This window comes from Ambystoma mexicanum, chromosome 11 (genome assembly GCF_040938575.1).
Source record: "Ambystoma mexicanum isolate Mex_15411 chromosome 11, UKY_AmexF1_1, whole genome shotgun sequence".
NCBI classification, from domain to species: Eukaryota; Metazoa; Chordata; class Amphibia; order Caudata; family Ambystomatidae; genus Ambystoma; species Ambystoma mexicanum.
Window position 1 is genome coordinate 1,452,278,641 of NC_090934.1, and position 576,716 is coordinate 1,452,855,356.

The 576,716-nt window shown below is 47.3% G+C and overlaps 1 protein-coding gene across 2 annotated transcripts; it reads left to right on the forward strand.

Moving 5' to 3' along the window:
- Positions 1–233,868: 233,868 nt before the first annotated feature.
- On the forward strand, positions 233,869–477,452 carry LOC138504546 (gonadotropin-releasing hormone II receptor-like). 2 transcript variants are annotated; one of them, XM_069625107.1, is made up of 4 exons: positions 233,869–234,380; positions 412,812–413,327; positions 444,199–444,400; positions 476,340–477,452. In XM_069625107.1, the coding sequence occupies exons 1-4, from the start codon at positions 234,252–234,254 to the stop codon at positions 476,735–476,737; spliced, it is 1,245 nt and encodes a 414-aa protein (XP_069481208.1). In that variant the 5' UTR covers positions 233,869–234,251; the 3' UTR covers positions 476,738–477,452. The 2 variants fall into 2 exon arrangements, with proteins under 2 accessions (XP_069481208.1, XP_069481209.1); XM_069625108.1 differs by lacking the exon at positions 233,869–234,380 and adding an exon at positions 305,014–305,611.
- The last annotated feature ends 99,264 nt before the right edge of the window (positions 477,453–576,716 follow it).

The following is a 576,716-nucleotide window of genomic DNA, read 5'->3' on the forward strand; positions in this document are numbered from 1 at the left end:
TACATATGTGAGAGAGGGTGTATTAGTGGATCGCATTGGACCTGGACTTGCAAAGGTTAATGAAGGAATGTACATGGTGCACACAGAGTATGCAATACACCGCCTTGAAAATGGGTCTTGCTCCTGAATGGCCTTGCTAGACACTGGTGCTGCATAAGAAGCTCTTGGGCAAGTTAAACGCTTCATTTTAGCACGGATAGAAATATGTACAAGAGGTTATCACAAAAGCTGTAATTGAATTCTTGGGGGATGTTTTTCATTATGAAGGAATACTGAAAGAGCCTGTAACTGACAATGGTATGCAGCTAGCGTCATGGGAGATGGACCATTTCCTGAAGGAGCAAGACATAAGACATTGCAATACAATATTGCATTATCCTCAATAGAATGGCCTTATGGACAGATCCAAAAGGACAATTCAGATTAGACTGCCAGCAAAAACATCAAGTTTGGATTGCCTGAAGGGTGTCAGAAGATGGATTGGGCTTATTTTAACTCCCTCATTCCATGACGGGGCGTCAGCATTTATGGTGCATAAAGCTTATGTATACCTAAGTTAGTCAGTTCAAGAATGGATCGGCGTGGCTGGACCCATTCAGGCAGCTAGTGCTTCACCAAAAACATGCAGCGGGCCAAAGGACTTTGTCGTGTGGCGCTTGTTTTCTCAGTTTGTTAGGGGAAACCCTCGACCCGGAAGCTATAGTAATTCTTGTAGTATATCAAGGGACAGGTGTTTGGTGATGTGTAGGAATGGGGCATGGTGTTAATGTAACGCAATGCTGTGTTGTAGATTGTGATTAGGTCTGAGAAATAGGTCCGAGAATGGATAGTTGGGGAGAGCGGTTAGAGATGTGTTGGTAGGCAGATGTTCCAGTGGTCGGTCATTGCCTAATCAACTGGACGATTACTTACCTGACGTCGCCTTTGGAGTTTGTACACACGGCAGTGCGTTTAAGGTTACTCGTTAAGAGTATGACATTATGTAGAGCTTTACGCGTCAGATCATTGAGGTGAAAGTGATCAATACATATTTGTACAACCAAAAAAATCAAGTGTCTCATTGAAACTAAAACATGATCCTCCTCTGTGAACATTAAGGTAGACGCAGCTTCTGCGGTGCCTTGGTTTCGAGCTGAAATCCCTCAGTATAAGCCTACGGAGGGCTCTTGAACTTGGATACGATTCACATTCACTGTATAAATGTTCCCATTCCTTGTACTCGATCCAACATTGAAACTGTTTAACAAGTTCTAATCTGGGCGCATGAGGTGTGTGTGTGAACTGGTTACTTGGGTCACACGTCATGCTGAAAGGCAGGTTTGAAAGACACATTTGGGCATTGAGTGTCATAACATTGGCCCCAAGCCTGCCCACAAAAAGACTTTCTCTCTCATCGCCAGGGAATGACATCACTGATGGCCAGGACAGCGGGTCGATGACTCAGAAAGGGACGCGACGTTGAAGACGGTCTCTGACTGTTGCTGTTGTTCGCTGTCCAGCGAGGCAAAGACGCGCCCTTTCATAAGGAGAATTTATTCCAGACAGCTCCAGCACACCGAGTCCATCCCAATGTGACCCAAAAATAGCGGAAATAAAAAAATGAAAAATATGACCAGGTTTCATAATATGCAAACACTTGCATCATTTCTTCAGAGCTCTGAAGGGGCAAGAGTCCATATGAGTGGGGATCAGGGGGAGTGATGCCGTCATGATAGCAGACGCTAGCTATTGCAAATAGATGTACAGCCATCACCATTATGATGACCTCAGACATGTATATACACAGGTACATAAAACCAGATTGATTTATGGAGCTAGATTACAGAAAAATTGCCCCGCTGCGAGTGCACAGTTATACAGTATTAACATTCGGGTAAAGTTTGCCCTAGTGCAAAAAACATTGGGTCCAAATTAGAAAACCTTTGCACCGCGACAAGTGCAATTTTGCACAGTAGTAGCACCAGGGCAAAAATTGCTGTATTGCAAAAAAAACTATACTTTGCTTGCATTTCTGCACGAGGGCAAAGTCTTCCCTGGTGCTAATACCACTGCGTGTTAGCAATAGGTCAAACTTTGCCCTAGTGAAAACATGTGATACAGTCTTACCAAAGACAAGGTTTCCGGGGCTTCAGGTTTACAGAAGGCAGTCTGCATATGTTATGGTTAAAGCAACTGGGCAGTTTTTCCATGCTGACTCAGACTTTCCAAGCAAAGCTGAATAGCGCCGGCTTTTGGGAACCTTCCCAGACAGGACTATAAACTTAGAGCAGATTGAAGGCAGTGTTTGCTCCTTAAATAAGGTCCATATTTATTTAGGAAGTTGTTATACAATGAATAAATAGATGTTTGTTTGGGAGCAAGTGCAAAAGGATGTTTGGGTTAATTTGTGGACGCACCCGAGACCAAGCTTGTCAATACACCTGACGAAGAAAGCCAATTTCTCACTCGCAATCCTTGTTTGTGAAGCGGCAACGAGGAGAAGCAGGTGTCTGTTGTGGAGACAAGGTGCCGCTTTCTGAAAGTGTTTCCAATCCTCATTCCTCCTCCATGTCTTTGCTGAAACAGAGCTAGCTTCCCACAACAGCAACAATATTCATTGAGTCAAACTCTGCATTTGAATATCCAACATCAAACATTACAACGTTGACAGTTTCATTCATTCATTCATTTCGTCATTTGTGTAGCACCTATCACCAAGGGTGTGGTCCCAACACGCTGTCGGTTGAACACCCTTGGAGGGACCGAAGTCCGAAGTGCCGGAAGGTTAGGAGGTGCTAGCATGCGTGTGTGCCTAATGGCCATTAAAGGTGATGAGGGCTTGGCTGACTCCCTGCTAGCTATGCATATCTAACTTGCCTGTGTATGGGTGGGGAGGGGACACGAGGGAAATAAGATGGAGGGGTGTCTAAGAGGACAGTCAGTTGTGTATGTTTGCTACAGTTCAAAATTAAGTCGTGAAAGGTAGCTACATTCCTATGACAGATGTGTTGTGCAAAGTGTCATTTGACTTGTACTCGAAAGCAGATGCGTGCAGGGGTGTGGCTGTGCTTTCGGATAAATCCAAAAGCGCAGAGTGCGAGAGGAAAAAAGCATTGGTTATAATCAAATGAAAGCCTAGAATTGGTACATGCTGCAAAATTCTAAAACATCTGGGTTGATAAATTATGGTGGATATCTTCTGTATGCTTCCAGCTATCATTAAGGGGCTACATTCAAGACCCCACTTAACGGTAAAGGCAGCATTCTGCTGACACCTGCATTCCCTGCAGTGGAAAACATTCTACCATTGCCTAGAATCCATAACATGGTGCCCCTCATGGACGCGACTAAGTGCAGCACCCTTGTCAACTACACAACCCTTCCAAGTGCTGTACAATGGCTATCACAAGAGATCCTCTGGTGCAAAATCTACAGTCTCCGCAATATAATGGCTACCCTCACAAAATCCTCAGAGCAACACCCAGGTCACCCTCCTAAATTATACAGCACAAAGGCCCAGTGCACAACCCTTCCAAGTGCTGTACAATGGCTATCACAAGAGACCCTCTGGTGCAAAGGCTACAGTCTCTGCAATATAATGGATACCCTCACAAAATCCTCAACACCCAGGTCACACTCCTGAAGTATACAGCACAAAGGTCAACTGCACAAGCCTTCCAAGTGCTGTACAATGGCTATCACAAGAGGTCCTCTGGTGCAAAGGCTACCGTTTGAGAAATGTGCACGCACTACTGCCGAGGTCATATACCTTACATTTCCCAGCATGCTTGGCTGCACAGACTCTGCACGATGTAGTGAATAAAGGTACGTGGCAGCGCCCCAGAGCAGTGCTGTTCACCATGGTTAGGAAAGTTAGCTTGGAAAAGCTGCCCAATCTTTTTGTGAACAGAGACCAAATACAGTTTGCAAAGCCACTGGATGTTTGCAAAACAAACAGGCAGCATTTCTAGTACTAGTGCTTTTACACTTTTCTAGAAAGGCTGGGCACTGGAGTGGCACACCAAAACAAACACATAGAGGCAGCCGGGCCGGCGGGGTCGGGGGGGGGCAGCGTATTTATAAGGGTGGCCTTGGCCAACCCTTGGCCCCCACTTGGTGACGCCTCTGGCTGGTACCTGGGAATTCACAAGGATGTCTATTTGCAGGTGTTATGACATGTAAGTCGCGTGTTGTCATGACTTTATTAATGCAGTGGTTTTAAAATAGCTTGAATTTATATACTTTATTTTGAGAGTAGAGCGCGCAGCAACAATACTCTTTGGATCACAACTCGAGAAGGAGCAATGCCAGCGAGTCACATGTTATGACTCTTAGGAACAAAAGCACTGCACAGCGCCCCCCCCCCCACTGATCTGCAAGCCTGGGCAAAGCGACTCTCGACTACTGGTTGTGCACTTACCTGACTTAGCGGCCGATTGCCAGTCCTCTGTAACTCCCCTACCAGTGCTATCTTGGCTGGGCCAGGATCTCCTGCTCTAAAGCATTCAGGGTGAGCAAAAGATAGGCTGTTGACCCTCTTTTATGGTTACGGGGGGCCTGGCTCATGAGGGTATAGCAGAGGTATGGGAAGGAGTATGAGTCCAAGCTACCTCACCCTCAGGGCGCTCTGGTAAAAGTTGACACACACCAACAGGAAGGTTAGTGTAGCATAATTAGAATACACTAATATAAGCACACATGTAGTTAAAACAAAATGTATTCTAAAACAGAAAGTAAAATATAGTGACAGCAAGCATAATACCAACAAAGTAGTGTATGCATAAGTATTTACAGTTCATATTTTTGTCACAGTATTTATTACAAAACATAGATTATGAGCCATGGATTAATAACATAGCCCATCTCGAAAAGAGAACTGTCGACACTATGTTTTGAGTTTCTAGTTCAGAAAAGGGTGTCTAGTCTGGGATGCAATCATTTAATGTTGTGGGTCACCCAAGAGTTCCGAACTCTCATTAGGACTTGTGAAAGTTGATTGATATCTGGGTGTGGGAAACGACGGCGAGTGTTTCACCGGTCCACCATTTGTCAGCGGGTTGTGAGTAGAGGGTGCCTTTGGGCAGAACACAGTCCGATGGTGCCGGGTAGGTCACGTCGTGAAAAGATTCAATATAATTTTCTGAATTCAGTCTGTAATCATGTATACACAAAGGTCATGGATCCAAGTGGGCTTCTGCAAAGGGCGCAGTGTAATTCAAAAAGCCTCCTAAGTAGAGTATCTAGTACATAATTTGGTTCATAGACATAATTTAGAATACAAAATATTCGAAAGTCAAAAAGTGGAAAAAAAAACGTCGAAAAAAAAAATGTCGAATTTTTTTTTAATGACGTTTTTTTTTCGAAATGGGGGGGTTCCCCCCAACCCCCCTTTTTTTATTTTTACCTATTTTTTTCACAGAAACTAGAGCCCAAAAAAAAATATCGAAAAAAAAAACAATTCGACATTTTTTTTTTCGACATTTTTGATTCGACTTTTTTGACTTTCGAAATTATGTTTTCGAAATTATGACTGGACACCCATAAAAAGCATGCGTGTCTTTCAGTAGTCATGCAGGCAGTGGCATTTCGATCTTGTCACAGAAGAAAAACCTTGTAGTGGTGATTTTCATGCATGCGCAATCATCCAAGATGGTTGTCTGAGAAAGCGGTTTCGCCGCTGGAAGAATCAAAAGAGATGTCTGCACCTGAGAACGTATGATTGTACATGTGACAATCCTCGCAAATCGTATCCCAGACGGACATCTCTTTGATTCTTCCAGCTGTGAAAAGGACTAAGGGAAACAAAGTCTCCCAGTACTGACTGTCTTAAGGGCATGTCAGTTTCCCCATAAGAAATGAGCGAAAGCCCAGGGAAGTGCAGCTGAGGGCTGTGCTTCCCTGGCAAAGTCAACCTAAGGTGTTTAAACAGCAGCAAAAAGTTGGAGGGAAAATTACATACAAATATGAAATCTTTCCTAACACTCGCCCCTCCCAGACCTAAGGACAGGGGGAACTTAATCCACCCCTGGATGAGTCTCAGGTTCAGGTCGGTCAAACATTCTGGACAACCCATCAGCATTGCTATGTTGGACACCTGGCCTATGCTCAATAGTGAAGTTAAAGCCTTGCAGACTTATGGACCACCTGAGCAACTTTGGATTCTCTCCCTTCATGTTCATGAGCCACTCTAAGTGCTTATGGTCAGTTTGCACAGTGAAGTGAGTCCAGTAGAGGTAGGGTCTCAGTTTTCGTAGGGCCCACACAACAGAGAAACACTCTTTCTCTACGGTGGACCATCTGAGCTCTCTGTCCTCAAGCTGGCGACTAATGAAGCCAATAGGTTGTTCCTTACCCTTCTCATCTACTTGTGACAGTACAGCTCCTATCCCAGTCTCAGAGGCATCATCTGTCTGCACAATAAAAGGTCTTTGGTAATCAGGGGCCCTGAGAAAAGGGGCCTGGCACAAGAAGTCTTTTAAGCCATTGAATGCCTTCTCAGACCCTTTAGACCAAGTTACCTTGTTGGGTTTCTTTGGAGTAGTGAGAGCAGTCAGAGGGGTAGCTATGGCGCCATAGTCCACCATGAAGTTTCTGTAATACCCAGTGAGTCCTAATAAGGCTCTCACTTGGGTCTGTGTAGTGGGGGTAGGCCAGTCTTGTACTGTTTGTACTTTACTGGGTAGAGGCTGTATCCTCCCTCCACCTTCTTCATGTCCAAGGTAGACTACTGATCCTTGTCCACTTACTGGCCTTTCTGCTCAAGTGGGCCTTCTGAAGAGCCTGTAACAAAATCCTAAGGTGTTTCACGTGGTGTTCCCAGGTGGCACTGAAAACTGCTATATCATCCAGATATGCAAGACAGAATTCATCCAACCCATTCAATACATGATTCACAAGCCTCTGGAAAGTGTCAGGTGCCTTCTTCAACCCAAAAGGCATTACCCTGAACTGGTAAAGAATCTCTGGTGTTGAGAAAGCTGTCTTCTCCTTGGTATGTTCTGCAAGGGCTATTTGCCAATAGCCTGCAGTGAGGTCAAATGTGCTGAGGTATTTGGAGGCACCCAAAGTATCCACCAGCTCATCTGTTCTAGCTAAGGGGTGTGCATCTGTCTTGGTAACAGCCTTCAGAGCCCTGTAATCCACACAGAACCTCAACTCAGAAGTACCTGCTTTTGGAACCAATACCACTGGGCTGGACCAAGGACTACTAGGGGGTTCAATCACCCCAAGATCCAATATTTTGTTGACCTCCGTCTTAATGTAAGACCTTACTTTGTCTGACATTCTGTATCCCCTAATTTTGGTAGGTACACTGTATCCTGTGCCAATGTCATGTTTGCACCAAGGTGTCAAACCAGGGGACTGTGAGAACAAGGGGGAAAATTGCCTAAGCAAACCTTTCACCTCAGCATGTTGATCAGAAGTTAGGTGAGGGGCCACTTGGACACCCTCAATGGAGCTGTCTGAAGGACTGCTTTGGAAGAGGTCAGGAGGAGGTTCTGACTCCTCTTCCTCAACATCTGAAGCCAACAGCAGTGCTGTGATTTCAACTCTTGGTATGAAAGCCTTCAGCCTATTTACATGGAACACTTTTGGAGCCTGACCAGCCCTTCCTAGGGCCACTAAGTAGTTGACCTCACCCAGTGACTCCACCACAATGTAGGGGCCTGACCATTTGTCCTGTAAGGCTCTAGGCCTTATAGGATTCATGATCAGGACTTTCTGACCAGGTGACAAATTGATGAGGGGGCTTTCTGGTCATACCAGTGTTTCACCAGTGCTTGCCCTGCTTTTAGTTTCTCACTTGCCAGACCCATCAGGAGTACCATCACTTTTCTGAGCCCTAGCACATAGTCCACTACATTGGTAGTAATGGGGGAGTGGGCATCTCCCATCCCTTCTTGACTATTGCTAAGGGTCCCCTTACAGGGTGACCAAACAGAAGCTCGAAGGGGCTGAAGTCAACACCCTCCTGAGGTACCTCTCTGTAGGCTAACAGTAAGCATGGCAGTAGAAGGTACCATTTCCTTCTTTGGGGTTCTTCTAGAGCCCGAATCATGCTTTTTAAGGTCCTGTTAAACCTTTCAACTAGACCATTGGTTTGTGGGTGGTATGTGGATGAAAACTTATCGGTGAGACCACATTCCTTCCACATGGCCTGCATATACGTAGGCATAAAGTTGCTGCCCCTATCAGACACAAGTTCTTTAGGGAAGCCAACTCCAGTAACTATGCCTAGTAAAACTTTTGCAACTGACTTGGCAGTCACAGTTTTCAATGGGATGGCTTCAGGATATCTGGTTGCATGATCAACCAGCACCAGGATAAACCTATTGGCTGAGGATGTTTGAGGGTCAAGGGGACCAACAATGTTGATCCCTACCCTCTCAAATGGTACTCCTACAACTGGGAGTGGTACCAATGGAGCTTGGATTGTTGTGCCACTCCTTCCAGATAGCTGGCAGGTGGCACAACTCCTGCAGTGACTTTCTACTTGCACCCCCATCTTGGGCCAGTAGAAGTGCATGGACAACCTTTGCTTGGTTCTCTTGATTCCAAGGTGACAAGCAAGGGGCACTTCATGTGCCAGCTGTAGGAGGAAGGGTCTTACAGCAAAGGGAACCACCAACCTCATATGGTCTCCTTCTGTAGACTATGTAGGCTCACTATACAGGAGCCCACCTTCCCAATAAATCCTATGTATCCCAGGAGGTTCACCCTCACGCTGGGCACAGGCCTGTCTCCTTAGGCCTTCCAGAGATGGGCACTCACGTTGGCCCTTACTGAATTCTTCCCTGTCAGGACCACCTTCTACTAATAAGTCTCTTAGTTCAGGATGGTCATTGGGGCCAAATACTTCAGGTAACACCACTTCCTCGTCAGGTCCTGGTGTTTGACCAACTACCTCATTTTCTTTCACACTTCTGTCTTTTCTGACTCCTTTAGCCTTGTGTTTCCCCTTTGACTTCAGCAAAGCAATGGTCTTGGCCAGGGCTGACCTTGTTTGAGACCTTGTACAGGGTCTTTCAGCTGTATCTCCACAAGCCCTAAAGCCCTGAGAACATTTCCCAGCAAGACTTTTCCTGGGACATCTCTCTGAATGCTCACTGGAATCCTGACTACTGCACCATTTAAAGTATGATTTACAGGTATTACTGGGAACTGGAGAGGTGGGCCATGAGTTAACTTAGTGGGCATCAGAGGAGCTCTGGCAACTTCCTCTGGGGCTATCAAGGTAGAGTCCACTACAGTTTGACTACACACACTATGCCTAAGAGCAGGAGTATCTACTCCATTGATCAGCACACTGTCTTCAAAGTAGTGCTTGGTATTATCCGGAATCCTACCATAGGCCTCTGAGACTTTAGGCTCCCAGGAATCCAGGGAAACTAAAACTACCTCAGCCTCTATCCCACTGGGGAAGGAATCTGAGGAGAAGGATGCTCCTGTAATCTCTTCTTCCTCATAGGAGGAGAAGGCCAGCTTAGCAGAGTGGACCCCCAATGTTTTGATCTTACATCTGGGATCCCCTTCACATGATCACTTGCTCCACAAGCCACACAAGATCCACTGGGTCTGTGGACATAGGGAGGCTTACTGTAACCCGAGTTCTGTTTTGGAGGATAACCTCCACTTCCCTGTGAGTTCTCTTTCTTGTTGTGGCCCTTATAGGAGGAGGTTTTATCAGGTCCCCCACCCTACTTATCTTTGGGCTTTTCCCCTCCTCCTGCTTACCAGGATGGGTCTTGTCCTTATGGGACAATCTATGTGACACCCACAAATCTGCTGCTGTGGTCAGCTTCTTAGGATCTAACTCCTTTGAATCTGGCAAATGCTGCTTAAGCTCAGGGGGACAAGATGCAAACATGTGTTCAAGCATGACTAAACATATCATACCCTCAAAGGTGGAGACCTTGTAACCTTCAACCCAGATGTGATGGGGTCTTATTTGCAAAGGGTTAAAATACCCATAAATGTCAAGGGATGTGTACATATTGTCCAGGAAGGAGCTTATTAGGTCCTTTTCTTTAATCAGTATGGGTTTCTCTGTTCGTTACTAGGAGACTGCTGAGGAAGAAAAAGAACAAGATGTCTGTTATCAGTGGGTATATTGAAACAACGGTGTTTACCGAAATGATTTGCTACGTTGCGGAAGTTATGTAAAGTTAAAAGTGTTAAAATGTTACGCCGACCTACAGGGTTCTTTCTGTTCATTGTATGAGGCCTGAAGCTACCAGAAGAAGAGGAGGTGAATCGGAGCGTGGGCCAGTTTAAATTCCGCATTACTCCGTGCAAGGAAAGCAGGAGAGAGGCGGAGCTACACAGTTGATCCTGACATCCTCAGTCAGCTGTAGAAGAAACTGGGAACTGTCAGTGTTCGCGTCTGTTTCTTTTAATACTCCGTCGCCGGTGAAGAAGCGTGTCAGGAGCTGCTGACAGGAGGAGGGGCCACGCAGAGCAGACTAGAAGCAGCTATCGTAAGAAGTCAATGCTATAGCGAGTTCGGATGTGTGACGGAAAAGGTACGGCTGTATGCAAGATTAAGAAGAATACAAGGGGCGGGGGACCCGGCACGGCTCCATTGATATTAGATGTTAACAGGAGAATCCATATGCTGGGAGACATTCTTCCATACGCTGAAGGCAAAACGTTGGGACTGAGAGAGTAACGTTTCAACCTCATCAGCATACTGAAGTGAAGCTTTTATTGTTAATGAGACTGTTATTATTAAAAGAGCACAAAGTTAAAACATTTAAAAGAAACAGAAGAAAGAACAGTATGTCAACAAGGAGATAAGAAGAGAGATAGATGTGAACTAGAAAAGAAAGATTAATCTACGTTCAAATAAAAGCAAAACCAGAGGAGATATCTGATTATTGTTCACGCTGAGAGTCGTCTATTTGGCCAGTATATATAAAAAAAACTTTGTGTCAGTTTTGGACAATACAAGAAGACCTGTGTCTTACAATGATGACGTGAACTGTCTAAACAGCCAATTGAGAAGACCTCTATACTCTACAGTATCCTTTGCTGTGTTTATTTATTTATACACATTTTTTTTTCTCTCTCTGAAATATTAAAGTAAGACTTGTTGGAAAGTTGAATTGGTGTCTGCATGTCTCTAAATCCCACATCAATCCGTAACACCAGCCAGTCAAGTTTTTCAAGGATTCAGATACATAAGACACCCAAGTACTTCCTTCTTTCTTTTTGTACTCTCTGAATCTGTTCAAGTATTGGGCAGGAGTCTTTCCAAACTTTAAGATGAGAGTTTGCTTCAACATTGCAAAATCTGCTCTCTCAGCCTTTGCCATGTCCATAATGGCACTGCAGCCAGAATGGGGCAGTCTGCTAAATAACCAGGCAATCTTATCAGCATTGGCAACCTGTTGAACTTCACATGCAAACTCAAAAGCATTCAGCCAGTCCATAATGTCATTCTTTTCATCATATACACTGAGCAGATCTTTAGGAAACCTTGGATGAGAAGAGGACCCAGACCCATGTCCAGGACCTTCCAACTGGTGATCCCTGTCCTTCTGTTTTTCTGCCTGCTCTATCTTCAGCTTGGCCACGTTAAATTCATGCTCTTTCATGCTCTTTCTGCCTAAATAGCAGCCCTTGCTTCTTGAATTCAAGCATGGCCTCACCTTCAGCACTGGCAGAGGAAACATTAGACATCACATCATCTATGTCCTCATGGGCACCATGAAGGTGGGCAGTGACAGAACTGTCCGTTCTGCCAGTGAGTACAGCCCCACCTCCTTCTGCACTGTCATCAGAAGCTATGGCAGTGAGTTGTGACTCTTGACATTCCATGATTTTTCCTTGAGCAGGCAAACCCCTCTCAGCACACAGCTTTCTCAATGTTTCAGATCTAGAAGCATTTAAGGTTAACAAGGTACTTGTTTCCATCCTGTTGGACAGGTCTATGGCCATTTTTAGTTATGCTACTCACTTCACTATGTGTCCTGGGTAGGAATAACTTGAAATGCCTTCACTACTGTGCAACACTGGATACCTTCAGTCTTATCCCACTGCTGTACACCATTTGTTTAAGATGGATTTCTGGACGACTTTGACCTGGTGGGCAGAGGTTCAGAAGGCCAGCCTTGTTTCTTGGAACAGGGTAACCTCTGGACAAGCCAGACCAATCAAGGTAGCTATGGTCTGCAGTCAAGACTAAATCTCAAGAGGGGTGAGGGTGACTGAAGGACCTCAATGAGCACACAGAGCAAGAAAACTTACAAATTACTCCCAGAAAGGTGTATATATCAAAAATATAAACACATTTATTACAAGGCCTTCGTAACTCAACACACAGTAAAAGAATCACAGCAATACTATCAAACCAACACAACACTACCAATACAAAATATATACAAGACCAATGGGGTCTAAAGGGTTAATGGCACGAAATGAGTTCACAACATAGAGGGAGGAAAACAGGCAGTGCAAGTAGTCTTTAGTAGTCTTTAGTGCCCTTCTGCATCAAACACACACCTAAGAGGCAGTCCGATCCCTACGAAGAGTGGAGCCTTATGCTCAAAAGTACATGCAATGCAAGCGCAAACGGTTATTCCAATGGTCTCTTCAGGGGTCTCCAGCAGCTCAGGAAGGTGGGTGAGGAGTTGAAGAACAGATTCCCACTATTCAGGGAGGACCTCCACTTGAAGGCAGAGGCAATTCCAAGGTTCGGGTATAGTTTGCTAGTTCGCACTAGTAGTGGAAAGAGGAAGGGCCGCCCGGGCCACTTGTGCATAAAAATGGTTGGATGCGCTAGGGGCCACCGGTTAGGGTTGCGATTACTCACCGACCCCAGGTGCAGTCCGGATCAAACTTCACCAGTCAAGTTCCTTTTGGTTGCAGGTTCAAATGCGACAAAAGAGACGTCTCTGCGGCTTTCAGCTCCAAAGTTACAGTGATGATTCCCAAATGGGACATTGGTGATTTCTCCGCTTCTGACGGATGGATCAGGCCAGTTTCACTGCAACAGCCTTCAGGGTGCAAGAGGGTCACAAATGCAGAGCACCTGCAAAGATCGTTGCCGCGGCTGGGGAACACGGTAACCGCATTCGGCTCCGGTCCTGGCGCACTCGTCTCACTTCAGACCTGGGAATGCCAAGTGTATGAAATTCGGTGTGACAGTGCTGTGGATACAGAGCTAGCAGTATGCCAAGTTTCGAGGGCCTCCTCAAAACGGCGGCAGAGACAGAGCAAAGGTCCTGTGTAAGCTGGTTAGCCCACTGGTTGGCCCAGGGACACTTCCAAGAAGGCATACTTGCAGGTTTTGATGAAGGTGCCGAGAATAGTTGGTCCCACTATTCCAATGGGTCGAGGCGTCTTCACAGACCTTCTAGGACAATCAGATGCAGAGGGGTCCCATGGGAAAACAGTGGGCTCTGGGTGCCAAAGCTTCCAGCAGTTCACCAGCGGTTCCTCAACTCGGCTTCTTAGCTTCAGATACTTGGATCTTATTCTTCGTTCAGTGAGAACTCCAGAGATCGACATAGTATGGGTGTTTTCGGCCTCCTCTTATCCTAAGTTCCCTTCACGCCAAAACGGAGAGGACCCAATGGGATATCTGCTCACAAACACACACTCCATACGTGGAACAATCACGGACCACGGTGGTGCCAGGCATTCACAGCACTCCAGACTCTCTTTCACCCAGGATGTGTATTGGATTCAGACTGTCCAGCCCACATCCTGGAGGCACACACACAAGGCACGTAAAAGCTTGGCATTTTGCAGGAAAATGCATGACCAGATAAGGACTCACCTTGGTCTGCTCGACCTGGGGAAGGTGAAACGGCAAGATGGCCAAAGAACAGGACAAAAAACCTCATTGCATGGCCATTTTGGAGCCAGGCCACCTATTTGTGCAAAACACGGTTAATGCAGTTAACTTGGCAGGAAAGGGTTAAAAATAATGCAAACTGATAGCTGCCACCAGCCCTGTCCATGACACATCTACACATCTACTCCAATGGGCAAAACGGGGTCTCTTCAGGGGTCTCTAGTAGCTCAGGAAGGTGGGTGAGGTGATGAAGAATTGATTCCCACTATTCAGGGAGGACCTCCACTTGAAGGCAGAGGAAATTCCAATGTTCGGGATATAGTTTGCTAGTTTGCACTAGCAGTGGAAAGGAGAGGGGCCGCACGGGCCACTTGAGCGTAAAAATGGGTTGATGCGCTAGGGGCCACCGGTTAGGGTAGCGATTACTCACCGACCCCAGGCGAAGTCCAGACCAAACTTCACCAGTCAAGTTCCTTTCGGTTGCAGGTTCAAATGCGACAAAAGAGACGACTCTGCGGCTTTCAGTTCCAAAGTTACAGTGATGATTCCCAAATGGGACATTGGTGATTTCTCCGCTCCTGATGGATGGATCAGGACAGCTTCATTGCGGCAGGCTTCAGGGGCAAAAGAGTCACAAATGCAGCGCACCTGCAAAGATTGTTGCCTTGGCTGGGCAACACGGTAACCGCGTTCGGCTTTGGTCCTGGCGCACTCGTCTCACTTCAGACCTGGGAATGCCAATTGTACGAAATTCGGTGTGAGGGTGCCATGGATACAGAGCTAGCAGTATACCAAGTTTCGAGGACCTCCTCAAAACGGCAGCAGAGACAGAGCCCAGTGACACTTCCGAGAAGGCATACTTGCAGGTTTTGATGAAGGTGCCGAGAATAGTTGGTACCGCTATTCCAATGGGTCGAAGCGTCTTCGCAGACCTTCTAGGACAATCAGATGCAGAGGGGTCCCATGGGACAACAGCGGACTCAGGGTGCCAAACCTTCCAGTGGTTCACCAGGGGTTCCTCGACTCAGCTTCCTAGCTTCGGATACTTGGATCCTATCCTTCGTTCAGTGAGAACGCCAGAGATCAACATGGCATGGGTGTTTTCGGCCTCCTCTTATCCTAAGTTCCCTTCGTGCCAAAACGGCGAGGACCAAATGGGAGATCTGCTAACAAACACACACTCCATACGTGGAACAATCACGGACCACGGTGGTCCCAGGCATTCACAGCACTCCAGACTCTCTGGCACCCAGGATGTGTATTGGATTGGATTCAGACTGTCCAGCCGACATCCTGGAGGCACACACACAAGGCAACCAAAAGCTTGGCGTTTTGTGGGAAAATGCATGACCAAATAAGGACTGACCCGGTCTGCTCGACCTGGGGAAGGTGAAGGGGCAAGATGGTCAAAGGACAGGACAAAGAACCTCATGGCATGGCAATTTTGGAGCCAGGCCACCTATTTGTGCCAAACACGGTTAATGCAGTTAACTTGGCAGGAAAGGGTTAAAAATAATGTGAAACAATAGCTGCCACCAGCCCTGTCCATTACACATCTACACATCTACTAAAAAATCCTTCGGTGTGTTTAGGGTCTGTAGAAATGACTATGAGACCCAAGTGTGCTGTATGGTAATATACATTGCACACTTGCTACATATTGCAGAAAAGTTGCAACATTGGAAAAGGACTAAGGGAAACAAAGTCTCCCAGTGCTGACTGTCTTAAGGGCATGTCAGTTTCCCCATAAAAAGTGAGCGAAAGCCCAGAGGAGTGCAGCTGAGGGCGGTGCTTCCCTGGCAAAGTCAACCTAAGGTGTTGAAACAGCAGCAAAAAGTTGGGGGTTACACACAGGAGGTAAAATTACATTCCTAACACTGGTCACTGGCAGTTACCTTTGCCGATCACTAATCACATCCCCTTTTAAATGGTCTGATGGTGAGACTTGTGCAGCCCTGGCTCTTTTTCTTTGCGGTGAGAGAGGCAGGATGAGGGAGGCCCTGCTGGCATTTGTCCCTTGTCAGCCTGTTCAGGCCACTTCAGGAACACAGCTAGTTTCATCCAATTCATGGGGGATTTCCCTTTTTCTATGCTATTCTCCTTAGGACACCTGAGGACAGAATCCCATGTTTTAAACAACTATTACAACTTGTTGGTGCAAATCTTGATACTTTTGCAGCATTGGGGTTAAGGATTTAATATATGTGAAATAAAATCTCACCTCCGTTCTGCAAATCAAAAGTCGCCACACATCTGTGTAGGTGAATGATTTCTGGAGTGTAACGTAGCATTAAGGACTCACCTTGAGACACTGAGTTGGGCCTCCTGGTAATACAGAAGTCCAGAAGTAGCTGGATCTCTGCCAAAGCAAGATGTCTTCAAGACGACTCGGCTCTGCTCAACTCACTTCGAATGGCTATTGGACCTGTGGTGCTCCATTTGGCAGTCTATACGTCTTGGAACTGTTTACCTGTCTCTTGAGCTGTCCAGACGCTGTCTTGACCCATTTCAACAGGCCGCATCCAACCAACCCGATCTCCTGCTTGACTTTGTGGAAGCAACGGGCTCGAGTGCACACTCGACCTCTTGGAAACCATCAACTCTCCCGTCTCGAATATCGACTTGACCCAGCAGAAGCATCATTTCGCCACCGATTCAACCACCAAACTGAACTGTTCTATGCTATCAACTCGACCGTTTGGACCACCGACTCATGCATCGAACTTACATCGACGCAGACACATCATTGGGATCACACAACTCGATGATCTTGACAATGGCTCGATTTCAGAAAAACACCACGAAGCCCAGCTCGACACGATGAGCCCCAAGACAAGAGAAAAAATATATTTCAAGAGGTCCTTCCCCACAGGTACACTTTAAAGAACCATAGTGACTTGTAAGCCCCCTTTCTCTGCTTTCTAAGGGATATACTTGAACACTTAAATTGCTCCTAAAATCTTTTGCCATAACACCCCTGCTTATAAACCCAGAGTGCCGTTTCTCATCAAAGTCTACTTGCTTTCTTTCTATCACTGGGGAGGGTCTTTAGTGGTTTTGATTAGTTGATTGCATTGTTTTATTAAAGTTCCTATATTTGTACCGATCCTTGACTGGACATTCTTTTATTTTGGACCCATTTCCCTAAAACTGTTTGGGTTGTTCCTGTTATCAGCCCACACCCACTAAAGAATACAGCTTGCCCTTAGCCCATTTTACCAAAACGGTCAAAGTAGGTATCCATGTCGGCCTGCGCCTGTTTCACCTTTATGATTGGGATAACTGCTGGCTCAGTAGCGGTGCAGAGCTGACTAGGTGGTTTAGCTGCTTACCCTGTACTCCTGCAGAGCAGTATTCATTTAATCACAGGCCCCACACAAGTACATTTGCCCCAGCCCTGCAAAGTTTCCGAAGGTAGCTCCGCCTTTGCAATTTTTGGGTTTGCTCCCGTACCACCTGATATTGAGGTCTAGTTGCGCACCCTGCACTGCATATAAAATATTGCAACACACTTCGCAGCTCAGTTTTCCAAGTCCCCAGAGTGTGAAAAAAGATGTGACAGGCAGGCATAGAGTGCTACGCCTGTCTAAACACCTTTTTAGTTTAGGCTTTTAGTTGACAGAGACACCTATAAGCCAAAATATTGCATTAGAGTACAGGTCAGGAGAAATGGCATATGAGGAGGAACACAAAGCTAGAAGGTCTTTCGTCTTGTCACTATGTTGTTCCTTTCGTATTTATGTGGGCGCTCCGATACCTGTGGGTTTTCGGTGCTATAGAAGTAAATAAATAAATATAATAAATAAGGTGATGTTTGGTTATTTGCCCACCCATTGACTGCCCATGGCCATGCCAGTCCCTATGGCCATTCCCACCCATTTTCTGCCCCTACCCAACCAAAAGACCTTCTTGTGGGAACTCTTTCAGTTCGCTTTAATCAAGCCGTACCATCAAACGTTCTGCTTGAATGGCCTGCCAGTGTTTTTTCAAAGCAGTCTTCTAAGATTTAATGACTTAATCAGAGTTGTAAACAAATACCGGTTTAATAAAAATATCTAAAGCAGGTGTGCCTTTACCCACTCGATTTATAAGCACTATGCCTGTCTTTCACTAAAGTCCTGTTAAAAACAAGCATTGGCAAAGCCAACAGTTGTGGCTTGTGTATAAGTATTAGGAATTTGCCAGGCACTGCTATTAGATGCCCACCATTTTGCACCTGCTACCATCAATGGCCAGTTAAGACCACTACGACAGTGCCTGGCAAGTGTCTTTTCCTATGCCTACTCAAAAGCCCAAGCTGCTGGCATTGCCAATGCTTGTTTTTAATGCTCTGGCGCTTTTTCATGGTTTTTCAAGGTGGAAGGAGAGCACGTGATGAGTGTTCCATTTGCACCTCTCCTTTTCCACGTGCCTCCAAAAACCACTTGGTTTTACACCAGCTTGGTATTTTTGCACCCACAAAAAGCAGAGCCTTTAAAGATCCATTGTAAACGCTGCCTGTCATGAATAAACAGCAGGCAGCATGTTTTCACTTTGCACTACGGAGTGCAAACACAATTGCCTACAGGTGATTAGTCCGGACGTTACACCTTTGTTTTGCACTTTATAGTGCGAATTGTACGGGGAGGGAGGTAGGGGGGGGGGCTTGTTTACACACAGGCGCAAATGTAAGTAGTCCACTCTGTTCAATTGTGAAATGACCTCCTGTGCGTTTGCACGTGTGCCAATTACAAACGGGCAAACAGAAAAGCTTGACACGTGGGTGAAGGAGGGTATGGCCGTGCAAAACTTCTTAACAGCAGGTCAGACAAGGCTCACAGGTGTCTCTGTCTAGGTGAGTCTGGACACGTGCGCAGTGAGCCGTTCGCCGTCTGCGCGTGCGCAGCTGTTTAGTGATTCAGGCCTCGCGCGATCCCATGTGCGCAGGCGCACTCGTGGCAATGCGGAAGATGGCGCGGGCTCCCCTCCATCTTCAGCGCCTCGTGGCTGGTGTTTGCCTCTGCGCTGCATGGTGCCGAGTCCCCTGAGCCATGCAGTCTGTCTTCCTTCTTGCTCCCATGACTGAAGTGTGAAAGTCTGGGGGCGATTACACTGCAGCAGAGGAACTACTCCAACCCCTGTTTTCCTGGTGATAATAAGTCTGCTTCTTAACAGCTCACTGTCGGCACAGATCGTTGGCGCTTGACCAAGAAAACAAGGGAGCTGCCAGCAATGGGAGCCAGAACTCCAAGAAGCAGTGAGGCTGAGGCTATCAAACGTCCTGGCTGTCCCGAATCAACTTCCGGGGGGAACAATGGTCCAGGGCGAGCGCACTCTCCCTGTGCGGATGGTCGCATTCCTCACACTGGCTGGGCACCGCTCTAAGCCACACTGCGGTGAGGTGTCTTCAGTACTTTAAATGGGCCGTCCTCTCCTGCTCTCAGGGTCTCTACTGTGGCAAGATAACTCGGTTCCATGTGTTAAAATTGCTGCAAAAATGGCCGTTTACACAAAAAATCGTGGCAAAAAGGCAGTGCTGCTGCAATCCATGTAAAGGACGTGGGGGACAACCCCCAGACCCATTATACCATTTGAGGGGACCGGGGGACACCCCCGCAACCCCCGCACCCTTTATATGGTAAAATGGGGTACACCTTTACCGGGTCAAACCACTGCATGTTTGCCGCCATTTTTTGTAGACGCGACATTTTTGTCTGAGACACATGTAGCCTGAGACACGTTTTATTACTGAATACCGATAACTCAGATCAAGAAGCAAACCAAACTGTGAAAACACTTTCAACCAGAGGAATTGGAGTAATGAGGCTCAGCCACTGTATCCGGCAACAACCCCCACTGACAGATCGAAACTGCCAGCAAGATCGAGAACGGGCAGCTCTGGGGCCGGCACGTCTTCGTTATTGCAATATCGAGTCCGGGCACTTCCTGAAACTGCAGGAGAGGACCGGTCCTCAAGTATACGGCACAAGCAAAATGAAAGCACTTTGTTAACTGGTGCGGGACTACTCCTGCAGACTTTGTAGTGGGAATCTCGTCCCGACACCTTTCTGCCCCACGTACGGTCTTCTTAACATCGTTAGCTAACACATTACAGGGCATTCAGGATGGCCTGGCTAAGTCCATCAGACATAAGGCTCCCTGCTCAGACCTCCCACAATGTCCCTTTGTCCTTCTCACCTCTGTCTTTTTTTTGGTCTCTTGGCAGATAATCTGTCAAAAAACTGTAAATGATATGCTATGATAGATTGTTTATAATGCTCTTAATACCCAGAGGTTTCTAAGCGCGGACCCGGGGAGTGAACCTGTGTTGCTCTGTGTCGTCTTGCTTCCAAAGTGAGCACATTGCCGCTGAGCTATCCTCCCGAGCACAGCTACAAAGTAAACATAGTCTAGGCCAGTGCTTTAAGTGGGATTAGAAATTGAGAGGGTGCGCCATGCCCTCTAACGAGAGCCTCCCTCGCCTGAAGGGGGGGTTGCTAAAAGAAGTGGAGCTGTGGCGCACCGGCATTATTACCTTCATGCACCCAGCCCCCCCTTTTTCAACAAAAGAAGGGGCTGGGTGCACCAAAGGTGTGACACCAGTGTGCCCCAACTCACCCCCTGTAGGCAGCCCTTTCATTCAAGCAGCTACGTGGTAGGTAACCCTTTAGCCACAGGCTCCTTGAATGAAAGGTCTGCTTGCTGCTGATGTCTCTTTACCCAGAAACAGGAGGAAGGCTGGACTGCCCTGCTACCCTTTTTTTCTGAGTGACTAGTCCTCGCCCAGCATGAAGCCCGGGGGCTTTGTGCCGGGTGATGACTGTTACTCGGGAAAAATAGAGCTGGCAGTCTAGCCCTCCTCCTGTTTCTGAGTACAGAGACATCAGGGAGCCCACACTGCACGGTTACACATGCTGGCTGCAGCTGTCAGTATGCCTTTTCTTTTTTCTAATCCAAAGTGCTGACACCTGCACGCAGCTTGTGTAACCATGCAGCCGCTACACAGGCTGCCTGAGGTGTCCGCGTGGCTAGTCAGGGGTGGGGTGCGGAACGACCCCGGCTTGGGAGCCCTTTCTGGAGACTGCTGGGACTTGGTCCTGGCTAGCCCTGGCCCATTTAAAGCCCTGGTCTAAACAGCCCAATTTAACAGCTCCTCCACATGTAGCCTGAGACACGTTCTTTGGGAATGTGATCATTGTTTTCAGGGCTCAAGTTGAGGGATCACGTGGGTAGACAGTTATTTTGAGAAAGCTGACGCCTCCCCCTTTTGTTTTTAAGGAATTAAAACAAATACCCATTTTTTGTCTCCACATTTGAAGTGTGCAGCTACGCGCCGGGACTCGCGTGAGGTTGGAAGGTGACACTGTTACCCGCAAGACCAGAAGAAGTCTGTATGAAGGTTCCATGAAATGTCCCCTATGTTCACTTTCTGTGACGTCTCTCCGCAATCATGCGTCACCGTCCCCCACTTTTTTATGTAGGACTCGAACCCTCATTTTTGTTATTGGGCGCATTATAAACAACCGACACATTAACTAGGTTTGTAGTTTGTTTTCCCTACTGCAGTGAATCCAGCTTCATTTCGATCAGTTGATTTCTGGGGCGTGGGGGTGGGGGGTATGCAATAAAAATGTGTGTCCTTCCCTAGTGTTCTTTCTGTACTCCCCTGGTAGTGAATGATTTGCTGATTTTCAATGACCTCAAATCAATGCACTTTTCTGTGGATTTTGAAATGGCATGCATTCCACGCACTTTTCCGTGACTTCTCTCTGGACGGTGGGTGATGCACCGTGCCCCGCTATAATCATTGTTGGTTGACCCTGGGTAGGACCCCTTTGCATGTGCTAATGGGTTTCTCTAGAAGCACGCTGATTTGCAGCCTGGCGTTCTATTTGTGAGCTAATCAATGCTTTATATTGGAAGCTAGAGGGCGACTATTGTGAACCGCAAACTGCATGTAACCCCATGTACTCACATTTCGAACAGTGTATGTATAAAGCAATTGACATAGTGCCTAAAGTTGAGTACAACTGTGTTTTGTGGCTCTTTTCTATGTTGTTTGTAACTGTCCCATTGTTCACTCCGCATAGTACACAAATACTCATGTACTGCGTTGGGGCCTTTCACTCTTTTCAGTCGAAATGTGTCCTGAGCCTCAATGGGGCTCAGCATCTGCCCCCGTTGGACTTCAGCTTTCTAATGGCACGGCAATACACGCCTTTTAATCTGGACCTTAAATGTGAGCACATTACAAGCTGCATTTTCTGGAGCCCTCCTGGGGGTCCCCTCCTTCACCCAACCATCATGTTGTAAGCGGCCCCTGTAAGCCGAGAGACATCTTCCGCCGGCCCTGACAATGTTTTATTATAGAATTCTAATCAGGACAGAGAATACCACAGGTTACCGGTTGCCTAGGGGCGCTCTGCAGTGCTGGCAAACAGACGCTCTGCTAAGAAAGTTCTTCTGGCAAACTATCTGAGTTCCTAAGTGGAATTGCCGGGCTACATTACATCACGTGTGTTGGGAGTATTGCCATGTTGTGTGGACATCTTGCCTCATCCCCCCTGCAGCGCACTATTCCACTCAACAGCAGCCCTGTGATTTCCAATGTTTCTGGCAGGCCACATCTCTGGGTGCCGTGCAAACAGCGTATAATGCAATGACGGGGGGGGGGGGGGGGCGGGGGGGTGCCAGACAAATAGAAGGAGCCGCACAGAAGGTCACAAAAACAAGAGGCACACAGAGAAAAGTGAGTGAATGGGGAACTACACAAGTAGAGAGGGAAACGGAGTGAGGTTTATAGAAGTAAGGTGGGTGGGCCTGGCAGGGCCAGAGAGCCATTTTTGGACCATGCCGTGGTTGGAGAGGGGGGAGGGTACAACATGGAGGTAGGGGTGAGGCTACTGAAACTTCAAGCTGGACTGGTGAGTAGCTGCACTTTCCTTTCCCTTTCAAACACTGGGTGTCTTACACAGCAGCACTACTTGGCAGTGAGAAACCAGTCCAGTTAGGTCACAGGAAGAGTGGGACAGAGGCACCAACACTGTAGCCAGTTGCTGGCGGAGCGTCTTCCTTGCAGTGTGACCCTCACATGGGGCCAGGATGCCACCCTGCCAGCCAATGGCAGATGAGATCCTCTCAGTGCCCACCAGTGCCAGAGTGGCCAGTAATGCCAGCTGCTCAACCGCCTCCCCTATCAGCGCCCATTCAGACTCTATCCTCCACTGCAGCTTCTCCCACTGCCCACCTATCCTCCACTGCAGCTTCTCCCACTGCCCACCAGTGCCAGACCAGAGCTCGCTATACTGGCCAGTAATTCCAGCTGCTCAACCGCCTCCCCTATCAGCGCCCATTCAGACTCTATCCTCCACTGCAGCTTCTCCCACTGCCCACCAGTGCCAGACCAGAGCTCGCTATACTGGCCAGTAATGCCAGCTGCTCAACCGCCTCCCCTGTCAGCGCCCATTCAGACTCTATCCTCCACTGCAGCTTCTCCCACTGCCCACCAGTGCCAGACCAGAGCCCGCTATACCGGCCAGTAATGCCAGCTGCTCAACCGCCTCCCCTATCAGCGCCCATTCAGACTCTATCCTCCACTGCAGCTTCTCCCACTGCCCACCTATCCTCCACTGCAGCTTCTCCCACTGCCCACCAGTGCCAGACCAGAGCTCGCTATACTGGCCAGTAATGCCAGCTGCTCAACCGCCTCCCCTATCAGCGCCCATTCAGACTCTATCCTCCACTGCAGCTTCTCCCACTGCCCACCAGTGCCAGACCAGAGCCCGCTATACCGGCCAGTAATGCCAGCTGCTCAACCGCCTCCCCTGTCAGCGCCCATTCAGACTCTATCCTCCACTGCAGCTTCTCCCACTGCCCACCAGTGCCAGACCAGAGCCCGCTATACCGGCCAGTAATGCCAGCTGCTCAACCGCCTCCCCTATCAGCGCCCATTCAGACTCTATCCTCCACTGCAGCTTCTCCCACTGCCCACCAGTGCCAGACCAGAGCCCGCTATACCGGCCAGTAATGCCAGCTGCTCAACCGCCTTCCCTATCTGTGCCCATTCAGACTCCAGTGCTAGCTTCTTACACTGCCCACCAGAGCCAGCTCCCCCAACTGCAAGCAAGTCCCAAGAAGGGCAGATTTGCACGCTGCTCACGAGGGAGAAGGTACCATCATGCACTTCACTGACAGCTCCTTACTTTGCACAGAATATGCACCAATTCCAGAGTCTCGCACTGCGTTCTCACACTGTCAACCAAAGTAAGATTCTTGCTCAGTGAAGACTGCTCACACTGTTCACCAAAAGGCAGGTTCTAACTCAGCCCACTAGTACCTCTCCATTGGTCTTCCAATGCCAGCTTCTCACAATGATTTATTTATACATTTGTACGGCGCCCTCAACCCGTGGGCGTCTAGGCACTTGTTACAGTTTACGCAGATAAAACAACTGTTAGTAGGCAGTTATGGTGCTTATGGAATAGGTGGGTTGTCAGTCTTTTTCGGAACAGCGTGTAGGAAGGCTCGGATCTCAAGGCAGGGAGTTCCAAGGTGTGGCAGCAGAGACAGGGAAGCTGGAACAACCGGCTTTGGCACGCTTAAACATGGGATTGCTTAGGCGGTTGGCATAGGCAGTATGTGTGGACCTGGAGGTGGCTGGTTTGGAGAGGCGCTGGGCTACGTGGCATGTGGCAGTGTTGTTGAGGCAACGGTGGGTAATGGTGAGAATTCTGAACTTGATGCGTTCTCTGACTGGGAGCCAGTGCACTCCTCTTCTTGCTGTAGCTTATATGGTCATGTTTATTTACAGCGAGGGACAGGGCAGCTCTCAGGGCATTATTCTGGATAGTTTGCAACTTGTTTAGATCTCGCTGTGAGGTGCCTGCGTGGAGGGCGTTGCAATAATCCAACTTGGAGCCGATGATGGCTCTGGCAATGTTGAGGCAAGTGTCTGGGTTGTATACCAATTGACCTTTTCTCAATTGACCTCAGAAGGATTGATCTCGGGAGAATTGACCTAATTTAAAAGGTCAATTAGAACATATATGTGGGGGGAAACCCTCGGATACCCCCAACCAATCCAAAACACCCCGCAAGCCCCACCCAATCCCCTTATACTATCTATAATCCAAAACCAACCCAATACATATATAAAATAATATAAAGGTCAATTGTGCAGAAGGTCAATTAGGACCACTATAATTAGGTCAATTAGGAAAAAAGGTCAATTGTAAAAGGTCAATTTGGGTAATTCCATTGTCTGTGGATAAGAAGGGTCGACTTACATGGATTAACTTGGATGCGTAAGCGGCAGAAGAGGCAATGGTGTTCACATGGCGTGACAAGGTGCGTGTGGCATCTAGATGTAAGACGAGCGTCTTGACAGCTGGAGAGATGTGGATGGGGGGGTTGTCATCTTGAAAAGCTGATAGACTGCACTGAGTTTGGCGAGGTGTGCAGGGTCGCCACAAGGAGGAGTTCTGCTTTCTCATTGTTTAGGCATGGGCGGTGGGTAGCCATCCAGGCTTGGATGGTTTCATAGATGGTGTTAATTTTGTGGGAGTCCAGATGGATGAGGATCTTTGTCTTATCGGCGTAGTATGTATACTTGATGTTGTGAAGAGTGGTTTGGTATGGACATTGTAGAGGGTAGAGGAGATGCAGGAACCTTGAAGTACTCCACAGGTGATAGCTGTCGGGGTCGAGGACTGATTGTCGGCGAAGACTCTTGAGTTGCGGTCAGCCAAGAAAGATGCAACCCACTTGGTGGCATCTGGAGAAAAAGTGGCAGTGGTGGACAGATGGTGGCAGAGGATGGAGTGGTCCACCAAGTCGAATGCTGCCGACAAGTCAGAAGCATTAGGAGGGAGAGGTTTCCTGCAACTCTGGCATCGTCAAGTTGGTTCTTGAGGTCGAGGAGTGCTGACTCTGCTCCACGGCCAGTGCAGAAGCCTGATTGAGGTGGGCTAAGGACATGATGAGGCTCAAGGTGTTGTTGAATCTGGATTTAGGCTGCCCGGTGCATGATTTTTTAGTAGGAAGTGAACTGTGGTAATGGGCCGGTAGTTGGTGGGCTTGGATGGGTCGAACCAAGGCTTCTTGAAGAGGGGTGTGATCTAGGATTCTTCACCTACTCATTTCCTACAATACCTACTCATTTCATCTCCTCACGCTACTTACCAGTGAAACTTCTCCATCTGTTGCCGTACCACTTCATCCACTAGAGTGGCCGCTAATTCCAGCTTCTGGGACTTACAGCCAGTGAAGCCTTGTGCCACTGCCCACCAGTATACATTACACCTTCTCTGGGCATTATGGGGGAATTTGGACTACATGCCCATCCAGTCACTGATTTCCCTCTTGCGTCTCTCTTGTCTGAAAGAGGGTGCAAGCCGGGCTACATGGAAACATAGTTAATTCCAGGCATGCCGCTGATTAAAAATAAATTTAAATCTTGGCTTTTGGGAACCTTGCAGTGGGGAAGGACCCATATTGACCAGGCAGTAGTGAAGATATCCTCCTATGGGAAGCCCCCCCCCCACTTTACTTGTACATAACTCAATGGTGGTTGAATTGCAGAAGGAGGCTGACCCACTGGCTTTACTGTTGGACATATCGGATCTGCGTGAAATTACTGAGTTCAAAAGTCCGACCACCAAAAGTCCGTTTTTGTTTCTTTTTTTTCCTCAATTTTTTGGCATATATATATGTGGGGGGAGACCCCCCACAGCCCCTCCACCTTACACCTATACATTTTTATTAACTTTACCCCGCCACATATACATAAGCGAATAAATGGGGGGGTCGGACTTTTGGTGGTCAGACTTTTCTAATTAGGTAATTTCTTCCTAACCCGGACATATCTACATGGCGGCTGTCACCATTAAGTCTCCATATACTGCAGTCAGGGCCGGCCTTAAGGGCAGCAGCGCCCTGGGCGAATTGTCGCCCCCCTCTCACCCCCATGTTTAACAGGGGCCGTGGCCAGGAGGGGCCACTTTTTTTTTTAACCTCCTCGCTCCGGTGAGGAGGTTAAATAGGGCGCGTTAGCACCCCATTGGCATTGAATGAGCCCGGTGCCGCGGGTTCATTCAATAACAAGAAGGCGCCTGCCACTACGCCAGCTCGGGGGAGCCCTTGAAAGACTCCCCAGAGCTGGTGTGGTGGGGGGCTAATGGCGCCTTTTCTTGTGAAAAGTGCTCGCGGCGGAGGGGCGCATTTAAATGCACCCAACGCCGCGGGCACATTTTACAGTAAAAGGCCGCCTGCTGCGCCTTCTCCCACAACGCCAGCTTGGGGGAGCCCTTGAAAGACTCCCCTGGGCTGGTGTGGCAGGGGCAAAAGGCACCCTGGGGGGGCATGGTGCCCTGGGCGGTCGCCCGGCTCGCCCCCCCCCTAGGGCCGGCTCTGACTGCAGTATTGTGTATAGTCAAAATTGAGGGGGAGTTGGTGCCCCTCCTCCATTTAGAAAAGGGCCACAGTCTCCCCCACCCAACCCACCCAACCCTCTTTTCAATTATAAGACACTCCTTCATCAATGGCGGAATTGGATACGATTTTCCCTGCTCGGGATCCAGCAAACTAAAGTTCACCCCTGATTTTGAATCTGTGAACATCTCTCGTCCCAGCGGTCAGTGAACGCTGCACCTGCCGTGGACGGGTTTAACCCGGTAAGTGCTGTGGGCAAGTATGCCCGATCCGAACTTCCATAAGGATTGATAGTTGGCTCCGCCCACTTCTGCACTTAACCGAAACCTGGACTGAACTCAGGTTGTTTGGACCAGGGTTGACACATTTACCCACAAGAGCACATGAACAACTGCTCAGATGCCTGGGCCTTGAGGCCTGCGTGCGAATGGCGCGGTACAAAAAACAATATAGATAGATAGATAGAAATTAGGGTGACCGGACTTCCCGGGTTTGCTCTGCCCCGAGAGGTTTTATGAATTTAGAAACCCTGTCCCGGTTTGGTTTTGAGGAAAGGGAGAGTGAATCTGGCAACCTCTTTTCACTTCAGGAATTTTGCCATCTCAGGGTGAGCTTGAGCTGCCAACCTTCCAAGTGGCAGCCACATGCATTACTGGACTGCTTGCAGCACAGACTGGCTGATGAGTGAGTAAATAGTATCAGTCAGGGCCGCACTTTACTACCGTGCCTAACTCCACAGGAACAAATGCAGAAATGTGGGAGCAGTGCTTGAAATACTGGGGTGGGGGGTAGGTATGCGGTTAAAAATGGGTTGTAGCAGTGGCTCCCCCAGACATTTTTCATAGGGGTGGCCTGATGAGGTCACTGGAAGTCTTGGGGTGGCACACCAAAACAAACACGTGAGGGCGGGGCAGCGTTTCATAAGGGTGGCCTTGGCGCTCCTTGGCCGCCCCTTGCTGGTGCCTCTGGGTCGTAGTTCCGGACCCACACAAAACCACACAACCATCTCTCTCCCAGCAATCCGCACGCACTTTACCACACCGCATCACCAACACATAAACTTCACCCACAGCACTTGAGGCCTTCGCCCGATCCGATACTAGCACCAAAGCCCAGCACTCGGTGTATACCGAGCAGAAGCTGCCAAGAGCACACCACCTCTCCCACTCTCCTTCTCCCCTCCTCCCGACTAACCCTACCCACCCTTCCTGTTTACAGATCCGCCAGAGCGCCTGGGGACCAATTCCGTTGGAGACGTGCACTATACAAGTACCGCTAACATAACATTGAGAAGGCAATGAGGTGTGAGTGGGGTAGTCCTTCTTTTAGGTTGTTGGCCGCCCCGGTTTTTAGTTTGGAAATCTGGTTAGCCTGTGTGAAAAGCTAATTAGGATTTTACTAAATGCAGCTTTTTAGGTTTAAAAGGTGCGCACCTTTTTCACTTTGCCAGCAACGCTATATGGCACGAACCTCTCTTGTTTTTATTCCAGGTGCTCGTGATCAGTCTTCTGAGAGGCAAATGGTTATGGGGACGGGACGGGGCGAGAACAAGCCCTTCATCCCCTGCTGGTGGGGTTTTTCCACACATTATTTCAATTTCCAGTCCTGCCCCGGGATCCACCCAACTCTCTAGTCTAGCAGCAGTGCTAGTGTTGACTTGGCAGCTGCCCCCCCCCCCCTCATAATGGACTGGCCCTTGTCGAGCCGTGTCAAAGGGAGGAGAGGCGACAGCAGCTGCGATATGTCAGCGATAAGCAGACCCGCTACGTGGATGTGAAGCCAGGAAACGTGCCCATGGCCCCGAGTGCTCGGCTGCCTTCCTGGCACAGGCTCTGTCTGCGACCTGTCGGCTCAGACAAGCCAGACAGGTCCGGATGCCGGCGGGTGCCCTTCGGAACATGGCTGACCAGGCCCCCCACTCCCGCACCAAACCAAACAAAGGCTGACAGAAACGCTTTGATACGACATAGCAGCCAATGGAAGTGGCAGCCGCGAAGCGCGGGCACTAACAGAGTTCAGTATCCCGGGCAGCGTCCAACTGCATGGCACCATTTTCTAGCAGCAGAGGAAAGGCAGCAGGGATTTGCAGGGGCCTGGGCGGCAAAATATCTGTGGGGGCCCCGTAAATGATGTCACAAAATGAGTCTTTAATATAAAAACGGACGATTAGTGTCTGAATTTTAACAGCGAATATAACTTGTCGAAGCAATCGCAGCAAAAACTACTTACTGGGAATGTAGTAAAGCAGTCAGAGTTAGCAATTCCACAGGTCTTCAAATGTTATGATAAGGCTCAGCTCAAGTCCCCCCAAAAAGTGGGATGGGCTCATTAACATACGCACAGGGACTGAACGTATCTAAAAGTGAAATACGCACATTTAATTCAACCGGCCTTCCCTAACAGAAGAACATTAACGATACAAATGAGCCTTGCCTTTCAAAAAATGAATCACAAATAACCAAAAATTAACCAGATAGAGGAGATGTTCCTATAACGCTGCTGGCAGATAATAAAAGGTGCGCCCCTTTTAAACCCAAAAATGTATATCGAAATATTCCATTAAAAGAAAAATACCAATACAACACGTGTGCTTTGAAAACTCGTTCATGTGGTCTTGTGGGTAAGTTTGTGCCCAGAAAACTTGAGGACCTGGGTTGAAATCCTGGCGGATTAACACTAGAGCAAACACGTTTCTTTTACATTTCGGCCACAAAAACACCCAAGGGGGATGGCATCCACGCTGTGAAAAAAGTGGGAGTACGCTATCAACCCACACGTACCCTGAAAATCAGCAAAGGACCAGGGAGAACAACTTCTTCAACCTCTTCATTGATGGACCTGGTAAATCATCACAGCCAGTTTGCCCTCTGTTCTTGCCCCTCCTCAGCCCAATGTTTGGCTTTCAACAATACTCTTTTTTGACAAAGAGGACTTGAAAAGTACGCACATCATCAAAGTACTCCAGAAGCATAGGAATCCTTATAGAAATGTTAAAAAGAAAGAGTACAATTGCAGTGTTATTTCCCCCCATCTTGAAGACTACAAATACCAGAATGCAATTCAGCAAAGGGATAAATATGGCTTGCAGGTTTTCTTTCAAGACTAAAAGACTCATACAAGATAATGTGAAAAGATAACCGGGGCGTTTTACAAGGTTTGACAACAGCATGCTTCATATGTTGCGAGTGAAATGTGACATTCTACAAAAAAATTCACCTATTTGGCGCACCAAAAATTGTAAACATGAAAACTAACATGTGATAGTTTACAACATTTTGTTAACATATTTTAATTGTCTTCAAAGAAGAAAGATTTGGGCAGCAAACATTTTTTTGTATGTGCTTTCAAAATAAAATAACCCCCTTTGAATGCCTTGTCCAAAACAATGGTTCTTCAATCGCCCATTACTTATTTTTTTTGTATTCATTAGAATTTTTAAAGCGCGCACACAGCCATCGAGGTGCTGTTACAGGAATAGTTTTTTTGTTTCGTAATTATTTTTTGTTTGTCTTAGTTGCATATTTATAATGCGCTTAAATAGCCAGAGGTTTCTAAGCATGGACCCAGGGATCAAACCTGTGTTGCTTTGTGTCGTCTTGCTTCCAAGGCGTACAAGTTGCAGCTAGCTGGGCTATCCTCCCGGGATAACTTATAAAAAAGATAAGTGACTGAAGAGGGACTTTTTTGTTGACACCTTGAGGGGCAGTACCTCGCGACCAGTTATAAGTTGATGTTTTTAAGTTTTAGATATTCAGTTGTGAGGAATGTATATTTAGATCAATCGTCGCATCGGAGTAAGCTACTACGGAGACACAGAGACTCTCCACTCGTTTGTTCAAAATAGTATTGTTTGGATGAGCTTAAAGTTGTCGTTGCGCCGCAAAATCAAGAAATGAAAACATCTTGAGAGAGTGTTTTTCGATTCCTTTTAATTGAAGGTTTTAAGTATTGTAGCCTTTGTGGATGACATGTGTTTCGGCAAGTTTACATTGCCTATTTCAAATCCAGGCCTTGCTCACTTTGGTGAATGTCAGCATAATGCAAGTGAAGGAGGTACGTCATGGGTTCAATCCCACCTCATACGGATATGTCCTCTTGGGACTGAACCCATGACTTACGTCCTTCACTTGCATTATGCTGACATTCATGAAAGTGAGCAGCCTCGGGCTGGCCCTGAACGCCAGGGACGCCTTCTACATTCACACACTTTGCTTGTTTCAGCGAGTGCATGACAAAGGCACCAGGGGTCTTATTACACAAACTTTACACCAATGCACATGCAATCTTTCCTGGGATTAGCACTTTTAGCACCCTCTGCCCACTAAATAATTGCTTATAACTCCTATTCTGTAGCAGATCTAATGTCAAAAATCGTTGCTCAAACCAGATTTAACAGAGAACTAATGAAACAGATCATTTTTTGTAAAAGATCCTGAAAAGGGGGGCTAACCCGGGTGAGATCAAACAATACAGCAGTCTAAAAAAAAAAACGTTTTCAATGTATTTTTGTGCCAGAACAAAGTGTGCGCTTGGGCTACTATAAGTAGATGTGATGCAGTCAATGCGTTGCCATGGCAATGCGGTTTCGCAATGCACACACGACCCACGTGCACACACACGTGACCAGACACGTGGTGTCGCCGCAGAGCATCACCATGTCAATAAAAGGTATGGGGCTATTGACTCATGTACAAGAAAGCCCGGTGCTGATCCAGAGTGCATTGTATTGGCCCTCACGATTTTGTGCGTTCTAAGTTGCGACCACCAGACAAACAGCACATGAACACATCAACGCATTGTGTAGAGAAACACTTGTGTACAGGCGCGTTATAAATGACTTATCATATCATTTTATGCCACACTACGCCATCTTGCCTCAACATGTACCCTCGTAGACAAGACAGACGAAGCAAGAGCCCCACTAATTCAGGGCTGTTACTCAACTAACATTGTTGGCACATTTTACGTGAATGAGGCCTCATCTTACAACACATCCTAGAATTAGGCTGCTCGCATGAGCTCCCAGAGTGAATGGAAGCAGCTTTTCAGTCAGTAGCCATTCAGGGGGTACAAGTTACCACCAGGCGATATCCTGGAAAACCACTAGAATGCAACCCCGACTTTGTACCAAAACACAAGAGAACTGTCCCAACCATTGTCAGCTGCCCGATCATGTAAATACGACAGAGGGTCACTGCCCCATCAGGGCTGCTGCCCAGCAAGAGTGGTTGAATGCCCCAAATGCGGCTGGTATCACCACTTCACCAAAGTGTGCCAGGGCAGCATTTTCATGACGCCTTCGAGAATCAACAGGCAACTGCCCCGGCCAGAGTGCAGCAAGTGGCCTAGACATCTGACCCTGATGACTTGGAGGACAAGCATGATGTATTCTTCATCTCCACCTTGGGCTACAAACCTAGGAAGAGACCCCAGCGGTGCTGCAAAAAATGAATTGATGGATGCCTACACTAGTCGACAGTGCGGCGTAAGTAAATGTGAAGAACACGTCACAATTTGCTCGCAGACATTCAAGACGCGCACAAGTGTTCCAAACTGGATCTGCGAACAGGCTACCACCAAATCCTGCTACATGAAGACTTCTCTTCTCAAATCAGACTGCATCGGTACAAACGTCTGAATTTTGGCGTACCATCAGCTGCAGAGGTTTTCCAAAATAACATATACACTGTGGCACAGCAGGGATCCTGGGGGTCGTCAGCCTCAGCGATGACAACCTGATCTTTGCCAAGGCACACGCTAAACACACCTTTGGCTTCGGACAGTCCTGCAAGGAATTCATGAGCATGGCCACTTGGACAGGCTAGACATTTTCGGCTTCGTATTTCATAAAGCATGTATATCAGCGGGCCCACAAAATTGAGGGACATTTAGTCAGCGCCAGCCCCACAAAATCAATCTGAAATAAGAAGCTTTTTGGGCATGATCAACTACTGCAGGAGATTTGCCCCCATCTTGCAAAACTGTTGGGACCCTTGTGCTGCCTCATCAGTCGCAGAGCTCTGGGAATGCGGTAGAGTGCTACAAGAAACTTTTGAAGCCACCATGAATGCCCTGACTGAAGACACGACAGTGTCTTACTTTGACCCCGGGCCCACAGAGTTGATCGTTGATGTTAGCCTGCATGGTCTCAGCGCTGTTCTGATACAGCAAACGTCAGAGGGTGAAATCTGTACTTATATTTCTGAATGTGTAACACACTAATCCGTAAGGAACCGTACAGAGAACCTGCGTCTGGGCGCAGATGTCAAATGAGTAACCCAAGAAAAGAACCTTAAGATTAATCAGCAAAAGAGAAAGGTTTTGAGGTTTTTCCAAAATGTAAATAGAGATTCGGCCTTGTAAAGCTCCAAGGGGAGTTTGTTCCACAATGTGAGGCAATTACTGCAAAGCGTCTGTCACCCCTGACCAACAACGTGTGGGAGGAATTAACAAGAGGTTGCCGCTTGCCGAACCTAGGCATCTTGAAGGCTGATACCATTTCAACAAAGAACTAAGGAAAGGCGGGGCTAAGCCAAGTTTGCATTTACAGACCCAGCACAGGATTTTGAAGTGTAAACTGTGCTGGACCAGCAACCAGTGCTATGCTTGATGACAGGGTGTGATAGAGGTAGCTTCCGGAAGATGGGAGATGAGGCGCACTTCCGCGTATTACATTTTTTGAAGCCTAGGTAATTGCTAGTTCGGTAGACCAGCATATAAGGCATTACCGTAATCAATGCAAGAATTAATGAAGGCGCCGGTGACAAGGTGTCAATGATCCTTTTGAAATAAAGGGCAGAGCTCGTTACAATAGCCAAAGATGAAAGAATGCTACGCTAGAAACGTCTTTGATCTGAGATGAGAATGATAGATCCCGGTCCCCGGCTTAATGAGAACGCTCAAAAAGACACAGAAAAGGAACTATTCAGGTTCCTCATAGAATACAGCTTAACCCCCTATGCAGCCACAGGGGTTGCACCTCCTACCATCCTGCTAGGGGAAGCCCCAAGAACAACGATACCCACACACCCTGAGCAGAAACCAATGGCATTTTACAGGGAGCTGTAGACCACAAGGCACGAGAGACAGAACAAAGAAGAAAGCAGGAGACAGGCAGTGCAAGCGTCCACCTTCGGCATACGGGACACCGTGCTGGTTCAAAATCCGAAGCCAGAGAATGCATTTTCACTGTCGTTCCTCCCCCTGCCCAAGGTTTTCACAGCCAAAGAAGGAAGCATGGTGACCGCCAAAAGACGGTCTTCGTCAATTACCTGTAATTACTCAAACTTTCAACCACTCCCAAGTGGTCCCTTAGTCACCCCACCAGAGGAAGTACCAAGATCCAGCATGATTAGTAGCCCACTTCAAGAGTAGAGTGTCATGTCGGTGGAGGACAGGGCATCCGACAATATAGAGCAAGACCGGGAAGATCGGACAGAGACAATGCTACCGTTGGATGCTCAAGAATCCAGAAGGCACCCATTAAAGAGAATCACTCGAACTCCAGGAAGACTCAAGACATTGTTTGGACTTAACAAGCACCAATAGTGGTGTATGATATTTTGTTGAAGGAGGAGAGGGATGTGATGGCATCAGGCGATGCCATGGCGACGTGGTCACCCGTAGCACGCTTGGTCCCTGTGCACATGCTCACGCACTCATAAGTGGATAGGAATATGAAAATATAATAACTTCGTAAGCCATAATGTTATATCAAATATGAGATGTGTAACGTGAAGTAAAATATAACATCGTAGCCTACAACTTCGTAGATGGGCAACGGAGAGGGACGAGACAGAGAGCGTGTACAGGGACAAGTGCCCCTCCCCCTCAATCTGAATGTATAAAATATAGGCCCCACCCCCCTCAAACCAAATGTAGATACCTTATCGGGTTGATAAATGACTCTAACACTGCGAACATTCGAAATATAGTGCCTTTCAGAAAAGCGTTTTAAAGGCGATCTATTTTGTGGGGTCAGAATGTCGTGTACAGTAGAGAATATGTTAAGTAGTACATGTTTATTATAAGTTACTAAAAATCTAGATTAGAAACTGAGCAGTTATCAAGTTTTGAGTAAAAATAGGTAGGTCAGGCATTTTGTAATGTAGTCCACCATTTTTGTTAAGACAAGTCAGGCAACTCTAAGATGGATGCTTGAGCATAAACAAAATGGTGAATTTCTGCTAATCATGGTCAGTGGATAACATGTTTCATAGAAGTTAGTGAAGAGGCCACTGGTGTAGAATGAGTTTTCTGAAACCTGTTCAGACTGGATCTGAGTGGCGGGTAGGCCAACTAATCACAGGCAGGAAAAGGGGTTGTACTTTGAACATGCATTACCTCACCTTTCTAGATTGTATACAAGGGGCTGAGAGCCCAGGGAGGGAGGAAGTTCCAGATTCTTCTTCAGTATGCTGCATGCCGCGTCCTGCTATGTTGTAAAGAATAAACAGATGTCCTTGAGAATCCAGTCTGAGTGTTTGATGTGCTTCAGCCTCCCTTTCCTCATGCCGGGGTGCCAAGACCTCGAGAAGGCGTTGAGACCTTTAATACAAGTGGGTCATTGCCTAAACCTGATGGGAACCATTGATGCGTAAGCCCAGGATTTGTCGCATCGAACAACAGTGGAAAGGCAAGGTTCACTTGATGCTCCTCTAGGACAGAGGGTCCAATCCAGGACTTGCGTTTCATCGGTGGAGGCTACCTTGTAGCTCTGGAGTGGCCAGGAAAAACCTGACCAGAAGAGGGGGGCCCTTGTTGTGGAATTAAAAATGGTGCTAAGACAAATGTGTAATGTATGTGGCTGAACTGCCAGTAAGTAAGACAACATGGGCAAGCAAACTAACATTCCACGCTCCATCCATCGGTCTGATTGCTCCTAGCAGTACTTGATTGATACTTGATTGATACAACAGGGAGAACCGAACTTGGAGAGAATGTTTGGGACATGCCCAGGAAACCTATTTCTGACCCAGTCACCCACACGGCATGAGTGGCATGCGTGCAGTAATATGTCTTGTCTAAGATGTCTAGAATGTACTTGTCTAAGATTTTGTGGGATTGACATGTCATTGTAATGGGTCCTGATGAGCCTTCTCAGGAGCCCGAAGAGAGCGGTTCCCATACTAGAGTGTGAGGCAGTCGAGTGTGTGATAAGCATACATCACACCACCTCTAAGGGATCTATATCACCCTGAATGGCAGCTTGTATGGTGGTCAGGACCCTGTAGAAGCTCTCAACATACCCATCCCTCAGGAGTGATAGAGGGTAGTGTTTGGTGTGCCACATCACATGCTTTAAGGAAGTGACCTGAAGCCAGATGAACACTGCTATCACATGTCATGCTCTCGGAGAGACCTTCCCTTCTGTAGAGCTCCTCCAGAATGTCCATTATGGCGTCAGTGGTGACTATTTGACCTAATGACAATTTGACCTACTCCCATTTGATCGCATCTTTTTGATCTAATTCGGTAGGTAAATGGTACACTTTAACAAAAAAATAATTGTGGGTTGGGGTAATGGAATAGGTTGAGGTGGGTGGTTTTCGGGGGGGAGGGGTCTACCCCCTGCATTAGGGGAGGTTGCAGGGGGTCTCCCTCCACAGTAGGTAAAAAGAAATTAGGTTAACAAAATTAGCTCAAATGGGTGGTAGGTCAAGTTTTTTAGGTCAAACAACCCATATCCGACAAACCACTTACACAAACTCCACTTTAGCACATTTTGAGAAATGGTTAATGATGACAATGGCAAATCTGCTGGAGCGAGGGAGATGGCTGTAAGGGCGTACTAGATGTATGGTTAGGGGGCACCATGGCCCCTGTGAAATATGGTGGGGTAAGGAGAGACGGCCTGGTGACCAGTGTCTTGTAAGAGCCAGCACAGATGGGGCCCTGTCTTACTTAGCGCTCAGTGTCTGGGTCAATGTCGGATCACCAGTAGTTCCTGTTTGTGGCTTCCCTGGGCAAAGTAATACCCAATTGACCATAGTGGGAGGCTTGCCACAACAGGGGCATGATCTCTGCTAGGGGGGCTATCTTGTCATCTCGGAAAAGGAGATTGTTCTGGAAGGAGACTTCATGCTGAACCCTTTGATAGTGGAGGAAAGGGTATTCTAAAGCCTTGAGGAGCGGCCGCGCACCTTTACCTTAATTAATGACATCTTGCAAAAGGTTGTCGCTGCTGTCAGCCAATAGCAGTCCGGTTTCGTGACACAAGACTGGATAAGAGGGCTCATTTCATTAATGGTTGTGACGACATCGGTCCAGGGGTCTGCAGTCAAAGGTTGTCCGCGTCTTGCAGCAGTGCGCGCGACAGTCAATCTGCAGCCAATTTGCACCTTTCTGGTTTCTCTCGCATGTCATAATTGCACTCCTGTAGAAGAGCAGAGAACCTGGTCCTCCATGGAGGAGCACCCCAAAGGTACTGACTGAAATTCTGGGTGGCTCAGATACAAGCCTAAGCCCCTCCCATGATCACAGCATAGTTGGCCTCTTATGCCCCATACCCTTGTTGCTGGTGTCAATGGTGTGAATGTTGCCCTCTTATATCGAAAAAAGGACGCAATGAAGGTGATATGACTATGAGGTGCTTACCATGTTCAAATGCCAGTTCTTATTCTGAGGGCCAAGTGAAACAGACATGCTTCTTTATAAATTGGTGTGGAGGCTCAACCTTTGGGTGCTTATGTTGCATGGAATTCATAAACACCCACGTATGAAATGAGCTCCTTCTTGGTGGTGGGATTGAGGGCATCATTGATGGCTTTCAACAGGTTGAGGTTCGGTGGGCCACTTCCGAAGACAAGATGTGTCCAGAATAGACCACATCCAGGATAAACAAGCACGCTTTGCTGGCTTTGAGGGTAAGCCTGTGACCCTCAATGATGCTGAGAATGTGGCAAACAACTGTAATCTGCCTTTCTGGGGTCCTGAGTTTAGCCGAGAGAGTTGCTTTGCAATAGCATGACTCCATTGCTGCCTTTAATTTCAATAGCTGATCCATGAAGCATTGAAAAACAGCTGCTTCAGAGGGAAAGCCGGAGGGCATTCTCCAAAACTGATAAGTTCCAAAGGGAGTAATTAAGGCGGTCAGTTCTCTAGCATCTTTCAACAGATACACCCAGCTGTAGAGTGTTGGTCCAGTGTGGAGAAAATACTGAGGCCACTAATTCTGCTAATCATTTTGGATATGTTGAGAAGAGGATGTGTATCTAGTTTATTGTTATGTTATGCTATGATATGATATTTTATTTATATCGCACCTATACACAAGTGTTTCAAGTCCTGTTGAGAGTCAGGCTACGGATGTCTACGCACATTCTGTTACCAACCTTGGACCCTTTTGCAGGCTAACAAAATTGGAGCAAGCCATTCGGTAGCCTCTTTTCTCTCCATATTACCAGCTTGTGTCATGTTGGTGGTCAGCTTTTCCAATTTTTCCTGTCAGGGAAAAGGAACTTTGCACACTTGATCTTTGATGGGTTGTACTTCATGCTTAAGTGCAAACCGATGCCGGTAGTGGTTGATTCTCCCGATGAAGGTGGTGAATGGCATTCAAGCTGGTGAAGTATTGTATGGATTTGTGTGAGCCCAGGTAGAAAACATTACTGCTCAGTTGGGTTATCCTCAAAAAGGTTGTGTGGAGTGCTATGGCCTACCACAAGTGTCTGTTGGGTTTGCCAGGGAGCAGAGGGAGGTGAAAGGCTGCCTGGTGCTTCCAGCTGAAAAAAGGTGGCCCTCTTGTGGCCACATAGACGCTGCCCACAGTGGACCACTGTTTGCAAGAGATGATTGCTGGCCAGTAGCCAAGTTTCTGTATTTGGTGCCAAGAATATGTTATGGTAGTGAAGGTGATTGTAATTGTAATTGGTTATTTATAACGCGTTCAATACCCAGAGGATTCTAAGCGTTTACCCAGGGATCGAACCTGTGTTGAAAGAGTGGGTTAAAATCACTGCTTCGCTGTGTAGGGTAAGTGTGTGATCCTAGGCAAATAATGTAATCTCACCCTGACTTCAACTGCAAAAATTAGAGTGCTTATAAGTGATTATGTTTACACCCTTACAATAGGACAGTTTTAATAGGTGTACGGGCAAATTGGTGTACCCTGGTGCTCCTGTGCTGGTGGCTCCAATACTGCCCCATAGAATTGCGATGTTGCTGCACTGGCCTTCCCCTGTCTGTTATCACTTGATTTGACAGGCAGACAGTCTCTCCAGCCAGTCAGTGCACCAGAGATTCTAGTATACCGGACTAACTGTGGTAGAACCAACATTACATTTTCTCCCCTGTTGCCCCCAGCCACTGCAGTTGCTTGGGCCCTCCAGAGTACTGCCCCAGACTCTGAAATGTCCTGTTATGCTGTGATATTGAGTCTTTCATTTCACACTTTCTAGGACCTTCTGAAAGAAGTAGGTGTTTCCGACTTAAAGGAGAGAGTTAACTGATTGTAACATTGAAGCTGCACTAGAATTTTCATTACAATGAGTAATGAAGTTAGATGCCCCTACACAAGTAAGTTTACCACTCCTCCGCTGTCTCTGAACTTAGCGCCTCTCCCAACATTTGAAGGGTTAACCCATGCCTAAATTTTAGCCTAGGTGCACCCCTGGATGTGCGCACTTGCATTGTGTTTGGCAGAAAGGTGAGGGAAGCCTTTCCTTGAAACTGGCAGTGTTAAAGTTTACTGTGGTTGTTCAGAAAAATGTACTTGAACAAACGCAGTAAAACTTTGCATATCGTGCTTTAAAATACACTATTTGATAGTTGTCCCCACATCAGACAATGGACTGGGGTAGAACAGTGGGGGCGGAGCCTCCACATTTGCCCCGCCTCTTTCCTGAAGTGGCCCCTCCCATCACCACTGAGCCCCCCCCAAAATGTGGGTTTTGTTGCATACCTGCCCCTTGGCATGTCTCTTTGGGTTCGGCAGCCTCTGGACAAAGCGACGGGGGTGGACATGATTGGGGGCACCGATTGCTGCTGCACACTGCCCATAGCCAGGCATATATTGCCAAGGCGGGACCCTGCATGGTCATGTCGACGGGTACCTAAGTCGAGGAAACCCACCACATGGATGCTGCAGCAGGCAAGAGCTCACAGAAAGCCAGTAGGAGCTGAGGGATCGCCACAAGGGCCAGAAATGCGGCAGGCCAAGCGGATGGACAGGTGCTACGGATGGAGAGGTGCTGGAAGGAAGTCGATGGAGGTGGGTCGGACGGCTCAAATCGAAGAATGGGTTGTTGGCTGGCGTGGATATGGTGTGGCCAGGTGTCCTGCGTCACGCTGCGGCTAGGAGTGAATAGTCCAGTAGTGGCTGGCCCATAGGAGCTGAGGGGTTGGCCTAGGCGCCAGCGAGGCGGCCGGCAAAGTGAATGGGCTGGTGCTGGTAGCAGGGTCGGACTGCGCCATGAAACTTTCTCGGGCACCAATGTAAAAGTGGCGCATAGTTGCATATGACTATTCATTCCTTTCGTGACAATGTTTGAATAGTAACCAAGGGGGAGTTTTTGATAAAAATGGATGCAAATTGTGCATTTTAAAGAATATTTATTCAGCAACACTGGTCAAAACTACTAGCTTCAGAGTGAATGAACTCATCAAACTGGCCCACATTGGACCAATAAGTTGCCCTCTTAGACCAAAACAACTGGCCCACACAAGCAATTGGTGGTTTTGGTTCACCCATGGGTGCATTGCCCTATTGGCCAGTCCGAGCCTGGCTGGAATGGAGTTGAAGGAGGTCCCAAGAGCAAGGTAGGTTGGACGGCCCAAAGAGAAGTGCGGGTTGTGCGTGCGTGGATGTGGTGTGGCCAGGTGTCCTGCGGCAAGCTGCGGCAAGGAGCGGATAGTCCAGTAGTGGTTGTCCCATAGGAGCAGGCGGGGCGGTGCCCCACCGAAAATGCCACCCCACCATGTCCACGAGTAAAGAGAATACCTTGTCAATCATGGACATGGTGACTGCACTGAAAATGTGCAGTGGGGAGCGCTGTAATGAGCCTCCCCGCTGCACATGCGCGGTGCAGTTTGGGCTCCGGCAACAAACTAATGGCAAGTATGGCTCTAAAGGATGCCTGGGGGGCGTTCAGAAACAAACACCCCTGTGCATACTTTGCTGTTGTCTCCGCCCCCTGTCCTTTCTCTCTTACAGGTTGGGGTGGGGGCCAGACATTGTAGACCCCACCCCAATCTGTGATAGAGATAAGTCAGAGCGGGCAGCTGAGGGACTGGCCCAATCTCAGTCCCACCCTCTGAGCCTTGACTCTCCTCCCAGGGGAGTATCCAGCATTGCAAGAATGGGGGTGGGAGTGCCACAAAAGAAGTCCTGCTACATTTCCCCCTAAATGCAGTCTGTGCGATTCTATACGTTCTCATTTACACCCCCCCACCCTAATCAACTTTTTGGTAACATTAGTGGCAGCTTTTAACACATATACATAAGAAAAAATTAAAACTGCAGGACCGTTACAGATGCAGGAAACTCGTCTATTAGATCCCTGTCCAGGCTCTAGGGGAGAATACATGCAAACCTCCTAATTTGCATATGGATTGCACCAAGAGAAATGACTTCACAGAAAAGGACATCACAAAGAGCAGCATCAGTCTTTGATACTTGGAGGCCCCATGGAAGTGACTTTAGAATAAGTTGCCATAAGTAAAACAAGTGGCAAATAACTTTGTGGTGCAAAATACTCAAATTGCACTATTATTATATATGGAGCAACTCTATAGTCATTAGGCTTTTTTTTCTTTTATAACAGCATGATATATATATATATATAAATCTATTTTTTTATTGCAACGTTAATTTAAGAAAAACTTTTTTTCTACATTACTTGATAACATTCCGTCTATAAATCGATATATTAGATACAGGATATAGAAACAAAGTACGAAATCCAATGCAGTTGAATTGTTAAAAGCTACAGAGTTAAACAGAACACACTGGCCCAATTTAGATAATGTTTCTTTCAAAATTGCGTCCATAAAATGAGTTATTGCACAGCTTACTTGAGAGTTATTCCCTGTGATCAAGAAAAACCCCCACTCGTCCATGTTTCCATTTAGTGGCGCGTATTTCTGTAAGTGTATGGAACGTTGGGATATTAAACTTTCCCACTCCACCACCAGGTGTTTTATTGATTTTAGAGCACTGTTATAGTATCTACATTGATTATTTAAAGGTTCTTTATCATGCTTTAGAAACAGCATTTCGTTGGTTTTGTAAAGATTAAAACGTGATCTCAGGAACTGGTCTCTGTGGTACCGAGATGTAAATTTAGACAAATATTTCGGTGTCACATCGATTCAGTGCGATGCAAGTCCAATGTCTAACGGAGTGACAAGTTTCTCACGTTTCTCACTGTTGATTATCCAGTTCCATCTCTTTTTTTTTTTTAACTTTTTTTGTGCACATTACCACAACAACCATGTTACATGATTCACAACATGACACCCAAACAAAGCATTAGCAACAACCCATGTACATTCACAAAAGTGCATCAAGTCCAATAAGGCTGCTCAGAGTTCCGATTGCACAAGTGCCTGGTCTGGTGATGGGGGAGAAGACAGGAGCTCCAAGTCCGCCCTGCCATTCAAATAGCTACAAAATTCTGACCACACGTTTTTGGGGCGAGCCTTCGCAGGCAGTGTGTTGATATAGTCCTCCTCACACACCTGTGTCAAGGTAAGAGCCTTTAACCACATTTCTAGCGAGGGGGGGATCGCCGCTTCCAGCACTGCAAAATGCATCTCTTAGCCACTAAAGCCCCCACATTCAAGAATTTAGCAACACGCCTTGCCCCCGCCCCCTCCCACAGCCCAAACAACACAGCCAGGGGGTCAGGGTCAATCCGGAACCCCACCGCTGATATCATGCAAATTTCCCAACCACATGAGGAGTATAATACAGGCGATTAAGTAGCTTATATTGCACACATCTAAATCTAGAGTTGAGGGAGACCTTAACGTGTATGTATACACATTTTCGCCCACATATCGTCTGTGATGTCCAACCCCAAATCCTGGCTCCAAGCGTCCCGTACCTTGTGGGACACTTCTGCAACTTGTGATATCAGCATTTTATACAAGGCTGACACTATGCCCCTACCCCCGAGGAATTCGCAATGTAGCAGATCTCAGTGGACTCCGGGGGTTCGTCCGGGTACGAGGGCCACATGTCTTGCACTGCCGCTCTGAGCCTAAAGTATTGCAGTAACTCCAGTGATGACTTGGAGTGTCCTGGCCTCCATGTCTGCGGGGTGATAAATATCCCCTCAGGGAACAGGTCGGAGAGCACACAATATCCCAGGTCAAGCCAGTGTCGCATGAGGAGTTTATCCTGTGTGGGGGCGAGGCCCGGGAACGACCATAAGGGCAACCATTTATAGTACGGACGGGATTCGGAGTGGGGTTGCAGAATCTGTTTCCATGCCATGATTGTGGTGGCCACTGGATCAGCCGGGACGTCAGAGTGATCCGAGTGGAAAAGGATCAGGGACATGACATTCACCTCCTCGGTCGCCAGGATCTCGAGTTTAACATGCGGAGGAGGATCTTGGTGCTTATACCAGTGCGTTGCATGTTGGGCTTGTGCAGCAATCCAGTATTGGGTTAGATCTGGTGCATTGAAGCCCCCTAATGTCATATGCTGCCACTTCCTGTGTACGGCACCTGAATGCCACAGGAATCGTGCGCACACCGCATGCAAATCCGTGAAATAATGCTTCCCAGGCCAGAGTGGGACATTAGCAAATATGTATAGAAGCTTCGGAACTATAATCATTTTAATTAGCGACAGTCTCCCTGATAGGGACAGGGGGAGGTCACACCACCTCTTCATTCTGGCTTCTGCATATTGTGCGGCAGCAACATAATTGTCGGCCAATAAGGAGGGTCTCGACAGGGATACCTGGATCCCGAGATACTTGAAGCCCTCGGGGGCCCACCTGAGCGGGAATTCGCATGTCGGTTGGGGAGTTGCAGATGTGAGGGGGAAGATGTCTGACTTGGTGTAATTTATGGTGAAGCCCGAGAATGTGCCTATTTTGATTATCTCACGGATGATTGGGTCAAGATGGACCGAGGGGTCCCTGATGTACAGAAGCACATCGTCCGCATACAGTGATATAATTTCGGGTGTGTCGCGCAGGCGGATCCCCTTGCGAGTATGCTTGTCTCTCACACTATCTGCCATGGGCTCGATAGCCATCGCAAACAGTAGAGGGGAAAATGGGCACCCCTGGCATGTCCCTCTATGAAGGGTGAAGGGGGCTGACAGATGAGAATTAACCAGGACTCTAGCCACAGGATTGGTATAAAGCAATTTGATGTAGGAGAGCATGAGCGGGCCGATCCCCATCTTCTCAAGCACCGCCCATAGGTATTTCCATGAAACCATATCAAACGCCTTTTGGGCATCTAGTGTCACAGCAACTGCGTTAGCCTTAGGGTCAATTCTAGAGATTACATTGAACAGTCGCCGGATATTTAAGGCAGTGGAGCGGGCAGGGAGAAAGCCACTCTGATCCGGGTGAATCAAATATGTCATGATGGGGAGGAACCTGTTCGCAATGATCTTGGCGAATATTTTGGTGTCAGTATTCATGAGGGAAAGAGGTCTATAGGAGCCGCACTCCTCAGGAGGCTTGCCCGGCTTAGGAAGCACTGTGATGGTGCCCTCACGTAGGGATTGGGGGAGAGTGGCAAGGCGTAACGACTCGATCCACACCTCATGTAGGCACGGGGCAAGTAACGCAACATGCTCCTTGTAAAATTCGGCGGTTAGGCCATCCGGGCCGGGAGCCTTTCCCTTGGGAAGGGCCGAGATGACTACAGTAATCTCGTCGAGGGTGACGGGGATGTCCAATTGCTCTTTAGTGGCGTGAGATATATAGGACATGGGGATACGGTCAAGGAGAAGATCCAGGTCCTGCGGGCTATGGTCGCGCTGCAGGGCATAGAGGGCAGCGTAGAAGTCTGCAAAGGTCTCAAGAATGGGTTGGTCCGACCAATGCCGCACTCCATTCTCGGCAATGATACTATCAATCCGGGTTCTGCCCCCTTCGATCCGGGCCAGCCTAGCTAGGGTTCGACCAGGTCTTTCTCCCTCGCCATATTTCCGAGCCGCAATGGGTCGGGCATAGTATCGTATCTCCCTAAGGGCGTGGGTCTCGAAGGTTTCCAGTTCCGTTCGTATCTGTGCCAACTTGGGTGGGGAGGGGGCAAAGGCATATTCGCGCTCCAGTTCCCTGAGTTTGGTCTCGGAGCGCCGCAAAGAGTTCCTAATGTCTTTCAGGACCCCAGCTTCCCTAGAGATGCACATCCCTCTGATGAACACCTTGAATGCCTCCCACCGGACTCCATCGGTTGTGTTGTGACATTTGTTGTTATCAAAGAAAGAGGCGATATCTGCAAGGATTTCGGCCTTAAAAACTATGTTGTGCAATGCCTCCGATTTGAACCGCCAGTTAGAGTGGTGAGGGAGGGCAGGCTGTAGAGTTATATCCAATGTCACAGTGGAGTGGTCAGAAAGCGTGCATGGGAGTATCTGCATGTTGAGAGTTTTCCCTATGAGCCTAGCTGATAGGAGGAAGAGATCAATCCTGGAATGACTATCATGTGCAGAGGAATAGAATGTATACTCCCTAACCAGTGGGTTAAGCGCTCTCCAGGCATCGACTAGGCCAGCAGGACCCATGTGGGCATGGAGCCGACGAGCAGCTCTGGATATCATCCTCGGAGCGGCGCCAGATCTATCCAGCTCAGAGTGTAATATGAGATTCATGCCCCCCCCCCCCAGATAACCGGGACCCCGACATATCTCTGGAGCAGGGCGTTGATGTCATCAGAAAAATCTGGAGCATCTATGCTCGGGGCATATGTGTTAACCAGAAAGCACTCCGTGTTAGCGAGCAGGCAATGGAGGATCACATACCTACCCTCACGATCTATGTGACTAGTGCGTAGGGAGAATTCCACTGACTTGTGAATTAAAGTGAGGACACCCCCTCGCCAGAGAGGAAGAGAGGTGCGTTAGAGCGTGAGTTTCTTGCAAGAGGAGTGTTTTGACCCCATGCCTCTGGGCGTACGCCGTTATGCTGCGGGCTTTCGTAAAAGTTGCTGAGGCCCCGGATATTCCATGACATTAGCCTAATAGCCATGTTTCAGTGTTATGGGGCATCCCAGCACCGTGTGGCGTTGTTTGTTGACCATGTGTGGGTTATAAATGCAGTGGCGCCCCATTCGGCCCTCCAAGCCACTACCTCCTTGCCATTTTTAATATAACATCCCCCAATTATACCCCCCACCCTCACTGCCCCTCCAACTCAGCAGTGCATAAAGACCCACCCGTAGACCTGATGCAAGCGTGCCAAACCAAACAGGGCACCGCCCGCCTGCACGTCCAACTGGGGCGCAACCAGTGACCATAACATGCCCAACTCGGTATTGCAATTGCAGCGGGGGTCGCTGCTGCCGTGGACCTGACTGAAATGAGAGATTGGTGCAGTGCACCGTGAATCGTTCAGCGGTATCAAATAGTAATTCAATTACTAGGCAGTATTACAACAAGTTACAACTAGCAAAGGAAACACAGAGTGCAAAATATGCAAATTCAACAAGGGGGATGCAGACAACTAGCATGTTAGCGGTACACAAGGAGGCCCACCCGCTAGTGTCAGAACGGATTCCCTCAAACGTCATCAGCCGACTCACCCACCGGGCCAGGAAGCGGAATGTGGGATTCAATGAATTTCACAGCTTCCTCCGGCATCGTAAAATAATACAACTTGTTGTTGTGGGTGAACTTCAGCCGTGCCGGGAACAACATGGCATATTCAATTTTCCTCTCTATAAGCAGCTTGTTCACGCCATTGAACTGCCTGCGCTCCATCTGTACATTGAGGGAGAAGTCCGGAAAAATTTGGATAGTTAGATTCAAGCTGCAGCTCCCCTTTCTCCCGAGCCAGGAGTAATATGTGATCTCTATCCCTAAAGCTTAGAACCTTAGCTATGATTGGCCTGGGGAAGTCGCCCGGCTTGGGACGGGGGGTCAGCGCCCGATGAGCGCGTTCGATCGTGAAGTACAGGGAAAGTTGAGGATTGCCCAAGAGATCTCTTAGGAGATTTTCAACAGCCAGTTCCATGAGGGCGGATTCCGGGACCCCCACAATGCGGATATTGTTCCTGCGGGATCTGGACTCTAAGTCTAAGGGTTATATCCCTGACTCTTATTTCCTAGGTGACCGTTGTTTGCCACTCTGTTTTTTATTAGGGGTTGCTTTGAGGTCACAGTTTTGATATATGGTGCACTTGTCTTCGACGACTGGCACTCTGAATCCAGGTGGGTGACGGCTTTCCTTTTTTCTACGTTGTTTGGGAATCTTAGCGTATAGCTGGCATTTAGTCGATCAAGCATCAATAAAAAGTCTGCTTTTAATCTTTCCGTTAAGCGGGCTTCACGCGCCACATCATCATTGGAAGAAATTGGGATTTCAGGTCTTTGCCGTAATGCTGAAGTTGGAATGTGTTCAGGTGCATTTTCACTTTCGGGGGTAAATCCATAGGTCACTATACTTGGAGTACACTTTCCCGCTTTATTCGCAAAAGTCTCAATTGTTTCGTGCACCGTAATACTTTCAGTTTCAAACCTCTTTTTTTGCCTGATTTCTATTCTGATCGGACTTTCTGATATTTCTACGACGTCACCTTCGTTTTTCTGTTGAGCACTTGTCGCTACAGCAAACGTTGCATGGTCTTGCTTTTGTGCCGTTTGAATTGGCGGTATTTGACATTGTGGTGGAAATAGAAATATTGCAGGGCTACATGTAGTAACGGTGTCAGCTTTCTCAGCTTGCAGACATCGTGGTCGTCGAACCTTGTTATTCGCGTCAGGCTGTAACACTAATTCAGCCGGCAGCCGCATTGCCAGTAAGTCTGAGTCCGTAATATCGAACTGAGAATCACACATTTCCCTGTGTGCAATGCAAACTGGAGATGCTTACGCTTGTATGAGGGGCGACTGCAGACTACAGAATGTTCAAGTTCACTTTGCCTTTTGCCTTGTGCCTTCATTCAGTCATGCCAAGGCTAAGATCGCTAATGACGGTGCATGTCTTTTCGGAGTCATGACATTAATATGCAGACCTCATTTATTATGCTTACCTCCAACGGTGGTTCTGATGCCATGTCATTTTTCAGCATTCGCCGATGTTGTAGTGATTTGTGGCGCCTGAGCAACACTAAAATTTGTAAATGCACCACCATGTTGTTATTTTTTTTATTTCACCTTTGCTGGATCACTTTGTTGCTTCTTATGCGATCTGAAGCAGACTGAACTCTGCGTCCGAACTGCGCGCTGCGCTCTGCGCTCCCAGACACCTTTAGTAGGCGTTCGTTAGAATTAAAGGGGCAGTGTTCTTTTTATACACAAAACGTAGCTGCAGCTCCTCTCAGATAGGAATCAGCCAACAAACTCAAGCAGACGGAACACTGAGTCCGAACTCCACGCCTGATATATTAACATAAGCTATGAAGTGAATTACTTGCAGAGCTGCAGATAAGACACACTGCGATTAAATAATTCGCCCAGGATCACACACACTGGTCAAATGGTGAAACCAGGATGTGGACAAATTAAGCAACTAAACACATCTTCCTAGATTTTGTTGAAATATATATTTTTTAAGGTTTTGCTTTGCATTTCATGTGCTTAAATAATACTTTATGTGCCTTGGAAGCAAACCAAATTACATAGTAAACTAGCCTTTCATAATAAACTAACTTTTTTACACTATGTACATAGTCATAGAAATATGTTGAGCAATTAGAAGATGGCTTTAGTGTTATTCTCACAACCCTGCAATCAAAGCCACAATAGCATCATGAAGATTAATGTGAGCCTAACAAAACCCCCTTGGGTTTAAAAGCCATAGTCATTATTTCATTATTATGCCCCCTTCTCACTTCTGATCAACCACATTCACATTTCTTAAGGGACAAAAGTCCCTGCTAATAGTCCCCATTCCCTCCCATCAATGTCTAATGGCTCCCATTGTAATGCTCTGTTCCAGGACAACGAGGGTGATGAGCGGGAACACTGTGCTCTGCGCCCTCATTGTCCTGCCAGCGGGACACCTTTCCATGCTGAGCAAACGGGAGAGGTGTCCCACTGCCCACTGTTCTGGCCTGGCTCTACAAGAGCCACTGTGGGGGCAAGTGTGGTACGCCACTGCCCCCTCTGTCAGCTCTCCAGACAGGGACGTCATTTGGGTGTCGCCAGGGGTCGCAGCCCCTGTGGTCTCTCTTGCTGCCCCTAAAAAAAGAAAGAAAAAAACGTTTTTTATTTTTTTAATGGAAACTCCTGGGCTGTGGCTAGTTCCATGTGGCTCTTTGTTTCTAGAGTGTCTGGCTTTCTTGTTCAGGGCTCTTAAAATAAACAGGGGGTTCCACAAGTGTAACACTTTAAGCAGTGACCCTAAATAAGAAAGAATAGGAATAACAAATAATATGTCTGTTTGGAATTCTATACAATGCTAGACTCATTAAAGGTTTATTTCAGGCACATTTCAGGGGCTGCTCATTTCACTGTAGACATAAGATAGCCATAGCTGGTAAGATAGCTCAGTGGGGTGAGCGCTCACTGCTGCAATGTGTGTGTGTGTGTGATCTGCATGTTGCAGGTTCAAAGCCTGGTAAGGCCAGCTCATCCTTCTGAGGTCAATAAATGAGTACCAGCTCCAGGTGGGTGATATTATGTGTATATTTTTTCTATATAAAGCGCTCAAGCGTAAGTGCTATATAATAACACATCATTATCATTTGGCCTTGGACGTCTGCTTGCATTCACGGTAATTGGGTAATATGGGACCATACACACTGATCTTAACGATACATATGGTGATCCATTTTTGTGTGTACTGCTTATCGCGTTACAATGATATCGAAACCTTATTTTTTCGTAGTGTACTTAGGATCAATGCTATGTGATGCTACGGGGTGAAAGGTCGTGTTCCATCGCTTACCCTGATGTCACTTCGGGGTGTGGTCAAATGACTGAGGTCACTTCCTGTGGTGTCATTAGAGGACAAGGGTCGTGTAATGTTACTTCCACTACCCCAGGGATTTTGGTGAAATGACGTCCCTGTCTCCAGACAATGAAAGCACTTGAGTTACGGAACCCAGACCCACCCACGTGCAGGAACTTTGGAAAGGAAAAACAAAAGCGAACAAGCCTATTTGAGTTCGTTTCCCTTCCCCCAAATATAGAGGATTGGCCACACGAACAGTGCAGGAAGACAGGCAGGGGGAGGGGCGGGTGAATCCGCCCTGGTGCACCGGAAGGTAAGCCACTTCTTTCTCAGGCCTTTGTTAGTCACAGGTCAGACTAATGAAGAAAGGCCTTGCATTTCATTACTGAAAAGGCGGGTGAGGAGCACTGAGCGGGGCTGACACTTTCTGTAGGCACTATTAATTATCCCTAAGGACGGCAACGATAGTAATACATATATACAATGGGTGTAAGCATCACCCTGGCCTCAGTGTGGCTTCTATCGCACCTTGGTCTGAAAGCGTGCTCTATTGGAAACATTCCTTAGAATTCCAGCAGGCACCGATTCATTGGAATTAGGTGTATTTTAAGTACTGGCCGGTTACAGCCAGATCTCTCCTTCGGACCCTCACCCACCCTGACACTTACCCACGCAAGCACTCATCCTCAGTCCCACAGGCCACACCTGCCCCAACACGCACTCATCCTCAGTCCCACAGGCCGCACCTGCCCCAACACACACACACACACACGCACTCATCCTCAGTCCCACAGGCCACACCTGCCCCAACACACACACACACACTCAGCCTCAGTCCCACAGGCCACACCTGCCCCAACACACACACGCACTCATCCTCAGTCCCACAGGCCGCACCTGCCCCAACACACACACACACACACACGCACTCATCCTCAGTCCCACAGGCCGCACCTGCCCCAACACACACACACGCACTCATCCTCAGTCCCACAGGCCGCACCTGCCCCAACACACACACACACACACGCACTCATCCTCAGTCCCACAGGCCACACCTGCCCCAACACACACACACACACTCAGCCTCAGTCCCACAGGCCACACCTGCCCCAACACACACACGCACTCATCCTCAGTCCCACAGGCCGCACCTGCCCCAACACACACACACACACACGCACTCATCCTCAGTCCCACAGGCCGCACCTGCCCCAACACACACACACGCACTCATCCTCAGTCCCACAGGCCGCACCTGCCCCAACACACACACACACACACGCACTCATCCTCAGTCCCACAGGCCACACCTGCCCCAACACACACACACACACTCAGCCTCAGTCCCACAGGCCACACCTGCCCCAACACACACACGCACTCAGCCTCGGTACCTTTTACGCTGACACTCACATACACACTTTAGTCTCAGCACCCACGTGCCTTGCACTCACACATGCACTTCCACATCTACTCAGCCTCAATCCCCGACCTGCCCTAACACTCAGAAATACACTCACTTACATATTCACTCAGCCTCAGGCATGTCCACAGCCACCCTGACACTCACAAATGCACTTACACACCCAACCAGCCTCAATTCTCCACCTGTCCTGACACTAACACATGTATTCCCTCACACACTCAGCCTCAGTCCTCTACCCACCCTGACACTCGCACATGCACTCATTCACACACGCACTCAGCCTCAGTACCCCTACGCTGAAACTCACATACACACTTGCCTTGCACTCACACATGCACTTCCACACGTACGCACCCTCAATCCTCGATGTGCTATACCATTCACAAATGCACTCACTCACATATTCACTCAGCCTCAGGAATGAACCCCATCCACCCTGACACCCACACATGCACCCACACACCCAATCAGCCTCTGTCCTCCACCCACCCTGACGCTCACAAATGCACGCAGCCTCAGTCATCCACCTGCCCTGACACTCACACCCGCACTTAGCCTCAATCCCCCACCCACACGGACACTCACACATGCACTCACTCACACATGTGCTCAGCCTCAATACTCCACCCATTCAGATACTAACACATGCACTTAACCTCAGTCCCCCACCTGCCTTGGCACTCACACATGCACTCACTCACACATGCAATAAGCCTCAGGTATGTCCACACCCACCCTGATACACATGCACTCACCCACACACCCACTCAGACTCAGTCCTCCACCTGTTCTGACACTAACACATGAACACACATATACACTTAGCCCCAGTCCCCCACCTGCCCTTGCACTCACACACACACTTGGGGTCAGTCCTGCCCTGACACTCACACATGCACTCATCCTCAGTCCCCCATATTTCATGGCACTCAAACATGCACTCACACACGCTTGTGTGTTTGTGATGTGCTGAGCTACTTATTTTGGGTGGGAATTTGTGGGAATTCAAGAATCGTGTGCTTTTGATAAAGCAAGCATGTTATGTTATGTTATGGTATGTTATGTTAAAGGATATTTATACTGCGCACTATCATCATCGGAGTGGTCCCCTGGCACTCTGGCGGATCTTAAAGGAAAAAGGGTAGGATGGGTTAGTAGGATTGAGCAGGAAGAGTGCAAGAGAGCTGCGATGTGCTGTTGGCAGCTTCAGTTACGTTAACACTGTTCGCCGAGTTTAGGTGTGCTTTTCGGTTGGTAGCCGTCATGTGCTGTTGTGCGAGGCTATGTGTGGTCTGTTTCTTTTGTTGCTGTGTAGTGAAGTGCATAGCGGTATGGATGTGTTTAGTCAGAGTTTGAGAGGTGTGTGCAGAGGGGGTTGATTTTTCAGTAAGGTTGGTTAGTGGCATCACTATCTAGATGAGACGCATGATTATCTTCACAATTCTGTCCAGATGTGACGCATGCTAATCTCTACAATTCTGTCTCGATGTGACGCATGATAATCTCTACAATTCTGTCCAGATGTGACACATGCTAATCTCTACAATTCTGTCCAGATGTGACGCATGCTAATCTCTACAATTCTGTCCAGATGTGACGCATGCTAATCTCTACAATTCTGTCTCGATGTGATGCATGCTAATCTCTACAATTCTGTCTCAATGTGATGCATGCTAATCTCTACAATTCTGTCTCGATGTGATGCCTGCTAATCTCCAGAATTCTGTCTAGATGTTATGCATGCTGATCTCCACAGTTCAGTCTAGATGTGACGCAAGTCTAATCCTCACAGTTCTATCTAGATGTGACATAAGGATAAACTTCACAGTTCTATCTGGATATGACACATGGCTAATCTCTACAAATCTGTCTAGATGTGATGCCTGCTAATCTCCACAATTCTGTCTAGATGTGATGCAAGCTGATCTCCACAATTCTGTCTAGATGCGATGCATGCTAATCGCCACAGTTCTGTCTAGATGTGATGCATGCTATTCTCCACAATTCTGTCTAGATGTGATGTATATTAATCTCCACAGTTCTGTCTAGATGTCACACATGTTAATCTCCACCGTTCTGTCTAGATGTCACACATGCTAATCTCCACAATTCCGTCTAGATATGATGCATGCAAAATGCAAAATGTGGCTATCTGGCACAATCAGGTTAAATGCGAAATGTGGCTATCTGGCACTGTCAGGCTAAATGTGAAATGTGGCTATCTGGCATAATGAGGTTATCTGGCACAATCAGGCTGTCTGGCACAGGCAGGCTAAATGCAAAATGTGGCTATATGGCACAATCAGGCTACCTGGCACAATCAGGCTCAATGCAAAATGTGGCTATCTGGCACAATATGGCTATCTGTCACCATCAGGCTATCTGGCACAAACAGGCTAGATGCAAAATGTGGCTATATGGCACAATCAGGCTATCTGGCACAATCAGGCAGAATGCAAAATTAATAAAATGGGATTGGGTTGGTCAGTTTAGTGGGGTGCAGTAATGGCTGCACTGCCTGCCCGCACCTGCACTTAGTCAGTGGCTGCTGGGTGACAGCTGCAGGTTCCACAGACTAACATGGGCCAACACAGTCTGGGGCTGCTACTTCAGGGGCTTCTGTCCTTTGCCTTGGGGTCCTTCGCCGCAGGGGCTGCATGGACAAGGGCTGCTCTAAATGGCTTTCTGTTCACCAATCAGGGGAGGTGGGAGTGATGGGAGGCAGGAGCAGTGAGGAGAATCAGGAAGATAGGTGGGAATCAGGGTTACAGGTGCAGAAATGCACTTACAATAAAAAAATGAAACTTACACAAATCAGGCCAATGGGGCATACGGCAAGGCATTCGGAAAACTCGCTGCCACAGCCACGGTGTTAAATGACATTCAGTGATCTTGTCAGGGGCGTTAGACCTTCGTAGGTGCTATTGTTGGCCGCCAGGCCCAATCCCAGAGTGGTCGGTGGGGAGGGAGGTGGGTGGGTGAACTATAGGGATGGAGAAGCAGGTTGGGAGTGGGGTGGGAATTGGGGTTACAGGCCAGAAATGCACTTACAATAAAAATATGAAACTTACACAAATCAGGCCACTGGGGTAAATGGCAAGGCAGTTGGAAAAGCCACACGCACGGCCACTCTGTTAAATGGCTTCTGTGGTCTTGCAGAGGGTGTAAGACCCTTGCAGGTGCTATTGCTGGCCACCAGGCCCAATCACGGAGTGGTGGTTGGGACGGGAGGCAGGTGGGCTGCAGGGATGGGGAAGCAGATTGTGCGCGGGTTGGGAATGGGGGTTACACATGCAGAAATACACATACAATAAAAAATGAAACATACACAGATCAGGACAATGAGTCATCTGGCAAGGCAGTTGGAAAAGCCACATGCACAGCCACGCTGGGTACGTTTTATTAAGTGGCTAGAATGGCATTTTGGTGCAGCCAGTCTAGCTATTTCTTTGTCAACGCATCTTGTTACTGTGCACCTATGATAAAGCAAGCATGCTGTTTTATTATGTTGACAGAATGGCATTTTGGTGCAGCCAGTTTGGACATGTTTTCATATTGTGGCATAACATTTTAATGGCAAAGCCAACAGGAGTATGTTCTTATGTCGGGATACTGCCATATATTGGCAGAACCTGACATGGACATGATTGCTTATAGTATCATTATATCTGAGTGGCAATGGGATAATAACAAATATATTCCATAAAATAATGGATGTGAATAACTCACTACATTACCAAAGTCATCACCCTAAACATCTGAAGAACAATCTACCTTACAGCCAGTTCTTACGGTTGTAAAGGATTGTGCCAACGGAAGAAACATTGAGATTAGAGAACTTGAAGATGGCAGAAAAATATGACAAAAGGGGTTACCTGAGGGATGTCATACAAAAGGCTCAGGATAAGGCAAGTACCCTCAACGGGAAGGACCTTCTAATTCCTAAAACTAAGCATAAAGAAATATAATTTCTATATGCCCTAAAGTACTCTAGTCAGAGCGATCATATCAAAAGACTCATAAAGAAGAACAGGAGACTAAAGGCAGCATTCCCTATACCTCCTAGCATTGCCTATCAGAGAGGATGGAATCTCGGAACCAATTGAAAAAGCAAGAAAAACCGAAAACAGACAGACAACAAACACTTAAGAAAATGAAGACAGGCACATTCCCTTGCCTGAATTGTAACAATTGTAACAACCTAATGAGAGGGAGCTAGATAAGACATCCATGGAATGGGAACAAAATAAGATTGAAGGACTTCGCAACCTGTGACTCAAGATCAATCATATATGGACTCAGTTGTCCCTGTGGAGTAGTTTACATTGGACAGACAATAAGAAAAGCTAAGGAACGATGGAACGAGCATAAGAGCAATATATGAACAAACATCAGGTCAACAGTGGCGCAACATTTTGCAGAGAATAGACACACAATTGCCCAATTGAAAGTAACAAAATTAGAAGTTGTAAACAAAAACAGAGAGGTGAAATCCATGGGAAAGAAATGGAACAGAGAGAATTGTTCTGGATTGAAAAACTGGGGTGTCTAGCCCCGGAAGGAATGAATGAGGAATTTAACGTAGTAGCCTTCCTCTACATGCCATCAAATCCAAAGGGTGTCTGATAAATGTATGGAGACACAGGAGATAAGTGACTGAATGTACTCACACATGTACGCATGACTCATTTGATATTGCGATGCCCAGGTACCACCAAACCATAATTTTAGCGCAAAGAATGGATCACGCTTGTTAAATCTGTGATAAATGTTTTATGTGCCTTAAGATGAACCAATGGTAATAACACAATGTATCAGTGAATCATTAGAAGTCATGATGCCTGAGCAACAGGAAACTAAGGTTCCAACGCAAAGAATGGGCCACTTTGGTTAAACCTGCTAAAAATATTTTATATGATCTAAGATGTACCAAAAAATGTGTAAGGCACCTGATGTTAATAATAGAGAGTTTTTTTATTTTAGTTTATTTTGTATTACTTGATTTAATCACCGTGGCAATTTTTACAAGGTGAAGAATAGAAAAGATCGAAGGTCAAGTAGTTCTAGATGAACAAGAATGTAGCAGCGAGGTTGAGAAAGATTAAGTTGAGAGTTTTGCTATCATGACTCAAATGGCAAAGCATCCACCATGATGCCTAAGCCATAGCAAATTATGGACTCAGCACAGGAAAGACCGTACCATGACTAATGAATGTGTTAAGAATACATGTTTTGTGAAAAATTATCTATATGAACAAACATGTAAGACAATATGTTATAACGACAGATAGAAAGTGAGCATGTACTAATTGATAAGCATATGGATGGAATAATAGGGACTCTACAATTTCCATAACCACCACGTACATAAGATTGGGTAACTATCATAGCAATATTGGACAATTTGAGATCCCAATTTAGTCCGCCAGAAGAGACATCTAAAGTAATAATTCAGTTAACCCCTCTTGTTTTTTGGAAATGCATATAAAAACTGGGCAGATAATGACACTGGGGATAAAACATGATTAAAACAGTGCAACAAGTCTACGAGTGAGGATAGCACTGAAACAGGTAAACAAATGATGACACATCACAATGATGCCATCACGTTACTGCGTAAAGACGTGTACAGCTAAATAGCGGCCATTTTCATAATACCGCAACTAGAGAAGGCTGGAAGAGACACAGACCTGGGGTTATAAGCACTGGTGAGTAAGGCTCTTATAGGATGAATAGGTGTACACGGGGGAGACTAAGGGACTGAGTAGGAACTCATTAAGGGGATTACAAACTTGATGCTTATTCTATCTATAGGAGTTTGACACAAGGCTTTGAATCCTTAAAGGCAACACAATGGCTTTCGATGTATGTGACGACCACAGGAGATAAGGAAACATCGAATTACTGTACTAGTGGCAATCCACTGAGAGCAAGACACAGGTATGAGTACAAGCTTCCATTACATGTATGATCAATGTAAAAATGATCTTATCAACCTATGATACATTCAATGAGGGCAGTTTTAACTAAGTGAGGTTATTTTTAATTCTAAGGAGATAGCTGATGCACAAGTGAGTGGGCGCCTGCTGTTCTTCTAGTTTATCATACAACCTAGTGTCAGGGTTGTTCTTCTCCCCTGCACCGTACTACATCTCTTAAAATTGAAAGAATACAAGTAGAGCGATAGGTGTCCTTCTAGACAAACAGACATCAGGCATTCTAATCAATATGGCCATTCCAATCCACCACCTGCATCTCCCAGACCAAAACATATCCTTCTGGGATCTCTTTGGGCTAGCTTTATCAATCAGTAACATACAATGCTAGCCTGGTAGTGTTATTTCGAACTGGTCTGCTGAGAGATAATGGCTTAATTGCAGTTGTAAATGGCGACTGGTGTAAAAGACATGTCTTAACAAAGTGTGGCTTACGCCGCTTGATTTGGATGTCTTCCTTGCACTGATACCCTGTTCAAAACAAGCACTGACAAAGCCAACTGTTTTGGCTTGTGGATAAGTACTTGATAGGCATTTGCCAGCTATTGCCATCGTATGCTCGGGTAATCATTTCTTTTTGCAGCTGGTCCATTCTTATGGCACGGTAGTACCATTATACCAGTGCCTAGCAAATGCCTAACCCTTACCAAAAGCCCAAACTACGAGCTGTGAGCTGCCCTCACAAAGGGCTCGAAATCATGAATGGTTCCCATTCCTCTTTTGTTCCCTCTTTTTAAACTATCTTTTCCATATGACCTCGAACTTTGGAACTCATGTTGACGTGTCCAGACAATGGCCGTGTCACCACTTCTTACCTCTTCATTTGTTAGGTATAGGTAAACTCACACTCACACTCCCTCTCCCTTCACCATAAGTCACACACACACTCATACCCCCCACACCATTACCTCACTATATGTCAGGTAGGACGTTGGGGCTATGGGTGGGCTGCAGCCAGGCATCGTTACCTTGCTTTCTCCGACAGGAGAAAACCAGAAGCGATGACTAACACATGCAGACTGACCAATCCTAGTAGACCAAGACGTTGCTTGCTTCCTCTGGTAGCAGCTGGCGGTGCTAGCTTTCCCATATATGCAGCAAAACAGTGGAACTCGCTCCCCCCAACCGCCGCCTTGAGAGCGGAACAATCGTACTGGGTCTTTAGGAGGTCTCTGAACACTTGGCTGTTCGCATAACTGCACATGGCACTATGCTTATACTATGCCCTGAACTCTTAATCTTCTCACTTTGTGTGTGTGTGAGTGACTGGTACTTTAACAGCGCATTGATGCCTCTGGGTTTAGCGTGCTTTATAAATGAATGAATAAATAAAGAAATAAAAGGCATCGCATATCACAAGGATGGCAAAGCCCTGTCTGATCTCCCAGGGGCATACCCTCCTGGACCACAACCTCATGGGAATAAAAGCCTACCCCATAAGAATTCTTGTTAAGTCTGATGACGCAAGCTCCGGAGGTAACTATTCCGCATTTGGGCATTTTGGGCCCAGCGTCCCGCTGTTGCGCTCTGATTAGTCTGACGTACTTGCAGATTGTGAGATTTCCATCACATACCCCCCATGGCCCGAGCACAGAAGAGTCATGACTAATCAGGATGTACAGCGCGCTCTGATTAACCCTCGTAGTCCTTAGCCCGGTTGGAGTATCTGATATTGTAATGCAGGGAAGAAGCTGGACACTATACTTGATTGACACATAGAAGCACAGTCAGGAACCCATCTGCAACCCAAAGAAATTATGTCCATTCCAGATTTTAATGCATCGGTGTGACTGTTCTTGCAAAGCCTTCTGGGAGTTCAGCTGTATTCCAGTTGTGTGTGGGCGCCTACATACCACCATGCAATATTCCGAATGTACTTACAGGATCGTTATGGGAATCGCTCCTATTTTTATAAATGTGGAATGGTTTGGACATCTTCTTGGTCTTTCTCTGAAATGCGATCAAATACATATAAAATGGGAACAGGAATGCTTAAAAGTACCGAAATGGTGGGCCTGAATATCTGCTTAGAGCTCCCCTAGACCTGCACAAACTCAGATGTTTGGCCCTGTTAGTCCCACACAATGCACGCCCAAAGAGGGTCTGATGTCACAGATTCCTATGGAAGCAGCCATCCTGGGAAGGAGGTTCTGGAAAGAGAAGAAGGGCTAGGATAAAGGAACACTGCACAATGCACGCCCAAATAGGGGTTGACGTCAAAGATTCCTATGGAAGCAGCCATCTTGGGGAGGAGGGTCTGGAAAGAGAAGAAGGACTAGAATAAAGGAACACTGAGGAACCTGGAGACAGAGGTTTCCCAGTGCACACACACGCGGTTCTATGTGAAAATGCCCTGAGGAAAATGTAGTGATGTGAAAAAGTAGTCAGCAAAACGTTGTTTTCAAAAATGTATTCATTCAATACAAGCAATGCAAAGTGTGACAATGCTGCCTGTAATATGGTCATCAAAAAAGCTGTTTTGAAATAGGAAAAAAGGGTTCCATGTGATAAAATCAGGGCAAACATGGCCGTGAACGCAAAATATTGTGGCAAAAATGCAGTGGTTTTGATGCTGCAATCCATTTAAAGGATGCAGTGGGACACCCCCGCCACCCCCAGACCATTCTACCATTTAAGGGGAGTGGGGGGGAAACCCCGCAACCCCCTCTCCCCTTTAATAGTGTAATGGGGTACACCTTTCATGGGTCAAACCACAGATTTTTTTTTACAGGCAAAATTTTTGGCGCAACTTTATCACTGCATACCGACAAAAGTGCAGGGATGTAACCCCAACAATGACCCAAACCTCTAAGAAAACCTCCACATTCACCCTAACTCCATTAGTAAACCTCCCTTTAGCTCTCAACGTTTTGTGTCTCCAATGTGCGTGAAAACACCCGCTTCTTTTGTTGGGGTGGGTGAGAGCCAATTGAAGTGAATGGGCGTACAGGGGGCTGGCTGGGTGGGTGAGTCAGCTAATTGCATAGTGGGCGATACCCACCAAAAGCGTCGGAGTTAAGAGCTATGCCTTCCCCTAACTCTAATTACAACTTTTATTCTACCCTGAACCCTTACTTAATACGAACTCTTCAGAACAAATGCACTTTATTTGCATGTGTCGCAAAACAAAGCACCAAATAAATAGAACTTGAACGGTGAAGTTAACTCCAGCCCCTTTAAAAGCTCGCCAGTAATTCCATAGACCCTGCCCTAACCCAACCCTTACTCTAATCCTTCCTCACCATCAACAGAGCTAAGCGGCGTCAGAATTCGCCCACCCTCGGGCAAGGTTTAGGCACTGTAAGACCACTATGATGGTGAAGGGCACAGTGTAAATATTGGATAACATAATATCCTTCTAACCTTCCCCTAAGTGCAACTCTAACACTTACCCAAGGCTTATCCTAAGACTTATCCTAAGCCAACATCGCCAGCCCTCTCCAACCTCCCTAGTGCAACTCTAACACTTACCCTAATGCTTAGTCTATCCTAACCACAAGGCTTATCCTAAGACCTATCCTAAGCCAACATCGCCAGCCCTCCGCAACTCCAACTCTAACACTTACCCTAATGCTTAGTCTATACTAACCATTAGGCTTATGCTAACGCCTATCCTAAGCCAACATCGCCAGCCCTCTCCAACCTCCCTAGTGCAACTCCAACACTTACCCTAATGCTTAGCGTATCCTAACCACTAGGCTTATCCTAATACCTATCCTAAACCAACATCGCCAGCCCACTTCCACCTCCCTAGTGCAACTCCAACACTTACCCTAATGCTTAGTCTAGCCTAACCACTAGGCTTATCCAAACTCCTATTCTAAGCCAACATCGCCAGCCCACTCCCACCTCCCTAGTGCAACTCTAACACTTACCCTAATGCTTAGTCTAGCCTAACCACTAGGCTTATCCTAATACACATCCCAAGCCAACATCGCCAGCCCTCTCCAACCTCCCTAGTGCAACTCCAACACTTACCATAATGCTTAGTCGATCCTAACCACTAGGCTTATACTAACCCTTATCCCAAGCCCACATTTCCAGCACTCTCCAACCTCCCTAGTGCAACTCCAACACTTACCCTAATACTTAGTCTATTCTAACCACTAGACTTATCCTAACTCCTATCCTAAACCCACTTCGCCAGCCCTCTCCAATCTCGCTAGTGCAACTCTAACACTTACTCTAATGCTTAGTCTATCCTAACCACTAGGCTTATCCTAACCCCTATCCTAAACCCACATCGCCAGCCCTCTCCAACCTCCCTAGTGCAACTCTAACACTTACCCTAACCACTAGGCTTATCCTAATACATATCCTAAGCCAACATGCCAGCCCTCTCCAACCTCCCTAGTGCAACTCTACCACTTACCCTAACCACTAGGCCTATCCTAACTCCTATCCTAAACCCACATCGCCAGCCCACTCCAACCTCCCTAGTGCAACTCTAACACTTACCCTAATGCTTAGTCGATCCTAACCACTAGGCTTATCCTAACGCCTATCCTAAGCCAACATCGCCAGCCCTCTCCAAGCTCCCTAGTGCAACTCCAACACTTACACTAATACTTAGTCTATTCTAACCACTAGGCTTATCCTAACTCCTATCCTAAGCCCACATTTCCAGCCCCCTCCAACCACCCTAGTGTAACTCCAACACTTACCCTAATGCTTAGTCTATCCTAACCACTAGGCACTAGGCTTATCCTAACCCCTATCCTAAGCCTACATCGCCAGCCCTCTCCAAGCTCCCTAGTGCAACTCCAACACTTACCCTAATGCTTAGTTTAGCCTAACCACTAGGCTTATCCTAACCCCTATCCTAAGACCACATCGCCAGCCCTCTCCAACCTCCCTAGTGCAACTCCAACACTTACCCTAATGCTTAGCCTATCCTAACCACTAGGCCTATCCTAACACCTATCCTAAGACCACATTGCCAGCCCTCTCCAACCTCCCTAGTGCAACTCCAACACTTACCCTAATGCTTAGCCTATCCTAACCACTAGGCTTATTCTAACTCCTATCCTAAGCCCACATCGCCAGCCCACTCCAAACTCCCTAGTGCAACTCTAACACTTACTCTAATGCTTAGTCGATCCTAACCACTAGGCTTATCCTAACTCCTATCCTAAGCCCACATTGCCAGCCCTCTCTATCCTCCCTAGTGCAACTCTAACACTTACCCTAATGCTTAGTCTATCCTAACCACTAGGCTTACCCTAATACATATCCTAAGCCCACATCGCCAGCCCACTCTAACCTCCCTAGTGCAACTATAACACTTACCCTAACCACTAGGCTTATCCTAATACATATCCTAAGCCAACATCGCCAGCCCTCTCCCACCTCCCTAGTGCAACTCTAACACTTACCCTAATGCTTCGTCTATCCTAAGCACTAGGCTTATACTAACCCTTATCCTAAACCCACATTGCCAGCACTCTCCAACCTCCCTAGTGCAACTCAAACACTTACCCTAATGCTTAGTCTATCCTAAGCACTAGGCTTATCCTAACCCCTATCCTAAGCCCACATTGCCAGCCCTCTCCAACCTCCCTAGTGCAACTCTAACACTTACTCTAATGCTTAGTCTATCCTAACTACTAGGCTTATCCTAATACATATCTTAAGCCCACATTGCCAGCCCTCTCCAACCTCCCTAGTGCAACTCTAACACTTACCCTAATGCTTAGTCGATCCTAACCACTAGGCTTATCCTAACTCCGTTCCTAAGCCAACATCCCCAGCCCTCTCAAACCTCACTAGTGCAACTCCACCACTTACCCTAATGCTTAGTCTATCCTAACCACTAGGCTTATCCTAACTCCTATCCTAAGACCACATTGCCAGCCCTCTCCAACCTCCCTAGTGCAACTCCAACACTTACCCTAATGCTTAGCCTATCCTAACCACTAGGCTTATTCTAATTCCTATCCTAAGCCAACATTACCAGCCCTCTCTAGCCTCCCTAGTGCAACTCCAACACTTACCCTAATGCTTAGCCTATCCTAACCACTAGGCTTATCCTAATACATATCCTAAGCCAACATCCCCAGCCCTCTCAAACCTCACTAGTGCAACTCCACCACTTACCCTAATGCTTAGTCTATCCTAACCACTAGGCTTATCCTAACCCCTATCCTAAGACCACATTGCCAGCCCTCTCCAGACTCCCTAGTGCAACTCCAACACTTACCCTAATGCTTAGCCTATCCTAACCACTAGGCTTATTCTAATTCCTATCCTAAGCCAACATTTTCAGCCCTCTCCAACCTCCCTAGTGTAACTCCAACACTTACCCTAATGCTTAGTCTATCCTAACCACTAGGCACTAGGCTTATCCTAACCCCTGTCCTAAGCCCACATCGCCAGCCTCTCCAACCTCCCTAGTGCAACTCCAACACTTACCCTAATGCTTAGTTTAGCCTAACCACTAGGCTTATCCTAACCCCTATCCTAAGACCACATCGCCAGCAATCTCTCCAACCTCCCTAGTGCAACTCCAACACTTACCCTAATGCTTAGCCTATCCTAACCACTAGGCCTATCCTAACACCTATCCTAAGACCACATTGCCAGCCCTCTCCAACCTCCCTAGTGCAACTCCAACACTTACCCTAATGCTTAGCCTATCCTAACCACTAGGCTTATTCTAACTCCTATCCTAAGCCCACATCGCCAGCCCACTCCAAACTCCCTAGTGCAACTCTAACACTTACTCTAATGCTTAGTCGATCCTAACCACTAGGCTTATCCTAACTCCTATCCTGAGCCCACATTGCCAGCCCTCTCTAGCCTCCCTAGTGCAACTCTAACACTTACCCTAATGCTTAGTCTATCCTAACCACTAGGCTTATCCTAATACATATCCTAAGCCCACATCGCCAGCCCACTCCAACCTCCCTAGTGCAACTATAACACTTACCCTAACCACTAGGCTTATCCTAATACATATCCTAAGCCAACATCACCAGCCCACTCCAACCTCCCTAGTGCAACTCTAACACTTACCCTAATGCTTAGTCGATCCTAACCACTAGGCTTATCCTAACTCCGTTCCTAAGCCAACATCCCCAGCCCTCTCAAACCTCCCTAGTGTAACTCCAACACTTACCCCAATGCTTAGTCTATCCTAACCACTAGGCACTAGGCTTATCCTAACCCATATCCTAAGCCCACATCGCCAGCCCTCCAAAACCTCACTAGTGAAACTACAATACTTACCCTAATGCTTAGTCTATCCTAACCACTAGGCTTATCCTAACCCCTATCCTAAGCCCACATTGCAAGCCCTCTCCAACCTCCCTAGTGCAACTCCAACACTTACCCTAATGCTTAGACTATCCTAACCACTAGGCTTATCCTAATACATATCCTAAGCCCACATTGCCAGCCCTCTCCAACCTCCCTAGTGCAACTCTAACACATACCCTAATGCTTAGTCTATCCTAACCACTAGGCTTATCCTAACCCCTATCCTAAACCCACATCGCCAGCACTCTCCAACCTCCCTAGTGCAACTCCAACACTTACCCTAATGCTTAGCCTATCCTAACCACTAGGCTTATTCTAATTCCTATCCTAAGCCAACATTACCACCCCTCTCTAGCCTCCCTAGTGCAACTCCAACACTTACCCTAATGCTTAGCCTATCCTAACCACTAGGCTTATCCTAATACATATCCTAAGCCCACATCGCCAGCCCCCTCCAACCTCCCTAGTGCAACTCCAACGCTTACCCTAATACTTAGTCTATTCTAACCACTAGGCTTATCCTAACTCCTATCCTAAGCCCACATTTCCAGCCCTCTCCAACCTCCCTAGTGTAACTCCAACACTTACCCTAATGCTTAGTCTATCCTAACCACTAGGCACTAGGCTTATCCTAACCCATATCCTAAGCCCACATCGCCAGCCCTCTCCAAGCTCCCTAGTGCAACTCCAACACTTACCCTAATGCTTAGTTTAGCCTAACCACTAGGCTTATCCTAACCCCTATCCTAAGACCACATCGCCAGCCCTCTCCAACCTCCCTAGTGCAACTCCAACACTTACCCTAATGCTTAGCCTATCCTAACCACTAGGCCTATCCTAACACCTATCCTAAGACCACATTGCCAGCCCTCTCCAACCTCCCTAGTGCAACTCCAACACTTACCCTAATGCTTAGCCTATCCTAACCACTAGGCTTATTCTAACTCCTATCCTAAGCCAACATCGCCAGCCCTCTCCAACCTCCCTAGTGCAACTCTAACGCTTACCCTAACCACTAGGCTTATCCTAATACATATCCTAAGCCAACATCACCAGCCCACTCCAACCTCCCTAGTGCAACGCAAACACTTACCCTAATGCTTAGTCTATCCTAAGCACTAGGCTTATCCTAACCCCTATCCTAAGCCCACATTGCCAGCCCTTTCCAACCTCCCTAGTGCAACTCTAACACTTACTCTAATGCTTAGTCTATCCTAACTACTAGGCTTATCCTAATACATATCTTAAGCCCACATTGCCAGCCCTCTCCAACCTCCCTAGTGCAACTCTAACACTTACCCTAATGCTTAGTCGATCCTAACCACTAGGCTTATCCTAACTCCGTTCCTAAGCCAACATCCCCAGCCCTCTCAAACCTCACTAGTGCAACTCCACCACTTACCCTAATGCTTAGTCTATCCTAACCACTAGGCTTATCCTAACCCCTATCCTAAGACCACATTGCCAGCCCTCTCCAACCTCCCTAGTGCAACTCCAACACTTACCCTAATGCTTAGCCTATCCTAACCACTAGGCTTATTCTAATTCCTATCCTAAGCCAACATTACCAGCCCTCTCTAGCCTCCCTAGTGCAACTCCAACACTTACCCTAATGCTTAGCCTATGCTAACCACTAGGCTTATCCTAATACATATCCTAAGCCCACATCGCCAGCCCACTCCAAACTCCCTAGTGCAACTCTAACACTTACTCTAATGCTTAGTCGATCCTAACCACTAGGCTTATCCTAACCCCTATCTTAAGCCCACATTGCCAGCCCTCTCTATCCTCCCTAGTGCAACTCTAACACTTACCCTAATGCTTAGTCTATCCTAACCACTAGGCTTACCCTAATACATATCCTAAGCCCACATCGCCAGCCCACTCTAAACTCCCTAGTGCAACTATAACACTTACCCTAACCACTAGGCTAATCCTAATACATAGCCTAAGCCAACATCGCCAGCCCTCTCCCACCTCCCTAGTGCAACTCTAACACTTACCCTAATGCTTCGTCTATCCTAAGCACTAGGCTTATACTAACCCTTATCCTAAACCCACATTGCCAGCACTCTCCAACCTCCCTAGTGCAACTCAAACACTTACCCTAATGCTTAGTCTATCCTAAGCACTAGGCTTATCCTAACCCCTATCCTAAGCCCACATTGCCAGCCCTCTCCAACCTCCCTAGTGCAACTCTAACACTTACTCTAATGCTTAGTCTATCCTAACTACTAGGCTTATCCTAATACATATCTTAAGCCCACATTGCCAGCCCTCTCCAACCTCCCTAGTGCAACTCTAACACTTACCCTAATGCTTAGTCGATCCTAACCACTAGGCTTATCCTAACTCCGTTCCTAAGCCAACATCCCCAGCCCTCTCAAACCTCACTAGTGCAACTCCACCACTTACCCTAATGCTTAGTCTATCCTAACCACTAGGCTTATCCTAACCCCTATCCTAAGACCACATTGCCAGCCCTCTCCAACCTCCCTAGTGCAACTCCAACACTTACCCTAATGCTTAGCCTATCCTAACCACTAGGCTTATTCTAATTCCTATCCTAAGCCAACATTACCAGCCCTCTCTAGCCTCCCTAGTGCAACTCCAACACTTACCCTAATGCTTAGCCTATCCTAACCACTAGGCTTATCCTAATACATATCCTAAGCCAACATCCCCAGCCCTCTCAAACCTCACTAGTGCAACTCCACCACTTACCCTAATGCTTAGTCTATCCTAACCACTAGGCTTATCCTAACCCCTATCCTAAGACCACATTGCCAGCCCTCTCCAACCTCCCTAGTGCAACTCCAACACTTACCCTAATGCTTAGCCTATCCTAACCACTAGGCTTATTCTAATTCCTATCCTAAGCCAACATTTCCAGCCCTCTCCAACCTCCCTAGTGTAACTCCAACACTTACCCTAATGCTTAGTCTATCCTAACCACTAGGCACTAGGCTTATCCTAACCCCTGTACTAAGCCCACATCGCCAGCCTCTCCAACCTCCCTAGTGCAACTCCAACACTTACCCTAATGCTTAGTTTAGCCTAACCACTAGGCTTATCCTAACCCCTATCCTAAGACCACATCGCCAGCAATCTCTCCAACCTCCCTAGTGCAACTCCAACACTTACCCTAATGCTTAGCCTATCCTAACCACTAGGCCTATCCTAACACCTATCCTAAGACCACATTGCCAGCCCTCTCCAACCTCCCTAGTGCAACTCCAACACTTACCCTAATGCTTAGCCTATCCTAACCACTAGGCTTATTCTAACTCCGATCCTAAGCCCACATCGCCAGCCCACTCCAAACTCCCTAGTGCAACTCTAACACTTACTCTAATGCTTAGTCGATCCTAACCACTAGGCTTATCCTAACTCCTATCCTGAGCCCACATTGCCAGCCCTCTCTAGCCTCCCTAGTGCAACTCTAACACTTACCCTAATGCTTAGTCTATCCTAACCACTAGGCTTATCCTAATACATATCCTAAGCCCACATCGCCAGCCCACTCCAACCTCCCTAGTGCAACTATAACACTTACCCTAACCACTAGGCTTATCCTAATACATATCCTAAGCCAACATCACCAGCCCACTCCAACCTCCCTAGTGCAACTCTAACACTTACCCTAATGCTTAGTTTATCCTAAGCACTAGGCTTATACTAACCCTTATCCTAAACCCACATTGCCAGCACTCTCCAACCTCCCTAGTGCAACTCAAACACTTACCCTAATGCTTAGTCTTTCCTAAGCACTAGGCTTATCCTAACCCCTATCCTAAGCCCACATTGCCAGCCCTCTCCAACCTCCCTAGTGCAACTCTAACACTTACCCTAATGCTTAGTATAGCCTAACCACTAGGCTTATTCTAACTCCTATCCTAAGCCAACATCGCCAGCCCTCCAAAACCTCACTAGTGCAACTCCAACACTTACCCTAATGCTTAGTCTATCCTAACCACTAGGCTTATCCTAACCCCTATCCTAAGCCCACATTGCAAGCCCTCTCCAACCTCCCTAGTGCAACTCCAACACTTACCCTAATGCTTAGACTATCCTAACCACTAGGCTTATCCTAATACATATCCTAAGCCCACATTGCCAGCCCTCTCCAACCTCCCTAGTGCAACTCTAACACATACCCTAATGCTTAGTCTATCCTAACCACTAGGCTTATCCTAACCCCTATCCTAAACCCACATCGCCAGCACTCTCCAACCTCCCTAGTGCAACTCTAACACTTACCCTAATGCTTAGTCTATCCTAACCACTAGGCTTATCCTAACCCCTATCCAAGACCACATTGCCAGCCCTCTCCAACCTCCCTAGTGCAACTCCAACACTTACCCTAATGCTTAGCCTATCCTAACCACTAGGCTTATTCTAATTCCTATCCTAAGCCAACATTACCACCCCTCTCTAGCCTCCCTAGTGCAACTCCAACACTTACCCTAATGCTTAGCCTATCCTAACCACTAGGCTTATCCTAATACATATCCTAAGCCCACATCGCCAGCTCCCTCCAACCTCCCTAGTGCAACTCCAACACTTACCCTAATACTTAGTCTATTCTAACCACTAGGCTTATCCTAACTCCTATCCTAAGCCCACATTTCCAGCCCTCTCCAACCTCCCTAGTGTAACTCCAACACTTACCCTAATCCTTATTCTATCCTAACCACTAGGCACTAGGCTTATCCTAACCCATATCCTAAGCCCACATCGCCAGCCCTCTCCAAGCTCCCTAGTGCAACTCCAACACTTACCCTAATGCTTAGTTTAGCCTAACCACTAGGCTTATCCTAACCCCTATCCTAAGACCACATCGCCAGCCCTCTCCAACCTCCCTAGTGCAACTCCAACACTTACCCTAATGCTTAGCCTATCCTAACCACTAGGCCTATCCTAACACCTATCCTAAGACCACATTGCCAGCCCTCTCAAACCTCCCTAGTGCAACTCCAACACTTACCCTAATGCTTAGCCTATCCTAACCACTAGGCTTATTCTAACTCCTATCCTAAGCCAACATCGCCAGCCCTCTCCAACCTCCCTAGTGCAACTCTAACACTTACCCTAACCACTAGGCTTATCCTAATACATATCCTAAGCCAACATCACCAGCCCACTCCAACCTCCCTAGTGCAACTCTAACACTTACCCTAATGCTTAGTCTATCCTAAGCACTAGGCTTATACTAACCCTTATCCTAAGCCCACATTGTCAGCACTCTCCAACCTCCCTAGTGTAACGCAAACACTTACCCTAATGCTTAGTCTATCCTAAGCACTAGGCTTATCCTAACCCCTATCCTAAGCCCACATTGCCAGCCCTTTCCAACCTCCCTAGTGCAACTCTAACACTTACTCTAATGCTTAGTCTATCCTAACTACTAGGCTTATCCTAATACATATCTTAAGCCCACATTGCCAGCCCTCTCCAACCTCCCTAGTGCAACTCTAACACTTACCCTAATGCTTAGTCGATCCTAACCACTAGGCTTATCCTAACTCCGTTCCTAAGCCAACATCCCCAGCCCTCTCAAACCTCACTAGTGCAACTCCACCACTTACCCTAATGCTTAGTCTATCCTAACCACTAGGCTTATCCTAACCCCTGTCCTAAGCCCACATCGCCAGCCCTCTCCAACCTCCCTAGTGCAACTCCAACACTTACCCTAATGCTTAGTTTAGCCTAACCACTAGGCTTATCCTAACCCCTATCCTAAGACCACATCGCCAGCAATCTCTCCAACCTCCCTAGTGCAACTCCAACACTTACCCTAATGCTTAGCCTATCCTAACCACTAGGCCTATCCTAACACCTATCCTAAGACCACATTGCCAGCCCTCTCCAACCTCCCTAGTGCAACTCCAACACTTACCCTAATGCTTAGCCTATCCTAACCACTAGGCTTATTCTAACTCCTATCCTAAGCCCACATCGCCAGCCCACTCCAAACTTCCTAGTGCAACTCTAACACTTACTCTAATGCTTAGTCGATCCTAACCACTAGGCTTATCCTAACTCCTATCCTGAGCCCACATTGCCAGCCCTCTCTAGCCTCCCTAGTGCAACTCTAACACTTACCCTAATGCTTAGTCTATCCTAACCACTAGGCTTATCCTAATACATATCCTAAGCCCACATCGCCAGCCCACTCCAACCTCCCTAGTGCAACTATAACACTTACCCTAACCACTAGGCTTATCCTAATACATATCCTAAGCCAACATCACCAGCCCACTCCAACCTCCCTAGTGCAACTCTAACACTTACCCTAATGCTTAGTTTATCCTAAGCACTAGGCTTATACTAACCCTTATCCTAAGCCCACATTGCCAGCACTCTCCAACCTCCCTAGTGCAACTCAAACACTTACCCTAATGCTTAGTCTTTCCTAAGCACTAGGCTTATCCTAACCCCTATCCTAAGCCCACATTGCCAGCCCTCTCCAACCTCCCTAGTGCAACTCTAACACTTACCCTAATGCTTAGTATAGCCTAACCACTAGGCTTATTCTAACTCCTATCCTAAGCCAACATCGCCAGCCCTCCAAAACCTCACTAGTGCAACTCCAACACTTACCCTAATGCTTAGTCTATCCTAACCACTAGGCTTATCCTAACCCCTATCCTAAGCCCACATTGCAAGCCCTCTCCAACCTCCCTAGTGCAACTCCAACACTTACCCTAATGCTTAGACTATCCTAACCACTAGGCTTATCCTAATACATATCCTAAGCCCACATTGCCAGCCCTCTCCAACCTCCCTAGTGCAACTCTAACACATACCCTAATGCTTAGTCTATCCTAACCACTAGGCTTATCCTAACCCCTATCCTAAACCCACATCGCCAGCACTCTCCAACCTCCCTAGTGCAACTCTAACACTTACCCTAATGCTTAGTCTATCCTAACCACTAGGCTTATCATAACCCCTATCCAAGACCACATTGCCAGCCCTCTCCAACCTCCCTAGTGCAACTCCAACACTTACCCTAATGCTTAGCCTATCCTAACCACTAGGCTTATTCTAATTCCTATCCTAAGCCAACATTACCACCCCTCTCTAGCCTCCCTAGTGCAACTCCAACACTTACCCTAATGCTTAGCCTATCCTAACCACTAGGCTTATCCTAATACATATCCTAAGCCCACATCGCCAGCCCCCTCCAACCTCCCTAGTGCAACTCCAACACTTACCCTAATACTTAGTCTATTCTAACCACTAGGCTTATCCTAACTCCTATCCTAAGCCCACATTTCCAGCCCTCTCCAACCTCCCTAGTGTAACTCCAACACTTACCCTAATCCTTATTCTATCCTAACCACTAGGCACTAGGCTTATCCTAACCCATATCCTAAGCCCACATCGCCAGCCCTCTCCAAGCTCCCTAGTGCAACTCCAACACTTACCCTAATGCTTAGTTTAGCCTAACCACTAGGCTTATCCTAACCCCTATCCTAAGACCACATCGCCAGCCCTCTCCAACCTCCCTAGTGCAACTCCAACACTTACCCTAATGCTTAGCCTATCCTAACCACTAGGCTTATTCTAACTCCTATCCTAAGCCAACATCGCCAGCCCTCTCCAACCTCCCTAGTGCAACTCTAACACTTACCCTAACCACTAGGCTTATCCTAATACATATCCTAAGCCAACATCACCAGCCCACTCCAACCTCCCTAGTGCAACTCTAACACTTACCCTAATGCTTAGTCTATCCTAAGCACTAGGCTTATACTAACCCTTATCCTAAGCCCACATTGTCAGCACTCTCCAACCTCCCTAGTGTAACGCAAACACTTACCCTAATGCTTAGTCTATCCTAAGCACTAGGCTTATCCTAACCCCTATCCTAAGCCCACATTGCCAGCCCTTTCCAACCTCCCTAGTGCAACTCTAACACTTACTCTAATGCTTAGTCTATCCTAACTACTAGGCTTATCCTAATACATATCTTAAGCCCACATTGCCAGCCCTCTCCAACCTCCCTAGTGCAACTCTAACACTTACCCTAATGCTTAGTCGATCCTAACCACTAGGCTTATCCTAACTCCGTTCCTAAGCCAACATCCCCAGCCCTCTCAAACCTCACTAGTGCAACTCCACCACTTACCCTAATGCTTAGTCTATCCTAACCACTAGGCTTATCCTAACCCCTGTCCTAAGCCCACATCGCCAGCCCTCTCCAACCTCCCTAGTGCAACTCCAACACTTACCCTAATGCTTAGTTTAGCCTAACCACTAGGCTTATCCTAACCCCTATCCTAAGACCACATCGCCAGCAATCTCTCCAACCTCCCTAGTGCAACTCCAACACTTACCCTAATGCTTAGCCTATCCTAACCACTAGGCCTATCCTAACACCTATCCTAAGACCACATTGCCAGCCCTCTCCAACCTCCCGAGTGCAACTCCAACACTTACCCTAATGCTTAGCCTATCCTAACCACTAGGCTTATTCTAACTCCTATCCTAAGCCCACATCGCCAGCCCACTCCAAACTCCCTAGTGCAACTCTAACACTTACTCTAATGCTTAGTCGATCCTAACCACTAGGCTTATCCTAACTCCTATCCTGAGCCCACATTGCCAGCCCTCTCTAGCCTCCCTAGTGCAACTCTAACACTTACCCTAATGCTTAGTCTATCCTAACCACTAGGCTTATCCTAATACATATCCTAAGCCCACATCGCCAGCCCACTCCAACCTCCCTAGTGCAACTATAACACTTACCCTAACCACTAGGCTTATCCTAATACATATCCTAAGCCAACATCACCAGCCCACTCCAACCTCCCTAGTTCAACTCTAACACTTACCCTAATGCTTAGTTTATCCTAAGCACTAGGCTTATACTAACCCTTATCCTAAGCCCACATTGCCAGCACTCTCCAACCTCCCTAGTGCAACTCAAACACTTACCCTAATGCTTAGTCTATCCTAAGCACTACGCTTATCCTAACCCCTATCCTAAGCCCACATTGCCAGCCCTCTCCAACCTCCCTAGTGCAACTCTAACACTTACCCTAATGCTTAGTATAGCCTAACCACTAGGCTTATTCTAACTCCTATCCTAAGCCAACATCGCCAGCCCTCCAAAACCTCACTAGTGCAACTCCAACACTTACCCTAATGCTTAGACTATCCTAACCACTAGGCTTATCCTAATACATATCCAAAGCCCACATCGCCAGCCGACTCCAACCTCCCCAGTGCAACTCCAACACTTACCCTAATGCTTAGACTATCCTAACCACTAGGCTTATCCTAATACATATCCTAAGCCCACATTGCCAGCCCTCTCCAACCTCCCTAGTGCAACTCTAACACTTACCCTAATGCTTAGTCTATCCTAACCACTAGGCTTATCCTAACCCCTTTCCTAAACCCACATCGCCAGTACTCTCCAACCTCCCTAGTGCAACTCTAACACTTACCCTAATGCTTAGTCTATCCTAACCACTAGGCTTATCCTAACCCCTATCAAAGACCACATTGCCAGCCCTCTCCAATCTCCCTAGTGCAACTCCAACACTTACCCTAATGCTTAGCCTATCCTAACCACTAGGCTTATTCTAATTCCTATCCTAAGCCAACATTACCACCCCTCTCTAGCCTCCCTAGTGCAACTCCAACACTTACCCTAATGCTTAGCCTATCCTAACCACTAGGCTTATCCTAATACATATCCTAAGCCCACATCGCCAGCCCCCTCCAACCTCCCTAGTGCAACTCCAACACTTACCCTAATACTTCGTCTATTCTAACCACTAGGCTTATCCTAACTCCTATCCTAAGCCCACATTTCCAGCCCTCTCCAACCTCCCTAGTGTAACTCCAACACTTACCCTAATGCTTAGTCTATCCTAACCACTAGGCACTAGGCTTATCCTAACCCATATCCTAAGGCCACATCGCCAGCCCTCTCCAAGCTCCCTAGTGCAACTCCAACACTTACCCTAATGCTTAGTTTAGCCTAACCACTAGGCTTATCCTAACCCCTATCCTAAGACCACATCGCCAGCCCTCTCCAACCTCCCTAGTGCAACTCCAACACTTACCCTAATGCTTAGCCTATCCTAACCACTAGGCCTACCCTAACACCTATCCTAAGACCACATTGCCAGCCCTCTTCAACCTCCCTAGTGCAACTCCAACACTTACCCTAATGCTTAGCCTATCCTAACCACTAGGCTTATTCTAACTCCTATCCTAAGCCCACATCGCCAGCCCACTCCAAACTCCCTAGTGCAACTATAACACTTACCCTAACCACTAGGCTTATCCTAATACATATCCTAAGCCAACATCGCCAGCCCTCTCCAACCTCCCTAGTGCAACTCTAACACTTACCCTAACCACTAGGCTTATCCTAATACATATCCTAAGCCAACATCACCAGCCCACTCCAACCTCCCTAGTGCAACTCTAACACTTACCCTAATGCTTAGTCTATCCTAAGCACTAGGCTTATACTAACCCTTATCCTAAGCCCACATTGCCAGCACTCTCCAACCTCCCTAGTGCAACTCAAACACTTACCATAATGCTTAGTCTATCCTAAGCACTAGGCTTATCCTAACCCCTATCCTAAGCCCACATTGCCAGCCCTTTCCAAACTCCCTAGTGCAACTCTAACACTTACTCTAATGCTTAGTCTATCCTAACTACTAGGCTTATCCTAATACATATCTTAAGCCCACATTGCCAGCCCTCTCCAACCTCCCTAGTGCAACTCTAACACTTACCCTAATGCTTAGTCGATCCTAACCACTAGGCTTATCCTAACTCCGTTCCTAAGCCAACATCCCCAGCCCTCTCAAACCTCACTAGTGCAACTCCACCACTTACCCTAATGCTTAGTCTATCCTAACCACTAGGCTTATCCTAACCCCTATCCTAAGACCACATTGCCAGCCCTCTCCAACCTCCCTAGTGCAACTTCAACACTTACCCTAATGCTTAGCCTATCATAACCACTATGTTTATTCTAATTCCTATCCTAAGCCAACATTACCAGCCCTCTCTAGCCTCCCTAGTGCAACTCCAACACTTAACCTAATGCTTAGCCTATCCTAACCACTAGGCTTATCCTAATACATATCCTAAGCCCACATTGCCAGCCCCCTCCAACCTCCCTAGTGCAACTCCAACACTTACCCTAATACTTAGTCTATTCTAACCACTAGGCTTATCCTAACTCCTATCCTAAGCCCACATTTCCAGCCCTCTCCAACCTCCCTAGTGTAACTCCAACACTTACCCTAATGCTTAGTCTATCCTAACCACTAGGCACTAGGCTTATCCTAACCCCTGTCCTAAGCCCACATCGCCAGCCCTCTCCAACCTCCCTAGTGCAACTCCAACACTTACCCTAATGCTTAGTTTAGCCTAACCACTAGGCTTATCCTAACCCCTATCCTAAGACCACATCGCCAGCAATCTCTCCAACCTCCCTAGTGCAACTCCAACACTTACCCTAAAGCTTAGCCTATCCTAACCACTAGGCCTATCCTAACACCTATCCTAAGACCACATTGCCAGCCCTCTCCAACCTCCCTAGTGCAACTCCAACACTTACCCTAATGCTTAGCCTATCCTAACCACTAGGCTTATTCTAACTCCTATCCTAAGCCCACATCGCCAGCCCACTCCAAACTCCCTAGTGCAACTCTAACACTTACTCTAATGCTTAGTCGATCCTAACCACTAGGCTTATCCTAACTCCTATCCTGAGCCCACATTGCCAGCCCTCTCTAGCCTCCCTAGTGCAACTCTAACACTTACCGTAATGCTTAGTCTATCCTAACCACTAGGCTTATCCTAATACATATCCTAAGCCCACATCACCAGCCCACTCCAAACTCCCTAGTGCAACTCTAACACTTACTCTAATGCTTAGTCGATCCTAACCACTAGGCTTATCCTAACCCCTATCCTAAGCCCACATTGCCAGCCCTCTCCAACCTCCCTAGTGCAACTCTAACACTTACCCTAATGCTTAGTATAGCCTAACCATTAGGCTTATTCTAACTCCTATCCTAAGCCAACATTGCCTGCCCTCTAAAACCTCACTAGTGCAACTACAACACTTACCCTAATGCTTAGTCTATCCTAACCACTAGGCTTATCCTAATACATATCCAAAGCCAACATCGCCAGCCGACTCCAACCTCCACAGTGCAACTCCAACACTTACCCTAATGCTTAGACTATCCTAAACAATAGGCTTATCCTAATACATATCCTAAGCCCACATTGCCAGCCCTCTCCAACCTCTCTAGTGCAACTCTAACACTTACCCTAATGCTTAGTCTATCCTAACAACTAGGCTTATCCTAATACATATCCTAAGCCCATATTGCCAGCCCTCTCCAACCTCCCTAGTGCAACTCTAACACTTACCCTAATGCTTAGTCGATCCTAACCACTAGGCTTATCCTAACTCCGTTCCTAAGCCAACATCGCCAGCCCTCTCAAACCTCACTATTGCAACTCCACCACTTACCCTAATGCTTAGACTATCCTAACCACTAGGCTTATTCTAACACCTATCCTAAGCCAACATTGCCAGCCCTCTCCAACCTCCCTAGTGCAACTCTAACACTTACCCTAATGCTTAGCCTATCCTAACCACTAGGCTTATCCTAACGCCTATCCTAAGCCAACATCGCCAGCCCTCTCTAGCCTCCCTAGTGCAACTCCAACACTTACCCTAATGCTTAGTCGATCCTAACCACTAGGCTTATCCTAACCCCTATCCTAAGCCAACATCGCCAGACCACTCCAACATCCCTCGTGCAACTCTAACACTTACCCTAATTCTTAGTCGATCCTAACCACTAGGCTTATCCTAACGCCTATCCTAAGCCAACATCGCCAGCCCTCTCCAAGCTCCCTAGTGCAAGTCCAACACTTACCCTAATGCTTAGTCTATCCTAACCACTAGGCTTATCCTAACCCCTATCCTAAGCCCACATCGCCAGAACTCTCCAACCTCCCTAGTGCAACTCTAACACTTACCCTAATGCTTAGTCTATCCTAACCACTAGGCTTATTCTAACTCCTATCCTAAGCCCACATCGCCAGCCCACTCCAACCTCCCTAGTGCAAGTCCAACACTTACCCTAATGCTTAGTATATCGTAACCACTAGGCTTATCCTAACCCCTATCCTATGCCCACAATGCCAGCACTCTCCAACCTCCCTAGTGCAACTCTAACACTTACCCTAATGCTTAGTCTATCCTAACCACTAGGCTTATCCTAACTCCTATCCTAAGCCCACATCGCCAGCCCACCCCAACCTCCCTAGTGCAACTCTAACACTTACCCTAATGCTTAGTCGATCCTAACCACTAGGCTTATCCTAACACCTATCCTAAACCAACATCGCCAGCACTCTCCAACCTCCCTAGTGCAACTCCAACACTTACCCTAATGCTTAGACTATCCTAACCACTAGGCTTATTCTAACTCCTATCCTAAGCCAACATTGCCAGCCCACTCCAACCTCCCTAGTGCAACTCTAACACTTACTCTAATGCTTAGTCGATCCTAACCACTAGGCTTATCCTAACGCCTATCCTAAGCCAACATCGCCAGCCCTCTCCAAGCTCCCTAGTGCAACTTCAACACTTACCTTAATGCTTAGCCTATCCTAACCACTAGGCTTATTCTAACTCCTATCCTAAGCCCACATCGCCAGCACTCTCAAACCTCCCTAGTGCAACTCTAACACTTACTCTAACCACTAGGCTTATCCTAATACATATCCTAAGCCAACATCGCCAGCCCTCTCCAACCTCCCTAGTGCAACTCTAACACTTACTCTAATCACTAGGCTTATCCTAATACATATCCTAAACCAACATCGCCAGCCCTCTCCAACCTCCCTAGTGCAACTCTAACACTTACCCTAATGCTTAGTCTATCCTAAGCACTAGGCTTATACTAACCCTTATCCTAAGCCCACATTGCCAGCACTCTCCAACCTCCCTAGTGCAACTCAAACACTTACCCTAATGCTTAGTCTATCCTAAGCACTAGGCTTATCCTAACCCCTATCCTAAGCCCACATTGCCAGCCCTCTCTAGCCTACCTAGTGCAACTCAAACACTTACCTTAATGCTTAGTCTATCCTAAGCACTAGGCTTATCCTAATCCCTATCCTAAGCCCACATTGCCAGCCCACTCCAAGCTCCCTAGTGCAACTCTAACACTTACCCTAATGCTTAGTCTATCCTAACCACTAGGCTTTACCTAATACATATCCTAAGCCCACATTGCCAGCCCTCTCTAGCCTCCCTAGTGCAACTCTAACACTTACCCTAATGCTTAGTCTATCCTAATCAATAGGCTTATCCTAACTCCTATCCTAAGCCAACATCACCAGCCCACTCCAACCTCCCTAGTGCAACTCTAACACTTACCCTAATGCTTAGACTATCCTAACCACTAGGCTTATTCTAACACCTATCCTAAGCCAACATCCGCAGCCCTCTCCAACCTCCCTAGTCCAACTCCAACACTTACCCTAATGCTTAGCCTATCCTAACCACTAGGCTTATTCTAACTCCTATCCAAAGCCAACATTGCCAGCCCTCTCTAGCCTTCCTAGTGTAACTCCAACACTTACCCTAATGGTTAGTCGATCCTAACCACTAGGCTTATCCTAACTCCTTTCCTAAGCCAACATCGCCAGCCCTCTCCAACCACCCTAGTGCAACTCCACCACTTACCCTAATGCTTAGTCTATCCTAACCACTAGGCTTATCCTAACTCCTATCCTAAGCCCACATCGCCAGCCCACTCCAACCTCCCTAGTGCAAGTCCAACACTTACCCTAATGCTTAGTATATCGTAACCACTAGGCTTATCCTAACCCCTATCCTATGCCCACAATGCCAGCACTCTCCAACCTCCCTAGTGCAACTCTAACACTTACCCTAATGCTTAGTCTATCCTAACCACTAGGCTTATCCTAACTCCTATCCTAAGCCAACATCGCCAGCCCACTCCAACCTCCCTAGTGCAACTCCAACACTTACCCTAATGGTTAGTCGATCCTAACCACTAGGCTTATCCTAACTCCTTTCCTAAGCCAACATCGCCAGCCCTCTCCAACCACCCTAGTGCAACTCCACCACTTACCCTAATGCTTAGTCTATCCTAACCACTAGGCTTATCCTAACTCCTATCCTAAGCCCACATCGCCAGCCCACCCCAACCTCCCTAGTGCAACTCTAACACTTACCCTAATGCTTAGTCGATCCTAACCACTAGGCTTATTCTAACTCCTATCCTAAGCCAACATTGCCAGCCCACTCCAACCTCCCTAGTGCAACTCTAACACTTACTCTAATGCTTAGTCGATCCTAACCACTAGGCTTATCCTAACGACTATCCTAAGCCAACATCGCCAGCCCTCTCCAAGCTCCCTAGTGCAACTTCAACACTTACCCTAATGCTTAGTCTATCCTAAGCACTAGGCTTATACTAACCCTTATCCTAAGCCCACATTGCCAGCACTCTCCAACCTCCCTAGTGCAACTCAAACACTTACCCTAATGCTTAGTCTATCCTAAGCACTAGGCTTATCCTAACCCCTATCCTAAGCCCACATTGCCAGCCCTCTCTAGCCTACCTAGTGCAACTCAAACACTTACCTTAATGCTTAGTCTATCCTAAGCACTAGGCCTATCCTAATCCCTATCCTAAGCCCACATTGCCAGCCCACTCCAAGCTCCCTAGTGCAACTCTAACACTTACCCTAATGCTTAGTCTATCCTAACCACTAGGCTTATCCTAATACATATCCTAAGCCCACATTGCCAGCCCTCTCTAGCCTCCCTAGTGCAACTCTAACACTTACCATAATGCTTAGTCTATCCTAATCACTAGGCTTATCCTAACTCCTATCCTAAGCCAACATCGCCAGCCCACTCCAACCTCCCTAGTGCAACTCTAACACTTACCCTAATGCTTAGACTATCCTAACCACTAGGCTTATTCTAACACCTATCCTAAGCCAACATCCGCAGCCCTCTCCAACCTCCCTAGTCCAACTCCAACACTTACCCTAATGCTTAGCCTATCCTAACCACTAGGCTTATTCTAACTCCTATCCAAGCTAACATTGCCAGCCCACTCCAACCTCCCTAGTGTAACTCCAACACTTACCCTAATGCTTAGTCTATCCTAACCACTAGGCTTATCCTAATACATATCCTAAGCCAACATCGCCAGCCCTCTCCAACCTCCCTAGTGCAACTCTAACACTTACCCTAATGCTTAGTCTAGCCTAACCACTAGGCTTATCCTAACTCCTATCCTAAGCCAACATCGCCAGCCCACTCCAACCTCCCTAGTGCAACTCCAACACTTACCCTAATGGTTAGTCGATCCTAACCACTAGGCTTATCCTAACTCCTTTCCTAAGCCAACATCGCCAGTCCTCTCCAACCTCCCTAGTGCAACTCCACCACTTACCCTAATGCTTAGACTATCCTAACCACTAGGCTTATTCTAACACCTATCCTAAGCCAACATCGCCAGCCCTCTCCAACCTCCCTAGGCAACTCCAACACTTACCCTAATGCTTAGCCTAACCTAACCACTAGGCTTATTCTAACTCCTATCCTAAGCCAACATTGCCAGCCCTCTCTAGCCTCCCTAGTGTAACTCCAACACTTACCCTAATGCTTAGTCTATCCTAACCACTAGGCTTATCCTAATACATATCCTAAGCCCACATCATCAGCACTCTCCAACCTCCCTAGTGCAACTCCAACACTTACCCTAATGCTTAGTCGATCCTAACCACTAGGCTTATCCTAACGCCTATCCTAAGCCAACATCGCCAGCCCTCTCCAACCTCCCTAGTGTAACTCCAACATTTACCCTAATGATTAGTCTAGCCTAACCACTAGGCTTATCCTAATACATATCCTAACCCCACATCGCCAGCACTCTCCAACCTCCCTAGTGCAATTCCAACACTTACCCTAATGCTTAGTCTATCCTAAGCACTAGTCTTATACTAACCCTTATCCTAAACCCACATTGCCAGCACTCTCCAACCTCCCTAGTGCAACTCAAACACTTACCCTAATGCTTAGTTTATCCTAAGCACTAGGCTTATCCTAACCCCTATCCTAAGCCCACATTGCCAGCCCTCTCTAGCCTCCCTAGTGCAACACAAACACTTACCTTAATGCTTAGTCTATCCTAAGCACTAGGCTTATCCTAACCCCTATCCTAAGCCCACATTGCCAGCCCTCTCTAGCCTCCCTAGTGCAACTCTAACACTTACCCTAATGCTTAGTCTATCCTAACCACTAGGCTTATCCTAATACATATCCTAAGCCCACATCGCCAGCCCTCTCCAAGCTCCCTAGTGCAACTCTAACACTTACCCTAATGCTTAGTCTATCCTAACCACTAGGCTTATCCTAATACATATCCTAAGCCCACATTGCCAGCCCTCTCTAGCCTCCCTAGTGCAACTCTAACACTTACCCTAATGCTTAGTCTATCCTAATCACTAGGCTTATCCTAACGCCTATCCTAAGCCAACATCGCCAGCCCTCTCCAAGCTCCCTAGTGCAACTTCAACACTTACCCTAATGCTTAGTCTATCCTAAGCACTAGGCTTATACTAACCCTTATCCTAAGCCCACATTGCCAGCACTCTCCAACCTCCCTAGTGCAACTCAAACACTTACCCTAATGCTTAGTCTATCCTAAGCACTAGGCTTATACTAACCCTTATCCTAAGCCCACATTGCCAGCACTCTCCAACCTCCCTAGTGCAACTCCAACACTTACACTAATGCTTAGACTATCCTAACCACTAGGCTTATTCTAACTCCTATCCTAAGCCAACATTGCCAGCCAACTCCAACCTCCCTAGTGCAACTCTAACACTTACTCTAATGCTTAGTCGATCCTAACCACTAGGCTTATCCTAACGCCTATCCTAAGCCAACATCGCCAGCCCTCTCCAAGCTCCCTAGTGCAACTTCAACACTTACCCTAATGCTTAGTCTATCCTAAGCACTAGGCTTATACTAACCCTTATCCTAAGCCCACATTGCCAGCACTCTCCAACCTCCCTAGTGCAACTCAAACACTTACCCTAATGCTTAGTCTATCCTAAGCACTAGGCTTATCCTAACCCCTGTCCTAAGCCCACATTGCCAGCCCTCTCTAGCCTACCTAGTGCAACTCAAACACTTACCTTAATGCTTAGTCTATCCTAAGCACTAGGCTTATCCTAATCCCTATCCTAAGCCCACATTGCCAGCCCACTCCAAGCTCCCTAGTGCAACTCTAACACTTACCCTAATGCTTAGTCTATCCTAACCACTAGGCTTATCCTAATACATATCCTAAGCCCACATTGCCAGCCCTCTCTAGCCTCCATAGTGCAACTCTAACACTTACCCTAATGCTTAGTCTATCCTAATCACTAGGCTTATCCTAACTCCTATCCTAAGCCAACATCGCCAGCCCACTCCAACCTCCCTAGTGCAACTCTAACACTTACCCTAATGCTTAGACTATCCTAACCACTAGGCTTATTCTAACACCTATCCTAAGCCAACATCCGCAGCCCTCTCCAACCTCCCTAGTCCAACTCCAACACTTACCCTAATGCTTAGCCTATCCTAACCACTAGGCTTATTCTAACTCCTATCCAAGCTAACATTGCCAGCCCACTCCAACCTCCCTAGTGTAACTCCAACACTTACCCTAATGCTTAGTCTATCCTAACCACTAGGCTTATCCTAATACATATCCTAAGCCAACATCGCCAGCCCTCTCCAACCTCCCTAGTGCAACTCTAACACTTACCCTAATGCTTAGTCTAGCCTAACCACTAGGCTTATCCTAACTCCTATCCTAAGCCAACATCGCCAGCCCACTCCAACCTCCCTAGTGCAACTCCAACACTTACCCTAATGGTTAGTCGATCCTAACCACTAGGCTTATCCTAACTCCTTTCCTAAGCCAACATCGCCAGTCCTCTCCAACCTCCCTAGTGCAACTCCACCACTTACCCTAATGCTTAGACTATCCTAACCACTAGGCTTATTCTAACACCTATCCTAAGCCAACATCGCCAGCCCTCTCCAACCTCCCTAGTGCAACTCCAACACTTACCCTAATGCTTAGCCTAACCTAACCACTAGGCTTATTCTAACTCCTATCCTAAGCCAACATTGCCAGCCCTCTCTAGCCTCCCTAGTGTAACTCCAACACTTACCCTAATGCTTAGTCTATCCTAACCACTAGGCTTATCCTAATACATATCCTAAGCCCACAGCATCAGCACTCTCCAACCTCCCTAGTGCAACTCCAACACTTACCCTAATGCTTAGTCGATCCTAACCACTAGGCTTATCCTAACGCCTATCCTAAGCCAACATCGCCAGCCCTCTCCAACCTCCCTAGTGTAACTCCAACATTTACCCTAATGATTAGTCTAGCCTAACCACTAGGCTTATCCTAATACATATCCTAAGCCCACATCGCCAGCACTCTCCAACCTCCCTAGTGCAATTCCAACACTTACCCTAATGCTTAGTCTATCCTAAGCACTAGTCTTATACTAACCCTTATCCCAAACCCACATTGCCAGCACTCTCCAACCTCCCTAGTGCAACTCAAACACTTACCCTAATGCTTATTTTATCCTAAGCACTAGGCTTATCCTAACCCCTATCCTAAGCCCACATTGCCAGCCCTCTCTAGCCTCCCTAGTGCAACTCAAACACTTACCTTAATGCTTAGTCTATCCTAAGCACTAGGCTTATCCTAACCCCTATCCTAAGCCCACATTGCCAGCCCTCTCTAGCCTCCCTAGTGCAACTTTAACACTTACCCTAATGCTTAGTCTATCCTAACCACTAGGCTTATCCTAATACATATCCTAAGCCCACATCACCAGCCCTCTCCAAGCTCCCTAGTGCAACTCTAACACTTACCCTAATGCTTAGTCTATCCTAACCACTAGGCTTATCCTAATACATATCCTAAGCCCACATTGCCAGCCCTCTCTAGCCTCCCTAGTGCAACTCTAACACTTACCCTAATGCTTAGTCTATCCTAATCACTAGGCTTATCCTAACGCCTATCCTAAGCCAACATCGCCAGCCCTCTCCAAGCTCCCTAGTGCAACTTCAACACTTACCCTAATGCTTAGTCTATCCTAAGCACTAGGCTTATACTAACCCTTATCCTAAGCCCACATTGCCAGCACTCTCCAACCTCCCTAGTGCAACTCAAACACTTACCCTAATGCTTAGTCTATCCTAAGCACTAGGCTTATACTAACCCTTATCCTAAGCCAACATTGCCAGCACTCTCCAACCTCCCTGGTGCAACTCCAACACTTACCCTAATGCTTAGACTATCCTAACCACTAGGCTTATTCTAACTCCTATCCTAAGCCAACATTGCCAGCCCACTCCAACCTCCCTAGTGCAACTCTAACACTTACTCTAATGCTTAGTCGATCCTAACCACTAGGCTTATCCTAACGCCTATCCTAAGCCAACATCGCCAGCCCTCTCCAAGCTCCCTAGTGCAACTTCAACACTTACCCTAATGCTTAGTCTATCCTAAGCACTAGGCTTATACTAACCCTTATCCTAAGCCCACATTGCCAGCACTCTCCAACCTCCCTAGTGCAACTCAAACACTTACCCTAATGCTTAGTCTATCCTAAGCACTAGGCTTATCCTAACCCCTATCCTAAGCCCACATTGCCAGCCCTCTCTAGCCTACCTAGTGCAACTCAAACACTTACCTTAATGCTTAGTCTATCCTAAGCACTAGGCTTATCCTAATCCCTATCCTAAGCCCACATTGCCAGCCCACTCCAAGCTCCCTAGTGCAACTCTAACACTTACCCTAATGCTTAGTCTATCCTAACCACTAGGCTTATCCTAATACATATCCTAAGCCCACATTGCCAGCCCTCTCTAGCCTCCCTAGTGCAACTCTAACACTTACCCTAATGCTTAGTCTATCCTAATCACTAGGCTTATCCTAACTCCTATCCTAAGCCAACATCGCCAGCCCACTCCAACCTCCCTAGTGCAACTCTAACACTTACCCTAATGCTTAGACTATCCTAACCACTAGGCTTATTCTAACACCTATCCTAAGCCAACATCCGCAGCCCTCTCCAACCTCCCTAGTCCAACTCCAACACTTACCCTAATGCTTAGCCTATCCTAACCACTAGGCTTATTCTAACTCCTATCCAAGCTAACATTGCCAGCCCACTCCAACCTCCCTAGTGTAACTCCAACACTTACCCTAATGCTTAGTCTATCCTAACCACTAGGCTTATCCTAATACATATCCTAAGCCAACATCGCCAGCCCTCTCCAACCTCCCTAGTGCAACTCTAACACTTACCCTAATGCTTAGTCTAGCCTAACCACTAGGCTTATCCTAACTCCTATCCTAAGCCAACATCGCCAGCCCACTCCAACCTCCCTAGTGCAACTCCAACACTTACCCTAATGGTTAGTCGATCCTAACCACTAGGCTTATCCTAACTCCTTTCCTAAGCCAACATCGCCAGTCCTCTCCAACCTCCCTAGTGCAACTCCACCACTTACCCTAATGCTTAGACTATCCTAACCACTAGGCTTATTCTAACACCTATCCTAAGCCAACATCGCCAGCCCTCTCCAACCTCCCTAGTGCAACTCCAACACTTACCCTAATGCTTAGCCTAACCTAACCACTAGGCTTATTCTAACTCCTATCCTAAGCCAACATTGCCAGCCCTCTCTAGCCTCCCTAGTGTAACTCCAACACTTACCCTAATGCTTAGTCTATCCTAACCACTAGGCTTATCCTAATACATATCCTAAGCCCACATCATCAGCACTCTCCAACCTCCCTAGTGCAACTCCAACACTTACCCTAATGCTTAGTCGATCCTAACCACTAGGCTTATCCTAACGCCTATCCTAAGCCAACATCGCCAGCCCTCTCCAACCTCCCTAGTGTAACTCCAACATTTACCCTAATGATTAGTCTAGCCTAACCACTAGGCTTATCCTAATACATATCCTAAGCCCACATCGCCAGCACTCTCCAACCTCCCTAGTGCAATTCCAACACTTACCCTAATGCTTAGTCTATCCTAAGCACTAGGCTTATACTAACCCTTATCCTAAACCCACATTGCCAGCACTCTCCAACCTCCCTAGTGCAACTCAAACACTTACCCTAATGCTTAGTTTATCCTAAGCACTAGGCTTATCCTAACCCCTATCCTAAGCCCACATTGCCAGCCCTCTCTAGCCTCCCTAGTGCAACTCAAACACTTACCTTAATGCTTAGTCTATCCTAAGCACTAGGCTTATCCTAACCCCTATCCTAAGCCCACATTGCCAGCCCTCTCTAGCCTCCCTAGTGCAACTCTAACACTTACCCTAATGCTTAGTCTATCCTAACCACTAGGCTTATCCTAATACATATCCTAAGCCCACATCGCCAGCCCTCTCCAAGCTCCCTAGTGCAACTCTCACACTTACCCTAATGCTTAGTCTATCCTAACCACTAGGCTTATCCTAATACATATCCTAAGCACACATTGCCAGCCCTCTTTAGCCTCCCTAGTGCAACTCTAACATTTACCCTAATGCTTAGTCTATCCTAATCACTAGGCTTATCCTAACTCCTATCCTAAGCCAACATCACCAGCCCACTCCAACCTCCCTAGTGCAACTCTAAAACTTACCCTAATGCTTAGACTATCCTAACCACTAGGCTAATTCTAACACCTATCCTAAGCCAACATCGCCAGCCCTCTCCAACCTCTCTAGTCCAACTCCAACACTTACCCTAATGCTTAGCCTATCCTAACCACTAGGCTTATTATAACTCCTATCCTAAGCCAACATTGCCAGCCCTCTCTAGCCTCCCTAGTGTAACTCCAACACTTACCCTAATGCTTAGTCTATCCTAACCACTAAGCTTATCCTAATACATATCCTAAGCCAACATCACCAGCCCTCTCCAACCTCCCTAGTGCAACTCTAACACTTACCCTAATGCTTAGTCGATCCTAACCACTAGGCTTATTCTAACTCCTATCCAAAGCCAACATTGCCAGCCCTCTCTAGCCTTCCTAGTGTAACTCCAACACTTACCCTAATGCTTAGTCTATCCTAACGACTAGGCTTATCCTAATACATATCCTAAGCCCACATCGCCAGCCCACTCCAACCTCCCTAGTGCAACTATAACACTTACCCTAATGCTTAGTCTATCCTAAGCACTAGGCTTATCCTAACCCCTATCCTAAGCCCACATTGCCAGCCCTCTCTAGCCTCCCTAGTGCAACTCAAACACTTACCTTAATGCTTAGTCTATCCTAAGCACTAGGCTTATCCTAACCCCTATCCTAAGCCCACATTGCCAGCCCTCTCTAGCCTCCCTAGTGCAACTCTAACACTTACCCTAATGCTTAGTCTATCCTAACCACTAGGCTTATCCTAATACATATCCTAAGCCCACATCGCCAGCCCTCTCCAAGCTCCCTAGTGCAACTCTCACACTTACCCTAATGCTTAGTCTATCCTAACCACTAGGCTTATCCTAATACATATCCTAAGCACACATTGCCAGCCCTCTTTAGCCTCCCTAGTGCAACTCTAACATTTACCCTAATGCTTAGTCTATCCTAATCACTAGGCTTATCCTAACTCCTATCCTAAGCCAACATCACCAGCCCACTCCAACCTCCCTAGTGCAACTCTAAAACTTACCCTAATGCTTAGACTATCCTAACCACTAGGCTAATTCTAACACCTATCCTAAGCCAACATCGCCAGCCCTCTCCAACCTCTCTAGTCCAACTCCAACACTTACCCTAATGCTTAGCCTATCCTAACCACTAGGCTTATTATAACTCCTATCCTAAGCCAACATTGCCAGCCCTCTCTAGCCTCCCTAGTGTAACTCCAACACTTACCCTAATGCTTAGTCTATCCTAACCACTAAGCTTATCCTAATACATATCCTAAGCCAACATCACCAGCCCTCTCCAACCTCCCTAGTGCAACTCTAACACTTACCCTAATGCTTAGTCGATCCTAACCACTAGGCTTATTCTAACTCCTATCCAAAGCCAACATTGCCAGCCCTCTCTAGCCTTCCTAGTGTAACTCCAACACTTACCCTAATGCTTAGTCTATCCTAACGACTAGGCTTATCCTAATACATATCCTAAGCCCACATCGCCAGCCCACTCCAACCTCCCTAGTGCAACTATAACACTTACCCTAACCACTAGGCTTATCCTAATACATATCCTAAGCCCACATCGCCAGCCGACTCCAACCTCCACAGTGCAACTCTAACACTTACCCTAATGCTTAGTCTAGCCTAACCACTAGGCTTATCCTAACTCCTATCCTAAGCCAACATCGCCAGCCCTCTCCAACCTCCCTAGTGCAACTCTAACACTTACCCTAATGCTTAGTCTAGCCTAACCACTAGGCTTATCCTAACTCCTATCCTAAGCCAACATCGCCAGCCCACTCCAACCTCCCTAGTGCAACTCCAACACTTACCCTAATGGTTAGTCGATCCCAACCACTAGGCTTATCCTAACTCCTTTCCTAAGCCAACATCGCCAGCCCTCTCCAACCACCCTAGTGCAACTCCACCACTTACCCTAATGCTTAGACTATCCTAACCACTAGGCTTATTCTAACACCTATCCTAAGACAACATCGCCAGCCCTCTCCAACCTCCCTAGTGCAACTCCAACACTTACCCTAATGCTTAGCCTAACCTAACCACTAGGCTTATTCTAACTCCTATCCTAAGCCAACATTGCCAGCCCTCTCTAGCCTCCCTAGTGTAACTCCAACAGTTACCCTAATGCTTAGTCTATCCTAACCACTAGGCTTATCCTAATACATATCCTAAGCCCACATCACCAGCACTCTCCAACCTCCCTAGTGCAACTCCAACACTTACCCTAATGCTTAGTCGATCCTAACCACTAGGCTTATCCTAACGCCTATCCTAAGCCAACATCGCCAGCCCTCTCCAACCTCCCTAGTGCAACTCCAACACTTAAACTAATGCTTAGCCTATCCTAACCACTAGGCTTATTCGAACTCCTATCCTAAGCCAACATTGCCAGCCCTCGCTAGCCTCCCTAGTGCAACTCCAACACTTACCCTAATGCTTAGTCTATCCTAAGCACTAGGCTTATACTAACCCTTATCCTAAGCCAACATCGCCAGCCCTCTCCAACCTCCCTAGTGCAACTCTAACACTTACCCTAATGCTTAGTCTATCCTAAGCACTAGGCTTATCCTAATACATATCCTAAGCCCACATCGCCAGCACTCTCCAACCTCACTAGTGCAATTCCAACACTTACCCTAAAGCTTAGTCTATCCTAACCACTAGGCTTATCCTAATACATATCCTAAGCCAACATCGCCAGCCCTCTCCAACCTCCCTAGTGCAACTCCAACACTTACCCTAATGCTTAGTCGATCCTAACCACTAGGCTTATCCTAACTCCTTTCCTAAGCCAACATCGCCAGTCCTCTCCAACCTCCCTAGTGCAACTCCACCACTTACCGTAATGCTTAGACTATCCTAACCACTAGGCTTATTCTAAAACCTATCCTAAGCCAACATCGCCAGCCCTCTCCAACCTCCCTAGTGCAACTCCAACACTTACCCTAATGCTTAGCCTAACCTAACCACTAGGTTTATTCTAACTCCTATCCTAAGCCAACATTGCCAGCCCTCTCTAGCCTCCCTAGTGTAACTCCAACACTTACCCTAATGCTTAGTCTATCCTAACCACTAGGCTTATCCTAATACATATCCTAAGCCCACATCATCAGCACTCTCCAACCTCCCTAGTGCAACTCCAACACTTACCCTAATGCTTAGTCGATCCTAACCACTAGGCTTATCCTAACGCCTATCCTAAGCCAACATCGCCAGCCCTCTCCAACCTCCCTAGTGTAACTCCAACATTTACCCTAATGCTTAGTCTAACCTAACCACTAGGCTTATCCTAATACATATCCTAAACCCACATCGCCAGCACTCTCCAACCTCCCTAGTGCAACTCTAACACTTAGCCTAATGCTTAGTCTATCCTAAGCACTAGGCTTATACTAACCCTTATCCTAAGCCCACATTGCCAGCACTCTCCAACCTCTCTAGTGCAACTCAAACACTTACCCTAATGCTTAGTCTATCCTAAGCACTAGGCTTATCCTAACCCCTATCCTAAGCCCACATTGCCAACCCTCTCTAGCCTCCCTAGTGCAACTCAAACACTTACCTTAATGCTTAGTCTATCCTAAGCACTAGGCTTATCCTAACCCCTATCCTAAGCCAACATTGCCAGCCCACTCCAACTTCCCTAGTGCAACACTAATACTTACCCTAATGCTTAGACTATCCTAACCACTAGGCTAATTCTAACACCTATCCTAAGCCAACATCGCCAGCCCTCTCCAACCTCCCTAGTCCAACTCCAACACTTACCCTAATGCTTAGCCTATCCTAACCACTAGGTTTATCCTAATACATATCCTAAGCCAACATCACCAGCCCTCTCCAACCTCCCTAGTGCAACTCTAACACTTACCCTAATGCTTAGTCGATCCTAACCACTAGGCTTATTCTATCACCTATCCTAAGCCAGCATCGCCAGCCCTCTCCAACCTCCCTAGTGCAACTCCAACACTTACCCTAATGCTTAGTCTATCCTAACCACTAGGCTTATCCTAACCCCTATCCTATGCCCACAATGCCAGCACTCTCCAACCTCCCTAGTGCAACTCTAACACTTACCCTAATGTTTAGTCTATCCTAACCACTAGGCTTATCCTAACTCCTATGCTAAGCCCACATCGCCAGCCCACTCCAACCTCCCTAGTGCAACTCTAACACTTACCCTAATGCTTAGTCGATCCTAACCACTAGGCTTATCCTAACTCCGTTCCTAAACCAACATCGCCAGCACTCTCCAACCTCCCTAGTGCAACTCCAACACTTACCCTAATGCTTAGACTATCCTAACCACTAGGCTTATTCTAACTCCTATCCTAAGCCAACATCGCCAGCCCACTCCAACCTCCCTAGTGCAACTCTAACACTTAACCTAATGCTTAGCCTATCCTAACCACTAGGCTTATTCTAACTCCTATCCTAAGCCCACATCGCCAGCACTCTCAAACCTCCCTAGTGCAACTCTAACACTTACTCTAACCACTAGGCTTATCCTAATACATATCCTAAGCCAACATCGCCAGCCCTCTCCAACCTCCCTAGTGCAACTCTAACACTTACCCTAATGCTTAGTCTATCCTAATCACTAGGCTTATACTAACCCTTATCCTAAGCCGGCATTGCTAGCACTCTCCAACCTCCCTAGTGCAACTCAAACACTTACCCTAATGCTTAGTCTATCCTAAGCACTAGGCTTATCCTAACCCCTATCCTAAGCCCACATTGCCAGCCCTCTCTAGCCTACCTAGTGCAACTCAAACACTTACCTTAATGCTTAGTCTATCCTAAGCACTAGGCTTATCCTAATCCCTATCCTAAACCCACATTGCCAGCCCTCTCTAGCCACCCCAGTGCAACTCTAACACTTACCCTAATGCTTAGTCTATCCTAACCAGTAGGCTTATCCTAATACATATCCTAAGCCCACATCGCCAGCCCTCTCCAAGCTCCCTAGTGCCACTCTAACACTTACCCTAATGCTTAGTCTATCCTAACCACTAGGCTTATCCTAATACATATCCTGAGCCCACATCGCCAGCCCACTCCAAACTCCCTAGTGCAACTCTAACACTTACTCTAATGCTTAGTCGATCCTAACCACTAGGCTTATCCTAACTCCTATCCTGAGCCCACATTGCCAGCCCTCTCTAGCCTCCCTAGTGTAACTCCAACACTTACCCTAATGCTTAGTCTATCCTAACCACTAGGCTTATCCTAATAAATATCCTAAGCCAACATCACCAGCCATCTCCAAGCTCCCTAGTGCAACTCTAACACTTACCCTAATGCTTAGTCGATCCTAACCACTAGGCTTATTCTAACACCTATCCTAAGCCAGCATCGCCAGCCCTCTCCAACCTCCCTAGTGCAACTCCAACACTTACCCTAATGCTTAGTCTATCCTAACCACTAGGCTTATCCTAACCCCTATCCTATGCCCACAATGCCAGCACTCTCCAACCTCCCTAGTGCAACTCTAACACTTACCCTAATGCTTAGTCTATCCTAACCACTAGGCTTATCCTAACTCCTATCCAAAGCCCACATCGCCAGCCCACTCCAACCTCCCTAGTGCAACTCTAACACTTACCCTAATGCTTAGTCGATCCTAACCACTAGGCTTATCCTAACTCTGTTCCTAAACCAACATCGCCAGCACTCTCCAACCTCCCTAGTGCAACTCCAACACTTACCCTAATGCTTAGACTATCCTAACCACTAGGCTTATTCTAACTCCTATCCTAAGCCAACATCGCCAGCCCACTCCAACCTCCCTAGTGCAACTCTAACACTTACTCTAATGCTTAGTCGATCCTAACCACTAGGCTTATCCTAACGCCTATCCTAAGCCAACATCGCCAGCCCTCTCCAAGCTCCCTAGTGCAACTTCAACACTTACCCTAATGCTTAGCCTATCCTAACCACTAGGTTTATTCTAACTCCTATCCTAAGCCCACATCGCCAGCACTCTCAAACCTCCCTAGTGCAACTCTAACACTTACTCTAACCACTAGGCTTATCCTAACGCCTATCCTAAGCCAACATCGCCAGCCCTCTCCAATCTCCCTAGTCCAACTCCAACACTTACCCTAATGCTTAGCCTATCCTAACCACTAGGCTTATTCTAACTCCTATCCAAAGCAACATTGCCAGCCCTCTCTAGCCTTCCTAGTGTAACTCCAACACTTACCCTAATGCTTAGACTATCCTAACCACTAGGCTTATTCTAACTCCTATCCTAAGCCAACATTGCCAGCCCACTCCAACCTCCCTAGTGCAACTCTAACACTTACTCTAATGCTTAGTCGATCCTAACCACTAGGCTTATCCTAACGCTTATCCTAAGCCAACATCGCCAGCCCTCTCCAAGCTCCCTCGTGCAACTTCAACACTTATCCTAATGCTTAGCCTATCCTAACCACTAGGCTTATTCTAACTCCTATCCTAAGCCCACATCGCCAGCACTCTCAAACCTCCCTAGTGCAACTCTAACACTTACTCTAACCACTAGGCTTATCCTAATACATATCCTAAGCCAACATCGCCAGCACTCTCCAACCTCCCTAGTGCAACTCTAACACTTACTCTAACCACTAGGCTTATCCTAATACATATCCTAAGCCAACATCGCCAGCCCTCTCCAACCTCCCTAGTGCAACTTTAACACTTACCCTAATGCTTAGTCTATCCTAAGCACTAGGCTTATACTAACCCTTATCCTAAGCCCACATTGACAGCACTCTCCAACCTCCCTAGTGCAACTCAAACACTTACTCTAATGCTTAGTCTATCCTAAGCACTAGGCTTATCCTAAACCCTATCCTAAGCCCACATTGCCAGCCATCTCTAGCCTACCTAGTGCAACTCAAACACTTACCCTAATGCTTAGTATATCCTAAGCACTAGGCTTATCCTAATCCCTATCCTAAGCCGACATTGCCAGCTCTCTCTAGCCTCCCTAGTGCAACTCTAACACTTACCCTAATGCTTAGTCTATCCTAACCAGTAGGCTTATCCTAATACATATCCTAAGCCCACATCGCCAGCCCTCTCCAAGCTCCCTAGTGCAACTCTAACACTTACCCTAATGCTTAGTCTATCCTAACCACTAGGCTTATCCTAATACATATCCTAAGCCCACATTGCCAGCCCTCTCTAGCCTCCCTAGTGCAACTCTAACACTTACCCTAATGCTTAGTCTATCCTAATCACTAGGCTTATCCTAACTCCTATCCTAAGCCAACATCGCCAGCCCACTCCAACCTCCCTAGTGCAACTCTAACACTTAACCTAATGCTTAGACTATCCTAACCACTAGGCTTATTCTAACACCTATCCTAAGCCAACATCGCCAGCCCTCTCCAACCTCCCTAGTCCAACTCCAACACTTACCCTAATGCTTAGCCTATCCTAACCACTAGGCTTATTCTAACTCCTATCCAAAACCAACATTGCCAGCCCTCTCTAGCCTTCCTAGTGTAACTCCAACACTTACCCTAATGCTTAGTCTATCCTAACCACTAGGCTTATCCTAATACATATCCTAAGCCAACATCGCCAGCCCTCTCCAACCTCCCTAGTGCAACTCTAACACTTACCCTAATGCTTAGTCTAGCCTAACCACTAGGCTTATCCTAACTCCTATCCTAAGCCAACATCGCCAGCCCACTCCAACCTCCCTAGTGCAACTCCAACACTTACCCTAATGGTTAGTCGATCCTAACCACTAGGCTTATCCTAACTCCTTTCCTAAGCCAACATCGCCAGCCCTCTCCAACCACCCTAGTGCAATTCCACCACTTACCCTAATGCTTAGACTATCCTAACCACTAGGCTTATTCTAACACCTATCCTAAGCCAACATCGCCAGCCCTCTCCAACCTCCCTAGTGCAACTCCAACACTTACCCTAATGCTTAGCCTAACCTAACCACTAGGCTTATTCTAACTCCTATCCTAAGCCAGCATTGCCAGCCCTCTCTAGCCTCCCTAGTGTAACTCCAACACTTACCCTAATGCTTAGTCTATCCTAACCACTAGGCTTATCCTAATACATATCCTAAGCCCACATCACCAGCACTCTCCAACCTCCCTAGTGCAACTCCAACACTTACCCTAATGCTTAGTCGATCCTAACCACTAGGCTTATCCTAACACCTATCCTAAGCCAACATCGCCAGCCCTCTCCAACCTCCCTAGTGCAACTCCAACACTTACCCTAATGCTTAGCCTATCCTAACCACTAGGCTTATTCTAACTCCTATCCTAAGCCAACATTGCCAGCCCTCGCTAGCCTCCCTAGTGCAACTCCAACACTTACCCTAATGCTTAGTCGATCCTAACCACTAGGCTTATCCTAACTCCTTTCCTAAGCCAACATCGCCAGCCCTCTCCAACCTCCCTAGTGTAACTCCAACATTTACCCTAATGCTTAGCCTATCCTAACCACTGGGCTTATCCTAATACATATCCTAAGCCCACATCGCCAGCACTCTCCAACCTCCCTAGTGCAATTCCAACACTTACCCTAATGCTTAGTCTATCCTAAGCACTAGGCTTATACTAACCCTTATCCTAAGCCCACATTGCCAGCACTCTCCAACCTCCCTAGTGTAACTGAAACACTTACCCTAATGCTTAGTCTATCCTAAGCACTAGGCTTATCCTAACCCCTATCCTAAGCCCACATTGCCAGCCCTCTCTAGCCTCCCTAGTGCAACTCAAACACTTACCTTAATGCTTAGTCTATCCTTAGCACTAGGCTTATCCTAACCTCTATCCTAAACCCACATTGCCAGCCCTCTCTAGCCTCCCTAGTGCAACTCTAACACTTACCCTAATGCTTAGTCTATCCTAACCACTAGGCTTATCCTAATACATATCCTAAGCCAACATCGCCAGCCCTCTCCAACCTCCCTAGTGCAACTCTAACACTTACCCTAATGCTTAGTCTATCCTAAGCACTAGGCTTATACTAACCCTTATCCTAAGCCCACATTGCTAGCACTCTCCAACCTCCCTAGTGCAACTCAAACACTTACCCTAATGCTTAGTCTATCCTAAGCACTAGGCTTATCCTAACCCCAATCCTAAGCCCACATTGCCAGCCCTCTCTAGCCTACCTAGTGCAACTCAAACACTTACCTTAATGCTTAGTCTATCCTAAGCACTAGGCATATCCTAATCCCTATCCTAAGCCCACATTGCCAGCCCTCTCTAGCCTCCCTAGTGCAACTCTAACACTTACCCTAATGCTTAGTCTATCCTAACCAGTAGGTTTATCCTAATACATATCCTAAGCCCACATCGCCAGCCCTCTCCAAGCTCCCTAGTGCAATTCTAACACTTACCCTAATGCTTAGTCTATCCTAACCACTAGGCTTATCCTAATACATATCCTAAGCCCACATTGCCAGCCCTCTCTAGCCTCCCTAGTGCAACTCTAACACTTACCCTAATGCTTAGTCTATCCTAATCCCTAGGCTTATCCTAACTCCTATCCTAAGCCAACATCGCCAGCCCTCTCCAACCTCCCTAGTCCAACTCCAACACTTACCCTAATGCTTAGCCTATCCTAACCACTAGGCTTATTCTAACTCCTATCCAAAGCCAACATTGCCAGCCCTCTCTAGCCTTCCTAGTGTAACTCCAACACTTACCCTAATGCTTAGTCTATCCTAACCACTAGGCTTATCCTAATACATATCCTAAGCCAACATCGCCAGCCCTCTCCAACCTCCCTAGTGCAACTCTAACACTTACCCTAATGCTTAGTCTATCCTAACCACTAGGGGTATCCTAACTCCTATCCTAAGCCCACATCGCCAGCCCACTCCAACCTCCCCAGTGCAACTCTAACACTTACCCTAATGCTTAGTCGATCCTAACCACTAGGCTTATCCTAACTCCGTTCCTAAACCAACATCGCCAGCACTCTCCAACCTCCCTAGTGCAACTCCAACACTTACCCTAATGCTTAGACTATCCTAACCACTAGGCTTATTCTAACTCCTATCCTAAGCCAACATTGCCAGCCCACTCCAACCTCCCTAGTGCAACTCTAACACTTACTCTAATGCTTAGTCAATCCTAACCACTAGGCTTATCCTAACGCTTATCCTAAGCCAACATCGCCAGCCCTCTCCAAGCTCCCTAGTGCAACTTCAATACTTACCCTAATGCTTTGCCTATCCTAACCACTAGGCTTATTCTAACTCCTATCCTAAACCCACATCGCCTGCACTCTCAAACCTCCCTAGTGCAACTCTAAAACTTACTCTAACCACTAGGCTTATCCTAATACATACCCTAAGCCAACATCGCCAACCCTCTCCAACCTCCCTAGTGCAACTCTAACACTTACTCTAACCACTAGGCTTATCCTAATACATATCCTAAGCCAACATCGCCAGCCCTCTCCAACCTCCCTAGTGCAACTCAAACACTTACCCTAATGCTTAGTCTATCCTAAGCACTAGGCTTATCCTAACCCCTATCCTAAGCCCACATTGCCAGCCCTCTCTAGCCTACCTAGTGCAACTCAAACACTTACCTTAATGCTAAGTCTATCCTAAGCACTAGGCTTATCCTAATCCCTATCCTAAGCCCACCTTGCCAGCCCTCTCTAGCCTCCCTAGTGCAACTCTAACACTTACCCTAATGCTTAGTCTATCCTAAGCAGTAGGCTTATCCTAATACATATCCTAAGCCCACATCGCCAGCCCTCTCCAAGCTCCCTAGTGCAACTCTAACACTTACCCTAATGCTTAGTCTATCCTAACCACTAGGCTTATCCTAATACATATCCTAAACCCACATTGCCAGCCCTCTCTAGCCTCCCTAGTGCAACTCTAACACTTACCCTAATGCTTAGTCTATCCTAATCACTAGGCTTATCCTAACTCCTATCCTAAGCCAACATCGCCAGCCCACTCCAACCTCCCTAGTGCAACTCTAACACTTACCCTAATGCTTAGACTATCCTAACCACTAGGCTTATTCTAATACCTATCCTAAGCCAACATCGCCAGCCCTCTCCAACCTCCCTAGTCCAACTCCAACACTTACCCTAATGCTTAGCCTATCCTAACCACTAGGCTTATTCTAACTCCTATCCAAAGCCAACATTGCCAGCCCTCTCTAGCCTTCCTAGTGTAACTCCAACACTTACCCTAATGCTTAGTCTATCCTAACCACTAGGCTTATCCTAATACATATCCTAAGACAACATCGCCAGCCCTCTCCAACCTCCATAGTGCAACTCTAACACTTACCCTAATGCTTAGTCTAGCCTAACCACTAGGCTTATCCTAACTCCTATCCTAAGCCAACATCGCCAGCCCACTCCAACCTCCCTAGTGCAACTCCAACACTTACCCTAATGGTTAGTCGATCCTAACCACTAGGCTTATCCTAACTCCTTTCCTAAGCCAACATCGCCAGCCCTCTCCAACCACCCTAGTGCAACTCCACCACTTACCCTAATGCTTAGACTATCCTAACCACTAGGCTTATTCTAACACCTATCCTAAGCCAACATCGCCAGCCCTCTCCAACCTCCCTAGTGCAACTCCAACACTTACCCTAATGCTTAGCCTATCCTAACCACTAGGCTTATTCTAACTCCTATCCTAAGCCAACATTGCCAGCCCTCGCTAGCCTCCCTAGTGCAACTCCAACACTTACCCTAATGCTTAGTCTATCCTAAGCACTAGGCTTATACTAACCCTTATCCTAAGCCAACATCGCCAGCCCTCTCCAACCTCCCTAGTGCAACTCTAACACTTACCCTAATGCTTAGACTATCCTAAGCACTAGGCTTATCCTAATACATATCCTAAGCCCACATCGCCAGCACTCTCCAACCTCACTAGTGCAACTCCAACACTTACCCTAATGCTTAGTCGATCCTAACCACTAGGCTTATCCTAACTCCTTTCCTAAGCCAACATCGCCAGCCCTCTCCAATCTCCCTAGTGCAACTCCAACACTTACCCTAATGCTTAGCCTAACCTAACCTAACCTAACCACTAGGCTTATTCTAACTCCTATCCTAAGCAAACATTGCCAGCCCTCTCTAGCCTCCTTAGTGTAACTCCAACACTTACCCTAATGCTTAGTCTATCCTAACCACTAGGCTTATCCTAATACATATCCTAAGCCCACATCATCAGCACTCTCCAACCTCCCTAGTGCAACTCCAACACTTACCCTAATGCTTAGTCGATCCTAACAACTAGGCTTCTCCTAACGCCTATCCTAAGCCAACATCGCCAGCCCTCTCCAACCTCCCTAGTGTAACTCCAACATTTACCCTAATGCTTAGCCTATCCTAACCACTAGGCTTATCCTAATACATATCCTAAGCACACGTCGCCAGCACTCTCCAACCTCCCTAGTGCAATTCCAACACTTACCCTAATGCTTTGTCTATCCTAAGCACTAGGCTTATACTAACCCTTATCCTAAGCCCACATTGCCAGCACTCTCCAACCTCCCTAGTGCAACTCAAACACATACCCTAATGCTTAGTCTATCCTAAGCACTAGGCTTATCCTAATACATATCATAAGCCAACATCGCCAGCACTCTCCAACCTCCCTAGTGCAACTCTTAAACTTACCCGAATGCTTAGACTATCCTAACCACTAGGCTAATTCTAACACATATCCTAAGCCAACATCGCCAGCCCTCTCCAACCCCCCTAGTCCAACTCCAACACTTACCCTAATGCTTAGCCTATCCTAACCACTAGGCTTATTCTAACTCCTATCCTAAGCCAACATTGCCAGCCCTCTCTAGCCTCCCTAGTGTAACTCCAACACTTACCCTAATGCTTAGTCTATCCTAACCACTAGGCTTATCCTAATACATATCCTAAGCCAACATCACCAGCCCTCTCCAACATCCCTAGTGCAACTCTAACACTTAGCCTAATGCTTAGTCGATCCTAACCACTAGGCCTATTCTAACACCTATCCTAAGCCAGCATCGCCAGCCCTCTCCAACCTTCCTAGTGCAACTCCAACACTTACCCTAATGCTTAGTCTATCCTAACCACTAGGCTTATCCTAACTCCTATCCTAAGCCCACATCGCCAGCCTACTCCAACCTCCCTAGTGCAACTCTAACACTTACCCTAATGCTTAGTCGATCCTAACCACTAGGCTTATCCTAACTCCGTTCCCAAACCAACATCGCCAGCACTCTCCAACCTCTCTAGTGCAACTCCAACACTTACCCTAATGCTTAGACTATCCTAACCACTAGGCTTATTCTAACCTAACCACTAGGCTTATTCTAACTCCTATCCTAAGCCAACATCGCCAGCCCACTCCAACCTCCCTAGTGCAACTCTAACACTTACTCTAATGCTTAGTCGATCCTAACCACTAGGCTTATCCTAACGCCTATCCTAAGCCAACATCACCAGCCCTCTCCAAGCTCCCTAGTGCAACTTCAACACTTACCCTAATGCTTAGCCTATCCTAACCACTAGGCTTATTCTAACTCCTTTCCTAATCCCACATCGCCAGCACTCTCAAACCTCCCTAGTGCAACTCTAACACTTACTCTAACCACTAGGCTTATCCTAATACATATCCTAAGCCAACATTGTCAGCCCTCTCCAACCTCCCTAGTGCAACTCTAACACTTACCCTAATGCTTAGTCTATCCTAAGCACTAGGCTTATACTAACCCTTATCCTAAGCCCACATTGCCAGCAATCTCCAACCTCCCTAGTGCAACTCAAACACTTACCCTACTGCTTAGTCTATCCTAAGCACTAGGCTTATCCTAACCCCTATCCTAAGCCCACATTGCCAGCCCTCTCTGGCCACCTAGTGCAACTCAAACACTTACCTTAATGCTTAGTCTATCCTAAGCACTAGGCTTATCCTAATCCCTATCCTAAGCCCACATTGCCAGCCCTCTCTAGCCTCCCTAGTGCAACTCTAACACTTACCCTAATGCTTAGTCTATCCTAACCAGTAGGCTTATCCTAATACATATCCTAAGCCCACATCGCCAGCCCACTCCAACCTCCCTAGTGCAACTCTAACACTTACCCTAATGCTTAGACTATCCTAACCACTAGGCTTATTCTAACACCTATCCTAAGCCAACATCGCCAGCCCTCTCCAACCTCCCTAGTCCAACTCCAACACTTACCCTAATGCTTAGCCTATCCTAACCACTAGGCTTATTCTAACTCCTATCCAAAGCCAACATTGCCAGCCCTCTCTAGCCTTCCTAGTGTAACTCCAACACTTACCCTAATGCTTAGTCTATCCTAACCACTAGGCTTATCCTAATACATATTCTAAGCCAACATCGCCAGCCCTCTCCAACCTCCCTAGTGCAACTCTAACACTTACCCTAATGCTTAGTTTAGCCTAACCACTAGGCTTATCCTAACTCCTATCCTAAGCCAACATCGCCAGCCCACTCCAACGTCCCTAGTGCAACTCCAACACTTACCCTAATGGTAAGTCGATCCTAACCACTAGGCTTATCCTAACTCCTTTCCTAAGACAACATCGCCAGCCCTCTCCAACCACCCTAGTGCAACTCCACCACTTACCCTAATGCTTAGACTATCCTAACCACTAGGCTTATTCTAACACCTATCCTAAGCCAACATCGCCAGCCCTCTCCAACCTCCCTAGTGCAACTCCAACACTTACCCTAATGCCTAGCCTAACCTAACCACTAGGCTTATTCTAACTCCTATCCTAAGCCAACATTGCCAGCCCTCTCTAGCCTCCCTAGTGTAACTCCAACACTTACCCTAATGCTTAGTCTATCCTAACCACTAGGCTTATCCTAATACATATCCTAAGCCCACATCACCAGCACTCTCCAACCTCCCTAGTGCAACTCCAACACTTACCCTAATGCTTAGTCGATCCTAACAACTAGGCTTATCCTAACGCCTATCCTAAGCCTACATCGCCAGCCCTCTCCAACCTCCCTAGTGCAACTCCAACACTTACCCTAATGCTTAGCCTATCCTAACCACTAGGCTTATTCTAACTCCTATCCTAAGCCAACATTGCCAGCCCTCGCTAGCCTCCCTAGTGCAACTCCAACACTTACCCTAATGCTTAGTCTATCCTAAGCACTAGGCTTATACTAACCCTTATCCTAAGCCAACATCGCCAGCCCTCTCCAACCTCCCTAGTGCAACTCTAACACTTACCCTAATGCTTAGTCTATCCTAAGCACTAGGCGTATCCTAATACATATCCTAAGCCCACATCGCCAGCACTCTCCAACCTCCCTAGTGCAATTCCAACACTTACCCTAATGCTTAGTCTATCCTAAGCACTAGGCTTATACTAACCCTTATCCTAAGCCCACATTGCCAGCACTCTCCAACCTCCCTAGTGCAACTCAAACACTTACCCTAATGCTTAGTCTATCCTAAGCACTAGGCTTATCCTAACCCCTATCCTAAGCCCACATTGCCAGCCCTCTCTAGCCTCCCTAGTGCAACTCAAACACTTACCTTAATGCTTAGTCTATCCTAAGCACTAGGCTTATCCTAACCCCTATCCTAAGCCCACATTGCCAGCCCTCTCTAGCCTCCCTAGTGCAACTCTAACACTTACCCTAATGCTTGGTCTCCTCTAACCACTAGGCTTATCCTAATACATATCCTAAACCCACATCGCCAGCCCTCTGCAAGCTCCCTAGTGCAACTCTAACACTTACCCTAATGCTTAGTCTATCCTAACCACTAGGCTTATCCTAATACATATCCTAAGCACACATTGCCAGCCCTCTCTAGCCTCCCTAGAGCAACTCTAACATTTACCCTAATGATTAGTCTATCCTAATCACTAGGCTTATCCTAACTCCTATCCTAAGCCAACATCGCCAGCCCACTCCAACCTCCCTAGTGCAACTCTAAAACTTACCCTCATGCTTAGACTATCCTAACCACTAGGCTAATTCTAACACCTATCCTAAGCCAACATCGCCAGCCCTCTCCAACCTCCCTAGTCCATCTCCAACACTTACCCTAATGCTTAGCCTATCCTAACCACTAGGCTTATTCTATCTCGTATCCTAAGCCAACATTGCCAGCCCTCTCTAGCCTCCCTAGTGTAACTCCAACACTTACCATAATGGTTAGTCTATCCTAACCACTAGGCTTATCCTAATACATATCCTAAGCCAACATCACCGGCCCTCTCCAACCTCCCTAGTGCAACTCTAACACTTACCCTAATGCTTAGTCGATCCTAACCACTAGGCTTATTCTAACACCTATCCTAAGCCAGCATCGCCAGCTCTCTCCAACCTCCCTAGTGCAACTCTAACACTTACCCTAATGCTTAGTCTAGCCTAACCATTAGGCTTATCCTAACTCCTATCCTAAGCCAACATCGCCAGCCCTCTCCAACCGCCCTAGTGCAACTCCACCACTTACCCTAATGCTTAGACTATCCTAACCACTAGGCTTATTCTAACACCTATCCTAAGCCAACATCGCCAGCCCTCTCCAACCTCCCTAGTGCAACTCCAACACTTACCCTAATGCTTAGCCTAACCTAACCACTAGGCTTATTCTAATTCCTATCCTAAGCCAACATTGCCAGCCCTCTCTAGCCTCCCTAGTGTAACTCCAACACTTACCCTAATGCTTAGTCTATCCTAACCACTAGGCTTAACCTAATACATATCCTAAGCCAATATCGCCAGCCCTCTCCAACCTCCCTAGTGCAACTCCAACACTTACCCTAATCCTTAGTCTATCCTAAGCACTAGGCTTATCCTAATACATATACTAAGCCCACATCGCCAGCACTCTCCAACCTCCCTAGTGCAATTCCAACACTTACCCTAATGCTTAGTCTATCCTAACCACTAGGCTTATCCTAATACATATCCTAAGCCAACATCGCCAGCCCTCTCCAACCTCCCTAGTGCAACTCTAACACTTACCCTAATGCTTAGTCTATCCTAAGCACTAGGCCTATACTAACCCTTATCCTAAGCCAACATTGCCAGCCCTCTCCAACCTCCCTAGTGCAACTCCAACACTTACCCTAATGCTTAGGCTATCAGAATCACTAGGCTTATCCTAACCCCTATCCTAAGCCCACATCGCCAGCACTCTCCAACCTCCCTAGTGCAACTCAAACACTTACCCTAATGCTTAGTCGATCCTAACCACTAGGCTTATCCTAACCCCTATCCTAAGCCAACATCGCCAGCCCTCTCCAACCTCCCTAGTGCAACTCCAACACTTACCCTAATGCTTAGTCTATCCTAAGCACTAGGCTTATACTAACCCTTCTCCTAAGCCAACATCGCCAGCCCTCTCCAACCTCCCTAGTGCAACTCCAACACTTACCCTAATGCTTAGTCTATCCTAAGCACTAGGCTTATCCTAACCCCTATCCTAAGCCCACATTGCCAGCCCTCTCTAGCCTCCCTAGTGCAACTCTAACACTTACCCTAATGCTTAGTCTATCCTAACCACTAGGCTTATCCTAATACATATCCTAAGCCCACATCGCCAGCACTCTCCAACCTTCCTAGTGCAACTCTAACACTTACCCTAACCACTAGGCTTATCCTAATACATATCCTAAGCCAACATCGCCAGCCCTCTCCAACCTCCCGAGTGCAACTCTAACACTTACCCTAATGCTTAGTCGATCCTAACCACTATGCTTATTCTAACACCTATCCTAATCCAACATCGCAAGCCCTCTCCAACCTCCCTAGTGCAACTCTAACACTTACCCTAATGCTTAGTCTAGCCTAACCACTAGGCTTATCCTAACTCCTATCCTAAGCCAACATCGCCAGCCCACTCCAACCTCCCTAGTGCAACTCCAACACTTACCCTAATGCTTAGTCGATCCTAACCACTAGGCGTATCCTAACTCCTTTCCTAAGCCAACATCGCCAGCCCTCTCCAACCTCCCTAGTGCAACTCCAACACTTACCCTAATGCTTAGACTATCCTAACCACTAGGCTTATTCGAACACCTATCCTAAGCCAACATCTCCAGCCCTCTCCAACCTCCCTAGTGCAACTCCAACACTTACCCTAATGCTTAGCCTATCCTAACCACTAGGCTTATTATAACTCCTATCCTAAGCCAACATTGCCAGCCCTCTCTAGCCTCCCTAGTGTAACTCCAACACTTACCCTAATGCTTAGTCTATCCTAACCACTAGGCTTATCCTAATACATATCTTAAGCCCACATCACCAGCACTCTCCAACCTCCCTAGTGCAACTCCAACACTTACCCTAATGCTTAGTCGAACCTAACCACTAGGCTTATCCTAACCCCTATCCTAAGCCAACATCGCCAGCCCTCTCCAACTTCCCTAATCCAACTCCAACATTTACCCTAATGCTTAGCCTATCCTAACCACTAGGCTTATTCTAACTCCTATCCTAAGCCAACATTGCCAGCCCTCTCTAGCCTCCCTAGTGTAACTCCAACACTTACCCTAATGCTTAGTCTATCCTAACCACTATGCTTATTCTAACACCTATCCTAAGCCAACATCGCAAGCCCTCTCCAACCTCCCTAGTGCAACTCTAACACTTACCCTAATGCTTAGTCTAGCCTAACCACTAGGCTTATCCTAACTCCTATCCTAAGCCAACATCGCCAGCCCACTCCAACCTCCCTAGTGCAACTCCAACACTTACCCCAATGCTTAGTCGATCCTAACCACTAGGCGTATCCTAACTCCTTTCCTAAGCCAACATCACCAGCTCTCTCCAACCTCCCTAGTGCAACTCCACCACTTACCCTAATGCTTAGACTATCCTAACCACTAGGCTTATTCTAACACCTATCCTAAGCCAACATCGCCAGCCCTCTCCAACCTCCCTACTGCAACTCCAACACTTACCCTAATGCTTAGCCTATCCTAACCACTAGGCTTATTCTAACTCCTATCCTAAGCCAACATTGCCAGCCCTCTCTAGCCTCCCTAGTGTAACTCCAACACTTACCCTAATGCTTAGTCTATCCTAACCACTAGGCTTATCCTAATACATAACCTAAGCCCACATCACCAGCACTCTCCAACCTCCCTAGTGCAACTCCAACACTTACCCTAATGCTTAGTCGATCCTAACCACTAGGCTTATCCTAACACCTATCCTAAGCCAACATCGCCAGCCCTCTCCAACCTCCCTAGTGCAACTCCAACACTTACCCTAATGCTTAGCCTATCCTAACCACTAGGCTTATTCTAACTCCTATCCTAAGCCAACATTGCCAGCCCTCTCTAGCCTCCCTAGTGCAACTCCAACACTTACCCTAATGCTTAGTCTATCCTAAGCACTAGGCTTATACTAACCCTTATCCTAAGCCAACATCGCCAGCCCTCTCTAACCTCCCTAGTGCAACTCTAACACTTACCCTAATGCTTAGTCTATCCTAAGCTCTAGGCTTATCCTAATACATATCCTAAACCCACATCGCCAGCCCTCTCCAACCTCCCTAGTGCAATTCCAACACTTACCCTAATGCTTAGTCTATCCTAACCACTAGGCTTATCCTAATACATATCCTAAGCCAACATCGCCAGCCCTCTCCAACCTCCCTAGTGCAACTCTAACACTTACCCTAATGCTTAGTCTATCCTAAGCACTAGGCTTATACGAACCCTTATCCTAAGCCAACATCGCCAGCCCTCTCTAGCCTCCCTAGTGTAACTCCAACACTTACCCTAATGCTTAGTCTATCCTAACCACTAGGCTTATCCTAATGCATATCCTAAGCCCACATCACCAGCACTCTCCAACCTCCCTAGTGCAACTCCAACACTTACCCTAATGCTTAGCCTATCTTAACCACTAGGCTTATTCTAACTCCTATCCTAAGCCAACATTGCCAGCCCTCTCTAGCCTCCCTAGTGCAACTCCAACACTTACCCTAATGCTTAGTCTATCCTAAGCACTAGGCTTATACTAACCCTTATCCTAAGCCAACATCGCCAGCCCTCTCCAACCTCCCTAGTGCAACTCTAACACTTACCCTAATGCTTAGTCTATCCTAAGCACTAGGCTTATACGAACCCTTATCCTAAGCCAATATCGCCAGCCCTCTCCAACCTCCCTAGTGCAATTCCAACACTTACCCTAATGCTTAGGCTATCATATTCACTAGGCTTATCCTAACCCCTATCCTAAGCCAACATTGCCAGCCCTCTCTAGCCTCCCTAGTGCAACTCCAACACTTACCCTAATGCTTAGTCGATCCTAACCACTAGGCTTATTCTAACACCTATCCTAAGCCAACATCGCCAGCCCTCTCCAAAATCCCTAGTGCAACTCCAACACTTACCCTAATGCTTAGTCTATCCTAACCACTAGGCTTATCCTAACTCCTATCCTAATCCAACATCGCCAGCCCACTCCAACCTCCCTAGTGCAACTCCAACACTTACCCTAATGCTTAGTCGATCCTAAGCACTAGGCTTATCCTAACTCCTTTCCTAAGCCAACATCACCAGCCCTTTCCAACCTCCCTAGTGCAACTCAAACACTTACCCTAATGCTTAGACTATCCTAACCACTAGGCTTATTCTAACACCTATCCTAAGACAACATCGCCAGTCCTCTCCAACCTCCCTAGTGCAACTCCAACACTTACCCTAATGCTTAGCCTATCCTAACCACTAGGCTTATTCTAACTCCTATCCTAAGCCAACATTGCCAGCCCTCTCTAGCCTCCCTAGTGCAACTCCAACACTTACCCTAATGCTTAGTCTATACTAAGCACTTGGCTTATCCTAACCCTTATCCTAAGCCAACATCGCCAGCCCTCTCCAACCTCCCTAGTGCAACTCTAACACTTACCCTAATGCTTAGTCTATCCTAAGCACTAGGCTTATCCTAATACATATCCTAAGCCCACATCGCCAGCACTCTCCAACCTCCCTAGTGCAATTCCAACACTTACCCTAATGCTTAGTCTATCCTAACCACTAGGCTTATCCTAATACATATCCTAAGCCAACATTGCAAGCCCTCTCCAACCTCCCTAGTGCAACTCTAACACTTACCCTAATGCTTAGTCTATCCTAAGCACTAGGCTTATACTAACTCCTTTCCTAAGCTAACATCGCCAGCCCTCTCCAACCTCCCTAGTGCAACTCCACCACTTACCCTAATGCTTAGACTATCCTAACCACTAGGCTTATTCTAACACCTATCCTAAGCCAACATCGCCAGCCCTCTCCAACCTCTCTAGTGCAACTCCAACACTTACCCTAATGCTTAGCCTATCCTAACCACTAGGCTTATTCTAACTCCTATCCTAAGCCAACATTGCCAGCCCTCTCTGGCCTCCCTAGTGTAACTCCAACACTTACCCTAATGCTTAGTCTATCCTAACCACTAGGCTTATCCTAATACATACCCTAAGCCCACATCACCAGCACTCTCCAACCTCCCTAGTGCAACTCCAACACTTACCCTAATGCTTAGTCGATCCTAACCACTAGGCTTATCCTAACACCTATCCTAAGCCAACATCGCCAGCCCTCTCCAACCTCCCTAGTGCAACTCCAACACTTACCCTAATGCTTAGCCTATCCTAACCACTAGGCTTATTCTAACTCCTATCCTAAGCCAACATTGCCAGCCCTCTCTGGCCTCCCTAGTGTAACTCCAACACTTACCCTAATGCTTAGTCTTTCCTAACCACTAGGCTTATCCTAATACATATCCTAAGCCCACATCACCAGCACTCTCCAACCTCCCTAGTGCAACTCCAACACTTACCCTAATGCTTAGTCGATCCTAACCACTAGGCTTATCCTAACTCCTTTCCTAAGCCAACATCGCCAGCCCTCTCCAACCTCCCTAGTGCAACTCCACCACTTACCCTAATGCTTAGACTATCCTAACCACTAGGCTTATTCTAACGCCTATCCTAAGCCAACATCGCCAGCCCTCTCCAACCTCCCTAGTGCAACTCCAACACTTACCCTAATGCTTAGCCTATCCTAACCACTAGGCTTATTCTAATACATATCCTAAGCCAACATCGCCAGCCCTCTCCAACCTCCTAGTGCAACTCCAACACTTACCCTAATGCTTAGTCTATCCTAACCACTAGGCTTATCCTAATACATATCCTAAGCCCACATCACCAGCACTCTCCAACCTCCCTAGTGCAACTCCAACACTTACCCTTATGCTTAGTTTATCCTAAGCACTAGGCTTATAATAACCCTTATCCTAAGCCAACATCACCAGCCCTCTCCAACCTCCCTAGTGCAACTCTAACACTTACCCTAATGCTTAGTCTATCCTAAGCACTAGGCTTATCCTAATACATATCCTAAGCCCACATCGCCAGCACTCTCCAACCTCCCTAGTGCAACTCCAACACTTACCCTAATGCTTAGTCTATCCTAACCACTAGGCTTATCCTAATACATATCCTAAGCCCACATCACCAGCACTCTCCAACCTCCCTAGTGCAACTCCAACACTTACCCTAATGCTTAGTCGATCCTAACCACTAGGCTTATCCTAACTCCTTTCCTAAGCCAACATCGCCAGCCCTCTCCAACCTCCCTAGTGCAACTCCACCACTTACCCTAATGCTTAGACTATCCTAACCACTAGGCTTATTCTAACGCCTATCCTAAGCCAACATCGCCAGCCCTCTCCAACCTCCCTAGTGCAACTCCAACACTTACCCTAATGCTTAGCCTATCCTAACCACTAGGCTTATTCTAATACATATCCTAAGCCAACATCGCCAGCCCTCTCCAACCTCCTAGTGCAACTCCAACACTTACCCTAATGCTTAGGCTATCATAATCACTAGGCTTATCCTAACCCCTATCCTAAGCCAACATTGCCAGCCCTCTCTAGCCTCCCTAGTGTAACTCCAACACTTACCCTAATGCTTAGTCTATCCTAACCACTAGGCTTATCCTAATACATATCCTAAGCCCACATCACCAGCACTCTCCAACCTCCCTAGTGCAACTCCAACACTTACCCTAATGCTTAGTCGATCCTAACCACTAGGCTTATCCTAACACCTATCCTAAGCCAACATCGCCAGCCCTCTCCAACCTCCCTAGTGCAACTCCAACACTTACCCTAATGCTTAGTCGATCCTAACCACTAGGCTTATCCTAACACCTATCCTAAGCCAAAATCGCCAGCCCTCTCCAACCTCCCTAGTGCAACTCCAACACTTACCCTAATGCTTAGCCTATCCTAACCACTAGGCTTATTCTAGCTCCTATCCTAAGCCAACATTGCCAGCCCTCTCTAGCCTCCCTAGTGCAACTGCAACCCTTACCCTAATGCTTAGTCTATCCTAAGCACTAGGCTTATAATAACCCTTATCCTAAGCCAACATCCCAGCCCTCTCCAACCTCCCTAGTGCAACTCTAACACTTACCCTAATGCTTAGTCTATCCTAAGCACTAGGCTTATCCTAATACATATCCTAAGCCCACATCGCCAGCACTCTCCAACCTCCCTAGTGCAACTCCAACACTTACCCTAATGCTTAGTCTATCCTAACCACTAGGCTTATCCTAATACATATCCTAAGCCCACATCACCAGCACTCTCCAACCTCACTAGTGCAACTCCAACACTTACCCTAATGCTTAGTCGATCCTAACCACTAGGCTTATCCTAACTCCTTTCCTAAGCCAACATCGCCAGCCCTCTCCAACCTCCCTAGTACAACTCCACCACTTACCCTAATGCTTAGACTATCCTAACCACTAGGCTTATTCTAACGCCTATCCTAAGCCAACATCGCCAGCCCTCTCCAACCTCCCTAGTGCAACTCCAACACTTACCCTAATGCTTAGCCTATCCTAACCACTAGGCTTATTCTAATACATATCCTAAGCCAACATCGCTAGCCCTCTCCAACCTCCTAGTGCAACTCTAACATTTACCCTAATGCTTAGGCTATCATAATCACTAGGCTTATCTTAACCCCTATCCTAAGCCAACATTGCCAGCCCTCTCTAGCCTCCCTAGTGTAACTCCAACACTTACCCTAATGCTTAGTCTATCCTAACCACTAGGCTTATCCTAATACATATCCTAAGCCAACATCACCAGCCCTCTCCAACCTCCAGAGTGCAACTCTAACACTTACCCTAATGCTTAGTCGATCCTAACCACTAGGCATATTCTAACACCTATCCTAAGCCAACATCGCCAGCCCTCTCCAACCTCCCTAGTGCAACTCTAACACTTACCCTAATGCTTAGTCTATCCTAAGCACTAGGCTTATCCTAATACATATCCTAAGCCCACATCGCCAGCACTCTCCAACCTCCCTAGTGCAATTCCAACACTTACCCTAATGCTTAGTCTATCCTAACCACTAGGCTTATCCTAATACATATCCTAAGCCAACATTGCAAGCCCTCTCCAACCTCCCTAGTGCAACTCTAACACTTACCCTAATGCTTAGTCTATCCTAAGCACTAGGCTTATACTAACTCCTTTCCTAAGCCAACATCGCCAGCCCTCTCCAACCTCCCTAGTGCAACTCCACCACTTACCCTAATGCTTAGACTATCCTAACCACTAGGCTTATTCTAACACCTATCCTAGCCAACATCGCCAGCCCTCTCCAACCTCCCTAGTGCAACTCCAACACTTACCCTAATGCTTAGTCTATCCTAAGCACTAGGCTTATACTAACCCTTATCCTAAGCCAACATCGCCAGCCCTCTCTAACCTCCCTAGTGCAACTCTAACACTTACCCTAATGCTTAGTCTATCCTAAGCTCTAGGCTTATCCTAATACATATCCTAAACCCACATCGCCAGCCCTCTCCAACCTCCCTAGTGCAATTCCAACACTTACCCTAATGCTTAGTCTATCCTAACCACTAGGCTTATCCTAATACATATCCTAAGCCAACATCGCCAGCCCTCTCCAACCTCCCTAGTGCAACTCTAACACTTACCCTAATGCTTAGTCTATCCTAAGCACTAGGCTTATACGAACCCTTATCCTAAGCCAACATCGCCAGCCCTCTCTAGCCTCCCTAGTGTAACTCCAACACTTACCCTAATGCTTAGTCTATCCTAACCACTAGGCTTATCCTAATGCATATCCTAAGCCCACATCACCAGCACTATCCAACCTCCCTAGTGCAACTCCAACACTTACCCTAATGCTTAGCCTATCTTAACCACTAGGCTTATTCTAACTCCTATCCTAAGCCAACATTGCCAGCCCTCTCTAGCCTCCCTAGTGCAACTCCAACACTTACCCTAATGCTTAGTCTATCCTAAGCACTAGGCTTATACTAACCCTTATCCTAAGCCAACATCGCCAGCCCTCTCCAACCTCCCTAGTGCAACTCTAACACTTACCCTAATGCTTAGTCTATCCTAAGCACTAGGCTTATACGAACCCTTATCCTAAGCCAATATCGCCAGCCCTCTCCAACCTCCCTAGTGCAACTCCAACACTTACCCTAATGCTTAGGCTATCATATTCACTAGGCTTATCCTAACCCCTATCCTAAGCCAACATTGCCAGCCCTCTCTAGCCTCCCTAGTGCAACTCCAACACTTACCCTAATGCTTAGTCGATCCTAACCACTAGGCTTATTCTAACACCTATCCTAAGCCAACATCGCCAGCCCTCTCCAAAATCCCTAGTGCAACTCCAACACTTACCCTAATGCTTAGTCTATCCTAACCACTAGGCTTATCCTAACTCCTATCCTAATCCAACATCGCCAGCCCACTCCAACCTCCCTAGTGCAACTCCAACACTTACCCTAATGCTTAGTCGATCCTAAGCACTAGGCTTATCCTAACTCCTTTCCTAAGCCAACATCACCAGCCCTTTCCAACCTCCCTAGTGCAACTCAAACACTTACCCTAATGCTTAGACTATCCTAACCACTAGGCTTATTCTAACACCTATCCTAAGACAACATCGCCAGTCCTCTCCAACCTCCCTAGTGCAACTCCAACACTTACCCTAATGCTTAGCCTATCCTAACCACTAGGCTTATTCTAACTCCTATCCTAAGCCAACATTGCCAGCCCTCTCTAGCCTCCCTAGTGCAACTCCAACACTTACCCTAATGCTTAGTCTATACTAAGCACTTGGCTTATCCTAACCCTTATCCTAAGCCAACATCGCCAGCCCTCTCCAACCTCCCTAGTGCAACTCTAACACTTACCCTAATGCTTAGTCTATCCTAAGCACTAGGCTTATCCTAATACATATCCTAAGCCCACATCGCCAGCACTCTCCAACCTCCCTAGTGCAATTCCAACACTTACCCTAATGCTTAGTCTATCCTAACCACTAGGCTTATCCTAATACATATCCTAAGCCAACATTGCAAGCCCTCTCCAACCTCCCTAGTGCAACTCTAACACTTACCCTAATGCTTAGTCTATCCTAAGCACTAGGCTTATACTAACTCCTTTCCTAAGCTAACATCGCCAGCCCTCTCCAACCTCCCTAGTGCAACTCCACCACTTACCCTAATGCTTAGACTATCCTAACCACTAGGCTTATTCTAACACCTATCCTAAGCCAACATCGCCAGCCCTCTCCAACCTCTCTAGTGCAACTCCAACACTTACCCTAATGCTTAGCCTATCCTAACCACTAGGCTTATTCTAACTCCTATCCTAAGCCAACATTGCCAGCCCTCTCTGGCCTCCCTAGTGTAACTCCAACACTTACCCTAATGCTTAGTCTATCCTAACCACTAGGCTTATCCTAATACATACCCTAAGCCCACATCACCAGCACTCTCCAACCTCCCTAGTGCAACTCCAACACTTACCCTAATGCTTAGTCGATCCTAACCACTAGGCTTATCCTAACACCTATCCTAAGCCAACATCGCCAGCCCTCTCCAACCTCCCTAGTGCAACTCCAACACTTACCCTAATGCTTAGCCTATCCTAACCACTAGGCTTATTCTAACTCCTATCCTAAGCCAACATTGCCAGCCCTCTCTGGCCTCCCTAGTGTAACTCCAACACTTACCCTAATGCTTAGTCTTTCCTAACCACTAGGCTTATCCTAATACATATCCTAAGCCCACATCACCAGCACTCTCCAACCTCCCTAGTGCAACTCCAACACTTACCCTAATGCTTAGTCGATCCTAACCACTAGGCTTATCCTAACTCCTTTCCTAAGCCAACATCGCCAGCCCTCTCCAACCTCCCTAGTGCAACTCCACCACTTACCCTAATGCTTAGACTATCCTAACCACTAGGCTTATTCTAACGCCTATCCTAAGCCAACATCGCCAGCCCTCTCCAACCTCCCTAGTGCAACTCCAACACTTACCCTAATGCTTATCCTATCCTAACCACTAGGCTTATTCTAATACATATCCTAAGCCAACATCGCCAGCCCTCTCCAACCTCCTAGTGCAACTCCAACACTTACCCTAATGCTTAGTCTATCCTAACCACTAGGCTTATCCTAATACATATCCTAAGCCCACATCACCAGCACTCTCCAACCTCCCTAGTGCAACTCCAACACTTACCCTTATGCTTAGTTTATCCTAAGCACTAGGCTTATAATAACCCTTATCCTAAGCCAACATCACCAGCCCTCTCCAACCTCCCTAGTGCAACTCTAACACTTACCCTAATGCTTAGTCTATCCTAAGCACTAGGCTTATCCTAATACATATCCTAAGCCCACATCGCCAGCACTCTCCAACCTCCCTAGTGCAACTCCAACACTTACCCTAATGCTTAGTCTATCCTAACCACTAGGCTTATCCTAATACATATCCTAAGCCCACATCACCAGCACTCTCCAACCTCCCTAGTGCAACTCCAACACTTACCCTAATGCTTAGTCGATCCTAACCACTAGGCTTATCCTAACTCCTTTCCTAAGCCAACATCGCCAGCCCTCTCCAACCTCCCTAGTGCAACTCCACCACTTACCCTAATGCTTAGACTATCCTAACCACTAGGCTTATTCTAACGCCTATCCTAAGCCAACATCGCCAGCCCTCTCCAACCTCCCTAGTGCAACTCCAACACTTACCCTAATGCTTAGCCTATCCTAACCACTAGGCTTATTCTAATACATATCCTAAGCCAACATCGCCAGCCCTCTCCAACCTCCTAGTGCAACTCCAACACTTACCCTAATGCTTAGGCTATCATAATCACTAGGCTTATCCTAACCCCTATCCTAAGCCAACATTGCCAGCCCTCTCTAGCCTCCCTAGTGTAACTCCAACACTTACCCTAATGCTTAGTCTATCCTAACCACTAGGCTTATCCTAATACATATCCTAAGCCCACATCACCAGCACTCTCCAACCTCCCTAGTGCAACTCCAACACTTACCCTAATGCTTAGTCGATCCTAACCACTAGGCTTATCCTAACACCTATCCTAAGCCAACATCGCCAGCCCTCTCCAACCTCCCTAGTGCAACTCCAACACTTACCCTAATGCTTAGTCGATCCTAACCACTAGGCTTATCCTAACACCTATCCTAAGCCAAAATCGCCAGCCCTCTCCAACCTCCCTAGTGCAACTCCAACACTTACCCTAATGCTTAGCCTATCCTAACCACTAGGCTTATTCTAGCTCCTATCCTAAGCCAACATTGCCAGCCCTCTCTAGCCTCCCTAGTGCAACTGCAACCCTTACCCTAATGCTTAGTCTATCCTAAGCACTAGGCTTATAATAACCCTTATCCTAAGCCAACATCCCAGCCCTCTCCAACCTCCCTAGTGCAACTCTAACACTTACCCTAATGCTTAGTCTATCCTAAGCACTAGGCTTATCCTAATACATATCCTAAGCCCACATCGCCAGCACTCTCCAACCTCCCTAGTGCAACTCCAACACTTACCCTAATGCTTAGTCTATCCTAACCACTAGGCTTATCCTAATACATATCCTAAGCCCACATCACCAGCACTCTCCAACCTCACTAGTGCAACTCCAACACTTACCCTAATGCTTAGTCGATCCTAACCACTAGGCTTATCCTAACTCCTTTCCTAAGCCAACATCGCCAGCCCTCTCCAACCTCCCTAGTACAACTCCACCACTTACCCTAATGCTTAGACTATCCTAACCACTAGGCTTATTCTAACGCCTATCCTAAGCCAACATCGCCAGCCCTCTCCAACCTCCCTAGTGCAACTCCAACACTTACCCTAATGCTTAGCCTATCCTAACCACTAGGCTTATTCTAATACATATCCTAAGCCAACATCGCTAGCCCTCTCCAACCTCCTAGTGCAACTCTAACATTTACCCTAATGCTTAGGCTATCATAATCACTAGGCTTATCTTAACCCCTATCCTAAGCCAACATTGCCAGCCCTCTCTAGCCTCCCTAGTGTAACTCCAACACTTACCCTAATGCTTAGTCTATCCTAACCACTAGGCTTATCCTAATACATATCCTAAGCCAACATCACCAGCCCTCTCCAACCTCCAGAGTGCAACTCTAACACTTACCCTAATGCTTAGTCGATCCTAACCACTAGGCATATTCTAACACCTATCCTAAGCCAACATCGCCAGCCCTCTCCAACCTCCCTAGTGCAACTCTAACACTTACCCTAATGCTTAGTCTATCCTAAGCACTAGGCTTATCCTAATACATATCCTAAGCCCACATCGCCAGCACTCTCCAACCTCCCTAGTGCAATTCCAACACTTACCCTAATGCTTAGTCTATCCTAACCACTAGGCTTATCCTAATACATATCCTAAGCCAACATTGCAAACCCTCTCCAACCTCCCTAGTGCAACTCTAACACTTACCCTAATGCTTAGTCTATCCTAAGCACTAGGCTTATACTAACTCCTTTCCTAAGCCAACATCGCCAGCCCTCTCCAACCTCCCTAGTGCAACTCCACCACTTACCCTAATGCTTAGACTATCCTAACCACTAGGCTTATTCTAACACCTATCCTAAGCCAACATCGCCAGCCCTCTCCAACCTCCCTAGTGCAACTCCAACACTTACCCTAATGCTTAGCCTATCCTAACCACTAGGCTTATTCTAACTCCTATCCTAAGCCAACATTGCCAGCCCTCTCTGGCCTCCCTAGTGTAACTCCAACACTTACCCTAATGCTTAGTCTATCCTAACCACTAGGCTTATCCTAATACATATCCTAAGCCCACATCACCAGCACTCTCCAACCTCCCTAGTGCAACTCCAACACTTACCCTAATGCTTAGTCGATCCTAACAACTAGGCTTATCCTAACACCTATCCTAAGCCAACATCGCCAGCCCTCTCCAACCTCCCTAGTGCAACTCCAACACTTACCCTAATGCTTAGCGTATCCTAACCACTAGGCTTATTCTAACTCCTATCCTAAGCCAACATTGCCAGCCCTCTCTGGCCTCCCTAGTGTAACTCAAACACTTACCCTAATGCTTAGTCTATCCTAAACACTAGGCTTATCCTAATACATATCCTAAGACCACATCACCAGCACTCTCCAACCTCCCTAGTGCAACTCCAACACTTACCCTCATGCTTAGCCTATCCTAACCACTAGGCTTATTCTAGCTCCTATCCTAACCCAACATTGCCAGCCCTCTCTAGCCTCCCTAGTGCAACTCCAACCCTTACCCTAATGCTTAGTCTATCCTAAGCACTAGGCTTATAATAACCCTTATCCTAAGCCAACATCCCAGCCCTCTCCAACCTCCCTAGTGCAACTCTAACACTTACCCTAATGCTTAGTCTATCCTAAGCACTAGGCTTATCCTAAAACATATCCTAAGCCCACATCGCCAGCACTCTCCAACCTCCCTAGTGCAACTCCAACACTTACCCTAATGCTTAGCCTATCCTAACCACTAGGCTTATCCTAATACATATCCTAAGCCCACATCACCAGCACTCTCCAACCTCCCTAGTGCAACTCCAACACTTACCCTAATGCTTAGTCGATCCTAACCACTAGGCTTATCCTAACTCCTTTCCTAAGCCAACATCGCCAGCCCTCTCCAACCTCCCTAGTGCAACTCCACCACTTACCCTAATGCTTAGACTATCCTAACCACTAGGCTTATTCTAACGCCTATCCTAAGCCAACATCGCCAGCCCTCTCCAACCTCCCTAGTGCAACTCCAACACTTACCCTAATGCTTAGCCTATCCTAACCACTAGGCTTATTCTAATACATATCCTAAGCCAACATCGCTAGCCCTCTCCAACCTCCTAGTGCAACTCTAACATTTACCCTAATGCTTAGGCTATCATAATCACTAGGCTTATCCTAACCCCTATCCTAAGCCAACATTGCCAGCCTTCTCTAGCCTCCCTAGTGTAACTCCAACACTTACCCTAATGCTTAGTCTATCCTAACCACTAGGCTTATCCTAATACATATCCTAAGCCCACATCACCAGCACTCTCCAACCTCCCTAGTGCAACTCTAACACTTACCCTAATGCTTAGCCTATCCTAACCACTAGGCTTATTCTAATACATATCCTAAGCCAACATCACTAGGCCTCTCCAACCTCCTAGTGCAACTCTAACATTTACCCTAATGCTTAGGCTATCATAATCACTAGGCTTATCCTAACCCCTATCCTAAGCCAACATTGCCAGCCTTCTCTAGCCTCCCTAGTGTAACTCCAACACTTACCCTAATGCTTAGTCTATCCTAACCACTAGGCTTATCCTAATACATATCCTAAGCCAACATCACCAGCCCTCTCCAACCTCCAGAGTGCAACTCTAACACTTACCCTAATGCTTAGTCGATCCTAACCACTAGGCATATTCTAACACCTATCCTAAGCCAACATCGCCAGCCCTCTCCAACCTCCCTAGTGCAACTCTAACACTTACCCTAATGCTTAGTCTAGCCTAACCACTAGGCTTATCCTAACTCCTATCCTAAGCCAACATCGCCAGCCCACTCCAACCTCCCTAGTGCAACTCCAACACTTAATTACCCTAATGCTTAGTCGATCCTAACCACTAAGCTTATCCTAACTCCTTTCCTAAGCCAACATCGCCAGCCCTCTCCAACCTCCCTAGTGCAACTCCACCACTTACCCTAATGCTTAGACTATCCTAACCACTAGGCTTATCCTAACACCTATCCTAAGCCAACATCGCCAGCCCTCTCCAACCTCCCTAGTGCAACTCCAACACTTACCCTAATGGTTAGCCTATCCTAACCACTAGGCTTATTCTAACCCCTATCCTAATCCAACATTGCCAGCCCTCTCTAGCCTCCCTAGTGCAACTCCAACACTTACCCTAATGCTTAGTCTATCGTAAGCACTAGGCTTATTCTAACACCTATCCTAAGCCAACATAGCCAGCCCACTCCAACCTCCCTAGTGCAACTCCAACACTTAATTACCCTAATGCTTAGTCGATCCTAACCACTAAGCTTATCCTAACTCCTTTCCTAAGCCAACATCGCCAGCCCTCTCCAACCTCCCTAGTGCAACTCCACCACTTACCCTAATGCTTAGACTATCCTAACCACTAGGCTTATCCTAACACCTATCCTAAGCCAACATCGCCAGCCCTCTCCAACCTCCCTAGTGCAACTCCAACACTTACCCTAATGGTTAGCCTATCCTAAGCACTAGGCTTATACTAACCCTTATCCTAAGCCAACATCACCAGCCCTCTCCAACCTCCCTAGTGCAACTCTAACACTTACCCTAATGCTTAGTCTATCGTAAGCACTAGGCTTATTCTAACACCTATCCTAAGCCAACATCGCCAGCCCTCTCCAACCTCCCTAGTGCAACTCCAACACTTACCCTAATGCTTAGCCTATCCTAACCACTAGGCTTATACTAACTCTTATCCTAAGCCCACATCACCAGCACTCTCCAACCTCCCTAGTGCAACTCCAACACTTACCCTAATGCTTAGTCGATCCTAACCACTAGGCTTATCCTAATACATATCCTAATCCAACATCGCCAGCCCTCTCCAACCTCCCTAGTGCTACTCCAACACTTACCCTAATGCTTAGCCTATCCTAACCACTAGGCTTATTCTAACTCCAATCCTAAGCCAACATTGCCAGCCCTCTCTAGCCTCCCTAGTGTAACTCCAACACTTACCCTAATGCTTAGTCTATCCTAACCACTAGGCTTATCCTAATACATATCCTAAACCCACATCACCAGCACTCTCCAACCTCCCTAGTGCAACTCCAACACTTACCCTAATGCTTAGTCGATCATAACCACTAGGCTTATCCTAACACCTATCCTAATCCAACATCGCCAGCCCTCTCCAACCTCCCTAGTGCTACTCCAACACTTCCCCTAATGCTTAGCCTATCCTAACCACTAGGCTTATTCTAACTCCAATCTTAAGCCAACATTGCCAGCCCTCTCTAGCCTCCCTAGTGCAACTCCAACACTTACCCTAATGCTTAGGCTATCATAATCACTAGGCTTATCCTAACCCCTATCCTAAGCCCACATCGCCAGCACTCTCCAACCTCCCTAGTGCAACTCAAACACTTACCCTAATGCTTAGTCGATCCCAACCACTAGGCTTATTCTAACCCCTATCCTAAGCCAACATCGCCAGCCCTCTCCAACCTCCCTATTGCAACTCCAACACTTACCCTAATGCTTAGTCTATCCTAAGCACTAGGCTTATACTAACCCTTATCCTAAGCCCACATTGCCAGCACTCTCCAACCTCCCGAGTGCAACTCTAACACTTACCCTAACCACTAGGCTTATCCTAATACATATCCTAAACCAACATCGCCAGCCCTCTCCAACCTTCCTAGTGCAACTCTAACACTTACCCTAATGCTTAGTCTATCCTAAGCACTAGGCTTATACTAACCCTTATCATAAGCCCACATTGCCAGCACTCTCCAACCTCCCTAGTGCAACTCAAACACTTAACCTAATGCTTAGTTTATCCTAAGCACTAGGCTTATCCTAACCCCTATCCTAAGCCCACATTGCCAGCCCTCTCTAGCCTCCCTAGTGCAACTCAAACACTTCCCCTAATGCTTAGTCTATCCTAAGCACTAGGCTTATCCTAACCCCTATCCTAAACCCACATTGCCAGCCCTCTCTAGCCTCCCTAGTGCAACTCTAACACTTACCCTAATGCATAGTCTATCCTAACCACTAGGCTTATCCTAATACATATCCTAAGACCACATCGCCAGCCCTCTCCAAGCTCCCTAGTGCAACTCTAACACTTACCCTAATGCTTAGACTATCCTAACCACTAGGCTTATTCTAAAACCTATCCTAAGCCAACATCGCCAGCCCTCTCCAACCTCCCTAGTCCAACTCCAACACTTACCCTAATGCTTAGCCTATCCTAACCACTAGGCTTATTCTAACTCCTATCCTAAGACAACATTGCCAGCCCTCTCTAGCCTCCCTAGTGTAACTCCAACACTTACCCTAATGCTTAGTCTATCCTAACCACTATGCTTATCCTAATACATATCCTAAGCCCACATCACCAGCACTCTCCAACCTCCCTAGTGCAACTCCAACACTTACCCTAATGCTTAGTCGATCCTAACCACTAGGCTTATCCTAACACCTATCCTAAGCCAACATCGCCAGCCCTCTTCAACCTCCCTAGTGCAACTCTAACACTTACCCTAATGCTTAGGCTATCATAATCACTAGGCTTATTCTAACCCCTATCCTAAGCCCACATCGCCAGCACTCTCCAACCTCCCTAGTGCAACTCAAACACTTACCCTAATGCTTAGTCGATCCTAACCACTAGGCTTATTCTAACCCCTATCCTAAGCCAACATCGCCAGCCCTCTCCAACCTCCCTAGTGCAACTCCAACACTTACCCTAATGCTTAGTCTATCCTAAGCACTAGGCTTATACTAACCCTTATCCTAAGCCCACATTGCCAGCACTCTCCAACCTCCCTAGTGCAACTCAAACACTTACCCTAATGCTTAGTCTATCCTAAGCACTAGGCTTATCCTAACCCCTATCCTAAGCCCACATTGCCAGCCCTCTCTAGCCTCCCTAGTGCAACTCAAACACTTCCCCTAATGCTTAGTCTATCCTAAGCACTAGGCTTATCCTAACCCCTATCCTAAACCCACATTGCCAGCCCTCTCTAGCCTCCCTAGTGCAACTCTAACACTTACCCTAATGCATAGTCTATCCTAACCACTAGGCTTATTCTAAAACCTATCCTAAGCCAACATCGCCAGCCCTCTCCAACCTCCCTAGTGCAACTCTAACACTTACCCTAATGCTTAGACTATCCTAACCACTAGGCTTATTCTAAAACCTATCCTAAGCCAACATCGCCAGCCCTCTCCAACCTCCCTAGTCCAACTCCAACACTTACCCTAATGCTTAGCCTATCCTAACCACTAGGCTTATTCTAACTCCTATCCTAAGCCAACATTGCCAGCCCTCTCTAGCCTCCCTAGTGTAACTCCAACACTTACCCTAATGCTTAGTCTATCCTAACCACTATGCTTATCCTAATACATATCCTAAGCCAACATCACCAGCACTCTCCAACCTCCCTAGTGCAACTCCAACACTTACCCTAATGCTTAGTCGATCCTAACCACTAGGCTTATCCTAACACCTATCCTAAGCCAACATCGCCAGCCCTCTCCAACCTCCCTACTGCAACTCCAACACTTACCCTAATGCTTAGCCTATCCTAACCACTAGGCTTATTCTAGCTCCTATCCTAAGCCAACATTGCCCGCCCTCTCTAGCCTCCCTAGTGCAACTCCAACACTTACCCTAATGCTTAGTCTATCCTAAGCACTAGGCTTATAATAACCCTTATCCTAAGCCAACATCACCAGCCCTCTCCAACCTCCCTAGTGCAACTCTAACACTTACCCTAATGCTTAGTCTATCCTAAGCACTAGGCTGATCCTAATACATATCCTAAGCCCACATCGCCAGCCCTCTCCAACCTCCCTAGTGCAACTCCACCACTTACCCTAATGCTTAGCCTATCCTAACCACTAGGCTTATTCTAGCTCCTATCCTAAGCCAACATTGCCAGCCGTCTCTAGCCTCCCTAGTGCAACTCCAACACTTACCCTAATGCTTAGTCTATCCTAAGCACTAGGCTTATAATAACCCTTATCCTAAGCCAACATCACCAGCCCTCTCCAACCTCCCTAGTGTAACTCTAACACTTACCCTAATGCTTAGTCTATCCTAAGCACTAGGCTTATCCTAATACATATCCTAAGCCCACATCGCCAGCACTCTCCAACCTCCCTAGTGCAACTCCAACACTTACCCTAATGCTTAGTCTATCCTAACCACTAGGCTTATCCTAATACATAGCCTAAGCTCACATCACCAGCACTCTCCAACCTCCCTAGTGCAACTCCAACACTTACCCTAATGCTTAGTCGATCCTAACCACTAGGCTTATCCTAACTCCTTTCCTAAGCCAACATCGCCAGCCCTCTCCAACCTCCCTAGTGCAACTCCACCACTTACCCTAATGCTTAGACTATCCTAACCACTAGGCTTATTCTAACGCCTATCCTAAGCCAACATCGCCAGCCCTCTCCAACCTCCCTAGTGCAACTCCAACACTTACCCTAATGCTTAGCCTATCCTAACCACTAGGCTTATTCTAATACATATCCTAAGCCAACATCGCTAGCCCTCTCTAACCTCCTAGTGCAACTCCAACACTTACCCTAATGCTTAGGCTATCATAATCACTAGGCTTATCGTAACCCCTATCCGAAGCCAACATTGCCAGCCCTCTCTAGCCTCCCTAGTGTAACTCCAACACTTACCCTAATGCTTAGTCTATCCTAACCACTAGGCTTATCCTAATACATATCCTAAGCCAACATCACCAGCCCTCTCCAACCTCCAGAGTGCAACTCTAACACTTACCCTAATGCTTAGTCGATCCTAACCACTAGGCATATTCTAACACCTATCCTAAGCCAACATCGCCAGCCCTCTCCAACCTCCCTAGTGCAACTCCAACACTTACCCTAATACTTAGCCTATCCTAACCACTAGGCTTATTCTAATACATATCCTAAGCCAACATCGCTAGCCCTCTCTAACCTCCTAGTGCAACTCCAACACTTACCCTAATGCTTAGGCTATCATAATCACTAGGCTTATCGTAACCCCTATCCGAAGCCAACATTGCCAGCCCTCTCTAGCCTCCCTAGTGTAACTCCAACACTTACCCTAATGCTTAGTCTATCCTAACCACTAGGCTTATCCTAATACATATCCTAAGCCAACATCACCAGCCCTCTCCAACCTCCAGAGTGCAACTCTAACACTTACCCTAATGCTTAGTCGATCCTAACCACTAGGCATATTCTAACACCTATCCTAAGCCAACATCGCCAGCCCTCTCCAACCTCCCTAGTGCAACTCCAACACTTACCCTAATACTTAGCCTATCCTAACCATTAGGCTTATTCTAATACATATCCTAAGCCAACATCGCTAGCCCTCTCCAACCTCCTAGTGCAACTCCAACACTTACCCTAATGCTTAGGCTATCATAATCACTAGGCTTATCCTAACCCCTATCCTAAGCCAACATTGCCAGCCCTCTCTAGCCTCCCTAGTGTAACTCCAACACTTACCCTAATGCTTAGTCTATCCTAACCACTAGGCTTATCCTAATACATATCCTAAGCCAACATCACCAGCCCTCTCCAACCTCCAGAGTGCAACTCTAACACTTACCCTAATGCTTAGTCGATCCTAACCACTAGGCATTTTCTAACACCTATCCTAAGCCAACATCGCCAGCCCTCTCCAACCTCCCTAGTGCAACTCTAACACTTAGCCTAATGCTTAGTCTAGCCTAACCACTAGGCTTATCCTAACTCCTATCCTAAGCCAACATCGCCAGCCCTCTCCAACCTCCCTAGTGCAACTCCACCACTTACCCTAATGCTTAGACTATCCTAACCACTAGGCTTATCCTAACACCTATCCTAAGCCAACATCGCCAGCCCTCTCCAACCTCCCTAGTGCAACTCCAACACTTACCCTAATGCTTAGCCTATCCTAACCACTAGGCTTATTCTAACCCCTATCCTAATCCAACATTGCCAGCCCTCTCTAGCCTCCCTAGTGCAACTCCAACACTTACCCTAATGCTTAGTTTATCCTAAGCACTAGGCTTATACTAACCCTTATCCTAAGCCAACATCACCAGCCCTCTCCAACCTCCCTAGTGCAACTCTAACACTTACCCTAATGCTTAGTCTATCGTAAGCACTAGGCTTATTCTAACACCTATCCTAAGCCAACATCGCCAGCCCTCTCCAACCTCCCTAGTGCAACTCCAACACTTACCCTAATGCTTAGCCTATCCTAACCACTAGGCTTATTCTAACTCCTATCCTAAGCCAACATTACCAGCCCTCTCTAGCCTCCCTAGTGTAACTCCAACACTTACCCTAATGCTTAGTCTATCCTAACCACTAGGCTTATCCTAATACATATCCTAAGCCCACATCACCAGCACTCTCCAACCTCCCTAGTGCAACTCCAACACTTACCCTAATGCTTAGTCGATCCTAACCACTAGGCTTATCCTAACACCTATCCTAATCCAACATCGCCAGCCCTCTTCAACCTCCCTAGTGCAACTCCAACACTTACGCTAATGCTTAGCCTATCCTAACCACTAGGCTTATTCTAACTCCAATCCTAAGCCAACATTGCCAGCCGTCTCTAGCCTCCCTAGTGCAACTCCAACACTTACCCTAATGGTTAGTCTATCCTAAGCACTAGGCTTATACTAACCCTTATCCTAAGCCAACATCGCCAGCCCTCTCCAACCCCCCTAGTGCAACTCTAACACTTACCCTAATGCTTAGTCTATCCTAAGCACTAGGCTTATCCTAATACATATCCTAAGCCCACATCGCCAGCACTCTCCAACCTCCCTAGTGCAATTCCAACACTTACCCAATGCTTAGTCTATCCTAAGCACTAGGCTTATACTAACCCTTATCCTAAGCCAACATCGCCAGCCCTCTCCAACCTCCTTAGTGCAACTCCAACACTTACCCTAATGCTTAGGCTATCATAATCACTAGGCTTATCCTAACCCCTATCCTAAGCCCACATCGCCAGCACTCTCCAACCTCCCTAGTGCAACTCTAACACTTACCCTAATGCTTAGTCTATCCTAAGCACTAGGCTTATCCTAACCCCTATCCTAAGCCCACATTGCCAGCCCTCTCTAGCCTCCCTAGTGAAACTCAAACACTTCCCCTAATGCTTAGTCTATCCTAAGCACTAGGCTTATCCTAACCCCTATCCTAAACCCACATTGCCAGCCCTCTCTAGCCTCTCTAGTGCAACTCTAACACTTACCCTAATGCATAGTCTATCCTAACCACTAGGCTTATCCTAATACATATCCTAAGCCCACATCGCCAGCCCTCTCCAAGCTCCCTAGTGCAACTCTAACACTTACCCTAATGCTTAGTCTATCCTAAGCACTAGGATTATACTAACCCTTATCCTAAGCCAACATTGCCCGCCCTCTCTAGCCTCCTTAGTGCAACTCCAACACTTACCCTAATGCTTAGTCTATCCTAAGCACTAGGCTTATAATAACCCTTATCCTAAGCCAACATCACCAGCCCTCTCCAACCTCCCTAGTGCAACTCTAACACTTACCCTAATGCTTAGTCTATCCTAAGCACTAGGCTGATCCTAATACATATCCTAAGCCCACATCGCCAGCACTCTCCAACCTACCTAGTGCAACTCCACCACTTACCCTAATGCTTAGCCTATCCTAACCACTAGGCTTATTCTAGCTCCTATCCTAAGCCAACATTGCCAGCCGTCTCTAGCCTCCCTAGTGCAACTCCAACACTTACCCTAATGCTTAGTCTATCCTAACTACTAGGCTTATAATAACCCTTATCCTAAGCCAACATCACCAGCCCTCTCCAACCTCCCTAGTGGAACTCTAACACTTACCCTAATGCTTAGTCTATCCTAAGCACTAGGCTTATCCTAATACATATCCTAAGCCCACATCGCCAGCACTCTCCAACCTCCCTAGTGCAACTCCAACACTTACCCTAATGCTTAGTCTATCCTAACCACTAGGCTTATCCTAATACATATCCTATGCCCACATCACCAGCACTCTCCAACCTCCCTAGTGCAACTCCAACACTTACCCTAATGCTTAGACTATCCTAACCACTAGGCTTATTCTAAAACCTATCCTAAGCCAACATCGCCAGCCCTCTCCAACCTCCCTAGTCCAACTCCAACACTTACCCTAATGCTTAGCCTATCCTAACCACTAGGCTTATTCTAACTCCTATCCTAAGACAACATTGCCAGCCCTCTCTAGCCTCCCTAGTGTAACTCCAACACTTACCCTAATGCTTAGTCTATCCTAACCACTATGCTTATCCTAATACATATCCTAAGCCCACATCACCAGCACTCTCCAACCTCCCTAGTGCAACTCCAACACTTACCCTAATGCTTAGTCGATCCTAACCACTAGGCTTATCCTAACACCTATCCTAAGCCAACATCGCCAGCCCTCTTCAACCTCCCTAGTGCAACTCTAACACTTACCCTAATGCTTAGGCTATCATAATCACTAGGCTTATTCTAACCCCTATCCTAAGCCCACATCGCCAGCACTCTCCAACCTCCCTAGTGCAACTCAAACACTTACCCTAATGCTTAGTCGATCCTAACCACTAGGCTTATTCTAACCCCTATCCTAAGCCAACATCGCCAGCCCTCTCCAACCTCCCTAGTGCAACTCCAACACTTACCCTAATGCTTAGTCTATCCTAAGCACTAGGCTTATACTAACCCTTATCCTAAGCCCACATTGCCAGCACTCTCCAACCTCCCTAGTGCAACTCAAACACTTACCCTAATGCTTAGTCTATCCTAAGCACTAGGCTTATCCTAACCCCTATCCTAAGCCCACATTGCCAGCCCTCTCTAGCCTCCCTAGTGCAACTCAAACACTTCCCCTAATGCTTAGTCTATCCTAAGCACTAGGCTTATCCTAACCCCTATCCTAAACCCACATTGCCAGCCCTCTCTAGCCTCCCTAGTGCAACTCTAACACTTACCCTAATGCATAGTCTATCCTAACCACTAGGCTTATTCTAAAACCTATCCTAAGCCAACATCGCCAGCCCTCTCCAACCTCCCTAGTGCAACTCTAACACTTACCCTAATGCTTAGACTATCCTAACCACTAGGCTTATTCTAAAACCTATCCTAAGCCAACATCGCCAGCCCTCTCCAACCTCCCTAGTGCAACTCCAACACTTACCCTAATGCTTAGCCTATCCTAACCACTAGGCTTATTCTAACTCCTATCCTAAGCCAACATTGCCAGCCCTCTCTGGCCTCCCTAGTGTAACTCCAACACTTACCCTAATGCTTAGTCTATCCTAACCACTAGGCTTATCCTAATACATACCCTAAGCCCACATCACCAGCACTCTCCAACCTCCCTAGTGCAACTCCAACACTTACCCTAATGCTTAGTCGATCCTAACCACTAGGCTTATCCTAACACCTATCCTAAGCCAACATCGCCAGCCCTCTCCAACCTCCCTAGTGCAACTCCAACACTTACCCTAATGCTTAGCCTATCCTAACCACTAGGCTTATTCTAACTCCTATCCTAAGCCAACATTGCCAGCCCTCTCTGGCCTCCCTAGTGTAACTCCAACACTTACCCTAATGCTTAGTCTTTCCTAACCACTAGGCTTATCCTAATACATATCCTAAGCCCACATCACCAGCACTCTCCAACCTCCCTAGTGCAACTCCAACACTTACCCTAATGCTTAGTCGATCCTAACCACTAGGCTTATCCTAACTCCTTTCCTAAGCCAACATCGCCAGCCCTCTCCAACCTCCCTAGTGCAACTCCACCACTTACCCTAATGCTTAGACTATCCTAACCACTAGGCTTATTCTAACGCCTATCCTAAGCCAACATCGCCAGCCCTCTCCAACCTCCCTAGTGCAACTCCAACACTTACCCTAATGCTTATCCTATCCTAACCACTAGGCTTATTCTAATACATATCCTAAGCCAACATCGCCAGCCCTCTCCAACCTCCTAGTGCAACTCCAACACTTACCCTAATGCTTAGTCTATCCTAACCACTAGGCTTATCCTAATACATATCCTAAGCCCACATCACCAGCACTCTCCAACCTCCCTAGTGCAACTCCAACACTTACCCTTATGCTTAGTTTATCCTAAGCACTAGGCTTATAATAACCCTTATCCTAAGCCAACATCACCAGCCCTCTCCAACCTCCCTAGTGCAACTCTAACACTTACCCTAATGCTTAGTCTATCCTAAGCACTAGGCTTATCCTAATACATATCCTAAGCCCACATCGCCAGCACTCTCCAACCTCCCTAGTGCAACTCCAACACTTACCCTAATGCTTAGTCTATCCTAACCACTAGGCTTATCCTAATACATATCCTAAGCCCACATCACCAGCACTCTCCAACCTCCCTAGTGCAACTCCAACACTTACCCTAATGCTTAGTCGATCCTAACCACTAGGCTTATCCTAACTCCTTTCCTAAGCCAACATCGCCAGCCCTCTCCAACCTCCCTAGTGCAACTCCACCACTTACCCTAATGCTTAGACTATCCTAACCACTAGGCTTATTCTAACGCCTATCCTAAGCCAACATCGCCAGCCCTCTCCAACCTCCCTAGTGCAACTCCAACACTTACCCTAATGCTTAGCCTATCCTAACCACTAGGCTTATTCTAATACATATCCTAAGCCAACATCGCCAGCCCTCTCCAACCTCCTAGTGCAACTCCAACACTTACCCTAATGCTTAGGCTATCATAATCACTAGGCTTATCCTAACCCCTATCCTAAGCCAACATTGCCAGCCCTCTCTAGCCTCCCTAGTGTAACTCCAACACTTACCCTAATGCTTAGTCTATCCTAACCACTAGGCTTATCCTAATACATATCCTAAGCCCACATCACCAGCACTCTCCAACCTCCCTAGTGCAACTCCAACACTTACCCTAATGCTTAGTCGATCCTAACCACTAGGCTTATCCTAACACCTATCCTAAGCCAACATCGCCAGCCCTCTCCAACCTCCCTAGTGCAACTCCAACACTTACCCTAATGCTTAGTCGATCCTAACCACTAGGCTTATCCTAACACCTATCCTAAGCCAAAATCGCCAGCCCTCTCCAACCTCCCTAGTGCAACTCCAACACTTACCCTAATGCTTAGCCTATCCTAACCACTAGGCTTATTCTAGCTCCTATCCTAAGCCAACATTGCCAGCCCTCTCTAGCCTCCCTAGTGCAACTGCAACCCTTACCCTAATGCTTAGTCTATCCTAAGCACTAGGCTTATAATAACCCTTATCCTAAGCCAACATCCCAGCCCTCTCCAACCTCCCTAGTGCAACTCTAACACTTACCCTAATGCTTAGTCTATCCTAAGCACTAGGCTTATCCTAATACATATCCTAAGCCCACATCGCCAGCACTCTCCAACCTCCCTAGTGCAACTCCAACACTTACCCTAATGCTTAGTCTATCCTAACCACTAGGCTTATCCTAATACATATCCTAAGCCCACATCACCAGCACTCTCCAACCTCACTAGTGCAACTCCAACACTTACCCTAATGCTTAGTCGATCCTAACCACTAGGCTTATCCTAACTCCTTTCCTAAGCCAACATCGCCAGCCCTCTCCAACCTCCCTAGTACAACTCCACCACTTACCCTAATGCTTAGACTATCCTAACCACTAGGCTTATTCTAACGCCTATCCTAAGCCAACATCGCCAGCCCTCTCCAACCTCCCTAGTGCAACTCCAACACTTACCCTAATGCTTAGCCTATCCTAACCACTAGGCTTATTCTAATACATATCCTAAGCCAACATCGCTAGCCCTCTCCAACCTCCTAGTGCAACTCTAACATTTACCCTAATGCTTAGGCTATCATAATCACTAGGCTTATCTTAACCCCTATCCTAAGCCAACATTGCCAGCCCTCTCTAGCCTCCCTAGTGTAACTCCAACACTTACCCTAATGCTTAGTCTATCCTAACCACTAGGCTTATCCTAATACATATCCTAAGCCAACATCACCAGCCCTCTCCAACCTCCAGAGTGCAACTCTAACACTTACCCTAATGCTTAGTCGATCCTAACCACTAGGCATATTCTAACACCTATCCTAAGCCAACATCGCCAGCCCTCTCCAACCTCCCTAGTGCAACTCTAACACTTACCCTAATGCTTAGTCTATCCTAAGCACTAGGCTTATCCTAATACATATCCTAAGCCCACATCGCCAGCACTCTCCAACCTCCCTAGTGCAATTCCAACACTTACCCTAATGCTTAGTCTATCCTAACCACTAGGCTTATCCTAATACATATCCTAAGCCAACATTGCAAGCCCTCTCCAACCTCCCTAGTGCAACTCTAACACTTACCCTAATGCTTAGTCTATCCTAAGCACTAGGCTTATACTAACTCCTTTCCTAAGCCAACATCGCCAGCCCTCTCCAACCTCCCTAGTGCAACTCCACCACTTACCCTAATGCTTAGACTATCCTAACCACTAGGCTTATTCTAACACCTATCCTAAGCCAACATCGCCAGCCCTCTCCAACCTCCCTAGTGCAACTCCAACACTTACCCTAATGCTTAGCCTATCCTAACCACTAGGCTTATTCTAACTCCTATCCTAAGCCAACATTGCCAGCCCTCTCTGGCCTCCCTAGTGTAACTCCAACACTTACCCTAATGCTTAGTCTATCCTAACCACTAGGCTTATCCTAATACATATCCTAAGCCCACATCACCAGCACTCTCCAACCTCCCTAGTGCAACTCCAACACTTACCCTAATGCTTAGTCGATCCTAACAACTAGGCTTATCCTAACACCTATCCTAAGCCAACATCGCCAGCCCTCTCCAACCTCCCTAGTGCAACTCCAACACTTACCCTAATGCTTAGCGTATCCTAACCACTAGGCTTATTCTAACTCCTATCCTAAGCCAACATTGCCAGCCCTCTCTGGCCTCCCTAGTGTAACTCAAACACTTACCCTAATGCTTAGTCTATCCTAAACACTAGGCTTATCCTAATACATATCCTAAGACCACATCACCAGCACTCTCCAACCTCCCTAGTGCAACTCCAACACTTACCCTCATGCTTAGCCTATCCTAACCACTAGGCTTATTCTAGCTCCTATCCTAACCCAACATTGCCAGCCCTCTCTAGCCTCCCTAGTGCAACTCCAACCCTTACCCTAATGCTTAGTCTATCCTAAGCACTAGGCTTATAATAACCCTTATCCTAAGCCAACATCCCAGCCCTCTCCAACCTCCCTAGTGCAACTCTAACACTTACCCTAATGCTTAGTCTATCCTAAGCACTAGGCTTATCCTAAAACATATCCTAAGCCCACATCGCCAGCACTCTCCAACCTCCCTAGTGCAACTCCAACACTTACCCTAATGCTTAGCCTATCCTAACCACTAGGCTTATCCTAATACATATCCTAAGCCCACATCACCAGCACTCTCCAACCTCCCTAGTGCAACTCCAACACTTACCCTAATGCTTAGTCGATCCTAACCACTAGGCTTATCCTAACTCCTTTCCTAAGCCAACATCGCCAGCCCTCTCCAACCTCCCTAGTGCAACTCCACCACTTACCCTAATGCTTAGACTATCCTAACCACTAGGCTTATTCTAACGCCTATCCTAAGCCAACATCGCCAGCCCTCTCCAACCTCCCTAGTGCAACTCCAACACTTACCCTAATGCTTAGCCTATCCTAACCACTAGGCTTATTCTAATACATATCCTAAGCCAACATCGCTAGCCCTCTCCAACCTCCTAGTGCAACTCTAACATTTACCCTAATGCTTAGGCTATCATAATCACTAGGCTTATCCTAACCCCTATCCTAAGCCAACATTGCCAGCCTTCTCTAGCCTCCCTAGTGTAACTCCAACACTTACCCTAATGCTTAGTCTATCCTAACCACTAGGCTTATCCTAATACATATCCTAAGCCCACATCACCAGCACTCTCCAACCTCCCTAGTGCAACTCTAACACTTACCCTAATGCTTAGCCTATCCTAACCACTAGGCTTATTCTAATACATATCCTAAGCCAACATCACTAGGCCTCTCCAACCTCCTAGTGCAACTCTAACATTTACCCTAATGCTTAGGCTATCATAATCACTAGGCTTATCCTAACCCCTATCCTAAGCCAACATTGCCAGCCTTCTCTAGCCTCCCTAGTGTAACTCCAACACTTACCCTAATGCTTAGTCTATCCTAACCACTAGGCTTATCCTAATACATATCCTAAGCCAACATCACCAGCCCTCTCCAACCTCCAGAGTGCAACTCTAACACTTACCCTAATGCTTAGTCGATCCTAACCACTAGGCATATTCTAACACCTATCCTAAGCCAACATCGCCAGCCCTCTCCAACCTCCCTAGTGCAACTCTAACACTTACCCTAATGCTTAGTCTAGCCTAACCACTAGGCTTATCCTAACTCCTATCCTAAGCCAACATCGCCAGCCCACTCCAACCTCCCTAGTGCAACTCCAACACTTAATTACCCTAATGCTTAGTCGATCCTAACCACTAAGCTTATCCTAACTCCTTTCCTAAGCCAACATCGCCAGCCCTCTCCAACCTCCCTAGTGCAACTCCACCACTTACCCTAATGCTTAGACTATCCTAACCACTAGGCTTATCCTAACACCTATCCTAAGCCAACATCGCCAGCCCTCTCCAACCTCCCTAGTGCAACTCCAACACTTACCCTAATGGTTAGCCTATCCTAACCACTAGGCTTATTCTAACCCCTATCCTAATCCAACATTGCCAGCCCTCTCTAGCCTCCCTAGTGCAACTCCAACACTTACCCTAATGCTTAGTCTATCGTAAGCACTAGGCTTATTCTAACACCTATCCTAAGCCAACATAGCCAGCCCACTCCAACCTCCCTAGTGCAACTCCAACACTTAATTACCCTAATGCTTAGTCGATCCTAACCACTAAGCTTATCCTAACTCCTTTCCTAAGCCAACATCGCCAGCCCTCTCCAACCTCCCTAGTGCAACTCCACCACTTACCCTAATGCTTAGACTATCCTAACCACTAGGCTTATCCTAACACCTATCCTAAGCCAACATCGCCAGCCCTCTCCAACCTCCCTAGTGCAACTCCAACACTTACCCTAATGGTTAGCCTATCCTAAGCACTAGGCTTATACTAACCCTTATCCTAAGCCAACATCACCAGCCCTCTCCAACCTCCCTAGTGCAACTCTAACACTTACCCTAATGCTTAGTCTATCGTAAGCACTAGGCTTATTCTAACACCTATCCTAAGCCAACATCGCCAGCCCTCTCCAACCTCCCTAGTGCAACTCCAACACTTACCCTAATGCTTAGCCTATCCTAACCACTAGGCTTATACTAACTCTTATCCTAAGCCCACATCACCAGCACTCTCCAACCTCCCTAGTGCAACTCCAACACTTACCCTAATGCTTAGTCGATCCTAACCACTAGGCTTATCCTAATACATATCCTAATCCAACATCGCCAGCCCTCTCCAACCTCCCTAGTGCTACTCCAACACTTACCCTAATGCTTAGCCTATCCTAACCACTAGGCTTATTCTAACTCCAATCCTAAGCCAACATTGCCAGCCCTCTCTAGCCTCCCTAGTGTAACTCCAACACTTACCCTAATGCTTAGTCTATCCTAACCACTAGGCTTATCCTAATACATATCCTAAACCCACATCACCAGCACTCTCCAACCTCCCTAGTGCAACTCCAACACTTACCCTAATGCTTAGTCGATCATAACCACTAGGCTTATCCTAACACCTATCCTAATCCAACATCGCCAGCCCTCTCCAACCTCCCTAGTGCTACTCCAACACTTCCCCTAATGCTTAGCCTATCCTAACCACTAGGCTTATTCTAACTCCAATCTTAAGCCAACATTGCCAGCCCTCTCTAGCCTCCCTAGTGCAACTCCAACACTTACCCTAATGCTTAGGCTATCATAATCACTAGGCTTATCCTAACCCCTATCCTAAGCCCACATCGCCAGCACTCTCCAACCTCCCTAGTGCAACTCAAACACTTACCCTAATGCTTAGTCGATCCCAACCACTAGGCTTATTCTAACCCCTATCCTAAGCCAACATCGCCAGCCCTCTCCAACCTCCCTATTGCAACTCCAACACTTACCCTAATGCTTAGTCTATCCTAAGCACTAGGCTTATACTAACCCTTATCCTAAGCCCACATTGCCAGCACTCTCCAACCTCCCGAGTGCAACTCTAACACTTACCCTAACCACTAGGCTTATCCTAATACATATCCTAAACCAACATCGCCAGCCCTCTCCAACCTTCCTAGTGCAACTCTAACACTTACCCTAATGCTTAGTCTATCCTAAGCACTAGGCTTATACTAACCCTTATCATAAGCCCACATTGCCAGCACTCTCCAACCTCCCTAGTGCAACTCAAACACTTAACCTAATGCTTAGTTTATCCTAAGCACTAGGCTTATCCTAACCCCTATCCTAAGCCCACATTGCCAGCCCTCTCTAGCCTCCCTAGTGCAACTCAAACACTTCCCCTAATGCTTAGTCTATCCTAAGCACTAGGCTTATCCTAACCCCTATCCTAAACCCACATTGCCAGCCCTCTCTAGCCTCCCTAGTGCAACTCTAACACTTACCCTAATGCATAGTCTATCCTAACCACTAGGCTTATCCTAATACATATCCTAAGACCACATCGCCAGCCCTCTCCAAGCTCCCTAGTGCAACTCTAACACTTACCCTAATGCTTAGACTATCCTAACCACTAGGCTTATTCTAAAACCTATCCTAAGCCAACATCGCCAGCCCTCTCCAACCTCCCTAGTCCAACTCCAACACTTACCCTAATGCTTAGCCTATCCTAACCACTAGGCTTATTCTAACTCCTATCCTAAGACAACATTGCCAGCCCTCTCTAGCCTCCCTAGTGTAACTCCAACACTTACCCTAATGCTTAGTCTATCCTAACCACTATGCTTATCCTAATACATATCCTAAGCCCACATCACCAGCACTCTCCAACCTCCCTAGTGCAACTCCAACACTTACCCTAATGCTTAGTCGATCCTAACCACTAGGCTTATCCTAACACCTATCCTAAGCCAACATCGCCAGCCCTCTTCAACCTCCCTAGTGCAACTCTAACACTTACCCTAATGCTTAGGCTATCATAATCACTAGGCTTATTCTAACCCCTATCCTAAGCCCACATCGCCAGCACTCTCCAACCTCCCTAGTGCAACTCAAACACTTACCCTAATGCTTAGTCGATCCTAACCACTAGGCTTATTCTAACCCCTATCCTAAGCCAACATCGCCAGCCCTCTCCAACCTCCCTAGTGCAACTCCAACACTTACCCTAATGCTTAGTCTATCCTAAGCACTAGGCTTATACTAACCCTTATCCTAAGCCCACATTGCCAGCACTCTCCAACCTCCCTAGTGCAACTCAAACACTTACCCTAATGCTTAGTCTATCCTAAGCACTAGGCTTATCCTAACCCCTATCCTAAGCCCACATTGCCAGCCCTCTCTAGCCTCCCTAGTGCAACTCAAACACTTCCCCTAATGCTTAGTCTATCCTAAGCACTAGGCTTATCCTAACCCCTATCCTAAACCCACATTGCCAGCCCTCTCTAGCCTCCCTAGTGCAACTCTAACACTTACCCTAATGCATAGTCTATCCTAACCACTAGGCTTATTCTAAAACCTATCCTAAGCCAACATCGCCAGCCCTCTCCAACCTCCCTAGTGCAACTCTAACACTTACCCTAATGCTTAGACTATCCTAACCACTAGGCTTATTCTAAAACCTATCCTAAGCCAACATCGCCAGCCCTCTCCAACCTCCCTAGTCCAACTCCAACACTTACCCTAATGCTTAGCCTATCCTAACCACTAGGCTTATTCTAACTCCTATCCTAAGCCAACATTGCCAGCCCTCTCTAGCCTCCCTAGTGTAACTCCAACACTTACCCTAATGCTTAGTCTATCCTAACCACTATGCTTATCCTAATACATATCCTAAGCCAACATCACCAGCACTCTCCAACCTCCCTAGTGCAACTCCAACACTTACCCTAATGCTTAGTCGATCCTAACCACTAGGCTTATCCTAACACCTATCCTAAGCCAACATCGCCAGCCCTCTCCAACCTCCCTACTGCAACTCCAACACTTACCCTAATGCTTAGCCTATCCTAACCACTAGGCTTATTCTAGCTCCTATCCTAAGCCAACATTGCCCGCCCTCTCTAGCCTCCCTAGTGCAACTCCAACACTTACCCTAATGCTTAGTCTATCCTAAGCACTAGGCTTATAATAACCCTTATCCTAAGCCAACATCACCAGCCCTCTCCAACCTCCCTAGTGCAACTCTAACACTTACCCTAATGCTTAGTCTATCCTAAGCACTAGGCTGATCCTAATACATATCCTAAGCCCACATCGCCAGCCCTCTCCAACCTCCCTAGTGCAACTCCACCACTTACCCTAATGCTTAGCCTATCCTAACCACTAGGCTTATTCTAGCTCCTATCCTAAGCCAACATTGCCAGCCGTCTCTAGCCTCCCTAGTGCAACTCCAACACTTACCCTAATGCTTAGTCTATCCTAAGCACTAGGCTTATAATAACCCTTATCCTAAGCCAACATCACCAGCCCTCTCCAACCTCCCTAGTGTAACTCTAACACTTACCCTAATGCTTAGTCTATCCTAAGCACTAGGCTTATCCTAATACATATCCTAAGCCCACATCGCCAGCACTCTCCAACCTCCCTAGTGCAACTCCAACACTTACCCTAATGCTTAGTCTATCCTAACCACTAGGCTTATCCTAATACATAGCCTAAGCTCACATCACCAGCACTCTCCAACCTCCCTAGTGCAACTCCAACACTTACCCTAATGCTTAGTCGATCCTAACCACTAGGCTTATCCTAACTCCTTTCCTAAGCCAACATCGCCAGCCCTCTCCAACCTCCCTAGTGCAACTCCACCACTTACCCTAATGCTTAGACTATCCTAACCACTAGGCTTATTCTAACGCCTATCCTAAGCCAACATCGCCAGCCCTCTCCAACCTCCCTAGTGCAACTCCAACACTTACCCTAATGCTTAGCCTATCCTAACCACTAGGCTTATTCTAATACATATCCTAAGCCAACATCGCTAGCCCTCTCTAACCTCCTAGTGCAACTCCAACACTTACCCTAATGCTTAGGCTATCATAATCACTAGGCTTATCGTAACCCCTATCCGAAGCCAACATTGCCAGCCCTCTCTAGCCTCCCTAGTGTAACTCCAACACTTACCCTAATGCTTAGTCTATCCTAACCACTAGGCTTATCCTAATACATATCCTAAGCCAACATCACCAGCCCTCTCCAACCTCCAGAGTGCAACTCTAACACTTACCCTAATGCTTAGTCGATCCTAACCACTAGGCATATTCTAACACCTATCCTAAGCCAACATCGCCAGCCCTCTCCAACCTCCCTAGTGCAACTCCAACACTTACCCTAATACTTAGCCTATCCTAACCACTAGGCTTATTCTAATACATATCCTAAGCCAACATCGCTAGCCCTCTCTAACCTCCTAGTGCAACTCCAACACTTACCCTAATGCTTAGGCTATCATAATCACTAGGCTTATCGTAACCCCTATCCGAAGCCAACATTGCCAGCCCTCTCTAGCCTCCCTAGTGTAACTCCAACACTTACCCTAATGCTTAGTCTATCCTAACCACTAGGCTTATCCTAATACATATCCTAAGCCAACATCACCAGCCCTCTCCAACCTCCAGAGTGCAACTCTAACACTTACCCTAATGCTTAGTCGATCCTAACCACTAGGCATATTCTAACACCTATCCTAAGCCAACATCGCCAGCCCTCTCCAACCTCCCTAGTGCAACTCCAACACTTACCCTAATACTTAGCCTATCCTAACCATTAGGCTTATTCTAATACATATCCTAAGCCAACATCGCTAGCCCTCTCCAACCTCCTAGTGCAACTCCAACACTTACCCTAATGCTTAGGCTATCATAATCACTAGGCTTATCCTAACCCCTATCCTAAGCCAACATTGCCAGCCCTCTCTAGCCTCCCTAGTGTAACTCCAACACTTACCCTAATGCTTAGTCTATCCTAACCACTAGGCTTATCCTAATACATATCCTAAGCCAACATCACCAGCCCTCTCCAACCTCCAGAGTGCAACTCTAACACTTACCCTAATGCTTAGTCGATCCTAACCACTAGGCATTTTCTAACACCTATCCTAAGCCAACATCGCCAGCCCTCTCCAACCTCCCTAGTGCAACTCTAACACTTAGCCTAATGCTTAGTCTAGCCTAACCACTAGGCTTATCCTAACTCCTATCCTAAGCCAACATCGCCAGCCCTCTCCAACCTCCCTAGTGCAACTCCACCACTTACCCTAATGCTTAGACTATCCTAACCACTAGGCTTATCCTAACACCTATCCTAAGCCAACATCGCCAGCCCTCTCCAACCTCCCTAGTGCAACTCCAACACTTACCCTAATGCTTAGCCTATCCTAACCACTAGGCTTATTCTAACCCCTATCCTAATCCAACATTGCCAGCCCTCTCTAGCCTCCCTAGTGCAACTCCAACACTTACCCTAATGCTTAGTTTATCCTAAGCACTAGGCTTATACTAACCCTTATCCTAAGCCAACATCACCAGCCCTCTCCAACCTCCCTAGTGCAACTCTAACACTTACCCTAATGCTTAGTCTATCGTAAGCACTAGGCTTATTCTAACACCTATCCTAAGCCAACATCGCCAGCCCTCTCCAACCTCCCTAGTGCAACTCCAACACTTACCCTAATGCTTAGCCTATCCTAACCACTAGGCTTATTCTAACTCCTATCCTAAGCCAACATTACCAGCCCTCTCTAGCCTCCCTAGTGTAACTCCAACACTTACCCTAATGCTTAGTCTATCCTAACCACTAGGCTTATCCTAATACATATCCTAAGCCCACATCACCAGCACTCTCCAACCTCCCTAGTGCAACTCCAACACTTACCCTAATGCTTAGTCGATCCTAACCACTAGGCTTATCCTAACACCTATCCTAATCCAACATCGCCAGCCCTCTTCAACCTCCCTAGTGCAACTCCAACACTTACGCTAATGCTTAGCCTATCCTAACCACTAGGCTTATTCTAACTCCAATCCTAAGCCAACATTGCCAGCCGTCTCTAGCCTCCCTAGTGCAACTCCAACACTTACCCTAATGGTTAGTCTATCCTAAGCACTAGGCTTATACTAACCCTTATCCTAAGCCAACATCGCCAGCCCTCTCCAACCCCCCTAGTGCAACTCTAACACTTACCCTAATGCTTAGTCTATCCTAAGCACTAGGCTTATCCTAATACATATCCTAAGCCCACATCGCCAGCACTCTCCAACCTCCCTAGTGCAATTCCAACACTTACCCAATGCTTAGTCTATCCTAAGCACTAGGCTTATACTAACCCTTATCCTAAGCCAACATCGCCAGCCCTCTCCAACCTCCTTAGTGCAACTCCAACACTTACCCTAATGCTTAGGCTATCATAATCACTAGGCTTATCCTAACCCCTATCCTAAGCCCACATCGCCAGCACTCTCCAACCTCCCTAGTGCAACTCTAACACTTACCCTAATGCTTAGTCTATCCTAAGCACTAGGCTTATCCTAACCCCTATCCTAAGCCCACATTGCCAGCCCTCTCTAGCCTCCCTAGTGCAACTCAAACACTTCCCCTAATGCTTAGTCTATCCTAAGCACTAGGCTTATCCTAACCCCTATCCTAAACCCACATTGCCAGCCCTCTCTAGCCTCTCTAGTGCAACTCTAACACTTACCCTAATGCATAGTCTATCCTAACCACTAGGCTTATCCTAATACATATCCTAAGCCCACATCGCCAGCCCTCTCCAAGCTCCCTAGTGCAACTCTAACACTTACCCTAATGCTTAGTCTATCCTAAGCACTAGGATTATACTAACCCTTATCCTAAGCCAACATTGCCCGCCCTCTCTAGCCTCCTTAGTGCAACTCCAACACTTACCCTAATGCTTAGTCTATCCTAAGCACTAGGCTTATAATAACCCTTATCCTAAGCCAACATCACCAGCCCTCTCCAACCTCCCTAGTGCAACTCTAACACTTACCCTAATGCTTAGTCTATCCTAAGCACTAGGCTGATCCTAATACATATCCTAAGCCCACATCGCCAGCACTCTCCAACCTACCTAGTGCAACTCCACCACTTACCCTAATGCTTAGCCTATCCTAACCACTAGGCTTATTCTAGCTCCTATCCTAAGCCAACATTGCCAGCCGTCTCTAGCCTCCCTAGTGCAACTCCAACACTTACCCTAATGCTTAGTCTATCCTAACTACTAGGCTTATAATAACCCTTATCCTAAGCCAACATCACCAGCCCTCTCCAACCTCCCTAGTGGAACTCTAACACTTACCCTAATGCTTAGTCTATCCTAAGCACTAGGCTTATCCTAATACATATCCTAAGCCCACATCGCCAGCACTCTCCAACCTCCCTAGTGCAACTCCAACACTTACCCTAATGCTTAGTCTATCCTAACCACTAGGCTTATCCTAATACATATCCTATGCCCACATCACCAGCACTCTCCAACCTCCCTAGTGCAACTCCAACACTTACCCTAATGCTTAGACTATCCTAACCACTAGGCTTATTCTAAAACCTATCCTAAGCCAACATCGCCAGCCCTCTCCAACCTCCCTAGTCCAACTCCAACACTTACCCTAATGCTTAGCCTATCCTAACCACTAGGCTTATTCTAACTCCTATCCTAAGACAACATTGCCAGCCCTCTCTAGCCTCCCTAGTGTAACTCCAACACTTACCCTAATGCTTAGTCTATCCTAACCACTATGCTTATCCTAATACATATCCTAAGCCCACATCACCAGCACTCTCCAACCTCCCTAGTGCAACTCCAACACTTACCCTAATGCTTAGTCGATCCTAACCACTAGGCTTATCCTAACACCTATCCTAAGCCAACATCGCCAGCCCTCTTCAACCTCCCTAGTGCAACTCTAACACTTACCCTAATGCTTAGGCTATCATAATCACTAGGCTTATTCTAACCCCTATCCTAAGCCCACATCGCCAGCACTCTCCAACCTCCCTAGTGCAACTCAAACACTTACCCTAATGCTTAGTCGATCCTAACCACTAGGCTTATTCTAACCCCTATCCTAAGCCAACATCGCCAGCCCTCTCCAACCTCCCTAGTGCAACTCCAACACTTACCCTAATGCTTAGTCTATCCTAAGCACTAGGCTTATACTAACCCTTATCCTAAGCCCACATTGCCAGCACTCTCCAACCTCCCTAGTGCAACTCAAACACTTACCCTAATGCTTAGTCTATCCTAAGCACTAGGCTTATCCTAACCCCTATCCTAAGCCCACATTGCCAGCCCTCTCTAGCCTCCCTAGTGCAACTCAAACACTTCCCCTAATGCTTAGTCTATCCTAAGCACTAGGCTTATCCTAACCCCTATCCTAAACCCACATTGCCAGCCCTCTCTAGCCTCCCTAGTGCAACTCTAACACTTACCCTAATGCATAGTCTATCCTAACCACTAGGCTTATTCTAAAACCTATCCTAAGCCAACATCGCCAGCCCTCTCCAACCTCCCTAGTGCAACTCTAACACTTACCCTAATGCTTAGACTATCCTAACCACTAGGCTTATTCTAAAACCTATCCTAAGCCAACATCGCCAGCCCTCTCCAACCTCCCTAGTCCAACTCCAACACTTACCCTAATGCTTAGCCTATCCTAACCACTAGGCTTATTCTAACTCCTATCCTAAGCCAACATTGCCAGCCCTCTCTAGCCTCCCTAGTGTAACTCCAACACTTACCCTAATGCTTAGTCTATCCTAACCACTATGCTTATCCTAATACATATCCTAAGCCAACATCACCAGCACTCTCCAACCTCCCTAGTGCAACTCCAACACTTACCCTAATGCTTAGTCGATCCTAACCACTAGGCTTATCCTAACACCTATCCTAAGCCAACATCGCCAGCCCTCTCCAACCTCCCTACTGCAACTCCAACACTTACCCTAATGCTTAGCCTATCCTAACCACTAGGCTTATTCTAGCTCCTATCCTAAGCCAACATTGCCCGCCCTCTCTAGCCTCCCTAGTGCAACTCCAACACTTACCCTAATGCTTAGTCTATCCTAAGCACTAGGCTTATAATAACCCTTATCCTAAGCCAACATCACCAGCCCTCTCCAACCTCCCTAGTGCAACTCTAACACTTACCCTAATGCTTAGTCTATCCTAAGCACTAGGCTGATCCTAATACATATCCTAAGCCCACATCGCCAGCCCTCTCCAACCTCCCTAGTGCAACTCCACCACTTACCCTAATGCTTAGCCTATCCTAACCACTAGGCTTATTCTAGCTCCTATCCTAAGCCAACATTGCCAGCCGTCTCTAGCCTCCCTAGTGCAACTCCAACACTTACCCTAATGCTTAGTCTATCCTAAGCACTAGGCTTATAATAACCCTTATCCTAAGCCAACATCACCAGCCCTCTCCAACCTCCCTAGTGGAACTCTAACACTTACCCTAATGCTTAGTCTATCCTAAGCACTAGGCTTATCCTAATACATATCCTAAGCCCACATCGCCAGCACTCTCCAACCTCCCTAGTGCAACTCCAACACTTACCCTAATGCTTAGTCTATCCTAACCACTAGGCTTATCCTAATACATAGCCTAAGCTCACATCACCAGCACTCTCCAACCTCCCTAGTGCAACTCCAACACTTACCCTAATGCTTAGTCGATCCTAACCACTAGGCTTATCCTAACTCCTTTCCTAAGCCAACATCGCCAGCCCTCTCCAACCTCCCTAGTGCAACTCCACCACTTACCCTAATGCTTAGACTATCCTAACCACTAGGCTTATTCTAACGCCTATCCTAAGCCAACATCGCCAGCCCTCTCCAACCTCCCTAGTGCAACTCCAACACTTACCCTAATGCTTAGCCTATCCTAACCACTAGGCTTATTCTAATACATATCCTAAGCCAACATCGCTAGCCCTCTCTAACCTCCTAGTGCAACTCCAACACTTACCCTAATGCTTAGGCTATCATAATCACTAGGCTTATCGTAACCCCTATCCGAAGCCAACATTGCCAGCCCTCTCTAGCCTCCCTAGTGTAACTCCAACACTTACCCTAATGCTTAGTCTATCCTAACCACTAGGCTTATCCTAATACATATCCTAAGCCAACATCACCAGCCCTCTCCAACCTCCAGAGTGCAACTCTAACACTTACCCTAATGCTTAGTCGATCCTAACCACTAGGCATATTCTAACACCTATCCTAAGCCAACATCGCCAGCCCTCTCCAACCTCCCTAGTGCAACTCCAACACTTACCCTAATACTTAGCCTATCCTAACCACTAGGCTTATTCTAATACATATCCTAAGCCAACATCGCTAGCCCTCTCTAACCTCCTAGTGCAACTCCAACACTTACCCTAATGCTTAGGCTATCATAATCACTAGGCTTATCGTAACCCCTATCCGAAGCCAACATCACCAGCCCTCTCCAACCTCCAGAGTGCAACTCTAACACTTACCCTAATGCTTAGTCGATCCTAACCACTAGGCATATTCTAACACCTATCCTAAGCCAACATCGCTAGCCCTCTCCAACCTCCTAGTGCAACTCCAACACTTACCCTAATGCTTAGGCTATCATAATCACTAGGCTTATCCTAACCCCTATCCTAAGCCAACATTGCCAGCCCTCTCTAGCCTCCCTAGTGTAACTCCAACACTTACCCTAATGCTTAGTCTATCCTAACCACTAGGCTTATCCTAATACATATCCTAAGCCAACATCACCAGCCCTCTCCAACCTCCAGAGTGCAACTCTAACACTTACCCTAATGCTTAGTCGATCCTAACCACTAGGCATTTTCTAACACCTATCCTAAGCCAACATCGCCAGCCCTCTCCAACCTCCCTAGTGCAACTCTAACACTTAGCCTAATGCTTAGTCTAGCCTAACCACTAGGCTTATCCTAACTCCTATCCTAAGCCAACATCGCCAGCCCTCTCCAACCTCCCTAGTGCAACTCCACCACTTACCCTAATGCTTAGACTATCCTAACCACTAGGCTTATCCTAACACCTATCCTAAGCCAACATCGCCAGCCCTCTCCAACCTCCCTAGTGCAACTCCAACACTTACCCTAATGCTTAGCCTATCCTAACCACTAGGCTTATTCTAACCCCTATCCTAATCCAACATTGCCAGCCCTCTCTAGCCTCCCTAGTGCAACTCCAACACTTACCCTAATGCTTAGTTTATCCTAAGCACTAGGCTTATACTAACCCTTATCCTAAGCCAACATCACCAGCCCTCTCCAACCTCCCTAGTGCAACTCTAACACTTACCCTAATGCTTAGTCTATCGTAAGCACTAGGCTTATTCTAACACCTATCCTAAGCCAACATCGCCAGCCCTCTCCAACCTCCCTAGTGCAACTCCAACACTTACCCTAATGCTTAGCCTATCCTAACCACTAGGCTTATTCTAACTCCTATCCTAAGCCAACATTACCAGCCCTCTCTAGCCTCCCTAGTGTAACTCCAACACTTACCCTAATGCTTAGTCTATCCTAACCACTAGGCTTATCCTAATACATATCCTAAGCCCACATCACCAGCACTCTCCAACCTCCCTAGTGCAACTCCAACACTTACCCTAATGCTTAGTCGATCCTAACCACTAGGCTTATCCTAACACCTATCCTAATCCAACATCGCCAGCCCTCTTCAACCTCCCTAGTGCAACTCCAACACTTACGCTAATGCTTAGCCTATCCTAACCACTAGGCTTATTCTAACTCCAATCCTAAGCCAACATTGCCAGCCGTCTCTAGCCTCCCTAGTGCAACTCCAACACTTACCCTAATGGTTAGTCTATCCTAAGCACTAGGCTTATACTAACCCTTATCCTAAGCCAACATCGCCAGCCCTCTCCAACCCCCCTAGTGCAACTCTAACACTTACCCTAATGCTTAGTCTATCCTAAGCACTAGGCTTATCCTAATACATATCCTAAGCCCACATCGCCAGCACTCTCCAACCTCCCTAGTGCAATTCCAACACTTACCCAATGCTTAGTCTATCCTAAGCACTAGGCTTATACTAACCCTTATCCTAAGCCAACATCGCCAGCCCTCTCCAACCTCCTTAGTGCAACTCCAACACTTACCCTAATGCTTAGGCTATCATAATCACTAGGCTTATCCTAACCCCTATCCTAAGCCCACATCGCCAGCACTCTCCAACCTCCCTAGTGCAACTCTAACACTTACCCTAATGCTTAGTCTATCCTAAGCACTAGGCTTATCCTAACCCCTATCCTAAGCCCACATTGCCAGCCCTCTCTAGCCTCCCTAGTGCAACTCAAACACTTCCCCTAATGCTTAGTCTATCCTAAGCACTAGGCTTATCCTAACCCCTATCCTAAACCCACATTGCCAGCCCTCTCTAGCCTCTCTAGTGCAACTCTAACACTTACCCTAATGCATAGTCTATCCTAACCACTAGGCTTATCCTAATACATATCCTAAGCCCACATCGCCAGCCCTCTCCAAGCTCCCTAGTGCAACTCTAACACTTACCCTAATGCTTAGTCTATCCTAAGCACTAGGATTATACTAACCCTTATCCTAAGCCAACATTGCCCGCCCTCTCTAGCCTCCTTAGTGCAACTCCAACACTTACCCTAATGCTTAGTCTATCCTAAGCACTAGGCTTATAATAACCCTTATCCTAAGCCAACATCACCAGCCCTCTCCAACCTCCCTAGTGCAACTCTAACACTTACCCTAATGCTTAGTCTATCCTAAGCACTAGGCTGATCCTAATACATATCCTAAGCCCACATCGCCAGCCCTCTCCAACCTCCCTAGTGCAACTCCACCACTTACCCTAATGCTTAGCCTATCCTAACCACTAGGCTTATTCTAGCTCCTATCCTAAGCCAACATTGCCAGCCGTCTCTAGCCTCCCTAGTGCAACTCCAACACTTACCCTAATGCTTAGTCTATCCTAAGCACTAGGCTTATAATAACCCTTATCCTAAGCCAACATCACCAGCCCTCTCCAACCTCCCTAGTGGAACTCTAACACTTACCCTAATGCTTAGTCTATCCTAAGCACTAGGCTTATCCTAATACATATCCTAAGCCCACATCGCCAGCACTCTCCAACCTCCCTAGTGCAACTCCAACACTTACCCTAATGCTTAGTCGATCCTAACCACTAGGCTTATCCTAACTCCTTTCCTAAGCCAACATCGCCAGCCCTCTCCAACCTCCCTAGTGCAACTCCACCACTTACCCTAATGCTTAGACTATCCTAACCACTAGGCTTATTCTAACGCCTATCCTAAGCCAACATCGCCAGCCCTCTCCAACCTCCCTAGTGCAACTCCAACACTTACCCTAATGCTTAGCCTATCCTAACCACTAGGCTTATTCTAATACATATCCTAAGCCAACATCGCTAGCCCTCTCTAACCTCCTAGTGCAACTCCAACACTTACCCTAATGCTTAGGCTATCATAATCACTAGGCTTATCGTAACCCCTATCCGAAGCCAACTTTGCCAGCCCTCTCTAGCCTCCCTAGTGTAACTCCAACACTTACCCTAATGCTTAGTCTATCCTAACCACTAGGCTTATCCTAATACATATCCTAAGCCAACATCACCAGCCCTCTCCAACCTCCAGAGTGCAACTCTAACACTTACCCTAATGCTTAGTCAATCCTAACCACTAGGCATATTCTAACACCTATCCTAAGCCAACATTGCCAGCCCTCTCCAACCTCCCTAGTGCAACTCCAACACTTACCCTAATACTTAGCCTATCCTAACCACTAGGCTTATTCTAATACATATCCTAAGCCAACATCGCTAGCCCTCTCCAACCTCCTAGTGCAACTCCAACACTTACCCTAATGCTTAGGCTATCATAATCACTAGGCTTATCCTAACCCCTATCCTAAGCCAACATTGCCAGCCCTCTCTAGCCTCCCTAGTGTAACTCCAACACTTACCCTAATGCTTAGTCTATCCTAACCACTAGGCTTATCCTAATACATATCCTAAGCCAACATCACCAGCCCTCTCCAACCTCCAGAGTGCAACTCTAACACTTACCCTAATGCTTAGTCGATCCTAACCACTAGGCATATTCTAACACCTATCCTAAGCCAACATCGCCAGCCCTCTCCAACCTCCCTAGTGCAACTCTAACACTTAGCCTAATGCTTAGTCTAGCCTAACCACTAGGCTTATCCTAACTCCTATCCTAAGCCAACATCGCCAGCCCTCTCCAACCTCCCTAGTGCAACTCCACCACTTACCCTAATGCTTAGACTATCCTAACCACTAGGCTTATCCTAACACCTATCCTAAGCCAACATCGCCAGCCCTCTCCAACCTCCGTAGTGCAACTCCAACACTTACCCTAATGCTTAGCCTATCCTAACCACTAGGCTTATTCTAACCCCTATCCTAATCCAACATTGCCAGCCCTCTCTAGCCTCCCTAGTGCAACTCCAACACTTACCCTAATGCTTAGTTTATCCTAAGCACTAGGCTTATACTAACCCTTATCCTAAGCCAACATCACCAGCCCTCTCCAACCTCCCTAGTGCAACTCTAACACTTACCCTAATGCTTAGTCTATCGTAAGCACTAGGCTTATTCTAACACCTATCCTAAGCCAACATCGCCAGCCCTCTCCAACCTCCCTAGTGCAACTCCAACACTTACCCTAATGCTTAGCCTATCCTAACCACTAGGCTTATTCTAACTCCTATCCTAAGCCAACATTACCAGCCCTCTCTAGCCTCCCTAGTGTAACTCCAACACTTACCCTAATGCTTAGTCTATCCTAACCACTAGGCTTATCCTAATACATATCCTAAGCCCACATCACCAGCACTCTCCAACCTCCCTAGTGCAACTCCAACACTTACCCTAATGCTTAGTCGATCCTAACCACTAGGCTTATCCTAACACCTATCCTAATCCAACATCGCCAGCCCTCTTCAACCTCCCTAGTGCAACTCCAACACTTACGCTAATGCTTAGCCTATCCTAACCACTAGGCTTATTCTAACTCCAATCCTAAGCCAACATTGCCAGCCGTCTCTAGCCTCCCTAGTGCAACTCCAACACTTACCCTAATGGTTAGTCTATCCTAAGCACTAGGCTTATACTAACCCTTATCCTAAGCCAACATCGCCAGCCCTCTCCAACCCCCCTAGTGCAACTCTAACACTTACCCTAATGCTTAGTCTATCCTAAGCACTAGGCTTATCTTAATACATATCCTAAGCCCACATCGCCAGCACTCTCCAACCTCCCTAGTGCAATTCCAACACTTACCCAATGCCTAGTCTATCCCAAGCACTAGGCTTATACTAACCCTTATCCTAAGCCAACATCGCCAGCCCTCTCCAACCTCCTTAGTGCAACTCCAACACTTACCCTAATGCTTAGGCTATCATAATCACTAGGCTTATCCTAACCCCTATCCTAAGCCCACATCGCCAGCACTCTCCAACCTCCCTAGTGCAACTCTAACACTTACCCTAATGCTTAGTCTATCCTAAGCACTAGGCTTATCCTAACCCCTATCCTAAGCCCACATTGCCAGCCCTCTCTAGCCTCCCTAGTGCAACTCAAACACTTCCCCTAATGCTTAGTCTATCCTAAGCACTAGGCTTATCCTAACCCCTATCCTAAACCCACATTGCCAGCCCTCTCTAGCCTCCCTAGTGCAACTCTAACACTTACCCTAATGCATAGTCTATCCTAACCACTAGGCTTATCCTAATACATATCCTAAGCCCACATCGCCAGCCCTCTCCAAGCTCCCTACTGCAACTCTAACACTTACCCTAATTCTTAGACTATCCTAACCACTAGGCTTATTCTAAAACCTATCCTAAGCCAACATCGCCAGCCCTCTCCAACCTCCCTAGTCCAACTCCAACACTTACCCTAATGCTTAGTCTATCCTAACCACTAGGCTTATCCTAACCCCTATCCTAAGCCCACATCGCCAGCACTCTCCAACCTCCCTAGTGCAACTCTAAAACTTACCCTAACCACTAGGCTTATCCTAATACATATCCTAAGCCAACATCGCCAGCCCACTCCAACCTCCCTAGTGCAACTCCAACACTTACCCTAATGATTAGTTGATCCTAACCACTAGGCTTATTCTAACACCTATCCTAAGCCAACATCACCAGCCCTCTCCAACCTCCCTAGTGCAACTCTAACACTTACCCTAATGCTTAGTCTAGCCTAACCACTAGGCTTATCCTAACTCCTATCCTAAGCCAACATCGCCAGCCCACTCCAACCTCCCTAGTGCAACTCCAACACTTACCCTAATGCTTAGTCGATCCTAACCACTAGGCTTATCCTAACTCCTTTCCTAAGCCAACATCACCAGCCCTCTCCAACCTCCCTAGTGCAACTCCACCACTTACCCTAATGCTTAGACTATCCTAACCACTAAGCTTATTCTAACACCTATCCTAAACCAACATCGCCAGCCCTCTCCAACCTCCCTAGTGCAACTCCAACACTTACCCTAATGATTAGCCTATCCTAACCACTAGGCTTATTCTAACTCCTATCCTAAGCCAACATTGCCAGCCCTCTCTAGCCTCCCTAGTGTAACTCCAACACTTACCCTAATGCTTAGTCTATCCTAACCACTAGGCTTATCCTAACCCCTATCCTAAGCCCACATCGCCAGCACTCTCCAACCTCCCTAGTGCAACTCTAAAACTTACCCTAACCACTAGGCTTATCCTAATACATATCCTAAGCCAACATCGCCAGCCCACTCCAACCTCCCTAGTGCAACTCTAACACTTACCCTAACCACTAGGCTTATCCTAACTCCTATCCTAAGCCCACATCGCCAGCCCACTCCAAGCTCCCTAGCCCTTTCTTTAACACTTACCCAAACCATTCAGTCTATTAGCCCAAACCTTACCATAACCCCTACCCTAACCCTTATCCTGATACTTAATCTACTTTAACAACTAGCCAACCCCAACATCACCAGCCCTCCCACAACCGCACTGACCGTAACCCTTACTCAAATTCTAACCCACACCTTTTCTCTAACCCTAATCCCTATCCTTACCCTAACCCCTATCCTTACACTAACCCCTATCCTTACCCTAACGCCTATTCTAACTATAAAACCAGGCAATCACACGCCCACTAACCCCTCCTTATTCGTACAATTTACCATAGAAGCACTGCATTTGTGGCTACTTTTCTGCCCCATTTTCTGGCTACTATTTGCTATGCAATTTTTTCACTGCAAAGGTATTTTCAGCTCGATTTGTTCAAGGACTACATTTTCATTGGCAACATTCTCACTGCATGCCAAAAATGACAGCTAACTGCTGTGTTTGAGGTGGAAGCAGTGCTTTAAATGAGCAGGTGGTTGCCGGTTCTGAGTGCCTGCACTTCTATCATGTGTAAGACATAGCACTGGCACTTCTCGGCAGGAAGCCAATACTTTAAGGGCAAATACCAGCACTTATCAGCAGGAAGCCGGTACTCTGTGCAAGCGAGTACCTGCACTTCAGTATTTCCATTTCAAGCACTGGGTGGAAGAGTCATCATTTGAAAGGGACACAAATTACAAAAAGATCCTGCTAAAAGGTGGGTAAAGGAAAGGAAAAAAATATCTGGTCAAAAGAAGACCTGATCACTACATTCTCTGTAGAAATCTTCTGAGTCACCAATAACCATTGACTCCCCCCTCCCCGAGCAACAAAAGATATCATGAGGATATAAGGGCATCGCCCAAAGTGCCACAAGCTTCATCTGAACAACTCTTCCCGTAAGTATGGGCCATATAACTTCCAAGCAGTGCTGGAGGGCGTTTCAGAAGAACCGTGCCCGAACAGGTTGCAACAGGTCCAGAACCTCTTAGATGTATTGAACTTTGGACATTCAGACAGCAAAGCAGCAAACCAGACTATTGGACTGTGACAGAATGCCTTTTGTGAGGAGGAAATAGCCTGAGATGTATTGATTTTTAGTGATGAAACTTTGAAGGTAGTTCTGTCTCTAAAAGTGAGGTCTGCTAATCAAAATCTCCTTTCACAATGCTCCATTCTTAAATGCACACTGACACCTCTCAACAACTGCATTGTGGTTTGGCAATATGGCAGTCACAGGCAACATGCGCGTTCCTGTCAACACTGTTGGGACCAACGGTCCAGTAATCATGACCTGCCTTTACCTATTGGCAGTCATTCACCTTAATTAATTAAAATAATTGTGGGCCCAGACCTGGTGGCAGATGACAAATTTAAATATAAGTCATGTTTGATTAACATGTGGTATGTGAGCTCCGGGACTTCACAATTATACTGGCCAAGACCATTGGGCTCATTTCATTATCAGCTTGGTTAAAAGTGATCATTCTGGTCAGGGCCTCTTGCTTATTCATAGCTGGCACTGAATTTAAACCAAAAAAAAACATTTTGGCTCAACATAGCAAAAGACGTTGGGCCTCATTCCGAAGCTGGCGGTAAGGGTTAACGGTCACCGTTAATGGCAACGGTGACCGTTAACATTTACCACCATATTCCGAGTTCCCTTTTGCGGGTTGGCATTTAACGCCTGCTTTTAGCAGGCGTTAACAATCCAACCCGCAAAGGGACCTTGGAGTAAATTACGGCACCGTAATTTACGGTGCCGTAATTTACTCCTTCCCCATTCCCATTGAGCCCTATGGGGGCAGGAATGGGGATGGGGAACCGGTATGGTGAATGGGGAATTACCGGTCCCTCCAACCTTGGAATGGACCGGTAATTACTCCATTCACCATGCCGGATTTCAATGGAGTAAATAGCTCCATGGTTGCTTACCATGGTGCTATTTGCTCCATGGATAGCGCCAGCCTCGGAATGAGGCCTGTTGTCTTCCCTCAGGAAGCATTGTCACCTTTACCTGTGACCTTGTCACCAATACCTGGCAACTCTCACCCACTACATTGCCATTTTCTGCTCAAATTTCCAGTGCTACGCTGACGACACTCAACTCATTTTCAGGCTGCCCTCGGCCACCTCCTCTCCCTCTCTCGTCTCTGATTGCCTAACTGCCATTCAAGATTGGTGTGCCGCCAATTATCTTTGTCTGAATGCCAGCAAGACTGCGATCCTCCTCATCGGCACACCTTCACCATTCTTTCCCCTCACTCTCTGGCCGGCTTCCCTTGGCCCTCCTCCTACCCCCACCTGGAAGGCTAAGAACCCACATCTCTGAGGTCTCTAAAAAGTCAAACTTCCTACTGCACCTCCTCAGAGGTACTCTGCCTTGCCTCTCCTTCCCCCAGAAGCTCATGGTATCCCAAGCCATGGTTCTCTCTTGGTTGGACTATTGTAACAGCCTCTTTCTAAATCTACCTGCCTCTACTCTTCGCCCTCTGCAACTACTCCAGAACAGCACTGTGAGACTTGTCCTTGGCCTCAAGCCCTGGGATCGTATCTCTCCAGCCCTGAAATCTCTCCATTGGCTCCCAGTGGATGCAAGGATTAAATTCAAAACCCTCTACATTGTCCACAAGGCTTTCTGGGGCCTGGGTCCAAAATACCTTTAGCTATCCCTCTGCAAATACCTCCCCTCTCGAACTCTTCACTCCTCTACCTCCAACTCCCTCAGGGTCAGTCGTTTTTCAAAGAAACGAGCTGGGGGTAGATCTCTGTCTTCGGCTGGGGCCTCCCTCTGGAACAGCCTCCCTGCCACTCTAAAACTTGAGGAGAACCATCTCCGGTTCCGGAAGCACCTCACGACCTTCCTCTTTTCTTCTGCTTTCGCTCCCCCTCTCCCCTGCTGATCTGTTCTCTCTTGGCACCGTGCACCTGGCCACCCTGTGTCCTCCGGGCCCAGGTACCTGCTCATCCTGCCACCCTCCCGCACTAACTCTGGGCCACCCCTTGCACTGGGGTCTGTATCTGTACCCATACAGCCCCCCTTTTTCTTCCTGCACTTATCAGACCTAGCCTGTCTGCTGCCTTAAACCCAGCACTTGCCACTTGCTGGCTGCACTACCACTGCTTGTTGCCTTTATTATTTATTTATTTATTATTATTTATCTGTTTCTCCTCTGCTTCACACTTTCCACTTCTCCCCCCTTCCATGCACTTTTCCCCTCCCCCTCTCCCATGCACTTGCGCGTTCTCAATGTCACTGGGCCTAATATGTTTTGTTGTCCCCTGTTCCCCTCCCTTGCCTTGTCACGCTCTGAAACACTTGTGTACGAGGGCGATAGAAATAAAATATTAATATCAATTTCAATGCCTTCCAAGAAGATAGGAACTGCCCCGAGAGAACAGGCAAAGGTTCAGTGCCTCCAGATCCAGGCTCTGCTAGGCCCAAGTATCTCACATCAGGGTGGTAATGAACAGAGACTCTTTGATCTAGGCAGGCAGAGGAAGGGGTGAAGTTAATGAAGACAGGAAAGAAGCATCAGTCCACAGAAGGGTCCCAATGTCTTTAATTCTCCCAGAGTTCACAAACCTCCTGCAGGAAAAGCACACCGTGTATGGCATCACCATGCAGCCGATGCTGAAAGAGCAGCCTCGGTTGGACCACTTACAGGAGGCTACAGGGGAACCAAACTGCTTTAGACCATTGCGTATATAAGTGGAGGAGACCCTCTCCTTTGATGATTCATAATTAGAGACTTGGCTTCACCTGAAACTTTGTTGGGAGTACAGTCTATTCGAAAGTCCTCTACCATTGATGTGAAAACCAAGATTTCCACAGAAGAGGTAAGCTCTTCCCCCTATCCTTCTCAAGGGAATGTGTGGGGCAATCTGCCGGCTGCATAAGGCCTAATGCAGCTGAGGCCACTGACCCAGGAATCTGCTCACTGGAGGTGAAGGAGCCTGCAAGTGCTTGCTAAACCCTTCCCAGCTGGGAAGTGCAGAGGAAGGACTTCCCTAATCCCTGGACACCCTGGACAAGGCTCCCAGCACTAAAGAATGAGGGAAATCACCGCTGGCTCTCCCTGCATATTCAAACCCCATTGAGGGTGTTTTGACCACCTTCAATTCTGTCCATGTTGCTGGAAGAGAACCCCTCGAGTAATCTTTGACACATGATCGCGCCGTGCACCTCCAAGTTCCAATACATGGCTGACAAAGCCTGTCCTTTCCCAGTGTCTTTGACCTGCAAGCCATTCCCACTGTTGAACTGCACCACCGCATTGCAGGATTCCATCAGTGCCACTCTGCGTCCTGACCACGGCTTGGTGGCGAAAGTGCCCAGAATCCCAGTTTGATGCTGGAAATCCTGCAAAGCAAGAATGAAAGGCACTGATAAGGATTCTGTCCTTAGGGCCTGCTTTAAAGGGCCATAGTGATAGGTAAGACCCTCTCTCTACCTTTTTTAAAGACAATGGTAAAAGGCGCTATTCAAATGCCAAATAACACAACAAAACATAGGGTGACCAGATGTCCCGGTTTTCACGGGAGAATACTGGGAAATCGCCCTCCGTCCCGGGGTGCCGAAAGTTTTTTAATTTAACAAACCCCATCCAGGGTTGGATGGGTGGGTGGCTACGGCCCCAGTTTATTCTGGGAAATGATTTAGAAATCCCGAAATCGGGGGCCCGGTGCGAATCTTCCTGCGCGTGAAGGTTTTTCACACCCCCATTTCCTCCCCCTTCTCCTCCCTAGCTGCTCATCGGCAATGATAGGAGTGTGCCTGTGAACACACCCTGCATCAGGCCAGAGACATGGAAGTAGGACTACCGTTTTATCAGGGTCCTGTTTGTGTTTACTGTAGTCCTACTTCTATGTCTGCGACCTGTCCCTTTTTTTATCTGGTCACCCTAACATAACATCACTAGTGCCTTTGTCATTTCTGCTGAAAATATTGCCTGTGACTGCATGTTTTAAAACCCAGACTGCCACTTTATTCCAAAGTATGCATTCTCTGTATTTCCCTTCAGAGTGGTGGGACATTAGTGTTTGTATTATGTGTGTGTATTCTTTAGTCCAATGTAACTATTCTATTTTCATAGAACAATGGTTGGACATTCTTTTATTTTGGTACCACAGCACGACTGTTGTTTGGGCTGTTTCTGTACTCGCTCACACAGCGCTGAGGGGTAAAGCCTGCCCTCGGCCTGCATTACCATAAGAGGCCAAGGAGAAGATACACCTGTCAGGATGTGCCTGTTTCACCTTTCTTCTTGGGATCACGGCTGGTTTAGTACCAGTGTGGGGCTGAGTAGAGGTTTTATTCACTGATCACCCCTGTACTCCTGCAGAGCAGTAGTCATTTTGTCACACTGACATTGAGTGTCAAATCCACGGAGAGCAGACATCAATAAAGTAGGATATGACCCCCAAGGAATAGCCAAAAAGAGAATAACCCCAAACTCAGGATGGAGGAGCTTGACTGCTGTATAAGTGCCTACCAAGCAGAGAATCAATAAATAATTAAATCAAGATTAAGCAGGCAAGACGACAGCTGCTTTTCTCAGAGAAGGAAGCGCAGCTCTTCAGATGTTTTGAACTACTGCTCCCATGATTCCTCACCATTGACTATGCAGGTCAGGGTTTATGCAATTTGTAGTCCGAAACAGTTGGGAGCCAAAGGTTAAAGATTCCTCTTCCAGGGCAAAGTAGGCTCAATGGCACCTTTTGGTTAAAGGGCGTTGTGCGAGTATACCCTCTCTTTTTTATCAAGGATGTCTTCTTCATGCTGTAGATTGAATCATCCACAACCAGCAGACTGCACAGAACCCTGGTACTCAACCCTCTCCCCCTCCATAGGGACTAAACCTGATACACTCATGATTGGCACATGGGGAAAAGCAGTCTGTGCCAAGGAGAAACCTTGGGACAAGATGCTCAAGAGCAAGACACTACTCATGCTATGGGACTTTTCGATCACGCCTCTCAAATCCGACAAGCGTTCCTGCCCTATTTCTGGGGGGCATTGCACGTGAGGAGCCCTGCCAGGCTTTGAATCAGACACGTTCAAGGTGCCAACCTGTTGAAAGAGCTGGAATCCGCCACCTGTTCCTCGAGGTCGCTGGATAGCAAGCAGAATAACATCTACGGGCCACACATCTCCAAGGAGGGAGGGGGCCCAACAGTTGCCAGTAAGGGGTTTTGAAGGGCAATCCATTGAGACAGAAGAGGTGGTAGGGGAAAAAGGTGGAATGTGTTTGTAGGAGGAGGAAAGAAGACACAGGATTTAAGGTGCCTTCCCACTCTCTCCTCCTTTCAAATAAACCAAAACATGATTGTCTATCTGTCCTCCCTTGTCTCCACCCCTTAATTGGACTGGTATAATTTGCAGAATCGCTGCCATGCCTATTTGCAGTATCTCAAACTGTTAAATGTATTCTACGCACTTACTCTGCCTGTGCAGACTATTATCGCCGCAGAATTTCAAGGGTTCTGAGCGACTCTTGTTTTTCTCCCCATGCTGCCACCCTCCCTGAGCACTTTGAAACACTTGCCTGTGTCTAGGCGCTTTATAAATAAACAATACAATACAATCTTTTTTTGTAAAGTTGGCGCTGCTTGTTACGGCAGCCAATAAGATAAAGGGATATACTTCAACCATAAGATCCAGGCCCGGCCACGCCCTGATAAAAAATTGACAGAATTCCAAGTGTGGCACAGACACTAGAAATCGAACAGTCACTCACCAAACTACACAACAACAAAACAAGGGGGGTTCTGGGAATCCCTCTACCAGCACGAACACAGCCCATTGACTTGTTCTTAGGTGGATGGCCCCTGGGAGAGACTGTACCAAGTCTTTAGCTCACTATCCCTATCACAGAGGAGAATTTTCCCTGCATATCAGTCTTTGTCCTGCCCAGGGGCAGTCCAGCGCCGAAATGCTAGGCAATTCTCCTCTGAACAAGAGTACCATCAGTAATCCCATACACGTGTTTCAGCCTAGTTGGGCATCATCCGTGACTCACACACCTGTGTCCTCAATGCACCCATGCTCACAAGCCACAGCCCCCCTGTTCTTCATGTGAAAGAAACACAATATCCCACTAAGCACAAAGGTTTCTGACCAACCCTTGGGACCTTATGCGCATTGAGGCTTTTTCTGAGGGAGACATGACTACAACGCAGAAAAATACACAAACTGAAATTGAAATGGGATGGGGGGGTGTACTGGACCGAACACAACTCCCCCCCTCCCCAGGGTGTGGCTGTGATAGTGGTGGTACCCGGTGCTGGTGGACTGGCAGTGAAGCTTCTGAACCTCCACACACTCAAAGCCATCTTGTCTCGGGAGGATAGTTCAGCGGCAACGTACTCGCCTTGGAAGCAAGACGACACGAATCAACACAGGTTTGTTCCCCGGGTCCGTGCTTAGAAACAGCAAATACAATTCCTGTAACAGCGCCTCGATGCCCGCGGGCTGTGTGAGCGCTTTAAAAAAGCAAATAAATAAATCTTTGGGTGCAAGGAAACCAACACCATTATTCAATGCACTCAAATTGCAAATGGCTGAAGATGTATTTGGCTGAAAAGGCTGAACAGCCGGCATTCAAAAGGGGGTGAAGAGGGTGTTGCCGGAGGATCTCCAGCCCCCAGAGAAGAAATTGGTTTGGGTCTATTTGACCTAATCACATTTGATCGAATTTATTTGACCTTTTCTTGGTCTAAAATGTGGGGGAGACCCCCTCCACCTCCCCCCACTTCGCCTCAATCTACTCTATACCCTTACCCACCCCACATATACATTTAATTAAATTTCACCAAAAAAAAAGGTTAAAAAAATCCGATCAAATGTTTTAGGTCAAATGTTTTTAGGTCAATTATGCTAATACCAAGAAATTAAATCCCAAGGAATATGGGATGGCGTACCTTTGGAAACGAAACTCAGCCCCACCTTACAAATGTACCAAAGCGAGAAGGCAAGAGGTTTTACGCAATGCTAGCTTCCAGACCAGTTCCTGTAGGGAAGTCTTGAGGACATGGAGAAGGACGACAAGATGGCAGAGAATGTGCAGACTCTTCCAGGAGACAGTAGAAACCATTAGGCACCTGTTAGCACAATGTGATTGGCGGAAGCAAGAGGGAGTGGTCCTCGCATTCAGAGGAAAGCAGGTTGGTCCTGTGGCCAACGAGGGTACGCCATTATTAATGAATGCCTCTCACATGCTCACTAAGTGATTCTAGCATGTCAACATGGTGGAGCAGAGACTGGGGTTCCAACCGAAACTCTTAAGATGGCTGCATCCAGGCCTGCATTGCGGTTCTAGGTCATTTCATCGCCTGCAATTTCATCCCCTGTCATTTTAACGTGTACATTCCAACGAAAATGCTCATCTTTTTTTTTCTAGGGGTAGTTCCCTCTGCATTGCCCCCCTCCCACACTTATTTTTGGCAATTGCCTACGCGCGCAAACCCTTATCTGCCGTTTTCCACCCCCCTAAAAAATGTGATGAGCATATTCGTTGTATTATGCACGTTAAAATGCCATGGGATGAAAGGACGTCATACCTGCGTGGCTCGCTAGTGCCAGCAAATGGCGCGCTTTAGGATCTGCAGTGGCAGGCCAGCATGGCCGCCAGAGCAATTGACTAGTCTTACAGGAGACACCACTGCTTTAATGGCAATCAGAAGGTCCCGAATGCGCACAGGACTTGGTCTTAAGCTCTCTCAGCAAGGCCATCAAACTGGGTCTTTTGTCGTGCCTCGGAAAATGCTTTGCATGGCTCTCGGGCTGTCTCTACCAGAACGATGTGCTGTTGTCAACAGTCCTGGGAGACCGTCCGTGGTGTGAAACAGGTCGTTTTTATTTAAGATATAACGCTATATCTCTCAGACATATGGTGCAGGACACCAAAAAGTATTCGATTCTTAATGTCTTTATTTCTGTTTGAAATCCCTTTTATCGGTGCCACTGTTAAAAAAAAATAAAAAATAAATAAATAACACCCCACTAAGCGATTGTGTCAGGTGTGTGGGTAGAAGTGCACCCCACCCCTCTAAAGAGCACGGTCTCATCACCACTGCCTGGGTGTCACCTGGACATTGAGTGCCTTATTAGCAATTCCCTAACAAGGAAGCCCTTTCAGAGAAGACACGCTTATTATCGCCATAAAGGGAAGACCTTTACAAAGAGCCTGCGTCGATGTCACCAGGACAGGGACTAGGCCACACTCTGCCCTCCTCTAATGACCATATGCTCAGTATAAATCAGTGTGTTTTTCTCGCTTATGAATATGATTGTTGTTTTTTTCATCCCTTTTGCAGTTACCACTATTGTCACCCTCTGTGCCGCCTGCAGGCAGTAGACACAGAGGGCCTGATTCAGAGAAGCATTGTGTAATGGTGCAATCCCATGGGAAAACGTTCTGTGAATCAGGCCCAGAATGTACACCTGTGTTTCAGTTTGCCCGGTGTGAATACGAAGGAACCATCTGCGTCAGTGCAGGGATGGCCTTGCCTCTTAATTGGCAAGCATATAAGGCGGGGTCTGCAACCTTTAGATCTCCAGATGTTTTGGACTACAACTCCCATCACTGCTAACCAGTATAATCAATAGCCAGGTATTATGGGAATTGTAGTCTGAATCTTCTGGAGAGCCTGAGTGTTGCAGACCCCTGATATAAGGGCACACACGCCTCCTAGGATTAGCAGCAGTGTTCTCTGACCAGTATCTGGTAGGGAAGGGGTTAATACCCAGGGGCCATATGACTGCCACGTCGTGCCAGCCTACCCTACTACTGAATGGTTGGTCAGTTATGGGGCGGAGCTAATGAGGATCTGGGGCAAGTTATAGGGATCACTTCCGTAATTTGGCGATTAAGGGCCTCATTGTTGGTATGTGGACATGGTGGGCACATCTGGTATTTTAAAGAAGTCTCATTTTTAAATTATGATTTAATTATGAGTCGGGGTTGCATAGAATATTTGTATCAGGGCGTAGAACATGTATAGCTGTCTTGGGATGGAGCACAAGTTCTTTTTACCCAATCATTAGAGATTTCAGCAAGAATTCCAGGTGGGAACGACTGTTATAGTTGTGTTTTGCCGGCTTGTACAAGGATGACCGTTGAGCGGACTGGACAGATTTGGAGATCTTTTCTATGTTTAGGTAGATGCAGAACTCGGAGCGAGGAAGACCAAAGCGAGATTGTACGGATTGGATGGTGGCCATTTTGACAGCGTCCCAGACTTGATGGAGATTCCTGATGACAAGCATGATCCGGCGGATCCAGATTATGAGTTGGTTCCATATTGTACGGGAAGGTTGAGCGTCAGAAAACGAAACTCTGACAATGAGAGGTTAACCCTTTCTTTCTTGGCCATCCTTCAAAGAGATGTTCCAGTTGCTCTCAAAGTAAGTAATGTAAGGGTGTTGTCTTTGCAAAAATGTGAGCTTGGTACAGAGCAAAAAGATTTACCTCAGAGGGACAGTTCCTTAATGTTGACCCAATTAGGTGTCCCCCAATTTCAGGGTAGACACCACAACCTTGTTTGATGTTGAGTAAAAGAGAAATGATACAGCTGGCATACTTCTTCCAATGCTGAGAAGGACGTTTTGAATTTATTTCCCTTTCAATAAGAACGGTTTACAAGTTGAGAGGAATTTGAAGTAATGATTGCCGTGACAAAGTAATGGCAAATTACTAAATATATACAGGCACTTTGGCCAAAATGTTACTTTGTTTTGCCTTTATATTTGAGCATAGGGTACGTTTTTGTCGGTTTCATCTATGAATGTTTTGTTCAATTAGAGTAGAGGTATTTGCTAAATTTACCGTAATTAGGTTGTTGGTAGTTTCTTTAAGGGTAAAACACAGATATATGAGGTTATTCCTTGGTCCATTTCTGCTGCCAGCCATACATTTTGGGTTTTATAGTTTTTTCGTTAAGGGCTTAATCTTCGATTGAACTCATTTAATCGTATAGCTTGAAAAGGGGGTAAAGTTGTTAATGACGTTTAGCATCACAAAGATGTTTGAGGAAACAGGAACTATCACTCTGCCAGCAAACATCAAACATTTGGCCACAGCGTCTTCAGTTTTGATGCCGTCAATTGTTGGATCATTATGTTTTTGATATGATATGGTGATATGATATGATAGGTTATTTATAATGCGCTTAATACCCAGAGGTTTCTAAGCGTGGACCGAACAAGGTCAGCTATCTACAATGAAGAAGAACAAGTGCGCAGAGGATGAATCGTCTCACAGGAAGGTTCAATCAAGGATACATGAGATGCCAAGTTTTAATTCATTTAGAGCCTTTAAAAGCTGCAAAATGGACCAAATCGTGGTCTCCTGTCACGTGAGCGAAGAATGGAAATGGAGATGAACTTGAAGTTCCAGGCACAATAAGCGAGCGCCTTCGCTCCTGTACATTCTCAAAGACAAAAATACTTTGCAAGGCCAAGTACAAAGACAATTTCATGGCAGAAGGCATGGGTGATGAGCGATGTTGTGCTAGTTGGGTGGTGAGGTATCTTCATGATCTACCTCCCTGCTCCTGGGTCTTGGCTTACGTGCTGCTAAGTGAATCAAATGTTCCAGACATGGCACGAGCGCACCAACCAATTATAATAGTCCATATAACGAAGGACCTTATAGTTTGAAAACCAATGAGAAACTGTGTATCTAATGTTTCCAAAATGACATGTTTGTGAGAGGTAGGCATAAGTCGTTCACCTGATAATGGGCAGCCAATAACAATTCTAGCTCATATAGAAAAATATACTTAGATGTTTCCCTTAACCAATCCCGAGCATTGCTAGGTTTTCTATTATTGCCATGTAGGATGACGTCCCTCTGACGCATTATTGTTATAAAAAGTATGGTTTTTGCCGAGATCTTTGAGCGACTGAGTGTACATCTGTTGACATTCGTTGTAACCTCCCTGTTTTACGTAACTGTTAATAAAACAGTACTTTGCCATCTTCCTGAGTTGGTTTCCGTTATTTGGATTCAGAATTATTCTGGAGTTATCCCATCCATTACATATGCACGTTCCTAAAGGGCCTTAAACTTAGAAGGAACAAAATAGAGAGGAGAGACAGCAGTGATTTCTGGGGGTTGTGCCTTCGGTGGGGCCCCAGGACATGCATAGATCCCCTTGCCTGGGAAAGAGAGGGAAGACTTGGGAGCAGGTGTGGGAGGGGCAGCGTGGATACGTGGATAATCCCCACAGCCTACGTGGAGCCCAGAATGGGACAGGTGATAGTGACATTGGTTCAAGACCGCGGCAGCAGCGCGACGCCTCAGGGAGGTGCTGTGTGATGATAAGGGGACCAGAAGGGCTAAGGAACCAGTCGTATGAGCGGGGTTGCCCGGGGAAGAGGGCTGCTACTGGGAGAGAAAGGCACATTCAGGGCCATTGAGCGGCTGGCTGGCCCTGTGGGGATGAACGGCCACAGGAGATAACTTGCCTGCCCTGCAGCTAGCAGGGATGGCAACAGGACTCTACAATGTGTTGCCCCGCCAGGTTTGGCAGCAGGCCTGGCGGGTACATGGACAGCGCCCCAGACTGCTGTGCCTCCTGTGAGGCCCAAGTGAAGAGCGATAGTAGCTGCGATTCAAACCTCCACCATGATGGGGGAGTGGTGAGGGCTGGCGGCACAGAGCGCATGGTCTTTCCAAGCACTGCGAGGACACCGTGGCAGGCGGCCTCATGAATTAAGAATGGACTGGGTATGCTGAAGCTCAAGGGAAAGGTTAGTGGGTGCCCCAGTTAGTTTGGGGGCTCTATGGTTCCTTGATAGCAGGGCATGTAAGCAATGGGCAGACTGCGGCTACCTAATGGGGAGACCAGGGTCGCTCATCCGTTCCAAACAGGTCCTACGGTCGCACTCCAATTGCTCTGAAATGGTTTGAGGCGCAGGAGGGTGAGGAGGGGGTGAAGTGATTCCCCTCTGACCTGGTGGCAATGGCCAGTGAGCAGGACAGAGTAAAAACATCTGGGCTACATGTATGACATCAACGATCCTTTCCTCATTGTCCACAGAGATTTAAGAGTAACAGTGAGAATGATAAGTTTTCCAAAGCGTTGGCAGATTTGAGTGGTTTTCTAAATGATTTCCCTTGGGCCTGATTCAGATCTATGAGTGACTTTACATGCACAAAGACTTTTCTGCCTCTTCGCCCTCTTTGGACTAGTTACATTTTCTTAAGAGAAGTGCATGTTCTCAATTCTTGAAAGTGCATGGCATTGATGCTATTTGCCAGCCTTCTAAGCTCTTTCCAGCAGTCAGGTGATGCGGAAGCAGCAGATACAAAAAGTCTCTTCCAAATGTTTTGAATTTTCCTCTCTAGAGACATTAGCTCCTCGTGCTTTCTTTCCTTTTTTGATGAAAGGGAAATAGTCAGACCTCTAACACATGTTGTCTTAATGTCTTCACCTCTTTCCTTGTAAGTCTCTAATAATGATTTTATTTGGGCTATCATATTTTCTTTGAATTTTGGATTCTTGAGAACCAACAGATGCAAGTGCCATGTCAATGTTTTCAGAGTGTCTGCTAGCAGAGTGAGTGCAACCTGTCTTAACCCAGCATTGCAATATTAGAGACTCGAATATCAGTCCCTTATAAGTAAAACAAAAAAGGTGATGGCTAAAAGGTTTAGAATTCATCCTAACATCTGTCATTGCTCTGGGCAACCCTCCAAACCATCGTTCTTCAGCCTGAAGGGGAAAGACCATATGCAAATCCAGCTTGGTTCCACCCCAAAAAGGGGCAATCCAGCCCGAACTGCTAGGTCACATCCCTTCTGCACGAGACCGCAAGAATCCCCAGACATGTTTCTTTCTCATTGGGTGTCATAATTGAGGAGTAGCTTGGGTCTCTACGCCTAGCAGGCTCGGGACCCACATCTTGGCATACCTGTCCCACTCCATGCAAAACTAAAGAGGTGATAGCTGGAAGGGTTGGAATTAATCTTAACCTCTGGCACTTCGCTGGGAAACCCTCCTGACCATCACTCTTGACCCTGATGAAGAAGGTGAAGAATAGTGGTCTAGAGGGTTGCCCAGAGCAATGCCAGAGGTCAAGATTAATTCTGAACCTTCCAGCCATCACCTCTTTTGTTTTGCTGTAGTCCGTTATAAGGTCCACCAGCTCTGATGCATATTTCAGTGGTTTTGAGTGACGGGCCTCATTGTTGAGTGGGAGGGTCAGAAGACACTCCATCCCAGCATCCTTAATATCTACCATCTTTCACCTGACATTATCCTTCTTTGAGCAGGATTGTCTCATACTATCAAACAAAACAGAGGTCAGGTGAAAGCTCGGTATCCGCAGTTTTGGTAAAACACAAGGAAGTAGGTGCATGAAACAAACAAAAAAAGAAAAATGCTGAACATTTGAAAAATAAGAAAATCTTGAATCAATAAATATAAAAAGCCACTTCACGGCTGAAATTGTATAACACACATGAATAAATACAAAATCACGCAGACTCAAGAATTCAATGGTTCATAGATAATAAACTCTGAAACACTTGTGCACGAGCGCAATGTAAATAAAATATCAATTCAATTCAATACAACAACAATTGAATAAAATGCTATTGTGACACTAGTTCTAACGAGATTAGGACCGGCTGGTTTATAAAAAAGCGAAAATGAGTTGGCCAGGTCTGTATTAAATATCGGATCGCAGATTATTTCAGCCAGATCTGGCCTGAAACCCTTAGCACATTTTTCCGAAGCTTTGACCAGCCTTCCCACTTACCAAAGGCTGACACCTCACCAAATGAACATATTTGAACATTCGTTTATAATACATAGACAGCGCAGACCTCGCCCATGGGTATCAGAGAACTCTACAATAAATGACTTACAAACGTGTTATACTTTAAAGCAGCCATGCAGTGAGATAAAGAATGAGATCAGAAAGGGATATCACAAGGATTCACAACAACAATAAAACAAGGAGAAAGGGAATGTGGGATGACACACAAATACTCAGTTCAGAAAGTACACAAACTGAACGTACTACTTTTAAGAAACATGGATATTCATTTGTGAATAATATGTTCTGGTCACACTGCATACATTCAGGAACGCAGGAATCAAACCAAGGGAAATTGAAGATAATTCCAAGCCCAGGGTGAAGGGGCTTGACAGCAGGCCCTTACCAGAGTGCTAGAATCAGGCAATTGAAGGATAAAGTACTTCTCATTTCTCGTTGGCGAGAGATGTCTGGGATAATTTAGCCTTCGCGGCTAGGTCGCTGGGTGCTTTCCTCTTCAGAGCGGCAAACAGAACCCAGCGTGCCTTGAAGTGATTCTGCAGCAAAATCTGGAGGTAATTCTACCATCTAAATGCACACAGTCCAATTGACAGATAATAGGTGTTATTTGTTCAAGTTTATGTGATGGTAAATGGATGTAACACTTGTGCCTTGCGTCGCCTTAGAAGATTGATGCAGCTAAAGTAAACTCACCGCGTAGCCATCCAAAAAGGCACTCTTGATACAATCAACGTACTGTACATTTTACATTCCCCGGTAAAGGAATCTGGAATGAGAAATAAGTCACCAATGTATGTTCATGGATTTTTAAAATGAGCAGGGAGTTCGAAGAATTTATTTCTATTTTAGCTACCAGACGGAACAAGGCTGTAGGCCACCAGTAGCACAAACTCGTAGCCATTCCTGCGCTGGATTTTTAGACGGGGTGGGCACAAATAAATGACACCTTGATTTACTCTTAAAGAAACTTGCAGACACCCGCTTCAATTTAGCGCCAATATCCAGAAGTTGTAAGTATCGCTCACTGAAGATAGCTCAGGGGCAACGCGCTCGCCTTGGAAACAAGATGACACAAAGCAACACTGGTTCGATCTCGGGTCCACGCTAAGAAACCTCTGGGTATTAAGCGCATTATAAATACGCAACTAAGAGACATATTCCTGTAACAACGCCTCGATGCCCCCGGGCTGTGTGAGCACTAAATGCAAATAAATAAAAAATAATAATAAAAGACATTTTCCCCTGCAGTAGCCAGCTCAACAAATCTTGCCGCACATTGCGGAAAATTGACGGGTCGTGAAAGCCAGTGAGCAACATCCTATCCACAATGCACGGCGAGTGGAAGGGGAGAGGATAGTAAGACGGACGGAGAGGTGAGTGGGGGTGGGAGCGAGTGGATTGGGGCGTCAAGTGGGGAGCGGGGAGTGTGGGTAATGGTGGGGTTCCGGCGTGCACCCATGAGACAGTGGTGGGCGCGGTGCAGCACAGCACAAAGACAGATAGATTCCGCTACTCCTAATGCGCAAATGTCTCTGCGTAATGGGAGTCGCAAAATAGATTAATTTTGAAGAGCCCTTGTAGGACCACCACGACAACCACTCTTGCACCACATATTCAAGCAACTGTGTTCCTTACTAACAGGGGCAATGTACCTGGTTCGCTAGAGGGACCATGTGAAGGGCCAAAGCATGGATAGGGCCCTGGAAATGAATTTGTGTTAAGAGTATTTTGATCCCTATTTTGAGAAGTTGGAAGTAAAAGGATTGGTAGTAAATACAATATAGTTCTCTTTACAGACTGGAATATCTTTTTTTTAACCTTTTCTTTATTGGCATGAAGCAAGAGCAGGTAAACAAGACAGCGCATATACCAAATAAAGGTACAGACACATGAATGACATTGCATACAGGAGTTCTCAGAGAAGGGTGGACATTAGCTCACATAATTCAGCACATATCAGCAATGACCAATGACCAAGACAATATGTCTGGAGAGGAGGGAGGAGAGCAGGTCAATGACATCTTTACTGTTCATATAGCTGCAAAATTCAGACCATACATTCCTGGGACGAGAGGTCGTCGAGAGTGAATTGATGCAGACCTCTTCCCACATTTGAGTCCAGGTGAGGGCCTCAGCCACATCTCGAGTGAGGGGGGAGACCGGCGCTTCCAGTGCTGTAAAATGCATTTTTTGGCCACCATAGTTGCTATGTTCAAGAACTTGGACACTTTCCTTACTTCAGACCCGTCCTATATTCCGCACAGGACGGCCAAAGGATCAGGAGCAATATGGATCCCGGTTATCTCAGAGAGGGCCTCTGGGATGGCTTTCCAGTACGGGCCCAGCACATCACAGGACCAAAACGTGAATGTGATCCGCCTCGATAGATTTACATCGCGGGCAGGCATGAACCTGGCCGCGTGTCAATTTCCCCACCCTGTACGGTGTGTAGTATAGGCGATTCAGGAGCTTATATTGCATACACCTAAATCTGGCATTAAGGGAGACCACACGTGTATGCATGCACATCCTACCCCACATAGCATCGGTGAGAGTCAGGCCCAGTTCGCCTCCCCATACGTCCCCCAGTGTCTGGGGAGCATCATCCAGTTTATCCAGCAGCATTTTGTATAGGGAGGATGTTATGCCCCTTGCCCCGGCAGAGCTGGTTATGTAGTGGATTTCAGGTGAATCTGGGGGTTTGTTGGGATAGGAGGGCCACATGGCATGGACCGCTGCCCTCAGCCTGAAGTATTTCAGTAGGTCCAGCGCCGAGCCAGAGTGCCCGGGTCGCCATGTCTGAAGGGTGATAAACTTCCCTTCGGGATATAAATCAGACAGTGCCCGGTAGCCAAGGTCGTATCAGTGTCGCATGAGGAGTTTATCATGAGTGGGGCTGAGGCCAGGGAACTGCCAGATGGGTAGCCACTTGTAATATGGATGATGGTCTGGATGGGGCTTCAATAGTCGCTTCCACGCCATGGTCTTGGCCGCCACCGGGTCCGCTGGGGCTTCGGCGTGGTATGTGTGGTGGAGGATAAGAGACAGAATGTTGACCTTTTCACTTGCTAGCTTCTCTAGTTTCACATGTGGGGGAGGGTCTTTATTTGTGTACCAGTGTGTGGCATGTTGTGCCTGAGCAGCAGTCCAGTATCTAGACAGGTCAGGGGCCGTGAAGCCTCTTTTCTCGTATGGAAGAGCCATACTCTGCCACTCCTTGCGGACCGCGCCGGAGTACCATAGAAATCGGGCCCATGCAGTGTGTAGGTCCCTGAAGTATTGTTTTCCAGGCCAGATCGGGACATTTATGAAAATGTATAGAAGCTTAGGGACTATTATCATCTTAATTAGGGACAGCCTACCCGATAGAGAGAGTGGGAGATTGTGCCATTTCGACAACCGTGCTTCTACGAGCCGTGCCATAGCTATGTAGTTGTCTGCCAATAGCAATGGTTTAGAGAGGGATACTTGGGCCCCAAGATATCTGATACCGCCTGGGGACCAGCGGAGAGGAAATTCGCATGTTGGTTGGGAGGTTGCCGCAGTGAGCGCGAATATTTCAGATTTAGTGTAATTTATAGTGAAACCCGAGAATGTGCCAATTTTGGTTATGTCGCGGATAACCGGTCTAGATGGGTGGTAGGGTCCCTGACATAAAGAAGTACATCATCGGCATACATTGAGATTATCTCCGGAGTGTCTCGCAGACGTATACCCTTGCGGGTATTCCTGTCTCTAACATGGTCAGCCATGGGCTCAATAGCCAGCGCGAACAGTATTGGGGAGAATGGGCAGCCTTGGCGTGTGCCCCGATAGAGCGCGAAGGGGGACGAGGTTTTGGAATTGACTATGACTCTAGCCAGCGGGTTTGTATACAAAAGTTTAATATATGACATCATGCAAGGACCGATTCCCATTTTGTGCAGCACAGACCACATATATTGCCAAGGCACCATATGAAATGCCTTCTGGGCATCAAGAGTAACCGCCACGGCACTGGCATTGGGATAAATTCTGGACAGAACATTGAACAGTCAGCGGATGTTAAGGGCCGTTGACCGACCGGGCACAAAGCCACTCTGATCTGGATGAACCAAGTAAGTCATTATGGGGAGGAATCTACTTGCAATTATCTTGGCAAAGATTTTCGTATCGGTGTTAATTAGAGATAGAGGTCTGTAAGACCCGCATTCGTCCAGTGGCTTGCCGGGCTTGGGGAGCACGGTTATAAGGGCTTCACGCATGGACTGGGGCAGGGTGGCCCGGCTAAGCGATTCATTTCAGACTTCCAGAAACCTAGGTGCAAGGATGGTAACATGCTCTTGGTAAAACTCTGAGGCGAGCCCGTCTGGGCCGGGTGCCTTGCCCTTCGGGAAGCCCAAGATAGCCTCAGTGATCTCATCAAGGGTGATCAGATTTTCTGGCTGATCATTGGTGGCACGGGAGAGAATAGTCATAGGGATTTGGTCCAGGAGGAGGTTTGTATCTGGGATGCTGTGCTGCTGCTGGGGAGCATATAGGGCTGTGTAAAATTTTGTGAATGACTCAAGAATGAGTTAGTCTGACCAATTTAGGACACCCCTTGCATCCCTGATGTTGTCTATGCGGGTTCTACCCCCTTCCGCACAAACCAGCCTGGACAAAGTTCTACCCGGTCTGTCGCCCTCGATGTACTTCCGCGCTGCAAGGGGGTGAGCGTAGTATTGTATCTCCCTCTGGGCGTGGGCCTTGAAGGTCTCCATCTCTGATCTTATCTGCGCCAATACGGCTGGGGAAGGGGCGCTGGCGTACTCCCTCTCAAGTTCTTTAAGCCTTGCTTCAGATCACCGTAGGCTATTCTTAATGTCTTTGAGGACGCCAGCCTCTCTGGAGATGCACATCCCCCTAATGAAGACTTTGAACCCCTCCCACCGGGCCCCATCAGATGTATCATGTCTTTTATTACAGTCAAAGAAGGTGTTAATGTCAGCTAAAATTTCAGCCTTAAAGACAATGTCTCTCAGTGCCTCCGATTTGAAATGCCAAGCTGAACGGAAAGGCGGGTCATGCCCCAATTTGATCCGCAACGTCACCGGGGAGTGACCTGAAAGCGCGCGCAGCAATATCTGTGTATCTATGGCCCTGCCCACCATTCCGCTTGAAATGACAAAGAGGTCTATTCTTGACAGACTATCGTGTACCGATGAGTAAAAGGTAAACTCTCTCGTATGTGGGTGAAGAGCTCTCCAGACCTCTGTGAAGCCCAGCGTGGCTAAGTGCGTATGCAATCTAGTGGCGGCTCGTGATGGTGCTCTGCGGGCGGCGCCAGACCTGTCCATCTCATTGTCTAGGATCAGGTTCATGTCTCCCCCCCATATGATTGGAACTCCAATGTATCTCGAGAGTATGGTGGTCACTTCATCGAAAAACCCTGTGGCGTCGAAGTTCGGGGCATATGTGTTCACGAGGAGGCATTCCACGTTAGCCAGAAGGCAATAAAGGATTACATATCTGCCCTCCGGATCTATGTGGCTGGTGCGCAGTGAGAATTGGACAGATTTGTGGACCAAGGTTAGTACCCCCCTAGCCTGAGTTGAGTATTTTGTGTAATACCTGTTGGAGCCCCAGGTCGGAGCCAGGCCTGTTGCTAGATGCTATTTAAACAAAAAGGACAGATAGAGGGGTATGTGACACCAGCATACCCTCAACTTGAAGGGATTAACCCTTAACACTTTGCAACAACAAAGCTGGTGCTACTCATTGCTACCTACTCTAGGTGGACTCTATTCCCGTCCCATATTCACTTATGGGCCTAGGAACGAACACTGTTTAGACACGAGTTAGTAAAAAAATATACATATTTTATTATTCAGTTACACCCAAATATTAAGAACACCATCTGTGTAATATTACAGTGCTTCTTAAATTTCCTACAATAAACGTCTAAAAGACATGTTCATAGAATTATATGCACAACCTTCAACCCTTCAATCGATAAGTTAATTAATTTGGATTCTTAACCGTTAAAGTGTACTGTGATGTGTTGCTTATCACACTCGGACATACCTCACTGAACACACCTCACTTGAACTCATTCCATTCATTCTTATCTTCAATCACTATCACCATCTATTTCCACACACACAACTGGTGCCCGACATCTTTCTTTCCGTTTTAGGTGTAAATGTAATTAATGCTCGGAAATCCTTCAGGGGCTTTAGCGAAGGGTTAAGTAGACATGCATAACATCTCCATCAACATCATAGCTTAAAAATAGACAGTAGCTACTAAGAGCAGTAACGTCTCAACAATTTGCGTTGGAGTTCTAGTAGTCTCTTCTCATTAAGGGTTTGTATTACCCTTGCCGTCCATCTATCAGGAAGGGAATCGCCACCTATCGAGGAGCAACAACAAGGAATAGGCGTATTAGTAACCTATTCAACTGCTGGGCTCATGAGACAACTATTGTTCAATAATAGCAGTCATAACTCAAAGTATACCAAACATCCGTTTGCAGTCAGGAAAGCGCAAATGTACATCTTAAACAGGCCAAGGGTTATCTGTTCTTACGATATGTCTAACGCTATTGCAGGGCTATGGAGGTATGTCTACAGGGCGGGGACATCATCTAACCCCTTCCTTCCCTATCTGGTGGGTTATACAGATGTCATCCACTCACCCATTTGTCATGTGTTCATCCACTGCTTCTATTGTTGTGGGCAGATATTTGGAGTCGTCTCACTCGCGTGGAGCGTGTGCTCTCACTGGGCTGAAAAAAGATTGAGAGAGAATAATATCCCGTTAGGTACTTCCACACAAAAATCAAATGGTGTCAGTATAGTACGTTTCACAGTGGGTTTACCCCGTTGGATGATGTCCGTTTCTGAGGTCTTTCGAAGTTTCACTAGCCTTCTGCTAGATGTCTTGTCTACTCCTTATCCGACCCGGTTAAGCCAATGAGTCACTGCAATGGGGAAAACCACACCAAAAGTCAGTGATTGATTGCCTCTAATGGAATACACTCTGCAGACTTGAAGCAAGTGAAACGTACTAAAAAATGGCCTTCCCTCTGGGCGTGTTGTCTCCGTGCTTTTTGTTCCCAGGCTCAAGTGGATCGTTTCACAGCTGTGGGATTACAGGTGCTTCCAATCTGGACCCATCGTGCTTTTACCACCGTTCCTGTTCAACTCGTGGGATTGCTATCGCTAAACGAAAAAACCATGAGACTACACTTTAGCCCATTACAGCTGGGATATTATATCAGGGTTCCTGGGCTTTGACATTTACATCGTTCCCCGCCCGTCTGCACAGTTGGCTAATTCATATGGACCTGAGTCCTCATTTGCCGTGGATCGGTGATTTCTTTACGATTACAAATCAAGGAGTAATGCGATTGTTGAAAAAACGTATAACGGCCTGCCTTGTCACGCACTTTTTGTTAAACAAATACGCCCCCAATCAGACTCCTATCCCCGTTTGGAAACTGTAATCATGATCCATCTTACCGCTGGTGTTTAATACCTGTTCCGCGTTCATTCGTGACTTCTTCGTCCGCGTCCTGTCGGCAGTACAGCACTTCCGGGGTGGCTTCCATTGGGTGACAGCATATCCGGGATTCTAATATGTCAGCATTCCTGACACACGCCTGCACATTGGAGACTCAGCGCTAGCCATTAGTCATTGGTATTTTCTTTACTATGATTCGCTCGTCAAGCCCTGGGTGGGAATAATAGAATGAGCTCGACTTTGGATTGCATGCACTGGCCACTGTACCACCGATACACCCCAGCAACAGCTCATCGGATTTCCGCACTGTCCAGTCCAGCTCCGAATGTCTCACATAAATCAGCGGATTCCAATGTTCAGGCCCACCAATCGATTTTCTCGTTGAGTCTTGTGGTCATACTGTTGGTAAGGAAGATCAATTGTTGTTCCTTTTTCAAAAGAGTTCTTTTGTCTTTATTACTGTCCATGCCTGGCCTTTGTTTGTATAAGATGGTCCAGCTGATGTGCTCCACCGTATGGTTATATTCAATCCAATGGTCTACCAGGGATGCATTCTGAGTTCTGTTTCTAATGCAACTTTTATGTTCCCCAATCCGGATTTTAATTTTTCTATCCATTTTGCCAACATAGATTTTTTTGCACGGGCACCAAACTGCGTAAATGACCATCTTTGAATTGCAGTTTGTAAAGCTTTTTTGTTGCCAAAGGGTTGATAAGCCAATGTCTACTGCTGTACTTCTGAATGTGGAGGGGCAGCATAGACAGTTGCCACATTGTGTGTGTCCCGTCAGTGTTTGAAACCCCCATTGTTGAGGTAATGTCTTCTGTTTCATCTGTTTCCTACTAATGTCATTTCTGGTTAGGTGTTCTTTTATATTGCGACTTCTTTTAAAAGCGATGATGGGTCTTGCGAGCGGATGGTCACTATTCTCCAAAATGTGCCAATTTTTCCCAATTATTTTTTTGATTCCGTTGGAGAGATGGTTGTTCATGTCAACAAGCACAAGTCGTTTCTTTGTCCCTTTCTGTGTTCGCTGTTCCCTATAATCTAGGAGTGCCTCTCTATTGTTATTATTTGCCCGTTTCCATGCATTCTGGGTGATTTTCCACAGATAACCTCTGTCTTCGAGTTTTTCTTTCATCTTGGCCGCTTCTACTTGATAGTCTGTTCTATTGGTGCTGTTTCTTTTTAGCCTCAAAAACTGGCCCAGTGGTAAATTGTTGTGTACATGACGCGGATGAAAACTTGAGTAATGCAACAGAGAGTTTCTATCCGTTGGTTATTAAATGGTTTGACGTGCAGTTTTTTTTGTATTAGGTTTGGCACAGATGGTAATGTCCAGAAAGTCTAAGGAAATTACACTGTGTTGGTGAGTACATTTCAGAAATCCATTCTGCAGATCAATCCACTTGAAACACTGCTCCAATTCGTGTTCACTGCCCGTCCAGATAATGAAAATATCATCTATATATCGACGCCATTTTCTGATGTGACTAATGAAGGGGTTAGCATTATTCATAATGATGTTCGTCTCGAATCCTTCCATGTAAAGGTTGGCTATGCTCGGCGCCAGAGGGGCGCCCATGGCTGTTCCTTGTACCTGCTTAAAGAACTCCCTGTTGAAATGGAAGTAGCTCTCTACTAGGGCCATTTCCGCGCACCACAGAATGAAAGATACGGGGGTGGTTTTCACAGTGTGGTCTCGTAATAGTTTTTCCTCTAGCACCTCCAGAGATAGTTGTTGTGGGATGCTAGTGTACAGGGCCACTACATCTAGGCCCACCAGGAAATCGGTTTGTGGATCGAAATTCAAACCTTCTACTTCTGATATGATTTGCGTTGTATCTAAGACAGAGTTCACACCCAAGACTATAGGCCTCCCTGGTGGATTAATAATCGCCTTATGTATTTTTGGCAGAATGTAAAATTGTGGAATCTGGGGTTTGTCTTTGATGAGATAATCACATTCTTTCCGGCTGATCCAACCTCTTTCTTTTGCTTTTGAAACTTTATGGGTGATCATTTTCAGTAAGCGTGGTGTAGGGTCCTCTGTTAACAGTTGGTAGCATGTTAAATCTAACAATTGACGATTGCATTCCCTTACGTAATCTGCACGGTTCAGAATCACTGTGGCTCCTCCTTTGTCTGCCTTGGGTATTATGATTCCTTGATTACTAGACAGTTGTTTCAGTGCAAGGGTTTCGTTATTGCTAATGTTTTGAAAAGTTTTCTTTCCTTTAGCCTGTTGTTCTAGAGTTTTGATCTCTTTAAGTGCCCGCTTTCAGAATACCAGTGCTTCTGGACTCTGGGCTGCTGTCGGTACACAAAAAGCAGATTTATTGCACAGTCCTAAATCTGAGGCCTCTTGTTCATGAACATTGTCCTCAAAGAATTGGTGTAGGTGGATTGTTCTCATGAAGTGACTGAATTCCTGCCAGAAGGTGAAAGGGCTATGTCGATTTGTAGGGACAAAACCCATCCCTTTCTCCAAAACCTGCATTTCTTGTTCTGTTGGTTGGTAATCCGAGAGGTTTACCACAAGGCTGCCATGCTTCGTGTGACCCGGGGTTCCAGATCCCAGGCCTCCGCGCCCTTCTCTAAAAAGTGCTGCTGGTCGTTTGGTCTGCCTCCTTGGTTGCCTCCTCCCCTATTGCCTCTCCGGCCTCAGGAGTTTCCTCTCCTCATATTGCATCGATTGGATTTGCCACGATAAGTTGTGTTGCCACCAAATGAACTTCCATCACTTGAACTGAAAGAGGTATTTCTGAAAGACACGTTTTTCCTTCCCTGTCCACCCTTAGAGGAGGTACCATCAGCTGCCTCTTGGGTGAACATTTTTTCTTGTGTGTAGGGAAAGGCTTTCTCATGGCTGAAGTTTGTAAGATCTTTATTCATCCTTCTTACTCGTTCTCGCAACGTGTCTTCTTTAAAGATGTTCATCTCTGTCAGTAGATCGTCCACTCTTTTTTTATAGAGGTCTAGGGGTATTGTTTTCTGTATTTCTTCCTCGAGCTTTTTAAGGTCAATCAGGATTTTCTCTGTGATTTCTGTGGCAGCATCAATGATCAAAATCAGCCAGTCCCGGCCACACTTATTAGCCACATGTTGCTAGATGCCCCAGGGCGTGCATTTCTTGAAGGAGAAGTATTTTAATTCCATGCCTCTGGGCATAAGCGGTTATCCTGCGGGCTTTAGTAAAGTTGCTTAACCCCCGGACGTTCCATGTCATAAAATTAAGCGGCATAGTGCCGTATTAGAGAACATCCCTGCAGCGATATTTGTTACCATTCAGTGACATGCGGCAGCTTCAGTGGGGCCGCGCCGCCCCGTACCCGACTCCCCCACTCTCATGCCATTTTCATTTAACCAACACCCAACTTTACCACCCCCCTCCCTCACTGCCCACCCCCAATCAGCAGTGTAACGGTCCCCACCCAGAACACAGGTGCCAGAGTGCCATGCCCAACTTGGCAACACCAGCCCGCTTGCCCAACAGGGCAAGACTGCGAACAATCCAACGGTACAAAAATTGCAATTGCAGCGGGGGGCGCCACTGCCGTGTACCCAAATTAGCAAATAGCGCGGTGCATCAAGCACCTCTTGATCCAGTGGCGGCATTTCTGAACATAGTGCTGCAGCAGAAGACATGATGTAGGATGGTAGCAGGCAATAAGAGATAAGGTTGCATGTGGTATGGTATGCCTAGTTACTAAGAGACTGTAGGGGGGGTCCAAGGGCCGCGGGGCACAGCCCCTCTATATGGCGGGACCTGAGAGGAGGAAGACTAGGCCTGTTTGAGGCAGGCAAAGATGGAAGCCGTCTTCAGCACCAAGCAGGCGATTTGTCATGGTGTAGAGCTGGGGAGGAGCAACACACGCCAGCGGTCGTGGATGTGTTTCAAAGGACACCCCCCCAATTGTACATGTAGGCCTCCTCAGTCATTTTCCATAAGGTCATCCATCGGCTCCCTCAGTGGGATCTGTGATTCGATGAATTTCAAAGCTTAATCCGGAACTGTGAAGAAGTATAGTTTGTTATGGTGAGTGAATTTCAGGGGTGCTGGGAATAGCATTGCATATTAGATTTTCCTTTCCCTAAGCATTTTCTTCACGCCGTTGAATTGTCTGCGCTCTGCTGAACCCCCACAGAGAAGTCCGGGAAAATTCTGATGACCTGCGACTCCATCCTCAGTTCGCCCCTTTCACGTGCAAGGCGTAATATGTGGTCTCTGCCTCTGTAGCTAAGAATCTTAGCTATTATAGACCTGGGGAAGTCGCCTGGTTTGGGGCGAGGAGCTAGCGAGCGATGTGCCCGCTCGACTGTGAAGAATGGGGAGAGCGGAGGGTCGCCAAGGAGGTCTTTCAGGAGAGTCTCCACCGCCAGTTCCATCCGGCCCTCGAGTGCGGTCTCAGGAACCCCCACAATGTGGATGTTATTGCGACGTGATCGCGATTCTAGGTCATCGCACTTGGCCTTGACACTCTTCATATCGCGCACCAGCTCCGTAACTGTGTTTTGGAGGGCAAGCACGCTATCTTCATTCACACCAATTCTGGTTTCAGCCTCGGTTATTCTGGTGCCATGCTTGTCCAATTTCGTCTTAAGTGAGGCCACAATCGCTTTGATATCATCTAACTTTTCGTGGAAAGAGGAGAAATTCTTTGCCATAGACTCCATCATTGCTGTGAGATCAGGCTGGGGGGTCCGGCGGCACCTCCATGTCATCGAGGTTAGAGGGGGGGGCCCCCTGTTCAGTTCTGGACGCCGGCTTGGTGAACTTATCCATTGCCCCAGCCTTGGTGGTGCCGCGAGACCTATTTGACATCTTGAAGGTGGATGTTGATGTGTGCAGGTGTAGGCAGGTGCCTCCTATAGGTCGATGGTGAGATGAGGCAAAAGGGCGCAGGTACAGGCTGGATTGGCTAGAAGTGCTGATGCACCCGTCAGTGGATATCTTGCAGTGGGCCACTGGAGGGCCCAAGCCGGGTCAGCCACAAGGTCGGGGGCCTGGAGCACCACCCGGCCACCCCGGAGCAGTAAGAAGCGGAAGGAGACCATTCGCCCCCAGGTGCAGGAAAGAAGGGGTGCAGAGCCAGCACAAACTCAGGGAAGGCAGAGTAGGCACCAAGCGAGATAAGACAGCGTAGGGGGGGGCTCATAGGACAGAGTAACGTGGGCCTGCTCCACCAGATAGCATAGAGCCAGGATGAGGGGTCGCCGTGACCGAGGATCCGGATGCAAGGCTAGGGGTCAAGCCACCACAGGTGGTTAAAGCACCGCGTGGAAGTCTCTTGATGTTTGCCTACAGCTTAGAGTGGCGCCGACTCACAAGTAAGGCCGGATCACCACCTTTATGTAAATAACTGTTGCCAGCCTGGGTGCACCTGAGAAGGCCCCCCGGAGATGTTGTAGCAGCTGGGTGTAGGGGTGGAAGGCAACACAGTTCAAAAAAGGAGGAGGGCATGCAGCCCGAATCAGGCGGCCCCACCAGCTGCTCACCCGTCACTTCGCCGGGTTAAGAAGGTGAACAGGAGAGGGCCGCACAGCGAGCCGCAGGGGGCCGCCCCAGAAGGGGAGCGCAGATTCACCTGCGTCACGGGATCAGCATAGTAGATGGTGGAATCACGGGGTCCCAGCAGGTGTTATAGCAGCAGGGTGCAGGAGCGGGGGGCAGTACAAGTATGGAACAGAGGGCATGCAGCCTCGAGCAGACAGCCCCCCAACTTGTCACCTGCAACAGCGCCAGCTTCAGACAATGCACCGCATCGACGGGTCCAGAAAGGCTGCGGGCCGCCCCCAGCCGTTCCCCCATGGCGTCGGCCGAGGTCGCGCTTGGCGGGCGGGAAGCTAGTTGGAGGCTCCCGGGCAAAATGGGGGGGGCAGTCCGTGATGATGGTCAGCGCCCACCAGGGCAAGGCACAGAGCGCCAAGGGCGGGGAGGCACGGCCCCGACACCAGTAGCCCCAAGCAGGCAATCGGGAAGAAGGAGACAGTCCACCGCGAGCCCCACAGCAAGCCAAGTCCCAAGCGGCGGGCGGGCGGCACCTCCAGGCAGCTGCACTCCAGCAGGCACGCGGCGCTCAGCACAGCGCCGTCAGGGCAGGCCCATCTGCAGCCCGTTCCTTCCAAGCAGCAACTCAGCGTAGCAGGGCAGCACTTGTCCGATTTTGGCCAGGAATGGACGAAAATGTAGCCTGGAACTGCAGCTACACAAGGCAAGTTTTTACACTGCAGGATGGTGTTGTCAGCCGCTGATGGACTCTGATGATTGTTATACGGGCACGGAGCTCAACGGCTAAGCAGCCATTTTGCAGGCTGCTCAACAGCCCCCCCCCCCCAGACTGGAATATCTTGATGGAGGTGAAGATATATTTTAAAACGAGGCCATTTTTTGTTATCCAAACTTTGTAGCAATTATGCAACTTCTGCAGATTAAAAGAAGAAGGATTGTTGGCCTGCAGACCATCTTCACGCCGGGCAGCACCCATGCCACTGGACTGAACCCTGTATGCCAGCTGATCAGTGCAGGTGGTATAATGAGAATCTGCGTCTCACTCATGTTCTTTTATGGGAGCATTGGCCTGATTTTATTCAATAGGAAAGGCAGGCGCGCCACTTCTCTGGGGCGCTGTGGTGTCTGTGGTGTCTGGTGTGATTCATGTGTCGTGCATGCAGTGCTCTAAAGGAGGTGGCAGATTATCTGGAGAGAGATGCTGCTTCTTGGGGACGAGTGGGGTTGACATGGGGGCGAAGAGATCCTGCCAATCTGACTCTGAATCTTGCGTGAGTCCGACTTCTTCTTAAAATTCCAGATGGCCAGAATACATTCTAAATAGCTTGGGGGGTAGGCTCAGTGCCATGTGTGCACCTTAAAGTGAGCGAGGAGAGGGGGGGTTCACTTTCAGAGCTGTGACTTGCACTGAAATTCCCAGTTTCTGTCACATAGAGGGTAGTGTCGGATCAAGGAATACGCGTTCTGGGTAGAGCCAGGTTGTGCAGTGTGTGTGTGGCATGGATGTGAAGCCCCTAGATACCCACCCATACCCTTTGCATGGGGTTAGGCTTCCTGCAAGCTGGCACCACCCAGGGAACTTGTGCACCCACAGGTTCTGATACTAGGAGCCAGCGTTATCTCAGAGGACGAGGCAGGAATCTAAGCGAGGGTCCTGCATAAGGGGAGAGTTCTGGCCATGCACACACAATGGTCTAGAAAGACTCCCGCTTAAGGGAGAGTTCTGGCCATGCACACACTGGTCCAGGAAGAACCCTGCTCAAGGGAACAGTTCTGGACATGCACACTGATTCAGGAAGAGTCCTGCATAAGGGGAGAGTTCTGGCGATGCACACACAATGGTCCAGGAAGAGCCCTGCTCAAGGGAACAGTTCTGACCATGCACACACACTGGTCCAGGAAGGGTCCTGCATAAGGGGAGAGTTTTGAACATGCACACACAAAGGTCTAGGAAGACTCCCGCTTAAGGGAGAGTTCTGGCCATGCACACACTGGTCCAGGAAGAGCCCTGCTCAAGGGAACAGTTCTGGACATGCACACACACACACACACACTGGTCCAGGAAGGGTCCTGCATACGGGGAGAGTTCTGACCATGTACACATACTGGTCCAGGAAGAGTCCTGCATAAGGGGAGAGTTCTGACCATTCACACACACTGGTCCAGGAAGGGTCCTGCATAAGGGGAGAATTCTGGCCATGCACACACTGGTCCAGGAAGAGCCCTGCTCGAGGGAACAGTTCTGGACATGCACAGTGATTCAGGAAGAGTCCTGCATAAGGAGAGAGTTCTGGCCATGCACACACTATGGTCTAGGAAGACTCCCGCTTAAGGGAGAGTTCTGGCCATGCACACAATGGTCCAGGAAGAGCCATGTTCAAGGGAACAGCTCTGGACATGCACACTGATTCAGGAAGAGTCCTGCATAAGGGGAGAGTTCTGGCCATGCACACACAATGGTCTAGGAAGACTCCCGCTTAAGGGAGAGTTCTGGCCATGCACACACACTGGTGCAGGACGAGCCCTGCTCAAGGGAACAGTTCTGACCATGCACACACACTGGTCCAGGAAGAGTCCTGCATAAGGGGAGAATTCTGACCATATGCACACACTGGTCCGGAAGGGTCCTGCATAAGGGGAGAGTTCTGACCATGCCCACACACTGGTCCAGGAAGGGTCCTGGATAAGGGGAGAGTTCTGGCCATGCACACGCTGGTCCAGGAAGAGCCCCGCTCAAGGGAACAGTTCTGGACATGCACACACACACTGATCCAGGAACAGTCCTGCATAAGGGGAGAGTTCTGGCCATGCACAAACTGGTCCAGGAAGGGTCCTTCATAAGGGGAAAGTTCTGACCATGCACACACACTGGTCCAGGAAGAGTCCTGCATAAGGGGAGAGTTCTGACCATGCACACACACTGGTCCAGGAAGGGTCCTGCATAAGGGGAGAGTTCTGACCATGCACACACACTGGTCCAGGAAGGGTCCTTCATAAGTGGAGGGTTCTGACCATGCACACACTGGCCCAGGAAGAGTCCTGCATAAGGGGAGAGTTCTGACCATGCACACACACTGGTCCAGGAAGGGTCCTGCATAAGGGGAGAGTTCTGACCATGCGCACACACTGGTCCAGGAAGGGTCCTGCATAAGGGGAGGGTTTTGACCATGCACACACACTGGTCTAGGAAGGGTCTTGCATAAGGGAACAGTTCTGGCCATGCACACACTGGTCCAGGAACAGTCCTGCATAAGGGGAGAGTTCTGACCATGCGCACACACTGATCCAGGAAGGGTCCTGCATAAGGCAGAGTTCTGGCCATGCATACACTGGTCCAGGAAAAGCCATGCTCAAGGGAACAGTTCTGGCCATGCACACACTGGTGCAGGAAGAATCCTGCATAAGGGGGGAGTTCTGGCCATGCACACTCTCTGGTCCAAGAAGAATCCTGCATAAGGGGAAAGTTATGGCCATGCACACACAATGATCTAGGAAGAGTCCTGCATAGGGGGACGGTTCTGGCCATGCAGACACACTGGTCCAGGAAGAGACCTGTAAAGGGGGCGGTTCTGGCCCTCTTCCTTGGGTTCTCCCCCTACGCCTTCAACTGAAGCCAGAAACCTTGGAGTCATCTTCAACTCCTCTCTCTCCTTCCTCCCTCACACTCAGCACATTGGCAAGAAGTCCAACTATCAGCTCTTCCTTCTCAAAGGAATTTGACATTTTCTCCCTTTCCCTCAGAGGCTCAATGTGACTCAAGCCCTGGTTCTATCTAGACTTGACTACTGTAACAGCCTCCTCCTGAATCTTCCTTCTTCCACTCTGCGACCCCTCCAGCTTGTCCAGAATAGGGCAGCCAGACTTATCCTTGGTCTTGAGCCCAGGGACTGCATCTCTCCTGCACTAAAATGTCTTCACTGGCTCCTGGTTGCAGCACGGATTAAATTTAAATCCCTCTGCATCATCCACAAGACTGGCTGGGCTCGGGGACCACACTATCTTCAACTTTATCTCACTAAATACTCTCCCTCTAGACCACTTTGTTCCTCTTGCACCAAGTCTTTGTGTGTAAAGTGTTTAGCAAAACAGAGGGCGGGGTCGCTCACTCTCCTCTGCGGGCTCCCTTCTTTGGAATAGCCTGCCCCTCCCCCTGCGCCTTGAGCAGAATCTTCTCGAATTCCGGAAGCTCCTTAAGACTTTCCTCTTTTCCTCCTCCTTCCACCCTTCTCTCCTCTGCTAATCCCACGGTTGCCAAATCGGCGTCCTTGACCCTTATGCATCCTCGGGGCATGGACCTCCCACACCAGTTCTTCCCAGCTCATGTCTATCCACAGCACTTTGCATCTGCACGCCCTCCACTCTGGAGGCTCGCACTTACACCTCCCGCGGCCTAGACCGTGTACCACTCAACATTCGCAACACTTTGTCTATGGCTCACCCACAAGCTCGGACTCCCCAGCACTCACCCCCTCTTGCCTCTTCCTTTATGCACGTGCACGTTCTGAATAATCACAAGCTAAAGCAGGTTTGTCCCTCTCCCTGTTCCCCATCTGCTCTTAATATTTTGTTGTAATGTATTTCCCACCCTCCGTCCCTCCCTGCCCTGTGAGTGCTTTGATACCGTATTTTCTTATTGTATGAGCGCCTGACAAGCAAACAATAAATACAAAAATGCACAGACACTGGTCCAAGAAGAGTCCTGCATAAGGGCCATGCACACACTCTGGTCCAGGAAGAGTCATGCATAAGGGAATGGTTCTGACCATGCACACATGCTGGTCCAGGAAGATTCTTGCATAAGGGGAGAGTTCTTTCCATGCACACACACACTCGTCCAGGGAGAGTCTTACATAAGGGGACAGTTCTGGCTATGAGCATATACTGGTCCAGGAAGAGTCCCAAATAAGGGGAAATTTCTAGCCATGCACACACAGTGATCCAGGAAGGTTCCTGCATAAGGGGAGAGTTCTGGCCACGCACCATCAATGGTCTTGGAAGAGCACTGCATAAGGGGAGAGTTCTGGCCATGCACACACACTGTTCCAGGGAGAGTCTTATATAAGGGGACAGTTCAGGCCATACACATATATTGGTCCAGGAAGAGTCCCACATAAGGGCAAATTTCTGGCCATGCACACACAGTGATCCAGGAAGGTTCCTGCATAAGGGGAGATTTCTGGCCACGCACCATTAATGGTCTAGGAAGAGTCCTACATAAGCGGACAGTTCTGGCCACGCACACACACTGATCCAGGAAAAATCCTGCATAAGGAGAGAGTTCTGGCCATGCACACACACAGGTCCAGGAAGCGTTCCTGCATAAGGGGACAGTTCTGGCCATGCACACACCATTATTCAGGGTTCTGCTCCCTGTGCAATGCTTGGCGGCTTCCACCCTCGACCCAGTATCCTCTGCGGCACCAAGATGGATGGCAGTGAAGGTCACAGCCCCACGTGAACAGGTCTTGTGCTACTTTATTGCTGAGTTGACCAGAGCGATCTGCCCTGGGCGGCTGCCAAAGTCTTTGCGCCTATTCACTGGCACACAGTGGTAATTGGAAGTGAAGGGTAAGGACATCACCGGCATTGGTGATTTACATATTGATCTACTTATCAATGAAGTGTCACTTTCCTGCATCACAGCAGGGCGGGCAGGGTCGGGGGTTTCTCATCCTGACCCTGGGACGTCCTCCTACCCACAAGGTGTGACTCACAATTTCCGAGACTAAGGGCTCTATCACAAGTTTGGAGGTATTCTGGCGTTTATTGCTCCGGGATACTGCCTAACACAATTTTTTGTTACTGGTCCTTGGTGCGGCGCAATTTGTGCCGTATCATAAGTAGTGTTAAGGCGGCAAATCCCCATTCCCCGTTGGGGACCTAATGGGGATAGGTCGTGCTATTACCACCGGCGCAAATACCACTGGCAGTAATAGCGCTAAAATAGCCCACACAGCCGGCGCATTCACCTCCAGCTCGCAGCAGGAGATGAATGTGGCCATACTTGTGATTCGGCGGAGCGCTACATGTGGCGGTAATAGCATTACCGCCGTATTTTACCGCTGCACCCAATTCCTGATGAGACCCAAGAGGGAATCGCTTGTGCACTGCTGCTTTTTCAGTACACTCTGGTGCATGCAGTACCGCTGGATTTATAAAGGTAAACGAAAGCTGCACCTAAGAAAAAGGACAACTAGGACTCTAGTCTCGGGGCCTCCCATACCTGCGCTTTCTGCACTGCAAAATGGTGCAAATTAATATTTGTCTCTAGTGTTTGTGTTACTGGGCATATAGTTGTAAATGAGGTGCTGTGTAGGGGATTCATGTATTATAGTTTAAATGTGTGTACCTTGGACACCGCACGTGTATACTGTAGAAGAGTTGAAAACTATCTTTAATGAATTGTATATCTGAAAAATGCCCCTTTTTCCTTTTTCTTTCTCATTAGTTCCTTCTCTCACTCCCCTTGTCTGCTCTTTCTTATCTCTCCCTTTTCTCTGAATCTATCATTTTCATTTCTCGTCCTTTCTATTTATTGTATAAGAAGTGTAAATATGTGGTTATCTTGTCTTAATGATGTTTATATGTTATAATACGATGCTGTTTTTTATCTTCTGTATGTTATTTATTAAAACTTAAATAAAGATATTTTAAAAATAGGTTTAAAACTAACAAAATCTTACTTTAAAAAATGCTGCAATTGGCCTCTGCTAGGAGATGCACTTGCAACAATATTTTTCGCAAAGTCAGTTTGAATTTTTCTCGATTGGGCTCCTCGGGTCTGGGCCCCAGTGCAGGCCGGGAGCCACCATGGCCACGTGGATGTTCAGGCTCTTCCAGCACGTAGCTCGGGTCCACGGTGACAAGACTGCGTCGCTCAAATCACGTGGCTCGGCTGGGAAAGATCCTCAGGCCATGTGGGGCCCACTCGAGGCTGCGGCCCAAGAGGGAGTCTTTTCCCCCCACCCCCCTCTCTTTTCTCCTTCCTCTCTAGCTCTCCCTTTCTCTCTTTTCTAATGGTTTCTATCTCCGTTTTCACAGTTTCTTTTTTCTAGAATTCTCAACGCAGAGCCCAACCCATCCTTCGGCAGAGGACTGCTGTCCCGTTGTTTTAATTTTTCCTTTTCTTTTCAGCATTCCACCTCGCCCCATGGTGGGTTAGATGGACTAGTCCAAAATACTTAAACGCGCACACTACATTTAATAAAGTATTTGATTCAAACTCTGGTGTCTGTGCCTTTATGTTTAGGTTTCCTTTAGGGACCAAGCATGCAGTTTTGGGCCATGGGCTTTAATTTCATAACAAAAGAAGCTGGCAGCCTGCAAATCCACTGAACCGTCCCTCAGCCTTCATAATGTACCCTCAAGGTCCAATCCACAGCGCCCCAAATGGCACCCTAGCCAACAGGGCTGTTCAGCTCTCTGCCTTAAAAGTAATCCACGACAGAGGTCCATCCAATTCTGTTCCATTATGTCAAGTTTAACCATAATAACGGCACCACCTTTTTAGCTGGTGTTCATGGCAGATGCCTCCCTCGTCTACGTTCTGTAATAAGGGTTATCACCAAAATTAATGGTAACGTCATATAATGCATCGCTGAAATTTGTGGTGGCCTTTTGACATGTGATTTTACAAAAATAAAAGAAGGGGTTGTTAAAAGGAAGAGACAGGTACTGTACATGTGGCATTGATGGGTGTGGGCCAGAGGTAACAGGGTCGTTGGTGTTTTTATTGCTCTATGTGGCCTGTGGCATTGATACTTGGGTAGGTGTTCTATCTAGAAGGAAAAACTCAAGACCTACTAGATGGCCGCTCTGGCAGTGCCCCCGGCAGAGCGCAGTATGTGATAGTGTTTAAGGTTTAGACGGCGGTGTGATGAGCTCTGAGCTGCCCCCGAGGCTCCTGTGGTTGGGATGGTGCTGGCAGACATAAACCTTCCATGGGCATTATATGCCTTGTGTGTAGTTTAAAGGGTCCAATAGACTGAAAGGTTGAGGAAGGTGGAGGTGATCTGGAGCTCCTAAGGAGTCCTTTTATACTTAAACTGAATGGGTAGAGTTCAAGCTGTGTTGTTATCCACCTGGATGAGGTGTTGTTACTGTTCTTGGTTGCATTTTATGATGACTTTGGGGAGGTGTCAGTGTCTTATGTGCAATTGGAAAAAGGTTGGGTTGACTCAGGTTCCGATCTCCAAGGTGTTTCTGAGTAAGACCGACCAGAATGGGTCAGTTTCTTTTCCATCCTGTTTTCGAGGGTGGCGCTCTGATCAGTCACTTGTGAGTGCCTTCCTCCTGTTAAAATCTAAGTGGGCCAGACGCTGTGGCTGGCTGGCACTTCTGTCAGTCACTGTATCCTCCTCTGGTGACCACTCGCGCGAAGTAGCACGAGAGGAAGTTACTGTCCTTTTGTTTCCCCCTCCCTAGATCGCTGAGGCATCTTTGATCCTCGGCGAAACTGGGGACTCGGTTCCCTATTTCAAGTTTTATAAAAGACGGCTTGAAAAGTACACAATTCAAGCCATCTTTTATAAAGCTTTGCCGATGGACAAAGATACCTCTGACTTTGTCCGTCGTCAAATCTTTATAAAAGATGGATAGAACTGTGTACTTTCTTAAGCCATCTTTTATAAACATTGACATTTTAAAAAAAGATGACTTTACTTTTCAAGCCATCTTTCTATGTTTATAAAAGATGGCTTGTAAAGTACAGGTGACAGCCCGGGAAGACAGCTCAGCGGCAACATGCTCACTTTGGAAGCAAGATGACACGGAGCACCACAGGTTCGATCCCCGGGTCCGCGCTTAGAAACCTCTGGGTATTAAGCGTGTTATAAATAACCGATAATATCGTACATACTGTCCATTTGGCATTTTTGGGGGGTCCCAGCCTGCCCAAATTTTGCTCATGGGGGGCCCCAGCCAAAAGAGTTTGAAGACCACTGCTCTAGACATATGTTGAGCAAGAAAGAGTATGATTGCCAGCATGTAATGACAATGTGCAGTTCAGGAAGAGCAAACAGGCATTGGGAAATACACTCAACAGCTTAAAAAGATGGCAAAGAGTTTCATTGCCTTAAGAGAAGCCACAGGTTTCAGTAGGCATCTGGATCTTGTGTAGAGGTGCCTTATAAAGGCCATATCATGTCATATCTGTTGGGGGAGGGGGAATAGCAGGTGCAAACGCCCCACAGTTCTCATCAGCCAAACACCAACTCTACATAAGGGAGAGTTGCTGGCATTCTGCGCTGATAATGAGTTGCCCTTCCAATTACACAAGGATGTATTCAAAAGTTATTTTGGAAGCCCTTATAAATAATAATTAATTTAGTATTTATATAGCGCTATGAACCCTCGGGCATCTGAGCGCTGCTTATTATTACCCACGGTGTGTGGTGCTCATTTATCGACCTTGGAAGGATGAGAGGCTGAGTTTGGCGCTGCCGGGATTTGAACCTGCGTCAGCAGGCGCGAGCGCTCTACTTGCTGTGCTATCAGACCGGCTAATACTAATGCCAGGTGTAGGGTGGTGCAGTGTACACGGACAGAGCATCAGCAAGTGGGTGCTCCCAAGAGCACAAAGCCCTGTGCAGCCCCGCAAGGCTCATGCCTTCTGCTGGCCCTGATGGGTGCATGCATTATAATGGAGACACTGGGGCGTTATATTGAGACATCCAGCCAGCTGGGAGCAGAAACACTAAATACCCACTGAAAAGCTATTCATCCTTCTTTGTCAGCAAGAGGCTGATGTGGACGAACTCGAGTTAAAAGGTAATGGGGTGATAACACTTCTGTGTGCCCCGAGGGAAGTGACTACCTGAATGGCGCCAGCAAACACAGCTTGTAAGGTGAGCGCCGCAAAGCGCATATTTAAATCCCCCGAACGATAAAATAATATATTTCCGTGCTTTAAGACTGCTGACCGGCAACATGGGGCCCTCCTAAGGCTCGACTCCCCTTCCTCGACTCCCCTTTTAGCTGAAAAAGCTGAAAGGCCCTGATGCCGTCCCTGGTGATCGGGCATCTCCGTTGTCACTTCGATGTGTGAACCAGGCTGTTTGATACGTGATAAGAGACCCAGCAAGAGTCCCCACCCCTAACTGTACCCCCCACCCCCCAGAATGTCTGTCTCCGACTACAGCCCCCAGTGCTCCGACCTTTTTGCCCTACTTTTCAGCCAAAGGTTTCCAACGGACAGGAGTGGGCAGGGAATCGGGCCCATGGTAGGTTTGTTTTCACTGACCCTTTTCTGTGAAAAGTCCCAATTCTTCCTGAAATGTGCCATGCTTTAGACATTAGCCCTGCCCCTGGCCACACCTCCACTAAAGCGCCAGATGACTGGCGAATGTTGGCCTAGATTCAGCAAGGAAACAGTAAACTACATGCATATAAACTGTAGAATGCTGTCTGGCATTTTCACAAAACACACACGCAGAGGAATGCTTTCATCTTTTTGCAAAACGGTTGCTTTTTTCATGTTGTCCCCATTCAAGTGGAACAACAGACTGAATTAATTTCAAACCATGATAACATTACAACAATGCAACCCAGAGGGGAGTTCCCAGATGCTGCCAGATGTCACGTGTCACATTTAGAATACGGTCTTCCGAAGGGCGCTATACTCACAGCGCTTCGAGACCATAACAACGGCAGCAGGCGCTATATAAATACCACCTAACATAGCATGCAAAGTGTCAATTGGACATTGAGCCCCATCTTCTGCTGCACTCTGTTACTTGAAGTCCTGCAGTACAAAGACCCAGTGGAATAAAGATACTGAACCTGACCCCCACACCCAACATGGACCAGGGCTGGAGGTTTGGACCTATCAATTTGCTGCATTTTAATCGCCCTCTTCACCCTGACCGACAAATTGGACACACAGCTCAAATTGTCTGATGCCATGTGTGTGCAGACCACCCAGTCTATCGTTTCTTTGCATTCTTTGAGCGCTTTGAAACACTTGCCTGTGTATAGGCGCTATACAAATAAACATTACCATACCATACAATTCTGGCAGTATATAGTTGTACATTTAAAATGAGCAAAGCATGATATTATATGACGCCGCAAAGGAATGAACAGAGTGATGCGTGAGTATCTGTGAGGCAAAATGTCACTGCTTCATAACCAACACAGAGAAAATGGCTGCCAAGCGGACAGTCTTTGATACGTACCCATGTCGGAATTGAAACAATGTTATGCCTCCTATCGCAACAATTCTATGTGTATTGGCCTACGCCAAGTTGTCTAAACATCATATGCGAACAAACTCCGCGGCAAGGTCTTGACCTTAAAGAAAGTAATGTAAGCCGCCATCTTGGATTAAGCCGCCATTTTAGGTTCTCTTGTAATGTGGAAGTCACCCTGAACATCAAAATGGAGGCCGAATGACATTCTGAGTAAGATCCTGGCCATAGTGACCTCCGTACACATGAATAATTAATATGCCTGCAGGCCACTTGTCGGGGTCGCGAACTGAGACCTTGTCCTATTGTTGACCTATGTGTAAATGTACAACTATATCAGCGAAACTAATCAAAATGCATATATTATAGTATTGACCTGGCAAGGAACCAATAGGTCGACTCCTAGAATGGTTAACCTGCGAGAGGGTTGGCCAAGGGCTGGATAAAACGTATAAAAGCCCAAGTATTCCAATGTACGGTCTCTCTTACTAATGCATCGAACCTTCGTTGAAGTTCATTACGTTACTCTGAGAGCCGAATAGCTATCCGTTTGTCAATTGACTTTGGTAACTGTTGTAGCTTTTTAATAAAGCACTTGTATGTTCTTTGTAACCTGTGTTGGTGTGTTTCTTTTTGGGCTTCCCGTCCTCATATTATTTTTATGTTTTCACAGTTGGCGCCCGAATAGGGACCCTCAAGATTGATGCCGGATCATTGAAGGTTGACGCAGACTATCGAACCAGGATCGGACGGTGTGATACTGCGGGCCCGACCGAACGAGACGCGATACCTCGGCAGCGCTGCACGATCCGATCCTTGGACGATAGTCGTGTGGTCTGACACGGCATCTTGACGAGGGTCCATTTTTGAGGCGGGCAGATTTGTCGAAACCACCAAACACAAGGTAAAATTAGTTAGGTAAGTTCTTTGGTAAACCGTACAGTCCTCCTTAGGTTTGGTCAGGTGCAGTCGTGACCCGACTCTTAATTTAACCCTGACAATTTGAATTTGGCGTATTGTATCTGCAGACACAATTATTGACCAGGTAACACCAATTTTTTGTGAAATGCCTGGGAAATTGTCTAGCTGCTTTAGGGCTCTGTTCCGCAGCGATCGACAATCTTTGGAATTTAGCCGCCCGGCACCACAGGAGGGATCGCCGGCATGTACTATGTACTGTAAGTATGGCTTTGGAAGTATAGTATTTAATGATATTTGGCACAGACAAACCAGACATGCCTCTGAATTTCAGTGGCCAATCAATGGTAGTTTCGAGATCCCCCGTATTGAATGCCTAGAATCGGTCTTACTAAAAAAGAAGGCCAGACCTGCAGCATTTGATGTTTTGCAGAATTGGAAAAAAGAAGCATTGCAGCAGCTTAAAAGTAGGGATAAACATGCACGCCGTCATAAAACAAATGCCGAAAAAGCGTTGTTATATGATAAAGAAAAACATTCGGAGTCAGTCAAAAATATGGATAGGGCTTTCTCACTAGGTATCCAGAAAATGTATCCCTCTAAAGATTTCCATGTTTCTGAAGAATTTATTGAAAAATTGTTAAACGAACGCAGGCCTGGTGCCTCTGCGCCACCTCCGTATGATCCTCTCCCGGGTACTCTGCCCATTCCTGCTGTTATTCCTGTTCCCCCTGTGCAACCTATTGTTCCTATTCCTCTAGTTGTTGTTCCTCCACCTATCGCACCACCCCTTTCTCCTACGCCGATCGTTGCACCCCTATTGAATTTGCCCGCACCTTTGCTCCCGAGTGGTTCTGTATTGACTGAAGATGATCGAGGTGCGGGGTTGAAGATTGTCACTTGAAATACTGTTTCTACAGGCAAGAAACAGGAATTATTTGCATGGGCTAAGCACTGTATGGAGAAAGGTGATCAAGTTAACGTTTTTTCCACATTATCAAATTTGAACAATTTTCCCGAGAAAAATGTTTTTACCGAAGGTTTGGGGACTCATTTATGTGTGATGTGGGGTAGATTACAAAATTTGGATCTCCCACAAGGGGTGAGGGATCTAAATGCTTTAGCACTTTCGAGGGACACAGAGGAGAAAGTACATGGTCACGTTGAAAGATTGTTTGAGTATAGGAGGGACTTTGAGAAATCACGAGATGAGGATGATGAAGACGACAGTATGTATGTGCAGAAACGGTTCCTTCCGTGTAGTAGATCGGCACCTGCGGAAGTACGAATCTGTACCAAAGATGCGATTCGATGGATCTCGGATTCATCGATATCGCCAGATGAAGTATATGACACGTATAGTCAGTATACAGTAGAAATGCAGAGGAAGGTGATTCAGGTAATGGTACAGTACCTGCAGGAAGAATGTGTAAGGAAGAAGGTTAGTTGTCCTATAGAGTTATTGGGAATTTGTAAAAGGGCTTTTTCGCCCGACACTTCTTCGACTGCCTTAGCGCTCGACCTGGCTCTGTTGCTTAGTAAGCGGTCAGAGTTACCTATATCTCAGTTGCCTATGAGAGAGGTTCCTCCGACATTTGTCCCAAAAGTTGAGATTCCCGCTAACGCTGGGACTGGTGCACCCGCTGTGGATATTCCTGCACATTATGTATCACAATTTGTTCACGTCCCGTTCTCACGACAGGAAGTGAACACTATTAGACAATCAATTCCCGATATCAGGAAAAACCCGACAGGGTTTTACAAAGAGATAGAGTCCGTTTTGCAGTCCTCTGTGTTCACCTTAAGTGATATTGACTTGCTAATCCCTGTATTCCTACCCGTAGATTTATGGAAGCAGGTTCGGACAATAGACGATGTGCCAGGGTTGGGAGATACGTGGGCTAACATGACTAGGTTTGATGGGGAAAGACCAGCTGGTGAGAAACAACCTCAGGTAATACTTACTTTGCCTGATAGAATTGTCGCAAAATTGAAAACTATAATTCCAGAGAAAAGAATTATTTGGGACAAGCTTACGGCCTGTGTTCAAGGAAAAACTGAAGGTGCCACCGAATTCTTTAATAGATTCGAACAGGTATTCTCTGACTTCAGTGGACAGGACTTGGGCACAGAGTCAGGGAAAAGGTTGTTTGTGGACAAATTTGTACGTGGATTGTTCCCCGACATCCAGTCACAGATTATGTCCTCTGAGAGCGCTTGGCAGGCGAAATCTCAATCTGAAGTTTTGCACATGGCTCAGTATTATGAGAACCGTGTTAATAATGAAAAGGAGAAAATAGAGAAGAGGAAAGGAGATTTGAACACTAAAGTATTGTTACAACAAATTGTTAGAAATCCCAGAGGAGGTACTTCACAGATCAGAGGTCAGTATGTCCCAAAAGGAAACGCTCCTTTGGGTCCTGTGAATATTAATCAATGTGCCTATTGCCGCCAGGAAGGTCATTGGCGAGCACAGTGCCCCGTCCTTCGACAAAGGTCAAACAATGCGTTTGGGAGTATGGGTAGACGACCTAGAGGTCGCCCTGGAGCAGGGGGCCCTGATAGAGGTCAGTTTTCACAAGATCCTCAGCAACCTTGTTCACGGGAAAATCAGACTTCGAGTGTGGACGCAAGAAACATATTTGATCACCCTTCTGCTGCCTACCTTTCTGAAGAGCTTCCTTCCGATAACATTTTATTCCGTTAGGACTGCCCGAAGCAGGGTTTGGAACCCTCTCCTATTCCCGTTAATCAGACAGGTCCCTACGTTGAATTGTTAGTGGGGAATAGGAAACATCAGTTTTTGATAGACACTGGAGCACAGAAGTGCTCCATTGATCATCCCCAGGTTCCAAACATTCCACTGTCAGGGCAAACACATGTTTTTGTAGGGTTTTCTGGTATGCCAATTGTTTGTCCGGTTTCTTCGCCGGTGTCTGTTTCTTTGGGTCCCTTTACGGACCATTGCCCTTTCCTTCTGACTTCGAACTGTGGAGAGAATTTGCTGGGGTTAAATTTGTTAAAGAAACTGAATGCAGTAATTCATTGTTCCTCTGATGGAGTACGACTGACGGTTTCACCACAGCAACTTCCCAGTTCCCAGTTTCTGACTCGACCATTGCCTCCTGAGTTTAGTGTTGTCCCGGAATGTTTGTGGGCGGTTGACGACAATGATATCGGGGTGCTACAGATTGAGCCCGTTAAAATAGTTTTGAAGCATGGAGTTAAACTACCACGCATTCCGCAATATAAAATATCAGTTGAGGGCGAGCGTGCTTTGAAGTGCATTGTCTCCGATTTTGTGCACCGAGGGGTGATTGAGGAGATTGCAGGTAGTTTATGTAACAGCCCGATTTTGCCTGTATACAAGAAAGGCGACAATGCAATCCCATACCGTTTTATAATTGATCTTTGTGCTATTAACAAAGTTGTTGCCCCGCAATTTCCAATTGTGTCTGATGTAACAACGATACTAACAATGATCCCTGCTACAGCTAGGCACTTTAGTGTTGTGGATCTAAAGAATGCTTTCTTTAGTATTCCTATACACAAGGAGAGTAGATATTTGTTCGCGTTCACCTTGGGAGGACGTTCATTTACATTTACTCGGGCACCTCAAGGGTATACTGAAAGTCCAAGCATTTATAGTAGAGCTTTGAAAGAGCAGCTCGACACCCTTGAATTGCCACCTACTTGTACACTGCTCCAGTATGTCGATGACTTGCTTTTGACCGCAGATTCTGAAAGTGCTTGTAAGGAAGGCACTGTACTGTTGCTTGTTCATCTAGCTAAAAATGGTCATACAGCTTCGCTAAAAAAATTTCAATATTGTTGTCAGGAGGTCACCTATTTAGGCTACCTCCTGTCAAAATAGGGGAGAACATTGACACCTGAAAGAATAAAACACATTTCTGGCATGTCTGTTCCAAATACACAGAAGGAAGTCAGAGCCTTAATAGGTATGGCTTCTTACTGTAGGTTGTGGATCCCGAACTTTTCACTAGTGATAAAACGGATGTTGGCTTTGACGAAGAAGGGCATTTCTCTGCCGCTGCCATGGAAATCGGAACATCAACGATCATTTGAGCTTCTCAAAACCGCGTTATGCTCTGCACCGGTTCTGGGTACTCCAAATTTTGACAAGGCCTTTGTGTTGTTTGTGCATGAATGTGATGGATGTTCTTTGGCTGTGTTAACACAGGAACACGGAGGGAAGAATAGGCCGTGCGGCTACTACTCCTCCGCCCTTGATCCTGTCGCATGCGCTTTGCCAAGATGTTTGCGAGCTGTCGCTGCTGCTGCCGCGTCTGTAAAGCAGAGTGAGGGAATGGTCCTAGGCCATGATTTAATTTTGATGGTACCTCACTCTGTAGATGTCCTATTGAATAAAACCCAAATGCAACACCTCACTTCTGCACGGCTGACAAGGTATGAATTAATTCTGTTTGCCCCTCACATTCAAATTAAGAGGTGTTGTGTTCTTAATCCGGCTGAACTTCTACATTTCCCGCAAAATACTGTTTGCGGTGACGAAGAATTACATGACTGCCTGTATACCACTGAACAGGAGACGAAGGGCAGGATAGACCTTATAGATACTCCTTTGGACAATGCAGAAGGGGAGCTGTTTTGTGATGGCTCCTGCTTCAAACTTCCAGATGGTACATCTACAGCTGCTTACGCAGATACTACGTTGAGTACGGTTGTTGAAACTAAGAGAATTCCGCATAACTCCACGCAGGCCGCAGAGATTATAGCGTTGACCCGGGCTTGTGAACTCTCCGAAGGGCGTATAGTAAACATATATACTGATAGCCAGTACGCCTTTGGGGTGGCTCACAACTTCGGGAGGCTCTGGTCGGAAAGAGGGTTCCTAACCTCACATGGGACCAAGATTCAGCACGGTCCCCTGATAGTGCAATTGCTCTCGGCACTCTCACTCTCTAGGCAGTTAGCGATCATGAAATGTGCAGCACATCGTAAGGTCATAGATAATGTGGGAAAAGGGAACGCTTTTGCTAACCAGATATCCAGGCAAACGGCTACAGACCTTAGCGCAGTCATGTATGCTCTAAGGGAAACAAAAGATGACTATGTAATGGATGAGGGTATTGGGTCTGTGCGAGATATTCAAACTGATGCCACAATAGAAGAGTCTAAAAGGTGGGCCGAAGGAATGGGGAAACTGGATGATGATGGGTGTTGGGTGGATACATCTGAAGGAAAATGGTTGCTCCCTGATTCATATGTGCTGGCAATGGTTACGATGGCACATGGTCCTACGCATGTGTGTGCTCAGCAGATCACGAAAATGTTAGAACAAGTATGGGTGAATGATAAAATTTCAAAGATTGCACAGCGCCATGTTCAGAATTGTATGATTTGCTTACAGCACAATGTGGGGAAGGGGACAGTAACTCCAAGGGGAAGCTTTGGGCCCCCTTCTGTTCCCTTCGAGGTCATCCACTTTGATTTTATTGAGATGGAACGGTGTAACAATCTAAAATATGTTCTTGTGATTATTTGTGCTTTTAGTAAATGGGTCGAGGCTTTCCCTGTTAAAGATGCTACTGCCATGACCACTGCAAAGACTATGGTAAAAGAATTCTTTCCACGATTTGGGCTTCTGAGGGTAATTTGGTCGGACAATGGTCCCCATTTTGTTGCAGCAGTAATTTTACAGCTATTGTAAGAAGATTCAATTCAACACTACAGCTAAGTCAATGCCTAGTCTGGGATACTGAATGGAAACCCTTATTGATATATCTTTATGTCTAGTTCATGAGTTCTGGATGACTACCCCTATATAACACCCCTCTCTTAGAATCCCCCTGACCCCACTGAGCCAAGAAGTAGTTCTGTTTTGCAAGTTTAAAAGGTTTATTTGAGAAATAAGACAAAATATAGATACCACGCTTTTATAATAAATTAATAATCGATATCGCCCTTATAAATATAATGTTAATCAACAATGGGTAATCTGACACTAGCACACTTCTTTATAATCAATGAGGAGTTAGTATAGGATGGATCAAGTAGCAAAAATACTTTTATGATTTCAAGGGAAAAGCAATGAGGAATAAAAGTCAGTACAGCAATACTTGAGATGATTTTAGCAAAAGATAATATAATCACTTTTTCTCTGGCAATTCACCCCCCTCCCCTATGCAATGTAAGACATGGAAGTAGATGGAAAGAGGAGCACACAGTTCTCAGGAATGCAATCAAATACAATACGAAATTCAGTTCCCCCCCAGCAAGCTTAGGGAAAACCGGTATGAGTTTTAAAACACAGGCCCAAGTGCTTTGAATGTGGTGGCAATGAAGTGAGAAATATGCTGAAAATGCTTTTAATTCCCTTTAGGAGGTTCAGGGTGAGTGAGAGATACTTGGGATGAGTTCAGGCTCACTTTAGCAATGATTCAGAGATGGTGATTAAGAGGCAAACGAAGTTTTAGCAAGGAAAGAAATGACTGCTGATGGTTACACTGTGGAAATCGAGATAATATTGTGACCCCAATCGCATTGTTTAAATGTATGTTGGCCTACGCCAAGCTGTCTAAAGAATATTATGAACATAGGTTCCGCGGCAAGGTCTTGACCTTAATGTATCGTGAAAGCTGCCATCTTGGATTTAGCCGCCATTTTAGGTACTCTTGCCGTGTGAAAGTCACCTCGAATCACAAAATGGAGGCCGAATGACATTTCGAGTAAGACTTCGGCTATGGTGACCTCCGCACACGTGAATGAATAATATGTCTGCAGGCTACCTGTTAGGGTCATGAACTAAGACCCTGTCCTCTGTTTAACCTAGGTGTAAATATGTAACTGTATCAGCGGAACCGATCTAATATATGGAAATTGCATGTTCGACCTGGCTACGAACCCTAGCCGTTGTTCCAAGAATGGTTAACTTACAAGAGGGCTGGCCAATGCAGTACAAAATGTATAAAAACCTGAGCATCCCGATGATCGGTCTCTCCCACTTTCAGTGCGAACCTAACGTTGAAGGTTCGTGTGTTAGTCAGAGGGCCGAATAGCTATTCGCATGTCAATTGACTTTGGTAACTTTGTAACTTTGAAATAAAGCGCTTTGTATGTCCTTTGTAACCTGTGTTGGTGTGTTTCCTTTTGGGCTTCCCGGCCTCATGTCAATTTCTTTGTTTCCACAGTTGGCGCCCGAATAGGGACCCTCAAGATTGATGCCGGATCATTGAAGGTTGACGCAGACTATCGAATCGGGATCGGACGGTGTGATTCTGCGGGCCCGACCGATCGAGACGCGATACCTCGGCAGCGCTGCACGATCCGATCCTTGGGCGATAGTCGTGCGGTCTGACACGGCATCTTGACGAGGGTCCAATTCCGAGGTGGGCAGATTTGCCGAAACCACCGAACGCAGGTAAAATTTGTTAGTTGAAGTCCTTTGTAAACCGTACGGTCCTCCTTAGGTTTGGTCAGGTGCAGTCGTGACCCGGCTCTTAATTTAACCCTGACAATTTGAATTTGGCGTATTGTATCTGCAGACACAATTATTGGACCAGGTAACACCAATTTTTTGAGAAATGCCTGGGAAATTGTCTAGCTGCTTTAGGGTTCTGTTCCGCAGCGATCGACAATCTTTGGAATTTAGCCGTCCGGCACCACAGGAGGGGTCGCCGGCGTGTACTATGTACTGTAAGTATGGCATTGGTAGTATTGTATTTAATGACATTTGGCACAACCAGACCAGAAATGCCTCCGAATTTCAGTGGCCAGTCAATGGTAGCTTTGAGATCCCCCGTATTGAATACTTAGAGTCGATCTTGCTTAAAAAGAAGGCTAGGCCAGCAGCCTTTGATGTGTTACAAAATTGGAAAAAGGAAGCATTACAGCAGCTTAAAAGTAGGGATAAACATGCACGACGTCATAAAACGAATGCCGAAAAGGCATTGTTGTATGACAAGGAAAAACGATTAGATGAAACCCAGAAGATGGATAGAGCTTTCTCGCTCGGGGTCCAGAAAATTTACCCCTCTAAAGATTTCCATGTTTCCGAGGAGTTTATTGAGAAAATATTAAACGAACGGAGGCCCGATTCTTCAGCGCCACCTCCGTATGCTCCCGTTGTGGGCACCTTGCCCGTTCCTGCTATTGCTCCTATCGTTATTCCTACTCCTCCTGCGCAGCCTACTGCCCCTAGTTCTTTGGTTGTCGCTCCTCTGTCTGTTTCGTCTATTACATTACCTCTTTCCCCTGCACCCTTGTTAGGTTCACCTACACCTCCGATTCTGGGGAGTCCCGTGTTCACTAAATCAGATCCCGGTGCAGGGTCGAAAATTGTGACTCGTAGTACTGTTCCTGCGGGCAGGAAACAGGAACTGTTTGCTTGGGATAAACATTGCATGGAAAAAGGTGATCAAACTGATGTACTTTCAACATTATCTAATTTGCACGATTTTCCCGAGAAAAACGTTTTTATTGAAGGACTGGGGATTCATTTAGGTGTAATGTGGGGTAGATTGCAGACTTCGGATCTCCCACAAGGGGTGAGAGATCTGAATGCCTTGGCACTTTCAAGGGATACAGAGCAGAAAGTATATGGACATGTTGACAGATTGTTTGAGTTTAGGAGGGATTTTGAAAGGTTACAAAACGAGGATGATGAGGACGACAGGATGTATGCACAGAAACGGTTCCTTTCGTGCCGAAGATCAGCACCTGAGGAAGTACGGATTTGTACTAGAGATGCGATTCGATGGATCTCGGATTCATCGATACCGCCAGATGAGGTGTATGACACATATAGTCAATACACGGTAGAGATGCAAAGGAAGGTAATCCAAGTGATGGTACAGCACTTACAGGAGGAATGTATAAGGAAGAAGGTTGGTTGCCCCATAGAGTTATTGGGTATTTGTAAAAGAACTTTTTCGCCCGACACTTCTACAGCTGCTTTAGCGCTCGATCTGGCCTTATTGCTCAGTAAGCGGTCGGAGGTCCCTATATCTCAGTTGCCTATGAGAGAGGTCCCTCCGACCCTTGTCCCAAAATTAGAAATCCCCGCCAACGCGGCGACTGGTGCTGCCGCGGTGGATATCCCTGCACATTACGTATCGCAGTTTGTTCACGTCCCGTTCTCCCGACAAGAAGTGAACACGATTAGACAATCAGTCCCTGATATTAGGAAAAACCCGACAGGGTTTTATAAAGAAATAGAATCCGTCTTGCAGTCTTCTGTGTTCACCTTAAGTGACATGGATTTATTGTTTCCAGTGCTTTTACCTGTTGATGTATGGAAACAGGTACGAACAATAGATGATGTGCCGGGGTTAGGGGATACATGGGTAAACTTAATTAGAATAGATGGGGAACGACCAGCTGGTGAGAAACCACCCCAGGTAATACTCACTTTACCCGATAGAATAGTTGCTAAATTAAAAACTATAATCCCAGAAAAAAGGATTATTTGGGACAAGCTTACGGCCTGCGTCCAAGGGAAAACTGAAGGTACTACTGAATTCTTTAATAGATTCGAACAGGTGTTCTCCGACTTCAGTGGACAGGATTTAGGTACAGAGTCGGGGAAGAGGTTGTTTGTGGACAAATTTGTGCGTGGATTGTTGCCCGACATCCAGTCACAAATTATGTCCTCAGAGAGCGCTTGGCAGGCAAAATCTCAGTCAGAAGTCTTGCATATGGCTCAGTATTACGAGAATCGGGTTAATAATGAAAAAGAGAAAATCGAAAAAAGAAGGGGTGACCTAAAAACTAAGGTATTGTTGCAGCAAATTGTCAGGAACCCCAGAGGAGGTACGACACAGACTAGAGGTCAGTACATTCCAAGAGGAAATACCCCTCCAAATTCTATAAATATTAATCAGTGTGCTTATTGCCGCCAGGAAGGTCACTGGCGAGCGCAGTGCCCTGCCCTTCGTCAGAGGTCAGGAGGCACATTTGGAGGTATGGGTAGGCGACCAAGGGGCCGCCCCGGAGCAGGGGGCCCTGATAGGGGTCAGTTCTACAAGATCCCCAGCAACCTTTTTCACGGGAAAATCAGACTCCGAGTATGGACTCGAGAAATATATTTGATCACCCTTCCGCCGCCTATCTTTCTGAAGAACTTCCCTTTGATGAAGTTCTGCCTTACTAGGATTGCCCGAAGCAGCGTTTGGAACCTTTACCTATTCCCGTTATTCAGAAGGGCCCCTATGTTGAATTATTGGTGGGGAATAGAAAACATCAGTTCTTGATCGACACTGGAGCACAAAAGTGCTCCATCGACCATTCGAGGGTTCCAAACATCCCACTGTCAGGGCAAACAAACGTTTCTATAGGGTTCTCTGGCATACCAACTGTTTGTCCGGTTTCTGCGCCGTTATCCGTTTCTTTGGGTCCTTTTACAGACCAGTGCCCTTTTCTTCTTACTTCAAACTGTGGAGAAAATTTGCTGGGGTTGAATTTGTTGAAGAAACTGAATGCAGTGATTTATTGTTCCCCTGACGGAATAAGATTAACAGTTTCACCACAGCAACCCTTTAACTCCCAATACTTGACCCGTCCTCTACCTCCCGAATTCGACATTGTCCCAGAATGTTTGTGGGCAATAGACGATAATGATGTCGGGATATTGCACATCGAACCTGTTAAGATAATATTGAAACATGGGGTTAAGCTACCGCGCATTCCGCAATATAAAATTTCAATTGAAGGAGAGCGCGCTCTGAAATGCATTGTCTCCGATTTTGTACATCGTGGAGTGATCGAAGAGATTACAGGTAGCTTATGTAATAGCCCGATCTTGCCAGTATATAAGAAAGGCGACAATGCAATTCCGTACCGGTTTATAATAGATCTTCGTGCTATTAACCGGGTGGTAGCCCCACAATTTCCAATCGTGCCTGATGTAACAACGATCTTAACAATGATCCCTGCTACAGCTACACACTTTAGTGTCGTAGATTTAAAAAACGCCTTCTTTAGTATTCCGATACATGAGGAGAGCAGGTATTTGTTTGCGTTCACCTTGGGTGGACGCTCGTTTACATTCACAAGGGCACCTCAAGGGTATACTGAAAGTCCTAGTATCTATAGTAGAGCCTTAAAAGAGCAGCTCGACACCCTTGAATTACCACCTACTTGCACGCTGCTTCAATATGTAGATGATTTGCTCCTGGCTGCAGACTCTGAGAAAGCTTGTAAAGAAGGCACTATATTGTTGCTTGTTCATCTAGCTGAAAATGGTCACAAAGCTTCACTTAAGAAATTTCAATATTGTTGTCAGGAGGTTGCCTATTTAGGCTACCTCCTGTCAAAGGAGGGGAGAAGATTGACACCTGAACGAATAAAACACATTTCTGGCATGTCTGTCCCAAAAACACAGAAGGAAGTCAGAGCCCTGATAGGGATGGCGTCCTACTGTAGACTGTGGATCCCGAACTTTGCCCTATTGGTAAAACCGATGTTGGCTTTGACGAAGAAGGGCATTTCTCTGCCATTGCCATGGGAATCGGAACATCAACGATCATTTGAGCTTCTCAAAGCCGCGCTGTGTTCAGCACCGGTTCTGGGTACACCAAATTACGATAAGGCCTTTGTGTTGTTTGTGCATGAATGCAATGGATGTGCTTTGTCTGTGTTAACACAGGAACATGGAGGGAAGAATAGGCCGTGCGGCTATTATTCCGCCGCCCTCGATCCTGTTGCATGCGCTTTGCCGCGATGTCTGTGCGCTGTTGCTGCTGCCGCTGCGTCTGTAAAACAGAGTGAGGGGATGGTCCTAGGCCACGATTTAATTTTGATGGTACCTCACTCTGTCGATATTCTATTGAATAAAACTCAAACACAACACCTTACTTCTGCCCGGTTGACCAGGTACGAATTAGTTTTATTTGCTCCTCATATCCAAATTAAAAGGTGTTGTGTTCTCAATCCGGCTGAACTTTTGCCTCTCCCGCAAACTACTGCTTGCGGCGATGACGGATCACATGACTGCCTGTATGCCACCGAACAAGAAACAAAGGGCAGAATAGACCTCTCAGATACTCCTTTGGAGAATGCGGAAGGGGAGCTGTTTTGTGATGGCTCCTGTTTTAAACTTCCGAATGGCACATCTACAGCTGCTTATGCAGTTACTACTTTGAACAAGATCGTAGAAACTAAAAGGATTCCGCATAACTCCGCGCAGGCCGCAGAGATTATAGCGTTGACCCGCGCTTGTGAGCTCTCCCAAGGGCATAGAGTTAACATTTATACGGATAGTCAGTACGCATTTGGGGTGGCTCACAATTTCGGAAAACTGTGATCGGAAAGAGGGTTTCTGACCTCACACGGGACCAAGATTCAGCATGGTCCCTTAATAGTACAACTACTTTTAGCGCTCTCACTCCCTGAACAATTAGCAATCATGAAATGTGCAGCACATCGCAAGGTCATAGACAATGTGGGAAGAGGAAATGCTTTTGCAGGTTTGATAGCTAGACAAACAGCTACAGACCTTAGCACAGACATGTACACATCGAGGGAAGTGAGAGATGGTTGTATAATAGATGAAGGCATTGGGTCTGTGCGAGATATTCAGACTGATGCCTCTGTTGAAGAATCTAGGAAATGGGCTGAAGGCATGGGGAAATTGGATGACGAAGGGTGTTGGGTGGACGCATCTGACGGGAAATGGTTGCTTCCTGATTCTTATGTATTAGCAATGGTTACGATGGCACACGGTCCAACACATGTGTGTGCCCAGCAAATTGCGAAGATATTACAGCAGGTTTGGGTGAATGAAAAAATTTTGGAAACTGCAAAACGGCACGTTAAAAATTGCATGATTTGCCTGCAGCACAATGTGGGTAAAGGGACAGTGACTCCAAGGGGAAGTTTCGGGCCCCCCTCTGTCCCCTTTGAAACCATTCACCTTGATTTTATTGAAATGGAGCAATGTAATAACTTGAAATATGTTCTTGTTATCATTTGTGCTTTTAGCAAATGGGTCGAGGCTTTCCCCGTCAAAGATGCTACCGCCATGACCACCGCAAAGATCTTGGTAAAAGACTACTTTCCTCGATTTGGGCTCCCGAGGATAATTTGGTCGGACAACGGCCCACACTTCATCGCAGCCGTAATGTTGCAAATATGTGTTGCCTTAGGGATAGAGAAACGTTTTCATTCAGCTAGGCACCCTCAAAGTGCAGGGTTGGTAGAAAGACACAATGGTATTTTGAAAAACAAACTTGCAAAAACATGTGCCGATACTAAATTAAAATGGCCAGATGCTTTACCTATTGTGTTGTTAGCTATGCGCACCACACCCCAGACTAGAACTGGGCTCTCTCCATTCGAGGTAGTAATGGGAAGGCCTGCTAATATTTGGGGTCTCCCTAAACCTAAAGCCCTAAGGGATGTGGAGAATGTATTGCTCATAGACTATTGTAATCAATTGACTAAAAATCTGTATTTCATTTACCACCAGGTGAACGCTGCCTTACCTGTACGGTTTACGGGCCCAGGACACGATATATTGCCCGGCAGCTGGGTCCTGGTAAAGGCCTACGAAAGGTCTTCCTGTCTCGCGCCTCGCTGGCGGGGACCCTACCAGGTTTTATTGGTCACCAGGACGGCAGTGCGGGTGGCAGGAAAGAAGAACTGGATACACGCAACACATATCAAGAAGATCCCTCACCCGGCGCCACACGTTACAGAAGAAACAGAACCCCTCGCTGATGCTACACTCTCTGATCTCGGAGTAGCAGGCAGCGTTGTGAGTGCGTCGGAGAAGTTCTCTGAGCCTGAGGAGCTTGGGGAGCCGTCCATTTTGTCTCCGCACTCCCTTGATCAATCACTTCCGGAAAACCTTGTTTCGAGCTCTGCGACTTCCGTCGCTACTGATACGACGCTCCCCTCAGGGAGCGACGATACTTTGCTTTCGGATTCAACAAACTTGGGTACCATCCGGTACAACCTTCGACCACGCAAATAAAATCGCCGCACGAGTATCGTGCATCTGGAAGAAAAAGGAGTGATTGAAATACTATCGTCTTCCCTTTTTTTTGGAACAAAGAAAAGGGGGGGTTCTGTTGGCCAGGGTTGGGAAGGACTAAGAAGTCGCGCGGCCGAAGTGCCGCCAGCAACGAACATTGGGGTCGTCGATCGGGATAACCATGATGCCTGCCGCCTTCACCGTTGCTCCTCGTATTGAACTATTAGATAAGGAGGTGACCAATTCGAACAATGGACAATGTGCCTGGGCCCCGAAAACGTACTGTTGTGTTCTCGTTTTGATTATTGTTAGTTTTGCAACTGTTGCTGTGGGACTTTGGTACTTTGAAGAAATTTATCCTTTGAAGCCTCTGTTACCGACCAAAATTGTACCAACTGTTTTGACTCCCTCTGTACACCTTCACACTCTGTCCCCTAGGGACTCTCGGCATAGACAAAAATATTATAATAACACTTTGATGATAGTGATGAATGCTACGCATGCTATTTTTAATAGAAGTAATTGTTGGGTCTGCACTCACTTACCACAACATGGGAACAAGGGACTGGGATGGTATATACATCCCTTACCTCTAACAACCTCTTGCTATGCCTCTCTTAGAGCACTCTTTTTTGGCCGATGGAATGATAGCATCTCAGGGAACTTCGATGGGACTAATTTGAATGAATTTGAAAAACGTGAATTGACTCCCCTGGGATGCTCGCTTTTCGCAAATAGGAGTAGACCTAATATCGCTTCTATTAGGCCGTCTGATAAACTTTCTTTTCCTTTTCAAAATCTAGTTTCTTTCAAGATGGCTCCGATAGGCAATAAGGATGCCATGCCTCCTTCTTATTCTGTAAATCATAGTCCTGATTCTGTCCCTTTCTGTGTACAAAGAAACGGCACTAGGCCAATGGGAGATTTCGAGCCTTGTATAAATATTGTAAATTTGACTGGGGAAAATAGGCCTTTGTATGTAGGGGGACCGGTTTATTTTGTGTGTGGTAGTTTAGCTTTTCCCTGGCTGCCCAAGGATTGGCAGGGGACTTGTTATTTAGGGATATTGTTACCAGGTATATTTATAGCCAGTACCTTAGAGGTATCTAAGGCTCGCCCGCGACGGGATAATGATGGAGATACCCCTGGACAAGTGTTCGGGGATATAGCCAAATCAGTAGTTCCCTTCTGGGGACAAATAGCAAATTCAGAAAACATCAGGGGATTAGCGAGGGTGTTGAAGAAAACAATCAACCGGACCACGGACATACTTTACAATATGACCTTAGAGCAAAAGGCGATAAGATTGGTAGCACTTCAAAATCGAATGGCATTAGATGTCATTTTAGCTGAACGAGGTGGAGTATGTAAATTAGTGGGGTCCGCTTGCTGTGTTTTCGTACCAGATTCTTCATCAACAATATTTAAAGCAATTCAGAATTTACATACTCTTAGTTCTGAAGTCCATATCCCTGTAGGAGACTGGAGCCTTAGTACTTGGTTTTGGGATTCTCTACGATCTTGGGGGTGGAAGGTGCTTTCTGTTATTCTAGGTATTTTAGGGACTCTGTTATTTCTTTGCTGCTGTTTTCAATGCCTCCCGAGTATATGCGGAATGATAGGGGGATGTTGTGCCCAAGTTATGAGCGCAGTAGGGCGTAGAATATATACCCCGAAGACAGCATCTAAAGAATTCATGTTGCAAGAAGTTCTTATGAACAACTTTATGGCTATTGACATTTCAGACAATGATGCGGAACCTATGAATGATAATGCCTTCAAGTATTTTTAAGAGTATTAGGAAATAATGTTTTAGCACTTGGCATAGGCCAAAAGGAGGGTCTGTGGAAATCGAGATAATATTGTGACCCCAATCGCATTGTTTAAATGTATGTTGGCCTACGCCAAGCTGTCTAAAGAATATTATGAACATAGGTTCCGCGGCAAGGTCTTGACCTTAATGTATCGTGAAAGCTGCCATCTTGGATTTAGCCGCCATTTTAGGTACTCTTGCTGTGTGAAAGTCACCTCGAATCACAAAATGGAGGCCGAATGACATTTCGAGTAAGACTTCGGCTATGGTGACCTCCGCACACGTGAATGAATAATATGTCCGCAGGCTACCTGTTAGGGTCATGAACTAAGACCCTGTCCTCTGTTTAACCTAGGTGTAAATATGTAACTGTATCAGCGGAACCGATCTAATATATGGAAATTGCATGTTCGACCTGGCTACGAACCCTAGCCGTTGTTCCAAGAATGGTTAACTTACAAGAGGGCTGGCCAATGCAGTACAAAATGTATAAAAACCCGAGCATCCCGATGATCGGTCTCTCCCACTTTCAGTGCGAACCTAACGTTGAAGGTTCGTGTGTTAGTCAGAGGGCCGAATAGCTATTCGCATGTCAATTGACTTTGGTAACTTTGTAACTTTGAAATAAAGCGCTTTGTATGTCCTTTGTAACCTGTGTTGGTGTGTTTCCTTTTGGGCTTCCCGGCCTCATGTCAATTTCTTTGTTTCCACAACACGTGGCTGGATTTTTAACCAAATCGCAAATCGCGGTAAAATTCGCGAGTGCGTGAATCGTGATTGCAGAAAAAGTATAAGGAGTAGGAAGTCGGTTCTAGGCTTGTTGGAAAGCTTAGATTCTAATCTTTCAGAGGAAAGTTTGTAGCCCAAACGGTTCCAGAGATATGAACGATTTTGTAAAGGTCGTTTTTCGAATTTAAAGTAAACTCAAAATGACAGGTGACAGCTTTGCAGCTGCAGAATTGACAAATGACAGTGGTGCAGCTTTACAAATGACAGGTGACAGTTAGGAGGCAGTTCTACTTAGGTTAAATAGATTGAATTATATTACTTTAAACTAAGAGATTTGGTTTTGCCCCGTCCTAGCTGTACTCACAATTTATTTGGAAGGTCTGGGTCGTGCCACGGATCTGTCAGGTTTTGGACTTCGGTTCCGGTCTCGCCACGGACGGTCTCTGCGCACAGCGTCTGGTCTCTGCTCGGCTGGTCTGGTCTGGCACTGGTCTGGTCTGTCCGGATACAGCGGTCTCTGCACGGCTCCTGGATCTCTGCACTGGTCCTAGCAAAAGTTCTTGGCAAGGGATTCAAGCAGCTCGCCCGGCTGTGAGTAGCTTGCAATGATTTGAGGCCTGCTGCAGAGAACTCAGCTTGTGGTTTTAGGCCTCTGATTTAGGTTCTAAAGTATAAGTTCTAGGTTCTGGAGTATGTAGCTGGAGTCAGTCTGGAACTGGTATCTTCTGGATGTTGTGTGGTCCGGCAAAACGCTCCGCAGCAACTGGATTTGAATCCCTCTACCTGTCCTAGCAGTCTCTTTTTATGTGTTTTGAAAATGGGTGTGTGCCTGGGCCTAGCTAAGCCTGCCCCTCTCTACTTGTCATTGGCCCAATTCTCCCCTCTCCCATGATTGGGGGAAGGAAATGTGAGTCAGAGTGATGCTGTAGGTTTTATGGGTCAGAGGATCCTCCCCTGGTCAGTTTGCCCACAAATCTATATTTGACCCAAATACATATTGCACAGATACGCAGTTGTTTAAAATTACATGCACCCCTCACATATCACATGAGGTATACTCTGTTCAAACTCTGCTCTTCCTGGGGGCTTGCATTCAGAAATGGCAACATTTTGCGCTTTTTAGTAGCTTTCCCCATATTGGATTTTTCTCCAAATTTATACCATTGTGTGCAAGGCATGTGGGCATTTAGATAAGGAAGTGTCAGATTTTTAATCTGCATACATTTAGAGTAACAACCTCTTTTCCGCTCGTAAACCCCCAGATCCTACCACCGGGTCCTAAAACCTCTTAAAATGTGGGCAGAAAAATCACAAGAATTATGGTATCATTTAGATAATTTTGACAAGTCCGCACCATGAGTTATACATCTTTCTTAAAATCATATTCTGGCCAACAGGGGTGTGTCTTCCCAGGTCACATGGTTGAGAAACCAGTTTGCCCACTTTCTTTAAGCTCAGCCTGTTCTCAGAGGGGGCTGCCCCTCCCCGTTTCTGCCAAGAGGAAGCCACTTTACGACCTCCCCTATAAACCATCTGCCTGAGTCAAGGAAGGGCTTTGTTCAAAAGGAAGCCATTTACGACCCCCCAAATAAACCATCTGCCTGGGCCCTTTGTTTAGTTTCTTGCAATCCCCTGGTAATTCAATCAGAGAGTGTGTGACCTCCTTTTGGCAGGAGCAACAGAATGCAGCCAGGCCTGGGAATGCATTTGTTGGGCAAGCCCCCACTCCTGTCGGGCAGAATTGGAATCTCTTTAAGCCAGTTTTCAGCTAAAATGTCACTTTTTGTTCCCCAGTTTAAGTCAATACAATTTTTACATATCCAGCTAGAATGCTGATTCTAAGTTCAAAACTATGACATTTAAACAGTTACAAACGATGTGACACTCAAAAGTAGGTCACTCAGTTAATTTAAACATTTCGATTTTGGTGGTTTTAATCCAGTTTCAGTTAGGCTGCTGACATGCATAGCTCAGCCAGTTTTGTTATGAACATTGTTTTGGGCACTTCATCTTCCCAGATTTTGTATGCACACATACTTCATTCTGCCAGATGTCCACTGGTGTTCAGTGAGATTTTTGGATGTGTTGCAATGTTTGAAAATAGGCATTTTGAGCTGGCATTCAGAGAAACCAAAGGTAATTTTAAAGCGTTTTTGAGCTAACAGGCGCTGCTGTTTTACCTTTGGCACCCATTCCACTCATGGCACCCTGGCCCATCATGCTCGCGCTGGTGGGTGGCAAGTTAGGCAGCCATTTTGGTGTACGCACAAACTGCGTGGTTCTCCTAGATTCTGGCGCACATGTGGGCTTTTTGGCCATCTTGGATTTTCTAAGCCCACAGCACCAAATGTTGCAGCATGATAGCTCAAACGTGGGTCAGGACACCCAACAAGGCCCCCCCACGCGACTGCACTTTGAATTTGAGTCGATGGGGAGTCGAGTGCACAGAAGATTTTGACCCACGCACTGGTATGTCCGCATAATCTTCTTCCAATTCTGCAAATGGCACAGTTCAGCATCTTTTCCTCCCTCCAGTCGATCAATCAGTTCTCCTTGCTGGTCCTGATGGGAGGATTGGCCGGTACCCTGGGCCCCTCGGGTCTCTGCTCCCGGTCTCCGGATCGTCCTCCTTGGCCAGTCTCCAGCTTTTCTTTCTCCTAGGACGACAAAGGAAAAACGGCAATACCTATTCATGGACATTTCTCCCCCACCATTGATATAGTGGGGTGGCATATCTATTTTAGAACTCAACAGATATGAACATGCACATTTTTTTAAATTAAGCGACAGGAACACATAAACTTGAAAAACACAGAATTTGATAGGCTATATGTAGGATATTTTAGGGTTGGAATTGAATTACTCTGGAGCGGTACCCTCTGGGATTACAGAGGACTCCTCCAGTTGCTGCAAAGTGTGCCTGGGATGGCAACACTTCAACTGGTTTATGTGGACCCACTTGTCTTCCCCCTCTGCCAAACCGCCTTTGGGGATGCGGATCTTGTAGGCCACAGGGGAGATCTTGTCTATAATCTCGAAGGGTCCCTTCCATGTAGGCAAAAATGTGCGCTGTCTTGCCTGGTTTCTTTGGAAGTTGTATAAATAGACCCGGTCCCCCACCTGATATTCCTTCCTGGAAGTTTTCAGGTCAGAGTGGGTCTTCATACTCTCGGCTGATCTTTCTAGATTCCGCTGAGCATAGGCAAAAGCATTTTGAAGGTGTTTCCTTAAATTCTCCACATACTCATCAGTTGTGGAGGCATTTATCAACGTTTGCTCTTGGGTTCTGTAGAGCAAATGCTGGGGAAGCACCATCTTGCGTCCAGTCATCAACTCAAATGGTGACATTTTGGTTGCAGATGAAGGGGTAGATCTGATGGCCATTAGGACCAGAGGTAATCGGATATCCCAACTTGGCCCAGAATCTGCCACAAACTTCTTTAATATGCTCACAATGGTTTGGTTGTATCTCTCCACTGCTCCAGAAGAAGCTGGCCTGTAAGCAATGTGTAGTTTCCTTTTAACCCCCAGTATCTCCCACATCTTTGTCATTACTTCACTGGTGAAGTGGCTACCCCTGTCTGACTCAATCCTTTGAGGTAGACCAAAACGAGAAAAGATGTGGTTAATCATCAGGGCAGCTGCTGTTTCTGCCTTGCAGTTTGGGGCTGGGAGACATTCCACCCACTTGGTAAACAAGCATGTAACGGTCAACATGTACTTGTTTCCTCTAGATGAGCGAATCACAGGGCCTACAAAGTCGATTTGCAAATCTGACCATGGCAGTGTCATCCCCCTCTTTTGGAGAGGCGCACGGTGTGTGAGGGATGATGGCTGAAATTGTGCACACACAAGACACCCCTTCAAGTATTGGTCGAGGTCCTGCCCCATGTGTGGCCAGTATGCAACCTCTCTTAAGATTTCCAGTGTTGTGTGAAACCCCCTATGACCGGCGGTGGCCGCATCATGGGCGTGACTTAACATCAGGCTTCGGAATGAGGTAGGAACCACCCACTGATCATGGCCAGCTTGGGATTTCCTTACCAACAAACCGTCTTGGATTCGGAACATTTGTGGACATTTCATCAACACTCTTAGGTCCTCTTTCCCAATGTAATCGGTATCCGTCAGGGGAAAGTTCTCAGGGTCCTCAAGGTGTTGGTAAAACTTACCAATAATTGGATCCCCCTTCTGAGCTGTAATCAAATCAGCATCAGGGGTCTCCTTGCTCCATTGGGCAGTTGAAAGATCATTGTGAGCATTTGTCTGGGACCTAGTGATAGCAGTGACCTGGATTTCCCCCAACAGGGACTCTATTTCGATTAGATCCCCTTGGATGGCCCCGGTTTTGGCCAGCTGATCACCTAAGTCATTTCCAGTTTTGTCTGGTCCCTCTACTTTGGAATGACCCTTGATCTTTTTCCAGTAGATGGTCATCCCATTCGATGTGACCAGATCATCAATGTTTTGGATTAACTTCCCATGTTTCAAGGGTTTGTTATTAGCACATAACATGCCTCTGGTTTTCCAATTAACCAGGTGCTCCACGAACCCATTCCGTACATAATCCGAATCTGTGATTATGACCAGTTCGTGGAGTTGATGTTGGACAGCAGTGAGGATGGCCTGATGCACAGCCATCAATTCTGCCACCTGACTACTTAGGGGACCAATTTTGTATCCAGCGGAGGGTTCTGGGAACTCATTCACCCATGCATTCCCTACGCCGGCCAACAGTTCTTTCTCCCCGTCGTTGTCAACATTGTACGAGCATCCATCCACATAGACAGTGGGCATTCCCTCACACTTGTCTTCTTCAAAGACTTTGTGTGGGGAATTAAGGTATGCCTCCGTGTTGTCCTTGATTTTTAGACTTTCGTCCTCGAGACAGTTTTCTCTGGCACAATCATGCAAGTCAGCCAGACCTTGAGCGAGTGGACTCTTCTTGTTTTGGCCATATCTGACCTCCACAGGAAAGCCTTGCATTGACAGAATCCAGGGAGTAATTCGGGAATTACTCACATTTCCGGCCCGGATACTGTCACTTTGGAGATATTGCAGAGGCTGGTGTGGAGTCTCCACTATGATGTGTTCCCCATGGATAAACGGGCGGTAATTCTTCAATGCCCACACAGTTGCCAGGAGTGCCTTCTCACAATCGTTGAATTTTTCCTCCACAGAGGATAAAGTTTTGCTCGCATAGGAGATTACTTTATTGACCTTGTCATGCTTTTGGTATAATACTGCCGTCAAGCACGTATTAGAGAACCCTGTCTCCAGGAAGAACTCCTTGTTTCTGACAGGGTAAGCTAGGCAGGGCGCTTGTGAGAGGCTTCTTTTGAGTTGTCTTACTGCCTCGGATTGTTCTGGAACCCATTCCCACTTGACCCCCCCTTTCAGGAGATGAATCAGGGGTCTAGTGATCTCTGCGTAGCCCTCAATGAACTTTCTGCTGTAATTAGTCAGTCCAAGGAGGCTCCTTAGTTCCCGCAGAGTTGTGGGGTCTTTCAGTTTCTGGAGTTCTTCCACTTTCTTTTCTTGGGGACAGAGACCCTGAGGAGTAATCTCATGCCCCAAGAAATTAACACGGGTTCTACACCACTGTGCTTTCTGAAAGGAAAGTTTTGCTCCCGCGGCCCTCAACTGTGTCAGAACATAACGGATCTCCGCTATGTGTTCCTCCACAGATGAACTTTTGATGAGGACATCATCTACATAAGCCAGGTTACCCCTCGCACCCAGGTCGGGCATGGCCTTATGTAGGAAAATGTTGAATTCATTGCCGGAGTTGAGGTATCCGAAGGGAGTCCGGGTCCATGTGCACTGCTTGCCCCCAAAGGTAAAAGCCAGTTTGTATTGGTCCTCCCTACTGACAGGCACAGTCCAGTATCCATTGGTCAGGTCTATTGCTGTGAATACCTGTGACCCCTGAATCTGGGCCAGCCCTTGGTCAATGTAGGGCAGAGGCCATCGGGAAGTATGGACCCGTTTGTTGAGCTCCCTGAGGTCGGCGCAGAGTCTCCACTGGCCGTTTGGCTTCAATATTCCCAGCACCGGATTATTGAAGGTGCTGTGAACTGGACGGATTATTCCCCGGGACTCAAGGTTCTTAATTATTTCAGTGAGGGACTCCATGGATGCAAGAGGCAAGCGATATTGCTTCACAAACACTGGAGTCATTCCAGGGTCTGTGGGGATTGTTGTTGTGTGGATGTCGGTGCGGCCACAGTCATATGAGTCTACCGCAAAGAGATCTTGGAAATCCAAGAAAACTTGTTTCAACTTTTGCTTTTGTTCCAGAGTCACACAGGCATCAGCTAGGTTGACTCTCTCTTCCACCATCTGCCTGAAGCCTGGAAAGACTTCTGGTTTGGCTATCTTAGCGGCCTCCTCCAGCTGGGTGGAGAAGTCCCTGGTCAGAGTGCTGATTTGGACTGGAGGCCTCAGGTGGGAAAGGCAACCCTCATGGACCTGGAAAATCACCTCATACCTCCTGAAGTCACAAGTCACATCTTCCTTACCATAGGGGCAGGAAGTGTACACCAGGAAGTTCCCCCCATTCCGGGTAAAAATTCTGTCTGGTGTTGTATTGTCATCACTGTCACTGTCAAAACAGTCCTTGGGGATTGGTCCTAACAGTTCATTTCCTAAATCGATGGAAAAATGTCAGTCATCAACCGCCATTCCAATAATGGTGCCTGCGGCTAGAGTAATACTCTTTAAGTCGCTGTTATCCACCTCTATTAGAATGGTGTCATGTTCTATGTTGACTAATGGAGTTGGGTTTACCCCCAACCCTTGCTGTTGGAGAGAAGCATTTAGATGTATGTAAGCATCAGGGTTTTTCAAATGTTGTCCTCTTTTAACTTTCACTTCCAGGGAGAATTGTCGGGTCCTTTCTGGGATGGTGACTTCCTCTTTGATCTGAATTTCAACTGCATAAGGTAGCAATTGAGCTGACCTAAATGCTTTTTCTGGATCATCAAAGCCCATGGGATTATCCGCTAATCGGGACCAAGCTTTGAAGTTTATTAGGTCCCAACTAATGGCAAAGCGATTGAGAATGTCACTGCCTAAGTAAAAGGCGGCAGTGACGTCTCGCACGACCCAACAATTGTGGACTATGCTCTTGTTGCCAAAGGAGATTTTGAGCATACACCTGCTTGGCAGGAGATGTTTGGAATTAGGTGCTTCCAGGTCCATTTCCCATTTGTCTATTAGTTTGAATGTGGGAATGGCTGGATCTTTTGGGTGTTGGCGGAACATGGCTTCGCTGATGAAGCTCTTACCGTGGTTCAAGCACACTCGAGCGAGAACAGAGTCCTTCCCATCATTTAACTGAACAGGGATGAACAACTGCTCTCCAATTTGCTGAATATCAGCCAGGCTCTGAGCTGATTTCACATCTTTCTGGACTATAGGAGTGGGAGTTTCTGATTGTGGATTAGTAAAGCATTTCAGGGTGTTTCCTTCCAGTGTGGAATACCACCTTAAACTGGAAGGAAGGTTGATTTTCATAAATAGAGAGGACCCCCCATCACCAGTCTGTTGTCCTACTGCTATTACTGTCACGTCTGGAGTTTGGTTGTTCTGGAAGTGAAATTCTACTTGGTCAGATTTTTGTTCAACCATGTGGCAGGTGCCGTTTAAACTAACATGGTTGACACTCTGTTTTAATTTTATTGGTCGGCTAGTCTGGGTCCAGAGGACCTTGTTTACACAATCTACTAGGGGTGACAACCTTCTCAGGAGGTCATTCCCTAGTAAACAAGGGGTGCCCTCTGGAGTCACTACTATGACCGGGTGTTTCACCTTGTGTCGCCCAATTTTAATGTCCAAGTCTGCAGTCCCCTCAACGGGAATCTCCTTCCCGTCAAAGTTCTGCAGTTGTCCAGGAAGAGAGGTGAGAGGAATACGGTAATTCTCCCCCCTTCCTGCATTTAGTTCCTCAAAGGCCCTTTTGGACAGAAGGGTAGCTTGGGATCCAGTGTCCACCAGTGCCAAAATTGTACCCTGCCCCTGTACTTGTACCGGGGCATAGTATCTTCCCTCCTTCTCCTCAAGGGGGCACAGATAATGCACATTCTTGGACAACTGGTGGGTTAATTTTCTGGTTTTGGACATTGCTAGTGAAGAGATTTAGGCAGAATTCTGTGTAGAGCCTTGGGAATCTAAAAGAAAAAGTTGGCAACTGGAGATCAGAGCCATTGTGGGTTCCCCTGGTTCCGGTTCTGGGCCGCCCCGCCCTTTTTGGAGGCAGTCAACAGGATGGGTTTAAACCAGGGGATTTCGGTATTGTGGGTTCTGGGATGAGATGAGGGGCGGCGGTAGCTCAGTCTCCATATCTCCCAAGTCTGAATTGGCATCCCTTGGGACCCATTTTTCCTTGGGAGGAGTTCCCCCATCTCTAAAGGAGAAGATCCTTTCCCCAGGATCCTCTGAGGATCCCTCTCCCTCAAATTGGAAGACCTGTACCTCCTCCACAAAGTGGGTCTGTTTGGGTCCTTTGTTTCTCCTACCCCCCCTCTGCTCCTTGGGAGGCAGGCTTTCAGGGGTAGGAGATTTTGTTTCCGGTTCCTGGTTTTCCAGGGGCTGTTTACAAGTTGGGAAGGAAGCTTGCTCCAAGGCTTTACACCCCCCTTCCCCTTGTGCCTCCTCCCTGGGAACCGGTGTGTTATCGGGGTGCTGCCCCCGTCATTGTTCTGGAGCACCAGGTCCAGAGTTTGGGGCATTCTGCGGTGGCATGCTCATCTGAGGGTTCTGTTGAGCCCTCAGTATGTGACCCAGATCTCGTGCCATATTTTGGACCTGGCGCTCAAGTTGTGAAACCCGCTCAGGCTGATACAGGGCTCTATTTTCTCCCCTGGGCTGATCCCGGGAAGGGTAGCTATCCCTTCTCTGGTAGTACCCCTGGTTGGGAAGATTTTGGTACCCCTCCACCCTTGGCCTCCCCTCTCCCGGATTAGGTTGTCTGGGCTCAGGGAATTGGGGATAGAAGGATGGATGGTTCTAGGCTTTTTGGAAAGCTTAGATTCTAAGCTTTCAGAGGAAAGTTAAACCAAGTTCGTAGCCCAAACGGTTCCAGAGATATGAACAATTTTGTAAAGGTCGTTTTTCGGATTTAAAGTAAACTCAAAATGACAGGTGACAGCTTTGCAGCTGCAGAATTGACAAATGACAGTGGTGCAGCTTTACAAATGACAGGTGACAGTTAGGAGGCAGTTCTACTTAGGTTAAATAGATTGAATTATATTACTTTAAACTAAGAGATTTGGTTTTGCCCCGTCCTTGCTGTACTCACAATATATTTGGAAGGTCTGGGTCGCGCCACGGATCTGTCAGGTTTTGGACTTCGGTTCCGGTCTCGCCACGGACGGTCTCTGCGCACAGCGTCTGGTCTCTGCTCTGCTGGTCTGGTCTGGCACTGGTCTGGTCTGTCCGGATACAGCGGTCTCTGCACGGCTCCTGGATCTCTGCACTGGTCCTAGCAAAAGTTCTTGGCAAGGGATTCAAGCAGCTCGCCCGGCTGTGAGTAGCTTGCAATGATTTGAGGCCTGCTGCAGAGAACTCAGCTTGTGGTTTTAGGCCTCTGATTTAGGTTCTAAAGTATAAGTTCTAGGTTCTGGAGTATGTAGCTGGAGTCAGTCTGGAACTGGTATCTTCTGGATGTTGTTGTGTGGTCCGGCAAAACGCTCCGCAGCAACTGGATTTGAATCCCTCTACCTGTCCCAGCAGTCTCTTTTTATGTGTTTTGAAAATGGGTGTGTGCCTGGGCCTAGCTAAGCCTGCCCCTCTCTACTTGTCATTGGCCCAATTCTCCCCTCTCCCATGATTGGGGGAAGGAAATGTGAGTCAGAGTGATGCTGTAGGTTTTATGGGTCAGAGGATCCTCCCCTGGTCAGTTTGCCCACAAATCTATATTTGACCCAAATACATATTGCACAGATATGCAGTTGTTTAAAATTACATGCACCCCTCACATATCACATGAGGTATACTCTGTTCAAACTCTGCTCTTCCTGGGGGCTTGCATTCAGAAATGGCAACATTTTGCGCTTTTTAGTAGCTTTCCCCATATCGGATTTTTCTCCAAATTTATACCATTGTGTGCAAGGCATGTGGGCATTTAGATAAGAAAGTGTCAGATTTTTAACCTGCATTCATTTAGAGTAACAACCTCTTTTCCCCTCGTAAACCCCCAGATCCTACCACCGGGTCCTAAAACCTCTTAAAATGTGGGCAGAAAAATCACAAGAATTATGGTATCATTTAGATAATTTTGACAAGTCCGCACCATGAGTTATACATCTTTCTTAAAATCATATTCTGGCCAACAGCGGTGTGTCTTCCCAGGTCACATGGTTGAGAAACCAGTTTGCCCACTTTCTTTAAGCTCAGCCTGTTCTCAGAGGGGGCTGCCCCTCCCCGTTTCTGCCAAGAGGAAGCCACTTTACGACCTCCCCTATAAACCATCTGCCTGAGTCAAGGAAGGGCTTTGTTCAAAAGGAAGCCATTTACGACCCCCCAAATAAACCATCTGCCTGGGCCCTTGGTTTAGTTTCTTGCAATCCCCTGGTAATTCAATCAGAGAGTGTGTGACCTCCTTTTGGCAGGAGCAACAGAATGCAGCCAGGCCTGGGAAGGCATTTGTTGGGCAAGCCCCCACTCCTGTCGGGCAGAATTGGAATCTCTTTAAGCCAGTTTTCAGCTAAAATGTCACTTTTTGTTCCCCAGTTTAAGTCAATACAATTTTTACATATGCAGCTAGAATGCTGATTCTAAGTTCAAAACTATGACATTTTAACAGGTACAAACTATGTGACACTCAAAAGTAGGTCACTCAGTTAATTTAAACATTTCGATTTTGGTGGTTTCAATCCAGTTTCAGTTAGGCTGCTGACATGCATAGCTCAGCCAGTTTTGTTATGAACATTGTTTTGGGCTCTTCATCTTCCCAGATTTTGTATGCACACATACTTCATTCTGCCAGATGTCCGCTGGTGTTCAGTGAGATTTTTGGATGTGTTGCAATGTTTGAAAATAGGCATTTTGAGCTGGCATTCAGAGAAACCAAAGGTAATTTTAAAGCGTTTTTGAGCTAACAGGCGCTGCTGTTTTACCTTTGGCACCCATTCCACTCATGGCACCCTGGCCCATCATGCTCGCGCTGGTGGGTGGCAAGTTAGGCAGCCATTTTGGTGTACGCACAAACTGCGTGGTTCGCCTGGATTCTGGCACACATGTGGGCTTTTTGGCCATCTTGGATTTTCTAAACCCACAGCACCAAATGTTGCAGCATGATAGCTCAAACGTGGGTCAGGACACCCAACAATATGCACAGCGTTACACATTGAAAAATGATTTCACTCAGCTAGGCATCCTCAAAGTGCTGGGTTGGTAGAGAGACATAACGGCATCTTAAAGAATAAACTTGCAAAAACATGTGCTGATACCAAAATGAAATGGCCAGATGCCTTACCTATTGTATTATTAGCCATGCGAACCACACCTCAAACTAAGACTGGGCTCTCCCCCTTTGAGGTAGTGATGGGGAGACCTGCTAATATTTGGAGTCTTCCGAGGCCTAAAACATTGAGGGAGGTAGACAATGTATTGCTTGTAGACTACTGCAACCAGTTGACTAAAAATCTGTATTACATTTATCATCAGGTCCAATCAGCTTTACCTGTACAGTTTACGGGCCCAGGACACGATATTCAGCCTGGAAGTTGGGTCCTAGTGAAGGTCTACGAAAGGTCTTCCTGTCTCGCTCCTCGCTGGAGGGGACCCTACCAGGTGCTGTTGGTCACCCAGACAGCAGTGCGGGTGGCTGGAAAAAAACATTGGATCCACGCGACGCATGTCAAGAAACTTCCTCACCCGACGCCACACGTTACAGAAGAAGCAGAACCCCTCGCTGATGCTACAATCTCTGATCCTGGAGTAGCAAACAGCGCTGTGAGTGCGTCGGAGAATTTCTCTGAGCCCGTGGAGCTTGGGGAACAGTCCATTTTGTCTCTGCACTCTTTGGAAAAGTCATTTCTGGAAAACATTGTTTCAAGTTCTGCGACTTCCGTTGCCTCCGATACATCGCTTCCCTCAGGAAGTGACGTCGCCTTGTTTCCGGATCAAACAGTTCTGGGTACCACCAGGTACAACCTTCGACGAAGAAAATAGAACTACGGCACAGGTCTTTTCCGTGCATTTGGAAAGAAGAAGTGATTGAAAGTTTTCTCTTGTAAAAGAAAGTTCCTTTCGAACAAAAGAAAAAAAAAGGGGATTCTGCTGGCTAGGGCTGGGAAGGACTAAGAAGTTGCGCGACCGTAGTGTCGCCAGCAACGAACATTGGGGTCGTCGATTGAGAAACTACGATGCCTGCCACCTCCACCGCTGCTCCCCGCATTGGACTTGTAAATAAGGGGGTGACCAACTCGGACAACGAACAATGTGCCTGGGCCCCGAAAACGTATTGCTGTGTTGTGTTAATAATAATTGGAATTTGTGTAATTACCGCTGTGGGACTTTGGTACTTCGAAGAAATCTACCCTCTAAAACCTCTACTGCCAATTGAGATTGTACCTACTGCTTTGACTCCCTCTGTACACCTTCACACCTTGTCACCTAGAGACTCCCAGTATAGACGAAAGTATCATAATAACACTTTAATGATAGTAATGACTGCAACGCATGCCATTTTTAATAAGAGTAATTGCTGGATTTGCACCAATTTACCGCAACATGGGAACAAGGGGCTAGGATGGTATATTCACCCTTTACCTTTAATGACTGCTTGCTATGCCTCTCTTAGAGCACTATTCTTTGGCCGTTGGAATGATAGCATCTCAGGGAACTTTGATGGAACTAATTTAAACAATTTTGAGAAATGTGAATTGACTCCCCTGGGATGCTCGCTTTTTGCAAATAGAAGTAGACCAAATGTCGCTTATATTAGCCCATCTGATAAACGATCTCTTCCTTTCCAAACTCTAATTTCCTTTAAAATGGCTCCGATAGGCAATAAGGACGCTGTGCCTCCTTCCTACTCTATTAATCATAGCCCCGATTCAGTCCCCTTCTGTGTACAAAGAAATGGCACTCGGCCAATGGGAGATTTTGAAGGTTTTGTAAACATTGTAAATTTGACTGGGGCGAACAGGCCTCTGTATGTAGGGGGGCCTGTTTATTTCGTTTGTGGTAGTTCAGCATTTCCCTGGTTGCCCAAGGATTGGCAGGGAACCTGTTATTTAGGAATCCTGTTACCTGGGGTATTTATAGCTAGTACATTGGAAGTTTCTAAGGCTCGCCCACGACGGGACGAGAACGAAGATACCCCTGGGCAAGTATTGGGAGATATAGCAAAATCAGTTGTGCCCTTTTGGGGACAGATAGCAAACTCTGAAAATATTAGGGGACTAGCAAGAGTACTGGAGAGAACCATCAACTGGACCACGGATATACTCTACAATATGACACTAGAACAAAAGGCAATAAGATTGGTAGCACTCCAAAATCAGATGGCATTAGATGTCATTCTGGCAGAAAGTGGTGGAGTATGCAAATTAGTGGGGTCCGCTTGCTGTGTTTTCGTACCAGACTCCTCACCGACAATTTTTAAAGCAATACAGAACTTGCACATCCTTAGTTCTGAAGTGCATGTTCCTGTGGAAGATTGGAATGTTAGCGCCTGGTTCTGGGATTCTCTACGATCCTGGGGTTGGAAGGCGCTTTCTGTTATATTGATTATTTTGGGAATCCTGCTATTCCTTTGTTGCTGTTTCCAATGTCTACCTAGTGTATGTGCAATGCTAGGGGGATGTTGTGCTCAAGCAGTGAGCACAGTAGGGCACAAAATGTATGCCCCAGATACAGCATCTAAAGAGTTTGTGTTACAAGAGGTCCTGATGAACGACCTAATGGCTATAGACATTACAGATAATGATTCAGGATGTATGGACAATAATGCATGGAGTTATTTACAGAAGTATTAGAAATGATATTAGCACTTGGCATGGGCCAAAAGGAGGGCTTGTCGGAATTGAAACAATGTTATGCCTCCTATCGCAACAATTGTATGTGTATTGGTCTACGCCAAGTTGTCTAAACATCATATGCGAACAAACTCTGCGGCAAGGTCTTGACCTTAAAGAAAGTAATGTAAGTCGCCATCTTGGATTAAGCCGCCATTTTAGGTTCTCTTGTAATGTGGAAGTCACCCTGAACATCAAAATGGAGGCCGAATGACATTCTGAGTAAGATCCTGGCCGTAGTGACCTCCGTACACATGAATAATTAATATGCCTGCAGGCCACTTGTCGGGGTCGCAAACTGAGACCTTGTCCTATTGTTGACCTATGTGTAAATTTACAACTATATCAGCGAAACTAATCAAAATGCATATATTATAGGATTGACCTGGCAAGGAACCCATAGGCCGACTCCTAGGATGGTTAACCTGCGAGAGGGTTGGCCAAGGGCTGGATAAAACATATAAAAGCCCAAGTATTCCAATGTACGGTCTCTCTTACTAATGCATCGAACCTTCGTTGAAGTTCGTTACGTTACTCTGAGAGCGAATAGCTATCCGTTTGTCAATTGACTTTGGTAACTGTTGTAGCTTTTTAATAAAGCACTTGTATGTTCTTTGTAACCTGTGTTGGTGTGTTTCTTTTTGGGCTTCCCGGCCTCATATTATTTTTATGTTTTCACACCCAAAAAAAGCACTGTGAATTTCCGGATTTCAAGACACACACCTATGGGAAAAGCTATACTTCAAGCCCTAGAATACAGACTTCCATTGACTGAAATGCCAGTGCTGTCTGTGTTACCAGGCCCGGTGGGCTTGGTGTAGTGGTCGTGCGGTACCCCACAGAGGACTCAGGAGACACAGTTGGTCATCTGGGCTCCGCTCATGCACTGGCGTGCCGTAGCGCAAAACGTGCGGTTTATTCACGCGACAGAGTTGCGCCACTCCGTTGCGTGCTTCATGAAGCAGCCGCACCACACTCCTCACTTTTCATATCAACAACAAACAGTGTGGAACACGCATTAACATTGTGTTACTTAGCACAACTAACACAACAGTAACAATACTGGTGAAACATCTTGACAGAGGCTACCTTTATGCATCCAGCACATAGTCATTGAGACAGGAAGGCTTACTTCATGTAGTGCTTTAAGGGTACCGCCAGCCTCCCACAGCTCGATTTCCCATCACCTGTCATCTCTTTGTCCGCTGGTTCCTGGGGAATGCTGATCCCTCCTCCTTCGTCTAGTACCTCATCTCTCACAATCCACCATGCAGTGCTCACCTGACCACCCTCACCGACTTTCTTGAAGAAGCTGGAGTTCCTCGTCATAGTAGCACTGCCATCGGAGGCAGTCACCATAGACCCTTTTACATCCACCACATCCATGGGCCGAGGTACATACCTCAGCACGAGGTTCCCCTGTGGATGCCCGTTCCTCACGAGTACCTCATCACCTGGCACCAACTGATGTTGCCGAAGACCCCTCTGACGATTTTCACTGTCATTTCTGGCCCTCCTTTCTTTGGCTACCCTCTCATTATCAATCTCGGTGGGTGCTCTCTCTTCCAAGTCCGGCAGCAGACCTCGGGGGCACCTTTTGAACAGCGCTTCAGTGGTGCTATGCCCATCGAGCAGTGAGGGGTCGCTCAGTATTCCGTCAGGAACTGGTACAGGGCCCTTCTCAGGCAATGACCCTGCCGATGAGCAATCCGATGAGCAATCCGAAATACTTTGTTAAGAGTTTGCATAAAACTTTCCGCTTCCTTCCTGGCCCTTGGCCACACCAGTGACATTTTCCTATGGTGAATGCCGCACTCCAGCATGAACTGCGTAAAACTCTCTCCATGAAATGGCGGTCCACTGTCTGAGCAGATCTGCTTTAGGAAACCATGTGAGGCAAACACATTCTCCAGCACTGGCACAATGTGGTCAAATGCTACCGACTCCACAAACTCAACCTCTGGATACCTTGTCCACTGGTCGATGTCTTCATCATGCACCATGAAGTGCGTGCCTCGCCCAGTTGACCCGAAGTCGTCATGCACAGTCTCCCATGGCTGGGAGCTTCTTGCTGTGGACTCGATCTACGGTTCATGTTGTGCCGTGGAAGCCACCTGGCACCACACACATCCAGCCACAAACTCGTTCACATGTCTTTCCAGGTCTGCGAACCACACCTTCAGTTTCAAGCGTGCCTTTGTTCTGGCCACACCCTGGTGCTCGTGGTGCGCCAATGCGAGAACCTGTTGGATCCTGCATGCAGGAATCACCATCTTGGTCCCTCTAAGTAACAAACCAGAGTCGGCGAATGCAAGTTCTTCTCTGACTTTCCACAGCTGCTCGGGAGTGGTGTGGGCATCCTGCGTCCTTTTGTTCAAACCTTCCAAGATCCCTTTCCGCTCCCCTTTTTGTAGCACCCCTCAAAGGAGGTAAAAACATTCATTCTGTTCTGATGCTGCCGTCAACTCCTGAATGGGCATTGCGTTTGGTGTGGCTGACTCAACGATGACTTAGACAAACTTCTCGGCCTCCTCCTCACAAGCTCCGTGGTCAGCCTGCTCCCCAAGCGGATGTCCTGATAGATAATCTGCTGAATTATTTGCCGCCTGGTCTGTATACCAGGCACACCCCATACTCCAGTAAGGCCAGCATCCATCTCTCAAGTCTGGCAGGCGGCTTAAGAGACGAACTGCCCAAAATCGAAATGAGGGGCTTATGGTTAGTGACTAAAGTCATGGGTCTTCCCAAAATGTACAGCTGGAAATGTCTGCAGCTCCAGAGGACCGCCAGAGGCTCGCTCTCAATTTGAGAGTTCCTGTTGCACCATCTCCGAGAGGGCTCGGCTGGCGAACGCCACTGGTCTCATCCCCAGTTGCATCGTGTTGGGTTGGCACAGCTTCCAGACCAAAGGATTTGCATCGACAATGATTTCAGACACCAAAAAAGGGTCAAAGAATGCCATGGTGTCATTTGCGGTGAGGGCCCCCCCTTGACCTCTTCAAATGCCGCCTGTTCTAGTGGGCACCATTGTCACGCAGTGTCTTTCTTCATCAGGTTTCTCAGTGGCTCCAACAGGGTGGCCAAATTCCTGATGAAACGTCTGCAGTACGTCAACATTCCCGGGAAACTGTGTTCCTCTGATACCGTCTCTGGCGGTTTGGCATCCTTAATGTCCTTCAATTTCCCTGGGTCTGCCGACAAATCCCCTTCTCGGAACATGAACCAGAAGAATTCAATGCTGGTCTTGAGGAACTCACATTTTTCTTTGTGAAGAGTGAGGCCCAACAATCTTATCCATTCCAGAGTTTTGACCAGCCACTCCATGTGCTCCACCTCCAAGCTTGCAAACACACGGATGTTGTCACTTATCTTCAAAACGCCTTCCAGATCTGCAACGGCCCCCCTGATTATGTTCTGAAAAACCTACGCTGCAGATGACACCTCGAAACGCAGATGCTTATAGCGATACAGTCCCCTGTGTGTGTTGAAGGCAGTGAAATACCTTGACTCGGGAGGCAGTACAACCTGTGGTATCCAGCCCTTAAGTCAAGTTTTGAGAAGAACTAAGCTCCTTGAAATTCCGTAACAATGTCATCAATAGTGGGCGTTAGGTGTCGTTCCCTCTTAATCACTTTGTTTGGCAACCTTATATCTACGCAAATCCGGACTAAGGTTTTCTTGCGACCACTATTGGAGACACCCATGGTGTCGGGCCTTCCACATTCTTTATGATGTCCAACTGGACCAACTGATCAAGCTCCTTGTCCACCTGCTCCATCAAATGGAATGGATTCTCCTGTGTTTCACGGCTACTGGGCAAAGTTGTCTATATGGAATCTGATAGGGTCGCCCACCAGTTTTCCAATGCTGAGGAAGACCTCAGCAAACTTTTCTAATACCGCCCAAACAACTTCCACGTAAACCCCATAGGCAAAGCTCACGATCTTCAACGCCTCTGCCACTGCACAGCTCAGCAGGGTGTTATCACTGATGTCCGTGACAATAAATCTGGCCTTTATCGAGTTAATCTAGTGCCCGGCTTGAGAGACAAATGCCCCTTTTAGTGGAATAGGTCTTTCTCCTCCAAACGTAAGTAAAGATGCGTGCCTTGGGCTGACTCAACATAGGGTGGGTTAGGCAGAGCCTCATAGTGCTTTAGTGCCATGACATTGACGGAGGGCTCTGTGTCAACCAGCACAGGCACCTCAGAGCCGTTGACACTAATCACACATCTCAGTTGCCACGTCGCTCTCGCCTTCAACTCACACACATTGGAGATGAAAAGAAATGTCTCTTCATCGTCCTCTTCCACCTCATGTCCACTCTGCTCTTCCTCCTGATTCATCAAGGCCACATTCTGGGGGTGTCTCTGACTGAACATACCCACCCTGCACAGTCCTCTCTGCACAACCACTAGGACGGGTGCCCGGCACATGCGTGCAAAGTGGTTAGGATTTCCACACCGTCCGCATGGGCGGCGCTTGGCAGGACATTTCGCTGCATGTGGAAGGTCATATCCACACTATGGGCGTGGCGTGTGCGTCAACTATTCCATGTTTTTCTCTTTCGGTGGGACCATGTTTCTTCGTGTCACTCTAGTACCTTGTGAGCGACCCACGGCACATACTTTGTCGATCTTCACCGTTCGTATTGCTGCTTCCATTTTGGACGCACGTGTATCCGCCAACTCATGCAAACGACCCAGCTGCAGGATGCGTGCCAGGGTCAGTCCAGGCTCTCTCAGCACTTGGCATTGCAGTTTGCCGGAGCTACAGCCCTGAATAAGTTGGCGGTGTATCATGCACTCTTCTTTGTCCCATGACCAGGTGGATGCCAGATGTCGCAATCTGCCATGAAAATTGTCCATTGCCTCATCATCCTTTTGCTTGGCATTGCACATGACAAACCTCTCATAGTGCAGTTTGGCGAGTGGCATGAAATGATCTCTCCGCGCGTTCATTGACTGGTTGTAGGGTCTTGACGATTTTGTCAACAGCTGGACCTGCTGCATAGATACTTTCGCCTCATCATTCACCTCCTCCGTAGCCTTAAAGTACATCTCTAAACTTTCAATCCACAAGTTTCATCGCGGGCCCAGGCTGAATGGAGCACCGGGGACATCAAACTCAGGCGCAAGGGACCCCTGTTGGTGGGGCATTTGTACCCCCACCGAGGCCACCGCCGCAGCCACAGCAGCATTTGCTTGACCTCCATCCATGACATGGACTATGATGGCAAGGGATGGACACTAGGCGCACAGGCATCCCACCTTAAGGGCCACAACCTAGTACTGCGCACGTCCAGGCCTGGGAGAGCAAGTATGCCACCATATTGAGCCCTCACTTTATTGACTGATTCGGTCACAGTCTGTAAAAAGTATGTCCAAAAAGACCCTCACAAACCGGGGCCACTTGCACCGGCAGACAGTCCAATCAGAACTGCACTCCTCTGCTCGAGGCCACCAGTGCATGTTCGAGAGAGCGACCAAAATGGGAGGTGGGATAAACAGATACATTGTCCCAAATATATCTTTTTTTTTAAGAAGAAGAAGAAAAAAAAGAAAGAAAAAGAAATAACTGCATCCGTGTATGCTCCCAAAATGTCTGCTAGGAGGCGCACGTGCACTTCCTAAGGAAGCCGCAACCTCCTTGGCTCAGGCTGACCCGGGTGTGCCTCACCATTGGGCTTGTGTCGGCAGCGTGGCCGGCGAGTGCCTTGTGATGTTGCTGTGCCCTCTGCAAGCTTATCGGAGATCACCGCCGTACACCCCGACATCGAGGGTCGTTACTGTGACCTCCTCATCGCCATTGTTACCATGCCCGGTGGGCCGGGTATAGCAGTAGCCACGGGACCCCACGGAGGACTCGGGAGAGAGAGTTGCTCATCCAGGCCCCGCTTCTGCACTGGTGTGCCATAGTGGGAACGCCCTGTTTGTTCACGCGACGGAGTTGCGTCACTCCGTTGCGTGCTTCTTAAAGCAGCTGCACCAAAGTCTGGAAGTGTTGCACGTGTCATGGGACAACTTGGCAGCGCCAAAAGCCTTGTGTGGTGCTTCGTCCCCTTTCTATTGATCTGTTAAACTGTTCTTAATGAAGTATTAGATGGGAGCTGGGCCCGGTCTCCAGACTCACTGTTTTCCAGAGTTTTGGACCTCCATTCATAATGGGAGCATTCGACTTCCGCATGGTTAAAGAATGGAAAATGACGCGAGACAAAAAAACAGGACTGCAGAGCTCCTCCAATCTGCCAGGGGGCAGCAGCATGAGGTTCCCTGCCACTGCATACTTATAGGACATCACTGTGAATGAGCGGACTTCAGGATGCTATTACTCAGCAGGTACTTCCCATGCAGAGGACTATTGTAGGGAGAAACAGACAAAGGACTACACGTTTGCATGAGGGCACATGGGACTGTGGCTGGGGCGTGGCTTTCCAGAGCATTATCCCAGAGCACAATCAGAAGGGGTGGAGTGGAAGGGTGCCCATGCCAGGTGAAACATGTTGCATGCCCGGCTGGTCACAGGATGGTTAGGTGGGTATCTAGCAGGGGAGATGGCGAGTTGGTGTCAGACGTTAAGGCAGAGTTTCCTGTCAATGTAGTGTTGTAGGGTAGCCAAGGTCTTATGCCTCCATGCAGTAGTGGTGTGGTGATGGAAGGCTTCAGTGGAAACACGCTTGGGGATAGTCCTTGTGGCACGGTGTACCACAAGGATCCTCACTATTACCACTGTACTTCAACAACTACCATAAACTCTTGATGCTTGGTGATCAAGGGCAGAACCTGTATACTTGGTTCCATGTCTTAAAATCGCTGCAAAAATGGCCGTGCATACAAAATATCGCAACCCCCGGACCCATTACACCATTTAAGAGGAGTGGGGGACATCCCTGCAACGCCCGCTCTCCTTAAATGGTTAAATGGTATAATGGCGTACCCCTTTACCGGGTGAAACCACAGCATTTTTTTCGCTTTTTTTTTTTTACCTGCAACATTTTTGACGTGATTTTATTACCTGATACCGTATACTTTTCCAGCCTTGCCAGTAGGAGGCTGTGTGTTAACTCCCCAAGCTTGCCCTGGTCTGGGGCACCCACCGCATGATGCCTGGCAGTCTGGGAGGAGGTGCAGGCTGCAGAGGGGGGATGGAGGAGTGCACAACATGTACCATTGGCCATTTGTTTTCCGATGTGAACAGAATAAAAACCTGATTTCATCAAATATGTTTCGGTTTCTGGGGCATAATGCCAGCCAATTCATCCTTTCACAATTTTCCAGAGAAGCACCTTCAGAAATATTTTGCTGATGCACCCCTGGCACGTCAACAGCTATGAAAGTGTTCGTATTGAGGGGTGAAAGGTCACAGAAAATGGCAGTTGGAAGTTACTGGTCACCTTGGTTTGCAACGCAACACTGACCAGATCAAGGTTTTAAGTGGGCCAGGGCTCAGCCCAGGAAGTCTCCAAATACTGGTCTTGAGCCAGGGCTCTGCAAGGGCTCCCTGATCTGACTTAACCGACCAGATTTCTTTCCTGCAGTAAGGCAAATGAAAATATGAGTGGCAATACTTTAGCGCCATGATGGGCGTACCTGTGTTTTAGAAATATATCTAACATAACAATACTGCTCTTCATGGAGTAGATGACGTGTTCAGGAGTGCAACAAAACCTACATTTATGGGGCGGGGGCTAACCGGTTATGGGTGGAGCCACTTTGGAAATGAGGGAGGGGCAGGCTCTGCACCCTCTGTTCTACCGCAAGGTTTGTCTGGCGGGGAGGCCATATATCCAATCTCCCTTTCCCCACCCGTCCTTCTCCTACCAACCACCACCTACACACACACACACACACACACACATTCGCTCACTCATCTAAACATCCCATTGACCATACACCTATACACTTGCTCATTTACATGCACACCCAGCCCCCATACACTGTACACTCATTCTCACACACTCATACATACATTACATACACACTCCTTGCACACATGCATACATACATAATGACCTAACATGCAACATCACTAGTTTCAGAAAAGGCTTCTCTCGCCTCTCCGCCTAACAAAATGCAAGTGTGCACATCAGCCCCCTCCCCTCCGATGTAAAAGAACATATAGCGTATACATTCGCTCTCATCCGTGGGGAGCGGGCTGATGTGTGCATTTCATTTTTGTAAAGTAGTGCAGTGATGGAAGCCTTTCCTGAAACTAGCAGTGTTAAAGTTTTGCTGCTTTTTTGCAAATAAATATTTCTGCACGAACACAGTAACACTTTAAGCAACCAGTTTTAGGAAAGGCTTCTCCCCCTTCTCTGAGTAACAAAAAGCCCCACCCCCGAGCTCAAAGTTCAGGGGGGACGGGGAGGTGGGTAGCCTGAAGTCCGGCCAGCTCAATGGCGTTGCGCGCCTTGACGTGTTAAAGAATTGTCATTAGAATGATTCCAAATAGTACGTAATACTCATGGATTTCTTTCAAAAGAATGGTGGGATTACATGATGTGCTGATATATTTTGTCTTGATGTTCTATTTTATATTTAAATATATGTATTTTGGTCAATATTTTTAAACACCTCAGGTGTATTTTGAAACATCTTTTAAAGGGAACGGAGGATAGCACAGGGGCAACTTGTGTCTTGGAAGCAAGGCTACGCAGAGCAACAGAGGTATGACTCGCGCTCAGAAATTGAACTCGAGTGCACTTGCCTGGGTTTTTTGATTTTTTGATAAATGAAAATGAATGATCGGGAGATCAACCTCCGAGGACTGTGTGAGGCCAAATCCACACCCAGCTCATCTGCTTCCCACACAAAATGCATAGTCACATGCACTCCGGGAAGACACAGCCTACAGGTGCCTTCTTCCGCTGTAATATTCAGCTGGAATGTGACAGCCACAGGTACATCAAAGCCTCTCCAGAAGGGGGAAGGCACACCTTCCTCCAGCCATGGGCAGCCTAATTCAAATATCAAAGGCTCTATGGATCTGCTTTCCATTTTTCTTATCCAGCTTGTGGCAGTGCATACTAATGAGAGATAATTGAGGCAAGCCTGCTGAGGGGGCTTGGTTGCCGGACAGACAACAGGAATGGCGGGGCTAACACCCCTCTGGTATGCAATGTGTAAACTTGTAGCTAGTTCCCACCCCTCTGTATGAAAGGCAGCGAATGGCCTGTCTGTGTCCATCAGTTACCGCAGGTGTCCCTGCAGAGTGGACCCCTTTCAGAGGGACGAAGGATGTGATTTGGGGGAGAGAGGAAGTCTGCTCCCAGCACAAACTTCAAGGGAGACCTGCGCTTTAATCAAGAGTCACAGAGGGCTCGGTTAACCAGAGAGACACTTTGATCTACAATAGACAGGAAGATGGGTGGGACTTAGGTATATGTTGTCACCCTCACATTTTCTTGTTGCAGAGCACTCGGGTCCTGACCTCATGCATAACAAAAGATTGTTGGTGGGGACCCAGGATTGCTTCATTAAGGTAGGCTTAGCCTGCACCAATCACTGGGCCCATTTGGTTTTAAAATAGGGCTGAACCCCTCACTTAGCAGATCATCCGACGACATCGAAAGGAGTAAGAAGGACTCATTTGGATCCGAGCTGAAGGTGCAGTCTACCTTACATCTTCAGCCAGTGAATGAAAGCGAGGAGTTCCAAGAGGGAAGCAAGTTCCCTCCCCTAAACATCTCCCAGGAAACAGAGGGATATACCGGACTCAGAGGACCCGTCCAGCAGCTCCAGAACCAGTAACCAGTCAGCACGGAGTGTGCCCTGCTTGGTTTTGCCAGCACGTTTCCTAGCTGGAAGTGCCAGAAAGTCTCTGGACAAAGGACAAGGCTGTTGCCTGCGAACACTTTCCTAAGCTTTGGGCCGTCCACCTTGAAAGGACGATACGGGCCCTGCGGAGAAGCTAGGAGGATTGCCACACAAGCATCATCTAGCGTCCATCTTTTAAGGACAATTTCGAGGCAGTCGAGTCCTTGAACCATATCCAGCTGCACCAATGACTGTTGTCACGCCGCAGTCACCAGAGCCATCCGAGACGCCTCGACCTGCATTCCAGATCCACCAACCAGCACCGAGACAACAATTCTTGGCCTCGAGCCACCGCACCGGACAGCCTGCAGATGTCCATCCATGCTCGGATGCTGATTTGCCTGCCGTCTGGTACCCGCAGCTGTCTCCCGCCACTAACTCTGTCTCAAGGGCTGCAAAGCGGCCTGGAACCACCTCGACGCTGTCAAGCACCATGAACTTCTTCAGCACTAGGTACATTGTGCTTCTGCCCCCCCTGGTCCTTCTCCAAAAGCCCCTAGAGACAGTTACGATCCTTTGCCCCCTTGGTGCTGCAACCGAATAACCTTGAACAGTAAGACTGATTACTTTACCAACGACCCTCCTGTCAGTATCCAGAGTGCATCCCTTTCCTTGGTGAAACTATTTGTCCTCTGTGTTCCTTTACAGAGTGGTTTGTATTGTGTAGTGTGCTATAACTGTCTGTTGTAGTAATAATAAAGTAGATATTTGTATACAACCTTGACTGGACAGTCCCTTTTATCATTGGGTAATAATTGTATTTTTGCGGTGTTGCAACTAACCAACAATCCACGACCTTGCGGAGATAAGCCTGCCGTTCAGTCCGCGTTACCAAATTTGGACAAGAAGGTTTTATAATTCACTTGTATTCCAATCTGTTTGGATCCCTTCCATGTGGGGCTGAGTGACGGTTTAGAAACAGATATTCATCCCTGGACCACTGGTGCCCCGGAAGTTGATACGTCACAGGCCCCCACCTCTTTTAAAGGTTTAAATGCTATTTGGGATGTTAGGCTGCTCAAGACTGTTTCCAGGACACCCTCCCGAATATTGCATCACAACGCGCTAGAACCCCCCCCCCCCCCCCCCCCCCCCCGATGTCTTATCGCACTTAAAGTACTGAACCAGGCGCACCTCCGCACCCAAACCTCCCCCCAGCCAGCACATTGACAGGCAAATAATGCCCCGGGCTCTGCAGCGGAGAAGCCTCGCTCGCCATCAAGGCTATTATCTGAGATAGAAGCGCACCCGGCTGATCACCCAATGGCGCTCTCCAGAAAGAGGGGCCAGCTGTTCCCTTTCATGCCACACCAGACGGGAACCAGCGCCCCCGTGACAACTGATTAGGAGCACAGGTGCCGATGGGCCTGGGCCACGGCTAATCCCATCACTCTCCTGGAGCTTAAAAGCCTGAACGCCGGCCTCAGGGCCTCTCCTAAGTGAGTTAAGGTGAGGGCGGCGTTTGAATTTCAAGGCTGAGTACCCCGGCACGTGTGCCGCCCAGGGAACGCATGGTAGGGATGACGAGAACATCCGCGCGTTATCCTGGAGTAGCTCAGAGGGGCCGTGCACCTGCTCTGCGTCAGGGGACTCCGATAATCTCTGTAATGCGTGAATCAGAGGCGGACAGCAGCCTAAAAGACCGGGCCTAAAGCTGAGCACTTCACACGCTAAATATCAGGCATGCTGGCAGGGTGAGTGACAGAGACTGGAGCAAAGTGGGGGTGCAAAGATTCTTCCTAGCACAAGCCCCTTACACCAGCAGGGACATCGCTAGGGACCTCCGGATCTACGCAGGGGCCTAGTCCTAAATAAAGCAAACAGTGGGCACCTCGGTAGCACACCAATCGAATGTAGCGTCACCACTAAAATTAGCATGTCAAGGTTCCCTCTGAAGAAAGTGGGGGATCTCTGGCGTCCACCGGCGTGTACCCTCGACTTGAGCCCTGGTTCTACGCCTTCCGCTGCGCGGGATGGAGGGATTTACAGGAGGTCTACTTGGATCCAATGGGAGCCCCTCTCTAACGCTGGGATCCAATGAGAGCCACTCCCTGACTCCCATTCGACATTGTTCATTCACAGTGCCTCGATGCCTCTGGGCTGTAAGTACGCTATACAAATATAAATAAATAAATTGTGACTTACAAGACGTGTCTGTCTCAGGGGCAGCTAGCATTGCACTAATTAAGCTTGTCAGTATCTGGTCAGGGGTCAGAGGTCAATCACTTTGGCTTTCTTGTCATTTCAATCGCTTTACGCTTTTTTTCTCTGAGAAATCAGCTTCTTAAATCAGCATAAGATGAGTTGTCAGAGACAGCTATTTCATTAAACATTGATATATGTTACGTTAAGAATATAGATATTTAGTAAATATGCAGTTAAATCAGTGTTTTAAAAAATATTAACTTTGTTTTTCTTTATATGCAAGCTTGATCTTAGGGGTGTAAATGAATGCGAGATCGTGATTGCATGGTTTAAAAACATCTAAAGTCAATCTTTTTTTTAATAAACTTGAAGCTTGGACTTATAACCAGGGCCGGTCCAAGCATGTACAGAGCATGTTTTCAACCACCAACAACCACGGAGTACCAGAAAGCGGGGCTTCGTTTGTGCACAGGTGGAGAATGGTCGAACGGGTGACGCATGTGGATGGAACGGGTGACATATGGGCATGGAACAGTTGAAATATGTGCATGGAACGGGTGAAGCATGTTGGAAGGTACGGGTGAAATATTAGAAGGTACGGGTGAATTATGTGGATGGCGTGCATAAACCAACTCAGACTACACGGAACGGATCGGAGTACATGGAACAGATTAGAGTGCACAGAACGAATTTGAGAGCATGAAACGGATTGGAGTGCATAGGTTGCAGTGCGTGGAACGGGTTGGAGTGCGTGGAACGGGTTAGAGTGCGTGGAACTGGTTGGAGTGCGTGGAACAGATTGGAGTGCGTGCAAAGGACTGGAGTGTATGGAACGGATTGGAGTGCATAAAGCGGACTGGAGTACATGGAACGGACTAGAGTGCATGGAACAGATTGGAGCGCATAGAATTACGCAACATACATGGAATAGTTTGGAGTGCATAGAACATTTGAAAGAGCATGTAAACCATCATATCACATCACCACGCTTACACTCTTCTTTACACCACCTTTCAACTAGAACACAGCGATACTATGACACCATTCGGTATAGCTGTTCTCATACCATCATCTGCCTCATGCTCCCCATCACTCTAACTGAACGCTGCTGGTTACACCCCCCCCCAGCCAGGTGTTCTCCTCAGGCCTACCACAGCCAGAATCGGTCTGGATAAAACCTGCCAGAACGAACACATACTCCTGATCTCTCAACCACCACACCTAACGCTAAGAAGCAGCTATTACATGAATGCCACACCAGCTGCACACATATACAGTGCTCACACGCATCTTTGACTCTCTCTACTCTCTCTACTGACTTGAACTTCGGTTCTCGAGGGCGTTCAACCTACCAGCGCCTTGAAACTATACCAATGGTACATAAGGCGCTATATAAATGCAAAGTAACATAACATAACCTGGGCGGGTGTGTATGGCAAAAGTGGCGGCCCTGGAAACTCAAGGTGCCAGCAGCTATACTGGGCGAGTAGCAGATGGCACAGAGACACAAAAGTCCCACTGGCACCTTGAGGTGCTAGGAACTTTGCCTGGCACATGGGCACATGATGCAGATGGCTAGAAGTGCCAATGTGGCCCTAGAACAATGTGTGGCTGTGGGAGCTCTGTGTGGCACACCATTACGTGCATGCAAATTTATCTCATGAATATTAATGAGGGGTATCCTGAAAATCTGACATGGATCTGGCCCTCGACACCTGGAGTTGGGCAACCCTTTGTTAAGGGAAAGACATGGTTCCCCGCTGACATAGGCTTCAAATCTCCCTTGGGTGTGTACCCTCAAGTTAGGAAAGCAGCTGCACTCGACCTTGGTAGGAGGCTAAGGCAGACGGGCATAATGAACATAGAGAAAGGCTCCGCTGTATTTGGGTCGCTCTGAGCAGTGTATAACCTAATGGGTCCTTCTACTCGACATTTCTCTGATGCTGATGGGGGCCACATAGTAAGTTACAGGCTGTGATCGTGAACAAAGGAACGGCCAAAGAATCTGGATCCCTTCACATTTTTGCTTGGGGGGCTAAAGGCATCTGTGGCACAGAGCCCAAAATCCCTTGAGATGGCCCTGACCGGGCTACCAAACTTACATGAGAAATGTCATGTTGGCCTGGAAAGCGTTGGAGAGGATTGTGGTCAAAACCACCAAACATCCCCACCAGGTGGGGCTCCGCTGGGGGTCCTGGCCTACATTGTTCTGTTAGTCGTGGCTGCCGGCTTCTGATTTTGACGAAGGGGCAAAATCTCCCCTGCCCAATCCTCCGACCACCCTCCCCTCTGTGGAATATGAGCAAGAAACCCAGCTCGAACCCTTCCCAGTTGGAAAAGGTGCATTTTATAGTACATTTTACGGAAGGATTTGGAAAAAACCCAAAGGGTGAACGGGTGGCCTTAAATATCACAGCAACAGTCACCTTGCCTAATGTGCTACCTTGCGTCAGCTTCATGCTTTGAGGACCACACTCAACTTTAAAGAATTCCCCATCCCTGATGCTGCTCACATTCACTGCATTAGCAGCAGTGCATTTCATGTGCATGGCTCAAAAGGCAATCGCCTTTAATGTCCTGCAGCACTGATAAGGCGTGCCACCATTTGGGAAGTGCAGTAGGCAGCTGGAAAGTACGAACATCTCTGTGGGGGCAAGGTGTGGTTCTTGCTCCTGTTGCTATAAAAGTAAGGGGCAGTTCCTCCCTTTTATGCCCCCATACTCAGCACCATTGGCATCAGTGACTGTGTGGGTGGGTGGGGGTCTGAGTTGTGTACTTCCCTGCTTATGACTCTTGCTAGGACCTTGCCTCTGCTACTTGTTAGGATGGAAAGTTCAAGTGTGTGTGTGTGCGTGTGTGTGTGTGTGTGTGTGAACACTCACCAGTATCAGGAGTAACAAGCTAAAGCCAGCCAACACAGGAGTCAAGTGTACCCCCAAAAGGTGAGGCCATGCGCCCACCCCCAAAGGTGTGGCCTTGGACCTGCCTTAAGACCTCACTGGGCTAAGTTTAGTAAGTTTAGGGCCTAGCACATCCAGTTTTGACCAGCCAATAGTTATGATCAGTAAGTCATTACCTGCATCTCTTGGTTGCCAAAGTCCCTCCAGAGGCCCTGCCAGGATTAACCCCTTAGAGTCTCTCCAGACATAGTAGATGTATGGTCACCATATAGGCACTTGGAAGCACAATGTAGGACCCTCCAAATGCTGCACAAAAAGGATGCCCCCTGTTAATGGTTCTTCATGGTTACCTGGCAAATCAAGAACTCCCCACTCTAACCCCTGAATTTGGCATTCTCCTCATACCCTATGCTCTCTCTTAAACCAATCTCCCACATTACCTTAGATCTCCACTGGGCGAGGCCACTATACCCAGCGTATGGGACTCTCAGCTCTGTGATGCCACCTTCCTTTCTAAAGGCATCACTGCACACTCCAGGGTGTTACCAGGGAAATTATGTTATCGGTCCAATCCAGGGGAACAATCCTACAGAGAGCACAGTTTTGCTGTGGACCTACATGCAGTCCAAACCCTCATGTTTGACTCACACAACAGAGCAAATTCTTTGTACATTTAAAGAAGATAGATACCACGCTAAGGGACCTCTCATAGGGTAGTGCCCTATAACCAGTGGGGGCCATAAAGAGGCACAACACAATTCTAAGATTAAAACTGGTTTTATTTATCGGCCACCAGAGGGCGCACGGATGAGCCCGCTCTCTGTGTGAGCTCCGAGCCCGAGGTCCTGAAAGTGGTTCTGAGCCCCCACTTTGCGGCTCCTCCCCAGAGCTGGCCACGGAGCTTAAGGCGTTGGAAGGTGACCACCCCACCCAGGAAACCCGACTAAAATCGGAGGTGCTTTCACTTAGAAAAAGGCAAAGACTTCGGGAGCCCCTGGCCGCGATCTGCGCAGCTACGTGGCCGAAGTGAAGCCCTGCAGTCATACGCTCGAGGGGAAAGCTGACCCGCGCGGCCTCCTCGGACGAAGCAGACACCGACCCCGGAGAGAGAGACTGCCCTGGACCTCTGCTCCGTGCTCCCAGGAGAATCCCTCCGGAACACGCGTATGCACCCGCCAGTCTGGCGGGCCAGGCTCCGCGGGCTGAGACCTGCCTCTGCTCTGACGGCCGCATGGGCTGGACCCAGACGGGCCCCCTTCAACTGGACAAGGTAGGCGGCCGTCCTTCCTCTTCTGTCCACGGGAGCCCGTAAGACTGTTCTGCGCTACCGCGCGAACCGCGGCAGCATCATTTCAAGCCACCAGCACATCCCCAGCGCAACGGAGCCTACTCCTCCCCTTGCTCCTGCTGAGGGCCGCGTAGCACGCGAGGCCCTCGAACGACATCCAGCGGCAGGGAGACAGGGCCCAGTGCTTGCCCCGGTGAGCTAAGTGGAGTGTCCACGCACCTGAAGGTGCGGCTGCCCCCCCCAGGAGGGCCCCTGAAGAACCTGTGCATGATACCCGGACGGAATCAGGACACACCACGCGGTGTGGGGCCTCTTTTTGAGCAGCCAGCATAATCCCAGCGCAACGGAGCATATTCTTCCCCCTCTCCCTACTACTGCCGAAGGCCACGTAGCACGCGAGGCCCACAGACGACACTCTCCAGCAAGGTGATAGGGCCTAGCACCCGCTACAGTGAGCGAAGTGAGGTGTCCATGCACCCAAAGGTGCGGCTGCCTCCCTCCCAGGAGGGCCCCTGAAGAACCAACACGCGACAACTGAATGGAATAAGGGCACACCATATGGAGTAGGGAGGACACTTTATACATAGTTTCCACGCCCTACAACCGTAGCCACATCGGGGCCACAGGTACTGATTACACCGCACTACGACGCCGGAGGGGAGGCCCACCCGCCCCCGCTGACAGCTCCCCCTTGACGGGACCTCACTGCTCCCGCCGGAAAACACCGATCTGAGGACCCCTCTATTCAGCCAGATCGAGAGATCTTACACTAAACTCCTCAATTCACGGAGAAGCTACCAGGACTGAGGGTTGGGCCCCCGTACCAGGGGCGTGTGCCTCCTCAGGTAGCCCTGCTTCTAACAGTAACAACACTGCAAGGACACGCTACAGCCTCCCTCCATAGAAAAACGAAGACTCCCCAAGTCACACAAACTCTTCACGACCAAACTAGGGCACCCAGCCAGCTCCCTAAGGCTGGGAATCACTGTGTGGGAACACCACGAACAAGCTATCTGTGTGTACACGGCGCAACCAGAGAGTGCAAACCCCACTCCCACTACACTCAGGGCTGGGACCTCGGAATATATGCAAGCAAGAGAAAAATTAGCCACTTACGCCTACGCACCTCCCCCCGACAAACTTGCTTCCCGCAAAATGGCAACTTAGGCGGCAACACATGGGGACACAGCCGCCACGAAAGATGATGTAGTGGCCTTACTGGCAGGGATAAAGAATATGGTGGCCAATATAGGCTGCAAAATCGATAAGATCACTCAACGCATGGACAAGATTGAGGATAGGCTGGATGGAGTGGAAAACAACCAAGCCTCGATAGACACCATCGAGACGCAGCTGGAACATAGGATAACGGAACTCGAGCAGAGGGAGGAGGACTACAGGTTAAAGATGGATGACTTGGAAAACCGGGAGCGACGAAACAACCTTCGCTTCTTTGGAATTCCGGAACAAGACGGGAAGACAGAGGAAGGACTAAAATCAATACTCCATGATATTATTAAGATCTTGGTTGCCGACGACGAGATCGACGAACCTAGGACAGAGCGGATCCACAGGGCTGGAGGCCCGGCGGGAGGACCGAGGTCGGTCCTCGCCCGCTTCCACAGATACCAGGACAAGGCCAAGATCCTTGAGAAAGCGAGGCGCAGAGGTTTCATCACTCTATATGGGGCACAGATAACGATATACCAGGACCTGTCTGCCATGACACTCACCCTGAGTAGGATGTGTGGCCCCCTGACGAAATGGCCCAAGGAACGAGACACCCGGTACAGGTGGGGCTACCTCTTCTCCCTCACTTTTGAACACAATTGTATGAGGATCAGGCTGTGATCTGAGCGAGAAATAAAGGCATGCATATCTGAATTAGTGGAGGCGAATGAAAAGAGGAACGATGGAGACACACTGAGGAATGAAGGGAGAGAATGGAGGCTCCAAGGCCCTAAGAGACAGAAAGTTAAGGGATCGAGAAAATATCGGAGAGGCAATGTTTCCCCGGAGGGGGGCAAATGAACCAAATGTACCAGAGAGGCACCAAAAGACCTTACATGACGCTAATGCTTCAAATGGGACCTAACTTCGGTCTGGTGCAAGACTTATGCTCAACTGTTGTAAATTAGGGTTTGAAAGGGGAGGGGACGTAATGAGGGCTCAGACTCATGTGCTAGCTATTGTTAGTAAAAGGACCGTGAGGTAACGGTTCCTGCTGGTGGTTCGTGGCCGGTTCAGTGCGATTAACTGGACCCGCTCGGACGCCGTTGTATGGGGGGAGGGGAGAGGAAGGGCGGAGGGAGGGAGGGATTGCAAGACATAGGGGAGACAAAAAGCGAAACAGATTTCTTGATCCCCGCTGGGAAGGGTAAAACATTAGTGCAGGTAGAAGATGGCCAACCCTGAAGGCAACACACGAGGCCCCCTTAGAGTAGGGACACTTAATGTTAAGGGACTCAACTCCCCGACTAAGAGATCATTGGTTTCGAGGGAATTCCGGAGGGCCAAAATTGACATTCTGTTTCTTCAAGAAACTAAATACATGAGGGGGGAAGAGAGACCCATCCTGGGGAGGAACTGCGGAATAGAATTCTGGGGCTCGGGGGTACTGCGCAAGGGGGGTGTGGGGATCCTAATCAAAAAGGGGATCGAATTGCAAGTCACTAAAACCTGGTCAGATGAGGAGGGTCGTGCCTTGTTGGTGGCCGGAACTATTGGGGGGGTTGAAGTAACGCTGGTCACGATCTACTCTCCCAATCTGGGACAGCTCAGATTTCTTTCCAGAACCATCCCAAAAATAATGCTGGAGGCTACTGGTCACATTGTACTGGGTGGAGACTTTAATCTCTGGGCGAATCGGGACTTAGATCGAAAGGCGTGCAACCCAACCGCTGATGAGGAAACAAGAGGGGATCGTAATGACAATGCTAGTATGATGCAAGTATATGCGCTGACTGATGTATGGAGAGAAATGCAACCCGAGGAAAGGGGATACACCTTCTATTCGGCCCCCCACAACACTTTCACTCGCATAGATTATATTTACCTCTCACGAGACCTGTACAACACCGCATCACACTCAGAAATCACTCCAATAACATGGTCCGATCACGACATGGTCTTAACTGATATTCACTGGGAGGACTTGCCGACTAGGGGGGGGGAATGGAGATGTAACGAGGCCCTGTGGAGAGACTAGGTCTTTAAGGACGAATTGGAAACAGAGATCAGAGAATATTTTAAAACTTACAATACTGGGGAGGTCCCTAAACAGGGAGTGTGGGAAGCAGCAAAGGCAACTTGGAGCAGAATCCTCATACGGGAGGGAGCCAGGAAGAAAAGGGAAAGAGCGCTCATTGAAAACAAGCTGCGGGGTGAAATATGCCGGCTAGATAAAGAGGCCAGAGAAAGTGACACCACGGACCACAGCAAGATTCAGTAGTTCAGGAGGCCAAAAAAAAACGGGAAGAACTCTGTCACTTAGAGCATGACCAGATAGTGCGTAAGCTGCATCTACTGAAACAAAAAATGTATGAAAAAGGAGATAAAGCCGACGCACTACTGGCAGCTAGACTTAGGCTCCAACGGGCAGAGCGTAGGGTAACAGAGCTAACATACAATGAGCCTACTCAGGAGCAACCTAAACCCTCTATTCCTGAATTGTTCGCTGACTTTTATGAATTTTTTTGCACTTCCGAAATTGATCCTAACTCAAGTGAGATAGACAATTATTTGGGCGACATCGGTCTCCCCAGGGTTGCGCCCACGGACTCGGCCCTCCTCGAGTCCCCCATAACAGAGGAAGAAATACAAGAAGCGATCAAAAGACTAACGCTAGGCAAATCCCCTGGCAAAGACGGATATACAGCCGACGTCTATAAAATCTTCAGCACCCTCCTTACTCCATTTCTGGCCGAGTTGTTCAACGAAATTCTCGAATCAGGGGTTGCCCCAGACTCTTTCGTCCGTGCACTTATAACGGTCATCCCCAAGGAAGGAAGAGACCCCAAGCAATGCGGGTCGTATCGCCCCATATCCCTACTTAATTTGGACGCCAAAATGTATACAAGGGTACTAGCCGCCAGATTGGAGACCCATATGCCCCACCTTATCCACCCCGATCAGATTGGATTTATAATTGGGTGACAAGGAGCGGATACCATGAGGAAGACGCTCCACTTAATTGCTGCCTCCCAAACTATATGCGACGATCCTGCCTTACTGTCCATAGACGCGGAAAAAGCCTTTGATAGAGTGGAATGGGGCTTCCTAGCCGCAGTCCTCCGCACAGTGGGAATAGGACCAAAACTCAGAAGGGGTATACAGGCAGTCTATACCTCACCTAAAGCCTCAGTAGCAGTTAACGGGGGGTACTCGAGGTGGTTTGAGCTCAAACGTGGTACCCGGCAGGGATGCCCACTCTCAGCCATTCTTTTCGCCCTATCGGTTGAACCCTTGGCCCAAAAATTGAGAGAGGACGCCCAAGTAGAGGGCATGCGGCTGGGGCAGGTGGAATATAAGGTGGCGCTGTACGCCGATGATTTACTCCTCCACGTGACTAACCCCAACACATCCATCCCCAGGGCACTCAGCCTCCTAGAAGAATACGGCCGCATATCGGGGTTTAAAGTTAACAAATCCAAATCCATACTTTTCCCTCTCCAGGGGTCAGTAGAAATGAACAATGATAAATATCTGCCCTTAGGCCTCACGATAGAACATCAAAAACTAAAGTATCTAGGGATACAAGTCACGAGATCTTGCAAGAGCTTTACGATGCTAACTCCCCGGCGCTTCTTGAAAAGTTCCACGCGGACCTCGCCCGGTGGGACAAACTGACCATATTCTGGCTAGGACACCTTAATGCAATAAAAGTGACCTGCCTTCCGAGATTTTTATACCCCTTTCAAATGCTTCCCATCCAGATGCCGCGACAATTTTTCATGGAGGTCAAGAAGTCAATTATGAAATTCCTATGGCAGGGGAAGAAAGCTAGACTAGCATACCCCAACCTGATACTGCCTAAAGATAAAGGCGGGGTAGGCCTCCCTGACATTCAAAAATACTATGAAGCAGCCCAACTGCGAGTTCTCATTCCCCATCTCCGCAACCAAAAATCGCCCCAGTGGATTGCTATGGATAACCACTATCTGTCCCCGGCAACAGTTTCTGAGTGGCTATGGTCCCCTAGGAGGAGGGTGTTAAAGAAAACTAAAGCGCACCCAATGTTCGAAACCATATGGGACATATGGCGGGAAGGCAAAGGTATGGCAAAGATCACCACGTGGCCGTCACCACGGAGCCACCTATGGTCCCCCGGCATCAATGACCAGATTCCCAATGTGGAGAGATTCCAGTCCTGGTACGAAGCAGGTCTAGAGAGGGTGGGGCAACTCCTTAAGAAAGACTCATTCATCTCGCTTCCTGAACTGGAGGAAGCACTGGGAGTGGGTAGTACACTGTCTGTGTTCCACTTCTTGCAGATTAAAGGTGTCTTGACGAAACCCGATTGGAGGGACAAGCTAAGAAGGGACTCCAGAACAGAAACGAAAGGATTAATTGCAGCCCTGTATAAGGTATTAATAGAAGCAGGTGAGGGCTCCACGGAACCCCTCAGGCTGCGATGGGAAAAAGACATAGGGGACGACATCGACCCAGAATACTGGGACAGGATATGTCGAGCAGTGCCCAAAGTCTCGATCTCGTGTCAATATAAATTACATGCAATCAAGCTATTGAAAAGATGGCAATATGATCCACACAGGCTCTCCAAAATGTACCAGTCATCCAGTCCGTTGTGTTGGCGAGGGTGTGGGTCCGTGGCAGACTACTGGCACATGTGGTGGAGCTGTCCACGTATTCAAATGTATTGGAATGAGGTACTAGGGTGGATCAGGGACCTAGACGGGATCCAGAGAACAGTTGACCCCCATCTTACCCTGTTCGAATTTGAGAAAGTTGGTGATGAATGGAGGAGGGTCACAGACATAGCTGCGCATTTGTTAGTAGCTGCCAGGGCTGTGATGGCTACAAAATGGAAATCCCCCACGGTCCCAACCGAAAAAGAGTGGGCCAATGTGGCCTCTAATATGTGCATTATGGAAAAGATCACATCCTCCATACATGGGAGTTCCACACAATGTGATATCCTATGGATGGAATACCTTAACAGGTACATGCCAGGTACAACACACTAATGCCAAGTGACAGACCAATCCCGCGTCTTGAACCGTAGGAGGTCTCCTCGCCAGCAAACCATGCAATGCACTGCAGAGAAATACTACGATAACTCCCCCAGCCAGGGGGCCTCTAACACCTCAAATGCCTCTAACGCTTCTAACACCTACCGAACGGCTCGCTGATCATTGAATAATGCTATCCTCAGCGGAAGTACCCAAAGTCTTGCAGGGTGGGGGGAGGGAAGGAGGTAGGGGGGAAAAGATGAAAGAATTGTTGGAAAATACTGCTATATCACAGTGGGGTTACTTGGGTACCGAAAGTTCGTAAGGTCAATGTTGAAAATGTGCGATTAGATTGTCATAGAATGTCCTTTCCGATGATACAAATTCAAATGTCAGTTAATTTCCTGTGTAATGCTGTTACCTTGTATGCAACAAATTCTAATAACATTTTTCTTTTTTTAAACTGGTTTTATTTAATACACCAAAGTCCTCTCCTGGCTAAAACCCAAAACACAAGGTGTTAACAGTGTGAGGATTTATTTCTAAAGTTCATTCTCAAGGGGACTAGCTCTGGGCTTCTTCCTGCTTGCTCTGGTTGTTAGTGGCATACAACCACCTCTGGTTCACCTTGAGGTTTCTGTAGACATTTGTGTGTCTCCACTGCTCAGCTCTGGGCAGTAGTTGAGCTTCCCTTGGACTTTAATTTCAAGCCAATTGAGGTTTCCTTCCCCGGTTTCCACAGGTAGTCTTAAGACCACTCTGCCAACTCACTTCCCTCGGACCCTGACCTCCCTCTTCACAACTTCTCTACTCCTGCTCTGGACCTCAACACCTTGGTGCCATGCCATGTGCTCATTCCTCATCTTACTTCGTGGGTTAGAACCCTTTTCTTTGCGGTCTCACCCCTACTCTTGCTTTTGGCCAAACATGTCCTCTCGTACCTTCCCGATATTGCTTGGCGTGGCCTCACTAGTCTCCTGTGTTTCCTCATGAAGTGTTCCTCCAACCTCGTCCCGATGTCTCAAACCAGCCTCCTCCTGATGTCTCAAACCAGCCTCCTCCTGAAGTCTCAAGTTACTCTTCTCCTGATGACTCCGACCAACCTCCTCATGCTGTGTCAAACCAGCCTCCTCCTTAACTCTCAAGTTACCCTTCTCCTGATGACTCCAATCAACCTCCTCCTGATGTCTCAAACCAGCCTCCTCCTGAAGTGTCAAGTTACCCTTCTCCTGATGACTCCAACCAACCTCCTCCTGATGTCTTAAACCAGCTTCCACCTGATGTCTCAAGTTACCTTTCTGCTGTTTATTCCAACTAACCTCCTCCTGATGTCTCAAACCAGCCTCCTCCTGAAGTCTCAAGTTACCCTTCTGCTGATGACTCCAATCAACCTCCTCCTGATGTCTCAAACCAGCCTCCTCCTGAAGTGTCAAGTTACCCTTCTCCTGATGACTCCAACCAACCTCCTCCTGATGTCTTAAACCAGCTTCCACCTGATGTCTCAAGTTACCTTTCTGCTGTTGATTCCAACTAACCTCCTCCTGATGTCTCAAACCAGCCTCCTCCTGAAGTCTCAAGTTACCCTTCTGCTGATGACTCCAACTAACCTCCTCCTGATGTCTCAAACCAGCCTCCTCCTGAAGTCTCAAGTTACCCTTCTGCTGATGACTCCAACCAACCTCCTCCTGATGTCTCAAACCAGCCTCCTCCTGAAGTCTCAAGTTACCCTTCTCCTGATGACTCCAGCCAAACTCCACCTGATGTCTCAAACCAGCCTCCTCCTGAAGTCTCAAGTTACCCTTCTCCTGATGACTCCAACCAGCCTCCTCCTGATGTCTCAAACCACCCTCCTCTTGATGTCTCATGTCCATAGCACTTCACCTACTGCTTTACACAAGAGCTTGCTTGGTGCGCATGGCCCTTATGCATCCTCGGGGCCCTGACCTCCCACATATTATCAACCCAGCTGCTGTCCATCCTCTGCACTTGCCTCGGCTCACCCTCCATCACTGGAGGTTGCACTTACCTTTCTTCATAGCACTTCCGCTGCTGCTCTCCATGAGCACCACAGCACCTGTCCCGTACCCCTCTGCCCTCTGCACTTGCACGTTCTGAACATTCGCAAGGCATAGTAGGTTTGTCTCCTCCTCCACATTGACTCTTCTTTTTGTTGTATTTAATTATTTAACATTGTTGTAATTACATTGTCTATCATCCCCTGTGCCCCCCATGTTGCCCTGTGGGCGCTTTGAAACAGTATTTGCTTCCTGTATAAGCACCTATCAAGTGAACAATACATAAAATAAATAAACTTCCTCCTGATGTCTCCAACCAACCTCCTCCTGATGTCTCAAACTGCCCTATCCCTAATGCGTCCAGCCAACCTCTTCCTGACCTCTCCAAACTCTTTGTGAGTTATCTTCCTTGTTGTTTCCAACACCCTCCTCTCTCCACCCCTTCTCCAAACTTCTTTCTCCTTCTCAAACTCACTACAAATTCTTGCCGCAGCTCTTACTCCAAATACCCACACTGCCTGACTGCGAATGTCAACTTGTATAGCGTTGGCCCCTCTCCTGGGGTTGAGATTCCTGTTAGGGTTTACACCTGTGAATGTCAGTGAGTGAGGCACTGTCATTTGGTGAGTTTAGGTGATTCACCTGTGTTTGGTTCTTGAACTTTAGGGATGGACCAAGCCTTGAAAAAGCTGGTCTGCCATCTTGGGCTTTACTGTCTCCAATTGTGGGGCTGCTTCCACTCCAAGCCATCTAGGGTGCTCATTATGTTTGCAAGCATCATGAAGCTTGGGCTTGTGTTCTGTGGGCATGTCAACTGATGGTAAGCAAAGAAAAGCACTTTCAAATATGACTCCATCTCCCTGAGTGAGCTCTCTAGGCTTGCATCGCAGGGACACAAATGCTGCACGTTTCTGAAGTGGATGCATCATGCGATTGTCATAGGAAAGTGTGGTGTGCCTCTGATGTTGGAGCAGACCTTCTGAGTGAACGCTGCACACAAATGTGATGTGCTTCTGATGTCTGAGTGGGTGTTGTGATGAATCCTAGGGAGTCATCACTGAACCCCAGCCTAGGAGCTCCTCCCATGTGACCAGAGTAAGGCAGCCGGTACCTGATTCTGACCCTGAGGGTGGTACCACGAGGCAGGATCACATGGGAGGAGACAGATTTCAGGGGGACGTGGGGACTCCTTTGGAAGAGACACAGTATTCATCTTCTTATGAGGATGAGGGTCCCAGAATTCCCAAATACCTAATGATATGTTGGCAGTGCACAAGTCCCTCCCATGAAACATTCCAAAGAACATGCTGTGGAAAGTCATTTAAATGGAATAAGGTTTGCACCTTGGGAGTTCGGGAATTAAGTATGATGCCCTCTGTCATAATTCTGCCTTAGATAGAGGTCATAACTCCAATGTTAAATCACAAACCTTTTTCCTAAAATCCCCTAACTGTGGCAACTCTCAGTTCACAAAGCAATCACAGCTAACTAATTATCATAGGACGAAGACCACTATGGACTACAGGATCCATGATACCTGTGGTACTGGGTCGAGGAAGAAGGGCCAAGAGTTAGTAAGGATCAAAGGTGCCATTAACCAGAATATGCAGTCTAGTTGTTATAGATCAAGACACATGAGCAGGACATTTAAACTAAGGAATGAGTTGCAGCTGAGTAGAGATGCGGAAGGAGTAGTTGGGCAGAGGTAGTCCGGTGTGCCGAGATTGCTGCAGAAGTAGAAGGAAGAATGCCAGCTGTTGCCCACGCGTGAAGTGAAGGCATGCTACCTTGCAGGGTGCACGCAGCAGAAAGTGGCATCTTGAATAGAAGGCCAGCCGAAGGAGAGACGTGCTCCCACCCGATGTCTGGCGTTTCAGTGTGCAAGAGGAAGTAGAGGACCAACAGAGCCAGGAGAGCCCGGAGAAGAGCCATGCAGTCTGCTGATGATACGCAGTAGCTGGCACAGGAGATCTGCTGCAGCAGCAAATAGGAAAGCAGACCACCACACAAGACCGGTGAGTTGGCCTGAACCTAAAGGTGACCCTGTTCTGCGAGGAGCACAGAATAGGCAGAAAACAATACTTTTGAATACCAAACAAATAAAATACAGAGGCAACAAGGGCGCAACTCCCCTTCTGTTGACCACCAATTGGGGAAACCTGTAACCCACATTGCCAACAACCAAGAAGCTGTAAAGAAGTAGCACAGAGGCAACAAGGGTGCAACTCCCCCTCTATGGGACACCAATTGGGGGAAACCTGTATCCCACATTGCCAACAGTCAAGAGGCTGCAAAGGAGTAGTCAAGAGGCATCTTGGATGCAATTCTCCTTTTTGAGTTTCCAGTTTGGGGAAACATGTAGCCCACATTGCCAAGAGACTATAAAAGGTGGCAGCCATTGTTCAGCCCTCCTCACAGGGGATACTGGTGTGGAGAATCATGGAACAAGTATTACCACTAAAATCAATTGTAGTTGAAGGTGTTTTCTTCCTGGCAGGCGAGTACACCGGGAAAGGGATCATAGTAGTTAGTCCTGGGAGGTGAGAATACCAGGAAAGAAGAAGATGTTTTGAAGAAGTGTGTTTGTGGCAAAAGATGTGTTTGAAAGAACCTGTTAACACTATTATCATTTAGACAAACCGTTGCATCACTAAAGGTAATTGTTGTGCTATTCTGACAAAAGTATTCCATTGGAAGAATAAGTGTGATGTGTTAACAATTGCTTTATATCCTGAGGAGATGAATTACTGTGGTTTATAAATGTGTGTGCCTTACCAAGAAGGATATTGTGAAACAAACAACTGCTTTGATTTTTTAACAAGTATTTGTGGAAGGGACAATTACTTTACCAAGTGGAAGGACACATTGGAGGGTAAACAGACATCTTGTGTTGAACCGAACAGAACTTTGTTGAATCATAACCTTTCCAAGGATATTCCAGAATTGATCCAGGGCAAGTGAGTCTAACCCTGGTCACAAGGAGTATTCTCTGGTTTTGATCTTTTACACTGTTTTGTTGAACTTAAGACAGCCAAATATTCCTTGCATGCTTTTGCTGTTTGTAGTGTGAGGGCCAGAGATTTATTGGACACTAGGTTGTCTTTCTTTAGCTTTAGTTTGCTAGGTAGGGACATCCTTGTTAGGATAGGGAAAGATAGGCGTTTATCTCACCCTTTTTCATTTGATAACTGGTAAACATTGACAAAGCTATACCTTTGTGTCTGTCTTGCATTTCTGACCCCTCACAATGTTCACTACCGGGAACAGAAGGAATTTAATTTCTTCTACATGGTTTTCTTTGAACACAGCAGTTAGGTCTCACAATGGGACAGTGTTGACACATTTCTAAGCTCCAGGAATATATAAAATACTTTTCTTTTGTCGCAAGGATGGTAGCGCGCATTGCCTTACTGATGCCATTGTTTCAGCTCAGTGGGTACAGGAACTGTTTCACTTAAAAGGACAGTGTCCTTAAATGGCCTCATATGGCAGTCCTCTGCACTATGGTGGGGAATAACTGGGAGTGGCCAGTGGATCCTCCGCATACCAGCCCCAGGCCAATCATCCTTTAGCTCGGGGGGACCCAGCCCCCTTGGCCACCCCACTAGATGCCCCCAGAGTTAGGCAGGGGATTTTGTCACAGTGGTTACACCGGGATTAATCGGTGCACCGGCAAGTCTGAGATTGTGGGACCATGCATGTAACACAGTTGGATGGGTAATTCTAATGATAGTTCACTGCACCCCGATCTTGTGCTCTGATCGCCTGTTGCAGCAAGTGACAACCTAAAATTAAATTGGGCATGAAACTTTTTAGGACTAGACGCCCCTTTCCTTCTCAAAACAAATCACACAATAAACCTTTTTTCACCTTGTGGATATCATTTGAAGCCTGAGCTGGCAAGTGGACTCCGGCCGGGCATCTGCTCAATTATTTATAAATTAGGTCAGAGAAGCACTGACGATTGCAGCCCATATGCTCTCAGGGTTACACTGGCTCAGAATAACTGACCTGAAGAAGGAATAATCTGAACCATTATATTTTCATATCCTGTACCGAAACACACATTTCAATCAAAGGACCTCATGAAACATGGAATTGAAGGTAAAGTGGTCTTGCATAGCACACTTCTGCCATTTTGGAAACCTGCTGTTGCATAGCTCTGCAAAAAAAGAGAGGATGCTGAGAGTTATTGCGGTAGCGGGAGAGGAAGCTGGGAAACCTGCGGTGTTGATGAGAGCAGTCCATAGGTACCTGAGTCCTGGGTGCTTGTGTGATCATACATGATTTGTGGTGGTGACACTTCTGTACATGTTTTATCCTGAGGGGAGACCCCATAATCTATTAGCGGCCAGGTGGGATAGAAGGAGAGTCACTGGTCTTTGGGGCGGGGGGTGAATGGGGATGTTGAAGACCCAACGATGTTGCAGGCCTTGCCATGAGCTTTCAGAAACACTGTGGAGAATTATATGGTGGAGGCGGTGGTAGCGGTCGGAAGGCTGCTGTGTATGTGTGACGGTGGGATCTGTGTTTTAAAGGTGAGTGGGCTATTATTGGGGAGGAGAAATAGTTGGGAGGCTCTTTAGGAGGTCTGTTGTTTGACTTCAAGGCTAGGCTGCACCAGTAGAGTTCCAATGAGTCTCTGGCCTGAAAGCAGAGGCCCTCTAGTGGTATGGGGGTGTTTTCCTGCTTTATGTTTTATTTTATGAGGATTGTAGGGGTGGCATTGGTGTTCCATGTCTGAAGGGGAGAATTTGGGTAGATTGATCCAAGCCCAATCACAGGTATGTTCTTGTGTCAAGGCTTATTTGCACGCATCGGTCAGACCGACCCGAATTAGTCCTGTCTCTATGACATTCTTCTTTGTGAGGCCCGTCCTCTGGTGTGTGCTTTGGCCCAAGTTCTATGCGCACTCACCTGGGCACTGATTTACATTGTGAAGAACGAGAATGAGGCTTCCGCTTGGCACTTTGGGTTGACGTGTGGCCAGGCTACTAAGTCCACGTTGGTAGAGCAGTGTTCTGGCAGGCGTACAGCAGATACATGGACATTTTGTGAGGTCTGTGGCCCTGCATGTTGGGCAATGCTGAGAGTTTTGAATTGCATGCTGCATCTGACCAGGGGTGTGGAGTGTTTAGTGACCTAGGGTGATGTCTTATCATCTTTCCATTCTAAGGAGAAATCTAGCTGCCGCGTTATGGGCTCTTCGTGGCATAATTAGCAAATATTCGGTGAGGCCCAGGTGCAGGCTTTTGACGTAATCATACATGGAGAGTACTAGAGTGATGATTGGCATGGTCCTGTACGGTAATGTCAGATGTGGCATGATCCACTGCATGGATATGAGTTGGGAAAATGGCTCTCTTCTATGGCTTAGACTTGGAATTGAGTGTGTGGGCGCTGTCAGAAGAAATCTGAGGTTTTTGACTGTTGCTGTTAGCTTCGATTGTGTTCCCATTTCTTCAGACCTGTAAATCGATGTGTTATGTTATGTTAACGTTAATGGGTTTTTTTTATACCGCGCACTATCACCACCTGTGTGGTCCCTTGGCACTCTGGCAGATCTGTAAAGCAGATCTGTAAAGCAAGAGGCCAAGGTGTGGGGGGTAGGTTGGTAGGACTTAGCTGGAGACAAGAGCAAGAGAGCTGTGATGTGCTGTTGGCATCTTCAGTTCAATGTACACCGTTTGGTGATCGTAGGTGTGAATTTTCGGTCGGTAACCTTCATGTGCTGTTGTGCGGGGCTATGTGTGCTTTGTTTCGTTGTTGCGGTGTAGAGAAGGACGTGCAGTTTGTTGTACTGAAAAGCTATTGTTGTGTTAAGTTCAGTGTTTGAGAGGTGTATGCAGAGGGATGAGGTTGGTTAGTGGCGATATTTTATCGCACCCCCTCAGTTTTGGCTGCCTGTGGCACATATCACATATCCCTTCCAATGTCGTACATTGTGGTGCGCTTCAATTCCCACTGCTATTTCCTGTGCAGGGCGTGGGTTGTTAACAGGACTGTTTAGTGGTGGTACTCTCTACAACCCCTGTGTTCAGACTAATGGATGTCCACATCACTTTACCCACTGGCACCTCCCGGTGTGCAGCAACCATCACCTCCACGGGCCCCTTGTGGAGGGGGTACCTCTTCCCTGTGCCCTTGAGCTCTCTGTGCCCAGTGGTCCATCTGTTTGGTCACCATTTTCTCCCCTTTAATTCTAATGTCCCCTACTGGTGGTTCAATTAGGTCGGTCCCATCTCTCGCCTTTCTTTCAGGTGGTGCCCTATATCGGAACGGTTGCACCTCGGTCTCCCTCCCATTCAGAGGCCTTTCTACTTCGCTGTGGTCTGGCATAGTCCCCCGTCTTTCCAGTTGTGTGTTTATTCCAAGAGGCGAAGGTTTTGCTCATTCGTTACCGTCCTGTTCTGAGTTGAAGAGCCAGGTTTTTCGTTTTCAGAATTTTAGATGGTCCATCATGGTTCATATTTCTCTGGGGAAGGAGCTCCAGAGTTTAACGGCTAGGCAACAGAAAGCTGAACCACCACGTTTTTTCCTCGTGTATGGTTTTGGTTCTAGGCGGATGTCGTTGCTGGATCTGAGTGTTCTGGTCGATTGGTACATGGTGATTTTTGTTTGTATGAACTCTGCTCCCTGGCCGTGTATTGCTGTGTGTGTTATGCACATTGTTTTGAATATAATCCGTTTTTTGACTGCCAGCCAATGCAGAATCTTTGGTGCTGGGTGATGTGGTCCCTTCGTGAGTTTGAGAAGTCTGGCAGCTGCGTTCTGTATACGTTGCAGGTTCTTCAGTAAATAATCCGGCATTCTGAGGTATAGGCTGTTGGCGTAGTCTATCCTGGACATGATGAGGGAGATGATGGCCAGTGTTTTGTGCGCGGAGGAGTAGAATGGTAGAAGCTTTTTGATCGTGTGTAGGGGGAAGAAGCATTTCTTGATTATTGCGTTTACTCGCAGTTCTAGAGTTAGCTCGTTGTCCGTGAGGATTCCAAGGTTTTTGAAAATTTTGGATGGTGTGGGCGCTGTTCCCAGTTCTGTGGCCCATGGGATGTACTGGCTGCTTCCTTGGTTTTTGGATATAATCTTGAGCTGGGATTGGTAGGGAGCTTCCTCACCTTGCTTTCCAATTCCATTGGCTCTGGGAGTTTTTGCTCTGCCCCTTTTCTCACTCTGATATGCTTTCTGGCTCCTGACACATAACGGCACAAGGTCAGGAGTTTTAAACTCTGTCGGTCATCTTGGATTTCGTCATTTACGATATATTTGTTGAGCTTCTGTTGCTTGGCTAGGTTTAAAAATTGCTGAAACCTCAGTTTTGAGGTAACTCGTTTTATTTTCTGGGGTTACGCGTGCTTCAACACACAAGCCACATTCTTAACTATACATCTTGTCCGTGGACACCCCCAAAGAATACACCATTCGTTGCTTCCTTCTAATTATACAGCATGATGGCAGAAGCAGAGGCAAGAGGGCCCATTGGCAAGAAGGAGAAAAGGGTGACTGCTGGTTGGGATGTGGATGCGGGGAAGGGTGTGGGCACTGGGCACTGGGCACTGGGCTTTGGTTCACCAGGTATTGGCTGGTATTGGGTGCGTCACTCGTGAATTTTAGCTATAAATGTTTCCTTCTGTTTGTTCCCTCTATAATCCCAGGTGGAATTGAGTGACAGGTCGTTTGACTTTAACCCCTTAACGACCAGGCTATTATGCAAGTCTATGCAAAAAGGACAAGCATACTCGTCCTTTTTGTTGATGAAAGAGTCACGTATGGCTGCAACCAACTGCCCAGAAAGTCTGAACATAACGATGAAAGATCGGTTTAAATGTTCCTAATTCATGCACTGAAAGAACATCATTGGTCAGGCAAAAAAGCCAAGCATTTCACTTTAATTAGCACATATTTCAGGTGTGAATGGCGGTGTCAATGGTGCAGAAATAAACGTTTCTGTTCTCTTTGTCTCTTTAACATGAATGCCATTTGAGGAGGGAGGTGAATAATGACCCTTCTTTGCATAACTAAAATGTCATTCCATCACTTCAAAATTCACACTGTCACATATTCTGATTGGCAGGGACATAAGACTGGGATGTTTGTTTTCCTTATTCTCAAAAGTAATTCACTTTTAGATGCAATGCTGCAAAGGTGGCTTTGCTTGAAAGCCTAGAAAAGAGATTTGAAAGTTTGAAAGCGAAAAAAAAAAGATTTGGCAGTGATGTTCTGATTTTCTGCCCGGACCTCAAACGCTTTCATACCCCAATCATGACCCTGCCTTCCTTCCCTGTAGCCCCCTCATGTCTGTAATGTCACAGGGTTCATCAGTGGCTGCACCAAGCATGTATGGAAATCGGGCAAATCACAACAATAGTAGCAGAAGCACAGTGGTGTGATATAACCACGCCACCACCACCACCGCAAACGTACACCTGACCCACCTAGAAGAATTTGGAAGCACAACTCATACACTTCCTGTGGCGATTAGTTGGAGCATAGACTGTTGTGGCTGTTAACCGTTTTTATCACAGCCGCAAGAACCAACAGAAGAAGCCAAATACCTGAGCCAGCGGCCTAACATCAAAGGGCCACCAATGGTGGCAAGGTACATATAATACACCACTCCATGGCCGCAGGCATGGCTAACCACACACATCGGTATACAGCATGGACTACGACAAAAATGCGGTCTTGCTATTCACATAAATTCTCCGGCTACTGACATCAGACTATACCTCAACACCTCTGAGAGCAGAATGCAACACGCACTTCCGACGAATTTGAGCACGGGGAACACATACCGAGTCTTCAGCACTCACGCCACCCCAACTCCTCTCAGCACTCACCCACATGCCTGATCGCATGGGTTGCTTCTCTACCAGACCCTGGCCAGCCCTGATAAGCCTTTTTTTTTTTTTTGCTCACGTGCATCATAATTGTGCTTTAGGACCTCTCACACTCTCTGGACTTCGGTCCGCCGAGGGCGTTCCCACTAACAGCGCATTGAAACTATAATAATGGTAAAATTGGCGCTATAGAAATGTACAATACAACGCAATACAAGAACAAGGAGAACGGAAAGCAACCCTGCTATGGCCTGTCTAAGTCATTCATGGATCACAGAGAAGGCAGGATAGACACTGACACAGAAGGGCACATTATTTATAATTATCTAGAGGCTTAAAATATGTACCATTATAATGTAAAATGTGTATGAATTTTGTTTGAGGTTAGACTAGTGGGTCACAAGTGACCCGCCAAAAGATAACTCTGCTCGCAATGTCCAACATATAGGATAAAGTACCCCCTACCTTACGTACGTTATAAGGGTATTGCGGCCACCAAGGAGTTTTTTTACCAAATAAGGTCACGTAACTTCAAGGTGACTTGCAATATCCTTCTTACGTTGGGCCCGGAGGACAGCTCAGAGGCAAGGCGCTCGCCGTGGAAGCAAGATGACTTGGAGCAATAAAGGTTCGATCCCCGGGTCCGTGCTTAGAAACCTCTGGGTATTAGGCACCTTATAAATGCACAATTACATATGGTAGGGGGTGTTTTATTCCTTATAATACATGGCCACATACTGCCATTCCCCTTAATGCCTTGCTTCTTGCGTAATATAATGTAAGAGAGCTCCCATTTGTTGATCCCAATAATCAATATAGAATCTGTTTGAATTTAAGAAAGCGAAAATGCAGCTCCTACTGTGTTGCAAAAAAATAGTGCAACCAGTTTAATACGATGTATTGAAATAAAGTGTTCTTTAAACTAGATATTGCAATCCAGATTCTTGCTCACGTGGGTTAAACTCCAGCAGTGTAAACATTAATCATTCTACCATAAACAGTTCCTTGCCAATTTGGCTGTAAAGTGACACAGAAAACTATTCTGCAAGTAAGGCATTTGGAAAGTTCTGCACGGATTGAATTAAGTTCTGCAGTGCCAGCTGGAATTCTGCTCTCTGTTGGCTCCAGCAGTGGGCATTGTGATGTCACAGCTGAAGCGTAATAACTGATTACAGAGACGTTGTGATGTCATGGTTTTATGACAGGTCAGTTGCGAAGTCGCAACAAGCCTGTAATAACAACGTTATTTCCAGGGTTTTATACCGATATTGCAGGCTGTCATGTTTTATATTACTAGGGCTGAGAGGTCTCATGTTTGCGGTGGGCTATATGGCAAAAGTGGCTTTTTGGTGCTGTATATGGAGAAACACTGCAGCCTGTTAACCATTATCAGTAAGAATGATTCTGCAGCACACACGGAAGTAATGGTTAGAGGGGGAATAGCTCAACAGCAACGCATTTGTCTTAGAAGCAAGACAACGCAGCAGCGCGTTTGTCTCGGAAGCAAGACAACACAGCGCAACACAGATTCAAATCCCAGTCCCGTGCTTAGAAACCAATCTCTGGTATTAAGCTTGTTATAAATTTATTAGAATAATTCACTCATGGACGAGCCACCTTTTGCAAGTTAAGGGAAAGAAGGCACAGAGCGGTAAAGTGATTTGCTGAGGACCACGTAATGCAGTGATGTTGGGAAGCAATGGTTTGAGCCATGGCTTCCTGCTTCCACAGTTTACATATCATTCTCAAGGGGGACACAGCTCTACAGATAATGCATATCTTCATGGTATCTGGTATTTCCATCTAATTCCTATCCATCGAAATGTATTAATTGAATTGCTTTTCCATCAAAAAGCATATTCTTTGAATGAATTTCGATGGATAATTTCGATGTATAATTAGGGTTAGGATTAGATTTGGGGTTGGGGTTAAATTTCAAGTTAGATTAAGGGTTAGATCAAGGGTTAGATTTAGGGTTAGAGTAAGGGTTAGAGTTAGGGTTAGGGTTGGGTTAGGGTTAAGGAGGGTTTGCGTGGGGGGTTGGGGGATTCGAGAGAGAACCCCCACCCAATATACAATAAACACGAAAACGTCACAAGGAGCTGGCCAGTGCTTCAGCACTGGACAGCGCTATGTAACATTTTAACATTTAAAAAAATGCATCAAGATGCTATCTTTTACATTTAAAATTACATATCCATAGACACATGTCCATTCCTCTATTAGATGGACAAGTTTTGATGGATATGTACTTTTAATGCAAAAGATAACATTTCGATGAATCTAGTTTCGATGGATTTCTTACGATGCATTTCAATTTCGATGATTCATTTTTGATGCAAAGACCATAAACCTATCTTCATATTGATTAGAAAGGTTTGTGTGCATTAAAAGCACATCTGTGCTGTTCTGCGTCGCATCAAGTCACGTGAAAGGAGGGATACCCCCTATAGTGATCTTGTAATCAGTGAGGCCCCTTGGGATACCATTAATGACTAGTCGTATAGTCGGCAAACTTGTTAGTCCCTATGTCCACTAACTAATCGAGGCAATGAATTGTTAAATTAACTAAACGAGACACAGATCCTGCTGTCGAGTTTATTTATTTAATACTTAGTGTTTTTTTTTTTTATAACACAGCTAATACCATACCTGAGTTCAGTTCCTAAGTGCGTATACGGGATTCGAACCTCTGTTGCTCTGTGTGGTTTTCGTTGCCCCTGTGCTGTCCTCTGTTCATGATAAACACCTGTGAAGTTCAGGCTGGCTGACTTGCTGTTGAGTCAGTTTCACATTGAGGAGTTTATCAGTAAACGCTATAAACGTTCTGCCTCTCACCATTTATTAACAGGTGAGGGGGGGCTTAGACATATATAAATAAGAGCTCCCATGGCCCGGCATAAGGGCCACACATGGGACATCGCCTTTTGTTGCTATCTCGGCGACTGTGGAGCCACGTCGTAGCAGCTATGTTATGTTATGTGAATGGGATTTATATCTCACACCGCTGCCCTCTGCGCTAAGGGTCAAAATAAGGAGGCCAATTTGAGATCCCAAAGCCAGAAATAAAAGGAGGGCCCTGCCCAGGGACAGGTTTCAGGCTGAACTGGAATAAACCTAGCTAGGGTGGCACTGAGCACCAGTAGTCGATCTAGGGTCACGTGGGTCCAGAGCTTAACCTAGTGGTACCCCTTGTATCCTGGAGTAGAGCAAATATGTAGTGCTTAGCACTGCCCATGGGGTTCTATAGCAACGTGGCGCTGTAGTAGCCCTGTGGATTAAAAGGTAAATTCAAGGGGTACAGTGCTTTAGCACTGTCACTTGTGCACAGGGACAGTGTGGTTCTAAAGGAGCTGTGTCTGGCATGAGGTGGCTTGGGAGGCCGCGTAAGCAGCGCAAGTGCTTTGTTTCAGTAGCGCAGTGACGCGGCATGAGCCCTGGCCGGCACTGGTGCAGAGCTTCATCAGGACTACTGTTGTGGTGGGGATGCGTGAGGGTGTAGGACAGGCGTCTGCAACCATTGGCTCTCCAGATGTTTTGGACTGCAGCTCCCATCAGCCCCGACCATCATGGCCAATGTGGAAGGATCACGGAAGTTGAAGTCCAAAACATCTGGAGCACCAGTGGTTGTAGACCACTGGTGTAGGAGGTCTGATGGTTACAAGATGCCCAGGCCAGCATTAGAGGTACCCCTGGTTGAATGGAGCAGCATGGCGATGCGTGGAACTCTTGCCTGTAGAACACATCCTTGGCAGAGCCTCATAGCACATTAGGGCAGTGGGTGCCCCTGGAGGTTTGTGTGACATAATGTGTGAGCAAGTGAGAGGGATGCTGTAGGGTCAGACTGCACAAGGTCAAACCTCCAGCCAAATCAACCTGAGTGATCCTGGGACAAAGGGATTCATGGGATAAAATCGCAGCAAAAATGGCTGTGGCTGCAAAATATCGTGGCAAAAAGGCTGTGGTTTTGCCGCCGCAATCCATGTAAAGGATGCTGGGGAACACCCCCGCAACTCCCGGACCCATTATGCCATTTAAGGGAAGCGGTGGACACCCCAGCAACCCCCGCTCCCCTTAAATGGTTTAATGGGGTACACCGGCTTTTCCGGGTCAAACCACAGCATTTTTTGCACAGGCGACAATTTTGCCACAATTCTATCACTGCATACCGGACAAACAGGATGCCATGGGCCAGAGAAGGTATCAGGGCATGGACGTGCTTTGCACCCCCCCCACCCCCCTGAGGATGAGCAGAAACAATGATGTAAGAGAGACAGAGGGTGCAGTAAAGAAGTAACACTCCTCATCCAGGACACACTGTCAAAGAAAATCCGGACTAGGTAGAGCTGTGACCCCAACTATACATCCAGGACATTTCTCCAACATCCTATCCCTTAAATGAAGGTGTGCTCTCTGGCAGGGCCGGCCTTTGGGGTCCCAGCGCCCTGGGCGAATTGGCGCCCCCCCATTCCCCACGCGCCCCTGGGCAAAAGGGGGCAGGGCCAGGAAGTGCCACTTTTTCTTTTGTTTGACACCTCCTCTCTGGCGAGGAGGTATTTATTTGAATAGGGCCCATCAGCACCCTGTTGTTGTTAGATGAGCTCTGCCACCGCAGGCTCATTTAATAACAATGAGGCGCCTGACACGCCTTCTGACACTATGCCAGCTCGGGGGAGCCCTTGAAGGACTGCCCCCAGCTGGCGTGCTGGGGGGGGGGGTAATGGCGCCCTTTGTTGTTGAAGGCGCCGCGGTTGAGGGGCGCATTTGGTGACAATCGGGTGCTGAGCACCCGATTGTCATTGAATACACCCGCCTGCCGCGCCTTCTCCCTCTAGGCCAGCTCGGGGGAGCCCTTGAAAGACTTCCCCGAGCTGGCGTGGAAGGGGGCTAATGGCGCCCTGGGGGGCGTGGCACCCCGGGCGGTCACCCGGCTCGCCCCCCGCTAAGGCGGGGGCTGCTCTCTGGAATAAAGCCACCAGGCTGCACATAGGGGGTTGACCACAGCCAAAGGCCAGGGTCACACAATGGAGAGATGGATTAGGGTGGATCCACGGCGCCGCCGGGATCTCGGCGGAAGATTTAGCCGCAGGAAGGGCAGTCGCATGACTGGGGCATGGAGATGCCTGGCCACTCCTTGTCAGGATCAAGCGCACTGAACATGCGTGTGCCTGCCGGGCTTCTCATCGAAACACGGGTGCATTTGCACTTAGACTCACATGCTGGAGGGTCGGTCGTGCTTCGTAGGTTGGTAGGTTGATTTTCAACACATGGTCTGGGTTCATGGGACTTTATAAGAATATCGTTTCAAGGCCTAGTGTTCTCTCTCTTGTGAATTTCTCCTGCGTAGGCTTTCAATCCCAAAGTATTCTCTCCATTGGGGTGTTTACACAGGCACTCCTGGTGCCTAGATGAAATAGTGATCATCACACACAGCTCCCTGAAGCACAGCACTATGCACAGCACTAGCCGCTGTAGCGCATCAATTCTGCGCAATTCGACTCAGAGTTGGAAAAGTGTCAGCCTCCCCTGAGGACGTACCCCTCCCCCATTCCTAGCCGCCCTTAACCTCACTTCCAAGAAGGCTATTGTGCATATCTGCCTACATTTGAAAATCAAAATTCCTGAGATGTATGCCCCGCCCACAGCCACACAAGGCTCCGCCCATTTGCACACGGCTCCGCCCACACACCCCGCCCACCTGTCAAAAAGGTAAACTCGGTTGTTGTAGCCTTCATTTTGCTTAGTATAGTGTAGAGAACATAAAGTCTCTCGCGGCGGTCGCGCGTGCTCTCGTGTTTATGTTTCTAATGAGAGCCGCGCGACCGCAGCGAGGATGGCAGTTGGAGCGTGAGGGGGAGCGGCTCGCAGTGAGGAGGGCGACGGACGAGCTCCGTGTGAATAAACCCACTTACCTGTTAATCTGTGTGGCCTCCCTTCTTCATTCTGCTCCTTTAAAAATAAAAATACAGAGTGGTGAGAGAGGCTCCGATGATACCAAATGTGGTACCGGACCAGCCGTGGAGCAAGTTAGCAGTGGACATAATGGGTCCGGTGGCGGGTCTGGGAGATGGGTTAAAGTTTGTGTTTGTCGTAGTAGATTTTCATTCCAAATGGTTTGAGTGGGAAGCTGTAAAGGAGGTCACGGCAAGGGAGTTGATTGGATTCTTAGAAAAGGTATTTCTTAAGGAGGGGGTGCCGGTTGAAATTGTGTCGGATAATGGGGTACAATTTGTGTCGGGAGCAATGAAGAAGTTTCTTACAGGATACAGTATAAAACACACAAGGACTGCTCTGTATAATCCTAAAGCCAATGGACTTGTTGAAAGAGTTAACAGGTACATAAAAGGGGGCCTGCAGTTGGCCATGAAGTCGAGGCAACCATGGAGGGAAGTATTGAGGATGATGACATGGAATTATGTCACTACGCCACATTCTGTGACGGGAGTATCTCCATTTGTTTCGATGAAGGGAAGGGAGCCTGGGACAAGGCTTTGTCCAGGATGGCTAGGAATGGCCAAAGTGGTTAATGTTGACAGGAATCAGATTATGAAACTTATTGCATTGAGTCAGGAAAGAAATAAGGAACTGTTTGATGACAGGATGAGGGTGAAAGAACGTGAATGGAAGGTTGGGGAAAAAGTGTATGTCAAAAACCCTAGACTAGTGAACAAGTGTGTGGAAAGTAGATTTCTGGGTCCTAAGAAGATATGTGCAGTAAAAGGTAATGTGGTAATTCTGGAAGGTGGCGAAGTGTGGTCGAAAGGAAGGCTGGCGAAGGTGGGTGATGAGGAAAGGAGTGAAGGTGAAAAGCAGGCGAGGAAGGTGGAGGAGGATAATACGAGATTGAATGAGAAGGTGAAAGGAAGGGTGCCGGATGAGAACATGGGAAAGACAGGTGGGAAGGTCAGAGAAGATGACATTCAGAGGTCAAAGGTCGAAGAAGATTCTTCACGTAGGGCTAGGTCTAAGCCGGTGTGGATGAGGGATTACGAGACTTGACACTGAAGTGCTCACGTCATGTTTAAGGAATACATGATGTAGATGGATACTGAGGGTACTCAGGTCATGCGCAAGCTATGTGCTACTGTTAATTTTTTATTGTATTTTGGTTCAGACAAACTTGCTGATTAATTTTAATTGTTGCTAAGTTTTACATTACAGTTATAAGCATTATTAAAAATATATATTTGCCCTGATTGAGGGGGAAGATGTGTAGAGAACATAAAGTCTCTCGCGGTGGTCGCGCGTGCTCTCGTGTTTATGTTTCTAATGAGAGCCGCGCGACCGCAGCGAGGATGGCAGTTGGAGCGTGAGGGGGAGCGGCTCGCAGTGAGGAGGGCGACGGACGAGCTCCGTGTGAATAAACCCACTTACCTGTTAATCTGTGTGGCCTCCCTTCTTCATATAGCATTGAATTAATGATTTTCAGTGCTATGGTTAGCAAAATGAACGTGGCACCGCCGCCGTAATAATAGTGCTTTCCATCCAATGATATGGATTGAAAACACTATAATTACGGCGGTCGGGGGTCGCATTGAGTAAGCAGCGGCCTCATATAGTGGTGATGCGGGCAGTGGACACGAACATTTTGCGCCGTTTCCGGGTCCCGCCCACTTCTCCACCCGATTGGCTACCGGCGGCAGCCAATCAGGTGGAGAATATGACGGGACCCGGAAAGAATCTCAAAATTCCTGAGATTCAAGGGACTTTTCCAGAGAGCAGGAGAAATGCTTAAAATTCCAGAGTCTCTGGAAAAATTCCGAAGGTTAGGCAGGTATGCTATTGTGGCTGGCAGGTAGGCTCCCACTCCAGTTCCCTGACACTGCTAGAAGCCATTGCCTTCAAGTCACCCAATGGATGGGTATTTTGCCCCCACACTGTTGGTGGTGATATAAACTCAACGTGGGCACTTGTGTCTTCATGAACTGAATGCAACACAAAACATTCAGTTCTCAATAGCAATGAGCGACAGAGTCGGATGATTTTCTGTGCTGCGTCAGCAGAATATCCGCACCCCAAAAAGTAGCCCCCCTACATGCTGAATCAAAAGGCTCCAGATAATGAAAAGGCGTGATATATTTAGTTACATTTCCATAACACAATCTGTTGAGCCGCACTCCCAGGCCTTCCCTCCGACCCTACCTTGCTAAACCACAAGGCCTTTTATGATATGATATGATAGGTTATTTATATGAAAGGTTATTTTTAACGTGCTTAACACCCAGAGGTTTCCACGGGGTCCGTGTTGTCTTGCTTCCAAGGCGAGCGAGCATGTTGCCCCTGAGCCATCCTGTTGTACTCTCCTTCGCTGATGTATTGTCTTTTGTTGTCAAGATGAATGTAAATGGTCTGAAACAGTGCCCTGATGCCCTCGGGCTTGGGTGCTTTACAAATGCAAATAAATAAATAAAATAAACAAGTATTAAACATCTAGTGGGACATCCTTTAGCTTCGAGCACGACTTTTAGCAAAGTCACATCGGCGGCTTGTGCGTCTCTCCCTGTCATGATCATATGACTTATTACCTCACTCCGAGTAAGCGTCGTCTTCTCGGTTACTACCGATCTACGTGCGACATCCCTCCATTCAGAGGCTCGGTCCAGTGTCCAATGCACCATATCCTTGTTTCAGGCCCAGCCTCGCCCGAAACAGGTCCTCGCGGATTCTTTCCTCTTCTTGCTGATAGATTGTATCCGTCAGCGGGGATTATTGGATACCGCGGCTTGAGCCTCATTACTCCATCTTCTCGGCTTGAGTGTGTAGTCGTGGGTTAGTAATTCTTCTTGGTTTTTGTGTACTTGTCACAGTAGGCCTGGCTTCACAGGGTCTTCATCGTGATGGGCAGCGGGTAGCTTTGCAAGTGCTCAGCCTTGTAGTCCATCCTGCTTCTGACAACCAATGATAGATTTCGCTTCTGTGTGACAACCAATGATAGGCTTCGCTTCTGTGTGACAACCAATGATAGATTTCGCTCATGTGTGACAACCAATGACAGGCTTCGCTTCTGTCTGATAACCAATCATAGGCCACGCCTCCGTGTGACAACCATTCATAGGCTTTAGCAGCGCCTCCACCTTTTGCACACTTAAACATGGTTATGAGTGCTTCACTGATCAGGACACGAGACACTTTTGATTCCTGAAAATTGGAAAATATTATTTCCACGTTCACACCATTTCAACAGTTTTCTAGCCTTTTATGTTTCGCTTCTTGATGTTTAACGCACTTAACTGTAAAACACACAAATAAATGGCACATCAATGCCAGTCCAATAGCACAGCGAGTAGAGCGCTCGATTTAAAATCTGTTCCGCAGGTTCGAATCCGGACAGAGCCAAACTCAGCCTTTCATCCTTCCGAGGTCGATAAATGAGCACCGCACACCGTGGGTAATAATGAGAAGCGCTCAGATACCTGAGGGTTCGTAGCGCTACATAAATGCTAAATTATTATTATTATTATTGTTAATAAACATTGCTTTATGCTTAGCAAAGAAGTATTTTCTTTTGAATTTCACCTGAGAAAATAAAGTAAAATTGTCAAACTATACCTTCATGCTCCTTTTGAATTTTTTGAATTTCGAATTTCGAAATTGTATATACTCTAGCGGAACAGACCCAACTGTATCCGGGCGAAGATCATAACATGAAAAGATGAAGAGAGGGAGAGAATTCCAGAGATGAGCCAAAAGGAGCAGCCTTTCACCCTCTAGGGTTGCTATTACAAACAGGGATAACCAATAAGACATGATTTTGGGAACAAAGGGATCTCGTAGCTTCACACTACTCTAATGTGTATGGTCAATATCGAGGCGCCAGGCATTGCAAGCCATTAAAGACCACTCGCAGCACTAGAAGACAATCCATTGGCGAACCCGCAGCCAATGGCGAGATCATTGAAGATCCGAGATGCTGTAAGATTTGGTAGCATTTTGCCATCGATAGGATTGGTCAGACAGTAATCCAGAAAAAAATGAGTTTGCATATTTCAGCGTAGAGCTTATATGCGTGCCAACTAGCTCAGCATGATCATCTCTTGGGATACACGTAAGGGCTTGCTTCATCAGGCATACCCTAGGTTACGCAGCTTTCGCCACTGCGCTCATTCGGATATTCAGCCCCAAGTCAGATTGCCAAATAAAGCGGAGGTTCTTGACTTTATCTACATATGAGGTAGACAAACGGAAAAAAACTTGAGGGGCTGGATCCCCTTAGCGGATCTTTAAGCAGATGTTTGGGGCCCAAAGAAATGATCTCACTCTTTGTTGGATTCAACTGGAGCGCATTCAAGATCATCCAGTTGCTGACTTTTTCTTAAACGGGCTATAACATCTGGCAAACCCTCACACGGGCCTGGTATTCTAAAATAAACTTGGATGTTATCAACATCCGAATGATGGTTAAGTTTAAACGGGCAAAACTGTGCCATGAGAGGTTGAATGTATGTATTAAACAGCCAAAAGAGACAGAGGCAAACCCTTGTGGCACCCCAAAATGCGCAGCAATAGAGATACATAAAAAAGGACCCAATTTTACGGTACACCCCATTTCAGCGCGGGCCGGTTTGGCGCTGCCTGTTAGGCACGACCAGTCCGGTGCTGGGAACTTTTGGCCCCAGCATGTTTCGGAGGGGCAGTACAATTGTTTTTATAAAATAAATATAAAGGGTTGATGCTGTCTGGAACTCTGGCCTGTAGGGCTGCGAGACCGAAGAGCCCCGAGACCGAAGAGCTCACTGGGGGGCTACCGAGTTCTTATCATTTTCAAATGCACCAGCTACTTATATTAACGTGGGTCATTAAGAACACTCTTAACAATTAATATGAGTAACTGGTGCAGATAAAATTGCTAAGACCTCTATCGCCTTGTCAAACAGGAAATTATATCGTACCTCCTATTGCAACGAATATATGTATATTGGCCTACGCCAAGCTGCTTATAAGCCACGTGTTGCAAGGTCCTGACCTTAGAATCAATGTAAACCGCCATGTTAGGTCAATCCGCCATTTTAGGTTCTCTCTGTAAAGTCACCCTGTGAGTTAAAATGGTGGACGATGCCATTCCGAAATACAACATGGCCGTCTTGACCTCTGTGTGTAATTAATATGTAACTTGCCTGCAGGCCACTTGTTGGGGTCGTGAACTGAGACCTTGTCCTTCGCTGACCTGTGTGCAAAGGATTACTCGTGTAATGAAACTAATCCAAGAGCATATGTTAAGAACAATGTATCCAAATACTGAACTAAGAACACTTGTTTAACTACATTGTATTAATGTTTGAGAAGACCTTTATGAGAAATCCTAAAATACACTGTTACCGTGTAGACTTGTCGTCGAATGTATTAAAGGTAAAACCCTATGCATATAGTGGTGCAAACTCGGCATGAACCCTAGATCAGTAATGTATTAGAGGAATATTAACCCGAAGTAGGGTTGGACATCATGTTCGCAAATGGTATAAAAGAGCAACGAATTCTAATGTACAGCGTCTCTCACTAAGCACGCTGAACCACGCTGGAGTTCGTTGTGTTGTACTGAGGGCCGATAGCTATCTGTTACCTTTTTTCTCTGTAACTGTTCAGTATAAAATAAAAAGATATTTGTATGTTCCTTTGTAACCCGTGTTCGGTGTATTTCCTTTTGGGGTACTCAGCCTCGATATTTTGATTTTGTTTTCACAGCCTTGCCTTAACTGTTCAGACACGCAGTCAGGGTTCGCAACAGCCCTAATTATCTATTTAATATTTTATTATGTTAAAAGTACAATGTTAATAAAAATTGTGCCAAACTGGCTGCACCAAACAGGCTGTGCCAAACCAGCTCCAGCGGCAAAATGTCCGTGCCAAATCGGCCCGCGCTGAACTGGCGGTGCCGAAATGTACTGCTCCGCAATTCTACTCTCTGAAATCTACTTGTCAGGAAGGGCTGAACTCTTAAAAGGCCACGTATGGCAAGCCTACCAGGGATCTCAAATGTCACAGAAGGACCTCATGGTCAACGCTGTCAAAGGCTGGTGAGAACTTGTCATTGGCCAGTATATGGCCCATGCCGTAGTTAGAGGAGACTTTGTGCCGTGCAGGGTTGGAAACCCTGATAGAAAAACATCCCAAAATTTCGATTTTCCAGAAAAGTATCCAGCTGAGACGTAACCGCACTTCCCAGCAGTTTAGCCATCCGAGGGAAACCAGCAAAATGTGTCATTACAGCTGGGTCAAGGGAGTTTGTTTTGGGAGTGGTGAAGGAGGAACCATGTTGTGTAAGTGATGAATTAACAATATTAGAGATGGGACGGTGAAAGTGCTGGCATGCTGGCACGTGACGAGAGGCGGCGGGGCCTCTTTACCTTTACACACTGGTTTCAGGTTCTGAATGAAAGAAGTCACTGCCTGCATGGAAACACATTGAAACTGAAACCAAGGTTTTAAAGGACTAACCTCAAACCCTTATAAGGGCGTTAGCAATTCCATTTTCTAATTGATATTTCTTGGATAGTCCAGTTTTTGGACGTAAAGCTTGAAAGGCCGGTTCCATATGACCGTCTAGACATGGAGGGTTTGTAACAGAGAAACTGCTTCAAAAAGGCTCACTGAGTTTATTAAGAACTGAATTGATTTCATCTTGAGTAAATGCCGCCTTATCATGAATGATAGCCTCTTCGTGCAGAGAAGATCTGCTGAGCTAAGGGTCGAGCCTTCTCATTTTTGGATTGCCTCAAAGCCTAGTCTTCTGATAGTGCTTCTTCGGCTCTTTGAGAAGGACAAAGAGCCAAGAATGATATCGCTGAGAGGCTTGGCAAGATCCAAGGTGGTTCTTGACGTCGTAAACTCTCTGAATATCAGTTGACATCAACCCCAAGTACTCAACGCAAGGGGTCTCAGAGAAAAATCTGGCAAATGACCACTAAGGTGCTTAGAAGACATCAAAAGCAGTTTCTATTTACCGCAGGATTACCTAGACCCATGGGCACAGACCCTCAAGCCCAGTGCAGGGTAGTCGCTCCAAGCAAGAGGAGTGGTGTCCACAGTCTTCCTCTGCGACTCCTCTCATAAAGATTTGGTCCAAGCAATGACCATTGAATGGGATGGAGAGAGAATCCTGAACTGGTAGCGACATGATCCCTTTATTCCCTGCTCTTGCATGCAAGGCTCAGATTACTGCATCATCGCCTTCATTCATAGATTTACTGTCAAAACAGCTGGTTCCGGGTCAGACTGCAGAGCGATGCCACCGCCGCATCACCAGCATGGATCCAGATGCTGGATAAGTCCATAATGACAGCCATCACAGAGGCCGTAGCAGCACTCCCTCTTCCAGGCTCCCTATACTTTCCCTCAAGGATCCTTTAGACAAACCTCCTATCAGCATTAACGCTTCTAATATTTACGCAAGGGGTCTCAGAGAAAAATCTGGCAAATGACCACTAAGGTGCTTAGAAGACATCAAAAGCAGTTTCTATTTACCGCAGGATTACCTAGACCCATGGGCACAGACCCTCAAGCCCAGTGCAGGGTAGTCGCTCCAAGCAAGAGGAGTGGTGTCCACAGTCTTCCTCTGCGACTCCTCTCATAAAGATTTGGTCCAAGCAATGACCATTGAATGGGATGGAGAGAGAATCCTGAACTGGTAGCGACATGATCCCTTTATTCCCTGCTCTTGCATGCAAGGCTCAGATTACTGCATCCTTTAGACAAACCTCCTATCAGCATTAACGCTTCTAATATTTACTCCACTATGTATTGCTGTCAAAGTTCAGTAGTCCTACAGCAAGACAGACTTTTCATTTTCTTGTTTCGATTCATGGGAATTACCCCAAAAGAACATATTTACCGTATGGTGCCATTCTAATGAACAAGGGTTGCGGGGTGTCCCCTGCCACTTTATTTGCCACAATGGCATCGGGGTTTGCGGGGGTGTCCCCTGCTCACCAATGAAAAACAAAAAAAAAGGACCCTGAGACACCGGGTCCCGTCCACGTCAGTGGAAACAACAGGTGACGCAGGAGAGGAGACGGGTTGGGGTTGAACAAGGCTACCCTTGTTCAACCTCCAACAGGAGACAGTGGGCGGCTCGTGCGAGTGTTGCGCATTAAACGGTATAAGTGTGTGGCAGGGGTTGTGAGGGTGTCCCCAAGACACGTGGATGGGGAGCGGGGGCACAAAGGCAATATATATGTTTGTGGCAGAAATGACCGTATTAAAATGTGTATTTTCGGTCAAAACGGTTACAGTCATTTCTGCCGCGAACATATCCATCACGGTTAAACAACCCAAATTCGATTCAAGCATACTTCATGACTGGTTTTTGGTGTACAATTTACAATCGCCTCTTTGCTTACCTATTTCTTATGCTTGTCGACTTGCTCCTCGTGTGTCTTTTTTTCGTGTGTCTTCGCTTGTTTTGCTCCTCCCCTACCTTTCTGCACCCCTCTCCCTCACCTCGTGTCTTTCTCCGGCTCTACCAGAAATGTCATCAGGCCTAGCACGGTAGTCGCCTGTCTGTTCCCATTTCCTTCCCACTCCCCCCTCCCTTCCTTATCTATGTCTTAGCTCTTGCACTATCTGAAATGTCGTCAGGCCGAGTACGATAGTTAATTTCACATCCTTACTGTTCATGGCCTGTAAGAATGTCATTGTATTTTCCCTTGTTCCCTCCCTTGCCTTGAAGCGCTTTGAAACACATTGTGTATAGGCGCTATATGAATAAACTATTATATCATGTCATATCAAGCACAATACCAACACAATCCATCAGTCACACTGACGAATGACCCAGTCACTCTCACGAGGTTGGAAAGAAAACCGCTTCCTCTATTATGTTCAGAAATGTATTAACACTTAATGAAAAAAGCTCAAATTATTCATTTATATAAAAATGAATAAAGAGTCAATAGTCAATTACTGTATCCTTCTTCAATACAATCATTTGACTTCAAACACTCCTTTTTAAACCCATGAAGGTTTGCCACTCATTGAATTCATGGAACAGAAGAGTTTTTATCAGGCAAAAATATTCATCATACTTCTCACAATACACATTGACACGGATTCAATACATATGTTTGTGTGACTGAATCACAGTTCTGTGTCGTATCCAAGCCGTGCCACATCAGCAAAACAAAGTCTTCCTAACGTGATGCTTGTTGTAGACACCACACTACGCGTTTCGGGACGTACTGCCCCTTCTTCAGGTGTAACTGCTGTCTGGTATTGTGAACTATACAAGATGAAAGAGAAAGTATCTATGAGTTCAATGTACAGTCACTCGGTACGACGTCCTTTCATCGCGGGATGTTTTTTCGTTGGTTTTTTTACAGTGATTTTTTTGCTGAAAAAAGTATCAAATTTTTTGTGGGGGTTACAAAAATATATAAATTGGGTGTGGGTGTTTGGGAATATACAAAAAATTAACGGGAGTTGCGGGGAATCCACGGGGGAGGGGGACCCATCTAAAAAATAAAAAATAAAAAATTTGATGAGTTTTTTCGTAAAAAAATCAGCGGTAAAAAAACCTGTGAAAAAACATCCCGCAATGAAATGACATGCAACCATAGCTCTAGTGTCCTTAGAGCTAGTACTTAGCCCTTGAGCACTAACCTGTCTGATCTCGTGATATCAGGTCCATTCATCAACCCCCTGGGCGAATTCACCAATTCGGTAAGTTGTAAGAAATAGAATATGTCTCTTTATGTGAGTACCTCATGATGCATGTCTAAAAATGCAAACATATTTGCTTCTGAAATAATGTATGGTTCAAACTAACCTACTGTGTGAAGGTTAGAGTCATGGATGTATGATATGATATGGCATTTATAACGCGCCTATACACAAGTGTTTCAAGGCACGAATACAGAGTCTCACAGTCTCAAAGCGCCAAGCTAGCATCTCCCCCATCTGTAATTCAAACACAATTAAGCTTGAGTCTCTAATTTAGATTAGCTATTCTTAAAAAGACTTGTGTCAAAAGTCCATTTTGCCTCTGCGGGCTTATCGGATCCTTACCTCACCCACTGCAGGAAGAAGCAGAAGCACGAAGAAAGGCACGAGCCAGCACTCCGTGGGCCGGGAGGATCGGGAGCAAGGAGAACGTGCCGTAGCTGGATTCGGAGGGCGGACGCTGCATCGAGCATCAAGGCATCGTGAGGATTTGTGAAGGCGAAGAGAAGCCAGCATTGCAGCCGAAGCGGCAAGCATCAAGGCTGGGCGAGGCATCTGACCACTCGAGGTATGCGGAAAGCAGCGGCCGGGTGAGGCGACAGAGGAGCAGCCATCCGGAGGTAGCAGCGAGCGGTAGGAGGACGCGAGGAGGGCGACAGCAGCAGAGGAGGCTCGTATTAAACCGGCGTCGCAGAGGAAGACCAGTCCGTGTGGATTGACAGGAAGGCAGTGAGAAACGAGGGGGCATGGCCACGAGCGGGACACAAGAAAGTTAACGCTTCGAGTGCCATAAGGTCAGGAGGCATAAAACAGAGCGCAGAAAAAACAAATGGGGCATGGCCACAGACAGCGCAATTCAAAGCTAACGCTGCGCGTGCTACAAAGGCAGGAGAGCCTCCATAGCACAAGAGGCAGCGAGTCAGTCTCATAAGCTGCAGGTCGTGAGTTCGATCCTTAACTAAGGGCATACGTTTTACTGTGCGGACAATTGGAACATTTCCAAAATTTTTCACGGAACAGAAAAAGACACTGATAAATCACTGCCACGGAAAAAGAGGAGCAGAGAAATTTCAGGAAACCCATCCGGTGCAAATAAAGAGTGGCCATTTGCTTGCACACACAAGAAGCAAAGAAGGAGGCAGGAGAGAGATGGCAGGAGAAAGGGCAAAGAGAGCGCAGGGGCCAAAAAGGCTGAGAAAGAGTACGGACCACAATGGGTGCTGGAGGTGATGCAAAAGGAGGAAAGGGCTAGGGCTATGTCGCCTTTGCTACTAGAGGATTCCAGCAGCAACGAAGAGGAGGCTGAACTGCCACAAGGCCAGAAAAGGTTGAGAGAGGCAACACGGGATCCGCAGGAGCAGACAGAGGTGCCGAAGAAAAAACAGAAGAAAGGAAACAAAAAAGGTACAGAAAAATTTGATAATAATATTGGGGACAAAATTGTGAAAATGTTAAAATCATGCATCACGGCTCAGGGTAAGTCGCCCAGAGCTTGTGGAGGGAAAGAAAGAAAGCAAAAAACAGTAATGTCTGAAACAGAAAGTAGCGAAGTTGAGGAGAGGGACCACTTACAGGCTTGGGTGAAATGGAAGGGGGTGATGTGCAAAGATAAAAAGAAAAAAGCAACAGAAGAAGGGGCAGGGGACGGCCAGGGAGCAGGAGGGACAGGGCCAACAGACAAAAGGGTCCCCATTCCAGTGGCCTAGGCGGTCCCGCCAGGGTCCACTCCACAGGGAACGCCCACCAGCCCAACGGTGCCTGCAACAGGGTCAACCATGGTAACCACAATAGACCCAGCCACGGTTATGACAAAATATGGCAGGCCCACGGTTGGAAAAGATGCGCAAGGTCGTTCTTTGAAGGCACAGGCATGGTACATTAGTGAGAAGGTGAAGGAAAATATATGGTGAAAAGAGCTCATAGACATCTTTTCATTACTAGATGTGCAAAGAAGAGGTCAGAATGTATCAATAGAGGATGTAAAAGAGGATGAGAAGGGCTTATTAAAAAGGGCACCAGTAGCAAGAAATTTTGATAATTGGACGGCGGCATTTCAGATCATGTCCACCATTATCCTGCAAAAATACCCGGAAGACGGGGCATCACTAGTAACATACCAACAGCAGGTTTTGAAGGTGTACAAGGCATTTGGGCGAGAGGCATGGAAAGAATATGACCACGAATTTAGGAAGGAAATGGACTGCTTTCCAGACATAGGTTGGAATGAGGAAAACTACAACCTGTACATATTTAATGTGCTGAAAGAAAAATGGGACAACAAAGAACAGGGTAGTACAGGAAGCTATCATAGGAAACAATATTGGCAGAACGACTACAGAGGTGATTACAGATATAACAATAGGAGATACGATAACTATTACGACAGAACGAGGGATCAGAGTTTTCGGAGCAGACAGTACAGCACTCAGAGAAGTTGGCAGAGCAACATACTACCAACAGCCCAAGTGGGCGGTAGGGGGAGCAATGGGACAGATAATTCAGGGTCAGCCCAATGCAGAAATTTCGAGAATGGGATACCATGTAGCTGGGGTAAGAAATGCAAATTTAGTCACAGATGCGAGAATTGTAAAGGGGAACATAGTACTGCCAAATGCACCAGAGCGACATCCAGCACGCACAGGGTGCAGGAAAAACAGAATTGAGGGTGAAGTAGAGAGAGGGGTCACACCAGTAAAGATCGAGTAAATGGAGAAATGGCTACGGGTCTTCCCAGACCAGGAGGTAGCTGAGGCAATCAGGCAAGGATTTCAAGAGGGTTTCAACATCCCTTTCAAGGGGCACGGGTCCCAGAATACCCCTAGAAACCTAAAATCCGCATTAGAGAACAAAGAACTAGTGGGCAAGAAAATCAGGAAGGAGGTAGAACTGGGGAGGATGGGGGGCCCTTACAGTTCACCACCATTTTCCGAGTACATATGCTCACCACTAGGCTTGGTCCCTAAGAAGGAGGCAGGCGAATTTAGGCTGCTACACCACTTATCATACCCACCAGGGGCATCAGTGAACGACGGCATAGAGCAAGAGGCAGCTTCCGTGAATTACTCAGACTTTCAGGAAGCGGTACAAGTGGTCAGGAAAGCGGGTCAAGGGGCATGGATGGCAAAGGGCGACATGAAGTCAGCATTTCGACTATTACGAGTGAATAGGGAGTCACAGAAGTGGTTATGCATGCATTGGGAGGGCGAATATTTTGTCGATAAATGCCTCCCGATGGGCTGTGCCATTTTATGCGCATATTTTGAGAAAGTGAGTTCATTCCTACAATGGGCATTCACAAAAGAGTTGCCGGAGGCGCAAGTTGTTCATTATCTGGATGATTTTTTGTTTGTGGGACCACAGGGTTCCAAGCTATGTAAGGATACATTAAGGAAATTCATGGCAGTAACAAGGGAGTGGGGCTTCCCGCTGGCGGAAGAAAAAACAATGGGCCCAACACAGAGAATCCAATTTTTAGGAATTGAAATTGACTCACGGATAGGAGTGTGTAGGATCCCGGAAGAGAAGGTGGCAGACCTACTGCGCACAATCAAGGACCTGAAAGGGAGAAACAAGGCCACAGTAAAAGAATTGCAATCGCTAGCGGGAAAACTAAATTTTGCTGGCAGGGTCATACCGCAAGGCAAGATATTCCAGAGGAGGGTGGAACAGAAAACAAGAGAGGCAAAAGAGGAACACCACAGAGTCAGAATGGGTGGCGGAATCAAGAAAGACTTAGAGGTGTGGAGCGAATTCCTTAAATCATTTAACGGGTCAGTAATATGGTGAATACCCATAAATGAACAAGACAAAAGGGTGTTGTTCACGGATGCAGCCGGGGGCTTTGGGTATGGAGCGATACTGGGTACAGAATGGTGCGCAGAAGGTTGGCCAGAGTCATGGCACGAGGCTGCATGGACAAGTAATATTACGCTGCTAGAGCTGTTCCCGATTTGGGTAGCGCTGTGCGCATGGGAGGCAGAATTAAACAACAAAGAGCTAAATGTTTGGTCTGACAACATGGCAGTAGTGCACGTGATAAATAACGGAAGCGCATCATGCCCGTTGGTCTTGGAATTAATGAGGGCAATAACATTGGGTTGTCTAAAAAATAATGTTAACATAAGGGCGAGGCATATCGCTGGAGAGGAAAATTTGGTTGCTGACGCATTGTCTCGTTTCCAGTGGGGCAAGTTCAGAGAGCTACGGCCGGACGCAAAATGGATGAAAACGCCCACGCCAAAAAAGGCATGGGCCCCACTGGAAGCACTGGGAAAAGATCGGTTAACTACAAGGTTGACTCAGAAGAGGAGGAAAAACCACAGGAGCAAGGTCAAGTGATAGAAAGATTGGCAAGGAGCGCGATAACATACAAGACTGGTAAGCAGTATGAAAAACATGTGATTGATGTGCTAGAAGGAACAGGTTTACAAGAAGTGGGGGAAATTACAGTTTCCAAAATGTGTGATTTTTTTTGGCGAAAGCATTTGCGCAAGGAAAAAGGAAAAGCTGGGCAGCAGCGCATTTGGCCGCGGTCGCATATACGGCAAAAGTGGCCGGTGCGATAGACCCAACAGTTAGTCCACGGATAAAATATTCAATGAAGGGTTGGGCAAAGTTGGAAGGAAGGAAACCAGACAGCAGAAGATCTTTGAATTTTAAAAAAGTGGTGAAGCTGTTACAATTATTGCATGACACATGTAGAGACAGTTATGAGACTAGGTTATTCAGAACGGCTTTCGTGCTAGCATATTATGGGGCATTCAGGATCGGGGAACTGGTAGCACGCAATACAGTCGCGGGAACGGGCTAGCAAAAAGCGACGTCAGCATAGGCTCCAAAGGCATGTCAATAATACTGAGAAAATCAAAAACAGACCAAATGGGGAAGGGAAGAGCAATAGAGCTAAACTGCATCAAAGAAAGGGAACATTGCCCCAGGTGCATTACCAAACAATTCCTGGAGGTACGACCGTTAGGCGGGGGGCAGTTACTGATACACAGGGATGGCAAAGCCCTCAGCAGATACCAGTTCCAAGCAATACTAAAGAAAACCATAGCGAAAGCGGGGTGAGATGCAGCTGAGTTTGGGACCCACTCTTTCAGAATAGGGGCAGCCACATCGGCATGGGCAGGGGGCCTGGGAGCAAAGAGTGTAAAGAAAATTGGGGGGTGGAGGTTGCAATGTTTCAAAAAATATGTACGAGAAAATCTGATATGATGCCTTTCCCAACCACAAATGCAGATACAGGGCCATACAGATCAGCGTGGATAGTCGGCCATTCTTTCGTGACACGGGCAGGCAGGTGGATAGAAGACTTCAAAGAGGGCCTGCATTTTAAAAAGACGATAACCTCCTGGTGGGGACTCCCAGGAATGCTGTGGGAAGACATTCCCGGCTGTCTGATTTAATCGGGTTCAGGGACCCTCCCGAATGCCTGGTAATACACCTCAGGGGTAACAACCTGGTCAAAACAAACAGGGCCGAGCTAATGCGCAACATGTGTGAGTCATTAAGGGCAATAGCACACTGCTGGTGGAAAACAGAAATTTTTATGTCCGAGATCATCACCCGCATAGTCTGGTACGGGGCACACAGGAGGCATGCCATTGAAACAGCTAGAAAAAAACTAAACAAAACAGTAGAAAGGTACTGCAGGAGCTCAGGGATCCATTTCATAAAACATGGCTTGTCACAGAATGACCCGGATTTGTTCCATCAGGGTGGCGTACACCTTTCCAACAAAGGGATGGGTGTATTTTCAGATAACATTTTCAGAGCTTTGGCAGCACGGGGATGCAGTTAGGGACGCTTGTTGTGGGGACCTGAGTGGCCTAGGCAACACCCACTCAGGTGTGGCGGCGCGTGTCCAGGAACGGATGTCCATGGGTATCGGAGAATAGCCAAGGAGAAGGCGGGGCTTTCACATCCCCTGGACACGACGTGCCCAAAAGCGATTTTTATTGTTGGTCATTATGGTGTGGTGTTATTTTCTGTAGAAAATAAAATAGCCTACGGCCATAATTTTTCCACAAAACAAATACTCTGTATTGTTATTTCTTCCCCCCGGGTATTAGGGAATCAGAAACTAGAGCGGAGGGGGGCCCACACTACTCAGCCTATGCCCCAGGCCCCGGGTCGTACAAAGTACGACGCGATGGAGGGCCTGGGGGATTATGCGCAGGGTGGGGGAACAAACGGCGCGAACCAAAGAGGGAGGGGCAGACAATGCGGCGCCCCCACCCTCTTTGTTGCCAGGGAAATGCTCAACAAATGGGGAAAGGTGCGAGGAAAGACAATGGGGGCAGGAGGAAGTCCAGCCCCCCCCAAGGGGACAACAAAGGGAAAGGGGTATAAGTACCCCAACGTGAGGCAGGAAGAACACAACCAGGTAGGAGCTCACCTCATTCGGGTAAGCTCCCAGGGCCTGGAAAAGGGGGATAGGAAACGTTTTGCCACCCAGCCCGCCCAACAACAAGAAGAAAAAGAACATGGAACAGGCACGCCGAGTACTTTTATACGGTACACGGTAGAAGAAAAGTCGTAGGCAGCGGCGGCGCGTGTCCAGGAACGGATGTCCATGGGTATCGGAGAATAGCCAAGGAGAAGGCGGGGCTTTCACATCCCCTGGACACGATGTGCCCAAAAGCGATTTTTATTGTTGGTCATTATGGTGTGGTGTTATTTTCTGTAGAAAATAAAATAGCCTACGGCCATAATTTTTCCACGAAAAAAGTACTCTGTATTGTTATTTCTTCCCCCCAGGTATTAGGGTTTCAGAAACAAGAGCGGAGGGGGGCCCACACTACTCAGCCTAGTATAGGATATGGCTTCAGGGCAAGGGAGTGGAGGGTGGTTTGGGCACTCTTGGTCAATAGCGGCGCCTTCAATTCTCTCAACACTCACACTAAGAACTTGACGTCCCGCAAACTTTTCTGCCGCCCACGTCATGCATGAAACAACTGTCTAATAAGAGCCCCCGACTCCGTAATTGTCCAAGCAACGCCGGGTCCAACACATCTGCCGGCCCCCAGCTTCGGTAATTGACAAGAGCTTCCCGGGCCCTCTTGAAACTGACCTGAAAGAGCTGGAAATGGCCGACCCGCATCCTCATTAGTGAGTGGTACAGTTCCAACACATTGTCTGTGTGTTCCCTAACGAGGCTCGTGTGGACGGCGGCGCGTGCAGAGGCAGAGGTGGGAGTTCATTAGTGCGGACAGGCTGTGCTCTAAGAGCTCTCAGCTGGGGTTTTGGCATTCTTGTGAGACTATATAGCGGGCAGCATTGTTGCTCACTGCCTGTAAAGGGGGTGCAGAGTGTTTTCCTTTTCCTAATCAGGCACTGTATTATAACATTAACCGCCATGGGTGTTATTTTAGGGGCGGGGACACAAGGCTGTTTGTCCCGCTTACCCCCCTCACCCCCCCCAACTGATGTGGCACACCATTTTGTCCCACTCATTTGGCAGGGGCCCCTTTCATTTAGATGTCATGGCCCCCGCATCATTTTCAGCAACAATGCTTTACTGTTAACCCCCCCTATTTAGATTGCCGAATGACATCACAGAGAAGATCCCCACCCATTGGGAATGATGCTGCCCCCCACATCTGGGCTGCTGGTGGAAGGAAATCCCTGTGCTTGGCTGCTTACAACAAAGGCCAGGTTAATACTAGAAACCAGTCTCTAAGCGGGGGGGACCAGTACTCGAACCTGTGTTGCTCTCTGTTGTTTTGTTTTCAAGACAAACGTGTAGCCCCTGAGCTACCCTCCCGGGCCTGGAATGACCCCCCACCCCCATTTCAGAAAGGGCAGCCACCCTTTCAGCATGCGTTTGCACTCACTGGACCTGGCTGACGCAGGCCTGGAAGAAATAAGGCCTACCACACGCACATCTCTCCACACCGGGAAATCCCACCCGGGTGCAGGATGCATGGACGTGCTTGGGGGCTTCACACCGGCATGGGCATTGCCCCTGCCGTCAGAACGCGCGCGCACCGATAGACCCCACCCACACCCGTTTGGTAAGGCCTTCCTCTGCATCCTCACAGACGAGAGTAAGGGCCTTGGTGTGAGTTATTCAATTTCCTGGGCCCCACACCCGCAGTTTCTGATTTAGAGGGGCAGCACCGAGCCTCACGGTGATTCCGTGACTGCACACTGGATTTCTGTCCTGACGTTCAACTCAGCTGGGTTCAGGGTTTGCTGTTTAAAAGAGAAACACACATGGAGAGTGTGCGCATATAATGTTTGTTGTGAAGACATGCAAAGTGCAAGAAAACAACGTGGGGGCGGAGGGGGCGTTGGGGGGGGGTAGAAAAGATATGGTAGCCACAGTTCTATGTATTCAGTGTATGTGTATACATACATTTATAATACATATGCCTTTAAGGATTGTAATATTTATCAGCACATGGATTCGATTATAGACCTCCTCTCAGCCAATGAAAATGCTCAGAATGCAGTCTAAAATCTGTTTACACCTCGTGCCAGACATCCTGAATTAAGTAGCAGCTTAAAATAATTCACTTTCTTTTTGAATTGCCCATATCTATGTGCTTATTGCCTTATAGGACTCAGGATCACTTGGAACAATGTCCCTTCCCCAGTGTATAGCCCCCCTCCCCTGCTTCGCCCTAGGCAATAACTTGGAGGTGGGTCATTATACCTTGATCATAACCGCCCCCTCAGGTTATAAGACTTAAACACATTTGCGTTTCAGTGAGAAGAGAGCCATGATCAAAAGTGATGTTGTCACGAGGGAGCTTGTTGAGTGCAATCTATAAGTGGTTAATTTGTGCATTACCTGTAGCGTAGAATGGAAACAACTGCAGAGCCTTGTAAGTACCATATAAAAAAGGCATATCAATTAATTCATATATTCTTCTAAACAACACACATAAATAGGGCCTTTTCTATACACACTGAGTTCTCTTCTATCGAAACACAATTATGTTCGAAAAGAAGGCAATAGTGAGGTGATGCCATTTTGCCAGGGTCACAAGATTTGCTCAAGTGGGGAAGCCAAGATTTTCTTTGAAAAACTTGACATTAGATCGTATCCAAAGCTAAACAGAACATACCCAAAGCCCGATTCACAATTGTTACTGAAAGCCGTATGCTACAATACTAATATTGGGTCCATAGAGAGAGTTTCATGCCAGATGCCTCCAGCTTCTAGGCGCTGCAGCAACAGGTGTTACTTGAAAGATACCTGATTTATCTACCCCAGAAGGATGACAGGCTAATTCAGTCCCGTCAAGAGATTCGAACTTGCGAATTCAGGATTACCTCATTTCAGGGACCATTGCTTTACCTGTGTAACTATCCGCGGTTGGCAATGAGCAAACTGTTGTTGCACCTGTGACCACCAGGGACTGCACACTGTTCCTTGGATTGAAAGCGGGGACCAAGTACAGAAAGTGGGGTGATGTACGAGCACAAGTCTCACTCCCCGCCAGCCTCCCTTCTTGTATGTTCAGCTGCTGGGCACACCCTCAACACATACATATATACCCGGGAGAATAGCTCAGTGGTAACGTGCTTGCCATGGTAGCAAGACAACACAAAGCAACACAGATTCGATTCCCGGGTCCGCGCTTAGAAACCTCTGGGTATTTAAGTGTGTTATAAATACACAACTAAGATGCGGGCTCTGTGAGCGCTTAAAAAATGCAAAATAAATAAATAAACATACCGAGCCTCTGCAACCACGCTACTATAGAGCCATTGCTATAGAGCTATGGCGAGCCCTTCAAATGATGTGCTTTTTCATTAAAAGGACTCAAATACATTAGCCTGGGGAACGTGGTTTTCCATTTTTGCTTCCCAGCTGAAAACCTCTCCTGCCCTGAAGAAGGCTGGGCCACTGTTCAAGCTGTTCAAGCTGAAGGCCATCTAGAAGCCGAAACTCGGGTTGGCGTCTGTCTAGGAAGAGTTTCTGCAGCCATGAAGTGATTTTCTTTGTTCTTGTGTAGTTTACATGAATAACTAAGCATTGATTGCTTACAACTCGAGGTGTTTACACAGGACCGTTTGGCAATTTGTTGGTTTGTTTTTCTTCATGATGTTTTCCTGTTATCTAAGCCCTACACTGGGTGCTGTGCACTCTGGTGGTCTGACCTTGTTTTGTTTAGTCGGCGAAGGTGATGTTTTTCTTTGCTTTCATGCTGTGGTATTTTTGGTTACAGAACACTTTTTATTTACATATGTAAGCAGTTTGCACCATTGTATATATGTTAAAACTATTAAAAGAATGTGGAATGACTTTGAATATTTCTTGGCCGTGTTATTTTATATTTAGCTGTGAACCACTTTTGAGCGTACACAATAACAGTACATTTGCAGGGTTCCCAGTCATTGCATCGAATTCCTACCATCGAAATACCATTGCATCTAAAAAATGCATGGAAAATAATTGCAGCAAAAGCATTTTTTTAATTTTTTTTTAATGGGGGGGTCACCAACCCCTCTTTTTTAACCTTTAAAACCCATTATAATTAAACTAAACCCTTTACCTTTAAAAAATGCATTCAGTCTTTTTTCCGATGCACTTTTTTCGATTGTAAGGCATTCGATTGTTTTGCATTGGATGCAATGAGCAGATACCAATTTGCTGCACAACACTCCCACCCCTTTTTGTATTTCTCCAGTCTTGGGGTGGCAGGGCGTGCTCTCCAAGTGATGTGCTGTACACAGCCTGTCCTCTCCAATGCTAATTGTAATCTGGATTTCAGGGGTAAAATGTAAAAGAAAATATGAATAGGAGTGCTCATGCTGCACATGACTGTATCTATTGTGGACGCAGTTGTTTGTGGCTGACAAGACCTGCTGCTCTGTGCATTCCCCTGCACGTGGCGTGCGACAGTGCAGACTAGGGCAAGGCCAGTGTGTGTAGGGGGAATTCACCCCAATGAATAATATGTGAAGTGTGAAGAAGGGATGTCGTCTGAAATGTGATTTATGGGTTCTTAGCAACTGCAGCATGCACATTTTGCATGATGGACAAACTGCATGCGGAAATGCGTTTGCACGAGCAGTTTTCTGTTTAATGAATAGGTTCTCACGCAAAGTGCATGCCTTTTCCCTATAGAAGCATTATACAAGAAAACTGCATTCATAGCATAAATGCAGACAGTGAATGTACGGTTTCACGTGTAATGGCAGAGCCCACAACTGCAATCAGTTGCTTCATGGATAGTCACTTCTAAACATGGTTTTGCCCCACCTTTTAGGACTGTACCCCTACATTATTTGGGCATGTTCCAGGACCAAATCTGGTTTTCATGCCGGCAATAATTATTGCACTTGCAGAGGAAACCTCACAGCATGACAAACTTTATAACACATACAAAACTAAGATAACATAGAAGCACTAGTCATGTCCACCAGAGCAACTGTCATTTTCTTGCAATAGTGTATCTTGTAATGTTCTTCCTGTAGTGCCATGTGCTATTATACATACAATGTCAGACTATGGTCTGCCGAAATCCCAGATATCCCAACATGCTTTGAGAGCAGTCGGCCACTAAAAAGAGCACCTGGTAACTGGTGTTAACATTATCATCGTATTACCCACAATGTGGTACTTGGTTTAGGGCATGGCACTGCAACCTTTGGCTCCCAGATGTTTTGAAATACAACCCGCATCAGCCCTAGCTGGCGTAGTCCATGTTGGGGTATCATTAGGGTGACCAGACATCCTGGTTTTCCTGAGACGGTCGGTGAAATCGCCCTCTGTCCCGGGGTCCAGAGAGCTGTTTTATTTATTTAACCCCATCCCCGGCTTGGATGGGCGGGTGTCTGCGGTCCCGGTTTTTGCCGGGAACTGATTCAGAACTCCAGCACGTGAAGGCTTTTCACGCTTCCATTTTCTCCCCCTTTCCCTCCCTGGTCGCTCTCCTCCAAAGAGAGGAGTGTGCCTAGAACACACCCCCTGCAACAAGCCAGCGACATAAAAGTAGGACTACCGTTTTATCAGAGTCCTGCTTGTGTTCACTGTAGTCCTACTTCTGTGTCCATGGCCTGTCCCGTTTTTTTTTCTTTTTTTTTGTATCCGGTCACCCTAGGGATCATGGGAGCTGTACTCCAAAACATCTGGAGAGCCAAAGGTCGATTGAGGGGATTGAAAGGCTGAGTTGTGGAAGTTGAAAACATGTACTCTAGGAAGCACACCCCTCTTTGTGTGTGGAGCGGCAGCACCCTTTCTATTCAAGGAACCCAATCTTGATGATTTGCATAAAAGCAAAGAGCATTTTGGTAGCATAAGAAGGGCCACATAATTGTATATTTGAAATATGTTTATGTTAGTGATTCAGCATCAAAACCTTCTAGTCAAAATATGCAAATTTAGCTCTGTGCTCTTTTCATTTGTCACACTTCTCACCCTAACAGAAAACAGGTCTGTGAATCACCTTGTTTAGACAGCAGGAGTGAGACTTGCACTGTTTCTGCACAGAGCTCATATGTTAAGCATTCAGTCTCGCGTGTGCGAGTCTACTGGAGTGGTAGGTGTGTGTGAGTGATCCCAAGCCCAGGTTCAGAGCAGATTTTGGGGACTGCTGGTTAGTCTAGCCTGAGAGGGTTTTAGCTATGGAAGGGAATGGCGCTCCAATGGGACAAACGTTGCCAGACCGCAGTTCCGTCTTGTTCTGGCCCATTTCCTAGGGGCCAGAGTTAGCTAAATGGTGATACACACCATCGTCCTGTTCCAAGTCGAGCATGTGCTGCTTGAGCCATCCTCCTGCCCATAGATGGGCGAGCCCAGCGGCGCTCGGCCGGCCTGAGCCCCACCTAGGGCTCTGGCCTGACCCCCTATAAGGCCAGGGCCTGCCCAAAGCAGGGGCCGGTAACGAGCCTCACCAGGTGCTCCACCCACGCTTTAGAAAAAGAAGACTGAAAAAAGCGGGCTCCTGTTAGTGTGCCGACAGCACTTACAGGAGCCGTCTGCCTCTCTTACGGTCCCGGCCGCCTGAATGTCGGTCCCTCCCCAGCCACTCATTGATTGGCTGCGGCAGGACAGGAAGTCAGGCGGCAGGACAGGAAGTTAGGCAGACGTGCTTCTGTAAGTGCTGCCAGCACACCAGGAGCACTTCCCCCCCCCCTGCCCCAGCCACTCATTGATTGGCTGGAGCAAGACTGGAACGCTTCCTGGTGGTGCTGTGAGGCAGCGGCAAATTCAAAAAAGGAAAGTGAGCTCCTTTCTTCCTCCTCCCAGCACCCTTTGCGTCCTTTTGTTGCCCCAACCCCTTTAGCTGTCCCAGACCCATGTTGCCCCTTTTCTAGATCCCCCAGTCCCATTTAGCCTAATTTCTTGCCCCATGACCCTTTTCACTGGCCCAAGCCAGTTTTGCCCCTTTTCCCCAGTCACATTTAGCCCACTTTGTTGCCCCTGTTCTTGTACCCTTTAGCCCCATTGTGTTGCTCTAGACCCTTTTGTTGCCCTGTCACCCTTCAGCCCCTGTTCATGCCCCTTTTGCTGCCCCTTAACCCCTTTAGCTGCCCCCTAAACTGTTGTGACCCTTTCCTGGACCCCCAGCCCCACTTAGCCCTTTTGTTTTCCCTGAACCCCTTTAACTGTCCCAGGGTAATTTTTCCCCTTATCTTGCCTCTAACCCCTTTAGTTGCCCACAGATCCTTTGTTTTCCTGAACCCTTTTAGCTGCCCCAGACCCATTTAACCACTTTTGCTGCCCCTAGCCCATGTTCTTGTCCCTTTTAATCCCTGTTCTTGACCCCTTTAGCCCCATTTTGTTGCCCCAAGACCAGTTTGTTACACCATCACCCTTTAGCCCCTATTCATGCCCCTTTGTAGTCCCAAATCCTTTAGCCAATTGTTGCGGACCAGTCTGTGAAAACAAGGAAATAAAATGAGGCAGGGTAACCAAAAAGGAAACACACCAAACACAGGTTACAAAGGAACATACAAAGCACTTTATTTTATACTGAATCCAGTTACAAAAGAACAGAATAAAATTCAGATAGCTATCGACCCTCAGTACAACACAGCGAACTCCGGCGTGGTTCGGTGTGCTCAGTGAGTGCAAATATTCATTGAAACAGTCAGGCTTTTATACATTTCTCCAGCCTGTTGTCCAGCCTTTCTGCAGGTTAACCATTCCATAAATAAGTTACTGCTCTAGGGTCCCTTGCCAGGTCAAATCTAGTTCATCTTAGGTTTATACGTTAACAAGAAGAAATGGTAATAATGTATGCTCTAGGCCTAACATTACAATGCGGGACTTAATTTATACAATGTAGTTAAGCAGGTGTTCTCATTCAATTATAGATCAGTTTCGGTGATACAGGTAATCCATTGCACACAGGTCAGCAGAAGGACAAGGTCTCAGCTCATGACCCTAACAAGTGGCCTGCAGGCAAGTTATACATTAGCTGTACAGAGGTCATGACAATCGAGTTCTGTTCTAAATAACATAGGCTACCATTTTAGCTCACATGGTGACTTTATAGAGCAAGAAAACCTAAAATGGCGGCTTGACCCAAAATGACAGTTTACATGGTTTCTAAGGTCAGGACCTTGCAATGCGAGTTTATTCACATGTAGTTTATAAGCAGCTTGTTAGCAGCTTGGCGTAGGCCAATATACATATATTCATAGCAATAGGAGGCACGATATAATTTCTAGATTGACAAACCCTGCTTTTGGCCTATGCCAAGTGCTAAACTACTTCTGATCTTCCTGCAAACAACTCCATGTGTCATCGTCCATACACCCTGAATAGCTGTCAGAAATATCTATCGCCATTAGATCTTTTACTAAGATCTCTTTCAGTACATACTCCTTAGAGGTTTTATCCGGGGCATACACTTTATGTCCTATTGTACCTATCGCCTGAGCGCAACATCCCCCTAGCATTGAACATATACTTGGTAGACATTGGATACAACAACAAAGAAATAGCAGAATTCCCAAAATAATCAGCAAGACTGAAAGCACTTTCCAACCCCAAGACTGCAAGAAGTCCCAGAACCAAGCGCTAAGATCCCAATTTCCCTCGGGAACATGCACTTCTGAACTAAGAATATGCAGATTCTGTATTGCCTTAAAAATTGTTGGCGAGGAATCTGGTACGAAAACACAGCAAGCGGACCCCACTAATTTGCATACTCCACCTCGTTCTGCCAGAATGACATCTAATGCCATACGATTTTGGAGTGCTACCAATCTTATTGCTTTTTGTTCTAGTGTTATATTGTAGAGTATGTCCGTGGTCCGGTTGATCGTTCTCTCCAGTACCCTTGCTAATCCCCTAATGTTCTCAGAGTTTGTTATTTGTCCCCAAAAGGGCACAACTGATTTTGCTATATCTCCCAATACTTGCCCAGGGGTATCTCCATTCTTGTCCCGCCGTGGGCAAGCCTTAGAAACCTCCAATGTACTAGCTACAAATACCCCGGGTAACAGGATTCCTAAATAACAGGTTCCCTGCCAATCCTTGGGCAACCAGGGAAATGCTAAACTACCACAAACAAAATAAACGGGCCCCCCTACATACAGAGGCCTGTTTTCTCCAGTCAAATTTACAATGTTCATACAACCTTCAAAATCTCCCATTGGCCGAGTGCCATTTCTTTGTACACAAAAGGGGACCGAGTCAGGGCTATGATTTATAGAGTAAGAAGGAGGCACGGCGTCCTTATTGCCTATCAGAGCCATTTTAAAGGAAATTAAAGTTTGAAAAGGAAGAGACAGTTTATCAGACGGCCTAATAGAAGCGACATTAGGTTTACTTCTATTTGCAAAAAGCGAGCATTCCAGGGGAGTCAATTCACGTTTCTCGAAATCATTCAAATTAGTTCCATCAAAGTTCCCTGAGATGCTATCATTCCAACGGCCAAAGAATAGTGCTCTAAGAGAGGCATAGCAAGCAATCGTTAAAGGTAAAGTGTGAATATACCATCCCAGTCCGTTGTTCCCATGTTGCGGTAAATGAGTGCAAATCCAACAATTACTCTTATTAAAAATGGCATGCGTTGCATTCATTACTATCATTAGAGTGTTATTATGATACTTTTGTCTATGTTGGGAGTCTCTAGGGGACAGAGTGTGAAGGTGTACAGAGGGAGTCAAAGCAGTCGGTACAATCTCGGTCAGTAGTAAAGGTTTTAGAGGATAGATTTCTTCAAAGTACCAAAGTCCTACAGCAGTAATTGCAAAAATAACAATTATCGTTATCAAAACACAGCAGTACGTTTTCGGGGCCCAGGCACATTGTTCATTGTCCAAGTTGGTCACCCCCTTATTCACAAGTCCAGTGCGGGAGCAGCAGTGGAGGTGGCAGGCATTGTAGTTCCTCAATCGACGACCCCAATGTTCGTTGCTGGCGACGCTACGGTCGCGCGATTTCTTAGTCCTTCCCAACCCTAGCCAGCAGAATTCCTTTTTTCCCTTTTGTTCAACAGAAACTTTCTTATACAAAGGAAAACTTTCGATCACTTCTCTTTCTCAAATGCACGGAAAAACCTGTGCCGTAGTTCTATTTTCTTCCTCGAAGGTTGTACCTGGTGGTACCCAAGATTGTTTGGTCCGAAAATAAGGTGTCGTCACTTCCTGAGGGAAGCGACGTATCGGAGGCGACGGAAGTCGCAGAGCTTGAAACAGTATTTTCCGGAAGTGATTTTTCAAAAGAGTTACAGAGACGAAATGGACTGTTCTCCAAGCTCCACGGGCTCAGAGAAATTCTCCGACGCACTCACGGCGCTGTTTGCTAGTCCAAGATCAGGGACTGTAGCATCAGCGAGGGGTTCTGCTTCTTCTGTTACGTGTGGCGTCGGGTGAGGAAGTTTCTTGACATGCGTCGCGTGGATCCAGTGTTTCTTTCCAGCCACCCGCACTGCTGTCCGAGTGACCAACAGCACCTGGTAGGGTCCCTTCCAACGAGGAGCGAGACAGGAAGACCTTTCGTAGGCCTTCACTAGGACCCAACTTCCAGGCTGTATATCGTGTCCTGGGCCCGTGAACCGTACAGGTAAAGCTGAAAACACCTGGTGATAAATAAAAAACAGGTTTTTAGTTAACTGGTTACAGTAGTCGGAGAGAAGTACATTTTCTACATCGCGCAATGCGCAGCTTTTAGGCAAACCCCAAATATTAGCAGGTCTCCCCATTACCACCTCAAAGGGAGAGAGCCCAGTCTTAGTTTGAGGGGTTGTCCGCATTGAAAGTAACACGATCGGTAAGGCGTCCGGCCATTTTAGTTTGGTGCCGGCACACGTCTTAGCGAGCTTGTTTTTTATGATACCATTGTGTCTTTCCACTAATCCGGCGCTCTGAGCATGTCTGGCCGAATGAAATCGTTTGTCAATTTGCAATGCCGTACATATCTGTAGAATTACAGCAGCGATAAAATGCAGACCATTATCCGACCAGATAACTCTCGGCAAACTGAACCGTGGGAAGAATTCCTTTAACATGGTCTTTGCAGTGGTCATGGCTGTAGCGTCTTTAACAGGGAAAGCCTCGACCCACTTACTAAAGGCGCAAATGACCACAAGGACATATTTTAGATTGTTACATCGCTCCATTTCAATAAAGTCAAAGTGGATCACTTCAAACGGGACAGAAGGAGGCCCGAAGCTACCTCTTGGAGTTGCTGTCCCCTTTCCCACATTGTGTTGTAGGCAAATCATGCAATTTTGGACATAATGCTGGGCAATTTTTGAAATCTTATCATTTACCGAGACTTTCTCTAACATTCTCGTGATCTGTTGAGCGCACACATGTGTGGGACCATGTGCCATGGTAACCATCATTACTATATAGGCATTAGGAAGCAACCATTTCCCTTCAACCATGTCCACCCAACACCCATCATCATCGAGTTTCCCCAAGCCCTCAGCCCATCTCTTGGATTCTTCTAATGTGGCATCGGCTTGGATATCCCGTACAGACCCAACACCCTCATCCATTGCATAGGCATCTACAGTCTCCCTTGAAACATACATCTCTGTGAAGAGATCAGAGGCAGTTTGTCTAGCTATTTGATCAGCGAAAGCATTCCCTTTCCCTACATCATCTATAATCTTGCGATGTGCTGCGCACTTAATGATTGCTAACTGACTAGGGAGCGCAAGCGCTGAAAGCAATTGTACTATCAGGGAGCCATGTTGGCTCTTGGTGCCATGCGAAGTTAAAAACCCTCTCTCTGAACAAAGTCTCCCAAAGTTGTGAGCCACCCCAAAGGCATATTGGCTATCAGTATATATGTTTACTGTTAGCCCTTCGGAAAGCTCACAAGCTCGAGTCAATGCTATAATCTCTGCGGCCTGCGCAGAGTTATGCGTAATTCTCTTGGTCTCCACAAACGTACTCAATGTAGTGACTGCATAAGCAGCTGTGTATGTACCATCCAGTAGTTTGAAGCAGGAGCCATCACAAAACAGCTCCTCTTGTGGGTTATCCAAAGGAGTGTCCCTCAAATCAACTCTGCCTTTTGTATCTTGTTCAGTAGTATACAGGCAGTCATGTGACTCTTCGTCACCGCAAACAGTATTTTGCGGGAAAGGTAGGAGTTCAGCCGGATTAAGAACACAGCACCTCCTAATTTGAATGTGGGGAGCAAACAAGATTAATTCATATCTTGTCAGTCGTGCGGAAGTGAGGTGTTGCGTTTGGGTTTTGTTCAATAGAATATCTACAGAGTGAGGCACCATCAGGGTTAAATCATGGCCTTGGACCATTCCCTCACTCTGTTTTACAGACGCAGCAGCAGCAGCGACAGCGCGCAAACATCTTGGCCAAGCGCATGCAACAGGATCAAGGGCGGAAGAGTAGTAACCGCATGGCCTATTCTTCCCTCCATGTTCCTGCGTTAATACAGCCAAAGCACATCCATCACATTTATGCACAAACAACACAAAGGCCTTCTCATAGTTCGGTGTGCCCAAAACTGGCGCCGAACATAATGCAGTCTTGAGCAACTCGAATGAATGTTGATGCTCCGTATTCCATGGCAATGGCGAAGAAATACCCTTCTTCGTCAAGGCCAACATCGGTTTTATCACTAGTGAGAAGTTTGGGATCCATAACCTACAGTAAGAAGCCATACCTATCAAGGCTCTAACTTCCTTTTGTGTATTTGGGACAGACATGCCGGAAATGTGTTTTATTCTTTCAGGTGTCAATCTTCTTCCCTCCTTTGACAGGAGATAGCCTAAATAGGCGACCTCCTGGCAACAATATTGAAACTTTTTAAGCGAAGCTTTGTGACCATGCTTGGCTAGATGGATGAGCAACAACACAGTGCCCTCTTTACAAGAGCTCTCAGAGCCAGCGGCTAAAAGCAAATCATCAACATATTGAAGCAACGTACAAGTAGGGGGCAATCCAAGGGTATCAAGCTGCTCTTTCAAAGCCCTACTATAAATACTAAGACTCTCAGTATAACCTTGAGGTGCACGAGTAAATGTGAATGAGCGTCCCCCTAAGGTGAACGCGAACAAGTATCTACTATCCTCCTGTATAGGAATACTGAAGAAAGCATTCTTTAGGTCCACAACACTGAAGTGAGTAGCCGTAGCTGGAATCATGGTTAATATTGTCGTCACATCAGGCACAATTGGTAATTGCGGAGCGACGACTTTATTAATGGCACGTAAATCAATTATAAAACGAAATGGAATTGCATTATCACCTTTTTTGTACAGAGGTAAAATCGGACTATTGCACAAACTTCCTGCAATCTCCTCAATCACCCCACGATGCACAAAATCGGAAACAATGCTCTTCAAAGCTCGCTCGCCTTCAACTGAGATCTTATACTGTGGAATACGGGGCAGCTTAATTCCATGTTTCAAAACTATTTTAACAGGCTCAATCTGCAAAACACCGACATCATTGTCATCAACTGCCCACAAACACTCTGGCACATTACTGAATTCTGGCGGCAAAGGTCTAGTCAAGAATTGCGAAACAGAACATTGCTGTGGTGAAATCGTCAAACGTACTCCATCAGAAGAACAATGAATTACCGCATTTAATTCCTTCAACAGATTCAACCCCAGCGAATTCTCTCCACAATTCGAAGTCAAGAGAAATGGACAGTGGTCCGTAAAGGGACCCAAAGAAATAGGTACCGGTGAAGAAACCGGACAAACAACTGGTGTGCCAGAAAACCCTACAGAAACATTGGTTTGCCCTGACAGTGGAATGTTTGGAACCCGAGAATGAGTGTCTATCAAAAATTGATGTTTCCTATTTCCCACTACCATTTCAACGTAGGGACCTTTCTGATTAACGGGAATAGGTGTAGGTTCCAAACCCTGCTTCGGGCAATCCTAACAAAACAAAATATCATCAAAAGGAAGCTCTTCAGATAGATATGCAGCAGAAGGATGATCAAATATGTTTCTAGTATCCACACTCGAAGTCTGATTATCCTGTGAAAAAGGTTGTTGGGGATCCTGCGAAAACTGGCCTCTACCAGGGCCCCCTACACCTGGGCGACCTCTGGATCGTCTACCCATATTTCCAAATGTGTTATTCGACCTCTGTCGAAGGACGGGGCATTGTGCATGCCAATGACCCTCCTGGCAACAATAGGCACACTGGTTAATATTCACAGGACCCAAGGGCACATTCCCTTGTGGAACATACTGAACTCTAATCTGCGAACTATCCCCTCTGGGGCCTCTAACAATTTGCTGTAACAATACTTTAGTCTTCAAATCACCTTTTCTCTTCTCGACTCTATCTTTTTCATTATTGACACGGTTCTCGTAGTACTGAGCCATGTGCAGTACTTCTGATTGGGATTTCGCCTGCCAAGCGCTCTCAAAAGACATAATTTGTGACTGGATGTCAGGCAGCAATCCACGTACAAATTTGTCCACAAATAATCTTTTCCCAGACTCTGTGCCTAAGACTTGTCTACTGAAATCCGAGAATACCTGTTCGAACCGATTAAAGAACTCGGTAGCACCCTCAGATTTTCCTTGGACACAGGCCGTAAGCTTTTCCGAAATAAGTCTCTTTTCGGGGATCATAGTTTTCAGTTTTGCAATGATCCTGTCAGGCAAAGTTATTATCACCTGAGGTGGTCTCTCACCAGCTGGCCTTTCCCCATCAAGCCTAACTATGTTAGCCCATGTATCTCCCAACCCATGTACATCGTCTATAGTTCTAACTTGTTTCCACAAATCTACAGGCAGGAGTACAGGGAATAGCAAATCAATGTCGCCTAGGGTAAACACTGAGGACTGCAAAACTGACTCTATCTCTTTATAGAACCCTTGTCATGATCACTGCTTCCAAGGAGCCGGGACCAGCCCAACGTCCTTGGAAGCAGGCCCCTAACCCTAATCCTAGGCACCAGCCGGTCCCCACAGGGACCTTTTGGACCTTGTCCTGGCGCCGGTGGCACCAGGCTCATCAGAATCATCGGTCCCGGCACTGGAAGCGCCGGGCTCATAATATGTGTGCAGATGTTTGGGTGGACTTACCTGCAGCAGACCATGCTGCTTACTTACCAGCCACTTAGAAGTCCTCTGTGAACAGGAACTACTTTCTTACCTGGGTGGGGCAAGCTCCATTCCCTGGATTCAGCATGGGAAAGCTTCTGGAACTGGAACTCTTTTCTTACCTAGGCGGGGCCGTGGAGGAAGACGCCTCATCACTCCAAGGCTATTTAAACAACACCCGAAAGACGAAACGTGCTTCGCGTTATTCTGCATCTGCAGCAGAACGCTCACCGAGTCTGTTCCAGCCTTTCTTCTTTCGATCCTGAATCTGCAAGAATCATACTCACCATTCCTGTATCCAGTCGACAGCAGCACCTGCAGAGACAAGAAACAGCAGGTTAGCAAGGCAGTCTTAACTCGCAGTGCTTACTCACCTGATCCATCGGCTGCGGTGATTTCGGCACGCTGCACTTTCGCCTGTGAAGACAAAAGCATTGTCATTACTTACCGGCACTCCGTGAATTCTGGAATTCTTCACGCTGCATCGCCGCCTGCGGAGATAAAAGCATTGTATTTACTTACGGGCATTCCGCGGACTCCGGCGCTGCAAACAAACTTCTGAAAGACAAAAGAAGAGACATTAGACAGGTATTTACTTACGCCCATCGCGTTCTTCGCAATAGAACACCTGCAAATACTCCGGTGCCTCTTCAGCACGAACTACGCTGCAAGAGAAAAGACAGCTAGAGCGCTTGCATTTACTCACGCATTTCCAGGCGCTTCATTTCATCTTCCTCAAGAGTCCTGCAAGCAAAAGGGGAGAAAGCATTATACGAAGTCCTGTTCAATGTTAACGTGCCTTGCACCTAAAGACTATAAAGACTAAAAAGGTGTCTGGAAACTCACCGCTCGTGCGATTAACGACAGCAACGGTCCTCTGAGTCCAAGAGGCCTATGTTTCACCAGTGAAGAAACTGGCAACAGCGCCCTGCATCAGACGCAGATGGAGAGCCCAGCATTCACCTATTTAAGGTGAGCACGTTGACCTGGGGGCTCTACGGAGAAGCTAGAGAGAGAGAGGAAGAGAGACATTAAACAACCCAGACCATTAACCCCTATATTCTTTCACCTGCAGAAACCTCACCTTACGAGTTCGTCACACAGTGCGAAGAGGTTCGACCCCAGAAGCCCATCGAGTCCTGCACATCACCTTTCGAGTCACAGACACCTTCCTGCCACGACCTGCGCCTCCGTGGGAATCAGGTGAGCGTTACAGAACGCGAAGCCCACCGCAAAACTCCTACCCAGGCGCAATGGAAACCTCAGACACTGATCACTTAGCCCAGTTGCTCGGGGAATTAAGAGCAGAAGTACATGTAGCTCGTCAGGAAACAAGCTCTCTAAGAAGAGAACTAATACTTTCCAAGGAGCGAACAGAGGACCTTGCTAGGCAATTGCTACAAACGCAGGCAGGACAGACACCTCTGCCTGCTCCAGGAGGAAGCTATCCTTCTGCATCATCTGTAAATCCAGTGCAAATCAATCTACCTGGTAATGTGCCCTTGGCTCCGCCTGAACGTTTTTCTGGTGACCCAAAGAAATTTGCAGTGTTCATCAACCAGTGCCGTTTACATTTCTTATGTCTACCAGCTGCATTCTCAACAGATCAGACCAAAGTGGCTTTCGTGCTTTCTTATCTCAGTGGCAGCGCCGCAGATTGGTCGATCCCTTTAGTCACCCAGGATGATCCGGTTCTACATGATTTCCAGGCCTTCCAGTCCAGTATGGAGAAACTGTTCGCAAGACATGCACAAGGGCAGGCCTTGGACAATGAACTTCTTTCATTACGACAGGGTAATCAAGACCTCTTGACCTATATAGCCTCATTCAACAGACTCATAGTGGAAACTCAATGGCCCGAGGATAAGAGAATAACGCTTTTCTACAGAGGCCTGCGTGGAGAGCTCAAGGATATGTTAGCTCAAGTTGTGAACCCTCCACAAGAATGTTCAGACTATATTGACGTAGTCGTCCAATTGGACCACAGATTACAGAACAGGAAGGCTGATCGTTCTAAATTTGATACCCGAGTGTTTTCTAAACCACAGACTTCTACTAAGGGAGCTGACACTGTGGAACCCATGCAAATAGGGGGGATGAAAGGTCCTTTAAGCCAAAAGGAGCGGGAAAGAAGAAGACAGCTGCAATTATGCCTCTATTGCGGGAACTCAGGGCACTTTCTTCGAGACTGTCCAGTGAAACCAGCTAAGAAGGCTGTAGGAGCCGCAGATACCAGTACCACAAGTTCTGAGCAGGGAAACGACCTAGCCCGGCAAGTGTAGAGGTCCTCTTGCCGAGCGTTAAGATCTGTCCCGTGACCTCGCATTTCGTGGTGCCCATGGTCCTCATTAGTCCTGCACGTCCGGATCGTTTGCATGCAATTGAAGCTTACATCGACAGCGGAGCAATCGGCAATTATGTGGACCGTGAAATGGCATCAAGGATGAATCTACCCCTTGTCCCTAAGGCAGTAAAGGACGTCATTACTACGGTGGATGGCACAGAGATAGCCTCCGGACCAGTAACGCACGCCACCCAAGAAGTGACGCTAGTGAGCCAAGATGGACACCGGGAGAAAATTGTGTTCGATGTGATCAAGGCCCCTCAGTTCCAGATCATTCTGGGAATCCCTTGGTTAGAGAAGCACAATCCTCAGATCGACTGGCGAGCAAAGATGGTTCAGTTTCCAGAATGTTTTACCACTTGTTATCCTCGGCCTGAAGTTTCAGTGGCGGCAATTTCTTCTGAGGTTCCTACATTACCTCCCGACTACCAGGAATTCCAAGATGTCTTTCCGAAGGAAAAAGCTAACACCCTGCCTCCTCATAGGTCTTACGACTGTCAAATAGACCTGATACCCGGAACAACTCCTCCTTGCAGTAGGATTTATGCCCTCACCGAGCCAGAGAATCTTCACCTCAGACATTATCTGGACCAATGCCGAGCTAACGGGTTTATCCGTCCATCTAAGTCTCAAGCTTCCTCGGCTTTGTTCTTCGTTCCGAAAAAGGAAGGAGACCTTAGGACTTGTATAGATTACCGCGCCCTGAATCAAATCACCGTTAAAAACAGATACCCGTTACCTTTGAACCCTGAACTCCTGGACCAAGTCAAAGAAGCATGTATATATACAAAGTTGGATCTCAGAGGAGCCTACCACTTGGTACGAATAAAAGAAGGCGATGAATGGAAGACGGCCTTCCGCACCAAGTATGGGCTATTCGAATATCAAGTGATGCCCTTTGGACTTTGTAACGCTCCTGCCGCTTTCCAGTATTTTATGAATGATGTCCTTAGAGAACTCATAGATGTGTGTGTTGTTGTCTACATTGATGACATCCTTGTCTATTCATCATTTGAAGAGGAACATCAGAGACACGTTAAAAAGGTTCTCGAGAGACTGCGTCAATATAACCTTTTTGCCAAGCTTGAAAAATGCGTTTTCAACGTAACTGAAGTTGAGTTCCTGGGATTCATATTGTCACCCAATGGGGTTCATATGGATTCGAAGAAGGTCGATGCAATCATCAAGTGGCCATCACCAACCTCGGTAAAAGGAGTTCAAAGCATGTTAGGCTTCGCTAACTTTTACCGCAGATTCATTCCTGAATTCTCCCGGATAGTCCAGCCCATCACCGCTCTGTTAAAAAAGAACAAACGTTTTGAATGGTCTACTGAAGCAGAACAAGCTTTTCAGGACTTAAAAGCTAAATTCATTTCTGCACCTGTTCTGAAACATCCTCGCCCAGAACTCCCCTACATCGTGGAAACGGATGCTTCTAGTCTTGCTATGGGGGCAGTTTTATCACAAAGAGATCCGATCGGCCTTTAAATCCTGGCGACATTATCTTTTGGGAGCCAGACACACAGTCACCGTAATGACTGATCACCGCAATCTACAATATCTGAAGACGGCCAAAGCTCAGTCTTCCAGACAGCTTCGCTGGGCTCTGTTTCTGGCTGAGTTTGACTTTATAATTACTTATCGACCCGGCAGTAAAAACGGAAAAGCAGATGCCCTCTCTCGGATGGGAGTAGATGAATATTTGATCAATCCAGAACCAATACCCATAATCCCAGAAAAAAGGATTTTGGGGTTAGTCAGCACTCAATCCTTTGAAGACATCAAGACTGCAGTCAAGTCACTCCTAACTCCGGCCAATTTGCAGGACTGGCAATTAAAGGGAAAAGAATTCTCAGTGGATCAAGACCTACCATATTTCCAAGGACGATTGTACTTGCCCTGTGAGAAAATACAAAAACAGGTAATCTCCGGTTATCACGACTCTCTGATGGAGGGTCACCCTGGCATTACCAAAACCATGGAAAAGATCAAAAGACATTTCTGGTGGCCATCATGGAAGAAGGATATTAGAGACTTTGTAATCTCCTGCGGTGTGTGTGCCCAGAATAAAAGTCAGAAGGAGAAACCAGCCGGCCTTTTACACCCTCTGGATATTCCTCCCTGTCCATGGCATACCCTGTTCATGGATTTCATCACGGACTTACCTCCATGCTCAGGGTATAATACCATTTTAGTAGTCGTGGATCTATTCTCCAAGATAGCTCACTTCATTCCCCTGAAGGGCCTACCTTCAGCTTCGGTATTGGCCCGAGAATTCTTAGAAAACATCGTTCGGTTACACGGTTTTCCCTCGGTTTTAATCTCCGATAGGGGAAGTCAATTCATCTCCCACTTTTGGCGAAGTTGCTGTCGTCTAGCCCAAATTGATGTAAGACTTTCAACCAGTCACCATCCCCAAACTGACGGACAAACCGAGAGGACAAATCAGACTCTAGAGCTATATCTGCGTTGCATGCTCCAACAAACTGAAAACCCTTGGAAGGATATTCTGTGGATCGCTGAATACGCTTACAACAATTCGACTCATTCTGGAACCGGGAAGACTCCCTTCTTCCTATTATACGGACATCATCCTAGAACCTCTAACCTGGATCCTCCCCAAGAATTCGAAACACCTGCTGTGGATCATTTACACTCTGAGATTACCCGTGCTTTTAAGGAAGCCACTGCCCATCTGCAAAGAGCTAAAGCTCAAGTCAAAAAGGGAGCAGATCGACACCGTAAAGAGGCCCCTCACTACGCAGTAGGAGATCAGGTCTGGTTATCCACTAAGCACCTGCCTCTAAAAGGACCCCCCACCTTCAACCCGAGATACCTTGGACCCTACCCCATCTCTACCATAGTTAATCCGGTGGCGGTCAAATTGGAATTACCTGCGCATATGAAAATACATCCAGTATTCCATGTCTCCTTATTAAAACCAGTACAACCAGAAACTCGATTGACTGAACTCCCAGAACCCGTTTTGGTAGACGGAGAACTCGAATTCGAGGTAAAGAACATCCTAGACTCCAAAATCTCCAAATCTAAATTATACTATCTGGTTGATTGGAAAGGATACGGCCCCCAGGAAAGGTCTTGGGAACCCTCAGAATATGTCCACGCACCTCGTCTGGTCAAGAGATTCCATCTGAATCACCCCGACAAGCCAAACCCCCCGGAGAAGACACGCTTAGGAGGGGCCTTGAGGGGGGGTACTGTCATGATCACTGCTTCCAAGGAGCCGGGACCAGCCCAACGTCCTTGGAAGCAGGCCCCTAACCCTAATCCTAGGCACCAGCCGGTCCCCACGGGGATCTTTTGGACCTTGTCCTGGCGCCGGTGGCACCAGGCTCATCAGAATCATCGGTCCCGGCACTGGAAGCGCCGGGCTCAAAATATGTGTGCAGATGTTTGGGTGGACTTACCTGCAGCAGACCATGCTGCTTGCTTACCAGCCACTTAGAAGTCCTCTGTGAACAGAACTACTTTCTTACCTGGGTGGGGCAAGCTCCATTCCCTGGATTCAGCATGGGAAAGCTTCTGGAACTGGAACTCTTTTCTTACCTAGGCGGGGCCGTGGAGGAAGACGCCTCATCACTCCAAGGCTATTTAAACCACACCCGATAGACGAAACGTGCTTCGCGTTATTCTGCATCTGCAGCAGAACGCTCACCGAGTCTGTTCCAGTCTTTCTTCTTTCGATCCTGAATCTGCAAGAATCATACTCACCATTCCTGTACCAGTCGACAGCAGCACCTGCAGAGACAAGAAACAGCAGGTTAGCAAGGCAGTCTTAACTCGCAGTGCTTACTCACCTGATCCATCGGCTGCGGTCATTTCGGCACGCTGCACTTTCGCCTGTGAAGACAAAAGCATTGTCATTACTTACCGGCACTCCGTGAATTCTGGAATTCTTCACGCTGCATCGCCGCCTGCGGAGATAAAAGCATTGTATTTACTTACGGGCATTCCGCGGACTCCGGCGCTGCAAACAAACTTCTGAAAGACAAAAGAAGAGACATTAGACAGGTATTTACTTACGCCCATCGCGTTCTTCGCAATAGAACGCCTGAAAATACTCCGGTGCCTCTTCAGCACGAACTACGCTGCAAGAGAAAAGACAGCTAGAGCGCTTGCATTTACTCGCGCATTTCCAGGCGCTTCATTTCATCTTCCTCAAGAGTCCTGCAAGCAAAAGGGGAGAAAGCATTATACGAAGTCCTGTTCAATGTTAACGTGCCTTGCACCTAAAGACTATAAAGACTAAAAAGGTGTCTGGAAACTCACCGCTCGTGCGATTAACGACGGCAACGGTCCTCTGAGTCCAAGAGGCCTATGTTTCACCAGTGAAGAAACTGGCAACAGCGCCCTGCATCAGACGCAGATGGAGAGCCCAGCATTCACCTATCTAAGGTGAGCACGTTGACCTGGGGGCTCTACGGAGAAGCTAGAGAGAGAGAGGAAGAGAGACATTAAACAACCCAGACCATTAACCCCTATATTCTTTCACCTGCAGAAACCTCACCTTACGAGTTCGTCACACAGTGCGAAGAGGTTCGACCCCAGAAGCCCATCGAGTCCTGCACATCACCTTTCGAGTCACAGACACCTTCCTGCCAGGACCTGCGCCTCCATGGGAATCAGGTGAGCGTTACAACCCTGTCGGGTTTTTCCTAATGTCAGGAATAGTTTGTCTAATAGTATTCACTTCCTGTCGTGAAAACGGGACGTGAACAAACTGCGATACATAATGTGCAGGAATGTCCACAGCAGGTGTACCTGCTGCAGCATTAGCAGGAATCTCAACCTTTGGGACAAATGTCGGAGGAACCTCTCTCATAGGCAACTGAGATGTAGGCAACTCCGAACGCTTACTAAGCAACAGAGCTAAGTCGAGCGCTAAAGCAGTTGAAGAAGTGTCAAGTGAAAAAGCTCTCTTATAAATGCTCAATAACTCTGTGGGACAACTAACCTTTCTCTTTAAACATTCATCCAGCAGGTACTCTACCATTACCTGTATCACTTTCCTCTGCATTTCTAGCGTATATTGACTGTATGTGTCATATACCTCAACTGGAGTTATCGATATGTCTGAAATCCATCTAATCGCATCTTTTGTACAAATTCGCGCCTCCTCAGATGTCGATTTATGACACGGAAGAAATCGTTTCTGTACATACATACTTTCTTCTTCGTCATCCTCATTCCGTAACCTTTCCAACTCCTTTCTATACTCAAATATCCTCTCAACATGCTCATGTACCTTCCCCACAGTGTCTCTCGAAAACGCTAAAGTATTCAGGTCCCTCAATCCTTGTGGGAGATCTGCATTATTTAATTTACCCCACATTACACATAAATGAATCCCTAAACCTTCAATGAAAACATTTTTCTCAGGAAAATTATCCATATTAGAAAGTGTGGCAAGAACATTAGCTCAATCATCTCTCTCCATACAATGCTTAGCCCATGCAAACAAATCCTGTTTCTTTTCTGTAGGAACAGTATTACGAGTAACAATCCTCGACCCCGCACCCTGATCAACTACAAGCGGTACAGAACTACTTTGGAGTGAGGGTGCAGGAAAATTCAATGGAGGTACTATTACTGGTGCAATAGGAAGAGGCAGAGGAGCAGGTGGAGGAACAACAACCGGAGGAATAGGAACAACAGGTTGAGCAGGAAGATCAGGAATAACAGCAGGAAGAGGTACAGCAGGAGGAAGAGGAACATACGGAGGTGGTGCAGAGGCACCAGGCCTTCGTTCATTTAACAATTTGTCGATAAACTCATCAGAAACATGAAGATCTTCAGAAGGATAGATTTTCTGAATACCGAGTGAGAAAGCCCTGTCCATATTCCTAACCGACTCAGACTGTTTGTCCTGATCATATAACAACGCCTTTTCAGCATTTGTTTTATGACGGCGCACATATTTTTCCCTACTTTTAAGCTGCTGCAACGCTTCTCTTTTCCAATTTTGCAAAACATCAAATGCTGCAGGTCTGGCCTTCTTTTTTAACAAGACTGACTCTAAATATTCAATACGAGGGATCTCAAAACTACCATTGACTGGCTACTGAAGTTCGGAGGCATGTCTGGTTTGTCTGTGCCAAATTTTATTAAATACTACACTTCCAATGCCATGCTTACAGTACATAGTACATGCCGGTGACCCCTCCTGTGGTGGCGGACGGCTAAATTCCAAAGATTGTCTATCGCTGCGGAATAATGCCCTAAAGCAGCTAGACAATTTCCCGGGCATTTCTCAAATACTCGGTGTTACCTGGTCAATAATTGTGTCTGCAGATACAATGCGCCAAATTCAAATTGTCAGGGTTGAATTAAGAGTTGGGTAATGACTCACCTGACCAAACCTAAGGAGGACCGGTCGGTTTACAAAGGACTTACCTAACGAATTTTACCTTGTGTATGGTGATTTCGGCAAATCTGCCCGCCTCAAAAAATTGACCCTCGTCAAGATGCCGTCTCAGACCACACGGCTATCGTCCAGGGAACGGATCGTGCAGCGCTGTTGAGGTGTCGCGTCTCGTTCAGTCGGGCCCGTTATGTCACACCGTCCGATCCCGGTCCGATAGCGTGCGTCAACCTTCAATAATCCGGCATCAATCTTGAGGGTCCCTATTCCGGGCGCCAACTGTGAAAACAATGAAATAATATGAGGCACGGTAACCAAAAAGGAAACACACCAAACACAGGTTACAAAGGAACATACAAAGCACTTTATTTTATACTGAATCCAGTTACAAAAGAACAGAATAAAATTCAGATAGCTATCGACCCTCAGTACAACACAGCGAACTCCGGCGTGGTTCGGTGTGCTCAGTGAGTGCAAATATTCATTGAAACAGTCAAGCTTTTATACATTTCTCCAGCCTGTTGTCCAGCCTTTCTGCAGGTTAACCATTCCATAAATAAGTTACTGCTCTAGGGTCCCTTGCCAGGTCAAATCTAGTTCATCTTAGGTTTATACATTAACAGCAGAAATGGTAATAATGTATGCTCTAGGCCTAACATTACAATGCGGGACTTAATTTATACAATGTAGTTAAGCAGGTGTTCTCATTCAATTATAGATCAGTTTCGGTGATACAGGTAATCCATTGCACACAGGTCAGCAGAAGGACAAGCTCTCAGCTCATGACCCTAACAAGTGGCCTGCAGGCAAGTTATACATTAGCTGTACAGAGGTCATGACAATCGAGTTCTGTTCTAAATAACATAGGCTACCATTTTAGCTCACATGGTGACTTTATAGAGCAAGAAAACCTAAAATGGCGGCTTGACCCAAAATGACAGTTTACATGGTTTCTAAGGTCAGGACCTTGCAATGCGAGTTTATTCACATGTAATTTATAAGCAGCTTGTTAGCAGCTTGGCGTAGGCCAATATACATATATTCATAGCAATAGGAGGCACGATATAATTTCTAGTTTGACAAGTCCTGTTTAGCCCTTGCTGTTGCCCCTAGCACCTGTTCTTGCCCCATTCTGCCCCTGGCCTTGCCCCTTTCTGCCCCTGTTCTTGTCCCTTGTTCCTTCCAGCCCACTTTAGCCAACTGTGTTGCCCCTAGTACTGCTTATTCCATTTTCTCGCTCTCTTACGCCCCTTTTCTCACCCCAGTCCATTTTGTTGCCCCCAAACCTCTTTAGCCTCTTTTATTGCCCAATCCCTTTCCTTCCCTACAGCCCATTTTTTTGACCCTGACACAGCCCCCCCCCACACACTTTTACACAGCCATTTCCTGGGCTGGCTCGTGTTGGGCTCTATGAGCCAGACCAGGGTCGGGCCTGGCTCGGCCCTTCCCATGACATCTCATGCTCCCCCGGGTTTACTCCTGCCTGCTTGTATGGACAGTAAGCACAAGTAGGTGCATGGTACACAAGCAGGCGCACGGTAAGCACAAGGAGGTGCACAGTAAGTACAAGCAGGTGCACGGTACACAAGCAGGCGCACGGTAACCACAAGCAGGCACACAGTACGCACAAGCAGGTGCACAGTAAGCATAAGCAGGCGTGGAACGTGATGTGTGAATCTACCCGTCTATGTTCACATGAGGAATCCGTTTGAGCGGGCCTTTGTGGGAGCCCGTTGCACCCACGCGCATCAGTCATAGGGGTGAAGACCACAGCACAAGGAGTACACGGAGGCAATCTGCGCTGATCCCCTCAGCAATCAGTCAACTATCCGAGCCACGAGTTGCACTTCAGAATCAGTGGACCCCACTGATGCGCCAGAGACCCCAATGCCACGGGTTAAGAGATGTAATCCTTTAAGACAGTGGGGTCCTCCACAGGCACGTTTTTTGGCCCACGCAAGGCGGGCAGCTGCCCGGGGCGCAATGGCACCAGGAGGGGTACAATTGCCCTGGTCCCTGGAGCCTCTGGAGGAGATGAAATTGCCCAGTTTGTGAGGTGGCGCATTGCCGTGGGGAAAGTTCCGTGGGTCAGGTGCTGGCGCTGCCCCTTCTGACTGTAGTGTCACATAGTACACAAGCACTATGTGACATTACAGAAGTCAGAGGCTCACTCTGACCACTTTCGTGCCACTTGGGGTGGGGTTGGGGCATAAACACAACAATTAAAACACTTCAGGTCATCCTGCAGCTAAAACCAGCCCCTCCCATGACAATGCAGGCAGGTAACTGCTAATGGTGGGCCATTAGTCACTGAATGGTTTTGTGCTGGCAATGTGATGGGAGGGGAGGTGCAGTGGGGTGTGGGGAGTGGGTGTGTCTTGTAGGCAGCCTTCTTTGCCTCTCCCAAAATAATAGTTTAAAGCAACCCTATTTCTTTCATGCTGCTTCTTTTCCAAACTATATATCAATTCCACTTTAAACCACTTCCATGGCCCTGGTGATGAGTTACTCCATTATGATGATAATAGTTTTGACCAGTGTTGCTGAGTAAATATTCTTTAAGCCACGACCCGGTTTATTTATTTATTTATGCAATGTTTGTTGGGTACGTGGAGACGGATAATTGATTTATTTATGCAATTTTTGTCGGATACCTGTATCCGACAAACATTGCATGAATAAATAAATATACAGGTACCCGACAAACATTGCATGAACAAATAAATAATCCGGGTCCATGTATCCTTATAACAAGTCAACAGTCAGACTTTACTGTATCAAAGCATACACTTGATTCCCATTCAAAGAATGTTAAAGTGATTGTTTATTGGGTTCAGGTGTCTCCTTGTCATTGCCCTTTTGGTTTAGGTTGCCTCCAAACCGCCTTCAGCATCTTGTGTTCTGTGTTGGTTGTATATACTGCATCCCGTGCCATACTCATGGTCTCTTGGGGTGCCCAGTCCTCATTATCTGAAGCCTAGGTGGGATTGGGGCATACAATGGTCTTGGGCGCCAATGAAAAAGTGGCCCACCGTTGCAAATGGCAATTCATTCCTTGTTTGACGGACTGTTAGACTTTTGGTGGCAGTCCCTTAACGGTGTAGTTTGGGAGTGGCGCGCGGGTGCAGTGGGGTTGGTGCGCGGTGTGCGGTGGGGGTTGGCGCGGGGTGCAGTGGTGGTTGGCGCGCGGAGTGCGGTGGTGGTAGGCGCGCGGAGTGCAGTGGTGGTAGGTGCGCAGTGTGCGATGGGGGTTGGCACTCGGGGGGATTGGCGCACGGGGTGCGCTGGGGATGCCGCGTGGGATGCAGTGGGAGTGGAGCGCGGGGTGCAGTGGGAGAGGCGCGTGCGATGGGGTGTGGGGGGGGCGCATTCCTAGTGTTTCGCCTTGGGGACCAAATGAACTAGAAAGTGCCCTGGTCCTCCAGACAGATGGGAGGTTCTCACCTGGGCTGAGTGAGCTGCACGCCCCCCACTCCCCACGCCCCATGCTTTCAGCAGCAGCTCTGCGCGCGTGCAGCTGAGAACTCTGAACAGCAAGGGGAGCGTCAGAGGAGACAGTGGTCTTTGCCTCTATCCCCCCCCCCCCCAGCACCATCCGCACTCATAGCCCCCCCCCCGAGACGCCGATTCGCGGGCCTCTGCGCATATACCCTCCCGCACCTCAGAGGTGGCACCCTGATTCCGGAGGCACGGGCACTGCTCCGGGGTCTCCGACTCAGCCCTAACCCCCTGGGCCCCCTCCTTCACCCGCCCTAATTCCGCGACCCCTCCCAGCCCCGCGGGTGCCCCGATGCCTGCGCCGAGAGGGGGCTCCTGAGCCTGGGAGCTCTAGTGCCGCCCAGACACAGTCCCCTCGGGCTCCCACCCCGTATTGGAGCAGGAAGGCGCCGTGCCAGGGCGGGCGTTATCGACAGCTGGACTGTACATCAGGTGGCACCCATGAGGGCGAGCGTCCAGCAACTGCTGCATCTGTGCAGAGCAGCGGGCAGAGGGGCAGTGCCCTGGCACGGGGGGCGCCACGCGCTGGCATGCTGGTGAGAGGCGCTGGCGCACAGCAGGAGGTCGCGGTCTCACACCCCATCACATCGGCGCCTGGCACTCCTCTCCGTAAGTACCCATAGCATGCTTCCATGAGTGTCTTTAGTTGCACTTAGGGGTGTAGTCGTGTGTGTTGCCCAGTCATGTATCACATGGGCACAGTGATACATCGGCTGGCATGTCCACTCTCGCGCAGACAGCTGGCACATATTGCAAAGGCGAAATAGTAAAGCACCGCCCACGGGCAGTGAAAGGCGAGCCCCCCCACCCCCCAACTCTGACCCCATGGAACACTATACCAAGCCTCTCGATTCTTCCCATCGTCAGGTGCCCCGTACAGGTGCCCGGCGCCCTCCCGCGGGCACAGAGTCTGGGCAGAACCCCGCTGCCCTTCTCAGCCTCTGGAGTACCCACTTCAAGAGACACAGAAGGAGAGGGCTGCAGGACTCAGAGTGGAAGATGGGTGGGCGAGCAAGAGCTAGGGGGCTGGGAAGAGTTCTTTCTGGGTGCAACGTGGAAAGATGGCAGTGGAGGACAATGGCGGGGTACAGGGCTGGAGGGGCAAAGGGGGGCTGTGGGGGCAGAGGCCCAGGGCATATGTGGGAGGTGTGAAAGAAGTACAAGGGGTAGAGGAGACGCGGGGCAAAGGTCAAGTATTAGAGGGGTAAGAAGAGGCAAAGGACATAGAGGTACAGGACTGGAGGGTAAGAGGAGACAATGGTATAGAGGGACAGGACTGGGGTGAGAGGAGACAGAGGCATAGAGGGACAGGACTGGAGAGGTAAGATGAGACAATGGTACAGAGGTATAGGACTGGGGTGAGAGGAGACAGAGGCATAGAGGGACAGGACTGGAGAGGTAAGATGAGACAATGGTACAGAGGTATAGGACTGGGGTGAGAGGAGACAGAGGCATAGAGGGACAGGACTGGAGAGGTAAGAGGAGACAATGGTACAGAGGTATAGGACTGGGGTGAGAGGAGACAGAGGCATAGAGGGACAGGACTGGAGAGGTAAGATGAGACAATGGTACAGGGGTATAGACCTGGGGTGAGAGGAGACAGAGGCATAGAGGGACAGGACTGGAGAGGTAAGAGGAGACAATGCTATAGAGGTATAGGACTGGGGTGAGAGGAGACAGAGGCATAGAGGGACAGGACTGGACAGGTAAGAGGAGACAATGGTATAGAGGTATAGGACTGGGGTGAGAGGAGACAGAGGCATAGAGGGACAGGACTGGAGCGGTAAGAGGAGACAATGGTACAGAGGTATAGGACTGGGGTGAGAGGAGACAGAGGCATAGAGGGACAGGACTGGAGAGGTAAGAGGAGACAATGGTACAGAGGTATAGGACTGGGGTGAGAGGAGACAGAGGCATAGAGGGACAGGACTGGAGAGGTAAGATGAGACAATGGTACAGGGGTATAGACCTGGGGTGAGAGGAGACAGAGGCATAGAGGGACAGGACTGGAGAGGTAAGAGGAGACAATGGTACAGAGGTATAGGACTGGGGTGAGAGGAGACAGAGGCATAGAGGGACAGGACCGGAGGGTAAGAGGAGACAATGGTATAGAGGTATAGGACTGGGGTGAGAGGAGACAGAGGCATAGAGGGACAGGACTGGAGAGGTAAGAGGAGACAATGGTACAGAGGTATAGGACTGGGGTGAGAGGAGACAGAGGCATAGAGGGACAGGACTGGAGAGGTAAGATGAGACAATGGTACAGGGGTATAGACCTGGGGTGAGAGGAGACAGAGGCATAGAGGGACAGGACTGGAGAGGTAAGAGGAGACAATGCTATAGAGGTATAGGACTGGGGTGAGAGGAGACAGAGGCATAGAGGGACAGGACTGGACAGGTAAGAGGAGACAATGGTATAGAGGTATAGGACTGGGGTGAGAGGAGACAGAGGCATAGAGGGACAGGACTGGAGCGGTAAGAGGAGACAATGGTACAGAGGTATAGGACTGGGGTGAGAGGAGACAGAGGCATAGAGGGACAGGACTGGAGAGGTAAGATGAGACAATGGTACAGGGGTATAGACCTGGGGTGAGAGGAGACAGAGGCATAGAGGGACAGGACTGGAGAGGTAAGAGGAGACAATGCTATAGAGGTATAGGACTGGGGTGAGAGGAGACAGAGGCATAGAGGGACAGGACTGGAGAGGTAAGATGAGACAATGGTACAGGGGTATAGACCTGGGGTGAGAGGAGACAGAGGCATAGAGGGACAGGACTGGAGAGGTAAGAGGAGACAATGCTATAGAGGTATAGGACTGGGGTGAGAGGAGACAGGCATAGAGGGACAGGACTGGAGAGGTAAGATGAGACAATGGTACAGGGGTATAGACCTGGGGTGAGAGGAGACAGAGGCATAGAGGGACAGGACTGGAGAGGTAAGAGGAGACAATGGTACAGGGGTATAGACCTGGGGTGAGAGGAGACAGAGGCATAGAGGGACAGGACTGGAGAGGTAAGAGGAGACAATGGTACAGAGGTATAGGACTGGGGTGAGAGGAGACAGAGGCATAGAGGGACAGGACTGGAGAGGTAAGAGGAGACAATGGTACAGAGGTATAGGACTGGGGTGAGAGGAGACAGAGGCATAGAGGGACAGGACCGGAGGGTAAGAGGAGACAATGGTATAGAGGTATAGGACTGGGGTGAGAGGAGACAGAGGCATAGAGGGACAGGACTGGAGAGGTAAGAGGAGACAATGGTACAGAGGTATAGGACTGGGGTGAGAGGAGACAGAGGCATAGAGGGACAGGACTGGAGAGGTAAGATGAGACAATGGTACAGGGGTATAGACCTGGGGTGAGAGGAGACAGAGGCATAGAGGGACAGGACTGGAGAGGTAAGAGGAGACAATGCTATAGAGGTATAGGACTGGGGTGAGAGGAGACAGAGGCATAGAGGGACAGGACTGGAGCGGTAAGAGGAGACAATGGTACAGAGGTATAGGACTGGGGTGAGAGGAGACAGAGGCATAGAGGGACAGGACTGGAGAGGTAAGATGAGACAATGGTATAGAGGTATAGGACTGGGTGAGAGGAGACAGGCATAGAGGGACAGGACTGGAGAGGTAAGATGAGACAATGGTACAGGGGTATAGACCTGGGGTGAGAGGAGACAGAGGCATAGAGGGACAGGACTGGAGAGGTAAGAGGAGACAATGCTATAGAGGTATAGGACTGGGGTGAGAGGAGACAGAGGCATAGAGGGACAGGACTGGAGAGGTAAGATGAGACAATGGTACAGGGGTATAGACCTGGGGTGAGAGGAGACAGAGGCATAGAGGGACAGGACTGGAGAGGTAAGAGGAGACAATGCTATAGAGGTATAGGACTGGGGTGAGAGGAGACAGGCATAGAGGGACAGGACTGGAGAGGTAAGATGAGACAATGGTACAGGGGTATAGACCTGGGGTGAGAGGAGACAGAGGCATAGAGGGACAGGACTGGAGAGGTAAGAGGAGAAATGGTATAGAGGTGCAGGACTGGAGGTTAAGAGGAGACAATGGTATAGAGGTATAGGACTGGGGTGAGAGGAGACAGAGGCATAGAGGTACAGGACTGGTGAGGTAAGAGGAGACAATGGTATAGAGGTATAGGACTGGGGTGAGAGGAGACAGAGGCATAGAGGTACAGGACTGGAGGGTAAGAGGAGAAATGGTATAGAGGTATAGGACTGGAGGGTAAGAGGAGACAATGGTATAGAGGTGCAGGACTGGAGGTTAAGAGGAGACAATGGTATAGAGGGATAGGACTGGGGTGAGAGGAGACAGAGGCATAGAGGGACAGGACTGGAGAGGTAAGAGGAGACAATGGTATAGAGGTATAGGACTGGGGTGAGAGGAGACAGAGGCATAGAGGTACAGGACTGGAGGGTAAGAGGAGAAATGGTATAGAGGTATAGGACTGGGGTGAGAGGAGACAGAGGCATAGAGGTACAGGGCTGGAGAGGTAAGAGGAGAAAAAGACACAGAGGTACAGGACTGGGGAGGTAAGAGGAGACAATGGTATAGAGGTACAGTGCTCGACGGATAAGAGGAGCTCGTGGGTGAGAGGTATAGGACTGGAGGCGTAAGAAGAGACAACAGTATACATATTTTGGACTGGAGAGGTAAAATGAAACAATGGCATAGATGGATAGGACTGGAAAGGTAAGAGGAGACAATGGGATAGAGGAATAGGACTGGAGGGGTAACAGTAGACAAGGGTATAGAGGTATAGGACTGGAGGGGTTAGAGGAGACAATGGTAAAGAGGTATAGGACTGGGGGTGGAGGAAATAATGGTATAGAGGTCTAGGACTGGGGGGGTAGGGGAAATAATGCTATAGAGGTACAGTGCTCGAGCGGTAAGAGGATACAATGGTATAGAGGGATAGGACTGGAGGGGTGAGAGGAGGCAATGATATAGAGGTATAGGACTGGAGAGGTTAGAAATATAGTGGGATAGAGGTACAGGGCTGGCGAGGTAAGCAAGGTAGTGGACTAGAAGTACAGAGCTGGAGTGATTTATTTATTATTTGTTGGTAGCACCCAGACCCGGACGTATCACAGCGCTGAAGGTACATAGTTAGGACTCGATGGAAAACAGTTTACATTACATCATTAAACTGGAGTCATAAAAGATGGAGTGGTTACATTATATCTTGGGAGGTGAATCAGTCAGTAAGGAAGCTGCGTCACATCATAGATAGTGAGTCAAGTTCAGAATAGGCAGGTCAATCCAGACATGTACATATATTTGTTGAACAGTGCAGTTTTAAATCTTTTATGGAAGAGTGCATAGGTAGGTTCGTCTTGGATCTGCTGAGGGAGGGCGTTCCACTGTGTGGGGGCGCACAGTGTGGGGGCACACAGTGTGGGGGCGATGGTGGTGGAGCAGGAGCCCCCGGCTCACTTTCTAGCAAATCTAGGAGTGTTCAGAGCTGATGTGGTGGAGGAGCGGAGATGACACCTACTGTGTTTCTTGGTAATGCAGTAGGTGGGGGGTTGCATTGTGTAAGCAGCGGAAAGTGATGGCAAGGAGTTTAAATTCGATGCAGGCTTTAATGGGAAGCCAGTGAGCCTCCCGTCTGATGTGAGAGATGAGGTTGGAATGTTTCAAGCCCCATACGGCTCTGAGGGCGTTGTTTTGGAGCACTTGTAGTTTATTAATGTTTTTGGTGGAGGTCCCCGCTAGGATAGCGTTGCAGTAGACTAGTGTGCTACCTATGATGGCTCTGGCTAAGGTAAGACAGTTGTTGGAGGTGAGGAATTTCCTAGAAAGGTTTATAGGTTTGGTCGAGTAGGCTGCAGAGGAAGCGATAGCTTTGACATGTTTCTGCATATTTAGTTCAGTGTCCAGGTAGACGCCTTGTGTTTTTACATGGGCGGATACAGGGATGCGATTACCATCTATGCAGAAGGAAGAGAAGGCGGGGCTGAGAGGTTTTAGGCGATGTGTGGAACCACAATTAGAAGCTCTGTTTTTCTGTCAATCAAGCAGAGGTGATGGGTGGCCATGCAAGCCTGTCTGATGCTAAAGACGCGATTGATGTTAGTGGAGTCTAAGTCGTGGTCGCCAGAGATTTGTAGGAGGACCTGCGTATCGTCGGTAAAGTTTGTATATGGGATGTTGAGGCTGTCTAGGTGGTCAAAGAGGGGTTTGGTATACATGTTATAGAGAGTGAGGCAGAGGCAGGAGCCCTGTGGGACACCGTAGGTATGGGGTCAGCGGATTCAGGGCCTGCCAAGACCCTGGTGGATCTGCCGGATAGAAAGGATTAGATCCTTAAGGTGGCTTCAGAGGAGTGGTGGAAGGGGCTGATGAGGTGTGTACAGAGGACTTCGTGATCTGCTACGTCGAAAGCTGCAGAGAGGTCAAGCAGTAGGGGGAAGGCGAGTTCGCCATTATCCTTAATGTGGTTGAGCTGGATCTTGAGGTGAGGTCAAGGAGGGCAGATTCGGCGCTATGTCTAGATCTGAAGCCTGATTGGCAGGTACCTAAAATATTGTGGCTTTCAAGATGTGATTGTAGTTGCATGTAAGCGGAGTGATCCAGGATTTTGAGGAGGAAGGGAACGGTGGTGATCAGCGGCGCTAGTTGTTGGGGATGGTAGGGTTTAGAGTTGTTTTTTTCAGGAGAGGCATGACCAATGCCTCTTTGATGGTAGTGGGAATGGAATTAGACTTGAAGGATGCGTTGAAAAAGCTAGCTATGATCGGGGCCAGGGGTTCTGCAAACATTTTGACAATGATGGCTGGCAGGGGTCTCCAGCACAGTTGGAGGCTTTCAGGTGCTGAATGGTAGTAAGTAGGGGAGATGGTAGAGAATTGAAATTGGGGGAGAGGCATTGTAGATAAGGAGGTGCTTGCCAGGGGGTCGGGGGGACAGGGCTGGCAGGAGCGATTGTTTAAGAATAACTTTGTCCCTTAACGTTCGTGTTTCATTGTCCAGGGAGGATTGGATGAGAGTGCACCAAGCTTGATCTTTCTGGAAATTGTCAGAAGGGGGTACTGGGGATTCAAGTTCTTTGGTGTCGGAACTAGCCTTTGAGATTCTGGTGTTGAGGATGTTGGCTTTGGTGTCAATGATGGCTAGTTTATATGTGTTAGAACAGCACTGGAAGGTGGCTTTAGTGGCAGCAGTGGGTTTTTTCTCCAGAGATGTTCAAGGGGACATTTCATATTCCGGAGGGAGACTAGGCCAATTATGGGTTTTATTATTTTTGCGGGAGGTCGTTTTGAAGGGTGCGTGTTCGTCCAGTGCAGAGAGCAGTGCGGAATTGTAGGATACTAGGATGGCTTTGGGGATAGAACTGGTATGGAGGAGGTCATCATCTTGGCTGCAAGCTTGCGGGTACGTCTGGCGGTAATGCCAAGGGGTTCACTGGTGATAGGGGTGCTATTAGTGGTGGCGTTAATGGAGAAAAGGATCAAAGAGTGATCTGACCACAGAAGGGGTACGGGGGGGACTAAGAGGGAGTGTTGCAAGGAAGAATCCAGTCAAGTGTTCTTCCTTTTTTCGTGGGTTGGGAAGAAAACCAATGGAATGAACTTCATTTCTTCAAGGGTGGGTGCGAGGGCGGAAGCCTTGTGATGGGAGGGGCCGCTGGGGCCTAAGTCTAAATCTCCTAGGAGAATACATTGGTATTGGGCTTGAGGAGTGGGGAGATTGGGAGGGGGATGTCTGTTTCCGGATTGCCAGAGTGGGAGGGTTGCCGATAGAGGAGAAGTAGGTTAACGGTGCTTTTCGAGACGTTTGAGGTTTAGCCATGAGTATTGCGTAGCCTTGTAGTTGCTGCAATGGCGAGGCTCTGATGGGGACGGTGGATTTGTGTATGAGAGCTACACCTCCTCTTGGGCGGTAAGGACGGTCTACTCGAAGACTGGAAATACCAGCGGGTATGGCGAGGGAGAGGAGGGGGGCAGCGGCATCATGTAGCCAGGTTTTAGTTAAAACGAATAGGAGGTCTATGTTGGATCTTAATAGGAGGTTTGGAATGTCTGAGGCATGGGCGCAGGTGGAGCGCGCATTGACTACAGCACAGGCGAGAGTGTTAGAAGAGGAGGGGGGAGTAAAAGGAGGGGGGAGTGGTGGTGGTTATTAGGGGAGGGGGTGAATAGGGCTGTTAGGGGTGATGTGAGATGGTGGGTATTAGGAGTTGGAGGCTGATAGGGTTTGAGTTTATGGGTGGGGGGGGTTGTAGGTTCTGGAATGGAGTCTGTGTAGACGGGCAAGGCCTGTACAGGATGTTAGGGGATCTGGTGTAGTCAGGGGGGAGTCTGAGCGTATGCACACAGATTGGAGGATGTTGGGTTGGGACTTGGGAGTGATGAAGCTGGCAAGTGTTCATGGGCAGTTTGCTGGCTGGCTATGAGTGGATGGGCTTCTGCGTTGGCTAAGTCTAGTATTTCTGTCATTGTGACTAGGAGGAAGTGTTACTGGGGAAGTGTGTTCAGTCTGTAGATCTGTAGATGGATACTATTACTTGGGAATGTTGTTTGGCTGGTAGGGGTGAGTTGCAGGTGAAGCGTGCCGAGTGGGTTGGGCTGGTCTAGTGGTGTGAGCAAGTGGGTTCTGTGTGCGTGTGTTTGACTAAGATTAGAATGTGTGGGGAGTTTGTACCTATAGGCAGACTGTGTGTGAACAACGCAGCTTGTATGGAGCAGGAGGCAGTCTTTCGTATCTCTCCAGCCCTGTACCTCTATCCCTCTATCTCTCTTACCTCTCCAGCTCTGTACCTCTATCCAGCTCTGTACCTCTATCCAGCCCTGTACCTCTATCCCGCTATCTTTCTTACCTCTCCAGCTCTGTACCTCTATCCAGCTCTGTACCTCTATCCAGCCCTGTACCTCTACCCCACTATCGTTCTTACCTCTCCAGCTCTGTACCTCTATCCCGCTATCTTTCTTACCTCTCCAGCTCTGTACCTCTATCCAGCTCTGTACCTCTATCCAGTCCTGTACCTCTATCCCACTATCTTGATTACCTCTCCAGCTCTGTACCTCTGTCCACCTCTGTACCTCTATCCAGCCCTGTACCTCTATCTCACTATCTTCATTACCTCTCCAGCTCTGTACCTCTATCCAGCCCTGTACCTCTATCCCACTATCGTTCTTACCTCTCCAGCTCTGTACCTCTATCCAGCTCTGTACCTCTATCCAGCCCTGTACCTCTATCCCACTATTGTTCTTACCTCTCCAGCTCTGTACCTCTATCCCACTATCTTTCTTACCTCTCCAGCTCTGTACCTCTATCCAGCTCTGTACCTCTATCCAGCCCTGTACCTCTATCCCACTATCTTTCTTACCTCTCCAGCTCTGTACCTCTATCCAGCCCTGTACCTCTATCCCACTATCGTTCTTACCTCTCCAGCTCTGTACCTCTATCCCGCTATCTTTCTTACCTCTCCAGCTCTGTACCTCTATCCAGCTCTGTACCTCTATCCAGTCCTGTACCTCTATCCCACTATCTTGATTACCTCTCCAGCTCTGTACCTCTGTCCACCTCTGTACCTCTATCCAGCCCTGTACCTCTATACCACTATCTTGATTACCTCTCCAGCTCTGTACCTCTGTCCACCTCTGTACCTCTATCCAGCCCTGTACCTCTATCTCACTATCTTCATTACCTCTCCAGCTCTGTACTTCTATCCAGCTCTGTACCTCTATCCCACTATCGTGCTTACCTCTCCAGCTCTGTACCTCTATCCAGCTCTGTACCTCTATCCCGCTATCGTTCTTACCTCTCCAGCTCTGTACCTCTATCCCTCTATCTTTCTGACCTCTCCAGCTCTGTACCTCTATCCAGCTCTGTACCTCTATCCAGCCCTGTACCTCTATCCCACGATCGTTCTTACCTCTCCAGCTCTGTACCTCTATCCCGCTATCTTTCTTACCTCTCCAGCTCTGTACCTCTATCCAGCTCTGTACCTCTATCCAGCCCTGTACCTCTATCCCACTATCGTTCTTACCTCTCCAGCTCTGTACCTCTATCCCACTATCTTTCTTACCTCTCCAGCTCTGTACCTCTATCCAGCTCTGTACCTCTATCCAGCCCTGTACCTCTATCCCACTATCTTTCTTACCTCTCCAGCTCTGTACCTCTATCCCGCTATATTTCTTACCTCTCCAGCTCTGTACCCCTATCCAGCTCTGTACCTCTATCTCACTATCTTCCTTACCTCTCCAGCTCTGTACCTCTATCCAGACCTGTACCTCGATCCCACTATCGTTCTTACCTCTCCAGCTCTGTACCTCTATCCAGCTCTGTACCTCTATCCAGCCCTGTACCTCTATCCCACTATTGTTCTTACCTCTCCAGCTCTGTACCTCTATCCCACTATCTTTCTTACCTCTCCAGCTCTGTACCTCTATCCAGCTCTGTACCTATATCCAGCCCTGTACCTCTATCCCACTATCGTTCTTACCTCTCCAGCTCTGTACCTCTATCCCGCTATCTTTCTTACCTCTCCAGCTCTGTACCTCTATCCAGCTCTGTACCTCTATCCAGCCCTGTACCTCTATCCCACTATCGTTCTTACCTCTCCAGCTCTGAACCTCTATCCCGCTATCTTTCTTACCTCTCCAGCTCTGTACCTCTATCCAGTTCTGTACCTCTATCCAGTCCTGTACCTCTATCCCACTATCTTGATTACCTCTCCAGCTCTGTACCTCTGTCCACCTCTGTACCTCTATCCAGCCCTGTACCTCTATACCACTATCTTGATTACCTCTCCAGCTCTGTACCTCTATCCAGCTCTGTACCTCTATCCCACTATCTTGATTATCTCTATCCAGCCCTATACCTCTATCCCACTATCGTGCTTACCTCTCCAGCTCTGTACCTCTATCCGGCTCTGTACCTCTATCCCGCTATCGTTCTTACCTCTCCAGCTCTGTACCTCTATCCCGCTATCGTTCTTACCTCTCCAGCTCTGTACCTCTATCCAGCTCTGTACCTCTATCCCACTATCGTGCTTACCTCTCCAGCTCTGTACCTCTATCCAGCTCTGTACCTCTATCCCGCTATCGTTCTTACCTCTCCAGCTCTGTACCTCTATCCAGCTCTGTACCTCTATCCAGCTCTGTACCTCTATCCAGCCCTGTACCTCTATCCCGCTATCTTTCGTACCTCTCCAGCTCTGTACCTCTATCCAGCTCTGTACCTCTATTCAGCCCTGTACCTCTATCCCACTACCTTGATTACCTCTCCAGCTCTGTACCTCTATCCCGCTATCTTTCTTACCTCTCCAGCTCTGTACCTCTATCCAGCTCTGTACCTCTATTCAGCCCTGTACCTCTATCCCACTATCTTGATTACCTCTCCAGCTCTGTACCTCTATCCAGCTCTGTACCTCTATCTCGCTATCGTTCTTACCTCTCCAGCTCTGTACCTCTATCCCTCTATCTTTCTTACCTCTCCAGCTCTGTACCTCTATCCAGCTCTGTACCTCTATCCAGCTCTGTACCTCTATCCAGCCCTGTACCTCTATCCCGCTATCTTTCTTACCTCTCCAGCTCTGTACCTCTATCCAGCTCTGTACCTCTATTCAGCCCTGTACCTCTATCCCACTATCGTTCTTACCTCTCCAGCTCTGTACCTCTATCCCGCTATCTTTCTTACCTCTCCAGCTCTGTACCTCTATCCCGCTATCTTTCTTACCTCTCCAGCTCTGTACCCCTATCCAGCTCTGTACCTCTATCTCACTATCTTCCTTACCTCTCCAGCTCTGTACCTCTATCCAGACCTGTACCTCGATCCCACTATCGTTCTTACCTCTCCAGCTCTGTACCTCTATCCAGCTCTGTACCTCTATCCAGCCCTGTACCTCTATCCCACTATTGTTCTTACCTCTCCAGCTCTGTACCTCTATCCCACTATCTTTCTTACCTCTCCAGCTCTGTACCTCTATCCAGCTCTGTACCTATATCCAGCCCTGTACCTCTATCCCACTATCGTTCTTACCTCTCCAGCTCTGTACCTCTATCCCGCTATCTTTCTTACCTCTCCAGCTCTGTACCTCTATCCAGCTCTGTACCTCTATCCAGCCCTGTACCTCTATCCCGCTATCTTTCTTACCTCTCCAGCTCTGTACCTCTATCCAGTTCTGTACCTCTATCCAGTCCTGTACCTCTATCCCACTATCTTGATTACCTCTCCAGCTCTGTACCTCTGTCCACCTCTGTACCTCTATCCAGCCCTGTACCTCTATACCACTATCTTGATTACCTCTCCAGCTCTGTACCTCTATCCAGCTCTGTACCTCTATCCCACTATCTTGATTATCTCTATCCAGCCCTATACCTCTATCCCACTATCGTGCTTACCTCTCCAGCTCTGTACCTCTATCCGGCTCTGTACCTCTATCCCGCTATCGTTCTTACCTCTCCAGCTCTGTACCTCTATCCCGCTATCGTTCTTACCTCTCCAGCTCTGTACCTCTATCCAGCTCTGTACCTCTATCCCACTATCGTGCTTACCTCTCCAGCTCTGTACCTCTATCCAGCTCTGTTCCTCTATCCCGCTATCGTTCTTACCTCTCCAGCTCTGTACCTCTATCCAGCTCTGTACCTCTATCCAGCTCTGTACCTCTATCCAGCCCTGTACCTCTATCCCGCTATCTTTCTTACCTCTCCAGCTCTGTACCTCTATCCAGCTCTGTACCTCTATTCAGCCCTGTACCTCTATCCCACTACCTTGATTACCTCTCCAGCTCTGTACCTCTATCCCGCTATCTTTCTTACCTCTCCAGCTCTGTACCTCTATCCAGCTCTGTACCTCTATTCAGCCCTGTACCTCTATCCCACTATCTTGATTACCTCTCCAGCTCTGTACCTCTATCCAGCTCTGTACCTCTATCTCGCTATCGTTCTTACCTCTCCAGCTCTGTACCTCTATCCCTCTATCTTTCTTACCTCTCCAGCTCTGTACCTCTATCCAGCTCTGTACCTCTATCCAGCTCTGTACCTCTATCCAGCCCTGTACCTCTATCCCGCTATCTTTCTTACCTCTCCAGCTCTGTACCTCTATCCAGCTCTGTACCTCTATTCAGCCCTGTACCTCTATCCCACTATCTTGATTACCTCTCCAGCTCTGTACCTCTATCCAGCTCTGTACCTCTATCCCACTATCGTTCTTACCTCTCCAGCTCTGTACCTCTATCCAGCTCTGTACCTCTATCCAGCCCTGTACCTCTATCCCGCTATCTTTCTTACCTCTCCAGCTCTGTACCTCTATCCAGCTCTGTACCTCTATTCAGCCCTGCACCTCTATCCCACTATCTTGATTACCTCTCCAGCTCTGTACCTCTGTCTACCTCTGTACCTCTATCCAGCCCTGTACCTCTATACCACTATCTTGATTACCTCTCCAGCTCTGTACCTCTGTCCACCTCTGTACCTCTATCCAGCCCTGTACCTCTATCTCACTATCTTCATTACCTCTCCAGCTCTGTACCTCTATCCAGCTCTGTACCTCTATCCAACTATCTTGATTATCTCTATCCAGCCCTATACCTCTATCCCACTATCGTGCTTACCTCTCCAGCTCTGTACCTCTATCCAGCTCTGTACCTCTATCCCGCTATCGTTCTTACCTCTCCAGCTCTGTACCTCTATCCCGCTATCGTTCTTACCTCTCCAGCTCTGTACCTCTATCCAGCTCTGTACCTCTATCCCACTATCGTGCTTACCTCTCCAGCTCTGTACCTCTATCCAGCTCTGTACCTCTATCCCGCTATCGTTCTTACCTCTCCAGCTCTGTACCTCTATCTAGCTCTGTACCTCTATCCAGCTCTGTACCTCTATCCAGCCCTGTACCTCTATCCCGCTATCTTTCTTACCTCTCCAGCTCTGTACCTCTATCCAGCTCTGTACCTCTATTCAGCCCTGTACTTCTATCCCATTATCTTGATTACCTCTCCAGCTCTGTACCTCTATCCCGCTATCTTTCTTACCTCTCCAGCTATGTACCTCTATCCAGCTCTGTACCTCTATTCAGCCCTGTACCTCTATCCCACTATCTTGATTACCTCTCCAGCTCTGTACCTCTATCCCGCTATCGTTCTTACCTCTCCAGCTCTGTACCTCTATCCAGCTCTGTACCTCTATCCAGCTCTGTACCTCTATCCAGCCCTGGACCTCTATCCCGCTATCTTTCTTACCTCTCCAGCTCTGTACCTCTATCCAGCTCTGTACCTCTATTCAGCCCTGTACCTCTATCCCACTATCTTGATTACCTCTCCAGCTCTGTACCTCTATCCAGCTCTGTACCTCTATCCCGCTATCGTTCTTACCTCTCCAGCTCTGTACCTCTATCCCTCTATCTTTCTTATCTCTCCAGCTCTGTACCTCTATCCAGCTCTGTACCTCTATCCAGCTCTGTACCTCTATCCAGCCCTGTACCTCTATCCCACTATCTTGATTACCTCTCCAGCTCTGTACCTCTATCCAGCTCTGTACCTCTATCCCTCTATCTTTCTTACCTCTCCAGCTCTGTACCTCTATCCAGCTCTGTACCTCTATCCAGCCCTGTACCTCTATCCCGCTATCTTTCTTACCTCTCCAGCTCTGTACCTCTATCCAGCTCTGTACCTCTATTCAGCCCTGTACCTCTATCCCACTATCTTGATTACCTCTCCAGCTCTGTACCTCTATCCAGCTCTGTACCTCTATCCCTCTATCTTTCTTACCTCTCCAGCTCTGTACCTCTATCCAGCTCTGTACCTCTATCCAGCCCTGTACCTCTATCCCGCTATCTTTCTTACCTCTCCAGCTCTGTACCTCTATCCAGCTCTGTACCTCTATTCAGCCCTGTACCTCTATCCCACTATCGTGATTACCTCTCCAGCTCTGTACCTCTATCTAGCTCTGTACCTCTATCCCGCTATCGTTCTTACCTCTCCAGCTCTGTACCTCTATCCAGCTCTGTACCTCTATCCAGCCCTGTACCTCTATCCCGCTATCTTTCTTACCTCTCCAGCTCTGTACCTCTATCCAGCTCTGTACCTCTATTCAGCCCTGTACCTCTATCCCACTATCTTGATTACCTCTCCAGCTCTGTACCTCTATCCAGCTCTGTACCTCTATCCCGCTATTGTTCTTACCTCTCCAGCTCTGTACCTCTATCCCTCTATCTTTCTCACCTCTCCAGCTCTGTACCTCTATCCAGCTCTGTACCTCTATCCAGCTCTGTACCTCTATCCAGCCCTGTACCTCTATCCCGCTATCTTTCTTACCTCTCCAGCTCTGTACCTCTATCCAGCTCTGTACCTCTATTCAGCCCTGTACCTCTATCCCACTATCTTGATTACCTCTCCAGCTCTGTACCTCTATCCAGCTCTGTACCTCTATCCCGCTATCGTTCTTACCTCTCCAGCTCTGTACCTCTACCCCTCTATCTTTCTTACCTCTCCAGCTCTGTACCTCTATCCAGCTCTGTACCTCTATCCAGCTCTGTACCTCTATCCAGCCCTGTACCTCTATCCCGCTATCTTTCTTACCTCTCCAGCTCTGTACCTCTATCCAGCTCTGTACCTCTATCCAGCCCTGTACCTCTATCCCGCTATCTTTCTTACCTCTCCAGCTCTGTACCTCTATCCAGCTCTGTACCTCTATTCAGCCCTGTACCTCTATCCCACTATCTTGATTACCTCTCCAGCTCTGTACCTCTATCCAGCTCTGTACCTCTATCCCACTATCTTGATTACCTCTATCCAGCTCTGTATCTCTATCCAGCTCTGTACCTCTATCCCACTATCTTGATTACCTCTCCAGCTCTGTACCTCCATCCCACTATCTTGATTACCTCTATCCAGCTCTGTATCTCTATCCAGCTCTGTACCTCTATCCCACTATCTTGATTACCTCTCCAGCTCTGTACCTCCATCCCACTATCTTGATTACCTCTCCAGCTCTGTACCTCCATCCCACTATCTTGATTACCTCTATCCAGCTCTGTACCTCCATCCCACTATCTTGATTACCTCTATCCAGCTCTGTACCTCCATCCCACTATCTTAATTTCCTCTCCAGCTCTGTACCTCTATCCAGCTCTGTACCTCTATCCCACTATCTTGATTACCTCTATCCAGCTCTGTACCTCTATCCAGCTCTGTACCTCTATCCAGCTCTGTACCTCTATCCCACTATCTTGATTACCTCTATCCAGCTCTGTACCTCTATCCAGCTCTGTACCTCTATCCAGCTCTGTACCTCTATCCCACTATCTTGATTACCTCTATCCAGCTCTGTACCTCTATCCAGCTCTGTACCTCTATCCAGCTCTGTACCTCTGTCCCACTATCTTGTTTATCAAAGCAAGCCAGCCCCCTGCACTGGCAGGTGAAGCCGGCCCCCACAGACCGACCACAATCAAGACCTTTGCAAGGGCTGGAGTGGAAAGAGAGGTGCTGGGGCAGGGGTACAGGGCTGGAGGAGAAAGAGAGGTGTTGGGGCAGGGGTACAGGGCTGGGGGAGAAAGAGGAGTGCTGGGGCGGGGGTACAGGGCTGGAGCGGAAAGAGAGGTACTGGGGCAGGGGTACAGGGCTGGAGGAGAAAGAGAGGTGCCAGGGCAGGGGTACAGGGCTGGAATGGAAAGAGAAGTGCCGGGGCAGGGGTACAGGGCTGGATTGGAAAGAGAAGTGCTGGGGCAGGGGTACAGTGCTGGAGTGGAAAGAGGAGTGCCGGGGCAGGGGTACAGGGCTGGAGTGGAACGAGAAGTGCTGGTGCAGGGGTACGGGGCTGGAGTGGAAAGAGAAGTGCCGGGGCAGGGGTACAGGGCTGGAGTGGAAAGAGAAGTGCCGGTGCAGGGGTACAGGGCTGGAATGGAAAGAGAAGTACCAGGGCAGGGGTACAGGGCTGGAGTGGAAAGAGAAGTGCCAGGGCATGGGTACAGGGCTGGAGTGGAAAGAGAAGTGCCGGTGCAGGGGTACAGGGCTGGAGTGGAAAGGGAAGTGCCAGGGCAGGGGTACAGGGCTGGAGTGGAAAGAGAAGTGCCAGGGCAGGGGTACAGGGCTGGAGTGGAAGGAGAAGTGCCGGTGCAGGGGTACAGGACTGGAGTGGAAAGAGAAGTGCCAGGGCAGGGGTACAGGGCTGGAGTGGAAAGAGAAGTGCCGGTGCAGGGGTACAGGGCTGGAGTGGAAAGAGAAGTGCCGGTGCAGGGGTACAGGGCTGGAGTGGAAAGAGAAGTGCCGGGGCAGGGGTACAGGGCTGGAGTGGAAAGAGAAGTGCCGGTGCAGGGGTACAGGGCTGGAGTGGAAAGAGAAGTACCGGTGCAGGGGTACAGGGCTGGAGTGGAAAGAGAAGTGCTGCGGCAGGGGGCAGGACTGGAGTGGTGTTAGAGAGGAGTGAGTGGGAGAGAGGCACAGTACTGAGTGGGTATTCATGATGACATCTGCAAATGAGACATTGGGGGCTCATGTTGGCCAAAATAGTAATTGGGCAGCAGGGAGCCGTTATGGTTACATTGTAATGTTTGCGGCACCCTGCCGCCAAACGTTGAACATTTACACTGCAGGGTGCAAATGTAAAGGTCAAAAGGCGGAGTACATGCATGGCTGCAGCTGGCATGCCAGGCAGCGTTTACTTTTGTTTGTGAGCACCACTTGCCATGCTCGCATTGGCAAGCGGCACTCACAATTGAAATGAAACCCTTCCAGAGTTTAATTTCAACTGGGAACACTGATTACCACGCATGCATGGTAAGCAGTGTTCCCATCGAAATGAAACCCTCCCTGACCTGCGAGCATGTTGGGGGCGGGTTTAATTTAATTTGTGAGTGACGCTTCCCATGCTGGCATGCCAGGCAGCGTTTGCTCACTTTGCACTGTGGAGTGCAAATGTGAAAGACAAAAGGCGGCGGATACACTTGTACACCACCCGCAGTGCAAATGACGAAAATGTGCAGGCGGGGAACCACCTACGTTAAAGTGTAAACGTAACGGATCCCCGCTGTCAAATTACTAATTTGAAGAAAATTAGCCCCCAGGCTGCTGCTTGGTTTCCATTGTTAATTTAACAAGGAAAACGCTATGCTAAATTTGTCACAAATAAAAACAAACGAAAATTGAGCTTTATAACATCAAGCATTCAATCGAAATGTCATGTCACAGAAGAAAAACATAGCAATCACAGACCACAAAGACACGAATTCTTCCATACCATCAGTTTTCTCTTAACAAAGAAACATACACAGATTGTTTCACAATATTACAATATTAGAACACAGTAGGGCACGACATAACATTATATATTATGAAGATGTACAGTGACAGGTCCTTTTTGCATAAACTAGCATAATAGCCTGGCAGCTAATTGAAATATGCATGAAACACAAACTACCCCTGTCTTGTGTTTCATAACACAGATTACAGACCATGCATTATGACATCAGATGTAAGTGATCCACGCCATCATATTAAAATACCCAGACTCAGTGCTTTTTTGCTTGTAGCAAGTATAACTGTTGCTTAATTCTTTTTGTTTTCAACAGAAGTTTCTTTGTTGCAGCTTTTTTATACAAAACATCCCACTATAAATAAGAAATAGATTTTTCTTCACGGGTTTTACATAAATTGCTTCACTTCGCAGAGCTTTCTGTTACAAACATTGTTCTTATTTCCAAACCAACTCTTTTGTCACTTTCCTACACTAGCATAACGCATCCCCATCACTTTCAGAACAGCCAAAGCGCATACAAACCATGCAAATGGCAGCAGCGCGTGATACACATCCCAGTACAAACCACTACAATAACATCACTTTTACCAGTAAAGATATTTCACACCAATGCACACAACTTTACAAATCCAAACTCAATTGATTACGCTGGCGACCACAGATGAACGACAACCCCCGTTTCCCACCCCTAAAAACCCAACCGTTTCCCCACAAAACTTTCGATTTAAACACTAGATACCGATTTTTTCCAGATTGAAAATGTTCAGACGGAAATTACCAGCATAAAATGCAATAGCTTGACCGTTGAATAATGGAAGCCTCGATGGACAGCGAGGTATGTCAACAGAAACTGAAGCGTGACATGGTCTATTTAAAGATGGCAACGTATGACAGCATTGTCAACTGTGAACCACAGAGTGTGTTGAGTTTGAGTGTATTTTGAACACTTTGTGTGCCTCATAAGTGGCCTAGTTGAATGTCAGAGGATCCTGTAGTTTGGACTCTGGGAGTGTGCATGGATGCCCGCCCCCTTTCTGCACTGATCTAGGGGCGATTTAGGAGTGGGAACTTTGAATAATGGTTCCTTCAGTTCAGGTAGGCTTAGGGGTGTCATCTTTTATTTTATGTGAAAAGCAGCCCTTATTTTATGGATGGGATGTGAAGCCTTATTTTGGGGTGCATAAGCAGTCACGTGGCCCTGTGCTGCACCGGAAGAATGGTGTGTCATTGTAATAAGGAAATCCGGTGGCGGTTTCGTGCTATGTAAAATATAGTGTATTTATTCTATGCATTCAACAGAGTTGGAGACACTGTCCTCCATATTTGAATTTGAGGTTTTAAGAATGGAGACGGGTAACGTACCATTTCTAATTGGATTTGCATACCAAGAAACCAATGATTATTAACAGTGATGCTGTAAACTCACGTGTACATGTCTTTATAACGACTAATTTTATAACGAATGCACAGGAAGATTGCTCAGTGGCAACGTGTTCGCCTTGGAAACAAGACAACAGAAAGCAACACAGGTTCGATCCACGGGTCCGCGCTTAGAAACCTCTGGGTATTTAAGCGCGTTACAAATATGCAACTAAGACAACAACAAAAAACCACAATTACTCAACTAAAAAACAATTCCTGTAACAGCGCCTCGATGCCCGCGGGCTGTGTGAGCGCTTTAAAAATGTAAATAAATAAAATAAAATAAATAAATATAACAAAAATGTTATAACGACAAAACATAACACATTTTTTTTTCTTTTTTGGGGGGTCCCCCCAACCCCTGTTTCACACCCCTAAAAACCCACCCCAACCGTTTCCCCACAAGATTGAACCCTTTACCCCACCCCCACATTCATTTTCGTTATATTTTCCGTTATAACGTTTTCGTTATATGTCTATTCTACCTAAACTTTTCGCTATAAAGACTGTATATTTAAGCTCAGATGTTTATTTTTCTTATGTTTTCTCTTTTGTCTTCATCTTTTTTGCTAAACTCTATTCTATTGTGGAATATGTGGTCTCGGAAGAAGGGCTTTGTTGGGTCCGAAATGCATTGGACACTTACTATTTCGTCTCCTAATTAAACATGTGTATTTTTATGCATCAGATTGTGTCAGAGGATTGTTGTACACTATTTTGATCACATGTTTACAACTGGAAATAACACAGCAGCATTACTTGCAAGGGATTAGATGGCACCCAGGGGTTTAGGCCCTATGGCCATGGTTGTAGAAATACACTTAAAACTACTCACCCACAAATAACCCTGAATACAAAGATGAAAACAGCACTTGAAGTGTGATTTGTATCCCTAGATCCCTGGTCATACTAATACATTTAAACCACCTTAGATAACCTCTATGTTACAGGTCATGGAGTAAAGAGAGAACAGTGGAACCCATTAATGTATTTTTTCAAACACGAACGAAAGAAAACATAAAATACGAAGCCATTACCTGGTTCCTTCCTGTAATTTATCAATGAAAATAACAGCTGTATTTGTTACAAGTAAAAACTGTATTTTATAAAATTAAGCAAAACATCGTATTTCATGTAGCCAAAATAAAAATACATACAAGTGTCTTGGGAGGATAGCTCAAGGGTCTCAAGATGGTAGCTCAAGGGCAACGTGCTTGCCTTGGAAACAAGACGACGCAGAGCCACACAGGTTCGATCCCCGGTCAGTGCTTAGAAACTTCTGGGCATTAAGCGCATTATAAATAACATATCATACAAGTGAACATAAAACAAAGAAAGACGATATGAATATTAATGCCTACTTAATATGATGTCTTACTTAACAAACAGGCAGATTGTTTTCAGATTTGTATTCATTTGAAGAATAGAGATGTCAATTGCGATCAGATTTATAGATGGCGGGGGCATTATTCCCTGGAAGGGGGCTGCTACAATAACAGAAAGATCAGAGTAAGTGGTCTATGAGGGTGTGAACGAATTTGCACAGAGACCAGGGACAGAACAAAGCAAACAAGGTAGCACAGTCAGTGTGGAGAGCTCCTAGTGTAGCAGAGTCACAGGGAAGGTCCACTTTCTGTGGTAGCAAGAAGTAAAAGTTGAGTGCGATGAGAGGTGAAGTGTTCAGTGATGTAGGAAGACTTGTTGCAGAGGAATAACAGCTCCAAAGTGAAAGAGTGATAGGAGGTGGGGAAACAAGCAGGTGTGCGTAGGCGAGGGGATAGATGAGGTTAGAAATTCTGGGAGAACAGGAATGCCAGGTGTGAGGAGTGTGGGTGTATGGGGAGTGAAGGGGCAGAGGGCAGAGTTAAGTAGAAGGCCCACCAAGTTGAGGCTGAAGCCTCTGAGAGGATGGCAGATGAGTGAGTACAGAGATGAAGGGGATGAAGGCTGAAAGAAATAGTCAAGTTAAGACATTGAAGGAAGAGCGCAGCTCAAAAGGGAATGCATAGGTGGGTGAGTAGAAAGGGAATGCATAGGTGGGTGAGTAGAAAGGGAATGCATAGGTGGGTGAGTAGAAAGGGAATGCATAGGTGGGTGAGTAGAAAGGGAATGCATAGGTGGGTGAGTAGAAAGGGAAGCGGGAAAGGTGAGTGAGTAGAAAGGGAAGGGGGAAAAGGGGTGAGTAGCAAGGGAAAGAGTAGGTATAAGTTCCACCTGAGGCTAGAATGGGGCTAAAGGCAACCAAAAGACAGTTAGCAGGCCCAACCCAAAACTGGGATGCCCCTTGGTCCTTTGAGGGAACAGCAGCTCTGCAGTGAATGGAGAGTCACTGGATCGAAAGGTCTTAATGTTTTGGCATGAGCAGTGTTCTGGCGCTAGGCCCTTTCCGGCCCTAAAAGGCCTAAACAGGGAGTTTCCCTTTGCTGTTTTGGTCCTTAGCTATGTGGTCCCCTGGCTGCAAGGCCCAAGTGAGAGTCAATATCAATGGAAGCAGGTTGTCAATTGACCCTCTCTGCACCAATCAGAATGCTTAAAATGGCTTTCTGGCAGGATGCAGGCAGAGTGCTTAGCGTTGCAGGCCCAGGGAGCTTCATTTTTGAGGCAGGATCATCAGATGGTACTAGGGCTTTCAAAGGAAGTTCCAATCACATGATGTGGTCACATGACTCTCTGTCAGCCATTCAAAGCGCTCAAGATGGCTTCCAGTCTTCCTTGCAGAATGCAGACCGAGGCATTGTCGTTGTAGGCCCAGGGAGCTTTGTTTTTGAGGCAGGGCCCCTAGATGGAGTTCGGGGCTCTATGGAATTGCAGAAAGTGGTAAAAAAATAGCTTGAAAAATCCCACTTGTATATAGGATACTAAAGTAGAACACGTAAATAACGTAATATTAGAACATAGTACAGAGCAATCTCACATAACATACTATTGGGATCTAAAGTTACATGAAGACAGTACGAAGTCAAGATATTCCATGTTTGAGACATGATATCAAGTAGCCAAGATACTTACAAGACTCTAACAGGTAATCCGGCACGCGTGCAAGCAGTGGTTAAGAGATTGAACTTTGACCTGAGCAGGTGTTTTTGAATATATACACCTGGGCTGTCAGCTATGCAATCTAAGTCTAATCAGGAAGTGGGAGTGATGCCTGCACACTTCCGGAAGAGCATCTTTCTGGAGTGTGCTGCCTTACTGACATGCCCATCTGAGGTGCGGCCCTTACCCCTGCCACCAACACGGGCACTGTCTTTTTTTCTTAGACGGTTGCAGTGCATAAAATAAACCACCCGAGGCACCCAATTTGGAAAATACTGTCCTTACAACAGTGTTCTTTTTCTCTCTAAACTCATTACGCTGGTCAGTATAATAGGGGGGGAAAGGGTATGCTGTATTATGCGCCCAGATACCCTCAGGTTAGGTGCTCTTTACAAATGAATAAATACATAAATATGCAACCCAACTACGCCAGGGAAAAGAAGAATACATCGTCTGACATCAAATTCAGGAACCAGCTACTCCAGAAATGCTAGATTAGTTCCCAGAACTCCTCCATCTATATGGAAAACATAGAACAGCCTATCAACAGAGCATACGAGTCGCCACCTGTAGCTGGAGAAGTAATAACTGGAGTCAAATTTACTTTTCAGGGAACATGTTTAATGCAACACCTCTATAATAGTGTCAAGGTTTGAAGTGCACAGAGGATAGTGATTGCCTTACGCACTCAGTGAGCCAGACCCTCACTGCCCCGGCCGGGGGCGGAGGGGTGCGAGGGGCTGATGTCCAGGAGTGCTTGAAGGGGAAGGTGGGGAATCCTTCTCGCTTGAGATGAGTGCATAGCTCCCAGCAGTGAGCATGAGGCTCCAAGCACTGAGAGAAGCTCAAATCGAATAAGATGATTGGAAGGGTGGGTGGGGGGGAGGGGCTTGCCAAAGATGTTTTTTTCTTAAATAATGAGTTAAATGTTGCAGTATGCAAGACACATTTGATGAAAAATTGTGGAAAAGACCATACAATTTACAATTGGCTCTGCAGTCTGTGACGAATCTGGACAATTCACCCGCAATTCGGTCCCTTGTACCAGAGGGGGGCCACCCACTTTGAGGCGAGGGAGGTGGAATCCGCTATGCAAGCCCCCCCCTAGGGATCTGGGGAAGTGTGATGTCACTGGGAGTGAGTCCCCTCTTGGGGACCAGTACTCCCATTCCAGCATGGAACTCCCAGTCCAAAGGGACATGAGTGTCTGAAAAACGGTGTCATTCCCTGTTACAACTGTAAGGCATGGAAGATCCTTCCTTGACTCTACTCACCTGAGTGCCTTGATCAAGGAAAATGGACATCATTTAATTGATTCTAATGACGTATATAAGAGGAGAATGAACTGTGAATGGGAGAGGAATTCCCACGTTTGGAGGGGAGCCAATGCTATGCAGAGGTGAGACCCTGTAGCATCGATGGCCTGGAGGGTTGGAACCAGCGATGACGTGCCAAGCGAGAAACTCGCTGGCTGGAGGCGGGCACCTTAACCAGGCAAGAAGCTCCAGACAAGGGGAAGGAGAGGACAGAAAGACAACCGTCTCTGTGCGTGGTGTAACCCCTGAAGAGCAGTGGTGGGCCTAGTGCCATCAACTGACGCTTTGGCCTCAGAGAAGAGAGCAGCATGAGGTCTCGACCTCCTGCCGACAAGCACCTTTGCAGTCATGAGAGGTACGGACGGGGAAAGAGACGCAGCGGGCGTGTGGAGGTGAGCGAAATATATGACTGTGGGTTTCCAGGAGCAGCAAAACCGACAAAGGTACAAAATTCAAAGTCAATGTAACAGGTACCCGGTCCCACTAATCCATAGAGAACAGGATACAAATTTGATTCATGGCTAGAATAGCTGCCAAACGTATGAAAATTCACAAGAACGTAACAGACACCCAGCCCCACTAATTCCTGGAAAAAAGGGATATGAACATTGTAATGCAAGACTAGAATGTCTTCCAAAAGTATGAGAAGAAAATGAGATGGGCACACGGTCCCAAAAACTAAGAGTGGAAAAATGCAGACACAGTTTATCAAAGCTGCAGCAACTGCTAAGAGTATCAAGGAGGCACAGATACAGGTCCTTAGTTGAAACAGAGTGAAGGGAAGTTGAATGCTCTGCAACCCTGACAGCAAAGTGCATGGAATCTTGGGAGGCTGTATTCCATCTTAGCCGAAGCCCTTAGTTAAGTTTGTACCAAGAAATAAGACATTTAACCATAGAGCTACCGGACTACGAAGGTGGGAAAGGGAGAAGTGCATGTTTCAAGTCCTCCTCGAGGGACTGGAACACTTAAACTACACAAACTGTTCACTTATCAAAGGGAGAGGGAAACCCAGAACGACGATAATTGTTCATTTTCCAAAAGGATTGAATACTAAAGCTGTGAAAACAATCTGTAAGAACTGTACGACTGAGAGCAAGTCGAATACAAGTGGGCCAGGCAGAAGTGAATACCAAGGCTACCACACAATCATCCCTTTTCTTTTAGGTGGGTATTTTTCTAAAGTGCTAGGGCCAGTTAGGTACTTAGGATTCGGACAGAAGACCTTTTGTTTGGACTTGACGTGCACCCTTAGTTTTACTCTTAAAACCTCCCTCCTAGCGCTAGGGAAAGTTAGGAGTTTTCTTTTTAAACATGTCACTAAGTTGTCTGACTCCTTCGTCTGGTTCACCACAAGTGTCACATGGAAAAGTCCAATAGATGTCAGATCATAAACAGTAGATAGAACCATTTTCCAACACTTTTTCGTGATGGTCGTGCCCAACGCATATGCCAGCATTGCCACTTTAAGATCACACTTATGTGATCTGTGCCCAAAATGGCCAGCAAAGCTACTGTTCATGCTGGCTGTGCTGTTGTATTCTGGTATTGCCACTGCTAGGACACACCATATTATATGTGCCCAATAATGCCAGAACTTGCACAGCATGAACACACATGTGCTAGCTCTGCCAAATAATGCCAGCATTGCACTACAAGAACGCACACATTGGTTGTGTCTACTAATGAAATTATGCCACTGCAAGAACACACTCATGTTGGCTATGTTTAATTTTTGGACCTTCAAGTGGAAGAGTAGGAGTCTCACACAAGAGGGTGTCTGCTGTCAAGAGAGGCTCTGCTGTCAGAGGTTCAACAGAGCAGCAACAGTCATGTTGCGTTGGCCAGTGGCTGCCATACTGCTGATGTACAGTACAGCTGTACTGTAATGGTATTTGGCTGGTGTTGTGTGGGTTGGTAGTGAGTGAGCAAGGTGGGGAAGATACCTCTATCTTGAGATTCAGGAAGGACACTGTTATCATAGATGTAGATGCTGTTGTTAAGAAGATGTAGCCTAGCCACAGAACCCTCAAAGCCGCAGCCACTGGAGGTGGATAGTGGGTGGAATAAGACTGGTCAGCAGCAGCAGTGGAGCCCCCTCACCAGACCTGCTGGCCAATGTGCTACTTTTTCATGACCCAATGGCAGCAGAGGAATGAGCTAGGTGAGGAAGAGTTATGGCGGATTGAGGGAGTATTGGAAGCGCCCCTGAACTTTTCCGAAATCTTAGCTTAGATGTGTGGTGGTGGCATTGGAGTGCCCAATGAAAATTGGTATTATAACCCAAGCACTTCATTGACATGATGAATGGGGTTGACTATCAAGAAGGGTTCCTGTATCGGATGTGCCCCTTTGAAGCCTTCCAGTGTTTTAAGGATTGGTTTAGTTGACTTGATTAACATCTTTTGATATCCTCCCCACCCTCTTTTTCCGCTCCGATCCTGCTTGTCTCCCACCTACTAGTTACCCCCAAGCTGGGCGCTACATCGTAGGACTGGTGCTGGACCATCTCTAGACTTTGCCAGAATTTGCTAGCAGAGTCCAATACTGTGATGACTATTAGGCAACTTGGTGATGGAGTGGGCCTAGTGGCTGCAATCTCACTGATGGCACCTTACATTTACTCTTGCCATATTGCCTTGTTATGGACAGTTTCTTTCTTCTGAAGGGGATTCGTGTGCCTTGAGTCATGGGCACTACTGTCTTTATTAAACTGACGTTGCCCTCTCTGTGCCCCAAGTCCATCTTGGCCAGCTATTGGCTTTATATGTATTCTGTCTACTTGTTTGCTCTTCCCAGCTATTGTTAACCACTGTTTCATTTGATCTTTTTGGTTATCAAGTATTAACATGTTTGCACCTTCCTTCAAGTGCCAAGAGGCATCACTACAAGGCATATGAATTATCTATGTAGATAAAATCAGTCAATAAATCAATCAATCAATAATGTCTGTGTTGCCACTGTAAGAACACGCTCAGTTGGCTTTGCCAGAAATGCCAGTATTGACACTGTATGAATGAATACATGTGCTGGCTGTGCCCGATATATGATGCATGTACTTCCCTGTAACTTGTTGCCATGCATCCCGTTCACAACAAATGCCAGTAGGATTGCCATTGAAGTCACACTGGTGGGTGCTGACGCATTCCGTCATCTCTGGCACCAGTTGGCCCTCCCACATGCACAAAAATCTCAATGCATAGAGACAATAAGTGCACACATTTTTGCACATTCACTTACACACCCATGCATGCAAGCAAACAGGTTTTATTTATAAACTTCAAGAATGGTCCCGCTCCTGGTCCCTCTGTTCTTCTCATCTTCACTCGGTAACCCCCGCACAGCAGGAATCCGGCAGTGGAGAGGGAAATTGATTGTCCCATAGCTCCTTGAGTCGCCCTTCAAGCATGGCCTGAGGAAAACATGGGCACAGCATGCACATAGAGGCCTTCTGGATCATTGTGGGGCGTGCTCCCATGCTGTCTGCAGGGAGAGAAGCCCTACAGGCCTTCATTTGAAAGAGCACCCCAAATGAGGATCTGCGCAGCCTCCATCCTTGAAGGGAGTAGGACATCATGCGCAGCACTGCAAAAATTAAGTGCTGTGCCTTACACTATGATACTGTATTGTATTGTAGTTGTCATGAGTATAGTGCCTTTTACCATTATCATAGTCTCAATGTGCTGGTAGTGAGAACGCCCCCGGCGACCAAAGGCCAGAGTGTTGGAGTTCACAGAGTAGGATTACAATGTGTGTGTGCATTTGGCCAAATAAGGCTTAGCAGGGATCACCAGGCTCCGGTAGAAAGCAACCCATGAGGTCAGGCATGTGGATGCGTGCTGAGAGGAGTCAGGAAAAGATGTCAGGCCTAGAGATTCTCTACATGTCCAGCGTGCCTGAATTTGTCGTAGGTCTTCACTGTATACTGATGTCAGGGGTGTTGAGGCGTAGTCTGGCGTAAGTAGGCTTATAAACGTTAAGTGTCCAGCTCGCCCGAATGTTGTCGTAGGTTGTAGCTGCATTCTAAAGTGCGTGCAGGGATAGCCGTGCCTGCGGCAGATGTCCACCGAAGCGGTGCAGGTACAGATGGAGCTTATCTTTCATGTTGCTGTGTCGTCAGAAAGTCTGTGGAAAAATTTCATATACCCTCGTAGACCCTCCTAGACAGCATGAGAGGGCTACCCTCAAGTCTTCTAAGCACAATAGACTGGCTGACCAAGCATATCTTTGAGGCTGTTACCATAGGACTAAGGATAATAGCATTCTCGAGGCACGATTGATGGGCTACATTTATAGTCTTACTAGATATCTTCCGGGTTCTATGTATGCTGCTAACAGCCGTCTACTAACTGGGGCATCAGGATGCCATGGCTGAGTTAGGATCTACATCCTCTCAGCCCCTTTCCCCCCACCATCTTGCACTCAGAGGGCCGATTGCGAGCCGCTTCTGGTCACTCCCTCGCACACTCAGTTTCTTGCTCATTTATAGACCCCTGGATGCAATAGAAGCTTTGCAGAAGCCCTTAGTGAACCCTCACTGATATCCCACTTCCTCCTCACAATAATAGGGGGATTTCAACATATGGTTCGACATCCCACACAACCCCAAGACACAAGCCTTACTAGATAACCTTGAATCCCTACGTCTAGCACAACTAGTGTAGGCCCTACACACTATGTAGGTCACACCCTTGAGGCAATCTTCAGTTCACATGACCTTATCACAGCATGGCCATCCACTCACTCATCTGGACTGACCATGCAGCCATCTTCTTTCTGTCCAGGCAAACCCTCACTGCCCCGCAAAGAAGCCCCGGGAACTCTCACCCACTCCCACCTGTGGGAAAAGGTGATAATGACCCCTGATCTTGCAGAATAGCTTCTCGCCTCCCTTACCTTCTCATCCCCTCTCTTCGGCCATCTATCCATTACCTTCTTCGATCACTGGCTCTCTGAAACACTCACCCCACTCACTCCTCTCTGGTCCTTCTCTAACAGACATGGCCTCTCCCCCAAATGGGTCACCCCCTGTCCTTAAAACACTCAATTGCAGAACCACACCCAAGAACGCAGATTGGGGCAGACCCTTTGCCCTCAAACAGACTAGATTACGCCGCCCAGCTGAGCACCTAACAGGCAGAAATACGCTAGGCCCAACAAACCTATTACCAGACTAGAATCAACAACGCGCCTAACCCCTGCAGGGAACTCCACAAACTCATCTCGGAATTATACTCACCAGCAATCCCTCTGCGGCTCCCTCTCAGAAAACGTCCACAACATAGCGCTAGAGACAAACAACACCATCATCGAGAAAATAGCTTTGCTGACACTACCTGCTCCCCCGACCTGAAGTGGGACTCCATTACCGCCTTCACCTCATTGCTGCTCTACTCTTCCTTCACTCCTCTCGCCCACCCTGAATTCACCAATCTACCAACAAACAGCCGAACAAGCTTCAGAAATGAAGTGCTGTGTCTGAGTAACAGACTGTGCAGAATGGGTGGAGTTGCACCCCCCACGCTACTTACTCTCTGGCCGCCACTGAGTGTTGGGCCGCACATCCTTCTAGGCCATTTCTTTGCAAGACAAATAGTCAATCTTCCAAGAATTTGATACGAGAATACTATGGTGGTGAGTTGGTCCAGTATAAATAAAATATGAACATAAAATAAAACAACACCAGGAGAGTGTCTGCAGCTTTGGCAGGACACTCCCTTCAACCTACAGTGCCTCGCAGAGTATTTGATCTGGTTGGTGTTCAGCCCAATGTTTCATGGGCTGACTCTAACTGAAGGTCACTCCAAGGAGCCAATTCTCCACTTGTGGAACATTCAATAGAAAGGGCTCCATCAGGGCCACACAAAGGTGACAGAGAGCCAGCTCAGCAGTAGCGGAGATCCATCAGGGCCACACAAAGGTGAAAGCGAGCCGGCTCAGCAGTAGCAGGGCTCCATCAGGGCCACACAAAGGTGACAGAGAGCCAGTTCAGCAGTTGCAGGGCTCCATGACGGCCACACAAAGGTGACAGAGCCAACTCAGCAGTAGCAGGGATCCATCAGGGCCAGACAAAGATGAAAGCGAGCCAGCCCAGCAGTAGGAGGGCTCCATCGGGGCTAGAAAAAGGCGAAAGACATCCAGCGAAGCAGTAGCAGGGCTCCATCAGGGCTACACAAAGGTGAAAGAGAGCCAGTTCAGCAGTAGCAGGGCTCTGTCAGCAGGGCCACACAAAGGTGAAAGCGAGCCGGCTCAGCAGTAGCAGGGCTCCATCAGGGCCACACAAAGGTGACAGAGAGCCAGTTCAGCAGTAGCAGGGCTCCATCGTGGCTACACAAAGATGAAAGAGAGCCAGTTCAGCAGTTGCAGGGCTCCATGACGGCCACACAAAGGTGACACAGAGCAAACTCAGCAGTAGCAGGGATCCATCAGGGCCACACAAAGATGAAAGCGAGCCAGCCGAGCAGTAGGAGGGCTCCATCAGGGCTAGAAAAAGGCGAAAGACATCCAGCGAAGCAGTAGCAGGGCTCCATCAGGGCTACACAAAGGTGAAAGAGAGCCAGTTCAGCAGTAGCAGGGCTCTGTCAGGGCCACACACAAGTGAAAGAGAGCCAGCTCAGCAGTAGCAGGGCTCCATCAGGGCCACACAAAGGTGACAGAAAGCCAGCTCAGCAGCAGCAGGCTCCATTATGGCCACACAAAGGTGACAGAGAGCCAGCTCAGCAGTAGCTGTGCTCCATCAGGAGCAGACAAAGTATACAGAGAGCCAGCTCAGCAGTAGCAGGGATCCATCGGGGACACAAAAAGGTGAAAGAGAGCCAGTTCAGCAGTAGCAGGGCTCCATCAGGGCCACACATAAATGAAAGAGAGCCAGTGGTTCAGCAGTAGCAGTGCTCCACCAAGGCCACACAAAGGTGACAGAGAGCCGGTTCAGCAGTAGCAGGGCTCCATCAGGGCCACACAAAGGTGAAAGAGAACCAGCTCAGCAGTAGCAGTGCTCCATTATCACCACCCAAAGGTGGCAGAGAGCCAGTTTAGCAGTAGCAGGGCTCCATTAGGGTCACACAAAGGTGAAGGAGAGCCAGCCCAGCAGTAGCAGGGCTCCATTATGGCCACACAAAGGTAAAAGAGAGCCAGCCCAGCAGTAGCAAGTCTCCATCAGGGATAGACAAAGGTGAAAGAGAGCCAGTTCAGCACTAGCAGTGCTCCATCAGGGACACACAAAGGTGAGAGAGAGCCAGCCCAGCAGAAGCAGGGCTCCATTATGGCCACACAAAGGTAAAAGAGAGCCAGCCCAGCAGTAGCAGGGCTCCATCATGGATACACAAAGGTGAAAGAGAACCAGCTCAGCAGTAGCAGGGATCCATCGGGGCCACACAAAGGTGAAAGAGAGCCAGTTCAGCAGTAGCAGTGCTCCATCAGGGCCAGACAAAGGTGACAGAGAGCCAGCCCAGCAGTAGCAGGGCTCTATCGGGGCTAGACAAAGGTGAAAGACATCCAGCTCAGCAGTAGCAGGGCTCCATCAGGGCTACGAAAAGGTGAAAGAGAGCCAGTTCAGCAGTAGCAGGGCTCCATCAGGGTTACACAAAGGTGATAGAGAGCCAGTTCAGCAGCAGCAGGGCTCCATCAGGGTTACACAAAGGTGATGGAGAGCCAGCTCAGCAGTAGCAGGGCTCCATCAGGGTTACACAAAGGTGATAGAGAGCCAGCTCAGCAGTAGCAGGGCTCCATCGGGGCCACACAAATATGAAAGAAATCCAGTTCAGCAGTAGCAGTGCTCCACCAGGGCCACACAAAGGTGACAGAGAGCCAGTTTAGCAGTCGCAGTGCTCCACCAGGGCCACACAAAGATGACAGAGAGCCAGTTCAGCAGTAGCAGGGCTCCATCAGGGCTACACAAAGATGAAAGAGAACAGCTCAGCAGTAGCAGTGCTCCATTATGGCAACATAAAGGTGGCAGAAAGTTCAGCAGTAGCAGGGCTCCATTAGGGTCACACAAAGATGGCAGTGAGCCAGTTTAGCAGTCGCAGTGCTCCACCAGGGCCACACAAAGATGACAGAGAGCCAGTTCAGCAGTAGCAGGGCTCCATCAGGGCTACACAAAGATAAAAGAGAACAGCTCAGCAGTAGCAGTGCTCCATTATGGCAACATAAAGGTGGCAGAAAGTTCAGCAGTAGCAGGGCTCCATTAGGGTCACAGAAAGATGGCAGTGAGCCAGTTCAGCAGTAGCAGTGCTCCACCAGGGCCACACAAAGGTAAAAGAGAACCATCCCAGCAGTAGCAGGGCTCCATCAGGGATAGACAAAGGTGAAACAGAGCCAGTTCAGCAGTAGCAGGGCTCCATCGGGGACACACAAAGGTGAGAGAGAGCCAGCCCAGCAGTAGCAGGGCTCCATCTTGGATACACAAAGGTGAAAGAGAACCAGCTCAGCAGTAGCAGGTCTCCATTAGGGTCACACAAAGGTGAAAGAGAGCCAGCCCAGCAGTAGCAGGGCTCCATCAGAGATAGACAAAGGTGAAAGAGATCCAGCTCAGCAGTAGCAGGCTCCACCAGGGCCACACAAAGGAGAAAGAGAACCAACTCAGCAGTAGCAGTGCTTCATCAGGGACACACAAAAGTGAAAGAGAGCCAGTTCAGCAGTAGCAGTGCTCCATCAGAGCCACACAAAGGTGACCGAGAACTATATCAGCAGTAGCAGAGCTCCATTATGGCCACACAAAGGTGGCAGAGAGCCAGTTCAGCAGTAGCAGGGCTCCATCAGGGCTACACAAAGGTGAAAGAGAGCCAGTTCAGCAGTAGCAGGGCTCCATCACAGCCACACAAAGGTGAAAGAGGGCCAGCTCAAAGTAGCAGCGGCTAGGACAAAGCTGAAAGAGAGCCAGTTCAGCAGTAGCAGGGCTCCATCAGGGCCATCAGGGCTACACAAAGGTGATAGAGAGCCAGTTCAGCAGAAGCAGGGCTCCATCAGGGCCACACACAGGTGAAAGCGAGCCAGTTCAGCAGTAGCAGGGCTCCATCAGGGCAACACAAAGGTGAAAGAGAGCAGGTTCAGCAGTAGCAGGGCTCCATCAGGGCCACACAAAGGAAAAAGAGAGCCAGCCCAGCAGTAGCAGGGCTCCATCAGGGATAGACAAAGCAAAGGTGAAAGAGAGCCAGTCCAGCACTAGCAGTGCTCCATCAGGGACACACAAAGGTGAGAGAGAGCCAGCCCAGCAGAAGCAGGGCTCCATTATGGCCACACAAAGGTAAAAGAGAGCCAGCCCAGCAGTAGCAGGGCTCCATCATGGATACACAAAGGTGAAAGAGAACCAGCTCAGCAGTAGCAGGGCTCCATTATGGCCACACAAAGGTGGCAGAGAGCCAGTTCAGCAGTAGCAGGGCTCCATCACGGCTGCACAAAGGTGAAAGAGAGCCAGTTCAGCAGTAGCAGGGCTCCATCAGGGCAACACAAAGGTAAAAGAGAGCCAGTTCAGCATTAGCACGGCTCTATCAGGACTACACAAAGGTGACAGAGAGCAGGTTCAGCAGTTGCAGACTCCATTATGAACACACAAAGGTGGCAGAGAGCCAGTTCAGAAGTAGCAGTGCTCCATCAGGGACACACAAAGGTGAGAGAGAGCCAGCCCAGCAGAAGTAGGGCTCCATTATGGCCACACAAAGGTAAAAGAGAGCCAGCCCAGCAGTAGCAGGGCTCCATCATGGATAGACAAAGGTGAAAGAGAACCAGCTCAGCAGTAGCAGTGCTCCATCAGGGCTACACAAAGGTGACAGAGAGCCAGCTCAGCAGTAGCAGGGATCCATCAGGGCCACACAAAGGTGAAAGAGAGCCAGTTCAGCAGTAGCAGGTCTCCATTAGGGTCACACAAAGGTGAAAGAGAGCCAGCCCAGCAGTAGCAGGGCTCCATCAGGGATAGACAAAGGTGAAAGAGATCCAGCTCAGCAGTAGCAGGCTCCACCAGGGCCACACAAAGGAGGAAGAGAACCAGCTCAGCAGTAGCAGTGTTTCATCAGGGACACACAAAAGTGAGAGAGACCCAGTTCAGCAGTAGCAGTGCTCCATCAGAGCCACACAAAGGTGAACGAGAACCAGTTCAGCAGTAGCAGGGCTCCATTATGGCCACACAAAGGTGGCAGAGACCCAGTTCAGCAGTAGCAGGGCTCCATCAGGGCTGCACAAAGGTGAAAGAGAGCCAGTTCAGCAGTAGCAGGGCTCCATCAGGGCAACACAAAGGTAAAAGAGAGCCAGTTCAGCATTAGCACGGCTCTATCAGGACTACACAAAGGTGACAGAGAGCAGGTTCAGCAGTTGCAGACTCCATTATGACCACACAAAGGTGGCAGAGAGCCAGTTCAGAAGTAGCAGGGCTCCATCAGGGCTACACAAAGGTGAAAGAGAGCCAGTTCAGCAGTAGCAGGGCTCCATCACAGCCACACAAAGGTGAAAGAGGGCCAGCTCAAAGTAGCAGCGGCTAGGACAAAGGTGAAAGAGAGCCAGTTCAGCAGTAGCAGGGCTCCATCATGGCCATCGGGGCTACACAAAGGTGATAGAGAGCCAGTTCAGCAGAAGCAGGTCTCCATCAGGGCCACACACAGGTGAAAGAGAGCCAGTTCAGCAGTAGCAGTGCTTCATCAGGAGCAGACAAAGTATACAGAGAGCCAGGTCAGCAGTAGCAGGGATCCATCGGGGACACAAAAAGGTGAAAGAGAGCCAGTTCAGCAGTAGCAGGGCTCCATCAGGGCCACACATAAATGAAAGAGAGCCAGTGGTTCAGCAGTAGCAGTGCTCCACCAAGGCCACACAAAGGTGACAGAGAGCCGGTTCAGCAGTAGCAGGACTCCATCAGGGCCACACAAAGGTGAAAGAGAACCAGCTCAGCACTAGCAGTGCTCCATTATCACCACCCAAAGGTGGCAGAGAGCCAGTTTAGCAGTAGCAGGGCTCCATTAGGGTCACACAAAGGTGAAGGAGCGCCAGCCCAGCAGTAGCAGGGCTCCATTATGGCCACACAAAGGTAAAAGAGAGCCAGCCCAGCAGTAGCAAGTCTCCATCAGGGATAGACAAAGGTGAAAGAGAGCCAGTTCAGCACTAGCAGTGCTCCATTAGGGACACACAAAGGTGAGAGAGAGCCAGCCCAGCAGAAGCAGGGCTCCATTATGGCCACACAAAGGTAAAAGAGAGCCAGCCAAGCAGTAGCAGGGCTCCATCATGGATACACAAAGGTGAAAGAGAACCAGCTCAGCAGTAGCAGGGATCCATCGGGGCCACACAAAGGTGAAAGAGAGCCAGTTCAGCAGTAGCAGTGCTCCATCAGGGCCAGACAAAGGTGACAGAGAGCAGGTTCAGCAGTTGCAGACTCCATTATGACCACACAAAGGTGGCAGAGAGCCAGTTCAGAAGTACTAGGGCTCCATCAGGGCTGCACAAAGGTGAAAGAGAGCCAGTTCAGCAGTAGCAGGGCTCCATCAGGGCAACACAAAGGTAAAAGAGAGCCAGTTCAGCATTAGCACGGCTCTATCAGGACTACACAACGATGACAGAGAGCAGGTTCAGCAGTTGCAGACTCCATTATGACCACACAAAGGTGGCAGAGAGCCAGTTCAGAAGTAGCAGGGCTCCATCAGGGCTACACAAAGGTGAAAGAGAGCCAGTTCAGCAGTAGCAGGGCTACATCACAGCCACACAAAGGTGAAAGAGGGCCAGCTCAAAGTAGCAGCGGCTAGGACAAAGGTGAAAGAGAGCCAGTTCAGCAGTAGCAGGGCTCCATCAGGGCCATCGGGGCTACACAAAGGTGATAGAGAGCCAGTTCAGCAGTAGCAGTGCTCCATCAGGAGCAGACAAAGTATACAGAGAGCCAGGTCAGCAGTAGCAGGGATCCATCGGGGACACAAAAAGGTGAAAGAGAGCCAGTTCAGCAGTGGCAGGGCTCCATCAGGGCCACACATAAATGAAAGAGAGCCAGTGGTTCAGCAGTAGCAGTGCTCCACCAAGGCCACACAAAGGTGACAGAGAGCCGGTTCAGCAGTAGCAGGGCTCCATCAGGGCCACACAAAGGTGAAAGAGAACCAGCTCAGCAGTAGCAGTGCTCCATTATCACCACCCAAAGGTGGCAGAGAGCCAGTTTAGCAGTAGCAGGGCTCCATTAGGGTCACACAAAGGTGAAGGAGCGCCAGCCCAGCAGTAGCAGGGCTCCATTATGGCCAAACAAAGGTAAAAGAGAGCCAGCCCAGCAGTAGCAAGTCTCCATCAGGGATAGACAAAGGTGAAAGAGAGCCAGTTCAGCACTAGCAGTGCTCCATCAGGGACACACAAAGGTGAGAGAGAGCCAGCCCAGCAGAAGCAGGGCTCCATTATGGCCACACAAAGGTAAAAGAGAGCCAGCCCAGCAGTAGCAGGGCTCCATCATGGATACACAAAGGTGAAAGAGAACCATCTCAGCAGTAGCAGGGATCCATCGGGGCCACACAAAGGTGAAAGAGAGCCAGTTCAGCAGTAGCAGTGCTCCATCAGGGCCAGACAAAGGTGTCAGAGAGCCAGCCTAGCAGTAGCAGGGCTCTATCGGGGCTAGACAAAGGTGAAAGACATCCAGCTCAGCAGTAGCAGGGCTCCATCAGGGCTACAAAAAGGTGAAAGAGAGCCAGTTCAGCAGTAGCAGGGCTCCATCAGGGTTACACAAAGGTGATAGAGAGCCAGTTCAGCAGCAGCAGGGCTCCATCAGGGTTACACAAAGGTGATGGAGAGCCAGCTCAGCAGTAGCAGGGCTCCATCGGGGCCACACAAATATGAAAGAAATCCAGTTCAGCAGTAGCAGTGCTCCACCAGGGCCACACAAAGGTGACAGAGAGCCAGTTTAGCAGTCGCAGTGCTCCACCAGGGCCACACAAAGATGACAGAGAGCCAGTTCAGCAGTAGCAGGGCTCCATCAGGGCTACACAAAGATGAAAGAGAACAGCTCAGCAGTAGCAGTGCTCCATTATGGCAACATAAAGGTGGCAGACAGTTCAGCAGTAGCAGGGCTCCATTAGGGTCACACAAAGATGGCAGTGAGCCAATTCAGCAGTAGCAGTGCTCCACCAGGGCCACACAAAGGTAAAAGAGAACCATCCCAGCAGTAGCAGGGCTCCATCAGGGATAGACAAAGGTGAAAGAGAGCCAGTTCAGCAGTAGCAGGGCTCCATCGGGGACACACAAAGGTGAGAGAGAGCCAGCCCAGCAGTAGCAGGGCTCCATCTTGGATACACAAAGGTGAAAGAGAACCAGCTCAGCAGTAGCAGGTCTCCATTAGGGTCACACAAAGGTGAAAGAGAGCCAGCCCAGCAGTAGCAGGGCTCCATCAGAGATAGACAAAGGTGAAAGAGATCCAGCTCAGCAGTAGCAGGCTCCACCAGGGCCACACAAAGGAGAAAGTGAACCAACTCAGCAGTAGCAGTGCTTCATCAGGGACACACAAAAGTGAAAGAGCGCCAGTTCAGCAGTAGCAGTGCTCCATCGGAGCCACACAAAGGTGAACGAGAACTATATCAGCAGTAGCAGAGCTCCTTTATGGCCACACAAAGGTGGCAGAGAGCCAGTTCAGCAGTAGCAGGGCTCGATCAGGGCTACACAAAGGTGAAAGAGAGCCAGTTCAGCAGTAGCAGGGCTCCATCGCAGCCACACAAAGGTGAAAGAGGGCCAGCTCAAAGTAGCAGCGGCTAGGACAAAGGTGAAAGAGAGCCAGTTCAGCAGTAGCAGGGCTCCATCAGGGCCATCAGGGCTACACAAAGGTGATAGAGAGCCAGTTCAGCAGAAGCAGGGCTCCATCAGGGCCACACACAGGTGAAAGCGAGCCAGTTCAGCAGTAGCAGGGCTCCATCAGGGCAACACAAAGGTGAAAGAGAGCAGGTTCAGCAGTAGCAGGGCTCCATCAGGGCCACACAAAGGAAAAAGAGAGCCAGCCCAGCAGTAGCAGGGCTCCATCAGGGATAGACAAAGGTGAAAGAGAGCCAGTCCAGCACTAGCAGTGCTCCATCAGGGACACACAAAGGTGAGAGATAGCCAGCCCACCAGAAGCAGGGCTCCATTATAGCCACAGAAAGGTAAAAGAGAGCCAGCCCAGCAGTAGCAGGGCTCCATCATGGATATACAAAGGTGAAAGAGAACCAGCTCAGCAGTAGCAGGGCTCCATTATGGCCACACAAAGGTGGCAGAGAGCCAGTTCAGCAGTAGCAGGGCTCCATCAGGGCTGCACAAAGGTGAAAGAGAGCCAGTTCAGCAGTAGCAGGGCTCCATCAGGGCAACACAAAGGTAAAAGAGAGCCAGTTCAGCATTAGCACGGCTCTATCAGGACTACACAAAGGTGACAGAGAGCAGGTTCAGCAGTTGCAGACTCCATTATGACCACACAAAGGTGGCAGAGAGCCAGTTCAGAAGTAGCAGGGCTCCATCAGGGCTACACAAAGGTGAAAGAGAGCCAGTCCAGCACTAGCAGTGCTCCATCAGGGACACACAAAGGTGAGAGAGAGCCAGCCCAGCAGAAGCAGGGCTCCATTATGGCCACACAAAGGTAAAAGAGAGCCAGCCCAGCAGTAGCAGGGCTCCATCATGGATACACAAAGGTGAAAGAGAACCAGCTCAGCAGTAGCAGTGCTCCATCAGGGCTACACAAAGGTGACAGAGAGCCAGCTCAGCAGTAGCAGGGATCCATCAGGGCCACACAAAGGTGAAATAGAGCCAGTTCAGCAGTAGCAGGTCTCCATTAGGGTCACACAAAGGTGAAAGAGAGCCAGCCCAGCAGTAGCAGGGCTCCATCAGGGATAGACAAAGGTGAAAAAGACCCAGCTCAGCAGTAGCAGGCTCCACCAGGGCCACACAAAGGAGGAAGAGAACCAGCTCAGCAGTAGCAGTGCTTCATCAGGGACACACAAAAGTGAGAGAGAGCCAGTTCAGCAGTAGCAGTGCTCCATCGGAGCCACACAAAGGTGAACGAGAACCAGTTCAGCAGTAGCAGGGCTCCATTATGGCCACACAAAGGTGGCAGAGAGCCAGTTCAGCAGTAGCAGGGCTCCATCAGGGCTGCACAAAGGTGAAAGAGAGCCAGTTCAGCAGTAGCAGGGCTCCATCAGGGCAACACAAAGGTAAAAGAGAGCCAGTTCAGCATTAGCACGGCTCTATCAGGACTACACAAAGGTGACAGAGAGCAGGTTCAGCAGTTGCAGACTCCATTATGACCACACAAAGGTGGCAGAGAGCCAGTTCAGAAGTAGCAGGGCTCCATCAGGGCTACACAAAGGTGAAAGAGAGCCAGTTCAGCAGTAGCAGGGCTCCACCAGGGCCACACAAAGGTGACAGAGAGCCAGTTTAGCAGTCGCAGTACTCCACCAGGGCCACACAAAGATGACAGAGAGCCAGTTCAGCAGTAGCAGGGCTCCATCAGGGCTACACAAAGATGAAAGAGAACAGCTCAGCAGTAGCAGTGCTCCATTATGGCAACATAAAGGTGGCAGACAGTTCAGCAGTAGCAGGGCTCCATTAGGGTCACACAAAGATGGCAGTGAGCCAATTCAGCAGTAGCAGTGCTCCACCAGGGCCACACAAAGGTAAAAGAGAACCATCCCAGCAGTAGCAGGGCTCCATCAGGGATAGACAAAGGTGAAAGAGAGCCAGTTCAGCAGTAGCAGGGCTCCATCGGGGACACACAAAGGTGAGAGAGAGCCAGCCCAGCAGTAGCAGGGCTCCATCTTGGATACACAAAGGTGAAAGAGAACCAGCTCAGCAGTAGCAGGTCTCCATTAGGGTCACACAAAGGTGAAAGAGAGCCAGCCCAGCAGTAGCAGGGCTCCATCAGAGATAGACAAAGGTGAAAGAGATCCAGCTCAGCAGTAGCAGGCTCCACCAGGGCCACACAAAGGAGAAAGTGAACCAACTCAGCAGTAGCAGTGCTTCATCAGGGACACACAAAAGTGAAAGAGCGCCAGTTCAGCAGTAGCAGTGCTCCATCGGAGCCACACAAAGGTGAACGAGAACTATATCAGCAGTAGCAGAGCTCCTTTATGGCCACACAAAGGTGGCAGAGAGCCAGTTCAGCAGTAGCAGGGCTCGATCAGGGCTACACAAAGGTGAAAGAGAGCCAGTTCAGCAGTAGCAGGGCTCCATCGCAGCCACACAAAGGTGAAAGAGGGCCAGCTCAAAGTAGCAGCGGCTAGGACAAAGGTGAAAGAGAGCCAGTTCAGCAGTAGCAGGGCTCCATCAGGGCCATCAGGGCTACACAAAGGTGATAGAGAGCCAGTTCAGCAGAAGCAGGGCTCCATCAGGGCCACACACAGGTGAAAGCGAGCCAGTTCAGCAGTAGCAGGGCTCCATCAGGGCAACACAAAGGTGAAAGAGAGCAGGTTCAGCAGTAGCAGGGCTCCATCAGGGCCACACAAAGGAAAAAGAGAGCCAGCCCAGCAGTAGCAGGGCTCCATCAGGGATAGACAAAGGTGAAAGAGAGCCAGTCCAGCACTAGCAGTGCTCCATCAGGGACACACAAAGGTGAGAGATAGCCAGCCCAGCAGAAGCAGGGCTCCATTATGGCCACACAAAGGTAAAAGAGAGCCAGCCCAGCAGTAGCAGGGCTCCATCATGGATACACAAAGGTGAAAGAGAACCAGCTCAGCAGTAGCAGGGCTCCATTATGGCCACACAAAGGTGGCAGAGAGCCAGTTCAGCAGTAGCAGGGCTCCATCAGGGCTGCACAAAGGTGAAAGAGAGCCAGTTCAGCAGTAGCAGGGCTCCATCAGGGCAACACAAAGGTAAAAGAGAGCCAGTTCAGCATTAGCACGGCTCTATCAGGACTACACAAAGGTGACAGAGAGCAGGTTCAGCAGTTGCAGACTCCATTATGACCACACAAAGGTGGCAGAGAGCCAGTTCAGAAGTAGCAGGGCTCCATCAGGGCTACATAAAGGTGAAAGAGAGCCAGTCCAGCACTAGCAGTGCTCCATCAGGGACACACAAAGGTGAGAGAGAGCCAGCCCAGCAGAAGCAGGGCTCCATTATGGCCACACAAAGGTAAAAGAGAGCCAGCCCAGCAGTAGCAGGGCTCCATCATGGATACACAAAGGTGAAAGAGAACCAGCTCAGCAGTAGCAGTGCTCCATCAGGGCTACACAAAGGTGACAGAGAGCCAGCTCAGCAGTAGCAGGGATCCATCAGGGCCACACAAAGGTGAAATAGAGCCAGTTCAGCAGTAGCAGGTCTCCATTAGGGTCACACAAAGGTGAAAGAGAGCCAGCCCAGCAGTAGCAGGGCTCCATCAAGGATAGACAAAGGTGAAAGAGACCCAGCTCAGCAGTAGCAGGCTCCACCAGGGCCACACAAAGGAGGAAGAGAACCAGCTCAGCAGTAGCAGTGCTTCATCAGGGACACACAAAAGTGAGAGAGAGCCAGTTCAGCAGTAGCAGTGCTCCATCGGAGCCACACAAAGGTGAACGAGAACCAGTTCAGCAGTAGCAGGGCTCCATTATGGCCACACAAAGGTGGCAGAGAGCCAGTTCAGCAGTAGCAGGGCTCCATCAGGGCTGCACAAAGGTGAAAGAGAGCCAGTTCAGCAGTAGCAGGGCTCCATCAGGGCAACACAAAGGTAAAAGAGAGCCAGTTCAGCATTAGCACGGCTCTATCAGGACTACACAAAGGTGACAGAGAGCAGGTTCAGCAGTTGCAGACTCCATTATGACCACACAAAGGTGGCAGAGAGCCAGTTCAGAAGTAGCAGGGCTCCATCAGGGCTACACAAAGGTGAAAGAGAGCCAGTTCAGCAGTAGCAGGGCTCCATCACAGCCACACAAAGGTGAAAGAGGGCCAGCTCAAAGTAGCAGCGGCTAGGACAAAGGTGAAAGAGAGCCAGTTCAGCAGTAGCAGGGCTCCATCAGGGCCATCGGGGCTACACAAAGGTGATAGAGAGCCAGTTCAGCAGAAGCAGGTCTCCATCAGGGCCACACACAGGTGAAAGAGAGCCAGTTCAGCAGTAGCAGGGCTCCATCACAGCCACACAAAGGTGAAAGAGGGCCAGCTCAAAGTAGCAGCGGCTAGGACAAAGGTGTCAAAGAGCCAGCCTAGCAGTAGCAGGGCTCTATCGGGGCTAGACAAAGGTGAAAGACATCCCGCTCAGCAGTAGCAGGGCTCCATCAGGGCTAAAAAAAGGTGAAAGAGAGCCAGTTCAGCAGTAGCAGGGCTCCATCAGGGTTACACAAAGGTGATAGAGAGCCAGTTCAGCAGCAGCAGGGCTCCATCAGGGTTACTGTCAAAACTAACAACTTCCCCTTTCTTTATGCCCAACTCCTCCTCACCTGAACCTCCAGGGGAGCCTGTAGAAGACGACCAACCCTGTCTTCTTCGATGTTTCCTTGATGCAGTCTTCTTCTTGGTCTTCTTTTGACGTAAATAAGGACGTGGCTCCTCGGAGGCCACCTTGACCGGATGGGAACCAAATCCGGTGATCTCCCAGGAGCCAGTCCCAAAACTCCAGGGAAAAAGCCGTTTAGGCAAAAAACCCTGTGTAGCAGATCTTTTCTTCTGTCGGAAAGGGTATTAGATCCACCAATTGTGATTTCCACTATGCTGAAACAAGGATCCTTAGTTGTAAGTAGAATGAAGCCTTTTACATAAGTCAAGGGCAAAAACCGAACTGTAGTTAGTAGAAACTACAAGTTCCAGAAGGCACCGCAGGAGATCAGGTAATGTTCGGAGAGTTTTGCGATCCAGAAGGCGCCGCAGGAAATCAGGTAAGGTTCGGAGAGTATTGCGATCCAGAAGGCACCGCAGGAGATCAGGTAATGTTCGGAGAGTACTACGAAGGCACCGTAGAAGGCAGAAGATACCTGGGACTAGCAGCTCTGTGGGAAATTACGGTAACGAGAGCTCCGGCACAGAAGTATGATTGCCGTGGAGAGAGAGAGAACAGTGGAAAGGGAGTGCTGAAAATACTCGGAAAGGTAGAAGAAGTAAATTAAGAAGATATAGGGAAGATAGGTAAGCAGAACAATAAAGATAGATGACTACCAGCGTAGGGACAGAAAACCGAAGAGAAAAAGAAAAGAAACTCCCGTGAACTTACCAGTAGAACCCGCTGCTGGATATACACTAGAGGAATACACCGCGAGTGAAAACAAAGGAGTAGAAAACGTCCAAGGTAAGAGGGAAGGGGTAAGGTCTTTCTGCGAAACAGAATATCAACGAGCAAGGGCAATGAACAAAGTTGAGAATAACGATGATACAACGCACCGTTGTTACTGTGCGTGATGCGTATATACGTTCCGGACGCCATCTTGGTAGAAGGCTAGACCGTTAACTGGGAATTGAAGGCATTCACTTTAGGTGTGTCTCCACCGATACCATAACTTCCATGGCCGGTGCATAACAGTATGCCCCCTTCGATGCCGGGTCCCTCCCGGTTTACCGGGATACAATCTGTGGAACTTCTTGATTAGTTCTGAGGCATGTAGATGCGATCTAGGCTCCCAAGTTCTTTCAGAATCTGGGTAACCCTTCCAATGAACTAGGTATTGTAATGTTCCTTGTTTGTAACGTGAATCCATTAATCTGGCTACCTCATATTCTTCAGGTATCGGGGACATCTTGATCTCTTTCTTCCTGGTTTTTCTGTGAAAAGGATCCTCGATATGTTCCTTTAACAAGGAAGTGTGGAATACCGGGTGTATTCTACTGAAACGAGCAGGTAGCTTGAGTTTGTATGCCACAGGATTGACCTTAGTCTCTATCCTAAAAGGACCGATGTATCTTGGGGTAAATTTGCCTAGCCTTGCCCATCTGGGTAAGTACCTGGTGGATAGCCAGACTAGTGAACCTGGACCCCACTGAGGAACTGGTCTTCTTTTCATGTCCGCGTACTTCTTGGAGTTCCTTCTGCTCTCTTCCAAGGTATGTAGGGCAGAGGCATGTAATTGTTTAATCTCAGCCAGTGTCTTGTCTACAGATGGCGCCTTGGTTTCGTTAAGGCCGATCTTGGGGAAGGAGTGAGGGTGATAGCCGTAAGTACATAAAAATGGACTCATACCGATAGATGTGTGGAAAGTATTATTGTAGACAAATTCTGCCATGGGGATCAAGGAATCCCAATCGTCCTGTTCTTTATTGCAGAAACAACGGAGATACTCTTCGAGAGTGGCATTGAGCCTCTCCGTCTGTCCATTTGACTGCGGGTGATAACCCGACGACATGGCTCTATGAATTCCTAACTCCTTACAAAGTAAGGACCAGAACCTTGAAGTGAACTGTACGCCCCTATCGGAGATGATCACTCGAGGTAGTCCATGCAGTCTTACTATGTCTCTAAGAAACACCGAAGCAGTATCTGCTGCTGAAGGTACTCCTTTCAGAGAAGTAAAATGTGCTTGTTTAGAAAACGAATCAATTGTTACCATTATTGCTGTCTTTCCCTGAGAGGAAGGCAGATCCACAATGAAATCCATAGAGATGTTTTCCCAGGGGCGAGTGGGAAGCTCAGGTTGTTGTAGTAACCCGATGGGTTTCTGCCTAGATACCTTAGCGCTGGCACAAATTGAACAAGACCGGACATATGACTTGACGTCAGAATTAACTGAAGGCCACCAAAAACTTCGTGTGATTAGCTCATGTGTGGCCTTTTGGCCTCTATGTCCAGCCAGAGGGAGGTCATGACATAAACTGAGTGCTTGTTGTTGAAGCTCCGGAGTGGGTAGAAAAAGAGCTGATTTGTAGAACCATAGTCCTTTTCTCTCTTGTAGATCCTTGGAGATAGGTGTCTGTTTAGTGCAATGTTTATATCCTTCCTGTATCTTTTGGAGATAAAGATTGATCATGGCTATGAATCGTTGTTTGGGTAACAACTTCTCTACATTGACCAACCCAGTCTTCTCCTGTCCGGGTTCGGGCCAGCTTCTGGAAAGAGCATCCGCTACTCCGTTTAACGTACCTGGTATGTAGGTAATCTGAAAATCAAAAGTCGAGAAGTAATAGGCCCAGCGAGCATGACGTGAGTTATGGCATTCCATCTGCTGAAGGACTTTTAGGTTTCTATGGTCGGTACGTATGAGGAATGGATTGGTTGCTCCTTGTAAGAGATGTCTCCACTCTTCGCAAGCCATTCTCATGGCCAACAACTCTCGTTCGAGCACAGAATAATTTCGCTCACTGATGGTAAGTGTTCGTGAATAATATGCGATAGGGTGTTCCTGTCCTTCCTTGTCTTGCTGTAAAAGTACAGCTCCCAGAGCACCGCCGGAGGCATCAGTCTCAACAATAAAAGGCTTCGACTGGTCAGGTTGTATTAGAACAGGTGCTGTAGTAAACAATTCCTTTAGTGTGGAAAATGCCTTCTGGGCTGCTGGATTCCAGGAAAAAAGAACTCCCTTCTTAAGGAGTGAGGTAAGAGGTGTTGCCCATCTTAAAGCGTTGCCAGTCAGGTTGGAAATCAAGAACCCTACCCGGGCTCTTCCGGACTCGAAGGTTCTTTTTCTAAAAGAAAAATACACTGAGCAGGAATCCAGGAAATCCTTTATACACTTTGGGTTTCCGTCGTACTTGGGCATGGAAAACGGCATTGGTGGTAGTTCACCTCTTCCTTCATCCCTGATTGCGGCTTGGTTACGCAAAGTCTGGTTCTCGGCCTGAAGTGCTTGCATATCAACTCGTAGGCCTTGGATGGCGTTACACATCTCCTGTATTTGTTCAGGAGTAGCCATCGAAATCTTCTCTTGGCGTTGTATACTGTCAAAACTAACAACTTCCCCTTTCTTTATGCCCAACTCCTCCTCACCTGAACCTCCAGGGGAGCCTGTAGAAGACGACCAACCCTGTCTTCTTCGATGTTTCCTTGATGCAGTCTTCTTCTTGGTCTTCTTTTGACGTAAATAAGGACGTGGCTCCTCGGAGGCCACCTTGACCGGATGGGAACCAAATCCGGTGATCTCCCAGGAGCCAGTCCCAAAACTCCAGGGAAAAAGCTGTTTAGGCAAAAAACCCTGTGTAGCAGATCTTTTCTTCTGTCGGAAAGGGTATTAGATTCACCAATTGTGATTTCCACTATGCTGAAACAAGGATCCTTAGTTGTAAGTAGAATGAAGCCTTTTACATAAGTCTAGGGCAAAAACCGAACTGTAGTTAGTAGAAACTACAAGTTCCAGAAGGCACCGCAGGAGATCAGGTAATGTTCGGAGAGTTTTGCGATCCAGAAGGCGCCGCAGGAAATCAGGTAAGGTTCGGAGAGTATTGCGATCCAGAAGGCACCGCAGGAGATCAGGTAATGTTCGGAGAGTACTACGAAGGCACCGTAGAAGGCAGAAGATACCTGGGACTAGCAGCTCTGTGGGAAATTACGGTAACGAGAGCTCCGGCACAGAAGTATGATTGCCGTGGAGAGAGAGAGAACAGTGGAAAGGGAGTGCTGAAAATACTCGGAAAGGTAGAAGAAGTAAATTAAGAAGATATAGGGAAGATAGGTAAGCAGAACAATAAAGATAGATGACTACCAGCGTAGGGACAGAAAACCGAAGAGAAAAAGAAAAGAAACTCCCGTGAACTTACCAGTAGAACCCGCTGCTGGATATACACTAGAGGAATACACCGCGAGTGAAAACAAAGGAGTAGAAAACGTCCAAGGTAAGAGGGAAGGGGTAAGGTCTTTCTGCGAAACAGAATATCAACGAGCAAGGGCAATGAACAAAGTTGAGAATAACGATGATACAACGCACCGTTGTTACTGTGCGTGATGCGTATATACGTTCCGGACGCCATCTTGGTAGAAGGCTAGACCGTTAACTGGGAATTGAAGGCATTCACTTTAGGTGTGTCTCCACTGATACCATAACTTCCATGGCCGGTGCATAACAGTTACACAAAGGTGATGGAGAGCCAGCTCAGCAGTAGCAGGGCTCCATCGGGGCCACACAAATATGAAAGAAATCCAGTTCAGCAGTAGCAGTGCTCCACCAGGGCCACACAAAGGTGACAGAGAGCCAGTTTAGCAGTCGCAGTGCTCCAGCAGGGCCACACAAAGATGACAGAGAGCCAGTTCAGCAGTAGCAGGGCTCCATCAGGGCTACACAAAGATGAAAGAGAACAGCTCAGCAGTAGCAGTGCTCCATTATGGCAACATAAAGGTGGCAGACAGTTCAGCAGTAGCAGGGCTCCATTAGGGTCGCACAAAGATGGCAGTGAGCCAATTCAGCAGTAGCAGTGCTCCACCAGGGCCACACAAAGGTAAAAGAGAACCATCCCAGCAGTAGCAGGGCTCCATCAGGGATAGACAAAGGTGAAAGAGAGCCAGTTCAGCAGTAGCAGGGCTCCATCGGGGACACACAAAGGTGAGAGAGAGCCAGCCCAGCAGTAGCAGGGCTCCATCTTGGATACACAGAGGTGAAAGAGAACCAGCTCAGCAGTAGCAGGTCTCCATTAGGGTCACACAAAGGTGAAAGAGAGCCAGCCCAGCAGTAGCAGGGCTCCATCAGAGATAGACAAAGGTGAAAGAGATCCAGCTCAGCAGTAGCAGGCTCCACCAGGGCCACACAAAGGAGAAAGCGAACCAACTCAGCAGTAGCAGTGCTTCATCAGGGACACACAAAAGTGAAAGAGCGCCAGTTCAGCAGTAGCAGTGCTCCATCGGAGCCACACAAAGGTGAACGAGAACTATATCAGCAGTAGCAGAGCTCCTTTATGGCCACACAAAGGTGGCAGAGAGCCAGTTCAGCAGTAGCAGGGCTCGATCAGGGCTACACAAAGGTGAAAGAGAGCCAGTTCAGCAGTAGCAGGGCTCCATCGCAGCCACACAAAGGTGAAAGAGGGCCAGCTCAAAGTAGCAGCGGCTAGGACAAAGGTGAAAGAGAGCCAGTTCAGCAGTAGCAGGGCTCCATCAGGGCCATCAGGGCTACACAAAGGTGATAGAGAGCCAGTTCAGCAGAAGCAGGGCTCCATCAGGGCCACACACAGGTGAAAGCGAGCCAGTTCAGCAGTAGCAGGGCTCCATCAGGGCAACACAAAGGTGAAAGAGAGCAGGTTCAGCAGTAGCAGGGCTCCATCAGGGCCACACAAAGGAAAAAGAGAGCCAGCCCAGCAGTAGCAGGGCTCCATCAGGGATAGACAAAGGTGAAAGAGAGCCAGTCCAGCACTAGCAGTGCTCCATCAGGGACACACAAAGGTGAGAGATAGCCAGCCCAGCAGAAGCAGGGCTCCATTATGGCCACACAAAGGTAAAAGAGAGCCAGCCCAGCAGTAGCAGGGCTCCATCATGGATACACAAAGGTGAAAGAGAACCAGCTCAGCAGTAGCAGGGCTCCATTATGGCCACACAAAGGTGGCAGAGAGCCAGTTCAGCAGTAGCAGGGCTCCATCAGGGCTGCACAAAGGTGAAAGAGAGCCAGTTCAGCAGTAGCAGGGCTCCATCAGGGCAACACAAAGGTAAAAGAGAGCCAGTTCAGCATTAGCACGGCTCTATCAGGACTACACAAAGGTGACAGAGAGCAGGTTCAGCAGTTGCAGACTCCATTATGACCACACAAAGGTGGCAGAGAGCCAGTTCAGAAGTAGCAGGGCTCCATCAGGGCTACACAAAGGTGAAAGAGAGCCAGTCCAGCACTAGCAGTGCTCCATCAGGGACACACAAAGGTGAGAGAGAGCCAGCCCAGCAGAAGCAGGGCTCCATTATGGCCACACAAAGGTAAAAGAGAGCCAGCCCAGCAGTAGCAGGGCTCCATCATGGATACACAAAGGTGAAAGAGAACCAGCTCAGCAGTAGCAGTGCTCCATCAGGGCTACACAAAGGTGACAGAGAGCCAGCTCAGCAGTAGCAGGGATCCATCAGGGCCACACAAAGGTGAAAGAGAGCCAGTTCAGCAGTAGCAGGTCTCCATTAGGGTCACACAAAGGTGAAAGAGAGCCAGCCCAGCAGTAGCAGGGCTCCATCAGGGATAGACAAAGGTGAAAGAGATCCAGCTCAGCAGTAGCAGGCTCCACCAGGGCCACACAAAGGAGGAAGAGAACCAGCTCAGCAGTAGCAGTGCTTCATCAGGGACACACAAAAGTGAGAGAGAGCCAGTTCAGCAGTAGCAGTGCTCCATCGGAGCCACACAAAGGTGAACGAGAACCAGTTCAGCAGTAGCAGGGCTCCATTATGGCCACACAAAGGTGGCAGAGAGCCAGTTCAGCAGTAGCAGGGCTCCATCAGGGCTGCACAAAGGTGAAAGAGAGCCAGTTCAGCAGTAGCAGGGCTCCATCAGGGCAACACAAAGGTAAAAGAGAGCCAGTTCAGCATTAGCACGGCTCTATCAGGACTACACAAAGGTGACAGAGAGCAGGTTCAGCAGTTGCAGACTCCATTATGACCACACAAAGGTGGCAGAGAGCCAGTTCAGAAGTAGCAGGGCTCCATCAGGGCTACACAAAGGTGAAAGAGAGCCAGTTCAGCAGTAGCAGGGCTCCATCACAGCCACACAAAGGTGAAAGAGGGCCAGCTCAAAGTAGCAGCGGCTAGGACAAAGGTGAAAGAGAGCCAGTTCAGCAGTAGCAGGGCTCCATCAGGGCCATCGGGGCTACACAAAGGTGATAGAGAGCCAGTTCAGCAGAAGCAGGTCTCCATCAGGGCCACACACAGGTGAAAGAGAGCCAGTTCAGCAGTAGCAGGGCTCCATCACAGCCACACAAAGGTGAAAGAGGGCCAGCTCAAAGTAGCAGCGGCTAGGACAAAGGTGAAAGAGAGCCAGTTCAGCAGTAGCAGGGCTCCATCAGGGCCATCGGGGCTACACAAAGGTGATAGAGAGCCAGTTCAGCAGAAGCAGGTCTCCATCAGGGCCACACACAGGTGAAAGAGAGCCAGTTCAGCAGTAGCACGGCTCCATCAGGGCAAAACAAAGGTGAAAGAGAGCAGGTTCAGCAGTAGCAGGCCTCCATCAGGGCAACACAAAGGTGAAAGAGAGCTAGCCCAGCAGTAGCAGATTTGTCAATAGCCATTGCCATTACATAGGCCTTGTACAGGAATTAGCAAACGCATAGTGCCACTCCTGGTTGACACTCCTGGGTGTGTTACTCAGACTGGCCGCTCTTGGGATATATTAAATACATAAAGGTTGGGGAGGTTGGGGAGCAGCTTATGTGGTGATGTAGATAAAACTCCCCTATAGGTTGGTTTTGATAAGAAAAATACCTGTTTTTTTGGCTCTAGTACCTGGCCGTCCAGCTTTCACCTCTCCTCCTCCTTCCTGGAATAACCCTTCCACTGGAGTTGGGTTTGGGGGTGGGGGAGGGGGGGTGTATATCTTTGAAAACAGCCTCGATTTTGGTTGAGATGAAAGATCGCGCCGTCGCGCCAATTTCCTATCATTTCCCACCTTTTCCCAAAGTCTTGGAATGGGAACTGGTGGGGAAAGCCTGGTTTATGGAAGCTGTAGACCCAGCTTCGGCTGAAGGGTAGAGTCTTTGGGGTTGAGCCCGCTCTGACTTCCAATCTTCTCCCCCCTCCTGGAGGTTATCTAGCTCAGTCGGAGATCTTGACTCTCTGAACTAGAGGTTCAACTCCTAATTGTTAGAGAGGGGCCTCTTCTGCCCGGGCTCGCTGGGTTCTGTTATGGGCTAAGGACCTTCTACACCGCTTTACCTGCCCCTTCCCAGAGGAGAACCCCGGATTTGGAATATCGTTGACCTCCCATTGGCAGACACATTGGACTGAGTCCTAACTCTTCCCCGCTCCTTCACGGGCAACAGCAGCACAAGCTACCCCGCCAAGCGGACACAGTATTTCCATGCAAGTCACCCTACAATAGAGTGCACCAGTTCTATCTAAGTCACTCCACACTTGGCAGGACCATTTCTGTGCAAGTCACCCTGCAAGCGGGCGCAGCCATTCTGCTCTGCCTGACTCATTGAGCAAAGAAACTCTATGGATATCGGGTTTTTCCATGTAGACAGCCGAGTCTTCTGAACTCATATATGGTGAGGTCTTTTGTAACCTCGGATAAGTCTTTAATGCTGAGGTCTTTTGTAACCTCGGATAAGTCTTTAATGCTGAGGTGTTTTGTAACCTCGGATAAGTCTTTAATGCTTTTTAATATATTCCTGTGCATGGTGTGGTGTTCACCAAGTTATGTTTCGTTATGTTGAATGGCTGTTTGTTGGGCATTAAGCCACCATTATGTGGCCCTCTGCGGAGTCTTGCTGGTTATTGCATAGATGCACCTTCCGGAGACACAGCATTCATTGCATTTACACTGAGTAATTGCAGCAATAAGCGACAGTCCTGAGGCTGTGCAGCATTTTCCGCAATAGGTTCAAGGCAGAAGCCATGTGTGGGGTTGTGTAAGGCTTCCAAATGGTGTATAACTCCATTCAGAGGTTAGGTGACACGGCCCAGCTGGAGTAGGAATAGGCACGTGGTAGTGTGCTTGGCACCGGGACACGTACTTTCTGCTCTTATACCAGTAAAATACACGATCACAAAATATTCTTGCCTTGGCGACTTTAATCTTTCCTCATCCAATCCACCCGACCCTTTGCTGCTTGCACTTACTGACCCTTTTTGTTTGATTTGTGCTCCATCTCCACCCCCCTCATCAGTCTGGTTCCTATCTTGATTTAATTTTCTCTTTGCTTCCTTCCTCTCTACCGGTGTCTTCTTGTCCTTCCTCTGCTTCTGACTATCATTTACTTTCCTTCTCTCTCTCTATCCTCCTGCTCTGCCTACTTCCTCATCCTCTCCGCCTACCTTTACTCGTGGTAATCTTAGCTCTTTTGACTCTGCCTCTTTTCTTTCTTCTTTGTATTCCTCTCTCCCATCTATTCCCACCTTTTCTCCCTCTCTGGATGCGGCTACTAACCCTCTGCATTCTACGTTGCTGGCTGTACTTGACTCCGCCTCCCCTCTGAGGTCCTTTTCTCCTACTGGAAAGATTTCCCAGCTCTGGCTTTCTCCCGACCTCATCTCTCTCCGCTGCCGTCTGCGTAAAGCTGAGCGGCACTGGAAAGAATCTCGCTCTCCCTCTGACCTCAGCGTGCTTTCATCTCTCGATTCGTCTTTTGACTCCGCTTCACTTGCTGCAAGAACATTGCACCTTTTGTAACTCTCAGTTTCCCTCTCCCATCACCCTCGTTGTCTCTTTCAACTCCCCCACCAGGGGTGGACTGGAAATAATTTTTAAAGTAGTCCCATGCTACACATTTTCAGCAAGCCCAAACCTTTTCCTATCGGAAAATGTGAAAATACCACACAAAATAGGCCCAGGAAGCAGAGGCCCACCGGGAAATCTCCAAAGTTCCCTATGAGCCAGTCCTCCCCTGTCCCCACAGTATCTATCCTTTCTCCTAAATCTCCTGACCCACCCGCTCTTTCATTCCTTAAATCCTATGAGTTTGCAAACTACTTTACTTGTAAAGTGTTTAATCTTCACTCTGCCTTTACTCTCCCCTGACTCCCCCCCGCCTCCTCTCCTAGTTGATCGACACAGTCTTGCCTCATTTTCTGCTCTGCCTGACTCTGACACATCTTCTCTTCTTGCTCGCGCTCACCCCCCTACTGCTTCCCCTTTTGAGCCTCTTCCCTCTTCTTTTGTTTCCCAGGTCTCTCCTCATCTTCTTCCTTATCTTCCCTTATAAACTCTTCTTTCTCAAATTCCTGCTTTCCTACTACTTTTAAGCATGCACTTATTTTCCAAATTCTGAATAAACCTACTCTCAAACCGTCTATTTCTGCCAATTCTAAAATCTTTGAGCGGCCGCCTACCCTCAGGTTGCTAGGTTTCTAAATTGTCACTCTCTCCTCCCGCCTCTTCAATCTGGTTTCCTTTTCATTCCATGGAATCTACCCTCTTACACGTCTCTAACTCTCTTCTGTCTGCTCGTCATTCCAAGCTTTTATCTATACTCATTCGTCTAAATCTTTCTGCGGCTTTCGGTACTGTTGATCATTCTCTTCTTATCTCTTCTCTTTCCACTTTGGACATCTCTGTTTCTGTTTTTGAATGGTTTTGCTCCTACCTTCCTCAGCGGTCTTACTCCGTAACCTGGGTTGGACACACCTCTTCTCCATTTCCTCTCCTCTATGGTGTCCCTCAAGGCTCTGAACTTAGTCCTCTCCTTGTTTCTCATCTGCGTGTAACTAGGCCGTTACTTTTCATCCTTTGCTCTCTTCCTCACTGCATATGTCGTTGATTGACCGTTCCTGTCACTGTCCTTTCATCATTTGTCGTGCTCGTTCTTACCTCTCTTTCCATGCTACTAAACGTCTTCTCTTTTTCCTGGTTTTCTCTCGCATTGACTTCTGTTCATCTCTTCTGCTTGGTCTCCCTGCCTCACATCGTCATCCTCTTCAGTCTGCTTATAATTCCTCGGTTTGTCTCCTTTTCTCTTTACTCCCTCGATTACTTCCTCCTTACTCTCCGTCTCACTGCTTTCGAATCCTGTCTTCTTCATCATTTCCTCTCAATTGTTTATAAATGTACCCATGGTCTGGCTCCACGCTATCTTTCCCTCATTAGTGTCGTTCTACTTTCCTTCTCGCTCGCTTCGATCGCAGAAACTATTCCTTCTCACTGTTCCTAAACCCCCTTGTGCCTCTTCTCATTTCCGTTCATGTGCTCTTCTAGCCCCTAAGCGCTGGAATTCTCTACCTCTCTCTGTCCGCTCTTCTACGTCTGTTCGCATTTTTTAATCTCATTCGAAAGCTCATCTCTTGTCTTCTCTTTCCACTTGACCCTGCCTTTTCTCCCTTCTTCTGTTTTGAACTGACATGTAATTGTACTGCTTTTTTTGTAAATTTCGTTCAGCGCTTTTGGCGAGAAGCCCTTTAGAAGTCGAATAAAATGAAAATGAAATGGTACGTCGTGTGGTGTCCCATCGCGTTGCAAATGAGTGGCGAGAACTGAATCCCGTCGGGAGATTGGGCCTGAGCAGAAAGGATGTTTTGGCCATTAGCAGGAGAGTGGTGAGTGAGGGTGTTAGAGCGGGCAACTTGCCTACTTTCTTTGCCATGCCTTTTTTTAAGTACTGAATACACCCAAACTCTAGGTTGCGTTTCTGCTGGATGTTCAAATCAATGTTCCCATGTATTGGTGAATTCAGCTCAGCCTATTCACAAGTCCTTAAAAACGATTCTGTTTACGTAAAGCAGTTGCCTGTCGGTCTCTTCGTTTCTTTGTCAGTAAGTGAGCGCTTGGACGCCTTAGGGCCTTGGCGCTATATACATGTTATAACATAACATAACACACTCAAATGCACGATCAATAGTGCTTATTCACGAGCTGCAGAATCTAGTATTCTATACATCTAGTATAAACATTTATTTAAAAAAAGAACACCATTTTATTTTTAAGTTTCGTAAGAAAAGAATCAACAAAAACATTTTAAACATTAGAAATGGAAGACCACTGCACCTGTGAAAAGCCTGAGACCGTGTGGGAAAGGTGTGCACAAGCACATCCCTTCTCTCTAAAGCTGAGGGCCTCATATAGAGTTCCACTTCTTAGACTCGTTATGCTTAAGTGTTTGGACACATGACGCATAACATGCGAAACTTGACTGTCCCTGAAATGTAAATTCTAAACGATGAGATCTGCTTCTCAGTGTTTCAGCGTGTGTGCGCTTCGTCAAGGACCCAGAGATACGTAGTCACTGAGACAGTTACAGAAAACGCAGCTCAGGCATGGCACAGCAATGCTGTGAATAAATGGCTTATTTCAGTTCGAGTTGCAGGATCTGGTCGCCCAGAGATTTGAACCCTGGGCCAGCGGCGAAGCAGACAATCTAGATGACAAGTAATCAGCCTTCCCACAAGGGTGAACTACCAGCCAGTAGTAAAACAACAGTGAGGAAGATCCTAGGAAAATGGAGGAACCGGGCCAAGCGGATCTAGCCAGTTCAAAGGGGAAAGAGGGGCAGCCAGTTAGCAGAAAACGATTACATGACAAAAACAACCCTGCAGCTGATCGATAACAGCCCCCAGGAACAGCAGGGGTGGGGTAGCAGTGCCCAAACACCCTTCTCAATGATGCTAGCTTCCTATCCCCGGGAGCACCACCGGGAAGGATAATTCAGGAATAATCCCAGCAAAGAATGGCTATCACATCCAGGGAGGAGGACCAGTGGAAGGACAAGGATGGCGCAGGAACAGTGATAGAAGTGAGCAGAAACGGTCGGGAGCGGTGTGCAAACCTTTAACGACCGTATTCACCATTCTATGTGGAGGATTTGTCCATTTATATCCATGACAAATATAAAGTTGTAACAGGACCCTTAGTTACTAGCCACTGACCATTGCAATACCCCGGCCACAACACCTTGCCACTTGTTGCACTGGGCTTCTGTCTACCCTCTCCCTTACCGAGACCGCAGTTCCACTACTTTTTTCGGCACACTTCTACCGCTGCCCAGGAAGGATTTCCCACAGCCAAGAAAGAAAATCAAAGCTAACGGTAAGGACCTGGGTCCCACCAGTATGGCCAAACCTGCTCCCCAACTTTCAGCAACAGCGCTTTGTGTGAAACATCCTCCAGCCACAGCTAAGTAAGCCTGTAGAAATCCCAGCTGATTTTTGAGTCAGGGTCCCTCCTAGATATAACTATTTACTCATGGGCTAGCCAAAGCAAGCCTTCAAACCATGTGCAAGTGCACTAAGACCAAGGTGTTGGAATGTCCACCCACTCAGTATGTGTATTGGCTTGTCTAGGGCCAGAGACCAGACCAAAGTAGCCCAAACCACAATAAAGGGCAGGGGCGTCTCATTCAAAATGGGCAAGAAGGTACTGACCTGCCACTCATTGTGGAGTAACCACCAAAAATAGGAAACAGGATTTCTGTTGACTTTTACAGTTCCCCAGTGCGCATGCCCAATGGGCCATTCAAGGCCGGGACATTTTACTTCCCCAGTCTTGAATGGTCCATTGTGGATGCAGGCTGGGAAGCTGCAGGTCTATATGTGCAGAGGGGGTGCTCATATGCCTTCCCCGTCATTTAAGTCCCCTTGGGCAGAGATATCGAGGTGCTGCAGCACCACCACACATGTCAGTGATGTAAAGAAGATCTGACGGGTAGAGTAGCACAAATACCTTTTAATGACATTTAGGGTACAGCATCGCAGCCCCCAGCCTTCACAAACAGAGATTTGGGGGTAGATCTTTATCCTCTGCCGGTGCCTCCCTCTGGAACAGCCTCTCTGACTCTCGCCGTCTTGAACCGGAGCACCTTATGTTCTGGAAACTCCTCAAGACCTTCCTCTTCTGTTCCTCCTTCTCTCTCCCTCTCCCCTGCTAACCTGCGTTCTTTTCTCTACACCCTCCTCCCGCTTTCTCCTTCCTAACTCTGTTCAGTTTTTGCTGACTAGTTGCCTGGTTCACCTCCAGAGCCTTACAGGTCTCAGGCTCCCCCGCCAGTCTTTTGCACTTGCCTCCTGGCCGCTGCACGATGATCAGCATTACTGCACTTTCAGGAGCGGGGCAACCTCTCTGCACTTAACCCGGGGCCCTGCTGGACTGGACACATTTGTTGACCCCCCCAGCCTCTCCTTCCTTGCACCTCCGTCTGTACGCATGCATGACCTTAATGTACTAGGATTAGTAAGTTTGCCTGTCCTGTCCGCCCCCCCTCCACCCTTTTTTGTCCCCCTCCCTAGCTTGGTTGCAACTGAAACACTTCATGCACTTGCACTTGGAGAAATGCCGTCAGGACTAGTATGGTAGTTTTTTCTGTTAGATAATTTGCACATTTCAAGGCCTAACAATGATTACTGTATTCACTTGCTCCCTTCCCGCCTTGAAGCGCTTTGAAGCACTCCACCTGTGTATAAGGGCTGTATAAATAAACAATTACATTCTGCATGCACTGGCTAACTGACTCTCCTGGAACATTCCTTCCACATATCACGACCACACATTCCATATTCCACACCCTGCATAAGGGATCAAGACCTAAAAATGTAAGTGGAGGAACTCAGTGACAAAAGTAATGGGATGTCATGTCGCCAGAAATTAGCATTTCATTAAATTGGCTTTGCATAACCACCCAAATTGCACAAGACGAATGGCATTTATTTGCCTTTCATAAACTCAACACACAGACACACAACCAAGAGAGGATATTTTCTTCTAATAGTGTTTTTGAAAATGTTAGGAGGTGTGCATGTTTTAAACTCCAAAAACCAATACAATTTTTGTCCCTGGGACTTGCAGTATTGACATGGGACATTTCACCTTCAGTTGCTTGTTATTTTTCATCAGGTTATAGTGCAGTGGTGAAGTGTTCAACCTGCAAACCTGACGATCCCCAAGGTCGGCTTTAATTCATAAATTCAAAGAGGACGTTCAGGACTGAGCCCACCCTCTGAAAAAAGTGGGTGGACTCTGTCTCCCCATGTACCCTCCCCTTGAGCCCTGCCCTGCATTCTACCCTTACATCACAGCACCCAGATGACATCACAACAGTCAGGGACCAAGAAACTCTCCCTGCTTCCTGGTTCCTGTCTGTGTGGAGTCCAGGAGCCAGAGACTTGGAGAGCAGCTAAGGAGTTGGCATTCAGCCTGGGGATAGAGAGAAAGAGGTACGGAAATAAAAAAAAGCATTTTTGTATGCATGCATGTGTGTTCGAGGATGTGTAGATGTATACTATGTATGCATACCCTTATGCAAGGGGCTGCCTGTGGAAGTGTGCATATGATTGAAACTGGTGTGTATTGGTGTGAGTACGCATGTCATTGAGTATGCAGTGTGAATGTTGTGGTTGCATGGGTGAGTGATTGCGAGGGAATCTGTATGGGTGTGTGACTACATGTGTGAATGGGTAGGAAAGTGTGCATGTGAGTCTGAGAGGATATTGCCCCAGACAGCATTAATGCTTTCTCACATTGGCATGGCATCTTTTACAGGCATTTTTGGGCAAAGCCACCTTGTTGATGGTTATTACTTGGGGGAGGGGTTGAGGCATGAGGATGCTATATTGTGGCACGCAGCCTGGAAGATGTCTGACTATGACATGGCATTTTGTACTCTCATTAAGAGCTTGGCCAACATGATGAGTGCTTTTTCAAGGGGGGGTTCATTTCTGCAGCCAGCAAGGACATGCTTTCTTACACTTTGACATATGTTTTTACTGATGTTAAGGGCAAAGCCAGCATTATAACATTATGAGTGTTTTTAACCGGGGGGAGGGGGGTAGGGAGGGATGTGCCTCCAGCAAAGACCTTGTTTTCTTACTGTGGCATAGCATGATTCTTTATTTGAATGATGAGTGTTCTTATAAGCAGGGTTTCATTCATGAAAATAAAAAAGGCATTTTTTCTTATATGGCACTGAATTTTTTACTGGCTTCAAGGGCAAATCCAACATGATGAGTGTTCTTGCATGAGAGTGCAGGGACATTTGTACAGCCAGTGAAGACATGTTTTCTTACTGTGTCATGGCATTATTTACTGGCGTTAAGGCCAAACCAGACTAATGACTTTTGTTACATGAGGGCGGGGGTGTTACATTTGTGCAGCCAGCATTGATATGTATTCTTACTTTGATAAGGCATCTTTAATGTTATTAAAGGCAATGCCACCCGCAATACATTCTTATGTTGGGATACTGGCATATATTGTCAGAGGCAGCATGGACATGTTTTCTTATAGTATCATTACTGGTATTATGGGAAATGCAAACATGAGTGTGTTCTTTTGTGAGATACTAGCATATATTGGTGCAGCCAACGTGGACATGTATGGGCACACTCACCATGACTTTATTTGTATACAGGCAGAATACTGGCTTATAGTAGGCATAGGCATCATGAAAACGGGTTGGAAAATGCTCCTGTGCACTGTTGGCTGCTCGGCATCTCATTAATATTTTCACGTCTTATTCTACAAAACCGATTGTAAAATGTGTGGCATTTTACCCAATTTTTCACTGACTGTTTGCTGCAAAATGCACTATTTAAGCCCATTATTTAAAACATGTTCTTCGGGGGATCCCTCCCAAACCCTCTTTTCGTTCAGGATACCTTGCTATGCTTGGTCATTCCAGCATACCCATTGGAATTGTTAATACCTCTCCAATTAATAATTTTTATTTTTTATTTTTTTTATTTATTGTATATGGTTTATTTAAACCTTTACAAAATACACTTTATAGCAAAAGAGTAAAAAATATACATATACAAAATAAAACAGTATTGAATATGAAGTAAACATTATTCTATTCTAATCAACACACAACTATACAAAAATAAGCATTTCAGATCGACAAATCAGTTTAACCAACATTTCATAATTACTAAAATGAAAAAAGGAAAAAGACAGAACAAACAAAATAATAAACAAATCAAGAAAACCTAAAATCAAAACTCTTAAAGTTTCTAAAAAAACATTTAGGATAAATCACAAACGACTTTTGAAAAGGCAGTCACTCTAATCCTGAGTGCAGTGTTATGACCATGTCTCATTTGATACCACAGTAATTCTCTATTTACACACTGTAGATGCTGTACAAATTGTGCGAAGTATGAGATACGATATTGGAGCAGAGCTGGACAAATGAGTAAAATGTGCTGCAATGTTTCCTCCGTACCCTCTTTCCTACAGAATCTGCACCAGACCCATGGGTCTGTCAGCAAATTCCAACTCTTGAGAATACTATTAGGTCTCATCACATTTAATCTAAATCTCATAAAGACATTTCGTAAACTTCTGCAAGGATATTTTTCTAAATAAGCTTCCATACCAGGAAAGAATTTCCAGAAAGAATATGCTTGATTAAAATTACTTGAGTGCGATACTGTACATGCAGTCTGTAACCAATCATCACTTTTTTAAATCATTTTTACCTTTTGCGGGTTAGATTGCAACATTTCAACTGAGACACCCAAATTGGTGAGACAAGCCTCCAGCTTAGCTTTTAATTGATTAGTAAACAAGTTAGAAGGATCCGTACCTGCTATAGTATAAAGATTATCCGATGAATTTACTAAACACTTTCTCCATAGTAAGATCTTCTTCCAGATGATAAACGATTGCAAGGAGTGTACGCCTAACTCGTATCTTATCATTTCCATCGGAACACTTTTCAGTAGAAATTATAAGATTCCTTTTCCATATAAGACTTTCTATAGACTTCACCCAATCCGTATTTTCAAAATCAAAAAATTCCATACCAAACATAAACCTTGGAATACCCTTCATGATGTAGAAGGTTCTTAGCAGTGTCAAGGTGAATTTACAATATTTGATCTCCAGTTTGCGCATTTGCCTTAAGGCCATCTCTACCTTAGTCCTCAATTGTGTTTTTATTATGGTTGTAGAACCTGAACCAATCACATTATAACCCAAGTACTTAAAGGCAATCTGGCACTTAATACGTTTGCCCTCGCAGTGCCAAGTGTGACCAAGGACGTTATTCCTAGATTTACCCAGGCACACAATGGTAGTCTTGGATGCATTTATTTTTAAGTGTAGTTTAGATACAAATATTACAAATGCGTTTATCATTCGTTGTAAACCCACTTTGGTGCAGTCCAATAGCAAAAAATCATCAGCGTACGCTAACCATTCTATCGCTTTATTACCCAGTTTTGGTGCCACCAACCCTTTGTTTTTTAACGCTTTGTTGGCTCCACAGACATATAGATTAAACAACATAGGAGCAAGCATGCAGCCTTGTCGGAGCCCATTAGGGATGTTAATCTCTGAGGTAAATTGACCTTCTGAATTTGATCTCATTTTAATTTTAGTCTCTGAGTACAATTCTATTATAATCTCCAGGAGATGTTTAGGTATATTCAGGTCTCTCAGTATGGACCATAGGGATGGGCGATCAACCATGTCGAACGCTCTACTGAGATCCATGGAGGCAACAAAAATTGGAACTCCATTTTTCATTAGTGCTTTGGATTGTAGACTTTTAAGTACAAGTCCCCCGCAGTCCGTACCTATGTTTTTTTTAAACCAATTTGTTTGGCATCCAATATGTTATTGCACTTAATCCAGTCTTGCATTTCTTCCAGTACAATAGAAGCAAATATTTTCGACTCCGGATCCGAGATAGCCATGGGTCTGTAGCTTTCTGGAGCATATCTGGATCCCTTTTTATAGATCGGGAGTACAAGTGCTAATCTCCAAGACTCTGGTATGGTTTTAGTGCTCAAAATATCATTATTTAGGATATGCAGAACCTTAGCCCATACATCAATGTCAGTTTTTAGGATCTTATTAGACAAATTATTTGGACCAGGAGCCGCCGAGTTTTTAGATTTAGTAATTAGGCGAGAGATATTCGTGGCAGAGATGTTCAATTCCTATGTAGTAACCTTATTAACAGTACCACCAAAATTGGCCGTCTCGCAGCTATACATTTTAGAGAAGTCGTCATGCCACCTTCTCTCACTAATTTGAGTAAGTAGCATTTCTTTTTGAGAAACTTCAACCTTATTAATGATTTGCCAAATGTTAGATATGTTGTTTCCTTTTAGTGCATTAATCATGTTTTCCCCATCCAATTGAGCTCGCATGCCCTTAAAATGTATTAACCAATTTTTGTATTGTTGCTTGATTTTTTTAATCTGCATCAATATATAGTCTGCGGTATGGCCCATTTTTTTAACTGAGCGAATTTCACTCCTCATCAATTGCCTATGTTTGTAAACCTCCATACTGAAGCAATGTGCATGACTCCTTCTAACATTACCACCAGGTATCAAATTCACTACAGATTTCAATATTATATCAATAACATGTGTTGTACACCTGGTCACAGACAGATTACAGACCCGATCTTCAAGATGCATCTGTTCAAAATTCTTAACCATAGCAGAGGAACATTTCTTTGTTTTGGCAAACGACCATCTCACTCTGTTACCTTTTTGATTCACTAGCAGGCCCTGAGTATAGCATGACGATGGCTCGAAAGGGGCTCGATAAGGAAAATCAATATGTAATAAATTGTGATCGCTAGTCGGCATCGTAGCTATGGTAAGTTTGGAGATAACTTTATCAAATCCAACAGACACAAAAATGTAGTCCAAAATAGAGCTGTAACCTCTAGCATTCCAGGTATGGCAGTTGTTATCCATCATCGTTAATCCCATAATTTCCACAAAATGATACCATATCGCTCCCCGAAACTTGGGGTTCCCTGCCGAGATTTTGGCATTACATTTATTATGCTTGTTTTCTGACAATAAGGCATCTGCCACCATAGAATCAATATTGCAATCTGAATTCAGGTCCCCTGCTATAATTATGAAACCGTTCACATTAACTGCTCTCCATTCATCAATTTTAGAGGTCAAGTTATTAATTTCTTTTACTAATTGAGAATCAGAATATTTAAGCGGGTTCCAATATACGTTGGTGATGCAAAGTTGGATGTTTGTCTCACCATATTTGATTTCATAAGTCACTGTTACAAAGGAATTAGAACTAGACCATTCACTCAATTTTGTAGCCCCAAGAGATTGTTTACAGGCCATTAGGAGCCCACCCATTGGTCGCCCTTTAGCCCCCTTTACGGCCTTTGTTTGAACTATATCATATCCTTCCCATAGAAGATCACTGGTAGCCCAAGTTTCTTGCAAGAGTAACAAATCAAAAGATTGTAAAACATTGGTAACCTCACTATTATGGATCAAATGTAAATGTCCTCTCGCGTTCCAACTTGCCAAAGATATTTGTCTAGACTTGCTAGAGTGGTTTCCCCAATTCCCTCAGAGAATTAATAGATTCTCTGAGGGAAAGAGCCAGCCATCTCCACTCTTGCTTGTCATCATTGCCCATTGATAAGTTCTTACTCCCCACGCTGGGTTCCACCCCTACTCCACTTTCCGCACCATTAGTAGATTGAGAGTTACCACTCTTTGGGGGGAAGGTGTGCTCGTATTGAAATAGGTCAAAACCCCTGCGCTGTAAAGATTCAGCCTCCTTTAACAGCAGATTTCTTACTAGAGGAGATGGAATAACAAGACGTACATAGTCTAATCTCTGTCTATGAATGAAATCCACCAAGACTATATCAGCAGATGAAATTAGTGCTAATTCCGGAATTGCCGCAAACAGTGAGAGTATATATGGACGGTTTAAAGAGATTCGGTTGCCCTCCCAGAACAGTGTTGTCAATATGAGACTTGGAAGGTCACTTAAGCAGGTCTTCTTAAATCAAGATCGTTCATTGGTTTATCAAAATTTTGTGTGTTAGTACCGCACATATTTACACTTGTAGATTCTTTTAAATGATTGCGTGGTACATGCCACCCATTCTTATTCACTTAAAAAGTATCCTCTAAAATTTTCTTGACCATAGATGTCATTTCATCCTCTTTACTAGATGTATGAGTAACCTGCTTATTCAATGGGACCTCAGGGTTAGACATATCAATGGTCATATTCGAAAGAAGCTCAAGCTTCAGGCGAAGGCAGCACCTCAGATCTGGTTGCAGAAGTGAGTACAGAGTCAGTTAGTGTTGTCTTGTTTTTCATGGAAAGTGCTAACTCAGTGGAGACCAGGGCAAAACAACCGGTATGGGATAAGGTAGTACCGACCATCTTCTCCTTATTAAGCCATTCACAATGCCCCAACCCAGTGTTAACTGAGCACGACGGCTGACTCTTGTCTTCATTTGGGGCACAGACATTAAGGAGTGAACTCTTACCAACCTTATTATCACATGAGTATTTCGCAGCAGTCGGCCCACTTGCCTGATTGACCGCTTCGGTACCTATGATATTTGGAACAAGTGAGCTGTTTACATTCAAAGAGTTAGTTTTAAAAATTTCAAAGATATCTTCTAACCCTGTTTTTAAAGATGATAGCTGTGAGGCAATCTCACACGCCTCTCTTTTTTTTTTCTTCATTGTATCCGAAATCGAGTTGCCAGCCTCTAAATATACTCCCAGGGAGGGATGGCTAACCTCCTTCAGATCCCCAGGCACAGACTGGACCTCGACCCCCTCATTCGTAGGAGGTTGGTCATCAAAGCCGCCTTCCAAATCCTCCCTGGCCTCTAGGATCGAGTTTTTGAAGGTCGAGTCTCTCAGAAATTTACGAGAAGATTTAGCCATGTTGTTTGCACGCATCAGTTTAGTTTGACGTGCTCTTTTTTTTTTCTTTTTTATTGTTTAAGACGGCTGTATTTTTGGATTTGTCATCAAAAACTCCTTCCAAAGCAGGGATGTTTGGAGTAGCCACCTGATCCAGGGTAACCTCCATGACAGTTTCAACCGTGTCTGTCACTCTCTTACTTCCCTGTGTATCAGAAATGACAATTACTTCTACAATATCTTGAGAGATAACTGAGGTTTGAGCAGCCCTAGGCTCCTGATCCGGCAAGCACATTTTTGTCGCCAGTACAGACTTTAAATCACTCAGCGAATTAGAAAAAAGATCATTCACTTTCGAGGGGATCTGTTCCATGGAGGTATTGATTAGACCTAAGACTTCTGTCTGTCTCCTAAATTCATACAAAATGAGTCTGTTGAAAATTCCTAACATCGTACCAATATCAGTATTTTTGGTCGCCTCAACTCCCTCATTGAGCGGAGTGTCATGGGTAGTTTGGTTGCCTATAAGTTCTAAGTCAGCCGCCAAGAAAACACTAGGAGGATCACAAAAGGAATCATTATTGGTAATACTATTAGTCAGTTTCTCGGTAACCTCCCCCCACTGATGTTTTAGAACCTCTTTCCCCAATGGGACTGAGTATTCTTCACATACAGTGATTGGGAAGAATCTGTAAATTCAATCGAGTTTGTAAATGATTCGGCATTGGATTTAAACTCATTAGAGCAAGCTTGAGCGCATTCAAGTAATTCATCTTCCTCAGTACAAGGAGGCGGCAGAAGTAAAGCCGCAGCACGCGCCAAACTAGCCCTGCGCGTTGTTACCGCAGAAAAAAAATCCGCGCGCGGGTCTTTCATCATAGTTGTTGTTTTGACAATTTTGCCCATATTGCAAGCATGGACTTAAAACACCCCTAAAATTCTACCTCTTATTAAACAATAACACCGCTCCCAGCAGAGTATCCTAGTCACCTTATCAACTCAAAGATAGAGAACGGTATACAACAAATATAATAGTTGTCACCTGTACCCCACAGCCGAACAGCCAAACAGCCAGCCACTTGGTCCACTTGGGTGCGCGCGCGGTGCGCAGGCACGGGACCAGTTGTAGGCTCGCGTGGTGTGTGGGCGGGGCTTGCAGACGCAATTAACTAAGGAGAGAGTAAAAAAAAAAGGGCGTAAGTAACATTAGCCAGGAAGTCCACAAGGAGGAAAGTAGGAAGTCCACAAGCTAGAGGGGAAGAACACGGTCCCAAAGTCCCAAAAGCTCACTCACAGGCACAGCAGCACGTTTCAGCTCGAAAAATGAGTCGGCGGCTTCCGCTTGCTGACGGCACTTGTATCAGGTAGAAACACAGGCAGAGTCTACCCAGCCAAACAGCCAGCCACTTGGTCCACTTGGGTGCGCGCGCGGTGCGCAGGCACGGGACCAGTTCTAGGCTGGCGTGGTGTGTGGGCGGGGCTTGCAGACGCAATTAACTAAGGAGAGAGTAAAAAAAAAAGGGCGTAAGTAACGTTAGCCAGGAAGTCCACAAGTAGGAAGTCTACAAGCTAGAGGGGAAGAACACGGTCCCAAAGTCCCAAAAGCTCACTCACAGGCACAGCAGTATGTTTCAGCTCGAAAAATGAGTCGGCGCCTTCCGCTTGCCGACAGCACTTGTATCAGGTAGAAACACAGGCAGAGTCTCCCTAGCCAAACAGCCAGCCACTTGGTCCACTTGGGTGCGCACGCGGTGCGCAGGCACGGGACCAGTTGTAGGCTGGCGTGGTGTGTGGGCGGGGCTTGCAGATGCAATTAAAGGCACAGCAGCACGTTTCAGCTCGAAAAATGAGTCGGCGCCTTCCGCTTGCCGACGGCACTTGTATCAGGTAGAAACACAGGCAGAGTCTCCCCAGCCAAACAGCCAGCCACTTGGGTCCACTTGGGTGCGCCAATTAATAATATCTCCAGCAGCCACTGATAGGAGCATCGTGGCTGGGCTCAGAGAGAAGCCATGTTTGCACAAAGCCCATCACAGGCCTATCATGATGTCTCCTTAAACAAAGGAAATAAAATGGCTTCAAAAGAAATACATCGGTACCACAATGGCTGCCAAAAAGGTACATTGGGCTACTAATGTGTTACAATCAGCTGCACCCTTGGTGAAGTCCAACCTCAATTACAGCTGTCACCAGCCTTCTCATCGAAACCGATGTAGGGTAATACATCTCCTTAATGCCGAAAGCAGGTGTTTGAAAAGCACCCCAATTGAAGGAGCCATATGATCTACCATGAGACCATATACAAAAAAATGGGTTGCAGTGACAGCGGGACTCCGTATAGGTCCTCTGGCCACAAATATAAGTCAGAGATCATAAAAACCGTAGAGGAAAAAAACAAAAAGTTAAAGGATCACACAGGATGTTTGAGTGACCCGGGCTATTTATGAGCGTGGCAGTCTCCTTTGGAGGCACCAGTTTTGAATCCTGCCCCTGACACATTAATTCCGACTTCCTGCATCTCTCCGCAGGGTGGGGGCGATCAGGAGCCCTGCCGGGTCCATCTCTTTGGAGTATGAATCTGGGGGCGGTGACATGGTCCCTACCTTGATGAGAGTCTTGTCAATCACTGTGTCTGCAGCTTTGTTGCTCAGTGCTGCGTAGCGGTGCTGCCGTCCCCCATTACGGAGATGTGAATGCATTTAAACACTCCTGTGGGATCAAGGTTGTGGTAGCACCCACCCCTCTACTGCTAATGATGCCTTTCCCTGACAGTGTGGCCTCTCTTGGAACGGGCGTCAACAAGTTCAGGAGGTTCCATGGTCTGAGGTTGTGATACCCTGAGTCTACATTTCACCTCTTTGTGCTTGTGGTTTTCATTTTGTGTTGATATTTCGATCTGTCTCAGTCCTTGGTCCCAGGAGGTTCTCCACAGAGTTGTTCCTGGGGAAGAGGGGGGGGGCTATGGCCCCAGGTCTTTTGGTTGTAGCCCCGGATAGAAGCTCAGGAGCTACAACCAAAAGGCTAGCTAGCCCCGAGTCTCGATGATCCCGACAATAGTGTAGTCCCGGATCTTTTGCAGACCTAGCAACACCCCTGGTTCTCCACATAGTTTCTTATCTCTGCACAGGTTTGTCATGGTTTGTGTTCTGTTTAGAGGATTGTGTGACTCCGGTCAGTGCACTCTCGCCTATCCCAGCATTGTTTATGAAGTTTGCAGTTGTGCGACTGCAAGGTTCTCCCGAGGTTTCTCTTTGCTGTGGTACATGATGCTACGGCTTCTGCTTCATGTTTTTCGTTGTCTTTATTTGGTGAAGTGTATGGTTGTATCCCACTCTCTGGGTTATGTTTCCAGTGTCCTTGCTCATTTCATATCTGAGAAGTTTGCTGGCTCTCTATGGCGTGCCTGTCTATGTCCCCCCTCCTCTGAGGTTTGGTTGGGTGGGCACTGGTTGGTAAGTCAGATCTTGGTTGTTTTGGCGTGGCTTGAGGCTTCTTTACTGACATACTTTGTGTTCATTCAGTTTTCAGCTTCTGCTTTTGGCACCTAGATTTGTGCCTCCTCTTGGTAAAACTGTTCTGTTGTGGGCAGAGCAGTCTTGATTACGCTGTATGTTTTTTTTAGAGCAATTTCTCTATGACTGTTGCTTGATGGTTTTTCTATGAGTGACTTATCTGCCTGGAACTTGGTTGGAATTAGTATTGTCCAATGGATTATGGTAGTGGCATGGCCCGTACTTAGCTACCCGTAGGTGTTGAAGAAGAATGGAAACGGCTTGGTAGATCCTTGTACGAAAAAATCCTTGTAGTGTCGAGGATGTGGAAAAAAAAGTCCTGTTACTCATACTACTCACTGGTAATGTTCATTACACAGAGTCCTACTCTAGTCACTTCCTCGTCACTTTCTCGAATCCCTCTCTCCCAACCTTCACTGCGGCATCTATCTTTGAGCGTTGGGCTATTGTTTCGATATTGATAACAAGCTTATGGATAATTGCACAAGGGGTTTAGACCCATGGCAGGGGGATGAGATGTAGGTTTTTTTTTCTATTTGAAGGGCTAGCTCAGTGGCCTGTTTCCTGGACATGAATCACCCTCACATGTTACCCTCTTTGACAAGGAACCTAGGACCTGAGCATTATCGATAAGTAATTAGGGCATTGGTGATATGATATATGATATATGACATTTATAACGCGCCTATACACAAGTGTTTCAAGGCAGTGGGCAATCTGTGCCCCCCCCAGATGCTTCAGCTGCAGCTCTCATCAGCCCTGGCCAGCATAGTCAGTAGTGAGTTGTAAACCAAAACATCCGGAGGGCCCCAGGTTGCACAGTACAGAAAAATAGCATGACCCAGCCTTCTGAACAACGCGCGAACATGCTGTTTCGGCCTAATCTAGCGCTGATGCATTTTAATGCGTGGTCTAATGAAAGACAAGAAGTGTATCCTTACCGCCCATCAAGGCAAGTGTATTCATCCTTATGAAGTTCTCCTTGAGGTTAAAAAAAAGCTACAATTGTGCACTTTTTAGTCAGCACCTGCATGTCCGCAGTTCAGAATTGCTCCTTGTATCTGGATTTTCGGAGAAGGATCACATGAGGCGTAAATGGCTATTGAAAACGTTTTTAGGATGTATTGAAAACACACAGTAAAAGAAAAGGAGACTTCTGACAATAACAGCCAGACATCTATACAAGACATCAAGGTTGAAAGTACCAACATTGTTGACCTGTCCCATTTCTCACCCTGGCTTCCGGCCTCCACTACTTATTCAGGATAGACCAAAGAATCCAAGAAAAGTCTATTTTTCCACATTTGCTTTACTATCTTAATAATAACATATATAAGGATGAGTGTCACATTCGTAGTGGTGCTGTAACTAAAAGAGCGTATTATTTTACTCAACAACGCTATATGCAAGGGTGAGTCTGCTTGGTGTGTACTCAGTCCTGCAACCTTCAGGTTACTCACAGATCTCCGCAGCAGTCCTTGAACCCACCAGGCTCTCACACTAGCAATCATGTTATGTTATGTTAAAGGTACTCATATAGCGCACCTGGAGTTGGTCCCCAGGCGGTTCTGTAAACAAGAAGGAGGGCGGGTAGGGTAAGTTGGGAGAAGGGGGAGTAGGAGAGTGGGAGAAGTGGTGTGCTGTTGGCAGCTTCAGTTCGGTATACACTGTGCACTAAGCTTTGGTGCGAGTATCGGACCGGACGAGACCTTGTGTGCTGTAGGTGCTGTTTATGTGCTGTGTGTGTGTTGTTGATGCCGTGTGGTAAAGTGTGTGCAGTTTGCTGGGCGAGAGATGGTTGTGTGAGGTTTTGGCTGGGTTTGGTATGCAGAGATTTGAAAGTTGGGTTAGTGGGGTCTGTATCCTGGTTCTAATACTTCTTGTTCGGTTTGAGCTGTATTCCTGTGGGTGGGGTTGTTGCTGATTCCTTATAGGCCGTCTGACTTTAGCGTGTGATGGTGGGGCGCGCTCCCAGCTGTATCCTAATGAGCATAGTATGGAGTGATAGGTGTGTCTGATTTCTCTCCCTCTGGTGTGGGAGCTGAGGTTGGGTGCTCTCTATTCCCTTGCTATCTATCGTGACACAGGTCTTTTGGAGCTTTGGTGTGTTTTGAGGCCAGGGTGCTGTTAATAAAACGTCCTAGTACTTCCGTCTTGGTCAGCCTATGTATTCAGTCTTTTAGTGTCCTCCTGTCATGGCTATCCTACAGTTAGTCATTTGGTGTGTCGTGGAGTATCTTTCTTGAAAGCTATTGTTTGGTTGTTGCTTGTGTGTGATGGCGCGGCGTGCTCCCAGCTGTATCCTAAAGAGCTTTGTATAATGTAATTGGGTATGTCCAGTTCTCAACCTCTGGTTTCGGAGCTGAGGGGTGGGTGTTCCCTATTCCCTTTCTATCTAACATGACAAGAGTCTGTTGGAGCATGGCCATAGTTTAAATCCTGGGTGCTATTTGATGATTCGTCCTGGTGCTTTCGTCTTGGTCTAGCTATGTCTTCGAACTTTGGGTCATATCAAGGATATCTCTCGGTTAGACGTTCGGTATGTCGTGGAGTATCTTCCTTAGAATAATTTCCGGGTTGATTGCTTAGTGTGAATCGGGATCTGTCTCTTCTTTCCTCATTGTTTTAGTTGTGTGTGTGTCCCTGTCGTCGGTCTTCCAGTTGTGAAGTGATGAGCCAGGTTTTGAGTAGTTCCTGAATAGTATGTGGTTTCTTGTGTTGCTTATGTTCCTTGGTAGGTCAGTCCAAGTTTTTGGCGCTAGGTGAGAGAAAGAAGATCCTCCAAGTTTTCTTTTATTGTAGGGTTTCGGTTCCAGGCGGATGTGGTTGCTTGATCTGAGTGTTCTTGTCGGTTGATGTAGGTTCAGTTTGTCTCTCAGGAACTCAGCACCTTGTTTGTGTCATGAGCCCTCCGCAGGGCTTTGAGTTCATCGCGGCCGCAGTAACGAACCCTGTGCACGCAGGTCACACACACCACTCCTACCAAAAAGTGATCAATTTCCCCATTAAGCAGAGCCCTGAATCATCCCCTGCCATGTCACAACATTGTTTGAAAAGCACCATTTACAGCAGGCAGAAACCTCATCTAACTGCCACTGAACCGGCTTCTGAAAGCAGTGAACCGGAAACCATTTTTTGCTTGGTAAGGAAGGCAGTTGAATGTGCCTGATAAGTCGGCAAAGCCTTGGTCTGGTGCTATGTGACTGAAGCGATAGGAAGCTGTAGTACTCTGATTTTGCGTATGTGTGCGTGGTATGGTATGGTAAGGTTTATTTATATAGCGCCTATACACAGGCAAGTGTTTCAAAGTTGGCTACTATACAGCAGGTGAACAAATTTGCAAAAGTTTTCTCTGCTTGCGCGTGGTTGCGCCAATGTAAATTAAAAGAACAAAAAAACATTTGCACATGTACTTATTCACATGTGCACGGAAATGCGGGCAGTATTGTTGGATTAGGGGACAACATCTCTCATTCAGAAGGGATGCGCCCAGTGTGTCTATGCTCACAGCCAGGTATCCCGCCACACCAGAACTTGACCCAGGCAACCGGGACGGCCAATGGCAGACACAGTTCTTTCGTTTACGCCGCCCGCTTTGATTGAGCTCCATACACAGAGGTTATGCACTGCATAGTGTCTGGGTACGATCTTACCCGGGTGTAGAGCCAGGGGCCTGCTAACCTCAGCAGGTCCCATGCTCCTACAGTGGTGGTGCTGCCCCAGATGCAACCCTCACATGCTTATCAAGAGCATCCATTATCTACCTGTGTGGTGGGGGCCTGCTACATGCGCTACTCCAGCACGTCCACAACACAGCAGAACCGTCCCTGAATACATGTTCAGGTCATTCCACATGATCATTGCGATTCTTCATTATGCAAGACGGTGTCGCATGCATTTATGAACCAGACACATATTCTTCAGGTTAGCTTACAGTGTATCTCCTAATCCTAGTATTAAGTATATCTTTAGCCAACTAATTAGCATACAATTAGGTGCTAAGACATCCCTTTTCAGTCTTTGACTTTTTAGAATTAGGCCGAGCACTTGTTTTCACAAATAGTGTATAGGTTATATAACATAACAAGAGCAATGTTGCAAACATACATACAATATGAAACAACAATTAGAAATGTGTTAGTGTGGTGTAGGCATTTCCTCATGGCACTTCACTGGTATCTTGTTAAAAAATAGCAACTATATGGCCCTTTCTATTCTGGCTATATAATACCAACAATGTTTCGGCTCGTTAATACTCTCTGTATGCCTTCTTCAGGTAAAGAGGCATTCATACACACGTTTCCAAATGTAAGTAAATCAATCACAAAATTGAGTGTCATTTACTCTTCTACCTTAACTTCTTCAAAGATATCCATAAAGGCCAACCACATGGTTTGAGAAATGCTGAGCAGCTTTTCTAAGACCTGGTCAACCCTCAGGAATCGCTGAACTTTTCTGCCAAATGAAATCAAGTCCGACATGATGCCCTTTGCACCCGGCATGCTTGCTTTCATCCAGAGCTGCATCATCTGTAATACAGCATCACTGTCGACCTCTGACTGAGACCCACCTCCCCACAGCTCCAGTATTTGCCATCTGTGTTTGTTCAGATGTACTGATTTCAAGTACTTTAAAGTTCATTGGGTTTCCCTCGGGATGATGAGCCTAAATGGGCCTGCACTGGGAGCTTTTAATGGAATTGCAGGTGATTACCTCTGAGCCCAGGGGCATGTGTTTACCTCTCACAATCCTTTTAATGGCAATGCAAGACATGTCTGCTTTTTGCACTACTCCAGCCTTTAACCAATACAGCCAGGAACTAAACATGATTTCAAAATGTTCTCAAACATTAAGGAAATTAGCCTACAATTTCTGATTTTCACCCCTCCACCAGGTCATGACTTTAATTAGTCTGAAGTGCCAAGCAATCATTATTAATATTGCAGCAGACATGTTATGATATGATGAGTCATTTATAACGCGCCTGTACACAAGTGTTGCCACAGACACTCCTAATTAAGATGAAACGTAGTTCCTTCCTACGCCAGTTAACTCTGGTGATTGGTCTGTTTCGACCCATGTCCAATGTTTGCTAACAGAGTGAGGCATAAGCCTGCACAGTTATTAGTCTAAGATATCACTTAGACCACAGCTTACAGTAACATTTTGTTTTCCACTGGCAGTGCACATAGAACTAAGCTGTGTAGCCCAAATGGGACACAGCTAGGGAGGGCTACATACTGCCCCCTTACTTGGACTTCACCATGCAGCTCAACATAACCCGGGCCAGCCACATCCCGGTTGCCCCAGTGAAGACGGGAACTCCAGCACACAGGCCATAGTCCCCGGGAGAACAAACACAAAAAATGGACCCTGCGCAAGCTGTAATGTATAGTAGTTAGCGAGTAGCCATTTAATTAAGTCAAAAACATTCAAAATTGCATCATCTGTTTATTCAATCATTGCTCCACAATAAATAAAAAACATTTGTTGCCGTCATGTGACAATATCAAAATACATATTGCATTAAACATACACAATCTCAAAATGCTTACATGCTACCACCCTCATAACACAACCACGCCATAAAAGACGATACTTTTAAAACATAACCAGTCACACAGCTCACATAATGTGCAAAATCCTGCAACCTGTGCAAATGACACAAGTATTGACCAATATCAGTTATGGTCCAGCACTCTATATGTAGCCAACCATGTGCCACTGTTTCAGAATGTGCCCAGTGGCCAACTGCTCTGCACCTAGAGATGGTATTTTTTAGACAAAAATCAAATGCTAGTGGAGTCCATCAACATTTTCTTCATAGCAAACTTGAGTTTCGGCCTCACGGTTAATTATTTTCAACAACCGAGCCTTCCTCAGGGCTAAACTCCAATCATCATGGAAGGGTACTTTCAGATGCCTTTAAAATGCCTCTCCAGTTAAACACCCATAAGTTCTTGGAAACAGCATAGTGCCACATCCGTGCAGTTGCAAAGCCATTATGTTGAGATGGGGCGCGCCGTCTCTTGCCCCAATTTGGAAGTAGATAGAGACTATAGCCAGAATAAACAGCTGATCACAGATTCATTAACAATTCATCTGCATACAGACTCGAACATGAGAATGTCCCAGCATACCTGGCCCGCCCCATGTGCCACATCGATGCAGTGAAGAGAGGGAGCAGAACCAGCAAAACATTTGAGGCACCGAAGCACAAAGGTCATTTGGGGTCACCAGGGGTTGCAGCTCTGCTGTTCATGGTTTCTGTTCTTGTGCATCGAAGTCGAGAGGAGCTCAGAAGCAGGAACCCGGATCGGCGCTTACTCAGAGGTAAGTGAAAGGAAAATGTAATTGTGTATGTGTGTGTTGTATATATGTATGTATGTGTGAATTAGCACGTATGTGCTGTGTAAATGCTATATGAATGTGAATATGTGTTTGAATGAGCGGGTATGTGCTGTGTAAATGCTGTTTGACTTCGTGGATGTGTGTTTGAATGAGTGTTTAAATGCTGTGTGAATGGTTTTTGAGATTAATGCGTAACTGTGGCATGACATTTTTTACTGCCCATCTATGATTATAGATGCCCAGTAAAAAATGCCACGCCACAATAAGAAATGGCTAGACTTAGTGCACCAAAATACCAGTCTAGTCACTTAATAACACTTATTATGCCTGCTTTACAAGCATGATAAAGTAAGCATGAAAAGTGTCATTACATGGCTACACTGGCATGTTGCTACAATCAGTCTTATTATTTCATATTGTGGCATGACAGATTTTACTGTGCATTTATGATAAAGCAAGAATGATAAGCATTATGACATGACTAGCTTGACTGGAATTTTGGTGCAGCCAGTCTAGGTATAATATCTTACCATGCCATGTACTTTTTCTACTGATCATCTATGATGAAGCAAACATTACAAGTGTTATTATGTGTCTGGACTGGCTTGCATAGGAGCAGCAGTTGAAACATATTTTCTTATTGTAGCAAGCCAACAGGAGTATGTTCTTATGTGCAGGTACTGGCATATATTGGCAGAGCCAGTCTGGGCATGTTTTCTTATGGTACCATTATTGGCATTATGCGCAACATGAGTATGTTCTTGTATGGGAATACAGTCATATATAGGTGAAGTTAACATAGACATGTATGGACACATGCAGTGTGAACATGTTTATATACTGGCATATATTGTGGGGCAAACCATCATACAAATGCATTGGGAAATGCTCCTGTGCACTGTTGGTGACTTGCACCTATTGGAGTTTTTATGAATGACCCCACAGAACTGATTATAAACTGTCTGGCTTTTTAAACCAATTTTTCACATACAGTGTGCTGTATAATGCTCCATTTTAACTTGCTCCATTAAATGCTCCATTTTAATGTTCATATTTAATTTTCATGCAATCAGTCTAGCCATTTCTTACTGTGGCATGACATTTTTACTGGGCATCTATCTCTCCTCGTCCCTCCTCCTCTACCCTATCGGAATCAGCCTCACAGACTAGCGCAAACTCCACACAAGCTCACCACATTAATTCACTCATTCAAGCACACAATCACGCAGCATTAACCTCAAAAAGCATTCACACAGCATTTATACACTCATTCAAACACACAGTCACAAATTCAAACAGCATTTACACAACACATACCCGCTAATTCACACATGCATACCTACATACAAGATGCACATACAAAATTACATTTTACTTCACTCCACGAGACCGAAAACCTGACCAGTAATCATGACACATCTTCACAGTCTTCATAAGGTGTTCGCAGCTGGTCTGCTCCCCTACATTCGAAAGGACAGTAAACGATGGGGAGAGTAGAAACGGGGGGCAGATCTCTACTAAATCGGGGTCGGCACAGAGCTTTTTCATCCTGGGGGTCAATCGCAGTGATGTTATGCTCAAAAGCAGTCATTTTGGGCCCAGCACCTCCATAGTGGGGTTACAGCATCACATGATGACCATTTCACATAATCTTGAGACTACACCCATGTCAAAGAATGTTATTGGTGAAATGGAGAAACTATGATTAAATGGCTGTGAAAATATTTGCAACAAAATGAGCTAGACAGGAGTTGCAGGGTGACATGATTGGTTATTTAGAAAGCGCTTAATACCCAGAGGTTTCTAAGGGCAGATTCGGGGATCGAACCTGTGTTGCTCTGTGTCGTCGTGCTTCTAAGGTGAGCGCGTTGCCCCTGAGCTATCCTCCCGAGAAGAACAGTAGTGAAAAGTAGTTCACTTACGTGGTAACATTTTTACCGAATGATACAGGGTCCAACAATTTAAGTTGAACGGGTGTGACTGAAAATAGGTATGGGTAGGATAGGAAAATGTGGCTTTATACTGTAGGGGTCACAAAGTCAGGTGCTCAAGAGCCAATTCCACTCCATGTTTTCAGGGTCACCAAGTCCAGTCCTCAAGAGCCAAATCCACTGCATATTTTCAGGATATCCACTCAAAATGCCTTTGAATGGACTGAATCATCAATGGGTGTTATTTACAAGGTCAGTGGGTATCCTGAAATCGTGGCGCTGGTCTCTTTGATGAGTAGCAATCATTTTTGGAAATAAAGAACATTAACAATGTAACCAGCTGGGTGAATAAAGGAATGCAGGTTTTCAGGAGGGGCTGTGAAGAGTGTGCACATTTTACTTGGTTTGGCCTGGCAATTACATGCACACAGGGCTGCTGCTTAGCCTGTGCGGCCAGGGCTTTGCTGCTCCGCATTGTCGTTTGCATCTGGATCGCGAGCAGAGACCCACTTGTGTTATAGGGTAAAACCTGCCATTTTAAAAGCGGCTTGGTCAGATGTGGTTCATCTGGTTATGTCTAACAATATAAGAAAAGGCCAGATGTATGTCTCTCCCTGTATGGTTGCCTGGTGCAGTTGCTTCGCCTATTGTCAACACTAGAGGGGGCTGTTACCTTAGGATATTTAGAGACAATGCCAAGTCACATAGCGTTGCCTGTTGTCACCGCTAGAGGGAGCTGTGGGCTTAGGATATATAGTGGTCCCACTGTGTCAATGAATACCTGCACTTTGGCCCTCTATACGGCCTGTACACTAATTATTATATAAATAAACATCTAGAGGGAGTAATTCTAGACACACCTCTCTCCGAGTGTTAACTTGTCTCTTTTCACTAATAACAGTCCTTCCGTACTTTCAACTGGTGACAGGCTACGTTGAAGACATCTAGGTCCGATCTACTGAATGATATAGTTTACTCGCCAGCTTCCTGCGTGAGTAGGGTGTCTCCCTTCAGTGTGTACATTAACATTCATAATGACAAGAAGCCCTTTGTCTTAAATCCATGGCTATGAAGTAAGAGGCAGAACTATGAAGAGTTGCATCTAGATCTTGGAGTCATGTATTCATATGGGGGGGGGGGGGCCCTAGGTCACCCTCCCGGGAAGAGGAAGATTGGCCACAGGTCTTCCGAACATGCTCGTGAAATGCCTTGCCTCCACAGGCACGCCTACCGCACAGCCTCATAATAAGGCCCTCTGTATCTGGCCTGCCCCTCCCCCTCTCATCCCGCACTATATTTCACACGAAGAACACTACACCTTAGGGGGAACCCATCATCTTTTACCAAAATGAAGCTGCACGGATATCGTCATAAGTAACAATGTTTCAGCTGGATCATAATGGCCTCATTACGAGTTCAGCGGTATTTCGGCGGTAAATCGCTTGAATTACTGCGTTTACCACGCAATCACAAGTGGTGGTAGGTAGTGTAAATCCCCATTGTTTGAGTCCATAGGACTGCATTCAGGAAATTTCGTGGGTTTGCCATTGGCGGAATTACCGAGTGGTAATTCCGCCGATGATTGAAGCAAAAGTGGAGGATGTTACCTCCAGCTGGAGGTAAATCCTCCACTTCTCCCCGACAAATAGGCAGAATTACCACTCGGTAATTCCACCAGTGGTAATTCTGCCAAATTTGTAATTTGTAGGTGCTGGAAAAGTGGCGTTAACGGAATTACTGCCACTTTTTTCCCACACTGCCAACCTCATAACAAGGCCTTAGACGCTATGAGTGGAAGGGTTAACATAAAGTCATTTTACCATTAATGTAGTGTTCTAAAAAAAAAAAAAACTCTCTCTCTCTCTCTCTCTCTCTCTCTCTCTCTCTCTCTCTCTCTCTCTCTCTCTCTCTCTCTCTCTCTCTCTCTCTCTCTCTCTCTCTCTCTCTCTCTCTCTCTCTCTCTCTCTCTCTCTCTCTCTCTCTCTCTCTCTCTCTCTCTCTCTCTCTCTCTCTCTCTCTCTCTCTCTCTCTCTCTCGTTTATTGGTGCTCTAAATATTAGGTGTTTTTGTGCTCCCGCTCAGCAGCACTTGTAAAAGTCTAAGTATGAGGAGACTGATCCGTCCATTCTGCTATTTAACTGGTGTCCCGCAGTTTAGGAACAGACCGGGGCACTGGCAATGGACTTGCTAAGCTGTCTTGTCATTAAGAACACAGCGGTAGCCCCTTGACTCTTCTTTTAAATGTCCATTTCTCAGCGGTCCTCCAGGACTTTGCTCTGTGCGGGTCCAGGGTAGTCAACTGATGAATGTGTTGGGCTTAGCCTGAGGCACGCTCTGTATTGACTCAATATTACAGGTCAAACACTCACGAAAATTAAATGTCTAATAAATTGCGTAGCCATGGCCCAAGGCTCTAGCGTCACAGGGAGGGGAGAGCACAATAACTATTGCATGAAATGCCAACCTTCCCATTTGGTGCGGGGACGCAGAGTGTGACGATCCAGCGGGACCACTCATATGGCTTCCAGCTAACTCGACTCACTGAGACTGTCTGTCCGCCCTTCTATTTCTACGTATTGATAGAGCACCAAAGCCCTCAGACATCCATTCTGCCCTAGACTTCTGCTCTTCCTTCACTTGGATACTAGGTAAACGGTCAGAGGCATTGCTAGGGGGAGCTGAGTAGGTAAACGGTCGGAGGCATTGCTAGGGGGAGCTGAGTAGGTAAACGGTCAGAGGCATTGCTAGGTTGAGTTGAGTAGGTAAACGGTCAGAGGCATTGCTAGGGGGAGCTGAGTAGGTAAACGGTCGGAGGCATTGCTAGGGGGAGCTGAGTAGGTAAACAGTCAGAGGCATTGCTAGGTTGAGTTGAGTAGGTAAACGGTCAGAGGCATTGCTAGGGGGAGCTGAGGTGGCTCTAGCCCAAGGTCTTTTCGTTGAAGCGCCAGATAAAAGCTCAGGGGCTACAGCCAAAAGACTAGCTAACCCTGAGTCCCGACAGTCCCGACATTAGCGTAACCCCAGATCTTTTCTAGACCTAGCAACACCCGCAAGCCTGGTACATTTGTTTCATATCTGAGCTGTCATTACTTTCTCCTTGTCTTCCCTTCTGACGCATCTGTCTGTACCTTTTGGAGGCAGGGGCTGTGAGCATCAACAGGTTTAAGGTGACCAGAAATCCTGTTTTCGCAGGGACCGTCCTGAAATTGGGCCCTCTGTCCCCCCGTCCCGAGAGTTTTTTAAATTAAAAAACCCTGTCCCAGTTTTGGGGAGAGAGTGGATGAGAACTTCGTCAGCAACAATTATAAACTAAATAAACATCATAATACATTCAGAAGTTTTCCGTCACAGGATGGGCTCGAGCCCTCAAGCTGTTCAGGTACCATCAACAATACGTTCATGCTAATGAATGCGCTCATAGTGATTATGAAACTGTACTCATTGACATGTAAAAAAAGTCCAGAAGATATCCTTGCAAGCAACCAGAGGATCATAGTCCTATTTAACACAAAATTAACATTTAACCTTCTTACGGACACGTTTATACTGTGTTTAACCAGCTTAATTCCCAGTAGAAGTGTACGACTTCTTCAGGTCCTTAGATCGATTATTTTAGAAGTCCTTATCCAGGAACATCCTGCCGCATAGCCAATGGTGAAGCAGGAAGATATTTTATATATTGCTTGCTAAGCGTGTTTGTCTTTTTCAATTCTGTGGCACCATAGTACTAGATGTCCTTATTCAGGAACATTGTGGCGCGTTCGGCGTTACTGCATGCACACTCCAGTTTACATGCAGTAACGCATGTAAAAGTAATAGACGTTGACCGAGCAAAAAACAGAAAATATCACCATAATTGTGAGGGGTAATATCCCTGACTTACGCTAGGTACTAAGCTGGTTAAACAGAGGATAATAGAATTAAGCGAACACTAGGAATTTACTTATTGGGTATTGTGAAAACTGAGGAATGGTTTAAGTTAAATTTAAGCCTTGATAAGGACCAAGGTCGAAACACGTGTCGGCTTAGGTGGTTATATGTTAATTTTGCGTTAAATAGGACTAAGATCCTCTGGTTGCTTGCAAGGATATCTTCTGGACTTTTCTCAAATGTCAATGAGTAAAGTTTTCATAATCACTATCTATGCGTGAGCGCATGCATTAGCATTAACGTATTGTTGACATTTAATTTGATTGAGGTTTAGGGCAAGGCCTTAGTTAATCCTTGGTGCAGCAAAACCGAATTGAACAAATGTACTATTGAGCCCATGCGCACCAAGAACCGGGAGTTGCCCAAATATTGTACCTCTGTTTAGGTACCAGGCACATGCATTAACTGAGAGACAAGCTGGGAAATGACAAAATAGCAAGGTCTGTGATAGCAATCAGAGCAAAGATCCCATGTATTAACATGCTTACAACAGTCAAAACTGCACAGTTTCTATGCAGGTGCATTTCTGATAATACTGTGGGGTGGGGGTGGCCGTTTGAGGGGACCGAAGAGAGGCAAATGCATGTGTCCTTCATTACATCGGCCCCTCCCCGTCTCGATATTGTAGAAATGGAAGGTGTGCATCGGTTAGGGCACCCGCCCCCGCACCTCTGTGGTACTGCAGATGCGAGACGAGTTTCTCATAGAGGCACCCCTATCTACCCGACCCCGCAGTGAACGGGCAGGAGCTGAGTTTGGAGGCTATGGAGGATATGAATACGCTGTAGCCAGAACAATGAAAGTAAATGACGTCACCGCTGGACCAGACACACGTAGATGCATTAGACACGAAGTAGATACGAATCCACAACGTGGATACACGAACAATAGGTCAAACTGCATTGGACATGAAGAGTATACTTGCATCCAATAAGCTAGAAACCACATGCTCTATATACTCTGAAATGCAAGACGCATACAAATATATATATAAAGATTGCTTAATGCAGAAACGCAACTAAAATGAGTGGCCATGTAATACTAGATGGACGGCGCAAAAATGTTGAAGTGAATGGGAGACATCAATAAGACTTGAAGCTGCAGGGGGACCCACTTCGCTGATTAGCAGAAAAGCCAGGCCTGAACAGCCCAGACAGTAATTGCACATGCCTCGCCAAGGTTAACGTGAGCAGCGAAGATTTGGATTGGCACCTAAGAGAACAGACAACACCAGTTCCCAGACATGAGACACATTTCTCTTAGATCAGGTAAAGAAACAAATAACACTGGAAGGCCGGATTCCAATTGACTCAAGCTTAATATTGGGAAGAAAGTAGTTCGAACAAGTCTCTAGTGGCCAAGGAAGGTTACTACACCTGCATCAAAAAGGGCTAAAATCCTAGTAAATGTTGAACAGCATAATCCAACATGTGGTCTCCACAAACTTGAGCTGCAGGTGGAGAATAATAGCTATTCATTAGCTTCATGGACAGACAGGCTGAGGACTTCATTCCCATCGAGTTCTCCAGACAAAGCCACAAGAGATGCCCCGTCTTGGCTTGGGGCCTAGGGAATAAGAAATGTTAACCTGACTGTGAGAAGCATCTCTTTGGTGCCACTCACCCTGGCTACTATTGTTGCTCATGTGCTGATAACCTTCCAAATTGCCATGGCTGAGAATGCCAATGCTAACCGATCCGTACCCACCAACAATGTTGTCATATTAATGCCGCTAGACAGTTCCTAACGCCTATCAGCTGCCTCACCATTGCCTGAGCGTTCATTTGCTCGATTATTGTAACACCCTCTTTGCCGGTCCGTCAACATACAACATCCAAAAGATGCAGGTGATCCAGAACAATGCTCTCTGCTCAGCCCTCAACATCCCGAAACTAGATCACTTTTCGGCAGCAGGAGGGTGAACCACTGGCTCCGCATTCGAGCAAGGATTATCTTTAAAACTCTATCCATCGCACATAGGGGCCTTCCTTACTCAGCAACCCGTACCTGTCGCAAAAGATCTCAAAAGCCAATCCTTCTAGACCATCCAGATCTGCCTATGCACACCGTCTTGTCCAACCGAGCCAGGGGAGGAGGCTCAAGCTTCCTGACGGTAGCCGCCTACCACTGGTACTCTCTCCCATCGGTCTTAAGAGCCGAGGAATCATAGTGGGCCTTCCGAAGAGCTCTGAAAACCTATCTGTTTACCTAACACTGCTAGTTTTCCATCTAAATGCATGAACGCCTTGCTTCCTCACCTTGTATAACTGTAACAGCACGTTGATTCTCTCGGGCTTCGGCACTTTATACATTGAAACATAAATAAATAAATATATTTGTTGCACCGGCCAATCCAATAGTGTCGAGATGACATGTACGCACCTGTATCGATTTAGTAGGTGGTCTCAGGTGGAGCCATCAGATAGAGTGTGACCAATAGAAACACTAACCCTTATGGACCATGTACATGGTTAATTCCTTTAACCAATCCCTACACATTGTAGGTTGTTGTGATGCTGAACAATAATGTGACATCAATTGTATGTGTTTTATTTTTATAACCCTTTGTCAAACCTATGACGAGTGCTGGCTTGGAGATTTTTTATGTTCACTGCTGCCCCTGAATTGCGAATAACAGGAAATTCTCAAATCTGACCTTTTCAATGCCTTCCACTAGTCCCAGTAATCATACGTTGTTGCAGCACGAGCAGTCTTTCAAGTTAGCGACCTTACTGTGGAGATCAGCATTTTTTTTTGCTCAATATAGTCACGTCTTTTGTGATGCTTGCAAGTGCATCCTCCACTCTGGATACCTGTTGCTCAACTTCAGCTGCTCTTTCCCTTAACTTGTCCAGGTCATTGTGAATCAGGCTATGTTTTGTGTCAGTGTGCCAAGTTGCTCTGAGAGGGTTTTTCTGCCTTCCACAATTGGTTGCTTGAGATCGCTGTTGGATTTGCTGTCCACAGGCGGTCTGCCCCACTTACCGTCGCCAGTTCCCATTCTTCCGGGCTCCATTACCGATGTCTGTGCTCTGCCTCCTCTCACGAAACTCTATTGGATGGTGTATTTACTAGCCTTGCCAGACAGTGTTTTGGCAGACCTCTTCCCAGGCATGAGGCTAGGGGCCTTAGCCCTCAGTGAGGGGCCAGCGCCTCCTCTGTATGCTGCAGCACCACCTAGGCGTTAACGTGATATGGCCTAGATGCTCTCCACAGGCTTGATTAAGCCACCATCCCATCCACCTGTCACTTTCAATCTCCAGCGCTGGACTGGTCGATGATAAGTAAGTAGTCCCAGTCCCCAACCAGCCACTCAGAGCAGACAGATCTCACTGCCAATCATCGTCTATCAACCCTACATCTCCCGAGGAGACAAGGCTTTGTGTGTGGGTCTCGCTCCTCCACCCCAGAAGAGGGCTGCTGGCTTTTCCCCACTGTCTAACTCCTTGGCAGGGGCACAGCACCAGATCCTGTGCTCTATTAGGACCATGGTGCCCCACTCCACGTCAAGGGGACTCCGGTCGGGGGTTTCGGCCCAAACTAGCATTGCTATGTGAATGCAGCTCCAGAGGGGAGCTTTTCCTCTCACGCATGGGGGAGCCAGGCCTATGTCAGATCCCCTTCAGCCCTCCTCTCGGAGACCTCAGCAGCGGTCGCTCCTCTGCCATCACTGCATCCAGGCCTCTGCCGCTCTGTGGTCAGCCGTCGACGCCGCAGCTCCGCTGAGCCAGGGAGACTATGATGGTCCTGCTTCATCCGGGGTCAGCAGCGGTGGCACAGGGTCACCTCCCTCGCCTCCAGCGCCGTGCACAGATAGTGAGGGCCCATCACAGGATGTATACAGAATATGCAGTGGTGGAGCGGCGCTTCAGAGCTGCTACTCGGCCGCCATCTTGGCGACGTCACAGGCCCATGCTATTTTCAGGCACACCTCCACCCCAGGACTTGTCACAGCTCTGAATTCCTGAAGGAATGTCAGCTGTGTTCAGATCACTTTTAAAATTAGCATCCCCATCTAACTCGACTTTTAATTAATGTCCTTCCTGATATTAGCAACTTAGAAGAAAATATAAGATAAGAGGCTAATTTGTCCAACAGCTGTGTCTTAGTAATAAGGGAACTTGTTTTTGAAGGGGCTTGTTTTTGCCTTTAGGCCCACTGCTGTTGTTGTCCACTAACTTCAATAGCCTTTTTTTATCAAATAGCCCATGGGCTTGAGATGGGTCAGAGGCTAAGTTGGCCAGAGGCAGAGATTCGCTGGCCCTTTGTATGTTTATTCACTTTATGTTCTTGACTGTATCTAGCACCTGCCTACTGAACACCTGTCCAGTGGCACCCAAACTACGCCAACCCACTTGCAGATCAGGATGGAACTCAATACCTTACTGTTCAGTCAATGCCTAGGTGCCACATAGGCTCCTTGCATTCCTCCATCACATTCCAACTCTGGGCTACATGCAACCTGTTCTCCCCAATGCCTAGACGCCCGAGGGTTTGCGGACACTATACAAATGGAAACATAAATAAATAAAATACATAAATGGCCACAGCACCCTGTTGCTCCCTGTTACCTCATATGTTACCCTCATTGCCATCTACAGCACGTCTTTGCTTCTTAACTAGGATTGCACCACAAATAAAACCCAAATACAAATACAATATCACTGGAACAATGCTGTACATGAAATGATACCACTGCTGCCACATATTGGTATACACTTTACTATCATGTGATTTACAATCAGCATTGTCCCAGTGTGGTGGTGGCGAAACACTGTATCGAGCAATGTGTCAGCAATGGGGTACCAATATGCACCCTAACCTGTTTTTTAAAACCCTTTGGTTTCTTTGTGCTCGCTTGCTAGACCACTTGGCCGTGCCATTATACACAAAGCATTTGCATCCACATCTTTCGAAACTGACCAGTCACCACTAATCACAGTTCTCTTTAATTGGAATGAATGTGGAGGTGCAGCCGGTGGGCAAATTACAGACAGGATTGATGTTGCAATGGCCCGCAATCCCTGGGTGACCTAGAACCGGCCATCACACCATGGCTCGGGATCTTAGTGTTGTTGTTGGTCATTATTAGTGCTGCTGCAATGTCGATAACTCAGGCTATTAGTCAAATTACAGAATGGCTCGATGTCTTCTCTTCACTCCGCACTAATGGAAACAAATGAATATAACATGCTGCATTTATTTTATGGAAATGTTTAATAACAATGCACCAGGGACGGACTGTCATTGCAATATGAGATGGGAAGGCGGTCTGAATTAGTAAGAAAAAGAAAATACCATCAAAATGGTAATTCTCTACCGGGAGGATAGCTCACTGAGTTAAGTGCTCACCTTAGAGATAGACCCAGGCTTACCTTTGCAAGTTTAAAGCCCAGCAGGGCTTTTTCAGCATTTCATCCTCTTGAGGTCAGCATGGAAGATCCATTATAAGCTCCATATTTTGTCTGGTCCAGAGAAGTGTGCGAAAGAAACCCCCCCAATATACAGCCCACAGTATGTGGCGCTGCTGCTCTAAGCCAAGATGTGCAGGGTTCAGGTCCATCTTGTCGTGAAATCCTGGCTACCCCACTGCTAGCTGGCCCACAGGTTAGACACTGCACGTGGGACTGCACCCCTGCCCTTGCAATTGCAAAGGATTCAGTCCTGAAAGGGGGCTGCTATGGTATGGAGCAACCAGGCTCCAGATAAGATTGTGAAGTGTGGAGCACTTTACTCCCTAACATTTGAAGTTGCGAGAAAAATGATGTTTAGGGATTAAAAATGTCATTCCAGTTCCCAATGAGATCATTCTTAGGGGACTAAAAGTACTTTAAAACAGATCTTATTGTGTAACTAGTAATTCATGCAAATTAAAAGAAGCGCTTTTAACTTCTAGGCACCGTTCAAATGGTTGTAATAATGTCCCCACAAAAACGTCTCCTGACCAAAAAGTCACAGTTTTTTGCGGAGACATTATTACATTGAACATGCGGGGAACACCCCTACAACTGCTGATGCTTATTTTCCTTTACAAGGGGAGAAGGGGACATATTTGCAACACATCTCCACACATAATGTCACCATATATAATGTCACCAATGGCTTTTCCCGGTGACATTATGTATGGGGACATTATTATGTATGGGGACATTATGTATGGGGACATTATGCATGGGGACATTATTATGTATGGGGACATTATGTATGGGGACATTATGCATGGGGACATTATTATGTATGGGGACATTATGCATGGGGACATTATGTATGGGGACATTATTATGTATGGGGACATTATGTATGGGGCATTATGCATGGGGACATTATTATGTATGGGGACATTATGCATGGGGACATTATGTATGGGGACATTATTATGTATGGGGACATTATGCATGGGGACATTATTACCTGATACCGTTCAGATGGGCCATTAATATTGTTATTGTTGTTAGGGATCCTGCCTGTACCTCAAAAGCAACCATATCCCTGCAACTGTGTGGGCAGGAGCAGCGGGCAGGAGCAGCAGGCAAGAGCAGCGGGCAGAAGCAGGAGCAGTGGGCAGGAACAGTGGACAGGAGCACCGGGCAGGAGCAGCGGGCAAGAGCAGCGAGCAGGAGCAGCAGGCAGGAGCACCGGGCAGGAGCAGTGGGCAGGAGCAGTGGACAGGATCAGTGGGCAGGAGCAGCTTTCAGGAGAAGTGGGCAGGAGCAACAGGCATGAGCACCGGGCAGGAGCAGTGAGCAGGAGCAGTGGACAGGATCACTTGGCAGGAGCAGCTTGCAAGAGCAGCGGGCAGGAGCTGCAAGAAGGAGCAGTGGGCAGGACCAGCAGGCAGGAGCAGTGGGCAAGAGTAGCGGGCAGGAGCAGCGGGCAGGAGCAGCTGGCTGGAGCATTGGCCATGAACAGCGGGAAGGAGCAGCGGGCAGCAGCAGTGGACAGGAGCAGCGGGCAGGAGCATCATGCAGGATCAGTGGGCAGGAGTAGCGGTCAGGAGCAGTGTCCATGAACAACAGGAGGAGCAGCAGGCAGAAGAAGCGGGCACGAGCAGTGGACAGGAGAAGTGGGCCAGAGCAGCGGACAGGAGAAGTGGGCAGCAGCAGCGGGCAGGAGAAGTGGGCCGAAGCAGCGGTCAGGAGCAGTGTCCATGAACAGCAGGAAGGAGCAGCAGGCAGAAGAAGTGGGCAGGAGCAGCGGACAGGAGCAGTGGGCCGGAGCAGCAAACAGGAGAAGTGGGCAGCAGCAGCGAGCAGGCTCCTGCGTATCCATTGTTTCCTATTTTCTATTGGTAATATTTTTACTCCATATTATTTCTTGTTGTGAGTGCCTAATTTTAGGGTGTAGAAGTGTCTGGTGCGCCTCTTATCTGTACGGGTGGGTGTAACAATGGCACACAAGCCAATGAAGATGCCCCTCCCCCACCAGGTGTATAGGGGGTGACTGGCAGCTCCAGCACATTGTGCAGGCGGGATGCCCTTACTGGTATTCAAGCCCCTTGTTAGCCGCAGGAAGGTGGCACAGTGGGAGTGATGCATAGGCAAGCACCCAGCTTTAGTGGTGCTTGCTCAGGCCCTGCCTCCATGTGGCCCTCCTGTTCCTTTCCAGCTCTCTTTTCCTTTCCTTTACCTTGCGGAGACAGCCCGAGGGGGTCGCCAGAGCTACAAAGGCAAGCGGCAAAGCCTGGCATCAACCGCTTAATCAAGGTATGCGTTGACACCCCATGTGAATTGGGAACAAATCCATTCCATTTTTAGTACAATTCTTACACACATGATTTCTCTAAATACAGTTGCAGAAATAACAGGAGACCCGGCTACCCCCCTCCCTTTTCACGCCTTTTGGTAATATTGGGTAACAACACCAGGTGCTATACCTTGATAAAAATCCTCTGCACGTTCACCAGAAGTCTGTTCAAAGCAGTTTATTGATTCACTACTTCTTTTAAAACCAGTTCACATAACAAAAACACGTGGGGTAATGTCCTGTTTCAAAATCAGATTCACGCACCATGCATTCATAAATCAAAATAAACACAATCAAATTAATATTCACACCTTGGGGTTAGTGTACTAAATTGTTAAACAATATTGTTACATACCACATGACATCACAAATACATTATATCATGACAATAAACACCACTCTTTCTGTTTCCCCATGTACTACTAAGAGCACTTACATTCTGTAGGTCCCATTTTTTAGGCTCCTTCTAGATATCACAGAATTGTATCTACTGTACAGAGGCCTTGTACGTTGTGGAGTAAGAGACAGACTAGTACATCTATCGAGTCAGACAACCGGTCGACGCACTGTGTTTCGGCCCCACATACCAGATACGTCTGTCCTAGGACATTCTTGTAAGATCACAAGCGGGCCTTCATCAGGACAAAACATTTCTTTGAGTGTAGATGTAGATATAGAAACCCCTTCTCCTCTTATAGGGAACTGTAAAACAACCAACAACAATCAAACTATTAAAAATGATCTCTGGGTACTTGTTGTTGCTACAAGTATTTTAATGGTCGTAACCCAGCACTAACCTCTTGCCTGTTGGCACACATGTAGGTGTGTTTACAATTTCATCTTCGCCTTATGGTATGAATGAAAAAGGCGATGGTTTCTCACTCCTTAAAGGAAAAGGCGATAACCACCTGTCACTGTGTTGTCCAAATTAATCCAGACAGGCCGTCTATATATCCACGATGGTTGTCACAGTCATTATTACTGACTTTATTATCAATCTCCAGCAAATCTCTAATGTCCACGTAAGTGGATAATATTGTTTTCTTCTTTTTTCTTTACTTCTACCAAATAATGGTCTGAAAACATAATAAATTCATCACGTATTAAAGGAATGGTTCGGTCAAAAATGTTTATTGTCCCTATGGGTCAGCCATGTGTTTTTAAGCCTAAGTCCCTCGATTTTAGAAAAATTTCCTATGGACCTTACCCGAGTTTTCGTCCATTAAACGCATGCGATAACAGGCATCAGGGCGCTGCCATTTTGTGATAATCCTATCACTTGCCCCATCGCCCTGGCTGACCTGCTTTTGCGGCACTAAATCATATCCCCGCTCCTGAGCCTGTCATCAGCAGACGCGTACCGCCCATTTCACAACGCCAAAGCACGTCTTGTGTCAACATTCGCTGCGCTTCAACTAATGACGTGGCGCCATGGAAATGGCAGGACGCCTCTTTCCTCAATAAGTATAAACAGACCGTTTCACAACACACAGCAGCAGATTTTCGATTCCATTCCTCTCTCTGTGTTACTTTGAGTATTCTGTGACTCGTTTCTGTGCTCTGGTCAGCTACCTTCGTTGCTTGTAACCCGTGTGAACAGATACCAGTACCATCGCTATAAATAATTTTAGTTTGTTTGACACACAATGGCTACAATAATGCCCTACATGTACTAGCCCGAGTATACCGAGGAGGAACTACTGGAAAGGGAAACACGCGAAAACGATGGGTCTTCAGACGGCAGTTGGGAGGATGATTCAACAGCTGAAGAGCCTGGACCTAGTCGCATGGACGGTGTTTCCACCTGGTGCACATGCAATCGTTGCGAGCTAATGCCAACCGAGGACGAGAACTGCTGCTGCTGTGAAAACTCAGGAAGAGTGGCCTACATTTCGGAAGGCGAGCCACGACCGCAATGCATCACCGAGCTGCCAGACTTCAGGGCAGCCTGCCTCACACGGTCCGTGTTGAGGATAATGATGGTGCTTATGGATGAACTTCGCGCAACTGTTCGTCCTCGTAATCCGAGTACCGAGTAAGTATACTCTGCTTGTCATGCCACTCCCATTTCATGGTCTTCTGCTATATCCAAAATTACATATACATATCATTGTAACGCATGAAAGTCGTTCAATAGTGTGCAGTGTCTAGATAGCATTTGTCCGAGCAGAATGCCATTAGTTACAAGAATTGTCATTGACAACAAATGTTTATTAAACTTATCTTGGTCATTTAAAAACAGTTTGTTTCATTCCTTTTCACAGGTGGTACAGGCTGGTGGCCTATCGTTCCTTTACATGGTGGCTTCACGGGAGGCTTGGACACCGCGTTCGAAGAGTAATACCCGCCTGTGCTGTTCATGCCATAAGAGAAACGTTCCCGAGTGACAGCAGTCAGTACAGGGGATTTTCTCTCGCTGTGCTGCAACCTGACCTGAACAATGATTAAAGTCTTGTATTTTTGTGTCATCAAAATAAGATACAAAATAAAACACCACATATATTTTAACAATGGTTGTTTCGATTTTTTAAATGAATGAAGTGTGTCTCCATTCAAGGATGGACGTCAGACATCTGTGCTCTGAATGGGTGAAGGTCTGGCCGCTGTGAAGCAGGGTGGTCACTATCTAAGCTAACATAATATATTCTCTATAATGCATGCACTAAATAACACTTGTTCAAAGTCTTTCAGTCAATTATGTCTCTATAAAAGTCACACATATATCTATACTATAAATTAACATTGGATTATACAGGCCATAGGTTAAGGGTGTTGACCACTATAATACACTGTTTGAAGTGTGGGTCTGTGCTCACAAGAATCTTTGGTATGTGTCATTTGTTATTGATAGGCAACGATATACTGCAGTAGGGGTCTAATGTTAGTTGGGGATCTGCTAGGTGGGCATCATGGCATGGTCAGTGGTCTGGCACATGAAGAGAATACCTTGCAGGGACACAGGGTCAGAATGGCAGTAAGTTTCCACTGGCGAGGGTGCGTGGGCAAGGACACGTTTGTGGAGATGAACGAGCTATGTGCTTAGTTCAGACTGGTTCACATGCAGGGCAGTGATCTCCGAGGAAGAGTGATGTGTTACATTTATTAGCTGTTGCAAATACCTCTGGAGTTTTCCATTCAGAGTGGGAACGAGGGTGGGGGCCATGTGCTCTGCGCAGTGAGGCCTGGTCACCAAGATGGAGTGGAAAGGGGGTACAAAAATGGATGCCCCGTGTCCTGCTCAGTGGTCCCATCTACGCGAATGTCAACCAAAGATAACATCACATAAGGACAAGGGACGAACCCACTACTGGAGGCACTTGGTCCGAGTTTCTACTGAGAAGTAAAGGATGAGAGGGGTCTGATGGCCCCTCGCTCCCACACACTTGCCTGCACGGCCCAGGCCCATCCATCCCACCCCCCTCTATCAAAGGTGGTTCGCACCCGGGGATGAACGCTGGCATGGGGGGCTGTCACGGGCGCAAACGGCCAAGTTGCCAAACAGCATGTACACTTCAAAAGGTATTCCACGCCCAGGGGCCATCGCTCACATGGCCTCCTCAGACCCCGTGTCTCCAGGCAGGCCTCCCCTGAGGTAGGCTGCCCCCCTGCAATCCACATAAGTGTGTCTCCATTCAGCAGTCTTCCTGTGCCTTATCTGCACGCCCCAGGCCCATCCATCCCACCTCCCTCTATCAAAGGCGGTTCGCACCCAGGGATGAGCGCTGGCATGGGGGGCTGTCACGGGCGCAAACGGCCAAGGTGCCAAACAGCATGTACACTTCAAAAGGTATCCCACGCCCAGGGGCCATCGCTCACATGGCCTCCTCAGACCCCATGTCTCCAGGCAGGCCTCCCCTGAGGCAGGCCACCCCCTTGCAAACCACATAATAGCACGACATACACATGTCATTCATTCACAAACACACCCCTGTTTCTAATACTTTATAAACCACTTGATATGTCTCATGAGAACATCTTTGTGCTTTGCAAGTCAACTCCTGAACCTTCTACCTGAGAAGCACTGAGATCTATGTTAATCTGCTCGTCGTCGTGCTATCTGTGACCGCTACGAGCAAACTCATCAGTGTGCTACTTGTGGCCATCTACCTGTTCTCCTGCAACATACTGCTCGGCCTGCTGAATCCAACTGTTTGTTGGTCAAGGTAAGGTGATGTATTCTAGTCATATTTCGGTCATTTTTACATTTCTATCTATTTGCGATTACAGTACCCAATAGAGCTATGGTCATTGGTCTCATTGCTATTGACTTGAGTTTCAATTGTTATGCTATCAATAGATCTATTTATTTTCATCTGTGTCAATTGTCATCAAATTGTATCCTTCGAGGGTCCAGTCTATAATGTAAGCATGTTTCCTTTTTGTGCAAGACAGAACATCCAAGAGACGAGTCACATGTTCAGAGTTTAGTCACATCATTTAAAAAATGTCTGTAACTTATGCAAATACTAAGTCGCACATGATGAACTGGTATAGTTCCGGCGACCAAAACAAACCTTGCATTGAGCATGGTATGGTTCATTTACTGTCTTATGACATTTTTATTCATCAAGGTTTTATAATAATCTTGATATTTACTTTTCAGAATTTTCAACAATGCTTGCCTGTTCGATTAGCGGTTGCCCTTCGAAGACCCATGCTAAATCTGAAGGCACTACAATGCATGTATTCCCTAAAACTGTTGATTGAATAAGAGAATGGGTCAGACATTGCGGATATCCACCGGAAGAGCTTGAAAGTAGAGTCCAGCAAGTCTTAGAGGACAAGAGGGGTGATCGATACTGCATCTGCAGCCGGCACTTTTCCTCGAACATGTATGCCACATCTTGGGTAACAAAGAAGAATAAGCGGCGAACGACACGAAAATTGCTTGCAAACGCTATTCCAACTCTATTCGTCCACATTCCGCCACTGGTGAGTCAAGTGTCCGGATTTAGCTTCAGGCCTTGCGGTAGTGTGTAGGTAGCCGAATGGATTAATTGATATTTTAGGTGTTGAATCCCTTGTAATACTTTCGATATTGATATGAGTGTATAGCTTTTTGAATAATGACATTTATCAATAAATTATGTTTCGATTTTATAACCCCCAAAGGAAATCTATTTATGGGCACAAGGAACTGTGCTATATTGCGCATTTTCAATAGCATTATTCTCAAGTATTCTGTCGATTTACATGGCAATTTTTTAATATTTGCATTTCATTATCAAACAATAATTTACCTTTACAACTGCTTGACTATCCACTGAATCTGAAGCAAGAACATTCTACATCCGTGACGTGCCCGCAGTTATCAACCACTTCTAGCGCGTATCAGGTAATCATACTTGGCTATTGCGCTACATACTTGTTTTATGCATGTCAAGTAATAGTTTTTATGCATCGTGTGATTATTTTACCAATTGTTTGGTTAGTGCTTTCCAATTGATATACACCTTAGTTGTCGTTCCCTGGTGTTTGTTTTCAGTTATAATTAGTGTTACCCATACTAATGCAAGTACTGTCTTTCAGGGAGATGCTGAAGCGTCCACCACATTAACAACAGCCCTAGATGTTCTTCAGCAGCACGAGGTATGGATACTGACCGCTCCATCGACCGTAATCATCAGGACTGGAACACTTGTCGTTTGATTGTTCTACACCATGTTTCATTCGTGGTTAGCCATTGATATGTACCTGTGCGGTCGACCCCAAGTGTGTGTTGTGTTTACAATATTGAAAAACATACTAACGCAAGTACTGTGTTTCAGGGAGTTGCTGATGCCTCCTCTCCAATACAACCATTCATGGCAGTCCATGCGGAGCCAGAGGTAGGGATACTGACAGTTCCATGCAACTAGGCCATCAGAGCTCGAATACTTGTCGTTTGATTGTTCTACACAATGTTTAATTTGTGTTGAGCTATTGAGATGTACCTGTGTGTTCGTCCTCACGTGTGTTTTATGTTATCAATATTGTGATACATAGTGATGAAAGTACTATGTTTCAGGGAGTCGATGGAGCCTCATTCCGTGCTGTCTATGCGGATACAGAAAATATAGTCGTTGCAGCGCAAGAGGAAGGGAAGAGATGCGGAAATGAATCGGAGCTACAGCGTGCAGATGTTGAAGGTCGAGTCAAGAAAGTTGCAAAGAAAAGAAACAAAAATAAGGTTAGTTACAAACAGTTCATAACTTTTGAATTTCTTTGTGCTGGGGACTATTTTATGTTTTTTCCAGTCAATTGTACTATACTTTATCTTGTGTTTAAACTGAACATCCCTTTTCCAATCTGTCCTCTAGTTACCCGTGGGTGTCCGAACTATACATACCATTTACACTATGGAGGAACTATTAATTCAGACGCCGCGTGTTGAGACTAGAGATGCTCATGTCCAATGTTCAGAACATGAAATGAATGTGTCCGGAGAATCCAGTAAAGTTGTATTGGACCATTGCTACAGTGCGACTGCACCACCACAAGAAGATGATACTGAATGTATTGAGGATAGCTCGGAAGTAGTCGCAGATCAATTCACACAATCTACACCCGCCAAAAAATTGCCACCAAAACAGCTGTTGACATTGTTGTGTTCTCCCATCAATGTTGAAGTAACAGATGTTGAAATGACAGAGAATGAACCAGCAGCAGCATTCACCGACGCATCAGAACCTGATATCGGCGATATTTCTTTCAATGCTGCTGATATGTCCTCAACGATGCAGTCCGAAACAAGTGTGATGCCGGATGACAGTCTAATGAAAGAGGGCAAATACATAGTATTCGACAGTTGTTTGATGAATATTATAAGTATGCTGAAATGTGGGCATTCCGTCAGAGGGAAAGTATGTCGGAAGCCATTGATTCATGTGACTCGTCAAAAACAAGGCAGTAACATCACAATACATGCCGCCTGTATATTAAATCATACGTTCTCATGGTCTGCACAACCGATGCTGGGGAAACTGCCAGCAGGCAATCTACTGTGTGCAGCTGCATCACTTTTTAGTGGCTCCAGTTTTAGAAAGTTAAAGTCTTTCTTTCAGTTTGAGGGACTCCATTTCATTTCTAAAATGCAGTACTACAGATACCAACGTGATTATCTATTTCCGGCCATTAGTGATGCTTGGAAGATTGAACAATTCTCTCTAGCAAGTACATTCCAAGGGAAACGATTCAGGTTAGCCGGCGATGGACAGTGCGACAGCCCTGGATTTTCTGCCAAGTACTGCACCTACCACTTTCAGGACATGGATAGTAAGAAAATTGTGAGTTTGGTGGTCGTGCAGGTAGCACAATGTACATCCTCAGTGGCCATGGGGAAACCAGGATTTATGAAATCAGTGGAATATCTACCATTGAGGGGAATGCACATCGACCTCATAGCCATGGACAGACACGTTTCAATTGCCAAGACAATGAGAAAGCAGTTCCCACATATTAAACATCAATTTGATGTATGGCATCTTGCTAAATCAATCAATAAGAAAATCTCGGCTGCAGGGAAAAAAAAGGTTTGGAAAGTATTTCACAGTGGTCCCAGTCTATCAGCAACCATCTTTGGTGGAGCTCCAAAACTTGTGAAGGGTCAGTGGAAATACTACTTGAAAAATGGCAGTTACTGATGCACCACTGTACCAACGTTCACCGCTGGTCAGAAAACCTACATTTCCACCAATGTGAACATGGCCCTTTGTCCCCAGAGGAGGCACGGAAGAAGAAGTGGTTGAATCCATCTTCACCGACACACAAAGCCATTGAGAAGATTGTTTTCGATAAAACTATCAAGAGATTTGAGGGGACTGACAGAATTCTGTCACACAGGAGGTTTGGAGGTGTTCCACAATATGTGCCTAAAGTACAGGCCAAAGCACTTGCATTTCAGCATACAGGGCATGAAACATAGGACTCTACTTGCGGTCTTGGCCCATAACGAGAATCTCTGCCATGAACAATCTAGCACTACGGGTAATGTAAGAATGCCTCGCTACACTAAGGTGTTTTCTAAAAGAAGTAAGCATTGGGTCATCAAACCAGTCTATGAGGAAATGGAGTTCGACTTTGTAAAAAGCCTTATTGTTGCTGTACTTGAGAAGCACAGATATGGAATTTTGAACGTTTCTGTGCAGAGCACTGATGCATTGCCACCAAACATTGCCACTGTGCCATGTCCACCCAAAGCAGAGCTGGTTGTGAAGTACAAATCCCGGTTTAAATAATTGTAATATGATTGTCTTTTTGTAAATAAATGTTATTGTACAGTGTACATGCAAAGTATGCTAACCCTAACCCCTCCCTTCACCATCCTGGGTGGCGAACAACCTGGGTGTCATGTTTGACTTCTCTCTCTAATCATCTCATATCGCTGACCTTGTCAATATGTGTATGTATATATTTTTGTTGCTGTAACTAAGTTTCGCAAGGCTTGCGTATTGCAAATAATAAAACAAACAAACAATAAATCTCATTTTCAACTCAACTCCTCAGGTACGTTATACTTTCCCTGACCTTCCCCCAAAAAGTCAATGTCTCCATAGTTATGGTTCTCTAGGGCTGCAAAGCTCGCGGACAATGAGGACAAAATTGGGGGCCTCAGAACCACCAAGCGAGCCGTTGCAGATGGGAGAGAAGCCAGTTCACATTTGCACATTGAGGCCTAGTACATAGATGGATTCGAAAATTCAAGTTCTCACAGATGGCTTTACTACGGGATGTTGCAAAGTAAGAATGTATGCTCGTTTAGAGTGAAGGTCAGCGGTTTTGATTTTCAGCTGGCGGCCTGAAGAGGCCCACAACTCACACTGGCAGTAGAAGGTTCTATTGTTTTTTTACCTTGAGAGACAGGGACCATGCCGAAAGGACTTCATTTGAAGGAGGGATGCAATAACGTAAAAGACGATAAGGCAGAAAATTCTGAAACTAGACCGAGTTTCATGTTAGTTCAGTATACGAAAAATCGTTGTCAAGAGCACAGTGGGATTTACGGACTGCATTACGCAGAGACACAATGGAAATTGCAAATATAATCTAAGTAACTCTTTAGACGCTTTTATACCGGAATTAAGAATTAATGAATGAATGAAGAGCAAGTAAAACGTTTGTAGGATCGTCTTTGTACCGTGGGCACATGGGCATGCAGGTCCACATTCCACACGCATGTAGACAAACAGTCGTTTCTCATTGTGTTTTTTTTTTTTTTTTTAAAATAGATTTTTATTTTTATTTTAAGTAAACCAAACAACAATACAACAGAACATAAATAAAACACACCAAACAACAACAAAAATGCAATCCCCAACCCTCCCCCCTATGAGCCTGTGTGGTGTCCGCCATCGGTATCCGCTCCGTGCGGTGGGGCCTCATCGCCCTCAGATCCAGCCGAGGCCGACCCTGTCCCAAACAGCTCGGCTATCAATGACTTCCATGCCGTGAGGGAGCCCGTTTCTTCCTCTTCCCCGGCCATACTGGCATCCCGCCACGCCGCTGTCTCAGCATCTGCCCATTTTTGGAGATCTCGTCACCAGACCTCAACTAGTGGCTTATGACATTCCTTCCACCCCATGGCAATCCTACGTTTGGCAAGCACATAAACCAGATCTTTAAGTTTCTCAACGTGTCGGAGCTTACGCGCTCTGGGATACCCCCCCAGCAGACAGGCCCAGGCTGAATCCACTTCGAGTGTAATACCCCTTCCCGCCAGCCTCTGCGCCACTTCACCCCAATAACTTGCGATCACTGGGCACGCCCAGAACATGTGTATCATGTCCGCATTCTCTTCGTTACACTTGGGGCACGCCTGGCGCCCAGCATCCCGAAATCTTGATATTCTCAGGGGGGTCATATATGCCCTGTGCGTAATATAGAGTTGTATCTGCTTAAACCTGGCGTTCCTCGATACCATTTTGTGGTACCCCAAGGCGCGCTCCCACAACCCATCTGCCATCGGGGCCCCCATCTCTGCTTCCCATTCCAGTCGCAAGTGCCCCAAATCCTTCCCAACCTTTGTCATTAACATCTCATACAACCTGGAGACCTCATGCCCACCCTCCGATGTGTCGTATATTATCTCCAACGTAGCATCCGGTTCATCGGCCAAGGTAGCTTCAGGCCACATACTCCGGATCTCCTGCACCACCCTAAGATGTGTTACGTATTGACCCGTGTGCAGCCCCGACACCGCCTCTAGTTCCTCGAACTCCATTAGGGCCCCGTCCTGCCAGATGTCTCCCATGGTGACCAACCCCACTGATTCCCAGTATGTCCGAAGGATTGCTCTTAGCTGCCCGTCTCACTTCCCCAGTGCGACCAGTGGTAACTGCGGCACACACGGCGAGGGGTCGCCCATCATCCGGCAGGCTCGCCGCCACATGTCCCTACCCAAGGCCAGCATTTTAGGACGTTTCCTCATACAGGCATTGGCCACCCAGATCACCTCCCGCAAATAAAAGGGGGAACAGTCCCTCCCCAGCAGCCTGTGTTCAGGGGTCTCGTCATCCGAGAGCCACCTGGCCACATATTGCAATTGCGCAGCCACATAATAGGCCTCGAAGTTCGGCAGTTTCACGCCACCCTTCTCGTAAAAGTTCTGCAGTTTCCACAATGCAACTCTATTGCGTGTTCCGTGCCATAGGAAATCCCTACATACACTATGTAACCGCACAAAAAACTTCTTAGGTATCATATAAGGGATGTTATTAAAGTAGTGCAAAAGCCTGGGCAGCACCACCATCTTGAGCATAGCTCCCCGGCCCATCATCGCTAAAGGCAATCTTTCCCAGAACCTCATGCACCTCTCAATCTTCCCCACAGCTAATTCGGTATTATGCTTATGTTCCTCCTTGGTCGTGTGATACACGTCAAAACCCAGGTACCGGAAGGAGCGCGTTGCCCACGGGATCTGCAGCACCGGCAACCTCTCCACGGGTGTCCCCACATAACCGCCCAGCGGAAATAGTATGGATTTCTGGGGGTTTACTGCTATGCCGGACAGCCAGGCGTACCTCTCCATTACCTCCAAGACATACTGCAAATTCTCTTCCGGGTATTTCAGGCATAGCAGCATATCGTCTGCATACAGGGATATAAGGTGACACTCCCCTCCCACCTCAATACCCACCGGGTCATACTGCTGCCGAAGGTAAATTGCTAAGGGTTCGAGGGCCAATATATACAACATTGGGGACCAAGGACACCCCTGCCTAGTGCCTCTGCCCAACTGCCATCTGTCTGACACCACTGCGCCCGTGCGGACCCTGGCCAGAGGTGCACTATATAACATCTCGGCCCACCTAATGTAGCCTGGTCCCAGTCCAAACCGTCCCAAAGCCGCCAGCAACCACGGCCATCGAACAGAGTCGAACGCTTTAACCGCGTCCAACGCCACTATCGCCATTTCGCTCTCGTCACTACACCCCCCTCAACCACCCTGTGAAGGCGTCTATGATTGTGAGTGATATTCCTGTTCGGGACATAGCCCGTTTGGTCAGGATGGATCAACTTGCCGATCACCCTCCGCATTCTGGCCGCCAGGACAGCTGTTAGGATCTTGCTGTCTTGGTTCAGCATCGACAAGGGCCGATAGGAGCCGCAACCGTGTCCCGGCTTATTGGGTTTGGGGAGCGGTATTATAATCGCCTCCCCGAGCGATTCAGGCAGCCGCCCCACCTCGAACGCTTCATTAAGCATCTCCAGCATGGGCGGGAGCACCTCCTCTCCATACGCTTTATAAAATTCACTGGGGAACCCATCCGCCCCTGGGGCCTTGCAAGTGGGTAACTGCCTCACAATCTCTTTCAACTCTTCCAGAGTGATCGGAGCATCCAACTCCTCTCGCTCTTCATCACTTATCCTGGGCAGACCTATGTCTTCGAGTACTTCATCTATCTCCTCCCGACTCCCCCCCTCACGATCCTCGTATAATGCCTGATAATATTCCGCGAATGCCCCATTTACACCTTCTTGGGTATCCACCTCTTCACCCTTTTCAGTGATCACTGATCGGATCGGGGACCTCGGGGTCTCGCTCTTATAAAGCCAAGGTAGAAGCCTGCCCGTTTTGTCCCCCCCCGCATGTAGTCTCTCAATATACTTTTTGTAGTTTAGATTACAGAGCCTGCCCCAATGTTCTGCACATCTCTGCTGCAGGGTAGAGACCGCCTCCGTATCGATTCCACCCTCCTCCAACTCTCTTTCCAACTCAATCTCGGCCATATGCAGATCGGCCAGGACTCCCCCCATCAACCCCTTGGACTTCGCAATGGCGACCCCCCGCATTACAACCTTAAAGGCCTCCCATAAAGTACCAGCCGACTTAACACTCCCTGTATTCACCTCAAAGTAAGCAGTTATCTCCTCCCTCATATCCTCTCGGAAGACTGGATGCTTGAGTGCTTCCGCCCTAAGGCGCCATGTTGGAATGCGCGCTTGTGGGGGGTAAAGCTGCCATCGCAAGACCAGGGGCGAGTGGTCCGAGAGGACTCTCGCCCTGTAGTCTATCTGGTCGCACTCCGCGACAACGTCCGGAGTGACGAAGAAGTAATCCAGCCTCGTGTGCAGTTGATGCGGGGCCGAATAATGCGAGTATTGCCTCACGCCAGGGTGACTCGCTCTCCAAACATCTACCAGGCCAAAGTCCGCCAGCAACGTCTACAATACTCTAGCCGCCGGGCTGGGCTTGGCTATCTTGTTGTCCGACCTATCCTCCCTGGGGTTCAGAACACAATTGAAGTCCCCGCCCCAAATCACCGTACCCCCCTCCCATCGCTAAGTCTCGTGCACAGCGCCCTAAAGTATGTCGCCGTGTCCTGGTTGGGAGCATAAGTGTTTATAATACACACTACTTTGTTCTCCACAAGCCCCCTTACCATGATCAGCCTCCCATCAGACTCCACAACCTCCCCAAGCAGCTTAAACGGGACATGTGGTGCCACCCAAACCAGCACACCTCTAGCATAGGCAGAATATGTAGATCCCACTACTGTCCCCTTCCACTTCCTTCCCACTAGTTCCAATTTTTCCCGTGTCAGATGCGTCTCCTGTAACAAGGCCACATCTATCTTTTGCCTCTTCAGGTACAACATGACCTTGTTTCGCTTTAGGTAGCTGTTAAGCCCTCTAACGTTCTACGTTAGCATCCTAAGGTCCCCCATGGTCTATCAGTAGCTCCCACCTCCCTTCCAGGGATTCCCGCCTCCCCCCCACCTCGCAGACACCCATTCCCAGTTCCACCCCCAGGCTCATATAAAAACTAACACACCCCACACCCCTAACCCAACCAACTGCCCAGCTCCATCCCTGGATCTCAGGCATCCCCGTGTTCGGTTCTCTCTGGAAACCCAAGGAGAGAACCTGACGGGGTGTCACCCCACTAGCAGTGACTAACCTAAACTCAAACTGGGGTACAAAGAACGGCCCCTGGAGGCTCCTCTCCCACGCATTCGTATCCGTGCACGCGGACCATGTTTCCATCACCTAACGCGTACACGTTGTCACACAAAGTCACAGACTATATTCCAGTCCCAATGTTCATAGCCCAACCGGGCCCGCAGCGTCACTTATCTCGTCCCGTTCCAACAGCCGTCCGAACATCTGGCTCCTGAGGGCAGTTTTGCGTGTCCAGCCACTCCATGGCATCCTCCGGAGTGACAAAAAACAGCATCTTGCCCTTAAAGAGAACCTTCAGTTTGGCCGGGTAGAGTAACATGTATTTATACCCAGCCTCCCGCAATCGCCTCTTAACCGCTCCAAAGTTCATGCGACTGCGCTGTACCTGCAGGGTATAATCGGGGTAAGCAGTTATGGTCGCCTCTCCTCGTCGTATAGTGCCCCCCTTGCGAAAGTATTCAAGGATCCTTTCCCGGTCCCGGTAATTGAGGATCTTGGCGATCACAGGCCTGGGCGGATTTCCCGGCGGTGGCCTCCTAGTCAAGGCCCTGTGCGCTCTCTCCACCGCAAACCCCTGCGACAGGGCGCCCCCCGTGATCTCCTGCAGCAACAAGTTTTCAATAAACTCCGTGGGACTTTGGCCCTCAGCCCCCTCCGGCAGGCCCACAATGCGGACGTTGTTTCTCCGGGCGCGTCCTTCCGCCTCCTCAGCCCTACTCTCCAAGTTACCCACACGTTGCACCAAGGCATGGAGATCACGCTTGTGCGCGGCGCAGTCCGCCGCAGTAGGGCCCATCTCCTTCTCCAAGGTCTCCGTGCGCTCTGCCAGGGCTCGCACGTCGTGCCTTAGGAGGTTCACGTCCTCCTGCACCGCCCCAACCTGTAGTTCCATCGCGGTTTTCAGTTCGGCCACTGCGAGCTGGAGCTTGGTCTCCCACGTCGCTTTCAGGTCCGCGATCGCAGCGAGGACCTCTTGGTTCGCACCCCCGACGGCCATCTCCTTGGCCTGAGCCTTCTCCTTGCTCCTGGCTCCGTCTGGGCCGGGCGGCGTCTTGGCGTATTCGTCGAGCGTGGGCTGTTTGTTCTTTGCTCTCAGGAGCTTGTTCGACATGTCTCCCGTCAGAAGGGCCACGCTCAGGTCCAAGGCAGGGAGGCACTGTGCCCACTCACCCCAATTCCGTCTTGGGGATCCTTTGTTCTCCGGCTCACTCGACCATCTTCGCGACTGTTGTGGTCCACCGCTGTCCCAAGGTGGGCCGGGTTGCGCTGCACCCTTCGTAACGCCCCGAGGGTGCACGTGCGTTGTGGACACCGCCACTGGGGTCCCGATCCCCCACTCCTTTGTCCCCTGGTCAAGCGGCGGCGGCCATTTTCTCATCCGTCGAGGTCTCGCCTCCAATTCTTCACCCGGCCTCTAATCACACTTCCGCAGTGCGGACCCGGATAAAAATGTATCCACACGTGCAGCCGAACTTCATGTACGCAGTCAGCACCTTCTCAACCGAATCGCATCGGTCCTTGCACGGTTTTCAGTCGGATAATGTACGGATCTGCGGGAGCCCCCGTACCGACGCGTCTTTTCACATGGCTTCCAAGCCACGCCCCACTCATTGTGTGTTAACCTCGATTTATTTCGTTAGTTTTCGCATTGATTTTAGTGCCGAACATACTCCATTGCACTATCCTTGAAAGCAAATAGTTTCAGATCGGCCGTAATAAATAAAATGAATAATATTAATAAAGATCAGCTGGCGAGACTAATTATAATTTTTATGTTTTCAAAACAGGTATATCCTACCCTACTGCTACTGCCACCAGTTTCAGACCCCGGCAGATGGTTTCTTCAACCGCCAGCTGCAGCTTATCGTAAACAACTGCACCACTTTGACGATCTTATGGGACGATCGCCAAGGGCCCATATGCCCTTACGCGGTACTAGCGGCTAGAAGCAACATATCAACCTTTACGCTGGCCTAGTGCCTAGTTGATGGAACAGCCTTGCGGTTCACCGTGCGACCAAAGTGCTTCTTTTAACGAAAACCAACACCCTGTGTACCATAAAGTAACAGCTCGTGACTCACGATAAAACGGAACAGGATTTGCGGATAGAGAGAAAAGAAAAAAAATGACATTCCAATTTAATATGCCAATTGATGACTATTCTATAAACATTTAATGTTAAATAAATGTACTTTACCAAATGTACCGTGTGGCTGTTTGATTTGAAAGTACAGTTTCATATTCCGAATTGTGGCGTGCTGTGATGTGAGTTGATCTGTGTTGGTTTCCGAGTTCTGTGTGAAGTCGCGTAGAAGACGACTGGGCGCGTTTGCCTACGCAGCACAGTAACGTCACGGAGAGAGGCGGGGAATATGAAAGTTTTGATAATGTCAGGCTCAGGGGCGGGGGATATGATTTAGTGCCGCAAAAGCAGGTCAGCCAGGGCAATGCGGCAAGTGATAGGATTATCACTAAATGGCAGCGCTCTGATGCCTGTTTGCGCATGCGTTTAATGGACGAAAACTCGGGTAAGGTCCATAGGAAATTTTTCTAAAATCGAGCGACTTAGGCTTAAAAACACATGGCCGACCCGTAGGGACAATAACATTTTTTGACCAAACCATTCCTTTAAGGCCTTTATTTACGTAATATGATTACATTTATTTCAAAGCGCATTTTTTCTCATTTAGTGAATATTGTTTATGTTGTAAGATACAGTTGTACGTTAATTTGTTCTGTTATTGGTCTGGGTTTGAACGGATCAGTTGATTCCTGGATAACAAAAAAGTAACCAAGTTTATCTGAACTAAACAATACTGAATGGACAAACTGTGTTTCGCTCAGCTAAACGTATGCTCTGTCTAATACCCAGGCTTCTTCAGCACCTCCAATAAATCAAATCTCCTACTTATCACCAGTCAAGGGAATCACCATCACAAGGCCCCAACACAAGTTCAGAAATCCCTCAACAGATTTGTACTCATCCCTGACACGTCCAACCCAACCCCCCTGATCGGCCAATCACCCCCTGGCGTGGCTCGCCCTACATCTCAATACAAGGAAATAGTTAAGATGTGAGATTTGTCCACCCAAAAGGGCTGATTCTCAGAAACGTTTTGCAATTTGGACAGCACCCCAAAATTCCGGGTGAAGGATCAGAGATTGTGTAGCTCTACAGGCGCGTTACACTTCAAAGCGCTTTTTGTGTGCACGTTAAGCTATATGGTATTTAAGCTGGTTGTGGTGAATGCGGATTGGGTAGACTTATGAGGTATCCTGAGTTTTGCAGTTGCTTCTTAACTTACTAGAGATTTGTAACAGGCTAGATTTCAGAAGAAATAGCTTCAAATCATGGAGGGGGTGGAGTGGTGAGTCAGGCGGCACTCACAGCTAAGATGAGGGCTGTATTTTGGATCCCGACTGAAGTGAGGAGAGGAAGGAAATAAGGAAGGAGCAGATCAGAGGAGAGATCAGGAAGGTCAGGGAAAGTTCCAAGCTAAGCCTGAGGGCCATTTTCTGGATCCTGACAGAGACGAGACTATAACGAATTGATGGGGCGGTGAGAAGAATGGGCAGGGGGAGGGCCAAAGACATGCGATCTACACATAGACTTAAACACAAAGATCAGAGCAGGAGAGATGGAGGGGCCCCGGAGGAAGAAGATTAGGATGTTGAGGGCAGAGAAGCAGACTACAGACTGCTAGGGTGGGCGGTGACGCATAGAGAATGGATAAGTGCTAGGCAAGCACAGTTATCAGTACACATGCAGTACTCACTGGTTCATCAGACTCTAATGACCTTGCAAAAGGCTGGGTTTAAACGCCCCATTGATCGGCGGTGAGATGGAGTGTCCCAACATGCATTCAGGTAAGAAGTTGGATCATGATTAAGGGAACATGCACCCTAAAATATAACCTGTGCATTACAATGCAGGGATCCATGGAAACATTGAAAGAGGCTGAGGTTCTGCAGGATGGGTTTCTAGGAGCACTGATCTGCATGGCTCCTTGCTGAGCTAAGCTGCGGTCAGATATTCCTACGCTGCTGCATGGCTCCTTGCTGCTGAGCTAAGCTGCGGTCAGATATTCCTATGCTGTTGCATGGCTCCTTGCTGAGCTAAGCTGCGGTCAGATATTCCTACGCTGCTGCATGGATACTTGCTGAGCTAAACTGCGGTCAGATAGTCCTACGCTGCTGCATGGCTCCTTGCTGAGCTTAACTGCGGTCAGATATTCCTATGCTGCTGCATGGATACTTGCTGAGCTAAACTGCGGTCAGATAGTCCTACGCTGCTGCATGGCTCCTTGCTGAGCTTAACTGCGGTCAGATTTTCCTATGCTGATGCATGGCTCCTTGCTGAGCTAAGCTGCGGTCAGATATTCCTACGCTGCTGCATGGCTCCTTGCTGAGCTAAGCTGCGGTCAGATATTCCTACGCTGCTGCATGGCTGCGATGTAAAATTGCACACACTTCTCAATGTAATATCAATTCGAATTTTGAAATATTTATGTAGCCCTAAAACTGGCAGAACAAACTGCATCTGGGTGCAGGTGACATCATAAATAATTTGACTGCATCCTGTAGCTTTTGAATTAAGTCTTGACAGAGAAAGGAAAAAGAGAACTAAGTCCTTTCGACAGAAGACTTAATAGATCAGGAGAGTTTTTAGCGACATATGAATTAAAGTTAAATCCGTCAGGTTTCGTAACTCCCATAGCAGGGAGTTCCAGAGTTTGGGGCCATACACCCCGAAACGCCTATCTCCTCTAAACACACATTGAGACGATGGAACAATGAGTAGTAGCTTATCAGAAGATCTCAATGAGCGGCTTAGTTGGTACCATTTAAGCTTCTTTGCCTGGCATGATGGTGCCAGACCCTGCATACATCTAAAAACTAGACAGAGAATTTTAAAATCAGTTCTCTCCTTCACTGGGAGCCAATGGAAAGATCCACAGAGTGATGCGGTAGCAGTCAATTTCGCGATTTTAAAAATTAACCTCAGTGCAGCATTTATAACGTGGAACATGTTTGCCATGAAAACTTCTGACCTGCCAGACTGAGATAATTCCAGACATTAGGTATAGTTACGCATTGTTGTACTTTTAGGTGGGCTCCACATCAGTTTCTAGATAGGCAGCGGCCTGTGGCTGCCGCGATGCATCAGAGACATTTAAAACTCTTGACGAAGAACCATCCTTGGCCAGAACTTCAGAAGCCTAGGCAAAGAAGAAGAAAGTGACCATCTGGTCTTCTGGCCAGAGGTGAAACCGTCCAAAAGGGCTAGTGGGAGCTTTCAGCGAGGATCATCGTAGTTCCTGATTACAAACCTTTGCGATCTTCTTAAAGTGCAGCTGGAGTCAAAGGGTTCGGGTCTCTGGCCCGCGATGGAGGTGAGAGAATTTCAGCCAAGAGGCCTCAAGAAACCTCGTAGCTCGGAGATTCTGAACCCGCCCCCGGCCTGGCTGCAAGATGAATCTATTGATGGAATAATGCATTCATTCATTATTTGATCATTCATAAAGTGCACATTATTGGTCTGCTGCTTCATGGCACCCCCAGGAAACTGGCGGGAAGGGAGGAGAGTGTGGTCACGGGGGTGGCGGCTTCTGGTCCATTTCCAAATGGTCTTGGGAAGTGAAAAGACTCCTGCAAGGTATGATGTAATAACCTCTGTAAAGAGATCATTTAAAGCAAGGAACTGCTGTTTGTTTTTTAATATAAATGCCTGATCTTGATCTTTGGTGTCCAATTTATGTATAGGATCTACTGTTGGGATCTGATGATCAAAGGCTAGATAGGATCCTGGGGAGCTAAAGACCCCTGGATGGGATAATTTGATAACCTATGCATAGAAATAATTGAATGCAGAGAACTGATATAGTGGTTCTTCAGTGTAATTGTCGGTCTGATATGATAGGTGATTTATAACACGCTTAATACCCAAGGGTTTCTAAGCGCGTTCCCGGGGATCAAACCTGTGTTGCTCTGTGTCATCTTGGTTCCAAGGCGAGCCCGTTGCTGCTGAGCTATCCTCTCGAGACCACCCGAGTCTGCATGACTGATTGTTAAATGCGATACGAAGGAGGTCTGAGTTTTAAATGTGGGTTGCTTATGTATTAAACTTTTTAAATTATTATAAGAATTAATTAGAATAAAATAAGTAGTTTTTTTGCTATATTTTTATGTTATAAAGTTTCATTATATCATTTTTCTCTGGTTACAAAATATGAAGAGGTGGAATTGTCTTGTTTAAAATAATATAGTTCTGAGCAAAACCTGTGTTAACATTCAAAAACGTTTTCATTAAAAAGAAAAATTGGAGAAAAAAAGTACAAATGAAGCTATTTTCTTTGTCTTCTTATGGGAGTAGAAAGGAGGGGGCGAGGCTTCTGCCATCACTCACATGGCCTATAACATGCCTACATGGGGCGTAGCAGACCTGTGCAGGGCAGTGGGGCATGCAATTAATGTTTCTGAAATTTAGAGGGTCTTGCCTGGAAGCATGATTCGTTGGGGTCTAGGGGAGAACACATAGACTGGTGGCGGGGACTGGTTTTTACCCCCAAAATTGATCCTCGAATGCTCACAAGAAATGCCCTGCAAATATTCACAATACACTTTTTGGGAAGTTCACCCAGCCTTACTTGACATACAGACCCTGCTTGGTTACCAGGGTCCACCCCACCCCCCACCCCCCACCCCCACAGTGTAATATTGTCCCAATTGTTTTGCTCTACATGGCTTTAAATTAATTCTGTTTTTTTGTCTCCACAACTCTGCCATCAGCTGTGTTCTACAGCCTTTCTGTGAACAAAGATTTTGTACAGATGTTGCAAAAATAATTGTTTTCCAGTGTAGGTGGGTAGCGATAGTTCTAACAAGAAGGGGTTTGGTTTGCATATGTTCTTGTCTAAGCACTTTAATAATATTTTACAGTGTGCTATTTGGACCCTTTGTCTCACAAAACGGCATTGTTCTTTTTCCTAGGCCATGAGTGTCACACTGTACCCCACCAACCACACCCAACGCACGCTGTCGCCGAGCAGTGACCGGTCGGCCACCGGCCTTGCAGAGCCCTGGCTGGAGCCCGCTTTCACAGCAGCCGCCAGAATCCGGGTGGTCGTAACATGCTGCTTCTTCCTGGCCTCGGCCTCCAGTAACACTGCGGTCCTGATCAGCATCCTGCGGAAGCGCCGGAAGTCGCACATCCGGGTTCTGATCCTGAGCCTGACGGTGGCCGATCTGCTGGTTACAGCCCTGGTCATGCCGCTGGATGCGGTCTGGAATGTCACGCTGCAGTGGTACGCCGGGGCCCTGCTCTGCAAGCTTCTGAACTTCAGCAAGCTCTTCTCCATGTACGCCGCCGCTCTGGTGTTGGTGGTTATCAGCCTGGATAGGCACTCTGCCATCCTCTACCCGTTCAGCTTCACCGGGGCAAGCCGGCGCAACCGGGTGATGCTGTGCGTGGCTTGGGTCCTGAGCATCCTCCTTGCATCACCCCAGGTACCAGAAAGAAGGGTTAAACTCCTTGAAGAAGTTGACTAATCTAGCTGTGTGGATCCGAGGACTTCTGACTGCGTGGACCTGAAAGTCCATTAATAAAGAGAGAATTACAGTGTTGTATATAACAGAACACAACACTGATTTGTGACTCAGAGTGCTGAAGAGTGCAATGTGTGTGGTATCAGGTTAAGGGAGATTAAGGAGCATTACTGTCACACATTTATTTATGTACTTTTGTTAGGTGCTCATATAACAAGGAAATAGTGTTCCAAAGCGCCCACAGGGAAACAGGGAGGGAGCATGGGGGAGAAAACAATTAATATCCCGCAGGATAAAGACGACCCTACTAGGCCTTGTGAGCATTCAGAGCGTGCAAGTGCAGAGAGAGAAGAGGGGAAGATGGGGGTAAGTGCTGGAGTGCCGGGGCTCATGAGTGAGCAGCAGGTGTAAGTGCCCATTGCAGGAAGTGCAAAGGAGCTTCCCTCTGCAAGTAATAGATAGATGGGTAAGTGCAGGCCTACAGTGGCGAAGGCTGGTAAGTGCCAAGGCAAGTGCAATGTGTAGGCAGAGGCTAAAGGCGATTGGGTGTGGGAAGCCAGGGGCCTGAAGGACACATAAGGGCCCTGGTCACCAATCACAGCGACTGAAAGATTAGCAGAGTAGGGAGGAAGGGAGGGAGAAGGTGAGAAGGAAAGGCTTGAGGAGCTTCCGGAATTTGATTGAGGTCCGGCTCAAGATGAAGAGGAAGGGGGAGGGTGTTCCAAAAGAGGGAGCCAACTATGGAAAGAGATCGGCATCCAACACTCTGTTTAGCAAAACGCTTGACACACAGAGAGTTGGTCGCAGAGGAACGTAGAGGTCCAGAGGGAGAGTATTTATTAAGAGCAAGTTGCAGATAGCGAAGGTCCCTGGACCCAGACAGGCTTGTGGATGATGTAGTGGGATTTGAATTGAATCCGTGCAACAACCGGGAGCCAGTGGAGACTTTTTTTAGGGCTAGAGAGATGCGGTCCCTGGGCTTGAGGCCAAGGATAAATCTTGCTGCCCTATCCTGGATTAGCTGGAGTGATCATACAGAGGAAGAAGGTAGATTAAAGGGAAGGCTATTGCAGTAATCTAGCCTAGAGACAACCAGAGCTCTGGTAACATTAAGCATCTTGGGGAAAGTGAGAAAAGTGAGAATTCCTTTGTGAGCAAGAAGGATAGGGAGGATTTGAAGATGACTCCAAGGTTTCTGGCTTCAGCTGAAGGGGAGTGCCCCTAGAGGATGGCCAAAGTGAGGGGAAGAAAGAGGGAGCAGGGGTCCCGATAAGAAGGATCTAAGTCTTGCTGGTATTGAGGCAGAGAGTGTTGGCGTGCACCAGGACTGGATGGCAGGTAGGCAGTCCTGGATGATAGAAGATGCGAGAGGGTCAGCAGGAAGTTTGAAAAACAGTTCTGTGTCATCTGCATAGCACTGGAAGTTGGAGATGAGGGAATGAGGAGTGCCAACAGAGCAAGATAAGTGTTAGAGAGGCAGGGAGACAGGTTGGAGCCCTGGGGGACACCACAGGTGGAGAAAGAGGTAGGTGAAGAGAAGGTGCCCAGAAAAACCTGGGATGAATGTTCCATTAGGAAGGTCAGCCAATCCAGTGCAATTTTATGAGGATGAGTGGTTGACCATGTCAAAGGCAGAGGAGAGATCAAGTAGAATGAGGGCAGCTGAAGAGTTAGAGTCCAGTGATTCAAGCAGTTCCTCACAGGTGTTCAGAAGACTAGTTTCTGTGCCTCTGGATCCACGGAATCCAGATTCATGGTTGTGGAGACCGCCAACAAGTTCAGTGTGTGAGGTAAATTGGGGGAAGGCCAGCTTCTCCAGGAGTTTCCCATGGAAGGAGGTGATAGAAATAGGGTGGTAGTTGGCTGGACAGGTAGTGTCTGCTGAAGGTTTTTTCAGGAGGGGGCGCACGAGTGAGTGCTTGAGGGAGGAGGGGAAAGTACCAGTAGCAAAAGAGTGGTTGCAGAAACCAGCGAGTGCAGGGGAAAGAGAGCCAATGTTATCCTTGATGGTTCTGGAGGAGCAAGGGGAGACCTGTTTGGATGAGACCTTCATAGAGCGGACAACTCTGGTGACCTCATCATGGCATGACAGGGGAGAAGGAGGAGAGAGAGGAAAAAGGAGGGTGGGAGGCCATAGGAGGTAAGGAGGTGTGGGAGGGGTTGGAGGAGAGGGGAGCAAGGGTGCTCAGGACGTCCAGAGTTTTAGGGATGAAGTGTGTGACGAGTACATTGCAGAGGGTATGGGTCGGAAGAGGGGAGGAGAAGACTGCGGAGGGTTTGGCTAGTTCCCTGCAGATTTTAAAGTGTTCAGCTGTGTAGTTGGATGCAACAGATACCGGTGCCTGGATGTGAGCTATTTTCTTGGCACATTATCTATTTGGGTTTGTATAATGTGCTTCGTGCATATTGAGACACTTGCAAGCACGAAATAGAGCAATGGGGCTGTGGGATGGAAGAACGAGAATGGGAACGGAATAAGAGAAAGATTGATAGGTCTCACTTGCAGCAATGGAAGAGATCCTTTCCAGATACTCAAATGGATCCAGAGATTGTTAGCAGTAAATCCCTGAGATCAGAGCAAAAGCTTCAGTGTTTTTCTCAATTTGAGATGGTGCAGTTGCAGTCTTAGATCCTGGGGGAGGCTTCTCCACAGCTCTGGGGCTTTTGAAGGAGAGCATTTGCTTCCAATTTCTCTTGAGTTTTTGCTTTGTGCTAAATAGTCAAATCTTGCTGCCCACTGTGAAATTCTCTGTATTTTGCTTGTATACTGTTGCTTCTCTGTAACTTGCCAGCCCCGTGACCTCACCACTCTCTTTTGTCCCACAACTACCTGCCTTAGCTAGTCCCCCCCCCAGTATCTCCATCATCTCCTCGTTTCCACCCCAATGGCGCTTTCTGATTTTTCCTATATTTTCCAACTGCTTCTCCATTGACTATCCTTCCCTTCTCACGAAGTCTGGTACGAAGAAGTTATAAAAGGATATCTTGGCCTCTAACCCTGGTCTTCCTATCGCCGACACCTACCCCAATGCTTCCTCCAGACAGACCCTTACCGACATCCTCTTTGTCATTCCTTCGTCAGATGTATGGACTCCTCATATGGTTTCTGTGCTCTGCATTATATCCTCCTCTCCCATTAATGGTGGCACTCGCTGGGAGGTTCTCATGGCTTCCTTCGACTCCTCTAAAGTCATCATTAATGTCTACCTAAATGGCACTGTCATGGTCCAAGGCCCTCAGGACAATCTCCTCCTCTTTGATAGGCGCTTCCCTCGCCTCATCAATTTCCTCTCATCTCCTGCTGTCCCCTCCTCTCCCCCCTTGGCTACCTTGCCCTCTCCCTCCTCCTCCTCCTCTGCCCCTCCTAGGATCCTTTCTCCTCCGCAGGGCGTACCTCTGATCTGTACCCCTCCCCGGAAGGTCTTTAAGGCTGGCAACCTTCTTCATATTGCCACTCTCAACTTTCGCTCTGCTGTCAAACACTCCTCTGACATCTGCCACCTCCTTGAAGAACTAGACCTTGATGTCCTTGGTCTTACTGAGACATGGTTCACAGCCAACTCTGTCAAAAGCTTTGACCCTCTCCTCCCTGATGGCTACAAGATCCTCTCAGCACCCAGATCCTCCCAGTCCGGTGGGGGGTAGCCCTGATATTTCCTGTGTGGATTCCTGCCTCTATCATTCCCACTCAGACCTATTCCTCCTTGGAATGCCTTGTCTGTAGGCTTTCTCTCTCGCCTAACCATTCTCTTACTGTGGTTACCATCTGCCGACTTCCTGATCAAATCACCTCATTTCTCTCTGAGTGGGCAGACCTCTCCTCCTCCCTCCTGGCCTCTACCACTCAACTCCTCCTCCTCAGTGACCTCAATATACATTAAGACTCTCCATGCTCCTCCTCTGTACTCTTCCGTGACCTCTGCGACTCTCTCTCCCTGCCATCCTCCCCTCTGGCCCGACTCACTCTACAGGGCACACACTCGATGTCTTAATCTCCTCTGACCTCCCCCTCTCCATCCCCCTGACCACTCCTCACTCCTGGAGTGATCACTCCCTCTTCTCCTCTCATCTCTCCCTCTCTTCCCCCCAAGCCAAGCCTACCCCAACACTGCCACCTATCTTCTCGGACATCCGGCCCGTGAAGCATGTGTCAGTTGAGGCTTTTGCTGCCACTTTCTGTCCCCCCCTCCACCTTTGGTGGTATCCACTTGCCGTCTCGGCCAAGAGGGCTCTGCAGTCAGGATGTGCGGTCACAGTGATCTTTCAATCTCGTCCGCCATCTTGAATTGCAGTTTTTATAATATGAGACGAGCTACACATTAGGGTGTATGAGTGCCGGCCTCTGATTGGTTGGGCACTGGGCGAGCCCCTGAGGGAATTGATATGGTCGGAAATTTCTGTGTTGGCATTTAGTATGGTATGGCACGTTGCTCTTGGGCTAATCATACAGAGAAATTGAGAATTAGTTCCCGTTTCATCTTGAGGACGCTGTGGCGCCAAATTGGCAAGACCATTGCTTTTGAGAGTGGGGTGATTGCTGCAGTAGTCGATCTTTGATAGGGCCAGCCTATGTGTGATCCTGTAATTCATATCCAATAGTGGTAGGACTTTCCAGAGTGTGTAAAGTTGTAATTGCCCAGTGGTTGACAGGGCATTTATTTGTCGTTTTAATGGTATCTAGTCAAGGCATCTAAACCCATTCCTTCTAATGCCATTCCATCAAAATGTTTCCAGCTAAAAAATGTTCATCTAATACATGTTTTTGTGGGGTAAAGGGTTCATTTTTGTTCAGATGTATTTTTAAGGGTAAAAAACAAGGGTTTGTGGAGGGGGGCCCAAAAAATCCGAAAAAAATGCATTAGATGGAATTTTTTTAGATGGAAACATTCCGAGGAAATGGCATTTAGATGCAATGGTTTTAGATGAAATGACAATAAACCGTTTGAATGAGAGTTTGGAGTCAAATATAAGGCTGAGGTGCCTAGCTTTGGTTACTGGTGTACAAGATGCCCCGTGATGATGTTAAGATTCTGAATAAGCGATGCCAGAGGCACACATTCCGATGCATTTTTTTTAATGCTTTGGCGTTCAATGCAATCTCTGGATACCGTGTCCACTTGGAGGCGGGAACCAAGTCAACGGGGAGTCACCTCAAAGTTCACCAGGGAGAACCCCCACAGTCTTTCATCTGCAGGGCAAGGTTCTATGTTAGAACAATGAATTGTTTTGCTCGAAAGTAAAAAGGTCGATGTATATACAGAATTAAACCACCAGCACCTCCTTCACCTACCCCCCCAACTTCTCTCAATATACATCTGTAACCCCAACCCAGCATCTACCATTTTGCGGTAAGAGAATCTGGAAAAAAAAGAGTCTGATCATTTTACTTTTGACCAAAAAAGGGGAGCATCGAGATAGTGCTAGTGGGGGAGCATCGAGAAAGTGCTAGTGGGGGAGCATCGAGAAAGTGCTAGGGGGGAGCATCGAGAAAGTGCTAGCGGGGGAGCATCGAGAAAGTGCTAGCGGGGGAGCATCGATAAAGTGCTAGTGGGGAGCATCGAGAAAGTGCTAGTGGGGGAGCATCGAGAAAGTGCTAGCGGGGGAGCATCGAGAAAGTGCTAGTGGGAGATCTGAAAAACTGTTGGCAAAGTGGTACCTCATTAGTAAGTCCAGAAAAAGCTATACCGCCTCTCAAATTCAGGAGACGTGGTGCCACACGTTTCCATTGATTGACGAATGATTAGCGTACAACTTCTCGGGCGGATAGCTCATTGGCAACGCGCTCGCCTTGGAATCAAGGCGACATGGAACAACACTGGTTTGACCCCTGGGTCTGCGCTTAGAAACCTGTGGGTATTAAGTGCATTATAAATAACCATTTACAATTAGGGGCTCAATCTGAGGGTGTGTACTTTTCCCTTGAACGGCCCCGGGGATTTCTCGCTCCTCTCCCTCTGGCCTGATTGGGACTTTTATAAATGCAATTGCTACTTTGTCTTCTCTTTTGTTCTGTGGTATTAGGAGTAGAAGGCGAGGAATTCTTCTGGTATTCTTATGTAATAATCGACTCTCCATTTGTCATGGACGTCGTTTACAATCAAAATGTTAAGCATGTTATTTTGGCTTAAAGATTTTTAGGTTTGGAATTTTAAGACTTCAGGTCTGAGGGGTGGTGGATGAACAGTGCAGGTTCCTGCTTCAGGTTGTGCGAGAAACAGGGAAGTGGGATGAGATCTACTGGAGGTGGATGACTGATTGGTGCTTATTTTGGCGAACATCATCTCAATAGATGGAAATCGCCGGCTTCGGGGGGTGTCTGGAGTCATCCTAGCAAGAAGAAGAAGGTAGCTGAAAGTCTGGCCGAGCGACAGACAGAGCACGAGATGATGTGATGTGTTTGTGTGAGCTTTCTTTGCATGGTCATTGCATGTCTGGTAAGGCTTTAGGAGCAAAGCTCAGGCCCTGCAGCTCTCCGTTTTTCTGCTGGGGTCTCAGAAAGCCTGCAGCCAAAAAGGCTCAGCCACACACTCCAGTTGTGGACTGGAGCACTAGGCAGTCCAGCTTAAGATGGTGCTCGGAGGCTTGGTATCCCAGGCGAGACCACCTTGGCCTATGCTCATGTAGGGTCGGGGCTTTTGCACACTTGGTGGAGCTCCCCCTCAAACTCGGAATCCTCTGTGCCCTCAGAGACTCCAAACAACCATGGAAATGAGGGTCTGTGTGTTTGAGATTCTTTGCATGATAAAGGTATCAGTGTTCTTTCCTAAAGACAAGTGCATGACTAACCTGTAATGCACACACTGGTTACATGTCTTTATATCGAAATATTTTATAAAGAATGAACATATATCGAATATTCTATAACAACATTTATTTTATAGAGAATGCACTTTCTTTTGTTCTTTTCCCCTCCCAACCCCTGTTTCCACCCCTAAAAACCCACCCCAACCGTTTCCTAAAATATGTAACCGTTTACCCCACCCCTAAATGCATTCTCTATAAAAATGTTTGTTGCCCCTGGCATTGCCGATCATGGTTTCGGACAGAGTGGCGCCCTTCCTCAGTGACAACCTGAGTTGTCTACATTCCCATAGGAAAGATGATTTTATATCAAAGACTAATTTGCAGAACATGTACTCATTGGAAGTCATTATTTCCTCACACCCCCGAACCCACACAGGCGTTACATTCCATGTCAACTGCATGGCCATCAAAATGAATGAAGACTCAGCGGCAAGCAAAGGGGGGCGGAGGGGCAAAAGGTCAGGCATGTAGTTTAAATCGATAAAAAAGCATTCCCTTCAACATCAGAAAAGGTAAAATATTGAGAAGTGGGAAACCCTAGGGAACCCTAAGGGACGCTCTTAAAAGACACTGGGCCTCATTACGAAGCGGGCGGTAAGGGATTACCGGCACCGGTAAGGGCACTGGTGCCGGTAATCCCTTACCGCCCTACTACGAGTTCCCTTTGCGGGTCCTCCCTTAACGCCTGGTTTTTCCAGGCGTTAAGGACGGGACCCGAAAAGGGACTCTGGAGCTAATAACTGTACCACAATTTGCGGTACCGTTATTAGCGCCTTCCCCATTCCCATTGAGCCCTATGGGGGCTCAATGGGAATGGGGAAGGGCCCTGGTGAATGGGGAATTACTGGTCCCGCCAACCTTGGAATGGACCGGTAATTGCTCCATTCATCAGGGCGGAATCAGAACGAGTTTGGAGGCAGCCATGGCGCTATTAGCGCCATGGCTACCTCCAACCTCGTAATGAGGCCCACTGTAAAAATCAAAAGGACCCGAACAAAGGCAGGACCCACAGAAGAGCGACATAGGGACCTGTGGTGGCCATGGCATTTTTTTTTCCCCTGATGCCCAGGGTTCTCGCTTGAAACACCCTCCTGATGTGGTAAATACTTCACGCAGGATTGACGAAGCGGATCGATCTGGACACGAGAGTTCCCAAACCAAAATCCATTTTTATAATAAATTTCAATAAAATTAATAATATTTAAAAAAAAGAATGCCGCAGGGAGCAATATGAAAGATAACAGCTTATCTCATGCTCCTGAGGGCATTTCCAGCAGACGGCCTGGTAGCAACATTGGCATTACATCTAAAGGGCACAGGGCAATCTTCTTAAAGGCCTCATCAGTATCTGCCCTGTCGCCTTAGGCCTGCAAACTGCCCATGACTGGTTCCTCTGCTAAGTGCCAGGATATTATGCGAGTCTATACAAAAAGGACGCGCAAACTCGTCCTTGGCACTTAAGGGGTTAAGTAATATGCATCAGCCATAGATCCGCTATTGACATTTCTGCATCCAATCAACTGTCTAAACAGGGCAACAGCGCCCAGTGTCATGGACTCTCGTCCTTGGTTACCAAGGAGATGAAACAATAGAAATAGAAATAAGGCGAGCCTAAAAGGGAAAGCCTGCTTGATCGCCAGGAACATTATTCATAGAAAGATCTTCAAAGCCTTTCATCAGAAAGACTCGCCGACCGTATGGTCCTCGCTGCGTTACTGCAAAAGCCCTTTCTTTTCAGCACAGAATTGTGTCTTTCTTCCCTTGCACCCTGGTGTGTCTTCCTCACAAATGTATTCGACTTCCTGTTTATTACCGAACATTGCGGGGTAGGCAATCTTGTTTACCTTATTCTATCCTTGATAAAGCGATTTTTTATTGGGCGTTCAATGTCCATCAGCCGACACGGGCAGACACTTGTGTGCATAACATAATCTGGGTTGCAAGAGAGGCACTTGATGAGGCATCGCCGCGGTCCCACCAGATGGAGGCTCTGCGTCACCCGTCGAGCGCTGCACCTCCTACCCCCACACTAGCATTCTCGATTGCTACATTATGCTTGCCAGCTAAGCCACCCACCCCTCCACAAAGGCATCAGAACACTGCACCTCTGCAGCCAATTTACATACCACACTCCTGCCCTTTGCATTGTACCACAATGGGCACACACAGCGCCCCACTCGACACAAAACACTCCCTCATTACGAGTTTGGCAGTATTCCGGCAGTAGCTTCCAAATGGCATTACCGTTCCCGCCACTTGGTCCAGCAGATTTACCACCAGATTACAAGTGGTGGCAAACGTAGTTAGTCCCCATTTTTTGGATCCTATTGGAATCCATGGGGATTTCAGTGAAATTACCGCTGGGGGTAATTCTGTCGATTTTGCCGATTTTTCAGCAGAAAGTCGGAGGGTTTACCTCCAGCATGATTCTGGAGGTAAACCCTCCACGCCAAGGCCAAACTGGGAGCGATGAAAGTGGCAGTAATTCCATTACCGCCACTTTTTTACCGCTCCGTCATACTCGTAAGGAAGGTAGAAACAGACTCAAACACAATGCTCAGGTACTTCTAAATGGCATATATCAACACAGCAGCAAAGGCATCTTGCATTTTCTCTCCCTCCTTACTAACCAACCCCACCACCATTTCTTTCCGATCTTCCAGAATCCCAAGTGGATATATAAACAGCAGCAGACCATGCTATAGGGCCTACAGCATAGGAAAGGGCGCTATTTGGTGGTGCTATTGCTTCCAATTGAACCCCCATAATCCAATCGTTACACATACTCAAGACACCTGCAGCAGCCTTTCTTTAGACAACCAAACCTTACCTTATTACAATAAGTATTAGGACTAACTCCTTACAAAAGTGGACAGTGGTCTTCAAACGGGGGGGCTTTCCCCTGTAGGGAGGCCCAAAGGATGTACAGAGTGTGGGGGAGACTCTTTAAAAGGGATTCAGATTATTGTTTTAAATTTTAAAACGGATTAAGGTGATTGCTTTAAATCGAAAATGTAAGCATTAGACAATCTGCTGATATTTGAAAGCGTCTGAAGCCCCCCTGGACATCCTTTGAGCACCCTAGGGGGCTCCAGAAACAATATTGTTATTCAGTGGTGGGGCCAAGGGGGCTCGGTATGAAAAAGTTTGAATACCACTGCCTTACAGTTACATATTTTGTAAACTTGCGCTTTGACTGTAAGCAAACATTGATGCAGTGTTGGCAACTGAAGCAAGGCTAGTGACGCTTGACAAGATGTGCAAAAGGGCAAATGTGCAAATGTGCATGCATAAAGTGTTTGATTTGAGTGGCTTAGGTGCTGCAGTCATTGAGAAACCACATTCTCTCAATAGTGGAATATGTAGCAGTGGCTCCCAAGCCTTGCGCCATCCATTGCAGATGTTTGGGTTGAACTTCAAAGGGCTTGCACCCCAATTCTAATAATTGTGGTCCAATCAGAAGAAGACCCTTCATGAGAGAAGAGGTATCTGTGTTGAGTGTTACGCCCTTAAGAAGTAGACTAGGTGGGTAATCATTGCTAACCGAAAGGTGCTTGTTTCTATCGGCAGGCTGGCAATAGATTGGTCGGGTATTGGTGCAATCAGTTTATGCCAATGAACAGATCAATCAAATAAATCAGTTTGGCACTATTTGCCAAAATGGATCTTAATGGTGTACTTGGGTTACGTCACAGTGCAAATCTGATTAGGGGTCACAGAGGGTCAATGTCTCGGGAGGATAGCTCAGGGGCAACGTGCTCGCATTGGAAGCAAGACGACACGGAGCAACAAAGGTCCGATCCCCGGGTCCGCGCTTATAAACCTCTGGGTATTAAGCGCGTTATATCCAGCCTATCATATCATATCATACATTTTCACTAGTGCTAACACAAGAGCAAATTCTTTTTGATAACCATCAATGGAGCAAATGGGTTTTTTCACACTACATATTATCTAAAAAATGTATACACCAGGGCAAACATCAATCGGACTCTTTTTTGTACCATGGTTTCCACAGAACATGACAAGAATTGTGATAATGACATTGACTTTCATGTGCCGCCGCAAGTATCGTAATTAAAACAATCGGCTTCATTTTCGCCCCAGTGACATTTCTTTAGATATCAATCAAACCGTTATACGAATATTACATATTTCCACAAAGTACATAAGAACATACAGAATACATTGTGTAAAGTCTGCCCATAATAAAAGAACACTATTTGTATAAAACTACAGAGATTGGATCATGACATACAAGAGGACGGCTCAATTAGCGATGGATTTCATATATCTGCAGTGTGGAGACTACATAGAATTACAAAAATTAGCAACTGTAGGGGCGAACTAAGAAGCTCGGCTCTGTAAAGGGCCACGGAGCAGGCCTGAGCTTTGTAGCCTCTCAGTATTGGCAGAAGTTTCTAAACCCTAAGTCTGCTCGTAAAGCTCCACGATGATCTATGCGAGCAGATCAGCTGCCATTTCACAATCTTAAATCCCAAATGATCAAATGAAAGTAATTGATGAAAATTGTTGCCACCGAATCTTCACTGTATCATGAGGGTCGACGAAGTGATATCACCGCCCACGGTAACATCTTTTAACAGACACCCTTATGGTTCACCAGTTGACCAACTTCCTCAACCTTGTACATTTTCTGACATGGAAGACAGTATTTCTTTACCAGTGTCCTTTGAGTGAATGTTTGTTCCACCTGTTTAGTCTGTTTCAATCCCATTCCTTTTTTGTTGTTGTATAAATACCAAACAAAGAAATGAAAACAGAAATCGGGCTTCAAAATTCAGCCACCATAGAGAGTGCGGAGCAGTGGAAATAGAGTCATAGCTGGAAAGGGTGCAAAGGACGTGGATTGAAGAATGGTAGATTGAGCAAAGTTGGGAAGATGATTGACCGGGAGACGAAGTAAAAGGTTAGAACAATAGAATACGCGAGAGAAGACTAAGGAAGAGATAAGGAGTTGGGAAGCATGAAAAGGTAAGAACTGGCCAGCTTTGCGGATGTTAAATCGTTGAAATCGGCAAGAGCCGGACATAGAGGAGATATTGGATGAAAATGAGAGGGCCGAGTCGAACATGACTCCAATATTGCATACTGAGGTTGTGATAGGGAGTAAAGAAGTGGGAAAAGAGACAGAAGGTGTAGGCAGAGAGGGGGCAATGGTAGAGGCAGGAAAGAAAAGGATTTCAGTTTTTGAAGGATTGAGATGTAGATGATGAGAAGACATCCTGAATTGTACGGATAAGACAGGCAGGTTGAGAGAGAGGAGTGGATAGAGTCCGAGAAGGACGAGAAAGACAGAAAGATTTGCGAGTCGTCCGCGTAGAGATGGTAAGAAAAATGAAAGGAAGAAATAATGGAACCAATGGGAGAAGTGTAGAGAGAAGGGAAGAGGATTGAGAACAGACTCTTGAGGCACCCCATCAGAAAGAGGGAGAATCTGGGAGGAAGGATCAGCCCAGGAGACGGAAAAGGTGCATTTGGAGGGATGGGATTGAAACCAATTCAGAACAGAACCCTGTAGGCCAAGATGAGAGAGGGGAATGGTCAAATAGTGCAAGGAGAGAGGAACGTTTGGCATTTCCCAACAATCCTCCTATTGTGTATATGAGAGACTAGCACAATAAATTGCCCAACTGAGACATAATGGGCCTCATTGGGGCCCAAGTACAACAAAAGGGATATCTGTTGCCTTTCAAAGAGTAGCCCAAGTGTAATCCGGTGGATACCATCGCTGGCACCATTTTGGGTGAAGGTAGACACCAGATTATACTTGCTGGGGTATGCTTTGCAAGATAGCAAAAAGTATCAAGCCTTCGCTATTAGAAGTTGCATATATTGATAGTCCAATGGTTCTTAACTACTTGATATTAAACTTGAGATCTCTAACATGGTATGCGCATAGATGCATTAATTAGCTGTGCCTTCGGTTGTGTTTGTGGATCTTCCGGGGCGTATCTTCACTGTGGCTTTGGAGTTCCCAAGCTCATCAAATATTGTTATGCGTATCTCCGGGGCTCAGTCCTGTATTATGCTTGAGCTCAGTGCCCTGCTACACTTGGGGGTTATACCCTTAGGACATGAGACATCAGTATCTCCATTACCTAAATATTATCATTTAGTTTTAGAGAGAACAAGGAGGCAGTGCCCCATATAGCCTGGTGGCACAGAAGACTGGACCCACATATATAGCTATGCCAAGTTCCCTATACTGTGGAAGGTTGTTTCCTCTGCATAGCATAAGGGCTCAGTTCTCCATATAGTGTGGGAGCTCAGTTCCGTACTGTACGTAAGTCAGTTTGCCCTTTAAAATGCTGACTCATTCCTATATAGTGTGGGTTAGGGTCAGGCAGGGGACAAAGAAAAGGTCCTGTGCAACAAGGAAAGTGGCCCCCCTTCTATTCATGATTTCTCATGAGAAGCTGTTTGAGGAGGACTTTGTTTTGGGGAAATAGTTTAGAAATGAGAAATGGGGCACTTCATGTCATGTCGCTTAAAATACTGTGCCACACTCCCATTTGCATGCTTTCCAGGTGCTCCGGGGGATCTGAAAAACCAGGGGTGGGTTTGGTTAGCAGGGTAGAGGGATCATGCCACTTTGGAGCTTTGCTTTTGGTTTGATACGTGCAGACCAGAAGTGATCCGAGCCCTGCGTGCGGGTGATTTTCAAGGTGTCCTATATCAAGAGCACTAGATGTACCCGTGTCCCGAGAGGAGTCTTGTGTGGCATGTCGGATTTTCAGGATACCCCTCATTAATATTCATGAGATTAATTTACACTTTGCAATATTCATGATGGAATTTGCACATTCCATCATCCCTGACTGCCTATCTGCCATCCAGTCCTGCTGCAAATCCAACGATCTCTGCCTCAACGTCTGTAAAACTGAGATCCTTCCCATCGTGACCCCTGCACCCTCTTTATTCCCTTCACCCTGGCCTTCCTACATGGACTCTCCCCCTGATCCTTCTTCTGAAGCCAGGAACCTTGGAGTCATCTTTGACTCCCCTCTCTTTCCTCCCTCACACTCAGGACATTGCCAAGAAGTCTCATTTTCAGCTCTTCGTTCTCAACGGAATTCTTCCTTTTCTCACTTTCCCCAGAGGCTTAATGTTACCCGAGCCCTGGTGCTCTCTTGGCTTGACTATTGCAATAGCCTCCTCCTGAATTTACCTTCCACTTGGAGACCTCTCCAGCTAATCCAGAATAGGGCAGCAAGCCTTATCCTTGGCCTTAAGCCCAGGGACCGCATCTCTCCTGCCCTAAAAAGTCTTCATGGGGTCCCGGTTGCTGCACGGATCAAATTTAAATCCCTCTGCATCATCGACAAGGCTGTCTGGGCCCGGGTCTTACCATCTTCAAATTTATCTCACTAAATACTCCCCCTCCAGACCTCTACGGTCCTCTGGCACCAACTCTCTGTGTGTAAAGCGCTTTGCTAAACAGAGTGCAGGAGGTCGATCACTTTCCTCAGCTGGCTCTCCACTATGGAACAGACTCCCCCTCCCTCTATGCCTTGAGCAGGACTTCCTTAAATTCCAGAAGCTCCTCAAGACCTTCCTCTTTACCTCCTCCTTCCCATCTCCACTCCCCTGCTCAGCTCACAGTTGCTGTGATTGGTATCCTGGGCCCTTATGCATCCTCGGGGACCCAGACCTACCACACCCAATCGCCCTTGTTTCTGTCTTCTCTCTGCACTTGCCCTGGCACTCCCTCCGCCTGGAGGCTTGCACTTGCACCCAACACGGCTCCTGGCCGTGTAGCACTTTCCTCCCCATACACTTCATCTGTTGCTCACTCATAAGCACGAACACTCCAGCACCTTCCCCCCCTGCCCTTTACTTGCTGCACGTTCTGAATTACTCACAAGGCATAGTACGTTCGTCCTTCTCCTTTCCCCTCCTCTGTTGTGTATTCAATATGTATCTATCCCTTGTTCCCTTCCATGCCCTGTGGGCGCTCTGAAACAATATGTACATGCTGTATAAGCGCCTAACAAGCGAACAATAAACTAATAAATAAATAAATAAATACAATGATTCTGAATGTATGTACATTTGATGAATTTGCATACAAGTATTGTCAATGTATGCAAATTGTTTCTCATGAATATTAATGAGGGATATCCTAAAACCCGTCAGGATTACGACCCTCGAAGCCTGGAGTTGGGCAACCATGTGATTTGCCGGAACAATTGCTTACAGCTACTAGCTGCATAGAACCCTAATTCATTCAAGTGGTCCACATTGGTTTAAAACCAGCTTCCACTCCTGGTGCCGATTACACGGGCACAAAGGGGGCAACTGCCCCCTTCTGTAGCAATGGGGCAGGACCCACATTCTGCCCGCGTTGTGATGTTCCACTTTTCAGCATCTGACTCCACTTCCCGAAGGAGACCACACGCATGGCCGGTGCCGCAGGAGGTAAACCCTGATTGGCTCTATAGCCATGTACATGGGTTGTGTTGTTCCTAAAGCTGTGACTTTGAGCAGGATCAGGCGCCCACCGGTAATGGCGAATTCTTAAGTTGAGTGAGAGATCCCAAAAGCAGAAAGCTGCAAGGTAGCGGAGCAGGTTAAGTGACTGTTGCTGATATATTATATGTTGACCTCAACCTATACATCCTTTAGGTTTTTTCGAATTCTGTTTCCAAATGATAAGAGGTAGTTCTTGGTTGCATGCTCATATTCACAGTGGGTGTGGGATTTTTGCCCCATTGCAAACATCAAAAGTAGGCACCCATGTTTGCACTGGCCTTTCCGCTTGGCCTTTTGGTATTCAGGGCTTTAAGTGGGCCAGGGCTAGCCAGGGCATTGCCTCGGTAGTCTCCAAAAAGTCCTTCTGAGACAAGGCGCTGCCGGGGCTGCATAATGTCCACTAGTAGCCCGAGTCGATCAGACTGCTTGACGCCAAGGTATTTTTTTCTCCTGCCTTAAGCCCATTGCACCCTGTCTGATTTCTCGCGTATGCACTAGATCTTCATGCTTTAGAAAAAAATAAATCCCTTAGTGCCGACCCCCGCCAGGCATTCCTTTAACTAAAAAGATGCAATGATCATCACCCTCGCACCTCAGGTAAGAAGGTGATAATAGCTGCAGTGAGATGCCTGGCGGGTGTTGGCGCCACAATTGTGCACAAGGAGAGGCGGGAGGTGGCCTTTTTCAAAGCTGCATGCCGCCTTAAGGCCACGCCCTGTCAGAGCCCCACCCCCCAACCCCCTAGATATTTCATACCACTTAAAGCCCTGGTTGTCTTATAACCCAATGGGTTGATCAGGGAGGTTGGGGGGCATGCCTAGACCCAAGGGCATTGCCCGTTAATTTCAGCAGCCCCGCAACCTACTCTGCAGACCTGTACCACTCTGAATCAAGGCTAATGAATGCCCGCAATGCACAACAATGGTCTTGTCCACCCACCACGCTCCGAGGAAGCACCACGCATGCCTCTGTTGAAGTGTGGGCGTACATGATCAAGGCTTCGTCGACTGGGAAGAACACACAGACATTTAATTGAGATATTCCCAGTCAGAGAGCTTCTAGAACATTCCATGGCTTTCTACAAAGCACTTCAGGATGGACGAGTGCACACGACCTCACGGGTTCCATTCTTCTGAAGAAGAGACGTTATTCAAGCAGGCCCTCCAAGAGAGAGTGGGCGCGCCTTTAGTAAACACATCAATATTCACAGCAAATATGGGAGTTGTTGTCCGAAACATCTGGAGAGCCAAAGGTTGCAGCCCCTGGCCTAGTCTCTGAGAAGGTTTGGGAGGAATTGAGCAGTTAGTCACATATCAGGTGCGCCTGACCTGGCCATTAATCCTTCTGAGGGTGATAAATGAGAAGAACTGATAATATTGACATGCGAAGCGTGCATGGAGCCAGGTGCCTCTAGCGCTTCAGTAGGGGTGGGGCAGAGCCAGTCATATTACAGGTGAGCCTGGCTCAGTGGTCCGTCCACCCGTCTCAGGGGGATGCACGGGTATGACTGCGGGTGGACCATATCAAATGGCGAGACTGTAGGGTTGGCTGAGTGGAGAGCTATCCAACAAAGGAAATAGACTAAAAGCTGGCAAATAAGAGGACGGACTATAGGAGACGAGCTGGAGAGATAGACATGGGCGAGCTACAGAGGTTATGGCAAGAAAGCCGAGACACAGATGGGGAGCTGTGGTGAACGGGGAAAAGGTGGTCAAGACCAAGGCAACAGGATTTTGGGAACTGAGCCTCAGATTGACATGTGCGAGTTGGGGTCAAACTCCTATAAGAGCAGGGGACTAAGGGAAGGAGATTTTCAGAAAGGAGCAAGTGTCTGTTGTGAGCTGGAGTCATTCTCCCATGGCGCGTGGAACCAAGGAAAGGGGAGTGAATGAACCAAACAACTTTTCAGGGACGTCATTTCACCAAGGTTGGGGAAGTGACATCACACGACCCGTGACCTCAGATGACATCACCGGAAGTGATGTCATTTGACCCCACCGTGAAGTGATGTCACAGGAAGCGATGGAACATGACCTTTCACCCCTTGACAAAACAGGAAGTGGCATCACATAGCATTGTTCCTAAGTACACTATGAAAAATATGGTTACGATATCACTGTCATCTGATATACATTTCATACAAGAATGGATCGCCATATCTATCGTTAATATCAGTGCGTATAGGCCCATATTACCCAATTACTGTGAATGCAAGCAGACGTCCAAGGCCAAATGATAATGATGTCTTATTATATAGCACTTAGCGCTTTATATAGAACAAATATACATACAATATCACCCAACCGGTGTTGGTACTCATTTATCGACCTCAGAAGGATGAAAGGCTGGGTTCAGGCGTTTAAGAACAGACTAAATCAGTGACTCACCCCCTGAAGTGTGCCTGAAATAAACCTTTATTGAGTCTAGCAATTATTGTATCGAATTCCAGAAAGACAAATTATTTGGCATTTCTATTCTTTCTTATTTAGGGTCACTGCTGAAAGGGTTAGACTTGTGGAACCCCCTGTCATTTATATATTTGTTTTTTTTAAAAGAGGCCTGAACAAGAAAGCCAGCCTCTCCAGAAGCAAAGAGCCACACGGTGCTGGCCACAGACCAGGAGCTTGCATAAACATTAAAAAAATATATTTTTAGGGGTAGCAAGGGAGACCTCAGGGGTCGCAGTTGTGAACCCTGGTGACCCATAAATGACGTTCCTGCAATTTTTTGACCTTTTGCTGTTAGAGTCATCCTCAAAGAGCAGGTAGAAATAAGGAAGAGTGTTTGTTTGTTGTCACATGCCACACCAAGTGAAATTCACAGGTTTTGTTTGCAAGACGTTGGTTAATGTTATCTCTTTGTAATGTAATGCGATCTAATGTAATAGCATTTATAAAGCGCTAACTAAGGCCCGAAGGCATCTAGGTGCTAGGCAGCCAGTGAGACAGAACCTTCAGATAAAAAGGAACAGGGACAACTCAGATTAGATACATTTTCAAGGCTTTGTGGAAGCCAAAGTGGTCGGCCATTTCCCAGAGCTGAAATGGAAGAGAGCTTCATGCAGACGGCGCGAGAAAAGAAAACGCTGGCCCTCCCGGTCGCGCTCTATGAAATCTACGCATTATCAAAAGTTTCTGTGAGGCAGAACGCAACGACCTAACTGGAGCATACAGGACCAATTAAGCTTGAAGATGCTCAGCTCCAGAGTAATGAATTGCACGATGAACAAGGCAAATAACCTTGAATTTGATGTGACTTCTAACTAGGATCCAATGAGGCAGCTGCAAAAGGCTCGGGAATGGGAATAACGAGTGGCTCCAAGAGGTGGACGGGCTGCAGCATTTAAAAGTAACCGTAGCCGCAGAATTTGTTAAACAGGGATTTGTGGCCAGAATGAGGCACAAACCCCCGTTTTTTGGCATACACATTCCATGAATCAGCCCCCAAGACTCTTAACTGATTTACTTGGTTTGGGATAAGGTTCCAAGGAATCCGGCTAAAAACGTGTGTTCCAGGTTGCCTCTGGCGAAACAGAACCAACTATGATAATCTCTGTCTTTTCCCCATTTATCTTAAGCCAATTTCTGGCCATCCAGTCCCCAATTGCAGCCAAACAATTTCTAAGTTCAGAGGGGCATCCGATAAAGGAGAGTCCAGAGGAAATATCAGCAGGGTGTTTTGAGCCTACGTATAGAACGGCACCTCATGCTCATAACTGGGATATGCTAGCGGCCGAAGATACAGATTGAAGTGAAGTGGAGATAGTGAAGACCCCTGAGGAACACCACAAGAGAGAACCACCGGGGAGGAATAAAATGGAAAGAGAGAAACTGTTTGTGTCTGGTCAGAAAGAAAGGATGTGAACCAGGTTGTGGGAGTGCGAGCACAGAGATTCCTGCATTTTCCAGGGGACGAAGCAAGATACTATGCTCAATAATATCAAAAGCCACAGAGAGGTCGAGGAGAATCAAAACTCCGACCTCTCCACGGTCCTGGAGCAAGGCAAGATCGTCCAGGACAGAAATCATAACTGACTCCATGCCCCTAGGAGGCCGAAAACCTGACTGAAAAGGGTGCAAACAAGACTGGGATTCCAAAAAGAGAGACAGCTGTGGGGCAACTATTACTTCCATAAGTTTCATGATGAATGGGAGAAGTGAGATAGGTCAATAATTTGCTGCAAGAGCCGTACCAAGATGCAGCTTTTTCAGCAATGAAGAAACCAACGCATGTTTTAGAAAGAATAGAATCAGTCCCCCAGTGAAAGAAAAGTGAAGAGCTACCGCGAATAAAAGAATAACTTTAGGTGGCAGAGACTGAAGAACCCAAAGAGGCATAGGGTCAGCTGATTTCAATTTATGAAGAACCACTGTGACTATATTGTCAGTGACCCGCTAGAGCTGAACACCTTAGAGTCATTGGTCCTAGCAAAATATTGCTCAAATGCATATTCTCTGAACAAATTGCCCCACTACACGTATGGACTGCCGAATGTTCTCGATCTTCTCATTAAAAAATAAACTGATCGGATCACTTTGTGCTTGTGAATGTGATGGATCAGTTAAAGTTAATGCAGCTGAAAGTTCTTTAACTACGTTAAATATCTCACGTGATGAACAAGAGGCTGAGAAGATGCGATTAGCATAGTATTGAGATTTAGCTAATTTGATAGCTTCCTTATACTGAGACACTGACTGCTTATAAGTGGAGTGCATATCATAGTCAATGCACCATTTGCACTCACGGCGACGACAGACTTGCTTGAGCACCCTCAGATCAGAGGTCAATCAAGGAGTTTTGGGTCTAACTCGGATGTTACTAACCACGGCGGGAACACATATATTCTCTGCACCTACCATAGCATTCAGAAGAGTACTACATTGGTCCAGCTTGTCTCAATAAAGTATTTTCATGGGCAAAAAAGCAAGCATGCTCATGAAGAGCAGCATCAATGGTTGCCGCGCTGCTGCGCGGCTGCTCAACCCGGCACATAAGTGCTTAAAGTCACGTGGGGCAATGACACAAACAGAGGAAAAAAGGGAAGAAATACTTTCTAGGACAGAGCAACATGTATTTTCCAATTAATATGAAAAGCATGCACAATATTTTAAAATACCCCTGTAAAATGAATAAACCCCTCACGGCTTCCTTATAACTATACAGTAAATACTTTTTAAAACAGTCGTAGTAGCTGTAAAGTCCTAAGTAGATGTGCAATTAATATCTTTTAAAACAATTCTCAAACCAGCCACATCTCCTCCCGCACCCTAGCTCACTCCTGATTGACCCTTCTATTCCCCCAACCTCATAACTACAACAAGAGTGAGCCCTTATTTGACAAGAGCAGACATCTCAATGGGGCCCTGATCAAAACCGTTCCCTATGCGCACATGCCAACAACATTCATGACCTCATAGTCGAACACCACCTTAACTTTCTAGCTGTCACTGAATCTTAGCTTCACAGTGCTGCAGGAGGCTACTCCATCTTTAGATCTGACAGAATGGGTACACCAGGAGGTGGTGTTGGTCTCATTTCCAAATCCTCTCTTGCAATTAGGGAGATCCCTACCCCCTCACAGCCAGGTTACGAATTGCTATTGACTAAACTTCTCCTCAGCTTCCAAACCACCATTAATGTCCCAATTATTTACTGCCAGCCTAACCACCAGAACTGCCCAAAATTGGACATCTCACTTTTCCTCTACCCATCATCAAACCAACCACCAACTTCTTATTCTTAGGTGATTTTAACCTAGTCTTAAATGATGCGTCTGACGCCAGAGCTAAAGACCTCACAAGGCCACTCACTGCGATGAACTTCTCCCAGCAAATCCACTCCCCAACCCACTCTAAAGGATGCACCCTAAACTGGCTCCTCACACTGAACACCTCTGTCACCATTACGGCTATTATCCCTGCGTTCCGTATGTCTCACGCCCAAGCCACAAGACCTGATAACTTTACTGTCAGTGATCCTCGGCCGCAACACGCGTAGACTCACCAAAGATAGCCTCCCGCTGTCTCTGCTCAAGCACCTTTCACAGCATACACCCCCACCTGATGACCGTCAGGTTCACGCCTCCCGGATCCTGTCTGCCTTCTGACGCTAAAACCTTCAAACTATGTAGAGGGGTGAATAGTTGGTTTACAGAAGAACTTATCTCTCTGCGTCACCTCAAACGAGCCCAGGAAGACACCTGTAGGAAAAATCCCACATGTTCAAATCCAGATGCCTTCCTCACTGCCTCCAAAACCTTTAAAAACACCCTCATAATTACCAAAGCTAAATCATTTAACGCTACGATCACTGAAGCCATTTCAAGCTAGAAAGAACTCTTTGCCCTCCTTAAAGAGCAGGAAAACTCCACTCTAACCTCCTCTCCTGTCCATTTCGACAAAACCTGGTGCTCAAACATCCAGTCAGCCCTCTCCAGTATAATTGACAAACTCAAAGACAAAATCGCTGCAAAGAAACTTCAACTTCTGCCAAACCCACCACCCTTACATCCCCTTGCTCGTATACCCAATGCACCTCTCCCTCAGTTCCATTTCTCCACTGTCACCGCAGAAGAAACCGTCACAACCATCCAACACCACAAACCCTCAAACTGCAAAGGAGATGATAGTCCAGCCCACATAGTCAAACTGTGTGCAGCTACCCTAGCACCCGCCATAGCTGACTTTGTCAATGCCTCCTTTGCCTCCAATATCATCCCTAACTGTCTCAAAGCAGCCTGTGTTTCCCCCCTCATCAAGAAACTGAACTTTAATTTCACCCACCCCATGAACTACCAGCCAATCACCACAGTACCTTTCCTCCTTATAATCCTAGACCACATTGACTATTCCCAGATTCAAATCTACCTCGAACAACATCAATTTCTCGGCTCAAACATCTGGCTTCTGACCCAAGCACAGTAACGAAACAGCACTGTTGGATCTCAAGATCCAACTCGACAGCTTCTGCGACACTGGCAACATCACCATCTTGCTCCTTCTCAACCTTTCATCAGCATTTTACCTTGTGGATCAAAACATCCTCTGCCAACACCTCCCTTCCAACTTCCATTTCTCCCATGAGGCTTCTCTATGGATCAAATCTTTCTTGAGTGAGCATACTTCCAGGTTCTTCATTGGAGACTAGGTTGCTGATCCCATCTCTGTCCCGTGTGGGATCCCTCAGGGTTCTTGCATCTCCCCTGCCCTCTATAACACTTATGCCAAGCCTCCCTTCATACACCTCAACACCCTGGGCATTCCTTACACCAAATTTGCCGACGATACTCAAATCCTCTTATCGATAACTGAGAATTACGCCCAGGATGCCAAAATGATCAACCAGACGTACAGCGTTATTCAGAACTGGATGGCTTTCCACAATTTGTGCCTCAATGAAGGAAAATTAATCTGCTCATAGTTGGCTCCCCTTGTCGTTTAAGCTCCTTGGATCCATCTTTCTCTTCTTTCCCCATCAACGGAACTACCATCCAGGTCTCCAAGCTTGTTAAGACGCTTGGTGTTCGCTTTGACGAACACCTGGAGAAACCTAAATCACTCTCCCGGACAGATCAGGATTGTGCCAAGGTACAGCAGGCCCGTGCTGATAAACTCTCCCTGGTTCATAATAAAATCAAGGAAGATCTGAAAACAAAGACCTCACATGTGTCGACAACCCCCTTTTCAGATGCCATCAGTAAGAGAGCCATCAACAACGACCAGAACGAATTTGCCTTCAATCCAATCGCTAACTTTGATATGGAAAAGACGTTGGCCAAAATGCACCACACATTGTGCCCTGAAAATATAATTCCAGACAAAATCATCTTGAAGAATAAAGCCATCTTTGTCCCATTCTTGACCAGATTTGTTAATTCATCTTTCCTACACAATCATGTTCTTATCAAAGTGGTTACCATCACCCGACTAGTTAAGACAATAGGTTTGGACCCAAAGGATGCAAGAAATTTGAGACCCATCACTAATTCCAATTTCCTATTAAAGGTCTTAGACAAAATGGCAACATCACAACTCCAAGGGTACCTTGAGGTGACCTCCAAATTGCATACAAGGCATTCAGGCTTTAGATCTGATCACGGCATGGAGACAGCCTTACTAGATCTTCAGATACACATGCTCAAACCTTTGGATAGAGGGGAAACGAGATTATTAGTCATGTTAGACTTCACAGCAGCGTTCGATTTATTTGACCACCAACACTAGCTTCACACTCCGGCTGACTTAGTGAATTGTTCCCCGCAATCGACCAAATGGATACAGACTTTCCTATCACAAATTAAATCAACAGTCTGCTGGAGACATCCCTCTTTGAAACCAGCTCCATTCCTATGCAGGGTGCCTCAGGGAGCGTGCATATCCCCCACCCTTTTCAACCTATACATTCAACAACTTTGTGGTCTACTTGAGGGGCTGGGAGTCTTTTTTACCAACTACGCCGACGACACCCAACTGATACTAGAAATCAGTAGGGATTATGATTCTGACAGCTATGACCTCCAACTTATTTACAGTTCGGTTGAAAACTGGATGACCGAGAACTGGATGTGTCTGAACTGAAGTAAGGCTGAGTTTATGATCTCCGGATTTCAAGGAGATCTCCCACTGACAACACATCTCAACTAGTAGGTAGTGCCCTACACTGGCTCCCGGTTTCCTCCTGGGTTCAGTTTAAATCTGCTTCCCTCATACACAAATGTCTACACACAAAAGCGCCCGCATACCTGAAATCCTACCTGTCTAGATGTGAGCCCAGAAGAAACTTGCAATGAATGAACTTCATCGTATTATTAGATTTTCATATTGGTACGAGTCCCAGATACTGTATTGTACCAGCTTGGTGAGCTATCTTGCAAAGCATATGTTTTCTTCTGATCTGTCTATTTTGCTTTCAGGGTCCCAGACTCTCTAATTCACAGATTCTCATGAGGGTGCGGGTCCCAGACTTGCATTGCTCTGTTGCAATAGCTTGGTGTTCTCTCCGGCCAAGCATATGCTTCATTCTGTACTGTCTCTCATTCTCCCAGGCTTCCAGACCCTTTTATTCTATGGCTTCCATATGGGTGAAGGTCCAAGACCCTCTTATCTAGTGTTCTACAGTTTTTCCCCTATTCCTCTCAAACCTCTAGCACCTCGCGGTCGGCCTGCATACCTGTTTGTGTGTGTTACGTCTTCTGAGCACCAGTGCTTCACTCAGAGGCTCTGGTAGCGTTTGGGTGTTCTCTTCGGTCGGCGGTGTCTCTGCCTGTCAATTAATTTACCTCGGGCTGGACCTTCTGTCTCCAGCCACATTGGGCTACGTTTTTGCCTTCCGGAAGCTTGCCAGACCTTGGGACGCCCAGAGGTTTGTTCGTGCAGCCTGAGAAGAAGCTCCTTCTCCCTGGACTACCTTCGTTCTCCCGCTATTCTCTGTGCACGGTGTCTCCTGCTGCGAACCCCTGTTTGCTAGGTCGGCATCTTCTGGGTTTTCTCATCAGAGGACGTCTTTCTCCATGTTGGTTTCCCCTCTGATTTATTGTATTTCCATTGACCAATCAAATGCTGTGATCCAGTTTTCTGGAGTGATCTTCATGCTCCTGGTCATCTTCTTCTTCACAGTATTTGTATTGGAGTTATATGGAAGCAGTTGGTCTTTTCAGGGCCACTAGTCAGGTCTAACATACCAGGTTGGTTGACCTTACAATCGAAGACGTTGGCACTGGTTGGAAACAGGGAAGGATAGTTTGGCTTGTGAAAAGAGGGAGGGTCTAACAAAGCGGTGGCATACCGTGTTCTCTGGGAATGGTCACCCCTAATCTTATAAGGGGCTTCCTCTCCCATGTGATCCTCCCTTTTGCACCACCCCCAGGGGGATTATTGTACTGTGGACGCACTGCCCTGGCCCCATGGGAAAGGTCTCCCATAGGGGAGAAGGGACGACATCCACAGATTTGTCACAATATATATATATTTTATTTTTTCAGAACAAATACAAACGTATAATAAAGAAAGAGAGTTGTTTCATTCAAAAAATGTAGAAGTGTATCAGCATCCACCCTTGAAACAGCCTTTTTCCTGTTTCTGATTGCATGTTTGACATGTAGCACTTCCTCAGTCACAGTTTTAAATGAATGTATTGCTCTGATTTCCAGATACAAAGATGGTGTCAAAAACACTACAAGTTTCGGCTCATTTTGATCCACTGCCTTCTTCAGGACATAATGGTTACTGGAATAGTCACAGTCGCTTAAACATCAGCACAACAATTATCCCTGTCTTCTGCCTGTAAAAGTTGTATACAGTTTATATTTCTATATAAAAATTAATCAGATGGTTATTACATCAAAATATTTCGATAAATTAGTGCCACAACATACTTTGTTCTATGTTATGGCTCTACAATATAGATGGAAAACATAAGGTGGCTTCCAAAAAAAAAGATGGCCCCCCCCACTCATGAAAACTAAGATTTGTAGCCCCGGCTGGCAGCACATCGAACCTGCACAATTTTCGAGCGCATTGTGATTCCCAAACAATCCGCTGTGCAGCCCTGCAAAGTGCGAGTACCGCAAGTTGACATGATTCGTGAAAAAAGTGCATACCAAGCGCAACTCCCTTGACGGCAGAAAATACTCTAAACGGAAGGTGAAAGGAGAAGAAAATGTCATATTTTCCTTGGAAGCAGTGTCTTACCTGGAGGAAAGTGAATCACTTTCTTGGACAAATGTTGAAAAGGAGACAGTCCCCCTGCAGATGTGTCCCAGTGTCAAGTGTGACTTACACCAGGGTGGACAAGGGTCACCGTGCAACTAGAGCAAGTCTTCCTGGGCAGATTATGTGTGCATCAGAAACTATACAGCTCTATGGCATTTTAGACAAAGCCTTGACAATACTCAAACTACCCCAAAATGTTCTTCAAACGCTCTTTGAAAGGTTGAAACACTACATACTATAAATTCATCACTGTACATGTTAAACTGGAGGCAGCAGGTGTGTGCATTGTACAACTGGTTGTAGCATTCAAAAAACAAGCTTCGATAAAGGCAATGGGTTTGCTCAAGTGCTAGCATCATTTGCCCAGATCCTGGCACCAAGTGCTAGGTACAGATGCACTCATTTCCTCGTGCACAGCCTGATTTGCCCAAGTACATCTATACAAGATGGGTAATGTCCTCATAATACATGTATTGACCTTTCGTTCCCAGGTCCTATGCCACCCTTCTATATCCAGGGGCAACCTTTTATACAGAGGCACAGCTTCCATCCACCGGGCATAGACTATCCTACCAGGTACAGTCACCAGATGCCAGGGACATGCACATATTAGTGAGCACTGGCATCACATTCTTTCATGCCCAGCCAGATGCAGTGAGGCCCCCAAAATAACAGAAGGAACTCTACAAGAAAACTTTACCCTACACCATTGAGAAATCTCATGTGCAAGAAACAATAATCAAATACCAGGCGGAGAAGCACTCGCCCAATCGCAACCATTATATGCCAGTCTCAGCTTCATGTGCCGAGTTGCTGCCATTATATTCCAGGTGTGACCTGACATGGCCAGGTGAGGGCAGTCTAGGCTCCTGTGCAACCTTTGAATATAGTATGATAAGTACATCCTTATATGACCCTATTCAAGTGTGCATGTCAACGTGAAGCCATAGTATGCCAGGTGCTGCCACCTATGCCAATGTTTACAAACCACCTTATTTATTGTTTTTTTTATAACGCGCCTAATCCGATACCTGAGTTCGGTTTCTAAGCACGGATCCGGGATTCGAACCTCTGTTGCACTGCGCGGTCTTGCTTCCTTCCTGCCGCTGTGCTATCCTCCTTACATACTAGCCGTAGTTTAATAAGCCCAGGTCCTGCCGACATACGCTGTGTGTAACCATATATACCCCAGCACAAACATCTTATACCTCATGCAGACCCTGTTGGCCTATTTCCTTGACAAATTATCCATTCTTTAAGTTAACGTTTCCATGGCAACTGATACCTAACGAGCGAGCGCCCTTTCTCCCTACCTCCTTCGGTGAGGGCATGGCGCCCTGTCAGTTTACCATTTCTAAGTTCATGAAGCAACTACAGCCGTCAGCTGCATGACCCGACAACTGTGGTACTAATTCCGCCAAACGGGGACATCTCACTCCGGCTAAGCTGGACGTGGGTCTGTGGTTAAATTAAGGAATAAAACCCAACAGGCGGGGCATTGCCGGCTCATGTGATGCCCGGGAGCCAATTTACTAGACTGAGTGATGCAAGGGCCTTAATGTTAGCCTTGGGGTATTATCAGACCCGATCATGCCCCCCTCCCATAGGGGTTTATCGATATTAGCATCCGGCATGTTTTACCGGATGCTAATTGTTTTTTTTAAAGTTGACAATCAGCATGTTTGGTATTTCTCAATTTAAAAAAACGTGCAAAACAAGATGGCCATCATGGACCAGGGCGCAGGGAATGACACGTAGTCCCTTTTCCCTTTCCATGGCCGCCATTACTGCGACGGGAAAGCGCCGGGAACACTGAGTATTCTGGGCACAGCGAAGGACAAGTAAGCTCCAGCTAAGTGGGGCGGGCCAGGGATGTAGAAATTGGAAGCAGGGTTTGGAGGGAAGAGGGTTCGGTTGTACTTACCTGCTGTCCCGCAGGAAAGATGGAGGTCTCCCGCTTCTGAGGAGGCTCAGAACTGGGCTTTACCATGAGGTAGATCCCGTTGCGAGCTTCCTGAATGACTGGGTGGCCCCTTGTCCCCCCCCAACCCACTGTCGGGGTGCTAATATTCTTTAATGGGTTCTGGCAACTGTGGCGTGATAGTAGTATGTTTACATTTCAGAGGAATTGTTGTTGAGAAGGAGGCATTGATGAACCAGGTAGTGGGCGCATCGGGATTGGCAGGCATACGTTGAAGAAGTTTGGGTGCAGATATTTGTGGGAGGAGAGGTTTGCTTAAGTGAAGACAAGATCTTAGGCACTCCTTAATCTTGTTCGAGATCGAATTGCGCTTACTAGGAGGTGATGTTCAACAGAGCGCCCCCTGCCGATCAGTGACTTAGGGCGTGGTCGCAGGGAGAATGCTGGCCCCTAAATTGTACACAATTTAATGTTAGACTGGGGATGGGTTTGGTTGGTTGCACTGTTTGATAGATTCTGATAAGCTGCTTCGAGTCTCTCTGGGTCTTGTGCGACACTCCTTTGGGTCCTGAGGAAGGCCTGTCTGTGTTTTCTAAAGAGACTATGGCATTTTGCCCTATAATCCGACGGTTGTGATTTGTGCCATGGTTCGTCAAGTTTCTTTCCTTACTGTTGATCTGTCGCAGCGAGTCTGTGAACCAAGGGCTCATTGTGGCTTTGGATATGGCCATAGTCGGACAGGCCTATAGGGCTTTGCCCAAAAGCGCCAGCCCATGATTCTATGATGAGCCAGTTCGTTTTTGACAGAATGGACCACTTTTTGGACAGAGTATTCCAGTTTCATGTTTCCACACTAGTTTTAACCAAAGTTACTATGCGTTGGATAGTACTCAAACAGTCTGTTCTGCATAGTAATCAATGGTAATGTGTGATTGTGCGCCACTTTCTAATTGGTGCCTGTACCATCTTTATGCCCCAGTCCGACCCTGGATATGGCCCTTTCATGATTTCATGAAACAGTGTAATGCACTGAGCATCCAATGAGCATTGATGAAGTGACTAAAAACAGTGCATGCTGCAAGTCAGAAGTCAAGAGATTGGATTCCAGGTGAAGGTGCAGAGGCAGGGAGTTACAGGTGTAGAAGCCTTTGATGCGAAAGGGTCTTTCACAACACCACTTGCACTTCACTGGGACCAGGGTAAGATTGCTATGAGCAGTCTTCAGTAGGTGTCTACTCTTCTGATGGGGAAGCATCAGCCCGTTGAGGTGGTGCAAGTCACCCCCTGGGGTTCACAGACGATTCTGATATTGAATCTTGCTTGATGGAGATTTAGGGGGAGATGGGATCTGAGTGATTCAACACGGCCAACATGGTTCTGGACGCTATGGAGCTTAAACAACCTCTTGATAGGGGCTCAGAGATGATGAAATTGCAGTAGTCAAGTCAAGAGAAGACCATTGGAATGATTACAGGAATCTGGGGAGGTGACGTAGCAGGTGACACAATCAGAAACGTCCAAAATGCCAGCAAAAAACCTGAATGGGAGATTTGACCGAAATTCCGAACGGGCGAAAAGTTCAACTAAATCCCCCATTCAGTGATAAGGGCTGCAGAGCTGTGTGGTGTCCTCCTCACCCTTGTTTGCTATATTGTGAGCAGGGATTGCAGGGGTGTCCCTCGCAGCAGATCCCAAAAAGTTTAAAAAAAAGAAAAAAAAAGGAAAGGACCCTGCAGCGCCGGTTCACGATCACTGAAGTGAAAGGGAACAGGCATTGCAGGGACACAGCAAGTCGGCAGCACACAGCAAAGTGTTCCGCCGCAACATAAGTAGGGGGGCGGTGGTGGGGCTGTGGGTGGGAGGGGGCCAAGTCAAAAATGTTCAAGGGAGAAAAGACCAAAGGTTATTTGCGGAAAATGTATCTTCGGTCTTTTCTCCCTCGAACATTTCTGTCACAGGATTCTAACCGCGATCAGACACAATCATCTCAGACAAAATAGCTGGAGAAGAGCCTGTTTGGTCACTGAGTTGATTTAGGGATAAATGTCTAATTGGGCACCGAACAGTACTTGTGAGTCCCTCATTCTGATGGGTACAGGAAATTTGGGCGATGATTCCTGCCAGGTTGCACCCCGTGCCGCCAGGCTCATTTACCCAGCTTTTGAGGAGCCTGCCTGGGTTTCTGTGTCTTCCACCACAGCGTGCAATTTCTCAGGACTGATCTCCATGCACACCATAGATCTGCAGAGGCAGCCATCTTGGTAACCATGGCGAATGCTATTGCCCATTGATTCCAATGATTTGCACCTCGTTGTTCTTGATGTTGGCAAAGCTCTTGCAATCTGCTGGAATCAAACTGGTTCCCAGGGATCCCATTGCACCAGCGTGAGAAGTTCCCACACAGTGCAGGAACCTTGGTGCTGTGGTTTCTGCATGGTGTCCAAACACTACGCTGGACCTCCACAGATCCTCATCAGAATGGGACGGAGGTGGCACGTGTGGCCTTTGCTTGTATCGTGCTTCTCTATTCAAGTTGAGGGCAGAAGCTGTGACATTTGTGTGACCGATACGAGGGCATCCCTTTGAGTGGGTCCAATGACAGGACAATTGTCTTCATGGCCAAGAAGGTTGTCTCTTTGAAAGTAAAGCACATTAGCATTCAAAGCCATAGAGCAGGGTTACAAATATATTAGCTTGCATTAAAAGTGTAGAAATAAGGTGTTGCATGTTGAGGTACCAGACAAGATGGAGATGTGCAATGTGAATAAAATGTGTCTCATTCTCACTGAAGAAAACATGATAACCAATCAGTCAGAAGATAATACATCCAGTATCAGCCTGGGTGGACCAACTCCTTCACCATTTTATTCTCTCTGACACTCATTGTTTTGATCTCTCTCAGCTTTTTCTCTTCCGGCTGCACACCATCCAGAGCGCTAACTTCACACAGTGCGTGACCCATGGGAGCTTCAAGGAGCGGTGGCAGGAGACGACGTACAACTTGTTCACCTTCTTCAGCCTCTTTGTCACGCCGCTCAGCGTCATGGTGGTGTGCTACGCGCGGATCCTCTGGGAGATCAGCAGGCAGATGAAGGACAAGAAAGGTGAGATGCTTGGTGACTGGGTCCCTCTGGAAGTATTTCTGTGCATGGTCACTCTATGTGGCCAGCCCTGCTTCAGACACTCTCTGGCCTGGTGCAACGCTGTCTGATTGGGTAGTCTTTCTATGTCTAGGCTGAATGAGGACAGCATCAGTGTCTGGGCCTCCTGCAGGACACTTAGTCTGGGCTCCAGGGCACCACCTCAAGGCAATTGTGTGCCCCTGCCTGCCGGAGTCAGTCAATGCCATGGATGACTGGTCCTGCCTGCCTTGGGCGATACAGTCTGGGAAGAGCTATTGGGATCTTCTCTGTCCGTGGGGGTCCCTTTCTGATGAGATCTAACCATGGAGAACGCCCTCCATTACTGCCGGGCACCGTGTCTGACCGAGCATAGATTTGTGCCCAGAGCTGCTGGGATCGACACCCCCTGCCCTGGTTTAGGCTCTACGGTCAAGGATGAGCTCTCCATCTGGGTACCACCCGGTTCTGCTGGTTAAAGGACACTGTCCGGGCCGGCTGGGGGAGGGTTTCTTCCCAGGTATGCTTGTTTATGCTTGCTGGCCTTGGGTGATGTTGCTAGCCCAGGCATGGGTAGGAACATTCTGTAATCCTGAGTGATACCTTCTGGTCTGGTCTGCCAGGGAACGCTGTCTGCCCCTGGGCGGTTCACCATGCCAAGCATGTTCGCTGATGCCCCCTTTGAATTGGTTGACTCTTTCTTCCCTTAAGTGACTCACTGTGCCAAGGACACTGGTTATTCTATCTTACTCATTATTTAATTTAGTTGGTCTTTGATGCACAGGTACAAATACGACTAATAGCTGTCATGAGATCTTATCCAGCCCCCCCCCCCCAGTCAGACCCCATAGAAGAGTTGCTTGTAGGCCCTGGGGCAGTCCTACAGCCAGAGCCTTCAAGTGACTACTTGACTCCTGATCCCTCTCCCCAACCCAAGGTAGAGTATAAAAATGAAATTTGGCAAACCATGGAATTTAGGGGGCAAAAGACCCCCAGCATTGCCTCACATGCAACATTGCCAGGGCACCATCTCCAAGAGACACATTGGGCAGGAGAGCGCAACTCAAAACAAGCTCCTCAAACATAAGCCACTTTCATTGGATAGCTCTAACCTCAAAAACAACTCAACTGTGGCAAATTGCCTCACGGACTTACCTCAGTAATAGAAAACATCCTTGCCTAAAATCCCACCCACTTGCAAAGCCATTCCCTCTGAGCATTCATAGGTTGAAATCCTTTCTTCCTGCCTTGCTAAGGCTTTGTAGGCTACCTCAGTAGGGTTCCTAATACAAACTGCACCAACTTTAGCAATTTCCCCTGAATCCCACCCTCTTGCAAAACAATCCTATATAAAATCCCAAATTAGAGCTTTCCTTCTGGCCTTGCCCATTGTGACTTACCGGCCTTCTTTCCAAAAACAACCAATGGTGACCATTCCGCCACGTTCAATTTAGCAGTGCCGTTGCTCTTTCCCAATCCTGTCGTTAGCCTTCCTCCGCTTACCACCTTGGACCCACCAGTCCCCATGGCTGAGCCTATTTCTTCCCATGAGCTAGCTTGACGCTTCCTGGACAGTGCTAATTCAGTTTCACTTCCTGTCCCCCACTAAAGATAATGCACATCTATTAGCAATCTGAAGATGATCAGTTGCCTAGGTGACTTGTGCTCAGGAAAAATCCTCAGCGTGTAGTTGTCCTTCCCCACCCCCATACCTAAAGCTGGCTTCCAACTATGACCTAGAGTCCCATGCTTACCTGTGCACCTTAGACAAAGCTCATGACAAAGCATTAAGCAGGAGTGTGACACCCCTCCAGTGATTGAGTACCCACCCACAGCTTAGAGTAATGCCTCTCTGTGATTGGGAGCGGCCTGACCGCCTCAGCTCAAAATCTCAGAGGCTACACAGTGGTATTCACCCTTGCTTTCTTGAAGCTGGAGACCAGCCTTGACGCATTGAAGAAGACACCAAACCAAAGTGGAGTCATGAACAATCTCTTCTGGTCCCTACACTCTTACTCAAACCATTCTGACAGTGAGGCTCGGCACAATATAGACAAATACTGTATTTGAACCAAGCAGAAGAAATTGAGTAACCATGATCCCTTTCTTTATCCTCGAGGGCCACCAGCGTTAGAAGCCCTCAGGGATGTCCGGTTCCAAGGACACTTCACTTACCCATAGCAGTGCAAATCCAACATGACGAGGTGGACGCGCCCAACACAGAGCACGCTGGCAACAGAAGGAGTCCAAGGCCTGTGCTTGCTACCAGCAGTAAAAGAACAGAACTAAAACGTAAGTGATCACTGGTCTATAATGGACAGAACAGTGACACCGTATCCATCTCGAGCTGTTCACCTACAGTTGGGCACTGTGGTATCACCAGTGACTGCAGAGCAGTTCTTCTGGCTTGAAGGCATCTTGAAGGCCTCTTCTTCATCACCAGACCTGCTGCTGGACCATCGGAGCACTGGAACCACCACCACTCCATGCCAGGACCAGAGGTTTGACTACCAGTACCTGGGAAATTGTACCTGATACCTGGCCGCAAGTTTCCCTTTTCTCAAATTGACTATGGGAAAGCATCCACATGATATCAAAGCAAGGTTCTAGCTGTAACATTGGCCTTGCCCTTAACATTGGGTTCTATACAAGCACCAGGGCCAGGATCATGGTCAGCCAATAAGAAGCATGGCTGTCCTTTCCACTATTTCCTATGAGATACTGAAAGCTGGTTCCACCTGCACAAGTCCTAAAGTGCCGCTGGGGTACGACTGTCAAACCTGCCAACTTATAGTCTGGTTTACCTTTGACTTTTCAGTTGACCCTAACGACTAGAGCACAGTGTTCAGAAGGTTACTAGAGGTCTTCTGAACCCATATTATTTGTAACCCTCACCAACACACGTACTCAATATTATCAAGAGATAACATATGTTCACAATAGGTGTGTGTGTGCGTTTGTGTCTGCATGCATTTCTTTATTAAACCTAACAGTGTGTTACCCTTTATTGTTGTCTACCCTGCTGACCTTGTAAGACTAGTCCTTGATTGCTAGAGCACAGCACCTATAGGTGAGCCAGGGAAAGCTTTAGGTGTGCCCGTTTCCCTAGTTTTCGGAAGGTGACTTGGAACACAAGGCTGAGCTATTCCTCCTATCAATCTCCCTACTTTCACCATTTGTTTCAACAAGTAAGCGCCCTTGTCAAATGACACCCCAAACTTGCTGCAACCTCCCAAATGCTTCGAAGCACAACTTCCTAGAAACCAGGTACCAGGAACCCCCAAGCTTCTCTACCAACCCAGTCCTACCAAAATGGCTGCCTCTTTGCTCCTCGTTGCCTTCATTGGAAACTGCCTCTGCCTGATTGAATCCTCCCCAGCCCATTCCAGACAGATGTGCCGCCAGATAAAAGGATTATTTTCCCAGTGCCCGCTCACCTCTAACAGCTTTATTCGTACCTGCATTGGCAAGAACTGACCACATTGCTGTATCCCCCTAACCTGACCCAGTGACCTTTATTTTATTTTTTGTTTATTGAACATTTGTATGGTGCTTATACAGCAAAAAGTGTTTTCAGGCGCACAAGACAATATAGGGGGATGGGGGACAGAGGTGAAAAACAACAGTAACGGTCTTGCTAGGCCTTGGGATATTTGGATCATGCAAGTGCAGTAACAATGAGTGCAGGGGGCGAGGGGGCAGGTCAGGGTAGGAATGGGATAGAGAGAGGGGAAGAGGGAGAAGTGAAAGGTGACCCCAGGGGGTGGGCAAGTGCTAGGGGAAGCCCAAGAGGGCAAATGCCAGGGAAACCGGGGTGGGGGGGAATCAATAGTGCGAGGACATGGATGGACCAGACCCGGGAAGATAATCAGGGGAGGGAGCCCGAGGGCAAGTGCTGGTAAGAGGGGTGCAGGAGAAGACTTGTCGAGGGAAGGCCTGGCCCCAGTAAGGCTCATAGGGGACACAGGCAAACAGTCACAGCGGCAGGAGGAGGCTAGCACGGGAGAGGGAGAGGGAAGGAGGAGGAGATAATGAAGGCATTGAGAAGCTTCCGGAACTTAAGGAGGACCGGCTCAAGGCATAGAGGGGCATGGAGGCCGTTCCAGGGGGGAGTCTCAGGCAGAAGAAAGAGATCTACCCCCAGCTCTCTACTTGGAGAAACGACTGATCTGCAGAGAGTTGGAGCTAGAAGACTGAAGGACTCTAACAAGGAGGTATTTAGGGAGAGAGAGAGTTGGATGAACGAGGTCCTAGTCCCCAGAATGGCTTGTGGATGATGCAGAGGGTTTTGCATTTGATCCTTGCATCCACCGGGAGCCAGTGGAGAGGTTTTAACGCTGGAGAGGTGTGGTCCCTGGACTTGAGGCCAAGGATAAGTCTTGCAGTCCTATTCTGGATTAGTTGAAGAGGGCAGAGAGAGTAAAGAGGAAGGTTAAGAAAGAGGCTGTTGCATTAGTCCAGCCTAGAGACAACCAGAGCTCTGGAGGCATTGAGTTTCTGGGGGAAGGTGAGGAAAGGGAGTATACCTCTGAGGAGGTGAAGCTGAAAGTGGACCTTCTTGGCAAGGTCAGTGATATGAGGTGAGAAGGAGAGCGATGAGTCAAAGATGACACCCAAGTTTATAGCCTCACACAATGGTGAGGGGAGGGGGCCCAAGGAGGGCGGCCAGAGAGTAGGAGGGAAGGAGGGGACAGGAGACCCAATGAATACAATCTCAGTCTTACTGGCATTAAGGCAGATCGTTATCAGCACACCATGCCTAGATGGCAGTCAAACAGTTGGGAATAAGAGAGGAAGGAGAAAAGGAAGAGGACGGAGGCGTGAAGGAAATCTGTGTGTCATCAACATAACTTTGGAAATTAGGAGAGAAGGTGGTGATCAAGTGAACAAGCGGGGCAAGGTTAATGTTGAAAAGACACAGTGAGAGGATAGAGCCCTGAGGGACGCCACAAGTGGAGAGTGAGGTTTAGGAGAGAAAAGGGCCGAGTTGCACTTTGGAGGGCCAGTTCAAGAAGAAAAAGGGCAACAAATCCAGTGCCCGGTCCGTGATGTCCAGGGTATCTCTGAGCCGATTTATGAGGGTGGAGGGATTGACCATATCGAATGCAGAGTAGATCAAGGAAGATGAGAACGGAAGGAGAGTTGAAGTCGAGGTTTGAGAGCAAGTTATCACGAGTGTGGAGAGCAGTTTCCGTGCCTCTGGCTGCTCTGAAGCCAGACTGGTGGTCCTGGAGACAGCCAACAGATTCCTGACCTTGATTGAAGACCCCAATGACACCTGACCTTAGAGCATCTTTCTTTTCCTTGATCTAGCCTGGACTCCACCAATCTTATGTCTCTAAAACCTCCATCCTTAACCTAGTATTATACCTAACACAATCTAAATAATCACCTCCTTCCCTGATTCAGCCTCCAGATTCCTACCCATAGATATTACTAAATGCTCAAAGAAAACTTTGCTACATGCTCCATTCCTTTGCTCCTCTTTCTACATCTCGTTTTACGACTTCCTCTACTACCAACACACACACAGATCACAAATACCCGTACAACTATGTGCAGCCAAAAGACACACACCCACTAATTTCACTTTCGAGCAGACCAAAGATCATCGCTACTTTATCTCACTCCTAAAAACATTTATGTCACATGACAAGTCCCTTCTATCCACATATTACCCATTTTGTCTTCTTTAGACCCCCCACTACCCAAAGCAACCTACCCCAAAGAGCTATTGTTTTCCCTCCATATAAAGGCCTTAACCAACCGATTACCCCAACCTCCTTTACCATCCCTTACGGTAATATACTACTGAAACCTAGACAAGTACTGGCCTGCTCTTTCACCAGAACAAGAACATCACCCCATCTACTACTGGTCCTTGGAACCAATACTATGACTCACTGTGCATCCTCAGTTACGACTCACTTTGCAATCCTCAGTTACGACTCACTTTACATCCTCAGTTATGACTCAATTTGCATCCTCAGTTACGACTCACTTTGCAGCCACAGTTACGACTCACTTTACATCCTCAGTTATGACTCAATTTGCATCCTCAGTTACGACTCACTTTGCATCCTCAGTTATGACTCACTTTACATCCTCAGTTATGACTCAATTTGCATCCTCAGTTTCGACTCACTTTGCATCCTCAGTTACGACTCACTTTGCATCCTCAATAACGACTCACTTTGCATCCTCAGTTACAATTCACTTTGTATCCTCAGTTATGACTCACTTTGCATCCTCATTTACGACTCACTTTGCATCCTCAGTTACGATTCACTTTGCATCCTCAGTTACAATTCATTTTGCATCCTCATTTACGACTCACTTTGCATCCTGAGTTACGACTCACTTTGCATCCTCATTTACGACTCACTTTGCATCCTCAGTTACGATTCACTTTGCATCCTCATTTACGACTCACTTTGCATCCTCATTTACGACTCACTTTGCATCCTCAGTTACGATTCACTTTGCATCCTCATTTACGACTCACTTTGCATACTCAGTTGCGACTCAGTTTGCATCCTCAGTTATGACTCACTTTGCATCCTCAGTTACGACTCACATTGCATCCTCAGTTATGACTCACTTTTTATCCTCATTTATGCATCACCCATGAAAAATATCCAAACAGACGCCTCTTAGTACCCCCTCATCCCATGCTTGTAGCTAATTCCATAATACCTCCCCCCATTATCCAGTGTAGTACTACCTATCATCTTCAGCATTTTATCCCCATGTAGAAGAACCACAACTAGGAAGAACACCAAGAAAGGATAAGGTGGAGCCCCACTAGCACACCCTCATCCAAGACTATGTGCAGGAATCATCTTTATTAGACTTCCCACAACTTCCTCACCACGTCACTGAAACACGGCCACCAACACCCACTGTAACTCATGATGCGTGAGTCCCAAACAGTCATAGACACATTTTGCAAACAAATTGAAACTGCCTGCTTGTCACTCATCGCTTTGAGCCCCAACCCCTTCAACCAATGAGTCTTTTCTTCTTTTAGCACCAAAGTCAGCTTTATGGCACACTTCCAGTCTCCTTTTGCTTACCTATTCCCATGTCACCGCTTACAATTTCTGTATTTTTCCATTTTGTTAAAATGTGTGATGCTGGTGAAGGTGGCACCACATCTTCACTCTTTGCCCCTTCTATGACAAAAAACAACTTTTCATAAAAGCACTGCAAACCTCCAACCATACTGACCATGCCGGACTCTCCCAGGCAGCTCGAGAAACGGAAGCTGGACCAAAGGAGTCATCTCTTTGCCTCTTCTCCGAGCTCCCCCTCCCTTCCAATCTCCCCTGGACCACAAAATCTCCATGCCTTTCATGTCAGTCTACTGTGGGTACCTGTCTAGCTAATAGTATCAGTTCTGGGGTTATTCCTGTAGATAGGAAGCATATATGATGGTCAATCCCTAGATGGTCCCTAGATGGTCAATCCCTAGATGGTCAATCCTTAGATGGTACCTAGATGGTCAATCCCTAGATGGTCAATCCTTAGATGGTACCTAGGTGGCTAATCCCTAGATGGGCAATCCCTAGATGGTCCACAGATGGTCCCTAATGGTCCCTAGATGGTCAATCTCTAGATGGTCAATCCCTAGATGGCCCCTAGATGGTCAATCTCTAGATGGTCACTAGATGGTCAATCCCTAGTTCCCCTCTCTCCTGCATTGCTGACCGCATAGCACTCTCTCATCTGCACCTCCTTTCTCACCCTTGCGTTCCCCCCAATCTCGATCCTGCCTCCAAGCATCTCTTGCCTTGACCACTGGGCCCCCCCGCTGGCCACCTCTCTGAGACCACTCCTCCCCGTTCCATGCCTCCTACTTGCCGCTCTTAGCAACACCTGCACACTGCCTTTGCCTGCTTGTGGCTCCTCCGACACCATTTCTCTACCCTCATAGCTGCGGTGACCATCCCCCACCTACCCTCTCATCCATACCCTTCATCTGATTCCATCATTTTCTGCCTTCAACTCATCCTCATTTCTGCTGGCACACTCCTATTACTAGGAGTTAGCGCTGCATTCCACGATGCATGCCAACCTACCGTGGCTTTGACCTCTTTCCCCCCTCTGTGCAACAAGCGCCTTCTCACTCACTCCCACCACCCATCCCTCACTCATCTGGCCTCTCCTTCCCTCATCACATCTTCTCATCTCACCTCCATTGCCCCCTCATTCCTCTCCTCTTCGACCCTTAAGCCAACTTCCATTTCTATTCTCCATAACCCCGCATTTACTGACTCTTCAGTGTCCCTACTCATTCCTTCTTGGCCCAACCCGTCTGTCAGCTATACTCTACACACACCGCGTGGCCTCCCACTTCTCTTTCCCAAATCGCTAATTCTCATTCTCCTCCCTCATGTGCACTAACTCTGCCCTCTGACCCTCTATTCAAAGCCACTGCCTTGTCTTAAAGCCCCACCTTCCACCTCTTGCCCCCCCTCTGCTTCATTCTCCCTTCCCACACTACTACGTCTTAGTTGTTCGACTTCCCACTCATCTTGGTTTCTCCAATCTGTAGTCCTTCTCCTTCTACTCAGTCCTTCCATTCATTCACGACTGTCCATGGGTACCAAGATATATAGATTCAATATCTCAGGCTGCTCCGTTTGCCTCTGTTGCAGAGACTATTACCATCTCTTCATTCGGACCACTTTAATCCGGTTACATGTGATAATGTCCCCGCAAAAATGTCGTCATACAAGAATGGCGCAGTTTTTTGTGTGACGATATTACCATATGGAACCTGCTTTTTTTTAAAGGGAGTAGGAGACACCTCCGCAACCCCCGTTCCCATTAACCCCATGTATTGTCCCCATATATAATGTTGCCTATGCCGTTTCCCGGCGGCTATTTGTATGGCGACATTATATATGGGGACAATATTACCTGATACCATCAATTCTGCATCTAAGGAGTAGCTACTGATAGGATTACATTTAAAACCCTCTGCATTGTCCACAAGGCTTTCTGGGGCCTGGGTCCAAAATACCTTCAACTCTCCCTCCATAAATACCTCCCCTCGCGAGACCTTTGCTCCTCTACTTCTAACTCCCTCAGGGTTAGTCGTTTTGCAAAGAAATTAACTGGGAGTAGATCTCGGTCTTCTGCTGGGGCCTCCCTTTGGAACAGCCTCCCGGCACCTTTATACTTGAGGAAAACCATCTCCGGTTCCGGAAGCATCTCAAGACCTTCCTCTTTGCCTCTGCCTTCGCCCCCCTTTTCCCTTGTTCATCTGTTTCTTCTCCTGGCATCATGTACCTGGCCACCCTCTGTCATTCGGGCCCAGGTACCTGCTCACCATGCCATGCTCCTGCACTGCCTCCAGGCCACCCTCTGCACTAGAGTTCTGTATCTGTACCCATACAGACCCCTCTCACCTTTCTTCCGCACTTATTAGATATACCTTATCTGACCGACTTTCACCTGCCACTTGCTGGCTGCACTACCATGGCTTTATCTCATTTATTTATTTATTTATTTATTTATTTATTTATTTTAATATTTATTCTGTTTTCTCTCCTCTGCTCTGCACTTTCCACTCCCCCCGCCCCTTCCATGCACTTTCCCCCTTTTCCCTTTTCCATGTACTTGCGCTCTCTTAGATGTCAATGGGCCTAGTAAGATTGCTGTTTTATTTTTTGTTCTCCCTTGTTCCCCTCCCTTTTTGCCTGGTCGCGATCTGAAACACTTGTGTACAAGCGTGATATAAATAAAATATAATTTCATTTCATTTTCAAAATGTTCCCTCCTTCTAGTACCTACTGTAGTTAATCGGGGTGAGCATTAGTAAATGAGGGTGTCTACGGAGTACATTTTTTGCATCCAAACATAGACTACGATCTTGCTCCAGACAAAAGAGGAATCCATGCAAAATTTGGTAGATGTGGGTTCAGCGGTGTGGATTTGCATAGCCGGATAAACATACACACATACATACATTCAGCTTTATATATAAATATATACATTGTCCTTTGACTCCTCTGTGTCTAACATCTCCAATTCTTGTCTTTTCTATCCCTGCCATCCCCCCCCCCCATCTCTCACTCTCATTCTTTTATGGGCGATCAGACCCTTCCCCTACATAGGGTAATTCCCAACACTCAACTTGTCTCCACCAGATTGGGACCACCCAACTAATAAGACGGCATCAAGACAAATCCCAGAACGCAGACCATTCGTCAACCTAGGCGCACTGAACACATGATCCGCAAAATAACAATAAAACAACCCATTGAAAGACCTTGAAATCCACTTCACTGGCCTCAAGGATACATGGTATTCTGGCCAATTCACCACGCCGGTGGACAACTTACCACCTGAGAACTATACAATCCTGGTGACTAATAGATGAAGCAAAGGTGGAGGTGGGGATAGCTCTTATCTACTCAACATTTGTTTCGAACACAAAGATCTCTGCACCACCCTCCCCCTACTTCAAGAGTATTGCGTGAAATCACCTTACCAGACCTAACATCTGATAGACATTTGACATTGTCTATAGGCCAGTTTGGGATAATATTTGCTTGGAAGGTTTGAGATGCAATCCAGTCATTGGCCCTCATTAGGACCCTGGCTTAAAGGGGTTTACGCCGGCGTAATGCATGGCGTACCTTTCCGCCCGACTACGAGTTCCCGTAGCGCCATGGTGATTTTTACGCCTGCTTTTTGCAAGCGGAAAAATCCATGGCGCTACGGGACTTGTTGTTAATTACACCACCGTAATTTACGGTGGCGTAATTAACGCCTTCCCCACTCCCACTATACCCTATGGGGCAAAAATGGGAATGGGGAAGGGTAAATGGGGATTGGGGACTTACCGCCCCGCCAAGGTCGGAATGGGGCGGTAAATCCGCCAACCCCCATGGCGGAGTTGGCAGCTTAGCGCCATGGACCATGGTGCAAATTGCACCATGGATCTCCGCCAGGGTCGTAATGAGGGCCATTGTGTTTCAGACAACCTCTAACTCTGTCCGCATCATGGGAGTTTTCAACATTTGGTTAGACTGTCCAACTAAAGACGGGAAACCTCTGCGACATGCTCACTTTGAAAGCTTGGCCAGTGGGCCTCAGCCACACTGGGGGACACACTTGACATGCCAACTTTTCATTTCACCTCACAGCTCCACCTGCATGGCATCCAGGGCACCTCCCTTCCAAGGAGATACCACCATCTGCACCTCACCACTGTACTGAATCCGGCAAAGTCCAGCAACTCTCCTCCCACATCTAGGCCGGGTACCACCCTAGTCAGGCTGATGAGGTGGGTAACCACAACATCATTTGCTACTACCGATCAAAACACCACATAGTGGCCTGGATCCACCGGCATCCTTCTATCACACTTGTATACGGAGCTTAGCCGAACCCTAGACCTGGCAAGAGTGATCTACAAAAAGCCAAAGCCCCCCTTCACATCCAATTTCTAGTTTAACCTGAGCACCCCCTCCTTAAATTGAAAAATAGAGCTCTTAAGCGCTACTGGCGTAAAGCAATGCACCCAGTCGATATAAACGCTTGCCGGACTTAACTAAAATGATATCATGTAGCTATACCTTGTGAAAAAGTCTGTCTCCTGCAGGACCTCTCTCAGGCCAACTACCCAGCTGCAGAATCATTCAGAATCTACAATGAAATGTAAACACCCTCTGAGTGACCTTAAGCACTGTTTCTTTGCAAGTCTTAGCAGACAATGTGCATCATTTTTCTCTGACCATATTAATACCATGCATTCGACGGTCGCAGGTTTGATCCTATTCTCTGCTCCACCTACTCCGGATACAATCGCGCATTCATGCTTTCCTTCCTTCAGTCTAGTAAGCCAGCCAACCTCATACAGATGGTCAATGGATTGAATGCATCATCAGTGCAGGTATCAGGCCTTGCAAATTCCTAAAAATCCCACTAGAGCTGCAGGGCGAGTTGCTTAGTTTACATACTCGCCCTAAGAGAAATGCACTCACCCCATGGTGATAGGCGACACAATATTTACCAGTTCTTCTGTAAAATGGTACATGTCACCATAAGCACACTTCATATTTGGGGCAATGCTGCCACCCAAAGGCCAAACATGCACAGTGAAAGTCTAATTTGTCATTCTAGCAAACACAATTTGCAGTAAATTTGCATTAAATGTCAAATAAAAGTTTCAAACATTCCCATACTAGCCAGTAAGGTCGAACAACATGCAAATAGTGCTCCTGCTTCGTAAAATCTCCTCAGCAATGTGAGTGGGCTAGTAGACTTTGCAAGCCCTGCTTATAAGCACGAAAATTCTCAAATGTTAAGAGATTTCCTCTACAAATTTTAGCATAATTGCAGTAAAAATCTTGCTTTTTCACAATGCCTATTTTCATGCTGCAAAAATGTGATGTGAATAATTTAATTTTTTATCTCCCTGTGCAGGCGGGCAGTGTCTGCCTATGACCTCTGCAGTGGTTCATGGGCCTTTTCCAAAACAAACACTGTTTAGAGGGAGGATAGCTCAGAGGCAAAGTGTTCGTTATGGAAGCCAGACAACACAGTGCAGGTTCAAATCGCGATCCTGTGCTTAGAAACTACTTGCTGGTATTAAGCGCGTTATGAAAGAACAATTACAACTATTGTCTGTGTTTTCTGGAAGCGCTGAGTCGGCAGAATTATTGCTGTCCCCTCATGGGGCAGAATGATGCCTGGGGCCTCTAACTGAGCAACCTTATACCCCCACCCCACCCCCACTTTCCACCTGAGAAGAACCCAGCACTGCTGTCGGTTGGAAGAGCCTGATTTATTTAAGCTCGTGAGGGGCCGCCAGATCGATTTTACTGTACAGTGAGAGCAGGAATGACGAATGAGGGTCATGAGAGAAAAACGCAGACCTAAGGTAAACTATCACTTTAAGAGGCAGGAAGGAGACAGTCTGGACGAGAAAGAATGAGCTCCACGCAGCGCCCACTGGCAAGGATTCCAAGCACTGTGGACTACATTAGCTTCAGGCCCCACTTGATAGACAATCCTGGCTACGCCACTGACACGACCTGGCATCTAATCACACAGACAGTGAAAAGGACAGGCATTGAATATTAACTTGGAAAAGTCCTGCTGGGTTTTCCGAACAACCAATACATATGCATAGAATCTACACTGAAATGCATCACTCAAACATTTGACTCCAGCATTTTGATGTGTGCTATCTTGAAAATCTGTATGGGCGCTTCTTTTCCCTGCTGAACCTGAGTCTGCACACTTCTCTGTCCAAAGTAAACTCTCCATCTTGACTACAAATGCTGACTCACATCCCAAACTCAACAGCCTTTCAAAGGTCAAATAATAAAGTGCAGCCTGTGGAAGGATGTATACAGCATATTGCACTCTGATTTAAAGGGCCAGTCAACCATGCTAGTAATTGAACAGTTTCCCAAATTCTGAACTAAGATTTCTAAATGTTCACATGCAATGTAATGCTCTTTTACTGTCATGTTTGTTCCGACTATGGTCTGCCGAAGGGCCGTTCACTCCAAAGTGCTTCAAGGCGATAAGAATGGTAGTAGGCGCCAGAGGTGTTGCTAGGGGGTGTCTAAGGGGGCTATGGCCCCTGGTCTTTTGGTTGTAGCCCTGGATAGAATCTCAGGAGCTACAAACAAAGGGCCAGCTAGCCCCCAGTCCCAACAGTTCTGACATTAGCGTAGCCCGCAGGGACGTCATTTCACCAAAATGCCAGGGGTAGCGGAAGTGACATCACAATGCCACGCCCCCAAAAGTGAAATCACATGAAGTGATGTCATTTGACCATGCCCCCACGTGACATCACAGGACGTGGCATCATAAAGCTTTATCCATCAGTACACTAAGAACATGATGGTTACGATATCACTGTATTGTGACATTTGATACAAGAATGGATCATCGTATGTAGCAGTGTGTCAAGGCCCATGTTGCCATGAGAAGTGTAGTACAGGAAGCATACAGGACAAGTCGGTGTGGGTGCACAGCCTGGTAAAGCCACGCATCATGGTGCTGGGGTCTATTGCAGTAGTACAGGAAGCATGCAGGACAAGTCGGTGTGGGTGCACAGCCTGGCAAAGCACACCACATTGTATGGGGTTACTCCAGTTGTGCAGGTCAACAAAAACAGCAAATTAAGGTAGGCGCACAATCTGGCAGAGCCGTGCCTCATGGCTCAGGGGGCTGTTGCAGGAGTACAGATCCCCATTTAAAACACAATTGAGGTGGGTACACAGTCAAACAGAGCCTCGGCTCATCCACCCTCAGCTTGGCCTTGAATAGCATTTATTCCACCTGTCGCTGTTGCATTCTACTCTTGATGGACCCTTAGGAAGTTAATTACGAAAGTTCTGGAATAACCGAAAGGTCTGGATGAAGGCTGTTATATATTTTTTGCAGTTTTCCGAAAAGCGGTATGGAAATGTATGTTATATGGTTATATCCTGCTTGCAAAGTCGTGATTAGTAATATATGTTAAATGTACATGCTAATGCTTTGTTATATTTGATGAACTCTCAAATCTTTCATTGCCATGTGTGAGAAGGCCATCTGGTCATTTTCTTTTGTTCGTCATGGAATTTTGTGACTTGCAGTTTTCTCATATTTAAAATGAGAATGAAAAAACCTCCAATCCCAGGATTCAAAGGAAATAGCAGGACATGGCAGCCTTCAAACGCATGGCAATGGGAAACGGGATGTGGGAGTTCTCATCCTTTAACGTAGAGCTATAAGATATAACACATCAGGACATTAATTAAAATCCTGCCACGGTAGAATCCTGCGTACAGTTCTACCAAGCTGTGTGTTTTGGATAAAACCAACACTTCTCCATTACGGAAGTACATAAAACGTCTGGGTTCAATGGAATTGCCCTCTCTGGATTCGTAGCTCCTTCCTACTATCCGGGGTTTATGAGCTTTTATTATTGTAACCTTTGCAGGGATTAAGGGGCACCATCTCCTAAGGTGCGTGCTATGCCAGATGGGAATAACACAGTGCGTTGCTGATTTAGTACACAGCCCGTGCAGTAGAAATCCTGTCGCTTGCAAGTGATCTACCTGTGAACCACAGATGTTCAAAGATGCCTGTTGTACATCTCCAGACTCCCGGGCAGCAGTGACACACGGCGCGCACCGGTGGTCCGTGCATAGGCACATAGTGACCTAAGTCAGCTCTCGGGCAGTCTCGCAAACGGCTGAGCTTACTATTTCATGATCTTAGTTGAAAATGTCATGTTTGAAAAGAAAAATCTCCCAGAAGAACTATCCCTCACTTCAATGAAAGTCAATACACAAATTAACATATCCATGCGGGTTTCGCCCCGCAGTCTATTTCCTACGCCTTACTGGTTTGTATTGACTCAGTTTATAAACGTACTACTGTAGTGCTTCAATGAACTACATTTCCCTGTTCACGTTAAGGTTCAGTAGAGTTCACATTCGGCCATGCCGTCTCTCCTTAGCTGCAGTTCTTGGGCTGTGTAATGGAGGAGGTGCTGCGATGGCTGCTGCCCGTGTCTGCAACATATAATGTTCAACAGTCTTTTTTTTCATAACCAGACAAAAAGCATAAATACACGTGCCTGCGACCACCACTACTCTCTCTCTCTCTCTCTCTCTCTCTCTCTCTCTCTCTCTCTCTCTCTCTCTCTCTGTCTCTCTGTCTCTCTCTCTCTCTCTCTCTCTCTCTCTTTCTCTCTCTCTCTAGCTTTGCCTAGAAGATGGATCTTCCTAATACTACAATTATGAACTGTTTCCCGTAGGCTAAATTGGAGGGGGTCCTCGCGGTTACCACCTGGCTGTGCTATGCAGCGCATGCCACTCCTGCTTCAAGAGCTTCATATTAGGGCTTCACTTTTACCCTCTATATTGCAGGACTCCTTTACGTGCATTGTTGCCGGGCCACCGCTAATGTGCTGTAAGTTGTGTGCCTTTTGTCACACTTTTCGGTTCCATATGCTGTAAATTTCAGGACTCTTCCCACACTTCACGTGGTTTATATGCAGGACTCAATTCTGCATTGCATGCTGTGCATTGCAGCACCTTCCCGCTCCATTTTGTACATTGTATGACTCCAAGCACGAAAGCTATTGTGCCATGGTAACTTAGTAAAAAAATGCTTAGCATTTTGTGAAGCGTGCTTGCAGAGTACCTGAATCATGATACAACGGCACAAAATAAATAGCAACTATCTTTAAACGCGCAGCGGCTGTTGTGAATCTCGCATTAACAAGTTTAATGCAAAATGAAAACCCTACCTTGCTGTGATCTCCCCTGCACGCACTCGGGCTGGAGCTGCTGCTGTCTGCTCTCAGAGCTCTGCTCCTCAGCCCCGCCCGATCTCCGGATGACTTCAGCTCGAGAAGGATACATTCATCACAGACAGACACTGTGACGCCGCGCCCGCTGCCCAGGCATGGCAGCAGGCAATCAGGAGCTTGCACACTTTTTTAAATAGTTTGTTTAAACAACAAAATATTTTTCAAAGCACAACCTGAAGTCCAGGATCACTGGAACAACAGAGGTCGCAAATATATTCCAGAGGTCGCTGGGGAGACAACAGAGGTCGCTCTTGCGACCTCTGGTGACCCCCAAATGACGTCCCTGAGCCCCGGGTCTTTTCCAGACCTAGCAACACCCCTGGTAGGCGCTATATCAATTTCAAACAGCATAACATGCAAAGTGCCATTTTGGCAGCCCCCGCCCTCATTATGTTATGTCAGGGGACATCTCGGGAGGATAGCTTAGGGGCAAGGTGCTCACCTTGGAAGCAAGACCACCCGCAGCACCACAGGTTCGATCCCCGGGTCCGCGCTTAGAAACCTCTGGGTATTAAGCGCGTCATAAATAACCTATCATATCATATTATGTTAATGTGCACTATGCTTTTATACTCCACCAAATCACCACCGTAGCAGTATCAGAGTGCCTAGGTTGGTCCGTCGAGTGGCGTAAATTTGCAGATGGATGTACAGGACTTTTTCTGCTGGAAGAGAGAAAATGAGTCAATGGGAAGATGAGAGGGTCCCTATGTGGGATGCTACACACACAAGGAGGAGAGATGCAGTCCTGTTAGGGGGAACCACAGTTCCGCAAAAGGGAGGAGGGGGATAATAGAGGCAGCTTCTATGTTTTAGGGCAAAGGGCCACCCTTGCCGCCCCCCTGCTTATCACAAGCAGGGCGGGCGCCTAGAATTGTCTTATAGTGGAATCTGCCTTGCCTGTTACCCACGTTAATGGTAACCATGCTATTGACTTGGAAGGGCAAGTTTCCTGTGTAACTGACATATGTTACTAGTATTTGTATTTTGTTCATGTGTATAGCGCGCCTGGCCCAGAGGCACCTCGGCGCATTTCTTACAGGTTACGGTTACATAAATATACAGATGAAGCATAAGCATCACACGTTACATATCCAATTTGCATGTACACTACAATTTTTACATATCCCTTTACATAGAGTATATATTTACAGTGGGGATCCACATGCAGGCGAAGCACAAGAGCAGAAAGAAGCGTAAATTCTTGTGAGCAGTGTGTCTAGTGTTGGTTTGGGTGGGGGTGGTCCTGCGCTGCGGGCCAGCTTTTAGTTCTGCTTCTGAATGAGTGGAATGAGGATTCAGATCTGAGAGGGTTGGGTCCCGAGTTTCACAGCCTGGCGGTGAGCACCGGGAAACTGCAGCCCCCAGCTTATAGTGGCTGCTTGAACCCCCTATCTAGACCAGGGCTGTATGAAATCTCTAAGGTGCAAACGGGGTCCATTTCACTTACTTTCATTTCGCCTGCCCAATTTTCACCCATCCCTGGGCAAAATCTGCCAGACTGCAGCCAACAAATCAGAAGATCAATTTTATATCAAAGCCCCCTGCAGGGAATTGCACCTGTATGAAGAAACCTTTCAGCGCCTCTAGTCCTGAGTTCCTGATTTCAGCCAATCAGGGTGCACAGGATATTCCAGACTCTGATCGGGACAGACTTTTCATGGGGCGGATGGCATTTCACCAAAATAGACCATGGAAGATCACGGGGATGCCCTGGCTATTCTGCCATTCATGTTCATGGTACATACAGTTGTAGCAATTTTGCTTATCCCTAATCTGATCTACCTTTGAGTAAGGAGCTGTGACGCTATTGGCCTCCGTCGAGCGCACTAGTTTTGGGAGAGTCTAGAACACTGCATAAGAGAGCTTCAGTTCAACCTTTCTTAGACTAAGTCCAGAAAAAATAAAAAGTAAAACAATAAATAGATCATTAGGATCCAAGAGGTCAAAGAACTCCATAGATCAAACTGTGTTCAAAATGTTCAGAGTTGAAAAACTGAAGAAGGGTATTCCTTGTGTCTTCTTACTATAGCAGTAAGACCCGATCTGGTGGGCCAGATCGGGTCTTATCAGCCCGGGCCCGAGCTACAGGCCTGAGCAAAGTGAGGGCTTTTAACAACAGTCCCTGGGTCGATAAAACAGAATCTGGCCTGACGAAGAGTGTCTTATGGCTATTAGCACCCCCAGTTTCCAATCCGGAAACCTGGGGTGTTAAAAAAAGAGGTATTTTCATTCAATGAACGAGACGCACATTTGCGTCTCGTTCAATGAATGAAAATACTGTCTAGAGATACCCACCATGGATACGTAGCCCCTCTTCCATTTCCATGGTGGCCACGGACCGGTAGCAGAAGCGTGGCGGTGGTGGCAGAGGGGATGCTTCCGTTGATCAAAAGAGGTAAGTGAGGTGGGGGAGGAGGGAAACGTTAAAAAAAAGAGAGAAGGGTGAGTGGGGCTGCTAGACAAGATTGTATGCAGTACTCTGTGGGAGACTGCACCAGCCTTGTCCTCTTGGCAATAGGTAACCCAACGTTTGGTATAAGCATGTACTACACAGGTTGTGGTTGTGGTAGTGTGGCTGAGCAGCCAGGCTTATCTCAAGAGGGGTCAATGTGAGCTGTAGGGTTGTAACACAGAGTTTCACAGTGACAGTTATCTAAATAAACACTTGGACACAAGGTTTCTTGATTAAGCAATTATTAATTTGTTTAACAGTCAGTTGAATAAGCCTTCTTTAGAAGGGAGCAAATATATGTAAGACAAAGATATACTTCAAAGTACACACTCTCAGTTTATTTAAATCAGTAGATACCGGTTTGGGATGCCACACAGACACTTCCTACACCCTGGGGTGACTTTAGTAACAAGGACACTGTGGACATTAATATATCACTGGCACATTTAGAGCAATAATGAGTTTGATGTCAAAAGGCAAAGGTTTGGGAATAAAACAATGGTTAGCAAATATTCTGAAGCAGGTAAGTACTTTCGAAACCTCCACTGCAAATTAAAGTAACCCTTTCCCAGCCCCACGAGTTATCTAATGTCTGACTTTTGTTGAGGGATAGTTAAAGCACAAAGTCAAAAGTGAGAAGAGCCTTAAGGGAGCCAAGACAGCCAATGTTAGTTGAGCAAAAGTCTAGGAGAGCTGAAGCACTTCTTGGAGGTAGGTAAAAAGTCTTGCACAATGTTTTAGAAATCTTTGTAGAAAATGAAATCACTGTAGGGCCACCAGCTGGGAGGCTTGTGAGCAGCAAAGCTGCGAGCAACTCTGCGAAAGCAACCAGGGCAAGTCTCATCTGAGAGCTAGCAAGGCTACACAACAAGTTAAGTATCCCTTGGTTTTACAGTACCTTTGGTTTGAAGAAATTGGTTGCAGCTGGCTTCTGTTCCTATATAGATCGGCGGATCCTGTTTTTCCTGGGCCTCAGTCATAGGGACAAGAGGGAGGACGTCTGGGGACTACCGCACAATGAATTGAAGGTCGGCGGCAGCAATTGGCAAACATCAGATCAGCGGCACTTCACAGTTATAGCTCCTCGCGGCTCTCACAAATAGCACCACCACGGTTCTCGGATACCTTCTGGACTTTCCACGCATTTGGGGTCCAGCACTCTGTTGAGGTGGCTCAGTCTTGGTCAGTCCCGCTTCATGGGAGTTCGGAGGATCTTCCTGGAGCTTGGGTCCGGCTTAAAAACGATGCACTCGAACTGGTGTTTCTCTCCTTGGCAAGCAGTTCCTACAGCAGCAATGGAAGTACAACCAGCTCCAAGAGGATGTCCAGATGAGTTTGCTTTGGGGTTGATTGGTCCCACCAACCCAAGGGGAGAAGTCGTCCTTGCAGGGCTTCTCTAGTCTATGTGAATTTGGAGCTCCAGCAGAGCAGCAGGGCTTCACCGGGCAGACCAACGGTCCAGGAGTTGCAGCAGGCATCTCTTCCAAGTTATTCTTCGGATTCCTTCGTCCAGTGGTCGACTCTGCCTTCCAAGCAAAAAGCCTCGCCTTTAATGCACGTTTCTCCCATTCCCAGTCCAGCCTAGCTGTCAATCACACAGCAGGATGGCTGTCCTTCAAAGACAGCCAGCCAATCACTTTTGTGTGCATTCCTGTAACCAAGGGGATTAAGCACAGGGTGTTTCGGGCACCTCCCTCGCTTCCTGCCCTGCCAGTCATGCTGGAGTCAGAGGCGGGCTTCAGCAGTGAACCCCGCCAAACACAAAACGAACAAAGGGACCAAACCTGGTTTGCTGAGCCGAGTAAATCTCAAGAAGGACCTTTCCACAAAGAAATGGCAAACAAAGACTGGAGCCATTTTGACAAAAAGGGGCACCCCTGGGTACTATACTGCAGCTGTGAATGCAGCCCACGGTAAAAACACATAATGGTAGGAAAAAGTAAACCACTACCACCAGCCATTAATTGTAGAAAGTGTAACATAAAAATGTTACATGAGAAAGTAGACAAAGAGGATACTAAGTAACCTCTCCAACACTAAAGTCTACAAAGTTACAAAATGTAAGTAAAGTCAATTTCACTTCACTGCTCTTGGAAACAGTAGTTTAACCAAGAGAAGGTATTTAAACCTTTCGGAAATCTAGAGGACTTCCCTGCGCCACTGTACGGAAGGTGCTGTGTGACACAATGTAAAGATGATGCCTATGGAGTTTGTCAGACTCCATAAAACCAAAAAGAAACACAGAGTTCAAATCACAGAAAAATACATGAGAGAGTGGGATAAAAGGTCTCCCTCTCTCCAGGATCAAATTTAAAAGTCCTAAAGTCCAGCAAAAGTGCTGGGGGTCTCTAAGGTAGAGGGAATTAGCACAGAAATGAGAATTCCCCCTAACGGAGGGGGGGGGGCATGGTCCAGCAGGGTGGGGGAAGCAGCCTCCAGGTTCCATGGCACGCAGGCTGAGACTGGCAGTTTCAGCCCACTTTCCAAGGCACCTGATTGGCTGGTCCCACCCCCCTGAGTGCTAGTTTGCTATTGACAATTATGTCTTTATTACCAAAGTCATTTTCTCCCAACATTTTAGCGTGGAAGTATTGGATTTCTAAAAAGAAACAGAATGGGGTTCATTTTCAGCACCCTGAAGCTTTAAAGAAGATTATTTTTTTTAAACTTTTCATTATTGGCATGGTGAGAGAACAGACAATCAACACACTGTACAGCATAGCAAGAGTGACAGATATATACATAGTAGTGCAATACATGGGAATGTTAGGCAGGTACCGGTGGGGCCATTGCCCAGCTCCAAGCGGCACAGCAGTGGATTAGATTACATCACCAGGAGGAGGGGAGGACAATAGTTCTAGGTCGTCTTTGTTATTTAAATATGTACAAAATTCTGTCCACACATTCCTTGGGCGGGAGGCCAGCGGTAGGGTATTGATGTAGTCCTCCTCGCACGATTGGGTCCAGGTGAGGGCCCTCATCCACATCTCAAACGAGGGGGGGCATCGGCGCTTCCAACATTGTAATATGCATTTTTTGGCTATTATGGTGGCAACATTGAGAAACCTAGACCTTTTCCTCAACTCCGGGCTATCCCACAGGCGGAACAGTACAGCTAGGGGTTCTGCAGGGATACTGGACACTGTGATGTCTGAGAGTGCTTCAATTATGGCCTTCCAGTATGGGCCCAGCGCATCACAGGACCAGAACATATGAGTGTGATCTGCAGCAGGAGAATTGCACTTAGGGCAGGTGCGGGCCTGGGTGTGTGCAAACCTGTCCAGTCTTTGAGGTGTGTAATATAGTCTGTTAAGGAGCTTGTATTGCATGCACCTATGCCTGGCATTCAGAGAGGTGGTCCGAGTGTGTGTGCACATTTTCCCACACATTGCGTCCGTGATGGGGAGGCCCAGCTCCTCACTCCACGCATCTCGCACCTTGATTGGCACGTCTGTGGGGTCGGCCATCAACAGTTTGTACAGCGCGGACACTATCCCCCTAGCACCAGCCGAGTTGGATATATACTGGATCTCAGAGGAGTCTGGAGGCTCATCTGGGTATAAGGGCCACCAGGCGCGGAACGCCGCCCTCAGCATGTAGTATTGTAGCAGTTCCAATGCAGTACCTAGGTGTCCGGGGCGCCACGTCTGCAGAGTGATAAACTTCCCGTCAGGGTAAAAGTCGGTCAGGGCCCGATAGCCTAGATCATGCGAGTGTTTCATCAAAAACTTATCATGTGTAGGGCTGAGGCCCGGGAACTGCCAGATGGCCAGCCATTTGTAGTACGGGTGGTGGTCAGGTTGTATCTGCAAGATATATTTCCAGGCCCTAACAGTGGCCGCTACAGGGTCTGCCGGGGCATCGGCGTGATATGTGTGATGGAGGATGAGGGAGAGGGTGTTAACGTTCTCGCTCGCTAGTTTCTCGAGCTTCACATGCGGGGGGTCGGAGAACATATACCAGTATGTGGCGTGTTGGGCCTGCGCAGCTGTCCAATATTTGGCAAAATCGAGGGTGGTGAAACCCCCGTTACCATAGGGAAGAGTCATGTGTTGCCATTTCTTACGAACCGCGCCCGAGTGCCACAGAAATTGGGCACACGCAGCGTGTAGGTTCCTGAAATATCGCTTTCCGGACCGGATCGGCACATTTGTAAAGACGTAGAGGAATTTAGGGACCATAATCATTTTGATTAGAGATACCCGACAAAGAGAGGGGAGACTGCGCCATTTCAACATTTGTGCGTCAGCAAGCTGCGCCACAGCAGCATAGTTGTCAGCCAACAGTGAATCTTTAGTGAGGGACACCTGCACTCCAAGGTACCTGATGCCTCCCGGTGACCATCGAAGGGGGAATTCGCAGGACGGTTGTGTAGTGGACGGGGTGAGCGGGACGATTTCGGATTTTGAATAATTTATGGTGAAGCCCCATAAAGTGCCAATTTTGGTTATGTCTCTCAATATCAGATGTAGGTGGGCAGCCGGGTCTCTAATATATAGGAGCACGTTGTCGGCATATAGAGAAATGATCTCAGGAGTATCACAGAGACGTATACCTTTGCGCGTATGTTTGTCCCTTACGTTATCAGCCATGGGCTCTATGGCGAGTGCAAAGAGTATCCGAGAAAACGGGCAGCCCTGGCGGGTACCTCTGTGGAGAGCAAAGGGGGCCGAGGCCCTGGAGTTGACCAGGACTCTGGCTGCGGGGCTTGTGTAGAGGAGTTTGATGTACGACCTCATGCGTGGGCCAATTCCCATTTTGTGGAGCACCGCCCACATGTATTGCCAGGACACCATATCAAATGCCTTCTGGGCATTGAGGGTGACCGCCACGGCCTGTGCATTGGGGTCAATTCTAGGCAGAACATTGAACAGTCGACGGATATTTAGGGCGGTGGATCTGCCGGGCACGAAGCAACTCTGGTCGGGGTGAACTAGGTGGGGCATAATGGGGAGAAACCTATTGGCAATGATCTTGTCAAATATTTTTGTGTCAGTATTGATCAGAGAAAGGGGCCTATAAGATCCACATTCGTCCAATGGTTTGCCTGGCTTGGGTAATACAGTTATAAGCACCTCACCCATGGATGGGGGTAGGATGTTTGACTCTAGGGATTCGTTCCTCACCTCCAGGAGTCTGGGTGCCAGAATGGCTACATGCTCCCGATAAAACTCTGAGGTGAGGCCGTCGGGGCCTGGCGCTTTGCCCCTGGGGCAGTTCCAGATGACCGTGGTTATTTCATAAAGGGTGATAGGGGCCTCAAGTATGTCGCTGGTCGCGCGGGAGAGGAGGGTCATGGGGATCTGATCTAATAGGGTGTCAGTGTCTTGCAGGCTGTGTTCTTGCTGGGGGCCATATAGGGTTGTATAGAATGTAGTGAATGTCCCGAGGATTTCCTGGTCGGACCAGCACATGGTGCCTCGTGTGTCCTTGATGCAATCAATGCGATTCCTGACCCCCTCAGTTCGGACCAGTCTGGACAGTGTTCTACTCGGCCTATCCCCCTCACCATACTTCCCGGCCGCCACAGGACGGGCGAAGTACCGAACTTCTCTCAGGGCGTGAGACTCGAACGTTTCTAATTCCGCTCTAATCTGTGCCAGTGCGGTCGGGGAAGGGGAGGTGGCATATGCCCTCTCAAGCTCTTTTAATTTCGCTTCTGACTGTTGCAAGCTATTTTTTATGGCCTTGAGGACCTCAGCCTCCCTAGACATGCACATCCCTCTGATGAAGACCTTGAATGCCTCCCAGCGCACTCCATCGGAGGTGTCGTGCCTGTTATTGCACTCAAAGAAGGTGTTGATGTCAGCTAGGATATCAGCTTTAAAGACTATGTCTAGCAGGGCCTCCGACTTAAATCTCCAAGAGGAGCGGGGGGGCTGGTCGTGTCCCAGTGTTATCTGGAGTGTTACCGGTGAATGGTCCGATAGTGTGCACGGTAGTATCTTGGTCTCCATGACCCTGCCCATCATGCAGCTCGATATGAGGAACAGGTCGATCCTGGAGAGGCTATCGTGTACCGATGAGTAAAAAGTGTACTCTCCAACTTGTGGGTTGAGAGCTCTCCATGCATCTCTGAGTTCCAATGTGTCGATGTGGGCGTGTAACCTGTGGGCTGTGCGTGACGGGGCTCTGCGGGCCGTCCCAGACCTATCCAGGTCTTTGTCTAGGATCAAATTCATGTCCCCGCCCCAGATGATGGGAATCCCAATGTATTTCAGAAGCGTGGTGGTGATGGCATCAAAGAACTCAGGGGCATCAAAGTTCGGGGCATATGTGTTCACTAGGAGGCATTCCATATTAGCGAGTGAGCAATGGAGGATCACATATCTACCGTCAGAGTCAATCTGGCTGGAGCGCAGGGAAAACTGGACTGACTTATGGATTAGGGTTAGGACCCCCTGGATTGGGTGGAGTACTTTGTGTAGAATCTGTTGTTGCCCCACGTGGGGGCGAGACATGCTGCTGGGCGCCCGAGAGCGTGGGTCTCTTGGTGAAAGAGGATTTTGGTGCCATGTCGCTCTGCATAGGAAGTTATCCTGCGGGCCTTAGTGAAATTGCTTAGGCCACGAACATTCCATGTGACAATGTTTAGAGCCATACCACTATATTGTGGAACATCCCAGTAGTAGTATTCGTAAGGATTGTCCCTCACGCACCTGCCGTGTGCACAGTAGTGTTGAGTTAAGGTCATGCGTCTCCCAGACATGTTTTTAACTGTTAACACAACCCCAGTTATGCCACCCCCACCCTCACTGCCCAACCCCAACATGCAGTGCAGATCTCCCACCCCAAAACACACCCGAAGCCCCTTGGGCCTGCTCCGACCGGAAACCAAAGGTCGGAGGACCAGATCCAACGTGGATAGGGCCACATCCTAGCCCAACAGGGGCCAGTCAATAGGAAGAACAAACTAAAAGTGAAAGCAAACATTAGACTGCAACGGGGGGCGCTGATGCCGTGCAGCCAGCATTTGTGGCTTGATGTGGGGCAGCAGATGCTGTCCCGAGTGTATTGTTGTGGTAAAACAAGTATCATAGACAGCCTCCGAGACCAGAGAAGACGCTCTGGCAAGATGACATCACAAGAGAGAGCAGGGCACAGGGATAGCTCCAGAGGCCAGGTGAGGGATAAGGCAAAGAAGCAGTGTAGGAGCTAGCCTGTGGCCAGCATACACATGGCAAGAGGCCGCAGTTATTGAGTGAACACGGTGGGGTTGCCATCAACACATCAAAAGTCATGGATCCGTGGACATTTTGAGAACATCGTAAGCTGTGTAGTCTATGGCATGTGGTCGGCTTGCGGCCCGGGGAGAGGTATATGTAGTTCAATGAACTTCACAGCTTCGTCAGGGACAGTGAAGAAGAAGATCTTACCATCATGGGTAATCTTTAGTCGTGCCGGGAACAGGATGGCGTAGGGGACGTTGCGCTCCCTGAGCAGCTTTTTGACGCCTAGGAACTGGCGCCTTTCCTGCTGCACCGCCAGCGAGAAGTCCGGGAAGATTCTGATGTATGTGCTTCAAATCGCAGGTCTCCCTTTTCCCGCGACAGGAGGAGGATAAGATCTCTGTCGCGGCAGTTGAGAATCTTGGCGATAATGGGTCTGGGGATGTCGCCGGGTCTGGGCCGTGGAGCCAGGGCCCGGTGAGCCCGCGTGACCGTGAAATATGGAGAGAGAGCAGGGCCGTCCAGTAGGTCCTTGAGGAGTTTCTCCACTGCGTCCTCCATCCGCCCCTTGAGGGCATTTTCGGGCACTGTTGGTTTGGCACAGGGAAAGTTTAGACGCGGCTGATATTGCAGCCTCGTCTAAACGCCCCCAGGCCAAATATAATGGATTATGCCTTGAAAATGCCGCACGTACTGTGGTACACACCACCTGTTAGCGTGCTTCATTTGCAAGCAGTAATCCGCCGCTCACATGGCGGTTATGGAAATGGGTGGGAAGGTCAGCTGCTAAATGGTGACATTTAATAGCTAGACCTAAAAACACTCCACCAAATGAGCAAATACATTAAATGGAAGGAAAAATAGGAATTTATCTTCTTGAAACCTGGTCTGTCAGCAACTTAACCAGCACGCCACAAAGGGTTTAGTGTTTGCCTGGGCATTCATTTCATACATTTCATACTTAGCCTACAATTGAATATGTTCAATTGTAAGAACGCTAAGTAGGAAACGTGTACATATCCAAAGAATAAGATGACTGTTGTATAGTGTTTATGTGCTGCGCCTCGAACTCCTGCAGGCCAGGTATTGCAATAGCAGCAATTATTATTCCTAAAGGGGGGGTCCTAAATCTTAATTACGCAAAATTAATTATTCTTTTCTTCCCCACTGAAGACCGAACACAAACACACAGCAAACAACTCTCCTTTCTGCAGACGCGTTGCTGGGGGGGGGGGGCTGAGGCGGCTCTAGCCCCGGGTCTTCTGGTTGCAGTCCCAGATAGAAGCCTAGGTGCTGCAACCAAAATGCTAGCTAGCCCTGAATTCCGCCAGTCCCAATATTAGCGTACCCCCTGATCTTTTCCAGACCTAGCGGCACCCCTGCCTTCCTGTCCTGTTACCAATCATTTTTCTGGTCCTTTTCTGATCTCATTCCTGCTGCACCAGTTAACCCCTCTGGTTGAAACCATGCCTCAAACGGCACCCACACAAAAATAGGACAAGGTATTCCTGCCCCCCCCTAATTCATGAGGCATATTTAAATGATTAGGGCAGAGAGCATTCTGAGAGGTAAGGAGGGCTCCCTCCATGTGAAACAGCCCTGTGTACGCTCCTTTTCGTTTTTTTCAGTGGCTGCAGCGAACAGGGCATGCCCAAACAGTACTCCCATCCAAACGACTGAGCCATAATGGTGTGCGCTGAACTGGTCACGCCAGAATGTCCTGCTCGACAAGGCTACATAGTTTCATGTCACAAGTGGAGAGTTGGCACCACCATCTGGTTTGGTTCAGAGGCATGTGATTTTTTGACAATAAGGAAGACAGACACGTGAGTAGGGCTCTCAATTTTTCTTGTGATTCTTTGCCACTTAGTCCAGACTTCTAGTCTCTTTGTATTGGGCCAATCTGCCTCTTCCACTGGGTGTACCTCTCTCCTGGACCCCACCATAGAAGTCTTTCAAAAATGGCAACCTCATCGGCGTAGCTACTCTCAATGCTCGCTCTGCTATCAAGCACTCCTTTGCATCTGCCTCCTCCTCGAAGACCTTGATCTGGATGTTCTCGCTCTCACTGAGACTCGATTCACAGACAGCTCTGTCACAGGATTTGACACTCTCCTCCCTGAGGGCTACAAGATCCTCTCCGAACCCAGGACCAATCTTCCTGGAGGTGGAGTGGACCTGATCTTTCCTGAGTGGGTCCCTGCCTCCATCATTCCCACTCAGGCCTACTCCTCCTTTGAATGCCTGACCTGCAGGCTCTCTATCTCTCCTGTCCTCTCTCTGACTTTGGCTACCATCTACAGGCCACTTGGCCAGGTCGCCCTCTTACTCTCTGAATGGGCTGATCTCTCCTCCTCTCTCCTTGCCTCTACCTCTCAGCTTCTCTTCCAATGGGATTTCAACATCCACTTGGAATCCTCTGACCACTCTGACCCTTTCCGCAACCTTTGCGACTCTCTCTCTATATTCTTCCCTCTCGTCCGACACACTCAGCCGGACACACCTTGGATGTTCACATCTCCTCAGACATCCCCCCTCTCTAACCATCTAACTACTCCACTCTCTTGGACTGACCACTTTCTGTTTTCCTCTCACCTGAAGCTATCTGTCCCCCTGGCAAAACCTACCCCAGCACTGCAACCTTCCTTCTTGGTCATTCGACCTATGAAGCGGGTGTCAGTTGCCCCATTTGCCTCTACTTTTTCTCCTCCTCCTATCCCTGTGGCCGACTCCCACCCTGAAACAGCCCTCTCCAAATGTCATGCCTCTATCTCCAATCCTGTTGATATCCTCACCCCTGTCATGAGGATCCGTCTGAAGCCTGCCTCCAAGTGCAATTCCTGGTATGACTCTGACCTGGCCGCTCTGAAACGCAAGTGCAGAGCTGCTGAGCGGAAGCGGAGGGCTCCAGGCACATCCTCTGACAAACTGGCCGGCCGCCTGCTGTAAAGGCAATACAGACTCTCCATCTTCTCCAGGAAGAGGGTTCACATTCAAGCCAGCGTCTCTGCGGCCTCAAACAGCATGGCCAAACTTTTTAAAATCTGCAAGGAGCTGGCCAGTCCGACTGCAGTCTCTACCTCTCCTGTTCCTTCCCAGGCCCTCTGTACCACCCTGGCTTCTCATTTCACCACTAAAGCTCAGGACATCCTGACCATGCTTTCCTCCTCTCCTCATCTCTCTCCCTCTACCTCGCTCAGGCATCCTCCCTCCAGCCACCTTTCCCTCTTCTCTTCTTCTCTCCTCTCTCTCTCCCATAATTCCTGATGAGTTTTCTAGACAAGTCCGGTCTATGAACGTTTTATCCAGACAGGTGCTCCCCTGCTCCTCCAGAACCATTAAGAACAAAATGGTTTCCCTTGCTCCGGTCTTGGTGCGAACCTTGGCATCACTGGCATGGCTGACCCCTTTACTCTTAGACCAAACCTCCAGGTCCAACTTGAGTCCTTTTTCTCCACCACCTCTCTTTCCACATGTGGTGTTCCCCAGGGCCCTCTCCGCTCGCCCTAGCCCTTCAATGCCTGTATGGCCCCAAGGGCCCACCTGATCTCTACTTTCTCCTCTAACTTTGAGTGTTATGCAGAGGATACTCAGCTCTCTTTCAGGCTCCCTACAGCCTCCTCTCCCTCCTCGCTCATATCTGTCTATACGCGATTCAGGATTGGTGCGCTTCCAACGATCTCTGCCTTAATGCCAGTAATACAGAGATCCTTCTCATTGGGACCCCTGCTCATGCCTTTCCTCTCTCCCTCTGGCCGCCCTCCTTGGGCCCAATCCTTCACCATCCTGTGAGGCAAAACCCCTTGGCGTTATCTTCGACTCCACTGTCTCCTTCTCTCCACACATCACAGACCTTCCTTGCCAAGAAGACCCACTTTCAGCTGAACCTCCTCAGAGGTTTCCTACCTTTTCTCACCTTCCCCCAGAAGCTCATTGTCTCTGAAGCCCTGGTTCTATCTAGGCTGGACTACTGCAACAGCCTCTATCTCAGCCTGCGTTCCTCTACTCTCTGCCATCTGCAACTAATCCAGAACAGGACTGCAAGACTTGTCCTTGGCCTCAAGCCCAGGAACCGCATCTCTCCAGCTCTGAAATCTCTCTACTGGCTCCCGGTGGCTGTGAGGATCAGGTTTAAGTCCCTCTGAATCACCCAAAAGCCTTTCTGGGGCTGCGGGCCTCTCTATTTTCGACCCTCTCTTCTTAAATACCTTCTCTCTGGAGCCCTGAGCACAGTTACCTCAAACTTGCTGGAGGTCAGATGCTTCTCCAAACCAACAGTGGGGGGGGTAGATCTCTCTCTCCTCTGCAGGTGCCTCCCTCTGGAATGGCCTCCCTTCCCCTCTCCGACTTCAGCCGGATCACCTGAAGTTCCGGAAGCTGCTCCAGACCTTCCTCTTCTCTTCTTCCTTCTCTCGCTCCCTCTCCTCTGCTAATCTGTCTGCTCGTCCTGCCTGGCGGCGTGGCTGCACTCAGATTTATACAGGGTGGCACGCCCCCCTCCCTTGACCAGTCCCCCTGCACTGCCTTCCAGCCTACCTAGCACTTTCCGGTTTGGGACTGCACTCGTGTAGTCCTCTGCCGTCTTGGCAGTTACTCAGAGCCCTGCTGCCCTGATTGCACTACCCCTTCCCTGCACTTCTCCCCTCACCCTCTCCCCTGCACTTTCTCGTTGCACTTGAAAGATCTGAATGACACAAGGCCTAGTAAGATCGTTTGTCTTGTCACCCTCTGTCTCCCCTCCTTTGTCTTGTGGCGCCTAGAAACACTTGTGTAAAGGGGCGTTACAAGTACCAAATCATATAAATGTATTTATTTATTGGGCGCTTATACATCAGGAAATTGTCCTGCACATCATATTTGCTTACCATTGTGATTCCTTTATTAAAGGTTACTAGCAATTATATCTCCGGGAAAGAACGTCCTTGGGGAAACGATATTTTATTTTCTCCCACTATTGGATCTGTGTGATTACTGTGTGATAACTGGGTGATTACTAAGAACCAAAAATGTTGAATGAAAAAATGCTGAATATGTCTTTGCAAATTTGTTTCGGGGGAGACCCCTGCATCCCCATACTCCCCATTCATTTTTTTTATAAACCTACCCCACCCCCGCACCCCAACATATAATTACAGGGAAATGTTCCCCTCGAAATTCGTCATTTTTGCATTCAACATTTTGTCGCACAGTAACTGACGGATACCCTTTTATACATTGACCTATCTGTTCCCCATGGGGCTACCGTCTGGGCTCCCATTATGGGTATCCTGGTAACAGTAAAATCATGTACTGCACTTTAAAGGGTAAATAAAAAAGCACTGGGAGGGTAAATACCCCATATTTGCCCGATGGGTACTTTCTACGTTCCCACGCCATGTGTGATCCCAGCGCAATTGGGTGGTATTTTAAAAACAAGTTGTATTTAAAATCCCACATTTTGACCATTGCCACAATTCCTGTAATGAGGCACTAGGTGGGGAGAGCATGGTTCACTCTCCTCTCAGCTTACCCATTCACTCCTTGGCCTCTCTCCGCAGCAGTCACGCGAGGATTTCCCATTCAAAATGTTTCTCCAGAGAACATCCAGAGGCAATAATCTATATTGGGTCACATGAAGATAACAATATTCACAACTTATTGACCTAGATTGCAAACAATATAATACAAAATGCTCAATATTTATATTAGCACGCGTAGGAGACAAAGGAATCCCACAACATTTGATATCATTACTGTGTATGTCTCAAATGTCTTGACAGACCGTGTTTCACTTACCTAACATCAGCCCTGGGAATTAAGAAGCATTATTGCCCGCGGAAACCTGAATAACACACAAATCATGTAAACAAATTGGGATGCAATATATATTAAAAACAAACGTGAATCATAAGAGAGACAAAGACCAGGATATGAAATGGGAAGACACCCTTAACTTGCTGCTTCTGTTTTATTTCCCCGCAGAGTTGGCGAGAAGTAAGAGCGACCACATCTCCAAGGCCCGTCTGAAAACCCTGAAGATGACCGTGGTCATCGTGGCGTCCTTCATGCTGTGCTGGGCTCCGTACTATCTCCTAGGACTGTGGTACTGGTTCCGTCCCGAGATGATCCACGAGACACCCGAGTACATCCACCACAGCCTCTTCCTCTGCGGCCTGCTGCACACCTGTTCGGACCCCGTCATATATGGCTTATACACCCCCTCTTTCCGGGAGGACCTACGGACAGGCTTGCGAAGAGTGAGCTCAGCACTGACCGGGTGCAAGAAAGCCCAGAAAGAGTTGTCAGGATCGGAGCTCAACATCAAGGATGGCGCCACCGACATGCCCTCCAGTGGCTCCACAGTTCAGACCGTCTTCTGAGACAGGATATTCTCACTGAAAACTAACATTGACTTTCCGTTGTATTTTCTTTTGGCAATTGTCCAGGGAAGCCAAATCAGGGAGGAATTGTGCTAGAACCACTGGAAAACAATGACAATCAAATTCCCCAGACATTCACAAAGAGGCATGCAATAAAGAGGCATGCAGCTGGAGCCCAGGAAGACCCCTCATACATGTACCTCTGGCAAGCCAGTATTTGACGAGCTCTCAGCCAGCTGACTGACAGCTGCCAGAGCCACTCAGCATTGGACTTGCACACTCTTTCTTAAGCCCCGCCTGTAGGACAGCATCGTCAGGTGCACTTCGGGAAGTGGCGGGCGATGCGTCACACCTTGCACCGTGGTTTCACTGCTGGAAGAGAGCACAGCTCCCCAGGCAATCCATGAGTCAATCCATGAGTCATGATCTCATATTTGCACCAGTGCTTAACATTGAGCCAATGCAGTGGAATGTATGTGTTAGAAGGAAATGAGCAAACAGGGTTTTGCCCCAATCTATGTCACGTGAAGGCTTGTGCACTGGGGAAAAATAGAAAGCAGTCTGATTTTGTGCAGAGTCCCTGCTTTCATGGGCAACTATTTCAAAGTCAGCATTTTGCTTCTGCGCTTTTGCTTAAAATCGATCAATTACATTTACATATATGTTTATGTGTAGCAGAGTAGACGGAGGGGAGGAGGAAGGGCGGGGGGGGGGGGTATTAGGGCATGCAGGGACCACCCCATAAAAAAAAAACCTAGTTGAATCCTATCAACAAAAATTGCACAAACAAAATGCGACTTTCTAATAGTTGCCTATGAAAACACGCAGGGCCCGATTCATGGAATCATTTGCGTGGGAAATAGGGTGCTTGCACACCAAACTGCGTGCAGAATCCCATTTGTTGATTCATGGAATCGTTTGCGTGGGAAATAGGGTGCTTGCACACCAAACTGCGTGCAGAATCCCATTTGTTGATTCATGGAATCGTTTGCGTGGGAAATAGGGTGCTTGCACACCAAACTGCGTGCAGAATCCCATTGGTTGATTCATGGAATTGTTTGCGTGGGAAATAGGGTGCTTGCACACCAAACTGTGTGCAGAATCCCATTGGTTGATTCATGGAATCATTTGCGTGGGAAATAGGGTGCTTGCACACCAAACTGCGTGCAGAATCCCATTTGTTGATTCATGGAATCGAATGTGCTGTACTTTCACAGGACTTGCACGGAGTTTGCGCAGGCTTGGCACGTCACCGCGAGCCGTCGAGTGCCTTGCGTGAGAGATCATGCAGAGCGTGGGCATGGCTTCCGCAGAGGGCTGGGAAGGGGGTGATAAACAGAAAATGTGGAAGAACCTGCAAAAAAGTGGGTGTACCAAGAGATGGCCCGCAGGAAGTCCCTCGCATGCCCACAATTGCACCAAATTACACATATTCACGGAACCACCCGTGCAGCCTCTCGGCAGAGAAATGGCCACGTAAATCCCTTGATCTCTATGCCACCTGTAGGCAGGCGTACAAACACTTGCGCATAGTAATCACAGCACAGTCGTGGAATTGCAGGGGTGCGTGCACGCAGACAGGGTTCTGATCTAACTTAGGGGTGCATGTACGACGTGTAGTGGGGTGTAGGAACAGTTTACAGGGCTTCCCATGCAGATTGTCCGCGTTTTACCCGAGTTACGAAGTATCAGATGCATGTTGACAGGGTGCAGGCCTGCTTGCGGGGGACCCCATCACTCTTTGAAGGGTGCATGTAATCACGCCCGGGTGAGCACGCAAAAGTAGCTGTTCTAGCTGTTTATGCTTTGGGTGGGGACGAGTTAGGAGTGTTCCGGACACGACTTGCGAATACGATTACTGTGCGCAGTAGATTCCATGAATACACACGACTGCATTTTTCATTCTGCACGAAGGCTCGCACACTGTCGTTCTCGGCGCACTGAAATTGTGGGAGAAATGCGCACTTTTCCATGAATCACAACTACAGAGTCGATTTTGCACTACGCTGCATGACTCAAGAAGGAACAGAATTTGCGTCAAACAAAGTTCAAATGTGTTTGCTCCTTATTGCTTAGACCGACATATTGAAAAACAGCCTTTGTGCTCAGTTTTCTTGCATTGATTCAAAATTTGCTCTATTCTCTACACACTGATGGAAACAATGAGCAAAACCATTTCAATCCATTGCAAAAACCTTCATGTTGGCTTGCTCCATCCCATATTCCCCAGCCAGCAAAACTGGCTCTAGCTGTATCTGCTCCACTTTCAGCAGTGGTGCAAACGTTAGGTATTGCAGCCCCAGATCTCCTTGATAATGATTTGAATGGGTTTGGATGTTTTGTTGTAAAACCCATGCCCTCAGAAATGTCCAGGTTTTGTAGAGAACTCAATTGGGTCGGGAGGATAGCTCAGGGGCAACACGCTCCCCTTGGAAGTAAGAAGATTGGGAGCAACACAGGGGATACACAGGTTTGAGCCCTGGGTCCGCGCTTAGAAACTTCTGGTTATTAAGTGTGGTATAAATAACCAGTCATTAATACTGGAGTCAGGCAATTGAAGATATGGCTAATAAGGGCGTGGGGACACAACTTCACACCATGATTTGCCAAAGATACATTTATTTGGTCATATAGCAAATTTCAGATTTAATCCTGGGTCTTCTGGTCCCAAAGGTCACAGTATATGCAGTAGACCATGTTTTGCGCCATGTTAATATCATTAACCAGGCAAAAAAAGTCACAAATAAATTATCAAAGCGATTTTAGCACTTGTACTGCTGTGTTGTAGGCATGACTTTGTGTTAGAGTTGGCAACAGTCCTAACATTTCTGGAGTAATTGTTCTTTTTTGTCTATGTGGCCTAGAAATGCTGGGTCCGGTCCATGCTATTTAGTTCCGATGCATCTCTCTTCTCCAGAATGTGTCTCAGGCAGGCTTTCATAAAGGTGAGTGAGCCAGTGCATGGATGCCATGTCTGGCCAGGTACTGCTGCTCCGCAACATCTTTGTATGATGTTCACTGGGAATCCATGTTATCAGGTCTTGCAAATTCTTAAAAATCCCACTAGAGCTGCAGGGCGAGTTTTTTCATTTACATACTTGACCTAAGAGAAATTCACTCGCCCCATGGTAATAGGGGACAAAATATTTACCTATGGTTTCTACATAACCTTGCTTGTCACCCAACACATACTTCAAATTCGGTGCACTGCTGCCACCCCAAGGCTAACTATGCACACTGAAACCTTTATTTGCCATTTACTGCAAACAAAGATTCTTTTTTCAGTATATGTCAATAAAAGTTTCAAACATCCTCATACTCGTCCAACAAGGTAGAGTACGCTGCAAATGGTACTCACCCTTCAAAAAATCTCCTGGCCAATACGAGTGGGCTAGTAGATTTTGCAAGCCCTGTGTTACCCCTTTGTAGAGTTTTGTTTTCATATAATAATATTTCTTTTGTGATCATTATTCTTGAAATGATCACATTTCCAAACATGATTGTGCGTTTTTTTGCCATTACCCATAGTAGATGGTTCTGTTCTTTGTTAGTTAAACAAATTATTAAGTCGATTTTGAGTTCTCAAACTGAGCCAGGTTTTCAGCCCGACTGGGAGTTTCTGGTGCCAATTTAGGTTTTGTGTGTTTTTTGTGTGTTTTTATGTTGATGTGTAATTTTGTATTCCTTATATTTTTATCAGTGATTTATATTTTATTAGATAATTTAGTGAGAGTAAAGTATTCTTGCCTTATGTCACAATTTCCTTTTTTAACATCTAATTTACCCTGCAATTGTTATTGTTCTGCATATTTGACCATTTGATTGTTCAGCAACACATTCATATGTGTAAGCATTGTCAATGTTAAGTTTTAATTCATGCCTTTTCTGCCATGTATTTTGCGGCGCAACAGCGCCACCTGGTGTCAGTGGCATATGTACAGCAAACATTGCTGCCACTTGCAAAGAGGAAAACAAGACTCGAAGGACTCCTGAGGGCATGTTGATCATCGCCAATCTAAGAGAAGATGCTAGAAGTGGTACACCACATACACACACACACATCTTAATTGACAAGCCTACCTACCGAAAAGTTATCCCACACACCTTGCGAGCTGAGCACTCCTTTTGGACTTTCAGAAAAGCACTACAAACTCTATTGTTCACCTAACATGATTATGTACCAGGAAAATGATCATATCAAGACATCTGTTATGTTGTAAAATGCGAGTACTTTTTTGTTAAGAGTAAATGGTTATGTAACAGCACCTTGATGCCCCGGCCTTAGTGCGCTGTATAAATGCAAAAATAAATAAATAAACAAACACTGCCTGGGTTTCAAGAGGCTATCCTCAATATGAAGAGACAACCCTGGGCACGCTTTGTCGAACTTCACGGAAGCTGATAGGCTTCACCAATATCTTTAAAAGGTATTCCCACCACCGGTGAAGTTTTGGCGGTGCTGCATTTTGCGCCACTGAACCATTTCAAGGCACAGTTGCCATGTTGGTGGGAACGTCTCAGGCCACATTTTTCCAATTTCTGACTCGGTCGAGTTCAACTCTTTATGGAGGCATGTCTTGAAGGTTGTCAGGTGTGAACTGTCTCAACTCCCAGCAAAAAAGAGCATATATTTCAGTAACACAAGATGCCAGAAAAGTGCAAATGCAGACTTACCGATAACTACACTAACTGCTACTAATTCTCACACTAGCTTCCCTTCTGAGCCCACAATGTCCATATGTTATGTAGTAGCAGAATACCCCACAACACAAAGTTAGGCCATGCCCCCTTAACGAGCCCTGGCTTCATGGAATGCAGGTACCCCTGCCAGACAGCCCTTTGCAGAAATCAGCATCCTCTCCCCCTAAGGCAGAGGGTACTAATCTATGCATCTCTTAACTAAAGGGATGCCTAGTGGGGTCAACACCATCTGTTTTCTTCTTTAATGATGGCGCTGACCCCTGCCAGGCATCCCTTTGCAGTGATCATCGCCCTTGCACCTCAGGGTGCGAGGGTGATGGACCCTACATCCCTTATATAAAAGGGATGCCTGGCTGGGGACAGTATCACATGTTTTCAGCCATAATGGCAATGCTGCCCCTTGCCAGTCATTCCTTTAACTATGAGATGCAGCAGGTGATTGCTGCATGTCTTAGTTAAAGGGATGCCCGGCGCGGGGCCAATTCAACCATTAAGGGTGAAAAGGTGAGACAGCTGGAAGCCGAGGCTTTCATTTCCTAAAGCCTGAATCTCCTGCGAATGAGCGAGAGCTTCAAGCTTTAGAAAAAAAGGCCTTGGCTTCCAGCGGCCTCACCTTTTCTTCCATAATGGTGGCACCGGCTCACGGGCATCTTTTGGTTAAAGGGATGCTTTGCAGGTGCCGGTGCTACCATTATGGATAAAATTTCCTTTTTTTCTAAACCCCGAAGCTCTTGCATGTGAGCGAGAGCTTCAGGCTTTAGAAAACAAATCCTTGGCCTCTAGTGACTTTATCAGCTGGGGCTGGCAGGGGACATTAGCGAGCCCCGGCAGGGCACGTCTCAGAACCATTTTTCTGAGCTAACCACAATTTCAGTAAACTACCGCAAGTGCTTGCAATGTGCAATATGATTATAATGTTTATTAATGAAACAAAAGGTACACGTGAATAGTACACAATTATTTTGCTGTGTTCTGTAAAATGTTACATATGTTCATTTGCAGCTTCTCATGAGTCAACTGTAGGGTGACCAGATTTGGAAAATAAAATCCGGGACAGGCCACTGACATAGAAGCAGGACTACAGCTTCAACGGTGAAACTGTAGTCCTACTTCTATGTGTGTGGCCTGTCCCAAGTCATGTTGCAGCGCAGGTATTTGCACCTCTGTCCCGTGGTCCAGAGAATTTTTTAATTTTAAAAACCCTGTCCTGGGATTTGGGGATTGGTTGGCTACCACCCTAGTTTTTGCCAAAAATCATGATATCAGGGTTGTCATTTCACCAAAATGCCAGGGGTAGCGGAAGTGACATCACATGACCCCTGACCTTTGATGACATCACAGGAAGTGATGTCATTTGACCCCACCCCAAAGTGACATCACGGGAAGCGATGGAACACAACCTTTCACCCCTTGGCAAAACAGGAAGCGGCATCACATAGCACTGTTTCTAAGTACACTACGAAAAATATGGTGACGATATCACTGTAAAGTGATATACATTTCATTCAAGAATGGATCACCATATGTATAGTTAATATCAGTGCGTCTAGGCCCATATTACCAAATGATTGTGAATGCAAGCAGATGTTCAAGGCCAAACGATAATGATGTGTTATTATATAGCACTTACGCTTGAGCGCTTTATATAGAAAAATGATACATACAATTACAACCAACCTGTGTTGGTACTCATTTATCAACCTTAACAGGATGAAAGGCTGAGTTGATCTTGCCGGGATTTGAACCTCCAACCTGGAGATGACACACACATTGCAGCAGCAAGCCCTCATCCCACTGAGCTATCATACTGGCAATAGCCATCAGAAAACGAACCACTCCAGAAACAAAGAGCAACATTCTGCTGGCCCCAGCCTTAGAGCCTCAGTTTCCTTTTTTTCAGGGGTAGCAGGGAAGACCACAGGGGTAGCAAGCGAGACCTCAAGGGTCGCAGGTGCGACCCCTGACCCCTAGATGATGGCCTTGCATGATATTCTGCCAAAAACCGGGATGGGAGCCACCCAATCGCCAAATCCTGGGATGGGCTTCTAAACATAGAATAGGTCTCTGGACCCCGGGACAGAGGTACAAATACCCAGACAGTCCCGGCAAACCCGGGACATCTAGTCCCCTAGTCAACTGTCAAATGAAAAATGGTTTATAAAATAACTCCAAAGCCCAAGAGAAAGGGGGTTCCCACAATAAGCTACCTATTGGTGTCACACTTACGGGCTGGTCATTTGGACTGACATGGGGCAACCATAACTAACATCTTGTATCAAAAACCAATATAACAAGATGTACACAAAAGCTAGTATTTCAAAAATATAATCAAATTTATTGATCAAGTGTGTGCTAAAAAAGGACAAAGGTAGGTCCAATTCTTAAAAAATTATTTTCAACAAATAACAATACTGTTAGAAACAAGATATTCCAGGGTGATCCAAATTTGTCTATTCACTTGTATCAAAATTTGAAATCAAAACAATTGTTTTTATGAGTGATGTTAGTAAGAAAAGAGTGACTTTTTATCATGAACATTGTTTTCTAATATTTTTTCAAAAAACCCCAGTAGGGAATGTGTCTTAACATGAACCCATATGGGGGACGTGTCGACAGGGGTAACTTCTGTTTCCAGCCTTAGACGGGTACAGTCGCCGCATGTTCAATGATGGCTGTTCTACACTGGACATCTGCTGAACCAAATAAGGCTTTCTTCTGGACACATGAACGACAGCTTGACCCGATGTCGTGTTTTTCACAAGGAATGTTTGGTGTTTACCAATATATCTACATAAACATACAAAAAAATAAAAAAAATACAAAAAATGTATTAAAAACTAGCTGTGTAACAGATGGCTATGGTAACGTTGCCACATTCTTCCTAATTTTCCCAGACCTTTCAGGCTTGTTAAAGCGTGCCACCTAGATATACTAATCATTAATATTATATATATCACTTTAAGTTGTTCTGATGTACCTTATTTCTCATTGTCTATTTTGTATTTTTAACTTGACTAGTTGACATTTTTATTTTTATTTTTTTGATGTAAATCCACGGCTTGTTTATAAACTTCAAAATCATCAAAGCCTCATAAGGACAACACACTTAATGTTACTTGTGCACTGTATTTGTTCATAAGCTGTGGTTGCAATAGTACCTTCAAATTTCTTCCAAAAGGCGCTCTGCCTAGTTTAGGCAGTATCTTTATTTCGAGCGTCAGGTGAGCCATGGGGACACGTTCTGCTGGGCTAGTACGGGCCATGGCAAACTGTAAGGGGAACAGAGAACAGTGCATAGGCACAGGTCACTGTGTGCACCAGTAATCCCCACTCGGTACTTTGATCTAAAGCGGAAGTATAAAGTATTACCTTCAGCTGGTGCTCTCGCTTATCAAACGATAGTCACTTGGACCAAACTTGCATCCGAAGGGTGCTTTTTATTTTGGTGCAGTGCAGGAGTGGCGAAAAATGTGTCACAGCCGCATATCGTTTTGGGCGTTCTGTGAATGATATAATGTACATGCGCCGCATATTAAAATAATAGAAGGGAGATGTTGCTCTCTTCGCTACAAAAGTGTAATAGGTCCCTGCCGTGTGGGATAGTCATTTACCTCTGCTATCGAGGGCTGCTTCAGTCTTGCGGACGAACACGAGCGGTTTCAAATCCGTGAACCTGGTCATGTGATATCTTTTCAATGACTGGGTCACTGGCGTGATGACATCATCACGATACGGTGAAAACAGCGGACATATAGGGTGAACCTGCCGGCCATGTTGGAATGTCTGAGCAACATGGTCTTCATATATGAATGTTATAGAATGGCTATTTATACGATGCCAGAGGAAGGGCCAGTCTAAGTTCAATAGTTACTTGTTAGGTGTCATTTTAATTAAATGTATTCTCGAGCTGCCACGGGGCATCCCTGCATTTGTGTGTAGTGTGGTCTCGGTTCATTCAAACCAAGGCACGAGAAAACGAAATCGAGCGCAGAAGGATCCATGTGATGGAAATTGGTATTTAGTAATGTCATGAAAATCAGTTTTTAGTAAATGTCATAAGGCTGTGTGTGCCCACTTCACCCCGTGGCAGCTCGAGAATACATTTAATTAAAATGACACCTAATGACACCTAACAAGTAACTATTGAACTTAGACTGGCCCTTCCTCTGGCATCGTATAAATAGCCATTCTATAACATTCATATATGAAGACCATGTTGCTCAGACATTCCAACATGGCCGGCAGGTTCACCCTATATGTCCGCTGTTTTCACCGTATCGTGATGATGTCATCACGCCAGTGACCCAGTCATTGAAAAGATATCACATGACCAGGTTCACGGATTTGAAACCGCTCGTGTTCGTCCGCAAGACTGAAGCAGCCCTCGATAGCAGAGGTAAGTGACTATCCCACACGGCAGGGACCTATTACACTTTTGTAGCGAAGAGAGCAACATCTCCCTTCTATTATTCTAATATGCGGCGCATGTACATTATATCATTCACAGAACGCCCAAAATGATATGCGGCTGTGACGCATTTTTCGCCACTCCTGCACCAAAACAAAAAGCACCCTTCGGATGCAAGTTTGGTCCAAGTGACTATCGTTTGATAAGCGAGAGCACCAGCTGAAGGTAATACTTTATACTTCCGCTTTAGATCAAAGTACCGAGTGGGGATTACTGGTGCACACAGTGACCTGTGCCTATGCACTGTTCTCTGTTCCCCTTACAGTTTGCCATGGCCCGTACTAGTCCAGCAGAACGTGTCCCCATGGCTCACCTGACGCTCGAAATAAAGATACTGCCTAAACTAGGCAGAGCGCCTTTTGGAAGAAATTTGAAGGTACTATTGCAACCACAGCTTATGAACAAATACAGTGCACAAGTAACATTAAGTGTGTTGTCCTTATGAGGCTTTGATGATTTTGAAGTTTATAAACAAGCCGTGGATTTACATCAAAAAAATAAAAATAAAAATGTCAACTAGTCAAGTTAAAAATACAAAATAGACAATGAGAAATAAGGTACATCAGAACAACTTAAAGTGATATATATAATATTAATTATTAGTATGTCTAGGTGGCACGCTTTAACAAGCCTGAAAGGTCTGGGAAAATTAGGAAGAATGTGGCAACGTTACCATAGCCATCTGTTACACAGCTAGTTTTTAATACTTTTTTTGTATTTTTTTTATTTTTTTGTATGTTTATGTAGATATATTGGTAAACACCAAACATTCCTTGTGAAAAACACGACATCGGGTCAAGCTGTCGTTCATGTGTCCTGAAGAAAGCCTTATTTGGTTCAGCAGATGTCCGGTGTAGAACAGCCATCATTGAACATGCGGCGACTGTACCCGTCTAAGGCTGGAAACAGAAGTTACCCCTGTCGACACGTCCCCCATATGGGTTCATGTTAAGACACATTCCCTCCTGGGGTTTTTTGAAAAAATATTAGAAAACAATGTTCATGATAAAAAGTCACTCTTTTCTTACTAACATCACTCATAAAAACAATTGTTTGGATTTCAAATTTTGATACAAGTGAAGAGACACATTTGGATCACCCTGGAATATCTTGTTTCAAACAGTATTGTTATTTGTTGAAAATAATATTTTAAGAATTGGACCTACCTTTGTCCTTTTTTAGCACACACTTGATGAATAAATTTGATTATATTTTTGAAATACTAGCTTTTGTGTACATCTTGTTATATTGGTTTTTGATACAAGATGTTAGTTATGGTTGCCCCATGTCAGTCCAAATGACCAGCCCGTAAGTGTGACACCATTAGGTAGCTTATTGTGGGAACCCCCTTTCTCTTGTTTATGTAGCATAGACCACATCCCACAAGCCCCTAACAAAAAAGTGGTCTTCTTTGGCTCAGATAGTTTTACTCTAACTCCACAGCCCTACTGGGTTTTGTTGTGAAAGCTGTAACTTCGCTAACAATTAAATAACTACTTTTGCCGTTTTGCAAACATCTCTTGGTGGCAAAGAGGCATGCATGCTTGCGGCCACGTGGCGGGGGGGGCAAAGGGAGGAAGAGACGTTGACTGTTATATCACCGCTGCAGACCTGCCTACTTTTGAAAATCAAAATCCTGAGATTTCTCGGGCATGTCGTGGCTAGCGCTTCGCAGCACCTAGAAACACAATAAACACACTCGCGCCAAACAACATTCATGACAAATCTGAAAAAAAGAATGCCGCAATTGCAACTTACTATCAGCCTTTCTATTTTTTTTCTACCGGGGTAAGCATAAATATTCCTGTTCCATTAATAATTAAAAACAACTGCACAGATGTCTTCTGTTTAATTATTTGCTCATCCTCTATTCCGCGTAAAGGGAGAATGTGCACATTTATCAATAACACTCCTTAGAGAAGGTACAGGGAGACACACTGACTTGTCCAGGATCACACGCTTTAGTAGGTGTTGAAGCCTTTTTTGAGACAGGTCTACAGAATAAGTAGTTGGCCACACATCTTCTCAGGTCTAAGTGTGTGTTAATGTTTAGCTTTCAGAATACTGTGTTTTATTTAAAAAAAAATATATATATATATATATGGAGCAGCCCAGAAATTGTAGTAAAATACCTAGACAAATGTATACATCCTCAATGAAATATGTTGAGCAAAAATAGTATAATTGTAGCTCCCGGCCCCTCCAGACCCCATGAATGTAGAAATGTATGTTCTGGAATGTAAAGAATTGCAAGTTTAACATGTTTTCGTAGGTTTGGCAAAAGTACTTCCAAGACTTAAAGCCATGTAACACTGTTGTAAGATATGATATGATATTTATAACGCACTTAATAGCCAGAAGTTTGTAAGCACGGACCTGGGAATCGAACCTGTGGTGCTCTGTGTTGTCTTGCTTCCAAGGCAAGCATGTTGCCCCTGAGCTATCCTCCCTATTTAGTGCGAAGCCAATGATACACTTTGCTTACACATAAGAACATAAATGACAATGTGAGACAGTTTAAATGCCTTTGTCTTTAAATAAGGCACAGAATTGGATATTTCACAGGCGCTTGATTCGATCTTTCTGATACAAAATGGCCGACGTCCTCCTTAGTTCTTATCATTGACTATTAACAAAGACGTGTTTAGTGTATAAATGCCCACGATGGGTGCCCTGTGCCTCTCACAGTCCTCCTTGGAGCCCTGCTGAGGGAAGACAATCACTGCATTTCATTGCAGCCCTAACAATCCCTAAGGTTTTATGCTCTCCTCCGGAGGCCCGGAGAAGAGCATGAAAACCTGGAGGCTCCGGGACAAACCCGGGAGGTTGGGCACATCTCCACCCCTGTCGATAAACATGTAGTACGTCACATGGCAGTGGACTCTATTTCCACTGCCGCCATGTTGGGCCAGGATGTGTGAAGATAAAGTTGTGGTGGTAGTAGACTTAACATCCACTTCGGCCATTTTGGGCCAGGCTGCATATATAGAACTGTTGGCCTGGGCATGTGTCTGTTGGCAGTCAACATGAGCAACACAACATGAATCCTTTTTGTTGCTCTCTTCAACATCTGTGCCCAAATTATAGACTTCTAGGTTAAGCTTATGCAGCACAAGCATAATGGCTGCGTGCCCCTTTCTAGTAATTGTACTGTGACTGTGTACTTGCTTGGTCGAACACACCCTTAAAGCACACTAATTCTCAGCGCTGTTTCACAGATACTCCTTGTTCCTATCAAGTCCCCTGCCATATTCTTCTACGGGTGCAACTGGTAAGTAAACAACCTCTTCTGTCACCTCTCGTTGGTGAGACGGTGTCCATGCTGACTGGTATTCGTTTGCTGGTTCCTGCGGTGGTGGATGGTGGGTTTAGCTGTTATGCAAGTCAACTTCTTGAATTTGACGCTGACGTTCAGCTTCAAGGTTCAACTGTCTCTTTCTTGCTGGCTTTACAGGTGCTTCGATGGACCCTCTCCAGCTCGATGGTGGATAGGATGTTCTTTCAGGGTCTGGACAACAGCAGCATCCAGAAGTGCCACTTCTTGGCTTTTGGAGCCTCTTGTTTTTTTCTCGCAAGAACATCTTGAGTTGGAGCTCTGTTCCTCCCCATCTCCACAGGCTGAAGCCTCTACGGCACCTCCTCCTGGCACACTGTTGACCTGAGGGCATTCTGATGTCCTGAGAGTCTGGTACCCAGCAGCAGACAAGCTGCTTGGTTCTCTCCGTACAAGGCTTGAATTAGTTTTCAAAAATTGATTACCAGAATGTGCTAATTAAAATGTTCTTGATCAGCAAGCAAACCAATTTGATTAGCAATGTTGTATTAATATAATATGTGTAATGTCACCAGAATTTATTTGTACCCAAGACATAAAATGAGCATCAATACAGCATTTTGACATTACTGAGATGAGTCAGGCCTTGTAAACTCTTTAGCATTTCACTAGACATGCAAGGCGAGTAACTTTGGTTACCTACTCGGCCCAAGAGAAATGCACTCGACCCTTGGCAACGGATCACAACAAATGTAAATCTGCTTTCTGTAAAATGGTGCATGTCACCACAAACCCACTTTGCTTGTCACATTGCTGCCACCTAGAGGTCAGCCATGAACAGTGAAACTTTTATTTGACATTTACTGCAAAGAAAATAGCAAATAAAAGTTTCAAACTTCCCCTGCAGAAGGTGCTCGCCCTTCATAAAATCTACTTGAGAAAGCGAGCGGGCAAGTACACTTCACAACCTGGATGAGTGTCTGCGAAGTGTAAAAGATTAGATGCACGAATGGACACATATATAAATAGATATAATAAAAGGCCCTGAAAACAGTTCGTCCAGCTCTCTCCCGCAGTTGCTAATATACAATGCAACCATAGTCATAGAGCAACGCGAGCTCTGGAGGCTAATTACAGTGGATGGTATTGCAGTAGATCTGTAGACGTGCAGACTGGATGGAGCTATTGATCACTACTTTGTGCAAATATCTAGTTAGCTTTGTGTATTCATTATGTAAGAGAAAAGAAAGTAAAACTAATCAGAGTGGATGGAGTAGCAGGCAGAGAACTTGGAAAACTAGGTAGAATATTGTAGTTTGCTGCCATCTCACTTTCACGGTAGGTGGTATACAGCAATAGGGTGATAAGATAGAATATCAAGGGGTATGGGATCAGTTTATGAGATGAGCACTCGTCACACAGATGAATGCAACCAGCAGGTGACAGAACTAGCTTTACCATCTAAAGCATTTGGCCATGTGATCATGTACATTTTCTAAAGTGTTCACTCGTCAATGTGATGCATCTTTCCGAACAGAAATAAAATCTACACTATGAGATTTATATACACAAACCTAAACTTGACTGTAAAGCATGGAGACGATGCAATGTTTTACATCAGAAATACTGTACTTATGCATTATCTAACAACTTCGATTTTAGGAATGGTATTACATGACTGTTTTAAAAAATAAAGTTAGCATACACTGGTCTTTGCCGGACACGGTATAGTCAGCTTAGTAAAAGTATGCTTTGGTTACTTCTGGTTTGCAAGTATATGAAAAAGAAAATCACATTCTTGCCTAGCACTCCCACACAGGCGTTTGGGGGTAAGAGTGGAGGAGAGGATTACTGCTGCACTCTCTCCATTAGCCCCTGTGAACAAGAGTGAACAGAGAAAAGAGGGTAGGGAGACCCCCGGGGGCAAGAGTGGAATGCAGGGGGAGATGTGCTTTCAGTGCTTTCAGCCGGTCAAGTGGCACAGCGAGTAGAGCGCTTGCTTTGACATCCGTGCAGAGCCTGCTAACGCAGGTTCAAATCCCGGCGGGGCCAAACTCAGCCTTTCATCCTTCCGAGGTCGATAAATGAGCGCCACACACTCAGATACCTGAGGGTTTGTAGCGCTGTATAAATGCCAAATTATTATTATTATTATTGAACATGGCAACTTAAATAGCTAGCTTTGCTACACAAGTGTCAATTTAATAAGCAAATGTGTGGAATTGCAAAGCAAATTGCTATGTGACACTGCTTATTGAATGCCTTGGAGCAAGTGACCTTTCTATTACCCGGGCACCTTGAGGAAAGGGCTCCAATCTTCCCTCCGATGACTGTGATGTTTCTATGCTTTAATGTCAGCTTTGGCATAAAGCGGCCGATGGATCTACAGTGAAAGAATCAGATGTTGACTGTATCACGGGCTTGAGCGTGACAACGCTGTCCATGAGGGATCCATTTTCCGACTGTTACTCTTGCCAGGTTCCCCTTTCTTCATACCACTGGGTTTTTGCATGGTGGAGCGTTTTTGCAGCGCACATGACAGGTTCCCTTTCCATTAGAATGAGTTTTATTTGTTTTGTGGAACACCGAAAAATCTAAGGAGCTCATTTCAATGGAGCAGTAACGTGAATGGAAGGCGTACCAGCCTCGAGTACGGCTTTAATGCCTTCAATTCATGCCACGGCTCATTTTCAAGCTTTTGTATAGCAGAGAGGAGGAGCGGGGCGATCCTCCTTCCTCTCCGTCATACTAATGCTCCAGCATTTGCGCCGGCAGGCCTTTTGCTGGCGATCCCGTTGGATCCTGCATTAATAAGCGCAGATATGAAGTCGTTGGGATGTTATGGCAGGTTTGTGTTCGCTTATAGGCTGAAGAGTTTTTTATTGCATGAAACTTTGTCCATTTGAAGGTAATTTTCCTCCAGATTGGCAATGGTCTTATGTTATTTTACATGAGGTTGTTAGGATTAGTGGGGAACCATCCAGGAAAAAGTTTGGCGGCATTCTCAGGGGCCAGCTGATGAAGACTTTGTGAAATCCATTCGTGGAGGCAGTGGAGGTGATTGTCAGCTGTTACTACGTGGTATGTGAGTGGGGTGTGGTTTCGATGTTTATAGGTTTGTGAGGAGCTTGCTTGCCCTGATATCATTCGGTAGTCTGATATTTGTCCAGGTAGCATTGGTACGTTTGGGTAGAGAAGTAGTGAGGTTAAATAGAGTGTAGCAGTGGTCTGACACCGGCAGCTCTCCATATATCTTTTTGACTGCAACTCCCATGATCCCCCACCATTGACTGTGCTGGCTACGGTTAATGGGAGATGTAGTTCAAAGCATCTGGAGAGCCAAACCTTGCAGTCCCTGTGCATGGAATAGTGAGGTGTTTGCTCCAGGGTGAGGGGTGTGATGGTGCCACTTAGTAAGATTATTGTTACAGAAAACTTTCCCCTGAGTGTGTCTAAATGCATGGGTAGATCCTCTCAGCAGGTGCTTGTGGGGGGCAGCTTCCAGGCTAATTGAAAGTGTTTGGGAGCTGTGTTTCTCTTTTTCGCCAGCCGGAAGTTGACCTCTTCCAGTATGGTGCAATCTTGGTGGTAAACCGTGAGGTCTGCTACCGTGTAAGTTATTTCCAAATGAGGGGTTGTAGGAGGGTGGTCTATAGATCTGGAGAAAGGAGAGTGTGGATGTGTTTGTGGGGTGGTGCAGTGTATTAGGAGTGATGTGCAGTCCAGGATGGTGTCTGAAGCGGGACTATCATGTAACTACTAGCGTGATTCCAACTCCTCTATTTCTGGTGCAGTTGGCAAATGTGATCTCGCAATCCAGTGGGATGTCCACATTTAGTAGAGCACAGTAGCTGTCTGTTAGTGGGTCCATATGGTCCTTGCTGGGCAAGCCTTAGAAGTCTGTTATCTGGTTGTACCTGGAGTGGGCGTTGATGAGGAGTCAGTCGTTTTGTGGTCGCTCGGCGCCCTAATGGCAGGATCTCAGGGGTTCTTCTGAGTTATTTGGCAGTAAAAGGGTGATGTTGGTATTTCTTGTGTGGATTGGATTTGTAGTTTAAAATGTTCATAAGGTTCCTCTGAATGTGCAGGTTGTCCTCCTGACTTCAGTGAAGTTTGGAATGAGTGCACTGTTTGGTGATGATTGGTGCTGATTCCAGGTAGGGTGGCAAGGGGATCAGTAGCTGTTTCTTTAGGTCACTGCATGCTTATCTATTGGACATGGGTAGTTGCATTCCAAGGTCATCACTAGGTTCTCTCTTCTATGGTCTTTCACACTGGGATGTTCTTTCCTCTGTCTGGCTTTCCTAGGTGTCTACTTGTTGGGCGTGATGTGGGTGCAATGGCTCCTGATTGTTGCAGGTATCCTGCAAGGTATTTTGAGATGGGCACTCATGGTGGTGGGTCAGTGGGATTGCGCGTAGTGCTTCTTGCAGACTGATGTGTCAGCGAGTGATGTAGGCAATCTGTTCCTTTTGCTTCCTTGGTGTGGAGGGTGACTTCTTGCGTGCCTCCACTACTCTAGTTCCCCTCTATTTACATCAATTCTCCATACTGTTGTAGGCTGGACATGCCGCGTCCCTCAGCAGATGTGTGCTATTGGTCTCAAAGGCAAACGTCGAGAAGGTAGGGAGGCTGGGTGCACCATCAATTACATTTCAGCCCCTACAATTCGGCAGGGGCGGGCACTTAAGCACGCCGAAAGGTGCAGCCAGCGCAGTGCTCTTTTTACATAGGACTACGTTTAAGAATGCAAGAACTGGGAGGCATATCAGAGAGAAAATAGTAGCAAGCAACTATCACAGCGGACCCTAATAAGGAACAGGCAATACAGTGGACTTTAAGAAGCAGCGCATATCATAATGGACTGTCCAAACGAGCAAGTAGCACAGTGCAGATAGCAGGGAGCAGGTATTACATTGGATCTTACAAAGTAGCACGTAGCACAGTGTGAATAGCAGGGAGCAGGTATTATACTGGATCTTGCGAAGTAGCAAGTAGCACAGTGTGAATAGCAGGGAGAAAGTATTACACTGGATCTTCCCAAGTAGCACGTAGCACAGTGTGAACAACAGGGAGCAGGTATTGCACTGGATCTTCCCAAGTAGCAAGTAGAACAGTGTGAATAGCAGGGAGCAAGTATTACACAGGATCTTGCGAAGTAGCAAGTAGCACAGTGTGAATAGCAGGAGCAAGTATTACACTGGATCTAACAAAGTAGCAAGTAGCACAGTGTGAATAGCAGGGAGCAAGTATACACTGGATCTTCCCAAGTAGCAAGTAGCACAGTGCGAATAGCAGGGAGCAGGTATTCCACTGGATCCTGCAAAGTAGCAAGTAGCACAGTGTGAATAGCAGGGAGCAAGTATTACACTGGATCTTACAAAGTAGCAATTAGCACAGTGTGAATAGTAGGAAGCAAGTATTACACTGGATCTTACAAAGCAGCAAGTAGCACAGTGTGAATAGCAGGGAGCAAGTATTACACTGGATCTTACCAAATAGCAAGTAGCACACTGCAAATAGCAAGGAGAAAGTATTAGACAGGATCTTACAAAGTAGCAAGTAGCACAGAGCGAATAGCAGGGAGCAAGTATTACACTGGATCTTACCAAATAGCAAGTAGCACAGTGCAAATAGCAAGGAGACAGTATTAGACAGGATCTTGACAAGTAGCAAGTAGCACAGTGTGAATAGCAGGGAGCACATTTTACACTGGATCTTCCCAAGTTGCAAGTAGCACATTGTGAATAGCAGGGAGCAAGTATTACACTGGATCTGGATCTTCCCAAGTAAACACAGTGCGAATAGCAAGGAGCAAGTATTAGACTGGATCTTTCCAAGTAGCAAGTAGCACATTGCGAATAGCAAGGAGCAAGTATTACACTGGATCTTGCCAAGGGAAAATACAATTACATTCTTACAGGCCATGAAAGAGTAAGGATGTAAAATTAACTATTGTACTCGGCCTGACGACATTTCAGATAGGGCCAGAGCTAAGACATAGATAAGGAGGCAGGGGGTCAGTGGGAATGGAATGAAATGAAAACAGACAGGCGACTACCATACTAAGCCTGACTACATTTCTGGTAGAGCTGTCAAAGCTTTAAAAAAGATGGCTTGAATTGTGTACTGTTCAAGCCATCTTTTATAAACAGAGAAATGTTTTAAAAAGATGGTTTGAAAAGTACACATACCATAAGATATGCACACAAATATATAAATGTTATATATATATTTGTGTGGATACCTTTCTGTGGTTTGTGTACTTTTCAAGCCATCTTTTATAAACATAGAAATATGTTACATATTTCTATGTTTATAAAAGATGGCTTGCATACTACGCGAACCATAGTAAGGTACGCATACAAATATATACATGCTTACATGAATTTATGTATTTATTTGCGTTCCTTACTATGGTTTGTGTACTTTGTTAGGCCACGCCATCCCACAATCCACGCCCCCAAATGAGCCCCCCCCTCGCGTTCTTACCCCACTTAAAGCCCTGCAAATGGGGCACCTGAAAATAATTATCAATAAAGAGAAAATGAAGAAACACACTGGAAGAAAGGAGACAGTGCCTCAAAAGCCTTGTAAGGAACACACAGTACTGTTAATTTGAATCCATCACCATGGTGTGTATGAGTGAGGGGCCTGCGCTACCCCACAGAGTCCTAAACACAGCCGAGAGCCTGGAAATGGCCACCAATCACAGCCGAGAGCCTGGCTTTGCATCACCTCCAGGCGGGGAACGCCTGGCGCTAATTGAAAACACACAGCCAGGCTCCTCTTTTCTCCATCTCCTTCCATAGGGAAGGCGAATAAATGAAGTCCTTAATCTGCGTTCTATTTCCTCTGGTGAGTGTGAGCGCAGCGTGGCAGAGGACGAAAGGATGCACAACGCGGCAAATAATGCTCGCATTAAAATACTGTCATGAAGTTCTTATTTTCAATGTCTTTTTTTGTTGCCAATACAAAGAGCATACGTAGCCGGTTTCTGCTCAGTGGCGGGGGGCGATGGGCGCTGTAGGCTACGCCAGGAATACGACGGACGCAAGAACTAGAAAAGGCAATGAGTGTTTTAAAGTCAACATTGAGGTCGGTGGTAAAGCAGCAGTAACCTCCATTAACATCATTTACTTATAACTGCATTCAGGGCTTTAAGTGGGGTAAGAAATCGAGGGGGGGGGGCCTCATTTGGGGGCGTGGCTTGTGGGAGGGGCGTGGCCTAAAAAGTACGAAAATCGTAGGGTATACACACAAATATATATAAATGTTATATATGTGTGTGCGTACCTTACTATGGTGTGTGTACTGTGCAAGCCATCTTTTCTAAACGTAGAAATATGTTACATATCTATGTTTAGAAAAGATGGCTTGCATACTACACAAACCATAGTAAGGTACGCACACACATATATAACATTTATATATATGTGTGTGCATACCCTACGGTTTGCCTAGTTTTCAGGCCATCTTTTTTAAACATTTCGAGTTTATAAAAGATGGCTTTGAAAGTACACAATTCAAGCCGTCTTTTATAAAGCTTTGACTACGGACAAAATTATCCGTCGGCAAAGCTTTATAAAAGATGGCTTGAAATGTGTACTTTCAAAGCCATCTTTTATAAACCTCGAAATATGTCGAGGAATCCCCAGGTTCGCCGAGGGTTAAAGACGCCTCGGCGACCTGGGGAAACAAAGGGACAGTAACTGCCTCTGGTGACCTCTCGCGCGAGGGGTCACCAGAGGCAGTTACTATGACTGACAGAAGTGGCAGCCAGTCACAGCGTCACTGTGGTTGGCTGCCACTTTTGTCAGATCGCCTGACTTCATGGCAGGCGCATGCATCTCCCGTCGCGGCTGCGGCCGCGACGGGATAATGCATCCTGCCAATGTTGCGGGCGGTGGGACGGGGCCCCGGCAGGGCCCCGGCTCAGCCCCACTTTTTGGAGACTGCCGGGGCCCGGCCCCGGCAGGCCCCGGCCCACTTTAAGCACTGACTGCATTTAAAGTCTGTCATTTGTAACATACAATGCACTTGAAAGTTCTCAAGTTCTCCGTAAAATGGCAGTTTCTCTCTCATATCCTATGTACGGTGACCAGATTCAAAAAGCAAAAAAAACGGGAAGGGGCAACTAACACAAAAGTAGGACTAACTCTTGAAAGTGGCTGGCAGGGCACTCAGTGGCATAACACAAGATGTGGGGGCCCCCCTGCGAGCCATGCTGATGGGGCCCCCCAACTCAGCAACAAATCAAGGGTCGCGCCACACTCTGGGCCAGCCTAGATTATCACACTTGCGCAATACGCACAAACGTGCTGCTGAACGGATATACACTGCACTAGGAGAAAGATATACATATGTGTTTTAATATAACATACAGCAGACTGTCTGAGAAAAGTTGGCTAAAAGCCAGAGTGTTTGCAATTGTTTTGTAGGATAACACCAATCCAATACAAGCAAGTCACCAACAATGCACAGGAACATTAATGCTTTGCTATTAAAAATGCCATGCCACAATGAAAACATGTCCCACTGGCTGCACAATGTAGACCAGTGTAGACACGTAATCACAATATAGTAAAGATTGCCAGGCCACATTTAGACATACCTAGACTGGTTGCACCAAAATGCCAATCGCAGCAATTACACTAATCAAGAAGAGAACACACATTCAAGCCTGTGGCCTCTAACAACATGGCCAAACTATTTAAAATCTGCAAGGAACTGGTCAATCCTGTTGCAGTCTTTACCTCTCCTGTTCCCTTCCAGGCCCTCAGTATGGCTCTGTCATCTCACTTCTACGCTAAAACTCAGGACATCTTGTCCTCCATCTCCTCTTCCTCTCCCTCTTCGTCTCTCGGCCCCCCTTTGGCCATCTCTACCTCTCTTTCTCTCAGACAACACCTGACGAGGTTTCTAGACAAGTCCGATCTATGAAAGTGTCATCCAAACAGGTGCTCTCCTGCTCCACCAGAACCATCAAGAACCATATTGACACCCTCGCTCCAGCCTTGACCGATTTCTGTAATCACTCTTTCCCCTCTCCCGTTAAGCACTCCCTTATGCACCCACTCAAGAAGTTTTCTGCCGATCCTGCCTGCCTGGCAAACTATCGCCCAATCTCCATCACCCCTTTCCTGGGCAAACTGTTGAAAAAGCTGGCCATCTCCCAGCTTACTCGCCACACAGAATGTGTTGGTTGTCTCCATGACCATCAGTCTGGCTTCAGTGCCAGAGACACGGAAACTGCTGTCCTGAACATCTGTGAGGTTCTGCTCTCTAACCTTGATTCCAGCATTCCTTCTGTCCTCATCCTCCTTGATCTTTCCTGTGCTTTCGACATGGTCAGCCATGCCATCCTGATCAATCCTGAGCAATCGACTCCATGAGAATCTGGGCATCACGGATCAGGCCCTGGAGTTGCTGACCTCCTTCCTCTTGGACTGCCCCTCCCAGGTCCAACTTGGTCCCTTTCTCTCCGCTCCATCCTCTCACTCTGGTTTTTCAACCTCTATGCGGCCCCTTTGACCCACCTGATCTCTACATTCTCCTCTAACTTTCAGTGTTATGCGGATGGCACTCCGCTTTCCTTCGGGCTCCCCTCAGACTCCTCTCATCTCTCGCTCATTCCCGACTGTCTATCCGCGATTCAGGATTGGTGTGCCTCCAACTATCTCTGCTTTAATGTCAGTAAACTGGAGATCCTTCTCATTTGGGCTCCTGCCCCTGCTTTCCCTCTCTCACTCTGGCTGCCTTCCTGTGAGGCAAACAACCTTGGTGTCATCTTTGACTCCACTCTCTTTCTCTCTTCACATCTCAGACGTTGGCAAGAAGTCCCACTACCAGCTGCAACAGCCTCTTTCTCATTCTGCCTTCCTCACTGATCCAGAAAAGGACTGCAAGACTTATCCTTGGCCTCAAGCACAGGGATCGTATCTCTCCAGCCCTGAAATCTCTCCACTGGCTCCCAGTTGCTGCAAAGATCAAGTTCAAGACCCTTTGCATTGTCCACAAGGCTTTCTGGGCCGGGGCCCGCACTACATCTAACGCTCTCTTCCAAAATATCTTCCTTCTCAAGCCCTTCGCTCAGCTACCTACAACTCTCTAAGGGTTAGACGCTTCTCCAGGAAGAGAGTGGGGGGTAGATCTCTCTCCTCTACAGGTGCCTCCCTCTGTAATAGCCTCCCTGCCCCTCTCAAGCTTTAGCAGACCACCTGAAGTTCTGGAATCAGCTCATAACTTTCCTCTTCTCTTCTGCTTTCTCTCTCTCCCTCCCCTGCTGGCCTACCTGACCTACCTGTCTGCTGTACCGACTGGTTGCTTGGCTACCCTCGGAGTCTCACTGAGTCCAGGCTCTTTCTTGATCAGCCACCCTTGCACTGCCTCCGGCCTACCACGCACTTAGGGACTGTAACTGTAACCCTACAGTCCCTTGTTCTCCTTGCACTACCCAGAGCTGTGCTGCCCTGACAGCACTTACTCAGAGCATTGCTGCCCTGTTTTTCCTCTCCCCTCTCCCTTGCACTTCCCCGTGCCTTTCCCCTTGCGCTTCTCGTCATCGCACTTGCACGATCTGAATGACACAAGGCCTAGTAAGATCGTTTGTCTTGTCCTCCCTCTATCTTTCATTCCTTGTCTTGTCGCGCCTAGAAACACTTGTGTGCAGGTGCGTTATAAATGATTTATATCTTATCATTTGATCACAGATGCCCAGAAAAATATACATTGCTGCATTAAGAAACGGCTGACTGGCAGCACCCTAATGGCTGGTAATTCACATACCAAACTGAGGAATGACTAGACTGGCTGCACCAAAATGCCTCTCTAGCCACTAATACCACATGTGATGCCTGCTTAGCCTGGACATGGACTGCCATTATAATTTGTCGTATAATCCTGCCCCCCCCACTCATCCCCTCTCCCTCCCACCCCAACCTCCAAAATCAGCTCCTTGGCCCAGAATTACCTCCACGTCGCTCTTCCTTGCCCCAGAGCTTACGGTTGAGGCTCCTTGCCTCATAGGTAAGTACTGGGATGAGGAAGAGTGGGACTAGGAGTAATGAAGATTACAGGTAGCTAAATCAAGCATTACTTCCATGTACCTCTACCTCATCCCAGTACTTGTGTATGAGGCAGAGTGCCTTATACACATGTACTGTCTCATACACACTGGAACGAGGAAGAATAGGGCAAGGAGTAATGAAGATTACCAATAAGTAATCCAGGCATTAAACACAAGTATCGGTGCAACACCATTGAGTTGACTGGGATTCAGCACTCCCCCCGCACCCTTGAAATGTTGGGCTATGTTGACCAGACCTGGCTGACCTTCAGAGTAGTTTCCAGACAGAAAAGGACACAGATGTTAAACGGCAACTGGGTTTCTCTGTTAACAAGAACCCACCAATTACTAACATAAAGCAATTCACTGTTAGTACCTGCATTCAAATGCCAAATTTTTTAGGCAATTGAAATCGTGATGTGGGTTTAATACTTGCATGCCAGGGGAGTGATTGGAAGGGTAGAGGGAACAGGAGACCACTCATTCTCACAGCAGTCCATAAGTGGGTGCTTTAAACCTTAAAGGAGAGTGTTAACTGCTTGCAACATTGACACTGCACTAGAATAGTCTCATAAAAATGCATAAAGAAATTAGATGACCCAAACAAATAAGTTTGCCCCTCCCCCACCGCCCGTGAAGTTGGCACCCCTCCCAATATTTGAAGGGTTAGCCCCCGAAATGTAGGTTTTGTTGCGCCCCTGAAAGCAAGCACACACACCATTCACCATATTCACACAGGCACACCCAGCCATCCATACATTTAAGTGTGCACCCTTTCACCATACAGGCACACCCAGGCAGCCACCCATAAAATTACGTGTGCCCCCTTTCACCATACAGGCACACACACACCCAGGCACCCACCCATACATTTAAGTGTGCACCCTTTCACCATACACTCACACAGGCAGCCACCTATACATTTAAGTGTGCACCCTTTCACCATACAGGCACTCCCAGGCAGCCACCCGTATATTAAAGTGTGCACCCTTTCACCATACGTTCGCACAGGCAGCCACCTATACATTTAAGTGTGAACCCTTTCAACATACACTCACACACGCACACATCATGGGGTTGAGGGGAGCCCTAACACTTAAAAAAGAAATTGGGCCTCATTACAACTATGCCGGACTGTAAACAACGGTGCTGATAAGCTCACCGGCACTGTTGTTTCCGGGCAGGCATATTGCAGCTCTGCAGGGGGTTGCCGTCCTGCCCGGCAGGTCATACCTGCCGGGCAGAACGGCACCCACCCGCATAGTTTTCACGGAAGCACCGGCACCGTTATTAACGGTGCTGGTGCTTCTATGGTCCCCATTCCCATAGAGTGCGATAGGACTTTATGGAAATTGGGACTTACCATTTGCCGGCGCCTGACTTCCCAGACCACCGAGGTTGTAATCCCCTAGTGTTACCGGGAAGTCGGACGCTGGTAAATCATTACGGGTCTGGCGGCAACCTGCTGGTAGCAATGGCACGGTTGCCGCCAAACCCATAATGAGGCCCATCGTTTCTTTTTGAAGTCACTCTGACTTCGTAAAGAAATTATTTCTGTTACAGAAATAATTTCTTCATAAATGCAGAGGGAATTCAAAAAGAAAAAAAAAGATATTTTTTTGCAAAGTGGGGGCCCCTCCCATGACATGTGCTGGCGGGGCCCCCGGCCCTGCGGGGGCTGCGGGGACCCCTGTTACGCCAGTGAAGGCACTGCACTTCAGTAGAGGTGGGAGGAGAAGGGGGTTTAAGTGCTACTGTTCAAATAAACACATATTATAATTAATTTATCACAAACTAACACTATCTTAAGTTGTAAAATGCAGCATTTCGTATGTGTCAGATTGTGCATTCATGCATGTCAGCTATAAAGGCGACTACTAAAAACCGAGACCACTGCAGTTTCCAATGGAAACATAATCTTGAGAAAGGGGGACAGTCACGGGAAAACCGGGACGGCTGGTCACCCTACTCAGGCGGCTCACTTATGTATAGGTTCACGCAGTGCTTTAAGTGGCCTGCAGACTCGAGCCGGGGCTCTTAGGGGGCGTGGCCTGGCTGGGGGTCGGTACCTAAATTAAGAGGCAACATTTCCCTAACCTGAATACTGCAGTAGTGTTCGACAGCCTGCAGTAAGCCAATGTGCCACAAGGGCTGTGCTAGTAGTAATCCAATGTGCCACAAGGGCTGTACTAGCAGTAAGCCAATGTGCCACAAGTGCTGTACCTGCAGTAAGCCAATGTGCCACAACGGACGTGCTAGCAGTAAGCCAATGTGCCACAAGGGCTGTGCTACTAGTAAGCAAATGTGCCATAAAGGCTGCACTAGTAGTAAGCCAATGTGCCATAAGGGCTGCACTAGTAGTAAGCCAATGTGCTACAAGGGCTGCACTAGTAGTAAGCCAATGTGCCATAAGGGCTGCACTAGTAGTAAGCCAATGTGCTACAAGGGCTGTGCTAGTAGTAAGCCAATGTGCCATAAGGGCTGCACTAGTAGTAAGCTAATGTGCCACAAGGGGTGCACTAGTAGTAAGCCAATGTGCCATAAGGGCTGTACTAGTAGTAAACCAATGTGCATAAGGCTGTGCTAGTAGTAAGCCAATGTGCCACGAGGGCTGTAATGGTAATAAGCCAATGTGCCACAAGGGCGATACTAGTAGTAAGCCAATGTGCCATACGGGCTGTGCTAGTAGTAAGCCAATGTGCCATGAGGGCTGTACTAGTAGTAAGCCAATGTGCCATGAGGGCTGTACTAGTAGAACGCCAATGTGCCTCGAAAGCTGTACTAGTAGTAAGCCAATGTGCCACAAGGGCTCCACTGGTAGTAAGCCAATGTGCCATAAGGGCTGTACTAGTAGTAAGCCAATGTGCCATAAGGGTTGTGCTAGTAGTAAGCCAATGTGACACGGGGGCTGTACTAGTAGTAAGCCAATGTGCCATAAGGACTGTGCTAGTAGTAAGCCAATGTGCCATAAGGGCTGTGCTAGTAGTAACCCAATGTGCCATAAGGGCTGTACTAGTAGTAAGCCAATGTGCCACAGGGACTGTACTAGTAGTAAGGCAATGTGCCATAAGGGCTGTGCTAGTAGTAAACCAATGTGCCATAGGGGCTGTGCTAGTAGTAAGCCAATGTGCCACGAGGAAAGTACTAGTAGTAAGCCAATGTGCCATAAGGGCTGCACTAGTAGTAAGCCAATGTGCCATAAGGGCTGCACTAGTAGTAAGCCAATGTGCCACACAGACTGTACTAGTGGTAAGCCAATGTGCCACAAGGGTGATACTAGTAGTAAGCCAATGTGCCATACGGGCTGTGCTAGTAGTAAGCCAATGTGCCACGAGGGCTTTACTAGTAGTAAGCCAATGTGCCACAAGGGTGATACTAGTAGTAAGCCAATGTGCCACAAGGGCTGTACTGGTAGTAAGCCAATGTGCCACAAGGGCGATACTAGTAGTAAGCCAATGTGCCATACGGGCTGTGCTAGTAGTAAGCCAATGTGCCACGAGGGCTGTACTAGTAGTAAGCCAATGTGCCACAAGGGATGTACTAGTAGAAAGCCAATGTGCCACACAAGCTGTACTAGTAGTAAGCCAATGTGCCACAAGGGCTCCACTGGTAGTAAGCCAATGTGCCATAAGGGGTGTACTAGTAGTAAGTCAATGTGCCACAAGGGCTGTACTAGTAGAAAGCCAGTGTGCCACACAAGCTGTACTAGTAGTAAGCCAATGTGCCACAAGGGCTCCACTGGTAGTAAGCCAATGTGCCATAAGGGCTGTACTAGTAGTAAGCCAATGTGCCACACACGCTGTACTAGTAGTAAGCCAATGTGCCACTAAGGCTCCACTGGTAGTAAGCCAATGTGCCATAAGGGCTGTGCTAGTAGTAAGCCAATGTGCCATAAGGGCTGTACTAGTAGTAAGCCAATGTGGCACGAGGGCTGACTAGTGGTAAGCCAATGTGCCATAAGGACTGTGCTAGTAGTAAGCCAATGTGCCACAAGGGCTGTATTAGTAGTAAGCCAATGTGCCACAAGGGATGTGCTAGTAGTAAGCCAATGTGCCATAAAGGCTGCACTAGTAGTAAGCCAATGTGCCATAAGGGCTGTGCTAGTAGTAAGCCAATGTGCCATAAGGGCTGTACTAGTAGTAAGCCAATGTGCCATAAGGGCTGTGCTAGTAGTAAGCCAATGTGCCATAGGGGCTGTGCTAGTAGTAAGCCAATGTGCCACAAGGACTGTACTAGTATTAAGCCAATGTGCCACGAGGACTGTGCTAGTAGTAAGCCAATGTGCTATAAGGGCTGCACTAGTAGTAATCCAATGTGCCATAAGGGCTGCACTAGTAGTAAGCCAATCTGCCACATAGGCTGTGCTAGTAGTAAGCCAATGTGCCACGAGGACTGTACTAGTAGTAAGCCAATGTGCCACGAGAACTGTGCTAGTAGTAAGCCAATGTGACATAAGGGCTGTGCTAGATGTAAACCAATGTGCCATGAGGGCTGTACTAGTAGTAAGCCAATGTGCCACACAGGCTGTACTAATAGTAAGCCAATGTGCCACAAGGGCTCCACTGGTAGTAAGCCAATGTGCCATAAGGGTTGTGCTAGTAGTAAGCCAATGTGCCACAAGGGCTGTGCTAGTAGTAAGCCAATGTGACACGAGGGTTGTACTAGTATTAAGCCAATGTGCAACAAGGACTGTGCTAGTAATAAGCCAATGTGCCACAAGGACTGTGCTAGTAATAAGCCAATGTGCCATAAGGGCTGTGTTAGTAGTAAGCCAATGTGCCACGAGGGCTGTACTGGTAGTATACCAATGCGCCATAAGGGCTGCACTAGTAGTAAGAACATGTGTCATAAGAGCTGAACTAGTAGTAAGCCAATGTGCCACAAGGGCTGTATTAGTAGTAAGCCAATGTGCCATAAGAGCTGTGCTAGTAGTAAGCCAATGTGCCATAAGGGCTGCACTAGTAGTAAGCCAATGTGCCACAAGGGCTGCACTAGTAGTAAGCCAATGTGCCACAAGGGCTGTGCTAGTAGTAAGCCAATGTGCCACAAGGGCTGTGTTAGTCGTAAGCCAATGTGCCACGAGGGCTGTACTGGTAGTATACCAATGCGTCATAAGGGCTGTACTAGTAGTAAGCCAATGTGCCACAAGGGCTTTACTGGTAGTAAGCCAATGTGCCACAAGGGCTGTATTAGTAGTAAGCCAATGTGCCATAAGGGCTGTGCTAGTAGCAAGCCAATGTGCCATAAGGGCTGCGCTAGTAGTAAACCAATGTGCCACAAGGGCTGCGCTAGTAGTAAGCCAACGTTCCATAAGGGCTGTGCTAGTAGTAAGCCAATGTGCCATAAGGGCTGCACTAGTAGTAAGCCAATGTGCCACAAGGGCTGCGCTAGTAGTAAGCCAATGTGCCATAAGGGCTGCACTAGTAGTAAGCCAATGTGCCACAAGGGCTGTGCTAGTAGTAAGCCAATGTGCCACAAGGGCTGTATTAGTAGTAAGCCAATGTGCCACAAGGTCTGTGCTAGTAGTAAGCCAATGTGCCACAAGGGCTGTATTAGTAGTAAGCCAATGTGCCACAAGGGCTGTGCTAGTAGTAAGCCAGTGTGCCATAAGGGCTGCACTAGTAGTAAGCCAATGTGCCATAAGGGCTGTGCTAGTAGTAAGCCAATGTGCCACAAGGGCTGTGCTAGTAGTAAGCCAATGTGCCATAAGGGCTGCACTAGTAGTAAGCCAATGTGCCACAAGGGCTGTGCTAGTAGTAAGCCAATGTGCCATAAGGGGTGCGCTAGTAGTAAGGCAATGTGCCATAAGGGCCGTGCTAGTAGTAAGCCAATGTGCCACAAGGGCTGCGCTAGTAGTAAGCCAATGTGCCATAAGGGCTGTGCTAGTAGTAAGCCAATGTGCCACAAGGGCTGTGCTAGTAGTAAGCCAATGTGCCACAAGGGCTGCGCTAGTAGTAAGCCAATGAGCCACAAGGGCTGTGCTAGTAGTAAGCCAATGTGCCATAAGAGCTGCGCTAGTAGTAAGCCAATGTGCCATAAGGGCTGCGCTAGTAGTAAGCCAATGTGCCACAAGGGCTGCACTAGTAGTAAGCCAATGTGCCACAAGGGCTGTGCTAGTAGTAAGCCAATGTGCCACAAGGGCTGTATTAGTAGTAAGCCAATGTGCCACAAGGACTGTGCTAGTAGTAAGCCAATGTGCCACAAGGGCTGCACTAGTAGTAAGCCAAAGTGCCACGAGGGCTGTGCTAGTAGTAAGCCAATGTGCCACAAGGACTGCGCTAGTAGTAAGCCAATGTGCCACAAGGGCTGCGCTAGTAGTAAGCCAATGTGCCATTAGGGCTGTGCTAGTAGTAAGCCAATGAGCCACGAGGACTGTACTGGTAGTAAGCCAATGTGCTACAAGGGCTGTACTAGTAGTAAGCCAATATGCAACACAGGCTGTACTAGCAGTAAGCCAATGTGCCACAAGGGCTGCGCTAGTAGTAAGCCAGTGTGCCATAAGGGCTGCACTAGTAGTAAGCCAATGTGCTACAAGGGCTGTGCTAGTAGTAAGCCAATGTGCTATAAGGGCTGTATTAGTAGTAAGCCAATGTGCTACAAGGGCTGCGCTAGTAGTAAGCCAATGTGCCATAAGGGCTGCACTAGTAGTAAACCAATGTGCTATAAGGGCTGTACTAGTAGTAAGCCAATATGCAACACAGGCTGTACTAGTAGTAAGCCAATGTGCCACAAGGGCTGCGCTAGTAGTAAGCCAGTGTGCCATAAGGGCTGCACTAGTAGTAAGCCACTGTGCTACAAGGGCTGTACTAGTAGAAAGCGAATGTGCTACAAGGGCTGTACTAGTAGTAAGCCAATGTGCCAAAAGGGCTGTACTAGTAGGAAGCCAATGTGCTACAAGGGCTGTACTAGTAGCAAGCCAATGTGCCACAAGGGCTGCGCTAGTAGTAAGCCAATGTGCCATAAGGGCTGCGCTAGTAGTAAGCCAATGTGCTACAAGGGATGTACTAGTAGTAAGCCAATGTGCCAAAAGGGCTGTGCTAGTAGTAAGCCAATGTGCCACAAGGGCTGCACTAGTAGTAAGCCAATGTGCTACAAGGGCTGTACTAGTAGTAAGCCAATGTGCTACAAGGGCTGTACTAGTAGTAAGCCAATGTGCTACAAGGGCTGTACTAGTAGTAAGCCTATGTGCCATAAGGGCTGTGCTAGTAGTAAGCCAATGTGCCATAAGGGCTGTACTAGTAGTAAGCCAATATGCAACACAGGCTGCGCTAGTAGTAAGCCAATGTGCTACAAGGGCTGTACTAGTAGTAAGCCAATGTGCCACAAGGGCTGCGCTAGTAGTAAGCCAATGTGCCATAAGGGTTGCACTAGTAGTAAGCCAATGTGCCATAAGGGCTGCGCTAGTAGTAAGCCAATGTGCCATAAGGGCTGCGCTAGTAGTAAGCCAATGTGCCACAAGGTCTGCGCTAGTAGTAAGCCAATGTGCCATAAGGGCTGCGCTAGTAGTAAGCCAATGTGCTACAAGGGCTGTTCTAGTAGTAAGCCAATGTGCCACTAGGGCTGCGCTAGTAGTAAGCCAGTGTGCCATAAGGGCTGCACTAGTAGTAAGGCAATGTGCTACAAGGGTTGTACCAGTAGTAAGCCAATGTGCCACAAGGGCTGTGCTAGTAGTAAGCCAATGTGCTACAAGGGCTGCACTAGAAGTAAGCCAATGTGACACGAGGGCTGTACTAGTAGTAAGCCAGTGTGCCATAAGGGCTGTGCTAGTTGTAAGCCAATGTGCCATAAGGGCTGTGCTAGTAGTAAGCCAATGTGACACGAGGGCTGTACTAGTAGTACGCCAGTGTGACATAAGGGCTGCACTAGTAGTAAGCCAATGTGCCATAAGGGCTGTACTAGTAGTAAGCCAGTGTGCCATAAGGGCTGCACTAGTCGTAAGCCAATGTGACACGAGGGCTGTACTAGTAGTAAGCCACTGTGCTACAAGGGCTGCGCTAGTAGTAAGCCAATGTGCCACAAGGGCTGAATTAGCAGTAAGCCAATGTGCCACAAGGGCTCTACTGGTAGTAAGCCAATGTGCCATATGGGCTGTGCTAGTAGTAAGCCAATGTGCCATAATGGCTGTGCTAGTAGTAAGCCAATGTGACACAAGGGCTGTACTAGTAGTAAGCCAATGTGCTACAAGGGCTGCGCTAGTAGTAAGCCAATGTGCCACAAGGGTTGTGCTAATAGTAAGCCAATGTGCCACAAGGGCTGAATTAGTAGTAAGCCAATGTGCCACAAGGGCTCTACTGGTAGTAAGCCAATGTGCCACAATGGCTATATTAGTAGTAAGCCAATGTTCCACACAGGCTGTACTAGTAGTAAGCCAATGTGACACGAGGGCTGTACTAGTAGTAAGCCAATGTGCCATAAGGGTTGTGCTAGTAGTAAGCCAATGTGCCACAAGGGCGGTACTAGTAGTAAGCCAATGTGCCATAAGGGCTGTGCTAGTAGTAAGCCAATGTGCCACAAGGGTTGCGCTAGTAGTAAGCCAATGTGTCACAAGGGCAGTACTAGTAGTAAGCCAATGTGCCACAAGGGCAGTACTAGTAGTAAGCCAATGTGCTACACGGGCTGCACTAGTCGTAAGCCAATGTGCCATAAGGGCTGCACTAGTAGTAAGCCAATGTTCCACACAGGCTGTTCTAGTAGTAAGCCAATGTGCCATAAAGGCTCTACTAATAGTAAGCCAATGTGCCACAAGGGTTGTGCTAGTAGTAAGCCAATGTGCCACAAGGGCAGTACTAGTAGTAAGCCAATGTGCCACAAGGGCAGTACTAGTAGTACGCCAATGTGCCACAAGGGTTGTGCTAATAGTAAGCCAATGTGCCACAAGGGCTGAATTAGTAGTAAGCCAATGTGCCACAAGGGCTCTACTGGTAGTAAGCCAATGTGCCACAAGGGCTATATTAGTAGTAAGCCAATGTTCCACCAGGCTGTACTAGTAGTAAGCCAATGTGCCATAAGGGCTGTACTAGTAGTAAGCCAATGTGCCACAAGGGTTGCGCTAGTAGTAAGCCAATGTGCCACAAGGGCAGTACTAGTAGTAAGCCAATGTGCCACAAGGGCTGTATTAGTAGTAAGCCAATGTGCCATGAGGGCTGCACTAGTAGTAAGCCAAAGTGCCGCGTGGGCTGTGCTAGTAGTAAGCCAATGTGCCACAAGGGCTGCGCTAGTAGTAAGCCAATGTGCCACAAGGGCTGCGCTAGTAGTAAGCCAATGTGCCATAAGGGCTGTGCTAGTAGTAAGCCAATGAGCCACGAGGACTGTACTGGTAGTAAGCCAATGTGCTACAAGGGCTGTACTAGTAGTAAGCCAATATGCAACACAGGCTGTACAAGCAGTAAGGCAATGTGCCACAAGGGCTGCACTAGTAGTAAGCCAGTGTGCCATAAGGGCTGCACTAGTAGTAAGCCAATGTGCCACAAGGGCTGCGCTAGTAGTAAGCCAATGTGCTACAAGGGCTGTACTAGTAGTAAGCCAATGTGCTACAAGGGCTGTGCTAGTAGTAAGCCAATGTGCCATAAGGGCTGTACTAGTAGTAAGCCAATATGCAACGCAGGCTGTACTAGTAGTAAGCCAATGTGCTACAAGGGCTGTACTAGTAGTATGCCAATGTGCCATAAGGGTTGCATTAGTAGTAAGCCAATGTGCCATAAGGGCTGCGCTTGTAGTAAGCCAATGTGCCATAAGGGCTGCGCTTGTAGTAAGCCAATGTGCCATAAGGGCTGCGCTAGTAGTAAGCCAATGTGCCACAAGGTCTGCGCTAGTAGTAAGCCAATGTGCCATAAGGGCTGCGCTAGTAGTAAGCCAATGTGCTACAAGGGCTGTACTAGTAGTAAGCCAATGTGCCACAAGGGCTGTGCTAGTAGTAAGCCAGTGTGCCATAAGGGCTGCATTAGTAGTAAGCCAATGTGCTACAAGGGCTGTACTAGTAGTAAGCCAATGTGCCACAAGGGCTTTGCTAGTAGTAAGCCAATGTGCCACAAGGCCTGCGCTAGTAGTAAGCCAATGTGCCATAAGGGCTGCGCTAGTAGTAAGCCAATGTGCTACAAGGGCTGTACTAGTAGTAAGCCAATGTGCCACAAGGGCTGCGCTAGTAGTAAGCCAGTGTGCCATAAGGGCTGCACTAGTAGTAAGCCAATGTGCTACAAGGGCTGTACTAGTAGTAAGCCAATGTGACACGAGGGCTGTACTAGTAGTAAGCCAGTGTGCCATAAGGGCTGTGCTAAAAGTAAGCCAATGTGCCATAAGGGCTGTGCTAGTAGTAAGCCAATGTGACACGAGGGCTGTACTAGTAGTAAGCCAGTGTGCCATAAGGGCTGCACTAGTAGTAAGCCAATGTGCCATAAGGGCTGTACTAGTAGTAAGCCAGTGTGCCATAAGGGCTGCACTAGTAGTAAGCCAATGTGACACGAGGGCTGTACTAGTAGTAAGCCAATGTGCTACAGGGGCTGCGCTAGTAGTAAGCCAATGTGCCACAAGGGTTGTGCTAATAGTAGGCCAATTTGCCACAAGGGCTGAATTAGCAGTAAGCCAATGTGCCACAAGGGCTCTACTGGTAGTTAGCCAATGTATCATAAGGGCTGTGCTAGTAGTAAGCCAATGTGACACGAGGGCTGTACTAGTAGTAAGCCAATGTGCTACAAAGGCTGCGCTAGTAGTAAGCCAATGTGCCACAAGGGTTGTGCTAATAGTAAGCCAATGTGTCACAAGGGCTGAATTAGTAGTAAGCCAATGTGCCACAAGGGCTCTACTGGTAGTAAGCCAATGTGCCACAAGGGCTATATTAGTAGTAAGCCAATGTTCCACACAGGCTGTACTAGTAGTAAGCCAATGTGACACGAAGGCTGTACTAGTAGTAAGCCAATGTGCCATAAGGGCTGTGCTAGTAGTAAGCCAATGTGCCACAAGGGTTGCGCTAGTAGTAAGCCAATGTGTCACAAGGGCAGTACTAGTAGTAAGCCAATGTGCCACAAGGGCAGTACTAGTAGTAAGCCAATGTGCTACAAGGGCTGCACTAGTCGTAAGCCAATGTGCCATAAGGGCTGCACTAGTAGTAAGCCAATGTTCCACACAGGCTGTACTAGTAGTAAGCCAATGTGCCATAAGGGCTGTACTAGTAGTAAGCCAATGTGCCACAAGGGTTGCGCTAGTAGTAAGCCAATGTGCCACAAGGGCAGTACTAGTAGTAAGCCAATGTGCCACAAGGGCAGTACTAGTAGTAAGCCAATGTGCTACAAGGGCTGCACTAGTAGTAAGCCAATGTGCCATAAGGGCTGCACTAGTAGTAAGCCAATGTGCCACACAGGCTGTACTAGTAGTAAGCCAATGTGCTACAAGGGCTGCACTAGTCGTAAGCCAATGTGCCATAAGGGCTGCACTAGTAGTAAGCCAATATGCAACACCGGCTGTACTAGTAGTAAGCCAATGTGCCACAAGTTCTGTACTAGTAGTAAGCCAATGTTCCACACAGGCTGTACTAGTAGTAAGCCAATGTGCTACAAGGGCTGCGCTAGTAGTAAGCCAATGTGCCACAAGGGATGCACTAGTAATAAGCCAATGTGCCTTAAGGGCTGCACTAGGAGTTCATGTTCTTCCCAGCCCCCATCCTCTTATGGACCAAAAAATCTTCCCCATGTTGGTCTCACATGCCTCCTAAACTCAGGGTCTCCCACAGAACCTCCAGGCCCCAGTTACCTCTCCCGGACCTCACAGCCCCAACAATGTTCCGTCACCAGCGTCCATTGTGTTGTCCTTGTGGTTCTCAGTCCCGTCGTAGAGCCTCTAAGCGTTCATCCATCAGTTTGCCCTCCCTGTCCTCTGCCAGAACTACCACTAGCCCGGACCACCCTATTCACATAAGTGTGGGGGGGCAGGGGAGGGGTCACCTCCTCATATTACTATCCTAATTCCACCTAAATGCTTGAATCACTAATCCACCATCACCCATAGTTCCTGCCGGTAGACACAGTCTTTCCAGGTGCTGTTCATTCCGCCTCCTTCGCTATTCTTGCTTGTTTTGCTTCTTTTCAATTCTCAGTATAGGATAAGGGTACATTTATGTCCGCAAAAGAGAAAAATGTACCCCATCCTGAAGACAATATCTCGGAAAATTGAAAATGATTTCTTAACGCGCCAACCACTGCGTCCATAACTGAGCACAGCACAAGTTGTCCCTCAAGTTGCCTTCTTCCTTCCTCTTCAGCCGTTCTTGGAGTTACCGACTTAGCCTTGGGCCACCATCGTGTTCAGGGGTCTCTCATTGCCTTTATTATCTCCAAGATGTCTTATGGACAGAGAAGGCCTGCAGGAAAAGTCCCTGTTTCGCGCCTGTTCGGCGCATGTAAGGCGTGGCGTGGCCCTACCCTCTGACCTGTCCTCCTAAAGGTATGATCACTACGCTAACTAATGCAGCTATTTGTCTAGTGTCCACCACACCTAAGCACTGGATGCCGACCTTTCAAAATGTTACACTTTACTGATTTGCTCGCTCCTCAAACCTCATTGGGCCCTAACAAGCCACTCAGCTTCCCTGCACTCCAACTATAGCTGTATGTGCCTGAGTTATATCTCTGGCATCATTGACTCCTTCAGAACCGAGACTCTTTAATCACTGCTATCATAACCCTTAAAATTAATCTCAGCACAGTAACTCCGCCCATGTGTTGTCTAACCCAGCTGATATCTCTCAGTGTATTTACTATGTATGCATGCATGTTCCTTAAAGCTGCTCTATCATGCTCTATCATGCTCTATGTTGCCCATTATATATTGTTCAATGTAATTCAGAACTAGGGACTACTTCTAATTTAGTCAACCTGAATCAGACTATTTGGCCCAGATGTGTTACTGCCTGCCCCTAGCGGCCCTGATCAATTGTGTTACTGCCTGCCCCTAGCGGCCCTGATCAATTGTGTTACTGCCTGCCCCTAGCGCCCCTGATCACTTGTGTTACTGCTTGCCCCTAGCGGCCCTGATCATCTGTGTTAGTGCCTGCCCTTAGCGGCCCTGATCAATTGTGTTACTGCCTGCCCCTAGCGGCCCGGATTAATTGTGCTAACTGCCTGCCCCTAGCAGCCATGATCAATTGTGTTACTGCCTGCCCCTAGCATCCCTGATCATCTGTGTTAGTGCCTGCCTGCCTGCCTGTACATCTATTGTCTACAAATGCAGCCCCTTGGCACACACCCCACAGCGCCTACGCACCTCCGTTCCTCATCCTCCATCCTCATCATATCCCTCTCCCTTCAGGCCATCTGCAGCATGCTGCCTGCGCACCCAGACCAGCATGCTCACCCATGCCCTACTCCACCATCTGACCTCATACACTCCACACCATCGTCTGCACTCCAACCCACACTCAACCACTGTACCAATCCGATCAGACATCACCCACTCCACCTCAGGCTCTGTAGACTAAGAACACGCACAAAACCCCTCCTAGCTCTCTGCAGCACTCCACCCTCCACACTCCTTAGAAACAACAGACTCAGCTCTCGCACCCACACATCAGTCGCCCAGCCTCACCTCTCTGACCATGGTCACTACCCTAACACCCATCACGCCCCATCCTCCCACACCCAAACACGCACCTTCCACCTCCTGAACCCCCTTCGCCAACACACACACACTTCACCACCAGATTTAAGATGTGCACTCCTCAATGCGCGCTCTGTCCATGCTCATGCCATCGAAATCAATGACCTTATCACCACCCACAATCTTGACCTACTTGCCATATCCGAAACCTGGCTCCATGAAGCTTCCAGTCCATCCATCCACCTCGCCCTACCACAAAATGATACCATCCTCAGGCAGGACCGTAAGAACTCTAAAGGTGGTGGCGGCATCGCCCTCATCTTTAAAGACACCCTCGCCATGAAAATGGGTAGTCAACAATGGGACAACAACGCTGATCTCCTCACCGCTAAACTAGCCCTCTCCCCTAACTGCACCATTAACTTCTTTATCACCTACAGACCACCAGGATCACCCCCTGACTACGAAAAGCAACTCCTCCAAAACATAGGCAACAACCTCAAAAGCACCACCAAAAGCATCCTTCTAGGGGACATTAACATTGGCTTATCTGACCCGAAGGACAAAGCAGCCGCAAATTTAGCCAAAGAACTCTCACACATGGGGTTCAAACACAAAATGACTGCTCCCACTCATAACAAAGGCAGATCCATTGACTGGCTAGCTGATCACAACTGCTCATCTGCTATCACCTCCATCTCGTCCCTCCCATGGACGGACCATTACCTCATTCAATTCCCCATTCCTACCACGCCCACCCATAAAACCTTAACTCATGCCCCACCAGCAAAAGTAAGAAGTTCCAAAAAACTCACTGCTTCCAACCTCGATCCTCTCCTCGATATCCCTGAACTCAAGCCTCCATTTACCCAAGACCCTACCTCCCTCGCCAACATCTACTCCAGTGCACTCACTCAAGCCATTGAACTCATTGTCCCTCTAGAAGATAAAAAAGGGAAAAAATTGATGCACTGCAACTCTTTGTTCACTGAATAACTATCTGCCCTTCGCACCAAGAAACGCAAAGCTCTATCCAGATGGCAATCAGCGCCTAACCAATCGTCTCTTAACGACTTCAAACTGATCTCGTCGACCTACAAAAAAGCCATATTCCACGCCGAATCCCAATCGTATAACCAGAGAATTACTAATGCCAGCTCCAAGTCAAGAGAAATATTTTTCATATTCAAAGAACTCACTACACCTGCCTCCAGCCCAGACGAAATCATCAAGGATGAAGCATGGTGCACAAGCATTCAGTCTGCCCTCCTGAATAAAGTCAACAGACTCCAAAACAAAATAGCCTCCCAACGCAAAGCTCTCAACACCCCCACCTGCTCGCCCACACCTCCCACTAACAACTCTCTCTCACAAACACCCCTTTTCGCCTTCAGAGAAGTCTCGGAGATGGAATTCAAGGACCTCCTCAAAAAAATCAAACCCTCCACCTGCAAAGGCGATATCTGCCCACCCTCCTTAATCTAAGAATGCTCTGAACCCCTCACCCCCATCATCACGGCTTTCATCAATGCCTCATTCGCACCTGGAACCGTACCACAATGCCTAAAAGAAGCCTGGGTTTGCCCGCTCCTGAAAAAACCCTCTCTCGATCCTTCCTCCCCTATTAACTATCGCCCCATCACCACCGTCCCCTTCCTCCTCAAAATCCTAGACAAAGCTGCACACAACCAAATCCAACACTACCTGGAAACCAACACCACCCTAGGCAAACGACAATCAGGGTTTCCGCAAAGGCCACGGGACTGAAACTGCCCTTCTAGATCTAAAGAATCAAATTACCAAGATAATGGACACAGGCAAACCTGCTCTCCTCCTACTGCTCGACCTCTCTGCTGCATTTGACCTGGTCGACCACAGCATTCTCACATCTCACCTCTTCAATGCCGCACACTTCTCTCACAAGGCAACCACTTGGATCACATCCTTCCTTGAAGGTAGGGCCATGAAAGTGTACTCAGACCAGGCCAGGGCCCCCCCCCCAGCACTATAAGTTGTGGAGTCCCACAAGGGTCTTGCACTGCACCAACCCTTTACTACCTATTCACCAAACCCCTCTTTGACTTACTGGACTCCCTCAACATAGCCTACACAAACTACGCCGATGACACGCAAGTTCTCCTCCCCCTCTCCAGAGACTACGACCAAGACTCAGAAGCCCTCCTCAAAATCTACTCCACAATCCAAAACTGGATGGCTATCAATGGTCTCTGCTTAAAAGGAGACAAAACCAAAATCCTCATCCTAGCCCCCAGCGAAGCACTAACTAAACTCAGCCCCGATTACTCTCACATGATTATTGACAGTATTAGCATACCTGTCTCCTCTGCCGTCAAGACCTTAGGAGTCTACTTAGACGCCACACTCTCCATGACCAGACAAACCAGCGCCACCGCCTCAGCATCTGCTCTGTCCGCCAAACTCATTTATGCCATAAAACCCTACCTTACTACGCCCAACTGCCTCTCCATAGCCAGAGCAACTATAGGAGCCAGATTGGACTACTGCAACGCCCTCCTGGCAGGCACATCGACTAAAAACCTAAGCAGGCTTCAAATAGTGCAAAACAATGCCCTCCGCGCTGCGCTACACATCCCCAAAACTGACCATATTTCACAGGCAAGAAGACGCGTCCATTGGCTTCCAGTCAAGGAAAGAATCAACTTTAAAATTCTCACTCTCACACACAAGTGCATCAATCACACAGCACCCCCCTACTTATCTGAAACAATAACAAAGAACTCCTCCATCCGTCCTAGAAGAAGCCATCACGCCAATCAACTCGGAGTACCCACTGTGAGAAGAGCCAAAGCCGGCAGCATTGGCTTCCCACACATAGCACCTAAGCTCTGGAATGCCCTCCCCAACTCACTCAGAGCAGAACCCTCGCTGTACTTCTTTCGCAAATCCCTCAAAACGACACTATTCAACTAACATCCTCCCTCCTTCGCCTACACTTGCTACCATACGTCTGCCACGAAATGTGTCCTGTAATTAAAATTGCTTTGTAACCATCTTCCTTCCACTGTAACCAAATTATGTCTTCATGTAACAGACAAAGGAATAACCAATGAAACAACCCGTTGCGTCCTTCCTTTTGACACACATTTGCATTAGCTGAGCTCACCCGCCTCTTCCTGCCCACCAGAGAGCCCCAACCTTTAAAACATGTGGCACCATTGCTCGGGTTATCACCCCTGTCCTGCATGGATACCCATCTCTTTCACCAGGGCAAGGCTGCAGATCCAAAACTGGGCAGTGATATATTGAAGGCCTTGCATTTGTGCAGGACTTCATTCCAATAGTTGTATCCAGTCTGCATCATTACACCAGAAGGGCCAGGGGGTATTCAGAGTTTAAGTGATGTGCTGGAATAAAATACATAATATCGTGTTGCCCAGTTAAGGCGCTATGTTAGCATTTTAGCAAGGGGATCTGTATAGGAACGACCGGCGCAGCTGCAGAGAAGTGTCGCAGGCACTTCTGGCTGCCTTCCTACAGCTGTGCCACTTGGATATTCTAGTTTACTGTTGGTATCTTGGTACTTGTACACATACACTGGTAGTTCTAATAACGCACAGCAGGGTTGCTGTTAAAGATTTACCAAAGCAACCTCACCCGAGGTTCGAGTCCCCGTCTGATTGCCATGACACTCGCTTACAGGAAAGTCGGAATCCATGATACCATCTTGCATTGAGCATGGAGCCACCAACAGATTGGAGGATTGTGAGCGGCATGACGGTGTTACATTACTCAATAACCTTTGAAAATCACAGATACAAGTAACTGGCTTTCCCCCTTGATGGCCGCTAGGTCCAAAGGATGGAACACCAGACTATATTCATAAGCAATCGACAAAGAATGATCTTCAATAATGATACGAAGTTATGGCTCTTCACTGCTTTCACGCAACTTACTAGTCACATGGAAATCATGTACATGTTTCTAGGGGCCCACATATCTCAGGCATGATTGTGAATGATTAGTACTGTTAAGAACATTAATAAATCATTCTACAACTTGTGAGTTCAATGGCAAGGAATAAAGACACTGCCTCAAATAGAACTGAATTCTGCACCTATAAACACGTGGCTGTTTAGGGGGGGCATGTTGTGATTTTTAGAGGCCCCTGCAGACCTTTTTTGATGTTTATCATATAATGTGTTCCTGGCCTGCATCAGAAGTGGTTTATATAAAAGTGCAAAATAATGCCGTCAGTGTGCAAACGACCCGCAAGAGGTGGCAGCACCTCAATGAAAACATAGGGGGCTGTTTCCAAACCAAGCAGAAAGACCAAAAATGGAAATGACAACCTGAAAACACAAAGGAAAGGGACTTCTCTGTCTTCTCTGAGCTAGGAAGGAATGTGGAGGAATGTGTCTTGAAGGCCTGCATTGGTCATGAATTCCCCCTTGGTGAGAAGCATTGAAATTTAAAAACACCCATTCACTCCATCCTGAACCCGCTTCCATTAGCGAATACTATAACATCTTTCACATCCAGGATCCATCAGAAGCACCAACCAAAAACATTGTAGAGCAGAGAGGGGAATCAAATGAAATTCTGACCTCTTTCCTTCCTTTAGGACAAGAAAAATGGCTCCCTTGTACAATTCATTTTGAACGCCATGCTTGAGGGCTTGAGCTTTGAGGAGAGTCATCGGAATTCTTTCTCCCTGAACGTAGATGAGTTTGAGATGTCAGGCGAAGGGGGATAGCTCAGGGGCAATGTGTTTTTCTTGGAAGCAAGACAAGGCAGAGCAACACCGGTTTTAATCCTGATCGCATGCTTAGAAACCTATCTCTGGTATGAAGCGCATTATAAATAAACAATTATAATTATAATGGCACATCTCTGGTGAACAATCTCCAAAACCCAGCAATTGGTTACATAATATGACCAGGTTCCATCGAATTTCTACCTACGCACGGTTTAATTCCGGTGTGTAGCCGGGGCTGCTGAGGAGCTGAAGGAGTGAGGAGAAAACGAATCCTGAGGGCCACTGCTTTGACTTCAATGTCTAATAGAAGGTCTGGAGGGTGGGAAGACTGGTCAGGGATGTGGAAAGCTGCTGCTTTAGATCCAGGACTTGCGGGAACGGAGGTTTCCCACGCTTCAGGTGCCTTCTTCGTTGAATCTCTTTTGTAAGCCCCGATCATTTCCTACCCTGGAACGGATACATAAGAGTGAAGCTTTCTTGTTGGCATCAACATCAAGACAGTAAAGTCAATACTAGCTCTGTCTTGCGTCAACGGCAGAACCCGAGGCTGGACCGGCTCATGTGTTGGTATCGGGAGCTATACCTGAAAGGCATTGAACTTGCTTTCCCGTTATAACGTTCCCACAGGTGCAATCATGACCATCCTCTGACAATCCCCTTCGTAATGGCTTGGCAGGCGAAGAACGATGGTCTGGAGAGCTACCCAGAGACATGCCAGTGGTTAAGATTCATTCTAATCCTTCCAGCCATCACCTCTTTGTTTTTGCTTTGTCACCCCCAGTGGGACGGGTATGCCCAGACGTGGGTCCCGTGCCTGCCGGGCCTAGAGACCCAAGCTACCCCTCACTGATGAGGCCCAACAAGGCCGAAACATGTTTGGGGATGTTTGTGGTCTCGTGCAGAAGGGATGTGACCTAGCAGTTCGGGCTGGACGGCCCCTTTTGGGGTGGGACCAAGCCTGATTTGCATATGGTCTTTCCCCTTTTGTAATGGCTTGGCAGACTGAAGAATGATGGTCTGGAGGGTTGCCCAGAGCAATGCCAGAGGTTAGGATGAATTCTGAACCTTCCAGCCATCACCTCCTTTGTTTTGCATGTGACACTGTAAGATGTAGCATGATGAGCTCGGGGATAAACACCGGAACCACATAGTGAACTGAGTGCGATATTCCCGAAGTCACAGTGTGAGGGGCAGAGAAAGCTGAGCATCTAGTGCCGGAGACTTTGTGCCAGATCTACATAGCATTCTAGGTGCTACATACCTAAATGCTGGAATGAAGAGTGAGCTGGACACTATATCCATGGATACCTAGCCACACAGTGTACTCTGCTCTACATCTCTGACAGCGAGACGTCAAGTAGCACGAGAGCTTCACTGGGTGCTGTCTCCCTGAGATTGGTAAAGAAGCATTCTGCATGCTACATCCCTGAAAATCAGGGGAGAGCTACTGGGTGATAGCTACTGGGTGCAGGAACTGCTGCAGGAGTGTTATCTTCTGGCACTGGCAGTTTCCCTAAGTCTGGTGATCCTAGAACAATAAGGGTCGTGCTGGGTGTTATATCCCTGTGATTGACAAGGAAGCTGGCAGGGTACAGGATCCCTTGGAGGAGGCTCCCACTGCTTCTGCAGCCTAGATCCCTGAATCCTAGGATCATAGCATGGAGACCAGTGAAGTGTACGTTAATTTGGGGGCTACCTAAAAGTCCCCAAGCTACTTCATTACAAACCACCCCGGGAATCCTGGCAAAGATGTGTCCAACTGTTACTTTTGTTGGTCACCTAACAAGCCACTCCTAAAATGAGGCAGAGTGCCATTACCAGGCGTACTTAGAGAATTGAGGAGTGCTGGATCATAGTGCACGATAAGGCTTAAAGAATCCATTTGAGCTGGGTGCCTATCGCCCTTGCGGCCAGTGATCGGTGAGCGTTTGAGAAACTGCACCTGCCTGGTATTTACCACATGACATAGGGATAATACTTACTGTGTGCTGCCGCACACACAAATTACCACGGGACTGTCCAAGAGACTGACAGAAAGAGGAAGAGGTCATTTTATTTTATATTTTATATTTTTCCTTGATTTGTGCTTGAAATCAATCAGGCTCTCTCTGGCAGCGACCTCCTCTTCGTTGTTTAAGGGCTGGGAAGAGGATGAGATAATTGCCCCGGGGGCATTACCTGACCAGTAATGCCCGCCCTGAGGGTGATATTGCCATTAGTACCCTATCTCGTCGTACTGGGGTACTTATTGCCATTTTTTCGAGTCAAGAAACGGCGCTGTGACTGTTTCTCAACTGGAGAAAAAAAATGGCCGCCAGGGATCGGGAGATGGGATTACACATAGTCCCTTCTCCCTTTCCGTAGCAGTCAGTCGTGGAAAAAACCCCAGAGCCACGGCGGTGAAGGAGCCTTGTCCGCCGGGTAATGCCCCGGCGAGGGCCATTGAGCTTGCTTGTAACAAGCTCATTGACCGTCGCCGGATACTAATCATGATTAAATATTAGGGTGTTATGTAATGTTGATTTATACCGCGCACCGCTACCACCCAGGGGCACTCTCCAGGTGCTTGTGGAAGTGCTCTGGCGACAGATGGTAAAAAGCAAACCTGCTTTAATCTTGAGCTGCAGGAACCAGATAAATTCGGATATAAATGACCATTAACAATAGCAAACACACCCACCGGATTCAATCCCTCAGACAGCACCATTCCAACTGGAAGCGTCACTGGCATCCCTCACTCAAGCGTCCACTCACCTGCACCAGTCACGACCTCAGTCACTCACACAGGCATTCCCAGCAGCTCACCAACGAGACAGGGAATTCACGTCACAACAACGGATTGATAAATCCACCCGAAGCAAGTGTTGCCTGGAAAAGGTGAACGATTCCAAGTTTTTTCACATTGATAACTCAAGCCAATTAGTGGCCGTCAAGATTTGCCAAACAGGAGCGCAGGAACTTGGCACAGAGGTTTATTCCTGAATTGGATCCAGGCTAGGCGCACAGGCTGCCTCTGCCGCCTACTTCTCCTTTCTGTTCTGCACAATATTCTGCATCGATCCGGCGCCTTCCCTCAGCAGGAAGCCAACTCACACAGGCTCGGGCTCATGTGCTGGTAAACCCAGCCTCTCCTCTCGGACCCACTTCACACTGAGCGCCATATTTAACACGGAACACGTGACTTGGCTCTGATTAGGGAATTGTGTGACGTCTCTCATTTTTATTTATTCATTTTATGTATTTATTTATTTATTTGTGTATTTATATGCTGCTGCTACCCGCAGGCATGAGAGCGCGTTACAATGAGACAATGGACTTTGTGACAGTACGACAGGAGTGAAGGTTAAAGTTTGAGACCTATACTAAGTATTTTTGTTTTAGTTAAAGAACTGAGTCTTAAGTTTCTTCCCGAGAAGACTATGTAGTTTGTTTCAGTTCTTAGGTTCAAGGGCAATTCATTCCATTTGCGGATAGCCTTGAAAGCAAAGGATCTGCCTAGGCCATTTGTTCTTCTTGCAGGGATTACACATAGGTGTCCTTTGTTTCTCTTCTCGGTGCGCTGCAGAGAAATAGGAGTCCACCACTGGGTTAATCCCACCCCTGACGCCATTCCATCCACTGTATGCGTCATGCCCAGATAGTGAGTGCAGCTTGCTTCCTGTTCCTGCGCGCGAGGAGGGGTGAAGAGCCTGGGGTCTGGCAGTGGTAGGATTTAAAGTCTGGACCACCACCACAGGCAGAGTGCCCCTCCCCCCATACCTCCCGCTCATGCTGCTTGTGCCGCAGCACTGCTTAGTTCTCATCCAATGCCTTAGGAATTGAACAACAAAAGGAGACAAGACGACGTATAACGACCTCACTAAGAAGTGCTGGGAGCTGGAAAAGCTTTGCTCCGATAAAATATGCCTTTCACCTTTTTCTCCTAAGAGACGTTTTTCAGTTTCTTCTTTTTTTTTTAATTAGGAACTAACTGGAGCATAGATTTTGCATTTTTGTGTTATGGGCTCCAAATGTGAGCATGTGACAAGAGAGCTTCTGTGGTTTTGGTGGAGGGAGTTGTGTCTTGCCAGTTCTCATTGCAGCAGACACACTAACCCCTTGAGCTATCTTACTGCGATGGGTCTTTCTCAACTGTGTTGCAAAAGTATAGCCCGCAGCAGGCACTTTAACACCCATAGCTATCCTACCTGGATTTGAAGCTTCATTCAACTATTATGTTTTAATTTCCTTTTTATTTTTATAGTATTAGATTATTTAACCGTTGATTAGTTTCAGAGCTGGATTTAGGGCAGGGTGGGGCGCCATTAGCCGCCCGGGCACCAGTTGCCCCCCACCACGCTATTTTAGGGGTGTCTTTCGAGGTCTCTCCCAGCTGATGTAGTGGGAGAAGGCACGGCAGGCGCCCTTTTTTCTTACTAAATGCAGCTGCGGCGTGCATTTAATAACAATAGGTGCTGATGCGAAAGAATGAGTGTAAACTACTATGTATTTCAATTAAAACACCTCGGGCTGTCCTGCTGCAAGCTCCATGGAGTGGTGACGGTTGAGGGCGGATCAGACCCCTGGGCCCCCAAGTGCTCCAGGGTGACCTGCAGGGTGTGGGAGAGGGACTAAGACATGGCCGAGATCCCCTCCTTCCTCTCCCAGACCCTTTGGGTGAGCATTACCAGGGCAGAGGTGGTACGTCCCAGGGCCAGTGCTCTCCATTGACTTCTAGCCCCTATGCACTCCCGCAGAAGTCACATCTCATTAATTTGTTGCTGGGACAGTTTTGCCATTGCTCCATGCCAGTCTTCCATGGCATGGAGACGCACATCTATGTCCTGGATGTTGGGCATGGGTGGTGGAGGGGGGTTGTGCAAAGTGGCCGGGCTATGGGTTTGGGTAGGGTGTGTGCTCATCCTCCTCCTGTGGTCCGTATCTGCCACAATAGGGTGGTGACTGGTGTGGCAATAGTGTTGTGTGGGGCACGGGAGGGATGGTGGGGCTACTGGAAAATGGTGTGGTCTTGCTGCCAGCTGGCAGTAGTGGTGCTGGTTGTGCAGCCATCACAACTGGTGGTGGTTGGGCTGCAGGAGGTGGTGATGGTTGGACTGCAGGAGGTGGTGGTGCTTGCACTATAGGAGCTGCTGGTGTTTACGCTGCTAGAGGTGGTGGTGTGGCCATCCCGCCTGCACGTGCCCGGCCTGAAGACTTTTCAGCCGTGTCAGGATGTGACTTTTGGGGTGAGATGAGCATGCAGTTAGTGCTCAGTGAGTCACATCTGTGGGATTTCATTACACTCATGATACATTGCGTGTGTCCTGCTCTTGTCATGCTGTTTATTTGGTTGGTTTGCTCCAATGTGTGCTTCTACATGTGGGTGGTCGGATTGCATATTAACTGTTGGCCTGCCAAGGTGGCTTGTTGCTGTGTGTGCGGTGGGCTTATGATTTCTGTCCTGTTCTCTCTTGGCACACATGGAAGCTCATCATGTGTCCATGTGTGGGTCAGTGCATTTTGAATACAGTGCTTGTGCATGGCTACATCTGCCTGCAACCCCTGGCATGTGTGTGTGTGTGTGAGAGAGATTGGCCCATTTGCTGTAAATGACACATGTTGAGTCTGTTCCCTTGCCCATTAAGTGTTTCTCTGCCTATAGATTCCTTACTTTGGACACAAAATTGGTATTTACGTGGGGTTTGTTGTACTTATCAGCATTGCCTCAGGTCCCGCTCTGGCCTCTGCTGCTGTGACTCCTTCAATGCCCTCCATGTTCAGGATGGAACGGTGCATCTCCTCCCAGGGCATCAGGATCAGGGGTGCCACCCATCCCTCCTCCTGTGAGAGCAGATTACCTCCAATGGGTGGCTGGGATGTTCCTGACCCTCTGCTGCAAGTCGTTCCAGCGCTTGTGGCAGTCACGTGGCGTGCGTGGGACAATCCCCACAGGAGTCACCTTATCGGCCATCTCCTTCCAGGTGGCTTCTTCCTCCTCTGGCTGGTCCTGCGATTCCCAGCCCCAAAGAGTGCCTTCGCATTGGCCGCCACGTTGTCCATCAGGGCAGTTTGCTCTGGCTCTGTGAACCATGGCTTGCGAAGCCGGAACTCGGGCACTGTTGATTTGCAACTTCCTGGCATGTCTGCTGTGTCAGATGGGGTGCAAGGCAGAAGGAAGCGGTTGATTTTAAGTGGATTGTGTTTCTCAAAATGGTCGCTGGAGTGCTTCCCATTCCTGCGATGATGCTATTTGCGGTGCTGGAAATTCCGGCTTTGGAATTACCAGCAATGGTGATTCCGGCAGTCTGGTTGCCGGGGTGATCGTTTTCGAGCACAGTTTTTCCCAAAACACCAGCTAATTGTTATTGTTGACAGTAATTCCAGCACGACGGTAATAACGTTTCTGGCAGGTGAGAAAGCGCGCACCCACGGACCTAGAATATGTCGCTAATTCCGGCAGTCAGCCTGCTGGTAACGGTACTAGCGGCACGCAGAATTACCTGCATTTTTCTAGACAAATCATAATGAGGGCCTTATGCTTCTTAGGACATGCTCCCATGTATATATTGTTTCAAGACATTTTGGGAAGTGTGTGATAGAATGCAATCTGTTCAGAGCGACTCCGTCTGAGCTTTTTGTATTCTTTAGAAAAAAAATGATGTAGGTATTTATGTTTCTGAAAGGGAGGATTGGTAATCAGACCCTCCCCTCATTTCATATTGTCCCATGTTAAAAGCATTATGCACTCATGTGCCTTGGCTGTGGCTGTCTCCTGACATCTCTAGCAACTGCCTTGCAGGGGCAGCAGGGCAGGTGCAAAGGTCACATATGCATTGCTGACAGGCAGAAGTGGATTTTCAATCATCGGCACCCCTGATTCAAAACATAATAATTGTTTTCTCTAGTCAGCCTGGTAGCATATCGAACTGTAAATATAAGCTATGTCTGTTTTTTCCATGGTGGCTACTAGTGACACAGAATTAAACCGCCACAGGATGTGGATGTCATATTGTGTCACCTTGATAAGGATTGCTCTAGTCAAGACAGTGCTGGCGTGCAGTAGCTATCTGGCCTGGTTGTCTCCACAATAACAATGTGGTACCTCGGCCAGGAAGCTGCTTCTTTATTGCTCCACGAGGAAGGGTGACCCGTTCTTTGAGGGACAGGAAGCAGGTGTTTCAAAGACAGTCCAAAAAACAAAGCCACTGATTGTTTACTGGCCTTGACATAGCTCCGAATTCTTCATCTATCAGCTTTTTGGTCTAAACCCAGACTTGCCATTAATCATGATCTTCATGCCTGTTGCTTTCTATGCAGTCTTCTTGCATTGTGTGATTATTATCATGATCAAACAGAATCCAAACATGACAGGGCGCCAAGGAACTTGAAGATATTCGCCATCCATTGTGGAACCCATGAGAAGGTTGACGCAAACCAGCTGTCATCAGCAATGTCTTCCACTTCACCTTCCATCTTGACATGCAAGTTTGTCAACATCCTTATAACCTCTGTCAAGGTGCCATTCTCATCATCATGAGAAGGTATGAATGTGCAATATGATTCTCCAATTTTGGCAAAAACACCTCCATCCATAGCTATAATCAGGTCCAGGACATACCTATTCTGAAGAGTCATCAGTCGTATGGCTCTTAGTTCTTCCTTGATAGCATTGAATCCCTTTATGGTAGTGTTGGTCGTCTGCAGGAGCTTCCATCTGGTTATCTGTAACCATTTGGCATTTGCCATTGTCTGGATCCCTGGCATAAAGATCGTGGCAAGCACTGCTGAAGTCTGACTGAACAATCTGTGTTCATACGGAATAGAATTGAAGGCTTCTATCGATTTAGCTGAGAAATAGTTCTCCCTCTGTTCGATCGAGGTGAGCATCTGCTTTTGGGAACTCACCAATGTTCAAAGCACTCTTTGGAATTACTAATGCTGGAACATGAACAATCACAATAGAACACAGTACTCCCCAATATCTGGGCAGCTTTATGTATGCTCTGGATCCGCAGGCCCAGTGCTGGTCCAGTATCACCACTGTCCAATCCTTCATTCTGGTACATTGAAGATTCGCCCACACTGATGATTTTCTCCAACTTTTCGTGTGCCATTGTTTCTAACGCACAGTTCTGCACTAGCCAGAGGCACTATCTGCAACTGGCCCTCTTTGTTTTCGACCCATGTCAGCAGCTTTGCAAGCATCAGCCACAGAGGCTTGCATCCTTTTTACACTTGATCTATAACTGGTTTATGATGTCCAGTTACTGTCACAGCTCAGCATACGACTATGCCTTCTTCCAAACCATCTGGAGAGACTACTGTTCCCCAGATCTGCATCTCGTCTCTTTCCTTGTATCTTGGTATTTCTTCATCAGTCTTTCCTTGGCAATTGAGCTTTCTATTTATTTCCCATTGGATTCCGGCTCCCTTCATGCCAGGCTGTTCGTATTTCAGCACATGATCACATGATCTCTGGTGTGTGGTCTCTCTCCCTTGTCTTTAAATCTTGCACATAATCATCTTCTTCTGGAGTTGTCCATTCAGTCACCATACCAAAGATGCTGTTTGACCCTGGAATTGACCTCTTGTATGGCAGAGAGAAAGGAGAGTCAGGCAATGAGCTGTTTAGAGATCTATTTCTATAGCTATGAATATCTTAGATTTCCCCATAACATAAGGTAGGAGAGCACAAACATAGCAATCTTCCTCAGAGGTTCTCTTTCCTACCTCATTCATGTGTTGATACCACATGTTGTTCCCCAAAAGTGTTGTAATGTCTAGATAATCATTTAGTTCATAATCATCTTCCCTTGCACTTCTCTTGGATCTCTTACATTCCAAAGAAATATGTGCAAAATGCTCATTGAGTACATCAGACATCATCCTTCCTACAGGGGGGATCATAGGCACACTTGTCAGAGAAATGGGCGACTTCACATGTGTCACTGGTGTAGGAACAACCACATATGGCCTTGGCCTTCTTACAACATCTAACTCTGCATAGGGGGGAGCATCAAATCGATTTCTGCCTTTCTGGAACCAACAAAGTAAGCAGCATGAAATAGCAAAAACAGAAAAACAAAGACAGATGCTATGTACACATAAATTATGCACCAATACATAAAACCCCACCATTATTGTCTTTCCGCACGTCGTTGAGTCTGCTCACTTTATGGAACTGCACTATGCTCAACAGACCACCTCGTGCCTGTGTATTATTTTTAAGGAAGGAAACAACTTTTTTAATCAGGTAGCTGCTGAATTTGCTCAATTAGTGCTGCCAATAATCTTCTCATCGGAGGGCCCTTTTTAGGATCCTGCACAAAAGTGTGAACATTAGTGCTACGGCCAACAAGAGCAGGGTAAGCTCTGAGTATAAAAACAAAGACAGCGAGAAGGATTCTATTAACATTGACATCAGAGAGAACCATTAATCTTGACCAAAGAGAAACTCAGTGAGGAAAGAACCAGGGAACTGCTCCCTTTTCCAGTCGTCAAAAACAAAATCCAGATCTGGCATTTTTCATCACATCACCACTTTCTAAAGTCCATTTTTAATGGATTCATGTGGCTTAAGAAAAGTTACTTTTTGCACACCTGCTACAGTATCTATAAAGAGTGTCCGGGAAAAGCCACAGTCCAAGTGCAAACTTGCATCTATTTAATCAGCAATCTTAGCATTCTTCTTCTTCGTCATCGATCGAGTCTGCACGTGCTGAACTGCTTCCAATCGGGCGGGGGTGTTCTGGTCTCACCAGCATACGGTTTGACATCACTGAGGTGAATCCATGTGCGTACTTCTTGGACTTTTACTGCAGATGGAGTAATATTCTCCACAATAAACGGACCACTAAATTGGGGCTCGTGCCACTTCCTAGTGAAGTTACGGATTAACACAGAATCTCCAATAAATAGTTTAGGTACAGGTAGTTCTTTATTTCCGGTTGAAGAATGGTCTTAATCTGTGTCCTGAGACCGACACCCCTTATGCTTGAGTTGATCTGAAATGACAGAGATGCTAGCGGTCATACATGTTAAATATGCAGGTAGCTCATTTCCTAACAATTCTGCAGTTGACTGGGCACCACTTCTACTCCTCGTTGGAGGTGAAAGTGACATTCTCATTCGCCTTCCTGTGACTTACTCATGGGGTATGAGGTGGTGGTCCGACCCGGGCTTATTCCTTAATGCATGTAATGCAAGGGGCAGGCAGTACAGCCACCCCTACTTCAGTGTTAGTTTAAGTTTGGTGATTCTTTCTTTGAGAAGACCGTTGAGTCTCTCACATATTCCATTCGCTTGCGTGTGATAAGCAGAAGAAAACATATGCTTAATACTGAGCGATAAACTGATCTGTTCAAATACTTCATTAACAAAATGGGGCACATTGTCAGATCTCAGCGCTTCACATACTCCCCATCTAGGAAAGACTTCCCAGACCAAAACCTTTGCAGCGCAAGTGGCATCAGGGTGTGTTCATGGACCAGCTTCAATCCATCCCGAAAAGGGACACACCACCACTATCATATACCTATATCCACTACATACTTGCAGCATGTCAATATATAAATGCTGAAAAGGACTAATCGGTTGAGGAATCACTCCTCTAATTGTTCACAATGTGTGTCCAGTAGTAAACATTTGACATATGCTACAATTTAGTACATAATAGAAATGTGACTGTCAGCATGTGCTGCACCTAGATGGAATCCCACAATTGCAAGGACAGCAATGCCAACTAACCAACCAACTTACAATTCAATCCCTCTCCATACACCTCTCAAACTATAACCAAACACAACCACAAACCTAAAACGCAGCAATCCGCACAAACTTCACAACAATGCAACAACAAAACAAACCACACATAGACTTGCACAACAGCACACGACGACTATGGACCACAAAACACCCCAAGCCCAGCCAACGGACCCACTGGGCTGAGGCTGTCAACAGCACATCACTGCTCTCTTGCACTTTTCCAGCTTATTCCCACTAACCCACCCCCTCTCCTCCCCTTTTTCAGAGCCGCCAGAGCGCCAGGGGACCACTTCGGTGGTGATAGTGCGCGGCACAAATGTCCTTTAACATTAACATTAACATAAAAAGCAACGTGTTCTAACAGGTTCGGTACAAACCAATCCTCCACAATAGCTGGTGCGAGGCTTTCCTTAATTTCATGCGCAGGGTAGTGTAGTTGTTCTAACGCTACCCTTAATAATGCTACAGACATCACCGGCTTTCCAGTGCTGTCCTGTCACCACAATGCTTCAAGGAGGATAAAGAATGACCCCTCCACGTCTATAGTTCTTTCTCTTCCTGCGGAGTATTACCTTGAACTTCCTTCAACTGTGTTTTTGGAAAATGATTAAAACCTTATTATCACAGCTATAATTTCCCCCTTTCTTATATAAGGAGTATCAAAACTCGAGATGTCTGAAGAAGTTGCAACCCTTTTGGCTTCTTCGTCCGCGGCTTTGTTTCTGCGTGGAATGAAATCAGTTCTCTCAGTATGTGCTGCACATTTATCTATTGCAATGGCCACTAGGAGCTGTAGTGCCTTAATAAGCCTTTCCAATAATGCAGTGTGTTGCAATGGAGGTCCATCCACTTGGAGGTAGCCACTCCTTTTCCAGCGTGCTAGCCCTGCATTCACGGTTGACGTCACATAGGCGGACTAACTGTACACCGTCACTTCCTCCCCTTCGTATTTCTCAAGCACGATAATAAGCGCCACCAATTCTGCTGCTTGTGCCAAAAAGTGATATGGCAGCCTTATGCTTGCCACCACTTCAAATTCTCGATTAGCTCTGTGTCTTAACACAGCTGACCCTGAATGCCTTTCCCCATCAGTTTGATCAATTTTCAACGACGCGCCAATAAAGAGAACCTCCCCCTACTACAGCATTTTCGTTTACCCTTGAGACCTCATCATAAAATTCCCCAGAGCAAAACAGCAAAAATAAAAAAGCATGCTCAACAAATAAAGTCTTGGAACACCCCATCACGATACCTTTAGACCTCTCAATAGCGAATGGGGCTGCTGCCAGCGATTGTTCACAAGGAAAGTGTCCTCTCATAACTGGATCTAGAATCCCACTATAATATGCCAAAGGTTTATACCCAAGTGTGGTCCTCTGTGTAAGCAGTATATTCATAACTGTCCCATTCGTGTGCGAAAAACAGATAGGACTCCTCAGAATAATTGGGAATTCCTAAAACTGGAGCTGTACAGATTGCTTTCTTCAACTCCTCAAACCCTTCCTCCATTTCCTCAGTCCATTCTATTTTCTCATTGCTCACTTGGGCTTTCTTTAAAGCCTGCAAAAGAGGTCTTGTGTATGAATTATAATCAAATACCCATGCTCTAACATAGTTGCACAATCCCAAAAACTGTTGCATTTGCTTTATCGTGTGCGGGTTTGGTGTTTTCATGATCTCCTCAGCTCTTTCAGGTGTAACTTTCTTTCCCTCATGCGAGATCAACTGGCCTATGTACAACACCTCCGCCTTAGAAAAATATTTCTCTATCTGAAAATGGGCAAAATGGTAGTAGGATCAAACCATCTCTTACAGCTACTGGGTAAAGAGATGAAGGGAAAAAGTCCTAATTACTTTGTGAAGCATCTGAGTAACTACACGGAAGATAACCTGCTTAAAGGGGCCTCAACATGGACACTATACGTGAATGCCTGGACTGCATCTCATTTATTAAAAAGAAATCACTGCAGAGGGACATGGTCATGGCCATAGACAAACTGAGTAAGCTTCAGAGATATAGAGAATACTCACATTAGGGCTTCAAGATCGGAAAACCCAAAAATGACCTATTAAAATGGTCAAATCCAGCACTCAGGAGATTCACGATGCAACTTAGGTTCAACATCCTGGGCTCAAAAGAATATATAAACAAGTGGAATAGAGCAGAACAAGACGTAATGTGTAGACACTGCTTAATAGAAGTTAAAACAAGCAAACATCTACTAATAGCATGTGCCATTTTGAAACCACTGTACATTAAAGGTTATAGGCGATTTGTGAAATCAATTGAGAACATAACCAAGGATTAATTATGGGCAGCTGTGATAAGGGGCAGACTCGGTAGTAGTCAACGCTGCAGCATTTTATATTTGGCAATTGGTGATTCTTTAGATAACTAACTGGTTTTGCTTTACTCAATCATAAGATAGGATACATATTATGTTAATCAGGATATTATGTTTAATCAGGACTTTGAATTCAGGAATGTTGTTGTATTGTGCTATTTCATTTGTGTACTGCTTTGTTTACAGCAAATATGATATTTTATTGTTTTTAAATGTGGAAAAGTTTGTTCTTGATTGAATATAAACTAAATGCATAAATAAAAATAAAACAATATTGCAATTTCTCCTTGTCTGCCTTGTAACTCTTGTCTTCTAAAATAGTCATTAGCTGAATCGAGCCTTGTCTGTACTTTTGTCGTGCTACAAACTAAAATATCATCTACGTACTGCAGCACAACACTTGGCAAATCAATATTGCTTAGGTCCATCTGCAGGACCCTATTAAAAATTGACGGAGACTCACAATACCCTTAGGGAAAACCACTGCTTTTCAACTTAGTCTGACGAAACATAAATGACGTGAGGTCTTCAGAATCCTTATGCAACGGGATTCAGAAAAACGCATTTTTCAAGTCAATCTCTGTGAAATATCGTGGCTCTGTGGGAATACTTCATAAAATCATTGCAGAATTCGGAACTAAAGGAAACTCTTCCTCTACAATCTGGTTAATTAGTCTCATGTCCTGAATTAAACGCCATGACCCTCCTTTCATTTTTTTCACAGGGTACACAGCAGTATTACACAGTGACTCTGATGTCATCAAAATGCCTTGTTCCATCATAGCTGATATAGTCTTAAAAATACCCTCATCCGCCTCTCGAGGCATTGGGTACTTAATGCCTTGCTTGAGGTAAAATTGCCCCTGGTTTCAGCTTAATCTTAACTTCTCCCACCACCCTCAATAGGTCTACGTCATAAGGGCATGTAGTCCATAAAGAGGTTGGCACTTTTTCATGTCTTCATCAAAAAAGTTAGGGCGATGCCACACTATCACCATTCGCTGTGGGATTTCCCTTTTCCCTATTCTGATCCAATATGTAATACTCATCTCGAATATTAATTAATCGTCTGATGGATCATCCTTAAACCTATCTCCATCTGTGATGTCAATCTGTGCCCTTCCCCAATGGCAATAACTGTTCTCCATGGTCTGCCCTCATCATCAAATCCTTCAAGCATGGCCAATTCCCCTCATAATATGGCTGCCTGCTGCTGTAAGGGAAAAATCTGTCCCCCATTTTCATCCATGGGTATCTGGGGCCTGAATGAAAATTCATTAGGTATTCTCATAATCTTTCCCACTAAGTGTCATGCCTGCAAGGGGTCTCCCCGGTCACGTCCCGTCACCCAATCACATGACCACCCCCGTCCATTTACCTTTCTCCCGGGGTTCGCGCAGGCAACCCAGTTTGGCTCGCGCGCTGACAAGGCAATCACCACATGCCTGTCAGTCGCGCTTACGACCGTTTCTCCATTGGCAGTTGCCATGGAGATTAGGCAGCCGCTCGAGCGGTAGCACACGCTCTCGCGCCGTTGTGGCCCGGTCACGTGACTTGATTACGCGATCACGTGACCCTGATTTACGGTCACGTGACTCCGTTCAGTGTCACGTGACCAGGAAGTAATGATATTTAAACGGTGCAGTGCCTAGACACCACGCTTCACAGCTGTATTCCTCGGAGACTCTGTCTGGCTGATTTACCCGTGCTACTCACCCGGCTTCCTCGAATCCTGCTCTTGTTTTTTGGACTCCTTGTGGATCACGTTTGGCTACGGCGACATTGGCTCTTCTATTCATCACGGCTCCTGACCTCGGACTGAATCACGGACTTCCTCTGCTCCTTGTTTCCCATTGATACGGACAGCTCTCTCTGGCTACAGACCTAATTTTGTTCAACGGATACCTCTTGGCTTTCCCGGATTGCCTCTCTGCACTAACTGGTCACACTCCTCCTGGTGGCTATCATCGGACTAATTGAGGCCCTTCCTCCAATACTACTCTCTCCAGTTGGAGACGGATACTTTTGGGTCCAGAAGGGGTTCCTTGTCTGCGCGAGTCCCGGAACCATTCCCCTCTTAGGTCCAACATCCATTACATCAAAGACCCCGGTAAGGCTTGAACTCTTCTCTGTTACATATACATGTAGTACCTGCCTGCTTGAATTATAACCATTGCCTTTTTTCACAGCTGCCTTGGGGTTCCTAGTACTTCGGTTCCGGCGTTGGATTCTTTCTCCACCTGTGGCCTCAAGGGTTGCACAGGGAGTGATAAGCGATTCTCCCTGTGCGGCACTTGGGGACGGAGGTCTCCTATATCTTCACGACTCTCAACGCTTAACAGACTGTGAAGCCTGTCGTGTAAGATATGGAGGGTGCCGCTGAAGACCCCCTGGCCGCTGTCATTCAAGCACTTACGTTACTACGGGCTGACATGGTGGCTGCTAATACAGCAGTCCATCAACGCCTCGACCTGTTACAGAGCGCCCAACATCCCTTACCCGCGGATCCAGAGCTTGGTGACGCCATACCTGTATCCGTATCCCTTGCACACCCGCTCTCGACTCCCCCGGCTCCCGTTCCGTTGGTCTTGCCCTCTCCTTTTCCTTTGGCTGCCCCCGAAAAGTTCCATGGGGACCCTAGGAAATTTAGGACATTCCTCAATCAATGCAAATTGCACTTTTTGTGTCGACCCCTTGCCTTTCCTGACCCTACCACCAAGGCGGCATTCACTCTATCTCACCTCGCTGGCACGGCTGCTGCCTGGGCTAACCCATTGTTAGAGACCGATCATCCTGCTCTCTATGATTTTGACCAGTTGATATCAGAGATGTCCAGAGTATTCGACACCCGATATAAAGCCCAATCCCATGATTTAGAATTGCTAGACCTGTCCCAGGGTAAGAGTTCCCTCATTGAGTACATCACACGATTCAATCAACTAGCAGCTGAGACCTCATGGCCCGAGAGTAAAAAATCGGTTGTCTTCTATAGGGGGCTAAACAATCCCATGAAGGACGCTTTAGCTGTGGTTCCATCCTTACCAGTCCAGTTCCCCGCGCTGGTGGATTTGGCTCTTCAAGTGGACGCACGACGCTCTGAACGCAGGGCTGAGGCTGGGTTTTCCCAGTCTACCAGTTCTGCCGCCTCATCGTCTTACTCTGAGTCCACCAATGAGCCTATGCAAATCGGGGGTGTTAGGAGTCCCATCACTTCAAGGGAAAGGGAGCGCAGAAGGGCCGAGAACGCCTGTTTTTACTGCGGCTTGGGGGGCCATTTAGTAAAGGAATGTCCTCGAAAACCCAAATCTAGGAAACTGGATTTTCGTCCAGCTCGATCCTAGATACGGGGGTAGGATCGAGTTCTCCATGTTCTTCCCCGCATCTTGCTCCATCGTTTGGGCGAATCAGGCCGATTCAAGTAGAAGCCACCTTACAGCCTGCCCCTGGTATCGTTCATTCCGTACAGATCACTATTGATTCCGGGGCCTCCGGAAACTATATTGATATCATCCTGGCCCAAACACTGAACCTACCTCTGATCAACAAGCCCCGACCCGAACCGGTTCAAGCAGTCGATGGGACGGAGCTCGTGTCTGGTCCCATTAAGCAACAGACTGCTCCCCTTCTCCTAACCATCCATTCAGTCCATAAAGAAACCCTCCACTTTGACCTAATATCCATGCCCCAGTTTGGGATCATTGTAGGTATTCCCTGGTTACGGGAACACAACCCGCATATCGATTGGGGTACGGGACATGTACACTTCGAATCCGAACTATGTCAGAACTTCTGCCTACCTGTGGATAGGGAGATTAACACCCCAGCATTGGCTCTTGGTGCGGTTGCCCAACTATCAATATTGGGTGACGTAGTACCCCCTGCCTCACACATAGTGGGTTTAGTCACCAATCGCATACCTGAGGTTTATCAAGATTACAGCATGTTATTTGATCAGGGCTCCTCCGAGGTACTCCCTCCTCACCGCCCATATGATTGCCCGATTGACTTGGTTCCCGGGGCCGTGGTACCGTTGGGCCGCATCTATTCTTTATCCCTGTCGGAGGAACAGACTCTTAAAGAGTACATTGATAAAGCGCTGCGCCTGGGTCACATACGACCATCTAAATCATCTGCAGCTAGTCCCATATTTTTTGTGCCTAAAAAAGAGGGCGATCTTCGACCCTGTGTTGATTATCGTCGGCTCAATGCAGTCACTGTTAAGAATCGTTACCCTATTCCACTCATTTCTCCTCTCCTAGACCGCTTGATCCATGCCTCTATATACACCAAATTGGATTTACGGGGAGCCTATAACCTTGTTCGCATCCGAGAAGGAGATGAGTGGAAAACCGCCTTCTGTACGCGGTATGGTCTTTATGAGTATACGGTCATGCCCTTCGGTCTATGTAATGCCCCGGCTACTTTTCAACATTTCATGAATGACATCTTCTCGGGCATCCTAGACGTGTTTGTGGTGGTATACCTTGACGATATACTCATTTTTTCTCTCTCTCTGAAAGAACATATCCTACATGTACGAGAAGTGTTGTCTCGGTTGCAAAACCACTCGCTATTTGTGAAGCCCGAGAAATGCCTATTCCATGTATCTAACGTGGAGTTTTTGGGGTTTAACATTACACCTGGTGGTATGGCCATGAACCATACCAAAGTACGGGCAATCCTCGAATGGCCAACACCAAAGAACCTAAAAGCCTTACAATCCTTCTTGGGTTTCGCCAACTTTTACCGGCGTTTTATCTCTGGGTTCTCTTCTCTTGTGGCTCCTCTCACATCCCTCACCAGTCCCCTTGTGCCGTTCAAGTGGAAGGAGATACATCAGCAGGCTTTCGACGCATTAAAAACCGCCTTTACCACTGCCCCTGTGCTCCAGCATCCCGACCCTGACCAGCCATACGTTGTTGAGGATGACGCCTCTTCCTTCGCGTTGGGGGCAATCCTGTCACAAGCCTGTCCCACTACAGGACGTCTTCATCCTGTAGCCTTTCATTCACGCAAGTTCAACCCTGCCGAGACCCATTACACCGTAACCGAAAAAGAGCTACTGGCGGTAATGGACGCCTTTCAAACCTGGCGTCATCACCTATTGGGGGCTAAACATAAGGTCACGGTATACACCGATCACAGAAATTTGCAAGACCTGGCGGCCCTAAAATGCATAAACAGTAGACAGGTTAGATGGCACCTATTCTTCGCTGCTTTTGATTTTCAGATCAAACATCGCTCTGGCTCTGAGCATAGCAAGGCCGACGCCTTGTCTCGCTCTCCTGGGGGGGGTTTCATTACCGGTATTTCCAGATACACTCTTACCCCTAGGTCAGGTTGTTTGCATTTGCACCCCTCCTTTGACGCTACTAGAGGAGATTCGCTCTTGGGTCAAAGAACACCCCGATCAACTGTCAGAATGGGATCCCACCTTTCACGACGGTCTCCCATACGTACAGGACCGCTTAGTTCTCCCTACCTCTGACACCAGAAATCTGGCCCTGGAGTGGTCTCATGACGCCCCGATTAATGGTCACCCAGGTCAGGCCCGTACTTTGGACCTCCTAAAACGCTGGTGTTGGTGGCCTTCCATGAGACGTGATGTGGGCTGTTACGTAGACTCATGCTCGGTCTGCGCTCAGGGAAAACATCGTAGGGGTCGTCCGTTGGGTCTTTTACGCCCCTTGCCCATGCCGCCAAGGCCCTGGCACACCCTGAGCATGGACTTCGTGACCGAATTACCCAGAATCCAGGGTTTTGACACCGTATGGGTAGTGGTCGATGTCTTCACCAAGATGGCCCGTTTCGTCCCTTGTCGTGGTATTCCTTCTGCCCCTGCCTTGGCCAAGCTCTTCTTTGATTCCGTGTTTTGTCTATACGGCCTTCCTTCTGTCCTGGTCTCCGACCGTGGCTCTCAGTTCACTTCCCGTTTCTGGCGTGCCTTGACCGCTCTGCTGGGTATCGATGCACGGTTTTCATCCGCCTACCATCCAGAGACCGATGGGCAAACGGAGAGGACGAATCAGTCCATGGAGCAGTATCTGCGTTGTTTGATACTCCAGCAGCAGACTACCTGGCTACAGAACATCCGATATGCTGAGTTTGCCTATAACAACGCTACACACTCTTCCACTGGTTTCTCTCCGTTCTATGCCATGTATGGTCAGCATCCCCGCTTCCTCCCTGTCCCCGACATGTCACCCTCCGAGAATCCTGCCGCAGCTACCTGCGTTCGGGATGTGTCTGCCCTCCATGCTCAGGTCCTTGTTCATCTCCAGGAGGCACAGGCTTCCATGAAGGCCTCCTCGGACGCTAGGCGCACTGTGGCTCCTTTATATTCCGTTGGTTCCCGGGTTTGGTTGTCCTCCCGTCATCTCCGCCTGAAGGGGTGTCGCAAGCTCTTGCCCCGTTTTTTGGGTCCGTATGTTGTTTCCCGGGTCATCAATCCGGTGGCCTATCGCCTCGTCCTCCCTTCCTCTTGGCGGGTCCATCCTGTGTTTCATACCTCCCTCCTCAAGCCGTGTCCCTCCTCTACCCGTCTCCGCCCCTCTCCTGCCCCTGTTTCCCTGGAGTCGCCTGATGTTTTCGAGGTCTCGGACATTCTGGGGTCCCGTTTCCTTAGGGGTCGCCTGCAATACCTGGTCGATTGGTTGGGTTATGGTCCGGAGGAGCGTTCCTGGGTCTCTGCCTCGGATGTCCATGCCCCCCGGTTGGTTGCTCGGTTTCATCGGGCGCATCCTTCGTGCCCACGGGGTCGTGGGCCTTTGGGGGGGGGGCTCTGTCATGCCTGCAAGGGGTCTCCCCGGTCATGTCCCGTCACCCAATCACATGACCACCCCCGTCCATTTACCTTTCTCCCGGGGCTCGCGCGCTGACAAGGCAATCACCACATGCCTGTCAGTCGCGCTTACGACCGTTTCTCCATTGGCAGTTGCCATGGAGATTAGGCAGCCACTCGAGCGGTAGCACACGCTCTCGCGCCGTTGTGGCCCGGTCACGTGACTTGATTACGCGATCACGTGACCCTGATTTACGGTCACGTGACTCCGTTCAGTGTCACGTGACCAGGAAGTAATGATATTTAAACGGTGCAGTGCCTAGACACCACGCTTCACAGCTGTATTCCTCGGAGACTCTGTCTGGCTGATTTACCCGTGCTACTCACCCGGCTTCCTCGAATCCTGCTCTTGTTTTTTGGACTCCTTGTGGATCACGTTTGGCTACGGCGACATTGGCTCTTCTATTCATCACGGCTCCTGACCTCGGACTGAATCACGGACTTCCTCTGCTCCTTGTTTCCCATTGATACGGACAGCTCTCTCTGGCTACAGACCTAATTTTGTTCAACGGATACCTCTTGGCTTTCCCGGATTGCCTCTCTGCACTAACTGGTCACACTCCTCCTGGTGGCTATCATCGGACTAATTGAGGCCCTTCCTCCAATACTACTCTCTCCAGTTGGAGACGGATACTTTTGGGTCCAGAAGGGGTTCCTTGTCTGCGCGAGTCCCGGAACCATTCCCCTCTTAGGTCCAACATCCATTACATCAAAGACCCCGGTAAGGCTTGAACTCTTCTCTGTTACATATACATGTAGTACCTGCCTGCTTGAATTATAACCATTGCCTTTTTTCACAGCTGCCTTGGGGTTCCTAGTACTTCGGTTCCGGCGTTGGATTCTTTCTCCACCTGTGGCCTCAAGGGTTGCACAGGGAGTGATAAGCGATTCTCCCTGTGCGGCACTTGGGGACGGAGGTCTCCTATATCTTCACGACTCTCAACGCTTAACACTAAGCCGGGTAGCCACGTTAACAAAATGTGTACCCCATAAAGAAAGACTTCTGGCTCTAATGGCACTGCTCGCACAGCTATCTGCCCTGTAAACGCATAATAAATTCACCCACGTTTAAATAATGTATCCCTGGCATGGAACACACTATGCCTTGATCAGTAAAAGAAATCGTCATATTTAACTTCGTCATTAAGTCTCGACCCAGAATATTAACTGGTGTCTGCCTTGAATACAATAAAGGTACAGACATATCACATTCTCCTCTACAGCCTGGCAATTCATCAGTAAAAGGAAATCTACTTGTAGCTCCAGAGAAGCCTTGCGCATTCATGGGATTTCCTGATAACGAAAATGTTCCCTCTCGTATACATGAGCCAGTTGCCCCAGTGTCTACTAAAGAAGAAAAAGATGTTTCTCCTATGGTAACAGCAATCCTTGGTTCCTCTTGAGGATTCAGTGTCACCAATAGTACTGAACACATCAAGTCACCCTGTGACCTATCCTATTGTGGATACATGCTTATTCCCGTGCCTGTAAAAGGACTTCCTCCTGTGATAGTGACACCCCCTACTATAGGAGTCAACAACTGTCCCGTGTTTGCACTTTGCTGAATCTGCATGGGTGTGTGCTGGGACTGCCCTTGTGGTGGATTCACTGGTGCTTGCTGTGGTTGCAAAGCCTTTTGCATTTGCAGCGCTTGCGTTTGTTACACTGTCTGATCTTGGGCAAACCCGTCCCTATTTTGTGAGCTATATTTTGGAGTATAAGCTGTCCCCCCCTCTTGAGAATTGCCCATTCTGTACATACCCTTGGCCCCCGCATGTTCGCGCAATGTGCCCTGTCATTCCACATGCCCAACATATAGCAGGGATTCTTCCGAGTTGCCCTCCTTGCATATTTTGATTATCATTCTGCATATTTTGAAACCTGCCTTGGTTACTTTGAAAGCCACCCGATTATTCTGGAAACCACCTCTTGCTCTGAAACCCATTCCTCTGCCCCTCGGCACAAACCCATTGTCTCCTTCATCCGATTGGCCTTGATTATTATTAGTGACATACCCACTGCTTGCTGCGTTCCCAACCCTTCTCCGCTTGTCAGTAGCTCATCTTCTATGACGTACTTTGACAATTTCTTCTGAACTAACTTATCCTCCTCAAGCTTCCTAGTATCCTCCTTTTTCTTATTTCTCTCTTGCAGCAAGCGGCAATGATACGCGATAGTCAACTGTATTTCTGCTCAAGGCTTCGTTTCCATTCCAACTAGTTTCTTAAGCTGTCTCTGTACCTGTTCTGGTAATCCCTGACACAAAATGTGATAAAACACTGGCACTGATTTCCCCCACGGCTCTCGAGTTTCCAAGGTCCACTGTTCTGAAAAATTTGAATGTAAGCATGTGGATCCTTGTCATCCTTCATCTTAAGTGCCATAATTGCTCCCATATCTGACGTATCAGGATACTGTACCCTGAGTGCTTTCCAAAAAGCCACCCTACATTTATTAAATGGCACTCTGTCATGAGCTGTGTTTGTGTCGTAACACTTGAGTAACCTGCTCTTGTCCAAATGTCATCAGCTCTTTCCCCAAGAATGGCTGCTAGGAAACCCTTAATGTACCCTATAGCTAATGTATTTCCTCCTGTCATCTTTTGTAGTTCATAAATCCATTTTCCTGCACCAGTCGGTAAACTAGGGAGTTTGCATCTTAAATTATCCTTGTCCATCTAGGGCCAAGGGATATACTGCAGTCTGGCCCCTCCTTTCTCTAATAAGGGGAATTATGTAAACCCAAATCCACAATCGGCTCCCATTGTCTGCCTACTCATAGTGGGGACAATGGTTCCAAATTGCCTTCTACCTGGCAATGACCTCAACCTGTTCACATATGGTGGCGATTCCCCCCTCTCACTATGCGATTGTCATTTAGGTCGCTCTGGGTATCCCATGGGATCTTGCGTCCTATCTTTAGGTTGGTCTAAATACGACCATTTCCCTTCCTTGTCTGTCTGCAGACATCCTTCAGGACCACATGCACTTTCTCCCTCTTCCTCATGGAAGGTTTCCCTGTCTTCGTCTAACATATCTAGTCCCTAGTATGGCTTCATCTTTCTCATCTCTGTTTAAAGTCAGCCTGTCTAAAGACAAGGCTCTATGCTCGAGACTAAATGGGCTTCCTTCCTTGCCTCATAACTGGACACCTATGGATCTATCTTCTTTTCCCTTGCTTCTTGATTCATTTTTTTTCTCGTCTCCTGATAAGCTTTATCGATCCTATCTCTGATGCATCCTTTCTCAAAATTCTCATCTAGGTTTACCCTAGACGGTCCTGGTATTACGATGGGAGAAACTCCTCTATGTCGCCCCATGATATTACTGGACTCGGTTCCATTAGTTCTTTCTGAATGCGATCAATGTTGCATGCCCTCTGTCTCCTTTTTAGCTCCATTTCTTCATCTAATTCCCTTCATTTCTTTGCTTCCCATCTAACTCTGTCCTCTTCCTGTCTTTTCTCTTCACTTCTTTCATTTGCTCTACGCACTTCTTCATCTCTTTGTCTTTGCATCCTTTTATCTTGCAATGTCTCTTCTTCTTCCTCATCTCTCTTCTTTTCTAGCATGTCTCTTTCTTCGATTGCTCTCTGTCTCTTGTCATACTTTCTCTGTTCTTCTGCCCTTTATTCCTTTCTAAGTTTCTCCTCCTGATACATCTGCTCTCGCCTTTGTCTACTTGTCCTTTCATGCTCATCATCTTTCAATCGTTTCTATCATTCCCAGTCTTTTCTATCCTGTTCGTCTTGATCTTTCCCTTACCTTACTTCCTCAATGCTTTTCCCATCAAGCTTGAGCAATATCTGTCCACCCATCCATTCGTTCTGTATGAGCATAACCTCTTCAGATTTCTCCTTTTCTCCTTTCCATCTCTTAATCTTCCATTCTATCTCTAAAGATTCTATCGGTCATTCGCTCTTCTCCTCTTTGTCTTGTAGGACCTTAAAGGTCTCCTCCTTTCCTTTAGACCTTTCTCTTTCTGGGTTCTCGTCACTGCTATAAGCAGTCGGATCATGTATCCTGTCGCTGCTTTTAGTTCCCGTAATGGATATAATCCTTCATCTTTTGTACTATACCCATTTACTTCAGGCGTGGTAGGGGGAGCAGAAGGCTCAATACCTTCCTCCCTGCACTGATTAAGCATCCATTCCTCAGGAGGCAGGTCTTCCCGTTCCTCCTGGTACATTTTCCAAAGCTATAAGCTAGCTAAGCTTTTCTCCAATTTCTTCCCTGTGTATGCAACGTGCAAGTATGTGGTCATGTGTTGCAAAACCGCTTTTGACAGCGATATCTCTTATGGCCATGGCATGAACATTTAGTCTGCGGTACCCTTAACACATTCCGCACTATATTGTTTAAGCTTGGGTGCGTGTTTTGGCAGTTGCTGGCACAGATGCATCAGTGGAGTAACATCCCCCATTGTGACAAGTCTAAATTGACTGTCGATATTTACCGTTGCTTTACACAAAATACGTTTCAGAAAAATAACAAATATGAGCGTGCACCAACTGTCGCCGCTCAAAGGCTTTACTTCACAATTTACTCCAATCTACCTTTTTTAGCCGGCACCAACAAGGACTAAACAAATAGATAATAACTTTTGACCCTTACTCAACACAACCTATCCTTGTCGCTCTTTGACACTTCACTTTTCTTCAATACATCAAATACACAAACAAATAAACTAGTCGACTTCGACATATATATTTCCTCAGCGCTCTTTCCTGCTACTTCTTGCCCCTAAACTACTCCGATGGGAGTTTGAGTTATTCCCTCTGACAGACCTTGTCTGTGTGCCGCCTAAGTACCCACTTTGGGTTTTGGAATAACTCCTTCTAGACGCTCCTTGAGCGTAGGACTCTGGGCTTATCTAGACACTCCTCGTCATATATTATTTACTCAACCAACCACCCGTTACTCTTTACTATTACCACAATCCCTTGTTCCCACATTATTTGCCATTCTCCTCAATCCACTCACCATTTTCCTTTTGGCTCCTGACAGTCAGGATCGCCTCCTCCTCCAAACGGCCATCTCGTCTTCCGTCCGCTGAGCACCTGTGGAAACCAGGGGGGATTTCATGATAGAGGGGCCCAGCCCACCTATATCTTCTTTACTTGCAAGTTTTCTATATCAGCCTCCCTCCAGAGGAAGCCTCGCGATCCTCCAGCTAAATGGCAGAGGACGTCCAATGTTCTGCAATCTCTAAAAACCTACTGGGTCAATGGGTCTTTCAGTAACCATCATCTCTCTGCTACCAAGTGAACCCAAGGACCGGGTGCTTTAAAATGAGGCAGCAGTAACTAAGATGGATGGGGATGCAGATCTTACTCATACATCAATAATCAGACCGACTCAGGAAGTTGGCAAAAGTCAAAGCTGTTTTAATAACAAGGAAACACGCAGGTTTGGCAAAACAAGTCAAAGTCCACAGCACTTGTACACTGAAGAAATTCGGGAAGCACTAAAGCTGCAGGTGGCTGAGGGGTGTGGGAGCACTGCCAGATGCCACCCACAGTTAAGAACCTAAATGAACACAGACAGTTCTCAGTCTCACTGCGCTGAACAGTGCAATAGTGACATGTGTTCCAAGTAATTCAAAGAAGGAGGGATTTCTCATGAGTCCAATGAGTTTAGTAACGAAGTAGCCTGACACGTGTTTCGAGTCATCACCGACTCTTCATCTGAGGCTAAACATAATGCACAACATAATGATGAACACAAATAGTACAGCACAACATAAACAGTTTGAATGAAAGTCGTCCATTGTGAAAAAAATCAATAAAAAATTGATAAGGACATTAGTACGGACATTCAACCAAAAGGGAAAACACAAGTGCAGGTAGGCCAAAACAAACAGCAGTTACAGCATATATATTAAGATAAATACAAATAGCAACAAACGAAAATAGTAAAAAATAATAGATAAATAAGATTGGAACAGTACCATATTAGGAGGTGGTTGAATTGAATGGAGAATCCATAGGTTATGGGCTGCATGTAAGAAATACGGGTAAAGAAACAAACAAGTTGCAAGGAGCCGCCAAAAAACAAAAAACAAAATTGGAATCATAAATAAAAGGGACCTGAAAGTTTCAAGAGCTAGCCTAACCGATGAAGTATATCGTGGCCAGTGCCAGATGCACTCTCTAAAAAGGAAGAGAGAAGAAAAGCTTTGCATTTTATATGAAGTGTTTAAAAACGCTGTTCAAGCACAAATGTGAAATAGGGAAGAACAAGAGAGTGTGAGATAAATGACAAATCATACCTCACTGCTTTGCAATTGCAGAACTCTGTAAGGGAAAAGAAATTCCCTCAGCATCACTTAAACATGGACAAATTAACGTAACAACTGTGAATGCTAAAATGCAGCTACCCGGAGTGCCAGAGGAAACCCAAAACGCAAAAGCATGGTGTGCGTAAATAAGAATGGGCAAAAGCTAAAAATTGACTTTCTCTAAACTTAATTGAGACGTGCTGATGCACTAATTTGAAGTATCATAGCGGACAGGGGGCCGTGAAAAACCGTCTTACCTGTGCAATGCTGCTGAACTGAATGAAATGAAAGTAAGCCCAGACCATAGAGACAGAAACAGGACTATTTAAATCACAAGGTATTTTAGAACATGGCCGATTAGGTCAGGAAAGAAAACCGCCATATTGGAATGATGGAAATGAAATGAATACCTCAGGAGTGAATTTGCCCCAAAAAGTAACGAGCTTACCAAACGCTGCAAAAAGGCAGAGATTAACCTGTTCTGAATTAAAAAATTAGCAGGGATGGAATTCCATAAAAATATATATAAAGTGTGTTGCACAGCAATAAATTTACTAATTGCAAAAAATGGAGCCCCGGAGGGCGCCAAGATAAATATATGCTAGTAAGGCCTGAGAACGAAAGGAAATTTTCGCCTCGTGCACCAATTGCTGTTGAGCTGAATAACCAAAAGAAAAAACGTGTTCATATAGATGAAGGGGATTAAACCGCAGAGAATTGCGACTAATAGAGCCCCAGGCATACTACCAGGGGCACAAGGGGTGGTAGGCCAAGGCAGCGGAAACGCTCCACCCAACTGAAGACAGACCCGAGCAATGTCTCAGTCCCCACAACAGTCAATCAATCTGAACCAATACATTTAATTACTAACTTATGCTCACATCCGCTCTTCTCGGCCGAAACGGCTGTTCTCAACAAGGGTCTTTCGTTTGTGCCATCAGCTACCAACAACTCTGTGGACATCCACATTGATCTTTATAAGTTTACACGTAAACTCAAACTTAAACATTTTTTTGCAACGCATGTTCGCAATTATAAACCTTTACCTTCCACTCCTATTCCGTCTCACATCTCTATGCAAACACTCCTTACTACTCATGTCCTTATGACCCTAGATGATGTTGCACCACAAACAGAAACCAGCATTTCAGAAGTTCTTAAAGAATTAGATGTTGTTCAACAAAATGTTTCCATTTTGTGGTTGGGTCTCTAAGATCAGGTGGATACTTAAGCCCAGCCCAAGTGCAAGTCATCTTCTGTACCCTTGGCTTCTGAAACTCCAGGGCTCCTTAATATGTGGCCCTCTATAACTGTTTGGCACGCTTGTACCCTTCTGGAATATTTCACTCGCTAGCAGCATGCAAGCTGGTACCCCAGGTGCTGGGGGTTTGGCATGGTCATACCTCCCCACCCAATTAGCCCAGCATCCTTCATCAATCCTGCGGTCTGCCATTCAATTAGCTCCTTTGAACTCGGCATTGCAGAGGCTCACTATGCCTGAGAATAAAAGGGAGTGTGGCATGGCCTTATCTTCTGGTCTCGATGTAGCTTGCCCAAAGTCTATTTTCATCTGACGATTTGACTGGAGAACATGTTTTTTGAGCTCCTTTGTTGTATTTAATACTATTAAATGAAGGCATCTTGGCACCCTCAGTGACTTTCAATCCACCTCAAACAGGAGCTCAGCTTGCTTCTCACGTTATTTTATCTTCTCGAGTACATGGCATGGCTCTCGGCAGCCCCAACTCTTGACACTGGGCCAGACAAACATTTCTCAAATCTTCCTTCACCGTCAGCTATTCTTATTCTGCTGCGCCACATTTCCAGCTCTTTCCAAGTTTGCTAACATGCATTGTGGAACATCCAGATTCTATACATTCCTATATATATATATATATATATACATTGGCGCATCCCCTGCAATCTATTCACTACAGAGCCAGACCTTACGATTACTTTGTCTACTTGCGTTGCTGAGTCTGTACATTTGTAAAATGGTTTTGCATTTTCTTCAGTGCTTCTCTGCATGTGCAATATTCATTTTCGCTCCCGAAATGTTGCTCGCAACACTACTTCGTCATCCGATTCTACAAGGTCGATATTCTTTCTTCATTCGCATCTCTTCTGGGTGCGTCAAGTTTACTTCATGTGACGTCACCAATCCTTTCTTTCATTCATTTTCACAATTCTTCCGGAATTTCCTTCAGGAGACCATCATTTATTTGTGAATACTGTAGGGGAGGAATGGCCACGAGGCCCTCCTCACCTACAGCTCCCTCCCCAGGTGAGGACCATGACTCGGTGGGCGCCCCCTCATGCCACCCGGGCCCAGGTGGAGGAGGATTCACCCGCCGACGACATTGCCCACACGCACCCTGTCTTTGCATTTACCAAAAATTAAGTTAGGCCTAGACGCCATCTTGCCTAGCAAACATGGTGTGAGTTCAGCACACTGTAACGAGGCCCCCACCTTTGGAGGGCCTTTCATGCATCTCTGTCGCCTCAGCAGCCCTGACAGATCCGCTGCGAGTGCGTTCCCATGAGAAAGTCGGAGATGAGCTAAACCCGAGATGCCAACACGGCAACATTATATTAGTAACAATGTGATATTGCACCCCGTATGACCCGGACCGCAAGGCCGGGGTAGCGAGGAAAAAAAGCTGAAGCATCACTATCTGAAGAAGGTAGAAAACAATTCAAGTATTGGTATTAATGAACTACCTCTGTTTAAAATGTGAATAAGCCATAAAAATGTAACGTTATATGATATCCCTCCAGGTCTGGACTAATGCTGCTATAACCACGGAGAAAGATGTTGACCAAACGTGTAACCTCTATCTGTAAAAGTGTTTTTCAATAGTATGTAGAAACTTGAACTCATATAAGTTTCTTTTGAGTCACCCAAAGCGGCGAGCATCAATCTCTGTAGGCCATAACCTAGATATCCCTCGTATAACGTCTAATGTACATACAATACGCACACAATGTAGTGAATATAATGTTAGGTAATGAAAAGGTACTGGAACCGACTGTATTAAAGAAATGTGTAACGAAATTGAAGTATATATATATGTGTCTAAATAACGTCAAAATAAGGCAGAACAGTATAGAACTTCTGCATCCACTGATCAGCAACGCACGAGGAAAATACCTTTGTGGATATATGCAAGGCCATTCCCTTTCCCACCCCACCAAGCCTGCCAGATAAAAAAGCTAAGACTTGTGCCGCGCTCCCTCACCTCCCCCAACCAAGCTGGCGTTACTTCAGAGAGTCAGAGGCCCCGGCGCCGCAACCAAGGCCACAGCCCGCCACCTGTGTTATTTACAGCACGGTAATAAACCCACGGATGAACCCACTGATCTACCAGCACCCTCTCATAAATCCCACGAACCCCCCAAGAATCCTGACCCCGTGTAAGGACGACCCCCATCATTGGGACAAGACACAGAGACCCATCTATATAATAACTTCTAACGCAGCAGACAGACATGTATCATTCGACCCAGGCCCCAGAGCCCCGTCCCGCGACCTAAAATACCGGTCAATAGGACACAGGTAAATCTCACCCCAACCGACAACCACCAGACCTCTCACAAGGTGCATTCCTCATGTGTTATGTTTATTTTATAAGATAAGCTGCTGAAGCGATTTATTAATGAACTTAAATGTCATTTTCTGAATAACTGCAGTGTGCATGGCCTAGGGCAAATGAGACAGGAAAGGTATTCGTCATTGTCACAGGCTGCCCCAGCACATCAACACCGCACGGATGACCTCAAGCCGGCCTGCCAGGCCCAACCCAACCCACGAGGCTGACCAGTGACGTCGTCCCGCCAAGACCAACCCCGCTGCAGCAACACCTATAGTTAGTCGACGCCACCCAATCCCAATTGACTTGTGCCCCCTATAGTGTTTAGGTGTTGATGACGTTTTTTGTATTAGAAATACGCCTGTCTTTGCTATTGTCAGGCAGAGCGCTCTCGTAGGTTGCAGAGTTCTTTGCATGCCTTATTTTTGGATAAACTCCCACTTACGCTCACCCGCACTCTGTCTTGGCCTTATTCCCACTACGGGAGAGTCCCTTATTGTCTCTCATTGCGGGGAGGATCGTGCTGAATTGGGGACGCTTCCCTTCAGTGGTGACCCCGATAGCGTGATATCTCCAAACTATTTTTCCTAACTCCTTCTTAACGACCCCCTTGTGGCACGAGAATCTCCGGTCGAGAAGGGATACGCACGGTGAGCCGTCTCCGGGAGGCCGCCCGCCAACGGCGACCGGCACAATAAGAAGTGCGCACTCAATGAGAAAGGGTACGGGATCCCGATTGGAAAAAAATCCCCTTTGAGTGCCGCTCGCCGGAGCCAGGGGCTGACCGTTGAGTTACCGGTGACGCCGCCTGGACGGACCCAGTTTCGGAGAGTATCGGTTCAAGACGGGCACGTGAGTACCGAGTGCGAGTGATCGTCAAGGGGAAAAGAAGGGGAATTGGGAACAAAAGAACGGGGACAGGTAGAGGAGAAGAATATCGGGGGTCTACTACAGACGGGTCTTGAAACTTTCTTTATTCTTTCTTTTGCATATGGCCATTAGGAGTAAGAAATAAGTGACGTGGTAGAAGTGACGGAAACCTAGCTCCGAGAGGGGGTGGAAGGCGGCGCCGCATAGTGCTATCTAGACTAGTACTGGGAATATATGAAGAAGTGAGAAATAAGTTATTGGTGTCTAGCAAAAGGAGACACCGGGAATATTTTTTAGTGATTGTGCTCTCTCTCTATTTCTTCTTTTTCCATTTCCACGGGGTAGGGGGTGAAAATGAGAAGGGTATAAAGAAGTTAGAACATTTTAAAAAAGTGGGGACTCAGTAGTGGCACGTACAGACGTGAACACAGTAACCTTAGCAGGAAAACAGGGACAGCTAGCTAGGGAGGAAAGGGAGGAAAAAGACAAAAGTGTGAGTGGAAAGCATTGTGAAGGGTGCGCGCACCGTACGAGTGTTAGAGACGAACGGGTGGCCGTGAGGTGGTGTCAGAGAGTGTGGCCATAACCAGTACTTGATCAATTACAAGTGAGATCACATAAGAGTGCCTGGGAATGGGAAGGAGATGAGATATGGTGAGTGAGAAGAGATTTGTGCAGTGAATAACAGTGGGTGATAATTTTGAGAGGTCCGCTCTTGTCTGTGCCATAAAGGTATACATACGCATATTTACACCTAATCAAAAGTAACGAAGGCGAACGCGGTAGCGCTAGCGATTTAGAGGATGGGGGCTGAAACTCCCTTGTCACACATTTGTAAGAGCTTGCCGGGATATACTGAACGCATAAATAAATATCATGATCAATGGTTAACAGAATTGAAAGGGGAGGGGTTGCCCCAGATTTGGCCAGAAGGAGGGTCTTTTGACAAAAGCGTTCTTGATATGGTATGTACATGTATTCGCCTCAAGTATAAGGGAAAACAATGGCAGAATAGGAAGGAGATATTAGATCTTTGGAGATTGTTTGAGGAAGTACCCCCACCCAAAGCTCCAGCTCCAAATATTGATTTACCTTCCACCACAGACAATCCACTAATGATCCCGCGAGAGGAAAAGGAACAGTTAAGTACAGAACAACCTGCGGAAGTGGTTATGTTGTACCCAATATTACCTAAACCAGCCCCTGCAGCAGGATATAGCGACCCGATTTATGTGCCTCCCCCTTCGACCAGCACGCCACAAAGACCAACTGCACCCCCACCATACGAAAACACCAGAGAGCGCGCTCAGGGAGGCACACAGAGGGTGGACATAGAGAAGTTAACGAGTGACTTAGAGTCGAGGCTTACAGTGGCAAGAGATGAACTCTCAAGAATAAAAGACATATGTGAACGCACAGCATGCGCCCCCACACAATCTGGACGCACATCTAGAGCGTCGAGCGAAAGTAGACAAATTGAGGAGGGATGGAAAAAGGGGGAAATACTGTTCAGAATTGAGGAAGAACCGACCAGGATAATAGAAGTAGGGACAGCAGAAGGAAGCATTGGTGACGTCTCGCGAGAGAGAGGGATCAGAGAGGATTTGTTATGTGATGTCAGAGGAGGGGGGGATGAGAGTGATAGATTGAGCATGGCAGTAGGAGGAGAAGGCGAGGAGCTAGATGGTGCATGTTCACTGGGGACTATAGAAGATGAATGGATGGGACGACTAAGAAATAGGGTGGGGAAGATGGCGTCATTAGAGTCAGCAGTGACTAAGGAAAAGGAAGCTGCAACGGCAAAAGGGAAATTACAACTCCCATTACTCCACAGGGGGGGTGGGAGGCCAAACTATATACCGTGGGCTCAGATGGACAAGGCTAATTTAATGAAATTACTACCACAGCTGTCAGGAGGGGCAAGCAAGTGGATATATGCATTTGAGAAACATACCGCTGGTATACCGCTGGCAGTAGGCGATGTGAAAAGCCTACTAGTGTCCGCAGTAGGGGATCAGGCAGACAGAGTATGGGCTAAAGCGGGTTTTCCAGCTGTAACTTTAGAGTGTGATCGCCATGATGGGGCTTCTTTTAACACCGTGCGAGCAAGGGTGTGGGACGCACTGCGGGAAACCTTCCCAGATACCCCTGATTTGCAGTCAGTAATGCAATGTACCATGAATGACGGGGAGGACGCTATGGATTACATTCTCCGGGTGCAGGAGATGTGGAGAGCGGAAACGGGTACGCCCTGGCACCAATCCACGTCTCTATTTTACTTCATCATTAAGAGAGGGCTCCCAAAGGAAGTGCAAAAGGCACTAGATAAAATAGCAGGTGTTGAGGCAAAAGGCTGGCCGGAGATCCAAAGCATAATAGTACACCATTGTAAACGGATCAAAGAAAGAGAGAGGGAAGTAGCACAGAAAAGGTTGGCGGATGAGGCGAAGTTGGTGCAATCAAAATTGGTGAAGGTCGCAGCAGCGGTAGCGGGACTCCCACTCATACGGGAGGGAGAGGAAGGAGAGGAGGGGCAAATAGCAATACAAGGAAGAATAGCAGCGAATTGGGCAGGACAAGGGCAACGACAGTGGACAGAGCAGGAGCAGAACGGAGGTCCAACGTGGCAAGAGTGGGCCCCAAGAGGAGGAAGAGGTGGGTACAGGGGTCGAAGAGGAGGACAAGGGTATGGAGGAATGGGAGGAAATGGGTGGCAGGGTCCCAGAGGTCCACAGGGGAGCTGTTGGAATTGTGGGAGATGGGGGCATTACTCAAGAGAATGTAGGAGCAGACAAAACAACGGTTTCCAAGAGATAGAACAGTACGGACACCCCCATCCAGGAAGCCCCTACGGCCTCCCCATGGGACAATACCAGCAACCAGACAATGTAGTACAAAGGAGTAACGCACAACTACACGGACATCAGTACCGAACACAAACCAGCCCACAGAATAATGACAATGTGCACTACACGCCTGGTAACACTTTCGCCACAGTAGCTAATGGGGCACCCGCCCCCGCACCTTACAGTGGAGTGTCAGTGGTTTCGGGGAACATTTTCGATCAAGGGGGGGCAATGAGACACCCCGCATAGGACAGCCCACAGAGAGCACTTGCGTGTCCAGTACTGTCTACGACCCACAATGCATCAGAGGAACCATTGATAGGAGCGCAGATAGGAGACAAGCAATTCATTTTCATGGTGGATTCGGGAGCGGAGAAATCATGCATTAGAGAGGGCCGGTTCCCGTTATCTAATAGAACGTTAGAGACGCAGGGGTTCTCTGGGGCTGTAATTGAAGTTCCTTACACAGAGGTATTGGATGTGACAGTGGGGGGTAAAACAGTGAAAGCACCCTTACTGTACTATGAAAACTCTCCCATCAACTTACTGGGGAGAGATCTCTTGAGCAAACTAAACATGACAATATCATTCACAGGGAGCGGCATCGTATGTTCAACGCCAGGCATATGCCCCCTCCGTATATTAGCAGTAATACACGGCCACACAATCATGAAAGAGATCAGAGGGGTACCAAGAAATGAGGAGATGTTTGTTGAAGGTATGAGAACATTGGCTCTCATAGTACCAGAACTAAAAAGGGTGGAGTGGAGGATCCCAGCAGAATTCCTTTTTCGTCCCATAGCAAGCCCTGACACTGCTCTTGGGGCAGTACTATCGTTGGATTTGCATGCAATACATGTATCAACAAACAGAATATGTGTGATTGGTATTGACATGGAAGGGTGTGAGTGGCGGACAGTATTGTGTACAAATGCAAATATCCCGCTGAGAGAGCTCTCGGACGAGGAGCTATTTTCTGACACTGAGGGAGATGGTGAAGTAGTGATGGAACTGGCAATGCCCTGCGACATTGTAGTTACAGCCAGACAAACTAAGGTTGAACTAATGGCGGTAGTAGGAGCACCGCACACATTTTTTGATGAAGACATGAGTTCAGTACCCACTAACTTATGGACTAATGGCCCCCACGATGTAGGGTTGCTGCATGAAGTTCAGCCTGTGGTGATAAAAGTAAAACAGGGAGCAATACTACCCCGGGTGAAACAATATCCACTGTCGCGAGAAGCAGAAGAAGGGATCAGAGAGACAATAGAAGCACTGCTAGCACAGGGTATAATCGTGCCCTCAAACTCCCCATGCAACACATGCATTTACCCAATCAAAAAAGCGAAGGGGGGTTCATGGAGGATGATACAAGATTTACGCCCACTGAACGATGTGGTAATGAAGGAGTTCCCTTTAGTCCCGAACCCGGCGACAATACTGTGCAACATTCCAAAAGTAGCATCACACTTCACAGTAATTGACTTAAAAAATGCATTTTTTTCGATTCCCTTAGCAGAAGAGAGCAGGTACTTGACAGCATTTACATTGGGAGGAAGGAGGTTCGAACACTGCAGACTACCACAAGGATATTGCGAGAGCCCAAGCATATTTAACAGGGTACTACATGAAGATCTGGGGAATTTGTCTGTAGAAAGCACAGTGATTCAGTACGTTGATGATTTATTGGTTTGTGCACAGGATGAGGAAGAGTGTAGACAGGACTCGATAACACTCTTGACATTATTGGCCAATAAGGGGTACAAGGTGGACAAGGGGAAATTACAATACTGTCTGACAGAGGTCCTATACTTGGGTCAGTTGATATCAAAGGATGGCAAGCGAATTATACCAGACAGGGCACAGGCGATTAGAACAATTGGGGAGCCCAAAACAGTAAAAGAGATGCAGAAATTTCTGGGTATGTGTAACTATTGCCGAGCATGGATATTGGACTATGCGGCGTACACAAGGCCCTTGCTACAGGCACTGAAAGAAGCACAACAAGAACACAAACACATAGAATGGACAGAGGTGATGAACACAGCATTTAACTCACTAAAAGAGCTGATATCAAGCGCTCCAGTACTAGCAAACCCAGATTATGGGCGCGAATTCTTCTTATTTTCACACTGCAAAGGAACACTGATGACAGCAGTACTGACACAGAAAACATCTTTAGGGCACAAACCACTCGCTTACTATAGCGGCACCCTAGACGCAGTAATGCAAGGTCATTTCGCGTGCGAGCAATCCCTAGCTGCAGCCGCGTTCGCAATTGAAAAAAGTGCCACGATAGTGATGGGCTGCCCGGTGACACTGTTTGTGGAACACTCACTTTTTGCAATATTAGAGCGAACAAAGAGCACATTGACAACACAACGCGCCACAGCATATGAGATAATACTGTCCAGCGCTAACATCCATATAGTAAGATGTAAAACAGTGAACCCAGCCACATTCATCACAGAGGCATGCACCGTAGAGGACATGGAAAACCACAACTGCGCCACGTACACAGGTGACGAAAGTAAGGATCAAGTGATTTTTGAAAATGCCCTGACCGAGGGTGAGGTGTATTTTGTGGACGGGTCAGCATCAATCGACATGGAGACAGGAGAAAAGCATGTGGGTATGGCAGTGGTACGATTAGAGGAAGATGAATATGAGATACTAGTACAACACCGCCTCCCATCACACTATTCAGCGCAAGCAGCAGAACTAATAGCGCTAATAGAAGCATTGCATGCCGCCAAGGGGTGCGCAGTGACCATATATACAGACTCAGCATACATGACAACAACAGTTCACGGTGGGTTGGCCCGGTGGGGGCGGAGAGGGTTTCGGCGAGCAGACGGAACGCCAGTCCAGCATGCAGAATTAGTGAAAGAACTGATTGAGGCCCTGCAAGACCCCACGGCAGTGGCCATCGTAAAATGTCAAGCTCATACCACCAATACAGATTTTGTATCTTTGGGGAACGCGGCAGCAGACGCCGCTGCCAAAGCAGCTTCATATCTACAAAAAGGTGAAATAGGAGAGTACATGTTGCACCACACAGCAAGCCAAGAGGTCCCCACAGGATACAACATGATGTCCACACAGGAGATAATAGAGCTGCAAGAGGGAGCTAGTGCAGAGGAAAAATTGCTGTGGACTAAGAGAGGATGCAGCAAATCACCAACTGATTTATTGTGGCGACAAGAGAGTTCAGGAAAAGTGGTAATGCCGATTACGCTGTTAGAAATAGCATTTCAACAACTACACTTTCCCGCACACAACACAAAGAAACACATAATGGCAGAGATACAAGAAGATTGGTTTGCACCGTGCCTCCAGGAACACGTCACAAGGTTAGCCCTAGAATGCACGACATGTCAAATTTACAACTCAGGTATGACCTTGCGTACACTAAGGGGTACGATACCAAAACCAAGTGGCCCATTCAGAGAGCTCCACATTGATTATGTAGACATGGGAGAAAGGTGTAACGGGGCTCGATACATGATTGTGGTTGTATGTCCATTTTCGAGGTGGGTGGAGGCAGGCCCATGTGCCCGCCCTGACGCGAGGGGCGCCGCGAAGTTCCTAGTGCGGGAAGTGTTTCCGCGCTGGGGAATTTGCGACGTTATTCGCTCAGATAACGGGACGCATTTTGTTAATGAATTATTTAAAGAAGTGACTACATTATTGGGAATAAAGCACAAATTATGTTCGATTTATCATCCTCAAAGTAATGGCGTCGTGGAAAAGATAAATGGCCTGTTAAAAAGCAGATTATCAAAACTTTGTTTTTCCCTTAAAAAGACTTGGATGTACTGCCTGCCTTTGGCCTTGTTTGAACTACGAAACCAGCCAAGTAAGGATCACCATTTGTCCCCGCACGAGATCGTCACGGGAAGAAGAATGCATACAGCGCATTCGCCTCTCCGTGAGCGTTCTGATGCACACAGAAGCGCAGCTATATTGGGGGAGGAGTTCACAGAATATCTGCGAAAACTGACACGGGCAGCGCGCGTAATTGCAAAGCAACTAGCCCCCCCCTCGACAAGAGAGGAGGGGAACGCGACTGAACCAAACAGGTTGCCTGAAAAACCACTACAGCTAATGCCTGGTGACCTTATATATGTTAGAAGTTTTGTGCGGAGGTGGAACGCACCACGTTTCCATGGCCCCTATGAGGTAGTGTTTTGCACGCCTACAGCAGTAAAGGTTAAGGGCCTGCGATATTGGGTGCATTTGACAGACGTACGTAAAGCTTACAGCGCTGCGGAGAGTGAGGTGCAGGACGAGGCACAGGCAACAGCGGACGATGAAGTTGTGCGGAATGAATGATTGGAATTTTGTGTGCATTATGAGATGAACAGTGAACACAATTAGCGCGCAACAAATGTCCTGGACTAAAACATGTACATATGTATATGCAAATTTTCTTTTTATTACAATTTTTGAAAGTTTTGCGTGGGGTTCTTTTTTCCTCTCCTGTGCTCTTTAAGATGTTTTTTTTTTTTTTTTTTTATTATTGTTGTTTTTAAACTGTCATGTTTTTTATTATTTATATATATATATAGTAAGGTACGAATAATGATGCTTGAAAGGCTACCTTGTCTGTCAACACACCCCCTCCCTCACCCAACCCTATATTTTATCACCGAAACGTTACAACGTGGAAATGTTTACATGTTTGTATTTAATGAACTCTTGTGTCTCAAACAGGATTTATCATGGCATCGAATGGGCAGCCTGCAACTAATAGATATGTTAGATTTAGAGAAATGTTAGTGGCTAGACTAACATATTCATTTGAATGTGGTTTATCAATGTGTGCTATCGTGTTCTTCATCTCAATGTTTTGTCTGGTATTACACTGGGTTATAGCGTTCATCTCTACCGAGATGAACGAGGGGGGAGGGGGGAACAACACCACCCTTGCCCCTGGAACGAAAACAATTCCGACTGTAGGTATCAAAGAAGGTGATTTCTTGATCTGGGATGGATCACACTTTGTGTGGGGATACTATACTACACCACCCACTGCTGTCCTGTCACAATCAAGAACCAAAAATGTAAATAATGACACAATGTCCCAACCTGGAACATACAACAACCGCACGATCCCTCCCGCCCCAATTTCAAACAACGATCTCTTGTTTATTAAGGAGGATGGAAAAGTGATTATGATGACAGAACACAAGTCCCTATATGAAGAATTAGAAAAGGGGGGTGGGAGGGAGGAAGGGGGGCCTGGTTCTTCACCTACTATAACGAAAAGGTACAGAAGAAGGGAGAAAAGTAGGCGGAGAAGAGAGACTGGTGGAAAAGGGTATGATGAGTATTATGGGCTAGGGTTAGACAAAATGGAAGACCCACGACACCCTCACCAAGCAAATAAATGGTATGCAGATATGAGCACAACAGCCAAACAGACAACCAATGAGAGCTGTTATGTCTGCTCACTTATCCCCCATGCATCAGGCACACCTAAAGTATTGTTGCCACGAGAATTGCCCATTGTGGATGCCCAATGTCTCCTTCATCTCACGCTGTGTAGAATAAAGAACACTTTCCAAGCACACGATGTCTCTTTCAGAATGCTACAGAACAACAAAACGTGCTATTCGCAAGCGTCTGGAGTGATCTGTCTTAAAGAACCTTTCTTTGCAATACAAGGGACACTGTTTTCCGAAAACAAATGGAAAGACGAAGAAGTGCTGTGCAAGGCAGAAGCACTGAAAGGTGTCCAACCGGACAAGTTGCGGTGGATGGAAAGAACGTGCTTGCCAATATGGAAAGAACACATCCCTAAACTAACATGGGTAACAACGATGGAGAAACCCTTCAAGCTACAAAGTGAAATACAAAACGAACTATGTTTCAAGGGAGAAGGAAAAATGGCAATGGGAACGAACAAGAACTGTAACAAAACTCTCACCATCCCAGATATGAAAAAAGGAACAGCAGCACTAATGGACACCTACTGGGTATGCGGAAACAAGGCGTACCTGCACCTTCCCCAATCATGGAGTGGTAGCTGCTCAATGGCCACTTTGCACTCAACACTAATGGTGATTCCAGAAAGCCATATTGACAGAAGTAACATGATGAAAGGAGGCTTGAACCAGAATGCAGCTTCTCCAACTACACAAGCGCACCTTTATGTCCTGTCCTCCGGAGGGAAGGGAGAAGAGCTCTCAAGGAACAAGCGAGCCTCGAACTACATATCACAAGCATCATCTGATTTATTGGCACAGATCCCAGACAGGTATCGCCTGTTCAGCTCCGTGGAAACATTCTTTGCTTCGCTAGTATCAAGTGTCCAAGCAAGAGCAAATGCAAAATGGCTCCAGATCACACGGTGGGAACTGATCCAGTTGGCCAATGACACTGAAGAAGGGTTCAACATAATAAAGGTGGAACTACGAGCTCTGCGATTAATGACCATGCAGAACAGGTATGTTCTAGACCTGTTAACAGCAATCGATGGAGGTGTTTGCCGAAAAATAGGAAGTGCGTGCTGCACGTTCGTACCTTCCGAAGATGCAGAAAATGGGTCCCTGTCCCACGTTATTGAAGCAGTACATAACCTGGGCGAGAAGATGAAAATGGAAGGCGGAGCTGAGGATAGCTCGTGGTTCGACAATATCTTCTCTTGGGTTCCCTCATGGCTTGGAGTGACAATGAAGTTCCTGATACCAATAGTGGTGATCATTCTTGTAATGTTCTGCCTGTGCCAGGTGGGCCTCCGATGTTGTGCTAATGCAGTTCCTAACGGTGCAATGATGATGGTGACAATGGGCAACTCCGGTGGTACAATTAAAGCAACACAAGAAGTACATGTGCAGACAGGAGCAGACAACACCCCCAGGTACCAGTTAGTGCCTATGTGCCGTGATAAGTACATAGTAGATAAACTATGGCACACCACTATCAAAGAACCACGAGACGTAGAACTGGAATGGTATGAGGAGGTCTGGGTAGATCTGGAAGAAACTGGCGACTGTATATATTTAACATGTACACCAGACGAGTATGCTAGGAGAGGTGAGAGTTTAAGGGGGGTGTGCAGAGCATGGATGCCTATAAAAGGAACCCCTGCATGGGATGACGCAGTGTTAGAGGAACAAGAATGTAGAAGATTGGAAGAGCTAAAGAATTCGTTACTTTAAGTAACGAAAGGGGGGAAATGTAGGGGAGGAATGGCCACGAGGCCCTCCTCACCTACAGCTCCCTCCCCAGGTGAGGACCATGACTCGGTGGGCGCCCCCTCATGCCACCCGGGCCCAGGTGGAGGAGGATTCACCCGCCGACGACATTGCCCACACGCACCCTGTCTTTGCATTTACCAAAAATTAAGTTAGGCCTAGACGCCATCTTGCCTAGCAAACATGGTGTGAGTTCAGCACACTGTAACGAGGCCCCCACCTTTGGAGGGCCTTTCATGCATCTCTGTCGCCTCAGCAGCCCTGACAGATCCGCTGCGAGTGCGTTCCCATGAGAAAGTCGGAGATGAGCTAAACCCGAGATGCCAACACGGCAACATTATATTAGTAACAATGTGATATTGCACCCCGTATGACCCGGACCGCAAGGCCGGGGTAGCGAGGAAAAAAAGCTGAAGCATCACTATCTGAAGAAGGTAGAAAACAATTCAAGTATTGGTATTAATGAACTACCTCTGTTTAAAATGTGAATAAGCCATAAAAATGTAACGTTATATGATATCCCTCCAGGTCTGGACTAATGCTGCTATAACCACGGAGAAAGATGTTGACCAAACGTGTAACCTCTATCTGTAAAAGTGTTTTTCAATAGTATGTAGAAACTTGAACTCATATAAGTTTCTTTTGAGTCACCCAAAGCGGCGAGCATCAATCTCTGTAGGCCATAACCTAGATATCCCTCGTATAACGTCTAATGTACATACAATACGCACACAATGTAGTGAATATAATGTTAGGTAATGAAAAGGTACTGGAACCGACTGTATTAAAGAAATGTGTAACGAAATTGAAGTATATATATATGTGTCTAAATAACGTCAAAATAAGGCAGAACAGTATAGAACTTCTGCATCCACTGATCAGCAACGCACGAGGAAAATACCTTTGTGGATATATGCAAGGCCATTCCCTTTCCCACCCCACCAAGCCTGCCAGATAAAAAAGCTAAGACTTGTGCCGCGCTCCCTCACCTCCCCCAACCAAGCTGGCGTTACTTCAGAGAGTCAGAGGCCCCGGCGCCGCAACCAAGGCCACAGCCCGCCACCTGTGTTATTTACAGCACGGTAATAAACCCACGGATGAACCCACTGATCTACCAGCACCCTCTCATAAATCCCACGAACCCCCCAAGAATCCTGACCCCGTGTAAGGACGACCCCCATCATTGGGACAAGACACAGAGACCCATCTATATAATAACTTCTAACGCAGCAGACAGACATGTATCATTCGACCCAGGCCCCAGAGCCCCGTCCCGCGACCTAAAATACCGGTCAATAGGACACAGGTAAATCTCACCCCAACCGACAACCACCAGACCTCTCACAAGGTGCATTCCTCATGTGTTATGTTTATTTTATAAGATAAGCTGCTGAAGCGATTTATTAATGAACTTAAATGTCATTTTCTGAATAACTGCAGTGTGCATGGCCTAGGGCAAATGAGACAGGAAAGGTATTCGTCATTGTCACAGGCTGCCCCAGCACATCAACACCGCACGGATGACCTCAAGCCGGCCTGCCAGGCCCAACCCAACCCACGAGGCTGACCAGTGACGTCGTCCCGCCAAGACCAACCCCGCTGCAGCAACACCTATAGTTAGTCGACGCCACCCAATCCCAATTGACTTGTGCCCCCTATAGTGTTTAGGTGTTGATGACGTTTTTTGTATTAGAAATACGCCTGTCTTTGCTATTGTCAGGCAGAGCGCTCTCGTAGGTTGCAGAGTTCTTTGCATGCCTTATTTTTGGATAAACTCCCACTTACGCTCACCCGCACTCTGTCTTGGCCTTATTCCCACTACGGGAGAGTCCCTTATTGTCTCTCATTGCGGGGAGGATCGTGCTGAATTGGGGACGCTTCCCTTCAATACATAGAGGGTTTTCTCAATGGATACCTTGTTTCAAGGGCTTTTCGCGATATATGCACCATTATTGGCTTTGCGCGTGTCTCAATTTCCAGTTGCCAACATATAGGCAGAATAGGCGCGGAACCTCCGGTAGAGGTACTTGGCTCCTCCTCTACAAGTGTTTTCCTCCCCCAGGGAGTTGACAATGGGCCTTTCTTTGGGAGCTGAACGTATTTCTTTCTCCAGAAGCTGTATATGTAAAATCCCCCAGCATATCAGTATTTCCCTGCCCTAGGGAGAAATGACAATGTGTCATTCATCTCCCAGGAAGTTCACAATGGATCTTTCCTGGGAGATGAACGTGTACCTTTCCCCAGAATCAGTACATGTAACTTTCTCAAGCAGTTCAGTATTTTCCTCCCCCAGCGAGTTGACAATGGGTATTTCCTGGGAGTTGAATGTGTACCTTTCTCCAGATTCAGCACTTGTAACTTTTCCCAGCCGCTCAGTATTTTCCTCTGCCAGGAAGTTGACAATGGGTCCTTTCTAGGAGTTGAATGTGTACCTTTCTCCAGAAGCTGTATATGTAACATATCCCAGCAGATCCGTATTTTCCTCCACCAGGGAGTTGACAATGGGTCTTTCCTGGGAGCTGAATGTGTACCTTTCTCCAGAATCAGCACTTGTAACTTTCCCCAGCCGCTCATTATTTTCCTCAACCAGGGACCTGACAATGGGTCTTTCCTGGGAGTTGAATGTGTACCATTCACCAGAATCAGTACATGTAAGTTTCCCCAGCAACTCAGTATTTTCCTCCCCCAGGAAGTTGACAATGGGTCCTTTCTAGGAGTTGAATGTGTACCTTTCTCCAGAAGCTGTATATGTAACATCCCGCAGCAGCTCAGTATGTTCCTCCCCCAGGGAGTTGACAGTGTTTTTTTTTACTGGGAGCTGAATCTGTACCTTTCTCCAAAATCAGTACATGTAACTTTCCCAAGCAGTTCAGTATTTTCCTCCCCCATGGAGCTGACAATTTGGTCTTTCATGGGAGCTCAATGTGCACCTTTCTCCAGAATCAGTACTTGTAACTTACCCCAGCAACTCAGTATTTTCCTCCCCCAGGTAGCTGATAAATGGTCCTTTCTGGGAGCTGAATGTGTACCATTCAGTACATGTTACCTTCCCCAGCAACTCAGTATTTCCTCCCCCAGGAAGTTGACAATGGTTTTTCATGGGAGTTGAATGTCTACCTTTCTCCAGAATCAGTACATGTAACTTTCCCAAACAGTTCAGTATTTTCCTCCCCCAGGGAGTTGACAATGGTTCTTTCCTGGGAGTTGAATATGTACCATTCTCCATAATCAGTACATGTAACTTACCCCAGCAACTCAGTATGTTCCTCCCCCAGGTTGCTGATAATGGGTCCTTTCTGAGAGTTGAATATGTACCATTCAGTACATTTTACTTTCCCCAGCAACTCAGTATTTCCTCCCCCAGGAAGTTGACAATGGGTTTTTCATGGGAGTTGAATGTCTACCTTTCTCCAGAATCAGTACATGTAACTTTCCTAAACAGCTCCGTGTTTTCCTCCCCCAGGGAGTTGACAATGGGTCTTTCATGGGAGCTGAATGTGTACCTTTCTCTAGAAGCTGTACATGTAACTTTCCCAAGCAGTTCCGTATTTTCCTCCCCCAGGGAGTTGACCATGGGTCCTTTCTGGGAGTTGAACGTGTACCATTCTCCAGAATCAGTACATGTAACTTTCCCAAACAGTTCAGTATTTTCCTCCCCTATAGAGTTGACAATGGGTCTTTCATGGGAGTTGAATGTCTACCTTTCTCCAGAATCAGTACATGTAACTTTCCTAAACAGCTCAGTGTTTTCCTCCGCCAGCGAGTTGACAATGGGTCCTTTCTGGGAGTTGAATGTGTACCTTTTTCCAGAATCAGTACATATAACTTTCCCCCACCAGATCTATATTTTCCTCCACCAGGGAGTTGACAATGGGTCTTTCCTGGGAGCTGAATGTGTACCTTTCTCCAGAAGTCGTATGTGTGCCTTTCCTCAGCCTCTGAGTAATTTCTACCCCAGGAAGTTGAATATGGGCCATTCCTTGAAGTTGCCAGTGCCCAGACGTAGTACATTTAACTTCCCGCAGCAGCTGAGTGCTCCCCTCACCTTCCTCTCCATGGAAGGCTGGCACATTGCATTCCATACAGGTTGAATGTATAGCCTGCCCAGGATTTTAATCAAGGACTTTCCCCTGGACCTCGTTCCATCTCGTTCCCCAAGAGATGAGTACATGGCAGTGATTTGGAGTTAAATATACTCCTTCCCAGAGACTGAATTCACAGCGTGAGATATTCCCCCCACCTGTCTGAAGAGGCTGAAAGGTATCACTCCTCTGCAGCAGACCAGATGAGCTTTCATTGCATAGGTCCACCTGCCTTTCAATTGGGAACTAAATTGATTTCTTTCAAGGAATCCAAGAAACGTGTTCCCTAGGGAGGAATAATGCTTTCCATGAAGGGATGCTGGCAGACTGCGAGATGTCTGCTGTCCCCCAGCCTCAACCCACTTGGCGCGTTAAGGGCTCCAATCAGCACCAATTGCAAAATAGCGTTGACCGCAGCAGCAGGCGTTACCCAGAATGCTTTGCGCGTGATCTCTCATTAAGGCCACCGTAGAAAGTGGAACGGGCAGGATTTGATGAGCCCCTTGCACTAATGGCAGGCCTGTGTTCCAGAAACCGAAGCCTGCAGTGGCCACAGTGGCGAGTATCGCCGAGGCCTTGCCATCTCATTAAAGGAAAGGATAATGTATTGCTCCTTCAGCACGCAATGCCCAACGGGCACAAGTGTGCTTCCCAAAGCAGCGCCTGGCTGCATGGGTATTTTTAGATGAGCATGTTGAGTTTAAAGCAGCAGTGCTGCCTGAAGGGTTTCTCTAATGCGAGATTTATTTTCACAGTCACATAGCATGCTTTGTTCATTAATAAAAGGTATGCACCCTTTATTCGGACTTCCGTTTGCTTACAGGGCTTTCACGCAGCAAACATTTGCTTGTGCAGTCTGAGCGTCAGAATTTCTACGGCTCGTGTGGGCATTCTTTGCGGAAAGCTCCCATAGTTCCACTTTGCGTGTCTCTGTCTGGGCTCTGTGGGTAGACTCTCTGATGCAGTAGCAGACTGGCTGTGATGCCTGAACGACCATGGGCGGGATTAGAGAAACTTTGCACCAGTCCAAGCGCAACTAGCACAAGGACACAAACTGCCGTACTGCAATAAATGTATTCCTTAAATGCACTTTTGCACCATGGCAATGTTTGTACTCATCATAGTCCATTGTCCTACTGCAAAAATGTATTGAACAAATATGTTTTGCAGAAGGCAATTTGTGAATCGTGTCTTCCCCCAAATCTGTCCCCCCCATCCGAATATGTGTAGCACTGCCCCATGTCCTCTTCCCATTCCTTACTGTAGAAGCTCCCGCCCCTTCCGGCTGAGCTCCCGCCCCTTCCAGATCTGCAGCGTCTTCCTTGCACCTCACGTTCTGCTGGGCCGCACACCCTGGATTACCCTCTGCCTCGGACAGAGGACATAGAAAGGGGACCATTCGGCTTGGAGTGGTCTCAGCGGGTGCTTTTGGCTGCTAATGATTTATTTTTTACATTTGTAGAGCGCACTGCAGCCCAAAGGCATTGAGGCGCTTGTTTCAAGAAGGTGTACGTAGGCAGCATTACACTTCAGACGGTGGTTACTTGGTTAATAATGTTCAACCGCATGGGATTCGGTGTGTCTGCCTTCGACGCAGGTGTATGAATCCTAATGTTTGCAATAGTGCCAACTGCACTTGCACGGTGCATAATACCACTGTGTGCATTTTCTCCCACGCCCAGGGAGCTGCATCCTACCAAGACCTGGCCCACCTGAAGCAATCAGGCTGGAAGCTAGGACGCAAGGGTCAAAAACACAGACGGACACAACCAAACTCAATGCAAGATCCAATCCAGAAGCTATAGCCGCTCAACCATGATGGCCAAGAAGCTACTCTGCCCGTACTATCGAGGCCTCAAAATATAGAGCAGTCCCTTCATGGACTACCAAGAGATCACCGTACCAGAGGCCTTCAAAACCACACACTCGCTACCCAACAGCTCTGGCAAGACCTCGTCCATAGCTTTGGGAGACAAATATCCAGCACAGGTCCACAACAATAGGCAGCACAGTAGTGTGTGGCAATCCCTCTGCAAATAGCATCTGCCGCAAAGTACTAACTGAACTCTGGATGCAGCCAGTAAGACTAAGGCACCCAGCGTGCCAACCAGACCAACCGGGCAGCTGAACCTGCTCTCTTAAGATAGAGCTCAATTGCAGGGCTCTTGGAAAAGCCAACAGTGGATTTGGAACCTTCTGGCCGGAAGCAAACTCTTGAAGCCGAAGATCTAAAACAGCTCCAAAACTCCTGGGAAAGACAGAAGATACCCCAGAGCGAACGGTAGCGTGGAGAACGAGCGAATCGCTAGGAACGTGACGGAAGGCTGGTGTCCTGACCAGCAAAGAAGCAAAGGTCAAGAGAGGGACAGAGACGGTAAAGCGACCATCTTGTTTGGTGGTGCAACCACATGGAAGCCATGGTGGGCCTGGGGCCCGTTAAAAGATGGCGAGACCATAATGCAGCAGAGAGATCGAAACTCCGATCTCCGAATGAAAGTGCATTAGCTACCGATCCGAGCATCGGAAGAGAAGCGAACGCTCCCGACAAGGTAATGCCTTTGAGAGGGGCGATCATTAGTATGCAAGGATGGGAAAGCCACAAGGGTTACAGGAACCAGATACATCTGAGTGGACAGATGCCCTACCAAATACAAGTGAAAGCAAGCCTATCAGAGGGCTTTTGGAGAGCCTTGATGAACCGAAAGACATTAATATTCGAGGCTGGAAAAGCCGCAGGGTTACAGGAGCCAGATAAACCTGAACGGGCAGACACGCCAATGAATCCGAGCTAAAGGAAGACTATCAGATGGCCAGAGGACTTGGGAGAGTCCTGAGAAACCGAGACACTATAATATTCGAAGCTGGGAAAGCCAGAGGGATTACGGGAACCCGAAAACTCCAATGGGCAGACACCCCACAGAGGCATAGTTCAAATAATTCTGTCAGAGGACTTTGGGGAGGCCAGGAAACATGAAACAAAACGAGCAGAACTGGAGAGAAAGAGAACCTGGAGGGTTCCAGTCTGTAAGCACAAAACGAGAACATTGTCAAACATCAAGTTGGAAATGGTGGAATTGTGTTAAGAAAACCTTTTGTTCCTGGAAATAGGGAACTGTATGGAACTAAGATTTGGCCTACAGAACCTGCAGAGAGGTGCACCTCCTTCTTCTGGTTCGCCATAGAACCGTTTGAAAAGTCTTGGGATGTGCCCCTCACATTACGTGCTGAATGAAGGACAGTTCTGCCTGGCAAAAGTGACACATCAAAGACAGAAGTGTTAATCCCTGCAGAAATCGATGGAAACTCAGTCCCATTCACTTGGCCCACATCCCAAGCTGAGCCTTCAACCCCAGTAGGCAAAGTATACAAATCTGGCATTGTGCCAGACTCTAATCCTTTTTTGGGCTTAGAGATATTGGTTACTGCCAAGGGGGGAGGAAGGGGTGCTCCAGATCAAAATGCTCAGGAAAGGGCCCTGGTTCAGCAAAAACTTCTGGAAGAGTGTTTCAAGCGGGCACCCCAAGAATCAAGGGTAGAGAATCTGAATGGGAGACCGCCTCACCGCTGGGCCGAGGTCCTAAAGTGCTTTCAGCCGAGTACAGGGTACACATTTGTTTCAAGAGGATAGCTCAGGGGCAACGTGCTTGCCTTGGAAGCAAGACGGCGCGGGGCAACACAGGTTCGATCCCAGGTTCGCGCTAAGAAACCTCTGGGTATTAAGCACGTTATAAATAACCAACTATAAAGCCAAACTGGTGGGCATGGTACACAATGCAGCAGGTGAAAGCTCAGGGTATCGCAAAAACACGTCCCTCTATAGGCTAGAGGGCGAGATTTCTGATTGAAAGTCCTCTACGTTAATATGGCATCGGAGAGTTGAGGCGGGAGATGCTTCTGCAGTAGCCCCTCGACCACTACAGGCCCAGTTTGTACTCGCACTCTGCATCTGACTAGCCTCGAAAATGCATCCTGCAGAGTTGTGAATAGGGGTTGGACTCCTCAGACAAGAGATGGGTATTGTCAATTTCGTTGTCTCCCTGACCAGTACTGCAATCACCAGTGCCCATAAGCTACCATGGCTGCCAGTAATTTCATGATGACAGCCAATACTTCTATACTGTTCCCCAACACTGCCCTCATTGCTAATAATGCTGCCAGCAGCAGAGCAAAGCAAATGCTACCACTGCCACCAACCCTGCCCTCACTGCCCTCACTGCTAGCAATAGTGGCGGTAGTCCTATTGGCTGTCACTGCTGGCATTACTGCCCCCTAGACGAGTACTGCCAGCACAGCTATCGATTTTGATTTTTGATTTTGAGGAATTTATAAAGCGCACCAGACGGAGTAAACCATATTCGGGCGCAGATGACAACTAAGATTGAGCATTGAACAGCCGGAGGGACGAATTGACGTTGCAGTTCTAACAATCACTTTCCTCCTTTAATTAAATAGGAACGTTTTCAGTTTCTTACTAAATAATTCAAGGGTGTCACACATTCTAATTTCTAAAGGGAGTTTATTCCAAACTCTGGGGCCAGACGCTCCGAAGCTTCTATCTCCTCTTGATACAAACTTCGTTCGTGGACTACAAATGAGACATTTATCCTCTGATCGTAGATTCTTTTTGGGGTGATATGGTATAATCTTATCAGCCAAGTACCCGGGCGCTAGCCCCTTCAAACATTTAAAAACCAAACATGCTATCTTGAATTTGACTCTATCCTCCATCCTCAGCCAGTGTATGGATCTCCTCATTGATGAAACGTGATCCCGTTTCCTAAGGTTCCCAATTACTCTGAATGCTGCATTCTGTGCTCGCTGCAGCCTATCCATTTGTTTTTCTGGGATGCCTGCTAACAAGCTATTGCAATAATCCAAGTGGGGGTTGGTCATTGCCCCCACCACAGCCGCCCTATCCTCTATTGGAATGTAGGGTAATATACTCTGAAGTGAGCGCAGTGCGAAGTAAATTGTTTTTACCCTCGCTCCCACCTGACTCTCACTCCCTAGATTCTCCTGCCACCAACAGCCTAGATTCTTTACTTTTTTGGCGTACTGTAATTGTTCACCTAGAATCAGTGGTGGCGGGTTTTGTCTTTCCTGTGACTTTTTGCTTTTTGAATCAAACAGTATGATTTCTGTTTTTGCCGCATTTAGCTGTAACTGATTGACAGTCACCCACTCCTTAAGTTCTTCCACACATAGATGCATTCGGTCAAAGGCATCCTGACTATCCTGGAGTTCTATGTATATCTGTGTGTCATCCGCGTATGAATGAAACAGCAGGCCATACTTTTTAAATATTCTAAAAACTGGACGAAAGTACAAATTAAAGATGAGAGCGGGTAAGGAGGAGCCCCGAGGCACCCCACATCCCAGCTCCACCATCTGGGAAGTAAATCCATCTAATATAACTATTTGTGATCTGTCTTTGAGAAATGATTCAAACCATCTCACCACTTCCTTAGATGCTTTTCCCACTTCCCTTATACGCCGAGCTATTGTCTGGTGGTTCACGGTATCAAAAGCCACGGACAGGTCCAGCATCAACAAAACTGTTGATCGATACTACTTGGGCTGCTATCTAAGATGTCTTGGGTAGCTGATACACCAACACATAGATCAGGAAACATAGAAATGAACACCAGACAATGTCAGCTGAGCGCAAACAAGCAGCTGATCACAGGTGCGTTCCCAGATCACAGGATCAAGCAGGGAGATCCCCTTCCAGTGGAGGATCGGAAGTGATCTTTGAGATGCTTTCTAAACAAAGGTAAACAGGGAAGAGTGAATGGCAAGAGGACAAGCCAATAACTGGAAAAACCTAAATCCAGGTGAAGCACATGGAGGCCATTGAGATGGAAGGGAAATTGAGAAGCTGACCCAAGAGAGGGACTCAGGGGATGAAGCGAAACAAGATCGCAAAGATAGCCTAGAACCAAAGCATGAACACCTTAAAATAAAAATCATAACCAATTCTAATCAAATCAAGGTGGAACGGAAAGTCATTTAAGTTTCAACAAATAAGGAGAAACTGAAGGAGAAATGAGTACGAACAGTTGCACGAAGAACAGACTTAACAGGCATAGAAATATAAAGTGCAAATCCAATATAAAAGCGAGTAACAGTATTTAAGTCAAGAATTTGTATTTGTAGCAATAAGTTAGTTGCACAAAAAGTAACAAGATGACGAATTCTCCAAAAGGTTGGTAGCCACATTCACACACCGCGCTACGACATAATCCGGACAGGAAAATGAAGCTTCAAAAATAAAACCCGAACTTCAAGCATTTGTTCAAATTGAGATTAGGGAAAGTAGTAGGACAAAAAAAAGAAAAGAAGTGGGGCGCAGAAGCATAGCAGGAAAAAACAGAAGACCTTTTATTAGCATTTCAATGAAAATGCAAAGCCATCCATGGTAGAAAGAGAATCAGGAAAACACTGATGAAGCTTAGAGGTCAAGGCCGGAAGAGTGAGAAAATGTCTATATCGTCAGGGTAAAAAAGTGCTGAGTAATCAAATTCCAAAATGTATAAGACACGTGCAAAAGTGTAGAGAGTAAACTACATGCGGCCCAACACAGAGCCCCTGAGGAAGAAGCAACTTGGAAAAACATTGTTGACTCTTCCCAGACCCCACACATAAGTAATTAGCAAGAAAAGAAGACAGACGTTGAAGAACAGAAGTAGAAAGACCAAGCGAAGAAAGACTACGCCGTCAAGTGCAGCACTCAGTGTAAGAGGACCAAAACAGAAGGTTGTGTGTAATGTCCAGCATTGAATATAGAATTTAAGACCGCCAGAATTGCTAATTCAGTAGAGAGAGTGGGCAACAAGCCTTGAGAACTAAGACACAAAGGGCCTCATTACATGTAGTGCGGTAAGGGTTTACCGGTTCCAGTAAGGGCACCGGTACCGGTAAACCCTTACCGCCTTACTACGAGGTCCCTTTGCGGGTTGGTACTTTAACGCCTGCTTTTTAGCAAAGGGACCAGGGTGCTAATTACGGTACCGCAATTTGCGGCACCGTAATTAGCGCCTTCCCCATTCCCATAGAGCCTATGGGGCAAAAATGGGAATGGGGAAGGGCAATGGGGGAAGGGGGAATTAGCGCCCCGCCAACCTTGGAATAGGGCGCTAATTCCCCTTTCCTCCAAGGCGGTGACAGTATTTTACCGGCATGGACCAAGGTGCTAATAGGGTGCATTAGCATGAGCGCCCTATTCCAGTGATTAACTCCCTGCTCAGACGCAGGAGCGGGCAGTTAGAAAACAAATGTGGTGCTCCTGTACCCCGCCCCTCCCCCTGTTGACCAGGGGCACGTGGGGGCAATTTAATCAGGGCGTTGCTGCCGCTAAGGCTGGCCCTGTCTCTCCCCACCCACTCATGCTAAACATCAGCTAATTTGGATACTTTTGTTATTTTGCAATTTGCATAGCAGCATTTAATGATGTGTGCAGTGTGTCGAAGAGCGGTGCACTGAAAACCTTATCCACTTGCCATCAAATCTACTCCTTGGGTCCAGCCATGTTATAGCCATGGAGACAGGGGGTAGGGTATCATGTCAGCAAATGGCGGAAAACCTCTCTGAGAGACGTCGGCCATTGGCTGACACAGCCATGTGACCAGTGGCAGCTGGGGAATACTTAATTGCACGGGCGGACACATTTGCCATGAACGCGCATTAGTGACAGAGTACAGAAAGGGAGCCCCAGTCAATCAAGGGGGAAAAGAGTTCTCCACAGAGACATTTCTTAAAATAATGGGTTAGAATCGAGCATTTACAGTACGTTGGAGAACGCCACTAACAGCACAAAGGAGTATTTTCCAATCAATGTTCATGATGACTTTGCCCACAATATATGCCAGTATTCTGCCAATGTGAATAGATATTCATGTTGGCTGTGCCCAAACATGTCTATGCTGTCTGCATCAATATGTCAGCAACCTGTGTGAGACCACTCATCATGTTCACTTTGCCCATAATGCCACTAAAATTCTATGCCGCTGGAAGAAAATATGGCCATACTGGCTGCATCAATGTAGGCCAGTGTCCCCAACTAGTACACTCATGTTGACAAGACTGTGCGTGACTTCAGCTTTGACAGAGTCCACTGAGCAGGGGGGCCACTAAGGGGTCTGCGCTCTATCTGGCAAAATGTTGCTATTTCAGGGATTTAATGGCCATTCTGGACAGAGCCAAGAAACTGCCGGATCTTACCTTCAACAGCTCTAAGATCACCATATTTCAAGATCTGTCTAGGTTTAACCTCGCAGGAGGAGGGGACTGCAAGGTCCTCAGCTAGTGGTTGGGAGAACGTGAGGTCAACTATAGATGGGGATACGCCATCTCTCTTACTTTTGAAATAGGGAATGAAGATTTCCGTATTACAACCAACGAAGAGGCAGAGTGGGCGCTGACCCATTAAAGGAGAACTACCAGGAGAAGACATCAAGTCAGGATCCCTTTGGAGGACGGACATAACAGTTCGATCCGAGAAGAATAGCGAGGAGGGAGAAAAGGCCAGGGAGCTGGAAATTTAGGAGGCTAAATGCACCATCGCCTAAGACCTGAGGGATGCTACAAGAGACTTGACATGGATTGGGGGTGGGGGAGGTTGCACGTTGTGAGGACAAGAGAACTGGATTGTTTTTGTCAGTTGATTCTATAACCAGAGTAAATTTGTTAGGGTTAATACAGGCAAGACCTCCATCTGAGTGGCCCTGGCTAGCGGTTGGGGCGTCTCAAAAGGCAGTATGGGGTGGGTTGTGGGCCGAGCAAGGGGGAGAGTGGCAGGTACTAAAGGAGGGGTACAAGAAGTGGTTGGTCATGTGGTTGAAGGGTATGGAGGGATTGAAGGAGCAGTCAGGAGGGGTGTAAAGGGCTCAAAGTGATGGGGATATAACCACGATGGGGACATTTATTTTCGATTGTGTATTTGTAAGGCGCCTATACAACAAATGGTGTTTCAAGGCGCCACAAGTTACAAAAACGGGTGGGGGACAAGTGATAAAGATAACAAAAAACGGTCCTACTAGGCTTGTGACATTTGGATCATGATGGGGGGGTGGGAGTCATTCCAGGTTGGGCACCTTAAATGTCTGAAAGCCTGAACTCCCAGACCAAGCTGTCCTTAGTGGCTCAGGAATTCAGAAGCTGGGTCTGGACATAATGATGGTTCAGGAAATGAGACCTTTGGCGGGGGAGGATTGGTGCATCCCATGCACGCTTATAGGGCAATCTTATTGGGCATCAGGAGGAGCGATAAAAAAAAAAGGTTGGAGTGGAAATATTATTTCACAAAAAGCTCAGAGTTGTCGTTGGTGAGAGTTAAAGAGGGGAGGGTGTTGGTGGTGAAGGCTGTATAGGTGGGATCGAAGTGGATGTGGCAATTATATATTGCCCTAATCAAGGGCAGTCTGCCTTTTGCACAGAACCCTTGGACTTGATTTTGGAACAGACAGGGGGGCCATGGATCATAGGGGGAAACTTTGATATGTGGGTGGGTGGGCCCTCGCCGGGTGGGCCCTCGCCTGATCTTGATAGGAGGGCATTAAGAGTGGACGGAGTACGGAAGGAAAAAGCAACATCGGAACACTTTGGGAGGGATGTTAGAAGGATAGGGGTTTGGGGATATGTGGAGATGGAAACATTCGAAGTTGGGGCGCTATACTTTTTTCTCTCTGCTCCATGGTACATATACCAGGCTTGGTTACGTATGTGTGGCCAGAGAATTACTCGCTAGAGTCGCATCCTATGAGGTGGTTCTGATTGGATTGTCGGATCATGATATGGTGGTCATGGTGGTAGACTTGTCGGGCGTGAACTTGCATGATATTATTATGGCGATGCAATGAATCCCTTTGGAAGGATGTGGATTTGCGGGCGTATTGCACAAGGGGATAGTGGAGTATTTTGGATATAATGATACCAGAGAAGTGGGCATATATATGGTTTGGGAGGAGGTCAAGGCAGCATGGCAAGGTCAGCTGATTAGAGAGGGGGCTAAAAGAAAGAAGGAACGGCAGATAGTGGTTGTCACACACGTTCAGCAGCAATAGAGGACAACCTTCTGGTGGAAGTTCAGGGATAAGAGACAGGAACTTAAGGAATTGCACATCAGAGAGGTTCTCCGGAAATTGCAATTCCAGAAACAAAAGTGTTATGAGAAAGGGGATAAGGCCGGCTCGATGTTGGCGGCACGGCTTAGCGCGCAATGGACGGAGAGATGGGTGGAAGAAATAGATATGCAGATGGTGGACTCATTTCCGAGTCTAGTGATACCCTTGGGATTTGCGGCATTCAATGAGGTCCTATATGGAGTTGAGTCAGGGATGGATGGGGGGGAGTATAGAGCACTATTTGAATGACACTCCCCTCGAGTTTGGAGAGGGTGCAAGGTCTAGAGACCCCTTCTACACAGGAGCAAACTCAAATTGCCATTTCTAGACTGCCTTTGGGCAAAGCAGCTGGGCAAGATGTTTCTTCTGTGGGGTTTTATAAAATGTCTGCAACCTTACTCAGCCCGTTCTTAGCGAAACTGTTTAATTCAATAATGATTACGGGAAAAGCACCCCCCAACCCCTGCTTCCGGTCAAGCGTTGATTGTGGTCATCCCAAAGATGGGCAAGGACCCAATAAGGTTAGAATCGTACATGCCAATTTCCTTGCTTAGTGTTGATACCAAAATGCCCATGAGGACGTTAGCAACAAGATTTGAACAGATCATGCTGTGACTGGTTCATTTGGATCAGGTGGGATATATACCAGGAAGACACTGTGGAAGACACTTAACCTTATGAAACGGGCAAGAGGGAAGGGGGGAAATGCAGTCTTATTGGCTTTGGATGTAGAGAAGGGGGTTGATAGGGTGGGGTGGGAGTTTATGCACGCTGTTCTGGAGAAGTTTGTTTTGGGAGTAGAATCCTCATTAGGGTAAAGGCTCTGTATGAAGCCCCGGTCGCACAGAGACAAGATAAGGCTGTCTGTTGTCCCCCATGTTGTTTGCTCTTACGCTGGGAACACTGGCCGAACGGATCAGAGTATCACCATGGGTGGAAGGTTTATGGGTGGGTAATACGGAATTTAAGCTGGGACTGTATGCAGACGATATCCTTCCACACCTGAAGAAACCGGATAGATCAGGTTCGTCTGCATATAAAATCATTATCAGTATTTCCGCAATTTAAAATGAATAAGAGAAAATCGGTCCTCTTCCCATTTGATGAGGTATCGGAACAGGATGTTGCTTCACTGGAGCCATTGGGACTTGAGCTCCACTTGGAGGATGTTACATATCTCGAGGTTAAGGCTACTCGGTCTCTGGAGGCACATTTTCCCCCACATTTGGAGTCCTTGTATAAAGAGATGGATCTTTGGGGTGAGCTATTTCCTGGATAGGGTGGCTTAATGCCCTGAAGATTAATTTCCTTCCCAGAGTTCTATATTTATTGCAAATGCTGCCAATCAGGATACCCAAACAGATGTTGGAGAAGAGAAAGGATGGATGCTACGTTATCTATGGCAGGGGAAAAATGCGTAGGGTGGCTTATGTCACGCTGATATTGCCCAAGGAAAGAGGAGGAGTTGGTCGTCCGGAGCTACGTATGTATTATAGGACGACGCAGTTGAGGGTATTGGTACCTCGCTTGAGGATGGACTCCCAAAAGAATGGGTATTCCCAGAGAACTTCATGTTGAGACCACTGACAGTAGGAGAATGGTTATGGGCTCCAAGAGAGAAAATAGCGAGACGGATCAGCGAGCAGAGTTCCTTGGTAGTGCTATGGAATATGTGGAGACAGTGTACAGGAATGAAGGCCGTTACGTCGTGGCCATCTACTCTGAGACATCTTGGGTCACTGCAGGTCTGACATGAGCTGCCCGACCTGCTGAGATGTAAGGAGTGGTACAAAGCGGGTTCGGGAAGAGTGGCACAACTGTGGATTAGGGGGAAATATATTTCGATACAGGAGTTGGAGACGGTTTTAGGGATGGGTTAACTGTGTTTTAGTATTTACAACTGAAAGGAGTTGTGGCAGCAGAGAAATGGAAGGAAAAGGTACAGCGTGATTTGACTCCCGTGGAATCAGTTTTAGACACGTGTAGGGGAAATAGGGGCCGGATCTCGGCCCTTTAAGGGGCATTGGGGATGGCAAGGGGAAACAGTACAGAAAACCTCAGAACTAAATGGGAACAGGATATGAGTAGGGAATTGGATGACGCATTGTGGGGGCAATGTGTAGGGGAGCACATAAGACATCGATTGCATGTCAATATAAGATGCATGGGATTAAGCGTGTGGTAGCAGGGCGATGTAAATCCCCAGTTTTGGAGCCAATAGGAATCCACTGAGATTTTGGCGGAATTACCATGAGGGGAATATCCCCCCTGATTTTTTACCTAAAAGTCGAGGATTTACGTCCAGAATGAGGATATGATATGATGGGTTATTTAAAACGTGCTTAATACCTAGAGCTTTCTAAGCGAAAACGCAGGGATCGAACCTGTGTTGCTCCAAGTCGTCTCCCTTCCAAGACAAGCGCGTTGCCATGAGCTATCCTCCCCAGTCGAAGAGAAATCCTCCACTTGAAGGTCAAAGCTTAGAATTTGGAGGTGCCGTAAAAACCAGTGGTAAGTCGGTTACCTCCGAAAAGAGCACCATCCCTCTCCCCCCGCCTCCCTCCTCTTGTCAACTCTCTGGCTCTATCAGAAATGTGGTCAGGCCTAGTACGATAGTTGATTGTCTCATCTCCTAACCCCCCCCTCCTCCTCATCTTTGTTCTAGCTCTTACTCTATCCGAAATGTCATCTGACCCAGTACGATAGTAGCTGTCAGTCTTCTTCCCCCTCCCTCCTTGTTCTTCCTCCCCCTCCAGCAGTACCTGAAATGTCGTCAGGCCTAGTACGATAGTCGCTTGTTTTGTTCCTCTCCTCCTCCCTCTTCCCCCCGCCCCGCACCTCTTGTCAACTCTCGGGCTCTATCAGAAATGTCGTCAGGCCTACTATGATAGCTGCTTGTCTGTCTCACCTCCCCCTCCCTTTATCTTTTTCATAGCTCTTGCACTATCTGAAATGTCGCCAGGCCTAGTAGGATAGTTATTTCACCTTCAGAATGTCTCAGGCCTTGTAAAAATGTTAATTGTATTTTCCCATGTTCCCTCCCTTACCTTGAAGCGCTCTGAACCACATTGTCTATAGGCGCTATATAAATTAACAATCAATTCAATTCAATCAACTTCTAGCTTATTTTCGTGGAAGGCCAAATGTAGACAATCTCACATCTCTTGTGCTCTATCGCCATCGTGTGGATTATTCAGTGCATTACCTAATAGTACCTGGTGAAAT

What these genes read in the sequence shown, in the direction of transcription:
- LOC138504546 (XM_069625107.1), top strand. Translation starts at nt 234,252, where the DNA reads ATGGAGGGATTTACAGGAGGTCTACTTGGATCCAATGGGAGCCCCTCT. An exon ending in TCCTCCTTGCATCACCCCAG is followed by an intron (nt 413,328 to 444,198) that starts GTACCAGAAAGA and finishes GATCTCTCTCAG; the next exon opens with CTTTTTCTCTTCCGGCTGCA. An exon ending in GCAGATGAAGGACAAGAAAG is followed by an intron (nt 444,401 to 476,339) that starts GTGAGATGCTTG and finishes ATTTCCCCGCAG; the next exon opens with AGTTGGCGAGAAGTAAGAGC.